The sequence below is a fragment of the Choloepus didactylus genome, chromosome 9 (genome assembly GCF_015220235.1).
Source record: "Choloepus didactylus isolate mChoDid1 chromosome 9, mChoDid1.pri, whole genome shotgun sequence".
In the NCBI taxonomy this organism is placed as follows: domain Eukaryota; kingdom Metazoa; phylum Chordata; class Mammalia; order Pilosa; family Megalonychidae; genus Choloepus; species Choloepus didactylus.
Genome location: NC_051315.1, coordinates 13,890,682 through 14,378,268, shown reverse-complemented (window position 1 = coordinate 14,378,268; position 487,587 = coordinate 13,890,682). Strand labels below are relative to the sequence as shown.

The window sequence follows — 487,587 nt, the reverse complement described above, 5'->3', positions numbered from 1 at the left end:
TTAAATTTTTGTACAGTATGCCATGAAGACATTTGACTTTTACTTGCCCAGAATGCTGTTATTTCCACAAGAAGTTTCCCACTCTTTCCCCATCAGCCCAAGACAAATAAAGTTATAGCTCTTGGTGCCAAATACAAAATCAAATAGCAGTTTTCACTTGTGTCATCAAAATGATTCAGAATAAGCATATATTAATTTTCAATAATTTAAAACATTATATATTTATATTTTAAAGAAATTTTATAATTTATAATTGAAATTTATAGATTATAATTTAAATGAAAGCAGAACATTTAAATATTTTTGTAGAGAATTTGCAAATATATTTTCCTTGACCCCAGTTTTTTGGAACACTAGTCTACAATACTTGCTAATCCAAGTATGGTCCAGGTTCCATGGAGCGTCTTAGAAATGTAGAGTCTCAGGCCCTACCCCAGACCTAATTTGATTAGAAGCTGGATGCTAACAAGATCCCCAGGATCTGTATGCACATTAAAGTGCGGAAGGCACTGATACATGGTTCATTTCCTAATTCAATCTTCAATGGGTCCATGGGGGGAGGGGGGTCAGGGTTTGGGCACAGTTTATAGTTCTTTCTTCTTAAGATAATTATTTATTCCTCTCTTTCCAGGGTTGCAGGTAAGTAGATTTAAGGTGGGCTTTAAGGTGAAAGTTTTCTCTAGGGATAATGGTGAGTATCGGTGATTTCAAAGGGGCAATCCTGGTGACTTCCACAAAAGGAGTTCCACCCAGGAAATTTTGTGTCTGGCTTCACATCAGACACAATAGACCCCATCTTGTATGATTTCGTTTACACAAAATGTCCAGAATAGGCAAATTCATGGACAGGAAGTAGATTAGTTGTTGTCAGGGTTTGGGGAGGAAGTTGGAAATGGGAAATGACTGCTATTAGGTATGGGATTTCTTTTCTGGGGTGATGAAATGTTCTGGAATTAGCTAATGATGATGGTCTCACAACTTTGTGAATATACTAAATGGTAATGGATTACACACTTTAAAAGGGTGAATTTTAGGGTAGGTGAATTATATCTCAATTTAAAAAAAACGTGGCCTCACAGTTTTCCTTAAGAATAGTAGATGGACATGAGGCTTACATTTGTGTATCGAAAGGGATGCCCCAAAACCAAAGGTGTCCACATCAGCCCTCCCCAATTTTGAGACTCCAGTTAAATTTATGTTACAGTCAGATTTACATTTTAAAGACGTCATTGTGGTTTTCGAATGGGAGTGAGAATGAGCTGGAAGGGGAGGATCTGGAGGTAGAAAGATTAGTTGGGGGACTAGTTACAAGACTCTACAAGGCATCAACAAGGAGGAATCCAGCCCAGACTTGTATCACCCAGAGATTGAGCAATGTACTGGAGTTGGAAGCTTAAGACAAAGCAGCTCTGTCTCAAGTACTTTCCTTCGCAGTGCCTGATATTCCACCAATTAGAGATTTAAGCATTTCATTCTTTCAACAAATGTTTTTGACACTTGGCAATGTCATCAGGCATTATAGATGCAAACATGAAGTAAGGAGAACCTTGCTCTCCAATAGCTTACCACTTAGTACTGTGAGAAGATCTACACTAGAATAAGTATCACATAATAAAAGCTACATTGTGACAAGAACTAAAGGGAAGTATACATCTAGAAGTATCATTGTCAAAGGAGGAACAAATGACTTCTGCTGAAGTCCCATCTGCTCTGCAGTTGGAGGACGACTGGGAGTTGATAAGTGGGGAAGAGGTGAAGGAATTTTAGCAGAGGGAAGAGCATGAACAAAGACGAGAAATGGGAGCTAGAGGTAAGGATGAATGAACACTGGCTGGAACGGGGCTCTGGGAAGGAAAGCAAGTAGAGGAGGTAAAGCAGAAAAGTATGGACTGACAATCTGTCCTTTTAAAATGGAAAAACTAGAAGGATGTGAGAGAGAAGAAAGTGAACAGAAATTGCTGTCTTTCAGAGTTTTGTACAAATTTGCAAGCTCTCGTCTCGCAAAAATCCACTCCTGATTAGTATGAAGGCCGGCTTTGGTGTGGTGCTGACGCGAAGAGCAAGAAGGTGTCAGCCAGAGGGAAAGGGCACGGAAAAAGAAAAATGAACGCAAGAAGGAAGTATGATGATCTCCCAACCACTCCTCTCCCCATTTCACCTGAGCTCTCCCAGCCTGTAGGCATCTGTCCCATCACCAATAAGTTTGTAATCATCAATAAAATATCAGAATGCACTCGGCTAAAATTCCTGGCATGATAACAAGTTCATATGCGTTATCAGAATTAATTAATTAAATTTTAAAAAGCGCACCGTTCCTGCTCACGGAAGGCACTCATGTTTGTATAATAATAAATAAACATTGTTTGTTTAGTCTTAGGACCTATATTTGGGAAAGGAAATGATTCCAAACTGCACCCTTAAACCTATATCCGCTATTAGCCTTGAGACTGGGATGACCTGGGGCTAACAGGTCTGGCTTTCCCTCTTCAAAATTTAGGTTTCTAGCCCCTCGGTCCTCGCGCTGTGTCAGAAGGTCCAGCAGGAGTCGCAGTCCAATTAACCAATCGCCGCGGGACCACGGGGCGGGGCCTGAGCGCTCCCCCGCCTCCTCCCTCGACCCACTCCCGCCCCTCCCCCCCCGACCTTTGCTAGCGCGCTTGCCTCGCACCTGCGTGTCCCTCCGCACTCCCGCTGGCGCGACCTTGTCTCCCGGCGCTGGAGGGGAAGGGGTTCGTCCTCGCCTCTCGCGAGACCGCTGTCCCGTGCTGCTGCCGCCGCTCCGGGTCGCTGACTGGCGGCGCAGGCGCAGCCGCCATGTTTCGTTGCTATGCTGCGGCCTAGGAGACGGGGTGTGCTTGAGGGGGGAGGAGGAGACAGAGGAGGAGGAAGAAGGGAAGGCGGAGAAGGAGGGGGGTGACGGAGCGCCTCTTGCACTCTCACACACTAAGGCTGCCCAGAATTGCCCGTTCGCTCTCGCTGCACTGTGCGCTTTTCCGCTCTTCGCGGCACCCTCTGCTCCCCACATTGTTCTCTCAGGACTCCTGGGCCCCCAGGAGCTGAATTTGGGGCTTGAGCCCGGGAGGTTGAGAGATTTGGCTTTGCACGAGGGGTCCGAGGTGTGGGGCCAGGACCCCCCGCTCTCGGCTCCCCTCCCCCCCCCGGCACTTTTGGGGGTGTGGATTATCTCATCCCCGCAGAGAGGTGGGGAGCGGCAGCCCGCCCGCCTCCCGCTTCCCCGGCAGCCCCGCAGGATGAGGTGGAGCTGGCGGCTCCCGGCCGTGGAGCGGCCGCTGTGGCGGCAGCTGCTGGCGGGGCGCTGAGGGAGCCCCCCGGAGCGGCACGGGCGGACGCGCTTGTCCCCGGCGCTCCCGGGCCTCGAGGCTTTTCTTCTCCAGCCGAGAGGACGCGGCTGTGATACGGAGGTAAGAAGCGCCGGGTGTCCGCCGGCCTCTCGGCCCTGCACGTTGTCCGCGAAGCTGTTACCTGGGGCGTGCCTGGCTCGTGGGGCGTGAGCCGGGTAGGACAAGCTGGAGCTACAAGGTTGGTGCAGAAGAAAGGGGAAAATGACACCCCCCCCTTTTTTTCCCGGGGCCTCTGTTCTCGGAGCTCCCGGGGCTTAGAATTGGGATCTCTTATGGACGAGAGAAGGGATGGAATAGAATAGGTCCGGAGATGGAATGTTCCACGATCCCTAAACTCCAGGTAAGGCTTTAGAATCTTCTGAATTTTCCGTTGCTGGCAGGATTCTTTCTCTTACTGGCTCATGCGAGCGATTCCTGCATGCTGCATAGGTAGACTGTTCCTACTGTTGAAGTTTCAAGCTTATGATTCTGCTGGTATTTACTTGTATTTAGGATTCTGTAGTTGTGCCGCCCCAAAAGTTGAGATGTGGCTAAATAAACGTGCCGATGCATTTCCTACGGTTTCCCTAAAGTGGAACGTTTTTGCAGTTGCACAGGTGTATGCTTGGATTGTGCTGAGAAATTTAGGATGGAAGACTTTGAAGTAGCATTATTTTAATGACATTATGAAAAGGACAGTTTGTAGGATTTTCAAAGCACTTGTTTTAGGAGAACCTGTCATATAACAGCAATATACCAGCTGCTTTTCGAATCAGATATTTAAGTAATATTATTTAATTTTATGTGACCGAATCTCGGGCCCCTTTGAAACAGTAGAGCTCATTGGCCACAGCTTAAAACATGCTCATGGAAAGATAATAAACCAATGTATCTGACTTGTGAAAGACGGGTTAAGTAGAAAAAAAGACTGTGGAATAGTAAAAGCCAGGGCATTTTGTTATCCTGGTTTTCTGAACCTTTAGGTGCTAGAGAAAAAAACCTTTTTTCCTTTATTTTTGTTTCAAAGAGTTGTGAGGATGGGAAGACCTTAAAATAAAGGCTTATTCACAGTCCAAAGTGTACTTCACAGGATAGAGCTAGGTATATCGGGGGAATCTTGAATTTGATATATATAAATTCAGTCTACACATTCAAAAAAAAAACTTTTTAGTGAACAGGAGTTTGTGTATTGTACAGAACCTCTTTACTAACTCATAATAAAAGAGTGCAATCATTTTGTAGACACCTTAATTTTTTTGGCAGAATAAATTTCTGCTCCAGTTACCACAAAAGCTATTTTTGTTTCTCTTCACAGTTTCTTTATGGCACACGTCTGTGTTACATTTTGCGTTGAAATGTGTGCATGGTCCCATAGCATCAAGGTGGTTCATAAGAAGAGAAACATGACCTTTTTGTGTCCTGGGAATATTTGTGATTTAGCTAATCTGTTTTAAACACTTGGCAAGAGATTTTTAAGACATAAGGAGACATCATGATTTTGTAATTTTTATTAAAATTACTTTGTAAAGTTTATTAAGTTAGAAAATCTAAACCTACACAGGTTCCTTAAAGGACATGACTTTCTTAACTGCCTGTTTTCTAACATGCTTAGCTTCTGGGCTGAGGGTATTGAATTGTGTCATACCTATGCTTTTTTCTTATGTTCTAATTGAATATCTTAAAATGTCTGTCCTAGTAACATTGTTACTTTAAATTTATGACACCCAATTTCTAATTTAGGCTAGGCATAAAACCGGCATTGATTGAATGCAATTGCTAAAAATACTTTCTGGGTCGGATGTATTTAGAATGCAGCCTCAGGAAAATTCATTTGAACTATTCTACTGTGACCAATGTACACTTCATTATTATTGAAGGAATTTAAAAAATTATAGAATCTCACAAAATAGGTTTGACCAATTCAGGTATAGAAGCCTGGCTTTTTTTTTTTCCCCTAATGTATGAAGTCGTCCTTTGTGTGGGATTGTGATAGAAACTTTTTTCATTTTTTATTTCACTTGTGTGACACCCCCATGGAATGTTATTAAACTGATTTGAATATTCAAGATATTTTAGTTTTATTTATTTTAAAAAATTGAGTTGTAAAGTGACATACAATGTGCAGTATTACCTATTTAGGATTTATTTGTGACTAAACTAAAAGAGGGATCAGTCGTCATGTTTTTGAGTAAATCACTTTAGGGAACAAGGTAAGAGATTGATGATGCCTTTACTACCAGATAATTTCAAGGAGTCCCTGTTATGGAGAGGACTTTTTCCCCTCAGAGTTAATATGGTCAGTTTTAAACAAGAAAGCTTTAAAAAATATGTAGGAATCTTGTTTGGTGGATGTCGTAAAGCAAATTTTTAAAAGTTCTGCCTAAATTCTTTACGCTAGTTATTAGGAATGTAGAATTGATGACTTCACTAGGAATGACAAGTCTGTGTGAGTTAATGTGACTAAATGTGCATTTTTGCTCAGGAGTAAATAAGTTGCCCAATGTCATGTATTAGCTAGTGGAAGATTCAAATTCAAGATTTTCTGGGCACCAGATCTAAAGCTGTGCTATAGCTCTTGTGGCTATTAAATTTAAATTAATTAAAATTAAATACAATTTTAAATTCAGGTCCTCCAACACACTAGTCATATTTCAAGTGTTTCATAGTCACACATGGTTGATGGCTACCATATATGACAGTCCAGAAAAAGAATATTTCTATCATTGCAGAAAAATTAATTGGACAGCTGATCTAAAGCATAAGCTTTACAGTCAGTCTGTTCTGGTTTGGATTCCACCTACTAGCAGTATGACCCAAAAAGCTATTTGATTTCTCTTAGCTCCTGCTTGGGGGGGGGGTTGGGGGGGGGTGGGAACAGGGGATTAATAATGCCTAACTTATAAAGTATACTTTTGATGCTTAAGAGGGATAAATGAAAAGCCCCTTTGATACTTTTGGCATGTAACAGACAATAAATACTCTTCCTTTCTTAATCGTTTTTTCTTCCTGCTACTCTATAGCAACCTCCTTATTTAAAGACACAAACACATTAACCCAAATTAATAGCTGACCCTCAAGATAGTCCATAGGACCTAATTTTCATTCTTCTTACTAATTTTTTCAAATATTTGCACCTCTCTTTGAGTGTTTTCTACTTAGGAATAATGACGAGTAGAATGGCTATGAAAGAAAATGCCTTTAACAAGAGAGCATGTAATAAATTTTCCCTCCTTTTTTTCCCATCCCATTTTAATTTGACTATACTAACTGATTATGCAAAGGAAATAATGCTGTTCCTAGATAATATTTTGCCACACCAGTATAGACTCTATAATACTTCTACATTATATTCCTTCTTACAATCCATACTACTAACTGAAAATTAAAGGAAGAAAAACAACCTCCTCTTACAGTACTTTCCATAAAAAGAATTTTCAGAATGCTAAACCAATTTTCGAGGCTTCATGACTTATTCTAGTAAGCTGGCAAATTTAACAAGCCTGTACTGTAGCCTATAAAAAACTTAATAACATGCAATAACCCAGAAAAACAACAAAATTCAACACAATTTGTAACCAGTTACTTTTTACCATTAACTAAATTTCATTTAGAAGCAAAAATTCACATTAAGTCACATAAACTTGCCATTCCTAGTTAAGTCACCAATTCTACATTCCTGATGACTAGCATAAAGAACTTAAGCAGAACTTTTAAAAATTTGCCTTTACGACATCCACCAAACAAGATTTCTACATATTTTTAAAACTTTCATGTTTAAAACTGACCATATTAATTCTGAGGGGAAAAAAGTCTTCTCAATAACAGTGACTTCTTTTTTTTTTTTTTTTTTTTTTTTTTTTTTTTTTTTTTTATTTTTATTTTTTTTTATTATTAAATTCAGTTTTATTGAAATACATTCACACACCATACAATCATCCATGATATACTATCCACTGTCCACAGTAAGATAACATAGTTATGCGTTCATCACAACAATCTATCTCTGAACATTTTCCTTACATCAGAAAGAACCAGAACAAGAATAAAAAATAAAAGTGAAAAAAGAACACCCAAATCATCCCCCTATCCCACCCCATTTGTCCTTTAGTTTTTATCCCCATTCCTCCACTCATCCATACACTAGATAAAGGGGGTGTGATCCACAAGGTCTTCACAATCACACTGTCACCCCTTGTAATCTACATTATTATATAGTCTTCAGGAGTCCAGACTGCTGGGTTGGAGTTTGGTAGTTTCAGGTATTTACTTCTAGCTATTCCAATACATTAAAGCCTAAGAGGTGTTATCTATATAGTGCATAAGAATGTCCACCAGAGTGACCTCTCGACTCCATTTGGAATCTCTCAGCCACTGAAACTATTTCGCAGTGACTTCTTGAAATTATCTGGTAGTAAAGGTATTATTGGTCTCTTACTTTGTTCCCTGAAGTGATTTACTCAAAAACATGGCCACTGATCCCTCTTTTGGTTTAGTCACAAATAAATCCTAAATAAGTAACACTGCATATTGTATTGTCACTTTACAACTGTGTTGTGGAATTGAATAGGTTGTCACTAAAAGATTATCTCCAAGGTCCTTTCTTGCTCTGAAGTTCTGTGACTCTTATTGAAGTGTACAGTGGCCTTAATGTTCACAAGCATTATATCTGAAAGAGGGTTTCTCCTTTCGCCTCCATCATACACCTCTTATATAAGGATCTTTGTTCAGTCAGCTTCTCATTTTGAGAAGAGTATATATAAAACATAAGAGATAATGGGAGTATTTTACCCCCACTTGTTTGGAAAAAAAACATTGTGTAACCCAAAGTACTCTGCTTGGGAACAAAGTTTGAATTTTTGAAGAGCATATTTCAGCATGCCATCCTCCCATTTGAGAATATATAGCAGTTCCCTGTTGCTTATCAAATCAATTCCAAACTTATCTGCTTGGCCTTGAAGGCTTTTCACCAATTTCATCTCACTAACCCTGTTTCTCATTCTTGCTTAAAAAGAAAACATTCTTGTTTTTTTCCCTGCCCTTGTTTTCTCAGCATAAATATGCTTAACTCTCTCTAATCCATGTCCCTCCTCCTTAACTTTCTTCAAAATTCACCTTTTTCTGGAAGAATGCTGCTTAATCCAGTCATAATGATCAGGCTTTCAATACTGGTAATAAGTACCTTGGGGTTAATGTATGCTTGTTTAGATATGGTTTAGTACATTCTTCTCAAGTTTTATATGTTGCCTACTCTATGTCCTTAATGAAAATGTAAAAAAAAAAAAATTAAAAATGGGAATGTTTCTTTTGTATTGCCTCATGAGGTTAGTCCATTGCTCAGCAATACTGCTTTAAAATTGCTAATTTAAAAAAAAGATAAATACTGTAAGAACATTTACCCTAATATCTTTGTTTCCTTCCTGTCAGTTGTCCATATTTTTTTATAAAGCTGTTATGATATAGGGTAATATATTGGAACATTATATCGTAGAAGCAGTGCAATGCAGGTTTTAAGGTCAGGCAGACCTGGTTTAGAATCTGGTCTCAAAAACCTTGGGTCAAGTTTTATAACCTCTGGGCCTATTTCCTTATCTTTGAAATTATGATAATAATTGTATCAGTCAAGGTTCTCCAAAGAAACAGAACCAATATGGTGTGTGTGTGAACGTATATGTGTGTATACACATATATGTATGTATAAAGAGACTAAAGGTATTGGCCCATGTGATTGTGGGGTTGGCAAGTCTGAAATTTGTAGGGCAGGCTGGCAGGCTAGAAACTTAGACAAGTGTTGATGTTGCAGTCTAGAGTCTGAAATTTGTAGGGCAGGTGGGCAGGGTGGAAAGTCAGAAAGAGTTGATGTGGTAGTCTTGAGGCAGAATTTCCTCTTTCCAGGGAAACCTTGGCTTTTCCTGAGGCCTTCAACTGATTGGATGAGGCCCACCCAAATTAGTGAGGGTAATCTCCTTAACTTAAAGTCAACTGATTGTAGATATTAACCAAATTTACAAGATATCTTCATAGCAATAACTGGATACTTTGGCCTATCCAAATTGATACATATCACAATAATATGTACCTCAACTTGTATGAGGAATAGAATAATATGTAACTATACTTTAAATAGAAGAGATGGTCAATAAATGGTAGCTGATATTATTTTTCCCATTTGCTATATTTTCATGCATGTAATTTGAACAACTGCTTGAACATTCAGATGATTTACTATAACTGATTTAGTCATTTACCTTCTGTTAAAACATTTTGGTTGTTCCTACATTTTCTCTATTTTAAACTGGAGTGAATATCTCTTGCTTAACAATTAAAAAAAATTATATCTTAGTCTGAAACCTTAGTACTGGGATGATGGTCTAGTGGTAGGAATGTTTCTATATACCAGATGTGTCTTAAAAAAATACCTGTAGTGGATGTCCTCTTGAGGGGGAGTTGCTAATTTGGTTGTAAAATTGTACCTTATTGTTTTAATTAATATATTTTTGAAAACTTTGGTTTATTAGGGAATGATGTGAACATTTATATGTTAATTTAACAAACATTTGAATGTCTTTTGCAGTAGGAACAATGGTATAAAAGTAAATACTATATTATTCTTATTCTTGAGGAGCTCTAGTTCTAGGGTGGTAGCACACATCAACAAAGAGTTATAATTCATAGTGACAAATGTAATAAGATCTGGGGGAAATGAGAGGTGGCGCCTGGGCAGTTCTTGAATTATGAGGTATAATTGATCTGGGTTGAGAGAACAGCATGTACAAAAAGTCAGAAGTATGAAATAGAAGTATGGAGCAATACAAGTTGTCTGGTTATATATCTCTGCATATGTGTGTCTGTGGATGGGTTTTGGTGTCTGTGTGTGAATCTGTGTGCATGTGTATGTGTTGACTGCCATGGGAAATGAAGAATTGTGAGGGTCCTTGTGTTGGGCAATGAGTGGGATCACATTAAGACTTTTAGAACAGAGACTCCCAGCTGGTGTGCCACCAAGAGTTTACCAGTTTACCAGAGAAAAGGATATCCTTCAGCCTGGGAGCCGGAACATATTGGAGCCCTTGGGATGGTTTCTTTGTGCCTTGAATAGCCTCCTTGGCTTATCTTGTTTGGTGCCATATTGGGGAAAGGTTTGGAAAACACTTGTTTTTTAAGATCTGAGTAGTGGAAAGTTTATGGTACCCACTCAACCCTGGCAGCCCCGCTGTGCAATTAAAAAGAAAACCAATACCAGATCCTAAAGTAAGCTTAAGGATAGTCAAGTCAAAGTCCTTCTTCCCCCCACAATAATATCTATTGCATGTGCTCAGTCTGCTTCTTAGGGAGTCAGCACTGACATTGGAGAACAATTACAGGTCTTTAAGAAATGATAAGATTACATGTAGGTTTTGAAAGGTAATTCCTGACTTCAAGATGATGGATTGGTGTGTGCAAAGATGAGTTTAGCACTGGTGCAGAGAGACCAGTTAAGATGCTGTTGCAGTGGTTAAGGTGAGATACAAGAAGAGCCTGAAATGGGAAAATAGGAATTAGGATGTGGTACTAGAACTGAAAGCTGATTAGGTAGTTTCATTAGAGCTGAGAGTCCAGTTGGATAATAGGGGAAAGAGGAAAAGAGTTGAAGATGATGCTAAGGATTGTTCTTTGGGCAACTGGTAAGGGAAAGCCAAATAATTTTTATTGAGCACCCAAAGTGAGTCAGGCATTGTGCTAGGCACCAAAGTTGTTATGAATTCACTTTTAATCTTTTTTAAAAATTTAACTTATTTTAAATAACTTAAAACTACAAAAAAATTCCAAGAACGTTACAAAGAACTCCCTAATCCCCTTCACATAATTTTTAATGTATTACTATGTATATCCTGTATGTACACAAGGTGAGCCTGGAACATCTTGTGTCTTGTGCACTGTAGTGGACTCAGGAAGGCCTTCTCTTGGAGGAATCACCTTGTATGCTTTTCTTCTTTCTGCTATATGTATGTAATTGGGTTCTCAAGTTTCAGTGAAACTACCTTATCATCTCTTAGTGCTGGTTCTTCATTTTCATCCCTATTTGCCTATTTCAGCATCTTATCACCTTTCACCTGGACCATTGCAACAGCTTCTTAACTGGTCTCCGTGCACTATTTCCAATCTCATTAGGCTTTTTCTGAACCATTTGAGAGCAAGTTGCAGACACAGTGCCCATTACCCCTAAATACTCTAGTGTGTATCTCCCCAAACATGGACAGTTTCCCGTATAACCACCAAATCAGGAAAGCATTGTTGATAAAATGTTACGTTCAAATCCCCAGGTGCCATTCAATTTTTGCTGTCTGTCCGCAAAATGTCTGTTTTCCTTTTTGGTCCAGGATCCATTTCACGGTCACGCCTTGCATTTAATTCTCGTGTCTCTGTAGTCTCCTTTAGTTTGGAACAGTTCCTTAATAGTTCCCTGTTTTTTATGACCTTGATAGTTTTAAAGAGTACAGGCCTTGTACTCTGTAAGATGTCTTTCAGCGTAGGTCCGTACAATGGTTGTGCGTGTTCAGACTGAATACATTGTTGGCAGGAATACCACAGAAATACTGTGCTGTTCTCAGTGCGTCACATAGGAGACAGGTGAAACTGTCCTGCCACTGATGATGTTTAACCTGGAACACCTGCTGGGTTTCTCCACCATAAAGTTACCGTTTTTTTCCTTTGTAATTGGACTAATGGATTTCTATTCCTATTCAGTGAGTTTTATCAGTTATTATCATTTTTTTTTAAATTTTGATGCTCAAATTGTCTCAAATTTGGCCAGTGGGAGCCCCTTCAAGAGACCTCCTTTGTCTTTTTGATATGTGCCCATCCTTTGAGATGTGCCCATTCCTTTCTTTCTGGCAAAACAGCTGTTGCAGACTCATCTGATACTTTTCCTGTCCCAGCCCTGTAACATCCATTTTTCCAGGGAGCCATGATTTCTTTTAGTGCAGGTGGTGTTTGGAAACCAAGATCTGATTGCTTAGTGTGCTCATTGTTACTAGGGTCTCATCACTTCTAGGTGAGACAGATCTAGGAAATGTATGTGTATACTTATCTGAATCTGTTTCTATGTATAACTATGTGTATATATTTAAAAAGTTCACATGGAGGCAATCAGTTCCAATCCAACACTTCACGGTTCTTTCTAACCGCCCCCCCCCACCCCCCGCATACCTGCTCTCCTTTTCTGTACTTGTCAATCCTTTCTACAACAGTGAGAAATCAGTTCCTCAGTATAATGTACTTATTTGCTGAATCTCCTTCTTTGTACTGATCTCCCAACCCCAGACTAGCTGCCTCCTTGTCTGTCATCTCTAACCAGGGCACAGAGTCCTCAGGGCATGCTGTCAAGTATATGCCAGAAAGGAAAGAGAACTTCTTGGTTAATTTTTTTTTCTTCATTTATCTGAACAAAATTCTGTTAGAAAGGTGTTACGTTCCCAGTTTTAAAAGAGATCAAAACTCAAGTTTGGAAGGTATGTGACTTTGAGCACATTACCATGTAAATAGCACAGCAAATATTTTTAATTCAGATTTGTCTGATGCTGAAGGATCTTCTTTTTTCTTCCAGATGGCATAGCCTCTGGTTAGCTATGTAAAAATAGTTTGTAATTCAAAGTGTCAGGATTTCGGGTTATATAGGTAGTTGAAGCAGTGAATGTGACTGTAACTGCTTTTGAAGTATGTGTGAAGTTAGGAAGAGGATCACTCTCAGAGCCCCAGTCACCATCATTTAAAAGTTAAGGACTCTCAGACATGAAAAATCCAGTGAAGAAGACTCAATCATGGTGAGAGAATAAAGAACATCTAGTTGTGTGGTAGAAGATGGAGGGAGGAACTTCAGGAATATATCAAATGCTGCTGAGAAAGAGATAAGACCAAAAGTACTTTTAGTTTGACTATTGGAAAGTTACTGATGACCTCAGCTAGTTGGTTTTCAGGTGTGTTCAGGCAGGCCACCTATATCAGAATTACCTGAGATAATGATTACAGAACCTAAATTCCTCAGGTCCCATCCCAGACTTTATTGCATCAGAATCTTAAAGTTTGGAAGAGCAGTGAGGTGGTAGCATAGGAAATCGGCTTAAATGCTGCAAAGGTTATTCTGATATATACTGAAGTTTGAAGTTCATTGCTTTGGCAGAAGAGTTGTAGTAGAGGGGTGTGATTAGAAACCAAATTGAGGAAATGAGACATGTAATGAATATAGACTATACAACTCTCTAAGAAATTTGGCCATAAAAGGAAGGAAGAAGGTCTATTGGTTCATGAAGGAATAGGGTACAGAGTCAAGAAAAAAAAATCTTTTTTTTTTTTTTTTAAGGTTACATACACTTTAACATTTTTGAGGGTTAAGGGAAAGAAACTATAGTGATTATTTGAAAGATGGTAGCTTCACTTATGACCAAAGAAATGCCCTGAATAAACTTTTCCCAGGTATCTGGATAGTTCCCCACCCCTATTTATTTCATTTTATTAGCTACATTTATAGCTTACCTTTTTGTTAAACAATTAATTATATTTATTAAGAGCTCCTCCCTCATTTTTATAAAAAAAAATGGCAGGCACTGTGCTTAGCAGTGAGGATACAGAGCTGAATAAGACATAATCCTTATCCTCAAGGAGATTATAGTACTTTCTTTGGAGGAACTTGCAATGTAGTATACAGTTAGAAATGCGTACAGATAAGCCATAGTTAACTGTAGTAGGTATATATGTTATCAGAACTCTCAGACTTATCAAGTTTGAATTCCTGAACCCCTCTCTTGTAGCTAGAGCTCTCAGTGATCTGTTATAAACCCTGCATCAAGAGCCACAAAATTGGACATTTTGCCTTCTGCCGTGTCTCCCTATTGTGTTTTCCCTGATTCCTGGGATACCACCCTATCTCCACTTAAGTCTCAGTTTGGCATAGAAGCTTGGACAAAACTTCTAGAATTATATTGGATGATTTAAAATTTTCTTGATGTTCATTGTTAAAAGTTCATCATATCTTTGGATGAATAGAAAAATGGGGATAAAAACTAAATGAAAAATAGGATGGGAAGGAGGGATGATTTGGGTGTTCTTTTTTACTTTTATTTTTTATTCTTATTTTTGCTTTTTCTGGTAGAAGGAAAATGTTCAAAAAATAGATTGGGGTGATCAATGCACAACTATATGATGGTACTGTGAACGGTTGATTGTACACCACGGATGATTGTATGATATGTGAATATAACTCAATAAAATTGAATTTTAAAAATAGTTCATCGTATTTTGCCAGACTTTTTCAATAGTCTTCTTAAAGTGTGTCCGCCATTGTTGTTGCCTTTTAAATTCTTCCTCTACATTGTAGCCAGAGTGATCTGGCATGCACATCTGACTACATTATACCCCTGCTCAGAAGTTCTCATTGCTTCTCCACCTGCTTGTAAAATAAAATCTAAACTCAAGATCAACCCCCATCTACCTCTCCAATCTTAACTCCTTATATTCCCTTTTTAATTACTGTTGTACCTTGCACTTACCTAATATGTATTAATGAGTATTGACTAAACTTTGAGTGAATGAAATGAATAAATTCCAAGGAGATTAAAATTATTGGAGAAGTATCAATTTTTAAAGTAATGATGTTCTTTTTTAGGTATTTCTTATTGTTGTAAGTAAAATATCATCATCACAAACTCCAAGGATTTCCAAATTGTTTTGGAATAAAAAATTAGAATTAAAAAATCTATACATGGTTCATTATATATTACCAACCTAACCTGCCTTTTTGAGTCGAATACATACTGCTGTCAGTTACAGTGGCTACAGACGCTGGTAAGGAAATGAGGACTGTTCATTGGGAAGGGTTTGTTTTTTTTTTTTTTTTACCCCCCACTTTTTTTTGTTTGTTTAATTGAGATTGTTCACATACCATACAATTATCCGAAGATCCAAAGTGTGCAGTCAGTTGCCCCTGGTACCATCATACAGCTGTGCATCCATCACCACAATCAATTTTTTTTTCAATTTTTAGAACATTTTCATTACTCCAGAAAAGAAATAAAGACAAAAAAAGGAAACACAAATCCTCCCATACCCCTAACCACCCCCCCTGCATTACTGATTCATAGTTTTGGTATACTACATTTATTATTGTTGATGAAAGAATGTTAAAACACTACTAACTGTATTATATAGTTTGCAAAAGGTATATATTTTTTCCTATATGCCCCTCTATTATTAGCTTCTAGTTATAGTGTCGTGTCGTACATTTGTTCTAGTTCATGAGAGAGATTTCTAATATTTGTACAGTTAATCATGGACATTGTCCACCGCAAGATTCACTGTTTTATACATTCCCATCTTTTAACCTCCAGCTTTCCTTCTGGTGACATACATGACTCTAAGCTTCCCCTTTCCACCACATTCACACACCACTCAGTACTGTTAGTTATTCTCACAATGTGCTACCATCACCTTTGTCCATTTCCAAATGTTTAAGTTCACCGTAGTTTAACATTTTGCTCATAATAAGCAAATGCTCCCCATTCTTTAGCCTCGTCGTATATCCTGGTAACTTACATTTCATGTCTGTGAGGTTACATATTATAATTAGTTGATACCCTGCAATATTTGTCCTTATGTGTCTCTCTTATTTCATTCAATATAGTGCCCTCAAGGTTTCTTCATCAACTCTTTATTTTTTTAAGACGGTTTTGTTCACACACCATACATTCCGTCCTAAGTAAATAATCGTTGGTTTCCTGTATAGTCGTGTATTTATGTATTCAGCACCATCACCACTATCTATATATAAGGACATCTCCATTTCTTCCACAAAGAAGGAGGAAGAGTCTAAGAAGGTAGAGGGACAAAAGAAAAAGAAAAAAGAGAGAGAAAAAAACATGACAGCTAGAAAGCAACAAAAGGAAAGATAGCATTAAACTAAAGTAGAATAAAGAGTCAGCATCACCGATGCCAGGAGTCCCATACCCTTCCCATATGCCCCCACCCCCCAATATGCATTTAGCTTTGGTATATTGCCTTTGTTACATTAAAGGAAGCATAATACAATGTTTCTGTTAATTATAATGTCTAGTTTGCATTGATTGTATTTTCCCCCCAATCCCATCCTATTTTTAACATCTTGCGATGTTGACATTCATTTGTTTTACCTCATGTAAAAACGTATTTGTACCTTTTATTACAGTCATTGAGCACCCTAGGTTTCACTGAGTTATACAGTCCCAGTCTTTATCTTTCGTCTTTCGTTCTGGTGTCCCACATGGTCCTAACCTTCTTCTTTCAACCATACTCACAGTCATCTTTGTTCAGTGTACTTACATTGCTGTGCTACTATCTTTCAAAATTATTTTCCAAACCTCTCACTCCTGTCTTTTCCTTTCTGTCTGCATTGCTTCCTTTAGTGTTTCCTATAGAGCAGGTATCTGGTTCACAAACTCTGTCATTGTCTGTTTGTCAGAGAGTATTTTAAGGTCCCCCTTATATTTGAAGGACAGTTTTGCCAGATATAGGATTCTTGGTTGGCGGTTTTTCTCCTTCAGTATCTTAAATATATCACCCCACTTCCTTTTTGCCTCCATGGTTTCTATTGAGAAATCCTCACATAGTCTTATCAAGCTTCCTTTGTATGTGATAGATCTCTTTTCTCTTGCTGCTTTCAGGATTCTCTCTTTGTCTTTGACATTTGATTATCTGATTAGTAAGTGTCTTGGAGTAGGTCTATTTGGATCTATTCTGTTTGGGGTACATTGCGCTTATTGGATCCATAATTTTATGTCTTTCATAAGAGATGGGAAATTTTCATTGATTGTTTCCTCTATTATTGCTTCTGCCCCTTTTCCCTTCTCTTCTCCTTCTGGGACATCAATGACATGTACATTTCTGAATTTCGTGTTGTCCTTCAATTCCCTAAGATATTGCTCATATTTTTCCATTCTTTATCTTTTTTTTTTGTGTGTGTAGGCTTCAGGTGTCTTGTTCTCCAGTTCCTGAGTGTTTTCTTCTGCCTCTTGAGATCTGCTGTTGTATGTTTCCATTGTATCTTTCATCTCTTGTGTTGTACCTTTCATTTCCATAGATTCTGCCAGTTTTGTTTTCAAACTTTCGATTTTTACCTTATGTACACCCAGTGTTTTCATTATACGCTTCATCTCTTGTCATATTTTCCCTAAACTTTTTGAATTGATTTAGTATTAGTTGCTTAAATTCCTGTATCTCAGTTGAAGTGTAAGTTTGTTCCTTTGACTGGGCCATAACTTTGTTTTTCTTAGTATAGGTTGTAGTTTTCTGTTGTCGAGGCATCTGGTTTCCTTGTTACCCCAATCAGGTTTTCCCAGACCAGAACAGGCTCAGGTCTTGGGAGGAGGCAATAGTATCCGGTTTCCCTGAGGGTGTCTTAGAAGAATGACACACCCTGTGAGGCCTCAAGTAACTGTGATTTTCTGCCCAGCAGGTGGCACTTGTCAGCCTGTAGCTCCTGACTGGTATAAGGAGGTGTGGCCTGTGGCTGTTTTACCCCAGGCTCTGGGGTCTGGCTCTGAATGGAAGGCAGGTAGTAGAGCTTGGCACCGCCGCCTTCTTCTTAGGGAAGATACCCCCCCTAGAGGTCATTTACATTTGAATAGTCTTTCTGCCTGTGCTATCTCCACCTTTGTCTGGGTCAGAGTGCTGGGAACTGAAAATGGCTGAGTCTTTCTCCACTGAGCCGAAAAAGGGACAGAAAGCCCCCTTCAGGGCCAGTCCATGGCCACTCTCTGGCTCTCCAAGGTCAATTTGTTGCCAAAAGCTTCTGTCTGCTTATTGGGGATTCGTAGCTTGTATTGAGCAGTCCATACTTGTTAGTTAATACCCCAGTTGGAGCTCAGCTGAGCTATATTTGCTTGCTTGGAGAGTGCTGCTCTCTAGCACAGCGAGGCTTTGCAGTTCGGGTCATGGGGGTAGGGAGCTCCTGGTTTGGATACCCAGTTTTTACTTACAGATTTTATGCTGCTATCTCAGGCATTCCTCCCAATTCAGGTTGGTGTATGATGCATGGGCAGTCACATTTGTCCCCCTGCAGTTATTCCAGATTATTTGCTAGTTGTTCCGGGGGACAAACTAGCTTTCACTCCTCTCTATGCCGCCATCTTCTTCCATCTCTGGAAGAGGTTTTGTGATTTAAAAAACTCTCCCAGGTGATTGTGATATTGTACTCACCTTTTATATGACTATTTTTTTGGTTTTGATATGTTTGCATATTGCTCCTAAAAGGAATTGTATAGGTCAACAGTTCCTTGTATACAGTTCTGAAATTCCCGTAGCCCTGAAAAACAAGTTTCTGTAACCAATTTGAAGTAAAACTTGATCTGTTATCAGGCCATTTTTAGTCTTCATTTATTCTATGTATAGTGAATGTTCTTAAAGTTCTCTAAAGAAACTTTAATTAGCGATATGGTTGACTACCAAGTTCTGTTCTACACCCAACCAAGAATATAAGGTATTTGTGCCATATTGCCTCTCTGTGGTCCAAATATTCTGAAATTTAAAACACTTCTGGCCCCAGTGGTTTAGATAAGGGATTGTAGACTTGAATCAATTTTCGATACTACGAATTGCCCTAGCAGTGGGTGAGAAGTGGTAATTTGTTTTTATTGCTTTTGAGTGATAATGATATTTTTCATGTTTATTTACTAATTTCATTTCTTTTTGTGTCCATTCTTCAAATTCTTTTTTTTTTTCATTTGTCTGTTAGTCTTAATGTTTTCTTCCCTTACCAATTTATAATATCTGTAGATATTAACTAATTTTCTGTTAGCATAAGTAGCATGCTTGGAACGTATTCTAAGCTTTTTGTGTGGAGCATATTAATATAAAATGCTTCAAGTTGAAAACTCAGACAGTTGTAATGTACAGGAGGTGGTGACCTCACTCCTTTGCTCAAAATCCTTTAATGCCTTCCTATCTTACTTAGAGTAAAAGCCAAAGTTTTTACCACAATCAACAAGGCCCTACATGATCTGTGTCCCTGCTCACTTGCTCTGTCGCTCTCTCTTTCTGTCTCTCTCTCTCTCTGACCTCATCTCTGATTCCTTGATGAGGACTTCTTGTGTATTATCTTAATGCTCATAAAAACTCATTTTCTAGATGAGGAAATTGAGGCACAGAGAGCCTTAGTAATTTATACAAGGTCATATACGTAGTAAGGATCTGAACCATAAGATAGTCTAACTTTCCACTTCATACCCATTAGAATGAATATTATTTAGAAACTAGAAAATAACAAATGTTGGCGAGAATGCAGAGAAATAGAAACCCGCATGCATTGTTGGTGGGAATGTAAAATGATGCAGCCGCTGTGGGAAACATTTTGGCAGTTCTTCAGAAGGTTAAGTATAGAATTGCCGTGTGATCTGGCAATCCTGCTTCTAGGTATATACCCCAAAGAATTGAAAGCAGGGATCATTCAGATATCTCTATACCAATGTTCGAAGAAGCATTATTCACAGTAGCCAAAAGATGGAAGGAACCTAGGTGTCCATCCATGGATGATGAATAAACAAAATGTGGTATATACATACAGTGGAATATTACTCAGCTGTAGAAACTAACGAAGTTTTGATACATGTGACAACATGGGTGAACCCTGAAGACGTCACGTTGGGTGAAATAAGCCAAGGGAAAAGGACAAATATTGTATGACCTCAAAATGAAGGAACTGGAGTATGCAGATTCATAGAGAAAAAACTAGATTACACATTACTAAGAGTTGGAAGTTGTTGCCTAATGGTTATAGGCTTTCTGTTTGGGGTGGTGGGAGAGTATTGATAATGAATGGTGGTGATGACAGCACAACCCTGTGAATGTTGCATAGCACAATGTTGTATACTTGGAAGAGATTAAGATGGAAATTTTTTTTGTATATATGTTACCACAATAAAAATTAAAAAACAAACCAAAATAAAGAAAAACAAAAAAGCCAGGTTGGTTTCTGAGCCCAGAATCTTAACAATATATTGAGCAGTATTGCTTCTCGTGTGTATTAATAGTTCGTATTTTTGTAGTTTTGGCATCTTTGTAGAACCCCTTCTCCTTTTATAATTTAAAATTTAACTTAATTTGTGAACGATTGGCAATTCTTTTGAACAGGCACAAGGACTCATGATGAAAACACATTACAAACAATAGTATTGGGTAGTGACATTGCAAGCAGATATATATATATATATAATATAAAAATATATATATGTAAATATATATTAAGTCAGTGACTTCCCACTGTTTGGACTTCATGGGGCAGTTATGCTCCTGATAGTTTCTATGTTATTATATTTTATTGTGTTAAAAAAAATGCTACAGCAACCCTGGTTTTGACCCAGTAAGTTGATTTCATAGCCATTGAATCTCAACCTGCAGCTTGTAACACTGCATTAAGCTTGTTGGTGCTATGAACTCTATATTGTTTGTGTTCAGTAGCAAAGAAAACTGCTTATATGAAACAGTTGCTTTCTAAAGGAAGGATAAGAGCTCTGGAGGCCAGCAATTTTTAATTTTTTAATTTTTTTTGTCTAAAAATGCTTAACCAAAAAATCCCTAACAAATAAGAAAATAATTGCTGCTGGGGAAGAAAAGAACACCAAAGCCCAAAAAATGGCACCGCACATACTGCAAAAGTGGCTCTTTTTAGACAAGAAAAAAAAAATTCTCATTTACTGGTGATGCTTATGAAAGTTTGACTTTATTGTTGGAATCTCATATGGAGGCTACTAAAGAACAGAAATTTGGAGAAGGGGGAGTGGGGGGAGAGAGAGAGAGGGAAAGATGTATCTAGCTACTGAAGTTTTTTCTAGTACGATAAGCTACAGATAGGAAAAAGAGACAGTAGTTCCATGACTCACTAAAATGATTTGTTTTTATCTTTTCTAGTATGACCTTTCACTGAATTATTGATAAATCTCTTTCCCCAACTAGACTGTGAGTTACTTGAGGGCAGAGATGTAGATGTACTCATGTTTATATCTCCAGCATCTAGTACGGTGTCTGGCAGCTCGGAGCTGTTTGTCTGTTCTCATGAATACACAGGTGCCTTGAAGGCACGGGTTTAGGGAACTCTTTGTGGGCCTCGGTGGGTCTGGGTCTACTCCGTTTCTCTCTCTCTCTGTGTCACACACACAAACTACACTTTAAATACTATACTATGTAAATAGGATATAATGAGTTATAAAAGATTGAAAAGGAAAAGCTTCAGATATATAAATTTGATGCAAGAAACAGTACAAATTAGAAAACAATGTTTACTGTACAGTTAACAGTGAATACAAAGTCTATTTTGACATTGTAATTCAGTATTTTTAGCAGGTCAGGAACAATTAATTAGAAGAAATCCAAAGGACATATGGAAAATGCTGCCTATATATCAAAGAATCATTGTGCAGGTCCAGTGCATTCGTGTCTCAAGTGATTGATTTTTCACAAGATATCTTGGGATACTTTTTTGTTGTAGCTTATCATTTCTTAAACAAGAAACTTCTTAAAGAAATTATTGTATAATAACTACCATATAAATGTGTTTGTTACATGAAAGTATAAAGAGATAAGTTTTAGAACAAAGTTATTGTCACATTTGATTTTTTTTTCCTTTCTACAGAGTATCGGATTTATGTCTCGTGGTTTCAGTAGCACTTTCCTAAGGGAATCCGGCCAGTTCTGTACTACATTGCCAAGTTCAGAAGGCTTGGAGAGTCTTCATTTTATATAGAATTATAGCAATAAGCTAAGTTACTCAGTCCAATATCTTATACTACCAGCATCTTCATTTATAGTTACATGCAAAGCATTGTATTGTAAATTAGGACTGTAGGAAAACAGATGGTTTATTTGAGAACATTCCATTAAAAAGGATAAGTGTTAAGGATTATGAAGTATCTAGAAAACATTTTGGGAATGGCTCATTGATGATTTTGGATAACCCTAGTTTTATTGTATCTGATTTTGTTAAGTAGAAAAACAGAAGTTGAAAGGAGTATTTTATTCTTTCCTTACATCTTTTTATTTTGAAGCATTTCAAACCTATGAAAAAGTTGCAAAAATAATATATTGGATACCCGTATGCGCTTCATGTACATTCATCAATTGCTAACATTTTCTCACTTTGCTTTGTCTCTCTCTCTGTATATACTTTTTTTTTTTTTATTTTTTTTTTATTGAGATTGTCACATACCATACAATTATCCAAAGATCCAAAGTGTGCAATCAGTTGCCCCTGGTACCATCATACAGCTGTACATCCATCAACACAGTTAATTTTTTTTTCAATTTTTAGAAAATTTCATTACTCCAGACAAGAAATAAAGTGAAAGATGAAAAAAGAAAAAAGAAAAGGAAACTCTAATCCTCCCCATCCCTAACCAACTCCCCTCAATTGTTGACTCATAGTATTGATAAGTACATTTGTTACTGTTTATGAAAAAATGTTGAAATACTACTAACTGTAGTATATAGTTTGTAATAGGTATATAGTTCTTCCCTATATGCCCCTCTATTATTAACTTCTAATTGTATTGTCATTTAACCTCCAACTCTCCTTTTGGTGACACCTGTGACTCCGAGCTTACCCTTTCCACCACCTTCACACACCATTCAGCACTGTTAGTTATTTTCACAGTGTGCTACCATCGCTTCCGTCCATTTCCAAATGTTTAAGTTCACCCTAGTTGAACATTCTGCTCATAATAAGCAACCATGCCCCATTCTTTAGTCTTGTTCTATATCCTGGTAACTTACATTTCATGTCTATGAGTTTACATATTATAGTTAGTTCATATCAGTGAGACCCTGCAATATTTGTTCTTATGTGTCTCTTATTTCACTCAATATAGTGCCCTCAAGGTTTCTTCATCCACCCATTTTTTTAAGACAGTTTTGTTCACACACCGTACATTCTGTCCTAAGTAAACAGTCTTTGGTTCCCTGTATGGTCATGACTTTATGTATTCAGCACCACCGCTACTATCTATATAAGGACATCTCCATTTCTTCCACAAAGGAGGAGGAAGAGGCAAGGAAGGTAGAGGGACAAACAAAAAAGAAAAAAGAAAGAGAGAGAGAGAGAGGAGAAAAAAAAAAAAACATGACAGCTAGAAAGCAACTAAAGGAAAGACAGCATTAAACTAAAGTAGAATAAAGAGTAAGACATCACCAATGCCAAGAGTCCTATACCTTTCCCCTATGCCCCCCACCCCCCATATGCATTTAGCTTTGGTATGTTGCCTTTGTTATATTAAAGGAAGCATAATACAATGTTTCTGTTAATTATAGTCTCTAGTTTGCATTGACTGCATTTTCCCCCCAATCCCACCCTATTTTTAACACCCTGCAATATTGACATTCATTTGTTCTACCTCATGTAAAAATATATTTGTACCTTTTATTACAATCGTTGGGCATCCTAGGTTTCACTGAGTTATACAGTTCCAGTCTTTATCTTCCCCAGTTTTTAAAATACATTTTTTCAAATTGTGAAATTTAACACATATACATAATAGCAATAACTTTAAAAATACAATTTAACAAGTAGTTAGAGAGCAAATTCAAAGAATGTCATGGGTTACAGTTCTACAATTTCACTTATTTCCTTATCGCAATATATAACATATATACAGAAATGTGGCAACTTTCAAAGTACAATTTAACAGATAGTTATATAAGTAATTTCAAAAATGTTATGGGTTACAGTTCAACAGTTTCAGTTATTTCCTTATTGTGATACATAAGATATATATAGAAAGGTGAAAACTTTCAAAGTACAATTTAATGAGTGGCTACAGAGCAAATTTCAAAGAATGGTACGTTCACTTTTACATCTATTTCCTTCTAGCTATTCTAATACACTAGCATCTCTGATCCCCCCCCCCTTTTTTTTTTCATTTTTATTGAGATTGTTCAGATACCATACAATTATCCAAAGATCCAAAGTGTACAATCACTTGCCCCTGGGTAGCCTCATACAGCTGTGCATCCATCACACTTAATTTTTGTTCAATTTTTAGAAACTTTTCATTACTCCAGACAAGAAATAAAGTGAAAGATGAAAAAAAAAAAAAAAGAAAAGGAAACTCTAATCCTCCCCTATCCCTAACCAACCCCCCTCAATTGTTGACTTGTAGTATTGATATAGTACATTTGCTACTGTTTATGAAAAAATGTTGAAATACTACTAACTGTAGTATATGGTTTATAATAGGTATATAGTTCTTCCCTATATGCCCCTCTATTATTAACTTCTAATTGTATTGTCATACATTTGTTCTGGTTCCTGGAAGTCATTTCTAGTATTTGTACAGTTGATCGTGGACATTGCCCACTACAGGATTCAGTTTTACACATTCCCATCTTCTGACCTCCAACTTTCCTTCTGGTAACATATATGACTCTGACCTTCCCCTTTCCACCTCATTCACACACCCATTTGGCACTGTTAGTTATTCTCACATCTTGCTACCAACACCCCTGTTCATTTCCAAACATTTAAGTTCATCCTAATTGAACATTCTGCTCATACTAAGCAACGACTCCCCATTCTTAAGCCTCGTCCTGTATCTTGGTACCTTATATTTCATGTCCATGAGTTTACATATTACAATTAGTTCCTATCAGTGAGACCCTGCAATAATTGTCCTTATGTGTCTGGCTTATTTCACTCAGTATATTGCCCTCCAGGTTTTGTCATCAACCCTTTTTTTTTTTTCATATGGTTTTGTTCACTCACCATACATTCCATCCCAGGTAAATAATCGATGGTTCTCTGCATGGTCATACATTTATGTGTTCACCACCTTCACCACTATCTATATAAGGGCATCTGCATTTCTTCCACAAGGCAGGAAGGAGAGTCAAAGAAGGTAGAGAGGCAAAAGAAAGAGGAAAAAAAAAATGACCGCTAGGAAGCAGCAAAAGGAAAAATAACCTTAAATCAAAGTAGAATAAAGAATCAGACAATACCACCAGTGTCAAGTGTCTAACATGCCTCCCCTATCCCCCCCTCTTATCTGCATTTACCTTGGTATATCACCTTTGTTACATTAAAGGAAGCATAATACAATGATTCTATTAGTTACAGTCTCTAGTTTATGCTGATTGCATCCCTCCCCCAATCCCTCCCCATTTTTAACACCTTGCAAGGTTGACATTTGCTTGTTCTCCCTCGTGAAAGAACATATTTGTACATTTTATCACAATTGTTGAATACTCTAGATTTCACGAAGTTACACAGTCCCAGTCTTTATCTTTCCTCCTTTCTTGTTTTATCTCACATGCTCCCCACCTTCCTCTCTCAACCATATTCATAGTTATCTTTGTTCAGTGTACTTACATTGTTGTGCTACCATCTCCCAAAATTGTGTTCCAAACCATGCACTCCTGTCTTCTATCACCCTGTAGTGCTCCCTTTAGTATTTCCTGTAGGGCAGGTGTCTTGTTCACAAAGTCTCTCATTGTCTGTCTGTCAGAAAATATTTTGAGTTCTCCCTCATATTCGAAGGACAGCTTTGCTGGATATAGGATTCTTGGTTGGCGGTTTTTCTCTTTCAGTATCTTAAATATATCACACCACTTCTTGCCTCCATGGTTTCTGCTGAGAGATCTGCACATAGTCTTACTAAGCTTCCTTTGTATGTAATGGATTGCTTTTCTCTTGCTGCTTTCAGGATTCTCTCTTTGTCTTTGACATTTGATAATCTGATTATTAAGTATCTTGGCATAGGCCTATTCATATCTCTTCTGTTTGAAGTACGCTGCGCTTCTTGAATCTGTAATTTTGTAAGAGATGGGAAATTTTCATTAATTATTTCCTCTATTACTGCTTCTGCCCCCTTTCCCTTCTCTTCTCCTTCTGGGACACCAATGATACGTACATTATTGTACTTTGTTTCATCCTTGAGTTCCCAGAGACGTTGCTCATATTTTTTCATTCTTTTCTCCTTCTGCTCCTTTGCGTGTAGGCTTTCAGGTGTTTTGTTCTCCAGTTCCTGAGTGTCTTCTTCTGCCTCTTGAGATCTGCTGTTGTATGTTTCCACTGTGTCTTTCATCTCCTGTGTTGGGCCCTTCATTTCCATAGATTCTACTTGTAGTTTTTTTGAACTTTTGATTTCTGCCGTATATATGCCCAGTGTTTCCTTTACAGCCTCTATCTCTTTTGCAATATCTTCTCTAAACTTTTTGATTTGATTTAGCATTAGTTGTTTAAATTCCTGTATCTCAGTTGAAGTGTACGTGTGTTCCTTTGACTGGGCCATAACTTTGTTTTTCTTAGTGTAGGTTATAATTTTCTGTTGTCTAGGCATGGTTTCCTTGGTTATCCAAATCAGGTTTTCCCAGACCAGAACAGGCTCAGGTCCCAGAGGGAAGAAATATTCAGTATCTGGTTTCCCTGCGGGTGTGTCTTAGAAAATTGCTCCACCCTTTGATGCCTCAGGTCACTGTGCTTTTCTGCCCAGCAGGTGATGCCTGTTAGCCTATAATTCTTGACTGGTGTGAGGAGGTCTATTTTATATTTTTTGATTGATTCTTAGAATATATTCTGCTGGGGTTATATAGTCGAGAGCAGGCATTGGCAAACTGTGGCCTGCCGGCCAAATCTGGCCTACCACATGCCTTTATATGGCCTGTGAACTAAAAATATTGAAAAAAAATCAAAATATTAACATTCCATGACATGAAAATTATATTAAATTGGAACTTCAGTGTCCATAAAGATTTATTGGGACACATCGCCACTCATTTGTTTACATATTATTTGTGACTGATTTCATGTTAACAACGGCAGAAATGAGTAGTTGCCACAGAGACTGTATGGCCCATAAAACGAAAAATATTTTCTGTTTGGCCTTTTACAGAAAAAGTTTGTCAACACTGGTCAAGAATATTGTGTTCCAAATTTAATTGGATCATTATTTTTCTGTGTGGTTGTATTATCTATTTGATATACAGTTAGGCTCATTTGTTTGTGTTGTATTCAGTTTTAGGGAAAAAGGAAATTTTTTAAAATGTTGGAAATTGAAATTGATTGAATTTTAGAACTAGAAGGAAACTTAGAGATCGTGTAGTCTTGCACTGTCCAATAGGATAACCATTAGTCACATGTGGCTGTTTTAAATTTAACTTAAGGTATTCATATGTACAAGCCAAATTTCAAGTGCTCAATAGTATAACATTTGCCATGGTTACTGTATAGGACAGTGTAAATTACAGATCACAGAAAGTTCTGTCATTTTACAGAAGAAGAAAGTGAGGCTTAGAAAGATGTGGCTTGCATTAAGTCATAGCTAAATATAGAACATTACTATTTATAATGAATCAATGGCTTACCAGGTATCACTTATAGAACAGCAGTTGTTGGTAGAAAAGAAGGAACTCTGCTTAATTAAGATTGTGAAAACTCATTTTTTTGCTAAATTCTATGCAGATGTAGCATAGTAACATAAATATTTGTAGTTTGAGAGCTTGATAATTGGTTCAATTGGGTGCCTTATTTTTGCCTCTTTGCCCATTCATTTGTACATTTTGCACTGAGTTCCATGTGGACATTGACTTGAAGCTACTGGAAGAATGCACAACTATATGATGAAACTGTGAGCCATTGATTGTACACTTTGGATGATTATCTGGTATGTGAATCTATCTCAGTAAAATTGCATTAAAAAAAAAGAAGCTACTGGAAGAGGTTAGAAAGAATAGATAGGATATACAAAACAAAATAAAACAACAACACTGGTATTGATTCTCAGTCCACCTGTAATTCTTCATTAATATCACGAAGGTATAGGAGCAATGAGTTAATTCTTTCTACCCTACTCTAAAACATCCCTCAGTGTATGTGATTGTGACTTCTTTTGCCTTCACATTTGCTGGTGGGGTTGTTGAGGTGTAGATTGAGGAAAGAATAAGGAGAATGCAATGGATCAGATTAAAGATTTGCAAACTTTTGTAAATAGAAGTGTCTTTTTCAGTGGTATCTTCAGTTAATTTAAAGGGTATTTTAGTGATTGACTTTGAAAAGAACAATCAATAAGAATACTTTCAGCATGAGAAAGTAGAAATAATTTCATTATGATGTAGTGGAAATACAGTATCATCTAAGATTAGACAGATCTGGATTCAAGTACTACTGTATCACTTTTGCCTCTGTAACCTTGGGCAAGACACTTAATCCTTCTGAGGGGATTAAAACTGCTGACTTTCATCATTTTAAGAATTAAATGACAGAATGTGAGATGTTCCGCATCTCATCTGTGAGACGACCTCAAAACCTAGTAGCATAAAACAACAACCATATGCTTTAGAGATTCTTTAAATACACAGGATTGATGGCGCTTTTCTGCTCTCTGGTTACTCAACTGGGGCTGAAGGATCCACTACCAAGATTGCTTCTTTGTATGTCTAATGGCCACAGGACTAGCTCAGGTGTGGTCTCTCCATCTGGCATGGACTTCTCGTGTTAGCTGGGTTCTGAGTATTCCAGGAGAGCCAGATGGAATGTGATGGCCTTTTCTGACCTAGTCCCAAAATTGATAGAGCATTACATCTACTGTGCTGTCAGTCAAAGCAGTTAACAAGTCTTGAGTCCTTCCAGATTAAGACCTCCTAATTCTTGATTGGTGGAGGGTCTGTCATTTAAAAAAAAAAAAGAAGAAAAAAGGTAACATAAGTCAAAGTTTCTGGTATTATCAATCTGGTTTATTCATCTTTTCTGTTTTCTTCTACTTGCTTTAAGGTATTGAGAAAAAAAAGATGCTTCTAAACTTCTTTTTACAGTTTGTTAAAGGACAGGTATATGTAGAGCAGGGTTTTTCAGCTTCACCAGTGGTTAATATATTGGGCCAGATAATTCTTTGTTGTGGGGAGCTGTCTGGTGCTTTGCAGGATGTTTAGCAGCATCCCTAGCCTTAACTCATTAGAAGCCAGTAGCACCTTCCCCTGTTGTGACAACCAAAAATGTCTCCAGACATTGTCAGATGTTCCCTGGAAGGCAATATCACCTCCAGTTGAGAACCATTGACCTACATTAGTGCTTCTCAAAGTGTGGAGCACACACATTTATATCACATGTAGGATTTAAAAGTATTATTTCCTAAGAATTTCTGGAGTTGGGGTCTGGATATCTACATGTGTTGAAAGCTCTCCAAGTGATTCTGATACATGCTTAAGTGTGAGAAACACTAATCTAGGCCATCCTTAAAAACTATGTGACTAATAGGCCTACAAGTAAAATTATTGCTTAAGTGTTTTGTTAATTGGTAGTATGCTAACTTCAGGTCAAATTAATGGCATAGTGAAGTTGTTAAATGTACAATTTATGTACTTGCTATTGTTCTGGGTTCCTATATAATTAACATAAATAGCACATCCTTGCCCATTTTATAAGAGCAGTATTTTTTAATAGTAATTATTTCTGTCAGCTTTTGTTTCGAAGTTTTTCAAACACAGAAAAATTAAAGGAATGATACAATGACTACTTGCTTACTTATCAGTTAAAATCAAGAGTTGTTAAAGTTTTGCCATACTTTGTGTGTGTGTGTGTGAGAGAGAGGGGGAGGGAGGGGGAGACAGAGAGAGAGAGAAAGAGAGGGAGGGAGGGAGGGAATAAGGAGGGAGGGAGAGGGAGAGAATCAGAAGTTTTCATGGTGAGTATGAAATCAGAGCACTGAATGTAAGATTCTGAAGTAAAATGGCTCCCATTTGGATAGACTGATCCATCCATCTTCATGGTGTTTAATCAGAACACCTTTATTCTTTTTTTTTTTTTAATTTTACAGTTTTCATTAGGTGTATTTTCCCCCATATACCACCCTATTAACAACTTGTATTAGTGTTGTACATTTGTTAAAATTCATGAAATAACACTCTTATGCTTGTACTATTAATGCCAGCCCATCATCCACAACATGGTTCACAGTGTTGAACAGTCCCATGTTTTATCTTCTAGCTTTAATTCTAGAAAATACACCATCCAAAACTTCCTCTGTCGCCTTCACATACATAATTCAGTGCTGTTAATTACACTCACAATAATGTGCTACCATCATGACCATCCATTTCCAAACCTTTACAAATTCTGTACAAGTTAAGCGTCAGCTTCCTCTTCCGTTTATTTATGCCCTTGTAACCTGTATTCTAGATTCTAACTCTGAGTTCGCTTATTTCAATTAGTTCATATCAGTGACAGTATATTATATTTGCCCTTTTGTGTCTGGTTTATTTCACTCAGCATAATGTCATCAAGGTGCATCATGTTGTCACTTGCATTAGAACTTCATTCCTTTTTTCAGCAGAATAATATTCCATTGTATGTATATGCCACATTTTATTTATCTGTTCATCAGTTGATGGACACCTGGGTTGCTTCCATTTTTTGGCAGTTGTGAATAATGCTGCATCAGTGTGTAAGTACCTCTTTGAGTTCTGCTTTTAGTTCTTTTGGATATTTACTTAGTAGGATTGCTGGGTCATAAGGTAATTCTGTACTTGGCTTCTTGAGAAACTGCCCAACTGTCTTCCACAGCAGCTGTACTATTTTACTTTCCCAGCAGCAGTGAATGAGTGTCCCTATTTCTCCACATCCTCTCCAACACTTGTAATTTTCTGTTATTTTAATAGTAGCCATTCTAGTGGGTGTGATGATATCTTATTGTGGTTTTTATTTGCATTTCCCTAATAGCTAATGATGTTGAACATCTTTTCATGTGCTTTTTAGCGATTTGTGTATCATCTTTGGAGAAATGTCTTTTCAAGTCTTTTGCCTATTTTTTAATTGGGTTGTTGGTCTTTTTATTGTTGAGTTGTAGGATGTCATTGTATATTCTGGATATTAAACCCTTATCAGATACGTGGTTTGCAATTATTTTCTCCCAATTGAGTAGGTTGTTTTTTCATTTTCACGATCAAGTCCTTTGATGCACAAAAGTTTTTAATTTTTATGAGGTCTCATTTAGCTATTTTTTCTTTTGTTGCTTGTGCTTTGGGTATAAAATATAAGAAACCATTGCCTGATACAAGATCCTGATATGCTTGCCTATGTTTTCTTCTAGGAGTTTTGTGTAGTTTTGTTTCTTATATTTAGGTCTTTGATCCATTTGGAGTTAATTTTTGTATATAAGTTTTGTATATGGATATCTTTTGCATATGGATATCCAATTCTCCCAGCACCGTTTGTTGAAGAGACTATTCTTTCCCCATTTAGTGGACTTGGCAGCCTTGTCAAAAATCAGTTAGCTGTGGATGTGAAGGACTGTTTCTGAACTCTCAATTTGAGTCCATTGTTTGATGTATCTATCTTTGTGCTAGTACCACGTTGTTTTACCACTGTAGCTTTATAATATGCTTTAAAGTCAGGAAGTATGAGTTTGTTTCTGTTTTTCAAGCTGTTCTTGGCTATTTGGGGCCCCTAAACATTACAAATAAATTTGATAATTGGCTTTTTCATTTCTGCAATGTAAGCTGTTGGAATTTCGATTGGAGTTGTGTTTAATCTGTAAATCATTTTGGGTAGAATTGACATGTTAACAATATTTAGTCTTCTAATCCATGAATATGGAACATCCTCCCATTTGTTTAGGTCTTCTTTGATTTCTTCTAGTAATGTTCTGTAGTTTTCTGTGTGTAAGTCTTTTATATCCAGTTTATTCCTGGATATTTGATTCTTTTAGTTGCTAGTGTAAGTGAAATTTTTTCTTGATTTCCTCCTCAGGTTGCTAATTAGTAGCTATAAAAACACTACTGATTTTTGCATGTTGATGTATACCCTGCCACTTTGCTGAATTCTTTTATCAGTTTCTAGTAGCTTTGTTGTAGATTTTTCCAGACTTTCTATATACAGGATCATGTCATCTGCAAATAGTGAAAGTTTTACTTATTTCTTTTCAATTTGGATGCCTTTTGTTTCTTTTTCTTGCCTAATTGCTCATGCTAGAACTTCGAATACAATATTGGAATAACAGTGGTGCCAGTGGGCATCTTGTCTTGTTCTAGAGTGAAAGTTTTCAGTCTTGCATCGTTGAGTATGATGTTAGCTTTGTGTTTTTCATATATGCCCTTTATCTTGTTGAGGAAAATTCCTTCTATTCCTGTTTTGTGAAGTGTTTTTCTCAAGAAAGGATGTTGAATTTTATCAAATGCCTTGTCAGTGTCAATTGAGATGATCATGGGGTTTTTGCCTTCGTTTTGTTAATGTGGTGTTTTACCATTAATTGATTTTCTTATGTTGAACCTGGGATGAAACTCACTTGATCATGGTGTGTAATTCTTTTGATGTTCTCTTGGATTGGATTTGCAAGTATTTTACTGAGGATTTTTGCATAGAGATACTGGTCTTTAATTTTCTTTTCTTGTAGTATCTTTATCTGGCTTTGGTATTAATGTGATGCTGGCCTCATAGAATGAGTTAGGTAATAATGTTCCCTCCTGTTCAGTTGCTTGGAGGAATTTAAGCAGGATTGGTATTAATTCTTCCTGGAATGTTTGATAGACTTCATCTGTGAAGCTATCTGGTCCTGGGTTTTTCTTTGTTGGGAAGTTTTTGATGACTGATTCCAACTTTTTACATGTAATTGGTCTATTGAGGTCTTCTGTTTTCTCTAGAGTCAGGGTGGGTTGTTCGTGTGTTTCTAGGAAATTATCCATTTCATCTAGGTTGTCTAATTTGTTGGCATAGAGTTGTTCATAATATTCTTTTCTGATCCTTTTTATTTCTATGGGGTCAGTGGTAATTCTCTCCTCTCATTTCTGATTTTATTTGTATTTTCTCTCTCATTTTCTTTGTTAGTCTAGCTAAAGGTTTGTCAATTTTATTAATATTTCCAAAGAACCAACTTTTGGTTCTGTTAATCCTTTCTCTCTTTTTTTTTAATTCTCAGTTTTGTTTACTACTTCTCTAATCTTTATTTCTTTCCTTCTGCTTGCTTTGAGATTAGTTTGCTGTGTTGTTTCTTCCCAGGTGTGCAGTTAGTCTTTGATTTTAGCTCGCTCTTCTTCTTTTTTTAATGGAAGTGTTTAGGGATATAAATTACCCCCTCAGCACTACCTTCTCTGTATCCCATAGGATTTGGTATGTTGTGTTCTCATTTTGATTTGTCTCAAGATATTTACTGATTTCCCTTCCAATTTTTTCTTTGATCCACTGATTGTTTAAGAGAATGTTATTTAACTTCCATCTCCTTGTGGGCTTTCCAATTCTCCGCCTGTTACTGATTTCTAGCTTCATTCTATTATGGTCAGAAAAGATGCTTTTTATAATTTCAATCTTTCCAAATGTATTGACACTTGTTTTGTGACTCAACATGTGGTCTATCCTGGAGAATGATCTGTGTGCACTTGAGAAGAATGTATATCCTGCTGTTTTGGGGTACAATGTTCTGTCTGTGTCTGATAAGGTCTGGTTCATTTATTATGTTCTTCAAGTTCTCTGTCTCTTTATTGATTTTCTGTCTAGATGTTTTATCTATTGATGAGAGTGGTGTATTGATGTCTCCAACTGTTATTGTACCAGTGTCTATTTCTCCCTTCAGTTTTGCTACTGTTTACCTCATATATTTTGGGGCACTGTGGTTAAGTACATACATATTTATGGCTGTTATTTCTTTTTGGTGTATTGACCCTTTTATTACTATATAGTATCCTTCTTTTTCTCTTATAACAGCTTTTGACTTAAAGTCTATTTTGTCTGGTATTTGTATAACTACCCCAGCTCTTTTTTGGTTACTATTCACATGGGATAACTTTTTCCATCCTTTTACTTTCAACCTATTTGTGTCTTTGGGTCTAAGGTGAGTTTCTTGTAAACAATATATCGTTGGATCATGCTTTTTTATCCATTCTGCCAACTGTATCTTTTGATCATGTAGTGTAATCCATTACAGTTTTATTACTGTAAAGGCAGTACTTCAGCCATTTTGTCCTTTGGTTTTTATATGTTGTTCCGGTTTGCTAATGCTGCCATTTTGCAAAATACCAGAAATGGATTGGCTTTTATAAAGGGGGTTTATTTGGTTACAAGTTTATAGTCTGAAGGCCATGAAAACACCCAAATTAAGACATCAACACAAGTATACCTTCACTGAAAGAAGGCCAATGGCATTGGGAAAACCTCTGTTAGCTGGGAAGGCACATGGCTGGCATCTGCTTGCTCCCATGTTGTGTTTCAAAATGGTGTTCTCCAAAATGTCAGTGTCAGCTTTCAACGGCCGTCTTCAAAATGCCTCTCTTGGCTGCCGCCAGTGTCAGGGGTCCACAACTCCAAGCATCTCTGAACTAAGCCAGCTAGTGTCTGGGTCTGTGCCAGCGGTTTTAAAGGACTTCTGTGATTAAATCAAGACTCATGCTGGATGGGTGAGGCACACCTCCATGGCAGTAATTCAATCAGAGTTATCACCTACAGTTGGGTTGGTCATATCTCCATGGAAACAACTTAATCCAAAGGTTCCAACCTAATCAACACTAATACTTCTTGCCACACAAGAATGCATCAAAGAACATGGCATCTTGGGGGACACAATACATCCAAACTAGTACATATGTCATATATTTTTATTTCTCTTTTCCTTTATTGGAACCTCCTTTTCTGTATTGTTGATCTTTTGTGATATATCTGACTTATCACTTTCTCCTTTTTGTTTCTGTATATTTTAAAAATACTTTCTTTGTGGTTAACCCTTGGGTTTATATTACACAACCTACGTCTATAACCTACTAATTTGAAAATATACCAGCTTAGCTTCAACAGCATACATGTTCTCTGTTCCCACATCCCTGTTTCCCCTCTTTATGTTGTTTTTGTCCTATTTTACCACTTTATGTTTTAAATGTACATTATCAGGAAGTTTGTCTTTTCCTTGTTCTATGGTATTCTGAGTCTTACAGGAATTAGAGTAGAGTTGGATATTGAGGATACAGTACTATTGGGTTTTTCATTTACCCTTTAAGTTACCTTTACTGATGATCTTCACTTCTTCACACTACTTCAGGCCACTCTTGTCTTTCCCTTTCAACCTGCAGAACTCCCTTTAGTAATTCTTGTAGCATAGGTCTTTTGTGGAGAACTCTCTCAGTTTCTCTTTGTGCATATTTTAAATTTTTCCTCATTTTTGAAGGAGTGTTTTGCTGTATAAAGAATTTTTGGCTGGCAGTTTTTCCTCTTTCATCACCTTACCTCTGTGCTACCATCACCTCTGTCCATTTCCAAACACTTAAGTTCAGCCTAGTTGAACATTCTGCTCATAATAATGTTGTACCACTGCCTTTTCACGTCCATGGTTTCTTATGAGAAATTGGTACTTGGTCTTATTGAGGATCCCTTGTATGTGACTAATAGCTTTTTTTCTTGTTGCTTTCAGAATTCTCTTCTTCTTTGTCATTTGACTTTCTGATTAGTGTGTCTCAGAGTAGGTCTATTAGGATTTATTCTCTTTGGAGTACATTGTGCTTCTTGGACATGTATATTTATGTGTTTCGTGAGAGTTGGGAAATTCTTGGCTATTATTTCCTCAGATATTCTTTCTGCCCCTTTCCTCTTCTAGTTTGTTTCTGGGACACCCAGGATGTGCATGTTTGTGTGCTTCATGCTGTCACTCAAATCCCTGAGACACTGCTCATTTTTTTCTATTTTTTCATGGTCTATTCTGGCTGTATGATTTTGATTGTCCTGTCTCATAGTTTATTGACTCTTTCTTCTGACTGTACAGATCTGCTGTTATATGCCTCTAGTGTATTTTTAATCTGTATTATTGTGCCTTTCATCCCCATAATTTCTGTTGTGTTTCTTTTGACACTTGCAAGCTCTTTATGCTCACCCGTTGTCTTTTTTTTCTTAAATTTAATCTCGTTGATATTGTTCACATATGATACAATTATCCAAAGATCCAAAGTGCACAATCAATTGCCCATGGTACCATCATACAGGTGTGCATTCATCACCAGAGTTAAATTTTTTTTTCAATTTTTAGAACATTTTCATTACTCTAGAAAAGAAATAAAGACAATAAAAGAAAACTCAAATCCTCCCCATACCCCTAACCACCCCCTCTCCATTATTGGTTCATAATATTGGTATAGTACATTTGTTACTGTTGGTGAAAGAATGTTAAAATACTACTAACTGTAGTACATAGTTTGCAATAGGTATATTTTTTCTCTATATACCCCTGTATTATTAACTTCTAGTTATAGTGGCATACATTTGTTCTAGTTCATGAGAGAGATTTCTAATATTTGTACAGTTAGTCTCGGACATTGCCTACCACAAGATTTACTGTTTTATACATTCCCATGTTTTAACCTCCAACTTCCCTTCTGGTGACATATGTGACTCTAAGTTTCCCTTCCACCACATTCACACACCATTCAACACTGTTAGTTATTCTCACAATAATATGCTACCGTCAACTCCGTCCATTTCCAAACACTTAAGTTCAACCTAGTTGAACATTCTGCTTATAATAAGCAACTGCTCCCCATTCTTTAGCCTCGTTCTATATCCTGTTAACTTATATTTCATGTCTATGAGTTTTCATGTTATAATTAGTTCATACCAGTGAGACCCTGCAGTATTTGTTCTTATGTGTCTTGACTTATTTCACTCAGTGTAGTGCCCTCAAGTTTTCTTCATCAATCTTTTTTTTTTTTAAAGATGGCTTTGTTCACTCACCATACTTTCTGTCCTAAGTAAACAATCGATGGTTCCCTGTATAGCCATATATTTATGTATTCACCACCATCACCAGTATCTATATGAGGACATCTCCATTTCTTCCACAAAGAAGGAGGAAGAGTCAGAGAAAGTAGAGAAACAAAAGAAAAAGAAAGAAGAAAACATGACAACTAAAAAGTAACAAAAGGAAAGAGTTAACCTCAAGTAGAATAAGAGTCAGACCACATCACCAATGCCAGGAGTCTCATACCCCTCCCGTATGTCCCCCTCTTGAAGACATTTAGCTTTGGTGTATTGCCTTTGCTACATTAAAGGAAGCATAATACAATGTTTCTGTTAACTAGTGTCTGTAGTTTGCGTTGATTGTATTTTTCCCCCATACCACCCTATTTTTAACACCTTGCTAGGTTGGCATTCATTTGTTCTGCCTCAAGTAAAAACATATTTGTACATTTTATCACAATTGTTGGGCACTCTAGGTTTCACTGATTTATTCAGTCCCAGTCTTTATCTGTCCTCTTTCCTTCTGGTGTCCCACATGCTCCTAACCTTCCTCTTTCAGCCATACTCACAGTCATCTTTGTTCAGTGTACTTACATTGCTGTGCTACCATCACCCAAAATTGTTTTCCAAACCTCTCACTCCTGTCTTTTCCTATCTGTAGTGCTCCCTTTAGTATTTCCTGTAGCGCAGGTAATGTTGTTCACAAACTCTCTCATTGTCTGTTTGTCAGAGAATATTTTAAACTCTCCCTCATATTTGAAGGACAGTTTTGCCAGATATGGGATTCTTGATTGGTGGTTTTTGTCTTTCAGTTTCTTGAATATATCACACCACTTCCTTCTTGCCTCCATAGTTTCTACTGAGAAATCTGCATATAGTCTTATCAAGCTTCCTTTGTATGTGATGGATCGCTTTTCTCTTGCGGCTTTCAAGATTCTCTCTTTGTCTTTGATGTTTGATAATCTGATTATTAAGTGTCTTGTGTAGGTCTGTTCATATCTGTTCTGTTTTTGGTATGTTGCACTTTTTGGATCTGTAATTTTATGTCTTTCATGAGAGATGGGAAGTTTTCATTGATTATTTCCTCTGTTATTGCGTCTGCCCCTTTTCCCTTCTCTTCTCCTTCTGGGACACTTCATGTTGTTATTCAGTTCCCTGAGACATTGTTCATATTTTTCCGTTCTTTTTCCTATCTGTTCTTATGTGTATAGGATTTCGGGTGTCTTGTTCTCCAGTTCCTGAGTGTTTTCTTCTGCCTCTTGAGATCTGCTGATGTCTGTCTGCATTGTTTTGTTTTTTTTTTTCCCCAATAGAATACATTTTAATTTGAAAGCAGTCACTGTTTATTAATTGATCAGATTATAAAAGTAATCATAGTAGACACCTTAGTTCATCCTTCTAATAACCCTATTGATCTGGTCTTCCCTTTTGCCAGCATCTCCCCCTTCTACAAAATGGGTGGTCTTTTTCTTCATCCCCCCTCTGGGAGAAGATAATTTGAAGAGCCACAGAAAGTAGTTTGCTTCTTTGAAGCATTTCCCAGTAGTATAGATTTCATGAATCAGATCCTCCATGCAGATGATGCCATATTTACCAAGAGATCGTGCAGAGAGTCATCTGTCAAGGCAATCCGCTTCTTATTGATTTTACCATAACCATGATTATAGATCATTTTATTCACTGACTTCAGGTTCAGGTACTCCTGTGCAATACATGGTTCCACAATTCTCAGCCTGTTAATCGAGGACTTGCTGAGCTTAACAAAGGTGCCATTGAAGATTTGGTGAAGGGAAAGAAGTTGCTACACTTTTCGGACCTTTGGGCTCACGCCATTGATACCTCTGATCCTGATGACAACTGCCAATTTGGATTCTGCAGGTACATAGAAGTTCCCTGCTTTCCTTGCCATTCTAGCCATTCAAATCTCAGGTCTGTACATTTGCCTATATTCCTTGTGATAGTGCTTGGCTTTTTCATAGATAAGCTTCCTCCTTGCCTTTGGAAGCATCTTTTGGGCAAACTTCTTTCTCAAGTGCTTGATCTTCAGTTCGGCAAAATTCCTTCGCTGTCTCTTAAGGGTTTCCGGCACAGCTGGAACCTTCTTCTCTGTGACACCCTACATGGTTCCAGCCGTGAAAGAGGAAGGTCCATTGGGTTTTTCATCTCTTGCGTTGTGCCTTTCTGCCAGTTGTTTTTTCAGACTTTCAATTTCTACCTTATGTTCATCCAGTGTTTTCCTTATAGTGTTCCTCTCTTTTGTCATATCTCCCCTGAACTCGCTGATTTGGTTTTTGATTTGATTTAGCATACTTCTTTGAAAATCTTTAATAGATGTTCCATTAAAGTGAAACAGTATCTCATTTTTATCTTGATTGAGGTGTAAGTTTGTTCCTTTGGGCCATATCTTCATTTTTCCTAGTGTAGCTTGTCGTTTTCTGTTGTCTAGACATCTGGTTTCCTTGGTTACCCCAGTCAGATTTTTCCAGACCAGAATGGCTTCAAATCTCTGAGTGGGGTTTATATTCAGTTTTAAGTCTCCCTGCGGGTGTGTCTTAGAGATTGACAAACTTTCCTGTGAGGTCTCTAGCCGCTTTGCATTTCCTAACCTGCCCAGCAGGTGGCACTGGTTAGCCTGTTGCTCCCAACTGGTGTAAGCAGGTGTGGCCCCTTTAGCTTCTGTTTTGGCTGTTTCCCCCCAGCCTCTGGGTCTGGCTCTGAAGGGGAAGACCAGTAGTAGAGCTGGGTTCCACCTCCTTCCTCTTAGGGAAGATGCACTCCCTAGGGAGTTATCATCTGCATTTGAATTGTTGTCTCTCAGACTCTATTATCTCTACCACTGTTTGGGTAGAGAGCTGCGAACTGAAAATGGCTGATGTTCTCGCCACTGAAAATGGTTGAGCTCTCCACTGAGCCTCTCAGGTTGAGAGAGAGAAAAAGGGACAGAAAGTCCCCTTTTATAGCCAGTGTAAACACACACACACACACACACACACACACACACACACACACCCCAGTTTCACTCGTCAGCCAGAGGTAACACCTGGTCTTCTGGGCTCCCCCTCCTGGGACAGATGAGTCTTCTGGTTCTTTAAGGTCAGTTGTCACTAAAAGCCTCTGTCTGCTTGTTGGGGGTTTGTAGCTTGTATTCAGCAGTCCACATTTGTTAATTAAAACCCCAGTTGGACATGGGCTGTGCTATATTCGCTTGCTTGGAGAGAGCTGCTTTCTAACAAAGCGAGGTTTTGCAGCTCAGTCTGCTGCAGGGGCAGGGGGCTCCTGGCGCAGTTCCACAGTTTTTACTTACAGATTTTATTCTGTGGTCTCAGACATTCTTCCCAATCCAGGTTGGGGTACAATGTGTGGACAGTCACAGTGGTCCCCCAGCAGTTATTTCAAATTATTTATTACTTGTTCCTGGTTGTTTATTAGTTGTTCCAGGGGACTAATTAAATTCCACTCCTCTCTATGCTGTCATCTTGCCCCTCCCAACCCATTGTCTTCTTAATATCCTTTGGCTGTTTATCTATATTTTCCTTCATCTCCTTGAAGTGATTTAGGTGATTTGTTTGAATATGTTTGATCAGTTGTTCCAACTTCTGAATCTACTCTGAAATTTTATTTGTTCCCTTGACTGAGCCGTATCTTCTTGTTTCCTAGTATGACTTGTAATGTTTTGCTGATGTCTAGACAGCTGATTCTCTTGTGTGTTAACGCTGATGGTCCATTTCTCCCTCTCCTCAAGGTTTTTATGTTGATTGGTTTTGTGTTAAGGCTCTTCCTTGATGCTTGGTCTAACTTATTCTAGACCTTTAGTAGCCTGTGTTAAGCTGTTCAGATTTTTTTAGCTCTTTTTCTTCTGATTCTGGTCCTGGATATGTGGTGCAGTTTTTAAGATTGCACTTTTTGTGCAGTTGTTTCACCCCCAGAAGAAAGCTTCCTATCCTCTGTTCCTTTTCTGGGAATCTTGATCTGTTCTGTTTGTTTTTGTCCAGAATTTTCTTCCCAGCTCCTGTGATTTGTTTAGATTTTCCCCCCACTCAGTGCCCTGTTTCCCTTACACTTTTCAGTTCTGGGACTGATCTTATCTTATACCAGTTAAGTTTAGCCCCACCCCACCCCCACTTTTTTTTTTTCCTGTGAATCTTTTCTGCCTCTGGTTCCTTCTTTGTTAGGGTATCCCACTTTGGGGAGCCAGATGGGATCCATCCAGAGGGTCACTTCAGAAAAGTTTATTATGCTATTAGTTGGTCCAGCTGATTGAAACTGTGTTGAATGAGGGCCTTGCCAGCAGTTCTTGCCAGCAGTTCTACCTCAGTCTCTCTCCTTCTCCCCTTCCTGGGGACCTTTTTGTATGTAGCACTCCTCAGAGACTTGTGTTCCAACCTGGGTTTCTGCGGACTTGTGTCCCTTTGCCTGGATATGTGTGGTGCCCAAAGTTGCTGCTGTGAGTGGCTCTAAACTCTCTGTCCGCAGTGGGAGGGACCTGGGCCGCTGTCTCAGAGCAATTCCTGAGCCGTGTGGGGCCAAGTGAGGGGGAGGGGAACAGACCAGCAGTCCTGGATGGAAATTTCCTGCCTGATACTTTTCTTTGTGTTCAATTCAGCATTTGTGGAGTTCTTCTCCAGTCTCGGCCATTCTCCAGAGTGCTAAATAAGTGTGATTTGTCCTTTTAGTTATTAAATCTCTGGGGAGCCTTTTTCAGGGGATGTCTTACGTTGCCATGTTGGTGATGTTGCTCAGCATGCCTCTACTCTTCAACAGAGTAGCTTACTTTAATGGACTATAGTGTTTTTATATACTTTATTACTTGAGTACTTTCTTTTCTTGCCATATTTTTTTTAGGTATTTTAATACTATTGCAATCAAATTATGCTTCTCCTCTCTTAGTTTCACCTGGAATAGTGTTACTCATAGGATTGTTCTGAGACTGGTACCATTCTGTGGCCTTTGAGGAGATAAATACAATAAGTAAGTGTTTAGGAGGCTATTTTTTTTTTTTTTTTTGCCATTAATAGAGAATTTAATGTCTGTTAAATGTAATAATAAAAAATTGGGGCTTGCGTCTTGTATATCTTTTTTAAAAAATAGTTTAATTCACAAACCATGCAATCCATCCAAAGTGTACAATCAGTGGCTCTCAGTATAATCAGAAGTTGTGTTTTCATCACCACAATCAATTTGAGAACATTCTTATTGTTCCCCACCAAAAAAAAATTCCATAACCCTAATACCCCCTTATGATTGAAACTTAGAATTAGTGTAGTACCTTTGTTACAGTTGATGCAGGGATATTACAGTGTTACTGTTAACTGTAATCCATAGTTGGCGTTAGTTGTATTTCCCCCCATATGCTACCCTATTAACACCTTGGACTAGTCACGTACATATTTTCTAGTTCATGTAAGAACTATTCTATATTTGTACAATTCACCACAGTACAGCTGGGTTCACTATGTTATTCAGTCCCATGTTTTATCCTGTAGCTTTCCTTCTAGTGTTGTATGTCTTTTAATATTTAATTTTCGTAGAAATCACTTATATTGTGATTACAAGAGCACTGTATTGGTCTGTATTCTAGTTACCTACTGTTGTGTAACAAACCACCTCAAAGCTTAGTGATTTAAAACAGACAGTCAGTTATTTTGCTCACAAATCTGTAATTTGGGCAAAGCTTGGCAGGGAAAACTTGTCTCTGCTCCATGCTGAGTCAGGTAAGTGGCTCAACTGAAGGCTGGAGGATCAGTTTCTCCGTTGGTTCACTCACATAGCTGGCAAATTGGTACTAGCTGTCACCTGGGAATTCTGCCAGGGCTGAGGGCTGGGGACCTCGTTTCCTTTCCACATGTGGCTTGGGTTTCCTCATAGCTAGGTGGCTGGGTTTCAAAGGTAAGTGTCCCCAGACTGGACCAGGTGAAAGCTGTTTCTCCTTTTGTGACAAAGCTTCAGAAGTTACTGTGTCATTTCAGTACTCTTACTCATTCAGGAAGCTACAAAGACCTATCTGAATTCAAGGGGAGGACACATAGGTTCCGCCTCCTGATGGAGTTGACAAGAATTTAGAAATACATTTTGCTGCCATTTCTGGTAAATACAACCTGTCACAGTCTGTGATGGATTGGAAATTGAAAAAACTTGCCCTTCATCACAGATAGCTTGAGAGATACTGCTGACTTAGTCCTAGATAACATTCTGTTGGGCATTTTAATCAACATACTAGTTTAACTCATATATTTGAGGACACCGGTTTGTGCCTTTACTTAGTAGACATAATTCGGTGAAATGGTGTGTAAGTGTGGGCCTTACCTGGGCTTTAACTTCCATCTTGGCCCCACTTTGTTTTGGGGTCAAATGATTTTAGCTTTTCTTTCCCCAAAGGTTAAATTGTCTTTGATTATCTTTTTATATTTAAGAGTGCAACATCAAAAGGCTGACTTCTTTCCCTTAGGATTATAAGTCTTTTCCTGGGCCTGGTGGTCAGTTTCCTTAAGGGGATTGCCATCTCTGCCTGGGTGATATGCTTGGCTGCTAGTGTTCTGGAAACCCAGTTGGGGGAGGAGACTGAGAAAGAGACCCTAGGAATGCTGGTTGTTTGGTATAATGAACACACACTTTTTGAATCATACTGACTACGAAGCTAAGTCCTAGGTGCTCAGAGAAATGCAATGTTAACATACTTCTGTCTTCAGGAGCTTATAATTTTATAGAAAAGAAATACATGATAGAATTTAATGCCTCAGTATTCTTGTTAATATTCAAGATCTGTACGTTATTACTACTGTTAGAAGTAGTATTGCCTAACATTTATGAAGCACTTTTAAAACTTCAAGTTGTTTTTCAAGGTCCCCTATGCTTAGCATAGTGCTGGGAATATAGTAGGCACTTAATAAGTATTTGACAAATTAATCTTGGGAGGTACAGTAGAGTGATTGCAGCCTTTGGTGTCTGGCACAGTAGGTCTTCTCTGGAAATCTGTTTCTTCATCTGTAGAAATAAAGTTAATATCTCTTTTCCCACAATATATAAAAATAGATCACATCAGGTATGAGCGCATTAGAAGGTGTGTATGTTTTCCACATCTAGTTTCATTTGTTTCCTTAATGCAATTTTATTGAGAATACTCACACACCATATGTTCTATCTAGTTTGCTAATGCTGCCGGAATGCAAAACACCAGAAATGGATTGGCTTTTATAAAAGGGGGTTTATTTGGTTACACAGTTACAGTCTTAAGGCCATAAAATGTCCAAGGTAACACATCAACAATCAGGTACCTTCACTGAAGGATGGCCAGTGGCGTCCAGAAAACCTCTGTTAGCTGGGAAGGCACGTGGCTGGCGTCTGCTCCGAGTTCTGGTTTCAAAATGGCTTTCTCCCAGGGCATTCCTCTCTAGGCTTCAGCTCCTCAAAAATGTCACTGTTAGTTGCTCTTGGGGCGTTTGTCATCTCTTAGCTTCTCTGGAACAAAAGTCTGCTTTCAAAGGCTGTTTCCAAAATGTCTCCATAAGCTGAAGCTCCTCTCTCAGTTCCAGTGCATTCTTCAAATGGCTGTAGCAAGCTTGCTCCTTCTGTCTGAGCTTATATAGTGCTCCAGTAATTTAATTCAGACCCACCCTGAATGGGTGGGGCATCACCTCCATGGAAATTATCCAACCAAAGTTCTTGTCCACAGTTGATTGAATCACATCTCCATGGAAATACCCAAAGGATTCCAAAATCTAATCAACACTAATATGTTTGCCCACACAAAATTGCATCAAAGATAATGGTGTTTTGGGGGACATAATACATCGAACTGGCACACCATGTAATCCATCCGAAGTATAGTCAGTGGCTCACAGTATCATTGTATAGTTGTGCATTCATCACCACAGTTTTCAAACATTTTCATTACTCCACAATAAAGAAAAGAAATATATATATAAAAAGGAAAAAGAACACCCAAACCATCTGATACCCCTTTTCCCCCTCTTTTATTTATATATTTTTTGTCATTATTTTACTACTCATCTGCCCATACTCTGGTTAAAGGGAGTGTCAGTCACCAGGTTTTCACTATCACATGGTCACACAAGAAAAGCTGTTGTTCATCAAGAAGCCAGTCTTCTACTGTTCAATAGATTCAGGTATTTCCTTCTAGCTATTCTAAGACACTAGAAGTAAAAAAGAATATCTGCATAATACATAAGAATAACTTCCAGAATGACCTCTCGACTCTATTTGAGATATCTCAGCCACTGACGTTTTACTTTGTTTCATTTCTTTTCTCCCTTTTGGTCAAGACGGCATTCTCAATCCCATGTTCCCAGGGCCAGGCTCATCCCTGTGTACCTCTAGTTTTACCTCTAGTTTTAAAGTCCAGTATATTATAAGTAGAAAAATTGCTGGTGTTAAAAACTAACATCAGACACTTTGAGTACTGAAGTTTTAAAAATAGCATGCTGCCCCCTAGGGGTGGTGCAGTAGTAGATTAACTTGAATTTTTATGCTTCTTCATTCAATGCAAAATTGTGTTTAGAATTAATCTGATATGTTAAGCAGGCTTTAAGTTTAGTTGGCTTATTTTGATGTACACCCTTTCATTAATGTTCTTTTATATTATGTGCTCATAAGAAAACTTAGAATTTCCTTTTTTCCCCCAAACTAACTTCTTGAGCCTTGTATTACTCTTCCCCTTCCTTCTCAAATTTTTACAGAGTCTTTGAAAGATGATGGGGGAAAGAACTCCAATTGGGCAGTGGAAATTTTCATCAGAACAGTCTCCAAAGAGGGATAGTTTTGTCATTTTATTTTATTTTTAATGCAATTTTTTTGAGATATACTCACATACCATACAATCATCCAAAGTCTATAATCAGTTGTTCATATTATCATCACATAGTTGTGCATTCATCACCACAATCAATTTTTTAAGCAGTTCCATTACTCCAAAAATATGAATAAAAATAAAAGTAAAAAGAACACCCAAACATCTCATATTCCTTTTCCCCTCCTATTACTCATTTACTTTTTGTCCCCCTTTTCTCTGCTCATTTGTCCATGCGCTGGATAAAGGGAATGTGAGCCCCAAGTTTTCACAATCACACAGTCACCCTGTATAAACTGTATAGTTACACGATTGTCTTGAAGAATCTATTATACATCAGAAGGTCATACCAACAGGCAAGGAAATTTGGGAATAAAGTGCCTGGTTCAGCATCTGTATCTTTTCAGAAATGATATTCCCTGGAAGGGAAAGCATGACTATGATGGACAATTGTCCATTTCTGTCAGACCAGTCAAACATATGCATTGAACACTGTGGTAGGTTGAATTGTGTACCCCAGGGGGGAAAAATGTTCTTAATCTCAATTCATCTCTGTGGGTATGAACCGATTGTAAATAAGACCTTTTGAAGATGTTATCTTTAGTTAACCTCTCCACTCTATTTGAGATCTCACAGCCACTGACTTTTTACTTTGTTTCATTTCTTTTCTCCCTTTTGGTCAAGACAGCATTCTCAACTTCCCCAGGTGCGGAAGTTGAATGTTTCCACATGTTTCCCCCGGCCTTCAAGGAGGCTTTGCAAATACCTTTTATTCTCTGCCCAAATTACTCTGGGATGTATCAGTGTTTTACGCTAACCTGTACAATCCAACCAGATCTCACCCCTTACTCAGGGTTTCATGTAATTATGGTGTTTGAATTGACCATCCAAGTTGAATTATACAACGTGCTACAGAAAGTATAGATTTTGCACCAAAGAAACATGTCTTCTTTTGGTCTCACACAGAATTTGAGGTTTTATAACACAATCAATATCATCCATTTCCCTTTAGTCTAGATTATTTTAGGTCTAATCAAGTTCATTTTGTTCATATCTCTAATTGAAATCTGATCTCTTTTTCAGCTTTTTAAACATTTGCTGTACATTCATAGCTGCCAAACTCTGCCTCTGAGTCTCAAGTGTCACACAGATACCTGAAGTTACAGGGACTGACCAGCTCAGCATTTCAGGATTTAGAGATAACCATTACAACTCATGAACAGATGTCACTGTTTGTAAGAGCTTACAATCTAGGAACCTTTACCGTAAGCCTTCCTCTGATAACCTATGCTCTCAGATTCAATTCTTAGAGTTTGAACATTATAGTTAGTCCATATTAGTGAGGCGTTATAAAGTTTGTCTTTTTGATTCTGGGTTATTTCATTCAACTGTCCTCAATGTCCATTCACTTTGGTGCATACCGCACAACTTCATTTCTTCTTGCCGCCACTTGGTATTCCATTTTATGTATACATCAGTTCTCCATTCTGTTTATCAGTCGATGTACCCTTAGGCCACCTCTATCCATTGTGAATCATGAGTATGGCTGCCATAAACACTAGTGTGCAATGTCCATTCATGTCCCTGCTCTCAGTTCTTCCAAGTAGTACCCAATAAAGGGGTTGCAGGACCATATGGCAACCCCATCGTTAGCTTCCTGTGGAACCACCACATTGCCCTCCAGATGGGCTGTGCCATTCTATATCCCTACCAACAGGGAATAAGTACATCCCTCTCTCCACATTTTCTCCAGCACTTGTATCCCTCTGTTTATTTTTTTAACAGTTTTATTCACACACCATACAATCTACCCTAAGTAAACAATCAATGATTCCCAGTTTAATCACATAATTATGCATTCTCCACCACATATAATGATGACATTTCCATCTCTTCCCCAAAGAAAGAGGAAAAGGAGAAAAAAAATGAAGAATAAAAATACAAAAGGCAGAAGGAAAATAAAATAAAATTCAATGAAGAGGTCAGACAGCATCATCACCACCATATCACTGCTTTATATCTCCCTCTTATAGACATTTAGCTTTGGTATATTGCCTTTGTGACAATTAGTGGAAGCATCTTACAATGTTACATTAACTATAGACTCTGGTTTGCATTGATTGTATTTTATCCCATATACCATCCAATTTTCAACACCTTGCAATGTTGACATTCATTTTCCCTCATTTAAAAACATTCTTTTATTTGTACATTTAATTACCATCATTGACCACTCTAAGTTTCACTTATTTATACACTCCCATCTTTATTTACTATCTTTCCTTCTGGTGTCATAGCTGCACTTAGGCTTCCTCTTTCAACCATACTCACTCTCATCTTTCTTCGGAGAACTTACAACATTGTGTTACCACCACACACAATTATGCTATTCATTCCATTTCTGGATCTATACAGTCAATCCTTTTGAACCTTCTGAATTCCTTCAGCATCAAATGCCCAATCTCTGAGACTCTTTCTATCTCCAATAACCTGTGTTCTCAACTCTTAAATTTCATTCATCAATGTTAGTCCATATTAAGTGAGACCATACAGTATCCATCCTTTTGTTTCTGGCTAATTTCAGTCAGCGTAATGTCTACTATCTACCATTTTGTCTTTTGGATTTTATATGTCATATCTTATTTTTATTTTTTCCCCTCTCTTTTTACCCTTTCTGATAGTCTTCATTTCTATACTCGTCAAACCTCTCTCCTATGTCTTTTCCTACCTGTCTGTAGTGTTCTCTTTTGTATTTCTTGTAGAGCAGTTACCTTGTTCACAAACTCTCAGTGTGTGTTTGAAAATATTTTAAACTCTCCCTTATTTTTTTAATTAAATTCAGTTTTATTGAGATATGTTCACATACCATACAATCATCCATGGTGTACAATCAACTGTTCACAGTACCATCATATAGTGCATTCATCACCTCAGTCTATTTTTGAACATTTTCCTTATACCAGAAAAAATCAGAATAAGAATAAAAAAATACAAATAAAAAACACACCCAAATCATTCCCCCTGTCCCACCCTATTTTTCATTTAGTTTTTGCCCCCATTTTTCTACTCATCCATCCATACACTGGATAAAGGGAGTGCGATCCACAAGGTTTTCACAATAACACTGTCACCCCTTCTAATCTACATTGTTATACAGTCATCTTCAAGAGTCAAAGATACTGAGTTGGAGTTTGGTAGTTTCAGGTATTTACTTCTAGCTATTCCAGTACATTAAAAACCTAAAAAGGGTTATCTGTATAATGCATAAGAATGTCCCCCAGAGTGACCTCTTGGCTCCATTTGAAATCTTTCAGCCACTGAAGCTTTATTTCATTTATTCTGCATCCCCCTTTTGGTCAAGAAGATGTTCTCAATCCGACAATGCTGGGTCCAGATTCATCCCTGGGAGTCATATCCTGCGTTGCCAGGGAGATTTACACCCCTGGGAGTCAGGTCCCACGTAGCAGGGAGGGCAGTGAGGTCACCTGCCAAGGTAGCTTAGTTAGAGAGAGAGGGCCACATCTGAGCCACAAAGAGGCCCTCAGGGGGAGGCTCTTAGGCACAATTATAAGCAGGTGTAGCCTTTCTTTTGCAGTAAGCAGCTTCATAGGGGCAAGCCCCAAGACAGAGGGCTCAGCATGTCAAGCCGTCAGCCCCCAGCGTTCGTGAGAACATCAGCAACAATCCAGGTGAGGAAGTCCAACACCTCCGCATCCTCCCCCAGCTCCTCAGGGGGGCCCTGGATATATATGTATATTCTCTGCCCAAAGTACTTTGGGATGTGTTGCTATTTCACTCTAACCTATACAGACCTACCGTATCTCACTTCCTATTCAAAGTTCCATGTAATTGTGGTGTTTGAACAAACTGACTGTAGAAGTTATATTGTTTAGAAAATATAGATCCTACACCAAATAAATATTTCTTCCCTTGGTCTCACGTGGAAGTTAAAGTTTTAACATGGTCAGTTTCAGCTTTTACCCTTTGGCCCAATTTGTCATAGTCTTAACCAGATCTCCTTCATTCATATCTCTAATTGAAGTATGGACTCTTTTTTAGCTTTTTTTTTTTTTTTTTTAATCAGTTCCTGTATGCGTTAATACTGACATTCATGTCTGCTGAGCTCTAGCTCTGAGTTTCAGGTGTCACACAGATACCCAATGTTCCAGAGACCAGTCAGGTTATACACCAAGGGATCAACATCTCAGAGTTTTCTCCCTTGTTTTTGATGGACAGTTTTGCCAGATATTGAATTCTTGGTTGGCAGTTTTTCTCTTTTTGTATCTTAAATATATCATACCACTGTCTTCTCTCTTCTCTGGTTTTTACTGAAAAACCCGCACATAGTCTTATCGAGCTTCCCTTGTATGTGATGGATCGCTTTTCTCTTTCTGCTTTCGGAATTCTCTCTTTGTCTTTGACTTTTGATGATCTGATTATTAAGTGTCTTGAGTTGGTCTACTTGGATCTTGAATCTGTAACTTTATGTCTTTCATAAGAGATGGGGAATTTTCAGTGATTATTTCCTCCATTATTCTTTCTGCCCCTTTTCCCTTCTCCTTCTGGGACACCCATGACACATAGGTTTGTGTGCTTCATGATGTCATTTAATTTCCTGATACCCTGCTTATATTTTTCCATTGTTTTCCCTATTTGCTCTTTTGTGTGTAGGATTTCAGTTGTCTTGTCCTCCAGTTCATGAATCCTTCCTTCTGCCTCTTCAAATCTCCTGTTGTGTCTCCATTGTTTTTCATCTCATCCATTTTGCTTTCATTCCCTTAAGTTCTGCCAATTGTTTTTTCAAACTTTCGAGTTCTTCCTTATGTTTGCCCAATGTCTTCTTTATATCCTTCATCTCTTTTGCCATATCTTCCATCACCTCATTGATTTGATTTTTTATTTGATTTAGGAGATTTGTTTGATTAATAATTCCTGTATCTCAGTTGAAGTGTAAGTTTGTTCCTTTGACTGGGACATATCTTCGTTTTTCCTAGTGTATTTTGTAATTTTTTGTTTTCTAGGCATCTGGTTTCCTTGATTACCCTGATCAGATTTTCCCAGACCAGAGGGGCCCAGGTCTTAGGAGGAGGCTATATTCAGTATCAGGTTTCCCCAAGGATGAGACCCAGCAGATTCTCATATTTTCCTGTGAGGTCTCTAGACTCAGTGCTTTTCCTGTCCTTCCTAGCAGGCAGCACTTATCAGCTCACACTTCCCCACTGGTGTAAAGAGCTGCAGGGTATTTACTTCTCAGTGGACCCTATCCTGGCCAGGACTAAGGGTATCAGTAGCCAAGCTTAGACTGTCCCCCTCCTCCACCCCCCCAGGCCTGGGGCCTGAATTCTCTGCAGGAGAACGGCCACTTGAGCTGCACCCCACCCCCTTTCTTAAGGAAGAGAAGCCCTTTAGGGAATTGTCTCTTACAATGGAATTTTTCCTTTGACTTTCTATCTTAATTCCACCTTTGCCTGATCAGTGCTTTCAATTGAAACTGCTTGAGGCTTTCTCTAATGAGCTACTTAGAAGGAAAGAAAAAAAGAGGAAAAAAAAGCAAGAAGTACCCTTTTCCAAGGAAATCTCCAGCCCTCCAGTTCACCAGGCAAGAAGTGGCATTGGTACCCGGTTCTGTGTGCCCCTTTTCTTGAGACTCAGCCCTTTTCCGGTATTCTGAGCTCAGCGGACTCCAAGAGCCTCTTTTTTAATTAATTTAATTTTTTTTTTTTTTCCCCTTCAGCCCTACCTCCTCTCTGCCAGGATGAATCTCCAGGTTCCTTTCCTGATTGCTCTGGGTTTATCTGTGCTCTTAGCATGTATTCCATAGTCTAGATTTGTTAATTAAAACTGCAGTTGGAGTTTGGATCCACTACATTCCCTTGCTTCTGGCAGGGACTGCTTCTTTTTCCCACAGCAGAGTTTTGTGACTCAGCTTGCCATACCAGTTGGGGAGGGGTGCCAGCTCCGCAGTTTGGGGAGCTTTACTTATAGTTATGTGCTGCAATTTCACCCATTCCACCGATTCCTGATTGATGTATGATTTTGTCCAGTCACGGATGTTCCCCCATCAGTTGTTCCAGACTATTTTCTAGTTGTTTCTGGCTATTTACTAGTTGCTCTAGGCTAATAACTAAATTCCACACCTTCCTACCCGCCCCTGCCATTTTATTTTGATTCTGAAAACACTTTCTGTTTTGCATGGAAAGCTTCGTTCTGTTGTTTTTTTGTTGTTTTGTTTTTTTTTAATGTTGTGACTTGCAGATTAATAAGATTCTTAGAAGTAAGGCATAAAATTCAGTAGAGGTAGTAAGTTGAGTTGTGATTTTTCTGCTAATAAATATTTCCTATGAGAACTGAAAATTTCATCCATAACTTGTAAATGAATAAAGAATAAGGCATTTTGGTTTTAAGCATGTAGCTTGTAGAAACTACTGATATGCTGGGGTTTAGAAATAGCCATTTTTGTTTCATACCAATTTACTATAAATTTACCTTCTAGTCTTCAGGTTCGAAGACTGCAGTTTGGTACAGAGACAGATAATTGGGCAAACAGAGCCTGTTACTAATGAAAGATAAGTTTTGAAAGAAATGGTAGAGGGTCACGTAATGATAAGCTTTTGGAATATTCTCAGTCTCACATATACACAGGCTATAATAAATAAGCCTTTATGCACTCATACATGTATTTATTAGCCTTTGTTAGATTGTTTGCTCTTATGAAATAATGATGGGACAGATGGAGTAGAGATACTTTTCCCTACTCTTCTCATTAAGTATGACTAAAAGTAGTGACAATAAACATAAGACTCTGAAAGGTGGAGAGAAGAGAGCAAATCTGGCTAAAGACCTTGGAACCCAAGGAATCACATGCTGGTCAGTTTCACGGGATTTCTTTTTACCTCAAAAATTCCAGACATGGTGTTTAAGAAGATGACAACCTGGAAATGCCAATCAGCACAGCAAAAAAAAAAAAATGCCCAAGAAAAGCATGCTATCTCTAGTAAAATGACCAAGAAAGGGGCAGCCTAGCAAGACAGAAACCTTTTAGATAATAACAGCTTTCCTTCACCTAAACACCACAGGAAAAACTGGCCTTATCCCTGCCTGTGCCAGTAAAAACTGAGTGGAAAGGAAGACATCCACACTTGCCATGCTGTAATGAGTTGCTACAAATTAATAGGGTACTTGGATGTTCATCCTGCCAAGCAGTAATGTGTCCCCCACCCTCCATGGTGTCCATGGAGACCACATGATAATTCTGGACTTCTACCCAGTGATGGTTAATTTCATGTGTCAACTTCGCTGAGTTATGGTATCTAGGTGTTTGGCCAAGTAAGCACTGGCCTGATTGTTACTGACCAGGTGTTTAGTGGATTTAAATCATTAGTCACCTGATTGCATCTGTGGCTGATTACATCTACAGTCAACAAAGAAGATAGCTTTCAGCAATGCCAGAAGTCTCATCCTATCAGTTGAAGGCTTTAAAGGGAGAACTGATGATTTCAACAGTCAGAATAAATTTTTGTCTCTTACTTCAGCCAACCTGCTTCTCCTGGGGAATTCATTCAAAGCTTCATTTGAGTTCCTAGCTTGAAGTCTGCTCTTCTGAATTTCGATTTGCTAATCCCCATGGTTGTATGAGCCAATTCTTATGATAAATCTCTTAATATTTATATGCTTGTCTATCCACCTATCTATAGAGTAACAAGATATATATATACTTATATGTTCATATATATATTTGTATGCTTATTATATATATTTATATGGGTCTGTTCTTTGGAGAACCCCAACTAATACAGATTACAGATTTTGGTACCAGGAGTGGATCTTGAGAAACAGAATCTTAAAGATGAGATTTCTGAGTTGGTCTTCAGTTTTGGGGATTGGTTCTCTAATCTGATTAGATTAAAATGCACTAATGACCATATTTCCTGTGATAAGATGCACTGATATTCCATGCTGGTAGCAAGGGAGGTTGTGTGTGGGCTCAACAACATGGACTTCCACTCACCAAGGCGACCTGGCTACACACACTTACCTAATTAGCAGCAGAGAGCATACCGAGTCTACAGTACACTACCGTTCTGTGAGGTCATCAACTTGCTACCTGGTGGCAGGTTGATTACATTGGATAATTTCCATCATGGTAGAGGCAGCATTTTTTTCTTACTGGAATAGACACATACTTTGGATGCAGATTTGCCTTCCCTGCACATAGTGCTTCTGTTAACACTGCCATCTGTAGACTTAACAGAATGCCTTATCCACCATCATGGTTTTCAACACAGAATCACTTTTGATCAAGCAACCCACTTCACAGCAAAATGGGCATATGTTCTTGGGATGCTTTCCAATTTCCCATCATCTTGAAGCAGCTGGATTGGTAGAATGGTGGAGTTCCCTTTTGGAAGATTCAAGGTACCAACTAGGTGGCAGTATCTTGTAGTGCTGGAGCAGTATTCTCAAGGAGGCTGTTTATGTTCTAAATCAGCATCCACTCTACAGTGCTGTTTCTCCTATAACCAGAATTCATGGGTCCAGGCATCAAGAGATGGAAGTGGTAGTGGTACCACTTACTATTATCTCTAGTGACCCACTAGAAAAGTTTTTGCTTCCTGTCCCCATGACCGTAAGCTCTGCTGGCCTGTGGGTCTTAGTTCCAAAAGGGCACTCGATGATTTCATTGAACTAGAAGTTAGCATTGCCATCCAGCCACTTTGGGCTCTTCATGCCTCTCAGTCAAGAGGCAAAGAAGGAAATGACTATATTGAGTGGGGTGATTCATCTTGTGGAAATAAGTGTCAAGGGGAAATAGGACTGCTACTACACAATGGAGGTAAAGATTTTGCCTGGGATTTAGGGTGTCTCTTAGTAGTACCATGTTCTATGGTTAAAGTAATTGGAAGACTGCAACAGCCCAATCCAGGCAGGACTTCTATGCCCCAGAACATTCAGGGATGAAGGTTTGGGTCCTCCCACCAGGCACAGAGCCACTACCAGTTAAGGTGCTTGCTGAGTGTAAAGGTAAAATGGAATGAGCAGTGACAGAAGGTAGTTATAAATACTAGCTACAACCACATGACCAGTTGCAGAAAGGAGGACTGTAGTGGTTATTAGTATTTCTTCCTTGTTTTGTTTTGAATATGTTTGTGTGTGTGTGTGTGTGTGTGTGTGTGTGTATATGGCATGTATCTTTGTTTTCTTCCCTATCTTATCTCCTTATCATATAACATAAGTTGTATTAACTTTATTTCATAGTATTTAAGTTACAGGATATCAAGTGTTAAGAGTAAATATTACCCAGGAACATGCATCCTCTTCTGGGGAAAAGATTAGTGTGTTTCTGGTTGTACACAGTACAGTTGAATTATATAAGCTAAAAGTATGAATGTTGTTTTTATTTAGAGATTAAATACAGTTTAAGGAGATCTGTATGGGTGACAAGTCAACAAGGGACGATTTGTGATGGTTAGTTTTGCTACTTGGCTAGGTTATGGTATCCAGTTGTTTGGTCAAGCAAATACTGGCCTGATTGTTACTGTGAGGGTATTCAGTGAATTTAAATCATCAGTCAGTTGATTACATCTATGGCTGATTACAACTACAGTCAACAAAGAAATAGCTTTCAGCAAAGATGCAAGTCTCATCCAATGCAGACAATGAAGGCCTTAAAGGAGAGCTGATGATTTGGGCAATCAGAAAGAAGAATTTTTACCTCTATGTCAACCAACCATCTTCTCCTGGGGAATTCATTGAAAACTTAGAGCCTGCCCTATGGAATTTGGACTTGCCAATCCCCACAGTCATGTGAGCAAATTCCTGTAATAAGTTTCTTAATATTTATACACACACACATATACACATGTGTGTGTGTATGTGTGTCTTATCTCCTTTCAGGTGTTTCTTTGGAGAACCCTGACTAATACACACTCCACCTCTCCCTGTCACCCATGACACTAATGAGGCACCCATCCCCTCTTTCCTGGGATGGTGTCAGACAAGGCTGATTAGAGAGCAAAGAGTTTTGGCACTGCTGGGCAGTAATGACACCTCTCCCTCCCACCATGGTGTCATTGAAGCTTAGTGGACAGCAGGAATTCCTACCCCGGCCTAGCAGTAACTAGGAGGCTTTTCCCACTCAGGGGTCACTAGAGGCCAAGTGGGGAACCTAGACCTCTACCTGCACCTGGCAGGAACAAAGTGGCTTCCTTCTTTCCCTGCCCAAGCGGTGTCAGAGAAAGCCAGCTAAGACAGAAGACTTAAATAAGATCCAATAAGTAATACCCACAATGTCCTAAGTTTCAGTAGAAGATCACTATTCATACCAAGAACCAGGAAGATCTCAAACTGAATAATAATAGCAATAACAATAAAAAGTGAATCAGTAGATGCCAATGCCAAGACGAAAGAGATGTTACAATTATTTAACAAAGATTTTAAAGTGTTCGTAAAACTTTTAAGTGCTCGTAAAAATTCATCAGTGAACAATTATGAACATTTGAAACAAATGAAAAAATAAGTCTCAGCGAATAATTGGAAAGTCTCAGGATGGGAATAGAAGTTATAATGAAACAGATTGAAATTTTAGAATTTAAACATAAATAACTGAAATTCAGAAAAAATAATGGAGGGTTCAGCATCAGAATGAATGGAACAAAGAAAAGACTCAGTGCACTGGAAAATAAAACAATAGAGATTACTCCATTGGAGCAGCAGAGAGAAACAGAATGGGCAGGTTGGGGGGGGGGGTGGAGAACAGCCTCAGGGGCCAGGGGGGATATACTAAAAGATCTAACATTTGTGTCATAAAAGACCTAGAAGGAAAGAAGAGAGAGAGCAGGGCTGAAAAAGTACTTGAAGAAATAATGATTGAAATTTCTCAAATTTGGCAGAAGCCTAGAAATTTAAGAAGATGAGTGAATTCTAAACAGGGCAAACTACAGAGAAAGCCTACACATAACTTAGGGGGGAAAAACAGGTAAAATGACAGTGATTTCCCGTCAGAAACCATGAAAACCAGAAGAAGGTGGCATACAGATTTCAGGCACCCAAAGAAAAGAACGGTCAACTTAGAATCCTATACCAGGATACAGGATATATGAAAATATCCTCCAAGAATGAAGGGGAAATCAAGACATTTTCAGATAAGGAAAACTAAGAGTCTTTGTCACCTACAGACCTACCCTAAAAGAATGGCTAAAGGAAGTTGTCTAAATAGAAAGAAAATGATAAAGGATGGAATCTTGGACCATCAGGAAGGAAGAAAGAATAGAGTAAGCAAAAATATCAGTAAATAAATGGGCTTTCCTCTCTTCAGGTTTATAACACTGTTTGATGTGGTTGTAAGTGTATGTAGAGGAAATATTTAAGACAATTGTATTATAAGCATACAATGGTAAAGGGATGTAAAGAGAGGTAAAATGTCTGTTCTTAACTTGAATTGGTAAATTACAACACTAGTAGACAGTGATAAATTATGTTTATATAATACCTAGAACAACCTTTTAAAAGGCTATACAAAGGCACACCCTCAAAAACACTATAGATACCACCTCAACCACTAAAATGGCTATTATTTAAAAAAAATAATAACAAAATAATAAGTGCTGGCAAGGATGCAGAAAAATAGGAACACATACATTGTTAGCAGCAATGTAAAATGGTGTAGTCACTGTGGAAAACAGTGTGGTGGTTCTTCAAAAACGTAAGCATGGAACTATCATATGACCCAGCTATCCCACTTCTAGGTGTATACCCCAAAGAAATGAATGCAGGGAATCAGTCAGACATTTGTACAATGATGTTCATAGCAGCATTATTCACCCTAGCCAAAAGATGGAAGCAACCCAAATGTCCATAAGTAGATGAATGGATAAACAAATGTGATACATATACATATAATGGAATGTTACTCAGTTTTAAAAAGGAATGAACTTCTGATACATGCAACTTATGGATGAGTAAAATAAGTTAGACACGATGGGACAGATATTGTGTATGATTCCACTTATATGAAATAGCTAGAATGTGCAGACTTAGAGAGTTTACCAGGGGCAGGCGGGAGGAAAAAGGGGGATTAATTTATAATGGGCATAGGGTTTCTTATTGGGGTGATGGGAAAGTTCTGGTGATGAATGATAGTGAAGGTAGTGCAACATCAGGAATGGGATTAATTCCACTGAATGATATGCTTGGGAGGGGTTGAGATAAGAAACTTTATGATGTATATATGTTTCCACAATTTAAAAAAAAGAGCAACTGAAGAGACAATGACATTTAAATGCAGTACATGGACCTGGACTAGACTGAAAAATGGGGGAGAAAAGACTCTAACGATGTTTTTAGGACACATGGTAAAACTGGAATATAGACTTAAGTTTTATATCAATACTAAATTTCTTGAACTTGTTAACTGCATAAGGTGGTTATATAAATGAATATCCTTGTTCTTAGGAAATATACCTGGCATTATCTTGTATTCAAGAAGCATGATGTATATAACCTACTTATTAACAATTTCTCCACATCCTCTCCAGTACAAGTTATTGTCTCTTTTTTATTTTAGTTGTTCTAGTAGGTGTGAAGTGATATCTCTGTGGTTTTGATTTGCATATCCTTATTGATTTATTGATGTTGAGCAAGTTTGGCAGTTTACAGCTCTGCGTTAAACTTTACCTTTACAGAGCCTCCAAATCAACCAGAGTTGAGAGATTAAGGTCTCTGAGCTGTTTCCTGGCCAGGAGCACAAATTTACATATGAGAGTGGCATTCTAGATTTCCTGGCTTATGCTGAAGCTTTTCAAATCCCTTTTTGGAGATTTAATTCTCCAGCTTTTCTTTCTTTCTTTTTTTTTCCCCTTGAAAAAACTTGGGGTTTATTGATTTTTTTGTAGTTTTTTTAAATGTAATTTTATTGAGATTGTTCACATACCATACAATTATCCAGAGATCCAAAGTGCACAATCAGTTGCCCACGGTACCATCATACAGCTGTGCATCTATCACCACAATTTTTTTTTCCATTTTTAGAACATTTTCATTACTCTAGAAAAGAAATAAAGACAAAAAAAAGAAAACTCAAATCCTCCCATACCCCTAACCATCCCCCCATTATCGATTCATAGTATTGGTATAGCACATTTGTTACTATTGATGAAAGAATGTTAAAATACTACTAACTGTAGTATAGTTTGCAATATATATATATATATATGTATTTTTCCGTATATACTTCTGTATTATTAACTTCTAGTTACAGTGTCTTACATTTGTTTTAGTTCATGAAAGAGATTTCTAATATTTGTACAGTTAATCATGGAGCTTGTCCACCACAAAATTCACTGCTTTATACATTCCCATCTTTTAACCTCCAACTTTGCTTATGGTGACATACGTGACTCTAAGCTTCCCTTTTCCACCACCTTCACACACCATTCAGCACTGTTAGTTATTCCCACAATAACATGCTACTGTCACCTCTGTCCACTTCCAAATACTTAAGCTCAACCTAGTTGAATATTCTGCTCATGATAAGCAATCACTCCCCATTCTTTAACCTCCTTCTATATCCTGGTAACTTATATTTCATGTCTATGAGTTTATATATTACAATTAGTTCATATCAGTGAGACCATGCAATATTTGTCTTATGTGTCTCACTTATTTCACTCAATGTAGTGCCCTCAAGGTTTCTTCATAAAACGTTTTTTTTTTTTTAAATGGTTTTATTCATCCACCATACTATCTGTCGTAAGTAAACAATCAGTGGTTCCCTGTATAGTCATATATTTATGTATTTACCACCATCACCAATATCTATATGAGGACATCTCCATTTCTTCCACAAAGAAAGAGGAAGAGTCAGAGAAAGTAGAGAGACAAAAGAAAAAAGAAAGAAAGAAAAAAAAAACATGACAGCTATAAAGCAACAAAAGGAAAGAGTTAACCGAAAGTAGAATAAGAGTCAGACAACATCGCAAATGCCAAGAGTCCCATACTTCTCCTTTATGTTCCCCTCTTAAAGGCATTTAGCTTTGGTATATTGCCTTTGTTACATGAAAGGAAGCATAATACAATGTTTCTGTTAACTATAGTCTGTAGTTTGCATTGATTTTATTTTTCCCCCTATACCACCCTGTTTTTAACACCTGGCTAGGTTGACATTCATTTGTTCTCCCTCAAGTAAAAACATATTTGTACATTTTATCACAATTGTTCGGCATTCTAGGTTTCATTGATTTATACAGTCCCAGTCTTTATCTTTCCTCTTTCCTTCTGGTGTCCCACATGCTCCTAACCTTCCTCTTTCAGCCATACTCACAGTCATCTTTGTTCAGTGTACTTACATTGCTGTGCTACCATCACCCAAAATTGTTTTCCAAACCTCTCACTCTTGTCTTTTCCTATCTGTCTGTAGTGCTCCCTTTAGTATTTCCTGTAGCGCAGGTATGTTGTTCCCAAACTCTCCCATTGTTTGTTTGTCAGAGAATATTTTAAATTCTCCCTCATATTTGAGGGACAGTTTTGCCAGATACAGGATTTTTGGTTGGCAGTTTTTCTCTTTCAGTGTCTTAAATATATCACACCGCTTCCTTCTTGCCTCCATGGTTTCTACTGAGAAATCCACATATAGTCTTATCAAGCTTTCTTTGTGTGTGATGGATTGCTTTTCTCTTGCTGCTTTCAGGATTCTCTCTTTGTCTTTGACATTTGGTGATCTGATTATTAAGTGTCTTGGTGTAGGTCTATTTGGATCTGTGGTATGCTGCGCTTCTTGGATCTGTAATTTTATGTCTTTCACGAGAGATGGGAAGTTTTCATTGATTATTTCCTCTGTTATTGCATCTGCCCCTTTTCCCTTCTCTTCTCCTTCTGGGACACCCATGACATGTAGATTCATGCATTTCATGTTGTCATTCAGTTCCCTGAGACATTGTTCATATTTTTCCATTTTTTTTCCTATCTGTTCTTATGTGTGTAGGATCTCAGGTGTCTTGTTCTCCAGTTCCTGAGTGTTTTCTTCTGCCTCTTGAGATCTGCTGTTGTATGTCTCCATTGTATTTTTCATCTGTTGTGTTGTGCCTTTCATTTCCATAGATTCTGCCAGGTTTTTCAAACTTTCAATTTCTACCTTATGTTCACCCAGTGTTTTCTTTATAGCCTTCATTTCTTTTGTTATATCTTCCCTGAACTCGTTGATTTGATTTAGCGTATTTCATTGAAAATCTGTAAATAGATTGTTTCATTAAAGTGAAACAGTATCTCAACTGTATCTTTATTGCGGTGTTAGTTTGTTCCTTTGACTGGGCCATATCTTTGTTTTTACTAGTATAGATTATAGTTTCTGTTTTCTAGGCGTCTGGTTTCCTTGGTTACCCGTCAGATTTTCCCAGACCAGAATGGTTTCAGGTCTCAGAATGGGGTTATATTCAGGGTGTATCTTAGAAGAATGACAGGATTTCCTGTGAGAGGGCTCCAGTTGCTGTGCTTTGCCCAGCAGGTGGCGTCTGTCAGCCTGTGACTCTCAACTGGTGTAAGGAGATATGGCTCTTTCAGTTTCTGTTTTGGCTGTTTTCCCCCAGGATCTGGGGTCTGGTTCTGAAGGGAAAGCTGGGCCCTACCTCCTTACTCTTAGGGAAGATACACCCCCTAGGGATTTATCATCTGCATTTGAATAGTCTCTCTGACTCTGTTATCTCCACCCCTGTCTAGATCAGAGGGCTGCAAAGTGAAGATGGCTGCGGCTCTCTCCTCTTAGCCCCTCAGGTTGAGGGAGAGAGAGAAAGGGACAGAAAACCCCCTTTTAGAGCCAGTACACAGCCCCCAGTTTCACTTGTCAGCCAGAGATAACACCTGGTCTTCTGGGCTCCCCCTGCTCGGACAGATGAGTCTTCTGGTTCTTTAAGGTCCGTCGTCACTAAAAGCCTTTGTCTGCTTGTTGGGGGTTTGTAGCTTATATTCAGCAGTCCATGTTTGTTAATTAAAACCTCAGTTGGAGCTCTGTTGAGCTATATTCACTTGCTGGGAGAGTGCCATACTGTGGGAGGCAGGTGCTACTAGCACAGTTCTGTAGTTTTTACTTACAGATTTTATGCTGTGATCTCGGGCATTCTCCAGTCCAGGTTGGTATACGATATGTGGACAGTCACTGTTGTCCCCCAGCAGTTTTTCCAGATTATTTACTAGTTGTTCCTGGTTGTTTGTTAGTTGTTCAGGGGGCCAACTAAATTCTACTCCTTTCTATGCCACCATCTTGCCCCCTCTCCAGTTTATTGATTTTTAAACTGCAGTCTTTACAAAAAGTTTTTCTTTTAAATAAATTCACACAAAGAAGATATGTAAAGCAACTGTAGTGAGCAGCAAGAGGAAAAATAATTTCATTCATCTTCATGTGTGTGTGTGCGCACCAGTTCTGTTTACTTTAATATTGGAAAACTCCAGACATGGAATCCAGAACCTCAAATCTGTGGGGATCGGAATGTTTTGAGATGGGCACATGGAAGTCAAAAGATTTCTCTCCCCCCCCCCCCCCACCCTTTAGAAACTGTGCATGAAAAGAAGTTGTTTTCCTTCTGTCCTGTCATAGAACTTTCAGATACATTCTCAGTCCAGGCTGTGAAGGGCCTAAAGTGAAAGAAACTCAATTTGCAGTCCAACACATAGGGGGGAATTTCTAAAATAAATAATACAACAGTTTTTTACAGTTAAAATTAATTTTTCATTTCTTTAAAAAATTGAAGGAGCAAAAGAGTGTAGTTACAAAAAATGCCATTGAAAAATAATATTTTAAAACTGGAAAAAAGGAAAAAGATAACATCAGAAAAATTTAAGATTAATATGAAGATCTTAATTTAACATAAAAGAATATATTCTATGGATTTGTCGTCCTGATAAATGTGAACAAAATTAACAAAAAAAATAACCCATAGTTTTGCAAGAAATACGTTTTGATGAATCAGCTCTTTATATTGATATGCAGTGGCAAGCAAAATTTTTGCTCTCCGGTTTCTGAAAGTTACATGAATTTTCATACCCAGGGAAAAAAGCATGGCGTGAGTGCTCTGAGGATAGACCTATGGTATTCTAGAGCAAAAACCATTCAAGTTACTTCTATGGGAAGTCGTTTTACACAGATACTGTATGTGGAATGAATTACGATTAATTGTTCACTGCTATGTTTTTTTTAGCTTTGCTCGCTCGCTCTCTGTCTTTTTTTTGTTGTTGTTATTTTTCTTTAAAGATTTCACACATTAGCTGGGGAACTTTAGCACCGAAATCAAATCTCTCATAGTCCATCTAGCATCCCCTTCCTCCCCACTTCAAAAAGAAAAAAATTAAATCACAAAGACCCACTTTTATCACAGTCTTCATCAGCTTTTTCAGCCTTCCTTTTTGCAGATCTATACGAAACCAGGCAAGATTAGTCAGTAGGGGATTTCATGTCAGGCAGGCAAAGGTTTTCTGAATGTCAAGACAGGTTTTCCCAAAATCCCAAGTCTGGAAAAAATTCTCCTGGGGGGTGGGGGTTGGGTGAACTCTGGAAAGAGAGGGGAGAAGTGTGCAGGAGAATGAAGTAAGGAAAGGTGCAGTTGTGTGGCCAGTGGAGGGAGCTGCTGGTTCTGGGTCTCTTCCCCTTCCTGCTCTCGCTTCCCCTGCAGAAGCTTGGGAGGCCCATGGGTGCCTTCTGGCACTGAAGAGGTAATATAGTCACAGTGACAAAGAGTTAGATTACAAGGCACTAAATTGCTTTTGTAAACTGTTACTGCTTTTTCTTTAATTTGGCACTTACACAGCTTAAGCCTGATGTATTAGTTAGGGTTCTCTAGGGAAACAGAATCAATGAGAGGTGTTGCTGACTATCAAATTGTAAAAGTGACTCATGCAACTGTGGGTTTGCAAGAGTCCAAATTCTGTAGAGCAGTCAGCAAACTGTCAACTCCAAGGAAGATGTCCGATGAACTCCTCAGGAAATGAACCAGCAACTTCGACAAACTCCTCAGGAAATGAACTGGGATCTTCAATGAATGTGTTCGATGAACTCCTCAGGAAACGAACCGGCAACTTTGACGAACTCCTTGGGAAGTGCTTCACTGGGCAGCCGAAGAAGTGAAGGTTCTCTATCTGTCTTGCTTATAAGTTTTCAACTGATTAATTGGATTAAATCCAGCCAATTGCATTCTCTGATTGTGGAAGGCACACCCTTTGGTGAGTCATCAGTCACAGCTGCAGTTAATTGACTGATGATGTAATAAACTAGCCTGTTGGTTTATTAACCAGCATCACATGTCCTCACAGCAATTGTTAGGCCAGTGTTTGCTTGACCAGACAGCTGGGTACTATCACCTGGCCAAGTTGACATATGAACCTAACCATCACACCCGAAAAGGCATCTGGTGACAAATATGGGACTTGTCTGTTAGGCATAGTACGTGGGCTATAAAAATTGAGAGGGGGTCCCAGCTTTTCTTTTTAAGTTTTTGGTCATCCTCTTGTTCTCCCCAAGAATTATTGGGTCCCTGATTAGCTAAAGCCATCTCAAAAAGTAGAATGAAGTTGGAGGACTCACACTTCCCAATCTTAAAACTTATTACAGAACCACAGTAGTCAAAACAGCGCAAGGACAGACATATGGACCAATGGAATTGAATTGAGAGCTCAAAAATCATCCTTCACATTTGTGGCCAACTGATTTTTGACAAAGGGGCAAAGACCATTCAACTGAGAAAGAATAGCCTCTTCAACAAATGGTGCTGGGAAAATTGGATCTCCATTTGCAAAAAGAGAGGAGGAGTACCCCCTACCTCACACCATATACAAAAATCAACTCAGTATGGATCAAAGACCTAAATATAAGAGGTAGAACTATCAAACTCCTAGAAGAAAACATAGGGAAGCATCTTTAGGACTTGTATTAGGCAGTGGTTTCTTAGACTTTACAACCAAAGCACAAGCAATGAAAGAAAAAATAGATAAACATCTAAAGTAAAAACTTTTGCATCTCAAAGGATTTTATCATGAAAGTAAAACCTATACAATGGTCTCCCAAATATCTGGAAACCACATATCTGATAAAGGTTTAATATCTGTAATGTATAAAGAAATCCTTCAACTTAACAAAAAGACAATCTGATTAAAAAATGGGCAAATTACTTAAAAGACATCTCTCCTAAGAAGATATGCAAATGGCCATAAAGCACAAAAAGACACTCAACATCGTTAGCTATCAGGGAAATGCAAATAAATGCCATAATGAAATCCATTTCACACCCATTAGAATGGCTGCTATTAAGAAAATGGAAAATAGCAAGTATTGGAGAGGATGTGGAGAAACAGGAACAATCATTTATTGCTGGTGAATGTAAAATGGTACAGCCACTGTGGAAGACAATTTGGTGGTTCCTCAGAAAGCTAAGTATAGAAATACCATATGACCTGGCAATCCCACTACTTGGTATATACCCAAAAGAACTGATAGCAGGGACTTAAACAGATGTTTGCACACTAGTGTTCATAGTGGCATTATTCACAATTTCCAAAAGATGGAAGGAACCTGGATGTGTCCATCAACAGATAAATAAAATACAGTGTATAAATACACACACAGGCACACACAGACACACACACACACACACAGTGGAATATTATTCAGTCTTAAAAAGGAATGAAGTCTTGATATGTGTGACAATATGGAAGAACCTTGAAGACATCATGTTGACTGAAATAAGCCAGATACAAAAGGGCAAATATTGTATGATCTCACTGATTTGAAACAATTGGAATAAACAAACTCATACAGCCAGAATCTAGAATATAGGTTACCCAGGATGGGTTGGGGATAGAGAATGGGAGTTAAGGCTTAAAATGTACAGGGTTCCAATTTGGAATGATGGAAATGTTTTGGTAATGGATGGTGGTGAGGTGATGGTAGCACAACATTCTGAATGCAGTTAACAGCACTGAAATATATATCTGAATGTGATTAAAAGGGGAAATGCTTAATTGTATATATGGTAACAGAACAAAAATTTAAAGTAGAATCCATGGAACTACATTACACAGTGACTTTAATTAATAGTACAACTTTAAACATGTGCTACCATCAGTTGTAACATGTTCCACAACAATGCATGGTGTTTATGTTGTATGGGAATCCTGTATTTTATGCATGATTGCTCTGTAAATCTATAACTTCTCATAAAAAAAAAGCTAGCAACAGCTTCTTTATTTTTACTAGACAGAAAGCATTATATCAATACTAATGGAATTCTAAAATAATTTTATCCCCAAATTTTAATTTACCAATCACTTTGTGCTTAGCCCAAGTTCTTGTTTTTTACTGTATTTGTGGATAATTTTTATAGTTTGAATATTAGTATTTATGTTCAGCCCTTTTCACTTAATCTAATATATATACATTTTTATGTCTGTAGATGTTACTGAATAGATTTACCATAATTTTAGAACTTTTTTAATAGTTAAAATTTTATTGCTGCCTTCAGCATGTTTGTGTATACATTACTTTTAGTCTTTTGGATTTTTTACTATATTTTCTGAAATTAGTATTAGTGATTTAAAAGGAATGAACATTTTTATGGATCATAATCCATATTCTTTTTAAAAACAGATGGGGTGCTTTCCACATCCATTAGCTATGTATGCATATATATCAATTTTATTACAAAACCTTTTAGATGAAAAAAGATGCGATAGAGAATTTTATTTGACTGTTCTCCTTCTGCAACATGAAAATTTAACATATTCTTTCATAATGTTAGAATTTTCAAGTAGTGAAATTCTCCAGAAAACAAGGAAAATTATTGCATTAGGAATTGAGAAGTAAAGGTGGCAAGATTGTGTAAATATATTTGATTTGTTGGTAACTAAAAATACTATGTTAGTTTATGGGGAAATCTCAAGAGCTGTTAAGACAATTGACTTCAGCTTTTTGGTCTGAAGTTTTTACAAGTTTTCCAATAAAGTAACTTGGTCATTATTAGAAAACTTGGAATAGTAGAAACAGTTCCAAGATTCTAACTTAAATATATAAGACCTATGATTCTAAAATATACAGGATCAGAAAAGTAGCTCAAAAATACTTAGTTTCTTAACAAGTATAAAAGTTGTTATACTTTTAATTTTGACATTTAAGGAATGCTTATTCAGTGCCCATCATCCTATTAAGTTTGAGAATTGAAGGTGGATAGAAATAAAATGGTAAGCATGTTAGAACAAATTTCTGCCTTGTTGGCACTAATGGCCTCTATCAGTAATCTGTGTGTTCTGAAGGACACTTGCAGCAAGGGCTATGGGAGCATAAAACATAAAATGTTTCATGCTTGAATGTAAGTTCCACAATGGTAAGGATCTCTTATTTTTTCCCTGGTGCATACTAAGGACCTTGACCAGTGCCTGGAACACTTAATAAGTTCATGTTGAATGAGTGTATGAATAAATGAATGAATTTATTGATAATTTATTTAGAAATCATTCCTAATGAAGGAATTGGCTTAAGAAAGACCTTTCAGATCTGTCAATTGAGTGCTACTGTTTTACTCTTTGGGAAGGTTTTCAGCAGAAAGGGTGTGTTAAGGGCTTAATTGTGTGTGTTATTATTATAGACTGTGGCAGCTTATATTTTTCAAAGATGGCCAAAACTGTTTCTCACATCCTACAGTCTGACCATGGCATTCCTCCTATTAGGAGTGTTATGTCTCTTCCCATGAAATTGGGTGGGCTTTTGACCTGTTTTGGATGATAGAGAATAGCAGAAGGTACCCTGTGTAGTTTCTAAGGCTAGATCATAAAAAGCAATACAACTTATTTGTCCATTAGAATATGTTTGCTAGACCCAAGCTTCTGTGTGAGCATTCTGACTCTCCCAAGGCCACCATGCTGCAAGGGAACCCGAACTAGCGGACATGGAGAGGCCTGGGGGGTGGGGAAGTAGAGATAATGCTTGGCCATTCCACTCCTCCCTCCCATGACAGTTCTAGCTACCATCTGACTGCAAGCACCTGAAGACCTGTACCAGAACCACCCAGTTGAGCCCTTACCAAATACTTGGTCCCCAGAAACTGTGAGGTAATAAAAGGATTATTGTTGTTCAAAGCCACTAAGTTTGGGGTGAAACTCAACAATAGATAACTGTAACAAGCAGTAACAGGGCCCTTTGTAGGATAACCATTTTCATCTTTGTGGTACTTGGGCAAACTATTCTTTTAGTCCTAATAGATATAATGTATGGAAAGTACCCAACAAAGTGCCTGTCCTAACAAGTAGTTTAATAACTTGAGCTTTGTAGTTTTAGAAATTACTGTAACTTATGTTACCTATGGAATTGCTCCATTTTCTTCCATATTCTTAGTAGGATGTGAAAAGAAGAATTTTTGTAAAACCCTTATCATTCTCACCTTTGGTAGTATGTCATGATTAAAGGATATTAAATAATATGCTACCTTATACCTAAAGTACAATGTTAGAATTATGTAAGAAATGCCTTGGATAAAAATATTACTAAAGATTTTCATGGTGCTTAACATTCAGAGATGGTCATGAATGAATGAAGTCTTCCTGATCTTTGTATTTAGAATTAGTTTTAAAGATTGTATTCCTATTTGTATCAGTTGGCTTTTGTGACATAACAAGCACAAAACTCAGTGCCTTCAAATAAAAATCATTAATCATCACACTTTTACAGATTGGTTGGGGTCTCTCTGCTTCACAGTGAGGTCACCTGGGCAGTTCTGCCCTACAAGTCTCTCATCTTCATGAGACCATTCGACTGGCCAGGGCAGGTTCTTACGGTGATGGCAGAGGTGCAAGAGTAGAAGTCCAATGGTACATTTCAAGTCTCTGCTTGAATCACACCTTCTAACATCTCACAGTCTAAATCAAGTCATATGATTGAGCTCAAGGGGTAGGGAAGGATGTTCTACCTTTAATGGGAGAGATTGCAAAGTTACACAGCAAAGGAGGTGATTACAGGGAAGAGTGAAGAATTGGGGTCAGTAATGCACTCTGCCTCTATGTTAACTTGATTTATCTGTAATTATTACTGTAATTATTTTGATAGCTTGATACCATATCCAGATAGGTTCTCAAAATACATTAATTTATTAGCAATTGGTTCCTCACTTGCAGCTTATTATATCAAATTAATTTATTCTTAGCCATTACTAGTGGAGTCCTGAGACAGAAGGAGGCTGGGAGGAATGCTGGTGGTAAACAAGAGAAGGATGGAAAAGATAATTTTGATAGTTACACATGCTTTATCGATGCAGTGGGGTGGGCACCTTCTGGGTTTCTCTCTGATCAAGTAATAAACCTTGTAAATCCCAGGAAAGAATTAAAATTTAGCTCCGTACTTTCTTCTTCCATAGTTGTTATGGCATGTAAGGTTTTTTAGGGGCATTTGAATATTCCTTTTCAGCTTCAGATAATTGGAAGATAGACCATGGTGAGTTTCTTTTGGTCTGTAGGGATTTTAGTAGCAGAACTCAATCTACTGATTCTGTTTTTTAATCCCTAAACTTTTTTTTTTTTTTAGTCTTCTTATGTGGGATACAGAAAAATAATAAAAAAAGCAAGAGGGATTTAAAAAAAAATCTGCTTCTTTGACATTTGTGAGTACTTTATTGAAAGATTACCAAATCCAAGTTTATCAAACAAATTAATTAATAGAAAAAGCACTATTTAAATTAATGATAAATCCAATTAAGAATCCTTAGAAATAGGAGGTACTTCCTGAATGCCTCTTTGTTGCTCAGATGTGGCCCTCTCTCTCTAGCTAAGCCAACTTGGCAGATGAAATCGCTGCCTTCCCCGCTATGTGGGACCTGACACCCAGGGGAGTAAATACCCCTGGCAATGTGGAATATGACTCCTTGGGAGGAATCTGGACCTGACATCATGGCATGGAGGACATCTTCTTGACCAAAAGAGGGATGTGAAATGAAATGAAATAAGTTTCAGTGGCTGAGAGATTCCAAAAGGTGCGTAAGAGTGGTGGGCACTCTTACGCACAATATAGACAACCCTTTTTAGGTTCTAATGAATTGGAATAGCTAGCAGTAAATACCTGAAACTATCAAACTACAACCCAGAACCCCTGAATCTTGAAGATGATTGTATAAAAATGTAGCTTATGAGGGGTAACAGTGTGATTGGGAAAGCTGTGTGGATCACACTCCCCTTTGTCCAATGTATGGATGGTTGAGTAGAAAAATGAGGGGGAGGGAAGCACCCAGTGTGTTCTTTTTTACTTTAATTGTTCTTTTTCACTTTAATTTTTATTCTTATTATTTTTGTGTGTGTGGTAATGAAAATGTTCAAAAATTAATTTTGGTGATGGATGCACAACTATATGGTGGTACTGTGAACAATTGATTCTATGCTTTTTATGACTGCATGGCATGTGAAGATATCTCAATAAAATTGGATTATTAAAAAAAGATCATTACATAAACTTTGGGAAAAAAAAGAAATAAGAGGTACTAGTAATGACAGAAATTTTAGTTTTATGTCAGCCTTTTAAAAGAGAATGTACTAAGCATGGTGATTTGGCAATTTTATTTGAGGCTGTGAGTGAAAAGAATTATGTTTGCATCTGACTCTTAGACTGCAGTCTCTCTTAGCAAATTTGAAATAATTGAATTATCAAATTCTCACCTTTCTAAACGATTTACTGCATCTAGAGACTTCTTCCGCCCCAGATTTTACTCTCCATTGGAGAAAAGGTATGGTGTGGTTTATAATCTTGAAGCATTGGCCCTAGAAAGTACAAGAAAAGAAGAGAAGGGAAAGAGGCTAGAGGTCACTAGATGGGTTAGTTCAAGTGCTGATTCTCTTTTTTTCTCCAATCATGAAATCCAGTCAGAAGCCAATCATGCCTTTAAAGTAAGGAAGGTCAAGGGAAATATCTAACAGAAATCTTTTTTTTGTTTTGAAAACTAGTGGTCTAGTTTTCAAAACAAAATGCTTTCTTAACCATTCTGAAAGTAATTTGATACAGTTTTCTTAAGATGTTTATAGAAGATAAAATCGAAAAAGAAGAAAAGTTTTATGAGTCAATATGATATTATCTTGAGAGAGAGGGAAATAATACCTTATTAAAAGGAAAGACAGAATTACTTCAGTTCTCTAGACTTTAGTATATTTATTTATATATTTAACTCCAGAAGGATGCAATCATTATTCTTAACATTTTCCCATTTTTATTAGAATATTTGAATTATGTATATTTGTTTTAGGATTTTATTATGGAATATCTTAATTTTTAAATTACAGAAGAAATGCATGAATAAATGTTTGTAAAAGCTTTTTCCCAACTACAGAAATATATTCAGTGAAAATCAGAGTTTCCCCCACCCCCATTGTCCTTCATCCTATTTCCCCTCACTATAGATAATCACCTTAGATAACCATAGTTCATGTTTTGTACCTTTCTTGATCCATCTGTATTTTTCATCTATATTCTTTTAGGTTTAGACATATATACTTTTTTTTTTAAAGCATAAATGCAATATATAATGCAAATTGTTCTCAACTTGTCTGTTTTCGTTTCTTTTATGTTTTGGAGATTTTTTTTCGTGTTAGTAAGCGATGCTCTATGTTTTTTTTATAACAACTTCAAAGTGGACCAGAGTGTGAATATAAAACTGTGTCCCTGGGTTTGGCCTGTAGGTTGTCTTTTTATTTTTGGTTAAAAAATTATACTATAACAAACATTATTGTGTTTGTAAGGGCACATTTATTTGTGGAATAGATTCCTGGAGGTACAACTGCTACTCATTCAAAAGATATGTCTAATTATGTTAGATAATGCCAGATAGCCCTCTGAAAGGCTACACCATTTTACATTCCTACTAACAGTGTATGAGATTATCATGTTTCTTAGCACTCTTACCAACACTGTACATTATTGATTTTTTTTTAATTCATTATGATTTATTAGCTGTACAGCAGTAAATCCTCCTCCCCAACTTCCAACCCCATTACATATTTTATTGCAGGTCTCATGTTGGCATCCTAAAATAATGAAAAATATCACACAGTACAGCTAAGTACAAAATGCATCAACCTAGAGTCTGATAGCTAACTGATGGCTCTCTTAAAAGCAATACACAGAAGAAAAAAGGGTTTGAAATCAGCAAGACTGAGGCTCTCTAAAAAACACATTTTAAACATGTGACAGTTCATGAGGACTTGTCTGGTATAGGAGCACTCTGGTAGATTTAAGTTTCTGAGAGAGAAAACTTAGTGAATCTTTTATAGAATCTCGGATAGGGACCTAGGTATTTCAGGACTACTGTTGTCTACTTAAGTTTTAATTGAAACATATGTAATAACTCTCCTTTTATTTAATGTCTTTTTATTTTTTTGTAACTTAGACCTCGTGTGGACAGTAATGTCCTCACGTTTCCGGTTGCCTGCTGGCAGAACCTACAATGTGCGAGCATCAGAGTTGGCCCGAGACAGACAGCATACAGAGGTGGTTTGCAATATCCTTCTTCTGGATAACACTGTACAAGCTTTCAAAGTTAATGTAAGTGTTTTACATCTTTTCTTTTTTTTAAGTAATACCTGGTTATAAATGTGAATTTAGATGTATTTTCAAACTGAAATGATTAAATTGTCAATCATTTGAAAGCCTTACTCAGTTGAAAGCCTTCTTAATTATCAAGTACATATTCTCATTCAAACTTGGTTTTTTAAAATGTATTGCCTAGTGGACACTATTGACAGACCAATAATGTATTATGATTAGTAGAATAGGTCACTAGGTGTGGATGGTTTTTATAAATGGACTTGGGGGTGCTTAAAAAGGAATTTATTCTCTTAAATATTTTATTCATTTCCATTGTAATCTTACTAATACTTTCTGAATAAAAATTTTGTTAAAACAAAGATAAATGCTTACTACATATAAGTTATGTTACTTTAGTATTTTCAGAGAAGTTGAGAAATAGCAGGCATGAATCCCGATCAATTCTGAATGGTGAGAGAATATAGTAAATATTCAAAAAAAACTTTGTCATGTGATGTTAAATGCTATAAACGTAAGTAAAACATGATAAGAGAGGATGTTATTTTGTATAGATATGTCAAGGAAGTTCTTTTCCATAAGGGAACACTTGAGCAGACATGAAGGAAACGAGATGAAATAGCAAATGCAAAAGCCATGTTTGGAGTGTTCAAGGAATGGCATAGAAGCCATTGTAGGTAAGGTAAAAGAAGGGAACAAGAGTGGTAGAAGGAGAGGAGATAGAAAGATAGGTGTCAGCTAAATTATATAAGACTTTATTGGCCATGATTAAGAGTTTGGATTTAATTCTGCAAATGAGAAGCTCACTGAGTGGGCTGGTGAGTAATATGATTTGGCTTAGTTGTTATTATTTTTATCAAATAAACTTTGTTGAATTATAACATGCATACATAAGAGCATAAAAATCATAAGTCTACAGCAGGATGAATTTTTAGAAAGAGAACCTCCCATTGAAATGGAATGTTATCCACACTCTGAAGCTTCTCTCATACCCCACTAGTCACTACCTACCCCTAGGGTTTAACCACCTCCACAGATTAGATTTGCCTGATTTTGATTTCAAGTAGATGGAATCCTATTTGTGTGTCAAGCTTCATTTGCTCAACATTATTTGTGAAATTTTCCCATATGCTCTGTTACAGTAGTTGGTTCGTTTTCATTGCTGTATAGTACTCCATCGCATGAGTCTGTCACAGTTTACTTATCCAGTTTACTTTGATGTAGTTTTGGATAGTTTACATTTTAGGATCTTATGAATAATACTGCTCTGAACATTCTGGTACGTGTCTTGTTAGACATGACTAGTGTAATGAATACCTGTCTACTCTTCACTTACATTGACCTATTAACATTTTGCACATCTGCTTTATCTTTCATCAGCATGTGTGTATTTTTTCTGAACCTTCTGAAATCAAGTGGCAGACTTCACCCCTAAATACTTCCAGATGTTTCTCCTAAGGATCTCCAAAATTACCATGGAACTGTTACTACACCCAAGTGTTTAACATTGTAAATAATATTATCTAATATATATATTCATAGTTATCTGAAATTCCTCATTTCTAAGTTTCAAGGATGTGTCACCTCATCTCATTTCTGCTATATTACTCTGAGATCTCTGTATTTTCAGATCTTTAAGTAATATAATAATTGTTATATACCCTGTTTTTCAAGCTTAAAATTTTCTCTAGGTATTGCCATATAGCAGGATCACTTATTTATCATTTTTACTGTGAATTCCAAGTCATTTCACTTTGGAAAAGGGGCTGCAGAGGAGTGAGAGTTGTATCAATAAAAATATCTTTGAGGATATTATCTAACATACCCAATGAATTCAATGTGCTTTTCCAAAAAGTAAAATTTAAGTTTTGTTTGTATTCTATCATCTGTTAATAGATGGTTGGAGTATAGATTGCCAAGCAGAGAGAATATGAAATTAAGGGAATTCTGTTTCATAAAAGTTTCTGATTAATAGAAACTCCCATTTATTAGAGAATTGATATATGAAAATAGGCCCTTTTTTCATATTTTTTGACTGATTAGAATCCTTTTTTTAAAAAACTTTTGTTGTTTTAACTTAATGTTAGTTAATACTTAGTAAATTTTTTAGTTTTATTTTTAACTTATAGTTCTGTATTTCTTGCAATTGTTGTAAAAGCGTTTGTTATATTTCCTATCTAGCATAATTTTTCTGTTGGGCACTTTGTTGATAATAGTATTTTGTATTTTTCAATGTAGTAATCTCTGTCTTATCCAGTTATTCTTTTAGAAAGACAGATGAACAAATTTATATATTTAAATGTCAGTTCCAGTAGAGCTGAGTATATTATTAGAATGATAAGTAGTATGGTGCTGGAAACTTTCTCTGTTATCTCAGATCATCAGTAAACTTGAGGAACAATAACGATGAAAAATGATTTGTTGGATATATAGTCTGTTTATTCTTCTGGGGGGTATTTGAACTCAAGTCACTCAAATTGACAAGAGTTGCTTGTGTAGATTGTGCATGTTTCAATCTGTGAATGACTCCTCGTTGGGTAATGCACTGCCTATATGGTGGTATGTGGCAACCTGTAAACTAGTGGAGATTTTAGAGCTCTGATATTCTCTTGTGTCCAGTACATACCATTAAATTTTAAGAATCCCCATTGTAGCAGCTGCTAGGTTCATAAAATAACCTTACCAGCATCCCTTTATAGCCTGCAAAGGAACACTCAGTTTTCTGTGATTTCCAAGCAGCAATTTGCAGTTAGCCATTGGAGTCATTGCTTTCCCTAAAAAGGTTTCTGCACCACAGGTGAAATAGTCATTGTCACGGAAGTCTGTTTTTTTTCCCCATCTGGTATTCATCCCATCAAATCGTTGATATTTTTCCTGAAGGAATTTATCTAATGAAGGAGTTGAAGTAACTTCACTAGATCTTTCTCTTTCTTAGCTTTGGACATTGGGTTGAGATAAGCCTATTAGTGTTGTTTCAGTTTCAAGTCTTATTTTCACTGTGGCTTTGGCACAGACATTTATTTTGCTGTAGCTAACCTATGGAGGGTGTTGTCCCTCTCATGCCTTGAATTCATCATCAATTTACCAAAAGCATGTTTCCATTAAATGTTTTTTCCTAAGTTTTTACTTTACTTAGACTTTGGTATAGCTGTTTAACAATAGTCTGCATGATAGAGAGGAATTGAGGAGAAGTAGCCTGTTCAAAATACTATGCCTGGCATAAGAAAATACCCCAAAACCTAGTGGCTTATTTATTATGCTCAGGGATTCTTTGAGTCAAGAGATTCAGAACGGGGGTGGCTTATTTCTGATCCATTATGTTTTGAGCCTCAGCTAGATGACTGAGATTAGGGATTAGAATCATTTTTTGTCTGAGTCTCTCATCTGGCTATTACCTGGGACCTTAGCTGGGGCTGTCAGCTGGAACAACTGTATGTGACCTCTGTGTGCCTTGCTCTTCCTCACGACATGGTGGCTGGATTCCAAGGTTGAGCATCCTTAGAGGGAGCCAGGCTGCAGTTATATTGCCTTTTCTGATCTGGACTTGAAACTCCCTTAAGGTCACTTCCATCGCATTCTGTATTTCAGCATTGTCAGAAAGTCTCACTCAGGGTCAAGGGAAGGCATACAGACTCAGTCTCTTGTTGGGAAGTGGCAAGGTTCTGGAAGATCATGTGGTATTGGAAATATTGTTATGGACTTTTTGGGAAAATACAGTTTGCCAAATATGGCCCCCTGGTGGAGGCATCTGTTTTGCCCAGACCCTTTTACATAACTGTACCTGTTTTCTACTTTCATGAATACTTAGGAATACCTTCCAGAGCTGACTCTCTTGCTACTCCAAGGGTAGCTGCCATATTAGAAGTCAGAGTTGAGAGGAAGGTTTAATTTTTACCATCTGTCCTTTGTATTGTTTGAATTGTTTATCTCATCGTGTGGTGTACTTTAAAAAATTTTGCCTGTACTAAATTTTCCCTCAGTTGACTTTTTTGGTATAAAATTATCTTAAAAGTGCTGAAGCTGTTCTTTAAAGAGTTTTCTTGTTACTTATCTTTATGAAATGAATAAGAATAACTGATTTTTTTTTTTTTTAATGATACCAGTACTGCGATTGTTTGTGAAAGATGTTGGTATCATGCAGATAATTGCAGTATTTTTTTTTTTTTTTTGGAAATAAAGTGAAATTCAATGAATACATATTCTAGTTAGGTGAGAACTTATGTTTGATGAATGCTTTGGTTGGATGAAGCTTTACTTTTTTTTCATCTTTTAAAATATTAGTCACCTATATTAGTAGTGCAAACAGAAATATAAAGGTGGGAGTGGCAGGTAGGTGGGGATTGAGATGAGAAGTATAAGGGTAATGAATTTAATTAACTGAAACTTTTCATTTACTGGGCATCATTCTGGAATCATTTTAAAGGATATAACTTTAGGGATTTTTTTTTTTTCAGTTACTGCTCCATCGACATTGTTTTACAATGAGAAAACAGGATTGGAGTCAATTAGGTGAATTGCTATGTCAGTGGCAGAGCAAGGACTGTGTGTGTGTGTTTGTGTGTGTGTGTGTAAGTAAACTAAGTACTAATTATGTACAATCCTAATCCTTAAAGAAGATCTGGCAGGACTTCTTCAACACTTAAAGGATTATTTTGTTACAATCCTACCTCAATTCGATATGTTAATTTTTATAAAATACTATGCTTCACATTACACTTGGATTCACTCAGGTTTTTTGTTTTTGTTTTTTTTTTTTTTTACATTTATTGGTTTATTCATATACATAATTTAGAAAACCAAATAACTCTACAAGCCTTACAACAAAAACCAGCAGTCCTCTGCTCATTATTAGTTCAAGGTAACCACTTTCCACATATTTAGTTTTTTCCTCTCATGGCATGGTTCTAAGAAACATGCTTTATGTTATTTCTGGGTTTGTGTGCTTTGTTTTTTGATATTATGTATTGACTTTGGAAGATTAGAATTTAGCTCTCTTATATTCCCTCCTCCACCCCCCAACACAAATACTTCTCTGTCATCTTCCCAATAAACAAAGTTATATAATAATATTTGGTTAGTTCCATATTTATTTTCCCTAGAGAGAAATCCTCCTCCAGTCATCTGTCTTGAGTCTGTGGAGCCAAATTGCTTGTCTTCTTTGGAGTCCAGTGTGAGAAAGGGACTGGAGAGGTTTCAGCTGTTCAGTGTGTAGTTCATTCATTATTGTAGCCCTTCCCTGTTTTCAGTATAATTAATATTAATCACCTGTACCTGATGTCCCTGAATCCGGAGTCTTTTTGGTTCCTTTTCTTCAGAGAGTAAATCTGGTTCTTGAATAGTGCTTGGCAATGGGAAGGTGAAGGTGAGGTGAGAGATGGTTAGGAATTGGAGTTGCTGGTTACACAGACTCTCAGCCAGTCTTTGTTTTTTCAGTCCCTCCTGGATCCTCCTTTAAAAAGGTGATTTGTGCCTCCATTTTCTAGAGTTCTGTGGGATAAATTAACTTAATCTTGGGCCTTTCTCACACTGCTAGCTTTGTTTTAGTTTTCTTCTGTGCCAGTTAAGTTGAATAACCACAGAGCTTTTCATTTTGCAAAATGTTACTGTGGCTGCCTCTTTGGTTAATAACCTTGCTGTTATTTTAGTGTGTTTTAAGCAACCATTTGTGCTTAGTTGGCCTCATTTAACCTTGACATCTCTCAGTTTGATTTTTAGCAACTTCTACACTGAAGGAGCACTTAATAATTACCAAGGTTTGTTGATAAAATCAGTTGCTGAAATGGTCATCTTTATTGCAAAAAGACATAATAATTTTGCCAATTTTAATTGTTTTAAAATTCAAGTACTGTGGTATGTGATAGATCTTTCAAGATTTTCTTTCTCTGTATTGTAATGTTTTTTCTAAGCTATAGTCATTTATTAAGCACTGATATAGAAGACTATCAGTCTGAATTATAGTTGTACATAATTAAGGAGACCACATTTCTTAGTTTATTCTTCAATCCTGTTGTGTTTTCATTAGGTGAAATTCTTGGGTCTTGTAACACATTCATCATTCTGAGAGATTCTCGAGGAAATTATTCAACAATGAATTTATAAGCATTTATTTTGAAGAATAACTAGCTCTGTGGTTATACAAAAGTTGTTCTACCTTTCTGTGTTTCAGATTCTATCTTGTTAAGAGAGAATAATACCTGCCTTGCACAGGATGTTTAGAATTGAAATGAGAATATTTATGTAGTGCCTGTCTGTGTGTTTGACTCATATAATATATTTAGAAAAGGTTGATTCAGTTGATCAATTGTGATCCAATTGATCTATTCTCTAGTCCCAGAAATGTAGTCTTGGAAGCCTATTATTTTTCAAATTCCACAAAATAGCAATCTGTTCATTGTTTTACATGAATATACAATATTTTCATCCATTTTCTGTTGTACATCTACTGTTTCCAAAACCCAGTTTGTTTCCTGGCAATATTGATTCAAAATACATATGCACAGAAATTGTAAATATGCCAGTTTGTTCTTATAAACTAAAGAGGAGACAATTGTCAATTATTACTTTTTTGAGAGTTAGGTGTTTTTTATCCTGACAGTAATACATTAAATAAAAGAAAATTGTAGTTGTTATTCTACTTCATTTAAGATTAGCAATTATTGAGTGAGTATACAATATGGAAACAATTCAGAAACTAGTTGTAAGCAGTTTCATCATGAGCGATATTTTAGTTTCTATTCAGAAAGATTCTTCAGCTTAGTGTCCCTGCCTTCAAAATTGTATATAGATTTGATTGTTTAATTATCACAATGTCTATAATACACATTGTTTCAATACAGTGTATGAAATTTCAGTATATAACTTTATATATGTGTACACCTGTGAAACCACAGATTAAGGTATAAAGTATTTTCTTCACTAAAGACAATTCCCTTTTGTCTCACTATGTATTTATTATTGCATTTTATCTCCTTATTACCTTTTCTGTTAAAAGTTTTAATATCATTCTTATAGTGGTTACCTTAGAAATTACAAAATGCATTCTCACCAAGTCTACCTTTAACACTTCTACCATCTCCCCAAAGTTGCAAAAACCATAAAACAATTTAACTCTTCTTGCCTCCTACTTTTTTGCTGTTATTAGGTATTTTATATCTATATGTTGTCAATCCTGTAAGACAATGTTGTTGCTAACAGTCAACAACAGTCTTTTGCATTTACCTATGTATCTACTCTTTTTGGAGCTGTTCATTTCTTCCATATCCTTAACTTCCCTCTAGTAGTTCCTAAGAACTTCCTTTAGTATTTCTTGAGGTAGAATCAGCTATTGATTACAGCTTTTTGTTTGAAGAAGTTTTTAGTTAGTTTCATTTTTTGGAGATTATTTTTGCTAGGTGTAGAATTCTATGTTGATAGTTTTTCTTTTTTTCTTTCAGTAGTTTAATAAGAATAAGAATAAAAACTAAAAGAGCCAATATTTATTGGCTCTTATAGTTTCTCTTGAAGTCAACTTTCATTATTGTTGTTCCCCTAAAGGCAGTGCATCCTTTCTTCCTCTGGCTGTTTTTAAGATTTTTCTCTTTATCTTTGACTTTGATTAGGTTTTCTTGTGATTATCAGTTGCTTTTTCCTGCTTCACATGTCTACTTAGTTTTTATTATGTGTTGGACATTGTAAATGAACTGTAGTGCAGCAGTCAGCAAACTATGGCCCAGTGGCCAAATCTACCCTGTACCCTGTTATTATATGGCCTGCAAGCTTAGAATGTTTTCTACATTTTTAAAGAAATCCCCCCCCCCTTTTTTTTAAAGAAAAAGTACAACAGAGTCTGTATGTGTACCTCAAAGCCTAAAAATATTTACTTTCTGGCTCTTTACAAAAAAGGTTTGCTGACCCCTATTGAAGAGGCCCTGGATTGATATCTTCCCCTGAATAGTGTTGAATTTTGAACTGACAGGAACTAAAATTGCCAGTGGATCACCTTGGTCCTATGGAGGCTGAGTTTAGATTTATTAGGATGGGTCTGTTTTAGTGTTCTTACTTACATACTGTGGTCTTTATTCCTAGGACATGGGTATTCTTGGGTCTCAATTAAATGCCTAGAGTGTTCAAGGTTTCTCTCCTCTGAAGTGCCATCTCTTAAGAAATGTGGAACCTGTGAGATCTCCGATTAGCTAGCAGCCTCCCAACAGCTATTCTTTCTTAGCCTCTGGGATTCTTTTTTTTTTTTTTTTTTTAAATTCAGTTTTATTGAGATATATTCACATATACAATCACCTGTGGTGTATACAATCAACTGTTCACAGTACCATCATATAGTTGTGCATTCATCACCCAATTTATTTTTTGAACATTTTCCTTATACCAGCCAAAGAAAGAATAAGAATAAAAAATAAAAATAAAAAAGAACACCCAAATCATCCCCTCTCCCACCCTATTTTTCACCCAATTTTTGTCCCTATTTTTCTACTCATCAATCCATGCAGTGATTAAAGGCAGTGTGATCCACAAGGCTTTCTCTGATAATCATACTGTCACCCCTTGTAAGCTACATTGTTACAAAATCGTCATCAAGAGTCAAGGCAACTGGGTTGCAGTTTGCTAGTTTCAGATATTTACTTCTAGGTATTCCAGTGCATTGAAATCTAATAAGGGTTATCTATATGGTGCTTAAGAATGTCCACCAGAGTGACCTCTTGACTCCATTTGGAATCTGTCAGCCACTGAAACTTTATTTCATTTCATTTCACATCCCCCTTTTGGTTAAGATGTTCTCAATCCCACAATGTTGGGTCCAGATTCATCCTTGGGACTCATATCTTGTGTTGCCAGGAGATTTACACCCCTGGGAGTCGGATCCCACATAGGGGGGTGGACAGTGAGTTCACCTGCCAAGTTGGCTTAGCGAGAGAGAGAGGGCCACATTTGAGCAACAAAGATAGCCTCTGGAATTCTTAACTTGTGTGTTCACAGCCTGGCAATTGAGGGCCAGAGGGAAGTTTTTATGTAGATTTTAGGAGCTTCTTTTCTTTGACTCTCTCCTTTCCGATAACCTGGCCCCTTCCCGCAACTCAACCGCCTACCAGCCCCAAATACTAATTTCAGTTTCTCATCATAGATGACTGCCACTCACTTCTTGGGCTCTGTATTTTTGCACTGTGGTTTGCAAAATGCCATCAAGGAGAAAGCCAATGTGAATATGGCACTTGACTTATCCAATTCTCTTCTCTCAAGAATCATAGCCCTGTGTTGATTGTTGCCTCATGCCTGCACAGTTTTTTATTTTTTTTTTTATTTTTTTTTTTCATTTTTTTTTTTTTTTTATTAAATCATCATTTTATTGAGATATATTCACATACCACGCAGTCATACAAAACAAATTGTACTTTCGATTGTTTACAGTACCATTACATAGTTGTACATTCATCACCTAAATCAATCCCTGACACCTTCATTAGCACACACACAAAAATAACAAGAATAATAATTAGAGTGAAAAAGAGCAATTGAAGTAAAAAAGAACACTGGGTACCTTTGTCTGTCTGTTTCCCTCCCCTACTTTTCTACACATCCATCCATAAACTAGACAAAGTGGTGTTTGGTCCTTATGGCTTTCCCAATCCCATTGTCACCCCTCATAAGCTACATTTTTATACAACTGTCTTCGAGATTCATGGGTTCTGGGTTGTAGTTTGATAGTTTCAGGTATCCACCACCAGCTACTCCAATTCTTTAGAACCTAAAAAGGGTTGTCTAAAGTGTGCATAAGAGTGCCCACCAGAGTGACCTCTCGGCTCCTTTTGGAATCTCTCTGCCACTGAAGCTTATTTCATTTCCTTTCACATCCCCCTTTTGGTCAAGAAGATGTTCTCCGTCCCACGGTGCCAGGTCTACATTCCTCCCTGGGAGTCATATTCCACGTTGCCAGGGAGATTCACTTCCCTGGGGCCTGCACAGTTTTTTAGAGTATTTCGTTCAGCTTTTATAGTTATTTGCGAAAGGAAGGCATCCTAATACCAGGTACTCCATAATGACCAGGACTGAAAATCATGATCATTTTAAAATGTGAAAATATATTGTATTATATAATACAGAATTGTGATTTGAAACAGTTAGCATATTACTTCTGTGTTGCCTGATCTATTGTTCAGTTGAGCCAAGTAGTGCTAAATAGTTGAGCTGAATAGAAGGACTCATTCCAGTTAATAATGGTAAATAGATGCAAACAGTAAAATCAAAATCATGTGATATAATTTGATTTGGTGAGGGGAATCAAATTGTATTTGTTTTCCAGAGATGGGACCCAAACAGCCAGTCCAGTGAATTTATCTTAGAAGATTTTATCTGAGAACTAATCTGCAGCATTTGAAATGCAACCTAACTCTGATTGAGCTGGGTTGAGTTGTTGTCAGAAGAACTTCTTTCTTGCCTGATTGATTCTCAATACTTAATTAACATTTTTGAGTTTATTGTGTATATATCTAGTATCTTAAAAACATTTCATAAGTAGTTTTGCCAACACTGTTTTAAATAATCTTTTAACTGACCATATTCATAGTGTGCATGGAATAGTTGGCTATTAAATGTACTACCAGAGCTCAAGATCCTTATGTTGGAAGACTGGTGAGCTGTATGTTTTAGTTACTCCTCCAGGAAAGTAGGTAGAAAGCCAGGAACTGCGTGGACTGGACACCACAGAGCAATCTGTCTTTGGGCATACTTCATACAACACTCATGAAAATGTCGAACTGCTGAGATCAGCGAAATCTGTAAGTTTTTGCGGCCAGGGGACCCGCGCCCCTCCCTGCCAGGCTCAGTCCCGTGGGAGGAGGGTCTATCAGCTCCGGGAAGGAGAAGGGAGAACTGCAGTGGCTGCTCTTATCGGAAACTCATTCTACTGATCCAGACTCCAACCATAGATAGACAGAGACCAGACACCAGAGAATCTGTGAGCAGCCAGCCCAGCAGAGAGGAGACAGGCGTAGAAAAAAAAAAACAACACGAAAAACTCCAAAATAAAAGGCAGAGGATTTTTAGAGTTCTGGTGAACACAGAAAGGGGAAGGGCGGAGCTCAGGCCCTAAGGCGCATATGCAAATCCCGAAGAAAAGCCGATCTCTCTGCCCTGTGGACCTTTCCTTAATGGCCCTGGTTGCTTTGTCTCTTAGCATTTCAATAACCCATTAGATCTCTGAGGAGGACCCTTTTTTTTTTTTTTTTTTTAATCCTTTTTTCTTTTTCTAAAACAATTACTCTAAGAAGCCCAATACAGAAAGCTTCAAAGACTTGCAATTTGGGCAGGTCAAGTCAAGAGCAGAACTAGGAGAGCTCTGAGACAAAACGCAATAATCCAGTGGCTGAGAAAATTCACTAAACACCACAACTTCCCAAGAAAAGGGAGGTGTCCGCTCACAGCCATCATCCTGGTGGACAGGAAACACTCCTGCCCATCGCCAGCCCCATAGCCCAGAGCTGCCCCAGACAACCCAGTGTGACGGAAGTGCTTCAAAGAACAGGCACACACCACAAAACTGGGCGTGGACATTAGCCTTCCCTGCAACCTCAGCTGATTGTCCCAGAGATGGGAAGGTAGAGCAGTGTGAATTAACAAAGCCCCATTCAGCCATCATTTCAGCAGACTGGGAGCCTCCCTACACAGCCCAGCAGCCCAGAACTGCCCTGGGGGGACGGCAATCACCTGTGACATAGCACAGTCATCCCTCAACAGAGGACCCGGGGTGCACGGCCTGGAAGAGGGGCCCACTTGCAAGTCTCAGGAGCCATACGCCAATACCAAGAACTTGTGGGTCAGTGGCAGAGACAAACTGTGGCAGGACTGAACTGAAGGATTAGACTATTGCAGCAGCTTTAAAACTCTAGGATCACCAGGGAGATTTGATTGTTAGGGGCCACCCCCCCCCCTCCCTGACTGCCCAGAAACACGCCCCATATACAGGGCAGGCAACACCAACTACACACGCAAGCTTGGTACACCAATTGGACCCAAGACTCACTCCCCCACTCACCAAAAAGGCTAAGCAGGGGAGAACTGGCTTGTGGAGAACAGGTGGCTCGTGGACGCCACCTGCTGGTTAGTTAGAGAAAGTGTACTCCACGAAGCTGTAGATCTGATAAATTAGAGACAAGGACTTCAATTGGTCTACAAATCCTAAAAGAACCCTATCAAGTTCAGCAAATGCCACGAGGCCAAAAACAACAGAAAATTATAAAGCATATGAAAAAACCAGGCGATATGGATAACCCAAGCCCAAGCACCCAAATCAAAAGACCAGAAGAGACACAACACCTAGAGCAGCTACTCAAAGAACTAAAGATGAACAATGAGACCATAGTACGGGATATGAAGGAAATCAAGAAGACTCTAGAAGAGCATAAAGAAGACATTGCAAGACTAAATAAAAAAAATGGATGATCTTATGGAAATTAAAGAAACTGTTGACCAAATTAAAAAGATTCTGGACACTCATAGTACAAGACTAGAGGAAGTTGAACAACGAATCAGTGACCTGGAAGATGACAGAATGGAAAATGAAAGCATAAAAGAAAGAATGGGGAAAAAAATTGAAAAAATCGAAATGGACCTCAGGGATATGATAGATAATATGAAACGTTCAAATATAAGACTCATTTGTGTCCCAGAAGGGGAATAAAAGGGTAAAGGTCTAGGAAGAGTATTCAAAGAAATTGTTGGGGAAAACTTCCCAAATCTTCTAAACAACATAAATACACAAATCATAAATGCTCAGTGAACTCCAAATAGAATAAATCCAAATAAACCCACTCCAAGACATATACTGATCACACTGTCAAACACAGAAGAGAAGGAGCAAGTTCTGAAAGCAGCAAGAGAAAAGCAATTCACCGCATACAAAGGAAACAGCATAAGACTAAGTAGTGACTACTCAGCAGCCACCATGGAGGCGAGAAGGCAGTGGCACGATATATTTAAAATTCTGAGTGAGAAAAATTTCCAGCCAAGAATACTTTATCCAGCAAAGCTCTCCTTCAAATTTGAGGGAGAGCTTAAATTTTTCACAGACAAACAAATGCTGAGAGAATTTGCTAACAAGAGACCTGCCCTACTGGAGATACTAAAGGGAGCCCTACAGACAGAGAAACAAAGACAGGACAGAGAGACTTGGAGAAAGGTTCAGTACTAAAGAGATTCGGTATGGGTACAATAAAGGATATTAATAGAGAGAGGGGAAAAATATGGCAAACATAAACCAAAGGATAAGATGGCTGATTCAAGAAATGCCTTCACGGTTATAACGTTGAATGTAAATGGATTAAACTCCCCAATTAAAAGATATAGATTCGCAGAATGGATCAAAAAAAATGAACCATCAATATGTTGCATAAAAGAGACTCATCTTAGACACAGGGACACAAAGAAACTGAAAGTGAAAGGATGGAAAAAAATATTTCATGCAAGCTACAGCCAAAAGAAAGCAGGTGTAGCAATATTAATCTCAGATAAAATAGACTTCAAATGCAGGGATGTTTTGAGAGACAAAGAAGGCCACTACATACTAATAAAAGGGGCAATTCAGCAAGAAGAAATAACAATCGTAAATGTCTATGCACCCAATCAAGGTGCCACAAAATACATGAGAGAAACACTGGCAAAACTAAAGGAAGCAATTGATGTTTCCACAATAATTGTGGGAGACTTCAACACATCACTCTCTCCTATAGATAGATCAACCAGACAGAAGACCAATAAGGAAATTGAAAACCTAAACAATCTGATAAATGAATTAGATTTAACAGACATATACAGGACATTACATCCCAAATCACCAGGATACACATACTTTTCTAGTGCTCATGGAACTTTCTCCAGAATAGATCATATGCTGGGACATAAAACAAGCCTCAATAAATTTAAAAAGATTGAAATTATTCAAAGCACATTCTCTGACCACAATGGAATACAATTAGAAGTCAATAACCATCAGAGACTTAGAAAATTCACAAATACCTGGAGGTTAAACAACACACTCCTAAACAATCAGTGGGTTAAAGAAGAAATAGCAAGAGAAATTGCTAAATATATAGAGACGAACGAAAATGAGAACACAACATACCAAAACCTATGGGATGCAGCAAAAGCAGTGCTAAGGGGGAAATTTATAGCACTAAACGCATATATTAAAAAGGAGGAAAGAGCCAAAATCAAAGAACTAATGGATCAAGTGAAGAAGCTAGAAACTGAACAGCAAACCAATCCTAAACCAAGTAGAAGAAAAGAAATAACAAGGATTAAAGCAGAAATAAATGACATAGAGAACAAAAAAACAATAGAGAGGTTAAATATCACCAAAAGTTGGTTCTTTGAGAAGATCAACAAGATTGACAAGCCCCTAGCTAGACTGACAAAATCAAAAAGAGAGAAGACCCATATAAACAAAATAATGAATGAAAAAGGTGACATAACTGCAGATCCTGAAGAAATTAAAAAAATTATAAGAGGATATTATGAACAACTGTATGGCAATAAACTGGACAATGTAGAAGAAATGGACAATTTCCTGGAAACATATGAACAACCTAGACTGACCAGAGAAGAAATAGAAGAACTCAACCAACCCATCACAAGCAAAGAGATCCAATCAGTCATCAAAAATCTTCCCACAAATAAATGCCCAGGGCCAGATGGCTTCACAGGGGAATTCTACCAAACGTTCCAGAAAGAACTGACACCAATCTTACTCAAACTCTTTCAAAACATGGAAGAAAATGGAACATTACCTAACTCATTTTATGAAGCTAACATCAATCTAATACCAAAACCAGGCAAAGATGCTACAAAAAAGGAAAACTACCGGCCAATCTCCCTAATGAATATAGATGCAAAAATCCTCAACAAAATACTTGCAATTCGAATCCAAAGACACATTAAAAAAATCATACACCATGACCAAGTGGGGTTCATTCCAGGCATGCAAGGATGGTTCAACATAAGGAAAACAATCAATGTATTACAACACATTAAAAACTCGAAAGGGAAAAATCAATTGATCATCTCAATAGATGCTGAAAAAGCATTTGACAAAATCCAACATCCCTTTTTGATAAAAACACTTCAAAAGGTAGGAATTGAAGGAAACTTCCTCAACATGATAAAGAGCATATATGAAAAACCCACAGCCAGCATAGTACTCAATGGTGAGAGACTGAAAGCCTTCCCTCTAAGATCAGGAACAAGACAAGGATGCCCTCTGTCACCACTGTTATTCAACATTGTGCTGGAAGTGCTAGCCAGGGCAATCCGGCAAGACAAAGAAATAAAAGGCATCCAAATTGGAAAAGAAGAAGTAAAACTGTCATTGTTTGCAGACGATATGATCTTATATCTAGAAAACCCTGAGAAATCGACGATACAGCTACTAGAGCTAATAAAAAAATTTAGCAAAGTAGCGGGATACAAGATTAATGCACATAAGTCAGTAATGTTTCTATATGCTAGAAATGAACAAACTGAAGAGACACTCAAGAAAAAGATACCATTTTCAATAGCAACTAAAAAAATCAAGTACCTAGGAATAAACTTAACCAAAGATGTAAAAGACCTATACAAAGAAAACTACATAACTCTACTAAAAGAAATAGAAGGGGACCTTAAAAGATGGAAAAATATTCCAGGTTCATGGATAGGAAGTCTAAATGTCATTAAGATGTCAATTCTACCCAAACTCATCTACAGATTCAATGCAATCCCAATCAAAATTCCAACAACCTACTTTGCAGACTTGGAAAAGCTAGTCGTCAAATTTATTTGGAAAGGGAAGATGCCTCGAATTGCTAAAGTCACTCTAAAAAAGAAAAACGAAGTGGGAGGACTTACACTCCCTGACTTTGAAGCTTATTATAAAGCCACAGTTGCCAAAACAGCATGGTACTGGCACAAAGATAGACATATAGATCAATGGAATTGAATTGAGAATTCAGAGATAGACCCTCAGATCTATGGCCAACTGATCTTTGATAAGGCCCCCAAAGTCACTGAACTGAGCCATAATGGTCTTTTCAACAAATGGGGCTGGGAGAGTTGGATATCCATATCCAAAAGAATGAAAGAGGACCCCTACCTCACCCCCTACACAAAAATTAACTCAAAATGGACCAAAGATCTCAATATAAAAGAAAGTACCATAAAACTCCTAGAAGATAATGTAGGAAAACATCTTCAAGACCTTGTATTAGGCGGCCACTTCCTAGACTTTACACCCAAAGCACAAGCAACAAAAGAGAAAATAGATAAATGGGAACTCCTCAAGCTTAGAAGTTTCTGCACCTCAAAGGAATTTCTCAAAAAGGTAAAGAGGCAGCCAACTCAATGGGAAAAAATTTTTGGAAACCATGTATCTGACAAACGACTGATGTCTTGCATATACAAAGAAATCCTACAACTCAATGACAATAGTACAGACAGCCCAATTATAAAATGGGCAAAAGATATGAAAAGACAGTTCTCTGAAGAGGAAATACAAATGGCCAAGAAACACATGAAAAGATGTTCAGCTTCACTAGCTATTAGAGAGATGCAAATTAAAACCACAATGAGATACCATCTAACACCGGTTAGAATGGCTGCCATTAAACAAACAGGAAACTACAAATGCTGGAGGGGATGTGGAGAAATTGGAACTCTTATTCACTGTTGGTGGGACTGTATAATGGTTCAGCCACTCTGGAAGTCAGTCTGGCAGTTCCTTAGAAAACTAGATATAGAGCTACCATTCGATCCGGCGATTGCACTTCTCGGTATATACCCGGAAGATCGGAAAGCAGTGACACGAACAGATATCTGCACGCCAATGTTCATAGCAGCATTATTCACAATTGCCAAGAGATGGAAACAACCCAAATGTCCTTCAACAGATGAGTGGATAAATAAAATGTGGTATATACACACGATGGAATACTACGCGTCAGTAAGAAGGAACGATCTCGTGAAACATATGACAACATGGATGAACCTTGAAGACATAATGCTGAGTGAAATAAGCCAGGCACAGAAAGAGAAATATTATATGCTACCACTAATGTGAACTTTCAAAAATGTAAAACAAATGGTTTATAATGTAGAATGTAGGGGAACTAGCAGTAGAGAGTAATTAAGGAAGGGGGAACAATAATCCAAGAACAACAGATATGCTTTTTAACGTTCTGGGGATGCCCAGAAATGACTATGGTCTGTTAATTTCTGATGGATATAGTAGGAACAAGTTCACAGAAAGGTTGCTATATTATGTAACTTTCTTGGGGTAAAGTAGGAACATGTTGGAAGTTAAGCAGTTATCTTAGGTTAGTTGTCTTTTTCTTACTCCCTTGTTATGGTCTCTTTGAAATGTTCTTTTATTGTATGTTTGTTTTCTTTTTAACTTTTTTTTTCATACAGTTGATTTAAAAAAGAAGGGAAAGTTAAAAAAAAAAAGAAAGAAAGAAAGAAAAACAAGGAAAAAAAAATGATGTAGTGCCCCCTTGAGGAGCCTGTGGAGAATTCAGGGGTATTCGCCTACCCCATCTCCATGGTTGCTAACATGACCACAGACATAGGGGACTGGTGGTTTGATGGGTTGAGCCCTCTACCATAAGTTTTACCCTTGGGAAGACGGTTGCTGCAAAGGAGAGGCTAGGCCTCCCTATATTTGTGCCTAAGAGTCTCCTCCTGAATGCCTCTTTGTTGCTCAGATGTGGCCCTCTCTCTGGCTAAGCCAACTTGAAAAGTGAAATCACTGCCCTCCCCCCTACGTGGGATCAGACACCCAGGGGAGTGAATCTCCCTGGCAACGTGGAATATGACTCCCGGGGAGGAATGTAGACCCGGCATAGTGGGATGGAGAACATCTTCTTGACCAAAAGGGGGATGTGAAAGGAAATGAAATAAGCTTCAGTAGCAGAGAGATTCCAAAAGGAGCCGAGAGGTCACTCTGGTGGGCACTCTTACGCACACTTTAGACAACCCTTTTTAGGTTCTAAAGAATTGGGGTAGCTGGTGGTGGATACCTGAAACTATCAAACTACAACCCAGAACCCATGAATCTCGAAGACAGTTGTATAAAAAATGTAGCTTATGAGGGGTGACAATGGGATTGGGAAAGCCATAAGGACCACACTCCACTTTGTCTAGTTTATGGATGGATGAGTAGAAAAATAGGGGAAGGAAACAAACAGACAAAGGTACCCAGTGTTCTTTTTTACTTCAATTGCTCTTTTTCACTCTAATTATTATTCTTGTTATTTTTGTGTGTGTGCTAATGAAGGTGTCAGGGATTGATTTAGGTGATGAATGTACAACTATGTAATGGTACTGTAAACAATCGAAAGTACGATTTGTTTTGTATGACTTCGTGGTATGTGAATATATCTCAATAAAATGATTAAAAAAAAAAAATAAATGCACTACCAGAACACACTGTGACTTATTTCATATTCTTTGAGGACTTAATGATTTAAATGCCCTCATTTTGCTTTCTTATATTGTGCTGAATGTAATGGTGGGCTTTCTAAGCCACTGATTGCCATTATTGAATTGATAAAACTAGCTCGAGGTTTATTTTCTCCCTCTTGCATTGTGTTGTCTCTCCCGAAGTTGAATAGCATGCCCTTCTCAGATAGAGGTGACCTGTTCTTTGGAAAGGGAAGTCTTCCTAATTCATTTTATGAGGCCTGCTCTACGCTCATACTAAAGCCTAGTAAAGACTTCACAAGAAAAGAAAATTACAGACCAGTTTCCCTTATGAATATAAATGTAAAAATCCATAAGAAAATACTAGCAAACCCAATCCAGCAGCATATTAAAAATGTTATACATCATGATTAAGTGGGATTTATCCCAGGAATGCAAGGATGGATCAACTTATGAGAATTAATCAATGCAATACAACACAGAAGTAGAATGGAAGGGGGAAATGATTATCTCGGTACACACAGAAAAGGCATTTGACAAAATCCAGCACCTTTTCTTGATAAAAACACTCAGAAAAGTAGGAATAGAAAGGAACCTTCTCAACATGATAAAGGCCATTTATGAAAAACCCACAACTAACATACTCAATGGTGAAAGACATAAAGTTTTCCTTCTAAGATCAGGAATAAGGCAAGGATGCCTGCTTTCACCACTGCTACTCACTATTGTACTAGAAGTTATTGCCAGAGCAATTAGGCATGGAAAAGAAGTAAAAGAATCCAATTTGGAAAAGAAGAAGTAAAACTGTATCTATTTGCAATTGATACCAGAAAATCCAAAGGAATCTATGTGAAAAATATTGGAGCTAATAAGTTCAGCAGAGTGGCAGAGTACAAGTTGAACATGCAAAAATCCATTGTGTTCTGTTCAATAACAATGAACTATCTGAAGAGGAAATTAAGAAAACAATTCCTTACCAATAATAGCTAAAAATATATATGTAGGAGGGAATTTAACTAAGGACATAAAATACTTTTACACTGAAAATTGCAAACCACAGGTGAAAGAAATTGAAGAAAATCTAAATAATGTCAATACATACCTTGTTTGTGAATTGAAAGAGTTAATACAATGTCACTATTACCGTCAGGGATCTATAGAATCAGTGCAATCCCTATCAAAATTCTAGCAAACTTTTCTGAACAAACAGAAAAATGATCTTCACACATGTGGAACTGCAGTCCAAAACAGTTTTGAAAAAGAACAGTGTTGGAGGACTCAAAATTCCTGATTTCAAATTGTGCTAAAAAGCTACAGTAATCAAAGCACTGTGGAACTGGCATAGAGATAGACAAATAGACCATTGGAACAGAATCAAAAGTCCAGAAATAGACCCTTACATCCCTGGCCCACTGATTTTTGACAAGTGTACATATCATGGTTCAACAAATGGTGCTGGAAAAACTGGATATATACATGCGAAAGAATGAAATTAGACTCTTACTTCACACCATATGCTAAAATCCACTCAAAATACATGAAAGACCTAAATTTAAAATCTGAAACTATAACAACTCTTAGAAGATGGCATGGGGCAAATCTTTATGACTTTGGATTCAGCAGTAGATTCTTATGTATGACACCAAGAACACAAGCAACAAAAGAAATAGTGGATAAACCTGACTTCATCAAAATTAAAAGTTTTTGTGCATTGAAGGAAATTATCTAAGCGAAATGATAACCTAAGGAATGAGAGAAAATAGTTGCCAACCATATATCAGATAAGGGCTTAATATACAGGTTATATGAAGAACTTTTACAATGCAACAACAAGAAGGCAAAAAACAGTTAAGAAATGAATAGACATTTTTCCGAAGAAGATATATGCTTATGAACAATAAACACATGAAAAGATATCAACATCATTAACCATTAGGTAAATGCAAATCAGAACCATAATGAGGTTACAGTTCATACTCACAAGGATAGCTGCTTTTTAAGAAATGGAAAATAATAGGTGTTGGAGAACTTGGAGAGAAATCGGAAGTCTAGTGCATTGTTGGTGGGAATGTAAAATGGTGCAGCCACTGGGGAAATTAATGTGATGGTTCCCCAAAAATTTAAATATAGAATTATTTTTTAATTGAAGCAATTCCGCTTCTGATTATATGGTCAAAAAAGTGAAGGCAGGGCCTCATATAGGTACTTGTGCACCAGTGTTTATTAAGGAACAATTCATGGTATCTAAAAGGTGGTAACAACTGAAGTGTCCATCAAAAAATGAATAAACAGAGACGGAAGAAGATGGTGGCATAGAGAGGAGTGGAAACTAGTTTGTCCCCCTGGAACAACTAATAAACAACCCGGAACAACTAGTAAATAATGTGGAATAACTGCCAGGGGGACAGACATGACTGTCCACTCATCATACACCAACCTGGATTGGGAGGAATGCCTGAGATCACAGCATAAAATCTATAAGTAAAAACTGCAGACCCGAGCCAAGAGCCCCCACCCCCCACGGCCCAAACTGCAAAGCCTCGCTGTGCTAGAGAGCAGCACTCTCTGGGCAAGCGAATATAGCTTGGCTGAGCTCGAACTGGGGTTTTAATTGGCAAAGGTGGACTGGTCAATGCAAGTTGCAAATCCCCAAAAGGCAGACAGAGGCTTTTGGTGACTGACCTTGGAGAGCCAGAGGACCTCTCTGGGAGGGGTGGGGAGCCCAGAGGACTGGGTGCTGTCTCTGGCCAACGGGTGAAACTGAGGGTGGCTGCGGACTGGCCCTGAAGTGGGCTTTCTGTCCCTATTTCAGCTCAGTGGAGAAAGCCTCAGCCATTTTCAGTTCCCAGCACTCTGATCAGACAAGGGTGGAGATAGCACAGGCAGAGAGTCTATTCAAATGTAAATGACTTTCCCATAGAGGGTATATTTTCCCTAAGAGGAAGAAGGTGGTGCCAAGCTCTACTATCCGCCTTCCATTCAGAACCAGACTCCAGAGCCTGGGGGAAAGCAGCCATGGGCCACACATCCTTACACCAGTCTGGAGCTACAGGCTGACAGGCACTACCTGCTGGACTTTAGGCCTCACAGGGTGTACAAATCTTCTAAGACAAACCCTCAGGGAGACGTGATACTATTGCCTCTTGCTGAGACCTGAGCCTGTTGTGGTCTGGGAAAACCTGATTGAGGTAACCAAGGAAAACTGATGCCTAGACAACAGAAAATTACAGCCTACACTAAGAAAAATGAAGTTATGGCCCAGTCAAAGGAACAAACTTACACTTCAAATGAGATACAGGAATTTAAGCAATTAATGCTAGATCAGTTCCAAAAGTTTAGGGAAGATATGGCAAAAGAGATGAAGCATATAATGAAAACACTGGGCGTACATAAGGAAGAAATCAAAAGTTTGAAAGAACAACTGGCAGAATCTATGGAAACAAAAGGCACAACACAAGAGATGAAAGACACAATGGAAATGTACAACAGCAGATCTCAAGAGGCAGAAGAAAACACTCAGGAGCTGGAGAACAAGACACCTGAAAGCCTACACACAAAAGAATAGATAGAGAAAAGAATGGAAAAACCTGAGCAATGTCTCCGGGAACTTAAGGGCAAAACGAAATACAGGGATGTACGTGTCATTGGTGTCCCAGAAGGAGAAGAGAAGGGAAAAGGGCAGAAGCAATAATACAGGAAATAATCAATGAAAATTTCCCATCTCTTAATAAAGACATAAAGTTACGGATCCAAGAAGCGTGGCGTACCCCAAACAGAGTAGATCTGAGTAGGCCTACGCCAAGACACTTGATGCTCAGATTATCAAACATCAAAGACAAAGAGAGAATCCTGAAGGCAGCAAGAGAAAAGCGATCCATCATATACCAAGGAAGCTTGACGAGACTGTGTGGATTTCTCAATAGAAACCATGGAGGCAAGAAGGAAGTGGGGTGATATATTTAAGATATTCAAAGAGAAAAACCACCAACCAAGAATCCTGTATCTGACAAAACTGTCCTTCAGATATGAGGGAGAGTTTAAAATATTCTCTGACAAACAGACAATGACTGAGTTTGTGAAGAAGATACGTGCTCTACAGGAAACACTAAAGGAGGCACTGCAGACAGAAAGGAAAAGACAGGAGTGAAAGATTTGGAAAACAGTTTTGGGAGATAGTAGCACAGCAATGTAAGGACGCTGAACAAAGATGACTGTGCGTATGGTTGAAAGAGGAAGGTTAGGAGCATGTGGGACACCAGATTGAAAGATGAAAGATAAAGACTGAGATGATATAACTTAGTGAAACCTAGGGTGCTCAACGATTGTAATAAAAGGTACTAATATGTTTTTACATGAGGTAAAAACAAATGAATGTCAACATTGCAAGGTGTTAAAAATAGGGTGGGATGGGGGGAATACAATCAATGCAAACTAGAGACTATAACTAACAGAAATATTGTATTATGCTTCCTTTAATGTAACAAAGGCAATATACCAAAGCTAAATGCATGGGGGGGAGGGGGGCATATGGGAAGGGTATAGGACTCCTGGCATTGGTGATGTTGTCTGACTACTCTGCTTTAGGTTAATGCTCTTTCCTTTTGTTGCTTTCTAGCTGTCATGTTTTTTTTCTCTCTCTCTTTCTTTTTTCTTTTTCTTTTGTCCCTCTATGTTCTTTGACTCTTCTTCCTCCTTTGTGGAAGAAATGTTGATGTCCTTATATAGATAGTGGTGATGGTGCTGAACACAGAACTATGTGCCTATACAGGGAACCAATGATTGTTTACTTAGGATGGAATGTATGGTGTGTGAACAAAACCGTCTTAAAAAAAATGGGTTGATGAAGAAACCTTGAGGGCACTGTATTGAGTGAAATAAAGCAGACACATAAGGAGAAATATTGCAGGGTCTCACTAATAGGAACTAATTATAATATGTAAATTCATAGACGTGAAATATAAGTTACCAGGATATAGAACGAGGCTAACGAATGGGGAGTGGTTGCTTTTTAGGAGCAGAGTGTTCAACTAGGGTGAACTTAAACATTTGGAAATGGACAGAGGTGATGGTGCATGTTGTGAGAATAGCTAACAGTGCTGAATGGTGTGTGAAGGTGGTGGAAGGGATAAGCTCAGAGTCACGTATGTCACCAGAAGGAAAGTTGGAGGTTTAAGTATGGGAATGTGAAACTGTGGTTGACAATGTCCATGATTAACTGTACAAATATTAGAAATCCCTCTCATGAACTAGAACAAATGTATGACACTATAACTGGAAGCTAATAATAGAGGGGCATATAGGAAAAAATATATATACCTGTTGCAAACTATATACTACAGTTAGTAGTATTGTAACATTCTTTCATCATTAGTAACAAATGTACTATACCAAGACTATGAATCAGTAATGGAGGGTAGGTGGTTAGGGGTATGGGAGGATTGGAGTTTCTTGTTTTTGTCTTTATTTCTTTTTTGGAGTAATGAAAATGTTCTAAAAGTTGAAAAAGTTAGTTGTGATGGATGCACAGCTGTATGATCATACTGTGGGCAATTGATTGTACACTTTGAAACTTGGATAGTTGTATGGTGTGTGAGCAATCTCAATAAAAACTAAATAAAAAATAAAGCCAATGGTTGTACACTTTGGATGGATAGTATTGTCTGTGAATATATCTCAATAAAACTAAAAAAAAAATGGATAAACAAAATGCAGTACATACACACAATGCAGTATTATTCAGCCATAAGAAAGAATGAGGTTTTGAGACATGCAGCATGGAACAACCTTGAAAACATTATGCTCAGTGAAATAAGCAAGGCACTTAAGGACAAATACTGTCTCTCTCATATCACTTATAAGAGATGACTAGAAATAGCAAATTTACAGAGGTAGAAAGTAGATTAGAGTCTACTAGAGGATGAAGGAGAGGAAGGGGGAATATTGGAGTGGTGATGGTGATGGTTCATTTTTCTCTCATGTAAACAATGTATAGAAGTTGGCAGTCCAGGGCTGCTGTCATGGCATTTTCATAGTTATCTAGCAACCAAGGTCCCTCTTTTGCCTTCGCCTTCCTTAGAGTGTAGCTATATATAAGATCATTTCCTGATCCAAGATAACTTGTAGCACTGTAGTGATCATGACAGTTTTTCAGACGGGTAGTGGAGAAGGATGAGGGTGCAAAAAGGGTGCATGCCAATTTTCTTTCCCTATCTTAAGGAGCCTTCCTAGAAGTTCCACCTTGTACTTCTAGTTAGATCTTATTGACCAGAATTTAGTCACATCCTCTCATTTGGGTTGCAAAGCTGGGAAATGTGAGTATTCTAAATGTTTTCGTTGTTACACCAATTAATATTTGGTTTTTGTTTTAAAGAAGTAAGGGAACATGGATATGCAGTAAGTAGTCAGCAGTTTCTGCCTTAATAAGGATTGTTGTTTATCATTTTATGATTACGTATTAGTCTTTGCTAAACTAAATAGTATACTATGATTATATTTTGCCATTCCTAGAATTATGTTTTGCCCCCTCTTTTTAAATATGCTTAATTTTCAGTAGTTTTTTTAGTGTCTATCTTTTCAGATCATGTACATGTTTAGAATCAGTTCTACCTGTGTTACAAAATAATAGCAGTCTTCTGCTCTTCCCCTTACTGTACTTCCCTAGAAGTCACTAGTGTAATTATTTTTAGTCAGTTATTTTGTTGTTTACCTATATGTCTCTAATTATGGTATTTGTATTGCTGTGAACTTCATTTTTAAATTTTGGACATTATCTATCAGTTTTCCACTAAGGAAGATGAAAATTCAGTTCTGTTTCACGCCCAACTCTCAGCTTCCATTCTGTCAGTATAATTGATATTTATATAATTTGGTTAAGACCATATTCAGTGTGTACATTATGTCTATGTAAACATTATTTACAGCTAAGCGGTGTAGCAAAGCATTATTATTTTTTTCTATGTGATACTTTTTGGTTTTTAAAGAGCTTATAATTCTCTCTCTCTGCTTTGCTTCTTTTATATATTATTAATTATCCCTAACTCTTTAATAATTGTCTAAATTTCCTCTTAATGCATTCTTCACATCATCTTCTTAGGAAAATTTAAGAACTTTCTGATGTGTTTCTTTCTGGACAGGATGCTCTGTACAGTAGGTGCATAGCTGGACTCACCTGTCACCCCCATCTTGGGGATTCCTTTTATTTCTTTCGTGTATTAGAATATTTGGTTTCCCTTCTGTTGCAGTTTGCTAATGCAAAATACCAGAAATGGATTGGCTTTTATAAAGGGGATTTATTAGGTTACAAATTTACAGTCCAAAGGCCATGAAAGTGTCCGCACTAAGGCATCAACAAGAGGATACCTTCACTGAGGAAAGGCTGATGGCATCCAGAACACCTCTGTCAGCTGGGATGGCACATGGCTGGTGTCTGCTGGTCCTTTGCTCCTGGGTTCTGGTTTCAAAATGGCTTTTTCCAAAATGTTTCTGGGTTTCTGCCTATCTTAGCTTCTCTCATCTCTCTGCTTGGTTCTCCTGGGGCATTTCTCTCTGAGTGTCCGGGGTCCTCTCTTAGCTTCTCTGGGGCAGACTCTGGGCTTTATGTCTTAGCTTAGCATCTCCAAATGTCTTTCTGCCTGCATCTCCAAGCATCTCCAAGATCTGGGTTTAGGTTGACTCTTAGCTTCTCTCGGGGGCAAACTCTGGATTACGTTTCTTAGCTTCTGTCCAAAATGCCTCTCTCAGCTTCTCTAAGCTCTCATAAGACCCACCCAGAATGGGCAGGGTCACCTCTCCATGGACATAATTTAATCAAAGGTCTCACCCACAGTTGGGTGAGTCACATCTCCATGGAAACACTCAATCAAAAGATTCCACCTTAATCAAAAGACTAGTAAGTCTGCCTCCAGAAGATTGCATTAAAGAACATGGCTTTTTTGGGGGACGTAATGGATCAAACCAGCACATCTTCTCTTCCTCTTTTTTAGTCTGTTCCCTTAATTTGGTGGAACATATTCTCCAAGAAGTTTCTGGATTCAAACCAGCACATCTTCTCTTCCTCTTTTTTAGTCTGTTCCCTTAATTTGGTGGAACATATTCTCCAAGAGATTTCTGAAGAAAAGCTTCATGGGAGATAAATTTTCTTTGTCTTTTACTTGTTGGAAAATTCTTGTATTTTACCCTTAGACTGTCATTTGGGTAGAGAATTTTAAATTGTAAATAATTTCTCAAAATTTTCAAATTATTGTATTCTACTTGTGCAACTGTTATTGAGAAATATGATTCCATTCCAATTACTGATCATTTGTACATGACCTGTTCTAGAGGTTTTCAGGATGTTTCTTTTTGTGGCTTTTTGAAAATTCATATTGATTTTTCCCAAAATACTCCAGTTTCCACATGATAGCCTTCTTCTTTCCTCCACTGTGCATAGTGTGTTTAGATTTGGAGCCTTCAGTTAATCTAGGAATACCTCAGGGAAGGTGTAGTCCCTGGCTCTAATGGACTGTAATGGATGGAATTGAGAATAAGGGATGCAACTGCTTCTTACATGGATTTCAACCACTTTCCCTCCAATTTTTTAACCTCATGCTTTGTTCTTGACTTTTCTGAGACTTATTATGCCTTCAGTTTGTTTGACTAACTTCTCATCAGTATCTCTTTTTGTAGGTATTTGGTATTTGGCTCTGATGTCTCTTCCATATGCTTCTTATTGATAAAATTACATAGAGAAAGCCTTGGGGACCTGTGCTGGTTTGTATATATTATGTCCCGCAGGAAAAGCCATGTTCTTTAATGCAGTCTTGTGGGGGCAGACATATTAGTGTTGATTAGTTGGAACCTTCTGATTGAGTGTTTCCATGGAGATATGACCTACCCAACTGCGAGTGACACATTTGATGAGGGTGTGACCTTTTGATTGAATGTTTCCATGGAAATGCGGCCCTGCCCATTCAGGATGGGGCTTTATTGGATCACTGGAGTACTTTAAAAAGAGCCACATAGGCCCAGACACAGAACAGCTGAGAGTTACCTTTTGAAGAAGGGCTGCAGCTAAGAGAGAACAAAACACCCCAAGAGCAACATTTTGGAGAACGCCATTTTGAAACACAACGTGGGAGCAAGTGGACACCAGCCACATGCCTTCCAAGCTAACAGAGGTTTTCCAGATGCCATTGGCCATCCTTCAGTGATGGTACCCTGTTGTTGAGGCCTTACCTTGGACACTTTATGGCCTTAGGACTGTAACTTTGTAACCGAATAAACTCCCTTGATAAAAGCCAATCCATTTCCTAGTATTGCAAATGGCAGCATTAACAAATCAGAACAGGACCCCTCAGGGTCACATTCACATACATATACACAGGCAATAACCGCCCCCCCAAAAATGCATGCCTCTTTGAACTCCCTCTTGAGTATCCTCTTGATATCTTTTGAGATTTAAAACCCCCAACAAGACAGCTGACCTGAATAGCCAATCAAGCCCCTAACATTATGTTTGACCCAATACAAAATAATGCCCATCTGTCCTAAACCTGCCCCTATAAGACGATCAAACACCTGTGCGATCAATAAGCATCAAACTAGCTTCCTTTTTTTGTGTGTATGTGGAAAATGAATAACTTTAATTAGCATTTAGTCTCTACTTGGAAAAGGTCCTCAAAAATCCAAAAGTGAGGATTTTGCCAAGCTAACAAACCTGCTCAGAATTCAGTATTTTTCTGGTTAACTGTTCTTCACAGGAAACAAAGCAGTCAGGTGAAAAGTGAACAGAGATATTCCAGGTCAGGTCCCCTATATAAAGAGAGCTTGGGAAATGATGCAATACCAGCCCCTCTGCTCCAAGTGACTTGAATGATGACAGTTGGAAGAAATAAAATTTACAAACAAGACAATAAAGCATTCATACCAATATTCGTTTTCTATGGGAGTTATTTTCAAGCCTCTATCACTTAAAATTAAAGATGCCCTGTTCATGATGTTCAGAAAGTTTCAGTGCAGTAACATATCTTCCTCCTTAGCTTTAAAAAAAAAATGTTTTTATTAGAGAAGTTGTGGGTTTACAGAACAGTTATGCATAAAATATAGGATTACCATACACCACCACACCACCAACCTTGCACTGATGTGGAACATTTGTTTCAATTTATGATAGCACTATTCTATAATTGTACTATATTTTTTTAACAGTAGTAGCCAGCATTTATTGAGAGATTCTATGTTCTAGGCCTCCTAATTTAGCGATTTACATGGATTACCTCACAATATACATGCCTGTGAAATATGTTCTATTATTATTTTTGATTAGAGAAGTTGTAGGTTTACAGAAAAATCATGGGAAAAATAGCATTCCCATATACCCCTCTATTGTTGACACTTCACATTAGTGTGGTACTTTTGTTAAAGTGATGAAAAAATATTAAAACAGTACTATTAACTATAGTCCATAGTTTACATAAGGTGTATTTTTCCCATATGCCACCCTATTATTAACACCTTGTATTAGTGTCGTGCATTTATTATAATTCATGAAAGAACATTCTAGTACTTTTATTATAAACTTATAAACCTCTGTCCAATATTCACAACAGGTTTCACTGTATGATACAGTCCCATGTTTTATCTTCTAACTTTCATTCTAGTAACATATATGAGCCCAGTCTTCCCCTGTCAACCACACTCACATATATAATTCAGCACTGTTATTACACTCACGATAATTTACTACCATCATGACCATACAGTCCCAATCCTTTACAGTAAACCTAATAGAAATTCTGTACAAATTAAGCATCACCTTCCCTTTTTCTACTGCCTATGTTCTAGACTCTAACTCTATGAGTTTGCTTGTTATAATTAGTTCATCTCAATGAAATCACAAAATATTTGTCCTTTTGTATCTGGCTTATTTCACTCAGCACAATATCCTCAAGTTCATCCATGTTGTCACATGCATCTGGACCTCATTCCCTTTTACAGATGAATAATATTCCATCGTATGTATATGCCACATTTTTTTATCCATTCATCAATTAATAGACACTTGGGTTGCTTCTGTCTTTTGGCAGTTCCAAGTGATGCAGCTATGATTATTGGTGTGCAAATATCTGTTTGAGTCCCTGCTTTCAATTTTTCTGAGTATATATCTAGTAGTGGGATTGCTTCTTGAGGAACTGCCAAACTGTCTTCCACACAGCTGTACCATTTTACCTTCCCAGCAGCAAAGAATGAATGTCCCTATTTCTCCATATCCCCTCCAAAACTTGTAATTTTTTGTTATTTTAATAGTAGCCATTCTAGTGGGTACAAAAGGATATCACATTGTGGTTTTAATTTGCATTTCCCTAATAGCTAATGATGTTGAGCATCTTTTCATGTGCTATTTAGCCAGTTGTGTATCCTCTCTGGAGAAATATCTATTCAAGTCTTTTGCCCTGGGGAACCAGATGGTATCAGTTCAGAAAGTGGGTCACTGTAGAAATGTCCATTTTGCTTGTAGGTAGTCCAGCCATTAGAAATTGGACTGAGTGAGTAAGGGCCCAGCAGTTCATTACAGGGCTGTGTGTTCCCCCCTCCGCCAGGGTTGGTTGCAGAGGCTTGTGTTCCAACCTGGGTCTCTACATAGCATTATGTCCCTGTGCCTGGGTATCCATAGGGTTCCAACTTGCTCCTCTGAGTTGTGCTGTGTATCTGTCCACAGTGGAAGGGACCCGGGCCACTACCTCTGAGTGAATCCCAAGCTGCACAGTTGACCAGTGGTCTCGGACAGAAATCTCCTACCTGATATGTTTCTTCTTTGAATCAGCATTTATGGAGTCCTTTTCCAGTCTCTTACATCCTCCAGAATTCTAAGCAAGTGAGATTTGTCCTTTTAGTCACCAAATCTCTAAGGAGGCTTTTTCAGGGAATATCTTATGTCACCATGTTGATGACGTCACTCCTAACTTCCTTTTTATGGCTTTAATAATTGTTTGCTATCCCTAGAAGCTCAAAGCTGCTTCTGTTTTTGCAAATGATACAGTTTCCTTGCTGGAACAAAATTTTGGTGTAATAAATAAAAGGCTGTAATTTACAAACTTAACTCTGATTTGTCTTTAGACTTCTCAGATGTGTTACTATCTCTTTGATTCCTTCTCTTCTTTTTTCTTGTTGGTTTAAATGTTTTTAATGCCTTATTTTTTTCTATTTAGTAGGCTTTCAGTAAAGAGCATAGGTCAACACATTTCCAGTCACAGTTAATAGTAAGGTTAAACGGTAGCTTGTCAATTCTTTTTTCTTAATGAAAATAAAAAAAATTGATGGTTATTTATATCAGTTTTCAAAGTCACATCATTGTATTTGCATTAAAAATCAGGTATTTATTTTTTAATTCATTTTTATTAAGATGTATTCACATACCATGCAGTCATACAAAACAAAGTGTACGTTCAGTTGTTTACAGTACCATTATATAGTTGTGAATTCATCACCAAAATTAATTTTTGAACATTTTCATTACCACACACACAAAAATAATAAGAATAAAAATTAAAGTGACAAAGAACAATTAAAGTAAAAAAGAATACTGAGTGTCCCCCCTCCCCCCATTTTTCTACTCATCCATCCATAAACTAGACAAAGGGGAGTGTGGTCCATATGGCTTTCCAAATCACATTGTCACCCCTCATACGCTACATTTTTATACAATCGTCTTCAAGATTCACGGGTTCTGGGTTGTAGTTTGATAGTTTCAGGTATTTACTGCTAGCTATTCTAATTCATCAGAACCTGAAAAGGGTTATCTATATTGTGCATAAGAGTGCCCACCACAGTGACCTCTCAGCTCCTTTTGGAATCTCTCTGCCACTGAAGCTTATTTCATTTCCTTTCACATCCCCCTTTTGGTCGAGAAGATGTTGTCCATCCCATGGTGCCAGGTCTAGATTCTTCCCTGGGAGTCATATTCCATGTTGCCAGGGAGATTCACTCCCCTGGGTGTCAGATCCCAGGTGAGAGGGAGGGCAATGATTTCACCTGCTAAGTTGGCTTAGCTAGAGAGAGAGGGCCACATCTGAGCAACAAAGAGGCATTCGGGAGGAGGCTCTTAGGCACAATTATAGGGAGGCCTAGCCTCTCTTTTGTAGCAGTAGTCTTCCCGAGGGCAAGTCTGTGGTAGAGGGCTCAGCGTATCAAACCACCAGTCCCCTATGTCTGTGAGCACATCAGCGACCATCGAGGTGTGGGGAAGCCCAACACCAGCTCCTGAAGGGGGCTCTCCATGCTTTTTTCATTTTTTTTTAAACTTTTTTTTTTAAATCAACGATATAAAAAAAAATTTAAAAAAATATACAATAAAAAAACATTTCAAACAAACTATAACAAGGGATTAAGAAAAAGACAACTAACCTAAGGTAACTACTTTACTTCCAACATGTTCCTACTCTACCCCAAGAAAATAACCTAAAATAGCAACATTTCTGTGAACTTGTTCCTGCCATACCCATCAGAAATTGACAGACCATAGTCATTCTTGGGCATTCCCAGAACGTTAAATTTACCCACAATGGCTTATCTGTTCTTATTGGGTTATCATTCCCTCTTCCTTAATAGCTCTCTATCGCTATTTCCCCTACATTCTACATTATAAACCATTTGTTTACATTTTTCAGTTTTCACATTAGTGGTAGCATATAATATTTCTCTTTTTGTGCCGGGCTTATTTCGCTCAGCATTATGTCTTCAAGGTTCATCCAAGTTGTCATATGTTTCACAACATCGTTCCTTCTTACAACTGTGTAGTATTCCATCGTGTGTATATACCATATTTTATTTATCCACTGATCTGTTGAAGGGCATTTGGGTTGTTTCCACCTCTTGGCAATTGTGAATAATGCTGCTATGAACATTGGCTTACAGGTATCTGTTAATGTCACTGCTTTCCGATCTTCCAGGTATATACCGAGAAGTGCAATCACTGGATTGAAGGGTAATTCTATATTTAGTTTTCTAAGGAACTGCCAGACTGAATTCCAGAGTGGCGGAACCATTAAACAGTGCCACCAACAATGAATGAGAGTTCCAGTTTCTCCATATCTTCCCCAGCATGTGTAGTTTCCTGTTTGTTTAATGACAGCCATTCTAATTGGTGTGAGATGATATCTCAGTGTGGTCTTAATTTGCATCTCTCTAATAGCTGGTAAAGCTGAACATTCTTTTCATGTGTTTCTTGGCCATTTGTATTTCCTCTTCAGAGAACTGTCTTTTCATATCTTTTGCCCATTTTATAATTGGGCTGTCTGTACTATTGTCATCGAGTTGTAGGATTTCTTTATATATGCAAGATATCAGTCTTTTGTCAGATACATAGTTTCCAAAAATTTTTTCCCATTGAGTTGGCTGCCTCTTCACCTTTTTGACAAATTCCTTTCACGTACAGAAACTTCTAAGCTTGAGGAGTCCCCATTTATCTGTTTTTTCTTTTGTAGCTTGTGCTTTGGGTGTAAAGTCTAGGAAGTGGCCGCCGAATACAAGGTCTTGAAGATATTTCCCTACATTATCTTCTAGGAGTTTTATGCTACTGTCTTTTTGAGATCTTTCATCCATTTTGAGTTAATTTTTGTGTAGGGTGTGAGATAGGGGTCCTCTTTCATTCTTTTGGATATGGATATTTAATTCTTGCAGCCTCATTTATTGAAAAGACTTGTTATGTTCCAGTTCACTGGCTGTAGAGGCCTTATCAAAGATCAATTGGCTGTAGATCTGGGGGTCTGTCTCTGAATTCTCAGTTCGATTTTACTGATCAATATGTCTATCTTTGTGCCAGTACCATGCTGTTTGGACAACTGTGGCTTTATAATAAGCTTTAAAGTCAGGGAGTGTAAGTCCTCCCACTTTGTTTTTCTTTTTTAGAGTGTCTTTAGCAATTCGAGGTATCTTGCCTTTCCAAATAAATTTGATTACTAGCTTTTCCAAGTCTGTAAAGTAGGCTGTTGGAATTTTGATTGGGATTGCATTGAATCTGTAGATGAGTTTGTGTAGAATTGACATCTTAATGACATTTAGCCTTCCTATCCATGAACATGGAATATTTTTCCATCTTTTAAGGTCCCCTTCTATTTGTTTTAGTAGTTATATAGTTTTCTTTGTATAGGTCTTTTATATCTTTGGTTAAATTTATTCCCTAGGTACTTGATTATTTTTAGTTGCTATTGAAAATGGTATCTTTTTCTTGAGTGTCTTTTCAGTTTGTTCATTTGTAGCATATAGAAACATTACTGACTTATGTGCATTAATCTTGTATCTTGCTACTTTGCTAAATTTGTTTATTAGCTCTAGTAGCTGTATCATCGATTTCTCAGGGTTTTCCAGATACAAGATCATACATCTGCAAACAATGACAGCTTTACTTCTTCCTTTGCAATTTGGATGCCTTTCATTTCTTTGTCCCACCGGATTGCCCTAGCTAGCACTTCCAGCACAATGTTGAATGACAGTGGTGATAGCGGGCATCCCTGTCTTGTTCCTGATCTTAGAGGGAAGGGTTTCAGTCCCTCACGATTGAGTACTATGCTGGCTGTGGGTTTTTCATACATGCTTTTTATCTTATTGAGGAAGTTTCCTTCAATTCCTACCTTTCGAAGTGTTTTTATCAAAAAGGGATGTTGGATTTTGTTGAATGCTTTTTCAGCATCTATTGAGATGATCATTTGATTTTTCTCTTTGGATTTGTTAATATGTTGTAATATATTGATCAATTTTCTTATGTTGAACCATCCTTGCATTCCTGGAATGAACCCCACTTGGTCATGGTGTATGATTTTTTTAATGTGTCTTTGGATTCAATTTGCAGGTATTTTGTTGAGAATTTTTGCATCTATATTCATTAGGGAGATAGGCCTGTAGTTTTCCTTTTTTGTAGTATCTTTGCCTGGTTTTGGTATTAGATTGATGTTCGCTTCATAAAATGAGTAGGTAGTAGTGCATTTTCTTCGATGTTCTGAAAGAGTTTAAGTAAGATTGGTGTCAGTTCTTTTTGGAAAGTTTGGTAGAATTCCCCTGTGAAGCCATCTGGCCCTGGGCATTTATTTGTGGGAAGCTTTTTGAAGACTGATTGGATCTCTTTGCTTGTGATTGATTTGTTGAGGTCTTCCATTTGTTCTCTGGTCAGTCTAGGTTGTTTATATGTTTCCAGGAAATTGTCCATTTCCTCTACGTTATCCAGTTTGTTGGCATACAGTTGTTCATAGTATCCTCTTATAAATTTTTAAATTTCTTCGGGATCTGCAATAATGTCACCCTTCTCATTCCTTATTTTGTTTATATGGGTCTTCTTTCTTTTTGTTTTTGTCAGTCTAGCTAGGGGCTTGTCAATCTTGTTGATCTTCTCAAAGAACCAACTTTTGGTGTTATTTATTCTTTCTAATGTTTTTTTGTTCTCTGTGTCATTTATTTCTACTTTAATCCTTGTTATTTATTTTCTTCTACTTGGTTTAGGATTGGTTTGCTGTTCATTTTCTAGCTTCTTCAGTTGATCCATTAGTACTTTCATTTTAGCTCGCTCTTTCTTTTTAATGTATGTGTTTAGTGCTACTTTAGTCAGTACCGCTTTTGCTGCATCCCGTAGGTTTTGGTATATTGTATTCTCATTTTCATTCATCTCTATATATTTAGCAATTTCTCTTGCTATTTCTTCTTTATCCCACTGTTTGTTTAGGAGCGCGTTGTTTAGCCTCCAGGTATTTGTGAATTTTCTAAGTCTCTGATGGTTATAGACTTCTAATTGTATTCCATTGTTGTCAGAGAATGCGCTTTGAATAATTTCAGTGTTTTTAAATTTATTGAGCCTTGTTTTATGTCTCGGCTTATGATCTATTCTGGAGAAAGTTCCATGAGCAGTAGAGAAGAATGTGTATCCTGGTGATTTGGGATGTAATGTTCTGTATATGTCTGTTAAATCCAATTCATTTATCAGATTGTTTAGGTTTTCAGTTTCCTTATTGGTCTTCTGTCTTGTTGATCTAGCTATAGGAGAGAGTGATATGTTGAAGTCTCCCACAATTATTGTGGAAACATCAGTTGCTTCCTTTAATTTTGCCAGTGTTTGTCTCATGTATTTTGTGGTCCCTTGTTTGGGTACATAAACATTTATGATTGTTATTTCTTCTTGTTGAATTGCCCCTTTTATTAGTATGTAGTGGCCTTCTTTGTCTCTCATAACATCCTTGCATTTGAAGTCTTTTTTATCTGAGATTAATATTGCTACTCCTGCTTTCTTTTGGCTGTAGCTGGCATGAAATATTTTTTTCCATCCTTTCACTTTCAGTTTCTTTGTGTCCCTGTGTCTAAGATGAGTCTCTTGTATGCAACACATTGATGGTTCTTTTTTTTTTTTATCTGTTCTGCCAGTCTATATCTTTTGATTGGGGAGTTTAATCTATTTACATTCAACATTATTAATGTGAAGGCATTTCTTGAATCAGCCATCTTATCCTTTGGTTTATGTTTGTCAGATATATTTTTCCCTTTCTCTTAATGTCTTTTAACGTACCCGTACTGAATCTCTTTAGTACTCAATCTTTCTCTGACTCTGTCTCTCTTTGTTTCTCTGTCGGTAGAGCTCCCTTTAGTATCTGAAGTAGGGCAGGACTTTTATTAGCAAATTCTCTGAGCATTTGTTTGTGAAAAATTTAAGCTCCCATTCAAATTAGGGGGAGAGCTTTGCTGGATAAAGAATTCTTGGTTGGCAATTTTTCTCTCTCAGAATTTTAAATATGTCATGCCACTGCCTTCTCGCCTCCATGGTGGTTGCTGAGTAGTCACTACCTAGTCTTATGCTGTTTCCTTTGTATGTGGTGAATTGCTTTTCTCTTGGTGCTTTCAGAACTTGCTCCTTCTCTTGTATTTGACAATCTGATCAGAATATGTTTCGGAGTGGGTTTATTTGGATTTATTCTATTTGGAGTTCACTGGGCATTTATGATGTGTGTATTTATGGTGTTTTGACGATTTGGGAAGTTTTCCCCAACAGTTTCTTTGAATACTTGTGCTGGTTTGAATGTATTATGTCCCCCAGAAAAAGCCATATTCTTTGATGCTATCTTGTGGGGCAGACATATTGGTAGGGATTAAGTTGGAACATTTGGATTAGGTTGTTTGCATGGAAGTGCGCCCCACCCAACTGTAGGTGATAACACTGATGAGATTATTTCCATGGAGGCGTGGCTCCACCCATTCAGGGTGGGCCTTGATCAGTGGAGCCATATAAATGAGCTGACAAACAGAAGGAACTCAGTGCAGCTGTGAGTGACATTTTGAAGAGGAGCTACAGCCAAGAGGGACATTTGAAGAAAGCACAGGAGCTGCAGATGAGAGACAGTTTGAAGACGGCCATTGAAAGCAGACTCTTGCTCCGGAGAAGCTAAGAGAGGACAAATATCCCAAGTGCAACTAAGAGTGACATTTTTGAGGAACTGCAGCCTAGAGAGGAACGTCCTGGGAGAAAGCCATTTTGAAACCCTAACTTTGGAGCAGATGCCAGCCACGTGCCTTCCCAGCTAACAGAGGCTTTCTGGACACCACTGGCCATCCTCCAGTGAAGGTACCCAATTGCTGATGTGTTACCTTGGACACTTTATGGCCTTAAGATTGTAACTGTGTAACCAAATAAACCCCGTTTTATACAAGCCAATCCATCTCTGGTGTTTTGCATTCAAGAAGCATTAGCAAACTAGAACAGTACTCTTCCTAGAGTTTTACCCTTCTCTTCCCCTTTTGGAACACAAATGAGTCTAATATTTGTATGTTTTATTTTATCTATCATATCCCTGAGGTCCATTTCAGTTTTTTCGATTTTTTCCCCATTCTTTCTTTTGTTCTCTCGTTTTCCATTCTCTTGTCGTCTAGGTCACTGATTCGCTGTTCAGCTTCCTCTGGTCTTGTACTATGAGTATCCAGAATCTTTTTAATTTGGTCAACAGTTTCTTTTATTTCCATAAGATCATCTGTTTTTTTATTTACTCTTGCAATTTCTTCTTTATGCTCTTTTAGGGTCTTCTTCATGTCCTTTATATCCTGTAACATGCTCTTCTTCATGTCCTTTATGTCCTGTGCCATGTTTTCGTTCGTCTTTAGTTCTTTGATTAATTGCTCCAAGTACTGTGTCTCCTCTGATCTTTTGATTTGGGTGTTTGGGCTTGGGTTATCCATATCATCTGGTTTTTTCATATGCTTTACAATTTTCTTGTTGTTTTTTGGCCTCTTGGCATTTCCTTTACTTGACAGGGTCCTCTTAGGATATGTAGACTGATTCAAACCCTTATCCCTAGTTTGTCAGATCTACAGCTTGTTGGCATACACTTTCTCTAACTAACCAGCAGGTGGCGTCCGCGAGCCACCTATTCCCCTCAAGCCAGTTCTCCCCCACTTTGTCTTTGTGGTGAGTGGGGGTGTGAGTCTTGTGGGGTCCAATTGTTGCACCAAGCTTGCATGTGTAGTTGGTGTTGCCCACTCTGCACACGGGGCATGTGTCTGAGCAGTTAGGGAGTGGTGGCGGCTTTAATAATCAGATCTCCCAGGTGTTCCTGTAGATTTAAAGCTGTTGCAATAGTCTAATCCTTCAGTTCAGTGTTGCCACAGTTTGTCTCTGCCGCTGACCCACAAGTCCTTGGTATTGACGTATGGTCCCTGGGACTTGCGAGTGGGTCCCTCTTCCAAGCTGTGGACTCCTAGGTCCTCTGCTGGGAGACAACTGTGCTACATCACAGGTGAGCGCCGTCCCTCAAGGGAGATTCTGGGCTGCAGGGCTGCAAAAGGGCATTTCCAGTCTGCTGAAAGCATGGCTGAATGGGATGTGTTAATTTCCCCCCTTTCACACAGCTCCTCCATCCCAGCTCCGGGACAATTAGCTGAGGGTGTGGAAAGACTGTTGTCCATGCCTGATATTGTGGTGTGTGCGTGTGTTGTTGGAAACACTTCCCATCACACTGGGTTGTTTGGGGCAGCTCTGGGCTGTGGCGCTGGCACCGGGCAGGAGTAGTCCCAGCCCACCGGGAAGATGGCTGTAAGGGGATGCCCCCCTTTTTCTTGGGAAGTTGTGGTGTTCAGTGAATTTTCTCAGCCACTGGGCTTACTGCTTTGTGTCTCAGAGGTCTCTTAGCTCTGCTGTTGTCTGGTACCAAATTGCAAGTCTTTGAGCCTTTCTATAATGGGCTTCTTAATTTTTTAGAAAAAGAGAAAAAGATTGAAAAAAAAAAAAAGGAAGGGCCCTCCTTGCAGCTCTAATGGGCTATTGAAATGCTAAGAGACAAGGAGATTAGGGCGATTAAGGAACAATCAGGAAAGCAGAGAAACCGGCTCTTCAGACAAGGAAACTTGCCCTCTGAATTTGCATATGAGCCAGACTCTGTTTGTGCCCTGCCCTTCTCCATTCTATGTTCCAGAACTCCAAAAAGTCTCTTTTTTTATTTTTGAGTTTTGTTTTGCTGTTTTTGCTGGCCCTGTTTCCTCTCCGCGGGGCTGACTGCTCCCGGATTCTTTGGTGTCTGGTCTCAGTCTGTCTGTCTGGAGTTTGGATCAGCTGTCTGAGCTTTCAATAAGAGCTGCAACTGCAGTTCTCACTCCTGGTTCCCAGCACCTATGGCCCCTCCTCCCACAGGACTGAGCTTGGCAGGGAGGGTCATGGTTCCCCTCGCCACGAGAACTTACAGATTTTGCTGTTCTCAGCTGTTCTACGCATTCATGAGTGTTGTATGAAGTATGCCCAAAGTCAGATTGCTCTCCAGTGTCCAATCCACGCAGTTCTGGCTTTGTACCGGTTGCCCTGGAGGAGTAACTAAAACGTACACCTCACCATTCCACCATCTTGCCCCGCCCTCCAAGTATTTATTTTTGATGTTTACCCACTCTCCTTCCTTTTGTTTGTAAAATGAAAAATGTTTTGTAGGTATATAACAAGAAAATTCAAGATTTATGTCTTCTTTGTAGTCAGTACTGCAGTCTTACCTCAACCTTCAGGTTACTGCTGAAACTGTTTCTTTAAAGATTATTATCTAGTTGAAAAATTCATTAGCTTATTTGGGCTATTTTGTTTGACCTTTAGCCCCTTCTTTCAAATAAAACTCCTGCAGTTTTGTACAGCTTATCTCTTATCTCTCTGATTATATTCTGAATCTAATTTGTCTGTTCCTTACCAATTAGTGTTACCAAGAATTTGTCATTGTTTTTGCGCCTCTCACAGATCTGTTATCTTCAGTGCTGATGTCTTTCCTTAATTCAATCTCTGTGTCTGCTGAAGATCTCAGAGGTACTTGTGGTTTTAAGACTTGTCCACAGAATCTTCTGACACTTCTCCCACCAAGAAGGGGAGTCTGTGTGCCCTCCTTTTGAGTGGGCCTTCGTGACCACTTCCACAGTGAAATCTTTTAGAAGAGGTTTTGTGTGACTTTCAGGCTAAGTAGATGAGATCATGCAGCTTCTTCTATTTAGTTTAGTTTCGTTAAGGTTAGGTTTTGGTATGTGTTTATGGCATACTGACTCTGGAAGAGCATTCATCTGCCATATGTAAGAAGTCTTGCTACCCTGAGGGTATTAGGTTGAGACCTTGTGGTGAGAACATACGGAGAGGGAGATGCCTGAGGAGTATCAACTGTTTGTCTTCCCAGCGAAGACACTAGATATGTGAGTGGAGAAACCTCTGATGTGACCCTACTCCAAACCACCATGTAACTGCAACTGCATGAGAATCACTGAATGAGAATTGAAACCCCAGAATTGTTAGTAAAATAAATGATTTTACCATTTTAAGCCACTGTTTTTATGTGGCTTGTTATACAGAAGTAGATAATCAGAATAGTACTTCATATTCAGTGTATCCTTCCCACACAAACCTTATTCTTTCTCTTTGACTAATGTCATCCTCACATACTTGTAATGTTAGTGGTCTTTTTAAACTTCAGTTAAAATCTTGTGTCCATTTTTTAATTAGGTTCTTATTTTCCTATTAGTATGTTTTTAGAATTCTTGCTTGGTATCTTGATAGAAATTTAGTCAGATACATTACCTTGTTTTTTCTGTTAATAATGCCTTTCACTGAGAAAATGTTCTTAATTTTCATGAAGTCCAACTTATCAAGGTTTCCTTTTATGGATTGTACTTTTGTGACATATGAAAACTCCCAAAACCGAGGTAAAAATGTTTTCCTAATGTTTTCTTCTGAAATTTCATATATTTTGGTATTACATTTAGGACTATCATCCATTTTGAGTTAAATTTTACATTTTTTTAGCAAATTATTTTTATAAAAGATAAGATAGTAAACATTTTAGATTTTGCGGCTACATGTAATCTATGTTGAATACTCTTAGCTGCTGTTGTTTTTTTAACAACCCTTTAAAAATATTAAAACCCAACTTAGTCGAGGGGTGTATTAAAAACAAGGGCTGTATTTGACCTGCAAGGCATAGTTGGGTGGCCCCTGGTATAAAGCCTGAGGTATAGATAGAGGTTCTTGTTTTTGCTTATGGAGGTCAAATTGTTCCACCACCATGTATTGAATAGGTTATGCTTTCTTCATTGAATTGTCTTTACCTTTGACAAAAATCAGTTGACTCTGGGTGTGGGGGGTGTTTCTGGATTTTCTGTTGTGTTTCATTGGTTTATGTATCTATGATTTCATAAAAATCACTGTCTTGGATACTGTAACTTTATGGTTTTTCTTGAATGAAATCAGGTAGTGTGAGTCCTCTGATTCTTTTTTTATTTTTATCTTTTCCAAAATTGTTTTGTCTCCTGTAGTACCTTTTCCTTTCTGTATATATATCTTGAGAATCAGCTTGTCATTATGTACAACAAATCCTGCTGGGAATTTAGTTTATATTGTGTTGAATCTACAGATCTATTTAGAGAGAATGGATAGCTTCACAATACTGAAATCTTCTAGTCTATATATTCATCGCATATCTCCAAATTTAATTTACTTTTTTTTTACATATTACAGATCTTGGGCAGATCTCATTAGGTTTGTACCTAAGTAATTAATTTCTTTCTCCCAGTGCTGCTAATGTTTTTCAGTGCTATTTTAAATTATAATCTTTTCTTAAATTTAGATTTCTAAGTGTTCATTGCTAGTATATGGCTGGTTTTTTAATATTGACCTTGTACACTGCAACTTATTAAACTCATTTATTAATCCTGGGAGCTTTTTTGTAGATTCCATGGGATTTTCTACAGGACAATTATGTTTGAAAATACAGATAATTTTTTTCTATCCTTTCTAATCAATATGCCTTTTATTTCTTTTTTCTTGCCTTACTACACTGACTGGAGTAGGAGATGAATAGGAGTGATGAGAGTAGAAATTCTTGCTATGTGTCCAGAGCTGAGCTGAGCTGCTTGAGTTGAGTTGCCAGGTGTCTGACTCGCCAATTGAGTCAACAAGCCAAAATAGAGGTAACAATCAAGTCTCTGATCACTGATACTTACGGGCAAGGGGCTAAACCGGAGGAAGTACCATCTCCCCGACTCTTCCATTTTTTCATATGGAATGCACGTGCCCCTGTTGCAGCAAGGTTCAGATGGATCAGTTTAGACATAGGAATCATCTCATTGCTGAAGGTGCCCCAAGAAAAGTCTGTCATTTCATGTAACTGGGTGCTTAGAGGAGGAAAAAGGAAGAAGGGATGGTAGTAGAAAACTAGTAAATACTGAGTCAGATTAGAGAAAAGTGTCTTCAAGTGGTCCCCCCACCTCTACCCTTTCCCACTGTAAGGAGATCTCAGCCAAAGGCACCTTGGGAAGGCTTCTGGCTAAACATAGGGATATGTGTAATAGCATGACCAGCCACGGGGCCCTGAGTCCTTGACTGTACCTCCTTTCATATAGTATAGTGCTGCCCTGGTTGTACAGCAAGCCTTGGGTGTGGGGAGCAACTTTCCACAGTGAGGCTACCGGGTAAAGACTTTGAAATTGTCTCTGGTTCGGCCTGAAAGATCACACATAGGTTTTTGACTGGTTGCTGGACTCTTCCTCATGTTCCCTATTTAGGGGGAAAACTTCATTCTTTTATCAAGGAATGTGTTTTTATTTGTAGATATTTTTTAGATGCTTTTCACTAGCTTAAAAAAGTTCTATTTCTATTTTGCCAAAAAATTTTATCGTCAACAGATGTTTAATTTTCTCATGTGGTTTTTCTTCTTTAATCTGTTAATACAGTGATTTATGGTGATTGATTTCTTTTAAATTCAGTTCAGTTTTGTTGAGATATATTCACATCCTACAGTCATCCATGATGTACAATCAACTGTTAATAGTACCATCATGTAGTTGTGCATTCATCATCCCAATCTATTTTTGAACATTTATAAGAATAAAAAATAAAAATAAATATAAGAATAAAAAATAAAAGTAAAAAAGAACATCCAAATCATCCCCTCCATTCCACCCTATTTTTCATTTAGTTTTGTCCCCATTTTGCTACTCATCCATCCATACACTGGATAAGGGGAGTGCGAACCACAAGGTTTTTACCCCTTGTAAGCTACATTGTTATACAATCATCTTCAAGAGTCAAGGCTACTGGGTTGGAGTTTGATAGTTTCAGGTATTTACTTCCTCAGTCGACACACCCTTAGGCCACCTCCACCTGTTGCAGATCATGAATACTGCTTCCATAAACACCAGTGTGCAAATGTCCATTCATGTGTCTGCTTTCAGATCTTCCAAGTATTTACCCCATAATGAGGTTGCAGGACCTTATTCTTAGCTTCTTACTTACTTAGCTTCTTACGAAACCACACTGACCTTCAGAAAAGCTACACCATTCTGCCTCCTCATCAGTAGTAAATAGGTATATCCCTCTCTCCATGTTTTCTCCAACACTTTTATCCCTATTTATATTTTTTCCTACAATTTTATAGAGATATATTCACATACCATACAATTATCCACAGTGTGCAATCACTTGTTCACGGTATCATCGTATAGTAGTGCACTTATCGTGTGGTGATTGATTTGTGATTTTTGATCCAGCTTTGATTCCTGGACTAGGTAATACCTGGTCATGATGTATTATCCTCTTATATATAGCTGGATTTGATTCACTAAAGTTTTGTTGAGGATATTTGTGTTGATATTTATGGAAGATACTGGTTTGTAGTTTTTGTGTATGTGTGATGTTTTGATCTGTTTTTATGTGGGGGGGTGTATTTTTGGCATCAGGATAATGCTGGTCTCATAAAATGAGTTGGGAAATGTTCCTTTTTCTATTTTTTTGGCAGAGATTATATCAAATTGGTGTTATTTTCTCTCTAAATATTTGATAGAATCATCAGTTCCTGGAGTGCTCGTTATTGGGAGGTCTATAACTACTAATTCAAATTACTTATTAGATATAGGATTATATAAGTTGTATATATTTTTCTTGTGAGTTTCAGTTATTTGCATCTTACAATAAGTTGGTCCATTTCATCCACGTGAACTTGATGGGTATAGAGTTGTTTGTAGTGTTCCTTTAATTATCCTTTTAATGTCCGAAGGGTCTGTGTTAGGATGCTCTAGGGAAACAGAACTGACAGGATTAAATATTATGAGATTTATTATAGGAATTGGCTCACATAACTGTGGGGATGGGCAAGTTCAAATTTCTTAGGGTGGCCGCAAGCTGAGGAATTGGATGAAGAGATGGAAATTGGAAGTAGAGATGGAAATTCTGTTGTCTGACTGCTGAAATCATCACTTCTCCTTTTAAGGACTTAAACTGATGGGATGAGATATCTCTCATTATTGAAGAACATTTCCTCAATTGATTTTAGATATAATCAGCCATAGATGCAATCAACTTACTGATGATTTAAATCCACGAAGTATCCTCACAGGAACACTCAGGCCAGTGCTTACTTGACTAGTCAACTGGACACCATGACCTGGCCATGTTGACACAGGAACTTAACCATTACAGGTCTGTATTGATCTCTGCTCTTTGATTTCTGATATTGGAAATTTGTGTTTTTTTCGCTTTGTTCTTTTTTACTCTGGCTACAAGTTTGTCAATTTTATCAGTTTTTTCAGATAATGAGATTTTGTTTTCATTGATGTTTTTTGTTTTTCTCTGTTCAGTTTCACTGATTTCTATTCCTATCTTCCTTCTCTTGCTTGGTTTTTTTTCTTCTTTTCAGTTTTATTGACATATATTCACACAACACACAAACCACCTGAAGTATACAGTAACTGATTAAGAGTATCATCACATAGTTGTGCATACATCCCCATTATCAATTTTAGAACACTTTCATTACTCCATATCAGAAATAAGAATAAAAAGTAAAACTCATATCCTCCCATACCTATTATTCCCCTGTATTGTTGACCCATAGTATTGTTGTAGTAAATTTTTACTATTGATGAAAGAATATTAAAACATTACTATTAACTACAATCTATAGTTTGCAATAGCTGTGTTTTTTCCCATATTCCCCTCTATTTCTATTATTTTTTTACATTTGTAGTAGTTCATGCAAGAACTTATTTACATACATGACTTTAAACAACCACATTCAATCAAATTTACAATACGTCACTATTACTTATAATCCCAATAATGAGCTATCATCACCTCTATCCATTCCCAAACATTTATTTCAACTTTGTTAACAATTCTGTACATATTAGGGAAATGTTCCCCCTTTCTAGCTTCTGTCTATCTCTGGATACCCTATATTCTACATTTTAAGACTCTGAGTTTACATGTTCAAGTTAGCACATATAGTGAAATCATACAAAATCAGTTCTTTTGTGTCTGGCTTATTTCACTCAGCATTATGTCATCAAGGTTCATTCATGTTGTCACATGCTTCATGACCTCATTCCTTCATACTGCTGCATAATATTCCATCATATATATATACCACATTTTGTTTATTCACTCATTTGTTGATGGACTCTCTTATTGTTTTCACCTTAGGGCAATTTTGAACAATGACACTTTTGAACATTGGGTACAGATGTCTGTTCATGTCCCTGCTTTCAGATCTTCTGGGTAAACATTGAGTAGCGGAATAGCTGGGTCATAGCGACTCAATATTTAGTTTTCTAAGGAACTGCCAAACTGTCTTCTACAGTGGCTGGACCATTTTGCATTCCCACCAGCAGTGAATAAGTTGTTCCTATTTCTCCGCAACCTTTCCAACATCTGTAGTTTCCTGTTTGTTTAAAAACGGCCATTCTTACAGGTGTGAGATGATATCTCATTGTGGTTTTGATTTGCATTTCCCTAAAAGTTAATGAAGATGAACATCTTTTCATGTGCTTTAGCCATTTATTATTTCTTTGGAAAAATATCTATTCATATCATTTGCCCATTTTATAATTGGATTTTTGTCCTTTAATTGTTGAGTTGTATATATACTGGATATCAAACACTTATCAGATACATGGTTACCAAATATTGTCTCCCATTGAGTTGGCTGCCTCTTCACCTTTTTGAAAAAGTCCTTTGAAGCACAGAATGTTCTGTCTTAAGGAGTTCCCATTTATCTATTTTTTCTTTTGTTGCTTACACTTTGGATATAAGGTCTAGGAAAGTTCCTCCTGTCACTAGGTATTGAATATGTTTCCCTGTATTCTCTTTTAGGAGTTTTGTAGTACTGGCCTCTTATATTTAGGTGTTTTATCCACTTTGAGTTTATTTTTTTACAGGATGTGAGGTAGGGGTCCTCTTTCATACCTTTGGATATGGATATCTTCTTTCTTTTTAATGGGCTTTATGATTTTCTGTTGGTTTCTTGGCATTTTATTATGTTGATAAGGTTATTTTGAAAGTTGATTTCCATCATTCGTCTATGATTTTGTAGTTGCTTGGGTTTGTGTTGAATGCCTCTTTTGGCATTTGGTTTGTCTTTTACTCCCAGAGAAATCAGGGCCTCATACAGGAGGTGCAGCCTTTTTCGGAATTCCTTAGGTGTTGGGCAGAAAAGCAGTTTGCCTGACTGCACTTTCCCTGTCTTACTAGCAGATGGCACCCTTGGGCCCCCTCTTCCCCATAACCCTGCCTCTCCCCAACTCTGGCAGCCCTCTGGGCCAGGACCCAGCCAGGCAACAATCCAGGCAAGGCCTCAGGTTTCTGTTTGCACTGAAAACTGCTGACTCCAGGGGTAGGGGTGGGCATTGTGCACCTTGGCTGAGACCCCACATTTGGGCACAATGTTTCTGGTGATTCCCAGGCTTCTGCATGGAAAGACCTCAGGCTGGGGAACAGAGAGGTTCAACTTCCCCAGCCAGCAGCTGGCCCATGAGTATTCTGCTTTTTGCTGGCCAGCAAGACCTGGGTTTGTTTTAGGGCATTGCTTTGACAGTTGGGTTGTCTGTATTTCTCAGCCAAAACAAGGACACGTTCTCATGCAGGGGGTGTAGAGCAGCAGCTCCAGTGGGCCTTGGATGGGGTGTGGAGAGGCTCTGGAAAGCCCTGCAATTCTCTTGCACTTTCCAGCCTGCCCAGCAGATGGCATTGTTTGATGACTTAATCATCCTCAGGAGTTGTTTTTCTTCTGGAGCCTACGCTGCTTTTGAGTGGGCAGGGCTGAAACTGCTGGGTTCCTGTGCACGCACTTTGTTGGCCAAAATCTGGCTCACTGTGGGGCTATCTCCCCTGCTTTACTTGTGATGAGGACTCCCCCAGCTGCCCCAGTCTGCAGCCGTCCTCTGAACAAGGATCATGCATCCTGCTGTTGTTTGCCTCAAGGGTGGGGCTGGGCACCAGGACCCAGGGCTGGAAACACAGTCTCTGTCCACGTTTTCTCAGTCGCTTCGTCCCTCACTGATCTGGGCCTTGAAATGTCCTCTCCTGTACCCCAGGTCCCCAGAGAGTTGATTTGGGTATTTTCTGCCTGGCTACTTGCTGCTTTCTGGGGAGATTTTGCAATTGCCTTACCTAATGCCTTCGTTTTGTATTCCACCTACTCCCATGGCTTAAGTCCTGTTATGGGACTCTATGAGCTTGGTTCTCTGTGTCTGGATATAGGCGGGGATCTATCTTACTGCTGTGAGAGATTTTGTAGTCTGTTTCCCCAGTAGGAGGTGGGAGGAATCCTAGCTGCTGCTTCTATGTACTTCCCACGCTGTGTGGGACTGAGTGAGGGGGAGGGGAGAGGACAGACTGACTTGGATGAAGTTTCCTGCCTGATATGTTTCTCTGTCTTCAATTCAACATTGTGAGATCCTTCTTCAGTCTATACCTTCCTCCAGAGTTCTGAACAAGTAAGAATTGTTCTTTTTTCTGCTGGATCTCTGGGGAGACGTTTTCAGTAGCTGTTTACATTGCCATGTTGATGATGTCACTTTCTTCCTTTGGTTTTGCTCTTTTTTTTTTTTTAACAGTATTAGCATAGAAAATTGATTTAAGGTCTTTTTTTTAAATTTTCTAATGTGTAAGCATTTAATGCTATAAATATCTCCTTAAGCACTGATTTATACATATCCTTCAAATTTTTGTTTTATTTAAGAAGTGTAGGTTCGTAGAAAAATTATGCATAAAATATAGAGTTCTTATATACTGCCCTAAAAATAACGCTTTCCATTAGTTTGGTACATTTGCTGCAATTGATTGAAGAACATTTTTATAATTGTACTATTTTCTATTGTCCATGACTTACTTACTCTATGTTACACTGTTTGTGTTCTGCAGTCCTATGGATGTATTTTTAAAATTTTTATTTTAGTAACATATATATAACCTAAAATTTCCCCTTTTAACTACATTCAAATATATACTTCAGTCCTGTTAATTACATTCACAATGTTGTGCTACCATCAACCATCCATTACCAAAACTTTCCCATCATCCCAAATAAAAACTGTACAATTTAAGCATTAACTCCATATTCCCTACCCCTCCCCCATCCTGGCCCCTGGTAACCTATTTTTGATTTTATGAGTTAGCTTGTTCTAATTATTTCATATCAGTGAGGTCATACAATATTTGTCCTTTTGTCTGCCTTATTTCATTCAGCATGATGTGTTCAAGGTTTCTCCATTTAGTCACGTATATCAGAACTTCATTCCTTTTTATAACTGAGTAATATTCCATTGTGTGTGTATATTACATTGTTTTTATCCACTCATCAGTTGATGGACACTTGGGTTGCTTCCATGTTTTGGCAATTGTGAATAATGCTGCTGTGAACATTGGTTTGCAAATATCTGTTCGAATCTCTGAGTTCATTTCTTTCGGGTACATACCTAGATGTGGGATTGCTGGGTCATATGGTAATTCTATACAGAACTTTCTGGGGAACTGCCAAGCTGTCTTCCACAGCGGCTGCACCATTTTTCATTGCCATCAACAATTAATGAGCATTTCTATTTCTCCACATACTCTCTGGTACTTATTTTTTTCCATTTTTAAAATAGTTGCCATTCTAGTGGGTATGAGATGATATCTCACTGTGGTGTTGATTTGGATTTCCTTGATGGCTAATGATTTTTAGCACTGTTTCATGTGCTTACAGGCCATCTTTATATCTTGTTAGGAGAAATACCTATTCAAGTCCTTTTCACATTTTTTCATTGTGTGTAGCTGTTTGAAGCTTTTATGTACCCTAGAAAAGGACAGATTCTTTTGATCCATTCCTATGGGTGTGGCCCTATTGTGGGTCTGACCTTTTGATTAGGTTGTTTCAATTGAGATGTGTCCCACCCAATTAAAGGTGGGCCTTAATCGTTAACTGGAGTTCTTTATGAGAGGATAAAGGGCAGAAAAATGCCTGAGAGCTAAGAGAGAGAAACACCCAGAGAAAGCTGAAGGAGAGAAAAGTCCTGGAGATGCTAAGAGAGGACCGACAGAATCTCAGAGAGAAGGCCACCGGAACCAGAAGCTGAAAGCAGTGAGTCCCAGGAGCAAAGAACCAATAGACACAAGCCATGTACCTTGCTATCTGACAGAGGAACCCCAGATGCCTGCAGCCTGTCTTTAGAGTCCAGGTATCATCCTATTGACGCCTTAATTGGTACATTTTCATGACCTTAGAACTGTACATTTTAAGTTAATAAATCCTCATTATAAGAGCCAATCCATTTCTGGTATATTGCATTTCAGCAGCTTTAGCAAATATTAATCTCAGATAAAATAGACTTTAAATGCAAGGATGTTATGAGAAACAAAGAAGACCACTATATACTAATAAAAGGCGCAATTCAACAAGAAGAAATAACAATCATAAATGTTTATGCACCCAATCAAGGTGCCACAAAATACGTGAGACAAACACTGGCAAAACTAAAGGAAGCAATTGATGTTTCCACAATAATTGTGGGAGACTTCTGTTCAATTGAACAGAAGATCAATAAGGAAATTGAAAACCTAAACAATCTGATAAATGAATTGGATTTAACAGACATATATAGAACATTACATCCCAAATCACCAGGATACACATTCTTCTCTACTGCTCACAGAACTTTCTCCAGTATAGATCATATGCTGGGACATAAAACAAGGCTCATTAAATTTAAAAAGTTTGAAATTATTCAAAGTGCATTCTCTGACCACAATGGAATACAATTAGAAGTCAATAACCATCAGAGACTTAGAAAATTCACAAATACCTGGAGGTTAAACAACACGCTCCTAAACAATCAGTCGGTTAAAGAAGAAATAGCAAGAGAAATTGCCAAATATAGAGAGACGAATGAAAATGAGAACACAACATACCAAAAAACCTATGGGATGCAGCAAAAGCGGTACTGAGGGGGAAATTTATAGCACTAAATGCATATATTAAAAAGGAATAAAGAGCCAAAATCAAAGAACTAGTGGATCAACTGAAGAAACTAGAAAATGAACAGCAAACCAATCCTAAACCAAGTACAAGAAAATAAATAACAAGGATTAAAGCAGAAATAAATGACATAGAGAACAAAAAAACAATAGAGAGGTTAAATATCACCAAAAGTTGGTTCTTTGAGAAGATCAACAAGATTGACAAGCCCCTAGCTAGACTGACAAAATCAAAAAGAGAGAAGACCCATATAAACAAAATAATGATTGAGAAAGGTGACATTACTGTGGATCTTGAAGAAATTAAAAAAATTGTAAGAGGATACTACGAACAACTGTATGGCAACAAACTGGATAATGTAGAGGAAATGGACAGTTTCCTGGAAACATATGAACAACCTAGACTGACCAGAGAAGAAATAGAAGACCTCGACCAACCAATCACAAGCAAGGAGATCCAATCAGTCACCAGAAATCTTCCCACAAATAAATGCCCAGGGCCAGGTGGCTTCACAGGGGAATTCTACCAAACTTTCCAAAAAGAACTGACACCAATCTTACTTAAACTCTTTCAGAACATTGAAGAAAATGGAACACTACCTAACTCATTTTATGAAGCTAACATCAATCTAATACCAAAGCCAGGCAGAGATGCTACAAAAAAGGAAAAATAATGGCCAATCTCCCTAATGAATATAGATGCAAAAATTCTCAACAAAATACTTGCAAATTGAATCCAGACACATTAAAAAAAATCATACACCATGACGAAGTGGGGTTCATTCCAGGCATGCAAGGATGGTTCAGCATAAGAAAATCAATCAATGTATTACAACACATTAGCAAAACCAAAGAGAAAAATCAAATGATCATCTCAATAGATGCTGAAAAGCCATTTGACAAAATCCAACATCCCTTTTTGATAAAAACACTTCGAAAGGTAGGAATTGAAGGAAACTTCCTCAATATTATAAAGAGCATATATGAATAAACGCACAGCCAGCATAGTACTCAATGTTGAGAGACTGAAAGCCTTCCCTCTAAGATCAGGAACAAGACAGGGATGCCCGCTATCACCACTGTTATTCAACATTGTGCTGGAAGTGCTAGCCAGGGCAGTCTGGCAAGACAAAGAAATGAAAGGCATCCAAACTTGAAAGGACGAAGGAAAACTGTCATTGTTTGCAGATGATATGATATTATATCCTGAAAACCCCGAGAAATTGATGATGCAGCTACTATAGAGCGAATAAACAAATTTAGCAAAGTAGCAGGATACAAGATTAATGCGTGTAAGTCAGTAATGTTTCTATATGCTAGAAATGAGCAAACTGAAGAGACACTCAAGAAAAAGATACCATTTTCAATAGCAACTAAAAAAATCATGTACCTGGGAATAAACTTAACCAAAGATGTAAAAGACCTATACAAAAAAACTACATAACTCTACTAAAAGAAATAGAAGAGGACCTGAAAAGATGGAAAAATATTCCATGTTCATGGATAGGAAGGCTAAATGTCATTAAGATGTCAATTTTACCCAAACTCAGCTACAAATTCAATGCAATCCCAATCAAAATTCCAACAGCCTACTTTGCAGACTAGGAAAAGCTAGTTATCAAATGTATTTGGAAAGGGAAGATGCCTCGAATTGCTAAAGACACTCTAAAAAAGAAAAAAAAAGTGGGAGGACTTACACTCCCTGACTTTGAAGCTTACTATAAAGCCACAGTTGTCAAAACAGCATGGTACTGGCGCTAAGATAGACGTATTGATCAATGGAATCGAATTGAGAATTTGGAGATAGAATCCCCAGATCTGTGGCCGACTGATCTTTGATAAAGCCCCCAAAGTCACTGAACTGGGTCATAATGGTCTTTTCAACAAATGGGGCTGGGAGAGTTGGATATCCATATCCAAAAGAATGAAAGAGGACCCCTACCTCACACCCTACACAAAATTAACTCAAAATGGATCAAAGATCTCGATATAAAAGAAAGTATCATAAAACTCCTTGAAGATAACGTAGAGAAACATCTTCAAGACCTTGTATTAGGCAGCCACTTCCTAGACTTTACACCCGAAGCACAAGCAACAAAAGAAAAAATAGATAAATGGGAACTCTTCAAGCTTAGCAGGTTCTGTATGTGAAAGGAATTTGTCAAAAAGGTGAAGAGGCAGCCAACTCAATGGGAAAAAATTTTTGGAAACCGGGTATCTGACAAAAAACTGATATCTTGCATATTTAAAGAAATCCTACAACTTAATGACGATAGTACTGACAGCCCAATTATAAAATGGGCAAAAGATAAGAAAAGACAGTTCTCTGAAGAGGAAATGCAAATGGCCAAGAAACACATGAAAAAATGTTCAGCTTCACTAGCTATTAGAGAGATGCAAATTAAGACCACAATGAGATACCATCTGTGCCAGTTTGAATGTATTATGTCCCCCAGAAAAAGCCATATTCTTTGATGTAGTCTTGTGGGGCAGATGTTTGGTGCTGATTAGATTTGCTTGGAATTTGCCCCACCCAGCTGTGGGTGATTACTCTGATGATATATTCCCATGGAGACATGGCCCCACCCATTCAGGGTGGGCCTTGATCAGTGGAGCCATATAAATGACCTGACTCAAAGAGAAGGAACTCAGTGCAGCTGTGAGTGACGTTTTTTTTTTTTTTTAATCTTCATTTTATTGAGATATATTCACATACCACGCAGTCATACAAAACAAATCGTACTTTCGATTTTTTACAAGTACCATTACATAGTGGTACATTCATCACCCAAATCAATCCCTGACACCTTCATTAGCACACACACAAAAATAACAAGAATAATAATTAGAGTGAAAAAGAGCAATTGAAGTAAAAAAAGAACACTGGGTACCTTTGTCTGTTTGTTTCCTTCCCCTATTTTTCTACTCATCCATCCATAAACTAGACAAAGTGGAGTGTGGTCCTTATGGCTTTCCCAATCCCATTGTCACCCCTCATAAGCTACATTTTTATACAATTGTCTTCGAGATTCATGGGTTCTGGGTTGGAGTTTGATAGTTTCAGGTATCCACCACCAGCTACCCCAATTCTTTAGAACCTAAAAAGGGTTGTCTAAAGTGTGCATAAGAGTGCCCACCAGAGTGACCTCTCGGCTCCTTTTGGAATCTCTCTGCCACTGAAGCTTATTTCATTTCCTTTCACATCCCCCTTTTGGTCAAGAAGATGTTCTCCGTCCCACGATGCCAGGTCTACATTCCTCCCTGGGAGTCATATTCCACGTTGCCAGGGAGATTCACTCCCCTGGGTGTCTGATCCCACGTAGCGGGGAGGGCAGTGATTTCACCTTTCAAGTTGGCTTAGCTGGAGAGACAGGGCCACATCTGAGCAACAAAGAGGCATTCGGGAGGAGGCTCTTAGGCACAACCATAGGGAGGCCTAGCCTCTCCTTTGCAGCAACCGTCTTCCCAAGGGTAAAACCTGTGGTAGAGGGCTCAACCCATCAAACCACCAGTCCCCTATGTCTGTGGTCATGTTAGCAACCATGGAGGTGGGGTAGGCGAATACCCCTGCATTCTCCACAGGCTCCTCAAGGGGGCACTACATCTTTTTTTGGCTTGTTTTTCTTTTTTTTTTTTTTTTTTAACTTTCCCTTCTTTTTTAAATCAACTGTATGAAAAAACAGTTAAAAAGAAAACAAACATACAATAAAAGAACATTTCAAAGAGACCATAACAAGGGAGTAAGAAAAAGACAACTAACCTAAGATAACTGCTTAATTTCCAACATGTTCCTACTTTACCCCAAGAAAGTTACCTAATATAGCAACATTTCTGTGAACTTGCTCCTACTATATCCATCAGAAATTAACAAACCATAGTCATTCCTAGGCATCCCCAGAACGTTAAATAGCTTATCTGTTCTTCTTGGATTATTGTTCCCCCTTCCTTAATTGCTCTCTATTGCTAGTTCCCCTACATTCTACATTATAAACCATTTGTTTTACATTTTTCAAAGTTCACATTAGTGGTAGCATATAATATTTCTCTTTTTGTGCCTGGCTTATTTTGCTCAGCATTATGTCTTCAAGGTTCATCCACGTTGTCATATGTTTCACGAGATCGTTCCTTCTTACTGCCGCGTAGTATTCCATCGTGTGTATATACCACATTTTATTTATCCACTCATCTGTTGAAGGACATTTGGGTTGTTTCCATCTCTTGGCAATTGTGAATAATGCTGCTATGAACATTGGCGTGCAGATATCTGTTCATGTCACTGCTTTCCGATCTTCCGGGTATATACCGAGAAGTGCAATCGCCGGATCGAATGGTAACTCTATATCTAGTTTTCTGAGGAACTGCCAGACTGACTTCCAGAGTGGCTGAACCATTATACAGTCCCACCAACAATGAATAAGATTTCCAATTTCTCCACATCCCCTCCAGCATTTGTAGTTTCCTGTTTGTTTAATGGCAGCCATTCTAACCGGTGTTAGATGGTATCTCATTGTGGTCTTAATTTGCATCTCTCTAATAGCTAGTGAAGCTGAACATCTTTTCATGTGTTTCTTGGCCATTTGTATTTCCTCTTCAGAGAACTGTCTTTTCATATCTTTTGCCCATTTTATAATTCGGCCGACTGTACTATTGTCATTGAGTTCTAGGATTTCTTTATATATGCAAGATATCAGTCTTTTGTCAGATACATGGTTTCCAAAAATTTTTTCCCATTGAGTTGGCTGCCTCTTTACCTTTTTGAGAAATTCCTTTGAGGTGCAGAAACTTCTAAGCTTGAGGAGTTCCCATTTATCTATTTTCTCTTTTGTTGCTTGTGCTTTGGGTGTAAAGTCTAGGAAGTGGCCGCCTAATACAAGGTCTTGAAGATGTTTTCCTACATTATCTTCTAGGAGTTTTATGGTACTTTCTTTTATATTGAGATCTTTGGTCCATTTTGAGTTAATTTTTGTGTAGGGGGTGAGGTAGGGATCCTCTTTCATTCTTTTGGATATGGATATCCAACTCTCCCAGCCCCATTTGTTGAAAAGACCATTATGACTCAGTTCAGTGACTTTGGGGGCCTTATCAAAGATCAGTTGGCCATAGATCTGAGGGTCTATCTCCGAATTCTCAATTTGATTCCATTGATCTATATGTCTATCTTTGTGCCAGTACCATGCTGTTTTGGCAACTGTGGCTTTATAATAAGCTTCAAAGTCAGGGAGTGTAAGTCCTCCCACTTCGTTTTTCTTTTTTAGAGTGTCTTTAGCAATTCGAGGCATCTTCCCTTTCCAAATAAATTTGATGACTAGCTTTTCCAAGTCTGCAAAGTAGGTTGTTGGAATTTTGATTGGGATTGCATTGAATCTGTAGATGAGTTTGGGTAGAATTGACATCTTAATGACATTTAGACTTCCTATCCATGAACATGGAATACTTTTCCATCTTTTAAGGTCCCCTTCTATTTCTTTTAGTAGAGTTATGTAGTTTTCTTTGTATACGTCTTTTACATCTTTGGTTAAATTTATTCCTAGGTACTTGATTTTTTTAGTTGCTATTGAAAATGGTATCTTTTTCTTGAGTGTCTCTTCAGTTTGTTCATTTCTAGCATATAGAAACATTACTGACTTATGTGCATTAACCTTGTATCCCGCTACTTTGCTAAATTTGTTTATTAGCTCTAGTAGCTGTATCGTCGATTTCTCAGGGTTTTCTAGATATAAGATCATATCATCTGCAAACAATGACAGTTTTACTTCTTCTTTTCCAATTTGGATGCCTTTTATTTCTTTGTCTTGCCGGATTGCCCTGGCTAGCACTTCAAGCACAATGTTGAATAACAGTGGTGACAGCGGGCATCCTTGTCTTGTTCCTGATCTTAGAGGGAAGGCTTTCAGTCTCTCACCATTGAGTACTATGCTGGCTGTGGGATTTTCATATATGCTCTTTATCATGTTGAGGAAGTTTCCTTCAATTCCTACCTTTTGAAGTGTTTTTAACAAAAAGGGATGTTGGATTTTGTCAAATGCTTTTTCAGCATCTATTGAGATGATCAATTGATTTTTCCCTTTTGACTTGTTAATGTGTTGTAATACATTGATTGATTTTCTTATGTTGAACCATCCTTGCATGCCTGGAATAAACCCCACTTGGTCATGGTGTATGATTTTTTTAATGTGTCTTTGGATTCGATTTGCAAGTATTTTGTTGAGGATTTTTGCATCTATATTCATTAGGGAGATTGGCCGGTAGTTTTCCTTTTTTGTAGCATCTTTGCCTGGTTTTGGTATTAGATTGATGTTAGCTTCATAAAATTAGTTAGGTAGTGTTCCATTTTCTTCAATGTTTTGAAAGAGTTTGAGTAAGATTGGTGTCAGTTCTTTCTGGAACGTTTGGTAGAATTCCCCTGTGAAGCCATCTGGCCCTGGGCATTTATTTGTGGGAAGATTTTTGATGACTGATTGGATCTCTTTGCTTGTGATGGGTTGGTTGAGGTCTTCTATTTCTTCTCTGGTCAGTCTAGGTTGTTCATATGTTTCCAGGAAATTGTCCATTTCCTCTACATTATCCAGTTTGTTGCCATACAGTTGTTCATAGTATCCTCTTATAATTTTTTTAATTTCTTCAGGATCTGCAGTTATGTCACCTTTTTCATTCATTATTTTGTTTATATGGGTCTTCTGTCTTTTTGATTTTGTCAGTCTAGCTAGGGGTTTGTCAATCTTGTTGATCTTCTCAAAGAACCAACTTTTCGTGTTATTTATCTTCTCTATTGTTTTTTTGTTCTCTATGTCATTTATTTCTGCTTTAATCCTTGTTATTTCTTTCCTTGTACTTGGTTTAGGATTGCTTTGCTGTTCATTTTCTAGCTTCTTCAGTTAATCCATTAGTTCTTTGATTTTGGCTCTTTCTTCCTTTTTAATATATGCGTTTAGTGCTATAAATTTCCCCCTTAGCACTGCTTTTGCTGCATCCCATAGGTTTTGGTATGTTGTGTTCTCATTTTCATTCATCTCTATATATTTAGCAATTTCTCTTGCTATTTCTTCTTTAACCCACTGATTGTTTAGGAGTGTGTTGTTTAACCTCCAGGTATTTGTGAATTTTCTAAGTCTCTGATGGTTATTGACTTCTAATTGTATTCCATTGTGGTCAGAGAATGTGCTTTGAATAATTTCAATCTTTTTAAATTTATTGAGGCTTGTTTTATGTCCCAGCATATGATCTATTCTGGAGAAAGTTCCATGAGCACTAGAAAAGTATGTGTATCCTGGTGATTTGGGATGTAATGTCCTGTGTATGTCTGTTAAATCTAATTCATTTATCAGATTGTTTAGGTTTTCAATTTCCTTATTGGTCTTCTGTCTGGTTGATCTGTCTATAGGAGAGAGTGATGTGTTGAAGTCTCCCACAATTATTGTGGAAACATTAATTGTTTCCTTTAGTTTTGCCAGTGTTTCTCTCATGTATTTTGTGGCACCTTGGTTGGGTGCATAGACATTTACGATTGTTATTTCTTCTTGCTGAATTGCCCCTTTTATTAGTATGTAGTGGCCTTCTTTGTCTCTCAAAACATCCCTGCATTTGAAGTCTATTTTATCTGAGATTAATGTTGCTACACCTGCTTTCTTTTGGCTGTGGCTTGCATGAAATATTTTTTTCCATCCTTTCACTTTCAGTTTCTTTGTGTCCCTGTGTCTAAGATGAGTCTCTTGTATGCAACATATTGATGGTTCATTTTTTTTTTGATCCATTCTGCAAATCTATATCTTTTAATTGGGGAGTTTAATCCATTTACATTCAACGTTATAACCGTGAAGGCATTTCTTGAATCAGCCATCTTATCCTTTGGTTTATGTTTGTCATATTTTTCCCCTCTGTCTATTAATATCCTTTATTGTACCCATACCGAATCTCTTTAGTACTGAACCTTTCTCCAAGTCTCTCTCTCCTTTCTTTCTTTCTCTGTCTGTAGGGCTCCCTTGAGTATCTCCAGTAGGGCAGGTTTCTTGTTAGCAAATTCTCTCAGCATTTGTTTGTCTGTGAAAAATTTAAGCTCTCCCTCAAATTTGAAGGAGAGCTTTGCTGGATAAAGTATTCTTGGCTGGAAGTTTTTCTCACTCAGAATTTTAAATATATCGTGCCACTGCCTTCTTGCCTCCATGGTGGCTGCTGAGTAGTCACTACTTAGTCTTATGTTGTTTCCTTTGTATGTGGTGAATTGCTTTTCTCTTGCTGCTTTCAGAACTTGCTCCTTCTCTTGTGTGTTTGATAGTGTGATCAGTATATGTCTCGGAGTGGGTTTATTTGGATTTATTCTATTTGGAGTTCGCTGAGCATTTATGATTTGTGTATTTATGTTGTTTAGAAGATTTGGGAAGTTTTCCCCAACAATTTCTTTGAATACTCTTCCTAGACCTTTACCCTTTTCTTCCCCTTCTTGGACACCAATGAGTCTTATATTTGGACGTTTCATATTATCTATCATATCCCTGAGGTCCATTTCGATTTTTTCAATTTTTTTCCCCATTCTTTCTTTTATGCTTTCATTTTCCATTCTGTCATCTTCCAGGTCACTGATTCGTTGTTCAACTTCCTCTAGTCTTGTACTATGAGTGTCCAGAATCTTTTTAATTTGGTCAACAGTTTCTTTAATTTCCATAAGATCATCCATTTTTTTATTTAGTCTTGCAATGTCTTCTTTATGCTCTTCTAGGGTCTTCTTGATTTCCTTTGTCTCCCGTACTATGGTCTCATTGTTCATCTTTAGTTCTTTGAGTAGCTGCTCTAGGTGCTGTGTCTCTTCTGGTCTTTTGATTTGGGTGCTTGGGCTTGGGTTATCCATATCGCCTGGTTTTTTCATATGCTTTATAATTTTCTGTTGTTTTTGGCCTCGTGGCATTTGCTGAACTTGATAGGGTTCTTTTAGGATTTGTAGACCAATTGAAGTCCTTATCTCTAATTTATCAGATCTACAGCTTCGTGGAGTACACTTTCTCTAACTAACCAGCAGGTGGCGTCCACGAGCCACCTGTTCTCCACAAGCCAGTTCTCCCCTGCTTAGCCTTTTTGGTGAGTGGGGGAGTGAGTCTTGGGTCCAATTGGTGTACCAAGCTTGCGTGTGTAGTTGGTGTTGCCTGCCCTGTATATGGGGCGTGTTTCTGGGCAGTCAGGGAGGGCGGGGGTGGCTCTAACAATCAAATCTCCTTGGTGATCCTAGAGTTTTAAAGCTGCTGCAATAGTCTAATCCTTCAGTTCAGTCTTGCCACTGTTTGTCTCTGCCACTGACCCACAAGTCCTTGGTATTGGCGTATGGCTCCTGAGACTTGCAAGTGGGCCCCTCTTCCAGGCCGTGCACCCCGGGTCCTCTGTTGAGGGATGACTGTGCTATGTCACAGGTGATTGCCGTCCCCCCAGGGCAGTTCTGGGCTGCTGGGCTGTGTAGGGAGGCTCCCAGTCTGCTGAAATGATGGCTGAATGGGGCTTTGTTAATTCACACTGCTCTACCTTCCCATCTCTGGGACAATCAGCTGAGGTTGCAGGGAAGGCTAATGTCCACGCCCAGTTTTGTGGTGTGTGCCTGTTCTTTGAAGCACTTCCGTCACACTGGGTTGTCTGGGGCAGTTCTGGGCTATGGGGCTGGCGATGGGCAGGAGTGTTTCCTGTCCACCAGGATGATGGCTGTGAGCGGACACCTCCCTTTTCTTGGGATGTTGTGGTGTTTAGTGAATTTTCTCAGCCACTGGATTATTGCGTTTTGTCTCAGAGCTCTCCTAGTTCTGCTCTTGACTTGACCTGCCCAAATTGCAAGTCTTTGAAGCTTTCTGTATTGGGCTTCTTAGGGTAATTGTTTTAGAAAAAGAAAAAAGGATTAAAAAAAAAACAAACAAAAAAAAAAACAGGCCCTCCTCAGAGATCTAATGGGTTATTGAAATGCTAAGAGACAAAGCAACCAGGGCCATTAAGGAAAGGTCCACAGGGCAGAGAGATCAGCTTTTCTTCGGGATTTGCATATGCGCCTCAGGGCCCTTCCCCTTTCTATGTTCACCAGAACTCCAAAATTCCTCCACTTTTATTTTGGAGTTTTTCGTGTTGTTTTTTTTTTTTCTATGCCTGTCTCCTCTCTGCTGGGCTGGCTGCTCTCAGATTCTCTGGTGTCTGTTCTCAGTCTATCTATGGTTGGAGTTTGGATCAGCTGAATGAGTTTCCGATAAGGGCTGCCACTGCAGTTCTCCCTTCTCCTTCCCGGAGCTGACAGCCCCTCCTCCCCCAGGACTGAGCCTGGCAGGGAGGGGCGCGGGTCCCCTGGCCGCAAAAACTTACAGATTTCTCTGATCTCAGCAGTTCCACGTTTTCATGAGTGTTGTATGAAGTATGCCCAAAGTCAGATTGCTCTGTGGTGTCCAGTCCACGCAGTTCCTGGCTTTCTACCTACTTTCCTGGAGGAGTAACTAAAACATACAGCTCATCAGTCTGCCATCTTGCCCCGCCTGGTCAACAGTTTCTTTTATTTCCATAAGATCATCCATTTTTTTATTTAGTCTTGCAATGTCTTCTTTATGCTCTTCTAGGGTCTTCTTGATTTCCTTTGTCTCCCATACTATGGTCTCATTGTTCATCTTTAGTTCTTTGAGTAGCTGCTCTAGGTGCTGTGTCTCTTCTGGTCTTTTGATTTGGGTGCTTGGGCTTGGGTTATCCATATCTCCTGGTTTTTTCATATGCTTTATAATTTTCTGTTGTTTTTGGCCTCGTGGCATTTGCTGAACTTGATAGGGTTCTTTTAGGATTTGTAGACCAATTGAAGTCCTTATCTCTAATTTATGAGATCTACAGCTTCGTGGAGTACACTTTCTCTAACTAACCAGCAGGTGGCGTCCACGAGCCACCTGTTCTCCACAAGCCAGTTCTCCCCTGCTTAGCCTTTTTGGTGAGTGGGGGAGTGAGTCTTGTGGGGCCCAATTGGTGTACCAAGCTTGCGTGTGTAGTTGGTGTTGCCTGCCCTGTATATGGGGCGTGTTTCTGGGCAGTCAGGGAGTGGGGGGTGGCTCTAACAATCAAATCTCCCTGGTGATCTTAGAGTTTTAAAGCTGCTGCAATAGTCTAATCCTTCAGTTCAGTCCTGCCACAGTTTGTCTCTGCCACTGACCCTCAAGTCCTTGGTATTGGCGTATGGCTCCTGAGACTTGCAAGTGGGCCCCTCTTCCAGGCCGTGCACCCCGGGTCCTCTGTTGAGGGATGACTGTGCTATGTCACAGGTGAGTGCCGTCCCCCCCAGGGCAGTTCTGGGCTGCTGGGCTGTGTAGGGAGGCTCCCAGTCTGCTGAAATGATGGCTGAATGGGGCTTTGTTAATTCACACTGCTCTACCTTTCCAACTCTGGGACAATCAGCTGAGGTTGCAGGGAAGGCTAATGTCCACGCCCAGTTTTGTGGTGTGTGCCTGTTCTTTGAAGCACTTCCGTCACACTGGGTTGTCTGGGGCAGTTCTGGGCTATGGGGCTGGCGATGGGCAGGAGTGTTTCCTGTCCACCAGGATGATGGCTGTGAGCAGACACCTCCCTTTTCTTGGGATGTTGTGGTGTTTAGTGAATTTTCTCAGCCACTGGATTATTGCGTTTTGTCTTAGAGCTCTCCTAGTTCTGCTCTTGACTTGACCTGCCCAAATTGCAAGTCTTTGAAGCTTTCTGTATTGGGCTTCTTAGAGTAATTGTTTTAGAAAAAGAAAAGAGGATTAAAAAAAAAGGGCCCTCCTCAGAGATCTAATGGGTTATTGAAATGCTAAGAGACAAAGCAACCAGGGCCATTAAGGAAAGGTCCACAGGGCAGAGAGATCAGCTTTTCTTCGGGATTTGCATATGCGCCTCGGGGCCTGAGCTCGGGCCTGAGCTCTGCCCTTCCCCTTTCTATGTTCACCAGAACTCCAAAAATCCTCCGCTTTTATTTTGGAGTTTTTCGTGTTGTTTTTTTTTCTATGCCTGTCTCCTCTCTGTTGGGCTGGCTGCTCTCGGATTCTCTGGTGTCTAGTCTCCGTCTGTCTATGGTTGGAGTTTGGATCAGCTGAATGAGTTTCCGATAAGGGCTGCCACTGCAGTTCTCCCTTCTCCTTCCCGGAGCTGACAGCCCCTCCTCCCCCGGGACTGAGCCTGGCAGGGAGTTGCGCGGGTCCCCTGGCCACAGAAACTTACAGATTTCTCTGATCTCAGCAGTTCCATGTTTTCATGAGTGTTGTATGAAGTATGCCCAAAGTCAGATTGCTCTGTGGTGTCCAGTCCACGCAGTTCCTGGCTTCTACCTAGTTTCCTGGAGGAGTAACTAAAACATACAGCTCACCAGTCTGCCATCTTGCCCCGCCTCGTGAGTGATGTTTTGAAGAGGCGCAAGCTTGCTAGGGAGGAACGTCCTAGGAGAAAGCCATTTTGAAACCAGAACTTTGGAGTAGCCGCCAGCCATGTGCCTTCCCAGCTAACAGAGGTTTTCCAGATGCTATTGGCCATCCTCCAGTGAAGCATTAGCAAACTAAAACACCATCTCACACCAATTAGAATGGCTGCCATTAAGCAAACAGGAAAGTATAAATGCTGGAGGGGATGTGGAGAAGTTGGAACTCTTATTCATTGTTGGTGGGACTGTATAATGGTTCTGCCACTCTGGAATTCAGTCTGGCAGTTCCTTAGAAAACAAGATATAGAGTTACCCTTCGATCCAACGATTGCACTTCTCGGTATATACCCGGAAGATCGGAAAGCAGTGACACGAACAGATATCTGCACGCCAATGTTCATAGCAGCATTATTCACAATTGCCAAGAGATGGAAACAACCCAAATGTCCTTCAGCAGATGAGTGGATAAATAAAATGTGGTATATACACACGATGGAATACTACGCGGCAGTAAGAAGGAACGATCTCGTGAAACATATGACAACATGGATGAACCTCGAGGACATAATGCTAAGCGAAATAAGCCAGGCACAGAAAGAGAAATGTTATATGCTACCACTAATGTGAACTTTGAAAAATGTAAAACAAATGCATTATAATGTAGAATGTAGGGGAACTAGCAATAGAGAGCAATTAAGGAAGGGGGAACAATAATCCAAGAAGAACAGATAAGCTATTTAACGTTCTGGGGATGCCCAGGAATGACTATGGTCTGTTAATTTCTGATGGATATAGTAGGAGCAAGTTCACAGAAATGTTGCTATATTAGGTAACTTTCTTGGGGTAAAGTAGGAACATGTTGGAAGTTAAGCAGTTATCTTAGGTTAGTTGTCTTTTTCTTACTCCCTTGTTATGGTCTCTTTGAAATGTTCTTTTATTGTATGTTTGTTTCTTTTTAACTGTTTTTTCATACATTTGATTTAAAAAAGAAGGGAAAGTTAAAAAAAAAAATAACAAGGAATAAAAAAAAGATGTAGTGCCCCCTTGAGGAGCCTGTGGAGAATACAGGGGTATTCGCCTACCCCACCTCCATGGTTGCTAACATGACCACAGACATAGGGGACTGGTGGTTTGATGGGTTGGGCCCTCTACCACAGGTTTTACCCTTGGGAAGACGGTTGCTGCAAAGGAGAGGCTAGGCCTCCCTATGGTTGTGCCTAAGAGCCTCCTCCCAAATGCCTCTTTGTTGCTCAGATGTGGCCCTGTCTCTCTAGCTAAGCCATCTTGAAAGGTGAAATCACTGCCCTCCCCCCTACGTGGGATCAGACACCCAGGGGAGTGAATCTCCCTGGCAACGTGGAATATGACTCCCGCGGAGGAATGTAGACCTGGCATCGTGGGACGGAGAACATCTTCTTGACCAAAAGGGGGATGTGAAAGGAAATGAAATAAGCTTCAGTGGCAGAGAGATTCCAAAAGGAGCCGAGAGGTCACTCTGGTGGGCACTCTTACGCACACTTTAGACAACCCTTTTTAGGTTCTAAAGAATTGGGGTAGCTGGTGGTGGATACCTGAAAGTATCAAACTACAACCCAGAACCCATGAATCTCGAAGACAGTTGTATAAAAATGTAGCTTATGAGGGGTGACAAGGGGATTGGGAAAGCCATAAAGACCACACTCCACTTCGTCTAGTTTATGGATGGATGAGTAGAAAAATAGGGGAAGGAAACAAACAGACAAAGGTACCCAGTGTTCTTTTTTACTTCAATTGCTCTTTTTCACTCTAATTATTATTCTTGTTATTCTTGTGTGTGTGCTAATGAAGGTGTCAGGGATTGATTTGGGTGATGAATGTACAACTATGTAATGGTACTGTGAACAATCAAAAGTACGATTTGTTTTGTATGACTGCGTGGTATATGAATATATCTCAATAAAATGAAGATTAAAAAAAAAAAAAAAAAAAGACATAATGCTGAGCAAAATAAGCCAGGCACAAAAAGAGAGATATTGTATTTTACCACTAATGTGAATTCTATGAAAAATGTACAATGTTTTATACTGTAGAATGTAGGGGACCTAGAGATACCAATTAGTGGAGGGGGAATGGTAATCTAATAAGAACAGATAAACTATGGAGGGTAATCTCAAGGTTATGGGAATGCTCAGGAATGATTATGGTTTGTAAACTTTCTTGGATATGGTAAGATCATGTTGGAAGCAATAGAGTTATTTTAGGTTTTTTTTTTTCTCTTATTCCATTGTTTTCTTAGGGGTTGTTAATTTTCTTGGGGTATGGTAGGAACATGTTGGAAGCAATGTAGTTATTTTAGATTATTTGTTTTTCTTACTCCTCTGTTTGGACATGGTTTATTAATTTTCTTGGGGTATGGTAGGAACATATTGGAAGCAAAGTAGTTATTTTAGGTTATTTGTTTTCCTTAATCCATTGCTTTGTTTGAAATGTTGTGGGGTTTTTTTGGTGGTTGTTTGCCTGTTTGTTTTTAATTTTTTGATAAACAAAGTTAAAAAATTGAAAAAAAATCAGTAGAAAAATGGGAGTAAAACTAAATGACAAATAGGGTGGGATGGGGGGATGGTTTGGGTATTCTCTTTTCACTTTTATTTTTTATTCTTATTCTGATTCTTTCTGATGTAAGGAAAATGTTCAGAAATAGATTGTGGTGATGAACGCATAACTATATGATCATACTGTGAACAGTTGATTGTATACAATGGATGACTGTATGGTTTATGAATATATTTCAGTAAAACTGAATTAAAAAAAATAAAAAAAAATAAAAAAATAAAAAAAATAAAAAAAGAGTACATTGACTGATGAACACAATGGTGAATTGTGGTGTATGCATATGCATACAGTAGAAAATTGAGTGGCTACAAGAAGAAATGAAGCTGTGAGACACGTAACTAGGTGAATGGATGGATCTTGGGTACAGCAGTTTGAATGAAGCATGCCAGAAATGTGAGGACAAACATTATAATGTCTCACTGATACAGACTAACTATAATGTGTAAACTCTGAGAATTGAATCTTAGAACACAGTTTATCAGGGAAATGCTTATTGTAATGGTCTCTAGATTGAAAGCTCTTACTGCAGTCACATCTGTTTCTGAGTTGTAATTGTTATCTCTAAATCCTGAGATGCTGAGCTCCTCATGTATAACCTGGAACTTTGGGTATCTGTGTGACACGTGAGACTTGTAGCTAGAACTTGGCAGCTATGAATGTCAGTATTATCCCGTACGGCAGCTGTTGAAAGAGCTGAAAAAAGAATTCAGACTTTTATTAGAGATGTGAACGAAGAGGATCTGGTTAGGACTAAGGCAAATCAGGCCCAAGGGTAAAAGACAACACTGACTGGGTTTTAAAACTACAGCTTATGTGCGAGACCAAGGGAGGAGATGTTTATCTGGTGCAGGATCTATATTTTCTGTAGCTCACTAGATAATCTAACTTGTATGATCAATTTGTTTGAACACCATAGATGCAGGGAGCAGTGAATGGGAAGTGGGATTTGGTGAGTTTGTACAGGCTGGGGTTAAATCCCGACACATCCCAGAGTGTATTTGCGGTCCCCCCCCAAGGAGCTGGAGAGAAATGCGGAAGTGTTAGACTTCCCCACCTGGGCTATTGCTGATTTTCCTGCCAACATTGAGGACTGCCAATTTAGTGGGCCAAGCTAAACTGTGTGAGACTATTGCTGCAAGGAAGAGGCAAAGCCCACTTATAATTGTGCCTAGGAGTCCCCCCCAGAGAGCCTCTTTGTTGCTTAGATGTGGCCCTCTCTTTCTCTAAGCCCACTAGGCAAGTCAACTCAGTACTCTCCACATTAAGTGGGACGTGACGCCCAGGGGTGTGAATCCCCCTGGCAACACAGGAAATGATTCCTGGAGATGAACGTGGACCCAGCACTGTGGGATTGAGAGGATCTTCTTGACCAAAAGGGGGAAGAGAGATGAAGCAACGTAGGGTTCCAGTGGCTGAGAGATTTCAAATGGAGTCGAGAGGTCACTACGTATATAGTGTGCTATATAGATATCACCTTTTAGTCTTTAGTGTGTTGGAATGGTTAGAGGGAAGTAACTGACGCTGTCAAACTGCAACCCAGTGACCTTGATTCTTGAATACAATTGTATAACTATATAGATTGCCTAGTGTGACTGTGTGACTGTGAAAACCTTGTGGCTTGCACTCCCTTTATCCAGTATATGGACAGATGAGTGGAAAAATGGGGACAAAAATTAAATGAAGAATAGGGTGGGATGGAGGGGATGGAAAGATTTGTGTGTTCTTTTTTGCTTTTATTTTTAATTTGGAGTAAAAAGGTTCAAAAGTTGATTCTGGTGATGAGTGTACAACTGTATGATGGTGCTGTGAATAATTGATTGTACACTGGATGACTGTAGGGTGTGTGAATATACCTCGGGGAGGAGGGCAATGGGATGTTTTGGATGTTCTTTTTTATTTTAATTTTCATTTTAATTTTAGGGGTAATGAAAATGTTCAAAGTTTGATTTTGGTGATACACGCACAACTATATGATGATACTGTGAACAACTGATTGTGCACATTGAATGATTATGTTATGTGATCATATCAATAAAATTGCATTAAAAAAATATAGTCTTTTATGGGGCACGTAACAGATTCAAACCAGCAGAGAATCTAACCATAATTGTTGTAATTATTACTTTAAATTATTTTGTGTCTATTAAAGAAGCTGAGAGAAAAACGGAGGGCAATTATATGAGAAAAATGGAGGGCAATTATATATTTATAGAATTTGATATATTATTCTTTTTTTAATTTTTATTAACTTCATCAAAAAATATATTTTAAAAAATTTCCAAACAAAACAAAGCAAAGGAGTAGGAAAAACAAATCCTGAAATATTATTCTTATTTACCATTTCTAGATCCTGTGCTTTGTTCCTGTGGAATTGAGGTACCATCTGGTATCCTTTCCTTAGCCCAGTATAGCTTTGGTCCCACCCCCCCTCCTTTATGCTGTTAATACCAAAGATATTACTTTTCTAAATGTTACAGACCCATTAATACAAATACATGTTGTTTTATATAATTGCTTTTTAAATCAGTCAAGAAAAGAAAGGAATAGAAATATGTATTTACACTCTCCTTTATAGTTACATATTTTCCTGTACTGATGCAGTTTCTCTTTTTCACATGGATTCTTATTACTATCTGAGTCCCTTGTTTTCAGCCTGAAACACTTCCCTTAGTAATTCTTGTAAGGTGGGTCTGTTCGCAGTGAATTTTCTTAATATTTGTTTAGCTAGAGATGTCTTTCATTTTTGAACTATAGTTTTTCTGGTGTAAGATTCTTGGTTAGATTTTTGTTTCTTTTAGTACTTCGAATATATCATCTCACTACCTTCTGGCTCCCACTGTTTCTTCTGAAAAGTAAGTTGATCTTATTGTGCTTTCCTTGTAAATAACATTGTTTTTCTCTTGCTGCTTTCAAGGTTTTTTTTTTGTCTTTATCTTTTAGCATTTATACTATGATATTTCTACATGTGGATGTCTTTGTAATTTTTTTTTTGTCTTTTATCTTTAGCATTTATACTATGATATTTCTACATGTGGATGTCTTTATATTTATCCTACTTAGGGTTCCTAGGGCCTTTTGCATTTGTAGATTTATGTTTCTCATCGTATTTGGAAGTTTTCTTTCATTCGTTCTTCAAATAGTTTTTCTTTGCTCTCTGTCTTCTTATGGTATTCCCATTGTGTGTATCTCTGTGCTTGAAGTTGCCCCACATTTTCTGAGGTGCTGTTCATTTTTCTTCATTCCTTTTCTTTTGTCCTTCAGCTTGCATAATCTCTAGTGATCGATCTTCCAGTTTGCCAATTCTTTCTTCTGTTCATTTCTACTGTCAACATTCTTCTAGTGATTTTCATTTCACCTAAATTAGGTTGTTTTTTATAATTTCTATCTCCTGATATTTCTCATTTGATGAGATACTGCCCCATACCGTCTTTTATCTCTTTAAGCCTGGTTTCCTTTAGTTCTTTGAGCATATTTGCTTAATTTCTTGAGTGCCTTAAAATGGCAGCTTTGAACACTTCATTAAATCTGACATCTGGGCCCTCTTACAGACAGTTTTTGTGGCTTGCTATTTTTCTTATGTATGGGTCACACTTTTCTATTTCTTTACATGTCTTGTAATTTCTTGTTGAAAACTGGACACTTTAGGTAATACATTGTAAGCAAATCCCCCCCCCCCCGCCGCCTACCCATGGTGTATCATTATTGTTGTTTGCTTATTTATTTGCTCAGTGACTTGACTATTTTGGTGGAATCTGTTTTCCCTGTAGTATGAAGCCTGAAATGTTCCTCTTAAGGGGGCATAGCCTTCGCTGTGTGCACTTTCATCCTGGAGTGACAGTGGTTTCTCAGGGCTTTCTTTATCTCTTTCCCTGATCTCTCTGATAGGTTAACTGCCTCTGTTGGTATCACACAGAGTTGTTTGACTTCAGTAATTGTCAATTGATTGCTCTGTTGTTATCAAAAAGGCCATGAAATTTAAATTGCCCAAGTCTTAGCTAGTTAAATCTTGACCCCTTTGTAAGGGGAGTTTTAGAAGTAAAACTTTGAAGTTTGTTCTGACTCTAGAAGGGCTCTTCTCTCTCTTTTTCTCTTGTTCTCCCTGTTAAACTTTGGTTTAGCTACCAGCCTCTTAATTGCTTCCCACCAAAATTTCCACTGTTTTTGAGAACACACTTAGGTTTGAACTTACCCATACTCTGTTATAATAAAGTAAGATCCTTTTGGGCGTGTTTTGGAGCCCTCTCTTCTTTTAGCCAGTCTCTTCATTTGGGCAAAGCTTCTGTGTCACTGCTCTGAAGCTGGTGGGATGGGGTTAGTAGCCTGCTCATTTCGGAGTGACACTGCTGTTTTATAATGGCAGGGGCAGCATCCTGTGGTCTTGTCACTGCTGGTGTGGAAATTCTGCCCTATGAGTGAGCTGAGAAGAGAGTGATCAGGGCTCCGCGTTTTCAATTTCCACATCTGCAGTAGTCTCCACCCTATGAAGGGGGCTGGTTGGGGAAAGGTTGCCTCTGACCTCTTGACCACACCACCTTGAAATTTAAACTGTGCAACACAGAGCTAGGTGGTATGAGAAATACCTCCCTCCTGGGGAGATACGGTATCCCTCGATTGTCTGGGGGTAGAGGAAGTACCATCTTTGCCACATTTGCCCAGAGTGGAGCTTCCATAGTTGTTCTTACCAAGACCATAGTAGAAGTTCTTGAATAAGTGCCATTTCATTTTTTGCATGCCCTCAGAAGAACTTGGTTGTGAAAACTCCATTTCACTGTTGTTTATAAACTTTTTGATATTGCTGTATCCTATTTGCTAATATTTTGTTGAGGATTTTCACATTTATGTTCTTGAGGTTTATTGATCTGTAATTTTCTTTTTTCTTTTCTGTATTGCCTTTGTCTGGTTTGGTATCAAGATAAAATTGGCTTCGTAAAATGATTTGTGAAGTGTTCTATCCTTTTCTATTTTTCTGAAAGAAGATTGACTAGAGCGATATATTGTTAATTCTTTTTAAAATGTTTCTTAGAATTTTCCAGTGAAACCATATCCTCCCGCATATTACATTTTGGGGAAGCATTTTTTTTTTAAACTGTGGTCTCATCTCTCCTCCACCAAAACTTCAGAACAATCCTTGTAGCAGGGTTTCAGTTTAAAAAAAAACCAACAGCACAGTGTGTTTGAGGACTATAATCCCAAGGCAAATTGTCAAATCAGAGAAAGTCTGTACTCCAGCCCTGTTATCTTTTCCAGGCCCCTGTCATCTCCAGGCTTTTTCCCAGCCAGCTGCCTGGCAGAATATTTGCTAGTGATTGCTTGGAATGGTTGGTTACTAATAGGATTCTTTTGAAGCCCAAAGCCTTTAGTCTAACAACAACAGCAACAACAACAAAGTCTCAACTGGTGGCACTTTAAGGACCTGTGATAGGCAATTTGCAAAATATTCTTAAGCCTTCCTAAGAGGTCACAAATCACAGAGTAGTAACAATAATATAAAATTTATATAAGACTTTCTATATGCCAAACGTTTTACATTTGTAATTCCATCTTATCTGTACAGCAATCCTATGATGTGCATGGCTTCATTTTCCCCGTTTTTAGCGAAGGTATTAACTGAAGCTAAGAAAGTTGAGCACCCTGGTCATATAGCTGGTAAGTAAGGAAGCCAGGACTAGATGCAGGGAGTCCAGCTCTGCAGCTTGAAGTCCTAACCATTACATTACACTGCTTATTCTGTTGGGTGTATGTGATTCCATGTGCCAGGGGATTCGGCAGGTCTGTGAGATTCCTGTAGTTTCTTACTAACTGCTGTTATTTGTGACATGGGGAGAGTAAGATGAAGTTATCAGAGGAGTCACACTATGACTACTTCAATGAAACCCACAGTCCATGCCATAATTTTTATCTTGGGCTTTATCTAAGACATCTCAACCCCTATATCTTTAGTCTTTCTTCCTGGGCTCACACAAAGTTGTAAAGGGTGTTTCAATAAAAATAATATGAAAATCTTACACCCATCTGCTGCCTAAAACAAATTCAGATGTCCCAGTAACATCTTATCTCCAACCTCCATTTCATTTCTTTCATTACTGTGTGTGTGTGTGTATGTATTTGTTACATTTCTTTTTTAGGGAATTATGTAGTCATGTCCTTTGTATTACGGTTTAGCAGCTGTAGAGGACCTTGGGGAAGTTACAGTTACTGATAATAAAACAGATGAATAATAAATAATGCTTGTTTGATAGAATTGGTGTGAGGTTAAAATGAGATATTTTCTAAAGTTTTCCAAGTACTTTTATAATCTACAAATAATTTTCATCATTTTATTTGTCTTCTTATGGCATTATTTTATGAACACAGTTTTAAATTGTATTTAATCAAAGGTGTTACTTTCAGTCATAATTTAAATATAAGAAAAGGGTAAGGCAAATGATATGGAGATATGCATGAGATAATGTAACAACAATATGCAGTAACAAAAAATACCATGAGAAATAGTTTGAAAGCAGAAGGCATTTTCAATTAGGTTTTTCCTTATATCTTAATATTTGTTAAGTACACTTTGAACCATTTTGCCTAAAGTCATATTTGTTTTTTAAGTTATATGTAACATGTGAAGTCTGTTATTCTCAAGTCATTGTTGTGGGAACAGTTGCCAATTTAATAAAAAGGGCAAATCTTGACTAAGGTAATAATTCTTAAGTCAAATCTATAAAATTTGATTTGATTTTATTTTTCTTCTAGAAGCACGAACAGGGGCAAGTTCTGTTGGATATAGTCTTCAAGCATCTTGACTTGACTGAGCAAGACTATTTTGGTTTACAGTTGGCTGATGATTCCACAGACAACCCTGTAAGTTTAAACTGTTGTTTTTCATTTTCCTTTTAGTTTTTCTCCCTGTTCATAATATAAACTCCTTTTCAGTCTAGAATGTTCACTGATTTGAAGAGTTTTTAAAAATTTGATTAGAACGATTAGAGGTAATTCAATTCTTTGTTCCCATTTTCTTGATGTTTTAATTTGTGAGGTTATTTCCTTTAAGGTTTTCATAATTAAAATGTCAGTCTGTAAATCTCTCTCATGCCAGTTCTTCATTTGTATGTCCCAGAGAACCAAAAAAGGAAATCTGATCCATTCCTCTTGATGTAAAGAGAGAAAAAAGGATATAAAAGTTAAAATATTAACTCTAATATTAATTGTCATTAAATTTTTTATTTAAAATGTTTTAAAATATTAAAATATCTGAGTTTTACATAAATTAGTCTGCACTAAGATGAAATTCATCTGGTGTTTTTTTTCTGTTTTGTTTTGGTTTTTGCATTAATGGAGAACTGTTTCTTACCACATAATTCTTACTTTGGAGTAAATTTTGCGGCTAGGAAGATTCAAAAGAGACCCTTCCACACGAGATGGAGATTAAACTTCAGAGTTGCACAATTCTTTGGAATTAATTAGGTTTCTTGGATTATTCCTTATCCTCAGTAATTACAATCATGATTCTTTCTACTGGGAAGACCACATCTTAGAAATAGAAGATAGCATGTGATGAATAAATGAATATCAATTACTTAAATATTTAGACATTATAAAATGCACTAGAAATATAACCTTTTATGAATCTAGATGAAAAGTGTACTAGCATGTTCTTCATAAATGTATATGGCTAGACAGTGAGGAACTTTTACAATAGAGTATAATACAGGATGGTATACCTGAAAATAATCCTTTAGCTCACTGCAAGAAAATGACCATTTTGAAAGAAATGTTTTGTGTCATTTAAAAAAAACTGGATTGCTGAAGAAATGGTTCTCTGAATCAGTGCTTTTTTGTCAGGCTGTATTAATAGAATGACTAAAAAATAGAACTACTCCTCTTGAGCAAAGTAGGAATTTTTTTCTCATGGTCAGAATCCTAGTTCTCTGAATAAATGGTTACTGGGAAGTAAATATGAAATGTTAAATACTGCTGCTTATTTTCTTGCCATGATTTACTGATAGCTGTGCTCAAAACAGCCATGAAGAAATATGATGTGTGGATAAAAACGAAGACCATCTAGTCTCAGTGAAAATGAATTCTTTTATACTGAACTGAAATTTAAAACAGAACTTTCCTCATTCTTTGATGTCTTTGCCAGGTGACTTGAGCTGCTCCAAGAACCTAGAAAAATACTGTTATTTCCTAATAAATAATTCAGTTGGGCTGATGCACCAAAACCCATGTAAGCATGGAATTGATTAGAAATGCCAGTAATGCACTAGTCTCTTTCATTCATCAAACACAGGGAAATGCATTTTATTCAGGGCTTTATTTCAGTATAAGATTTCCAGATCTGTTTTCCGCTGTGGGAGAAGCTAGAAGCACTAGACAAATTCTGGCATAGTTTCACATGTTCCTTTCTTTTTCTATCCTGTGCCTGTGACAAACCTCACTATTTGATCAAACTATTTATTTTCACTGGGCTTTGATGAAGCCCCAGAATCCCTAAGATAGTGTTTTAAGCAGCCACTTCCAAATATTCAGTGTTGGTTCTTGATATATTACAAGTGGAGAGTAGAAGATGGCGCTGATGATTTTTTAGGTTTCTCACTTGCCACAAGTTTTGATTTTATATACTTTTTAGTAACAAGGAACAGAAACCAACTTAGGATAATTTAAGCAAAGGCTAAGTACATGGACCAGGAGTGGAGTGAAATCAGACTGGTGCATTGTTGAAAACTCAGAGAATACTTGAATGCATTCTCTGCTTCTCTCTGTACATATCAGCTTCATTCTTCAATCTGCTGCTGTTTGACTTCTGTATTCCTCAGGTTATGTGGAATATGACCATCAATAGCTTCCTTATTTGCTTGTTTTCAAAGCTGCCTACCTAAAGAAAGAGTGCCACCTTTATCCTAGTGTCTAATCCAAAATTATGGGATAAGACTTTGTGCAAGCTTGGCGTACTTCAAGAATCCACTCCTGGCCACTATGGCCATGGTTTGGGGTTACCTTGAACTTTCAGAGAAGGGGGTTACAGTTTCTAGAAAAGAGGAGGAGGACATTTCTCAAAAGGGTAAATTGTGAGCCAGGGAAATAACTTCAGGGTCTGCTACATCTCATTGTGTGTTAGCTTTGAGAGGAAAGTAAATAGTTCTTCAGTTTTCTTGCTGACCCTTATAGGTCAAACCCTTTTGCCATTGGCCTAGCTTTAGGTAGATTGGAGAGGTGAAAAAATAACAACTGAGTTAGAGACCAGCTGCTCACCACAATAGTTACTGCTATAGGTGTAAAAAACCATAATTCCATTGAGGTCATATAAACTACAGGAGATAAAAATTCTAATACTTAAATTTGTATTCCAAGACATTCCTATTCCAGACCTAATTACATTATGAAAGTAGGGAAGCAGAGCTATTTTGAACTGGGTTGATCTTTTCACTAGTTTCTACTTATTCTTTGTCCTTTCTATCCTGAGCACTCCTTCTCAAGTGAGAAGGTCTAAGGGTCCTATTACTTATGATCCAAAATAGTATGATCCAAAATAGTATCCTCCAGAAAAGTTAGAATCATAGAATTTTTTAAAGCAGTTTTATTGAGATACAGTCACACACCGTACAGACCATCTGAAGTATACAATCACTGGCGCACAGTATCATCACATAGTTGTGGTTATAACCCCATGATCAATTTTAGAACATTTTCATGACTCTAGAAAAGAAATAAAAATGAAAAAGAAAACTCAAATCCTCCCATACCTCTTATCCCCCCATTATTGATCCATAGTATTGGTGTAGTACATTTGTTACTGCACCACAATTTCACTATTCAAATATACAGAAGAATCTTTGTGATATCAAAATATGTCAAGGAAGAACCTTTAAAGCACAGGTGATATAAGTAGTATCCAGTTTCTGGTTGTGAATGTGAAATAATTTCCAGGCTTTGAGGATAGTTAATGGACTGAGGGAAAGGGATACTATTCTTAAAAAGAGGTAAGAGTAAGGGGGTAATATTTATGAAGTACCAATCCGTGGGCCTGGTTCTAAACCAGATGATTTCTGTATAAAATTTATTTCTTACAGTAACTTTATGATAAGAAGATATGAAAATTCTTTTACAGAGGCAAAACTGAGTTTCACAACATCAACTAACTTGTTTAATGACACATAGATAGTTAAGTAGCATATGCTCTCTGTTCTACACAGTGCTGCTTCCTAAGAGATGATGAAATAAACACACAGCTTATAAAAATGGACTTATTGAGGAGAGGAGATAAACATGCAATAAAATTATCAGCAATGATCAAATATAATTTGGTTAAATTCGAAAACATCTTACCCTCATCTCTCCTTATTAGTTCAAAGTTTTTTTTAATCTTAAAGTTTCTCTATGTTAATATATATATTTATGTGTATATGTATATATATGCATACATATAAGTGTGTGTGTATATATATGTTTTAAAGGATTAAAATTAATATTGCCTTAGACACATAGACAATGAAATTAATTGGACTTAAAATTGATAAACTAAAAAAACCACTTAGCTTTTTATTGTGGCCTTATAAGTAACAAAAACAGAATTGTAATTGTCTATTCTTTTTTTTAGAATGTTGCTTGGTAATGGGTTGCAGTGCAACAAATTACTTAGAAGAGCTTTGTCTTTTCAAAATTTCTCATATTTCATTTAAAACCTATTTATCACTGCTTTAGCTCTTAGCACATCTTGTATAATAGAATCGAGTAAAGGTTGAATGTGTGAGCAAATAATGAATAAGGTGATTATAATTCATAATGCATAATTTCTTTAATTTTTAAGCAGTTAAATGTAATTATTCTTGAGTGGCCTTTATCAAAATGCTGTGTAACAGAGAATTGAGATCATATTATTCCTGTGCATTTACTTGTTTTTATATTTTTCCCAAATTGAATTACTGTGACTTTCATTAACATATTAACTATTTCTATTATTTCATTAGTAGGTTAACTTTTGATTACTATTGACATTTTTTCTAAAGGTTCATCTTTCTGATTTATTTCACTGGTTTGCTAGTTTCCATACCCCCTAACGTTGCTCTTCTCAAACTTGAGATTGTATCGGAACCACATGGAAGACTTGTTAAAATACAGACTTCTGGGTCCTATTTTGAACCACCTGTACATACCTAGGATGAGTTCCACTTGATCATGGTGTATAATTTTTTCAATATACTGTGGGATTCAGTTTGTTAGAATTTTGTTGAGGGTTTTTTCATCAAAATTTATGTAGGATATTGGTCTGTAATTTTCTTTTCTTCTGGTATCTTTATCTGACCTTGGTATTAGGATGATGTTGGTCTCATAGAATGAGCTAGCAATTGTTCCTTCTTCAATTTTTTGGAAGAGTTTGAGCAGGTTTGGTGGTAATTCTTCTTGGAATGTTTAGTAATATTCACCAGTAAAGGCTTCTGGTTCTGGGCATTTCTGTGTTGGGAGGTTTTGATTACTGATTCAATCTCTTTCCTGCTGTTGTTTCAGATCTTCTGTTTCTTACTGAGTCTGTGTAGGTGGTTTGTGTGTTTCTTAGAATTTGTCCATTTCTTCTAGGTTGTCTTAATTTGTTGATGTACAACTGTTCATAGTATCCTTCTATAATTCTATTTCTGTAGTAATGGCCCACCTTTCATTTCTGATTTTAGTTATATGATCCTCTCCTTTTTTTTCTTTATCAGTCTAGCTAATGTTTTATTGAACTTTTCAAAGACCCAACTTTTGGGTTCACTGACTTTTTTTTTTTTTTTTTTTAATTCTCTGTTTCATTAAACTTGAATCTTTACTCCTTTCTTCTCAGTTTGGGTTTAATTTTGCTCTTGTCTTTGTAGATCCTCCAGTTGTGAGGTTATGGCTCTCATTTTAGATCGTTCTTCCTTTTTAATGTAAGCATTTAGAGCTGTAAATTTCCCTTATAGCCCTGCGTTTTATGCATCAAGTAAGTTTTGGTATGTTGCATTTTCATTTTCATTTGCTTCAAGAGATTTCCCTTTTTCCCTTGCAATTTCTTTGAAAAATTGTTTGTTTGACTGCCTTGTTTTCTTTCCACCTATTTCTTATTGAGTTCTCCCTCTATTGTTGACTTTTAGCTTCATTCCATTATGTTTGGATAAGATTCATATTAAGATTTCAGTGTTTTTAAATTTATTGAGACTTGTTTCTGACATAACATGGTGTGTCCTAGAGAATGACCATGTGTACTAGAGAAGAATGTGTATTCTGCTTCTGTTGGGTGAAGTGTTCTGTATGTGTCTGTTAGGTCTAGCTAGTTTGTAGTATCGTCACATTTTCTGTTTCCTTATTGATCTGTCCAAAAATTTTATCCGTCATTGAAAGTAGTATATTGAAATTGCCTACTTTTAATGTAGGACCATCTATTTCTCCCTTCAAATCTGTCACTATTTTCTTCATATATTTTGGGGCTCTGCCACTAGATGGATATATATTTATAATTTATCCCTTTATCAATATATGACGATCTTTTCCCCTCATAACAGTGTTAACTTAAAGTCTAGTTTATCTAATGTTAATATAGCTACTTCAGCTCTCTTTTGTTTACTATGTGCATACTATAATTTTTTTCTATCCTTTCACTGTCAGCCTACTTGTGTCTCTGATTTTACATTGAATCTCTCGTACATAGCATATATTTGGGTCATGCTTTTTTGTCCATTCTGTCAATCTCTGTCTTTTGACTGGAGATGTAATCCATTTACATTTAATGTAACTACTGATAATACAGGACTTTCTTCTACCATTTTGCTATTTGGTCTTTGTAAGTCTTGTACTTTTTATGTCTCTTAATTCTTCCATTAATGTCTACTTTCATATTTATTTGATTTTTTATTTTACTATTTTGAGTTCCTTTTCATTTCTTATTTTATATATTTCTGTGGTTAACTGGGGCTTAAATTTAGCATCCTAAATCTGTAACTGTTATATTTGATTTGATACCAACTTGACTTCAATAGCATACACATACACTGTCCTCTCACATTTTTTTTTGCTTGTTATAAATGATATATATTGCATGTCCAAAACAATAGGCTTTCATTACGTTTTATGCTTTTGCATTTTAGAACATGGACAAAGTAAAAAGTGGAGTTTACATACCAAAAAATACAATACAGTATTACTGAAATTTAGTTACCCTGATGTGTAACTGTACTGGAGGTCTTTATTTCTTTATGCCACTTTGATCCATGGTCTAGTTTCTTTTTCTTTCAATCTGAAGAACTCTGTTTAGCCTTGCTTATGGGACATGTCTAGTGGTGATAACTCCCTCAGCTCTTGTTTATCTGGCAATGTCTTAATCTCTCCCTCATTGATGAAAGACAGCCTCACTGGATATAAATTTTGGGGGTTGCAGTTCTTTTTTTTTTTTTTCCCAGCACTTTAAAGATTTCACCCCACTGTCTTCTTGCCTCCATTGTTTCTGTTGAGAAATCAGCATTTAATCTTATTGGGACTCCCTTGTACATAAAGCTTAGAGCTTTCAGAACTCTCTTTGTCCTTGGCATGCAGCAATTTGTCCACTCTGTGTCTGGCTATGGTTCTTTTTGTGTTTATCCTGTTTTGGGTTCACTGAATTTTTGAATGTATATATTCATGTCTTTTTTAAATTGGGGGAGTTTTATGCCATTATTTCTTTGAATATTCCTTCAACCCCTTTTTGTGTTCTCCTTTGGGCCTCCCCTAATGTGTGTATTGGTATGCTTGATGGTGTCCCATGGATCTCTTAGGCTCTGTTTGTTTTTTCAAAATTCTTTTTTTCTTTCTACTCCTCAGCTTGAATCATTTCAATTGTCTTGCTTTGAATTCAGTGATTCTTTCTTCTGCCATCTCAATTTGCTGTTCATTTCACTTTTTGTGGTCTTCAACTCTAGTATATCTACTTGATTCCTTTTTTAAAATTTCTATTTCTTTATTGAGTCTCATATTCTTCCATCATTTTCCAGATATCCTTTAGCTCTTTCTCTGTGTTTTCCTTTATTGCCTTGAGCAAATTGAAGATCATTTTTTAAAGTCTTTGTCTCACATATCCAAACTCGGGTTGTCTTCTTTGTTGGCTTCTGGATTATTTTTATCTTGTTCCTTTGTATCAGCCATGATTTTCTTTTTTCTTTTTTTTTTTTTTTGTCTTGTGTCTTTTGTTGCACATAGTGCATTTTAGTATTTTAAAGTGTTAACTCGAGGATTTGATCCCTGAGCTGACTTTTTACTAAGTTTGTTTGTGTCCAGTTAGTGATTTGACAGATTTACTTGAGTGCTGGCGCTTACAAAAACAAGCAAACCAGTGCAAACAAAAAACAAAGACACCTTTCCCAGTCTTTGCTAATTGGTTGTCTGTTGTTCTTGAGAGTTTAGCCCTGCCACCCTATCAATGGTACTGACATCCATGCACCCCAGTATGCACATAGGGATTACTCTGCTCCCTCTGGAACAGGGCCAGGAAGCCACAGTGGGAGCACAGGCCGGCTCCACATTGCACCAATGAAGAGTATGAGATGGACCAACAAGGGTGCCACAATCTTCTCCTACCGTTTTTAAAGCTGCGTTTTCTTGATTTGGCACTCATCCAGTTGCTGTAACTATTTGACTGTTTTCCAGTGTTTTGAAGAAGATCACTCTGTCAGTTTCTGCCTGTCGTTCAAAGAGCACCCTGCAGTTCTTACACCACCATCTTGGTCAACTGGAAGTCTATATGTAAATATGTATTTACATATTTTTAATCCTTATCTGTTTGCCCGTATCTGTTTATATTATAGTATTTGGTGGCACACTTACTAATATGTAAAACCTGTTACCTCTGAGGTAGGGCAGGTAGGATTGGGAGAGCCATGATACAGGACTTTTACATTTTATACTGTGTATGTGTGTGTGTGCATTATTTGAATATTTTGAATTGATAATGTTTTAGATGTTTTCATTGTAATTTAATTATAAAAAGCAAAAACATATATGATCATTCATCCAGACTTGGCTATACTTTCAAACCCCTTAGGATGCTATTGAAAAAAAAAAAAAAGCTAAGTGCTGACAGACACCCCATGACTAGAGATTCTGTCAGTGATTCTATACAGTTGTAACTATTTTAGGAATAGTTCTCTGTTTGTGCCTGGTACTCATTGACCATCACATCACAACCACCCTTTTGGTAGTCACTTGATTTTACAAATGAGAAAAGAGACTGTTGAGAGTGGAAAGGGAAGTTATGTAGGAAAATGTTGGACCAGGATCCCCATCAGTCCCCACCAGTTCTCTGGCATTTTTTTAGATGTTTCAGTTTATCTGCCCAGGATAGAATAACCAGTAAGAAGCAAAGTTGGGATGAAAACTAAAATTTCCTCACCCTTTTTTTTCAGCGGTGCTGCCAAGCCTATCATTTGTTTACTTTTATGACTGGGTTTTCAGTAGGAATAAAGGCCAACCAGGAAAGTAAACTTGTTCATGGGAACTCTCTAGTATTCCTTTATGTGGGAGATGCTTTCATCACAGGGAATCAGAAGTGCTTAATGTTCCCATTTCTGACTTGATTTATAAGAAGAAATAGAAGTGATTATCAGATTAACAAATGTTTATTATCAAAATATGTAAAGCTACCAATTACATGAGTAATGGCAGGCATCACCACTAAAGTTTTCTGAAAATGGATAGAAAATGAAACATCTTACAGCTCGGATGTGCATCCATTTGATTTGTGCTGTTTGCATAAATGTTTCCTCTTCTTGGAATGTACTACCTCTACCCTTACTCACCTTCCTCTTTCTTCACCCTTTCCCTCTATCTTCACTCTTTTTAAAACTCAACCTAAAGGTCAAAACCTTTCTTGGGCATACCCCCACCCTACCCTCGTACAGTTGACCTCTTTCTGTTGCATTCTTCTAGCAGTTATAATACTTTGTTAAGCTGATATGTTTCATGACTTTACACATCTTTGAGTCTAAGAACTATGTCTATTTTTATATCAACTCAATACCTGGCATAGTGTGTCACATGCAATAGATTTCAAATTACAAATGGTTTAAGAAAGAAATATGAATATCAAAGTTGCCAGTTGTGGAAAAGGGTGTAAGTTAGCCAGTCTCCAAGGTGATATTGTGACAGGGGAAGGAGGGGGTAAGTATAATGCTATACATTTGTGCATCTAGATATTATTTTCTTAAAAAGTAAGTCTGTTTACATAAAAACCCTGAAGAGTCTGTACTTAATTACTTACTTCAAAAAAATTAAAAACTCATGTTGTTTGCACAATTTGCTCCTCATTTAGTGTTCCATTATCATTATTTGCTTTTTACTTTTGTGCATGTACATCTTATTAGGTATATTTGTTACTATTCCTTCCCCTCTCGTTTTAACAAATTAGCTAGGTAAAAATTGGCCTGATCTTTCTCAGGTAAAACATGATTAGATAAAGAGAAGGAAGATTATTTGATAATTTATTTTTCTATAGCATAGTGAATGAATTGGGAGCTTTGGTAAATTAAAAGACAAGCTTTTTACATCCTGCAAATTGAATTTTTTTATATTTGAGATTTATAGGATTGCCAAATATACTTTTTGCAAATTTATTGTCTTCCCAGTTTTTTACCTTCCAGAGACAGAAAAGAATTATTTTTTAGCATTGTTTACACTTGGAACAGTGATCTTGGGAAAAAAGTACTAATTGAGCATATGGTCAGTAAGCAGTCCCTTTAGTATTCTGTGTTTATTGGGTCACAGTATGTTCTTTACCTCAAGAAAGGTCTAGTTCTCTTGAGATTTTCCATAATAAAATCATAAAATAAGAGATGACTGTTTGCCTTGATTCGTCTTCTTTTATTTCATCAAACTTATTTTATCTGAGAAGCTGAAAGCACTCTCAATTGCTGCTTTTATGCTTTGGATGAATTTCAAGAAAGAACTATTTTTCTTATCTATGTTCTTTAAAGTTGTGGTTTATTAAGAAGCTGTATGCAGAGATTTTGAGGCTTTGAAATAGCGCTCATTTTTTAAAATGTCTCTTGCTTTCTTCCAAACAGAGATTGACTCAATATAATGACCCTCTTTATCATACAGTCCTTTTTATTTTCCTGTTTGCTTGATCATTCATTGTTTTCCTTTAACATGAAGTGTTCAAACAAGTACAGCACATTCTTTGTTGTTTATATTTTGACTGCCCGAAACTTTTTTTTTTATTAGAGAAGTTATAGGTTTACAGAAAAATCATGCATAAAATTTAGAGTTTCCCATATACCACCCTATTATTAACACCTTGCATTAGTGCAGTACATTTGTTACAATTCATGAAAGAACATTTTTATAGTTCTATTAACTGTAGCCCATTGTTTTACAGTAGGATTCACTGTTTGTGTTATACGGTCCTCAGTCCTCTGTTTTATTTTTAAATTTTTATTCTTGCAACATGTGGGGTTAGTATGAATGTCCTTCTTTTCATTTTTGATTTTAGTTATTTGTGTCCTCTCTCTCTCTGCCAGTCTATTTAAAAGCGTCGATTTTATTGATCTTTTCAGAGAACCAACTTTTAGTTTTGTTGATTTCTATTTTTTTCCTTTACATTTTTCTTTTTTTTTTTTTAAATGTAAACTTCTTATGCCAAGTGAGAAGGAAAAGATTTAGGGACAATATACTTTAAAAAAAAAAATTCAGTTTTATTGCGATATATTCACATACCATACACTCAGCCATGGTTTACAATCAGCTGTTCACAGTACCATCATATAGTTTGGCCTTCATCACCCCAATCCATTTTTTTTAATCAATTTTATTGAGATTATTTGCATACCGTACAGTCATCTAAAGTGTACAATCAGTTGTTCACGGTACCATTATATAGTTGTGCATTTATCACTGCAGTTAATTTTTTTTCAATTTTAGAATATTTTCATTACTCCAGAAAGAAATAAAAAGAAAAAAGAAAAATCCTCTCATACTCCTACGCCCCCTCCATTGTTGACTCATTGTATTGGTACTATGTTGTTACTGTTGATGAAAGAATGTTAAAATATTACTAACTGTAGTACATAGTTTGCAATAGTTACATTTTTTCCATAAATACCCTTCTATTATTAACTTCTAGTTATAGTTTCATACATTTGGTCTAGTTCATGAAAGAAATTTCTAATATTTGTATAGTTAATCATGGACATTGTCCACAAGAAGATTCATGATCTTACACATTCCCATGTTTTAACCTCCAGCTTTCCTTCTGCTGACATGTGTGATTCTAAACTTTCCCTTTCCACCACATTCACACACCATTCAGCACTATTAGTTATTCTCACAGTAATGTGCTACCATCACCTCTGTCCATTTCCAAACAATTAAGTCCAACTTAGTTAAACATTCTGCTCATAATAAACAACCACTCCTCATTCTTTAGCCTCGTTCTATATCCTGCTGACCTATATTTTATGTCTAAGAGTTTACATATTGTAATTAGTTCATATCAGTGAAATCATACAATATTTGTCTTTTTGTGTCTGACTTATTTCACTCAATACAATGTCCTCAAGTTTCATCCATCAAACCCATTTTTTTAAGACAGTTTTGTTCACGCACCGTACATTCCATCCTAAGTAAATAGTTGGTTCCCTGTATAATCACGTAGCTATGCATTCAGCACCACCATCATTATCTATATGAGAATATCTCCGTTTCTTCCACAAAGAAAGAGGAAGAGTCAAAAAAAAGTTAGACAAAAAGAAAGAAAAAAAATGACAGCTAAAAAGCAACAAAAGAAAAGATGAAGTACAATAAAAGAGTCAGACAGCATCACCAGTGCCAAGAATCCCATACCTCACCCTTATATCCCTCTCTATAGTCATTTAGTTTTGGTATATTGCCTTTGTTACATTAAAGGAAGCATAATACAATGTTTCTGTTAACTATAAACTCTAGTATGCATTGATTGTATTGTACTGATTGTATTTTTTCCCCAATACCACCCCATTTTTAACACCTTGCAAGGTTGACTTTCGTTTGTTCTATCTCATGTAAAAACATATTTGTGTATTTTATCACAATCATTGACCACTCTAAGTTATACAGTTCCAGTACTTATCTTTTGTCTTTCCTTCTGGTGTCCACATACCCCTAACCTTCATCTTTCAACCATACTCACAGCCATCTTTGTTAAATGTACTTACATTATTGTGCTACTGTCACCCAAAATTGTGCACCAAACCTCTCACTCCTGTCTTTTCCTATCTGTCTGTAGTGCTCTCTTTTGTACTTCCTGTAGAGCAGGTATCTTGTTCACAAACTCTTTCATTGTCTGTTAGAATATTTTAAACTCTTCCTCATATATGAAGGACAGTTTTGCCTGATATAAGATTCTTGGTTGGCAATGTTTCTCTTTCAGTATCTTAAATATATCACACCATTGCCTTCTTGCTTCCATGGTTTCTACTGAGAAATCAGCACATAGTCTTATCATGCTTCCCTTTTATGTGATGGATCACTTTTCTCTTGCTGCTTTCAGGATTCTCTCATTGTCTTTGACGTTTGATAATCTGATTATTAAGTGTCTTGGTGTAGGTCTATTCAGATCTCTTCTGTTCAGGGTATACTGCACTTCTTGGATCTATAATTTTATGTCTTTCATAAGAGATGGGAAATTTTCAGTGATTATTTCCTACATTATTGCTTCTGCCCCTTTTCCCTTGTCTTCTTCTGGGACACTCAGGACACATACATTCATGCACTTCATGTTGTTCAGTTCCCTGAGACATTGCTCATATTTTTCCATTCTTTTCCCTATCTGTTCTTTTGTATGTAAGATTTCAGGTGTCTTGTTCTCCATTTCCTGAGTGTTTTCTTCAGCTTCTTGAACTCTGCTGTTGAATGTCTCCATTGTGTTTTTCATCTGTGTTTTGCTTTTCATTTCCATAGATTCTGCCAGTAGTTTTTTCAAACTTTCTGTTTTCTACCTTATGTTCGCCCAGTGTTTTCTTTATATCCTTCATCTCTGTTGCCATATCTTCCTGAACTGATTGATTTGGTTTTTTATTTGATTTAGCATATTTCTTTGGAAATCTTTAATTGACTATTTCATTAAAGTGAAACAGTATCTCAGCTGTATCTTGATTGAGGTTTAAGTTTGTTCCTTGACTGGGCCATATCTCTGCCCTTCCCAGTGTAATTTGTAGTCCTCTGTTGTCTATGTATCTGGCTTCCCCAGTTACCCCAATCAGATTTTCCCAGACCAGAATGGGTTCAGGGCTCAGAATGGGGTTATATTCAGTTTCATGTCTCCCTGAGGGTGTTTCTTAGAAATTGACAGACTTTCCTGTGAGGTCTCTAGCTGCTGTGCTTTTCCTAACCTGTCCAGCAGGTGGCACTTGTCAGCCTGTTGCTCCTGACTGGTGTAAAGAGGTGTGGCCCCTTTGATTCTTAATTTAGGTTGTTTTCTGCTTGACTGTTTTCCCCTAGGCCCTGGGGTCTGAGTTCTGAGGGGAGGGCAGTGCTGGGCCCCACCTCCTTCCTCTTAGGGAAGATACACCCCCTGGGGAGCTATCTTCTGTGTTTCAATAGTTTCTTTGTCTCCCTGACTGTCAACTCCTCCCCTGTCTGGGTCAGAGCGGTGTGAACTGAAAATGGCTGAGGCCCCACTGAGCCATTCATGTTGAGAGAGAGAAAAAGGGATAGAAAACTCCCCTTCAGAGCCAGTCCATGGCCCCCTGTTTTGCCTGTCTGTCAGATAGAGCACCTGGTCTTCTGGGCTCCCCCTTCTGGGGCACAGGCGTTTTCTGGCTTTCTAAGGTCAGTCTTTAAAAGTCTGTATTTTTTCTTGTTTTAATTAATTTTTTTCCTCTCCATCAGCCCCACCTCCCTCCACTGGGAGTGACCTCAGGGTACTTTGCTGCTTGTCTACATTTGTAACTTGTATTCAGCAGTCCACATTTGTTAATTAAAACCCCAGTTGACGCTGGGCTGAGCTATAGTCACTCACTCCTGGAATGCTGCTTTCTACCACAGCAAGGTCCTGCAGCCCAGCCTGCTGTGGGGGAGGGACTCCCAGCACGGTTCCACGGTTTTTACTTACAGATTTTATGCTGCAGTCTCAGCCTTTCCACCCAATCCAGGTTAGTGTACAATGTGTGGACAGTCACGGTTGTCTTCCAGCAGTTGTTCCAGATTATTTACTAGTTGTTCTAGTTGTTTATTAGTTGTTCCAGGGAAGTAACTAAATTCCACATCTTTCTACACTGCCATCTTAGCTCCTCCTGTTACTGTATTCTTTATGTCATTTATCTCCACTCTAATCTTTTTTATGTCCTTCTTTCTGCTTGTTTCAGATTTAGTTTTCGCTTCTTTTTCTAAATCCTCTGGTTTTGAGATTAGGTTTCTGTATGGAGATGTTCCATCTTTTATAATGTAAGTATTTAGAGCTATAAAATTCCCTCTCAGCACTTCGTTGCTGCATCTGATAAGTTTTGGTATGTTGTGTTTTCATTTTCTTCAAGATACTTCCGGATTTTCCTTGTGATTTCTTCTTTGATCATAGGTTGTTAAGAGTACAGTGTTTAATTACCACATATTTGTGAATTTTCCATTTCTCCCTCTGTTATTGATTTCTAGCTTCATTCCATTGAGTTCAGAGAAGATGCATTGTATGATTTCAATATTTTTTAATTTATTGGAACTTGTGACCTACACCATATGGTCTACCCTGGAGAATGATCCATGTACATTAGAGAAGAATGTATTCTGCTGCTGTTGGGTGATGTGTACTATATATGTCTGTTAGCTTAGCTGGTTTAGAGTATCATTCCAGTCTTCTATTTCCTTAATGTTCTTCTGTCTATATGTCCTATCTATTATTGAAAGTGGTGTTGTTGTAAGCTCTTACTACTACTGTAGAACCGTCTGTTTCTCTCTTCAAATATGTCAATATTTGCTTCATATATTTTGAGGCTTTGCTGTTAGGGTGTCACAATTTGTAATTGTTATGTCTTCTTGTTGAGTTGATGCCTTATTCAGTAAATAATGACCCTCTTTGTCCCTTGTAACAGGTTTTGTCTTAAAGTCTGTTTCGTCTGATATTCGTATAGCTGCATCAACTGTCTTTTGGTTATTACCTGCATGGTATATATTTTTCCATTCTTTCATTTTTAACCTACTTATATCTTTGAATTTAGGTGAGTTTATTGTAAACAGCATATAGCTGGGTCTTGCTTTCTTTGGGGGGGGGGGGGTACTTAACATCAGGAGTTTATTTTATTTTATTTTATTGAGGATAGAAGAAGTCCAAAATCAATATATCAGCAAGGTTTGCTTTCTCCCCAAAATCTGTGGCATTCTGGTGCTGGCTGCCGACAATCCTTGGGATTGCTTGGCTTGTATTCTTGACTCCATCACCTGGTGATGGCCTCTGTTTTGCTGCTTTTGAGACTTGCAGGTCCTCTTTATAAGGCCTCTAGTGTTCTGGATTAAGACCCACCCCCATTCATTTGGGCCACACCTGAACTAAAAATAACATCTTCAAGCGATCCTATTTGTGGTGGGTCCACACCAACAGGAATGCAGAGTAACAGCTTGCTTTTTCTCTGGGATATATGTGCAATCCACCACAATAAGGAAGGGGTGTTCTTCACAGGTCCCTCTGTCCCTGACACCTGGCCTCACCACCAGCACCTGGGTGAGATAAAACTCTATGGGTCTTGCTTTTTAATCCATTCTGCCAATCTCTGCCTTTTGACTGGGGAGTTTAAAACATTTACGCTTAATTAACTACTGATAATGCAGTAAGTACTTCTTTGCCATTTTGCTATTTTGTGTTTGTAAGCCTTATACCTTTTTGACCCTCAATCCTTCCATTAATGCCTAGTTTCATATTTATTCAGCTTTTTGTATTACACTGTTTTGAGACCCTTCTCGTTTCTTTCTGAATGTATTTTTCATGTATTTTCCTTGTGGTTACAATGGGGTTAAAATTTAGCATCCTAAATCTATAATAGTCCTATTTGCTTTGATACCAACTCAACTTCCATGGTTAGATAAACTGATCCCAAATTTTAATTTTGGACATGCATTAAAGTGAACATATTTTATGAGTTTTCTTGGAAAAAGTGAAGGAAAAAAAAATCACTAGAGCACAGATAAATGGATGGGATGATGGATAAAAGACTGGGTAGATAGAAGAAATTTAAATAGGCTTGGAACACAACTGACTATTGGCAAGGAAACAGACCTCTTTTTTCCTGCAAACATTTGAGTCATTCAGCAGATTTAGTCAGTCTTTGAACAAATATTTTTAATGCTTATTATATGATAAATCCTATGCTAGCTAGATGCTGATTATCCATTGTTGAGTGAAACACTTTATCCTTGACCTCATGGAATTTATAATCTAAGGAAGGAGACAGGAAATATACATGTAAAACAAACCACATCGTTACCATTGAGTAAATGTTATGGAAGAATTTAATGTTCCTTGTCTGCTTGTAGAAAATAACTGGGCAAGTAGGGACTGCATGCCATACTTTTGGTAGAGTGGTTGATGAAGGGCTTCCTGAGGAGGTAGCATTTAAGCTTAGACTTACAGGATAATGAAAAAGAACTAACCGTGGGAAAACTGGAGGAGGACATTCTACACAGAGGTCACTTGGCATTGGAAACCCTAAGATGACATCTTTGCAAAACAGAAAGAGGCCATTATGGCCAGAACTTAAATGAATCTGGTTGGTAACAGAGACCTTGTTAGCCCTGGTAAGGACTTGAGACCTTGCATTGAGAAATTAACAAGCAGTGTGAAGCAAAGGAGTGACATAATCAGCTTTATGTTTTAAAAGGTCACTCTAGCTTCTGTATGGAAAGTGAAGAGGAAAATGGTAAGAAAAGAATTAGGGAGAGCAATTAAAAGGCTTGGATAGAACCTGGACCAGAGATGAATGTAGTGACAGAGTAGATGGAGAGTAATTGATAAATTCTACTGTAGTCTGAAGGTAATATCAAGTGGGTTTGGTATGTTGGATGTTATGGATAATGGAGAGGGAAGGATGGAGGGATTACTCCCAGCTATTTGTTATTAAAATCTATATGTGTTTTGGGTGGAAACAAGTATGGGTGGTAGAAGTTAGGATTTTTTTTTAATGATACATGACCTTAATTTGTATAGTGCTTTGAAAATACTGGCACATCTGTTACTTCATTTTGGGTTTTTTAATTTTTTTAACCGAAATTTGTTGCAATTGAAATATTTTCTGGATTAAGTAGTTTTCCTAAAATAGACCTTACTGTGCATTTAGAAGTATTGAGTTCACTTAAAATTCTCACACACAAAAAAGTGGTCCTTCCCAATACTAAACAATATCCCTTATGAAATGGGCTTTTTATTTTTTTTTTTGAGGTGTGATGTGCTTTATTTTTTTAAGAAATAGGAAAGACATTATAACATTTCTCTTAAGGGTAGATTTTCCAGTTCTGTAATAGATTTTATCTGGATGAGAGACTAAAGCCCACCATATTTTTATGAAAGGTAAAAAGAATTTTTTTAAATTGCCAGGCTGTTATAAAATAGAGTTAAATAACAGAAACCACTTCAGATTGCTGTGATTATTAAGTATCTCTATTTATGGAATAGAGGTTACTGTACATTATGCAATTTGATGGAAAATTCATATCAAAATCTTAAATCTACCACAAATATGTACAGTAATTTCTAGCATAATTTTTTTATATTTGGCATGAACAATTTCAACCATAACTTAATGAATTTTCCCTACCAAAGCCTTTTTATAAAATGCAGTTTTTAGTGTTAATCTTCAAATGGAACAAGTTTGTAAAAATTGATGTATTGGTTTCAAGGAAAAAAGAAATCATAATCTTATTTATTTTTCAGAGGTGGCTGGATCCAAACAAACCAATAAGGAAGCAGCTGAAGAGTGAGCATCCATATTTACTTGATATTTTACAAGTATACTTTATAAAGATAAAGGATTAATATAATCTGATTAATTAGAACTGCTTTTATTAATTTTAGGAGGATCTCCTTACAACTTGAACTTCAGAGTCAAATTTTTTGTAAGTGACCCCAATAAGTTACAAGAAGAATATACAAGGTGAGTTTATGGAGTATATTTTTCTTGAAAATTCTGTCAAAACTCTAGTCTAACATTTTGTTATCCATTAGACAAAAATAGAATGCCGTGCTGAAATTTTGAGCTCCCCAACCAGCACACAGAATAGGTTACGGGTGTTCCAAGATAATGATCTCTTTTCCCCTTGAGGGCTAAGGGGACTTTTGGAATTAGTACCCCAGGGCTGCCCCATGCAGCCACAAGCAGCCTCTTGAGCCATTCATATATTAAAATTTTTCTGCTAGTGGAAAATGGTTAAGAAGCACTGCTGTAACTAACAGATGATGCTGCAACTCTGTCAAAGGGATGGTCATAGTGAGAATTTTGCCTGGTATTTTTTTTTTCATCTACTGGCATATTCTATATATATTTTATCTTCATGGAGGAGAACATAGAATTTACATATATGAATATATGTATATATATTTGGGTGTATTTTATATATATGTGTGTATTTTGTATAAAATGTATATATATTCTCACATACACATACACAGAGTCTACATTTTGTGTAGAAGTAGTGGTCAGTTTATGTGTAGGAGTAATGGTCAATAGCTATCTTGTTTTTCCTGTGAGGTTTTAATCAATGATTCTAAACAAAATATAATGGAATTTATGAAGGAGGTTGAAAGAGAATCCACTAGCATATTCAGGCCTTTAACTGCCCGTTTTACCTTTTTATTCGTAAGTCTAAGCTGATATTAAAATCTAATTATGTTGTCACTTCTGCTTGACAACATATATACAGGAATGACCCAGATGTTGTATGAGTGTTGGGTGAAATATTTACTGTAAAAATAACCTGAATGAAAATCCTGTGCAGTGTTTAAAAAAAAGAATTAGCACTTAAGGTTTAGTCGAGCATATTATACCTTCTGTAAAAGTGTCAGATGTCACAATATAAGTCAATGATGATATTCAGAATTACTCTAAAAGATGAATGCTAAATTAAAGGTTTGTACCTAATGCTACCTGTGAATAGACTGTTAGATTTTAACGTATTAGTTATCATTTAGAATACTATGATGGAAGTGGATAAACAAAAGATAAATTAAAGATATTTATTCAGACAGCTGCCAGTCCTCAGCTGTTTGTAAAATAGGCTTTTCAATAGTAAAAAAAAATAGATTGACAGTCTTGAGACTTCATCTCTAGTGTTCGTTGGGAGGCATGATGTTACGTTTTTTTTTTTGATGTGAGAACTCAGGAATCTGAATCTTGGATTAGGCTGACCTAATGTTTGAAATAATAGTAGAAATCCCAACTTGTGAAACTAATAGTAGAATTCAAACTGATTTATCTTGAAAAGCAAACTTGTGATATATAAATACCATTTGCTTTAATACTGTAGCCCTTAACCCGTCAGGCGTTGTTGTTGTTGTTGTTGTTACAAGATCTTTTATCTTAATAAACAATTCACAATATTGTAAACCTTTGCCTAACTTCAGATGAACTCCAAGTGAAACTACCCTGAATTAATTGTGAATTATAAAGTATATTTCAATTCACAGTATATTTTATTATATCCTGGTACATACAATAGTTTGAAATCAAATAACAACATATTCCTTAGTATATGCTTCATGTAGTCAGATTTAAAAATATATAAGAAATATTATTAGATCAATAATTTAAAATTGGAATGCTAATGTGTTTAATATTTAGGAATAGCTTATTTATATAAGTAGTAAAATTATTGTCTATTATAGCTGTGTTCATACTTCACTCAAAAACCTGTCTTTGTGTTTCTGAATTGAGCTTGAATATGTTGATTCTTTTATAGCCTGTGTTGAAAACATAATCAAGGAATAAATTTGTCTCACTGATAATTAAGTCAAAATATCTTCCTGCCATAGAAGAATGTAAAATCAAGTTTGGTGGTAGTCAAGGAATTAACTTGTGCTCACATCATCAGTCTAGAAGATTATCTTTGTTTTCATTAGAAATAGTGTGTTTTGTCAAAAACCCTTTTTAATGGAATGTCATGGAATCTTGTAACTGGTGCTATTTGGTAAAATTGGGTAAGTGACTAGTTTTATTTCATTACCATGGTTTAATTCAGTGATTCTCTACCCTGATTATATATTAAAACATACTGATGCATTAGCCACATCCCTTGATATTTAATAAGTGTGAGATGGGGCCTGTGCATAGGTATGTCTCCAAGCTCCCCACATGATTCTAATATGCAGCCAGGGTTAAAAAATAGACCTTTAAAACTTTAGTACTCGGGTAGCGTTAATGTGATGGTCATAATTAATAAAAAGACAGCCATGGTTGCTGAATTTTAAGGACAAATTTTTAGACCCTATATAACAGAAGATCTGCTACATCTCCTGTCTTGAGATTCTATTTTGTATTAGTGGGAAAAAATAGCAGACACAGAATTTCTGTCAGGTTAAACGTCATTTAGTATTAACAGGGACTGGCATCATGATGATCACTTTTTTCAGGAGTGATAAGAATACAAAAATGATGTTTCTTTATATCTTTAAATGGTTACATAGGTGTACTCAGTACATAATAGGTGCTCAGTTCATGGTATTTGTTATTGTATGGATTTGCTTTCCATAATCAGCAGCTTTCTGCCACCTGAGGATAAAATGATCAACACATAGGCCAATGTTTGCAACTGGCTTCTTATCTCAGCAAGGATGATTTTTTTTCACTTGGCTATTCTGTGTCTCTGACTCTTCAAGTTTTCCATGCTTCCTAATTCTACTTTCTGCATACGCCAGTCCTCAGAGTATTTCTCTCTAATCTTCTTTGTCAGTAATATGACTCTTTAAGAATCGTGAGGAGTTTTCTATTGGAAACTAGTGGAAATAAGGTATTTGAGTTACATAATTTCATATCAAAGAATTCTAAAGATTTTGATTCATCCTTTTATGGAAGCTTACTTTAAAACGTGTGGTAGCATGTAGATTATTAAAGCAAACAGTTAAATATATAATTTTCATTTTTTTTAAGTATACAGTTACTAAAAACTGAAAATATTGTAATTCCAATAAATGTGAATTGTCTCTTTTTTTTTTTAAGGTACCAGTATTTTTTGCAAATTAAACAAGACATTCTTACTGGAAGGTGGGCTATTTTAAATTTTTAGTAATGGAATTTAAAAATACTTTTATTTCGTTATTATTTAAGTAATTCATGTTCATTGTAAACAAATTGTCTATCAAAAAATTGTTGCATGTAGCATGGATTCCTTTCATCAGAGAAGTTTTTTAACAATTAAAATGTAAGTCACATAGACACCTCAGGTGTTAATAATCTAATATAAAGTATAGTGCTTTTTAAATTATTGTGTTTAACTTTGGGTTACATATATTCTGTTTGATTTTATTAGATTGCCCTGTCCTTATAATACTGCTGCCCTTTTGGCTTCATTTGCTGTTCAGTGTAAGTATTAACCCTCTTTTAGGTCAGTTAACTATGATTGTATGCTCTGTGTTAATAGTATGTTACCTTTAACGGGTGAGCTCTTAAACCTGTTGCTGTTCAGAAAATAATGACTGTGGAGAAAGTGTATTGGAATGCCTAATTAAAATGCATTTACTTTTGATTCCTGAAAACAAAAAAAATTCTGAAATTGTTTGAGAGCTAGAGATGTATTATATGAATTGTTGTAATTTGCTTAAGTGGTAACATTAGAAAAAAATGTTTTACTTTCACAAATATGAAGTTGATAATATTGCTGATTTGACCATCATAATTTAAAGTTTTGTTTATTAAAGTGTGAATATTTTCTTTCCATTTATTAGCTGAACTTGGAGATTATAATCAGTCACTGAACCTGCCAGGCTACCTCTTAGATTATTCTTTCATTCCTAACCAGCCTCAAGATCTTGAAAAAGAAGTTACAAAATTACATCAGCAACATACGTAAGATTTTATTTATTCTTTTGCTTATTTGGTAAATTTAATGGCATTCTTTCCAGAGAAGTGTTTTAAGTTAGTTTTGTTTGTTGTATTTATTGAATATAGCACAGTTACACTTACATAAAATAGTATGGTTGATATGAGGAAATGTAGGTTATTTATACGTAAAAAATATCATCGCTTATTTCACAGAATACATGAGTCTTGTTTTCATGTATAGCTGTATGAAGTCTATAAAACTGTATGTAGGCAGAAATTCCTTTGCTCTTATATAAAGTTAATCAGTTTTTAAGGAGGAATTTTGGAATAGTAATAGTGTAGTCACAATATACAGATCAATTCTTTCTCAGTTTTCAGCTATATGAAAGGAGATTCTGTTTAGTAAAGTGCCATAAGGAGAAAGGAAATTTATATAATATTAAATTAGTAGAAAAATAGTCCTTAAGAATAGTAGCATTTTCTTCATTTGTGACTATATTCAACCTTCATTTTTTGTGAGTCTAACTTTGACATTTTTTTCAAGAAGGGATTTCTTGCTTTGAATAGAAGTAATATTGTTTATTGTTTTTCACTTTAACGCATAATTCAGAATACTCTTGGAGAAACTAAGGCAGTGTTGCATATTGGCAATGAGTCTGGACTTGAGAGCCAGACCACCTGGGTTGAAATCCTGGTGAGGTTACTTACTGTCTTTACAATCTTGGCCAAATTGTTCTGTGTCTCTGCTTTTCTGTTTCCTTCTCTATAAACTGGGAATAATAAGACTACTTAACTCTGGGGTTATTTAATGATTAAATGAGCTTATGTATATATATAAACAGAGTGCTCAGAACAATGCCTGGTGCATGGTATGCACTGATGAAATAATAGCTCTTATGAAGAAACCTTACTTTGATTTGGTAATGGCCCATGTTTCTAAAACAAGTTGGCAGACTATGGCCTGCTCCTTCTTTTTGTGGCCCTTGAGTTCAGAATGATTTGCACATTTTAAATGGTGGAGAAAAATCAAAAGAAGATTTCATGGCACATAAAATTTTATGAAATTCCCGTTTAAGTGTCCATAAATAAATGTGTATTGGAACACAGACACACTCATTTATTTACGTATTGTCTATGGCTGGTTTCACACTTAAGTGGCAGAGTTGAGTTGTTTGCGACAGAGACCATGTGGCCTGAAAGCCTAAAATATTTACTACTCAGCTTTTGCCCCTCTTATCTTACGATTAATAAGTAAGAATTTTAATAAATTGGCCTAATGGGAGGAAGGTACTATTGTCTAAAAATAAATCTCATTTATAATAAAAATTCTACCCATAGCATATTTGAAACAAGGGTTTGAAGATAAACCAGGTTTTTAAAATTTACCAATAGCAAGAAGTCTCTTCTATGTTTAAAAGTCTTAGATGTTTAATGAGATATTGATTATATTTTTTTGTTTGGTTTTAATCAAATCTCTGAACAAATCAAAAATAGAATCACCCAGCTTAACTGTGAGGAGGGAGTATTTGTTTAACTTAATTGATTTTTATAGAAAACTGAAGTATATTTCCTTTTGGTTAACGAATCATATGTATTGTTATCATGCATTGTCATGTCAAACTTTTAGCTTCCTATTCCAGTATCATTACTAAATCGAAGGATGCTATTTTTACTTTTATAATTTGCTGATTTTATTCTTGAGAAGTCTGATGGGATTAGATAATCAAGGTTGTTAGTATTGTATGTGAAACAGAAATAAATCTATTTTTAAAACCTTTCCTTTAGAGCAATGGCTCTCAAACTTGTGTTCATAAGAAGCACCTGGGTATGTGTTAAATATAAACAATTTGGACTCCATATCAAGCCTTCTATTTCAGACTCTATAGAACAATACTTTTCAAACTATCTGTGATAGTTTTCCCCCAATCTGTCATGGAATTATATTTATGAAAAACCCAATAAAAATGAACAATTAGAAAATTAAAATGGAGAAATAAACAAGCACAGGAAAAATTACAAGATCCTATATTTTTAGTGTTAGATTCAACAGAGGTAAAATTATCAGCCACATTTTCATAAAAGTCTCTGATACTCTAAATTTCTATACTTGTTATGAGCCAGCATCTGTTTGTATACCAAACTTTGGAAGGCTATGCTTTGGAGGCTGGCTCAGAATCTGTGTGTTTCAAAAGCACTCTACTTGATGTAAATGTAGATGGTATATGAAACAAACTTTGAAAAACACAACTTTTAAGAAATGTCCCAGGGTAAGTACATTTGTAACAGCCGTAAGAACAAGTAGGGTCTTTTAGCTTGTTATGTTCTTTTATTTCTGGATGACTTGGATTACTGAAAATGCGCCCTCCAACCAAGTTTCATGATACTGTGCAGAATTAAGAGGGGTAGTCAGGCATGGTCTTTTGTAAAAGACTTAATTAGAATGTGAAATTTTTTCCAGATAAATAGTCTTTTTCTAGTTTGGCTATATTTGTAATTGATCTAATTTTTAACCTAGTAATGTCTTTACAGAGGCTTATCTCCTGCAGAAGCAGAATTTAATTACCTGAACACAGCACGTACCTTAGAACTCTATGGAGTTGAATTCCACTATGCAAGGGTAAGTGAAGAACACTTAATTTAATATTGTTGAGTTAGGGTTCATTATTCAGTATTAAATTGTTTCAAAATGCCTTAGTAGGATTTTCAGCAAATGGAATAATTTGCGAGTGCTGATGACATAGTTGTACTGAAAAGTTCCCCTGAATATAAGCATTTTCATAAAAATTTCAGTTCCATACTTGATGAGAAAGTTGGTTGAAGTAGATTGTTCATGTTATTTTTCTTCATGGTGATGTTTTTATATTATAAAGATCATTTGTGCAGACCATAAGAGACAATACCTTGAGAATTTTGTTTTACATAATGAAGGTTAAGTTACAGGAAAACTACTTTTTGTATATTTAACTTTTATGATGATCATTACAGTAAAAGATGCTCTCACCTCACTGAGACTCATGTTAATGCACTTATTTTTATCAGTAATGGCATCATTATAAATTTTAATTTATAAAATGCAAATTGGAACATACTAACATTTTAACCAAACCCAGACCCTTATTCCTTTATTAAAATGGAATTTATAATCACTGTCTTTTCTTGTGAATACCATATAACTTCTTTTTCCTTATGTCAAATTGCTGCTTCCAAAAAACTTACCCTCCTGCCAGCAGCGTATTTATGAGTGGCCATCCTCCATTTGTTTACCTCTACACCTAGATTTCCTCTTGGGATTTCTTTATCAAGAGGTTATATTGCCTTGGAGAAGTGCATGGAGTACAGCTGTTCTCCACAGTGAAAAGTAGAATTATAGTTCTTAATCATTAGTTGAGTTTGCAGTAGGGTTTATATTTGTTTGACAGAAATTGCTGACCCTGAATACCAGTATACCAACCTGTACATGTGAATAGGGCCAGGTTTTTTCCTTAGATAATTATTTTTTAATTTATTCTAATACACAGATAGTTGTTTAAGTGCTCAAGTTTCTTCTCCATGGAATGCTTTATTCTTCAAGGTCTTTTCTGGTTCTAGAAGAGTCTTAGTTTTTGTATTTCACAAAGCTTGTATCAATTCCCCCTTACAAGAAGGCCAGTTGACTTCTTTTTCTTACGTGGTTATATGTGGTAATTCTGAATGTGACTTGAAATTTGGTTTGATTCAATTTAGAATTTGTAGGTAAGCCTCTTTTGAATTTTCTGTTTTCTTTAAAACATTCCCCATTCACCCTCTCTCCCGATCTGGAACAAGATCCTCCAAAATTTAACATAGTGGTCAGGGTTTTGTACAACTAGATTTGTTTGTTTCTTATTATGTAATGTGTAAAACTAATGGAACATAAAAAAAATTTCAAACTATGGTTAAAAATAATCAGTTATTGTAGCCCTTAGCAGTTTTCCTAATGTAGTTTAGTATTTGAGAGATGGATATCAGAGAAATCTATGGAGTGTTGGGCTTTGCTTTTTTATTTAAATGCCATGGCTGGATTTCATACATAATTAAACATGTTATTTATTGATTCCTTTAAGGTGGATTTTTTGCTTGTTTAAATTATTAGATTGTAAAACTATTCCTCAGGAAAACCTAATAGAGAGTGCCAGATTAAAGGAGTTTACATTTAAGTGGATAAAGTTATTTAGAAACATATTCTGTTTCACAAAATATTATGTAAATATATGTATATTATGAAATATAAGGAGGCAGGAAAATATGAAAAAAAAAAGTAGAAACAACAGATAATAAAATAGTTGCACAACTACCACAGATATTAGGAAAAATAGAATTCTTCTATTGCTGTTTTCTCTAAAATAACTGTGGAAAGTTTGACAGAATTTGAAATTATAAAAATGAGCCACTCAGAAATTTTAGAATGCAAAAATACAAAATCAATATTAGGATTAGATAGGTTTAAATATCAGTTGAACACGAGTGAAGAAAGAATCAGTGAACTGGAAAAATTATTTAGAAGAAAATAGTCAGAAAGAAGTACGTAGAGACAAAAGGATGGACGAGCAGGTAAGAGACTTAGAAATACAGTAAGTAATGAGAGATAACACTGGAGTCCCAGAAATAAAGGTTATAGTGAAGAAGCAGGAGTAATATTTGAAGAGAAATACCTGAAAACTTTCCATCCTGATGAAAGACATCAAGACACAGATTCAAGAAGCCCTGTGAATCCTAATCAAGATAAATAAAATGAAATCTATTTATAGGTGCATCAGCATACCAGTGCTGAAAACCTAAGTGGAAGAAAGAGAAGAAATTTTAAAGCAGCCAGAGAAGGGGTTGAAGGGGGCAAAAATTAAAATGATGCTAATTTCTCAATAGAAATATGAGAACCAAATTAAGAGTCAAATGATATGTTTGAAGTGCTGAAAGAAAATAACTGATAACCTGGAATTATGTAACTTAAGAATGAAAAGTGAATTAGGAAATTGACATCCAGCGTGAGAGCATGAGGAGTGCCAGTGACCTGATTGGGGGAAACTGGTGAAAATTATTTATAAAATAACCATTCAAAGCCTCTAGAAATGATCCTGAGGACAAATAGCAAATGAAAAAACGTCTATTCAAAATAATATATGAAAATATGGTTAGAAAGGGGAGAATCTGTGCTATTTAAACTAAGACCACTCCCCTGTACCCAACTCAGCAATGCAGAGACTTCACTAAAGACTGCTGCAGCCAATAATACAGGTCTTCCTCTACTCCCAGTTTCCAGCCAGAAGGCTTTTGTCCTGGGAGGAGTCAGTGCTAACGTGTTATCTCAGGTAAGTGTGGTGAGGCTCCCTTTTCCTGCCCAACCCCTACTTGTGGAATGGAGGCTCCATCTTGGACATGGTGCACTGGGAATATGGGAGCCATGATAGCCCTTGCCTCGGCTTGTTAGGCAATGGTTTCATGTCAGTAGAAGCAAGCCAAGAGGACCTCAGGCAGCTGACACCTCTTCCATGGAGAAAGGCACATCACTCAGAGAAGCTTGCCGTATTCCCATCCCCAGCTTTAGAGTCCTGGCTCAGAGATTTTGCCTGGGGAGAGAAACAGGCCATACAACAGATAGATCCTAATTTGTTCACGAATGAACTGAATTAATCTGCAATAAAATGTGGAGAACTTTAAACCTAAGGACACTCAACAACAGTGGGACTTGGGAAAAGTAATTGGGAGGAGATTTATGGATCTAATGAAGGTACAGCCTGGACTGTAGGCCCCGTTGTTTATAGGAGAGAACCAGGGAATAAAACAATGGGAAGGATCCCTCCTGGGGTCAGAAAAGTGAACACTGAAGGAATAGGAAACTATACCTTCAAAGGAGCCACAATTTTATTAGATGAGGATATAGAGAAATTTATACCCCAGAACAATGTTTTAAACATTAGAGCTATCAGCTAGCAGTTAGTGGAGTTTAACTGGGTGGTCTGTCAGGTAAAGAATAGAAGAGAGCCCTACCAATTCCACTGCCATCCCATAATGACTATGGGTATACTCAAAGATGCCTCCCTAAGAAGCAACAATTCTCATTTAAAATATTCTGTCTCCAACAAAAAAATGATGAGGCATGCAAAGAAACAAGAAACTGACATATATACTGGGGCAAGGGGTTGGGGAGCATGTAACAAAAATTGTCTGTTAAGAACAACCAAATGTTAGATTTAACATAACAAGATTTCAAAGTAGCTTTTATAAATATTTTCACAGCAGGAAAGGAAAGCTTGATTGATTAAAGAAGTGAAGGAAGGTATGATGACAATGTTGCTCCGACTAGAGAATATTAATAAGGAAATAATGAACACATGGAAACTCAGTTGGAAAGTGTGAGAACTGAAACAAAAAATTCACTAGAGGAGCTCAAAAAGATGTCAACTGACAGAAGAAACAATTAGAAGACTTGGAGCCAGGTTGATAGAAAGTATCAAATCAAAGAACAGAAGGAAAAAAGAGTGGATTAAAAATGAACAGTACCCTAGCAAAATGTGAGAAACCATTCATGCGCTAGCTTATGCATAATTAGAGTACCAGAAGGAAAGGAGAGGGAAGAAAATGTATTTGAAAAATAATGGCTGACCCTTGAGGAGCCTGTGGAGAATGCAGGGGTATTGGCCTAACCCACCTCCATGGTTGCTAACATGACCACAGACATAGGGGACTGGTGGTTTGATGGGTTGAGCCTTCTACCATAGATTTTACCCTTGGGAAGACGGTTGCTGCAAAGGAGAGGCTAGGCCTCCCTATAATTGTGCCTAAGAGCCTCCTCCTGAATGCCTCTTTGTTGCTCAGATGTGGCCCTCTCTCTCTAGCTAAGCCAACTTGAAAGGTGAAATCATTGCCCTCCCCCCTACGTGGGATCAGACACCCAGGGGAGTGAATCTTCCTGGCAACGTGGAATATGACTCCCGGGGAGGAATGTAGACCTGGCATCGTGGGATGGAGAACATCTTCTTGACCAAAAGGGGGATGTGAAAGGAAATGAAATAAGCTTCAGTGGCAGAGAGATTCCAAAAGGAGCCGAGAGGTCACTCTGTTGGGCACTCTTACGCACAATTTAGACAACCCTTTTTAGGTTCTAAAGAATTGGGGTAGCTGGTGGTGGATACCTGAAACTATCAAACTATAGCCCAGAACCCATGAATCTCAAAGACAGTTGTATAAAAATGTTGTTTATGAGGGGTGACAATGGGATTGGGAAAGCCATAAGGATCACACTCCCCTTTGTCTAGTTTATGGATGGATGAGTAGAAAAATAGGGGAAGGAAACAAACAAACAGACAAAGGTACCCAGTGTTCTTTTTTACTTCAATTGCTGTTTTTCACTTTAATTATTATTCTTGTTATTTTTGTGTGTGTGCTAATGAAGGTATCAGGGATTGATTTAGGTGATAAATGTACAACTATGTAATGGTACTGTGAACAATCGAATGTACGATTTGTTTTGGGAAAAAAAAAAAAAGAAAAGAAAGAAAAAGAATGGCTGAAAACTTCCCAAGTATATTAAACAACAGTAACCTACATATCCAGGAATATTGGGGAACTTCAAGTAGGATAAATGCAAAGAAACCTACAAACAGACACATCAGAGTAAAAATGCTTTAAATACAAAGAAAAGGTGAAAATTTTGAATGCAGCCAAAGAAAAATGACACAGAAACCACAGTAAGATTAACAGCTGTTTTCTCAGCAGAAACAATAGAGGCTATGAGGCAATGCCATATTCAAATTTCTTAAAGAAAAAAGCTGTCAACTGAGAATCCCATGCTAGCAAAGCTTTCATTCAGAAATAAAACACTTTCCCAGTTAAACAAAATTGGAGAGAATTCTTGATAGCAAATCAGCCATAGAAGAAATACAAATGAAATTCTTCAGGCTGAAAGAAAGTTACCCCAGACAGTGATTTAAATCCACACAAATAAAGAACGCTAGTAAGGGTGGTTACTTAATAGACAATGTCAGTGATAGAAATTATATTTTAAAAATAACAACTGGAAATTCTAGAGTTGAAAGCTACAATGACTGAAATAAAAATTTACTAACTAAGCTCAAGAGTGTATTTGAACTGGCAGAAGGTCATGTTTGTGAACTAGAATAGATGGGTAGTGGTTATGGAAGCCGAAAAACAGAGAGAAAATATTTCAGTATAATAGCCCAAAGGAGATGGTGGGAAGAAAGCTTTAATAGGCTAAGGAAATTACTACAAATGGTAAAGGAATAATTATAATAATGTATTGTTGGGTTTATAACATTAATAGATGTAATATATGTAACAGTAATAACCCAAAAAAAAAGGAAAGGGAAATAGAACTATATAGGTATAATGTTTCTGTAACATCACTGGAATTAATCTAGTATAAAACTGAAGCTGATTCTGATGATATAAACTCAAGAGCAACCACCAAGAAAAATAACAAAAAATATATAGTAAAAAAATCATTAAAGAAATTAAATTAAAATGTTACATTAAAAAATATTCATTGAAGAAGAAAGCAGTAAAGGAGGACTAGAACAAAAAAGACAAGAGACATAGAAAACTAAAAAGAAAATGCCATACTTATGGATTTATCATCTATATCAATAATAACACCAAATGTGAAAGGATTAAACAATCCATTCAAAAGGCAGAGATTGTCAAACTGGGTTTAAAAAATATCATCCAACTGTACGTTGTCTGCAGGAGGCGCACATTGAATCAAGGACACAAATACATTGAAAGTAAAAACATTAGAAAAAAAGATATGCAAACAACAACCACCACAGGAAAGTTAGAGTGAGTATACTAATACAGGCATACCTTGTTTTATTGCACTTCACAGATATTTTTTTTTTTTTTAAACAGGCAGGTCTATGCATGTCAATTTTCCCAACAATATGCTTCTTTCATGTTTCTGTGTCACTTTTTAATTAAGTTATGTATATTGTTTATTTTTTAAAGACATAATGCCATTGCACACTTAATAGACTACAGTGTAAACATAACTTTTATATGCACTGGGAGACCAAAAAAATTTGTGTGACTCTCTTTTTTGCAATATTTTCTTTATTCTGGTGGTCTGTAACTGAATGTGCAATATCTCTGAGATATACCTGCATCATAAAAACGTACTTTAAAAGAAGTATTATTAGAGATAACAAGGGGCATTTCATAATGATAAAGGAGTCAATACATCAGGAAGATACAGCAATTATAAGCATATATGCACCATATTACAGAGCACCCAAATACATGAAGCCAAAACTGATGGAAATGATGGGAGAAATAGACAGTTCAACAATAGTAGTTGCAGACTTCATTAAACCAATAACTACAATAATGGATAGGACAACAAGATAGAAAGCCAGCAAGAAAATAGACTTCTTGAAAGCATGCTAAACCAACTAGACCTTAATAGACATCTATAAAACTCTCCACCTAGCAACAGAGTATGTGTGCATTCTGCTCCATGCATATGGAACCTTCTGCAGCATAGACAATATGCTAGAGAATAAAATATATCACAGTAAATAGCAGTAATACAGATATGTTCTCTGATCAAAATGGAATGAAATTAGAAATCAATATTGGAAAAACTTGAGGAAATTCAAAAATATATATGCTCTTAAATAACCAATTGGGTCAGAGAAGAAATCTAAAGGGAAATGAGAAATTCATTCTGAGATGAATCAAAATGAAGACACAGTATAACAAAATTTTTAGTCCTTCACCATTTTTTTTCTTGGTATGTCATTTTCTAGCTTTGGTTTTGGTAATGCTGGCCTCATAGAATGAATTGGAAATGTTCCCTCTTCAGTTCTTTGAAACAGTTTGAGAAGGATTCATGCTAATTTTTTTTTAATGTTTTGTAGAATTTCAGCAGTGATGGCTTCCAGCCCTGGACTTTACTTTGTTGGGAGGTTTTTGATTATTGTTTCAGTCTCTACTTGTAGATCTGTTGACATTTTCTGTTTTTTCTTGTCATTTTAGGTGATTTGTGCATTTCTAACAATTTATGCATTTTATCTAGGCTCTCTAATTTGTTAGTGTATTTCTGTAAGGTCAGTGTTAATGCCCCCCCCCCCCTTGATTTTGGTTATTGCTGTCTTCTCTCTCTCTCTCTCTCTCTTTTTTTTTTTTTTTTTTTTTTTGTCTGTCAGATCTACAGGTTTGTTGCTGTTACTGACCTTTTTGAAAAAAAAAAAGTCAACTTTGTTTCATTGATTCCACTGCTTTTCTATTCTCTGTTTCATTTCTCTCCACTCCAGTGTTTGTTGTTTCTTTCTTTCTGTTAGTTTTAGGTTTAATTTGTTCTTCCTTTTCTGTTTCCTCAAGGCACAAACTTAGGTTGTTGATTGGAGATCTTCCTTTTTTAATATAAATGTTTACAGCTATAAATTTCTCTGTTTTCACTACATCCCAAATGTTTTGGTATGATATGTTTAGTTTCATTTATTTCTAACTGTTTTCTAATTTTCCTTCTGATTTCTTCTTTGACCCATTGGTTATTTAAGAATGTATTTAATTTCCACATATTTGGTTTTTTTTTCTCCAGTGTTCCTTCCATTAATGACTTATAGTATCATTTCATTTTGCTTGAAGGAGAGAATTGGCGTGATTTCAATATTTTTAAATTGAAATGTTGATTTAATTGTGGCCTTACATATAGTTTTTTTCTGCAGAATGATCCTTATGCACATTCTACTTCCTTACTGATCTTCTGTCTTGATGTTCTATCCTTTACTGATAGTAGATTATTTAAGTTTATGATTTTTATATTTGGGTTTGTGTTGTTAGATGCATGTATGTTTATAATTTGTGTTCTTGATGATTTAACCCTTTCATCAATGTATAATATCCTTCATCTCTCTCTCTCGCTTTTTTTTTTTCTTTGCTTTAAAGTCTTTTTTGTCTGACAAATAATACAACATCTGCTCTCTTATGGTTCCTCTTTACATGGAATACATCCTTTACTTCCATGCTCTATGTATCTAAAGTGAGTTTCTTGTAAACAGCATGTAGATTGCTCCTCTTTTTTCGATCCCTTCTGCCAGTGTCTACCTTTTTAATACAGGTTTTAGTCCACTTAAATTTAATGTGAGTACTTATAAAGAAGGAGTTATTTCTGTCATTTAGCTATTTTTCTGTATACCTTTCATGTTTTTTGGTCCTCAATTCTTCTGTTACTTCCTTTTTTGTATTTAGTTGATTTTTATATTGTACCATTTTGTTTCCCTTTCTTCTTTCCTTTTATTTATTGTTTTTGTTTTTGTTTTTACAAAGATTTTGTTTATTTTAGTGAAGCTGGTACAGACAATGTCCATTTAAAACCCATATCCCTGGCCAAAAAGTACAAATAAAATAAAAAAGAGCAGTGTTCTGTCATATACATTTCTGCATGAATAATTTTATTAACTGTTAATGAAAATTAGAACTTTTCTGGGATCTTCTGACAAGATTGTTTTTATTCTTAAAATGCTTTGTCTCTTCAGTGAAGCCATCTTTGGAGTTAGTCATTACGCACACCATATCTGTCATCTCAGTTCCAACCGGATATTCCTCTTCTTTTGGTCCAGATCCTCAGATTTTAAAAGTAGCTTCAAGTTAAGGAAAGGTCATTTTTCCATAGTTCAGTTCTCTGAAAAACTTCCATTTCCCACTGAAAGTCACAGTTCAGGAGTAAAGCAATCACATGCTAGAACCTCAGGGCCAACTGGAAAGTCATTATGAACATTCTCACATTGGTTGATCTTATTTATCACCACGAGCCTGAAAATGCACAGTCCTGGAAAAGGTGAGCTGTCTGTGCACACATGTAGTTTTTAAAAGGAGAGGACTGACTCTAGATCACCAGAATCAGCACAATGAAAACAAACAATAATGATAATTGAGCACTGCAATTCAAAATACCAGATGTTTTAAAGAGATAGGGTACCAGTTCTCAATTCCGTTTTGAATACCACATTACAAAAGAACTATTTTTGAAAATAAAAAAGGATTAAGGGAAAAGAAAAAAAATAAAGAATATCTAAACCATTGAATAACCCCATTTGTTTCTGATATGCTTCAATCACATCTTCTTCCTCTACCCAGTTCTTTTGGAGTGTGATTATCAGCAATTCTCTGACCTTCAAAGAGAAACCGGAGTGAATTCGTTGGAACTCCCTGTCTTTGACAGTATGATTGAGTTTCTTGAGATGTGTTGTCATTTTCACCTTGAAGTGAATCTCACTGCTATCCTGTCCAATGACTTTCAGTTTAATGTATTCGCCGCCTTTCTTAGTCGCCAAGTCCTCAGTTGAAGGTTTCACCCCCTCATGTTTCATGCTTTTGAGGCAATCTTCCAACTGTAGGGCCTAGAATGGTGTTATTTTGGTATTAAGCTTCTGGTTCTTTATCAGTGCTTTGCTTTGCTGCGAGGTGAGATTAGCGAACAGAATCACATTTGTCACTGGCTCTAAAGGATGGTCCTTAATCTTTTTGAAGGATCATGTTCTCCTGATGAATACTATGGACCCTTTCTTCCTGGTCAGACATGGTGACGGTGGCTTCACCTTGGGGTCTCCAGACACAGCAGTGACCTCGGGCAAGCAGAACCTTGCTCAGGGTTTACAAATCCGTCTCTCTTCCCCACAGCACAATACTGTGGCCCCTTTTCTCTATTTTTGAAAATCACTTTCTTAATGGTTACCTTGGGTATAGCAATTAGCATCTTACATTTTTAATAACCTTGTTTGAATAATACCAACTTAGTTTCAGTTGTATATAGGCCCCCTGCTCTTATATACCCCATCCCTCCCCCTTTATATAGTTATTGTCATAGATAATATCTTCATATATTTATGCTTATTGGCAGATTCATAATTATTATTAATTTCAAATCATATTGGGAAAAAAAAGAGAAATTATAAGCCAAAAGGAAAGTACAATACTGGCTTTTATGTTTGCTTACGAAGTACCTTTACTACATTCTCTATTTTCTTGTAGTTACTGGCTAGTGTCCTTTCATTTAGGCCTGAAGAACTCCCTTTAGCATTTCTTGCAGGGTACGTCTACTGGTAATGAACTCCGTCAGCTTTTGTTTATCTGGAAATGTCTTACTTTTCCTTCATTCTTGAAGGTTCATTTTGCCTTATATAGGATTCTTGGCTAACAGTTCTTTCTTTCAGCACTTTAAATAAGACATCGCATTACTTTCTGGCCCCCACCAAGTTCTGATAAGAAATCAGCTGTTAATTTTATTGAGAATCCCTGTATTTGGCAAGTCATTTCTTTCTTGCTTTCAAAATTCTTTGTCTTTGGGTTTTAGCAATTTGACTATGATGTGTCTTGTTCTGCATCCCCTTTAGTTTATCCTGCTTAGTTTATCCTCTTTGAGTATTTGGATTTTATAGTCATTTCTTTTATCAAATGAGAGAATTTTTTGACCTTGATTTTTTCAGATATTTTTTCCAGCCCTTTCTCCCTCTGTTGTCTTTCTGAGATGTCTGTGAAGTGCATGCTGGTAAGCATGATGCTGCCCCACAGGTTCTTCAGGGTCTGTTAATTTTTTTTCCTGCTCCTCAGAAGGATAATTTCATTTGTCTTATCCTCACCTTCATTAATCCTTTCTTATGCCTGCTCAATTCTGCTGTTGAAGTTTTCCCTTTCAGCTGTTGTACTTTTCAGTTCAAGAATTTGTTTGGTTCCTGTTTATAATTTCTATGTCTTTATTGATATTTTCATTTTGTTTAGATATCATTTTCCTAATTTCCTGTAGTTCTTTTTCCATGGTTTCCTTTAGCTCACTGAACATATTTACAACAGTTGATTTAATGTCTTTGACTAATAATTGCCATGTCTGAGCTTACCCAGGGATAGGTTCTGTCAGATACTTTTTTTTTTTTCCTGTGAATGGTGAATGGGCCATACTTTCCTGATACTTTGTATATTTTGTAGTTTATTTTTGGAAGTATACAAACTGAGTATTTTCTTGTGGAATCTTTGAAAATCTAATTCCCCACTCCTCAGGGATTGTTGATTGTTGCTTGATTTAGCTGTAGCCATCCTCTGATGGCTTTTCCAAACTATTTTTGCAGAGTGCATATTCCTTGTTTTATTTGATCACTGAAGTCTCTCTTCATTATCTCTGCAGTGAGACAGTGACTTGACAAAAATATCCTTAAATATCTGGCTCCCAAGGAGGAAATAAAAAGAGAGGGGGAGAGGGAGGTGCTTTTTCTTTTCTTTTTGGAATAGCCTGCCTTTGGTGATGGTGGAGGAGGGAAGGAATGTGTTGCCAGTTTGGATATGCCTATAGTTTGACCTTTTTGGTTTGGGGTTCTCCCTTTCTTCTGGGGATCACTAGTCAATGAGAGTAGTGCTCTAATTCTCTGTCCCCAGCATTTACAATTGCCATTTTAGATTAAGTATACACATTTCTACTTCCTATGGCTCAACTGGAACAGAGTGGGATCGTGAGGTGGGTAGGAACTAATTATTCAGCTGTTACCTGTCTGATCATCCTGACAGTGATTTGAAGGCCACCTTTATTTTTTTAATCCATTGTCTCTGAGCTTGACTTTGCTACTGTTTCTGCCTTCCCAGTCAAGTGGTTTCTTTTGTGCACAGTATGTGCTCTGTGTTTCTGGAATTTTTTTTTCTCTCTCTCCAGATCTGATCTTATTAGCTTTTTCTTTAAGGAAGGATTCCCACAATATCTGGTCCTTTGAATTGCATACCTTCAAGTGTTATGGATTGTTTTCAAATGTAACAGATTCTTTCTCTATTCATATGTCATCTCTGATTTAAGAGATTTAGGAGCAAACGGGGAGACAGCAGTGAACCTTTAGTCTTTTAGGCTCAGTCTGCAATCTTCATCCAAATTTCTGATTGATATCCTTAAAGCATATATAAGACGGCTAATAGTTAAAACAATGCTGGTTATTACTAAACATAAATGAGCAACTAGACAAATTAGTATATACTGTTGCATTTGATCACTTGTTTTATTATCCTACATGATAAATGATTATGATTATGATATATATAATGATTTTTGGATTGTATATTCCTAATAGTGCCAGTCATAAACTATGGGAAATCTTGAGGTAATTTTAGCTTTAAATTAATGAATTTTAGTTATACAACATTTAAGTTTGGTTTAAAGTTCATCCTTTATTTTTATGTGGTAACAATTACCATTAGGATTTGTAAGGATTATGTAATTATGTGCTGCCTCTTAAAATGCCACATTGTGTTCAAATACTAATCTGATCATTAAAATTTATCTTTAATGAGTAAAACCCTTTATTTTAGATTTATCTTTTTTTTTTTTAAAGGATCAAAGTAACAATGAAATTATGATTGGAGTGATGTCAGGAGGAATTCTGATTTATAAGAACAGGGTACGAATGAATACCTTTCCTTGGTAAGACTTCCATTAATACTTTTGCTTTTACCATTATATGTAATAATTTATATTTAAAAACTGCCTGATAAGCTGTTTTAATGTTGTCCAACTACTTGTCTGATGCAACTGATTCTTTACCACACTTACTTGGAACCAAGTAGATACCAATAAAATTGAATTATTTATTTAAAAAATGTATTTGAAAATATTACTTGTAAATTTTGCTTTTGCAGAATCTATAAATATATACTCTAATAATAGTTATAATAGCTAACATACATTGAGTGTGCTCTGTCTTGCTCTATCCTAAGTGATTTAAGAACAGTATTTCATGTAAATGCCTTGAACGGAATCCTGGTTTATTAGCTGGAACATAAGCTTGGCTGCTGCAATGAAGACTCAAGATTACACTGTTTTCAATTAATGTAAGAAAAGTATGATGGCTTCATGTGGCTTAGGATTCATGTTTCTTTTGTTTTATTGCTCTACTACCCCTAGCATGTTACCCTTAACTTCTATCCAGCATAGCTCTCCACCGTAACTACTGCCGTATTTCACAGTGGGAAGAAAAGGAGGGGAGCATGAAAAGGAAAAGGGAAGCCAATTTACAAACACTGTGAAAGGTGCTTTTTGTCTGGGTTTGTTTGTTTCTATTAGTTCCTGACACTCAAGGAAATCTCTGTCATACTTTAACTGGATATAAACGTAAAGAACATAGAGCTAAGGGACAAAATGCCACAGTTAAAACTTCAAAATATTAATATGTACATTATGCAACAAAAGATTACAAAGCAAACAAAAACAGGAAATGATGGAGCATCCAAACAAAGAGGATAAAAGCCCAGAAATCATCAATAAAGTATTACAAAGTTTTTACATACTGGACAAAGAATTTAAAAAAAAAACCTTCAGTATGCTTAAGGAGATAAAGGAAACACAGACAAACTAAAGTATATAAGAAAAACAATGAATGAACAACAGAAATCTCAGTAAACAGATAGAAATTTTAAAAAGTAACCAAACAAATATTGGAGTCAAAGAACACAATAACTGAAATGAAAAATTCCTTATAGAGTTTCAGTGGCAGATTGGAGCTGTCAGAGAAAGAAACAGTAAACTTGAACACAAGACAACTGAAATTATTCAGGTTGAGGAGCAAAAAGAAAAAATAATTAAAAAAAACTAAAAGAGCCTAAGAGACCTGTTGGATGCCATTAAGTTTACCAATTACGCATATTGGGAGAACCAGAAGGAGAAGTAGAGGAAAGGGCAGAAAGAATATTCAAAGAAACAATGACAGAAAATTTCCAGAATTTAACAAAAGATGTAAATATGCACTTTCAAGCTGCTCAACAAACCCCAAACAGGATAACTCAAAGAGAACTATGCCCAGACAGTAGTTAAACCATTGAATGCCAAGGACAAGAAAGTTTGTTCTAAAAGCTGCAGGCGAAAAGTGGCATATTATGCACAAGGGAATCTCAGTAAGATTATGTGCTCATTTCTCATCAGAAAACCATGAAGGCAAGAAAGCATTGGTACAGAATATTTAAAGTGCTGAATAGAAACAATTGGCAACCAAGAATTTTTCATTTGGCAAGATGCCTTTTAGAAATGAAGAAGATATTAAAGACATTCCCAGTTAAACAAAGCTGAAGGAGTTTGTCACCGCTAGATCTGCCCTATAAGCAATGCTAAATGGAATTCTTCATACTGAAAGGAAAGGACACTAGACAGTGAATCAAAGTGCATAAAAAACAAAATCCTTTGGTAAAGGTAACCATCTGGGTAATTATAAATGCCAGTAATATATTTTTCGGTATATAATGCCACTCTTTACTTCTTACAATTCTAAAATGGAAATACATAAAAAGTAATGATAAATCTATAATTTTGTTCATAAAAAGTATAAAGATATAATTTGTAATAAGTACAACAAAAAGGTGGGGAAACACGGGTAAAGGTACAGTATATGTATATGCTATTTTAAATTGGTATCAAATCAAACCTGTCTGTTACAGATCTATGATGTTAAATTTAAGCCCCATGGCAACCACAAAGAAATTATATGAAAAATGTATACAGAAAGAAGTGAGAAGTAACTGAAAGTGGTATAATAAAAAAATCAAATAAATATGAAAGTTGGCATTAATTGGATAATTGAGGGACATAAAAATATAAGACTTACAAAGACCAAATAGCAAAATGGCAGAAGAAAATCCTGCATTATCAGTAGTTACTTTAAATGTAAATGGATTAAATTCTCCATTCAAAAGGCTGAGATTTTCAGAATGGATAAAAAAGCATGACCCAACTATGTGCTGTCTCCAGGAGACTCACTTTACAATCAAAGACACAAGTAGGTGAAAGTGAAAGGATGACTAAAAATACACCATGCAAATAGCAACCAAAAGGGTTTGGGGTAGCTATATTAATATCAGATAAAATAGGCATTAAGTCAGAAACTATTATGAAGGGAGAAACAAGTCACTGTATACTGATAAAGGGGTCTATTCAACAATAAGACATAATTATATATGTACCTACTTGCAGGGCCCCAAGTAATATAAAGCAAATACAGATTTGAACGGGGAAATTGATTGGTCTATGTTAATAGTCTCCACGTTCAGTGATGGATAGAACATCTAGACAGAAGATCAATAAGGAAATAGAAGATTTGAACAATATTGTAAAATAACCAGACCTAACAGATATATATATATACACACACACGCACACAGACACGCATACGCACAGAATACTTCACCCAGCAGCCGCAGAACGTGCATTCTTCTGTAGTTCACATGGATTATATTCCAGGATAGAGCATTGTGAAGTCACAAAACAAGCCTCAATAAGTTCAGAAATGTTGAAATCATCCAGTGTATCTTTTGCAGCCACAATTGCATGAAGCTAGAAATCAGTAACAGAGGGAAAACTGGAAAATTCACAAATTTTTGGAAATTAAACAATGTACTCTTAAACAATCAGTGGGTCAAAGAAATCAAAAGGGGGATTTAGGAAATATCATGAGGGAAATGTTAATGAATATGCGACATAACAAAACTTATGGGATATAGCAAAGACAGTGCTAGGAGGGAAATTTATAGCTCTAACTGCTAACATTAAAAAGGAAGAAAGATCTAAAATGAGAGACTTAACCTCTCAACTGGAGGATCCAGAAAAACAATAGCAAAGTAAATCCAAAGCTGGTAAAGGAAAGAAATAGGAAAAATTAGAGAGTGGAAAATGACATAGAGAATTAAAAATACAATGGAAAGAATCAATAAAACCAACACACATTTTGCTAGACTGGGAAACAAAAAAAGAAAGAGGATGCAAATAAATAAGAAATGAAAGGGGGTCATTACTACAGACCCCACATTAATAAAAAGGCTTATATGAAGATTCTATGCAGAACTGTACATTGACAAATTATAGAACCTAGATAAAGTAGAAAAATTCTTAGAAACACACAAACTGCCTGCACTGACTCAAGAAGTAGAGTGTTCCAGTTTGCTAATGCTGCTGTTATGCAAAACACCAGAAATGGATTGGCTTTTATAAAGGGGGTTTGTTTGGTTACAAGTTTACAGTCCTAAGGCCATAAAAATGTCCAAAGTAAGGCATCAACAAGATGATACCGTCACTGCAGAATGGCCGATGGCGTCTGGAAAACCTGTTAGCTGGGAAGGCACATGGCTGCATTTGCTCCAGGGTTCTGGTTTCAAAGTGGCTTTCTCCCAGGATGTTTCTCTTTAAGCATCTGGGGGTGTTTCCTTAGTTTCTCCCAGGCAAACTCTGGGCTGGCAAAACTCTGCTTTGAACAGCTGTCTCCAAAATGTCTGTCTCAGCTGCAGCACAGAGCTCCTGTCTGAGCTCTTATAGGGCTCCAGTGATTTAATTAAGACCCACACTGAATGGAAATAGTCTAATCAAAGGAATTGCCCACAGTTGGGTGAGTCACATCACCATGGAAACAATCAAGAGGCCACACCCTAATCAGAAAGATTAATAAATCTGCCCCCACAAGATTATATTAAAGAATATGGCTTTTGGGGAAACATAATATATCCAAACCAGCAGAGCATCTCAGCAGACCTATTCCATAGCCATTAAAAATACCACCATAAAAGAAAATTAAAGACCAAAATCCCTTACAAATAGGATTCAGAAATCCTCAACAAAATACTAGCAAACCATATCCAACCACATATTAAAAGAATTATATACTATGATCAAGTGAGATTTGTCCCATTTATGCAAGGGTGGTTCAACATACCATTTAATGTAATATGCCTCTTTATTAGAATGAAGGAATAAATACATAAGATCATCTCATGTGATGCTAGAAAGGCATTTGATGAAATCTAGCACCTATTCTTGATAAAAACACTCAGAAAAGTAAACATAGATGGAGCTTTCCTCAACATTATAAAAGGAGTATATAAAAAACCCACAGATAACATCATGCTCAACAATGAAGGCCTGAACGCTTTCCCGCGAGATCAACACAATATGCCCACAGTCACCACTTTTATTCAACATTGTGCTGGAAGCTCTAACCAAAGCAGTAGGAAAGAAAAAGAAATAAAAATCAAGTAAATTGGAAAGGGAGAAATGGTAGTTTCTCTATTTGCAGATGATATGATTCTACATATAGAAAATACTGAAAAATCTACAACAAGGCTACTGGAGCTAGTAAGCAAATTCAGCAATGTGGTGGGTACAAGGTCAAAACACAGTAGTCAGTAGTGTTTCTGTAGACTTGTAACGAGCAATTGGAAGGGGAAATCAAGAGAAAATTCCATTTACAATAGAAACTAAAAGGAATATCTAGGAATCAATCTAACCAAGGATGTAAAGAACTTGTAGACGGAGAACTATAAAATATTACGAAAGTAATCAAGGAAGACCTAAATAAATGGAAGAACATTCTGTATTCATGGATTGGAAGACTAAATATTTTTAAGATGTCAGTTCTAGCCAAAGCAATTTACAGATTCAACACAATCCCAGTCAACATTCCAACAGCCTTCTTTGCACAAATGGAAAAGCCAATCATCAAATTTACATGGCAGGATTTCATTCCCAAAACCATGTTGAAAAAAAAAAATTTGTAGGACTCAACTCTACCCAATTTTCAAACTTATTACAAAGCTATAGTAATCAAAACAGCATGTTACTGACACAAGAACAGATACATAAACCAGTGGAATCAAATTGAGAATTCAGAAATAAAACCTCAGTCTGTGGCCAATTAATTTTTTGTTAGAATGCCAAGTCCACTCAATATGGAAAGAATAGTCTCTTCAACGGATGATGCTGGGAAAACTGGATATCCATTTGCCTGTGAATGAATCTGGACTCCTACCTCACAGTATTTACAAATCTTAACTCAAAATGGATCAGAGATAAAAGTATAAAAACAAGGATTATAAAGCTGCTAGAAGAAAATGTACATAAGCATCTTCAGAATCTTGTGCCGGGCAATGGTTTCTTAGACTTTACACTCAAAGCACAAGCAACAAAAGAATAAAATAGATAAATGGGACCTCATAAAAAAAATAACTTTGTCAAAGTGACTCAGAGACCTAAATATAGGAACCAACTCTATAAAACTCCTAGAAGAAAACACAGGGAAGCATATTTGAGACTTTGTGTTAGTCAATGGTTTCTCTGAGTTTACACCAAAAAAACGAGCAACAATCAAAATTAAATCTTTTGGGTCATGAAAAGCCTTCATCATGAAAGTAAAAATGTAGTCTACAGAATTGGAGAAAATATTGGCAATCACATATCTGAAGTGTTTAATATCCAGTATATATAAAGAAATGGGCCAAAGACTTGAGTGTTCATTTCTCCAAAGAAGATATAAAAATGGCCAATAAGTACATGAATTGAAGCTCAATATCATCACCTATTATGGAAATGCAAATCAGTACCACAACAAGATACTATTTCACCCCCTAGAATGGCTACTATTAAAAAATTGGAAAATAACAAGTGTTAAAGAATATGTAGACAAATAGAAACATTCATTATTGGTGGGGAATGTAAAATGGTGCAGCCACTTCAGGAAACAGCTCAGCAGTTTCTCAGCAAGTTAAGTATAAAATTACCATATGGCCCAGCAAACCCATTTTCATGTATATAAAAAATCAAAAGCAGGGACTCAAACAAATATTTGCACACCAATGTTCATAGTAGCATTATTCACAATTGCCAAAAGATAAAAGCAACCCAAGTGTCCATCAACAGTTGAATGGGTAAGCAAAATATGTTATATCCTTACAAGGGAATATCATTCAATCACAAGAAGGAGTTGAATCTCTGATACACGAGACAACATGAATGAAACTTGAAGACATCACGTGAATGAAATAAGCCAGATATAAAGAACAAATATATGATCTCACTGATATGAAATAATTAGGATAAACAGATTCATAGAGTCAAAGTACAACCCTGGTTACGAGGAGCCTGGTGGGTTAGCGAATTGGGAGTTAATGTTTAATTGGTAAAGGGTTTCTGTTTAGGGTGATGGAAAACTTTTGGTAAATTGGTGGTGGTGATGGTAGAGAAAATTTGAATGTCATTAATACCACTGAATTTTATATTTTTATGTGGTTAACAGAGGAAGTTTTAGATGGTACATATAAATTACTAGAATAAAAATTTTAAAAAAACCTATACAACAGTAACAGTGAAATCTAATGTAATATATAGGTGATAGTTAAAAGTATAATAATATTGTTTCATCATCTGTAACAAAGTTCCTGCACTAATGAAAAATTATAATAGGAAAAATATGTATGTATGGTGTGATATATAGGAACCCCGTATTTATTGCATGATTTTTCTGTAATCTCTAAATACAAAAAAAACAAGTTGCAACTTAACATCCCTTAGAATGGCTAAAATCAAAAAGACAACAAAACCAAGTGTTTATACAATAAAACAACTGAGTCTTTCATGTCATGGGTGAGAATACAAGGTAATACATCAACTTTGGGCAACTGCTTTTTCAATGTCTCAGAAAGTGAAGATTTATAAATGCCACAGAAACACTTTTTTTAAAACAGCACTCTATATTCTATGTGAAAAATTTGTATTAAGAATGTCTTTATTAAATAAAATAAAATAAAATAAAATAAAATAAAATAAAATAAATTTCCAAGAGAGGTCGCAAAAACATGAACCATAAAAGAAAAAATTGATAAGTTGGACTTAGTCAAAATTGAATAACTTTACACTTCTAAAGCCTTCCTTAAAAAAATGAAAACACAAGGAACAGTCTTTTGCAAAACTTATATTTGATAATGTACTTTTATTTGGATTGTATAAAGAGTTCTTACAGTTCACCAGTGAGAAGATAACTTGATTAAAAAGAAAAGCTAAATATTTGAATAGTTACTTCCACCAAAACAGATATACAAATGGCAGTTGAGTACATGAAAAAAATCAGAGGTCATCAACAAAATGCAAAGTAAAACTGTAGTGAGCTATTATTGATCAATACCCAAAAGAATGACTCAAATTAAAAAGACTGATAGTGCCAAGTGAATGTAAAGATGTGTAGCACACTTACTTTGGAAACGCTATGACAGTTTCTTTAAAGTTAAACGTAGTTTTACCACATGATCCAGAAATATTACTCCTAGATATTTAATCAAGATAAATGAAAATATAAGTTTGTATAAAGTTTGTACATGAAAATTCGGAGCTGTATTATTCGTAATAGCCCAAAATGGAAATTTAAATGTTCATCACTTGGTGAAAGGATAAACAAATTATCATATGTCCATACAATGGAGTATTGTTCAGCAATAAAAGGGATGAACAATTAATACACTAAGCAGTGTGGATAGTCATATCCTCAAGAGCATTATGCTAAGTATAAGAAACTGGACACAAAAGACCACATAGTTTTTCTTTCTGTTTCTGTGAAATTCTAGAAAACATGAATTAGAAAGACAAAGCAGATCAGTGGTTGCCAGGGGCTGAAAATAGGAGGCATTTGATTGCAAAGGGGCAGCAAAGGAACTTTTGGGAGCATGGAAATGTTGTATATGGATTGTGGTGGTGTTTACACCTAAATACATTTGTCAAAACTTACTGAATTGTTTACTTAAAATTGGTGAATTTTATTGTATGTAACTTATACCTCAATAAAACTGATAAAAGAAAACTAGAGATCATTTAATGTTTTATTTCATGTCTTTGAACTGCTTGATATAGAACTCAAATTTTGGTAGGTTCAGTGGAGAACATGAAACAATTCAGGACATGGTCCCGTTCTAAGTGCAGATGATAGAAACAAAAGTTTATTATAAGCGCAAAGAAAATTTGTAATTAGTGCTTCAGAGAAGATAGTTTTTATGGCTTGTCATTATGATGACTGTGCCTTTTTTTTTTAAGACATTTCTGCTTTTAATAAAGGTAATTTTAAAAATATTTTTATTTTTCTTTAATTTTTACATTTATATAATATCTAAATCTGACAGACTTTTTCATGTGTGGGTTATAACAATATAATAGTCTGAATTTTTTTTGTATTTTCAAAATTCTACTTTATACACATATTCCTTTTTTTATTATTATAAAATGAGATAAGGATTCTAGAAGAGTTATTGACAAATTGCCGTGGAAGCACAAAGGATGAACTCTCAGAAACATTTCACTGTCTCCGTTCTATTTGAGATGGTTTTTGAAGAATGAAAAGATGTTTCGTCCTCCTGCCTACTCTTCCTTTCACTCAGTTAAATAAGCCCATGAAAACATGCTCAATGTCATTTACTATTAGAGAAATGCAAATTATAACCAAATGAGATATTATTTCACAGCCACGAAAACGGTAGCACAAAGCCTGTGAACACCAAATGTATGAACATGTAGAACAACCGTAGTGTTATTTGCTGACTCAAGTGTAAAATAGCACAATGACTTTGGAAAACTGTTTAGCTGATTCTTATAAAGTTTAGCATAACCCTATCTTATGATTCAGATTTCTTAAAAATACAGAACTCTAGTAAGTAGACTTTCTTTTTGTAGAGATATGGTTTAACAGTACTGAATCTGTATTCTGTGTATTCCAGGTAAGAGCAGATAAGTTAATTGAGGATAAGGGGAGCCAGATTCCTCACATTTGATGAAATGAGTTACAGTTATGGAAATGGGAAAGACTGTAATTGTTGCTTTACTGTTAGGTTACAATTGGACGTATCCAAATATCTCATGTTTTTTCATAATTAGATACAAAAATGAGAAAGAGAGTGTGTGTAAAACTACGTAAATACCTATACATAAATTTTCTAGCTTTGTCTCCTGAGAGGCCCTACAAGCAATAATTTCCCTGTCACAGTGAGCATTCTGGGTGCCCAGATCTTTGTCCCTAAATACCACATTCTCCACTGAAAGGAACTGGGGCTTCTTAACAAAATGACTTGTTTTTCCAGAGGCAGAACAGGGAAAGTACTAGATGAGTCAGAAACATCTTATGCCAGAAAGTAAGTAATGAAGCACCCAAATGACAATAATTTTGCCAGTGTCCCACTGGAAAAAATCGAGGCCAATTTGAGAAACAAAATAATGAGATAAGAAAATTCTTTTTCTTAAGATAGGAAACCATGTATCACATCTAAATCCATCTATATATGAAAGAAAGGAACACTATTGCTTCTAATGGAATACCAACTATAATGAATATAGAAGCAGTGATGGCATTAGAAAATTATTGCTTGATTCTAAACTAGGGGGTGACAATTTGAGGAACAGGATAGTTACAGTATCAATGCATTTCTCCCACAAATTATTAATTACAGAGGGGAAAGTGCTGAATTTACTGTGGAGAAACCTAGTGGACACTACCTTACCAAATCAAGTTCCAGGGTAAAAAGAATATGCACATTATTTCATGCACAGAAAATAAATAATATACATGAAATGGTACCTATAGATGGAGAGTACATATGGACAAATGGAACAAAGTGTAAACTGTTGGTGAACCTGGGTAAAGGTATATGGGATTTTTGTACTGTTCTTATAAATATTATGCAAATTGGAATTACTTCTAAATTAAAATGTATATAAAACTCTGCCTACCTAAATATTTGCAACTTTGATCTACTACTCCCTGAGCAGCATTCTATTGTTGGAATATTGTACAGGATATTGTGTTGTTCTTCTCTAATGCCAAAAACGTGTTTTATAATGTAAAAAAACAAGTTTAATTATATGTTAAGCCTACATAACTAATATATATAACTCTTCACAAAATGATACAATCAGATAGCATCATTTTTTGAAAAACTGATTGGCTATAAACCGTTGTCTGAGTGAGGGGTGGTGAGAAAAAGGAAATAAAGCTGTAGTTACTTTTAAATGGTATGTTAAAGTTGAATTGAGTGAATTAAAGGGGTAGGTTCTTCCTTGTCATTTTTAAGAGGTTAGTCTTTTTTATTTTTTGTGCTTGATACTCCAGATGTAGATGTCCTTGAACCAATGTCCAAGTAATGGGACCAATAAAACCTAAGATAGATATCTGTTTGTGTTCCCTTTGCTAATGATTATAAGCTCTTTTTGAAATCAGAGACTGCTCTTGTTAGTGCATTTTTTATTGTGATGTTTCTGTCCATGTCAAAAAGTCTTTCTTGGCTGTAACAAAAATCATTTTGATTACATCATCTAAAAACATCTTTTAAAAGATTTTTTCTCAATTATTTGTGGCCTTGTTTTTCCTCTGAAAAGTAATAAGCATCAAAGTGAAAAAATTCTCCAATAAAAAGATCACTGTGTTCTTTTTTTTTTAGTAATTCCATTTTTATTCAGATATTCACATACCATGCAGTCATCACTGTGTTCTTAATATTAATTGTCCATTTCATTAAACCCTGCCTCCTTAGCAAGATCTGTCATTTCTTTCCCCTTGTTTCAGTTGCTTTCTCAAAACATTATATGTTAGTAACAGAATGAAAGACCAGTTTCACTTATATTCTGTCCATTTACATGAAATATTTTTCAAGCCATTCAGTGAATCAAAATGCCCCTTATTGTCGAAACTCTTCCTTGATATAGTCCTTTATGGTTATAGGGCTTCTATTTGTGAATTGGAACAATTTTAACTCTAAATGGATTGGGAAAAGGTAAGGATGTGTATTGTAATCCCTAGAGCAACCACTAAAATTAAATGCATAGAAGAATAGCTTAAAAGCACACAGTGCAAAGGAGAGGCTAGGCCTCCCTAAAATTGTGTCTAAGAGCCTCCTCCCGAATGCCTCTTTGTTACTCAGATGTGGCCCTCTCTCTCTACCTAAGCCAACTTGAAAGGTGAAATCACTGCCCTCCCCCCTACATGGGATGAGACACCCAAGGGAGTGAATCTCCCTGGCAACGTGGAATATGACTCCTGGGGAGGAATGTAGACCCGGCATCGTGGGATAGAAAGCATCTTCTTAACTAAAAGGGGGATGTGAAAGGAAATGAAATAAGCTTGAGTGGCAGAGAGATTCCAGAAGGAGCCAAGAGGTCACTCTGGTGGGCACACTTACGCACAATTTAGACAACCCTTTTTAGGTTCTAAAGAATTGGGGTAGCTGGTGGTAGATACCTGAAACTATCAAACTACAACCCAGAACCCATGAATCTCAAAGACAATTGTATAAAAATGTAGCTTATGAGGGGTGACAATGAGATTGGGAAAGCCATAAGGACCACACTCCCCTTTGTCTAGTTTGTGGATGGATGAGTAGAAAAGTAGGGGAAGGAAACAAACAAACAGACAAAGGTACCCAGTGTTCTTTTTACTTCAATTGCTGTTTTTCACTTTAATTATTATTCTTGTTATTTTTGTGTGTGGTAATGAAGGTGTCAGGGATTGATTTAGGTGATGAATGTACAACTATAATGGTACTATGAACAATCGAATGTACGATTTGTTTTATATGACTGTGTGGTATGTGAATATATCTCAATAAAATGAAGATTTAAAATATATATATATATATATATTGGAATTATGAGAAGGAAGGACATGTAAAGAAGCATGCTATTCAGATATTTGCTACATTATAAATAAATTTTTACTAATGTCATGAATATTGATTGTTCAGTATTGTGTAGCAGTCACGGGCATCAGATGTGCAAGACCTATATTTGTTTATTGACTGTCTTCACTATTAATTATCCATGTGATGGTAGAACCCAAGTGTGTGTTCTTATGTAAATTAGTAGAACAAAGCCACATAAAAATATCTTATGATTATTAAATTAAATGACATGAAAAAAAAAACACATAGAAAAATTAAAATGGAATGCCAAAAAGTATTCAAATCCAAGAAACAACAGAAATGGAGGAAAGGAGGAACACAAACAGAAGTGAGGAGACAAATAGCAAAGAAACAATAAAATGATAGACCCAAAATCCCTCCATATCAATAATTACATTAAACAGAAATAGACTAAGCACTTAAATTAAAATACAGTTTGTCAGAACAGATTTTTGTTTTTAAAGACGTCAGTATATATTGTCTGCAAGAGACACACTAAATATAAAAGCACAGATTGGGTAAAAGTAAAGAAATTAAAAAGTTAATATACAGAAGGAAACAGAAGAAGGTGGCAGCATAGAAAGGAGTGGAAGCTAGTTTGTCCCCCGGAACAACTAATAAACAGCCGAGAACACCTAGTAAAAAATAACTGCGGGGAGACAAACATGACTTTCCACTCATCATACATCAACCTGAATTGGGAGGAATGCCCAAGATCACAGCATAAAATCTGTAAGTAAAAACTATGGATCCAAGCTGGGATCCCCCTCCACCCACAACCCGAACTGCAAAGCCTTGCTGTGTTAGAGAGCAGTACTCTCCAAGCAAGCGAACATAGCTCAGCTAAGCTCCAACTGGGGTTTTAATTAACAAACATGGAGTGCTCAATACAAGCTACAAATCCCCAACAAGCAGAGGCTTTTGGTGACGACTGACTTTGGAGAGCTGGAGGGTGGCTGCGGACTGGCCCTGAAGGGGGCTTTCTGTCCCTTTTTCAGCTCAGTGGAGAAAGACTCAGCCATTTTCAGTTCCCAGCGCTCTGACCCAGACAAGGGTGGAGATAGCACAGGCAGAGAGACTATTCAAATGCTAATGACCTTTCCTAACGCGGGTATCTTCCCTAAGAGGAAGGAGGTGGGGCCCAGCTCTATTACCCACCTTCCATTCAGAGCCAGACCCCAGAGCCTGGGGGAAAACAGCCATGGGCCATACCTCCTTACACCAATCTGGAGCTGTCACCTGCTGGGCGGAAAAGCACAGTGACTTGAGGCTTCACAGGGTGTACCAATTTCTAAGACACCCTCAAGGAAACTGGATAGTAATCCCCTCCTTCCAAGACCTGAGCCCATTCTGGTCTGGGAAAGCCTGCTTGGGGTAACCAAGGAAACCAGATGCCTAGACAACAGAAAACTACAACTTACACTAAGAAAAACGAAGTTATGGCCCAGTCAAAGGAACAAACTTACACTTCAGCTGAGATACAGGAATTTAAGCGACCAATACTAAATCAATTCAAAAAGTTTAGAGAAGATATGGCAAAAGAAATGAAGCATATAATAAGAACACTGGACGTGCATCAGGTAGAAATTGAAAGCTCGTAAAAATAAATGGCATAATCTATGGAAATGAAAGGCACGACACAAGAGATGAAAGACACAATGGAAACATACAACAGCAGATCTCAAGAGGCAGAAGAAAGCACTCAGGAACTGGAGAACAAGACACCTGAAAGCCTACACACAACAGATAGAGAAAAGAATGGAAAAATATGAGCAATGTCTCTGGGAACTTAAGGACTAAACAAAATACAAAAATGTACGTATCATTGATGTCCCAGAAGGAGAAGAGAATGGAAAGGGGCAGAAGCAATAATAGAGGATGTGAAATAGACATAAAATTACAGATCCAAGAAGCGCAGCATACCCCAAACAGAATAGATCTGAATAGGCCTATGCCAATACACTTAGTAATTATATTATCAAACATCAAAGATAAAGAGAAAATCCTGAAAGCAGGAAGAGAAAAGCGATCCATCACATATAAAGGAAGCTTGATAAGACTATGTGCGGATTTCTCAATAGAAGCCATGGAGGCAAAAAGGAAGTGGGATGATAGATTTATAATACTGAAAGAGAAAAACCACCAAACAAGAATTCTATATCCAGCAAAACTGTCCTTCAAATATGAGGGAGAGCTTAAAATATTCTCTGACAAACAGACAATGACAGTTTGTGAAGAAGATACATGCTCTACAGGAAACACTAAAGGAGGCACTGCAGACAGAAAGGAAAAGACAGGAATGAAAGGTTTGGAACATAGTTTTGGGAGATAGTAGCACAGCAATGTAAGTACACTGAACAAAGATGACTGTGAGCATGGTTGAATGAGGAAGGTTGGGACCATGTGGGATACCAGAATGAAAGATGAAAGATAAAAACTGGGACTGTATAACTCAGTGAAACCTAGGGTGCTCAACAATTGTGATAAAAGGTACAAATATGTTTTTACATGAGGTAGAACAAATGAATGTCAACACTGCAAGTTGTTTAAAATTGTGTGGGATTAGGGGGAAAATACAGTCAATGCAAACTAGAGACTATAATTAACAAATACTGTATTATGCTCCCTTTAATATAACAAAGGCAATATACCAAAGCTAAATGCATATCTTTCCTCTTGTTGCTTTCTAGCTGTCATGTTTTGTTTTGTTTTTTTTCTTTCTTTTTTCTCTTTCTGTTGTCCCTCTGCCTTCTTTGACTCTTCCTCCTTTGTGGAAGAAATGGAGATGTCCTTATATAGGGAGTGTTGATGGTGCTGAATACATAAATACGTGACTATACAGGGAACCATCGATTGTTTACTTAAGATAGAATGTATAGTGTGTGAACAAAACCGTTTTTAAAAAAATGGGTTGATGAAGAAAACTTGGGGTACTATATTGAGTGAAATAAGATAGACACATAAAGACAAATATTGCAGGGTCTTACTGATATGAACTAATTATAATATGTAAACTTATAGACATGAAATATAAGTTACCAGGATATAGAACAAGTCTAGCGAATGGGGAACAGTTGCTTATTATGAGCAGAATGTTGAACTAGCATGAACTTAAATGGTTGGAAATGGACAGAGGTGATGGTAGCACATTGTGAGAATAACTAACAGTGCTGAATGGTGTGTGAAGATGGTGGAAAGGGTAAGCTCAGAGTCACATATGTCACCAGAAGGAAAGTTGGAGGTTAAAAGATGGGAATGTATAAAACGGTGACTCTTGTGGTGGACAATGTCCATGATTAACTGTATAAATATTAGAAAACTCTCTCATGAACTAGAACAAATGTATGACACTATAACTAGAAGTTAATAATAGAGGGGCACATAGAAAAAAATATATACCTATTGCAAACTATATATACTACAGTTAGTAGAATTTTAATATTCTATTATCAACAGTAACAAATGTACTGTACCAAAACTGTGAATCAATAATGGAGGGTGGATGGTTAGGGGTATGGGAGGATTTGAGTTTCCTTTTTTGGTCTTTATTTCTTTTCTGGAATAATGAAAATGTTCTAAAAATTGAAAAAAAAAATTGTGATGGATGCACAGCTGTATGATGGTACCGTGGGCAATTGATTGTACACTTTGGATCTTTGGATAGTTGTATGGTATGTGAACAATCTCAATAAAAAAAGTAAAAAAATAGTTAATATACAATTAGTAAGCAGATGGCTAGAGTGGCTACTAATATCAGTTTTCAGGCAAAAAGTGTTAACAGAGATAAAGAGGAACATTTCATAATGATAAAAGAATTAGTTCATCAGGTTTCATAGCAGTCACAAATGTGTAATACCTAAGAAAAGAGCTTCAGCTGGCACAGATCTGAACACTGTCAATTGTCTTGCGTTGTTTGATATTTATGGAATACTATACCCATTAACTGAATATACATTCTTTTCACGTGCACTTGGTTTGTTTATTAGGATATGCTTGGCCATAAAACACCCACAATAAATTTTGAGTTCAATCATACAGAGTGTATTTTCTGACACAATGAAATTAAATTAGAAATCAATAGTAAGATAATTAGGAAAATTCCAAATGCTTGTTAATTAAAGAACACTTGTAAAGAACCCCTGAGTCAAAGAAAAAAATCACAAGAGAGAAAAAAAAATGTGTTTTAGTAGAATTAAATGAAAGTTACAACATCAGAATTTAGGAGACACAGCTAAAGTAGTGTTTAGAGGGAAAGTTATAACTATAATTTTTTTAAAAAAAGGAAGAGCTAAAATCAATTATCTTTAATTCTTGTCTGTCCTACTTTGCCAGGATTGCTATGACAAACACAACACATTTTTTTGGCTTAACCAACAAATATTATAGGTACACAATTTTGGAAGCTGGATGCCTTGGTATTGGCAAGGCTGACTATGCCTTCTCCAAAATCTGTAGGGTTCTTTTGATGGCAGTCTTCCATCACATGGCAATCTCTCTCTGACTTCCTACTTCTGGCTTCTGTGTCAATGTCAAATTTCCTTTACTTTTGAGGACTTCAGCCATATTGGATTAACACCTTAACTAATCCATCTTCAAAGGTCCTGTTTACAAATGGGTTCACACCCATAGGATCAGAGGTTAGGGCTTCAACATGTCTTTTATGGAGGATATGATTCAATCTCCAACACCATCTTAAGAAATTAGAAAAATAAGATCAAAATGAACACTGAGTAATTAGAAGGAAGAAAATCAATAAAATATAAAATGAAACAAAATAGAGAAAAATTAATGAAAGTCTGTAGTTAAACTGGTCAAGAAAAAAAGAGAAGACATATTTCCAATATCAGGAATGAAATAGGGGGCATGAATATAGATCCTACATACACATAAAGCATAATAAAAGAACTTTATGACTCTTTTTGACTCTCAATAGTAAGTCTGACAACCTAGATAAAACAGGAACTTCCTTTAAAGAGAGAAATGACCAAAATGGACCCAAGAAGAAATAGAAGACTTGCATAGTCCTGTATCAATTAAAGAAATTGAATTCATAATTTAAACTCTTTGCCACCATTAAAGTTATAGGCCCAGATTGCTTACTGGTAAATTCTGTGAAACATTTGATGTAGCAATAATACCAACCCTACTATAATCTCTTAGAAAATAAAGGAGGAAGGAATGCTTTCCAGCTCATTATAACAATGATTCTGAAACCTCACCAGAGATAATAACTACAGACCAATGTCTTTCATGAACATAGATGGAAAAATCCTTAGCAAAATTTTAGCAAATTGAATTCAACAATATATATAAAGTGTAATTCATCATATGCAAATGGGGGGGGTTATTCCAGGAATGTAAGGTTGCTTTAATGTGATAACCTAGTGTAATTTACTGTATTGATATAATAATGAAGAAGAAATGTTTCAATATATGCAGAAAAAGCATTTGACAAAATCAGCATCCATTCATTACAATAAAAATATGCTTAGCAAGCTATAGATATAAGGGAACTTCCTCACACTGCTTTAACGGCATCTACAGAAAATCTGCTAATCACCCTAAATGCTGAAAATCTCAGTTTTATATGTAAGAGCAGGCATAAGTGTTCACACTTGGGGTACTGCTCTTTAGCCTTGTACCAAAGGTCCTAACCAGTGTATTCAGGCAAGTAAAAGAAATAAAAGGAAAACAGATTGGAAAGAAAGAAGTAAAACTACTTTAATTTGCATATATAGATTCACTGAAATTAGTGGGATGAAAAGATACGCCATGCAGATATATTCAAATAGTCAGATAATGCTAGAGGAGCAATATTAATACATACCGTGGTCCAACTAACTTGGAAAACTGTTCTAGAGTTTCTTAAAACATTAACTACATTATCCAGCCATTCCACACCTGTATATTTACCCAAGAGAAATTAAATGTTCATAAAGAGCCTTGTACACAACTGTCCATGAAGCAGCTTTTTATTGTCATAGCCAAAACTGAAAAGAATTCAAATGTCCATCAGGTGAGTTGATAAACAAATTGTGGTATATCTTCGCAATGGAATGCTCCTCAGCAAGAAAAAGGAAGAAATTCCTGAAAAACACAGCATGGATGAATCTCTAAATAATTAAGCTGAGGGAAAAAGCCAGATGAAGACGAGTACAAACCATATGATTCCATTTATATAAACTGTGGAAAAGCAAACTAATCTGTGGTGACAGAAAGCCAGATCAGTGGTTTTCTGGGTGGAGAGGAGTGAGCTAGGGGAAATTTAAACTGGTAGGAAGAATCTTTTGGTGATAATGTTTATTATCTTAATTGTAATGATGGTATGATAAGCATAGATTTGTGAAAACTTAAGATGTATCACTTTAAGTATATTCGGTTTATTGAATATCCATGATACACAAGGAAATGGTTAAAAATAAAGGGGAGGAGAACCTAAGATGGCAGCTAGGTGAGACAGGGCGAAAAAACACCTCCGTGAAAAATACTAGATAAAAACCAGAAAGTGACCCAGAACACCAGTTCCAGCTATGCGCCAGCCAGCCAAAGTCTGCTAAATCCACAGAGACCATGCATTTGGTGAAACCGGGAGTCTGTGTTCTGAAATGAATGAGTGAGCCGGCTGAAAGTTCGGTGACCGCGCTGCAGTGTGGGGAATCCTGGGCTGGCATTTGGAGATGCACTAGTTCTTTAAAAAAAAAACAAAAACAAAAAAGCCCAGGAGCGGCTGCGGATACAGCAGCAAGAACTGTGCAGTGAAGCGCGACGGGAGCGGGCCTTGTGAACACCTCAGTGTCTGGTGTGGAGGATAGGCCTTCTTGAACCTGCTGTTGATTGTCTCGGAGCTGGGGGCGGGCAGAGGGGAGCCAAAAGGAGAAAGAAATCACACCCCTTGCAGCCATCTTCCTGGCGGGCTGGGGATGCTCCTGCCCGGGGCCTGAGCCACAGCCCAGAGCCACGCCAAAGGTCCCAGTGTGATGGGGAGTGTCTCTGTAGCACATGCACACGCCACAATATCGGCCATGGATGGTGGCCTTTAGTGCACCCACAGCCGGTTTTCTGGAGCTGGGAAGACGGAGCTGTGCGAAGAGGGGGAAATTAATATGCCACATTCAGCCGTCTTTGGAACAGGCTGGGAATGCCCCTGCCTGGCCTGACAGCTCAGGGCTTCCCTAGAGGGCCGATGCACACTTGTGACGTGGCACAGCCTTCTCTCAGGAGAGGTCCTGGAAGAGCACGGCTGGAAAGGGGGACCTGCTCGGAAATCCCAGGGACCCTACTCCAGTTCCAGGGACTTGTGGGTCAGCAGCAGAGACAATGTGTGGCGAGACTGAAATGAAAGTTTAGACTCTTACAGCAGCCTTGGATCTCTGGGAACACCTGGCAGGTTTGATTATTAAAGCTGCCCTGCCTCCCTAACCACTCAGATGCACGCCCCACATTCAGGGTTGACAGCACCAACACACCCAAACTTGGTGCACCAGTTGAACCCCACAAGAATCCGATCCCCATGCACCACAAAGACAAAGTTAGGGAGAACTGACTTGAGGGGAATAGGTAACTTGCGGACGCCATCTGCTGGTTAGTTAGAGAAAGTGTACGCCACCAAGCTGTAGATCTGACAAATTAAAGATTGGAGTTTTGCATATCCTGAAAGAACCCTGTCAAGTAAAGCAAATGCCAAGAGGCCAAAAACAATAGAAAATCTTGAAGCATATGATAAAGCCAGACGATATGGAGAACTCAGACCCAAACACCCAAATCAGAAGTTCAGAGGAGACATTGTAGTTGGAGCCATTAATCAAAGAACTAGAGACAAACAACGAGAGCATGGCACAGGATATAAAGGACATGAAGAAGACCCTGGAAGAGCATAAAGAAGAAATTGCAAGAGTAAATAAAAAAATAGATGATCTTATGGAAATAAAAGAAACTGTTGACCAAATTAAAAATACTCTGGATACTCATAGTACAAGACTAGAGGAAGCTGAATAACGACTCAGCGTCCTCAAGACCACAGAACGGAAAATAAAAGAACAAAAGAAAGAATGGAGAAAAAATCAAAAAAATTGAAATGGATCTCAGGGATATGATAGATAAAATAAAATGTCCAAATTTAAGACTCATTGGTATCCCAGAAGGGGAAGAGAAGGGTAAAGGTCTAGAAAGAGTACTCAAAGAAATTGTTGGGGAAAGCTTCCCAAACCTTCTACACAATATAAATACACAAAGCATAAATGCTCAGCCAACTCCAAATAGAATAAATCCAAATAAACCCACTCCAAGACATGTTCTGATCAGACTGCCAATTACTGAAGAGAAGGAGCAAGTTCTGAAAGTAGCAAGAGAAAAGCTACTCACCACATACAAAGGAAGCAACATAAGACTAAGTAGTGACTACTCAGTGGCCACCATGGAGGCAAGAAGGCAGTGGCATGACATATTTAAAATTCTGAGAGAGAAAAATTTCCAACCAAGAATACTTTATCCAGCAAAACTCTCCTTCAAATTTGAGGGAGAGCTTAAATTTTTCACAGACAAACAAATGCTAAGAGATTTTGCTAATAAAAGACCTGCCCTACTTCAAATACTAAAGGGAGCCCTACTGACAGAGAAACAAAGAAAGGAGAGAGAGAGAGAGAGAGAGAGAAATTTAACAGACATATATAGAACATTACATCCCAAATCACCAGGACACACATTCTTCTCTAGTGATCACAGATCTTTCCCCAGAATAGACCATATGCTGGGACATAAAACAAGCCTCAATAAATTAAAAAAAAAAAACTGAATTTATTCAAAGCACATTCTCTGACCATAATGGAATACAAATAGCAGTCAATAACCACCAGAGACTTAGAAAATTCACAAACACATGGAGGTTAATAATGAGGGGGAGATGAAAACATTCCCGGATAATCAAAAGCTGAGGGACTTCATCACCAGTAGTTCAGTCCTATAAGAAATGTGAAAGGATGGGATTGGGAATGCCATAAGGACCAAACTCCACTTTGTCTAGTTTATGGATGGATGTGTAGAAAAGTAGGGGAAGGAAACAAACAGACAAAGGTACCCAGTGTTCTTTTTTACTTCAATTGCTCTTTTTCACTCTAATTATTATTCTTGTTATTTTTGTGTGTGTGCTAATGAAGGTGTGAGGGATTGATTTAGGTGATGAATGTACAACTATGTAATGGTACTGTAAACAATCGAAAGTACAATTTGTTTTGTATGACTGCGTGGTATGTGAATATATCTCAATAAAATGATGATTAAAAAAAAAAAAAAAAAGAAATGTGAAAGGGAATTGTGCAGGCTGAAAGGAAGGGACACTAAACAATTGACTGAAACCACATGAAGAAATAAGGATTTCCAGTAAAGATCACCTGGTAAATATAAATACCAATACTACTGTATTTTTGATCTGTAACTCCACTATTTACTTTCTACAGGATCTAAAATATACAAAAACTGTAATGATAAATCAGTGGTTTGGGACTCAGTGTAAAATATGTAATTTTTGACAAGAACTACATGAAGGTGGGGGAATGGAGGAGTATAGGAACATAGTTTAGGTGTCCTATTGAAGTTAAGTTGGTATCAAAGAACAAGATTGTTGTAGATTTAAGAGGTTAAATTGAAGCCCCACGGTAAACACAAAGAAAGTATCAGAGAATATGACCGTAGAGATAAAAAGTAGAGTATGGGTTACGAGAAGTGGGGGAAGAGGCAATGGGGAGTTAAGAAATGAGTGTAGGGTTTCTGTTGGGGGGGGAGGGAAATTTCTAGTAACGGATGGTGGGAAGGTGATGGCATTGCAACATTCTGAAGGTAATTAATCCCACTAATGGAATGCTAGGGAGAGGTTGGAATGGGAAGATTTAGACTGTATATATGTTTCCACAAGTGAAAAAAAAAAAAAAGACAGTCTAAATATATAATGACAATTAAATGCCAAGGATGATCCTGGATGGGATCTGAGGTTGGAGAAGAGGAGGCCCAAAGGGATACAGTTGGGACATAAGAAAAAAAAAGGAAATCTAAAAAATAAGCTTTGTATCAATGTTGAATTTCTTGAACTTGTTAGCTGCGCTTAATGGGATTGCATAAAAGAATGTTCTCATTCATGGGAAATGTATATGTGAATTATATTGTTTGCTCAAGGATGTGTGCAGCTTGCTCTCATATGTTCAGAAGACAGAGCAATAGATGATCGATGAAAGAAAGGGAGGGAAAGAAAGAAATTGTGGTGTGACAGGATGTTAAAGGTGGTGGATCTGGGATATCAGGGGAGGGGGATCAGGATATGCTGGAGTTCTGTGTATGGGGTTTGTATTCTTTTTGCAACTGTCCCTGTAAGTTTGAATTTATTTCAAAATAAATTTTTTTTAAAAAAAGGGGGGGAAATAAGTGTTCAAGAAAATGTCAGTGGTAACCACTAAATTAATAAAAACTGGTTATATAGTTGCCATTCCAGAAGACAGTAAAAGTAGAAAGAAAAAATAATTTTGGAGGAAAGCTGGAAAAGAGATTAAAAGAAACAGAAAATTTTGGGTAAATAGAAAGCAAAAAATTTTATGGTAGAAATGAATCCAAATATGTCTGTTATTACTAAAAGTATAAATGTATTGAACTCTCAAACCATTTCACCCCAAAAAGAAACCTTGTACCCATTAGCATTCAACCCCCATATCCTCCTACCCAACCCCAGTCCTAGGCAACCACTATTCTACTTTCCTTGACTATAAATTTGACTATTATGGGCATCTCGTGTAAATGAAATTATACACTTAAGTAGTGTTTTGTCATTGGTTTGTTTCACTTAACATTAATGTTCTTGAGGTTCATCCATGTTGTGGCATGCATTGGTACTTTATTCCTTTTTATTGTCAAATAGTATTCTGTTTTACATTTATACCACATTTTGTTTATTCATTAGTTCTTTCCACTCTTTGGGTATTATGCTATTAGGCTATAATGCTGTGATGGACATTCATGTACAGGTTTTTATGTAGACATATGTTTTCATTTCTCTTGGGTATATACCTAAAGGTGGAAAACTGGGGCATATTGTGACTCTTTTAGAGGAATTGGTAAACTATTTTGCAAAAATGGCTACACCATTTTACGTTCCCTTTTTCAGTGTATGTTGGTTCCAATTTCTCCACGTCCTCTCCAGCAATTGTTATATTCTTTCTTTTCGATTATAGGCATTCTGGAGGGTGTGAAGTGATATTTCATTGTGATTTTTATTTGCATTTCCCTGATAGCTAATGCATGTTTTCACGTGTTTATTGGCCATTCATATTTTGTCTTTTGGATGATTCAAGCTATATTTTAAAAAATGAATATATGCTTTGTATCAGCATAAAAGTAAAAGATTTGAAACAGACCTACCAGGTCTATAGAAACCAAAAGAAAACTATTATTGGATTCACAAAATAGACATTAAGTCAAAGGTTTTTATTAATTGTTTGATATTTTTCAGGGAAAATAATTTATTATAGCTGTACCTACAGAATATAAATATATAGAATACATTCATAAAAAAATGCAAGTCATACAAAATAGATTTTATGCCGAAGAGCATCCATTTTAGAGATTTTTACTCATTGTTCGATATTTTTCTGGTATTTATGAAATTAAGGTGATTTGAAATTGACATTTTTCTTTTCTTGATCATTTAGAAACAAGTGGGTTTTTTTGTTGTTAGTTTTGTTTTTTGCTAGTGTGAAAGCTTTTAATGTGAATTTGTTCATGACTTCTAATCTATATGTGGCTCTTGAGAGAATTTTCTGGATTGAGGTACTGGCTTTCTTTCTTACCATAAACATAGGCTATGTTTTACCAGATTTGTACTTTCTGGAAATAATCGCCCCTGTCAAATGACAGGAGTTTCCTTGGTTTCTGCATGTTCTTAAGTTTCGGTCTAATGAAGCTGTAGGATCCCAAATTAAAATCAAAATTTCCAAACAAGAAAACTAAGCATATCTCTTCTTCCCTACTCTAAACATGCATGCTTAAAGCTGGCCCATGTACTCATTTGCCTCTTCAAATAATTAAGCTTTGAGAAGTTTATTCTTTGGCAATGCTGAGATCTTCTTGAGTAGAAAGGGTTATCAATCATGAAGATCAAAATTTGGAATTGTCATAAAAATATTCACTTGGAAGATTGAGACAGAGTCCCAAAGCAAGTTTTGCTAAGTAAGATTGAATCTCTTTGGCCTCATGACCCTCAGGTCTTAGATAAGATCATTTTTGTAATTATTTTCCTAATTTGTTAATATTTTCATCTTTGTATAATATTTTAAATATTCCAATTTATTTTCTATTTTAACCAGGTTGAAGATTGTAAAAATATCTTTTAAGTGCAAACAGTTTTTTATTCAACTTAGAAAAGAATTGGTGAGTATTGCTCTAATAATAACCAATATAAATTAAATATTTTAAGAAATGACCATGATCATTCACAGAACTTTTTTTAGTATGAGTACCCAGTTAGCCAAACTGCAAAGTTTAGAACTAACTTTCAAGTTTAGAGAACAGTACAATACACAAAGTCAGCTGCCCTAATTTCTGACACCAGTTGAAAGTTTGAGGAGTTTCATGGAAACTTATTAAACTCACAGTTATGGAAAAAAAAAAAAACACTGACTAAAGCCAGCCAAGGGAAGAAACATAGGACAGAATCCAGGAGGGTTCCAAACGTGGAGCTTCCGGTCCTCCTTTTCCCGTGGAGTCACAGGTGGCATTACTCCTATCAGCCACAATATGTGATAGCACACGCAGTGTATTGCCAGCAAGGGAAGTTCACCCAAGGCTTTGGTGCCCAGAGTTTTTATTGGGACTCATTCACATTCTGTTCATCTGACTGACCTTTAGTCTCCAGCCCCTCTTGTAGATCAGGCTTTAGTCTCCATTTCCTCTAGAATTTGGAAGTAATACCACCTGGCCCAAAGCCCCATCTTAAATCATGTTGTCACTCTGTCCAGTGGCCACAGCCCCTAGGCAAAGAAAGGTAACTCCTATCAAGTCCCACATTCCAGGGACCTAGAGATTACCTCCTTGTAGCCAAGGGCAAAAGCCAGATCTCTTTTGGTAAGGTCAATTCTTGCTACACAACAACTGAAAGTACACTTAATACTGTTGATAAGTGCCTACTGAGATAGTTTGAACATTGTTAATATGAATGAATTTGAAAACAAGAACAAGGAACTGGACTTGCCCTTAAATTCATTGCATATATTAGTGTGTGTGTATACATACGTGTATGTTTGTATATACGTACACACAGACCACTAAAATCATGCAGTTGAATTTCTTGTTAATTCACATTGTGTGACAAGTTGTATTTGTTTCCCAAAAAGCTTTTGGTTTTGATTTAAAGGCCCTATAGATACTCCTTTTGCTATTTTTTTGAACTTTATTTCTTAAGTGTGATGCTCGTTTCAGTCTTCAGGGTCCATTCATGAGAACTGACAGTAACTGAGTATTTTATATGTACTTTTTCCCTTTGGTGCTAAATCTATAGCACTTCCCTTTCATATGTAAGTTCATTTCATTTTAGGGGAGCCTAAGCATTTACTTTGGTTCTAGTTCATAAACTTTTAGCACATTTCCTCCTTACGTTGGAGTGATAATCTCCTTATTTATTACTGAAAATACATCAAGTGTTCATGGGAAGTACAGTTGTTTGAAACAATTTCACCTTGTAAATGATTTTATCTATTTCATCAAATTAAAATTACTTTATTTCTTAGGAATCTGAGAAATCTTGATAAATTAATGCAAAGTGCAAGTTAGCTGTGTCTATAAATACTTTGGAACCTTTAAAAATGTATTTGAAGCAGTTATGTTTTCTCAGAAAACATTAAGTGACTTCAGTTTGTCATTTATTCTCAAAATACATAGGTTTTTTTCAACATAATTTTTAAAGAAATGAAACAATAAAGAAAAGTATACAGATCTTAAGTATACAATTTGATAAAGTGAACGAACCCATATTAACACCTCCCATATTAATATGTAGATCATTCTCAGCACCCCAATAGCCTCCCGATGCCATGCTCCCAATCAGTAACCCTCCCAGGAGATAGTCAGTGTTGTCATTTGTGTTACCTTGGATTACTTTGCTTATTTTAAAACTTTAAAGAATGGAATCATGCAATGTGTTTTCTTTTGCACACCTGCCTTCTTTCCTTTAACACTGTTTGTGAGATTTACCATGTCATTGCCCAGAGGCATGGTTGTTCTTTTCCATTGCTGTATGGTATTCCACTGAATCAATGTACCATGAATTAATTATTCATTCTGTTATTAGACAATTTTACTGTTTCCAGGTTGGAGGTATTATGACTAATGTTGTTAATGAACATTCTTGTAGGTGTTTCTAAACATGTTTAAAGGTATAACATATAGGAAATCTTGTTATCTGGAAATTAGGGAACAAACATTTTGCTTTAATTATGTTGGTAGAAGGCACTGTAAAAGTAACTTATCTATTTGCCACCCATTGTAATATTAGTACTATTAATGACAGTAGTGATAGTTACAATAACATTTATTGAACATGCTATGTGTCTGCTAATATACAGGCATACCTTAGAAATTTTGCAAGTTTGGTTTCAGACCACCATGATAAAGCTAATATTACAATAAAGTGAGTCGCACAAGTCTTTGTTTCCCAGAACTTATAAAAGTTGTATTTACACTACTTTTAGTCTACTAAAGTGTGCGGTAGCATTGTGTCTGAGAAAAAGTGTACACACCTTAATCAAAATTTGACGTAGAAACACGGAATGAGCGCATGCTGTTGGAAAAATGGCGCTGATAGGCTTGTTCAACAGAGGGTTGCCACACACCTTCAATTTGTAAAGCACACAATATCTGTGAAGTGCAGTAAAGCAAAGTGCAATAGAATGAGATATGCCTGTCCCAGGCACTTTTCATATCATTTAATCCTTACAACCATTCTTTGAGGTAGTATATCAGGAATTTGTTCAGTCACAAGTAACAACAGCAGCAAAAATCAAGTAACAATTGGCCTAAAAGACAGTATCCAGTTATACTCTGCAGAAGTTCACCCTTATTATTTTATTTCTAAAATAGCTTTTTGTTTTTAAATACCCAAATTACATTTCAATACAACCTTTTGGGGCCATTGTTTATATAGGAAAGTTGTATATTCATAGTCAAAAGCTCAGTAACACATTTAATATAAAATGGAGTGGGGGCGGATTAAGTTACATTCCAAATATAATGAGTAGAATGTCAAAATTGCATAGAGACTTTTGGAAAATTATGCCAAGCATCAAAAAGAGAAGGTATAATATGCATCTTGGATGTTGCTAGCAATGAGAAGCAATGCTGCATCATACTGAGTGAGCCATTCTGTGTCATTTTGTATGTGTGTTACAGTATATGGTACAGCATATAAGCTGTATATATTAGTACATACGAAGCAACTGTTAATCATAATTAAGGATTAATTTTCTGGTGATCAAGAAGGAATATTTTAAGGGTATTAAATTCCAACAAGATAGTTTATCACTTATACCTGGGCCTTTTACTATGTTTTTGTTATATGGAAAATATCTCCATGACCTTATGATAGGCAAAGATTTCTTAAACAGGACATATAAGGAAACCTTCCTAGCCTTAATAGAAAAGATTGATAATGTGGGACTGTGTTAAAATTAAGAACCCTATTCATTGAAAGATACCATTAAGAGAGTAAAATATCATAGATTATGTATATCACACACACACGCACGCACGCACACACAATGTCCTTGGTTATATATCTAATCCAATAGAAAAATAGGCTATCCACATGGCCAGTAAATATGAAAAGGTGTTGAACCTCATTAGTCATAAGGGAAGTACAGATTATAACCAAAATGTGATACCTCTGCACACTCACCAGAGCAGTAAAATGAAAAAGCCTGATAGGACTAAGTGTTGGTGAGAACATGGAGCATATGCTGCTGTGGGAGGCGGTGTATATTATCTAGTCATTTTGGGAAACTGTTGGCATTATCTGCTGATACTGAACAAACGTGTATCTTATGATCCAACAACAGAAATGCACACATATGTATACCAGGCAACATACAAGAATATACATAGCACCATTTTTCTTATAACCCCCAAACTGGAAGCATGAAATGCTTATCAACAGTGAAGAAGCTATGGTTTATTCATACAGTGGAATACCATGCAGAATGAAAAGGAGTGATTTACTGCTTCACAACTATATGGATGAGTATCAGAAACATAATGCTGAGCAAAAGAAGCCAGATCTAAAAAGCATATACTATGTGATTCTATTTATATAAAGTTCAAAAACAAGCATAATATTAATATATAGTGATAAAAGTCAGAAGAGTGGTTATCTTTGGGAAGGTAAAGAAGGACTGGGAAAAAAAGGAGATGAAATATTTCAGGGTTGCTAATAATGATCCATTTCTTAATCTTGGTGGAGATGTGTACACTGCCATAGGTACACATTTATGAGATGTGTACACTGCCATAGGTAGGTTACTTCAGTAAAATCATTTATTTAAAATATAATTTGTGTCAAATTTGTAGAAAAATTAAAGAAATGCTTTGATTGCTAATTATTATAAATTTTGAGTTTTATAATAGCATTGAGACTTGCTGAATTTACTTATGTAGTTATTTACAGTCAAGACAGATTTACAGAATTTGAAATGTTGTTAAAAGTTGTGATGATATATTCAAGTTTAATTTATAGCCCAGGATTGTATCTAATCCTGAATTATAGCTAATAACTTTTGAAACAAGTATATATCAACTTTTTAAACTTATTTCTAACTATAATGTAAAAGTTCCTAGTAGTTGTAATATTACTCAGTGAAGTCCATGTTTTGTAAACTGTTCAATATTTTACTGCCTTTTTATTGGATAAGTAAAAATTATGTTCGATTGGTGTTTGCAAGACTATAATAATTTCTCTATAAAAATAAATTAAATGGAGCATTAGATTCTGACCTTTTCCTGGTATTCTCTGCATTTTGTCTTATTTTACAGCATGAATCTAGAGAAACCTTGTTGGGATTTAATATGGTGAATTACAGAGCATGTAAAAATTTGTGGAAAACATGTGTAGAACATCACACATTCTTCCGTTTGGACAGACCACTTCCACCTCAAAAGAATTTTTTTGCACATTATTTTACATTAGGTTCAAAATTCCGGTACTGGTAAGTAGTCTGCATTAAAACTTTATTGTTGGATTTTTCCTTCCTTTAAAATAAAGGTCTTATTTATGAAGGCATAGAATCTTTGTTACTCATATGTACGTACTGTAGAAATGGGGCCACCATGTATATCAGTAAAAATTTCTGTAGATTCTTGTGATATACACCAGGGTTGAGAACCTGTTCCATTGACTGTATCCAGGTCTTTATTTTCTGAAGTAAATTAATCATATTTACTTATCGATGATCTAGATAGATGTTATAATTTCCGTTTTGTCTTTATTAAATATTTACAAGTAAATTTTTCTTTATTCTGAAACCTTTATTGTATTTGTAAAAACCATGATATGATAGCTTCTGCATGAGCATACAATTACTTTGGTTTATACCTAGAATTTAGTATATTTTGGAATTGTCATACTGTTTATTGTGAAGAATTCAAAACAGCTATTAGGCAAAATCAGATTCAGTCATTGAACAACATCCCAGATTCATTTTCCTAAAATTGTTTTGTTTATTTTTGATACCTTTTTTTTTTCCTTGAAGGCAACAGTCTTTGAGGATTCCTTTACTAAGTCTTCTTGGATTGTCTGCAGGTTGATTCTAACAGTTGAAAACCACTAAATAGAATGCACATTATCATCACTATTATTAATTGTAGACATTTAAAAAATAGACTGAGATTTGATTTTATAGAAGGAAATCTAATCTTACATCCTGAAGAGGAAGGGGATATTGTATAAAGTTAACAGAACAAGAAATCAAGATCTACATGTATTATCTCAAATTACTAAGGTAAAAAAAGAGGAAGAACTAAATATAACTGTCAGAAATAGAAAGAAGGGCAATAATATGAGTTAACAAAGGCATAGCAGATTCTTAAGTGGCTTGGTGTTGTTTTAACCCCTATCTCACCTTCCTGAAAGCAATATTGGGAAAAGTAAGGTCCAATTTAAAGGTAAAGAGTCTAAGAGAGGAAGTACCAGATCAAGGGTAAAAGTCAAGGAAACAGCAAGAACTCCTACCTACTGGTACTAAGTCTTTTCAGGAACAGAAGAAATCTCAGAGACTCCATGTGAAATGAGAACTGTACAAACCTAAGGATATTTCCCTCTAAGAACTTAATAGAAAATCCCTCACTGAGTGGCAAGCTGGGTTATATACAAGAACTACACTTAACGTCTACCGGGATTCTTTCTTAACTCCTCTTCTTGCAGTTGTGACACACATACACCATTTCATTTTAGGCTATAAGGAAATGACTAGAATGTAGTAATCAGTCTTCAACTATAATTCAAAAGGAAATTCAAACAGGTCTCAGATAAGATGAGGAAAAAAATCAAGGCAACTACCCAGACTATGCCAGAGCAAATAGAAAATCTGGATATGATGACTGAAATCAAAAAACAGTTTTAGAGAAAAATCATCAATGGAACCAAAGAAAATTTCTGCCATAGGTATCAATTAAAAAGCTGAAATAATAATAATAATAATATTTTTTAAATTAGATTGACAGAGAAGGGGTACAACACCTGCCGTTTAAGTTTTTATTGCCTGTACAGGAGTATGGACCTATATTAGCAGTTTATACTTTTTCAAAAAAGTGAGATTATGATCTATTAAATGCAGTCTCCATTTAAAAAGTTGAATGAAATATTTTAACAACTTCATTGAGGTATAATTGTCATACACTACTTAAATTTTAAATTTTGATAAATTTGGGTATATGTATACATCCATGAATCTATCACTGCAAACAAATAGGCACATATATCCAACACCTTCAGAACTTCCTTCATACCCCTTCATGATCCCTTTCTCCTACCCACTTCCCCAGGCAATCACTGGGCTACTTTTTGTGATTAAAGATTGGTTTGCATTTTCCAGAATTTTATGTATATGAGAACATATTGTGTATATTTTTATGACAACCTCTTCTACTCAGCATAATTATTTTGACTTTGATCCATGTTGTTGCCTTATTGATAGTATTCCATTGCTTGGCTATACCACAATTTGCTTTTACATTCACTTGATGGTGGACATTTGAGTTGTTTCTATCCTGAGGCTATTCTAAATAAAGCTGCTATGAACATTCATTTGAAAGTCTTTGTATGGATGTTTGCTTTAATTTCCTGTTCTAGTTTGCTAGAGCTGCCATTATACAAAAACCAGAAATGGATTAGCTTTTATAAAGGGGATTTATTGGTTTACAAATTTATAGCTTGAAGTGCATGAAAATGTCCAAACTGAGGCATCAACAAGAGGGCACCTTCACTGAAGAAAGGCTGATGACATCTGGAATACCTCTGTGAGCTGGGAAGGCGCATGGCTAGCATCTGCTGGTCCTTTGTTCCGGGGTTCTGGTTTCAAAATGGCTTTCTCCAGAACATCTCTGGGCTTCTGTCTCTCTTAGCTTCTCTCGCGCAGCTCTTGTGCATTCTTGCTTGTTCTCCCAGGGTGTTGCTGTCCAAGCATCTGGAGTCCTTTCTCAGCTTTTCCGGGACAAACTCTGGGCTTCGTCTCTTAGCTTAGCATCTCCAAACATCTTTCCGTCTGCATCTCAAGTGTCTGTGTCGGCTCTTGGCTTATCTCCAAAATGTCACTCTCCGCTTCTCCTCTCCGTGAGCTCTCTTAAAGTACTCCAGTGAACTAATCAAGACCCACCATGGGGTAACAGCTCCATGGAAATCATCTAAGCAAAAGGTCTTACTGTTGGATGGGTCACATCTCCATAGAAACAACTTAATCAAAAGGTTCCACTCTAATCAAAAGACTAATAAGTCTGCCCCCACAAGATTACATTAAAAGATCATGGCTCTTCTGGGGTCCATAACAGTTTCAAACCAGCACATTTCCCTTAGATAAATACCTAGTTGTAAAATGGCTAGATTATATTGTAGGTGTGTATTTAACTTTGTAGGAAACTGCCATGTGTTTTTCCAAAGTGATTGTACCATTTTATGTATTCATCAGCAGTTGTATGAGAGTTCTACTTCTACCACATACTTACCAGCACTAGCTATTTTCTAATTTTTTATTTTAGCCATTCTAATTGGCCCATGGTGGTAGCTCATTTTGTTTTTAATTTATATTTCTCTAATGACAAATGGTGTTGAACATCTTTTCCTGTGCTAAATGACCATCCTTTATATCTTTTTTGGTGGGGTATCTGTTCAAATCCTTTGACCAGTTTTTTTAATTAGGTTGTTTGGTTTTTTTATCATTGGGTTTTGAGAGTACATTATGGACATTAGTACTCTCTGTTGTACTCTCAAAACAGACATTTATCTGTCCTATACCAGATATATGTTTCCAAAGATTTTCTCCCAGTTAGTGGCTTGTCTTTTCATTATTTAACAGTATCTTATGGAGAACACAAGTTTTTACTTTTCATGTTCAGTTTACCTATTTGTTACATTGTTGATTGTTCTTTTGATGTCATATCTAAGAAGTGCCTAACCAAGCGTCACAAAGATTTACTCTTCTGTTTATGCCTCTGTTTTCTTCTTAGGGTTTTATAGTATTAGCTCTTATGTTTAGGTCTATACCCATTTGGAGATAATTTTTGTATGTGCTGTGAGGTATGGATTGAAGTTAATTTTTTTATACACATATATCCAGTTGTTCCAGCACCATTTGTTAAAGGCTAACCTTTCTCCACTGATTTGCTTTCGTGCCTTTTTTGAAAATCAGGCACCCATGTATGTGAAGCATATTTCTGGACTCTGTTCTCTTCCATTGATCCTACTTTCTATCTTGACAACAATACCAAACTGTCTTGGTTATTATATCTTTATAAGTCTTAAAATCTGACTCAGTTTAGTCCTCCAACTTTGTTCTTCTTCAGAGTTGTTTTGGATATGCTAGATCCTTTGCACACTCATCTGAATTTTAGAACTAACGTCAATTTCTACCAAAAAGCCTCTCAGATTTTAATTGGAATTTTGTGCTGTATCTGTACATTAATTTGCAGAGAATTGACATCATCGTAATAATATTGAGCCTTCTGACTCATGGAACTGATATATTTTTCTGTTTACTTACATCTTTTATATCTCTTATCAGAGTTTGTAGTTTTCAGTGTATAGGTCTTTCACTTCATTTGTCAGATTAATCTTTACATATTTCATATATTTTGATGCTATCATAAATGGTATTTTTGAATTTTAATTTCAGAGTGTTCATTGCTAGTAGAAATGCAGCTCATTTTTTATGTTAATTCTTTCTTGAAACTTTGCTAATTCATTTTCTTTTTTAGTTTTTTTAATTTGTTTGTGGGGTTTTGTTTGTTTTTTTATTTTCTAGCAGATTTTCTATTAGACAATAAAGACAATTGTAATTCTTCATTTTTTTTTTTAATAATCTGGATGCCTTTTATTTCTTTTTTCTTTCCTAATTGCCCCAGCTAGAATCTCCATTTTCATGTGGAATAGAAGTGGTAGACGCAGACATTATTGCCTTTTTCCTCATCTGAGGGGAAAACATTCTTAAATATGATGCTTATTGTAAGCTTCTCATAGATGTTTTATATGCCTCTATTTCTTCTTTGCTGGAAGTTTTTATTAGGATTGGATATTGTTTTTGTCAAATGCTTTTTCTTCAACTATTGAAATGATCATATGGATTGTTTGTTTTTTGTTTGTTAGTATGATTAATTACATTGATTGAGTTTCATGTGTTAAAGCAACCCTCCCTTCCTGGAGTAAACCCAATTTGGTCATGACATATTTTCCTTTTAATATATTTTTATTTAATTTGCTAAAATTTGGTTTAGAATTTTTGCATCTGTGTTCATGAAGGATATTCTGTAGGTTTTTTTTTTTTTTTCCCTCATATCATCAAATTTTGGTATCAGGGTAATTCTGGCATCATAAAAGGAACTGGGAAATAGTCTATTATTACCAGTTTTCTGAAAGTTTGCGTTATAATGGTATTGTTTCATTTTTTAAATATTTGGTAAACTTTACCAGTGAAGCCAGGAGTTTTGTTTGTAAGAAAGTTTTGAACTGTATATTTTATTTACTAGATATAAGGCAATTATGGTTAGCTCTGAAAGGTCACATCTTTCAGGGAGTTTATCCATTTCATCTAAGTTGTCAAATTTATTGGCATAAAATTCTTCATAATATTTCGCTGTTATCTATTAAATATCCCTAGAATCTGTAGTGTTGCTTCTCTCATTCTTGGTATTGGTAATTTCTCTCTGTTGTCTTTTTTTCCTGATTAGTCTTGCTAAAGATTTATCAGTTTAGATTAAATATTTTTAAACATCGTATAGGCCAAATAAAACTTTTGTTTAGGCTTATATAGCTTGGAACCACACAATGTCTACCAAGATCTAAGGAAAGAAAACGTGATCCAAGAATATTAAATTTAGGGGTGGTCGGGTTGTTGGGCACTGGGATGGTCGGTAGGTAGTTCGTTGGTGCGCTTGGCTTTGTCCATTCTATGTCTGGTCTCTCCCTGGAAGAGGAGGGAGCCTTCAACATTAAGTAGGATCCACCATTGTTGCAGTTCCAATCTTGAAGGTGCTAGGACTTCTCTCAGCTTGTGTGCTGAGGACACTCAGATGTTGGCCTCGTCTCCTGGGCTAAACTCAATAAGTTGACCATGAAAACGTCTGTATTCAGACAAAGGAAACAATCTATTACAAAGCAACATCTATTATCCTGGGCTTGGCAACAAAGAAGAGGATGGGTAGTGGAAATCCTGCAATCTGAAAGGTGACAAAGAATTTGAAAATGGATGGTAGAGAGAGGTAGAACATTCCAGTTCCCCAATCTAGAAATGTCAGTAAGAACCAACAAGAGCTTAATATACAAAAGACCAAGGACCAGAATTCCTGGAGGAAAATTTTCATAAGAAAAAAGAAAGAGGACATGTTTATAACTCATCCACAGCTGCATTGCAGGCCATGCAAAATGAGGGGAAGGAGAACCTAAGATGGCAGCTAGGTGAGACAGGGCAAAAAAACACCTCCGTGAAAAATACTACATAAAAACCAGAAAGTGACTCAGAATACTGGTTTCAGCGATGCGCCAGCTGGACGAGGTCTGCTAGTACCACAGGGGCCGTATTCTTGGTGAAACTGGGAGTCTGCATTCTGAAACAAGTGAGTAAGCTGGCTGGAAGACCTGCAGCCGTGCTGCAGTGTGGGGAAGCCAGGGGTTGGTATTTGGAGACCGACTGGTTCTTTTTAAAAAAATAAAAATAAAAGGGAAAAACCCAGGAGCAGCTGCACTTGTGACAGTGGGAACCATGCAGTAAAACACAGCAGGAGAGGGCTGAGCTGGCCTCTCGGTGTCTGGCCTGGAGGATAGCCCACTGCAGATACCCTCAGGGCCAGGGGAGCGGAGGGGAGACCTGGAAGCAGAAAGAAATCCCGCAGCTTGCAGCTGGCTCCCCGGAGGGCTGGATAAACTTCTGCCCGGGGCCATGCCCACATCCCAGAGCCCCACCAGTTGTCCCCGAGCTGGGAAGGAGGAACTGTGTGAGGAGGGGGGAGGTTGAGACACCCCATTCGGCCATCTTTGCATCAGCCTGAGAGCACCCCTGCACGGCCTGGCAGCCCGGGGCTTCCCTTGAGGGACAGTGCAAACTGATGACGTAGTCCCTCAGCAGAGGTCCTGGAAGATCACAGCTGAGAAAGGGGGCCCGCTTGAAAAACCCAGGGACGCTATGCCAAGTCCAGTGGTTTGTGGGTCAGCGAGAGAGAGGGTCTGGGGCTGAACTGAAATGAAGGCTTAGACTCTTGCGGCGGCCTTGAATCTCAGGGAAGCTGGGGGGTTTGAATATTAAAGCTGCCCTTCCTCCCTGGCCACCCAGACACACGCCCCACATTCAGGGTGGACGGCTCCAGCAGCACACCCAAACTGAGTTCACCAACTGAACCCCACAAGAATCATTTCCCCACACACTGCAGGGACAAGGTTGAGGAGAACTGACTTGAGGGGTATAGGTGACTCGCAGATGCCATCTGCTGGTTAGTTAGAGAAAGTGTATGCCACCAACTTGTGTTTCTGAAAAATTAGATTGGTATCTTTTTTTTTTTACAACTTGAAAGAACCCTATCAAGCAAAGCAAATGCCAAGAGGCCAGAAACAACAGAAAATCTTAACGCATATGATAAAACCAGGCGATACAGAGAACCCAATTCCAAACACCCAAATCAAAACATCAGAAGAGACACAGTACTTGGCACAATTAATCAAAGAACTACAATCGAGGAATGAAAACATGGTAAAGGATTTAAAGGACATCAAGAAGACCATGGCCCAGGATATAAGCTACATAAAGAAGACCCTAGAAGAGCATAAAGAAGACATTGCAAGAGTAAATAAAAAAATAGAAGATCTTATGGAAATAAAAGAAACTGTTGGCCAAATTAAAAAGACTCTGGATACTCACAATACAAGATTAGAGGAAGTTGAACAACATCTCAGTGTCCTAGAAGTCCACAGAACAGAAAATGAAAGAACAGAAGAAAAAATGGAGAAAAAAATCAAAAAAATCAAAATGGATCTCAGGGATACGATAGATAAAATAAAATGTCCAAACTTAAGACTCATTGGTGTCCCAGAAGGGGAAGAGAAGGGTAAAGGTCTAGAAAGAGTATTCAAAGAAATCGTTGGGGAAAACTTCCCAAACCTTATACACAATATAAATACACAAAGCATGAATGCCCAGCGAACTCCAAATAGAATAAATCCAAATAAACCCACTCCAAGACATATTCTAATCAGACTCTCAAATACTGAAGAAAAGGAGCAAGTTCTGAAAGCAGCAAGAGAAAAGCAATTCACCACATACAAAAGAAACAACATAAGACTAAGTTGTGACTACTCAGCGGCCACCATGGAGGCGAGAAGGCAGTGGCATGACATATTTAAAATTCTGAGTGAGAAAAATTGCCAACCAAGAATACTTTATCCAGCAAAGCTCTCCTTCAAATTTGAGGGAGAGCTTAAATTTTTCACAGACAAACAAATGCTGAGAGAGTTTGCCAATAAAAGACCTGCCCTACTTCAGATACTAAAGGGAGCCCTACCGACAGAGAAACAAAGAAAGGAGAGAGAGACATGGAGAAAGGTTCAGTACTAAAAGAGATTCAGTATGGGTACATTAAAGGATATTAATAGAGAGAGGGAAAAATATATACGAAAAACATAAACCAAAGGATAAGATGGCTGATTCAAGAAATGCCTTCACGGTTATAACGTTGAATGTAAATGGATTAAACTCACCAATTAAAAGGTATAGATTTGCAGAATGGATCAAAAAAAAAATGAACCATCAATATGCTGCATACAAGAGACTCATCTTAAACACAGGGACACAAAGAAATTGGAAGTGAAAGGATGGAAAAAAATATTTCATGCCAGCTACAGCCAGAAGAAAGCAGGTGTAGCAATATTAATCTCAGATAAAATAGACTTTAAATGCAGGGATCTTTTGAAAGACAGAGAAGGTCACTACATACTAATAAAAGGGGCAATTCAACAAGAAGAAATAACAATCATAAATGTTTATGCACCCAATCAAGGTGCCACAAAATACATGAGAGAAACACTGGCAAAGCTAAAGGAAGCAATTGATGTTTCCACAATAATTGTGGGAGACTTCAACACATCACTCTCTCCTACAGACAGATCAACCAGACAGAAGACCAATAAGGAAACTGAAAACCTGAACAATCTGATAAATGAATTGGATTTAACAGACATATATAGAACATTACATCCCACATCACCAGGATACACATACTTCTCTACTGCTCATGAGACTTTCTCCAGAATAGATCATATGCTGAGACATAAAACAAGGCTCAATAAATTTAAAAAGATTGAAATTATTCAAAGCACATTCTCTGACCACAATGGAATATAATTAGAAGTCAATAACCCTAAGAGACTTAGAAAATTCACAAATACCTGAAGGTTAAACAACACACTCCTAAACAATCAGTGGGTTAAAGAACATCTGGTTAGGACATAGAGGGATTGAGAACTAGTTGAATATTTGAAAGTTTAATCTCCTACAAACACCCAAACAGGGAATATGCCAGTGACCTGATGCACTGCCAAGAGAAAATGTGAATTTTCCTTAATAGTTAAGAATGTTTTAATAAGTTGTACAGTGGTTAATGTGGAAAGGGCACTAGGGGCTTATTAGAACGAGGTGCAGTACACTCGGATGGTCCTGTTCTTATATACAGTGGATAGGTGTCTGCCAACAAAGGCTCCAAAACCATTTTTTAATAGGAACAGTATTTAATAGGAACAGTATGTTTTCTGTATTCTTGCACTGCACAAGCTGTTGACAATTACCTGACCTCAAGTCATCCCTGTAGAGGTTGGCAATTCGTAGGGAACTGTATAATGTGAAAGTTTTATGTACCTCGGAAAGAAAGAGACATGTAAATACATGTAATAAACTTGTAGCATATGCAAAATTTGTTAGTCTTTATCCTTCAAAAAGAGTATTTTAGTATGAATTTGTTGAATGTAAGACCATAGACTCTTATACTATAGCCTGATTTTAAAGATTCATATTAATTTGTTTTTGAAGTTTGCGCTCATGATAAAGTGCCAGTGTATGTATGTTGTAATTGGTTTGGTTATAAAATATTTTTCAAAGCAAATCCTAGTGTAATCAGTTTTAATTGTAAAATACTTCTATTTTTAAGAGAGATGAACTGCAGTAGAGGCCTTTTTTTTTTTTTCCTTAAGCCCAAAGATGAGTATTAAAGGGTCCATGCAACCTTAAAGATCCGTTTTTTACTTCCACCAATTTTTGTAACCTACAATACTAGTATAGTTTATTGTATATGCCAGTGTATTTTCTTTTCAGTCCTACGTACAACCCAGGGGAGCCCTTATGCAAAATAGTAACATGTTTAACCTATCTTAAGGGTGAATGTTAAATAACAGTTAACCCAATAGTGAGTTTAAAAAGTTTGAGTGAGGTTTAGATAAAAAATTATTGTAAATTCCCTATTTTCTAACTTTGCAATATTTTCAATATTTGTAAGCAGAGTGGCTAAGTTACATTTCTCCAAATAAATTCAGATGACATAATTTTTTCCTAAGTTTAATATTGATCTCCTAAAGACAAGTTTATATAGTACTTAATATACATATAAGAATTTGAAGCATGAAATTAAAAATAATTTTTTCTCTCCGTTTCCCTCCAAAAAGAATATTAAACTTAGACAGTTGCCATTCAAGTCTAAAGTCAATAGGTAGACCTTCTCAAATAAGCAAAAACTCAGGGACTATAGCATCTGTAAGTCTATTGAAAAAAAAATCTATTTAACAGTAAAATTAAGCTAACCAAGAGATAAATCAAAATAAGAAGAACCCTGGTCAAAGAACTGAGAATGAAAAGTAAATATAAACCTAGGAGAAAGCACAAACACAGAATGTCAAAGTTGGATGTTTTACAAATAGTTTTCTCCACACAAAAAATGAAAGAACTGGGAAAAAGAGACTGGAGTTAACTAGGTGATAATCCTGGAGCCAGAATGGACATTTAGAACAATTACAGGAGTGCTAGGGGCAGGAGTAGCTGCAGTGAGTTGGGCACTTGTAGTGAAAGCAAGAACCAATGACCAGCCACCATTGCTTAGCCCCACCCACAGTGACTTCAAAAACGGCTGGCAGTTGCAACAATGTGTCCTGGATTCTGGAAGTTCCTGGCTGGTTGCAGAACTGGCAGAGGAAACTATCACCTCTAGAATTTGAGGTTGAGAGTTGAGGTCAGTATGGGGGAACCCTTCAGGACCATCGCAGAAGCATGCCTCAGTTTCAGCCCCTCTGGGCAGCAGTGCTCCAGCATCCGCCAGCAGCCACCTGAAGGTAAAGAGCTAGTGCACCTTCTGACATCTCAGTTAACATTAAATCAAATTAGTATATGTAAGTTAACCATATATATCTGTAGTTGTGAAAGTTAAGTTTTCTGTTTGTAGTCCTTAAGGACTTAAAAAAAAAAAAAAGTATACAAAACACTTTTATTTCCCTTTATTATATTTTCTTTCATATAACATATTTCCTTGGCTATTTATTTTCTGAACATGATTGCTCTTTCCAGCAAAGATTATATAGGATATTCTAGCTTATTCTCTTTGGAGAGTAATCTCAGTTTCAATCTTGACAGCATAAATAGACAGTTTTATGGCTGTACTGTGTCTACTGTGGACTGTTCCTCAAAGTGCACAATGTTTAAAGCCACATCTTGTTTTGATTAATTACTGTCTATTAAACAAAATGATTATTAATCTTATAAATGAGGTAGGAGTAGCAACATGGAAAATGTTTAGCTGAACATAGCCCTATCCTAAAAGGTATGCAGTAAATAAACAAGTTTTTTCCTCATAATAGGCAGTAATTGGATATACTAGAAATATTATCATGGTTAAAATGTTGAAATATTACTTATAGTGTGAGATGGAGTTGGGGATACCAGAGAGATTTATTACTTCCTCCACCAACCTCCCATGCACGCACTTACCTTGGTTCCAAGATATCCAGGGGACTAAAATCATTTTTCTCATGTGGGAATACAAAACAGTCGTGAAGCTTAGTTTATCTCATTCTCAACTACAAGCATAATTTATCCCTCTTAGAGGAACTATATTTTCTTAGTAAACTTTCAACTTATCAAAGTTTAAAAATCATGATAATGGTATAAGTTTTTCCATTATAATCTCACAAGCCTGCCATTCAGTTCACATTTATCTTTATCATGGAGAATAGTCTTAAAATTGCTTGCTTAGCTTGACAAACCTATATTTGGCTGCTTTTATATGGATTAGGTACCTACATTTGTATATGGTTATATTTGATATTCTAGAAATTTATGTTCATTCAGAACATGATGCCTCAAGTTAACAGATCTTCTGAGAACAAAGCTTCTGTTAACAGGGTGGGTGTGAACATATTGGTGTGCCACGGAGAAAGATCAGTACCCCTACCTAACTATGCTTGCTAGACAGATCAGCTTCAAGGCAAATCCCCTAGTGCTTAACCATATTTCTGTCCTCTGTTCCCTTCTGCCTACAAAAATCTGAAGCTGTCTGTGCCTGGGCATGGAGAGAGCTGAGGTTATAACCAACCTTCATATCTATCATCATTAGTAGTAAAGGAGGAAGATTTTGCCCAAAGAAAAAATAGTCTTTCAAGGTCCCCTATTAAGGAGCTTTGGAAACTGTAGTAAAAATCCCAGATTTACAGGGTTTAGAAGAGCTGGGGCACAGCAATCCATCTCTGAGCTGAAAGTCAGTACCTTTCCAGGCATGGCAGGAAGGAATTCCTCGTACCAAACTATTTCTCTCATTCTCCCTCTCAAATAAAGAAATAATTGAAAATGAAGTGCCTGTGGAACACATTTGTATTTATTAAGATTCATCCATCCAAGTAGAAGTGTTGTTTTATCTTGTAGTAGTTCTCTTTCACATTTCATTATTGTACATATTTATGTTTTACAGTGGGAGAACTGAAGTCCAGTCAGTTCAGTATGGCAAAGAAAAGGCAAATAAAGACAGGATATTTGCAAGGTAAGCCACTTCTGTTTTAGCTACTGAAGTTTTTTTTAAAGAAGTATTAAAATTATTAATACTCTTTTTCCAAATATGATTGCAGAATTAGCACATAATCCTTTCTTTAGTTAAGCAATGGATTATGTTGAGGAAATAATAAACTGGCTTATCTAGTTTATTCATTATATTTTTTAAAATGAGCATTAACTGTATATAAAGCATTGTAGCTCAGTCTAGGATGAATCAAGTATATTTATGAACAAAACACTTGGTTAGAAGGTTGATCTTCATTTTTTCGAGAAATATAACAACTCTTATTTCATATACTTTCCAGCCCATCGCCATACTTATTTAATTCATATTGTTGAGAAGAAGATGTTTTGTTTTGTTTTGGGGAGAGTGCCATATAGTTATCTTATTATTTAGCTTTTGTTACAGCCAATTTGCTTCGTAACAAGTGAAATGAAATGGTCAGATTTATGTTTTAGAAAATAATCTTATAAGCAAGGACAGGGAATGGATCAGCAAGTAAAGACTGATAACCCAGAGACCATTTAGAAGGTTATTACAATAATCCAAGTGAAAAATTATAAAGGACTGAACTAAAATGGTGAAACAAATTTGCGGACCATTTTGTAGATAAAACAAGAAGAAATAGATGACCAATTGGATAGAGTGTGTTAGAGACAGGAGTATCTGAAAAGACTATCTGATTTGGGTGACATAAGACATATAGGGAGTACAGGAGGAAGAAAAAATTTATAATGGAAAAAGGAGTTTAATTGGCACAGGTTTAGTTTGAGTTGCTAGAGCACCAGCCTCACAAAATTAAATATTCAGAGCTCTGCAGGAGGGTGAGTGACCAAGAGAGGTAGATAATCATTCATTCATTCATGTAACAAATATTGAGAAACTCTTCTATGCTGAGCATTGTTCCAGACCCTGGAAATACAGTGAAGAATAAGACAGACATCTTAGTCGCATGGAGTTTAAATAATGGTTGCCGAGACAGATGTCTAATATAATGGAAGGGTCTAGCCAAACATAAGGCCATGAGGCTGGAGCCTTCTTGGTGTGTTTCTAGAAGAATAAGTGGACCAGTAGTGGACAAGACTGAGCAAGGCAGAGAGTGGTAGGGGACCTAGTCACAGAGGCAGGTAGCAGCCAGGCCTTGCATAATCTTGTGTTAGAACATGGTGAGGACTTTGAATTTTATTAAAGTGAGTTGGGAAGCCAATAGAGGGCTGAGAGCAGGGAAGGCATATAATCTTGACTTGCATTTTGTATTTTATTTTCTTAATTTAGAGAGTTAAATTGAAGTATTTACAAATAGTGTGATTTCTGCAATTTGCTTCAAAATGATTGGGGGTGAGAGGAATGATAATTGTTGAACGTGGGTCCTGTGTACCTAGAGGTTTATTAAACTGTTCTCTCTACTTTTGTATATGTTTGAAGTGTTCCATAATGAAAATATGAAGACAAAAAAAGTATCACTCTGGCTGCTGTGTGGAGATCAGTCTGTGTGGAGATGTAATTGGAAAGAGGATGACCAATTAATCTAATAGTAGCTAACATTGAGCACTTACTGTATTCCAGGCAATTTTTGTATATTAGCTCACAGTCCTCATAATTCAATGAGGTAAAATCCATTAGAGGAAACTCACACAGCAAGTTGGAGTAACTTGCTTGAGATTGTATAGATAGTAAGGGATATAGCAAAGATTCTAACCCAAACATTCTGGGTGCTTACCCACACTTTTAACCTCTTTAGAATAGTTTTAGCTATGAGGTAACTGATTGCTTGACTCTTTCCTATCTCAGAGATGTAAGCAATTAACTGTCTTCTTTTGAAATTTATTGTGTTTCATCCCAACTAGACTGTAAGCTCTATGAGGACCGCGACTTTTGTCTCTTTTATAAACTTCCATAGCCCCAGCTTTTGTTGTCATGGGTGGGACATGGTAGGTACTTAGCAAATATTCATTTAGTGAATTAGTGTATAAGAAAGAGTAGCCTCTTTTTGGGTAGAACTGGGTTGATGTTATTTCCTATGGAAGAATCAGGTTTTTATTTTAGCAAGGTAGTAGAGGATACATTCTTTCATATGAAGCAGTTTGTTTTCAGTGAAAATGACCTAGAGAGGATAAGTCTTTGAACTGAACGGTCCATGTGCTTGGTGTCTAATGCCATTGAAGCCAGAGAGTTTTTTAAAAATTAGAGAATTTTGCTTTTGACTTTACTTTTGCCCTTAGTCTTTTATCCAAAAGAGTCTTCTGTTTCTGGAGTGAGAGGAATCTTTTTTCACCCTACAAAGGTAGAAGTTGCTTTATTGTTTTTTCTAATCATAAAGTTGCAGTTCATTATTTTTTAAAACTCTAACAGTGCCAAATAAGATAAAGAAAAATTGTCACTCCAACACAACGAATTAAAAATGTTTATTTATTGTTCTTGATTTTTCTAAGTATATACTCACAGAGATGTTTATGTGTATATTTTATTTATTTCAAAAATGTTTTCATACTTTTTGTTGCTTCTATCACTTAACCTATCATAGATACTTTTTAATGTTGAAAAATCTGCCATCATTTATAATGGCAGTAGATCTGTAAACAGTCAAATTCTTTTATCCTAAACTATAAATTTACAGTTTCATATTCCTCCTTTACCCTGCCACTTCCCTGCCTCTGGAGTAAACTCACTGCTAAGACTAAGACTGTCCCACTATGATGTACTGAAATGCTTATAAAAATAAATAATGAGAGAAGATATAAGATGGCAGCATAGAGAGGAGTGGAAGCTAATTAGTCCCCCTGGAGCAACTAATAAACAACCAGGAACAGCTAGTAAATAATCTGGAATAACTGCAGGGGGACAAACATGAAACCTCAATACAGTCACACAGTCAGTATTGTCCTTTACTCTTTGGCCCGATTTGCCCAAGTCCTAACCAGATCTGCTTCATTCATATCTCTAATTGAAGTCTGAGCGCTTTTCAGCTTTTTAAACAGTTGCTGTATGCGTTAATACTGACATTCATATCTCCTGAGCTCTAGCTCTGAGTTTCAGGGGTCACACAGATACCCAAAGTTCCAGAGACTGATCAGGTTATACAAAAAGGGATCAGAGGAGGGGCAAGATGGCGGCATAGAGAAGAGTGGAAGCTAAGTAGTCCCCCTGGAACAACTACAAAAAAACAGAAACAACTAGTAAATAATCCAGAATAACTGCAGGGGGACAAACGAGACCATCCACTCATTATACACCAACCTGAATTGGGAGGAATGCCCGAGAACACAGCATAAAATCTGTAAGTAAAACCTGCGGAACCAAGTCGTGGGACCCCCTCCCCCATAGCCCGAGCTGCAAAGCCTCGTGGTGCCAGAGAGAAGCTCTCTCCCAGCAAGCGATTATAGCTCAGCTGAGCTCCAACTGGGGTTTTAAGTAGCGAGTGTGAACTGCTCACTACAGGTACGCATCCCCAGAAAACAGACAGAGGCTTTAGGTGACGACTGACCTTGGAGAGCCGGAGGGTCTCCTTGGACTGGGTCTGAACGGGACTATCTGTTTCTTTTTCGGCTCAGTGGAGAAAGCCCCAGTCATTTTCAGTTTCCAGGGCTGTGACTCCGGGAAGGGTGGAGACAGCACAAGCAGAGAAAGAGAGACCATTGAAATGCTAATGACCTCCACCTAGGGGGTCTGTCTTCTCTAGGAGGAAAGTGGTGGGGCCCTTTCCATTCAGAACCAGACCCCAGAGCCTGGGGGAACACGGCCATACCTCCTCACACCAGTCAAGAATTATAGGCTAACAGGCGTCACCTGCTGGGCAGAAAAGCACAGTGACCCGAGGCATCAAAGGGTGGAGCAGTTTTCTAAGACACACCCTCAGGGAAACCAGATACTGAATATTTCTTCCCTCTGGGACCTGAGCCTGTTCTGGTCTGGGAAAACCTGATTTGGATAACCAAGGAAACCATGCCTAGACAACAGAAAATTACAAACTACACTAAGAAAAACAAAGTTATGGCCCAGTCAAAGGAACAAACATACCCTTCAACTGAGATACAGGAATTTAAACAACTAATGCTAAATCAAATCAAAAAGTTTAGAGAAGATATTGCAAAAGAGATACAGGCTGTAAAGGAAGCACTGGACATGTATACGGCAGAAATCAAAAGTTCAAAAAAACAACTAGTAGAATCTATGGAAATGAAAGGCACAACACAAGAGATGAAAGACACAATGGAAACATACAACAGCAGATCTCAAGAGGCAGAAGAAAACACCCAGGAACTGGAGAACAAAACACCTGAAAGCCTACACGCAAAGGAGCAGATGGAGAAAAGAATGAAAAAATATGAGCAACGTCTCCGGAAACTCAAGGATGAAACAAAGTACAGTAATGTACGGATCATTGGTGTCCCAGAAGGAGAAGAGAAGGGAAAGGGGGCAGAAGCAATAATAGAGGAAATAATTAATGAAAATCTCCCATCTCTTATGCAAGACATAAAATTACAGATCCAAGAAGCGCAGCGTACTCCAAACAGAAGAGATATGAATAGGCCTACACCAAGACACTTAATAATCAGATTATCAAATGTCAAAGACAAAGAGAGAATTCTGAAAGCAGCAAGAGAAAAGCGATCCATTACATACAAAGGAAGCTTAATAAGACTATGTGCGGATCTCTCAGCAGAAACCATGGAGGCAAGAAGGAAGTGGTGTGATATATTTAAGATACTGAAAGAGAAAAACCGCCAACCAAGAATCCTGTATCCAGCAAAGCTGTCCTTCAAATATGAGGGAGAGCTCAAAATATTTTCTGACAAACAGACAATGAGAGACTTTGTGAACAAGACACCTGTCCTATAGGAAATACTAAAGGGAGCACTACAGGGTGATAGAAGACAGGAGTGTGTGGTTTGGAACACAATTTTGGGAGATGGTAGCACAACAATGTAAGTACACTGAACAAAGGTAACTATGAATACGGTTGAGAGAGGAAGGTGGGGAGCATGTGAGACACCACAGGAAAGGAGGAAAGATAAAGACTGGGACTGTGTAACTTGGTGAAATCTAGAGTATTCAACAATTATGATAAAATGTACAAATATGTTCTTTTACGAGGGAGAACAAGCAAATGTCTACCTTGCAAGGTGTTAAAAATGGGGAGGCATTGGGGGAGGGATGCAATCAGCATAAACTAGAGACTGTAACTAATAGAATCATTGTATTATGCTTCCTTTAATGTGACAAAGGTGATATACCAAGGTGAATGCAGATAAGAGGGGGGGATAGGGGAGGCATGTTAGACACTTGACATTGGTGGTATTGTCTGATTCTTTATTCTACTTTGATTTAAGGTTATCTTTCCTTTTGCTGCTTCCTAGCTGTCTTTTTTTTTTCCTCTTTCTTTTGCCTCTCTACCTTCTTTGACTCTCCCTCCTGCCTTGTGGAAGAAATGTAGATGCTCTTATATAGATAATGGTGAAGGTCGTGAACACATAAATGTATGACCATGCAGAAAACCATCGATTATTTACTTGGGATGGAATGTATGGTGAGTGAACAAAACCATATTTTAAAAAAATGGGTTGATGACAAAACCTCGAGGGCAATATACTGAGTGAAATAAGCCAGACACATTAGGACAATTATTGCAGGGTCTCACTGATAGGAACTAATTATAATATGTAAACTCATAGACATGAAATATGAGGTACCAAGATACAGGACGAGGCTTAAGAATGGGGAGTGGTTGCTTAGTATGAGCAGAATGTTCAATTAGGATGAACTTAAATGTTTGGAAATGAACAGGGGTGTTGGTAGCAAGATGTGAGAATAACTAACAGCGCCGAATGGTGTGTGAATGAGGTGGAAAGGGGAAGCTCAGAGTCATATATGTTACCAGAAGGAAAGTTGGAGGTCAGAAGATGGGAATATATAAAACTGAATCCTATGGTGGGCAATGTCCATTATCAACTGTACAAATACTAGAAATCACTTCCATGAACCAGAACAAATATATGACAATACAATTAGAAGTTAATAATAGAGGGGCATATAGGGAAGAACTATATACCTATTACAAACTATATACTACAGTTAGTAGTATTTCAACATTTTTTCATAAACAGTAGCAAATGTACTATATCAATACTACAAGTCAACAATTGAGGGGGGTTGGTTAGGGATAGGGGAGGATTAGAGTTTCCTTTTCCTTTTTTTTTTTTTTTTCATCTTTCACTTTATTTCTTGTCTGGAGTAATGAAAAGTTTCTAAAAATTGAACAAAAATTAAGTGTGATGGATGCACAGCTGTATGAGGGTACCCAGGGGCAACTGATTGTACACTTTGGATCTTTGGATAATTGTATGGTATCTGAACAATCTCAATAAAAATGAAAAAAAAAAAGGGATCAGAGATGCTAGTGTATTAGAATAGCTAGAAGGAAATAACTGTAAAAGTGAACATACCATTCTTTGAAATTTGCTCTGTAGCCACTCATTAAATTGTACTTTGAAAGTTTTCACCTTTCCATATATATCTTATGTATCACAATAAGGAAATAACTGAAACTGTTAAACTGTAACCCATAACATTCTTTGAAATTACTTATATAACTATCTGTTAAATTGTGCTTTGAAAGTTGCCACGTTTCTGTATATATGTTATATATTACAATAAGGAAATAAGTGAAATTGTAGAACTGTAACCCATGACATTCTTTGAATTTGCTCTCTAACTACTTGTTAAATTGTATTTTTAAAGTTATTGCTATTATGTATATGTGTTAAATTTCACAATTTGAAAAAATGTATTTTAAAAACTGGGGAAGATAAAGACTGGAACTGTATAACTCAGTGAAACCTAGGATGCCCAACGATTGTAATAAAAGGTACAAATATATTTTTACATGAGGTAGAACAAATGAATGTCAATATTGCAGGGTGTTAAAAACAGGGTGGGATTGGGGGGAAAATGCAGTCAATGCAAACTAGAGACTATAATTAACAGAAACATTGTATTATGCTTCCTTTAATATAACAAAGGCAACATACCAAAGCTAAATGCATATGGGGGGTGGGGGGCATAGGGGAAAGGTATAGGACTCTTGGCATTGGTGATGTTGTCTTACTCTTTATTCTACTTTAGTTTAATGCTGTCTTTCCTTTAGTTGCTTTCTAGCTGTCATGTTTTTTTTTTCTCCTCTCTCTCTCTCTTTCTTTTTTCTTTTTTGTTTGTTCCTCTACCTTCCTTGTCTCTTCCTCCTCCTTTGTGGAAGAAATGGAGATGTCCTTATATAGATAGTAGCGATGGTGCTGAATACATAAAGTCGTGACCATACAGGGAACCAACGATTGTTTCCTTAGGACAGAATGTATGGTGTGTGAACAAAACTGTCTTAAAAAAATGGGTGGATGAAGAAACCTTGAGGGCACTATATTGAGTGAAATAAGAGACACATAAGAACAAATATTTCAGGGTCTCACTGATATGAACTAACTGTAATATGTAAACTCATAGACATGAAATGTAAGTTACCAGGATATAGAACAAGACTAAAGAATGGGGCATGGTTGCTTATTATGAGCAGAATGTTCAACTAGGGTGAACTTAAACATTTGGAAATGGACGGAAGCGATGGTAGCACACATTGTGAAAATAACTAACAGTGCTGAATGGTGTGTGAAGGTGGTGGAAAGGGTGAGCTCGGAGTCACAGGTGTCACCAGAAGGAGAGTTGGAGGTTAAAAGATGGGAATGTATAAAACGGTGAATCTTGTGGTGGACGATGTCTGTGATTAACTGTACAAATATTAGAAATCCCTCTCATGAACTAGAACAAATGTATGACACTATAACTAGAAGTTAATAATAGAGGGGCATATAGGAAAAAGATGTATGCCTATGCCAACTATACAGTTAGTAGTATTTTAACATTGTTTCATCAACAGTAACAGATGTACTATACCAAAACTATGAATCAGTAATTGAGGGGGGTGGTTAGGGGTATGGAAGGACTTGAGTTTCCTTTTTTATCTTTATTTCTTTTCTGGAGAAATGAAAATGTTCTGAAAATTGAAAAAAAAAATTAATTGTGATGGATGCACAGCTGTATGTACCATGGGCAATTGATTTTACACTTTGGATCTTTGGATAGCTGTATGGTATGTGAACAATCTCTCTCTCTCCCTCTCTTTCTCCATATCTATATCTATATCTATATCTATATAGATAGATAGTAAATAATGAATAAAACTATGAGCTCCTTGAAGTAAGGACGTTTGGAAAAAAAAATCAAGATATGTTTTTTGTGTGTTTGAATAATAAATTTTACTTGCTTTTTTTTTTCTTAATTCTGGAGTTTCCCGCATCCTGATTTGTGTGAAAAATCTACCCCACAGAAAAACAGTGAAAATCTGTAGTGTGGGAAAGATTCATTTGGCCAGAGCTGTAGCATTTTGCTGTGATAGGTTTACTTGAATTTGAATGATATAATTCATTTCAGCATTTGTTTAACAACTTTTCTAAGATGATTTGTTATATCTTGCTTTTAAATTCATAAAGGAAAAAATATCTATTTCTCTATTAGTTTAAATCTTAGGTGCCACTCTAGTGGCTTTGTTGCTTCAGTAGGGAAAAAGGAGAAAGTCATAACACAGAGATGCCTACCCTAATAGACGTAGCTACTGAAATTATTTAAAATCCTCCCTTTTACAGTCTTAGATACTCTTTATTTTTAGTTAGAAAGTATTAAAGACCTGTACACAGACAAAATGTACAATAAAATGTTAACCTGAAATTGTATTCCTTGTATCTTGAGAAAGAAATAATTTACTTCCTGTTAGCTTTGTTATTTTAATTTAGAATTTATTTGTTCTGGCTTTTAGTACTGTAACTTATTTGGAACACCCATCTCAGTGCTTGTTAAAAATCAAAATAAATATTTTACTTAAACCTTTTTTATTCTTTTCCTAATTAAAAGCTTAACTGTTTTGCTTGCATGATATATATAAAAACAGAATATGTGATTTGGTGACTCATTCTACTATAGTAGTATAATGGTGTATGATACCATAGGTATATGTATATGTTAAGGTTACTGTCATATGTAAATGACTGTCATTTTAAGTGTTAATGTTTTAATATTATCATACCTGATTTTGTAATGTATCAGTATTTATTGTGATGACCAAATGCATGTCTACTAAAATACTCTAATGGTTTAGCAATGATTAAATTATTTTGTTAAAGTATTAGAGTTCTTATTCACATCTTGGAATTTTAGTTGGCAACATAAATAGATAAGAAAAGATTTCTCTTTATACTTTTTGTATAAGGTAGTTTTCAACAATAATTGAATGTTATTTTATTTTTCTAATATATTGACTCTTTGAACTGCTGTAACATTTTTTCAATTGTCATATAATATTCTGAGAAGAGAGCAAAAGAATGTACCCATACAGCAGAAAAATAAGGTGCCATGGTCAGAAAATAAACTTACCACATTGCAAATACACTGATGCAGTGTGGTATTTTTTTCTCTGAAATTTCCGCACTCAACAGGAAACATAGACAGCAAGCTTGAGTGGGTGGGTCTCTGAGGTTAAAACTGTTAATAAAATAAAATCATGAAATTTAGTTTTAAATGCAAAGCATTTCCAGCTATGTTTAGTCTACTAACAGCATTAAAGTTTTCTGAAGCTTTATGTAAGGTATGTTGGATTTTTTTTCCTCCTTAGATGACTTGTTCCCCCCCTCTTAGAAAATGAAAGTAGTTGATCATATTTTACATTTAGTAGTCTAATATATGAGGAAAGTAGTTTTATTAACATTAAGAATTAGTATTAATAAAAGAGTCATAAATGTTAAAGTTTCTTTTGATAATCTTCACGACTTTTTAAAAATCCAAAGCATGACATATAGACTGTATTTTCATTTTTTGTAACTGATATGTTTATTTGCACTGTAGTATGAGGGAGTTGGATAGGTAGATTAGTCCTCTAATTTAAACTCATGGTAATGGGAAATGCCCATGCTTTAAATTACATTGAATTGACTAATGGAAAATGAAATATGAGTGTCTTTTTTTTTTAACCAATAACATTATATGTGTTTTGAAAATGCTCATTTATTGTTAAATTAAAATATGTCGTTAGGTCAAACTAAAATGTTTTTGGCTATGATGCCTGAAGTGATAGGGTACTTACATGGTTTGGATTCATAAGTAACTTAAATTTGGTTCAATAAAATTAATATAATAAACAAATCACAAAAATTTAGATACTTACCTGTCATAAAATTCAGGAGGTAGGCAGGAATCTAGGGATCATATTGTACTAGTAGAATTAAATATTTAGATGTAGAAACTTAAGTGATTTGTCCAATGGAGGGCCAGAACTTAAGATTCAGGGTCCCTGCTCTTCATTATTTTAAATGCTTCCTACTGTGTACGTAAGAACATTTAAATGAGTTATTTTGGGTCAGCTTAACCGGGCTTTTTAATATAGTCAATTTCTTTATCCATATTTAACATACTGGAAAGGAGCTATTAAGTTGACAGTGAAACTGCAAACATAATGACATTGGAATTGTTCTACCTAATGACCTCATTAATTAACTTTCAGTGTAATTGGCGGACTTAATATTAGTTTGCTTTGTGCCTTGGTATTTTGTGTCTCTTAGTAAAGTTTTTTATCCATACAAAAGTGCATACATGGTACATGAAGAGGGAAAAAAAAATTATTGCCAATATGAGGGAAAAAATCCTGAAAAGGTAAGAAATCAATACAATACTAAGTGCAGTTCTTTATTGTTATTGGAAAGTCTAAAAGTAAATCAAAATTCACATGATGAATACCTAAAAATCCTGTTGAACTACAACCCAAAATATTCTTGTTAAATGTTACACAATGAGATGCTTCTACCTAAATTTTTAAGATGTTTTTTAAATGCAATTTTATTGAGATATATTCACGCACCATATAATCCATCCAAAGTATACAATCAGTGGCTCACAGTATCATCATATTAGTTGTGCATTCATTGCCACAATTTTAGAACATTTTCATTACTCCAAAATGAAGGAAAAAACATAAAATTACACCCAAAACATCCCATACCCCTAAGATCTGGTTTTTATAGAATATTGGGATCTGAACTTTTTATTGGGATAATGGAAAATAAAATATGTGATTTTTTTGTGCTTCAGTGAATTTATCACTGAAATATAAAACTAGCAGTGTGTAAGATTTTTATTATATATTTTGATATAATTAGCTTAATTCATTATATTAGTCTCCATATTATAACTCTGCATGTCAAATTTTAAATAAATGCCTTATATTATCAATGGAATACTTAGGGCCAGTGTCTGAATTTGCATATAAAAAGACTTTAGTTCAGTATCTTTTCCTAGAGTCTCACTTAGTTCTCATCTTTATCACTAAAATAGCTTACAATATATAAAGATAAGTAATAAAACATCTTTCTACTCCCAACTATAAGACAGAATAGTCTTCCAAAATATGGGGGGAAAAAAAGTAAAGGGAATAGGGAAAAGGGAAGAAAAGAAAAAAGAAAAAATCCACTGGCCAACCTGAATAAAAAATTAAAAACATAAATAAAATGTAATATACATAATTTTATCATTTCTGTCCTGGCCTCTTTGAGGCAGAGGAGCAAGGTTTGGATTTAAAGACATTCAGGAGGAATGTGCTAAATTATTTTTAATACATCCCAAGGTAAGCTAGAGTTCCATATATTCCACAGTAGGAATAGGTATTATCTAAGATATTGATAACATCTGAGAAAACTGTTGGTAACAAATAACTGCCATGCTCCCTCCCAGTCTGCCTTCCTTTTCTTATTCTCTTTCCTACTTTCCCTAGTCTATCATTCCTTCCTTCCTTCATATAAAGGAAAGGAACTTTCTTAGGAGAATATTTGGTAAATAACTTCTGAATTTATTAAATTCTTTAAAGTCTATACATTGAGTCACCTAGAATATGATCTATTAAGACAAATTTAGGATTTCATTCACAGTTTTGGGTCTAAAATAAAACTTTTTACATATTATTTATTTCAACTATTTCTGCAGATCACCAAGTAAGCCCTTGGCACGGAAATTAATGGATTGGGAAGTAGTAAGCAGAAATTCACTATCTGATGACAGGTTAGAAACACAGAGCCTTCCTTCAAGGTCTCCACCTGGAACACCTAATCAGTAAGTACAGAACGGTTTCAGGTGTGCACTTTCCTAATTTCTAAATTATTTCCATTGCTTGAAGATCAGGATATATAAAATTTAACTCTTTGGCTCATATATGATTTTTGTTGCTCCAGAATATTCCTTTGTCTTACCCTGCAGCTCATTGCAGAGTGGCATGGGGGGAACAAGGGAGTAGGGCATTGATCAAGGACCCCACACTTTGACTTTCACACACGGGCCCTAGCCAGTAAATTAAGATCTCTTTGTAAACTTAAAATCTCAATTGATTGTTGTTGACATAATCCTTTTCCATGTGAAATTTCTAGGGGAGCATAGGCTGTTTGAAAATGCCTTCCAGTGATTTTGTTACTTAAGCCCCCAGCCAGTGCTCTATCTAGTACTTTCTATTTTCCATTGCCAGTCCCCTCCAGCATAGCTGTATCTGCCTAAGAAGCCTGCTGTGTGACGTAGGACTTAACTGTAAATGTACTTCAGTCTAGCATTTCTCACCAAATTTGTCTGCTTTGGTTTAGATAAGAAATTAATTAACTTGTACTAGCCAAAGATGTTGATTATCTTAATTTGATATTGTTACCAAATGTATTTTGCATAATATATGTATGTAATTAAGATAATGATAAACAAATGTTTATCAGCATATGGACAGACTCTGTTTACCCAAAAGCCTCATTTATCTAATTTTGAATTTTGGTATGGAATATAATATTTTAAGAAGTCTTTCTTTAGAAATATTTTATGCACATTAAAATTTAATAAATGCACTAAACTCTAAAAGCTATGACATTGATGGAATGTTTGTCAGCCCAAAAATAAACTTTACCACATCATAAATAAAGTATGTACATACACAATTTAGTCCACAGGAAGTTACCTAATACCTAGGTTTCTTCCTTGCTACTAGAAAAAATAGACTCAAAAGTTTCTGTCTTGCTATTTGCAGGTTGCTAAATCATCTTTTCTTATAAAACACTGCATATATTAATAGGGTAATCAGCTTTGTTTGAAGAAAATCCAGAACCTTTTTTTTTTCCTGTTCTCTTTTTGCAGCCAGCCACTTCTCTATTTGTTACCTGCATGACTAAACAATTATAACAAGTAATAGAAGACACAAGAAATTTTAAAACAAATGATTCAAGTAATTAATTAAGCATAGGTCTGATTCAGTTTTCTGATTAACGAAATAATTTTAGGTATGATCTGAAAAAATTTTTTTTAATTTTTTTTTAATTCTAAAGAAATAGTATCATCTGGTGATTAAGAGCCTAGGCTCTGGAGTCAGTGTGCATTTAAACCTTTGACAAGTTAATTAATTTCTTTGTCTCATTTTTCTCATCTACAAAATTATAATAATAGTGTCTTCCTCATAGTATTGTTATGAGGGTTAAGTGAGATGATGTATGTAAAATGTTTAGAATGGTGCCTGGCATAAGTGCTCAAATGTTAACTATTTTAATTAATAATAATAGTTATTATTATAATCCACATGACTTTGTCCTTTATGAGGAGAAAATATGGTATTCAGTACTGTATGTATTCTTAGGATTTAAAGAAAATTCCAAAAATAAAAACATTTATAGGAAAAAGACATTTAAAATAAATAATTTATTTTAATCCTTTTATTTTATGTGTTAAATAAGATGAAACTGTAGTGACTAAATCCTGGAAATATTAAGGTAGAGATAAAATTGAATAAATTCAAGGTGAAATTCTTGCAGCATATGGTTGATTACAGCTCAGGTATCTGACCTTCCAATCTGTGTTCTTTCTATTTAAATTACACATCTTTGTAAGAGACCCTGCTTTATCAATATGGTTAGTCTTAAAAACATACATCAACTTTCTGATGTAACCATATAGATAAGAAACTTTAAAATAATTGAATTAGATTATGTTTTTCTTCCATTTTTCTTCCTCTTCATCTAGTCGAAATTCTGCATTCACACAAGAGGGAACCCGATTACGACCATTGTCAGTTGGGCATTTGGTAGACCACATGGTTCCCACTTCACCAAGCGAAGTATCTGTGCATCACAGATCTCCATCATCAACACAGGCTAACAGCATCGTTCTGGAATCATCACCGTAAGACCTCTTCCCATTTAGTTTCCTTACTTGTATTTTCAAATGCCCCAAATTGATTCATTTAAAGTAATCAGGGAACTTAGAGTATTTGATACAAGATTTTATTTATGTGGTATTTAAATTTTAAAATTTGTGTATTTGTAAGTGTGCTTATTGTCCCTCAGAGTTTGTTGGCCACACACAAAAAAATTACTGTTATTTTGTTGACTCAGCTTTTCTTGAATTTTTATTGCATGCATTTAAATATTTCTGCTGATAATGTAGTAGTACTGTTGTTAGGCAGTAGGGTAGTGAAAAGTGGAGTTTTCTTAAGATTTTGAAAAGAATGGAACCATAAGGTTGAATGGTGTTGGGAAAATTAAGTAGCAAGAGAAAACTAAGTAAGATGACTCACCCTGAAAACCAGTCATAGAAAACATGCATGTATTATCTCTACCATTCATTCCTACCTCATACTACATGCTACGAATAGAAACATTCATCTTCACAATTTAGTATTTATTACTCTATCACCTTAGTGCACAATCTGCTTTCCCACACATTAATATGTAATATTTTGACTTATTGGTTCATATAATTCAGATGGCTCATATGCAGTTAAAAACACATACTTACACAGCCGGAGAAATGTTAAAAAAAAAATAAGTGCTTGCAAAGTTGCTAAGTAAAAAGATTAATTAATTTTGTTGAGCTAGAGAAAGGGGTATCAGATACAGTGAATGTGATGAGCTAAAAGCAAGGATGGGTCTGAATGGAAAAGTAGATGGAGTGGCCAGCAAAGCCACTGTTGTGGGTGTTCCAGAAAAATGTGACAAGAAATAAATAGCCATGGTTGTCTTAGCAAGGCAGACTAGTTAAGGTATCAAGATAGGTGGAACTTTACCTTGATAATTTATATCTTAGTAAAATATTTTAAATGTTTGAGACCACACCACCATTTCCTTCTTTTCTTTAATTGCTTCACAGAAAATTAGACTGGTTTAGCTTGTCATTTTCTGGATAAAAAACAGCCCTGAATTAATCTTTAAAATATATAGCAGACATTTGCTTTAATAAAGTCACACCACAAATATTAATATGCCCCTACTAGTAGATACTAGGGAAGCCCAGATATTTCTTCAAAATAATTGCAAAGCATGTGAGTGGATGGTTATGATTTTATATTTTATTATGATACAGATTGTCAAAGGTAGCAACAGAGAGCTGCTTTGACTGCAAAATAAGCTGCTTTCACTGCTGTTATTGAGGCATTCATGAAAAACTTAAAACTGACTGGACTGAAATAAATCAGGAAAGTTTTTGCTCATGTGTTGAATGACAGTTCTCACCAACTTTGTTATTTATTTGTTACAATATATTCTTCTGTTGCCAGTAAAATACATTTAAATATAACAGTTCATTCTTTTCTCTTAGCTCAACATTTTCCAAAATATGACAGTTTAAGATAAGCAAGTTTTCGATAGCAAAAACCCTAGTATGCAAGTCAAACAGTTGGAACTTCTAGAATTGTATCACCCTCTCTACTTTTTCTTTTCTTAACATTCAAAATGTAGCATAGGTAGTACTTCGTACTAAAATTTATTATGTAGCTAGATTGTGCATAGTATGTTTTTCAAGTGAGCTCTGTCCATCCCTACTCCACCCCCCACTTTGGAAAATTTTAGACTAATTAATTGTTTTTAAATATATTAAAACCATTATGTGTTAGAGATGGATGTTATTAAAGCCAAAATTTAGTGATCTTACATTCTGTTCACTAGAGTAAAAATAGTTTCTATTAGAGTTTCAAATATATCAGTATTACCATTTATAACCAGAGTGAAGTGATTTCAGCAGGTCATGTTCAGGATGTGCTCTGGTAAGCCTTAGGAGTTCTGTTGAGGCCTTAGATACTGGCAGAGAGGAGGCATGTTTAGCTTTTATCTATTTTATAAGTTGGTCTTCTGAGAAATATTTCATTTGGAGAAAAGATTCCACTGCTACCAAAAGTTTGGAAACCCTGATTTAACACAACTTTCCTCCTGCTTTTTGTGTTATTTTCTTTGAGGTGCAACTATAACCGAGTTAAGAGCACAAGCTCTGAATTCAGGCTGGATTTAAAACTTGGTTCCACTATTTCTAATTATGTGATGTTGGATGAGTTATCTCTGTAAGCCTCGATTTCCTCACCTGTAAAAACATGATGTTAATGATATTTACGTCATAGAGTTGCTGTGAGCATTTGAGATGCATAGTTTGGCACGCTACCTGACAGAGAAAAAGTGCTTAATAGATATTAACTATAATAATTACATGTCTTTTTCAGTTAATACTGACAACTTTTAAAAGTATATTATCATTATCCATTTATCCACATGTTTGGAGTACAAATGTCTAATTGAACACAGTGACTTCGAAGAATTCCCCAAATTCTGAACTTTAGCCATATGCGCCTAATCACGAGACTGTGCAGACTCATAATCCTCTAGTGTTAAATCCATTTCCATGAGCTGTTCTTTGCTGGATCATCCCACCCCGCTCTTATGTAATGGGTCCCCACAGCTTTGTCCATATCTCATCCATTCCTTTTGCTTAGTCTACAGGGCTTTGCCTTTCCTCTGCCCCTCACATCTGCTAGTACTGAGGACTTCTATCTGCAGACTCACACAGCTTTACTCAATACCCATGCCAAACTTGATCATCACTATCAATATACCAGGGACCCTAAAAAAATACATAGCTGCTCAAGAACAAGAAAATAAAAGAACCAAAGAAGGTGTGGATACAAGGAGATATCAAGCCATAGGGACCTAGAGGATGTACCATATTAGGTGCTGTATTTGTGACAGCAAGATTAATTGGAGGTCCCTGGGCTGCTATATATGCAGTGTACTTACCTGCCATCCATTTATGGCTAAAATCTCCATTACTTGTATTTGGAGTTTGGTTGAGACCAGGAATCTAGGGTATAGGAGCCTGGTTCTGGATGGATTCCTACTGACAAAATAATGTATACATTTTCAATTCTGATCTTATCATTTATTAATCATATCCCTGAGAGTTTATGTGCACTTTCTTAATTGCCTCAAGCATTAATTGATAATCAGTCTCAAGTGAGTTTACCTTTAAATACTCTTAATATCATTATGAATTAGTGAATGTCAACAAGCCTGAATTTTGAACCATATAGCTTGGAGAGTAAGAGCTTTCAAAGGAGCCGTCTCAGTTTCTCAAAAGGTTAAACACAGAATTACCTTGTGATCTGAGGCTAGGAAAAGTCTCAAATTGAGACATCAGCAAGGTGATGCTTTCTCCCCAAAGACTGTGGTGTTCTGGGGCTGGCTGCCAGCAATCCATGGAATTCCTTGGCTTTTCTATCACATAACAATGCCCTCTCCTTTCTCTTTTGGGTTCCATTGACTTCGGCTTCTACCTTTTCCCTGTGACTTTTTTTCTGTGTCCAGTTTCCTTTGCTTATAAAGACTTAAGGCCTTCATCTTAAGGCCCACTGCCATTTAGTTTGTGCACGCGTTAATGACTAGCAGGAATGGATTAAGATTAAGAACCTGTTTTTCTGGGGTCCATACCTCTAAGCTACCACACGTGGCAGTCACACCTTTAGGTGTATGCCCAAAAGAATTGAAGCAGGGACTCTAGCAGATATTTGTATACCAGTGTACGTAGCAGCATTATTTACAACATTATTCACCAACAGATGAATGGATAAACAAAATATGGTATATACATACAATGGAATATTATTCAGCCATAAAGAGGAATGAAGTTGATACGTGCTACAATATAGATGAACCTTCAAGACATCATGTTAAGTGAAATAAGCAAGACACAAAAGACAAATATTGTATGATTTTACTTATATGAAATAACTAGAATATGAAAATTCATAGAGAGAGAAAATAGATTAGAGGTTACCAGGGAGGTAGGGAGAGGGAATGAGAAATGATTGCTTAATGGGTATAGACTTCTCTGTTTTGGGGTGATGGAAAAATGTTCATCGTAGATGATGGTGATATTAGCACAACATTGTGAATATAAAATGCCATTGAATTCCATGCTTGAAAGTAGATGAAATGAGAAATTTTGCATTGTATATATGTTACCAAATTTTTTTTTAAAAGGAGCCATCATTTCTTGTATTAGAGTCTACCAAGAATATGGTTGGTTGGTTGTTTTCTAGTCTTAAAGTACAATAAAATTTATGCTTTCTGTGTATGTACAGTTGGGCCTTTAGCATTGATTTTTAAAATTCACAATTTTCAAATTTATCTTGCACATTTTCTTTTTTATAAGTAACTAAAATAATACCTTCAGGATTGTATTTCTTTCTATGTTTTCCTTATGATGGATCTTTCTCCACACCCATCTTTAAAGCCAAATGATTGCCTTCACTTATAGAACTCCAGCCACAGCCCTGATCCCTTTTTTGGTTCCTGTTTCCCTAGTCCTGTGTAAAGTACCAGTTAGTACGTGCTGACCTTCCCTTTAAATTAGATTCCTTCCTGCAGGGTGCCAGCTGTTTTCTCTAATAAAGCTATGTTACACTATGCTGCCTGATTATTCTTCGCAAATACATATGTCTCTTCATTCTATTTGGCAGATACTAGACATAGTATCTTTTTTTAAGAACTAGACTATTTCATGATATTATTTTAAATGTATTATAATTCCTAATTATAATTCATGATTTACCTATGAAAGTCATCTTCTTGAATAATTGCTTGAGTAATTGAACTGCATATACTAGCTCTACATTAGATAGGAAGAGGAAAGTTAACATTCTTTATCATAAATTGGGTTACTACTTTTAGAGTATGTCTTAAGAATATAATTTTAACCTTTCCCCAATATATGAATTTCATAAGTCTTTTGTTGGCATCCTCAATTACTTTTACAGATTTTACATATATACATACGCACTTTGATAGTTTGGTTATTGAAATTGGGAACATAGAAGTAGGAAGCAGTTACTGGGTTACCGGGATTACCAGAGAGCATGTTATGAAACTGTAAGAGCTCCCCAGGCCACCTAATCTGCAGCAGTCAGGATTCTAGAGAACCTGTCCACCACTCTCTGGGAAGTTACTTTTATAAGAAAGTTAAATAAAACAGTAAGAGAAGGCAGGTAGCCCCTGTTCTGAAATCCAAAGTTTTATTGTCCTTTTCTCTGCTGCGTCTTGGGCTATCCTCTCAATCTGGACTCCATTCTCCCCACTTTTTTTGTTAGAATTTGGACTCTTTTCCTGTTTGCATCTTCCTGCCTGGCTTGAATGTTTAAGGAAAAGATTACGCTCAAATATGCACTGGAGTCTAGAAAGTCAAATTGGGTAGAGATGTATTTGGACTAGAGTACCCATGCCTATCTAATGGCAGTGTCTAGGCTTGGCATTGACTAGTGATTATATCTGGTAATGCAGGCCCCATTGTTTCCAGAGCTTTCAGATTTTTCATTCTGGAAATGCATTCTTGTATGTAATTTTTTTGTGTATTGATTAACTCACATTTTATAAAAACAGTGAATCAGGCAAATAGAATGTATTTTTTGCCAGAATTGGCTCATAAGCCATGAATTTGCAACCACTGTTCTAGGACAGTGATTTCTAATCAGAAGCGCACAAAGAAAAATTAGCTTTTTTAATTCTACATGTCCAGGCCTCAAACAGACATGCAGAATCAACAATTTAAGAATAATGTCCCAGAAAGTCAGTGCTGCCCCTCTCTTGTGACTGAGCTGTTACACCTTTACCAACCAGGTTTGACACATATAGATACTCTACTGCAGATCAGGCTTGTGTTTGCTCTACTGTATTTGGCACTTTATTTAGACTGTTAGCAAGCCCAACAATAAGGGAAATGGCTCTGACTCCATGCCTTCTGATCTCAACTTTATAGCTTCCCCACAGGCCTTTAGTTTTGAGGCTAAGTGCTTCCTGATTATAAAGGTATGAAAAACCAGAAAGAAAATTCTCTTCACCTTGCTGTTATACTTAGCCCTAAGTAAAGGGTGAGACCTGTTGACAGATACATGTGTAGTACAGTGACTTTTAGTTTTGTAAAGTTCTGAAGGCTTTTGACCACCCAGTTTTTAGAAATGTCACATCTATGAGGCTCTGCCAAGAGGAGTCCATCTTTATCAGCCCTGATCCCATGCCATAAGCTGTGGTTGAGGTACAGGCCTCTAACTCATGGGACCATTTTTGTGGACCAGCAGCATTTGAATGTATTGAATCTTAGAGAAGTCTTGGGTTTTTGGCATTTAAAACTAGCTGGAAAAAACTTCTGTATTTGGAAACTGTAATCCCTGGCCATTAAGGAAGACCTCCCTACAGAAACGGAGAGACATGCTCTCTGATGGGGTACTTACAGATGTATCAGAATTCAGAGGATTTTTTGCCCTGAACTGCTTGAAGGCAAAATAGCTCCTTATTTAGTGGCCATATTTTATACCAGATTATTAAATTTCTTGTAGGAGAATCCTACCTGGAGGACCATAGAACTATGGCATTCATTATTAATCCTGGCTGAATTCCTTAGCACTAATTTTAGCTTTGTTCCCCAGATCTACTAGCTTTCTAGCAGGGAGCCTCTAAATAAGTTCACTTCTCCTCTACCAGGGAAGAACATACATATCCAAGGAAGAACATATGTATCCAAGGACCATTCTGGCAGTAATCTCTGTATCAGTTACCTTGGGTTAAGTTATGCAGTGGCAGCAAAATGACCTCCTATTACAGTGACTTACGACAAGAAAGGTTATTTCTTTCTTACATGTACATCATACGTCAGCTGTCGCTGTGTTCCATGTCATCTTCATTCCAGAACCCAGATTGACAGCAACCCCTTTTTGGGACATAACTAGTTTCATGGCCAAGGGTAAAGAGAAGCATAGTGAATCATGAGCTAATTCTTAAAGCTTCTTTTCAAAAGTGACACGTATCACTTCCATTCACATTTCATTGGACAAAACAAGTCACGTAGCCAAGCCTGATGTCAGTCAGTGAGGAGTGTAGAATATTTTGAACAATAATGTAATCTAGTTTAGTTCTGCTTCTTCAAAACCTTACAGCTTGGGTGTTAGGCATCTGCTGCCAGGCAACAAAAGAGTACATACTAGGTGAACCTTGTGCCTAGAGTCCCACAACAGTAGCCATGTGGTTTGCTGTAGCAGCTATAAAGTTCCTTAGCTGTCTCTAGACAATGGTACAGTAATTCTTTTCTTTCCCCAAAGGACCTTCTACTGTCTTTTAGATAAATAGTCCCATTGATGGTCAGTGCTCTTATCAAGAATGATTTTCTCCTTGCCTAATCATTACTTTCCTCCAAACTCCGCAACTTCCTTGGATACATGCTTCCTAAGACACAAGTTGAACCACTGGTTCCCCCTTCTGGCCTTTGTGGAAAATTCACAAGTAGTGTTATTACACATATCTTGTCTGTTCTTGAAAGCTAATTTCCCTTGAAGATTCCCATTTACCTAGCACGTGCGTACGTGCGCACACGCTCTCGCTTGCTCGCTCACTCTCTTTTTTAAATCAGTTCCTGCTGCCACAAATTGAGGCTTCTGCTTTTTAATGTTAATTGGAATTTTTGCTTCCTCAGCTTAAATCATAGGCTCTTGGTCTCTCATCTAGTTTTGTCTCTTCAATGATGATCTCAACACTCTTACCTCTTACTCAGATTCTAACCCTGGTCCCATCATTATCTCCTTTACTCTCATAAATTGTGTTTCATTTCTAAATAGATTTAAGCCAATCATTTAAGTTCTCTAGAATGTACCATGGGTTTTATCTGTAGAAGGGCTTAACTCCCAGTTCTGATTTTACTGTCTGCCTTATATCCTGCCTACCCATGACTACCACTGAAAACTTTTTGAAAAGCTTTTTAAGAAATGCATGCACATTGTTATAGTAGATTACTAAATATCTTCATAGGGATACCTTTAAAGTGTGCTTTTACATAGATAGAAATTATTTACAGATTTGATAAAGTGGGAAATTAAATTTACTACTTAAACTTTAAAGTTAAGAAAGTTTTCATTAAAAAGTGTCACTTGTAAGTATAATATTTTAAAGTCAATTTCCTATTATACATTGTAAATATCTTGGTTGCTTGACCCTAGCCTTAAAAATAATTCTGTACGACAACTTTCAAATAATCATTCTTTTCCTTTTTTCTTATCTAGATCACCAGAGACCCCAGGGGATGGCCAGCCTCCAGCTTTACCACCCAAACAATCTAAGAAAAACAGTTGGAACCAAATTCATTATTCACACTCTCAACAGGATCTGGAAAACCATATTAATGAAACTTTTGATGTTCCATCTTCCCCTGAAAAATCTACTGTAAGTAGCTTCTTCACATATTCTTGCATTGCTTTGAATTGTTTTTATCCTAAATGAAATTTCTTTTGTACATCTGGCATTTTTTAGCTGTATAGTATATTACAGGACTTTCTCTTTTTCATCATACTGTTTGGTCAGAAATTGTACCATTATGTAACCCAATTGTGGGATTTCCTTTTGTCATCATTTATAGAGTGCTTATTGCTCTAGAAGCTAAATTCTTGACAAATTTATGTTGATTTCAGTCTTGCAAAACACACCTACTTTTCCAGAACAGCTGTCGATAATGCATTAAATGCCATTATCTTTACTATGTAATTCACTTAGAGGAGAGATTTTATAATTTTCATCAACTTTGTGAAATTGAGTACAAGTTCTTGGAGTATATGATCATTCTGTTCTACAAAGTATATTATTAATTATCTTGATACTTGGATTTTAGAGAACATGATTTTATCACAACAAAAAGGTAAGTTGTTAGAATGCCCTCGTTAGGAATTTTCATTGTTTTCTCACGTAAATGTAAATAAAATGAAAGAGAGCTTATCAATAAAGTTTAAGAATACACTGTGTTCCCATGGAAGTTTAAGGACAGAGAAGTATGGATATTTTCAGGAGAGAAAGTTAAAGGGGCATCAGAGAATAAAATAAGATGCAGAGAGAGGAAAGTCTACAACGGGTATTAGCAACATGTAGTGCCAGAAGTTTTTGTTGAGCTCCTAGTCCCCTCACTTCTCACCCATAGTCTTCCTATGTTGTCTGAAGTTGGAACTTAAGAGGCAGCCACCCTGTTCTCCCACACTCATAGCTGTACTGTCACAGACACGTCCAAAAACATCAGAATCTTACCAAACGTGTTACTTGGGTGGTAATTGTGGATCATAGCTCATTTGTTTGTGCATTCATTCACTGATTCATGGTTATTGTACTCTTGCTGTATGCTAGGTACCTTGTTGGGGACTGGAAATATAAAGACAAATAAGACATAGTCCCTGCCAATAAATAATTTACTAGTTGGTGTGTTCATTCATTCAAAAATTGCTTACTGAACACCTACTATACGTCATGTGTTTTTATAGGCTTTAGGGATATAGCTGAATAAAATAGAAAACAAAATCCCTGCCTTTAAGGAATTTACATTCTGAGGGTAAGGGAAAAGCAAACAGTAAGCAAGGTAAATAATTTAAATATATAACAGCTAGTATAAAAGCTAAGGAGAAAAGTAAAGCAGGAAGTGGGCTAGGGAATGTCAGGAGTAGATTGTTGCTATTTTCGGTAGTGTGAGCTACGGATGAACTTAGTTATAAACCATGCAGTTATCTAGTGGAAGAGCAGATAAGCTGAGGGAATAGCAGATACAAAGACAAGAGTATGGGTGACATGGTCAAGGGAATCAGTGTGGCTAGGGCAGAATGAGCAAGGGGGGAATGAGAGGAGACAGGTGAAGGAGAGGAGCAGATCATAAGAGCCTTCTATTGTAAGGATTTTGTTTTCTAACCCTGAGTGAGATAGGAAGCAAATTGGCATATCTAAGGAGAGAAGAACATGGCGTCACTTAACGTTTAACAGTATTATTCTGGCTCCTATGTTGAAAATAAATTGAAAGCAAGGCAGAAACAGACACACTGATTATCATGGTGTTACAGTATTCCAAGCAAGCAGTAGTGATTTGGACCAGGGTGGTGTTAGAAAAAGAAATGTGAAAAGACTGTATTCTGGATATATTTTTAAATAGAGCTAACATATTATGCTTAGAGATTGCATAGAGAAAGAAAGTAATTAAGGATAACTCCACGGGTTTGGCCTGAACGTGAGGAAGGAAGAAGTTGCATTTACTGGGATGCAGATTAGGTGTGGGTGGAGTATCAGAAGCTCATTTGGGGCATGTTAAGCGTGAGGTGCCTATCAGGGATCTATTTGGAGAAGACGACAGTCAGATACATGGTTCTGGCATTGAGGGAGAGGTCTGAGTTAGAGTTAAACTATTGGGAGTTGATGGCATGTAAATGGCATTTGAAAGTCTGATGTGGGAAGAAATCAAGGAACTATGTGTAGATATCTAAATAAGAGGTTCTGGAACACAGGCTTTGGTCCTCCAAATTGTAAACATGAGGGAAATGAAAGAAACCAACAAAAGAGACAAAAAGTTTCAGGCAGAAAGGGAGAAGGAAAACTAAGCAATTGGCTGGTGTGAAAAAAGTCACAGAGAGTGATCAGCTTTGTCAAATGCTACGGTTAAGTCAAGGAAGATGAGGACTGAGAAATGAACACTGGTTTAGCAATATGGAAATCATTGGTACCCTTAGTTAGAACCTAATTAGTTTTGGTGGAGTGCTTAGGATAAAAACATGGCTAGTATAATTTCAAAAGAGAATGGGATTAGAGGAAATAGAAGCAGCAAATGTAGACAGTTTCTTCCAGGAGTTTAACAGCAGAAGGAAAGAGAGAAATGGGGCAGTAGCTGGGTGAGAATGGAATCTAGAGAGTTCTCTTTTTTTCCCTGATGAATGGGGAAAATTGATAGTGCAGGAGAGTAAAGAATTAATGTCCTTGAGCATGGAAGATGCACTGGGTTCTAGAGCAAGTAGGAAGACAATTTGGAAGCAATTTAAAATTCTATAATTAGAAGTAATTCTAGGACCTTCACAGAATATATAGGAGTAACTAATTCAGCTGTGGAGAACAAGGGAAGACTTTCCAGAAGATACCACCTCTGACCTGCATTCTTGAAGGATGAGTAAGAAGTAACCAGATACCTCCCCTCAAAGAGCAGGCATAAACCGTGCAAAGTGGAAGAATCCAGTCACAACAGACCATATGATTCCATTTACATAAATATCTGTAAATAGTCAAATCCAAAAAGGCAGAAAGTAGATTAGTGGTTGACTAGAACCAGGGGAATAGAGGGAAATGAGGAGTGACTGCTAATGGGTACGGGGTTTCTTTTTGGAGTGATGAAAATGTTCTAAAATTATGGTGGTACAACTCTGTGACTACAGTAAAAATTATTGAATTATACACTTTAACTGGGCGAATTAAATGTATGTGACTAATACCTCAAAAATTAAAAAAAAAAAAAAATACCAAACAGAAGGAAAAACATGAATTCATGTAACATTTATCAGCACTTGCTGTGTGCTAAGCTTTGAGCCAGGTTCACGGGGTGTATAAATTAATAACAACAGACATGGCCTCTGTTCTTCCTGGAATTTAAATTCTAACATGCAGTGGCAAGAAGGCATGAGAGAATATATCTAATTTGGGTAACTGCAAGTTGTTCTTCAAAGAAATTTACTTTACTGAGCTAATCTTTTGATTAGAATTATGATTCCTTACATATCATCAATAATGTCAGCATACAAAAAGCATCTTCATGCATATCTGAAGGAAAGATTAGAAATGAAAAAAGTCACAAGTGATTCCTTTTTGTCTTTTTAAGCCTAATGGTGGTATTCCACATGATAATCTTGTTCTAATCAGAATGAAACCTGATGAAAATGGAAGGTTTGGATTCAATGTAAAGGTAATCCGTAATTTATATTATACTCACTTTTTAAATTAAGACGTTTTTATTTGGTAATATTTGACTTAATACTCAACTAACTATTTTTAAGGGAGGATATGATCAGAAGATGCCTGTGATCGTGTCCCGAGTAGCACCAGGAACACCTGTGAGTTATCTAAATCTTGCAAGTAAATCCTATTTTCAAGAATATATACTTGGTTTTATCATTTGTATTTGTTTAAAATAAAGGAAGATATTTAATTATTTTTTTTAATTTATCAAGTAGTAAATATTGTTGGCAGAATCTCTTCAATTGCTGGGAAGTTAAAGTTTTTATTTTTTTCCTGACTATAAGAGATTTTAAAATCCATGTTTTTACAGAGAAGCTATTTATAACTTTCAGTGCTTCTAAAGTGTTACCAGATTCCATCAAAGTAACCCCCTTAAACAACAAAATATAAAAATATATATGTTTGAGTTTTTTTGTTTGCTTGTTTTTTCATTTATGATAGCTTTCCTACTTTGTTTTTGCCTTTTTGTTAAAAAAATTACTTTAAATGGCAATGATACCAGTGATTTTTTTCCCCTACAATAATGATTTTTAAACTTATTGTGAACATTTTGAACAAATGTAGAGAAAACATAATGAACCCCCATGTACCCATTATTCTGCTTTAACAGTTAAGAACTTTCAGCTCATCTTAAGGACAATTCTTCATTAAGTGTGGAGGCACTATCTTTATTCCTGTTTATATGTAGCAAATACTGCTTTCAAATTTCCATTTATATTGTTAACTACTCTGTTCAGTTTCATTTACCTACATGGTCTTCAAGACTTTTAAATCAGCACCCTTAATCACTTAAGTCTCTGTCTTAGGAAAGGTATGAACCAATAGAAAAGGAGGCCAGCTATGGTTTTTTGGTGCTTTGCAGCAGTTGAGATTGCTCAAGGCTCTCAGGATATGTGACTTTGGTTCTGGTTTTTAAGGACTTGGTTGGCTGCAAGTAACAGCATACTTACGAATACCTCTGGCTTAAGCATAAACAAATTTATTATATAGCTGTTGCCTTGTCTCATAAAACTCAAGGCAGCAATGCAGCCAGACTTCTAAGAGGAACTTTAAAAGTCATCAGGACTTTCTGTTTTTCATCTCTTTATGTGACTGTTGCATTGTTCTCTTTCAGTGCAAACCAATTTGTACACTGTATCTGCCTCATCTCTCAAGGCACTCCAAATAAACGGTCTAAGTAAAAGTATATTTAGAAGCAGCTTCAATCCAAGTCCTGTAACACCACCACAACCAGGACCACACACACACTCTATCTTCAAACCAGATTGTGACTCCTAAATCTCTACAAAATAGAAATTCTTTAGCTGCTGCTGCTCTGTTCCTCAGTCTGTGTTGTAGGATATGACTACTAAAAACTCCCAGATTTTCATCCAGCTCAGCCACCTAGAGTGACTCGGTCTCTCAGTCCAAATTACAAACTCCTGAGAAGGAAATCCTCAAATTTATATCATTTGATCTGATAATTCCACTTCTAGGAATTTCCCCTAATGAAATAATCGGACTAGGGAACAATGGATGCTTATCCATGGATGTCCACCATAGTGTTATTTATAAAATAAAAATTGAAAACAATCAAAATGTCCATCATAGAGTTGGTTAAATAAATTACACATTGCTTTGTAGCTATTGAAACGATGATATAGCTCTATATTAATATGGAAATATATGTGCATAATATAGTAAGGAAAAATGCAGTTTACAATTCCATATATTTGTTTGATCCAGTTTTTTTAAGCGTTAATAAGGTCCATCAAAAAGACTGGAAACATATGCTAACAGTGTACAGTATAGTGGAATTCCTGGTATTTATCACTTTATTCTATATTCCTTTTTTTAATTGTCTGAATCATGACAATGAGCATGCATTGCTGTTATAATTAGAAAAGATAGCCTTTCTCTATTTGTATGCCAGTTGTGATGGTCAGTTAATGACACAAAAGAAATATTGATTTTCTGAACAGTGAATGTGGGTGGTTTTCAGCTAAGTCAAGGAGATTCAGAGAACATTCTGTAGACAGGTTCATTTTCAAACAGAATTCTTTGATTGTAAATTTTCTTTTTAGGCTATACAAATTGTTGGTGATTTTTTTCATTTTTGCAAGGTAGAACTATGTTCCATAGCTATTGTCTCAATTTAGAACAAATTAAAACAATAGAAATTTGTCTTTTTGTATTATTTTATTTATTTAGAGGCCCACCACAGTCTTCAAATTGTAAACTACATTTTGAGTGATTAGAGGAAAATTAAAGAAGATAGGTTTTCAAATATTTTAATGCCATTTTTTAAAACATTGGATGCCTTCTGAAATGCATAAAGTAATTTTCAGTTGAAGTCATGTTTTCCTTCCTATCTTATAGCCATTGAGCCAATTGCTGTTTCTCCATCAAAATTTGTTTTAATCAACAGTTTACCTAGACTTTCCAGATCAGACTGAATGCAAATAAAATAGTTATAACATACCTGACAAAAGGCTGGTTAAGTGTGAGAGAGTTCCCACCAGTGATAATGGGTAAAAAAAAAAGAAATCTCCACATGTTATAGCACATTCATTAATATAATACCTTATTAGCCTAAATCTCCACTGGAAGTAAAAAGATTAGACTCACTTAATCTTAAGTAAAGACCTCAGGGGATTTATGCAAGGTACAGTAAGAGAGATTCGTAATTATCCTTTCCCTACACATAGATCTTCTCTTTTCTGCCAACTATGCTACCCACAAAGTGCAATGAGAGGATAGCTCTTCCCGCTACCGCCCCATTGTATTGCTCCCATTACCATTGATTACTCCCAGTTCTCCACTTATCAGGTATCTGAGAAGATGTTTACAAAACCTTGGGACCCAGCTGATGCACACAAGTGGTAGTGCACAGAGGGATTATATGAATGCCATCTGCCTCACTAAAGAAATAGAGAAAGAAGCAGCAACTGGGAAAAATGATTATAACATTAAATTTGAATTTTCCAGATTTTGAAGCTTTAAATTAGATTATCTGATTTCATCATTCCAAAAGCTTTATGAAATAATCAAAGCAATATCTGCTCCATTTTTGGAATTTTGCATGTCTAAGATCACGCAGTTTGTAAGCAGGAAAATTTTGGTTCATAGAACAGTGCTTTTTCCAGTAATGACAGTACCTTGTTGGCTTTTATTTGAATTTGTGTTTATAATTAATTTGAATAGTTGTGCTTTCATTGCTTCATACCTTTGCCACAGAAGTTTCCTTTTTTTGTAAGGTCCAACCGTGTCACTTCCTTCTCTTTCTGGCCTTCAGCTTGACTCCCATATATTCTCATTGCTATGTTCCCAGAACATATTGCTCATATTTCTATTATTTCTATTATTTTTCTTAGGCCTTTGTTTTTCTTTAAAATGTGCTGGTGGTCTTCACTTTGCACAGTAGTACAAGACTGTATAAATGACTGTGTAAGCTGAAACTGCAAAGTGACCTTGATAGTCAGTGAGAAAATTATGATTGTTACTGTTACTGTGGCCTTTACTTTTTTGTCAAAACATTAAAAACTCCCTTCCTGTCTGTTATAAATACATAGGGAAATTAAAAAGTTATAAAGTCATAAAGCATTGGGAAATAAAGTGTTTTATTTTCGTGTGAAAAACTTTTCAACAGCATTTGAACAGTGCCTGTCTCCTCATTACATAATATATAGTATAAAGAGAGCATCTTTTCTTGCCTTCACAAATTACTCCTTTCAAAGTTTGGATCAGCTTCTAACACTTTTATCCTTTGCACTTTAAATGTTGTGAAATATCTCCACAAGTTCCTTTAATGAGAAGTTTTTTACCAGTGTCACTTGTGCTCAGATATCTTTATCCTTTTGTCACATCTGCTTTCCTCATTTGTGTCAGTAAGTTCACCTTCACTGAATACTTCACTAACTTTCTTCTGTAACTCCATTTACATTCTATTTGAATTTCACTTCCAGCATTATCACTTTTCTTTGCTGCAATTTCATCTTTTTTGACCATTTCCCTTTTTAGATTAACCATTTTTGCATGGGTTTGTCACTGGGAGGCAAAGTGGCAGCACAACTACGTGCTTTGCTGTCTGTGAGTGAACTCAGTAACAGGTGTGCTGTGACAAATCACCAACAGACTTTGAAAGAAGTGATGTGATTGGTCACTGATCATTATGTGTATCTATTACTTATGTATTAATTTGTGGACTGAAGAGCTAACAGTGAAATTTGTACTTCAGGCAATTATTCACAGTTAATAATATATCATGGTAATGGAAATTTGAACCATGTTGTTGGGGGAGTGGTATTATTTAACTAAACAATAGTTACTGAAATTTGTACATATCTGGACATGGCAGAGTGAGGACTGCCTGTGTCTGTGCACCTTGACATCAGCCTTGTCTGTGTCCCTAATATCTAGTCATATAACAGGTCTTTGGGAAAGAAGGTGTTGAATGAAAACTAAAAAATTAATGTCCTCATTGGAGCAGTAGATTTCTACTTCTTTTTTTTTTTTCAATAGATAAATGACTGTATAGATGAATTTCTATATGTCATTTTAGTTCTATAGAGTCCATAAAAATAAATTCCTGTGCTTTACTTCAGGAAACCACATATTCAAAGTTGAAACCTTATTTGCACTACATTGCAGGCTGACCTCTGTGTCCCTCGATTGAATGAAGGGGACCAGGTTGTACTGATCAATGGTCGGGACATTGCAGAACATACCCATGATCAGGTTGTCATGTTTATTAAAGCGAGCTGTGAGAGACATTCTGGTGAACTTGTGCTCCTAGTTCGACCTAATGGTAAGTACTCTTAGGAAGCACTGGGTAGCTTTTGTAATTCATTAATATTCATTATGAGACTCAGCAACCAGAGTGGACTTTTTAAAGCATAGGTCGTTATCAAGTCAGTCTCCTGCTCAAAACACATTGGCTTCCATTCGCACTTGGAGTAAATCCAAATTCTTGACCTCCAGCTAAACCATTGTTTACTCTTCCCTAGCTACATTGCCCTTCTTGCTGTTTCTCAAATATTCCAAGCTCTTCTACTTTATAGACTTTGTACTGGCTGTTCCCTCTGCTTAGAATACTCTTCCTCTTGATTTTTATATGACATACGCCCTTACTTCATTCAGGTTTCTGCTCAAATATCATCCTCAGAAAGACCTTTCCTGGTTACTATAGCTAAATTAGCCTCCCTCTTCCCCCAGTTCTAGCCATGGTAGTGGACTCTCAATAAATGAGTACATTTTGAACTCTGTTCCATTTTTAGAAAACTCCATAACAAGCTGCAGTTAAAGCGTTTTTTAAAACTCCAGTCTGTGTTTTCAACAGCTAATGTTCACTTGCCTAATTGTGTCGTCTCCTGATCTGGACATCTGACTTGTTAATCCATAATCACAGAGTCCCAGGTTTGAAAGACTTCAAACACCACAAGGTTTAGCTCCTTTGCTGATGCTTGAGTCTTCTGTACAACAACCTCAAGAACCTCCTACCTGTCTGGGGTGCTCAGTGGCTCTTAAGCAGTTCATTCCACCTTTGGATAGCTTGAACTAAAACTCCATCTTCCTTCAGTCCCATTGTTCCTAATTCCATCACTTTGTGTTACGCAGAAAAAGTTTAATCCTCTTTCTTCAGTTTTTTGACAATAGCTACCTAAAATTACCAGAAAGCCTCCCCTTTCTCCAAATTAACAATCCCAGATCCTTCAGCCCATGTTCACGTGGCTTGGTTTCAGGTTCCTTCAATACTCTCACTCTTGTCTGAGAAAATTTCTTGTATCCCAGCAGTAGGCATATTCTAGTTTTGCTCTGACAACATTACTATTAATCATAGTTTTAGCCACAAGAGCAATTACTGGTTAGTGCCATGCAGAATATGTGCCATAGAGAAGTAAAAATGTAATCAGACTCTACCTATCTATCCCCCACAGATAGCCCTACAGAATTTTGCAACCTTTTTTTTTTAATCTTCATTTTATTGAGATATATTCACATACCACGCAGTCATACAAAACAAATCGTACATTCGATTGTTCACAGTACCATTACATAGTTGTACATTCATCACCTAAATCAATCCCTGACACCTTCATTACCACACACACAAAAATAACAAGAATAATAATTAAAGTGAAAAAGAGCAATTGAAGTAAAAAAGAACACTGGTTGCCTTTGTCTGTTTGTTTCCTTCCCCTATTTTTCTACTCATCCATCCATAAACTAGACAAAGTGGAGTGTGGTCCTTATGGCTTTCCCAATCCCATTGTCACCCCTCATAAGCTACATTTTTATACAATTGTCTTTGAGATTCATGGGTTCTGGGTTGTAGTTTGATAGTTTCAGGTATCTACCACCAGCTACCCCAATTCTTTAGAACCTAAAAAGGGTTGTCTAAATTGTGCGTAAGAGTGCCCACCAGAGTGACCTCTCGGCTCCTTTTTTGCCTCAGGGGTACAAACAGGGATTTTCTTTTTTTAATCTTCTCTACTTTGGATTTTCTCCATTCATAATCCAGAATTGACTTTCTAAGAAGATTAAAAAGACTTCAACAGTACATTCTATTTTGACTTTTCAAGGAACTTGATTTTAGACTTGGTACTTAGGTGATTCGTAAGCAGGCATTTTCTGTCACTTTAATAAAGCAATTTAAATGTTACACCAAGAATAATTTTTTCTTAATTTTGTTTGTTATGTGTTTTCTTGATAACAGGTCCTGAAGAATTTACAAATAATATTAGTTATAGTTACTAAATGTTTTCCATATGCCTAGACTCTTTTGTATATTCTTATGTAATCCTCACAACTATACAGTGAGATAAATGAATTATCCCCATTTTAGAGATAAAGAAACTTATGCACCAAGACATTCAGTTAGATGCCCAAAGATTCATGACCTCTACAGAGCCAGAACAAAGGTCCGGTGAATGGCAAATCATGACTTTTACTATTCCAAATTGTCTCGTTTATATTTTAAATTAGGAGAAGAACACACCTGGGGCCTTCTTAGAAAAGATCTTTCTAATATTTTATAGTAAAAATCCAGACAGGACCTGTATCCACGTTCATTGGGAGGGGAGGTGGGGGTGGGTGGTTTGTCATGTCCATTTTTATTTAAAAATACATAATCAAAATTTAAAATTATGATTGCCAAAAAGATCAGAAAACCAAAGAATTTTTTTCTACTCTTTTTTTCCTTTAATTCTTACCTCTTCTTAAGCAAAATATAGTCACCCTTTTGTCTATTCATTCTTCATTTTGAAAATTTATTTTTCTCAAAAGTACATACATTTTGGTAAGGGTAGCACAGCATTATAAATGTAATTAACACTCCTGAATTGTGTATTTGAAAGTAGTTAAGAGATATTTTAAGTTGTATATATGTTACCATATAAAAATGTTAAAAACCCATAGAACTATACAACACTAAAGATGAACACTAATATAATTTATGGACTATAATCAATAGTATAATTATAATAATATTGTTTCACCAGTTGTAACAAAGGTACTACATGGCTACAAAAATGTTAATAGAGAAAACTAGAGGGGGCTGGAATATAGGAACTCCATATTTTCTACATGATTTTTCTCTAAACCTACAACTGCTCTAATTAAAAAAAAAAAGGTTGGGCGGGGGGAGTGTGGAGCACATATGTATCCTGAGCAGGAACCAGAACCCTTAGACAAGAGCAAGGGGGGACTTAAACCTGTACTCCATAGTTCAGGGGGCCTTACTCAAGCTCTCTTCTAGCTGTGCCCATCCCCATGGAGTCAGGAGTTTATAGGACCAAGGCGGCATGCTAACCTATTACCTGTGAACCTGTGATGCCCCTCTCTTTCTAGGTCATTTCTTTCAACCTTCAGTAATCTCCCCAAATAATTCTGGACCTGCATGGGCTTTTTCCCCAGGTCCATTCTCCCAAGAATGAACCACATGGTATATGTACCCCTAGGCCCAAGGGGTATCTAAAGAAGCAGCAGTTTGCAGAGGGGTGTATTCAGACCTTACACATAGGCTGAGAGGTTCACATGTATACTTATAAGCCCCCATGTTAAAGAATGAAGTTGAAGTGGAAGGGCGGGGGGGGGGGGGCGGCTACAGGCCAGAGCCCAGAGTCTGACTCCTTGCACCATCATGGCCATAAATTCTGTCCTAGAATTCTTAATTAAAATCTGGCCTCCCAGGATGTTTTCAAGATATATTTGTCAAGAAAAGAGGATAGAACAAATTTTGTTTCGTTCTCTGTTCAGTTTATTTGTAACTTTTCGTATTTATACATGGTATATAGGCCTCTATTTGTACCCACGCCATAGGTCCCACAAATGTTAAGAGTGAGTCTGTTTAGCTTTCCAGAGTAGTTGTATTATTTGACATTCCCACCAGAAGTTTATGCGTGTTCCCATTGTTCTGTTCCTCACCAATACTTGGTATGGAAAGCCCTTTTAATTTTAGCCATTCTAATAGGTGTGTAGAGGTATATCAGTATGGATTTGTTTTGCATGCCCATAATGACAAATGATGTTAAGCATCTTTTCATATGCTCATTTGCCATGCATATATCTTCTTTGAAAAAGTGTCTATTCAAATATTTTGCCCTCTTTTTACTGGCTTGTTTTCTTATTATTAAGTTTTGAGAGTTCTTTATATATTCTAGATACAAGTACTTGAACAGATAAATGATTTGAACTAATTTTTTCAAGTCTGTGATTTGTCTAGTCTTTCTCTGAGCAGTATCTTTTGGGGAACAGCAATTTTTAATTACAGTAAAGTCCACATGATTTATTTATTTTGTTTGTTAAAAAGGGTGCGTCTGTTTAGAGTTACTTCTTAGCATCTCCCCATTTTTTTAATGTTTCTTCAAGTTATCAACGTTTCTAGCTGTTTGGCCAAGAATCCATCGTTTCCCCAGAGGTACAGTAAAGCCCTTGAACTCCACAACCACTCTGTTCCTATCCCTACACAATGGCACCAGACTCAGATCTGGTATTATTCTTCATAAATTAAGTATTTTTCCAGACACAAAACTGACGAACATCCCTGGTAAATGCACATCATCAATTCATTAAGATTTCCATGGGTGGTGTTTTGTTTTGTTTTGTTTTGTCTTTTGGTTTTTCAGCTGTATATGATGTAGTGGAAGAAAAGCTAGAAAATGAGCCAGATTTCCAGTACATTCCTGAGAAAGCCCCAGTAGATAATGTCCATCTGGATGACCATTCCCTGCGGGAGTCAATGATCCAGCTAGCTGAAGGGCTTGTCACTGGAACAGTCCTGACACAATTTGATGTAAGTAATATTGACTAGGAAAGGTGTTTGCCCATATTTTCTAATCAGTTTCATGGTTTTTTTAACTGACTAACCCTACCATCCATAGTAATAGATGGTGAGGAATAATAAAAAGGGAAGGAAATTCTGAGCAATACTATGTTTAACATAAAAGGAATTTAAATACAAAGTTTTTAAAATTGCTCCCAGAATTCTAGTTATGCTTACATACATATAAATGTCGTTTAAAAGACGGATAAGGATGTCATCAAATTAATTTTTTTTCTATAATTAAATAGCTGTTTTTATGAAAGATACCACATGAGCACAGGCTATAGCAGACTTAAAAATTTTAAAGGAAAATAACTTCTGTATTTGGAATTTATAACTTGTCGTATTTAACTCTTTTCTAATTTTTGTCAGTACAGTAGGCCATCATTAACATAATGTTGCACTAAAGTACGTTATGGATAAATTTTTGTAACTATACAAATATTTAAGGCACATCGGTTTTTCTTTTTAAAAAGTTCTTGATTCATATCTATTAAATGCCTCCAAATTAAATGAAAGTTAAATGTTTTCTGCAGATTTGCTATTCAAAACTTCAGGTACTTTTGCTATAAGCAAAAATTGATTTCATTTGTTTTACCATTTTTCAAAATGTGATGTATATATAATTCATGTCAGAAATTGTGTAGAATTCAGCTCTATAAAATTGATTCAGTACCCTACTAGCCTAATGTATATCATTGTGGGGATGAGGTGGTCAAAGAAAAAAACCTGTTTCCTGTTAGCATAGAAATAGGTCTGAAAAACAAAACAAAATTGTTGATGGCCTGCTGGAGTAGTCTTTCCCTTTTCTATTTTTTATTTTTAGCAACTCTATCGGAAAAAACCTGGAATGACAATGTCTTGCGCCAAATTACCTCAGAACATTTCCAAAAATAGATACAGAGATATTTCGCCTTGTAAGTACCTGTTATTTCAGTATGTTAAGTTTAATCTTTTTAACATAATTTTATTTATTAAACATCACTTTAAAATTTTTTTCAGATGATGCTACACGGGTCATTTTAAAGGGTAATGAAGACTACATAAATGCAAATTATATAAATGTAAGTATTTTTGTTATGCCTTTATTGTTGGAATGAGGGAAGCCACTATAAAGTTGTGGTTAATTCCTTTTAGTTAAAAGCCTAACCCTGAGAGATTATTCATACTTCCAGATATTGAGCTATATTATAAAAGTAATACTTTAAAAAGTTTTTAAAAAGTACTGGCATAAACTCGGCGGGTGAACTCACTGCCCTCCCCTCTACGTGAGATCTGACTCCCAGGGGTATAAATCTCCCTGGCAATGCGGGATGTGATTCCTGGGGATGAATCTGGACCAGACACCATGGGATTGAGAGCATCTTCTTGACCAAAAGGGGGACGCGAAATGAAACAAAATCAAGTTTGAGTGGCTGAGAGATTCCAAATGGCGTCAGGAGGTCACTCCGGTGGGCATTCTTATGCACTATATAGATAACCCTTTTTAGGTTTTAATGCATTGGAATACCTAGAAGTAAATACCTGAAATTATCAAATTGCAACCCAATAGCCTTGACTCTTGAAGACGATTGTATAGCAATGTAGCTTATAGGAGCTGACAGTGTGATTGTGAAAGCCGTATGGATCACACTCCCTTTATCCAGTGTATGGATGGATGAGTAGAAAAACGGGGACAAAAAACTAAATGAAAAATAGGGTGGAGGGGTGGTTTTGGGTGTTCTTCTTTACTTTTATTTTTTATTCTTATTTTCACTTTTTCTGGTACAAGGAAAATGTTAAAAAAATAGATTGGGGTATGAATGCACAATTATATGATGGTATGGTGAACAATTGATTGTACACTTTGGATGATTATATGGTATGTGAATATATCTCAATAAAATTGAATTTAAAAAAAAAAGTACTTGCATATTAATATATAGAGTAGTGAAATAGAATAGTCCAGAAATAAATTCGAATAAATGCTAGAATTTTTTTTATGATAAAAGTAGCCTTTTATTTCATTGGAGATAAAACAGATCATTGTATAAGGTTTTTTCCAATTTGGAAAAAAAAAGCATCACTACTTACTTTTCATTTACTTTTTTTAAACTCTGCTATATATACAAAATTTCAAACGTACAAAACTAGGGAAAAAGGTAAAATGGACCTTCATATACATGTCACCCAGCTTCAACAATTGCCAGCTCATAGCCAGTCTTGTTTCACCTATACCCATTCCTTCACACATCCAGGTTTTTGAAGCAGATCCCAGAGAGTTTGTCATTCATCTTATTCTTGATATCAGAATATATTTCAGATATATGAAAATATGAAGGTAAAAAGACAAAATCATGAAAGTATTTGAAGGAAATACATAAAAAAAATTTTTAAATCTCAGAAAGGGGAAGCTTTTTCTAAGTTTCAGCATGTTTCTAAGCCATAAAGAAAAGATTGATAAATTTGGCAATATAAAAATATTTAATTTTGATGTAATTAAAAAGTTCCAAGTTGAATTTAAAGAAACACTACAAAGGGCTTATTTCTTCAGTACACAAAGATTGATTACAGAGAGACAAATAAGAAAGATAAAGATAATGATGGGTAAAGGACATACAAAGACAATTCATAGAAAAGAAATGCATATGACATCGTACAAACTTTTTAATGGATATTTTCAAATCTATACAAAAGTAAAGAATAGTGTGAAGAACTCCCTGCTTTAACATATCAGTAAATGCCAATCTTGTTTCATCTAAACACAATCTCTCTGGATATATATATATATATATATATATATATATATATTTAATGGAAACTGATGTTTTTGTTTTCTGTTTAAGAGCCTTGAAGAAAAACAGATTAAAACCACTCAGTGGTCATTACTACCCAGTCAGTGGCCTGAACACACCAGTTATCAGTTGCAGGCTGAGCCCAAATACCGTATCATTTCATTTGTAAATATTTTAGTCTGTACCTTTGATAAGGATTCTAAAAAAAAAAAAAACCTACAATACCATTATAACATTACAAAAATAACAATAACAAATGCACTTAAATGAAAAATACACCTAACTTAACTCACAAAAAAGTACAGATCAAAACTATAAGGAATTACCATTTTTCACATATCAGATTGAAGGATCAAAAAGTCTCCAATCCTTTATCTTAAACCTTGGAATCAAATGTGCTTTGGAATTCAGAATTTTTTGAATTTAGAAACATTATTGCATGCATATATCATATGCTGTAAAAAGTAACATTCCCAGCAAGCTATGGGACAATACTTGGTAATCCTTATAGTCCACAGAAAACTATGATTATTCCTTCTAAGTGGGACAAATAAAGACTAAAAGTAGTGTTATGTCAGTTCAGGGCAGATTTTGCTGTCAAATAAGCCTGGTTCAGGTTAGGTTTACAAAAAAAGAAAAAGAAAAACTGAATTTCAGAGCATTGGGGGTTTCAGAAATGTGGAAGAGGAATTATAGGTGTATAATGAGAGTATGGGAAAACATGCATTCCTAGTACATTACTGGTAGAAATATAAATTGATAGATACAATTTAGCAGTATCTATCAAAATTTTAAATGTACGTATACTTTGACCCAGCATTCTCATTTTTTCCTATTGCCCATACAAATATATTTCTGTATCTGTACAAAGATATTACGTTTATAAAAGTATTCAATGCAGCCCTCTTTGTGGTAGCAAATAAGTTAGCCATAACTTAAATGTCTGTTAAATAAATTAGGATATGTTCCATATAATAAAATTGGTTAAGTAAAATACGGTATGGATTCATATAAACAAATAAGGTTTTACATACTAAACTGATATGATCTCAAAGATAAAGTAAAAAAAAAAAAAAAGATGCAAAACAGCATTGTAGTCTGCTATAACCATTTATGGCTTACAGAAAAACGAAAAGAAAGTATTGTGTGTATGTTTGTGTGTTATGTGTAGACTATTTCTGAAAGGGTATATAAGAAACTAGAAAAAATGATTGCCCTTCTGGGCATGAACTGGAGCTGGGATGGGAGGGAGACTTCTTCCTGTATTCACCCTTTGATGTTCTTTGAATTATCAAATATGTATATCACCTTTTTGTTGTTCTCTTAAAGTGTAGTTGGATGACAACTAATCATCCTCATACAATCATCTTATTACCTCTTTCTGAAAATGATGAATTTAAAATATTCTTCAAATATCCTTTACAGTTATTTCATATATAAAATCCAAACTAAAACAGACAGCAGAATTTTTGTTCCTCACAAATTTTGCCATAAAGCTGTGAACAGATAAATACTTCTTATTTCTGTACTAGGTCTCTGCCTATCTGAAACAGGGTAATGTTGCTAATCATAATAGATCATAGTTTGGACAATACTGAAATTCCTCTCCACTAATGTGAACGACGAATATGTTAAATGACTGGACCTTGCCAAGAATTTCCCTCTATAGATAAAATAAGATATTGTTGATAAAGATTTGTTTTACTGACTGCAATTTATTGAGACTACTTGTATTCAGTTACATTTAGTGCATGGTTTTCACATGCCTGATCATAGTAAACAGTGACAGTTCAAAATTTGTTATATTTACATCCTTTTCTTTGTAGATGGAAATCCCTTCTTCCAGCATTATAAATCAGTACATTGCTTGTCAAGGCCCATTACCACACACTTGTACAGATTTTTGGCAAATGACTTGGGAACAAGGTTCCTCCATGGTTGTAATGTTGACTACACAAGTTGAACGTGGAAGAGTAAGTTATACTTGAATCTTACATATTGCTTGGACTTTTTTCCAACTATGTTTCTTGTATAGTCCAAATAGTTAAGTTGATTTAGCCTCTTTTGTAACTTTCTGTCCTTTGGTATCATGATTGACATCATCGTGATTAAGTGCTTAAAACTATGACTAACACAATATAGATTTAATATTTTAGCCATTATTATTATCATTGTTATTATTAAAATGGGTAAACATATCTAATAAAAGGCTCGTATCTAGAATATATAAAGAACTCTTACAACTCAAAAATAAAATGACCAAAAACGCAATTTAAAAATGGGCAAGGATAGACATTTCTCCAAAGAAGATACACAGATGGCCAATAAGCACATGAAAAGATTCTCAACATCATTAGCCATTAGGGAAATGCAAATTGAAAACACAATGAAATATCACTTCACACCCAATAGGATTACTTAAAAAAAAAAAAAAAAATGTTGACAAGCATGGGGAAAAGTAGAACTCTTGTAAATGCTGCAGCCACTGTAGAAAATAGCTTGGCAGTCCCCAAGAAAATTAAACATAGGACTATCGTATTTCCAAATGATTCTACTCCTAGATATATACCCACAAAAAGTGAAAACAGAGACCTAAACAGATATTTGTACACTCAAGTTTATTGCAGCATTGCACAGTAACCAAAAGACAGAAACAACCCAAGTGTCCATCAATAGATGAAAGGATACACAAACTGCGATATATCCATACAGTGGAATATTATTCAGCCGTATAAAGGAATGACGTTCTGGTACATGCTACAACATGGATGAACCTCAAAGATATCGTGTTGAGTGAAATTAGTCAGTCACAGAAAGACAAAGTATGATTCCACTAACATGAAATACCTAGTTTATACAAATTCCATAAGACAAAAGTAGATTACAGGCTACCAGCAGCTGCAGGAACGGGGTGGGGACGTGACAAAGGGTAATGCAAAGTTATCGCTTAAAGGGTACAGTTTCTTTTTGGGGTGATGAAAAGGTTTTGGTAATGGATGGTAGTGATGGGTAGCACAATGTTGTGAATGTAATTAATACCACTGAATTGTACACATGAGGTGGTTAAAATGGGAAATTTGTGTTGTATATATGTTACCATGATAGTTTTTTTAAAATGGGCAAAGGTTTTGAATAAACAGTTTTATAAAGAAGATATACCAGTGGCCAGTAAGCACATTAAAGATGTTTAATGTCATTAGCCATCAGGGAACTGCTAATCAAAGCCACAATGAAATACCACTTTACACCCTGTAGGATGACTAAAATAAGAAAAACAGATAATAACAAGTGTGGTGATAATACGGAGGAAATGGAACCATCATATACTGCTGATGGGGTTGTAAAACTGGTAGTTCTTCAAAGGGTTAAACACAGAGTTACCGTATGACCCACCCTTTCTACTCCTAGGCATATATCTAAGAGAATTGAAAACATATGTCCACAGGAAAACTTGTACATGAATATTTATAGCGGCATTATTCACAATACCCCAAAAGTGGAAACAATCCTGATGTCCAGTTGTTGGTGAATGAATAGATAAAATATGGTTTATTATACAATTGAATATTATTTACAATAAAAAGGAATCAAGGACTGATACATGCAACAACACGAATGAACCTAGAAAACATGCTAAGTGAAAGAAGCCAGTCTCAAGACCACATACTGTATTATTCCAATTATATGAAATATCCAGAATAGGCAAATCTGTAGAGACAGAAACAAGATAAGTGCCTGCCCAGGACCAGGGTGTATATACTGAGATGAAAGGGATCCAGAGTGGCTACTAATGGGTGTGGGTTTTCTGTTTTGGGTTGTTGAAAATGTTCTACAAGTGATTGTGGTGATGATTGTACAAGTCTGTAAATTTGATGTAATCTATACTAAAAGAACTATTAAATTGTACATTTTAAATGAGTGAATTGTATGGTATGTGAATTATATCTCAGTAAAGCTGTTAAAAACCTTAATTATGAATATAAATGGATTAAGTTTGGCATTTTAGTTGAAGATTTACCTCATTGTTAATTTAAATCTGGGAAAGATCACAGTTAGTGCACATTTCTGCCACCCACATGGTGGTAATTGATTCAGACAAGAATTAATCATGAATGGTAAAATATTATGTGAAAGTTTGTTGTAAACAGTATATTTTCCCATTCTCAAAAAATACAAGATTTACTTATTACAAAGGTAAAAAAGTGACAAAGAAAAAAATTTTAATATTTGGCAAATCTGCAACTTTTTTACAAGTTTGAATGTACTTTAAAAAGTTAAACATTTAAAGAAAAAACTAGTGACTCTAAATTCATATATTTATATATAATTTTTTTTTTAATCTATTGATGTCAGGTTAAGTGTCACCAGTATTGGCCAGAACCCACAGGAAGTTCCTCCTACGGGTGCTACCAAGTCACCTGCCACTCAGAAGAAGGAAACACTGCTTGTATCTTCAGGAAGATGACACTGTTTAACCAAGAGGTAAGAAGACAAGGTATCCATTCATTACAACTGTTGTGTTCAAGATAAAGGCTTTGAAAGTTGAAAACTTTTTTAGTACTGATTACTAGGAAATGCAACAGAAAATTACTGAACTATTTCATTGGGATACTTTGGAATCTGATGAAGTGTATTTCTGATTTCTATAGTATATAAGTAGTCAGTGAAGAGGAATTTGGTAAATAATACTCCTATTACTTTACCTATCCACAACACTTTATTACACCTGGGATGTGTTTAATTATGAAGAATTCTTTCTTCAAGTAATATCAATAAGGTATTTGGGTATGTGTGTGAAAACAGAAAGGACAATTAAAAGCTGTCAGGTTACTTTCATTTTTTAAAAAGAGTAGAGGAGAGCAACTTCTCTAGATTGGTTTATTTCCTTTGGATGAAATTTGGGGCTTTAGTGAATTTATACATTACTTTTGGGGGGGGAAGGGGAAGGAATTGGTTTTGTTTTCCTTCTAAAGTTATAATGGCATGAATATTTCTTTATATTTTAAAAATAATTCCTAAATCTAGATACATTATTTTTCATTCACACTTAGAAAAATGAGAGTCGTCAGCTCACTCAGATCCAGTATATAGCCTGGCCTGACCATGGAGTCCCAGATGACTCAAGTGACTTTCTGGATTTTGTTTGTCATGTACGAAAGAAGAGGGCTGGCAAGGAAGAACCTATTGTTGTTCATTGCAGGTATTCTATTTTCTGTCTTTTATAAATGAATAACTCGATAGGTCATTTTCAAAAAGGACTCTGTATTTTATTTTGTTCTTAAGTATTTTTGTTGATTGTCAGCATGATAGCAAGAGAAATCAAAGCTGAAGGTAGAATGCAAAGGATATGATTGGCAAAAATTTCATCGTAAGAGGTAAAAATAAAACCTTATTGCGCTGATTCTTAGAACTCATTTTTCTCATATTTTAACATCTATGAAATTACAGTGTGTCTTACAATTGAAGTTGTCTTAGACTTGATTAAAAACAATATTATAGGCATTAGGTTGCAGTCTAACATTTAGATTCCCTCCTCCCCAGCAAGGTAGTCCTTCCTGACCTGTGGCACCTCTTAGGACATTCAGTCAGTATTCCCACCTTTCTTGGAATGGCCCTTTGCAGTGACATCACAGTTCCAAGAGCTTCTACCTTCAAAGGTCCAAACACAGTGGTCTGCAGCCTTCACTGCCACTGACCTAGTGTTTAGGAGGCAGATATTATTCCCAAATGCACCCTATCCTGGCCCCCCTTGTTATAAAGTGATTTATGCGGAGGATGCATTGTAGTATCACTCCATCCTTAAACTTTCCAGCACCTTTTTGAAGGAAACATTCAAATCATCAAACCACACTGTGGGCCAAATATTTGAGAGGCAAAATGGCAAGAATGGTGAAACACACTTGACCATTTCATATCCCAAGTCCCCCAGTAGCTATTCCGTCCATGCTCACCTAGAATACTTCAAAAACTTATTCTTGACTGACTCAGTGGTAAATGTATAATTACAATTAAACTTTGTTTAAAAAAGAAACTGATTTGAGAACATAAAGTGTTGTTGTCTTTGGTACATTTGTTAATGATTTGTTCTTTTACTTTTATAATTTTGTATTTTAAAGAGGTTGCTTCAATACATTTCTATACCTTGTTCAGATTTTTGAGACTGAGTAACTTTTAAAATTGTATTGTTAAAACTAACAATGAGGGTAAAATACAAACCATTTAATCACTATTAGGTGAGTCAAGAGTGAATTTATTTCATTATTTTTTCCTGTTTTTAAAATATTCTCTAGTTGAATTGGTACTTTCATAATATAAAACATTAAGTGAAATTCTTCTACGGTATTTTGATTTGATACTTTCATTTTCCACACAAAAACCACAAGAAGTTTAACAGAAAAGTATCAGTAAGACCTTGCCCAATGTTTTTCTTTTTTAGTGCTGGGATTGGGAGAACAGGTGTTCTTATTACTATGGAAACAGCAATGTGTCTCATTGAATGCAATCAGCCAGTTTATCCACTAGACATTGTAAGAACAATGAGAGATCAACGAGCCATGATGATCCAAACCCCTGTAAGTACTGTACTTTATATACAAGTTTGTATTCTCAATATATGATTTTATCAATATGTATTCTAAACCATATTTCTGTCTTTTTAATTCCCTGCCGGGAGCTAATGACCCCTAGCACAGAGTCAACAAACTCCTGCCCTCCAGCCGTATCTGACCTACTACCTGATTTTGTCTAAAGTTTTTCTCTTTTTTTGAGGGATATTATCTACGGCACTTTCATACTACAATAGCAGAGTTGAATAGTCGCAACAATCACCATATGGCCTGCAAAACTTAAAATATTTACTATCTGACCCTTTGCAGAAATTTTTCTGTAAAATTTTTGAATGCCAACAGCAGCCCTATGTGTTAATTTTTGAATGCCTAAACAGGCTTAGATGAATTTGTCCTGTGTTACTTAGATAAGTAGGATGCTAAGAATGATAGTATCACCAAACTGAAGAATCTCCATAGGGCTGCTGTCAGTGAAACAGTTGTGATGAAATTAATCTCTCTTTTTAAAAAAAGAACTTAAGTTACAACAACAACAAAATAATCATAGAAATTAAGCTACTGATTTATTATATTCTCCACTGACTGAATTTTGCTTCCTCAAAAGAGGAATCATGGAATTTTAATCTTAGATTGTTTTAAACTAATTAAGCCATTATGAAAAGTTAGCATTGTCAGTGATAATAGGGTTACTGTGGTATATTAACCTATGTGATTTTGGTCATTTTTTTTAAGTGCCTGTCATTTTTTTAACTTGTAGTTGTAGAAAACTTCAAACATTCACAAAAATACCCAATATAATATAATGAACACTATGTTGGGTAAACAGACACAACAACATTTGCCATCTTGTTTCAGCTATACTGTCAAGCACTTTTCCCATATTTGAAGCAAATCTAGACAGTATATCATTTTATCAATAAATATTTTTGTATGTTTCTGGATTGTTTTACTTGTGAAACAAAACCGCAATACAATTATCACACCTAAGTGTAACAAACAATAGTTCCTTAATAGTATCAAGTATCTGGTACTCAAATTTCCATTTGTCTCATGAAAGTTATAATTTTTAAAATTTTAGAACAGCTTTATCAAGATATAATTCACATACCATAAAATTCACTCTTTTGAAGTATACAATTTAGTGGTTTTTAGTATATTCATGGAATTTTGCAACTATCAGCAGTATCTGATTTTAGAACATTTTCATCACCACAAAAAGAAATCCCATACCCATTAGCAGTCACTCCTATTTCCTCCCAAACTCTCGCCACCATCCCCAATCAAGGAAACACTGATCTTTCCGCCTCTATAGATTTGCCTATTCTGTATATTTCATATAAGTGGAATCATACAATATGTGGTCTTTTGAGACTGGCTGTTTTCTAGGTCAACCATACTGTAGCATGTATCAATCCTTGATTCCTTTTTATTGCAAATAATAGTCAATTTTATGACTATATCACATTTTATCTATCCATTCCTCAATTGTTGGACATCAGGGTTGTTTCTGCTTTTTGGGAAATTGTGAGTAATGCTGCCGCAGATATTTATGTACAGGTTTTTCTATGGACAAATGTTTTCATTTCTCTTGAATATATATCTAGGAGTGGAAATGGTGGGTCATAAGCTCTATGTTTAACCTTTTGAGGAATTGCCAGACCATTTTTCAAAGTGGATGCACCATTTTACAACCCCACCAGCAGTGTATGAGGGTTCCATTTTCTCCACATCATCACTAACACTTGTTCGTATGTGTCTTATTTTAGTCATCCTCCTGGGTGTGAAGTAGTATTTCATTGTGGTTTTGATTTGTATTTCCTGATGACTAATGATGTTGAGCACCTATTCATGGGCTTATTGGCTATTTGTTTGTATATCTTCTTTACAGAGCTGTCTATTGAAATTCTTTGCCTGTTTTTTAATTGGATTATTTGTCATTTTATTGTTCAGTTGTGTTTTTTTTATTTTCTAGACACAAGTCCCTTATCAGATAAATGATTTGCAAATATTTTCTCCCATTCTTCACATTGTATTTTCAGCTCTTAATGGTGTCATTTGAAACACAAAAGTTTTTCATTTTGATGAAATCCAGCTTATCTGTTTTTTAATCGTTTATGTTTTTGGTGTCATATCTAAGAAACCATTGCCTAACCCAGTGTCACAAGGATTTATGCATGTTTTCTTCCAAGTGTTTTATAGTTTAATCTCCTACACATTTAGATCTGCGATCCATTTGGAATTAATTTTTATATATGGTGTCAAATAAAGGTCTAACTTCATTCTTTTGTATATAGATATCCAGTTGTCCAAGCATCAATTATTAAGACTATTGTTACCCCCTAGAGTGGAGTTGGCACTCTTATCTAAAATCAGTTGACCACAAATGTAAGGGTTTATTTGTGGACTCTCAGTTCTAGGGTAGACATTTATGTGTATGTCTACCCTAATGCAGTGCCACACTGTCCGGATTACTGTATCTTTGTAGTAAAATTTGAAATTGGGAAGTATGAGTGCTCCAACTTTGTTCTTCTTTTTCAAGGTTGTTTTGGATAGTCTTTGTCCCTTGGATTTCCATATGAATTTTAGAATCAGCTTGCCTGTTTCTACCTCAAAAGCAGCTGGATTTTTAATAGGGATTACATTGGATCTGTATATCAATTTGGGAAATACTGCCGTCTTCCCAGCCATGAACACAGGCTGTCTTTGAACTTATTGAGGTCTTTAATTTCTTTCAACAATGTTTTGTAGTTTTCAGTGTGCAAGTTTTGTACTTATTGGTTGGTTAAAATTATTCCTGAATGTTTTAGTCTTTTTGGTTCTATTGTAAATGAAATTGTTTTCTTAATTTCATTTTTTCATTGTTCATTGCTACTGTTCAGAAATACAGTTGATTTTTGTGTATTGTTCTTTTATCTTGCAGCCTTGCTGAAATCCTTTATTAGCTCTAATTGTTTTTGTGTGTGTATGGGTTTATTAGGATTTTCTACATACAAGATCATGTCATCTGAAAAGAGTTTTACTTCTTCCTTTCCAATGTGAATGCCTTTTTTATCTTTCTCTTTTTCCTTTTCTTTCTCTTTTTTTTTTTTTTTTTTTTTTCCTTTTTCTTTTCTTTTTCTTGCTGAAATGCCTTGGTTAAAAACTCCAACACAATGTTAAGTAGAAGTGGCAACAGCAGACATGCTTTTTTTGTTCCTCATTGGAAAGCTTTCAGACTTTCACCATTAAGAATCATGTTAGCTATGGGTTTTTCATAAATGCCCTTTATCAGTTTGAGGAAGTTCCCTTCATTACTGGTTTGTTAAGTGTTTTCATTATGAAAGGATGTGGGACTTTGTCAAATGCTTTTTCTGCATTTAAGATGGTAGTGTGTTCCAGTTTGCTAATGCTGCCCATTATGCAAAATACCAGGAATGGATTGGCTTTTATTAAGGGGGTTTATTTGGTTACAAAGTTACAGTCTTAAGGCCATAAAAGTGTCCAAGGTAAGCCATCTGTGATAGGGTACCTTCACTGAAGGATGGCCATTGGCGTCCAGAAAACTTCTGTTAGCTGGGAAGGCACATGGCTGACATCCACTTGCTCCCAGGTTGGGTTTTTTTTTTTTTTTTTTTTTTTTTATTAAATTCAGTTTTATTGAAATACATTCACACACCATACAATCATCCATGGTATACAATCCAGTGTCCACAATATGATAACATAGTTATGTGTTCATCACCACAATCCATCTCTGAACATTTTCCTTACATCAGAAAGAACCAGAACAAGAATAAAAAATAAAAGTGAAAAAAGAGCACCCAAATCATCCCCCCATCCCACCCCATTTGTCCTTTAGTTTTTATCCCCATTTTTCTACTCATCCATACATTAGATAAGGGGGTGTGATCCACAAGGTCTTCACACTGTCACCCCTTGTAATCTACATTATTATTATATAATTGTCTTCAGGAGTCCAGACTGCTGGGTTGGAGTTTGGTAGTTGCAGGTATTTACTTCTAGCTATTCCAATACATTAAAACCTAAGAGGTGTTATCTATATAATGCATAAGAATGTCCACCAGAGTGACCTCTCAACTCCATTTGAAATCTCTCAGCCACTGAAACTATTTCGTCTCATTTTGCATCCCCCTTTTGGTCAAGAAGATACTCTCAGTCCCACAATGCTGGGTCCACATTCATCCCTGGGAGTGATATTCTGCATTGCCAGGGAGATTTACACCCCTGGGAGTCGGGTCCCACATAGGGGGGACCAGGTTGGGTTTTAAAATGGCATTCTCCAAAATGTTGCTCTTGGGGCATTTTGTCCTCTCTTAGCTGCAGCTCCTCTTCGAAATGTCACTCTCAGTTTCTCTCCAAAATGTCACTCACAGCTGCTCTGTGTCTCTGGGCCTGTGTGGCTCTTTTTAAAGTACTCCAGTGATCCAATGAAGACCTACCCTGAATGGGTAGGGCAACATCTCCACAGAAATAATCCAATGAACGGTCTTGCCCACAGGTGATTGAGTCACATCTCCATGGAAACACTGAACCAATATGCTCCAACATAATCAACACTCATACATCTGCCCCCACAAGATTGCATAAGATAATGGCATTTGGGGGGACATAATTCATCAAACTGGCACCATGTGTTTTTTGTGTTTTATTCTATTAATGTGTTTTATTGCATTAGTTGATTTTGGGATGCTAAACTACTCTGGAGTTCCTGGAATAAATTTCACTTGGGCTTACTGAATATTCCTTTTTATATGTTACCGGATTTGGTTTGGTAGTATTTTCTTTAGGATTTTTACATCTGTAATCATATATAATGTTTTTTTATTTTTTGTTTTATGGGTTATGTAAAGTTGGGATTCAAATAAGGTCCCTTAAATCTCTTTTAATCTATAGTTTCCTCCTCCATCTCTTTTTTTTTTCTTGTGATTTATTTGATGAATAAACCAGGTATTTGTACCATATAATTTCCTGCAGTCTAGATTTTTCTGATTGTATCCCCAAGATGGTGTTCTCTGTATTTCCTAACAAAATGGTAATTGGTTCTGTAAACTGGATCCAACTTAGGTGGTCTTATATTCATCCTTTGAGAGGCACATAATGTCTAGTTGTCATTCCTGTTGTAAGGTTAACAACCGTGGGTGATCAATGCCTGCATCCATTAATTCACTGGGATTGCAAAATGATGCCATTATAATTCTATCATTCCATATCCATTTATTAACTAGAATAATTCTTTAAAGGGAAACTTCTCATCTGTTCTTTGGTTACAGTGGTATAGACAGTTTAGGAAAGGCAAGATAAACAATTGCTTCTTTCCCTTTATTTACCAGTATTCATTATAATGAGTTGGTTTACTAGCCTCCTCCATTGATGATCAGTTATTTTTGTTTTGACATTTTGAAATCATGTATATAAATAGATTTTATATCTTTCAATCCATTGTAGTTATTTTTATTATTTGCTTAAATGGTCCCATTTTTAGCCAGGGGGAGCCTATTTCAAATGGCTTCCGAGTCCTTTTGTCAAGACCCTAGTAATTTTTGATCGTTTCATTGCTGTCAAATAAAATGTTCTAGGTCCAACTTGTACATTTCCTGTCCCAGACTTGGAGCCGGTCTTTTTCCCAAAAAGTCTTGATTCTTTTTATTGGGAAGTGATTTTAGGGACCACAGTCTGAACACTAGGAGTTTTTTGTTGCCACTGGGTTAGTAATTGACTCTATCTAGAAGTCTTCAGATAGACTCAGTTGCCAGAGGTAGGAAAATAAATTTATCATAAGTTCATACTGTTGCTTCTGATTCAGGAATTTTAACTTAACCTTTTCTATCTTAACATCTTTATCTTCTTTCTTCTTTACCAAGAATACTGGTTCTCTGCAGTACCACCAATGAAAGACTTAGAATGTCACAAGTACTCATTTGTTTTATTCCATGTTATACAAGAGTCTCAAAATAGCACACCAGTACTGCCAACCAACAAAGTGGTTACCAAAAAGTGTTTACAATTTTTTTTCCTATTGTTCTTTTTGTCCTTAGATGTATCCTACAAGAGCTATATAGTCAAATTACTGTTTTAAAGTCACTTAAAGTAGCTCCTCAATGTGTAGTTATGCCATCAACTAGATGTACACTTAAGTTGATTTGTTTCATGTTATTTGCAATTTTTAGGAATTTTTAAAATTAGTTTTTATGTGCTATATTTACATGGCTCCAAAGTCAACTCTATAAAAGTAGGAAGATATATTCAAAGTCTCATCTCTAGCTGTTCCTGCGTCCAATTTCCTCCTTCCCTTTTCAGGAAGCCATTTTTTAATGGTTTATTTTTCCCTTTTTTTTTTTTTTTAAACATAGACAGAAATACATATATATTTGTATTTCCCTCCATTCTTATGTAAAGATAACATACTTTTCTCTACTGTGCTTTTTTTTACTTAACAAAATGTCCTGGAATCAGTTTATAGTGTAGCCTATAGACTCTTATGTTTTGTTTTGTTTTGTTTTGTTTTGTAGCCACTACATAGGATTCCATTGCAGGGGATATACCATAGATTAATTACTTAACCAGTCCCTTATGATGGTAATTTGGGTTGTTTCCAGGTTTTGTTATTACAAATAATCCTGCAGTGAATAACTGCATTCATGGAAACATCTGTCCAACTTTTTTTTCTAGTTTATCTTTTGGATAGATTCCTAGCAACAGGATGGCTGAGTTAAAGAGTAAAGTAATGTAACTTTATTAGCTGTTGCCGAATTCCCCTCTATAAGAGTCCTAGTAATTTACATCCCTATCAGCAGTGTCTGGGAGGATTTGCCAACAAAATATGTTGTCAGACTTGTAAATTTTGCCATCTCTTTGGTGAAAAATGCAATCACTCTGTGGTTTTAATTTGCATTTCTTTTATGAGCAAGCTGAATGCCATGTTTGACTTTTTGGTTTCCTGATCAATCCTGTTATCTCTGTTTTCATTTTCAGAGTCAATACAGATTTGTATGTGAAGCTATTTTGAAAGTTTATGAAGAAGGATTTGTTAAACCCCTAATGACATCAAATAAATAAGAAAACAAAAGGATGGGGATATGTGTTGGAAAGCCGCTTTCCATTATATTCACTGTGCCATAATACTTCTTGCAGGAAATGGCATCTCAAGAAAAAATGAAGAACTAACAAAAACTTTGACAACTTCAGCACTGTTGCACTTTATGTTTAAAAAAAAAAAAAGTCATCTCTCAAACTATTTAACTCATGTGTTTGAAGACTATTTCATGCTTTGCTGCGAACAAATAGTGAATAACTGAGTATGTTCAGGGTAATTTATGAAATTTTGTGGTGGTGCCATGCAGTCCCCTTCTGATAGAATTGCCACAAAGAAGGCTCAGAATTTTCATCATCTCTTGTATCTTGAAAGCAGAAAGAAGTGAAAATCAGGAGTCAGCCATGGTCTTTTCCAAGTTTCATGAACTTACATATACTGATTTCCAGCTTTTATTTTTAAAATTTTAGCAATACCATTCTCAATATTAGCCAATACACTGCCTATGGATGCAGCACATCTTTCCCTGTACTTCCCCCATAGAGACCTGCTATTCATAAGAAGAAAGGTGGAATTTGCTTTTCCCGGGAAATGCTGCACATTGTCCATTTACCAGCATCTTATAGAAAATATAACTATGAATCTACAAATTTTCTTGGATTTAATAATGTAACTTATATTTATCGTAAGGTTGGCTTATTCCAAATCATGTGATTTCACATACTTGATGTAAATGAATGCATGTATTATGTCTTAACCCCTTAAGTGCCTTGAGACATCCTTGTATGTCTAATGGAAAGGCACTCATTTGACCCCATTAAGAGGTATCTATGTAAATTGTACAGTCTTAAATTTTTATGCATTTTGAATAAGTTCGCATTTTAAAAAAAAACAGCTTCTTATATTGAGTTATGCAGTCAAGTGAGGGTAAGGAAAGTCTGTTCCTTTCTTATTCAATACTTGTATTTTGCCATAAGCAAAGATAATTTGCATTCTACTGAGTCATTACTCTGCTGCTATGAAAATGTTCAAAATCTGCACATTCCTTTACTAGGGGACAGGGATTACAATTTAGCAATTCAACATAAAAAAGATGGCTTATTCTTCAAATGTCATATTTAAATTATCCCTACTTTTAGGCATCTGATATGTACACAGAAGGCAAACATATTAAATACTCTAAGCTAACATTTTAGTAATTAATTATGATTTATTTTATCATTAAATTTTTGCTTTTCAGAGTTCGTTACAGTTCATATGAAGCTTTGTTCACACTGGTCTGTGGGTTGGGATATTTCAAATGAGGAAAAAAACATTATTGACTTATTTATAAATATCCTTCAATAACTGCGGCGAGGCTTTTCTTGTCATTTTTGTGTACAGTTAAATTGTTCTGGATTATATATACTTATGTAAGTTAAAAGCTTGCTAATAAGGAGAATTCTGATTGTCCATCCTGATAGAGGATTTGATTTCCCTGTAAGGATGTGTATATTTTCCTCTTCAAATCTTTTTGCTTTTAAATCTACGGAGAGAACTTTAAAATTGCACAGATTAATAGAAGTGGAAAGTTGCCCACCTATTCAAATGCTATTTTGCTGTGGTTAAAATAGAGTCATTTATCAGTGGTTTATGAATATTTCTCTATTCTAAATACTTGATAAAATATAGTCAAGTGGTAGGTATTTTGGAATGCCATTTACTATGAGGGAAAAAGGAGATTTTTTAAAGTTCAGTATACTCTAAATGATATTTTCAAATATTTGAAATCCATAATAAAATTTAGAAAGTTAAGGTTGTAAGCATTTAATAGCCAAGATATCAAGTAAATTAATCATGTTAAAATATTTTAGGATTTTTTTAAAGAAAGAAGTAAGCATACCCTTTATGTCAAAGAGAAATTCTCTTATCTGTTTCCGGGTTTCATAGTTAAGACAGTATATGAGATAGTAAATAACTATAATCTTATTTGAACATTCCATTCTCTACCAACAGATAAATGTAAATTAGACTGCTAAATGACATTATAAGTTCAACAGTGAAAAAGTAAAATCTCGTCGGGGGCCTACGCATTAAATGACTGTTTTGGCAGTTGTTTTTCACCTGAATTAAAGATTAAAATCTGACTGTTATAACTATGTGGACAGAAAATGGTAACCATAGATAAAGAGAGACTTTTATATAGATATAAACAGACAAGTGTCATGGTTAGTGTGTTCTTTAATTCATGGTTTTGTTTACACTGTTGAGGTTAACTCTAAACTTTGTTGGCAATGAACACCACTGCTTTTTTAATCATTAACTTAAATGACAATGTATTAGAAGTTTTAAATTACATTTAAATTTCTCACATATGAATTTTTCATCTGAGAACCATCCTCTATCAGTATTTTTATACACACAGAAGATCCTTCTTAAAGTAGATTTATTAGAATCTTATTTAAATTTAAGATAAATTATCCTTCAAAACTTCTTGAAATGAATATGCTAATTAGGCTTCCCTGTTCAGCCAACAGATAAGACTTTATCCATTATACCTGAAAATTTTTTACCCTGTTTATTAATCTAAATCAGCTTCTAGGAATAATCCTAGCGTTCAGATGAGTAGTTATAGGCCCCATCTCTATTAATGTAATATTGTGTGCTAAAATGCCAAATTTTTTATATCTAAGCTACTCACCCCCTCCACCAGCCACCACACATCATCCCCTAACATACACACACACACACACACACACGAAAGCATTAAGACTTTTATTCTGGCAAAGGGAAATAGATATTGATAAATCAAGGAACTTCTATAAATGCTAAGAAGTGTTGGTGAAAACCTTCCCCTCTCTGATTTAGGATAGTTTTTCCATGTTCATTTCAAGTGTTTTATTTAGCATCTGATTGATGTGAGCACCATGTATATAGGATGAAGAGTATTTTGGAATAGATTTTATATTCACAAGAAGAGAAATTACTATTTGTTAAACCAATGCATCCATTCAAAATGGAGGCAGGGTAAACAGCCTAAGAAATAATTTCCTTTGTGTGGCCTGCTAATGTAAGTAGAAAGGGAAAAAATTATTGTTTTGATGAAGAGTTAAGAGAAAATTTATTATGTGAAAACTGACTTCCAATGTATAAATATATATTAAACCATTAGGATAGTTGTTGAAGGTTTCAACTACTAAAATACACACAGAGAGATACTTTTGTGCTTTTATTTATATGGGTATTTCACAATGGGTACTGCTCACAAACAGGGAAAAGGTTATTTTAACTATACAGTTGTTTATAATCTGTTGACAGACGTTATCATGTCTAATCAGTTATTTGAGCAAAGGTCTCCTATCTCCACTAGAAGTAATACAACTTGAGAGCTAAAAGGACTTGAGAAATTGTATCCAAGCCTCCCCTCCTGCCGTTTTATAGGCAAGGAAACAGAGGTTCAACAAAGGCAAGTGGTTTAACAGTCTGGTCTCCTACCATCTGATTTTTCCAGTTCTCAATCTGGTATTCTCTATATTGTACTGGGGCTTCAATAAATTATAACCTTTGTGAATATCATAAATTCTTGTGAATTTTCCTCTGTTTCAGCTCAGAGACATACCCTCAGGCAGAGTTTTCACTTAATAAGTATGGTGATATTAGAAGATGTCACTGAAGTCAAAAAATAAGTAGTCTTCAAATCACTTTTGCTAGTCCTGCTTCCCTAATAGAACATGAGCTTTTATAAAGTATTTAGGCTAATATACATGCAGTATGAAAACATTCTGGACTGCAAATTATAGAACTAATTCTTAAAAGCACTTAAAACAGAACTAAGCTGTAGAATATATGTACACTTATCAAATAATTTATGTTCATAATGTGAACATGTAATATAATTAAAGCATTACTTGTTTTATAACCTTAGGGGAAGGAAGAAAGAAACAAGAATTTATAACTGTGCTATTTAATATCTGTATTTTGAATATTTAAATATTTGATGATAAGGTTGCCAAAGTAGTTTTGAATTCATAAGAATTATTTATACCACAGTAATGCGGGATATGTTTACAGGCTTTTATTGTAGTAGTAGTTGTTTTGTAGTTCAGGTGAATTTTCATTTAAGTCACTTAAAGTAAATTTATTATGGTAATTATTTGTTATAATGAACATCTCTTGGTAATACGGCAAGACATAGATAAATTATGCCACAGCATGCTTTTTATGTAAGCTGCCACATTAACAAAATACCAGACTTTATATTAATGTTACTTCCCACATTTGCTTTAGCTATGCAACCACAATTTCTGAAACCATTTTTTGTACTTTCCTCCAAGTAAAATAGCTATGGTATGAAAATCTACTAAATTAATTTAACAAATCCCAATTACTGATCTATTGGCAAAGAGTTTTTGGTGTCTCAGTGTGATCACAATACAAGTTGTAGCAACTATTTTATAAAATACTTAGATGATTATGTAGATAACAAAGGAATTTACGTAGTCCTAAAACATTTTAGAGACTAATTGCTAATAATTTCATCAATTTCATAAAGAGCCCATGAAATTAATCCCTATATTGTGTGTTTTGGGTTCTACTTATTTTACACTATCTGCAACGATTAACAGAATTTTGTATTCTATAGAATACAATATATAGAATACAATTAGTAGCAATTACTATATTAAGCCTTTCAGTGTTAAAACAGCTCATATTTCAGCCAGACATTTTATTAGCTACTTTAGTTTTATGATCTTGATAAAGCTGTTGTGGATAGACAGAAAATAGTTATTTCTACTTCCACATCTGAATTTGGTGTTTATTTTTGTTTTTCTACTGCAATATACTGTTGATTTCTAATGTTTTGCCATCACTGTTATTTTTATTTTAGTAACCAAGCTAAATGGACAACACTTCATTAGCATTGAACTACATCTAGTTCCAGGCGTAAATAAATAAAGCAGTTTTAAAAAAAGAAAGATAAAAAGTGACATGTATTAGCTGTATCCCAAGTTAAAGGCTACAAATTTAGGGGAAAGTTTAAAAGTTTAACTTCCTGAAAACTTTTTAAATTTCCAATACAAGAATGAAAATGCTTGAAAGCCTTGTCACCCTCATAAAAGTTTCAGTTAAACACTGTAGAATTTTCCTATCTATTGTGGTGTAAATGGTATAGAAAATATTTTTCCATGGACAAAAGGTAGAAACTTATCTTTTACTCCATTGTTTAAAAAGGAAATATTTGTATGTCTTTTATGCTGTAAAGAAAAAGAATGTATCTTTCAAATGTTACTAGAATTATGACTTAATTCTAAGGATACTCTTTGCTTAAAAAAAAAAAAGTCAGCAAGGGAGAGTAAAGGAAGAAGGGAAGAGTGTATTACACTCCATTACACAAAATGCAGTTTTAGAAGGAAAAAGAATGTACTTTTCAATGTAAGTAAGAGCAATCATTAGTGAAGCATATCTCAAAATATAATGTACATTCTTTCTTGTTTTGCTTTGTTTTAGCTCTAGGACAGAAAATTTCAAGAGAATTTGTGTATACTCTTTTTGAAGTGTAGAATAATTGAATTCTAGACTTCCCTGAAAGGTGGAAGGGTGTTTGTGTGTGAGGGTAAATGGGCTGCAGCATGTGTTTACCGTGGAGGAACGTTCCCAGGCTTCATCACTGTGACAGTGTGACTTCGGTGAAGCCAGAAAACTGTGCCGAAGATTCACCACAGGAAATATCTGCAGAAGCCCCTGGCCCAATAAATGATTTTGCCATTTTATTCTCAAATGTCCTGGACAGATAAGACCACTATGCCCAAGTCTTGTAGCAGCTGTTATATGCTTAAAAGTTTATTAAACTGACCAAAACAACAAAAATTCTACACTTTTTAAGCAACTTCTTTAGGCCTAATTCATGTGTTCAACAACTTCTTTAAAAGGTACTTATTATGTATCACTCATTAAACTTTATTTTGACTCCTGCTCCCAACCCTCTGACTTTAAAAAACACTAGTTTCCCTTTTCTGTAGACTCTTTGTGAAGTAAATACTCGGAACAACTGTAAAGTGATATCTTTATTTAATTTTGCTACGGCTGTTAAAAGATTAATATCAAGCTCCCTCAATCCTGCGGATTTCCAAAATTTAGCAAATATTATTTGTGTTAAACTTAAATAAAATGTCACATTGCTAAGTATAATTATTGCTAGGAAGCCATCAGAGAGGAGCTAGCCCTGTTGTAATTTCCCCAAATCCAGTGTTATCACAACTGAGTCCATTTCACATTTTATTAAAAGAAGCTTTTTAGTTCCTATTCCTTAATTGTAGTGTTCCAGTTACTTGCCTTCCTGGGCAAGAAATTTTTCAACCCAATTTTGGGATTCCCTGGCATCCGTCATTTCTCATTCTTCAGGGAGTTGACTAGAATATTCATTATTCCTTGTATCCTGTAGAGTAGATGGAACTTCAATGCTAAAATTGATTTCTTAAATGTCAAATAGTAGCACTTTATTTCATGCTTACTACTGACTTAATTTACATGTTAAAAACTGTCCTAGGAGTTTTGTAAATATGGGAAAATTATTAGTACATAGAGTTCATGGATTAGACCCAAGTTTAGGTACTTTGCAATGATCTCATGATAGCTTTTTTGATATTTAAGAGGTAATTTCTGTGATCTTAGTTTTGCCTCTTTTCTGTAATTTATTTAATGCAATAAAGTCTACCCAGTTGACTGTTTTGCTCGACTTGAGTTCTCAGTTAGTTTCAACCAAGCTTGATTTATTATAAATATTTCTACGTTTCTGGTCTGCCTTTTTTTTTAACATTACATGAATACTTGGAATTCCATGTGTTTTGTTTTGAGTTGTGGTACCTAAAGGTAAGTAGATACCACACCACAATTAAGTTTATGGGGGCAAATGTCGTGATACTATATACATGTCCAGGGGCAGGATTTAAGAGGCTAAAACAGTTTACATTAAGCTGTTTTCATTTTCTGCCATTATAGAATATATCTGCTTGAAAAAGCAAACTGTTCAATCCGGTATTATTAAAGTACCAGGACTCTGCCGTTAAAATCCATATTGTAATCTTTTCAAGAAAGAAAAGCTTGTCGTTATTTTATATAGTGTATGCTTCATTTTAGGGCAGATAGTATACTATATAATTATCAATGATATCTTTAAGTGGTGATTTTAAAAAATAATTATTTCTATGTAGAGGGTATTTTAATTTGGGATTTTTTTTTCCTGTAACAGGTGCTAAATGTAAATATGAAAGGGGAATTTAGTTAAAAGTCATTTAGTTAAATCTAGTTTATTTCCTAATTATAATATGGTTTTACATTTCTGTTGTCATTTCATGTTTGACTCCACTGAAACTAGTAGCAAAATGGAACTAGCCCCTTAATTTTTTAAGCTAACTTTCTCTCCCCATTTCACAAAAATGTCTCTTCCCATATGATTTGTTCTCATAATTAAGAGGCAAAGGATGCATTTAAAATGTGTAAGCTTGAATTTGGTCAACACTGGATAGTTTGAAATCATTACTCTGCGTTTGTAACTGCAGCTTACTGTTATGCTTAAAAGACCTTGTGTATTTGTCTTAATTTGATTGAAAAATAAGAATTCTTGCCGTTAATTCATGTAAAAAAATCTACAAATACTAACAGCAAAGAAGATAAAATGCTGATTTACCTTAACTGTCTTAATTTTAAAAGTAATTTATGTTTTGTGAAATGCTGTTACATATTTTATTGGTCATATTTTGTTTTGATTGAGATAGTTGTTCAGGTACAAACATGAATAAACTAGCTGTGACTATTGTTCAGTTGCAAAATAAACGTGCTTTAGTAATTTAAAGTGTAAGCGTTTTGAAGATTATTTTATGGGAGTTTATGTTGTTGGGCTGTTCTAACTGGTTAATGGGGGATCGGTAAGTAGGAATGGGAAATGTTAAGTGAAATGTGATTGTAGAGTTACTGGCTCACATGATGCCTGCGTTTGGGGAGAGTAGGACAGAAAAGGGGGGGAGGGATTTAGAAGATTAGGAAATGTCTGAGGAGAAGCTGCTTCACTGGCCACTGCTTGACCCCTGTCTTCTCCCAGCACCAGCCCCTCTTCTCGTTAACGGTATTGCTAATGGAGGACCTTGGCAATCGAAATAAAGTGCTTTCTTTCTAAGCCTGAAGTCATCCTGCCTTCTGTCTTCCCCAAGTGCAGTCAAGTATTCCATTTTTCATCTGAAAGAAAAGAATTAGAGAAAAGGTAACAAGCAAGAAGTCAAAAGTAATAAATGGGACTTCCGGGAGGGTAGTGGATTAGGAGAGGCAGAGCAAAATTCTCCTCCGTGAAAAAGTCTAGATAAAGGGCAGAAAGCGCTCCAGAACAGAAGTTTCAGGGCAGGGACTTCACACCACATTGTGATGACCTAGCTGGAGAGGCTGAGAGACTGCGTTTGTAAGAACCGCTGAGTGTGTTTGGCCGGGGCCGGGCAGCTGGAGCAGGCTGACAAGCGCAGGAGGGAGCAGATTTCCAGGCCCCATGCTCCCTTCCCAGCAGTGGGCTGGGGAGATGACCCTTCGCAGCTCTGCTGCTGACGGCTCCCGGACGGGGCTGGTGGATAGAGCTGGCCGCTGAGCACAGAGCGAGCAGTTTCCAAGCCGGTGCACCCTGGCAGCGAGGGCTTGAGAATGACTTTTTGACCAAAAGGGAATAAAGAAAGGCAACAAAATAAGGTTTTAGTGGCTAAGAGAATTCAAATAGAGTCAAGAGGCTGCCCTGGAGGTTACTCCACTGCACGCTTCACCTAGATATGACAAATGACCACAGTATGATAAGCCCAAGTCAACAGTAGTCCCAAAAACCCTAAAGAATACCCACATCCCTATCTGAAACTCTATACTGAAGTTTCACTCACTAAGTTTATTCCTCAGAATCTTAAATTCTTCAGAGAACTCCTATGCTAAGTCTGAAACCCACAGGCAATAGCCACTTCAAGAACATCAACCAGATGTGTCCCCTTTTCCCATAATGTCAACACCCCTTTTCAACATGAACAAGTTAGGGTGGTCACTGCCTAGACATCCCTGAAGATCGGGAAAATGATTAAACTAGGGGAAGGGGTAGCAACAGACAAGATGGAATTTAACAATGGATTATGAATACTGAATCTATATAATTTTCCTTTTCTTAGTTGCTAGGGTACTAAATAGCTAGAAGGAAGAATTGAAATGGTAGAACTGTAACCCATAATATCCTTTGAAATTTTTTCTATAGCCACTTGTTAAATTGTAATTTGAAAACTATCACCTTTTTGTATATATTTTGTATTTCACAATAAGGAAATAACTGAAACTATGTTGTAACTCATAACAACTTTGGAAATTTCCTATATAACTACTTGTTAAATTATACTTTGAAAGATATTACCTTTTTGTATATATGTTATATTTCACATTGGGTAAGTGACTGAAACTGTGGAACTCTGACCTTTGATATTCTTTGAAATTTGCTCTCTAACTGCTTGCTAAATTGCACTTGGAGAGTTACCACTTCTATGTATATATGTTGTATTCTACAATAAAAAAGTATGAAAAAGGCAATGTATAAAACAATATATATGTAATGTATTGATGGACCCACAACATACAGAAATGATGTATAATTGACAATAAAAGCACAAAGGACATGGATGGGAGAAAAGCTGTTTTGGAATAAGAAAATTATTCCAGACAGTAACCTGAAGCAACAAGAACAAATGAAGAAACCAGAATAAATAAGAAGGTTAATGTAAGAAAAGCTATAAGGTAAAAAAAAAAAAAAAGCAACAATCATGCAGCTCCCTTCCCCATAATGTTGACACCCCTTTTCCATATGAACAAGTTAGGGTGCTCACTGCTTAGACACCCCTGAAATTTGAGAAAGTGATTAAACAGAGGAAGGGGTAGCAAGAGAGAAGATAGGATTTAACAAAGGATTATGAATACTGAACCTTTATATGAATACTTTTTTTAGATGCTAGGGTATTTTTTTTTTAATAAATTCAGTTTTATTGACATATAGTCACATATGATACAATTATCCGTGGTGTATAATCAACTGTTCACAGTACCATCATATAGTTGTACATTCATCACCCTAATCTATTTTTTTTAAATAAATTCGAACTTACAGGAACAGTTGCAAAAACAATACAAACCCCATACACAGAACTCCAGCATACCCCAACCCCCCTCTACCAATACCCCAGATCCACCAACTTTAACATCCTGTCACACCGTTTCTTTCTTTCCCTCCCTCCCTCCCTATCATCCATCATCTATTGCTCTGTCTTCTGAACATATGAGAGCAAGCTGCACACATCCTTGAACAAACAATATAATTCACATATACATTTCCCATGAACAAAAACATTCTTTTATGCAATCCCATTAAGCGCAGCTAAGAAGTACAAGAGATTCAACAATGATACAAAGCTTACATTCTATATTTCCTTTTCCTTATGTCTCAACTGTGTCCCTTTGAGCCTCCTGTCCTCCATCCTCAGATCCCATCCAGGGTCATCCTTGGCATTCAATTGTCATCTATTTAGACTGTCTTTTTTTTTTTTCCTCCATTGTGGAAACATATATACAGCCTAAATCTTCCCATTTCACCCCCTCCCTAGCATTCCATTAGTGGGATTAATCACATTTAGAATGTTCTAATGCTATCGCCTTCCCACCATCCATTACTAGAAATTTCCCTTCACCTCAAACAGCAACCCTACACTCATTTCCTAACTCCCCATTGCCCCTTCCCCCATTTCTCTTAACCCAAACTCTACTTTTCATCTCTATGGTTATATTCTCTGATAATTTCTTTGTGTTTACTGTGGGGCTTAAAATTAACCTCTTAAATTCCTATCAATCTTGTTTTTCTTTGATCCTACCTTCACTTCAATAGGACACATAAACTATATTCCTATACTCCTTCATTCCCCCACCTTTATATAGTTGTCTAAAATTATATATTTTACATTGAGTTCAAAACCACTGATTTGTCATTAGAGTTTGTGTATTTTATATCACGTAGGAAGTAAATAGTGGAGTTACAGTTCAAAAATTAGTGACTTCTATTTGTATTCCATTGTGGTCAGAGATTGTGCTTTGAATATGGTCAATTGTTTGTTTGGTTGGTTGGTTTTTAATTCATTAAGGCTTGTTTTATGTCCCAGCATATGGTCCATTCTGGACAAAGATCCATAATCACTAGAGAAAAATGAGTGTCCTGGTGATTTGGGATGTAAGCTTCTATATATGTCTGTTAAAATTCTCTTTATCTCTTTCTCCTTTCTTTGTTTCTCTGTCGGTAGGGCTCCCTTTAGTATCTGAAGTAGGGCAGGTCTTTTATTGGCAAACTGTCTCAGCATTTGTTTGTCTGTGAAAAATTTAAGCTCTCCCTCAAATTTGAAGGAGAGTTTTGCTGGATAAAGTATTCTTGGTTGGAAATTTTTCTCTCTCAGAATTTTAAATATGTCATGCCACTGCCTTCTCGCCTCCATGGTGGCCGCTGAGTAGTCACAACTTAGTCTTATGTTGTTTCTTTTGTATGTGGTGAATTGCTTTTCTCTTGCTGCTTTCAGAACTTGCTCCTTCTCTTCAGTATTTGAGAGTCTGATCAGAATGTGTCTTGGAGTGGGTTTATTTGGATTTATTCTATTTGGAGTTCGCCAGGCATTTATGCTTTGTGTATTTATATTGTGTAGAAGGTTGGGGAAGTTTTCCCCAAAAATTTCTTTGAGTACTGTTTCTAGACCCTTACCCTTCTCTTCCCCTTCTGGGACACCAATGAGTCTTAAATTTGGACGTTTTATTTTATCTATTGTATCCCTGAGATCCATTTCAATTTTTTCGATTTTCTTCTCCATTCTTTCTTTTGTTCTTTCATTTTCCATTCTGTGGTCCTCAAGGACACTGAGTCATTTTCAACTTCCTCTAATCTTGTATTATGAGTATCCAGAGTCTTTTTAATTTGGCCAACAGTTTCTTTTATTTCCATATGATCTATTTTTTTATTTACTCTTGCAATTTCTTCTTTATGCTCTTCTAGGGTCTTCTTTATGTCCTTTATATCCTGTGCCACGCTCTCGTTGTTTGTCCTTAATACTTTGATTAACTGTGCCAAGTACGTGTCTCTTCTGATCTTTTGATTTGGGTGTTTGGGTTTGGGTTCTCCATATCGTCTGGTTTTATCGTATGCTTTAAGATTTTCTGTTGTTTTTGGCCTCTTGGCATTTGCTTTACTTGATGGGGTTCTTTATGGATATAAAAAATACTGTTCTCTAATTTTTCAGATTTACAGCTTGGTGGCGTACACTTTCTCTAACTAACCAGCAGATGGTGTCCATGAGTCACCTATTCCCCTCAAGTCAGTTCTCCGCAACTTTGTCTTTGTGGTGTGTGGGGATCTGATTCTTGTGGGGTTCAATTGGTGCACTAAGTTTCAGTGTGTTGTTGGTGCTGTCCGCCCTGAATGTGGGGTGTGTGTCTGGGTGGTTAGCGAGGCAGGGCAGCTTTAATAATCAAACCTCCCAGGTGTTCCCGGAGGTTTAGGGCTGTTGCAAGAGTCTAAGCCTTCATTTCAGTCTTGCCTCAGATTGTCTCTGCTGCTGACACACAAGTCCCCAGCATTTGCATAGGGTCCCTGGGATTTCTGAGTGGGTCCCCCCCTCAGCCATGCTCTTCCAGGACCTCTGCCAAGGGAAGATTGTGCCACGTGACAAGTGCACGCCAGCCCTCCAGGGAAGCCCTGAGCTGCCGGGCTGTGCAGGGGCGCTTCCAGCCCACTGCAAAGATGGCTGAATGGGGCGTGTTAATCTCCCCCTCCTCGCACAGCTCCTCCTTCCCAGCTCCAGGACAACCAGCTGCGGGTGCACCAAAGGCCACTGTCCACAACCGATATTGTGGCTTGTGTGTAGTGCGCAGGAAAAACTCCCCGTCACACTGGTTTTCTTGGCATGGCTCTGGGCTGTGGGTCGGGCCCGGGCAGGAGCATTCCCAGCCCGCCAGGGAGATGGCTGCAAGGGGCGTAGTTTCTTTCTCCTTTTGGCTCCCGTCTGCACCCCCAGCCCTGAGACAATAGCAGCGGGCTATCCTCCATACCAGACACCAAGACATTGGCACAGTCCGCTCCTGCTGTGCTTCACTGCGTGGTTCTCACCATCTTAACCGCAGCTGCTCCCGGGGTTTCTTTTTTTAACGGAACTAGTCTATCTCCAAACACCAACCCATGGATTCCCCACACTGCAGTGCGGCCGCCGACATTCAGCCGGCTCACTCACTCATGTCAGAACACAGATTCCCGGTTTCACCAAGTGCACAGTTCCTGTGGATTTAGCAGACCTTGTCCAGCTGGTGCATCACTGGAACTGGTGTTCTGGGTCACGTTCTGGCTTTTATCTGGTATTTTTCATGAAGGTGTTTCTTTGCCCTGTCTCACCTAACCACCATCTTAGGTTCTTCCACCCCAATCTATTTTTGAACATTTCCCTTTCACCAGAAAGAATAAAAATAGGAATAAAAAATAAAAGTAAAAAGAACATCCAAATCATCTCCCCCACCCCACCTTATTTTTCATTTAGTTTTTGTCCCCATTTTTCTACTCATCCATCCATACACCACCAAAGAGAGTGAGATCCACAAGGTTTTCACAATCACAATGTTGCCCCATGTAAACTACATAGTTATACAACAGCTGCAGTTTGAGATTTAGGTTTTTACTTCTAGTTATTCCAATACATTAAAACCTAAAAAGGGACTCGGGCAAGATGGCGGCATAGAGAGGAGTGGAAGCTAAGTAGTCCCCCTGGAACAACTACAAAAAACCAGAAACAACTAGTAAATAATCCAGAATAACTGCGGGGGGACAAACGAGACCATCCACTCATCATACACCAACCTGAATTGGGAGGAATGCCCGAGAACACAGCATAAAATCTGTAAGTAAAACCAGCGGAACCAGGTCGGGAGACCCCCTCCCCCATAGCCCGAGCTGCAAAGCCTCGTGGTGCCAGAGAGAAGCTCTCTCCCAGCAAGCGAATATAGCTCAGCTGAGCTCCAACTGGGGTTTTAAGTAGCGAGTGTGAACTGCTCACTACAGGTACGCATCCCCAAAAAACAGACAGAGGCTTTGGGTGACGACTGACCTGGGAGAGCCGGAGGGTCGCCTTGGACTGGGTCTGAAGGGGACTATCTGTTTCTTTTTCGGCTCAGTGGAGAAAGCCCCAGTCATTTTCAGTTTCCAGGGCTGTGACTCGGGGAAGGGTGGAAACACCACAAGCAGAGAGAGAAAGACCATTGAAATGCTAATGACCTCCACCTGAGGGGTCTGTCTTCTCTAGGAGGAAAGTGGTGGGGCCCTTTCCATTCAGAACCAGACCCCAGAGCCTGGAGGAACACGGCCATACCTCCTCACACCAGTCAAGAATTATAGGCTAACAGGCGTCACCTGCTGGGCAGAAAAGCACAGTGACCTGAGGCATCAAAGGGTGGAGCAATTTTCTAAGACACACCCTCAGGGAAACCAGATACTGAATATTTCTTCCCTCTGGGACCTGAGCCTGTTCTGGTCTGGGAAAACCTGATTTGGATAACCAAGGAAACCATTCCTGGACAACAGAAAATTACAACCTACACTAAGAACAACAAAGTTATGGCCCAGTCAAAGGAACAAACGTACACTTCAACTGAGATACAGGAATTTAAACAACTAATGCTAAATCAAATCAAAAAGTTTAGAGAAGATATTGCAAAAGAGATACAGGCTGTAAAGGAAGCACTGGACATGTATACGGCAGAAATCAAAAGTTCAAAAAACCTACTAGTACAATCTATGGAAATGAAAGGCACAACACAAGAGATGAAAGACACAATGGAAACATACAACAGCAGATCTCAAGAGGCAGAAGAAAACACTCAGGAACTGGAGAACAAAACACCTGAAAGCCTACACACAAAGGAGCAGATGGAGAAAAGAATGAAAAAATATGAGCAACGTCTCCGGGAACTCAAGGATGAAACAAAGTACAATAATGTACGTATCATTGGTACATTCCAGAAGGAGAAGAGAAGGGAAAGGGGGCAAAGCAATAATAGAGGAAATAATTAATGAAAATTTCCCATCTCTTATGCAAGACATAAAATTACAGATCCAAGAAGCGCAGCGTACTCCAAACAGAAGAGATATGAATAGGCCTATGCCAAGACACTTAATAATCAGATTATCAAATGTCAAAGACAAAGAGAGAATCCTGAAAGCAGCAAGAGAAAAGCGATCCATTACATACAAAGGAAGCTTAATAAGACTATGTGCGGATCTCTCAGCAGAAACCATGGAGGCAAGAAGGAAGTGGTGTGATATATTTAAGATACTGAAAGAGAAAAACCACCAACCAAGAATCCTGTATCCAGCAAAGCTGTCCTTCAAATATGAGGGAGAGCTCAAAATATTTTCTGACAAACAGACAATGAGAGACTTTGTGAACAAGACACCTGCCCTACAGGAAATACTAAAGGGAGCACTACAGGGTGATAGAAGACAGGAGTGTGTGGTTTGGAACACAATTTTGGGAGATGGTAGCACAACAATGTAAGTACACTGAACAAAGGTAACTATGAATATGGTTGAGAGAGGAAGGTGGGGAGCATGTGACACACCACAAGAAAGGAGGAAAGATAACGACTGGGACTGTGTAACTTGGTGAAATCTAGAGTATTCAACAATTGTGATAAGATGTACAAATATGTTCTTTTATGAGGGAGAACAAGCAAATGTCAACCTTGCAAGGTGTTAAAAATGGGGAGGGATTGGGGGAGGGATGCAATCAGCATAAACTAGAGACTGTAACTAATAGAATCATTGTATTATGCTTCCTTTAATGTAACAAAGGTGATATACCAAGGTGAATGCAGATAAGAGGGGGGATAGGGGAGGCATGTTAGACACTTGACATTGGTGGTATTGTCTGATTCTTTATTCTACTTAGATTTAAGGTTATTGTTCCTTTTGCTGCTTCCTAGCTGTCATTTTTTTTTTCCTCTTTCTTTTGCCTCTCTGCCTTCTTTGACTCTCCCTCCTGCCTTGTGGAAGAAATGTAGATGCTCTTGCTTAGTATGAGCAGAATGTTCAATTAGGATGAACTTAAATGTTTGGAAATGAACAGGGGTGTTGTAGCAAGATGTGAGAATAACTAACAGTGACGAATGGTGTGTGAATGAGGTGGAAAGGCGAAGCTCAGAGTCATGTATGTCACCAGAAGGAACGTTGGAGGTCAGAAGATGGGAATGTATAAAACTGAATCCTATGGTGGGCAATGTCCATGATCAACTGTACAAATACTAGAAATCACTTCATGAACCAGAACAAATGTATGACAATACAATTAGAAGTTAATAATAGAGGGGCATATAGGGAAGAACTATATACCTATTACAAACTATATACTACAGTTAGTAGTACTTCAACATTTTTTCATAAACAGTAACAAACGTACTATATCAATACTAGGAGTCAAAAATTGAGGGGGGTTGGTTAGGGATAGAGGAGGTTTAGAGTTTCCTTTTCTTTTTTTCTCTTTTCATCTTTCACTTTATTTCTTGTCTGGAGTAATGAAAAGTTTCTAAAAATTGAACAAAAATTAAGTGTGATGGATGCACAGCTGTATGAGGGTACCCAGGGGCAAGTGATTGTACACTTTGGATCTTTGGATAATTGTATGGTATCTGAACAATCTCAATAAAAATGAAAAAAAAAAAAAACCTAAAAAGGGTTATCTATATAGTGCATAAGAATGTCCACCAGAGTGACCGCTCGACTCCATTTGAAATCTCTCAGCCACTGAAGCTTTATTTTGCCTCATTCCTCCTCCCCATTTTGGTCAAGAAGATAGTCTCCATCCCACGATGTTGTGTCTAGATTCCTCCCCGGGAGTCATATTCCATGTTGCCAGGGAGATTTACACCCCTGGGAGTCGGGTCCCATGTAGGGGGGAGGGCAGTGATTTCACCTGCTGAGGTGGCTCAGTTAGAGGGAGAGAGGCCACATCTGAGCAACAAAGAGGCACTCAGGGGGAGACTCTTAGGCACAGTTATAAGTAGGTTTAGCCTCTCCTTTGCAGCAACAAGCTTCCTAAGGGCAAGTCCCAAGATGGAGGGCTCAGCATACCAAATTATCAGTTCTCAGTGTTTGTGAGAACATCAGCAACAGCCCAGGTGGGTAAGTCCAACATATCCACATTTTCCTTCAGTTCCCAGGGGGGCCCTGCATATATATTTTTATTCTCTGCCCAGATTACTCCAGGATGTATTGCTGTTTCACACTAACCTGTACAAATCTAGCAGATCTCACTTCCTAGTCAAAGTTCCATGTAATTATGGTGTTTGAATAAACTGAGCATACAATTTTGATTATTTAGTGTACTACAGAAAATACAGATCCTGCACCAAACAAACATCTCCTCCCTTGGTCTCACATGAAAGCCAAAGCCTCAATACACAGTCAGTATTGTCCTTTACGCTTTGGCCTGATTTGCCCAAGTCCTAACCAGATCTGCTTCATTCATATCTCGAACTGAAGTCTGGACTCTTTCTCAGCTTTTTAAACAGTTGCTGTATGCGTTAAAACTGACATTCATATCTCCCGAGCTCTGGCTCTGAGTTTCAGAGGTCACACAGATACCCAAAGTTCCAGAGACCAATCAGGTTATACACAAAGGGATCAGAGATGCTAGGGTATTAGAATAGCTAGAAGGAAATAGCTGAAAATGTGGAACATACCATTCTTTGAAATTTGCTCTATAGCTACTCATTAAATTGTACTTTGAAAGTTATCACCTTTCTGTATATAACTTATATATCACAATAAGGAAATAACTGAAACTGTTGAACTGTAACCCATAACATTCTTTGAAATTACCTATATAACTGCTTGTTAAATTGTACTTTGAAAGTTGTCACATTTCTGTATGTATGTTATATATTACTATAAGGAAATAAGTGAAATTGTGGAACTATAACCCATGGCATTCTTTGAATTTGCTCTCTAACCACTTGTTAAATTGTATTTTTAAAGTTATCACTTTTATATATGTATGTTAAATGTCACAATTTAAAAAATTTATTTTAAAAAATGAGGGGAGGGAGAGTATTCTCAATCTGCCATCACAAAGACAGGACCCAAGAAGTAATAAATCCCCGTACACTGGAGGCGGGGCAAGATGGCGGAGTGGTGAGGAGCAGAATTTCGTCTCTCCCCTAGAGCAGCTGGCAATTACCCAAGAACTATATGAAACAGTGTTTTTGGGGTCTCCAGTAACCAGTCACACATTGGACACAAGTTTGGAATTGGAGGAAAAGCTGAGATCGCAGCGAACATTGTAAGTTCCCTGGACCAGGGGTCTGGCGCCCCTCCCCACCCAGACCTCACAGACTGTCTTGCTGCTGGCTCCCTGAAAGGGGGGGGAAAAAAAACAAACAACAGCAATCTGCTGAGGGCAAGAAGGGAGGCTCAACCCAGCCTCAACTGCAGAATTAATCAACAAATTAATTAACTAACTTTGGGAGCTGGGGTGCTAAAGAAGGGCTGGACTCCGAGAAGTGGGGGCACGTAAAAGCGGGCACCCATTCCCAGACTCCAAAAAAGCCATTTTTTTCCCCTACATTTTGTCCCTTCTGGCTTCTCACTGATCCCTTATCTTTTTGCATTTCAATAGCCCCCGGCAGGGGTGGAACTGAAGCGGTTGGAGAGTAATTATCAGACAATAGCCCAAAGCATATCTTTAAATGCTCTATTCTGACACTGACAAAACTTCCAGGCTGGGGAAAGACTTTTAAAAGAGACTCTTTTTTTTTTTTTTTCCTTTTTTCTTTTTCTTGATTTCTTTTCTACTTTTTTTTTTTTTTTTTTAAATCTAAAAGTAATATATGTGGTTATTTTCTATCGGAAAGCCCAGGTTGGGGGACTGGGCTGGGCTTGGGGGAGACAGAGTACCCACAGTGTCTTTGAATTCCGTATTCACTACTGAAGGCCTCCACCCCCGTCTTTAATTGGCAACTCAGGCTGACCAAGGAATCTACCTGGAGAGGCCCCAAAGAGGAGAGGGGAGAAGGGAATAGTGCCCCGGAGAGACAACTGGAGTTCTGAGGATTGGGAGAGTGGAGGGAGGTCCAGCTCAACTGGCAGTCCTCCTTCTGGGAATTCAGACCCCAGGGACTGGAATTCAGATTCCGGCTTCAGTCAGCCACGTCCCTGACAGGATCAGAGTCACCAGGAGAACTAAAGGCTCCGTACCTCCTTACACTGGTGGGGGAGCTGCAGGCTGGCCAGCGCCACCTGCTGGACAGGAGAGGAAAAGCACCAACTCTAAAGGCCTCATAGGAGGGTCTCATTCTCAGGAAAACTCCATACCCTCCCAATGAGACCTGGGCCTCACTAGACTGGGAAAATCTGACTAGGGTCGATCATATCTGAGGAGACCCACTCACAAAAATGTTACATAGAGGCAGAGCAAGAAACAGAAAAAACAAGAGGGGAAAAATTCTGATCAACTAAATAGAACCTAAGTTAGAGGTCTAGAATAAGTTGAACTGAATAACAGAGGCCAGAGAACAAAGCCAACCAACAAGAAAACCACTAGGTAAAAGACAGAAAACAAGCTCCAAAATAAACTAATCAAGAGAATCAGATGCCTAGACAACTTAAGATAACAAGCCATACCAGGAAACACGAACACATGGACCAGCCAAAGGAACAAACTAATAGCTCAGCTGAGACACAGGAGTGGAGGCAACTAATGCTAAATAAATTTGATGAAATGAAGGAAGATATAGCAAAAGAGCTGAAGGATATAAAGAAGACACTGGCTGACCATAAAGAAGAATTCATAAACTTAAAAAAACAAATGGCAGAACTCATGGGAATGAAGGCCACAATGGAGGAGATGAAAAACATAATGGAGGGACACAACAGTAGATTTGAACAGGCAGAAGAAAGGATCAGTGAACTGGAAGACAGGTCATTCGAATTCATACACACAAAAGAACAGTTAGTGAAAAAAATGGAAAAATATGAGCAGGGTCTTAGGGAGCTGAGTGACAACATGAAACACACAAATACACGTGTTATGGGTATCCCAGAAGGAGAAGAGAGGGGAAAAGGGGCAGAAAGAGTAATAGAAGACATATTCACTGAAAATTTCCCAACTCTTATAAAAGACAGAAAATTAGAGATTCAAGAAGTACAACGTACCCCAAATAGAGTAGATCCCAATAGACCTACTCCAAGACACTTACTGGTCAGATTGTCCAATGTCAAAGACAAAGAGAGGATTCTGAAAGCAGCAAGAGAAAAGCAATCCATCACATACAAGGGAAGGTCAATAAGACTATGTACAGATTTCTCTGCAGAAACCATGGAGGCAAGAAGACAGTGGCATGATATATTTAAGATACTGAAAGAGAAAAACTGCCAACCAAGAATTCTATATCCAGCAAAACTTTCCTTCAAAAATGAGGGAGAGATTAAAACATTTTCAGACAAACAGACACTGAGAGAGTTTGTGAATAAGAGACCGGCACTACAAGAAATACTAAAGGGAGTGCTACAGGCTGATAGGAAAAGACAGGAGAGAGAGAGTTGGAGAAGAGTGCAGAAATGAAGATTATCAGGAAAGGTAAAAGGAGAGGAAAAAAATAAGATATGACATATAAATTCCAAAAAACAAAATGGTAGTAGAAAGTACTGCCCTTACAGTAATAACACTAAATGTAAATGGATTAAACTCCCCAATAAAAAGACACAGACTGGCAGAATGGATTAAAAAACAGGACCCATCTATATGCTGTCTACAAGAAACTCACTTTAGACACAAGGACAAACATAGACTGAAAGTGAAAGGTTGGAAAAAGATATTTCATGCAAACAACAACCAGAAAAAAGCGGGAGTAGCTATATTAATATCAGACAAGTTAGACTTTAAAAGCGAAACAATTAAAAGAGACAAAGAAGGACACTATATATTAGTAAAAGGGTCAATTCATCAAGAAAACATAAGTCATTAATATTTATGCACCAAACCAGAATGCCCCAAAATTCATGAGGCAAACACTGCGATCACTGAAAGGAGAAATAGATACCTCTACAATAATAGTTGGAGACTTCAATACACCACTCTCATCAATGGATAGAACATCTAGACAGAGGATCACTAAAGAAACAGAGATGTTGAATTGTATGATAAACGAACTAGACTTGACAGACATTTATAGAACACTATATCCAACAACAGCAGGATACACTTTTTTCTCAAGTGCTCATGGAACATTCTCTAGGATAGACCACATGTTGGGTCACAAAGCAAGTCTCAACAAATTTAAAAATGTTGATATTATACAAAACATTTTCTCAGACCATAATGGAATGAAGTTGGAAATAAATTCCCGTACACTTCTATTCCATATTATAAATACACATTATATACAAAATAATGTTACAAAATGTAGAAAGGTCAGTGCTTCTGATTCTTAAATGATTGAAATACTAGACACCAAAATAAACTACAAAAAACAAACAACAAATAAAAAAAGTTATAAATGATGATACCATGTCTCTGTTCTTATGTATTTGGTAATAAAAATTCAAATGTTGTAAGGAAGGTGCAAGATGAATTGTGAAATCCCCTTCCCCATGCCCCACCCCTAAAAAGTGGTCCCCTCAAACCAATGGCAACCACTTGTATATTCTTCTTGAGCGAGAAAAAAATGGGTGTGCATGCATGTGTGTGTATATATATACATTTTCTCACGGCCAATGGGATTGTGTTAATATTCTGCAGCTTGCTTTTTCTCAATATTATCTTTTTTTATTTATTAAATAAAAAAATAAAACATTTCCAAACAAAATGAAGCAAAGCAATGGGGAAAACAAATATCTGAAATAACTTCGTTCCTTCCAATATACTCGTACCATACCAAAGGAAAACTGATGAACCATAGTCAGTATCTTGGCAATAGTTCCATATTAGCATATTCATGTCTACCTCATTCTTTTAAATCATAGCCTAGTACTTCATCATATGGATAAACCATAATTTAATTCTTGGTGGACACTTAAATTGTTTCTAGTTTGTGCTGTTACGAACAATGGTCCAAAAAACTTCCTTATGCAAATAATTTTGTTAATCATAGCAAGTATATCCACAGGGTAAGTTTCTAGCAGTAAGATTGCTAGATCGTCGGGCACCTGCACGTTCCAATTTTAAAAAACACGGTTAAATTGTTCTTCAAGATTATACCAGTTTATGCTTCCACCAAAGCATATGAGAAAGTCTATTTTCCCCACATTCTTATTAGCACTGAAATCACACTTATTTATTTGCTCATCTCCTGGATGAAATATCTTGCTGTGATAAGCATTTCTTCTGTGAGTAAGGAAGCGAAGTAGATTTTCATGTCTGTCTTATCCCCTTATTTCTTTTTCTGTAAATTCTCTATTGATATACTTTGCTTGTTTTTCTATTGTGTTCAGCTTTTTATTCATATGAGATGTTGGAAATTAAAGAAATTAGTCTTTTGTCAATCATATATGTTGCACAAACTTTTTCCCCTGGGTGGTGTTTGTCTTTGACTTGCTTTCTTTGGGGGAGGCAGGGGAGGGAGTATGAGGACATTTTTAAAACTTTTACAAACAAATGTGTCAGTTTTCTCCTTAATGACTTCCAGGTTTGGGAAGTCTCTGAAAAGGCTTTTCTCACTCCTTGTAACATTCCATCTGTGACTGCAGCTTTCACAATCATCAAGCCTAGAAAGGAACATCCTGGGAGAAAGCCATTTTGAAACCAGAACTCTGGAGCAGGCACCAGCCACGTGCCTTCCCAGCTAACAGGTTTTCCAGATGCCACTGGCCATCCTCCAGTGAAGGTACCTGATTGTTGATACATTACCCTGGACACTTTATGGCCTTAAGACTGTAACTGTGTAACCAAATAAACCCCCTTTATAAAAGCCAGTCCATTTCTGGTGTTTCTTTTTCTTGCCTAACTGTTCTTGCTAGAACTTCCAGAACAATGTTGAATAACAGCGTGACAGTTGGGCATCGTTGTCTAGTTCCAGATCTTAAAGGTAAAGTTTTCAGTCTTTCACCATTGACTATGATGTTACCTCTGAATTTTTTCATATATGCCCTTTATCATGTTGAGGAAGTTCCATCTATTCCTATTTTTCTAAGTATTTTTATCACAAAGGTTGCTGGATTTTGTCAAATGTCTTTTCTGTGTCAATTGAGAAGATCATGTGGGTTTTTTCCCTTCATTTTGTTAATGTGGTGTTTTACATTCTTTGATTTTCTTATGTGGGGTCAGTAGTAATGTCCCCTCTTTCATTTCTGATTTTATTTATTTGCCTCTTCTCTGCTCTTTCTTTTTCTTTTTCTATTTTTCTTTTCTTTTCTTTTCTTTTCTTTTCTTTTTTTTTTTTTTGTCAGTCTAGCTAAGGGTTTGTCAATTTTATTGTTCTTTTCAAAGAACCAACTTTTGGTTTCATAATGCTCTATATTGTTTTTTTTAATTCTCAATCTCATTTATTTCTGCTCTATTCTTTGTTATTTCTTTCCTTATGCTTGCTTTGAGTATAGATTGCTATTCTTTTTCTAGTTCCTCTGGGTGTGCAATTAGGTCTTTGGCTTTAGCTCTTTCTTCTTTTTTAATGTAAGCATTTATGGCTATACATTCCTTCTCAACACTGTGTTCGCTGTTTTCCCATAAGTTTTGATATGTTGTGTTCTTGTTTTCATTCATCTCAACATATTTACTGATTTCCCTTGTAATTTCTTCTTTGACCCACTGATTGTTTAAGAAATAAGGAAATTCCATCTATTTGTGGATTTTCCAGCTCTCTGCCTGTCATTGATTTCCAGATTTAATCCATTATAATCAGAGAAAGTGCTTTGTATAATTTCAATATTTTTAAATTTATTGAGACTTATTTTGTGACCCAACATGTGGTCTATGCTGGATAATGATCCATGTGCACTTGAGAAGAATATATACCCTGTAATTTTGGGGTGCAATATTCTGTATATGTCTGCTACGTCTAGTTCATTTATCATACTAGTCAATTATTCAAGGTCTCTGTTTCCTTATTGATCTTCTGTCTCCATGTTCTAACTATTGATGGGGGTGGTGTATTGAAGTCTCCCACTATTATTGTAGAGGTGTGTGTTTCTCCCTTCAGTTCTGCAAGTGTTTGCCTCATGTATTTTGGGGCATGGTGGTTATGTACATAAATATTTATGATTATTATTTCTTCTTGGTGGGCTGACCCAGTTATTAATATATAGTGTTCTTCTATGTCTTTTTAAAGGCACCTAGCACATGTCAAAGGAGAGTTCCTATCACTCCTCTCCCCATCTTCCCTCATAAATGTTTAAAACACTGTTAAGAAGTAAGTATCTAACTATTTCATTCTGCAGACGGAGGTACCCATGCTCTGAGAAGCTGGGTAACTCTTCCAAGGTCTTATCCCAAAGGGGCTAGCACTAGATCAAAAGGCAGCCAGCCCACTGTGCTCTCCAGAGCAGAGTTTTTCAATCGGGAACTGTTCACGGATCATGAAACCCATCAATGAATGGGTCATGAAATCAATTTGGCTTCAGATCAGTATTTAAAAAAATTAAATACAATAGAATAGAAAATATTAGGTGTACTATACTGGGAAGGGTAAGATTTGCATCATAAAACTTCTATTTAATACAAACACACACAGATGTGTGCATTGGTTTGCAACGTAAAATTTTCACTGAGGCTCGTGGACAAAGAACTCAAAAGTTACTGCCAAGACCCCACCATAATATTCCCCTTTCTCTTAACTTCCTTCAAAGGCCAGCTCCCACCCCACCCATTCTTCTGTGCTCTCTCTTTCTCCTGCCCCTATCCTGAGATTCTTCTCATCTTCTGCAGATCTGAACCATTTGCCTCTGGGCTCTCTGCTGATGCAGAGCAGGGTGTGGGGAATTCCGTGAATGTGTTAGACTGTAAAGTTCTGGAGGGAAGGGGCCCTTCTAAGAAGGGGTTGGGGACTTGGGGAGGAGCGGAGGGCCATGGGAAACATGACTCACTTTGAATCTGTGCCTTCGGGCAAGTGGCAGGCCGTGCTGAGCCTCACCCACCTGCCTCCTCTGGAGTACTGTGTCCATTGTAACACGGACACAGTAAGAGTCCACAGCACATTTCAGGTCTCAAAAATATATCGCACGTCTAGGTGTACCAGAAGAAGTTGGCTGTGTTAAATGTCAGGGATGCAACTCTCAGAACAGTGGGGACCCGCAGGGTGATGATGCAAATAGGCCATTAAGGTAGCTTGTGGCGAGAGCTCTGGCAGAGGAATGGACAGGCGATACGGGGTCATAGCAGAGACCTCCCCTGGTCGGACTGGTTGGGTATCTGGAAAGACTTCCGTGAGGCCCTTTCCCCTTAGGCAAAGAAGTGGAAGACACGTCAGGCAGAAGGACAAAGGTACAGAGGTGTAAAATGGCATGCATGTGCCATGGGCGGAAGGCCTAGAGGCCCCTGTGGCTAGGGTTGTCCAGAAAGGAGGGTGAGGGTCCACACTGGGATCTGGAGACTGGCCTTCAACCTGCAGACTTCAGAGTGGACGGGGGCAGCCAATTGGCTAAATGTGCATTTCACCCAGACGACTCTGACTGCAGGCAGGAAGACAGTTTGGAGACAGGATTAATCAGAAAGTGATGACAAATGGAGGTCTATCTCCGGAGGCAGAGGCAAAGTTAAAATGAAAAACAGGACAAGTGCTTGTTGCTGCTTGAAGTAAAAAATTTCCAAAATGCAAGCTCAATAATAATCATTAAAATGTTTGCAGCATAAAAAAATTAAAAAACAAGACGGGACAAGTGAAGGAGTGAAAGGGGACCAGTTTGGAGGTCCCTGAATCCACTGCTGAGCTAAGAAATGACTGTTTCAAATTTGTGTCATGCGCTGATGGAGCAAAGAGCATGTTTTGCCCTTAAGGCCTAGATGGAGCGGTAGCCTCAGCCATTGCAATTGTTTGTGCAGCAGCCACATTTTCCTGGAACACTGAGGTGAGAGGTCCAACCCCTGAGAACGTGGGTGGCAGCACTCTTCTCAAAGGATGGGGGGAAGGCCCGCCCTCTCCAAGCTCCAGGGCAGATTCATCCTTTTCACGCTCATGGTTGGGCCCGGTCTCTTGACCTGACAAGATATCTTCGGTATAGACCTCAGCTTCCACAGTTATGACCTTGAAGTGATTTTTTTCCTTCAATCTGTCCCTTTTTTGTTCCTTTTGATCCAGGCTGACAGTGGTTCCATTCATACAGATCATGCAAATAACTTGTCGGTTTTGCATGTAGTACACAGGGGTCCAAACCATCAGACAAAAGGGCTTTCCACTGATCCTTCCTGGATAACTGCATTTCCAGTCCTGACTTCCATGGAAATTGCTGACTAGTTCCATGTTCAATTTAACCCTCACATGGAGCACTATTCTCTGGGGACTCATTTTCCAAACCATCAATTTCTGGTTTCTTTGTGCCCAGGAGTTCAGTTCTTAGCTTCTCCCTTTCCTCTCCCATTTTACTATAAACTGCAAGGAGAAACTAGGCTGACTTGCCACCTTTACCTTGGAAATCTCCTCAGCTAAATATCTAAGCTCATCACTTTCAAATTCTTCCATCCAACATCACTGCTCAATTTTGCCAAGTTCTCTGCCATTTTAAAACAAGGATCATCTTTTTTCCAGTTTCCAATAATACATCATTTTCTTCTTAGTCCTCATCAGAAGTACATTAACATCCATATTTCTACCAAAGTAGCAATTTAAGCCTCTTCTATCAAACAGCTCACAATTTTTCCAGCCTCTTCCCATTAACCAGTTCCAAAGCTATCACCACATTTTTGGTATCTGCAATAGCAGCACTCCACTATCCTGGTACCAAAATCTGTCTTATTTTCCTAGGCTGCTTAAAGCAAATACTGTGAAATGGTTTGGCTTGAATAATGAGAATTTATTAGCTTACAGTTTGAGGCCACAAAAATACCCAAATCAAGGCATCATCAAGGCTGTGCTTTCTTCCTGAAGACCAGGTGCCAGTGATCCTTTTTCTTCTGCCACATGGCAAGGCACATGGCATCTGCTGGTCTCTCTCTCCTCTTCAGGGTTTCCTTGCTTTCAGCTTCTTGGTTCAGAGGCCTCCTTTCTCAAGTCTGAATTCATTCCCTTTATAAAGGGCTCTAGTAATAGGATTAAGACCCATCCTGAATGAGGTGGGACACATCTTAACTGAAGTAGCCTTATCAAAATGTCCTACTTACAATGGGTTCACACCCACAGGAATGGATTAGATTTAACAACATGTTTTTCTGGGGTACATACAGCTCCAAACCACCACAAAGCTACATCATCTCTTCTCATCCCAGCCAGAGTGGTCTGCTTAACACCCCTAGTGGGCCACAGCTCTTACAGCCACAGCCCCTTTCCTCTCTGACTTGTCATCTCCCCCACACTCCCTCTTGCTCCCTCACCTCCAGCCACACTGGCCTCCTCCAACCAGCCAGCCGCATCCCCATCCCTCTCCCGGCCTTTGCCTGCTGCTCCCTCTGCCTGACTGCCCTTCCCCCAGAAGCCCACAGGCCCCTCATCCTCACTCACATGCTGCCTTCTTATTGAGCCCTTACTCCTTCCACAGCCCCGCTGGCTACAATGGCAGCCCCTCAGTCCCTATCTGCATTCCTGCTCATTTTCCTCTTCAGATTTACCAACATCTAACGTACTATGTATTTTACCAATTTATCCCATTGGCTTGCTGTTTTCTTCTGCTAGAATCTAAGCTCTGTAAGGGAGTTTTGTCAATCTTGTTTATTGGTTTTTCCAGCGTCTAGAACACGGCCTGGCCCAAGGAAGGCCCTTCTATAAATTATTTGTCGAATGAATGGACGAAATGCCAGTTTGTCCCAGAGGGCCTCTCTGACCACTCTATATTAAATAATAATCTTCTAATTGCTTTTTCTTGGTTTCATTTTTCTTCCTGACTCGTATCACCATTTGACATGTTTATTTACTGTTTCTCTCCCCACTAGAATGGGAGTTTCTGTAACAGCAGGGACCTAAGTCGCTTTTAATCTCTAACACTGGGGATACAGGCACATAATAGGCTCTCAATGAATATTTGGTGAATGAATTAATTTCTTGAACGAATGGATGAAAGTTTCCAGGCGCCAGGTTCCAAGCACCTGCGGCTGGGATAAAACAGCAGTACTAATTTGGGGTCGAGCTGGGGCCGCGCACCCACTCCGAGGGCGGGGCTCTGGGCGCCGGGGCTGGGTTCCGGCAGCGCCCCTTTAAACCAGCCGCCCACGCCGGCGAGCTAGCCCTCCTTCCAGCAGCGCCGAGCCGGGCATCGCCGCTTTAACCCGAGGCCCGCCCAGCCCGGCGACTTCCGGGGCGGTGCCATTGCCATTTTAAGAGCCGCACGGCCCACCCTCGGGGGGCGGGGCTTGAAGTGGGCTTTAAGGAGCGGGCGGGCGGACAGCCCTGCTTCCCGAGGGGATTAGCGCGGGGTGGGTGCGCACCTCTTGTCCGCCATTTCTTGGCGTCTCCCGAGGGGCTGCCCTTTCTTCAGCCCCGTTCGGGACCCCTCCCTGGGGTCGCCCGCGCCTCCTGCCCCCTTCGCCGCCGCACCGCGGACGCCAGCCCAGGTAAGCCGAGGCCCGGTGGCTCCGCCGGCTCCCCTCACGACCCCCGGGAGCTCCGCGCACCCGCACGGCTGGAGCTGCTGCCCGCGCTGCGGCCTCACCCCTGGGGACGCGGACCGGGGCCGCGCCGGGACCCTCCGGCCGCGCTGGCGGGCGAGCCTGACTTGCCGGCTCAAATATTAAACCCGCCGCGAGAGGAGGGGCGGTGGCGGCCAATGGGGCCGCGCCGCGGAGTTTCGGGCGATACTGCGCGTTGTGCTGGAGCCGGGAGCCCCGGGGCGAGTCCGGGGGCGGGGGCCCGATCCCGCGTCGGGGGGCGCTCGGCACCCTGCGGGGAGAGTCAGCGCGTTGCCGGTCCAGCTGGTGGACCTGAAGTTTATGTGACGTCCTTAGAAAAAAACCCGAAGGCGCTTTTCGGGCGGGTTTGCATTTGGGTAAAACTTCAGACACTTTGAAACTGGGAGAAGCAGATGTGTACCGCAGGAGTAACGAGGTCTGCAGGGACCCTCCACCCCCACCCGTGTCATTTGTTGCGTTAGTGATGGGTTCTTGGGCTTGTCAACATTAATTGTATGTGGCTATCTTTATGGTTTCTTAGTTCCAGGAATTCTACTTAAGAGGGTAAAGCCAGAAGGATCAACGCTGTGAAACCGATTGGAAATACGGTTTTGTTTTTGTTTTTGTTTTTGTTTTTCAAAAAATAAATTCAAGTTATTAAAGCCTTCACCTTTTTGTGTGCGTGTACAGTGTGCAGAACTGTTCTGAACGCGGAATATTTGTACACACGTCTGCAAAGAGTGCACGTTTAGGATATGGTAAATGATAGATAAGGAGAAAACAAGTAGCATTCAAAGGACTATCTGCCATGGCGGTACCTTTAAATCCTTCCTTCCTTTTAATCAAAGTATTTTGATGCCAGTCTACCTTCCACTGCCCTGAACATTAATGAGTTGAAATTAAGAAAGAGCTACTCCTACTGGAAAACAAGAGAACCTTCTATTACTTCATTGTCTCCCAAGATGAGAAACAGTAACTTGGGAATGGTTTGGCTGGAACCCCAGGCAGAGTTTGTGGCTGTGCAGCGTCATCCCTGGGGATCCGGAGCTTTCAGTAAGGAGAGTATCCCAGATGTCCAGCTTCTGCACTAGCTTGACTGGGTGTAATTCAGAAAAGGAATAGCTCATTGTTCCAGTCTTCTGGAGCCCTGGGTTATTCCACATGTTGTATTATGGTATTTTTTCTAGCGATTGATTGACAGTATTTTAAAATATCAAAAGTATTCTTTAAGAATTGGGGAAAAATTACCCATACACTCATTTCTCACTTAATTAACATATTGCTGAACCCTACCTAACATAGTGGACTGTTTGTACATATAAGGTGTCTTGCAGGCTTTTTAAAAACTGTCATAGATAAACTTCATTTGAAAATGGTATGTATTTCTTTACTTTTGTTGAATTACTCTCTTAAAAACATTTTCTGTATTGGAGTTACTGAGACAAAGATATTAAAATCTTTATGGCATATTGCTTTATCAAAAAAGCAATTGATTGGTCTTAACAAAAAGATTGTAGCCATCAGTCATGTGAGCATATGTACCTTTCATGAGAAATTTTCAGTTTTGGATATTTAGGTTTAAAAAAACACTTCAGTTAATATAGGTATTGAAATTGATTACTTCAATTTTCATTTCTAAGATTTTTTGTAAAGGAAAACATTGTTAGTTCATTGTTGAAAAATTAGAAAATATAGATTAAAAGCTAGTTTTGTTTTTAAGCCACATGATCCTACCATCCCAAAATTCCTCTTTATCATTTTAATGTAACTGGAGAGTTCTTTACTGAGCATTTGATGTGCAAGTTGCGGTGCTAACTGTTGGGTCCTGGTGGTGAAGAGCTCCACCTAGGCCTGTCCTTGTGTCTCTGTGAAGGAAGTGCCCAGTAAAAACAGTAATTAAACAGTTAGGTATTAAGTGTTCTAAAGAAAAGGCTAGGGATCAAAGGGACATGGGGCACCTAATTTAGACTCAGGAGTTGGGGAATGCTTTTCTGAGGAAAAGACATTTCAGGTATCAGTCTGAAGTTAGCTGTGTGAAGTGGGAGACCGTGGGGGGTGGTGAAGTAGAAAGAAGAGCATTCTAGAAAGCTGGAATAGCTAATACAAGGCCCCCCACATTAAAAAGGTGCCTGGCCTGAGCAGAAGGAGAACTGGAGCAGAGGAAGCAGCTGGGAGAAGGCTGCCAGAAGGGTCAGATGCACAGGAAGCACCATGGTGAGCAAACAGGGCCTGGGGTTTCAGGAGCCAGTGAAGATTTGTTAAGCAGGGATTGGAATTGTGCTTGCTAAAAATTCACTGGTTGTAGCATGAGGGATTCACGAGGATTCACTGGGGAACGGTGAATATTTAACAATGTAAGTTTTTAAAATTCACATGACACATTAATATAGAATATTTAAGGTATTATAGAATGTTTAGGTACTTCCCCCATGACCCTCTCCAGAGATCACCTCAATTAACAGCTTGCATGTCCTTCTAGTCCTTTTTCTTTGTGAGTGTGGATATATAAGTATGTTTACATATGTATGTGCTGTATCTCCTCTCCATTCCAGTTGGGATGCTATATTTATTTTTCTGTGATTTGATTTTTCACTTATAAATTTTTGATTGTCAGTATCCAAGTCATCTGTATTTTAAAAGCAGCTCTATTGGATGCTATAGTGTGTATCGTAATTTCTTTCAACACTCTCATGTGACGGTCATTTTAAAACTTTTAAATCAATTATGCTCTGAACATCCTTGTTCCCACAACTTGGAGCCATTGTATGATTATTTCTTTAGGATGTTCTTCCAGATACAGAATTGCTGAATGAAAAAGTACATGCATTAAACCTTTTGAGGGTGTGGTTAAATCCTCCTCCAAAGAGGACAGTGAATGAGGGTGATTGTTTTTCCCGCATTCTTTTCAAGACTGGCTATCTTAAGTTTTTAATATGATGAATGATATCTTATTGTTTTGGATTTCTATGGTTGCTGTTGAGGTTGAGCATCTTTTATGAATATTATATCATTTTGAGACTTGTTTCTTCATATCTTGCCCATTTTTTTTCTGTTTGGTTGTTTATCTTAGTGATTTGCAATAGTTCTTTACTAAACTGGATATTAATCCTTCAGAATTTTTTTTTTTGTAGAAAATTGTTTAAAAGCCTTTCACTGTAATACGGATGCTAATGGGATTTAAGTATGTTTCCTTCTAGTACCAGCTTTTTTTTTTTAGTCCCATCTGAAATTTATTTTCATGTAAGTTGTCTTCATATTTCTGTAAAAAGAACAACTTGTTATTCTTTACAGCACTGGGTTTTATAGTTCAAAATATATAGTTATTAAAGTTCTAAAACTGAAAGAAAGCTGATATTTTCCTTAACAACCTGACTACTTATGTACTGAGTTTTTTTCAAAGAGCTACAATAAGGTGAAAGTCAGAAAGTTTGCTTTATAATTTGTTTGCTTCCTCTGAGCCACACAAAATTAGCACACTTTGAATATATTTTACTTTTTTTTTTTTTTTTTGAAGTTTCTATATGGAAAAATTAACATACACAAAAGTAGTAAGTAGTAGTAGTGAACCCCCACAAACCCATGCCCCAGCTTCAACAGTTACTTGCCAGTCATCTGGCCCATCTTGTTTCATTTCTTTCCCTACTTAACTCTCTCCCTTGTATTATTTTGATGTAATACCAGACATCACATCATTTCTTCTATAAATATTTCAGTATGTACTTCTAAAGAATAAGGACTTTTTAAAAGAAACATAACTTCAATACCACTATTATATCTAAAAGAAAAATAACAATAATTCCTTGGTTATCATAAAAGATCTAGTCAGTGTTCAAATGTGTGTGTGTAAAATTTGTTTCCTTGGGGAATTTAAATGACAGGCATCATGGTTTTGCAAATTTACCTAATTATATAGGAGTATGCATACTTGTAAAATGAAGATGATATTCTTCAGTTAATAGCCACTGAGTTTTTTTTCATTTAAACATTTATTTTTTAAGTTGAGGAAGTGTTATTGTTCATTCATTTTTTTAGTATAACTATCCTAAGAATAGGATAACCAGTAAGTTGCAGAGGAACTGATATGATTCTCATAGAATCTACCTTCTTGGGCAAAAAGTCATAAAAATTCAAAGGGAACAGCCTTTCAGTAAGTTTTAGGAACCTACATCTGACTCTAGAATGGAGACTACTCCTAACTGAGCTCTACATTTATTGCACATTACTGTGAGTATGACAGTGTGCTGTGTATTGATGGTACAAAAATGGAAAACAGGTCCTCCCTCTTTTTAATTACCCTAGGATCTTTTAAGGGAGGTTAGTATATAATTTTAATATTAATATTTCCATTCTTACAGCCACCCCCAAGTCCAGCCACCATCATCTCTTACCTAAAGCAGCCCCCCCCCCCCAAAAAAAAAAAATCCTAAAGCTCTCCCCTTGCTTTACTCTGATCTTTCTCTAATCCTGTCTTCTCTAGTGGTCCCTTTTATTGCTCCCAGAATAAACCGTGGACTCCTTAGCTTGGTCTAGAAGGCCCTGAGGGCTCTGCCTTTGCTTCCTCTCCAGCCTCCTCTCTCACTTTTCCGACTGGTTGAATATGTTCCAGTTACACTGGCCTTCCTTCTCTCCTGTGAACACAAGCTTGTTCTGCCCTGCAACCTTTGGACTTGCTGTTTCTTCTGTCTGAAATGCTTTTGCCTGGCTTTTCAAATAGTTGGCTTAAGCTTTGAGATTTCAAATGTCACCTCCTTCCAGACGTGTTTCCTGACCATCCTGTCTCAAGAAGGACCTCACTTCCCACTTCATCACCTTCTAAAGATGACATCATTCTGTTTATTTCCCACATAGCTCTAGTCATGGTCTGAAATCATCTTATATTTTTACTTATATAATGTGTACCCCAGTGTGTAAAACCTAGTAGACACATCTTACAAATATTAAAATTAATTTAAAAAAACCCTGTCCTAAGGATTTTAAGCTAAGCCATTATTTAGATGAACTTTACACTGTAAAACTATGCACAGAAGGGCCATTGATCAAAAATATCTATCAATGTTGTGAAAAGAAATGGAACATGTGATATAGAAAAAAGTGCTATTTTCTAACATGGTGCTGTTTATTTTAATGTTTTACCTTTTATTTTTATCAAGTTTACAAATGCATCTAGTTTAAACAGATATTTATTTATTTAAAAAGTTGTACATTTACAGAAAAATCCTGCATAAAATACAGGGATCCTATATACCACCCTATTATTAAGACCTGTGTTAGTGTGGTACATTTGTTGCAATTCATGAACATTTTTATAATTGTACTATTAACTGTAGTCCACCACTTACAATAGGGTTCACTGTGTTGTACAGTCCTGTGTATTTTTTTTTAAATTTTTATTCTAATAACATATAAACAACTTAAAATTTGTCCATTTAACCATATTCACATATATAATTTATTGCTGTTAATTACATTCATTGTACTGTGGCACCATCACCACCATACGTTTCCAAAACTTTACAGTCAACCCAAATAGAAACTATACAATTTAAACATTCATACCCCATTCCTTACCCCCACTCTAGTCCCTGGTAACCTATATTCTAGATTTTGACTTTTTGAGTTTGCTTATTCTAATTTCTTATCAGTGAGATCATACAATATTTGTTCTTTTGTGTCTGGCTTATTTCATTTAACATGATGTCTTCAGGGTTCGTCCATGTTGTCACATGTATCAGAACTTCTTCATTCCTTTTAATGGCTGAATAAATTCCATTTTATGTATATACCACATTTTGTTTATCCATTCATCAGTTGATGGACAGTTGGGTTGCTTCCATCTTTTGGCATTGTGAATAATGCCACTATGAACATCAGTATGCAAATACCTGTTTGAGTCTCTGCTTTAAAATTTTTAGGTATACACTTAAAAGTGGGATTGCCTGGTCATACAGTAATTCCATGCCTAACTTTCCGAGGGTCTGCCAAACTATTTTACATTCCCACCAACAATGAATGAGTGTTCCTATTTCTCCACTTATTCTCTACCACTTGTAATTTTTTTTTTTTTTTAAGAAGCCATTCTTGTGGGTGTGAAATGCACATGTTGAGCATCTTTTCATGTGCTTTTTGGCCATTTGTCCTTAAAAGAGTCATTTTTAGCAGTTTGTTTGATTCCAAACATTGTGATTGGTTGATATGTTTTAGATGTCTCTAATCTGTAATTTCTGCCTCCATCTCCTTTTCCCCCTTGCAACTTGCAACTTGATAAACTAAATTAAGTTTTAAAAACAGGAATTCAACACATACATTTTCATCCAGGTTTTTTTTTTTTTTTTTCTTTTTAGCTGTGACCTTTCATAATTTCTTTCTCCATTCTAATGTGTGAGTTTTAAACGAATGGTCCTGTGATGTAGTGGAATGGGCTAATATTGGAGTCAGAAAATCAGAGTTTAAGCCGCTGTCTTCACCATTTACCAAATAATGGACTTGGCCAATGGCTTAATTTCTCTGACCTTTAGTTTCCTCATCAAAATAAAACAATGCCTTGGGGAGTTTTTCTGAAGACTAAATAAGATTATTTAGTAAATATATGTTGTATTTGATTGTAAAATGTACTGGGTGGCTGGTTATTCAAAGTAGGGAATGAACCCTCAGTGAGCTTAAAATAAAGGAGACAGACATGTAAATGAATAATTTTAATAGATATGATTAATGAGCAATATTTTCAAGGTTCATTGGAAGTTTTATGATGGGAGTGATTAACTCTTTGGATATCAGTGAAGGTTTCTTAGGGGAGATATTAATGAAGTTACATTAAAAAGAATGAATAGGAATTCTACATAAGGGCCTTAAAAGTCTGGGATGAAAAGTGTGATTTCACATAGGTAGTTGAAGTGAGATTACATAGTGAGGTTCAAAGAGAGTAATGGCCGAAAATGAACTGGAGAGAGAAACTGGGGCCAGGCATTGTGTATGAGCGCTTTGTAAACTGATAAGCTATCTAAAATTTCCTTGGGGTTTAAGCAGATGAACAGAAAAATAGCAAATATCTTGACTTTGCCAATTTACCTAATTACGTAGGAGTATCCATGCTTGTAAAATGTGTATAATCCTCAATTTATAGCCACTAACTTTTAAATATGGTGGTATTTATTTTTAAATTAGCTTTTATTTTTATCAAGTTTATATATTTATCTAGTTGAAAGAGTCATGTAATCTGAAGGTTTCTTTTGGAAAACAGCAACTACCTTCAACTTTAGCATGCTCTTATTGCTACTTGATTCTTAGTTCTAGGGATTATTAGATTCCTATTAGGTAAGATGAGGAATTAACTCTTTTTTCACACTCCCATTCCCTGCCCCTGTTATAGACATCCTCTTAGTTATAGTTACTTTCTATTTTTGTTTAGCTCAATATTCAGTGTTTATGTTATTGTGACTATTTAAACTATTAGTATACTTTCCATTTTCTGTACAACCTTTTGTTTTCTCTGGAGTTAATAATTGTCTTTTCTATTTGTTTGCTTAGTAGTTATATGTACTTATTCTCTAACTTCCTTAGTTGTGTCAATCAAATGCATTAGGTTAGCAAGGTAGCTCTGTTTTTATGGCATTTCCATTTTAATGTGCTTTACTTTTAAGATTATAATGCCTGTTTTAGCCATTTTGATTAACCTTAATGCTCTTAATAGAGATAAGGAAACAAGTAGCATCATAGTAATTTGCTGTTATAAAGAATTGTTTAAGTAGTCATTTAAAATCTGTATTAGAATATTTGATGAAACTTACAGTATTTGAGTTGTATTTATATTTTAGCTGAAGTAGGTGGTTTTTTTTTTCATATTTTTTATGACTTTAAAAGAAACGGCACTTCTCAGGCTTGTTTAGAACATCAAAGGATACCTTAGAGTTTGGCATTGTCTCCTAATGTTTGTGAAGCTATCTGAGCATTGTACATAAAATTTATTGATCTAAAAGACTTGAACTTCCATAAACATCTGCACTCTCTTGCCAGATCAACTCCATATAAAGGTAGTTCAGTACGTTTAGAATTGCTGCAAGCTATAGCTCTGCCTTACATATAAGTTTCTAGGAAGCCCTGAATTAAAGTAGCAGCTTTAATTTATTTTGTCCAAATTTACTTGACCAGGAGCCCTTATTAATAGCATGCCTACTAATATCCACAGGACTAGACAACACCATTTGTCTGACTGCAAGTTGTGTGGAGTCTTTTTTTCCCCTAATGTCATCTTTTCTCTCTTCTGTTGTAGTGACAAAAATGCTGAGCTTCTTCCGTAGAACACTTGGCCGTCGGTCCATGCGTAAGCATGCTGAGAAGGAACGACTCCGAGAAGCACAACGAGCTGCCACCCACATTCCTGCAGCTGGAGATTCCAAGTCCGTCATCACGTGCCGGGTGTCCCTTCTGGATGGTACTGATGTTAGTGTGGACTTGCCGGTATGTAGGTCTTGGTGAACTTGCCAGTTCTGTACAGGATGCCTGTCTTTCTTTATGTGCGCTTTTGACTGATAATTTCCTGGGAGATTGGGTTAGCATGGATCAGGCACTGTAACATAGAGGTATGTGGATCCGGTAATCTTAGACCCAGAGTACTTGGAATGATAGTATTCCTCTCTGGGATTAGTGGCAGTCACCTGAAACATTAAGTGATTGGACATTTATTGTCATGAACCATTTTTGGTGGGTGTGATTGTGTGTGTTCTATATGATGGCAGTGCTTAGTGTCTTCGAGAAGATTTCTTACATTCCTCTTTGATCAGCTCTTAAAGCAAATGAGAATCTTTAGGAATGATAATAATAGTGTACAGTATGCATTTTAGTTCTTTATACTTTTCCATGTTTTTCAAAACTCCCTTTACTTTCCACAGAACAAAACAAATGCTTCCTCCACAGTTTGGTATGCTTGCAGAAATTTTAATGAAGTCAAGAGAGAAAAAGGACTTTATACCTTTCAGCTCTGGCTGCTGTCTGTGCTTTCAAAGTAGTTTGCATTGTAGGTTTTTCATATATTGTAATCTTTATTTCAAGACAGGGTATTATAATTACATTTGAATTTTGGTACAGTTTTTTTGCAGCTACAAATGCATAATCAACTCACAGGGTGAAATATTCCAGTATGCTTGCAAGGAGTTTATTCCTTACAGGCTTCACCCCCCGCCTTTCTTTTGGTAGTAGCTATATGGTTTGGGGGAAGTTGAGTTCTTTCTGACCTATTTACTAATACCTAATCTCTTTCTCCTGTCTTTGTTCTGCATTCAAAGACTTAAATAACTATGCTGTAAATTATGTATGATTTGATGTAAACTTCATTGGATATTCTGTAATGTCTTTCCTCACTGCAAACTCTTTAATACACACTCATTTACCCAAAATTCAATAAAAAATGTCTCTTTGTGCAAGGTGATAGCCTAGATACTGCTACAGTGTATAGTTTAATAAGCCCTAGAAGGCCTTAAGCTTGCAAAGAGATTAAGGAATTGTGAATATTCTGAAGAATTTAATTATTTGGAATGTAATAGGTGGTATGTACCTTGTAAATTTTAAAAATATTGGAATATGATAAAATTAATCAAAGACTTAAGATTCCTTGAAGTGCTTTGAAGTTATTGTTATGAGTATTTATCATCTCTGTACATTAGACTGGAATTTTTTAGGATTTTTGGTTCTGGAAAACTTTAAGGCTTCTAAATTTTCCCCCTTCCTGGTGGTTGTGTCAGACATTCTATTATGTGACACTTTGTGAGGATAGTTTTCACATTCATTTCTTTTTTGTTAAGTGTCTTAAGAGTTTTGTGTACTATTCCTTTAAAATACCATTAGAACCTGTGGTGAAAAGTCTGAGATTGCTGTGTAAGAGACTGGAAGGAGGTTTCTTATTACCTAATGTTTGAACTATGAAGTTTCAGGGTTGTTGATGGGAGAGGCTGATAAGTAGACTTTGTAAAGAATCCTTTTAAAAAGGCAGGGTAGCGTGGAGGAGAAGCAACGCTAGTTTTGAAGGTGGGAACAAATGACTAGTGCCTCTCGAGAACAGTGTCCTGTGCTTGGTGTGCTCCGTAGGAAGTATGTGGTGCTTGATCAATTGCAGAGATACTAGCTGGCTTCTCAGAGGAACAAATGCAGTGGACCTATCTGAGTTTTAGATTGGACTCGGTGGAACTACAATAATCAGCTGTGCAGGTGACTGTGCAGGTGAAACCCTTTAGTTAATAACCTAACTCCAGATGCTTAGAGGGTTATAAAATGGGCTTTCGCCTACCAGCCAGACTACCTTAGCTCCCCAAAATAGGCAAGATAAATGCTAATATCTAAAAAGAAAAGCTTTTCCCTTTTTCTCATTTAACTTTTCAGTTACTCTAGTATGATTCTGGAAAAGACTTAGAATTGATTTTGGAATTTGAATGAAGCACATACTCATTTTCCATTAGAATTAGGGTCACTAGTGATGGCAACTGTCTAGCTAGCAGTAACTTAGTTGATTGCTTGGGCAATATGTAAGGGATTATCTGTGATTAAATGGAGTAATTTAAATCTGTGGATTTCAGTAGATAATATTATATTCCACTAGTAATGGTCATTTTCTTACTCCTCTTCTCCTTTCCTCTCAAAAGTAGGGGAGGGATTTAAAAACCTACTACTGTTTTTTTTTTCGGAACTAAATTGCCTTTCACTGAATGAAAAAGACATCAGGGAGAAATTTCTAAGTATCTAATTTTTTAATTTTCTTTTTGGAAATGCCACAATGAACTCTTTTTTTTTTTTTTTTACATTTTATTTTGAAATAAATTCAAAGTTATAGGAACAGTTGCAGAAACAATACAAACTCCATATGCAGAACTCCAGCATTCCCTGACCCCCCCCCCGCTACCCTGATCCACTAAATTTAACATGTTGTCACACCGCTATTTCTTTCCCTCCCTCCCTCCCTCCCTCTCTCTCCTTCCCTATCATCCATCATCTATTGCTGTGTCTTCTGAACATATGAGAGCTAGCTGCACAGATTCTTGAACAGACACTATAATTCACATATACAATTCCCATGAACAAGAACATTCTTTTATGCAATCCCATTAAGCGCAGCTAAGAAGTACAAGAGATTCAACAATGATACTTATGTCTCAACTGTGTCCCTTTGAGCCTCCTGTCTTCCATCCTCAGATCCCATCCACGGTCATCTTGGCATTCAATTGTCATCTATTTAGACTTTTTTTTTTTTTTCCTCAATTGTGGAAACATATATACAGCCTAAATGTTCCCATTCCACCCCCTCCCTAGCATTCCATTAGTGGGATCAATCACATCTAGAATGTTGTAATGCTATCACCTTCCCACCATCCATTACTAGAAATTTCCCTTCATTTCAGACAGCAACCCTACACTCATTTCTTAACTCCCTATTGCCCCTTCCTCCATTTCTCTTAACCCATACTCTACTTTTCATCTCTATGGTCATGTTCTCTGATAATTTCTTTGTGTTTACTGTGGGTCTTAAAATTAAACTCTTAAATCTGTAACAATCTTGTTTTTCTTTGATACCACCTCCACTTCAATAGGACACATAAACTATGTACCTATACTCCTCCATTCCCCCACCTTTATATAGTTCTTGTCAAAAATTACATATTTTACATTAAGTTCAAAACCACTGATTTGTCATTAGAGTTTGTGTATTTTATATCATGTAGGAAGTAAATAATGGAGTTACAATTCAAAAATTAGGCTTCTGGTGCTGCTTGTGTGCTCATTTGGTGTGGACCTGGTACCTCTTTTGTGAAGCGGCAGCTGAGGAGACCCCGGCTCTCGTCATGGCCGACGAAAAACCCAAGGAAGGAGTCAAGACTGAGAACAATGATAATATTAATTTGAAGGTGGCGGGGCAGGATGGTTCTGTGGTGCAGTTTAAGATTAAGAGGCATACACCACTTAGTAAACTAATGAAAGCCTATTGTGAACGACAGAGTTTGTCAGTGAGGCAGATCAGATTCCGATTTGATGGGCAGCCAGTCAATGAAACAGACACACCTGCACAGTTGGAAATGGAGGATGAAGATATAATTGATGTGTTCCAGCAGCAGACAGGAGGTGTCTATTAAAAAGGGAGCCTGCTACTTTACTCCAGAACTCTGTTTGTACAGACCAAGAATACATTCTCAATTAGAAAAACCGCAATTTGGTTCCACCACATCCTGACTACTACAGTATAGTTTTCTCTATTCTTTCATTTTACCCTTCCCCATTCCTTTATTGTACATAAAGTAACTGGTGTATGTGCACAAGCATATTGCTTTTTTTTTTTTTTTTTTTTTTTACTAAATCGCCAATGGTATGTTTTGATTGGCATCAAATGGAGATGGGATGGAGAAAAAAATACTGGTTCTGTGAAAATACCCCCTTTCTCCATTAGTGGCATGCTCATTCAACTCTTATCTTTATATTCCAGTAAGTTATTTTGCTCTCACTGTTAACAAAAACCAACAACATAAAAAATCCTTGCATACCTTGTTCGATTGGAGAATTTTAATGTTTTTCATTTATCATTGTAAAACCAAGGACAATTTTATAACTTTTTTGTACGTAGCTGTTACATGTAGGGCAATCTGTCTTTAAGTCGGGATAAATTACTCTAAAAGAAATGAATCCTAGATAGTTTTCCCTTCAAGTTGAGCGTCTTGTTGTTTAAATAAACTTCTTGTTTAAAAAAAAAAAAAGTTAGTGACTTCTATTTGTGTTCTGTGGTCAGAGATTGTGCTTTGAATATGTTCAATTGTTGTTGTTGTTGTTGTTGTTGTTTAATTTATTGAGGCTTGTTTTATGTCCCAGCATATGGTCCATTCTGGAGAAAGATCTGTGATCACTGGAGAAAAATGTGTGTCCTGATGATTTGGGATGTAAGGTTCTATATATGTCTGTTAAAATTCTCTACATCTCTTTCTCCTTTCTTTGTTTCTCTGTTAGTAGGGCTCTCTTTAGTATCTGAAGTAAGGCAGGTCTTTTATTGGCAAACTCTCTCAGCATTTGTTTGTGAAAAATTTAAGCTCTCCCTCAAATTTGAAGGAGAGTTTTGCTGGATAAAGTATTCTTGGTTGGAAATTTTTCTCTCTCAGAATTTTAAATATGTCATGCCACTGCCTTCTCGCCTCCATGGTGGCCACTGAGTAGTCGCAACTTAGTCTTACGTTGTTTCCTTTGTATGTGATGAATTGCTTTTCTCTTGCTGCTTTCAGAACTTGCTCCTTCTCTTCAGTATTTGAGCGTCTGATCAGAATATGTCTTGGAGTGGGTTTATTTAGATTTATTCTATTTGGAGTTCACTGGGCATTTATGCTTTGTGTATTTATATTGTGTAGAAGGTTGGGGAAGTTTTCCCCAGCAATTTCTTTGAATACTCTTTCTAGACCTTTACCCTTCTCTTCCCCTTCTGGGACACCAGTGAGTCTTAAATTTGGATGTTTTATTTTATCTATCATATCCCTGAGATCCTTTTAGATTTTTTTTATTTTTTTCTCCATTCTTTTGTTCTTTCATTTTCTGTTCTATGGACCTCTAGGACACTGAGTCGTTGTTCAACTTCCTCTCATCTTGTATTATGAGTATCCAGAGTCTTTTTAATTTGGCCAACAGTTTCTTTTATTTCCATAAGATCTTCTATTTTTTTATTTGATCTTGCAATTTCTTCTTTATGCTCTTCTAAGGTCTTCTTTATGCCCCTTTTATCCTGCTCCATGGTCTTCTTCCACAAAGAACTTGTTTGATTTATGGAAGACCTAAGTATTAGTCAGTAAATAGTCTCTACTGTAAAACTCAGCATTACCTAAGTTTTAAATTAGTGAGGAAGTACTTGAAACCAAGAAATATACATTTTTGCATACCTACTTTACTGTTAAAGATACTAAAGCCCTTGATTTATAGCCCCTGTGTAGTTATACCTTAATTTTTTTTATTATTATTTATTCATATACTCTTCTGTAATTTGTACTCCCCTATTAGGATTATTTGTATAATCTTGAAACCTTTTTTAATACTTATTTAATGACAGTTTTGAATTTATCTGAATCTGATACTGAGCTCCTGATTTTAGATTTCTACACATAAATTTATCGGTTTTGTGTGCAAATTACAGTTAAGATTTCAGTCACAATCTTTGAGTGAACAACTGCTTAATTCCCTTTATATGGTATACTGTTTTAATTACCTTTCCTGTATAGTTTTCTCCCTTAACTGTTTTTCTGTTTGCTTTTCATTTTCTTGATTGGCTCATACCTTTGTCTTTGGTTTTCACACAAAACAAAACAAACAAAAAACACCAAACAGAAGTTCTACCTATTGTTTCCCGTTGTTTTCCATTTCTCTCTTCTCTTCCCTCTTTGCTTTTGCATTTGTGTGTTCTAGTTTGATTTATTGATTAGAATTAAGTCATTTTCTGTTTGTTCAACAATTAAGAGAGGGCTTCAGTGAGAAGATGAAGTTGGAATAATTTGAATAAGTAAAAGGGAAGGGAGAAGGGCTTCTGGGTGAGGCAGCAGTATGAACAAAGGCGTGGAGGTGGAAGTTAAGGCAGAGTGGGAACTGGGAAGAGGCTTGTGTTACTAGAACGGAGCTTTCATGTTGAAAGGGCCATGAGAAGTAAGTATGTGTACACAGAGTGAGTACAGCTAATGGAAGCTATTGAAAATTTTATATAAATAGCCTCTGAGGGTTTTTTGTGAAAAATCATGTAAATTTAAAAATTCATTAGACAGTTATTGAACATCTATTATGTTTCCAACACTGTACTTTGAGGGGAACATGGAAGTAAATTATCATAGTCCCTACAGTCTAGGAACTTTGTCTTAGTCAGTTTGGTATCAATCTCTATATCATAGAAATTTTCAAACATATCTAAGAATGGAGAAAAGAGTGTAATCATGAACCCATTACCCATAATCAATGATTATTACTATTTTTCCAGTCTTGTTTTATTTCTCCCCTCCTTCCTTGCTAGATATTTTAAAGTAAATCCAAGGCATAATATAATTTTACCAGTAATTATCTCTAACAGAACAGACCTTAAACAAATTAAAAACTCTGTAGTACTGTCACCTAGTGAAAATCAGCAGTAATTCTTTACCATCACCTAATATCAGTTCATGTTCATATTTCTTTAATTGTTTCATAAATGGCTTTTTACAATTGATTGGTACCAAGCATTACACTTGGTTGCTGATATCCCTAAAATCTCTCTCTCTCTCTTTTTTAATTAATTAGTTTTCTCCTTTATTAGAAAAGTTGAACAATCATGCATAAAATACAAAATTCCCATATACACCCCACACCAACACCTAGCATTGGTGTGGAACATTTGTTACAATTGATGATAGCACGTTTTTATGATTGTACCATTAAGTCCATGGTTTAAATTTAAGACGCATTGTTTGTAAAGTGAGTTCCATGGATTCTTTTTTTAAATTTTTATTCTGCTACCATATATACAGTCTAGCATTTCCCCTTTTAATCACAATCCAATATATATTTCCATGCTGTTAATTGCATTCACAATGTTGTGCTACCATCACCCACCATTCATTACCAAAACATTTCCATCATTACAAATAGAAACCCTGTACATTTTAAGCCTTAATCCCATTCCCTATCCCCACGCCATCCCCGAGTAACCTATATTCTAGATTCTGACTCTTTGAGTTGGCTTATTCTAATTGTTTCAAATCAGTGAGATCATACAATGTTTGTTCTTTTGTGTCTGACTTCGCTCAGCATGATGTCTTCAAGGTTCATACATCTTGTCACGTATAAAATTCAGTGCTGTTAATTACACACACGTTGTGCTACCATCACCACTATCCATTTCCAAAACTTTGCAGTCAACCTAGATAGAAATTCTATACAAATTAAGCATTAACTCCCCTTTCCCTACCCCCAACCCAGCCCCTGGTAGCCTATATTCTAGATTCATGCCAGTGAGATCATATGATACTTGTCCTTTTGTATTTGACTTACTTCATTCTGCGATGTCCTCAGGGTTCGTCCATGTTGTCACATGTATCAGGACTTCATTCCTTTTTATAACTGAATAGTATTCCATTGTGTATATATACCACATTTTATTTATCCATTCATTGGTTGATAGACACTTGGGTTGCTTCTATTTTTGGCATTTGTGAATAATGCCGCTATGAACATTAATGTGCAAGTATCTGTCCGAGTCCCTGTGCTAAAGTTTATCTTAACCTATTATAACTTCCTTCTTTTTGGCCCCTGTCATTTCTTTTTGTTGAAGAAATTGGGGCCATTGTAGCATTTCTTACATTCTGGATTTGGCATACTGTATCTTCATGGTGTTTTTTAACCTGTGTTTTTTAGTTTCTTAGCTGCTAAAATGAGTACCACACAATGGGTTGACTTAAGAACAAGAATTTATTGGCTCAAGGTTTCAGACACTAGCGGGTTTGCTTTCTCCTGGGGTCGTTGTCTTCTGGCTGGTAGCAGTCTTTGGGGTTCCTTGGCTTTTCTATCATATGGCAATGTCTTCTCCTTTTTCCTCTGGGTTCCCACTGACTTCTGGCTTTTGGCTGCTTTCCATGGCTTCTCTCTTTGTCTGCTTTCACTCTGCTTATAAAGGATTCCAGTGATCTGGATTAAAGCCCAACTTTATTCAGTTGGGCCACACACCTTAACTGAAGTAACGTTTTAATGAGATCTTACCTATAATGGATCCACACTCACCAGAATGCGGACCAAGACCAAGAACATGTCCACACTGGGGGTACACAGTTCAAGCCACTTACAGCCATGGAGAGGTGGGAAAAAAGCACAGGAATGTGGTTCCCTCATAATTCTGTGAACTGGTAATTCAGTCTAAATTATGTAGCCAGTTTTATTGGCAAACAGCCATGCCTATTCATTTATTATCTATGGATGCTTTCCTCCTGCAGAGGCAGAGGCAGAGTTGAGTAGTTACACAGAGATCATATGGCTTGCAAAGCCTAAAATATTTACTCTTGGGCTCTTTATGGAAAAAGTTTGCCAACTCCTTACCTAGAATAAATTCAGGGTTTTTTTTTGTTTTTTGTTTTTTTAAATTTTAAATTTTTTTTGCAGAGGGAGTCGATAGTTGGTGATGCTTCTTACTTCCTGATGCACATCACGTCAGGAGGTACTTATTGTCTGCTCCACTTAGTGATGTTAAGATTGGCCAGATGTCAGCTTGACCCATCCATTGTAAAGTTTCTCATCAACCATTCACCCAGTAGTTTTCACAGTCATTGGTTGATTCTTGTCACCTACATTCTTGCTACTCAAATTATGATCCTAGGACCAGCATGCATCATTGTCATTTCTGGGGATTTTGAGAGAAATGCAGAATCTTACTCACCACCCCATACCTACTGACTTTGAATTTTAACAAGTACTGGCATGGATCCATGATTTCATCAGGGGTTGCAAAATGTTGAGATTCTTTTGCATGTATTAGCTCGAATTCTTGTATAGGGAGTAATTTTTCCCTAACTATTTGGTTACTTTGAAATATACTTTGTACAGGAAAGTCGGGATAAATATTTGATTCTTTTCATTTACTGATTTTTGGAATGTGAATCTGTGCCTTAACCTCCAAAGTGACCAATAATTTTTTTTTTTTTACTATCATTAAGAATGCATGGAAGAGAACTGACACCAATTTTACTTAAACTGTTTCAAAACATTGAGGAAAATGGAACACTACCTATACCAAAACCAGATAAAGATGCTACAAGAAAGGAAAACTACAGGCCTATCTCCGTAATGAATATAGATGCAAAAATTCTCAATAAAATACTTGCAAATCGAATCCAAAGACACATTAAAAAAATCATACACCATGACCAAGTGGGGTTCATTCCAGGCATGCAAGGATGGTTCAACATAAGAAAAACAATCAATGTATTACAACACATTAAAAACTCGAAAGGGAAAAATCAATTGATCATCTCAATAGATGCTGAAAAAGCATTTGACAAAATCCAACATCCGTTTTTGATAAAAACACTTCAAAAGGTAGGAATTGAAGGAAACTTCCTCAACATGATAAAGAGCATATATGAAAAACCCACAGCCAGCATAGTACTCAATGGTGAGAGACTGAAAGCCTTCCCTCTAAGATCAGGAACAAGACAAGGATGCCCGCTGTCACCACTGTTATTCAACATTGTGCTGGAAGTGCTAGCCAGGGCAATCCGGCAAGACAAAGAAATAAAAGGCATCCAAATTGGAAAAGAAGAAGTAAAACTGTCATTGTTTGCAGATGATATGATCTTATATCTAGAAAACCCTGAGAAATCAACGATACACCTACTAGAGCTAATAAACAAATTTAGCAAAGTAGCGGGATACAAGATTAATGCACATAAGTCAGCAATGTTTCTATATGCTAGAAATGAACAAACTGAAGAGACACTCAAGAAAAAGATACCATTTTCAATAGCAACTAAAAAAATCAAGTACCTAGGAATAAACTTAACCAAAGATGTAAAAGACCTATACAAAGAAAACTACATAACTCTACTAAAAGAAATAGAAGGGGACCTTAAAAGATGGAAAAATATTCCATGTTCATGGATAGGAAGGCTAAATGTCATTAAGATGTCAATTCTACCCAAACTCATCTACAGATTCAATGCAATCCCAATCAAAATTCCAACAACCTACTTTGCAGACTTGGAAAAGCTAGTTATCAAATTTATTTGGAAAGGGAAGATGCCTCGAATTGCTAAAGACACTTTAAAAAAGAAAAAACGAAGTGGGAGGACTTACACTCCCTGACTTTGAAGCTTATTATAAAGCCACAGTTGCCAAAACAGCATGGTACTGGCACAAAGATAGACATATAGATCAATGGAATCGAATTGAGAATTCAGAGATAGACCCTCAGATCTATGGCCGACTGATCTTTGATAAGGCCCCCAAAGTCACCGAACTGAGCCATAATGGTCTTTTCAACAAATGGGGCTGGGAGAGTTGGATATCCATATCCAAAAGAATGAAAGAGGACCCCTACCTCACCCCCTACACAAAAATTAACTCAAAATGGACCAAAGATCTCAATATAAAAGAAAGTACCATTAAACTCCTAGAAGATAATGTAGGAAAACATCTTCAAGACCTTGTATTAGGAGGCCACTTCCTAGACTTTACACCCAAAGCACAAGCAACAAAAGAGAAAATAGATAAATGGGAACTCCTCAAGCTTAGAAGTTTCTGCACCTCAAAGGAATTTCTCAAAAAGGTAAAGAGGCAGCCAACTCAATGGGAAAAAATTTTGGAAACCATGTATCTGACAAAAGACTGATATCTTGCATATACAAAGAAATCCTACAACTCAATGACAATAGTACAGACAGCCCAATTATAAAATGGGCAAAAGATATGAAAAGACAGTTCTCTGAAGAGGAAATACAAATGGCCAAGAAACACATGAAAAAATGTTCAGCTTCACTAGCTATTAGAGAGATGCAAATTAAGACCACAATGAGATACCATCTAACACCGGTTAGAATGGCTGCCATTAAACAAACAGGAAACTACAAATGCTGGAGGGGATGTGGAGAAATTGGAACTCTTATTCATTGTTGGTGGGACTGTATAATGGTTCAGCCACTCTGGAAGTCAGTCTGGCAGTTCCTTAGAAAACTAGAGATAGAGCTACCATTCGATCCAGCGATTGCACTTCTCGGGATATACCCGGAAGATCGGAAAGCAGTGACACGAACAGATATCTGCACGCCAATGTTCATAGCAGCATTATTCACAATTGCCAAGAGATGGAAACAACCCAAATGTCCATCAACAGATGAGTGGATAAATAAAATGTGGTATATACACACGATGGAATACTACGCGGCAGTAAAAAGGAACGATCTGGTGAAACATATGACAACATGGATGAACCTTGAAGACATAATGCTGAGCGAAATAAGCCAGGCACAAAAAGAGAAATATTATATGCTACCACTAATGTGAACTTTGAAAAATGTAAAACAAATGGTTTATAATGTAGAATGTAGGGGAACTAGCAGTAGAGAGCAATTAAGGAAGGGGGAACAATAATCCAAGAAGAACAGATAAGCTATTTAACGTTCTGGGGATGCCCAGAAATGACTATGGTCTGTTAATTTCTGATGGATGTAGTAGGAACAAGTTCACTGAAATGTTGCTATAGTATGTAACTTTCTTGGGGTAAAGTAGGAACATGTTGGAAGTTAAGCAGTTATCTTAGGTTAGTTGTCTTTTTCTTACTCCCTTGCTATGGTCTCTTTGAAATGTTCTTTTATTGTATGTTTGTTTTCTTTTTAACTTTTTTTTTTCATACAGTTGATTTGAAAAAAGAAGGGAAAGTTAAAAAAAAAAAAAGAAAAAAGACAAACAAGGAAAAAAAAAAACAAAAAAAAAAACCGATGTAGTGCCCCCTTGAGGAGCCTGTGGAGAATGCAGGGGTATTCGCCTACCCCACCTCCATGGTTGCTAACATGACCACAGACATAGGGGACTGGTGGTTTGATGGGTTGAGCCCTCTACCATAAGTTTCACCCTTGGGAAGACGGTTGCTGCAAAGGAGAGGCTAGGCCTCCCTGTATTTGTGCCTAAGAGTCTCCTCCTGAATGCCTCTTTGTTGCTCAGATGTGGCCCTCTCTCTCTGGCTAAGCCAACTTGAAAGGTGAAATCACTGCCCTCCCCCCTACGTGGGATCAGACACCCAGGGAAGTGAATCTCCCTGGCAACGTGGAATATGACTCCCGGGGAGGAATGTAGACCCGGCATCGTGGGATGGAGAACATCTTCTTGACCAAAAGGGGGATGTGAAAGGAAATGAAATAAGCTTCAGTGGCAGAGAGATTCCAAAACGAGCCGAGAGATCACTCTGGTGGGCACTCTTACGCACACTTTAGACAACCTTTTTTAGGTTCTAAAGAATTGGGGTAGCTGGTGGTGGATACCTGAAACTATTAAACTACAACCCAGAACCCATGAATCTCGAAGACAGTTGTATAAAAATGTAGCTTATGAGGGGTGACAGTGGGATTGGGAATGCCATAAGGACCAAACTCCACTTTGTCTAGTTTATGGATCGATGTGTAGAAAAGTAGGGGAAGCAAACAAACAGACAAAGGTACCTAGTGTTCTTTTTTACTTCAATTGCTCTTTTTCACTCTAATTATTATTCTTGTTATTTTTGTGTGTGTGCTAATGAAGGTGTCAGGGATTGATTTAGGTGATGAATGTACAACTATGTAATGGTACTGTAAACAATCGAAAGTACAATTTGTTTTGTATGACTGCGTGGTATGTGAATATATCTTAATAAAATGATGATTAAAAAAAAAAAAAAAAAAGAAAAGTAGGGGAAGCAAACAAACAGACAAAGGTACCTAGTGTTCTTTTTTACTTCAATTGCTCTTTTTCACTCTAATTATTATTCTTGTTATTTTTGTGTGTGTGCTAATGAAGGTGTCAGGGATTGATTTAGGTGATGAATGTACAACTATGTAATGGTACTGTAAACAATCGAAAGTACAATTTGTTTTGTATGACTGCGTGGTATGTGAATATATCTCAATAAAATGATGATTAAAAAAAAAAAAAAAAGAAAAGAAAAGTAGGGGAAGCAAACAAACAGACAAAGGTACCTAGTGTTCTTTTTTACTTCAATTGCTCTTTTTCACTCTAATTATTATTCTTGTTATTTTTGTGTGTGTGCTAATGAAGGTGTCAGGGATTGATTTAGGTGATGAATGTACAACTATGTAATGGTACTGTAAACAATCGAAAGTACAATTTGTTTTGTATGACTGCGTGGTATGTGAATATATCTCAATAAAATGATGATTAAAAAAAAAAAAAAAAAAGAATGCATGGAAGAGAACTGACACCAATTTTACTTAAACTGTTTCAAAACATTGAGGAAAATGGAACACTACCTATACCAAAACCAGATAAAGATGCTACAAGAAAGGAAAACTACAGGCCTATCTCCGTAATGAATATAGATGCAAAAATTCTCAATAAAATACTTGGAAATCGAATCCAAAGACACGTTAAAAAAATCATACACCATAACCAAGTGGGTTTCATCCCAGTCATGCAAGGATGGTTCAGCATAAACTGAATCAATGTATTACAACACATTAACAAATCAAAAGGGAAAAATCAAATGATCATCTCAATAGATGCTGAAAAAGCATTTGACAAAATCCAGCGTCCCTTCTTGATAAAAACACTTCAAAAGGTAGGAATTGAAAGAAACTTCCTCAATATGATAAATAGTGTATATGAGAAACCCACAGCCAGCATAGTACTCAATGGTGAGAAACTGAAAGCTTTGCTCCTAAGATCAGGAACGAGACAAGGATGCCTGCTGTCACCACTGTTACTCAACATTGTGCTGGAAGTGCTAGCCAGGGCAATCCGGCAAGACAAAGAAAAGGCATCTAAATTGGAAAGGAAGAAGTAAAACTGTCATTATTTGCAGATGATATGATCTTATATCTGGAACACCCTGAGAAATCGACAATACAGCTACTAGAACTAATAAACAAATTTAGCAAAGCAGCGGGATACAAGATTAATGCACGTAAGTCAGTAATGTTCCTATACACTAGAAATGACCAAACTGAAGAGACACTCAAGAAAAAGATACCATTTTCAATAGCAACTAAAAAAATCAAGTACCTGGGAATAAACTTAACCAAAGATGTAAAAGACCTATACAAAGAAAACTCTACTAAAAGAAATAGGGACCTAAAAGGATGGGAAAATATTCCATGTTCATGGATAGGAAGGCTAAATGTCATTAAGATGTCAATTCTACCCAAATTCATCTAGAGATTCAATGTAATCCCTATCAAAATTCCAACAACCTGCTTAACAGACTTGGAAAAGCTAGTTATCAAATTTATCTGAAGGGGGAAAGATGCCTTGAATTGCTAAAACTATACTAAAAGAAAAGTAAAATGGGACGACTTACACTCCCTGACTTTGAAGCTTATTATAAAGCCACAATAGTCAAAACATCATGGTACTGGCACAAAGATAGACATGTTGATCAATGGAATTGAATTGAGAATTCGGAGATAAACCCCCAAATCTACGGTCGATTGATCTTTCATAAGGCCCCCAAAACCACTGAATTGGGACGTAACAGTCTTTTCAACAAATGGTGCTTGGAGAGCTGGATATCCATATCCAAAAAAATGAAAGAGGATCCCTAGCTCACACCCTACACAAAAATTAACTCAAAATGGATTAAAGACCTCAGCATAAGAGACAGTACCATAAAACTCCTAGAAGATAATGTAGGGAAACATCTTCAGGACCTTGTACTAGGAGGTCACTTCCTAGTTTTACACCCAAAGTGCAAGCAACAAAAGAAAATAGATAAATGGAAACTCCTCAAACTTAAAATCTTCTGTCCCTCAAAGGAATTTGTCAAAAAGGTGAAGAGGCAGCCAACTCAATGGGAAAAAATATTTGGAAACCCTGTGTTCTCATTTGCTAATGCTGCCGGAATGCAGAATACCAGAAATGGATTGGCTTTTATAAAGGGGGTTTATTTGGTTACACAGTTACAGTCTTAAGGCCATAAAGTGTCCAAGGTAGCACATCAGCAATCGGGTACCTTCACTGAAGGATGGCCAATGGTGTCTGGAAAACCTCCGCTAGCTGGGAATGCATGTGGCTGGCATCTGCTCCGGAGTTCTGGTTTCAAAATGGCTTTCTCCCAGGACGTTCCTCCCTAGCCTTCAGCTCCTCAAAAATGTCACTCTTAGTTGCTCTTGGGGTGTTTGTCCTCTCTTAGCATCTCCGGGGCAAAAGTCTGCTTTCAAAGGCCATCTCCAAGATGTCTCTGTATGCCGAAACTCCTCTCTCAGCTCCTGTGCATTCTTCAGAGTGTCCCTCTTGACTGTAGCAAGTTCTCTCCTTCTGTCTTATCTTATAAACTCATCAAGGCCCATGCGGAATGGGTGGGGCCACACCTCCAGGGAAACTATCCAGTCAAGAGTTACCACCCACAGTTGGGTGGGGTGCATTTCCATGGAAACAACCTAACCCAAACATTCCAACTTAATCTCCGCTAATATGTCTGCCCCCACAAGACTGCATTGAAGAACAGGGCTTTTTCTGGGGGACATAATATATACAAACTGGTACACCATGAATGTGACAAAAGATGATATTTTGCATATATAAAGAAATCCTACAACTCAATGACAGTAGTACAGACAGCCCAATCATGAAATGGGCAAAAAATATGAAAAGAATGTTCTCTGAAGAGGACATACTAATGGCCAAAAAATACACGAAGAAATGTTCAGCTTCACTAGCTATTAGGGAGATGCAAATTAAGACCACAATGAGATATCATCTCACACCAATTAGAATGGCTGCCATTAAACAAACAGGAAACTACAAATGCTGGAGGGGATGTGGAGAAACTGGAACTCGTATTCATTGTTGGTGGGACTGTATAATGATACAGCCACTCTGGAAGACAGTCTGGCAGTTCCTTAGAAAACTACATGTAGAGTTACCTTTTGATCTAGCAATCGCATTTCTTGGTATATACCTGGAAGACCTAAAAGCAGTGACATGAACAGATATCTGCGCACCAGTGTTCATAGCAGCATTATTCACAATTGCCAAGACATGGAAACAACCCAAAAGTCCTTCAACAGATGAATGGATAAATAAAATGTGGTATATTCACATGATGAAATACTATGCGGCTATGAGAAGAAACAATGTCATCAAACAAATGACAACATGGATGAACCTTGAAGGCAGAATGCTGAGTGAAATAAGCCAGGCACAAAAAGAGAAATACTATATGTTACCACTAATGAGAACACTGAAAAATGTAGAATAAATGGTTTATAATGTAGAATATAGGGGACCTAGCGATAGATAGCAATTAGTGAAAGGGGAGTGATAATCTAATAAGAACAGATAAGTTATTGTGAGTATATTTAATGTTCTGGGAATGCTCAAGAATGACATGGTTTGTTGATTTCTGGTGGGTATGGTAGGAACAAGTTCACAGAAATGTAGTTATCTTAGGTTATCTGTTTTTCTTATTCCTTTTCTAGGTTATAGTCTGTATATTTTCTTGGGGTAGAATAGGAGCATGTTGGAAGTAATTCTAGGATATTTGTTATTCTAGGATATTTGTTTTTTCTTATTCCTTTGTTTTGGTTTTGTTTGAAATGGTTTTTTATTGTCTGTTTTTTAATTTTTTGAGAAAGTTAATTTAAAAAAAGAAATGATGAAAAAAAAATATGCAGAACCCCCCTGAGGAGCTGGGGTAAATGCAGAGGTGTCGGGCTTCCTCATCTGTATTGTTGCTGATAATCTCACAAACATTGAGGACTGACGGATTGATGTGCCAAACCCTCAATCACAGGACTTGCCTTTAAGAAGCCTGTTACTGCTAAGGAGAGGCTAGGCCTGCTTATAATTGTGCCTAAGAGACTCCCCCTGAATCCCTCTTTGTTGCTCAGAAGTGGCCCTCTCTCTCTAACTAAGCCACCTCAGCAGGTGATCTCATTGCCCCCCCTCCCAACGTGGGACCTAACTCCCAGGGGTGTAAATATCCCTGGCAGCGCAGGATGTGACTCCCAGGGATGAATCTGGACCCAGCACTGTGGGATTGAGAACATCTTCTTGACCAAAAGGGGGATGTGAAAATGAAATGAAATAAAGTTTCAGTGGCCGAGAGATTTCAAATGGAGTCGAGACATCACTCTGGTGGACATTCTTATGCACTATATAGATAACCCTTTTTGGGTTTTAATGTATTGGAATAGCTGTAAGTAAATACCTGAAACTTATCAAATCCCCAGTGGCCTTGATTCTTGAAGACAATCATATGACATTATAGCTTACAAGGGGTGACAGGGTGATTTGGAAAACCTTGTGGAGCGCACTCCTTTTATGGATGGATGAGTAGAAAAATGGGGGCAAAAACTGAAGGAAAAATAGGGCGGGAGGGAGGGGACAATTTGGTTGTTCTTTTTTCACTGTTTTTTTTAATCACTTTTTCAGGTACAAGGAAAATGTTAAAAAAAGTAGATCAGGGTGATCAGTGAACAACTATATGATGGTAATGTGATCAGTTGTATCATTTGGATGATTGTATGGATGTTCTTTTTTTATTTTATTTTTTTTTAATTTTAATTTGATTTTTATTTTATTCTTTGGAGTAATGAAAATGTTTAGTTTGTGGTGATGAAAGCACAGCTATATGACGATATTGTGAAAAACTGCACACTTTGAATGATTGTATGTTATATGATTTTATCTCATTCAAATTGCATAAAAAAAAGAATGCATAGAGTTTTATATACTTCTGTTTTATTTCACTGAAGGATTTTCAGTAGTTAAGATATAATGATATGACTGCCAGGGCTATAAATCTCTCTGGCAATGTGGGACATGACTCCTGGGGGTGAATCTGGACCCAGCATCATGGGATTGAGAAAATCTTCTTGACCAAAGGTGGAAGTGAAATGAAACAAAATAAAGTTTCAGTTGCTGAGAGATTTCAAATGGAGTCGAGAGGTCATTCTGGAAGGTATTCATATGCACTATATAGATAACCCTTTTTAGGTTTTAGTGTATTAGAATAGCTAGAAAGAAATACCTGAAACTGTCGAACTGCAACCCAGTAGCCTTGATTCTTGAAGACGATTTGCCAAACTATATAGTTTACATGGTGTGACTGTGTGATTGTGAAAACCTTGTGCTCAAACTCCCATTATCTAGTGTATGGACAGATAAGTAGAAAAATAGGGACAAAAACTAAATGAAAAATAAGGTAGGATAGGGGGTGTTGTTGGGATATTTTAGGTGTTCTTTTATACTTTTATTATTTTTGGAGTATAGAAGTGTTCAAAAATTGATTCTGGTGATGAATGCACAACTCTGATGGTATTGTGAATAATTGTGCACTGCAGATGATTGTAGGGTATGTGAATACATCTCAATAAAATGTTAAAAAGTGATAAAAGTAACATAGGTTTGATTTAGAGATGATATTCATGTTTCATTATAGAGGACAAAAAGAAAAGCTAGGAAACCACTACAGAAATGGAGGCACCAAATGATGGTGCTGCAGACAAACAGTGGCAGTGAGATTGCAGAGGAGGGAAGGCTTAGTATATGGAAATGGTTGGAAGAGGAAATGCAGATTGGAAATGAGCCAAATATTGTTCCTACTCTGGGGAGGAAGTAAAGGTTGATTGTGTGGAGGATCACAAGAGGGTAATCAGTGGTCATGGAGCAAAGGGGTAAAAGAATGAAGTGGAAAAAAAGAGCTTTAGGTGAATGATGTGTTTGGAAGCCAGACTGTAGAGGGATAAAGGAATTATCAGGGACAGTCTTAAATTTTTCTGGACATCTTATATTCCCTTGCAAATAGTAGGTGCTTAATAATAACTGATTAGTTGTTTGAAGAAGTGCATGAGTGGAAAAAGGGGATTGCCATGAAATTTGACAATAAAATGAAGGAAGTCAATTACACAGCAGCTAGAGGATAGGGGAGATCTAAGTTTGATTAAATAAGTAGAAACAAAGTTCCTTAGGAATTGGCTTTATATCCACAGGTAGAGATGGGAAAAGAAACTTTTTAGGCAGAATACCTTCTTTTGCCTAAAAGGACTAAAAGGAAGGCTGATGAAAAGCTGTCTTAATGGTCTTGAATCTTTGCAAAAGAAGATGTGAAGTGAGGGTTGGGACTAAAAGTGGTGATGGGGAAATAAAACACACAGCATGTGTTGGTCTCCATGCAGGTGGAAAATAAATTTGTAGTAGGCCAGAGCTTTGTCTTTCTATGTTATCACTTTTCCTTTAGTACTTAGGTCACTTCCAGTAGCTACAAGGCAAAGGAGTATACAAAAATAAATAAAGACATTGACCCTGGAGTTGAAGATCTCACATCCCTAGCCCACACATTCTGGCCATACTGGACCTTATTACTATTGCCCAAACATGATTGACCATTTTACAACTCTATGCCTTTATGTAGCTTTATGCTAACTAGAAGTAGGTACAAGGTAGTATAGAGGAAGGGAGGATTCATTCTTTCTGGGATGATTAGAAGGCAACTCAGACATATGGATTCTTCAGAATCCAGAGTCCTGAGAGTTCATTGGAGACATGAAGGGCATTCTGAGTAGAAAGAGCTGCATTTTGCTAAGTCTCAGATCGAAAGCATGGCTTGCTGGGGAAATTCTAAGTAGGTAAAAATACTACTTCTATGTAGGTAAAAATACTTTATACCCGGGAATTTGTACTTTAATCTGTAAATGATGAGGAATACTTAAAGGATTTTAAAGTGCAGAGTGACATTCTGTTTTCCAATTTTAGGAAAATCACAGTGGAGCTTCTACCCCTTTGTATTCTGGCTTCTACCTGTTTAATATGAGTTGAATTGAATTGAATAATATATTATGTCAAAAGTGTATTTTTCCTGTGAGCTAAGTACATAATGAAATTAAAAAATTGTAAGCGTAAATTGAATAGGACAGAGCCAGTTGATTTAGGACACCATTCTCATGATTGATACTAACAGATTGATAATTATTTTTTTTTAAATTACAATTGTCAAATGTTCAGTTACCATCTCGTCACTAATAATGCATTTTACTTCTGGATCAGAATCAGAAATCTTCCTGAAATTTAGATACTATTGTTAATACATTTTCTTCTTGTCTGTAGCTTATCTTCATGAAAGGCATAGTTCTTTCTCTTGCTTACTTGACTCCAGGTGAAGTTTTTAAATATTCTTGCTTTCCCCCAAAATCAGATAAAGATGTTTTGAGAAGTTCTCTTTTGGGATGTCAGAATTTTGTTAGATTGAGCATTGTTAACCTCATGAGCCTGTGAATAATTGGCCTGGAATTGGCCTCTATTAAGGGTCAGTACATAGCCTTGAAAAGCTTTTTGTTCTGAGAAGGCTGCTGTCCAGCTGGCAGAAGCCCATTCTTGCTTTTCTCAGAACACAGCTGTCATGTTTCAAGAGGCTGGCAAATGATGCTTTGGCAGAAAAAGGATGAAAATAATTTTTTAGACATGCTTCCCTTTGGTCTTTGAAGCAAATACAGGGTGATGATGGAATATGAAATTGATTCCAGAAAGGTGCAAAGAGGCAGCTTAGAACTAAGGTAAAGGAAGTATATAAGCTTGATAATAGATAAGTGAATGTAGCAGTAGACTTCCTGCTATACAAGGAGACATTTTGTGTTTCTTTATGAGTGATTGCCATTTGTAAATTTCAGCATGATTAACTATTTTCTTTGTAAGTTTGTTACATTTTGGAATTTAAATTGTTAAAAGTGTGATTTACAGTCAAATGATTTCCTTGTTGTTTCCATTAACAACTGTCCTCCCTTCTCTTGTCCACATTTCTCCTTTCCATCAGATTGATGGAATAAGTATGCTTCAGTATTTGATTTGTTTGTTTCATTTTTTACCTAGGTGGTTTAAGTTTTCATGGTCTTTTGCAAGTTTTATTACTTTATCGACAACTCTTTCTCTTGTTCACTCTGCTTTAGCTACATTGGGTTTGCTGTTCCTGAAGTAAGCCACACATGCTTATCTTAGGGTCTATGCATTTGCTGTTACCTCTGCCTGAGGTGCATTTTCTCTAGATAATCACATGGTTCATTCTCTTACTTCATTCTTTCTCTCTTTAGATATCACTCTACTAGAAAGTGAATGATTTAAATATCATTTCCCATCATTTATTCTCTCACCTTGTTCTTCATGACCTTTATCACTAACTAGTATAATATTATGTTTTCTCTCCTTGCTAGACTATAAGCTTCTTGTGGGCAGTGAGTTAAACTGTTTTGTTGCTTACTAGTGCTTGTCATATAGTAAGTGTTCTACTAATACTTGTTGAAGAAATCAAAGAAATTAACAGTAATTGAAATAGACCTTTAACTTTAATGTAGACCAGATTAGTTCTTTTTTAAAATGCAATTTTGAGATAATTTACTACCATACAGTCATCTCAGGTGTACAGTCAGTTGTTCACAGTATCGTCATATAGTTGTACATTCATCACCACAATTCTTGAACGTTCTCATTACTCCAAAAAAGAATAAAAATAAGAGTAAAAAGGAAAACCCCAAACATCCCTTCCTCTCCTATTACTCATTTTCCTTTTGTACCCATTTTTCTACTGATCTGTCCCTACACTGGATAAAGGGAGTGTGAGCCACAAGGTTTTCACAATCACATGGTCACACCATGTAGGCTATATAGTTACACAATCATCTTCAAGAATCAAGGCTACTGGATTGCAGTTCAACATTTTCAGGTATTTCCTTCTAGCTATTCCAATACTCTAGAAACCAAAAGGGGATATCTATATAATGTGTAAGAATGACCTCCAGAATGACCTCTCAGCTCTATCTGGGATCCCTCAGCCACTGAAACTTTGTTTCATTTGTCTTCACCCTTTTAATTCAAGAAGGCTTTCCCAATCCCCTGATGCCAGAGCCAAGTTCATCTGTGAGTCATGTCCCATGTTGCCAGGGAGATTTACACCCCTGGGAGTCATGTCCAACATGGCGGGGGGAGGGCAGTGAGTTCACCCACTGAGTTGGCTTAGAGAGAGAGGGCCACATCTGAGCAATGAAGAGGTTCTCTGGGGGAGACTCATAAGCACAATTATAAGTAGGCATAGGCTCTCCTTTGCAGCAAAAAGTTTCATAAGGGCAAGGCCCAAGATTGGGGGCTCGGCTTACTAAACTGGTAGCCCCCAATGCATGTGAAAATATAAGGAATTCTCCAGGTGGGGATATATACCCAAAAATGGGGTTGCAGTACCATATGGCATCCCTCCCTCATTTTTGAAACAAGGACTTGCTGGCTGTAAAATTTGGTAGACAAATTGTTTTCTCTGTACTTTTAAGTAGTCATCCCAGTGCCGCCTTGCCTCCATGGTTTCTGATAATAAATTGGCACTTGATCTAATTGATACTCCCTTGTTCATAACTGTTGCTTTTCCTTTGCAGTTCTCAGAACTCTCCTTATCTTTTGCATTCGACAGTTTGACTACTGTGTGTCTGGGTGTATTTCTTTCAGGGTTATCCTGTTTGGGGTTCATTGGGCTTCTTGGATATGCATATTCATGTCTTTGGCTAAGTGTGGGAAATTTGTCATTATTTTGAATATTCTCTCTGCCCCTTTTTCTCTCTCTTTTTTCTGGGACTCCCATAATGTGTATATTGGTGCACGTGCTTGGCGGTGTCCCACAGGTCTCTTAGGCTGTTTTTCCTTTTCCAAATTCTTTTTTTTTCCTTCTCCTCAGTCTGACTCATTTCAGTTGCCTTGTCTTCAAGTTCACTGGTCTTTCTTCTGCCAGCTTCAACCCTCCTGGGAATTTTTTATTTCTGTTATTGTGGTCTTCAACCCCAGTAGTTCTGTTTTTTGATTACTTTTTAAAATTTCTGTCTCTTTTTTGAGATTCTCATATTGTTCATTCATCATTTTCCTGATATCCTTTAGTTCTTTTTCTGTATTTTCCTTTGTCTCCTTGAGTACATTGAAGATCTTTTTTTTTTTTTATGTCTTTAGTCTACTGTGTCCGCAGTCTGGTTCTTGTTGGTGTTTTCTGGATTTTTATCCTTTTCCTTTGTATGAGCCATCATTTCCTGTTTCTTTGCTTGTCTTATATCTCTTCTTGTACATTATACATTTTAATATTTTAAAGTGTTAACTCTCAGATTTAGTTCCTGAGCTATCTGTTTCTTCAGTTTGTATCTAGCTGTTATGGCAGATTTCCTTTAGTGCCAGGAGCTAACAAAGCCAAACAGACCAATGCAGAAACACCTTTCACAGTCTTTGCAAATTAACTGGTGCTCTCCTATCACAAGGTCAGCCCAAAGCCAATACAAAGTGCAGAATCCTCCCTGTCTTTCCTAAGCCTATGTCTTGTTCTTGGCTTTGCTTGCTAGTGGCTTTAGGGGTTCCCTTATTTGCAAGAGTTTGGATCCCCCCTTTACTACATATGAAATAGACTTTCTCCCTCTCCTGGGTGCTCTATTGTAGGATTTAAAGCAGGTAAGCCTTTGCCCCAGGCTGTTTGACTGAATTGTTTCTTAGACTGATTTAGGTGTCCCAAGCTGTTTTTGCCTGGTGGGCAAATTCTGGGGCTGGGCTAGCCTGAGAGGAGTTTCCTAGGTTAGTCTTTCCCAGCTGGTACAAGGCCGCTCCCAGGCCCCCAGCAATCTGAAGTTGCTGGTCAAAAGCCATGATCAGTGCTTGAACTGTACACTCCCAGAACTTGGGGAACTGGGTCTTTATGTCCCAGCTTGGCACCAGCAAGGTGCACCATAAGCTGGGATTGAGAACCCTACTGCTGCCCGCTGTGGGGATGGGGGATGGTAGCTGCAGTTTACCTGTCTCTTCCTCCTGCTCTTCCCTGGATGCTTCACAGTGTTTTACCAGATGCTGGAGTTTCAAAATCATTGATTCAGACAATTTCTGCCCATTCAGTAGTTGTTCTGATGGAGGAACTAATTCCTGAAGCTTCCTACTCTGCCATCTTCTCACAGTCCCTACAAAGTATTATTTGTTGGCTGATAGAAAGTAACGCATAAATTCTCTTTTGGCCTTAGATGATTTTTAGCAAAACTACATCCTACCCATCACCCGCTACAACAGTAGTTTTGGATTGCAAATGATACTTTCTTCAAGAAAGATTTTGTATAACCAAAGCCATCTTCTTTTCAGCCTTGTTGATCTTGTAAGCCATTTACTAATTAATATTTTTTCTTACCATTTCAGAAAAAAGCCAAAGGACAAGAACTGTTTGATCAGATTATGTACCACCTGGACCTTATTGAAAGCGACTATTTTGGACTCAGATTCATGGATTCAGCACAAGTAGCGGTGAATAACTGTTTTTTGGAGGTTCTGATATGAGGAGTGGAAATGGAAAATTCCAGATGATATACAATGTGCTAAGTGATATAATGCTATATATTCTTAATGTTTCTTTTTTTCTGTGATTTTCATGGTATTATCTGAAGCTTTGAGCCCTTGAGCCCTTGCTTCAGAATCATCTGAAGTGCTGCTTGTTTAAAAATGTGAGTTCTTGGCCATAAGCCAGATTTACTGGAGCAGAATCTTTGGGGATGGAGCTTGGGAATCTGTGTTTTTAGGAACCACTGAGTTGGGTGTTGGGCACAGTAGAGTTTGAGAACTGGTATGTAGTGTAAAGAATAGAATGGGAGTTTTGTGGGCTCTGGGTTAAGCCACAGAAGTTTCTACTATGTTTCTGATTAAGGTGAGTAGGCTAGATGATCTTTAAGGTCCCTCGCAGGGACCTCTGGTTCTGTGTCTCTAAAAATTCTTTGGCACTGGGTGTGTGGTGCCTTTCAGATGAGAGGAGAGCATATGTTACAGGGTAAGATGTTGGAAGCTAGTCAAAAACGGAGTACTGTATGAAGATTTGACTGGTGGGTTTGAAAGAAAGTAGTAAACGATGAGATGGGGAGATGGGTTAGTGGCCTTTTTAAATTGGCAATAATTATTCTTAATAGGCATGAAGTTTTCAGGCAGGGAAGTTATAGTTTGCTTTAGGAAGTTATATCTAGAAATATTGTTTCTAGATTATTTGGAGTGGGCAGAGATTGAAGTTAGGAAGATTTATTCCAAAACTTTGGAATAAGGGTAATAACGAGGCCTGAATTACAGCATTCTCTGTAGCAGGGAGGCATTATGGATACATGGGGAGAAGGAAGCAGAGATGTTAGACTATCAAGATACTAAGTTTAGTTTTTTGGGAGTCTGTGATGATTGGTGTGTGTGTATATATATGTGTGTGTGTAGTGTCTAGGTCCATAGGAACAATATACATACTAACTCAAGTTCTTTCTTGGAGTTTTTTTTATTGTTGTAATTAATGAGTTAACTGGAACACCTCTATAAGATACTTCAGAAACTCTGTTTTAGAGGTTACTCCTTTAGCTGGCTGTTTAGAAGCATTTTGGCTAAGTTTACAACTGTTAATGTTAGCTATAAATTTTTTTTTCCTGGTTCTACCTCCATCTCAATTTAAAAATATTAGTTAAGCATTGGGCATTTAGCAATAGGGAATTGGTTAGATAAATTTTGATACATCCTATTATAAGGAATACCAGGCAGCTCATTAAAAATGGTTATTTTAAGTATATTTTTGGCGTGGAATGATGTAAACAGTGAGAAGGGGTTCAAAGTATGATAATTCAGATTTCCTATTCTTAAAAATTCTGGATATATGCACCCACATATACATTAAAAATTTGCGAAGATATTTTCCATTGTTCCAGTGTTCTGAGCTTTGGATGGTGTTAGTATAGGAGGCGCTTCTCTTTTAATTTTTCTTTTTTAATGTTCTTATTTCTCTCCTATTAGACTGAATCCCCTAAGAGCAGGGAATGAGTCTGACCTCTAATCTCTGTTGCCCAGCATGTCATAGGCACATAAAATGTTTTGCAATCAGGTGAGAAAAACAGATGATTTTAGGTATAGACAATTCATGGCTTCCTGTTTTTTGAGTGGTTTCTTCCCATTTCTTAAAATATTTCAATAATTGTCAAAAGAATTAGATATGCATTGATTACTAAGTTGCATTTTTAGCTCTTTGCTAGTATCAGCAATTACTGAGTTACTGGGTTTCGTAATAATATTTTCCCCCTCATTTGGTGCACTTACAGTACCTTTCTTCTGGTCATAACAAATTTTTGGTAAAGCCAAGATTAGAACTCTTAATCCCCCAATTTTTAGTTCTAGTTTATCCCTCCCAGACATTTAGAGATTACAATTAAACTTAAGTAGGCTTGATTTTACTTAGTTCTCATTTTTGCTTGTCACTAAAGAACAGTAATTGGTAGAAGAAAGATTAAAAGGAAACTGTAGATAACACTTGAAAAGTTTAGAGAGTGCTAACTCATTTGATTCTCACAACAGTCTTACAACATAAGCAAACATAGAGAAAACTTTCAGATATTTATTGTGTGACCAAATTTAATCTCAAAATGAAACAAAATTGATTTTAACAGTTCATTTTATTGGTGAAGACTGTGAACCTGATAGATCAAATGGATCGTTTGGTCAGGAACATCTGTGTAAAATAAATTAACCCAAATAATTTCTTTATCTCTGAGACAGTGTATCAGTAAATCTCATATTTACTGTGTTAACGTAACTATAAAAACCAAAAATGGTGGGTGGGGTGAAAAGCAACCAAGGAATTACATACTATGATTTAACCTTGCACATGTGCATGTCCAGATACGTGGAAAAGTTCAGTTTATTGGCCATTGTAGATAAGTCCAAAATATGTTGGGCCATAGAATTATGCATCCATCACTGAGATAACAAAATTAGTAAATCATTGAGGCCATAGTTTACTTTTCTTACTTTGTGTACATATAATCTGAGTTTGTTCTGCTTTTTAAATTATTCATTTTTGATTACAGTAAGTCCCTGTTTAAAGAACTAAGATTCATTTTTTGGTCACACACACACACACACACACACACACACACACACACACACACCCCTTTAATTTTAAGTTGAAATTCTCACTTTTACAGAGAAGTTGCAAGAATGATATAAGTAACTATTTTTCTGGAATGTTTGAGAGTAAGATAGGGACAAGATGCCCCTCATCCCTGAATTCTTTAGTGGGTATTTTGTTGTTATTGTTGTTGTTGTTGTGTTACAAATAAGCATGTTCTGCATAACCCAATACAGCCATCAAAATCAGGGAATTACCGTTTTGCCATTACTACCACCTAATCCTCAGTCTCCATTCAAGGTGTGGTAATTGTTCTTAGAGTGTTTTTATAGCAACAGTGCCTGGTTCAAAAACACACATTGTATTTATGCTGTATTCATGTTTCTTTGGTCACTGTCAGCCTGGAATACTGTTGGGGTTCTTCACTTTTTACTTGACTTTCTTGAAGATCACAGGCCAGTTATTTTGTAGACTGCCCCCTCAATTTTGGTTCAGCTGATGTCTCCTCACGAATTAGATTCATTTTAGGCATCTTTTGCATAAAAATCACAGAAGTGATACTGCATTCTTCTCATTCTATCCTATCAGAAGGCGTATAATTTCAATTCATCCCATTATTGGTGATATTAACTTTGATCCTTTGATTAAGATGATATCTGCTAAGCCTCTCCACTGTATAGCTATTCTTTTTCCCTTTGTAACTAATAAAGCTTTTGGGCAGTTAGTTTGAGCTTGTTCCTCATTGAACTTTCTATTTGTTTATAAACTAATAGATTCCTATTTTGTTTAGTGGGTTATAATCTGTTACTGTCATTCTTTATTTTGATCCTCAGTGGGGCCACTTAAGGATGGCTCTGTGTTCCTTAAACATGCCCCCATCATTCTTTGAGCACTTCCTTACTTTTCTGGCCCAACATGTTCCAGATACTCTTGTGCTTTCCCGGCTCCTGTCCTGGAGTTAGCCAGTGCTCCAGGGAAACCTTATGACTAGATTTAAGGAATATATGTTTTCATTTATTTACCTGTTTCTATGTATTGAACACCGTGACTTCATATCCTAACTCCAATTTCAGTCCAACACTACAGGATTTATTCTAGTTTTCTCCCTTTCTATATTTATACCTCCCATTTCCAACAAAAATTGGGCTCTGATTACCATCAATATGTGTACTTGATGATTAGTCATCCTGAATGGAACCAATCTTTAGCCTGTCTGTGCAGAAGCCAGTCTTGCTCAGCCCACCTATCACTGTCAGACTGAATTATTTGGAAAGAAGAAGAACTTCTGAAACTTCTGATAGTCAAGTTGTCCTACCAAGGCAGAAAGGTACGTAAAGCACTCCTTTGAAGATAGTGTTTACGAGTTATGTTATCTAGAGGTATGGTTTGGTGAAAGGATTAGACAGAAGCTAGAAGTCGTGCTTGAGGAAAAGAAGGAGTTGGTTTAAGTTAGGAAAACCATATAATTTTTTGCCTAAACTAGGCCACTTTAAAAATGAGATATTCTTAACCTGATAAAGGGCATTTTTGAAAAACTCACAGCAAATATCATATTCAGTGGTGAAAGGCTGAAAGCCTTCCTCTCTAAGATCAAGAACAAGATAGGGATGCTGCTGTCACCATTGATATTGAACATTGTCCTGGAATTTTTAACCAGAGCAATCAGACAAAAGAAAGAAATTAAAGGCATCCAAATTGGAAAGGAAGAAGTCATAGGATCTTTATTCATAATTGCTCCATCCTTGATTTTCAAATCTGAACTTAAACTTAGTATGATTTTATACAGTCTTGTGATCTTAAACCTTGCTTTATGAAGATGAAAGTTTTGGATTCTTTCCTTATAAAAATGCACATACACATAACATTTTGTCTGCATTTATAGGTAATTCATGTATCCCTGTTGTTGATATATGGATCCCAGTTTAGTAACCCTTTTTAAGCAAATAACCTGCAGCTTAAAGGAAAATTGATAATGTTATTAGCTTGTTTTTTTTTCTTCAAGCTTTTATGACAATAATTAGTGTCATTGAGCATTTGTAATCTGTTTTATTCTCTTGACGCAGTTTAGTTATTAAACCTCATTATATGACTCACCAGTACTGTGGCTTTATGGTCTTTTCTGGATGAAAGTGTTTAGGGAAATACTTTATTTGCTGTCGTAAAAATGGCAGGATGTGCAATAAAGTTGCCTTATTATGTCAGCACTGCCAGTGTCAGTGGTTTTAAAAAATGACAATTTTGGTATAATTTCCTTCTATCATTAGAACTTGCCAGTGTGAAAGTAATACATCTGTAGAGAAAGCACACCAAAAGCACGACCCATTTAAAATGGACATCACCAAAATTTAAAACTTTGCTCTGGCCAAGACCCTGTTCAGAGTATGAAAATACAGTCTATAGACGGGGAGAAAATATTTACAAATCATATATCTTTGGACAAAGAAGAGACATTTTACCAAAGAGGATATGTGGGTGACAAATAAGCACTAACGGACGTTCAACATCACTAGTCATCAGGTAAAAGCAAATTAAGGCCATGATGAGCTATCCCTATGACTGTTAGGACAGCTGAATAAAAAATAGTGAAATACCAAATGCTGGTGAGGATGCGGAGAAATTGGATGTCTCATATATTGTTGGTGGGAATGTAAAATGGTGCAGCCATTCTGGAAAATAGCCTGGCAATTCCTTAAAAAAAGAACAAACATACACTTACTATACATTACAGCAGCTGCACTCCTTGCCATTAATCCCAAAGCAATGAAGACGTGATAGTATTAAAACCTGTACTCAATTGCTCCTGTTAGCTTTATTCATTATAGCCCAAAACTGGAAACTGCCAAAATGTCCTACATTAGTTGAATGATTAAACAAACTGGCATAGCCACACCATGGAATACTATTCAGCAGTAGAAAAGAACGAACTATTGACACACACAGTAACTGGGATGGATCTCAAGGACATTTGAATGAAAAAAGCTGGTCTTGAAAAGGTCGCATACTGTATGATTCCGTTTATATAACATTCTTGAAATGATAAAATTACGGAGCTGGAGATCCAAATTAATGATTGCCAAGGGTTAGGGATATTAGAGGGTAGGGGTGGGTGGGGTGATTATAAAGGAGTAACATGAGGCACATCTTTGTGTCTATTCAGAATATTTTGATTGTAGTGGTGGTTGCAGGAATCTAAATGTGATAAAATGACATACAACAATACTCACCCTTTGTACCAATGTCAGTTTCCTTGTTTTGATACTGTACTGTAGTTATGTATGATGTATTCATTGGAGGAAGGTAGGTGAAGGGTACACAGGACGTCTTGCTAGTGTCTTTGCAGCTTCCTGTGAATCTCTAGTTGTTTCATAATAAAATGTTTAAAAGGAGCAAGAGGCGTTTATAGTGTAGGCCAAACAAAATATGTCTCTGGCCTAAAATCTAACCCCATGGCCTGTGCATGGTGAAGTTTGAAAAGGTCATACTTAGAGCTTAGAATTTCACCTGGTCCAGTGAAGTTTTTGAAGACGGAGGAGTTACCTAGAATTGTAGACACTTATATCATGCTTCAGAAAAGGAAAGCATAGGAAGCATTTCTCCTAATAAATGATTAGAAAAGAAGGAAAAAGAACTTTAAACCGTGAATAGTAATTATGATTTGCTTTTATCTTTGATTTGAGAGCTTATATTAGCTTTGTTTTAAGAGTTTCTGGTTCTTGATGTAAAAATATTAAAATATCTGCAAACTGTATTCAGCCTATTAAAGTATAAATAATGCATTATGATCAGGTAGAATATATTTTGAGTATGCAAAGAAGGCTCAATATCAGGTGCTATAGTTCATTATATGCCATATATCATGGTATTGTTTCCTGCTCTTGCTGTAGGAGAATTATTACTTGGCCATATGACTGACTTTGGGCAACAAAATGTGAGTTCATAGTGATTTGTGTCAATTCTGAGTAGGTTAACTAATCCGTTATTTGTGCCATTATTGCTTCATCATGTACTTAATGTGAAACTGCATTAAATAAAGATTTAAACTGAAATTTTCATTGCAAAAGAAAGTAAGATGAATAACTTGATTAGTTGATATTATGACATATTGTTTAAAGACAACGCACAGGAGATGGAGATGTCAGATCCAAAGCTGAGGGCTAGAAAACATTTAATTGTGTAGCAGATAATTGGGTAAATGTTTTACAAGGGCACTCCTGGAGGCTGTGACAGTGGATCCCTCCACAGCAAATCCAAGATCTGGGAACTGAAGGAGGAGGCAGTTCTTGTTAATCCGGTTTTAGAGGTTCCGTGTAAGAAGTGGGCGTGACATTTGGTGACATGATGCCCAGTACCTGAAGGCACTGTAGGTGTAATGTAGAGAGATGTCACTTTGGCTTTCTGACTCTCACTCATCTGAGTTTGGGCAGATTATTTCCAGAATTCTCATCGTACGGGTTTGTTTTTGTTTTTGTTTTGTTGATGGTCTGCAAGCCCTTTCTTCCTAGTCTTACAATACCATGGATAGACCTAAATGACTTCTTGTCTGTAAGGAATCAAAGTTCTTTTATCTGCTCAGGTCTGGCCAAGCCTTGGAAAATGTAGCCATCTAGCACTGCACAGACAGATGGCTCAGCAGGTGGCACCTGTTCAGAACAGACCTGTGGTTGCTCAGTGGCTCTGCCCTCTTTCAATACCCAACTTGATTATTAAAAATTTTTTTAAATGAAGCCCTTTATTAATGGAGAAACAATAGAACATTCCTACTAAAGAGAGGGGCATGCAAATATGCCCACTGTTAACAACTGCTATTTAATTTCATAATAGAGAAAGTTATAAAAGCTGGAAAAGAGGAGGTTAAATTATCACTGTTGGCAGTGGACTCTATACTAGGAGTCAACTGAGAATTTAACACAAACAATAGGAATCATTAAGGTAGTGAGGAATTGATAAATTTTTATTACAGAAATTGATGAATTTAACATATATTTAAAAGTATGTGTATTGTTTAGCATATATGCCAAACAAGATGAGGCTTTAAAAAGCTGAAGGAGTAAGTCTAGAGAAGATGATTTTGCTTGATTTTTCAGGAAAACTCCTGGTCATCTTGTTATCCAGTAATTTTTGTTTGTAACCATCATCAGTGTGTCAGAGTAACAGTAACTTTTCTTTTATCTAGATAATATTGTTTTGTTTCAACTAATATTTATTGCCATGTTATCAAATGCTGTATTCATTGTCTGTTGTTTAATAATTACAAGAGAGAAAGGCAGTATTTTCTAATCTGATATTCACAGGAACCTTCTGTGAAGAACCTAAGGTTTGTTTAGTGAGGTCTAGTGATTTGAATTTAGGTACTTTGAGCCTTAAGGACCGTGCTGTTTCCACTAGACATTGTGCTTTGTGGTGGTTTTGCAGGTAGTTGATTGTTGACTGACAGTAAAAACCAACAAGAACAAACCTCAAGAAAAATATTGCCTGAATGCCACAGAAGATTGTGTTCAATAAAAGAGATGAGCAGTCTGGGAGATAAATAAATCAGGGTCTTGTAAGGCTATGATGAACTTTTGCTTGGTTTTTAAAATGTGCTGATCTCTTCTGAGGTAAAGTTAGACTATATTGTAAGTAGGTTTGCAATGTTAATAAAAAGCAGATTATGTGTTAAAATGACCTTTACCACATCCCAGTGAGAGTCTACGTGGTTTTGATGGTGTGCTAGCTCGTTCTTAAAGTGTGTTTCCAAGTCAACTAAATGCTCTGTCTCCTGAGGGTGACTAGCCTACCGACCTCACCTGCATTCTCATTATGAGTTTGACTTTTACAAATCCTGAGAGAGCATCCTAACAGTACACAGACAGATGCAGTGGAAAGTATGCTTATATTTTAGTGGTTGATTTAAAGGTTCATTTGGAATATCTTAAAACACAGACAGTTAACTCCAAAAAAAGTAATCACCCAGTAAGAATTTATAGTAGAATCGAGTCCAAAATGAAGTGCCTTCAGTTAGATTACAGCAGTGTTATTTGTCCTCAGTTTTCTTAGCATAGAGTTTTTTGACCTTTTTTTTTTTATTGTGAACTTTAACATATATACATATCAGTGAAAATTTTCAAAGTACAATTTAAGAAGTAGTTAGCAAATTTCAAAGAATGTCCTGGGTCACAGTTCCAAACCGTCAGCCATTTCCTTTACTGTAAAATATAACACACATACAGAATACTGTCAGCTCTCAATGTACAACTCAACAAGCAGTTATATAGGTAATTTCAAAAATTGTTATGAGTTACAGTTGCATAGTCTCAGTCCCTTCCCTATTACGTAATACAAGGTTTATACAGAAAGGTAAAGACCTTCAAGGCACAATTCAACGAGCAGCTATAGAGCAAATCTCAAAGGATAGCACAGATTTTTAACAGTTGTTTTAAAATAAACCTTTAGTTCAGACCAATAGTCTACTCTCAGAAGAAATATTTTTCACAGCACAGAGGCAGTTATTTTGAATGATGGTTAACATTTCTCTGCTTTTTATTTAAGCTCTGTGCAAAAGTAGCAGTACAACGCTCTAGTAGAGCAGTGTAAGCTGTTTGAAGACAGGAATAATTCTAATTGTTGTGCTTATGATATGTATTATTTATATTTTGAGACTCACAATTAAATATTTGCTCTTTTATGCCCAGCTCATCAGGTTGTAAAGAAATGTGGCTTTCCACATCCTTTGATATCTAAGTTTATCAACTGAACTTTAAAAGGAGGAGATTGGAAGGGAGTTTGTTTCCTTTTAAAGGTACAATGAGGAGAAAAAACCATCATAGTTTCACATTAAGCATCCAAGAATCTATATCTGCATGCTCTCACTTTTATCTTCTGGTGTAATTTAAACTCAGCTCTTAAGGAAAATACTATCAGTGCCTGTCTCTGAGCTCTGAATTTTCCAGTCCCAGGGCTTGGAATGTGGAGGAGATGAAGGAAAACAGACTTGAGAATATGCAAACATGAACTCTACCTTCCTCCACAAGAACAGCACCCGGAACTCCCCCAGGTCCTCGATCTCACTTTAATGTGGACTTGATACTTTATCTGAGTTTTGAGTCATCTTATGGAAGCACAGCTACTAGAAGCTATTATATACAGGTAGAAAAGAGACTAAAATACATACTTGGAAGACCACTCTTGTCCTTTCTCTCACTGGGATGAGTTTATGTTTAATGTATAGGATAGCAGGGCACAAATTAGAGTAGAAGGGCATACTTATGATACTAGCCCTAAGCAGTTGTAAACAGGAGGAAATGTAAGTTATACCTGTCTAGGAAAGACTTTAAGATTGTTCTTGAAATAATATATTATTTCAAGATATTATATTAAATATCTTAATACTGTTTCCTTCTTTATATTCTTCACAGTTTAAATTTAGCCTATTTTCAGGTTAATGTCCTTCACTCTTTACCAGAACACATGTACACACAAAAATTCTTTTTTCTTTTTCCTGTTTAAAGAAACTCTGGAAGGAATTAGAAGAAACCAATAAAATCTTGGTGGGGGAGGGTGGGATGCATGTGGGGTAGTGGTGGTGATAGAAACTGGGTATATGGAGGATGGTCTTGTGGTAGTCGGGAGGTCCTGTTGAGAATACACCTTTTTTTTTTTTCATGATTGGGGAAGGGGGCACCACAAACTGCACCCACATAAGACCGCAAACTTAATCGATAAATGCTGTCTGTGTTCTGAATGCTCCACCAACTGTTTCCCCATATTTCTCCCACTCCTCAGTACTCCATATTCCCAAAGACAAACAATATTGAAATTAGGCCGGTTAATAACCCTAAAGTGACCTCTCAAATGTTCAAGTGGAAGCAAGATTTGCACATCTCTCACATTAAATCAAAAGCTAGCAAAGAGTAAGCTTAATGAGGAATGCCTGTCAAAAGCTGAGATCAGCCAAAATCTAGACCTCTTGCTCCAAACTGTTAACAAAGTTGTGAATCTAAAGGAAAAGTTCTTGAAGGAAATTGAAAGTGCTATTCAAGTGAATACACAAATGATAAAAAAGCAAAACTGCTTTAGACAATATACCTTTTAATATTACTAAAAAGCTAAGGTATTTGAATATATTACCTGTACAAAAGATTAAAATAAGGGTTTCATGATTATTGTTTTAAGTAATACATGTTGATTGTACAATGAGTGGAAAATACACAAAAGCACAAAGAAGAAAAAAGTTATCACCAGCAATCTTGACCACCTAGAGCTAACTCTGTTGCTATTTTGCCGTAGTTTTTCTCAGTCCAAAAGAAAATGCATGTTTATATATACATATTTGTACATTTTGACAAAACACAATTTGTAATATTTTGTAACCTACTTTTTAATATTTAATAATATATTGTAAATAATTTCCAGAGCCTTAAGTGGTTGCTCTCATTCTTTTAAATTGCTGCATGATGTTTTATCATATTGAAATACTTTCTTTTAACCAGTCCACTATTGTTGGGTATATAGGTTATCTTAAATTTATCTGATTTAATTCCTCATAGGTAAAGCTGCACACATCCATAATGCTTTCTAGATGAGCAGTTGCTGGGTCAAGGACAAGTTATTTTTAGGGCACCAGATACTGCCTAGTCAAATTGCCTCCTTGAAAGACTGTGCTGATTTAGGGTGTCTGAGAGTACCTGTTTTCCAAACCATGACTACATCAGACAGTACCCAGGTGACCAGCCATATACTTGGTTATTCATTGAAGTACAATAGATAAAACTTGAAGATAAGGCTAATCCCAGGTCACTGATTCTGGGGAGAAAATAACCTGGGGCATAAAAACTAGTTTTATTTGGTACCCTGTGTGATTTGCATTGATTGGCATTAGGTTGTAGTAGGTATTTAGGACAGTCACGCCTGGGATTTTTGGATATTACGTAGCTGGATGGACTGCTTGCTGTCCTTTTGGGTATTAGGTAGTGATGGATGGACTGTTTGCTGTCCTTTCTTCTTTTTTGAGTTGTAGTGTTTGAAGTGTTTTCTAATAGATAAGGCTGTGTTCTGCCTACTGGCTGGCCTATTAATGGAGGGATATATAAAACTGAACATAGGTTGACTTATGCTTATAAGTGGATGTTCATCAGAATTTATTAGAAGATATGAGATGGCTGACTAAGTAGCTTGCATATTTGCAATCAGAGAAAATTTTGGACACTAGTTAATTGTCTTTAAAAATGTTTACTGAGCATCTTAATTCAGTGGCACACTGGTAGTTTTGTGAATTTTTCTTTTGGATCTTGGGAGAAAATGGAAAAAGAGGCTAGGCAAATAATTGTCTAGAAAAACAAACAGTTGCAATTCTGTTAACAATGCAGTTTTGTTTACCCTTGCTTTACTTGTCTGAATTTCTGAAACTGGATTCCTTGGCTCTGTGAACTAGTTAGCACAAGAGCACTCCTTTCATTTAGGGTACTTGGAATTGTAAGCATGCTGGAGAGAGGACAGTCATGCACATTTAGTTGGATATAAAGGGATTATTAAAGAGAAGTGAGCTGGGAATGGATTATCAGTGAAGTATCTGAAATGAGTTCTTAGTTCTGTTTGTGTCGTGGGCATTTCACAGTGAAGAGGTTACATAAACCAAAAGGCTGTTCCTCTTGAAAACCAGAAGTCTTCTATCACGATGCTAACCTATTTAGTTTGTAAAGCAAAGGAGCAAAGACTGCTTCATTTAATAGATAGGACCTTGATTATGAGAAACATCTAATTTTACCCTGAAGTCCCTTTCAAAGAATACAACTTCTGAGCAGTGTCTATTTTGGAAAATTTAGGTGACGTCATTTCACCTAATTTTTGGTTATGCTTTACTAATAAATCTTATAGTTTTATTACAAGAGTGAGTCAGGCATTGGAATATGAGGATGCTTTCCTTCTGTCTAATTTTAACAGTTTAGAATAAGTCATTTATTTGGGAACAGTGAGGAAAACTAAGTGCTAAGTTTAGAGTTTCATTCTTGTTACTGAGGAAGCAGAGAAAATAGTTTAAGAAGCCATATATCTGGTTTTCGGTCTTTTTTGTTCTTGTTCACATGTGTCATAAACTTTCCTTGTCTTTATCAACAAAGGCATGATGAAGAATAACTTTTGTCATAATAAAATTTTAAAACTTGTGTTATCTGCTTAACTATTGCATTTTTGTTTTGCTTTCAGCATTGGTTGGATGGTACAAAGAGCATCAAGAAGCAAGTAAAAAGTAAGTGTTGAAAATCATTTATGAAAATATTTTAAATTGAATATTCTGAGAACTCTGATTGCTAGTAGTAAAGACATAAGAAATCATGTTTTAGATTAAGTTTTTAGCATCTCTCCTTTCTAAAAGTTATTTCATTTTAATATATTGACCCACCCTCCCAAGTTATTTATATTTGATGCTAATATAGATTCAAGTGCCTTTCGGTTTGAGGTTCTAGGGAAGAGGCTGACAGCTTACAGAGAGGGTTGACTTCCCATGAGTTGCTTAACTTTGATTTAGTAATTAGTCCTGTTGGAATTTTCCTGTTTGGCTTCTGCTTGCTATCTGCCCTGCTGTAGAAAATACCGTGAGACTTTAAGGCTGTAGTTTTGTTGTTGTTGTTGTTTTAAATAAGAAAATAAAATGAAAACAGTTCACATAAAATGTCAGTATTATTCTTAGAAGTAGTCAGGAGAAAATACCAGTATCCATTCATAGTCCAGCTAGTCCTCTGTAGTGTCAAAGATTGTGGGACAGGTTAACACTTGTCTCTAGAAACTAACGGGGTCACCGAGAATATAGAGGTTACTGAACAAGCAGAAGTGGATATGAAAGCGTGTGGGAGGATTTGCCACGAGCAGTTAATAAGGTAGGCGTTCCTTAGTGCTCTCAGGAAATACAGCTCCACATGTTTTCAGGGCTGTTAGATTGCACATTCAAGACTTTGTTTAATGCATTTAGCCTTGAACTGTTAGAATTAATCTAGAGCTATCTATTTTCGGGAGGACAGATGATTGTGATAGTATTATAAAATGGATGGTGCATTTTAAAATGTACTGATTGACTTTGTGTCATATTTCAGTCTACAAACGAACCTGAAATAATGCCACAATAACATGTTATCCTCAGTCCACACTTCTTCAGTAGATTTTCGATGAATTTACTGCAGTCTTACTATTTAATGAAAAATTAAAGGTTTGTTTGTTTGTTTGTTAATGGCAGTTGGTTCGCCCTATTGTCTGCATCTTCGAGTTAAGTTTTATTCCTCAGAACCAAATAATCTTCGCGAGGAGCTAACCCGGTAAGACCACTCTATATATTTGTGCGAGAGTGTTTTGTTAGTTTTAGTCAGGCAACTAAAGATGTTAGAAGATTGTCTTTAGAATTGTTCCCAGTTTATGGATAGCGGACAAAATGGATTCCTTACCCCTGAAAACAAGACATCTGACAATAGGATTTCTTTGTGGGGCAGTGTTTTTGAAGTGTATGTTTTTTTCCCTTGATTTATCAGTTATCAAATTAAAGAGTTCACTAGCATCTTCCAAAGGTGATAAGTGAGTTTTTTTTTTTTAAGTATCATTATTAGCTTATGGATTTTAAGCAGGATTGACATGTTTCAATCCATGGCAATCTTATATCGATGTTCAGAATGATCTGGTTTTGGCTTCTGGGAGTTCATTTACATTTACTCCTGACATTCTTTATCCTTTGAAATCCCACTGATTAATGAACAATGTTAAGTCCTGATTTGGTTGAATAGGTTTGAGTAAACTTCAAGTAGGTAATATATAACTGTTTTTTATTTTTTTCTGCCTCCTTGATATTTATTCGTTAGATCTATATTGCAAACCCATAACTCCATGCACACCAACTATAAGTGAAAAAGTTGTTGAATCTCTTGAGAACAGTTTACTCTTGAATACCCTGCCTTTGAGATTATAACTGATATCCACAGTTATGTTCTTGCTTGTATTCCTTCATGTGTGAGGTAGATACGTTGTCAGAGTAATTTAAATTAGATCACAGAGCCCATTCTCAGTAATTTGCTTTACAGTTTTTTTTTCTGAAGTTTGCTGTTCTGGACTCTGTCGTCTGATCCTTGCTGTTATCTTGTGGATGACTTGCTGTCCTTCTGATGTTTGTCCCTTTTTTTTTTTATGTTGTTTTTCCTTTACAGATTTTCTTTTGGGTAAAATTCTGTAATTCAGAATGTTTCTTCTCAAACTAGAAGGATAGGATTATTTTTCCAGAGTAGATTGTTCTGTTTAGTTATATTTGTGCCTTTTTTTTTCTTAGGTATTTATTTGTTCTTCAGTTAAAACAGGATATTCTCAGTGGAAAGTAAGTATTAGTTGAGGTAAACTGCATATTGTGTGGGTGATTGAAAAACGATTTTGAGAAATAAGTTCATAGTTAATTATGAAAAGAAATGGTCAACAAATAAAGTGTGCTGCTATTTCCATTTATATTAAAGTGAAAGCCATGAAGTTGACTTGTCTTACAAACTTGTGTTTTGTCATCAGATTAGAATGTCCTTTTGATACAGCAGTTCAGTTGGCAGCTTATAATCTGCAAGGTAAGCACTTCTTATGTTGACCATACTTCTTATGTTGACCATACTTCTTTTTCTGTGTTCATTCTAGTTAAGGTAATTTCAAAAGATTCAGTGATGTGTAAGAAAAGAAACACCAGCATTTTTGTCTAAATAACTTATATCAATATCCAACCCTGACTTTTACTTTTATTTGTTTACATTGCTTCCTTTCTCTTCCCTTTCATTTTTTCTTCTCCCTATATATGATTTTTTCTAAGAAAAATTGCAGTCTATTTGATACTTCAGTAAATGTTACGCTTGGGCTTTTAGCTAATGTTTTTTCCTTGAAAAGAATGCAGTAATAATAAAAGTAAATTGTTATAGCAAAATAATTTGCTTTATTTAGTCTTATTTTTGAAAATGAATCCAGGAAAGAAATACTTAGAGCATATTTAAGAGTTCCTGATGTTTATTTCAAGAATAAAAAAATATGTTTTCCAATAAATAAAATTAATGAACATGTACCTTGTTAAATTGGTCAAATACTGTTAAACCTAGGTATTCTTTAAAAAATTGACATTATAAAGGAAAACTATATAATTTCAGTTCTTTGCAAAATGAAAAATATTCTGACTGGAATACCCATATATATAGTAGAAAAAAAGTAATGTTTAATGATTACCTAGAAGTTAATATTTCAGAGTTTTTTGTGTGTGTGATTCCAAATTTACCCTTAAATTCTCTAAGATTAGTGGTATTGATTTGCCATTATATTGATAATAAAACTATCATTTTAGATTTTATGGTAGCCTAATATTTTTTGCTTATTTTGTGTTTCTACTATTTAAAAAAGCATGTTTTCCTGTTGATATAGTGCTTAGTGACTGGAGGAAATTTCTGTACTTCAAAAAATTTGCCACCAGTTAAATTGTTGTCTACTTGCCTCCATCTTCTATCCTACTATTTATCCAAATTAAACCTGTGTTTTCCTCTGCAGAATGTCAGATAGTAGCTTGGAAATGATATACCTGTAGCGTTATAATGATCAGAAGTATGTGATTGCACACATTTTCCGGAACATGCCCTTTTTTAAAATTAAATTCCGTTTTATTGAAATATATTTGCATACCATACAGTCATCCATGGTGTACAATCAACTTTTCATAGTACCATCATATAGTTGTGCATTCATCACCCCAATCTATTTTTGAACATTTTTCTTACACCAGGAAGAATCAGAATAAAAAATATAAGTAAAAAAGAACACCCAAATCATCCCCCCATCCCACCCTGTTTTTCGTTTCTTTTTTGTCTCCATTTTGCTACTCATCCATCCATCCACTGGCTAAGGGAGTGCGATCCACAAGGTTTTCACAATCACACGGTCACCCCTTGTAAGATACATTGTTATACAGTTGTCTTCAAGAGTCAAGGCTACTGGGTTAGAGTTTGATAGTTTCAGGTATTTCCTTCTAGCTATTCAACACATTAAAACCTAAAAAGGGTTGTCTATATAGTGTGTAACAGTGTCCACCAGAGTGACCTTTCGACCCCATTTGAAATCTCTCAGCCAGTGAAACTTTATTTCGTTTCATTTCACATCCCCTTTTTGGTCAAGAAGATGTTCTCAATCCTACGATGAACACGCACTTTTTACATTTCATTCTCTTACTGTATGAGGTTGTTAATTTTAAAAACTCTCAGTTCTACTGAAAAACTACCATTTTCAATATCTGTATTATGCTATTTATGGCTTTATATATTCTGTCTGTGCCTCATTGAGTAAGTTTCATACCATCCAAAGTATATGCTTCTTGAAAGCAGGGTATTTACATATTTTTATTTTAACCAAAACAGTTTAACACACAGTAGTGCTCAATAAATACTTACTGTTTGATTCATACATGTGACTCTTTTCTGTGCTCTCTTAACCCTTCTATCATGTTTCCTCCCAAGCACAAACTCTTTCTTACTTTTTCTTTCATCGGGGTACCACCATTTTTATGATTCCTCCAAACTTCATGTTATATTGTATGCATCTCTTTGACCTAAGTATAATAGTTACCAAATCCTGTGAATTTTTACGAATCAGTTAGGTAAAGTATTACTCCAGTCTTCATGAAATCTCCTTGTTTCTCATGTATGACTTATATTTTACCTAGATCAGAGTTATTTTTCTTATTAACATTTTCTCACACTTTCTAGTTCATGTTTTTCACAATCCTTAAAAAATAATTAACTGGCTGCTATATGAAGCATCTAACCAGTAGGCATAGAATATGACACCATATACCTTTGTCAGATATAGTCCCTGTTCTCCTGGAATTTAAAATTACTAATCCTAATGAAATATGCTTAAATTTGGGAAAATTCTTCATTTATTCGTTAGAAGATCCCAAGGTTCTTTTCTCCATGGAAGTCTACAGAGAACTTTTCAAATGCTAAGCACTATTTAAGGTTTTAACAAAGTAAGAAAAAGACATTTAATTAAAAATATACCACCAACAACAAATATGTGATTTGTGTGTACACTGATACCTAAGCTAGATTTATTTTTGGGAATGATCTGGGTGTTATTAATTCATGATAGTTTAAGAAGGATCTTTTAAATCTTTTTAGTTTTTAGTAATAATGTGTTTTGAAGAAGGATTTAGCATTAAACAAACCTGTCAGTACTAACAAAGTATAATGTGAAACTTCCGTTGTAGCTGAGCTTGGTGACTATGATCTTGCTGAGCATACTCCTGAACTTGTGTCTGAGTTCAGGTTCGTGCCCACTCAGACTGAAGAGATGGAGCTGGCTATTTTTGAGAAATGGAAGGAATACAGGTACTTAGCATTTGATCACACTTTCTTTAATATCACCATAGTAGTCACTTCATTTTTTTTTTCCCCCTCCAATCCTTGGTATAGAATTAATTTTATATCTATCATCATATTAAAAATTATTGTTGTTTTTAAATTTTAGAGGCCAGACACCAGCACAAGCTGAAACCAATTATCTGAATAAAGCCAAATGGCTAGAAATGTATGGGGTTGATATGCATGTGGTCAAGGTAGGCACTGTGTTGTGATGCTTTTGATTTATTTGTTCCTTCGAGACTCAAGTGCCTATGGAATTTTTCAGTGTGGAAGAGAGCATGCAGTTTACATAGGCTAGCAGTGGCTACTTTGGGTATGTGGTTGAAAAGGTTGGATTCTTTTGTAGAATACTGAATGACTAGAATCCCAAAGAAAGGTATTCCAGGGCTCTTAAACTGTGTTTTTTTCAGCTGTGAAAAACGTGTTTTGTTTTTAATCTTTCCACTTCATATTAATTACTTTTTATCACCTAAGATTAGAGTTGTCACTGTTAAAATAGCTTAGGAAGAAAAGTTGAAATTTATAGCTTGAGAGGGCTTTGTTAAGCTACAGAACAGCTTGCTATAGTGATTTAATTATTTCTAGTTTAATTAGCTACATTTTCCCAGAAAGGCAGTCTTTTCAAAATTTGTGATTTAAGTGGTAAATAGAATATAAGGATTTGAAAAGATCTTTCTTTGTAGTATAACTACCCACTCTCAGTGAAGGTGTACCTTAAAACTGTAGTATTTCAGTGACTAAAACTAAAAATGTATGCATGTATTTTCCTGAGAAAGTTATTTTGGGTGCTGTAATTCCTGAAAATATCTTGCATAATAATATTAGCCTGTTTATAATTAATATTATTCTGTGTGAAAATAAAATTAAACAGTTGTATAAAAATGTGAAGTCTGTTTTATGCAACTAAAGCTAACAAATTTTGCTCTCCCCAAATTAGGGTAGAGACGGAAATGACTATAGCTTGGGACTAACTCCAACGGGAGTCCTTGTTTTTGAAGGAGAGACCAAAATTGGCTTATTTTTTTGGTAAGCAAAGTTAATGCCAAATATGCTTACTGGGTTTCTTTTTTTTTTTTTTAATGAGTAAAAACATTTGTATCTGATAGTACATAAAATGGAGTTTAGAGATCAAATATTTCTGAAAAGCTTATAAACAAAAAGCAACTGTCTCCTTCCTATATACTCCTACCCATCTTTATTCCCATTCCTCACAGGCAGCTTTTAAAACTCTGCTACCTTTATCTTCTAATGGTTTCAAGGTATGCCCCAGTACATGTTCATACACACACACACACACACACACACACACACACACACACATTTGTATGTATAGTAAATGTTCTCCTGGCTCTCATTTTCTGTGTGTGGTTATGTCACTATTTTTAGTTTTTCTCCGGGATAGTTTTTACCTTTAGGAATGTACTTACACTTTGTTCCACAGACAATCTCTTTCTCCTTATTGTGTAAGAGGAAAATATTAGTGTCTTTCCTTTAAGCTGTTGCTCCTCTATGTCCTGACTTCTGTCATCCATATTTTTAAATTATATTTTCACTTTTTTTTTTTATCAAGGATAAATTTTACTTGCATTTTTTAACCATAATTAGGTCCTTCAGGTTTTGGTTGGTTCTAAAAGGTAAAAATCAGGAAATAGTGTTGTTATTATTATCTATGTCAGAATTGGTACAAAGATTGGGAGTGTGTTGGGATTACATTTCACTTCTTGTATAACTTTTTGTTTTCCCTAGAGTTCTTGGCTGCTTCCCATCCCACATACCCCACACATCCCTTTGAGAAAATTGCCTACCTTTGTCTTCTCCTTAAGGAGAAGGGTTGTATTAAATAGTTGTGTTCCAATTTGAACTGTGCCCTCCAGGCTGTGGTTCAGCTTTGAGCTTGGGATTTCCCTTTCTACCTTCTCAACTAGCATCTTGTGTCTTCTTCCCATGTTTTCGTCTTTCTTTGCTTTTGTGTTTCTGGTATGTGTCCTCAAGTAACTGCCTAAGAAAAGGGATTAGGTGGTAAATTGTTAGGATCTTTGGATACATTAAAATGGTGTTATTCTTCTCTTAAGCTTACTTGATAGTTGGACTGAGAATGGAATTTTAGGTTGAAAAATTATTGCCCTCAAAAATTTGAAGACAGTATTTAGTTTTAGTTTTGCATCCAGTGCCCCTAGAAGGCTTGAGTGGACACCTTTACAATTGTCCCTTGATGTGTGAGGAAGCTGGGCTATTTATCTCCCCACACTTGGAATATTAAGTCCCTGGCACTACCAGATTGCCCTGTGGGCAGATGGAACTTGCTTCACGGCTGAGAATGCCCTTAGGAAGAAAGCGACAAAGAAAAGCATCCTTTGTGCCACCTCGTAAGGGTGTTGTGAGGATTGAGTTGGTACATGTAAAGTGCTTTGAGGGGCACCTGGCACTCAGTAGGCATTATGTATTTGCTACACAAATACTAGCTCTTCCCCACCTCCTCCTTCTGTTAATATATTTGTTTGTTTATTTACTTATTTTAGTACAGCTCTTGTAAACAAGTTATATTTTGTAGTTATACTTTATATGTTGTATTTGAAAATTAGTGGGAGTGAGAGTCACATTGTTTTGACATGCACAGTTCACAGAAGTACAGAGTTCAAATGTGGTAGGTGGTTTAGGATTTCAGTAGAAGAAAATTAGACATAAAGTGAGTTTTGTTTTTTTTTTTAACTTTTAAAAATTGAAGATGTATTTCCTTGAACCAAAATTGCTGTAGAAAATAGACTTGTAGACCCTAATCAGTAACTGGTTTTCCCTTTATGCTTTTTTTAAAGCTCTGTGGTCTTTCCTGTATCTAGTCCCTATGTTGTTTCTTTAACACTGAAACAGTTTTACCTAGGCCTGGAGAATACTTTATACCATAGTTGGGGCCTCTGAAATATATATGGATTTCTTCATTTTTTCTTATCCCTTAACATTTTGAATATCTGACATATGTGTATCACCAATTTTGCCAGAGGTATTGCTTTTGAACTATGTATTTTTTTCTGTTATCCCAATTATTTTTTATATTGAAGCCTCTTTTAATAAGCAAAGCAGATTACTTTTACTCTCTTGTCAATTTTCAGTTCTGAAGTTAGATAATTAAATGTGCTTGAAGTAAAATCTAAAAAAAAAAAAAATGTTTTTCAATTTAGAGTACATTTATTTGTAATTTGGCTGTCATTCCCATATTATTATAGGCCCAAGATAACCAGATTGGATTTTAAGAAGAATAAATTAACCCTGGTGGTTGTAGAAGATGATGATCAGGTAGGAATTATATGACTTATTTAATAGTGACTATACTATATGATAACTTGCGTCTCTAAAAGAGGGAATGTACTTCACTGTTTCATAGAATCATAGAACAGAGACTTAGTACAATTTATAATTTAATTAAATAATTTCCTGCCTCAGATTACATTGTCCTAAAAATGCAGGTTTTTGCACTTAAGATTAAAAATAATATTACTTCTTGTTTCTTCATTGATAATATATCTGAGATATATATAAGTTTAAATGACTTCTAATTTATCCCTTGAACCTGATGAGGAAGATTGATCAAGAAATCTAATATTCCTTAAAGAAGCCTTCTAAACTTAAGAATTAACTTTTTTTCATTTCAAATTGAGTTCCTAATTGATACACACAACATTGATGCATCTCAAATGCATTATGCTAAGTGAAAGAAGCCAACATTACATACGATTTTCATTTATGACATTCAGGGAAAGACGGAATCACAGGAGAATAGATCAGTGATTGCTTGGGATTAGGGTAGGGAGGGGGCTTGACTATAGAGGGCCAGCATGAGGGAACTTTCTGGAGTGAAGGAACTGTTTTGTATCTTGTTTTTGGTGGTGGTTACATGACTCTGTGCATTTGTCGAAAGTCACAGAATTGTTCACCCAAAGTGAAATTTATTGTGAGGAAATTAATAAAAAAAAATAACATATACATACAGATAGATATAGATAAAGCACATTGGAAAATGTTAACAATTGCTGAATCTAGGTGGCATGTCAGTTTTTCTTTATGTTGAAATATTTTTATAATGAAATGTTAGACAAAAACTAGTTCCTCAATTTTCCTTTCCTAGACGTTTCACAGTTGTACCACTCCAATTTTTAAATGTTTCCTATGTTTCTCTCTTCCAGTTTTATCATATGCAAAGGTAAGTGAGTGTGAATGAAATTTTGCCAGTGTTGGATTTTATTATTTAAAACAATCAAACAAAAAAAAATTTTGCTCATAATGATGGAATCTGTTTTAAAATTTTATTGTGTTAGCATATACACAACACAAAATTTCCCATTTGTACTACTCTTTTGTGTACAATTCAGTGATAGCAGTCACATTCATAATATTGTGCTATCATCACTGCCACCACCAATTACCAAAACTTTTCATCACTCCAAGCAGAAACTTGCACCCAATAGGCATTAACTAATAACTCTGCCCATATTTCCTCATCCTTGGTAACCTGTGGTCTACTTTTGTAATTTGCATATTCTAGGTGTTTCTTATAAATGGAATCATACAGTATTTGCCCTTTTGTTTCTGGCTTATTTCACTTAACATGATGTCTTCAAGTTTCATCCATTTTGTAGCATTTATCAGAACTTCATTCATTTTAAAATATTCCATTGTATGAATATACCACATTTTGTTTATCTGTCCATCTGTTGATGGACACTTGGGTTGTTTCCAACATTTGGGTACTGTGAATAATGCTGATAGTTATACTGGTGTACAAATATCTCTTCAAATCCCTATTGTCACTTGTTATATGAGTATATACTTACGAGTGGAATTGCTGGGTTTTATGATAATTCTATGTTTACCTTTCTGAGGAACTGTTTTCCACGGCAGCTGCACCATTTTTTATTCCCATAACAATGTATAAGAGTTCCTATTTCTCAGCATCCTCACCAAGACTTATTTTCCATTTTTCTAGTAGTAGTTAAAGTATCTGTGAAGTAGTATGTCATTATAGTTTTGATTTGCCTTTCCATAATGTCTAATGATGTTGAACATCTTTTCATGTGCTTATTAGTATGATAATGGAATCTTACTGTTTTAAATTTTATTTTCTTTTATAGTAGTTATACTGTTCGGTCATGCTTGTTTATTCTTGAATTTCTTCTTGGTGGGCATTTTCTGTTCATGTTCTTTTCTGTTGGACCCAGAAAAGTACTGTAAGAAAGTGTCAGTGTAAATTCCAAGATAAATATTAATAAATAAAAAGCTGAGATCAGTTAACTTTTACCCTGGATCAGAATGTTAGCTCTCAGATGATTTGTTAGGGCTGTTTTTGTTGATTTATGTGGTCCTAATTAAGCATCATAATGATTAGGGAAAAGAATAAGACTGTAGAAATTTCTTTAAGTAAAAATTATATAGTATAATTTTTTTTCAAATTTTTGATTTTGGGTCGGTTTTCCCTGTTAAGTATATCTCTGTTGGTCTTTAATTTCATATATAACCTGTCTGAAAGTTCAGCAGCTTTTGGTTAATATTACTAAAATAAAAGAAATAATGGAATGTATCACAAGCTTTGTTTGTGTCAGATTGCTTCTTTTTAATACTTAGCAATGCTATAGAGTTTTCTTTGCAATCTGTGGCTCTTGGTATTCTGTTTTGACCCCAAGTTCATGGATTCAATAGAGATCCTGAGTCCTTATGTGTCTGGTACTGTGCTAAGCTTTTCCAATACTGGATGTAGAAATCTTCCGTATTATCAAAGAAATCTTAGTGTAGAGGAGAGTCCAAGAAGTCAGTAAGCCATATCAGTAATGTGGTCAGTGGCAGTAGACAGGGTTGGTAAGGTAGTTCACAGCAATATTTAGAGTACTGTGGCACAGTCATACCCTGAAGTCCTGTGCCGTGAAGAAAAATAGTTATATGGGAAGAACTTCATGATAGAGTTAGTGGATGTTTGGTATAGTAATGTTTTTTTGTTTGTTTTTATATGATAATGTTTAGATATTTGCATAGAGGAAAGTTTATAGATTTCAGTATCAGCTTTGAAGTTGATTTTTTTATTTTTCCTTGTTTTCTTAAACATATATTCCTTATAAAATAAAGGGCGGGAATGGGAGATAATAAATGTATTGATCTGGTAGGTGCCATTTATGATTTCTAATTTTCTTGTGTTTTAAGAATTTATGGAATTGTCTTTCTCTTTTGGTGAAAGTATGAATGGTTTTAGGCTTTTTCTTTCTTGTCACATTATCATGCATTGCTTTGCTCACTGCAGGTTAGAGGTGGAAAGATCATAAGCTCTATGATCGTTGCCCTCAAGGAGCTTATAAATGTATAGCACAAATCAAAGAGTGTTTTTGGTATTTTGAAATTTGACCTTTCTTCCTCAACTTAGACTGGAAAAAAGACCTACCGCAGTTTTAGTGTGTAAAAGTGTCTCCTGTGTGACACTTACACACTAAAAAAGATACTTTAAAAAAGAGCTTAAGCAAACTCTGCAAATAAACTTAACTTCTCATCTATGTGGGACATGATCCCCAGGGATGAGCCTCTCTGGCACCCAGCTAGTATTACCAAGAGTTAATTAGCAATGCATTTGGAGAAAGACCTGGATCAAAAGGAGGAAAAAGTAAATAAAATAGAGTGAAAAGATTTCAGATGGAGTCGGGAGGTCATTCTGGAGGTACTCTCAGGCAGGTCTCAGCCAGATTTTGCAGACTGCCCTGGCCTTGGACGACCAGATGGCATGGGCAAGTCCAATGGCTACATGAGGTCAGCACTCCCTTGGCAGGCTCTCTCTGGGAATGTATGAAAAGCTATTTCTCCAATATGACATGGTTATATTCCCTTATAGGTACCACGGTCCTGATTCTTCTGCTGCTTTTGCTTGAACCTGTAGTTTTCAATTTGCTCCATGGGTTTGTGTCTCTGAGACTTGAAGGCTCTAGGTTATGCCTACACCAGTTGGGCCCTGAGGCCCCATGGGTGAGTGGTCCACTCCCACTCTGGCCTGCCTTGGACAACTGACAGAAAGATGAGGATGGGTCAGCCCTATCCCGAGGGCAAGGAGTACCTTCACTGGGGGATATAGGGGAAGTGGGGAGAGGCGGGGCAGGATAATTTCATTCTTCTGCCCGATGATGGGGGCATCTGTCCTCAGCTTGGGGCAACCAGAGATGACCTCGTCCTTGTCCTGGATCCCTGGAGGTTGAGGAGTAAACAGAGATAAGGGGGGATTGTGGCCACTGACTACAGCAGATTTATGATTATTGTAGTTATCTTGTGTTAGCTAAGTAATTTGTAGCATGGCTATAAAAAAAGAAGAAAAAATGTTATGATCAATTGTAACAAATGTTCCACACCATGCAATTTGTAGTTGGTGGGTGATGTATGGGAATCCTGTATTTTATGTTTGATTGTTCTATAAACCCACAACTCCTGTAATAAAGAAAAAAAAAGCTTTAAGAATAACGCAATTGAATTAGCATTTTTGCATAAGTTTTAATAACCTAATATGTTTTATTTAAAACATTTAACAATTGAAAACATAAGAAAAGTTGTTTTTTCTAGCCCAGCCACCCAGTTTCCTTCTATACAAGTCACCAGTACTATGTATTTCAACAATTTTAAGACACATTTTTGCTTTTTGTCATCTCTGGAAAAATTGGGATACAGCTTACAATAGATGGTGTCTTAAAATTGTTGTTGACTTGTTGGTAGTTGTAATGTAGTGATTGCTTGCACATGTGTGAACTTGTCACGGCAACGTGGTTGAGTTACAGGTATTGTTAGCACTACATGTGTTAAGTTTGCTATTTACAGTGGCTTCAAAAAGATAGTACTGCGATTCAGCAGTGAAATGAAAGATTATTCAGAATGCAGGAAAGGTATTCAGATAGAGCTGTGTGATGTAAATTTGTCATTAGTAAAATAAATATACGATGTTAGAGGAATGACCTCAATTCCATAGTTTCTTGGAAAGCTGTACCTTCTTTGTTCCTCCAAGTACTTGGCATTGCCTACTCCTACCGCAGTCCACTGAATTGGAAAAGAGCCTTTCAAAAGTTCCCCAGGGTTTTATGTACAATTAAGTGAGAAGTACTCTTAGCAGAAACCAAGAAGGAAGATTCTCAAAAGTAGATTAAACAGTGATAAGTTTTTAAAATGTTAAGTTTCACTACTGAGATGTATGCAAACAATTGCTAATTCCACACCTTGCAAGAGAATTTTAGAGACAATAATGGAACAAACTTAAAAGAAATCTCTTGATGGAACCAGAAAACTTGCTTTTGAACTTGATCTTGAACTCTATATAAATGGAACTTGACAGCATGTAGTGTTTCATGTCTGGCTTCTTTAGTTCAACATAGTATTTGTGAACTTCACCCATGTTGTGGTGAGTAGTTGTAGTTGGCTCATTCTTACTGTTACATAGTTTCCCATTTTATGAGTAGATGAGAATTATTTATGCATTCCATTATTGATGGACTTTTGAGTTTTCAGTTTCTGGCTATTAAGAACAGTGCTGTTGTAACCAGTAGGTTCTGCAAAACTATTTTTCAGTGTCTGGGCAAGTTTACGCTGCCGCCAGCAGTGTACAAGAGTTCTGTTTGTTCTTTTTTGGCTAATGTTAGATGTTTTCTTTTTCATTTTAGCCATTGATAGATGAAATCATATTATAGTTTTACTTTGCATTCCCCTGATTACTACTCCAGTTTCACACCTATTTATGTTTTTATTGGCTGGATGAATATTCATTTTTAAGAAGTGTCTGTTCAGGTCTTTTGCTCATTTTTCAGTTAGGTAGTCTGCATTTTGTCATTGAAGAAGTTCTTTATATATTCTGGATATCAGTTGTTTGTCATATGTATTTGTTGTAATTATCTTCAGCTCCTTGACTTCCCTTTGATTCTTTTGAATTAAGATAAATTTTCAATTTTAATGTAGAACAGTTTATAATTTTGTTCTGTTGGATCTTTACATTTTGTGTCATATTTAAGCACCTTTGCTTATACCAAGGGCATGAAGAAACTACATAAAGAGGTAAAAATATTCTAATTACAAAATAATTTAAATTATAAAATATTTCAAACTTCTGAAAGTACAAAGTAATTGTAAGACAGACGTGTTTTACTCATGATCTAGATTTCACCTGTTTGGCATTGTTACTTGAGATGTCTTTTAGAAATACATAAATACATACATACATAAAATTATACGTATGTGGATGTATAACGCCAATCCCCCAACTACCCCATTTCTGCTCCATTTAGCTGGCCACCATTCTTGGAGATAACTTTTTCCAAATATAAACATTCATAACACATAATTGAGTTGTGTAACATTTTTATATAAATTGTATATATATATATACATATATTGTGTATTTTTTCTTTTTGCAGGTTGCTTGTTTTGCCTAAACACATGTAGCCATATAGATGTTGTTCACCCATTTTAACCTATGTATAGTTTCTTGTAATAGAAATAAACAATAGCTCATTCATTCATTCAACTCTTATTCACTTACCTTTGTATAGTTTTTAAATACACCATTATTTAAACTTCACCATTTCTCTTTTTTGGATATTCAGTGTTTTGTACCAGTTTATACTATTAAAAATAAAACTATGAAGAAAATCTTGGTGTATAAAGGTTGCTGTTTTGAATTATTTTCCCTAGAGAGATGGTATATCTTACTTGTTATAAGTATAGGCTCTAGAGCCAGACTGGCTGGGTTCAAATTCTGAGTTTTCTCCCCTTTTACTAGCTTTGTGACTTTGGGCAAATTGCTTAATCTCTTTGAGCCTTAGTCTCCTTATCTGTGAAACAAGGCTAGTGACAGCATCTACTCTTTGGAGTAATTCTTGTGAAATCCTTAAATAAGTGCCTAATAAACATGGTATCTGTTAAAAAAAATTAGGTTTCTGAGAGTGTGGTTACTCTGACAAAGAGTATTAACATTTTAAGATTGATGGTATATATGGCCAGATCTTATATGATCCTTTAAATTATAATTATGTAGTCATCCTGAAGAATGGCAGATGAAGCCTCATTTTATGTCTCTGAGAAATGAGAACACGTAAATAATAGAAAAACTCTTAGGAATAATTTTATATTGACTGAGAAAATGGACAGCTTGATTCCAAGTCTGCATTTTTATGGATGTACCTGTAAAAAGTGCCTGAATTTTAGAGAGCAAATTGAATGCTATATTATTTGATCTTGGTATTATTGTAGTTGTGTTTGTAGTTCATTAATAGGGTTTGGGACTATTTGACCTAATAATTATTCTCCTTACATGTTTTACTTTTTTAGGGCAAAGAGCAGGAGCATACATTTGTCTTTAGATTGGATCACCCAAAGGCATGCAAACACTTATGGAAATGTGCTGTGGAGCATCATGCTTTCTTCCGTCTCCGACGCCCCGTCCAAAAGAGTTCTCATCGATCAGGATTTATTCGACTAGGGTCACGATTTAGATACAGGTTAATTTTTAACAGCTGCTTGCTCTCTGTTTCATTCTTTCATAGAGGCCAAAAGTTTAACCAACCCTCTTATTTTGTAGATATGGAAACTAAGGCATGGAGAAATAAGGTGCTTTGCAAAGTCTTTCATTGGCCAAAATAGAAAAGTAAAAGTAGTTACTCTGTTATTGATTGTCATTTCCTGAATCTATAGGAGAACAAAATAATGATGAAAGGGATTTTATGTCTGTCTTGACATTTGTTTTTATATATTAATGAACCCTAAATTTAAGTCCATAGTTTTATGGATTTTCCATCCAACAACTGGACAGTTGGTTGGATAGCATTTGTGTGGACTTTCATAAACCGTAAGTTACGTTATTCTTACAGATTCCTACGTTACTCGTGATGGGTAGTAAACATTTTGGTTTACTGGAGAGTTCTCAGCATACTGTGGGCATTGTTAATAAGATTTACAGAAGGAATGGATAGTATCAATAATGTGGCAGGTCGATTGTGCGGAATGTATGCCAGAAAGCCTCTTTCTGTTCTACCTATATTAAAAACAGGGAGGTATTTCCTTTAAGAATTAAAATGGAAATGAGGGAGAGAGGGGCAATAGTTTTTAAAAATATTTCTTGAAAATTATACTAAAAGGTATGTCACAATTAGAAAACGTAAATGAAAATCTTGTTTTTATTACGTACATGAGGTGGGGAATGTGGATGGGTGGATGGGAGGGGAGGGGAGTTCCATAAAAGCATAAATATTCCAAAATCGTTTAGTATGTTGTTAGGTGATGTGCATGCTTAAGTAAAACAGTGTGCTCTGTGTGGCATATTTCACACAAGCCTAGAGAGGGAGTGAACGATATGGTACAGAAAGATAGCAATGCTGTTATTACTGGTTCCTTCAGGATGAAGTTTAGGCTGGTATTTTAAAGGAGAACTTGAACATAGACTTTCTTTTATTCATAAATTAAAGAAATGATTATTGTAAGCCTCACATCTTTTATCCCTCTCAAAACACCTCATTTATTTTAGTGGGAAAACCGAGTATCAGACCACAAAAACCAGTAAAGCAAGAAGATCAGCATCCTTTGAAAGAAGACCCAGCAAACGATATTCTCGAAGAATTCTACAAATGAAAGGTGAAGTGCAACCCTGTTTCACAGGACTGCTTCATAAGATGCAGGGGGGGATATTGTCTGTATTTTTAGCTGAGATTAGCTGTTATACTAGTGCCAATTCAGATACTATTGTGATACTGTGTTCAGCTTTTGTTTGTATTAACTATTTTAATTTTTTGATAAAGCAAATTTTCCCTTCTTTTTTGACTTACCGATCCCATTCTTAATAAAATATCTCTTAAACCCTCTTGGGTATTTTGAAAAACATTGGCATATGTTGAGTAGATTTTAAGTAAAAATTATTTCATATAATATTAAAAGGTTATTGAAATTTTATTTTAAATATAGGTTTTAATCTGATAGTCAACATACATTGTACATAGGCATCTCCCAGTTCATAAATGTTACTTATTCAGTTACTTTAGTTTTGTAAGAAAAAGCAATGTTTATTTTGAGAAATAAATTAAAACTTATGTTTGGTTTTGAATTTGAGTGTGTATTACAATTCAAATTGAATTTGAAGAATCCCCAATGTCAGGGTTATCCCCATTTGTCCAAAAACAATCACGATGTCCTGATGTTCGGCAGTCTTGATTTTTTAAAAAGAAAACTAATTTATATTCATAATTTTCATGCTTTGTTTATATCCCTGTGTTCCTTTTGCTTTCAATGTTTAGTACATAGTTCATTATGGTTATAAGTTAAATGATATGGAGCTATAAATAACCATTTCAGTTTATGGTGGTTTAAAATCTGAAATTGTCTCCTGTTTTCCACATCTCACTCATATCACTCTAGGCTTGCAGATGGTTCCTTTTAAAGGAAGAGATATACATTTACTATAATGCTGTGTTTTAAAAATGGCATTAATTACCATTATTGGCTGTAGTGGTGTGACACTTCCCTCTCCTTCCCCCCTAAATTTTTGTGGAATGAGGATTTTTGACTCTGTGATTGGGAAACATGGCTTGCTTTTCAAGGTTGTATTTTGGTGGATTGTGAAGCAGTTTACCATGTAAGATGAGATTAATGAGAAGTTATGTTTTTTTTTTCCTTCTGTCAGCAAATACAGCAAAACCTGAAGAACTCAGGTGAGTAATATCTTGCCACTTTGGAACTGATTTAGACTGATTTAGAATTCATGTTGTTGTTCTCATTAGTTAAACAAATATTCGTTGAAGACCTTTCAAGGTGTTAGGTTGTTCCTAAACATTGAAGATATAACAGGGAACAAATAAACACATAATGTGAGATAAAATTGACATAAAGAAAAATAAAGCAGTTTAAAGAAATATAGAGTGATTGGAGGTGGATGTACTAATCATAATGAGAATGACATATATTTCTTACTGGCAAATGACTGAGGATATAAAGGTGAATAAATTTGGTCTTTGCGTAAGAGGGAACTCAGAGAACAAAGGTTGATTTAAAATAATTCTAATTTTATTCCTCAGAAAAATACCTCTTGGTCATGGTGTATAATTCTTTTTTTTGAATGATATTTGGCCAGATTTGGTTTCCTGGTATTTTGTTTTGGATTGTTGTGTCTGCATTTGTAAAAGTTGCTGGTCTTTTGCCTAGTTTTACTGTGATAGCTTTGTTTGGTTTTGGTAACAGGGTTCATAGAATTAGTTGATAAGTGTTCCCTCCTTTTTTGGGGGGGAAGGAGGAATTTCTAAAGAATTGGTATTAATTCTTCTTTAATGGTGAATTCTGCTATACATACAAAGTCATATAAGCCTGGACTTTTATTTGTGAATTCCTAATTCAATTCCTCTACTTGTTGTAGGTCTATACAGATTGTCTGTTTCAACTTTTTTTTTTTAAATATTGATTTTATTGAGATATATTCACATACCACACAGTTGTACAAAACAAATCATACATTCGATTGTTCACAGTACCATTACATAGTTGTACATTCATCACCAAAATCAATCCCTGACACCTTCATTACCACACACACAAAAATAACAAGAATAATAATTCAATTGAAAAAGAGCAATTAAAATAAAAAAGAACACTAGGTGCCTTTGTCTGTCTGTTTGTTTGTTTCCTTCCCCCATTTTTCGACTCATCCATCCATAAACTAGACAAAGTGGAGTGTGGTCCTTCTGGCTTTCCCAATCCCATTGTCACCCCTCATAAGCTACATTTGTATACAATTGTCTTCAAGATTCATGGGTTCTGGATTGTAGTTTGACAGTTTCAGGTATCCACCACCAGCTACCCCAATTCATTAGAACTTGAAAAGGGTTGTCTATATTGTGTGTAAGAGTGCCCACCAGAGTGACCTCTCGGCTCCTTTTGGAATCTCTCTGCCACTGAAGTTTATTTCATTTCCTTTCATTTCCCCCTTTTGGTCAGGAAGATGTTCTCCATCCCAGGATGCCAAGTCTACATTCCTGCCGGGAGTCATATTCCATGTTGCCAGGGAGATTCACTCCCCTGGGTGTCTGATCCCACGTAGGGTGGAGGGCAGTGATTTCACCTTTAAGTTGGCTTAGCTAGAGAGAGAGGGCCACATCTGAACAACGAAGAGGCATTCGGGAGGAGGCTCTTAGGCACAATTATAGGGAGGCCTATCCTCTTCTTTGCAGCAAGTCTCCCCAAGGGCAAGTCCTGTGGTAGAGGGCTCAACCCATCCAACCACCAGTCCCCTATGTCTGTGAGCAAATTAGCAACCATTGAGGTGGGGCAGGCCAATACCCCTGCATTCTTCACCAGCTTCTCAATGTCTGTTTCATCTTGAGTCACTTCAGTTGTTTGTCTGTTTCTAGGAATTTGTCCATTTCATGTAAATTATGTAATTTGTTGGCATACAGTTGTTCATATAATTCACTTATAATCTTTCTTATTTCTTTAAGGTCTGTTGTAATGTCCACTCATTCCTGATGTTAGTAATTTGTATCTTCTCTCTTTTTTTCCCCCCTTGGTCAGTCCTTGTAGGATTGTCAATTTTGTTGATCTTTTCAAAAAAGAACAATTTTTTGGTTTTGTTGATTTCTTTTTATATTTCATTAATTTTCTCTTTAATTTGTACAATTCCCTTCCTGCTGCTTCCTTTAGGCTTAGTTTGCTCTTCTTTTTTCCAGTGTTTTAAAGTGGGAGATTGGGTTATTAATTTGAGATCGTTATACCTTTCCCTCTAAGCACTGCTTTAGTGGCATCCTGTAAGCTTTGGTGTGTTGTGTTTTCATATTTATTCATCCCAGACTATTTTCTAATTCCCCTCTTGATTTATTTTTTGATTTATTAGTTAATTAGGAGTGTGTTGCTTAATTTTCACATAGTTGTGAATATCTTAAAATTTCCTTGTGTTTTTTTTTTTTCTCCTAATTTTATTCCATTGTGGTTAGAGAACATACTTTGTATGATTTTTGTCCTTTTAATTTTATTGAGAGTTGCTTTATGATTTAGCATATGGTTTATCTTGGAAAATGTTTCTTTTGCATTTGAGAATCTCTGTATTCTGTTGTTGAGTGGAGTGTTCTACAGATGTCTCTAAGGTCTATGTTAGTTCAAGTCTTCTGTTTCCTTTTTAATTTTTTGCCTAGTTCTGTGTATTATTGAAAGTGGAATACTGAAGTCTCCCTTTAGTTCTATCAATTTTTGCTCCATTTATTTTGGAGCTTTGTTGTTAGGTGCATATATGTTTACAATTGTGGTATTTTCCTGATGGAGTGAGCCTTTTATTATAATCTACCTTTTTACCTCTAGTAACATTTTTTCATTTTAAAGTCTTATTTTGTCTGACATAAGTATGGCCAATATGGCTTGCATATGTTTGCTTTCCCTATGATATATGTCTTTTTCATCAAATTTTAGAATTTTCAAGTATTATTTCCTTAGATACTCTTTCTGCCCCTTTCTCTTTTCTCTTGGGATTCCCCCTCACTTATGCTTATGTTGGTATACTTGATACTGTTCCACAGGTCACTTGACTCTCTGTTCTTTTTACTTTCTGTTCTTCAGACTGAATAATCTTGAGCTGTCTTCAAGTTCTCTGACTCTCCTCTCTCTGCTTAAATCTGGTGTTGAGCCCCTCGAGTGAATTTTTTATTTCAGTTATTTTACTTTTCAATGCCAGAATTTTTATTTGGTGTTTTTAAAAATAATTTCTATCTCTTCATTGATATTCTCGATTTGGTGAGACATTTGTTCTCATACTTTCCTTTATTTCTTTACATATGGTTTTGTTAATTTTTAAACATATTTAAAATAGCTGATTTAAAGTCTTTGTATAGTAAGGGCAGTGACTGATCTTTCTCAGGGACATTTTCTATTGTCTTCTTTTTTACCCCTGTACCTTCTTGTTTCTTCTTATGTCTTACAGAGTTTTTGAAAACTGGACATTTAAAATTGTATATTTAAAATAGAAAATCTAGAAATCAGATTTTCATCTCTCCCCAGTTTTGTTGTTGCTGATTGTTTTTGCTGTTTATCTGTTTAGTGACTCTCCTGAACTAATTCTGTAAGGTCTGTATTCTTGGTCACGTGTGGCTACTGAAGTCACTTGGTTGCCCCAGCTGTTATTGCTGCCTTAGCAGCTGTGATGTTCAACAGTTACCACGGGATGCTTTTGGACTAATGTCCCTGGGGAAAAGTTTGTTCCCACCAGGCAAGCTCTGAGTCATGTCTGATAAAAACAAAGCCTTGAAAGTGATGTTTCCCACAGAAATTCCAGACAGGTCAAATAATGGCAGTTCTCTGAGAATTGGGCTTTGAAAGAGCTCCAGCTCCATTCTGACCCCTCTGGTGGTTGCTTCTAGACTGCTGGTTTTTACTGTGTTTGCTGTTGGCTTTCAAGGCTGCAGAGAGCTTTGGAAAGGGAGATGGGAATAAGGCATGCTAAAAGCACCACCAACACTACTGCCCTTATTAAGAGTTAACTGTTTTTTCTTGAATAAGTGCTCCTCAGATTGTTTCAAGCCTTTTGTTAGTTTCTAGTGTTCTGAAAAAATTGGTTTGATGACTTGCCAACATTCACATTGCTTTTATGGAGGAAAGGATTTTTGGAGTGCTTACTCTACCACTGAGGTCACCTTTCATGGTTTATCTTTTCCCATCCCTTTATTTCCGACATATTTGTATCTTTGAATCTAATGTGTCTCTTTTAGACAGCATAAATGGATCTTGGTGTTTTTTTCCAGCCTTTTGATTGGATTGTTTGTTTTATTCACATTTGATTTTATTCCTGATATGATTTGATTTATATCTCCCTTTTTAAAAAAATTTTATTGTGGTAATTTATACATAATACAGAATTCTCATTTTAACCCTTTTTAAGTGTACAATTCGGTGGTATTATTTATAGTTAATTTTGTGCTACCATTACCTCCATACTTTACAAAACTTTTCATAACCTCAGACAGAAACTCTGTACCCATTAAGTGAATTCTCCCTATTCCCTCCTCCCCATTGCCCCTGGTAACCTCTAATCTACTTTCTGTCTCTATTAGTTTACTTATTTTAGATATTTCTTACAAGTAGACTCATGCAGTATTTGTCCTTTTGTGTCTGGTTTATTTCATTTAACACAGTGTTTTCAAGATTCATCCATATTGCAGCATGTATCAGAACTTCATTGCTTTTTATGCTGTATTACATTCCATTGTATGTGTATACCACATTTTGATAATCCATTCATCTACTGGTGGATATTTGAATTGTTTCTACCTTTTGACTATTGTAAATAATGCTGCTCTGAACATTGGTATATCATTTTCTGAGTCCCTTTTCTTACTTTTGTGGGTATATACTAATAAGTGGTATTGTCGGTTCATATGGTAATTTTATGTTTATCTTTTTGAAGAATACCAAACTGTTTTCCATAGCAGCTGTACAATTTTATATTCTCACCAAAGTTTACAATAGTTTCAATTTCTCTACATCCTCACCAACACTTATTTTCAGATTTTTATTAAAAGCCATCGTAGTGAGTATGTTTCTCATTTTGCTTTTTGTTATCTGTACTTCTAATGTCTTTTTTGTTCCTATTTCGTTTACTGCCTTGTTTTGCATTAAGTGAATATTTCCTATTGTATTATTTTAATTAATGATTTTAAATTAGGTTCTTTCTCTTTTTATTATTAGGTTGTTGGTGTTCTTTATGTATTCTAGATACAATTCCCTTATGTGATACATGATTTCAAAAATTTTCTCCCATTTAGTTTTTTCTTTGAAGCACAAAAAATTTTAATTTTGATGATGTGCAGTTTGTCTAATTTTTCTTTAGTTGCTTGTGCTTTTAGTGTCATATTTAAGAAACCATTGCCTAGTTTAAGGCCATAAAGGTTTACTTCTGTGTTTTCTTCTAAGAGTTTTACAGTTTTAGCTCTTACATTTAGGTCTTTGGTCCATTTTGAGTTAATGTTTATTTATCATGTGAGGCAAGTGTCCATATTCTTTCTTTTGCATGTGGACATTCTGTTGTTCCAGCACCATCTGTTGAAAAGACTGTTCTTTCTCCATTGAATTGTCTTGGCATACTTGACCACAGATGGATGAGTTTACTTCTGGGCTCTCAATTTTGTTTCACTAATCTGTATGTGTGTCCTTATTCCAGTATCACAATATCTTTATTACTGTGGCTTTGTAGTAAGTTTTGAAATGGGAAGGGTGAGCCTTCCAACTCTGTTTTTCTTTTTTCAAGATTGTTTTGGCTATTTTGGTCTCCCGATTTCCATGTGTATTTTAGGATCACTTAGTTTCTGCAAAGAACATTAATGATTTTTTGGCGCTATTTTTTTTAAGTTATTTTCTGAGTGGTTGTTCTAGGATTACAGTGTTCATTTTAAGTTAACAGAATCAAGTTCAGATTTATATTAAATTACTTCAGGTGAGATAGAAATTTTATTACTATGTAGCTCTATTCCCTCGTCCTCCCATTTTTTTTTTCTGTATTGTAACAAATGTGTCTATATGTTAAAAACCCAATAATACATTGTTGTATTTATTACTTTATGTATTTTAAAGAAGATGAGGGAAGAAAGGAGAATAAGTATATATTATAGAGTTTGCTGTTTTAACCTTCTCATTTACCATTTCTTGATTTTTTCATTTTTTTTCCTATGGATTTATGTTACCAAACAGTGTCATTTCTTGACCCCAGTGCAGGTTTGTTCCCACCCACCTCCTTTGTGCTATTCTTTTTGATTATATTACATTGTATATATTATAGTTCAACACCACAATTATGTACATATAGTTTTATTTAATTGTTTTTTTTTTTTCTGTTAGTTCAGAGAAGAATGGGAAAAAAAGCAATTATTCTGTCATGATTATTTACATAATTATTTACATAATTTACATAATTACCTTTACTGACACACTTTATTTTTTTTAATGTGCATCTGAATTACTTTCTGGTGTGCAATCATTTCAGCCTGAAGTACTCACTTTAGTCATTCTTTCAGGGCAGCTCTGCTAGTGACAAATGCTCTCACTTTTTGTTTAATAGAGATTTTAATTCTTCATTTTTGAAGGAAAGTTTTTATGCATGTAGATTTCCTGGTTTACATTTTTTTCTCTTAGTTCTTTCATTTTGAATATGTCATCCCATTGCCTCTGGTCTCCATAGTTTCTGATGAGAAGTCAGCGGATCCCTTGTACTTGAGTTGCTTCTTTTCCTTCTGCTTTCAGGATTCTCTCTTTGTCTTTCTTTCAGTGTTTTTACTCTGATAGATCTGATTATACTTCTCTGCACTTATCTTACTTGGAATATGGTGAGATTCTAGATGATCTGTTGTTTCACTTGTTAGTACCATGCCCTCCCTTAATTGCCGATTACCAAATCTCTGGTGTCTCTGGTGTTTTCTACAACGCCCTTAAGCATGAACTTCCTTATTCTCTGTTTCAAATGAAGTTGGTCCTATTAGAGCTGCTGAGCTCTCTGATCTCACTGCTCTCTTTTTCCCTGGAATAGAAACTCTGAGCCACTACATTGGATCTGGGTTTGGGGACAGCAGCCTCCTTCTCGAGTAACACCCCTGTTCTGTGAGTGGGTGCTGGGTGGGGTTGGTAGCCCCAGGTCTTTTTGACTTGCCTCTCTCAGAATGGAATCTCCACCCTCTGAGTGAGCTGAGGCAGAGGAGATTGGATTCCCAGTATTTGGAGCCTGGTCTGTCCTTCAGTTGTGGGCTGGGTTACAGAAAATAGCCCCATTCCTTGTATCCATGCCTGTCAGGAATTTAGCTGTGCAACACAGTGCTAGAGAGAAAGCACTGCTGGTGGCCTGTCCTGTCTAAGGGGGAACCTCAACCCTAGACTGGTAGCTGGGATAGAGTTGCTTGTCTTCTTGGAGGCATCCATCTGTAGAAGAACTTCGAGCACACAGAGTGAGGAAAGAATGGTTGGAAGTAAATTGTGGGTCCAATGTCACTGACTCTCTGCTTTTACTGAGATTTAGTAGATTTCTGAATGAATGTTTCCCCTTTTGATTTATGCCTTTAGGACATTTTCTAGCAACCTTTAAGGATTATTTTTAATAGTTTTCACCATTTAAATGTTTGTTTCGCTGCTTACTGCCATTCTGAAAGTCCTGCCCCTCATGGCTCAGTTAATTTTGATAATTAATTTTGATAGTGTTTATTACAACGTTTCATAAAATGTTCCTCAGAAATGGGTATGTAACAGAATCTTTGGAATGTCTGTTAAAGAATCAGGATTCATGCCAAATCTAGTTTGTTTTGAGTTTGTCTACACTCCTGTTTGGCAGATGTATGACTAGAGCTTCTTCAAAATGGGAAGTGGTTTGTTTTAGGGATACTAAGTATGGTAATTTGATTATCCCACCATTGATTTTCATTGTAAAGGTGAGCTCCTCCCCATGATATCCTATTCAGTTTTCATCCCTTGGAAAGCCTTTAAAGCCAAGTTGTGATTAGTGATTCAGGATGAAAGTACTCTTGGCTTTTTGCAAAAGGCTTCACATCAAGTTTCTTTAGCACTTGGTAGACTGTTAAGAAGTAAATAAGTGAATAGGGTAGGGAGGAATTCTCTCCATTGTGAATTTTTAATTAGGTTAAAAAATGTTTTGTGCTTTTTTTGGGGGGGTGGGTTGTACACTGTATTTTTCCTGGAGTTATTTATAAAGTATGCTTTTAAGAAAAATGGTAGAGAAATGTTATAGAGAGTTTCTGTACTTTTAAAATTATTTTGCTTGCTTGCTTGCTTTTTTTAAATTAAATTCAGTTTTATTGAGATATATTCACATATCATATAATCATCCATGTTGTACAATAAACTATTCATAGTACCATCATATAGTTATGCATTCATCACTCCAATCTATTTTTGAACATTTACATCAGAAAGAATCAGAATAAGAATAAAAAATAAAAGTAAAAAAGAACACCCCAATCATCCCCCCATCCCACCCCATTTTTCATTTAGTTTTTGTCCCCATTCTTCTACTCATCCATCCATACACTTGATAAAGGGAGTATGATCCACAAGGTTTGCACAATCACGCTATCACCCCTTGTAAGCTTCATTGTTATACAGTCGTCTTCAGGAGTCCAGACTACTGGGTTGGAGTTTGATAGTTTCAGGTATTTACTTCTAGCTATTCCAATACATTAAAACCTAAGAGGTGTTGTCTATATAATGTGTAAGAATGTCCACCAGAGTGACTGCTTGCTTGTTTTTAAACGGATAATGCTTTCTTTGCCTGAAAGAAAGGGTGGGACAGAATATTAGAGCTCAAAGTAAGAAATTTTACCTGATTAAGCTAGCAGAAATGTTTAAACAGTGGTACACAGTTGGATAAATTAAGGCTTTTATTTTCAAAAGTTTGTCTTCCTTTAAATTTTTCTGAAATACATATCTCAGATCAAAAACTGAGTATGAATATTTATTCTATTTCTTTTTTTTTTTTTTTAATCATCATTTTATTGAGATTTATTCACATACCACGCAGTCATACAAAACAAATTGTACTTTCGATTGTTTACAGTACCATTACATAGTTGTACATTCATCACCTAAATCAATCCCTGACACCTTCATTAGCACACACACAAAAATAACAAGAATAATAATTAGACTGAAAAAGAGCAATTGAAGTAAAAAAGAACACTAGGTACCTTTGTCTGTTTGTTTGCTTCCCCTACTTTTCTACACATCCATCCATAAACTAGACAAAGTGGAGTTTGGTCCTTATGGCATTCCCAATCCCTCTGTCACCCCTCATAAGCTACATTTTTATACAACTGTCTTCGAGATTCATGGGTTCTGGGTTGTAGTTTAATAGTTTCAGGTATCCACCACCAGCTACCCCAATTCTTTAGAACCTAAAACGGGTTGTCTAAAGTGTGCGTAAGAGTGCCCACCAGAGTGATCTCTCGGCTCGTTTTGGAATCTCTCTGCCACTGAAGCTTATTTCATTTCCTTTCACATCCCCCTTTTGGTCAAGAAGATGTTCTCCATCCCACGATGCTGGGTCTACATTCCTCCCCGGGAGTCATATTCCACGTTGCCAGGGAGATTCACTTCCCTGGGTGTCTGATCCCACGTAGGGGGGAGGGCAGTGATTTCACCTTTCAAGTTGGCTTAGCCAGAGAGAGAGGGCCACATCTGAGCAACAAAGAGGCATTCAGGAGGAGACTCTTAGGCACAAATACAGGGAGGCCTAGCCTCTCCTTTGCAGCAACCGTCTTCCCAAGGGTAAAACTTATGGTAGAGGGCTCAACCCATCAAACCACCAGTCCCCTGTGTCTGTGGTCATGTTAGCAACCATGGAGGTGGGGTAGGCGAATACCCCTGCATTCTCCACAGGCTCCTCAAGGGGGCACTACATCTTTTTTTTTTTTTTTTCCTTGTTTGTCTTTTTTCTTTTTTTTAACTTTCCCTTCTTTTTTCAAATCAACTGTATGAAAAAAAAAGTTAAAAAGAAAACAAACATACAATAAAAGAACATTTCAAAGAGACCATAGCAAGGGAGTAAGAAAAAGACAACTAACCTAAGATAACTGCTTAACTTCCAACATGTTCCTACTTTACCCCAAGAAAGTTACATAATATAGCAACATTTCTGTGAACTTGTTCCTACTATATCCATCAGAAATTAACAGACCATAGTCATTTCTGGGCATCCCCAGAACGTTAAATAGATTATCTGTTCTTCTTGGATTATTGTTCCCCCTTCCTTAATTGCTCTCTACTGCTAGTTCCCCTACATTCTACATTATAAACCATTTGTTTTACATTTTTCAAAGTTCACATTAGTGGTAGCATATAATATTTCTCTTTTTGTGCCTGGCTTATTTCGCTCAGCATTATGTCTTCAAGGTTCATCCATGTTGTCATATGTTTCACCAGATCGTTCCTTCTTACTGCCGCGTAGTATTCCATCGTGTGTATATACCACATTTTATTTATCCACTCATCTGTTGAAGGACATTTGGGTTGTTTCCATCTCTTGGCAATTGTGAATAATGCTGCTATGAACATTGGCGTGCAGATATCTGTTCGTGTCACTGCTTTCCGATCTTCCGGGTATATACCGAGAAGTGCAATCGCTGGATCGAATGGTAGCTCTATATCTAGTTTTCTAAGGAACTGCCAGACTGACTTCCAGAGTGGCTGAACCATTATACAGTCCCACCAACAATGAATAAGAGTTCCAATTTCTCCACATCCCCTCCAGCATTTGTACTTTCCTGTTTGTTTAATGGCAGCCATTCTAACCGGTGTTAGATGGTATCTCATTGTGGTCTTAATTTGCATCTCTCTAATAGCTAGTGAAGCTGAACATTTTTTCATGTGTTTCTTGGCCATTTGTATTTCCTCTTCAGAGAACTGTCTTTTCATATCTTTTGCCCATTTTATAATTGGGCTGTCTGTACTATTGTCATTGAGTTGTAGGATTTCTTTGTATATGCAAGATATCAGTCTTTTGTCAGATACATGGTTTCCAAAAATTTTTTCCCATTGAGTTGGCTGCCTCTTTACCTTTTTGAGAAATTCCTTTGAGGTGCAGAAACTTCTAAGCTTGAGGAGTTCCCATTTATCTATTTTCTCTTTTGTTGCTTGTGCTTTGGGTGTAAAGTCTAGGAAGTGGCCTCCTAATACAAGGTCTTGAAGATGTTTTCCTACATTATCTTCTAGGAGTTTTATGGTACTTTCTTTTATATTGAGATCTTTGGTCCATTTTGAGTTAATTTTTGTGTAGGGGGTGAGGTAGGGGTCCTCTTTCATTCTTTTGGATATGGATATCCAACTCTCCCAGCCCCATTTGTTGAAAAGACCATTATGGCTCAGTTCGGTGACTTTGGGGGCCTTATCAAAGATCAGTCGGCCATAGATCTGAGGGTCTATCTCTGAATTCTCAATTCGATTCCATTGATCTATATGTCTATCTTTGTGCCAGTACCATGCTGTTTTGGCAACTGTGGCTTTATAATAAGCTTCAAAGTCAGGGAGTGTAAGTCCTCCCACTTCGTTTTTCTTTTTTAGAGTGTCTTTAGCAATTCGAGGCATCTTCCCTTTCCAAATAAATTTGATAACTAGCTTTTCCAAGTCTGCAAAGTAGGTTGTTGGAATTTTGATTGGGATTGCATTGAATCTGTAGATGAGTTTGGGTAGAATTGACATCTTAATGACATTTAGCCTTCCTATCCATGAACATGGAATATTTTTCCATCTTTTAAGGTCCCCTTCTATTTCTTTTAGTAGAGTTATGTAGTTTTCTTTGTATAGGTCTTTTACATCTTTGGTTAAGTTTATTCCTAGGTACTTGATTTTTTTAGTTGCTATTGAAAATGGTATCTTTTTCTTGAGTGTCTCTTCAGTTTGTTCATTTCTAGCATATAGAAACATTACTGACTTATGTGCATTAATCTTGTATCCCGCTACTTTGCTAAATTTGTTTATTAGCTCTAGTAGGTGTATCGTTGATTTCTCAGGGTTTTCTAGATATAAGATCATATCATCTGCAAACAATGACAGTTTTACTTCTTCTTTTCCAATTTGGATGCCTTTTATTTCTTTGTCTTGCCGGATTGCCCTGGCTAGCACTTCCAGCACAATGTTGAATAACAGTGATGACAGCGGGCATCCTTGTCTTGTTCCTGATCTTAGAGGGAAGGCTTTCAGTCTCTCACCATTGAGTACTATGCTGGCTGTGGGTTTTTCATATATGCTCTTTATCATGTTGAGGAAGTTTCCTTCAATTCCTACCTTTTGAAGTGTTTTTATCAAAAAGGGATGTTGGATTTTGTCAAATGCTTTTTCAGCATCTATTGAGATGATCAATTGATTTTTCCCTTTCGAGTTTTTAATGTGTTGTAATACATTGATTGTTTTTCTTATGTTGAACCATCCTTGCATGCCTGGAATGAACCCCACTTGGTCATGGTGTATGATTTTTTTAATGTGTCTTTGGATTCGATTTGCAAGTATTTTGTTGAGGATTTTTGCATCTATATTCATTAGGGAGATTGGCCGGTAGTTTTCCTTTTTTGTAGCATCTTTGCCTGGTTTTGGTATTAGATTGATGTTAGCTTCATAAAATGAGTTAGGTAGTGTTCCATTTTTTTCAATGTTTTGAAAGAGTTTGAGTAAGATTGGTGTCAGTTCTTTCTGGAAAGTTTGGTAGAATTCCCCTGTGAAGCCATCTGGCCCTGGGCATTTATTTGTGGGAAGATTTTTGATGACTGATTGAATCTCTTTGCTTGTGATGGGTTGGTTGAGGTCTTCTTTTTCTTCTCTGGTCAGTCTAGGTTGTTCATATGTTTCCAGGAAATTGTCCATTTCTTCTACATTATCCAGTTTGTTGCCATACAGTTGTTCATAATATCCTCTTATAATTTTTTTAATTTCTTCAGGATCTGCAGTTATGTCACCTTTTTCATTCATTATTTTGTTTATATGGGTCTTCTCTCTTTTTGATTTTGTCAGTCTAGCTAGGGGCTTGTCAATCTTGTTGATCTTCTCAAAGAACCAACTTTTGGTGATATTTATCCTTTCTATTGTTTTTTTGTTCTCTATGTCATTTATTTCTGCTTTAATCCTTGTTATTTCTTTTCTTGTACTTGGTTTAGGATTGGTTTGCTGTTCATTTTCTAGGTTCTTCAGTGGATCCATTAGTTCTTTGATTTTGGCTCTTTCTTCCTTTTTAATATATGCGTTTAGTGCTATAAATTTCCCCCTTAGTACTGCTTTTGCTGCATCCCATAGGTTTTGGTATGTTGTGTTCTCATTTTCATTCGTCTCTATATATTTAGCAATTTCTCTTGCTATTTCTTCTTTAACCCACTGATTGTTTAGGAGTGTGTTGTTTAACCTCCAGGTATTTGTGAATTTTCTAAGTCTCTGATGGTTATTGACTTCTAATTGTATTCCATTGTGGTCAGAGAATGTGCTTTGAATAATTTCAATCTTTTTAAATTTATTGAGGCTTGTTTTATGTCCCAGCATATGATCTATTCTGGAGAAAGTTCCGTGAGCACTAGAAAAGTATGTGTATCCTGGTGATTTGGGATGTAATGTCCTGTAGATGTCTGTTAAATCTAATTCATTTATCAGATTGTTTAGGTTTTCAATTTCCTTATTGGTCTTCTGTCTGGTTGATCTATCTATAGGAGAGAGTGATGTGTTGAAGTCTCCCACAATTATTGTGGAAACATCAATTGCTTCCTTTAGTTTTGCCAATGTTTCTCTCATGTATTTTGTGGCACCTTGATTGGGTGCATAGACATTTACGATTGTTATTTCTTCTTGCTGAATTGCCCCTTTTATTAGTATGTAGTGGCCTTCTTTGTCTCTCAAAACATCCCTGCATTTGAAGTCTATTTTATCTGAGATTAATATTGCTACACCTGCTTTCTTTTGGCTGTAGCTTGCATGAAATATTTTTTTCCATCCTTTCACTTTCAGTTTCTTTGTGTCCCTGTGTCTAAGATGAGTCTCTTGTATGCAACATATTGATGGTTCATTTTTTTTGATCCATTCTGCGAATCTATATCTTTTAATTGGGGAGTTTAATCCATTTACATTCAACGTTAAAACCGTGAAGGCATTTCTTGAATCGGCCATCTTATCCTTTGGATTATGTTTGCCATATTTTTCCCTCTCTCTATTAATATCCTTTATTGTACCCATACCGAATCTCTTTAGTACTGAACCTTTCTCCAAGTCTCTCTGTCCTGTCTTTGTTTCTCTGTCTGTAGGGCTCCCTTTAGTATCTCCAGTAGGGCAGGTCTCTTGTTAGCAAATTCTCTCAGCATTTCTTTGTCTGTGAAAAATTTAAGCTCTCCCTCGAATTTGAAGGAGAGCTTTGCTGGATAAAGTATTCTTGGCTGGAAATTCCTCTCACTCAGAATTTTAAATATATCGTGCCACTGCCTTCTCACCTCCATGGTGGCTGCTGAGTAGTCACTACTTAGTCTTATGCTGTTTCCTTTGTATGTGGTGAATTGCTTTTCTCTTGCTGCTTTCAGAACTTGCTCCTTCTCTTCTATGTTTGACAGTGTGATCAGTATATGTCTCGGAGTGGGTTTTTTTGGATTTATTCTATTTGGAGTTCGCTGAGCATTTATGATTTGTGTATTTATGTTGTTTAGAAGATTTGGGAAGTTTTCCCCAACAATTTCTTTGAATACTCTTCCTAGACCTTTACCCTTTTCTTCCCCTTCTGGGACACCAATGAGTCTTATATTCGGACGTTTCATATTATCTATCATATCCCTGAGGTCCATTTCGAGTTTTTCAATTTTTTTCCCCATTCTTTCTTTTATGCTTTCATTTTCCATTCTGTCATCTTCCAGGTCACTGATTCGTTGTTCAACTTCCTCTAGTCTTGTACTATGAGTGTCCAGAATATTTTTAATTTGGTGAACAGTTTCTTTAATTTCCATAAGATCATCCATTTTTTTATTTAGTCTTGCAATGTCTTCTTTATGCTCTTCTAGGGTCTTCTTGATTTCCTTCATATCCCGTACTATGGTCTCATTGTTCATCTTTAGTTCTTTGAGTAGCTGCTCTAGGTGTGTCTCTTCTGGTCTTTTGATTTGGGTGCTTGGGCTTGGGTTATCCATATCGTCTGTTTTTTTCATATGCTTTATAATTTTCTGTTGTTTTTGGCCTCGTGGCATTTGCTGAACTTGATAGGGTTCTTTTAGGGTTTGTAGACCAGTTGAAGTCCTTATCTCTAATTTATCAGATCTACAGCTTCGTGGAGTACACTTTCTCTAACTAACCAGCAGGTGGCGTCCACGAGCCACCTGTTCTCCACAAGCCAGATCTCCCCTGCTTAGCCTTTTTGGTGAGTGGGGGAGTGAGTCTTGTGGGGCCCAATTGGTGTACCAAGCTTGCGTGTGTAGTTGGTGTTGCCTGCCCTGTATGTGGGGCGTGTTTCTGGGCAGTCGGGGAGGTGGGGTGGCCCTAACAATCAAATCTCCCTGATGATCCTAGAGTTTTAAAGCTGCTGCAATAGTCTAATCCTTCAGTTCAGTCCTGCCACAGTTTGTCTCTGCCACTGACCCACAAGTCTTTGGTATTGGCGTATGGTTCCTGAGACTTGCAAGTGGGCCCCTCTTCCAGGCTGTGCACCCCGGGTCCTCTGTTGAGGGATGACTGTGCTATGTCACAGGTGAGTGCCGTCCCCCCAGGGCAGTTCTGGGCTGCTGCGCTGAGTTGGGAGGCTCCCAGTCTGCTCAAATGATGGCTGAATGGGGCTTTGTTAATTCACACTGCTCCCCCTTCCCAGCTCTGGGACATTCAGCTGAGGTTGCAGGGAAGGCTAATGTCCACGCCCAGTTTTGTGGTGTGTGCCTGTTATTTGAAGCACTTCCGTCACACTGGGTTGTCTGGGGCAGCTCTGGGCTATGGGGCTGGCGATGGGCAGGAGTGTTTCCTGTCCACCAGGATGGTGGCTGTGAGCGGACACCCCCCTTTTCTTGGGAAGTTGTGTTGTTTAGTGAATTTTCTCAGCCACTGGATTATTGCCTTTTGTCTCAGAGCTCTCTTAGTTCTGCTCTTGACTTGACGTGCCCAAATTTCAATTCTTTGAAGCTTTCTGTATTGAGCTTCTTAGAGTAATTGTTTTAGAAAAAGCAAAAAGGATTTAAAAAAAAAAAAAAAAAAACGGCCCTCCTCAGAGATCTAATGGGTTATTGAAATGCTAATAGACAAAGCAACCAGGGCCATTAAGGAAAGGTGCATAGGGCAGAGAGATCAGCCTTGCTTCGGGATTTGCATATGCGCCTCAAGGCCTGATCTCCGCCCCTCCCCTTTCTGTGTTCACCAGAACTCCAAAAATCCTCTGCTTTTATTTTGGAGTTTTTCGTGTTGTTTTTTTTCTATGCCTGTCTCCTCTCTGCTGGGCTGGCTGCTCTCAGAGTCTCTGGTGTCTGGTCTCAGTCTATCTATGGTTGGAGTTTGAATCAGTAGAATGAGTTTCTGATAAGAGCAGCCACTGCAATTCTCCCTTCTCCTTCCTGGAGCTGACAGCCCCTCCTCCCACGGGACTGAGCCTGGCAGGGAGGGGCGCGGGTCCCCTGGCCGCAAAAACTTACAGATTTCGCTGATCTCAGCAGTTCCACGTTTTCATGAGTGTTGTATGAAGTATACCCAAAGACAGATTGCTCTGTGGTGTCCAGTCCACGCAGTTCCTGGCTTTTTACCTACTTTCCTGGAGGAGTAACTAAAACATACAGCTCACCAGTCTGCCATCTTGCCCCGCCTCTCTATTTCTTAAAATTAAGATTAATTCAACTTTGATGATGCTTCTTGAGTGATGCTTTCACCTCTGGAAAACACTGCAGAAATGGGATACTTCATTCAGATACTTTTTATTTTTATTGGAGTATGCTTTTAGTATAGTCAGGGGATCCAGCTCTTCTGAAGATTATTAGCACCCTATAGTATAGCTGTGCTTAAGAGAATTGAGCTTTGGATTGGTATGTATTCTTTTTGACTCTTGCCCTTGGAGTTTTATGGTTGAATCAACAGTTTTGCTCCAGTGAACCATGGAAAACACTACTGTTTGAAAAGGAACAGCTGTTTGACCTAAAAAGCTGCTTGACCTTGTACTGTATAGTTTAATAAAATGTCTGTTTGAATAACAGGCTTTCAAATTGGCTAGTGTCAGTCATTTCCCTTGTACTATTTTGTCTCCTCCTTGCTACTGTCTTGTGAATCTTCACTAATATAAATTGTGTTAAGAAGAGGTAGCATTTTAAAGGATAGTTAACATTTTAAAGGATAGTTGACACTTCAGGTAATTTTTTTCCACGTTTGGAAGACACATATAGTCTTGAAGACCAGGAAAGAAAAGAAAAAAGAAATGGTAGATGAAATCAGATGATTAGAGATGGTATAAGAGCAGAAAAGGAGTCAGTTACTATAGGTAGTCCTTTTAAAAGGGGAAGCTTGGATTAGGTTGCTGTTTCTGTTTGCTAAAGCTAACAAAATGCAATATACCAGACATGGGTTGGCTTTTATAATGTGAATTTATTAACTTACAAGCTTATAGTTCTTAGGCCATGAAAAATGTCTAAATTAAGGCATCAATAGGATGATACCTTCTTCCTAAAGAAAGGCTGCTGGTGATCCAGAACATGGGAAGGCACATGGCTGACGTCTGCTGGTCCTTTCCTGGGTTTTGTTGCTTCCAGCTTCTGGCTTCAGTGGTTTTCTCTCTGTTTTCTGTGTGTTTCCTCTCTTTCCTCTCTGTTTTCCTCTCTTTTAGCTTCTGTCTCTCTTCGCTTCTCTGGGGACATTTTTCTGTGAGCTTCTCTTGCTCGTATCCTGTTACAAAGAACTCCATTAAGAGGATTAAGATCTGCCTTGAATGAGATGGGTCACATCTCAGTTGAAATGACCTAATTAAAAGGTCCCACCTACAATAAGTCTATGCCCATAGGAATGGATTAAATCTAAGGACATGATCTTTTCTGGGGTCCATAAAACCTCCAAACTACCACACTCGGTTATGAGAGGGTTCATTCGTTCTTTTGTATCAGTGGAAGTGAAGTAATACAATTATGAGAAAATAGTGCTTTCCACATGTTTTAGTTTTGCTAGGACTGCTATAACAAATACTATACAATGGGTTGGCTAAAATGACAGGAATTTATTGCTTTGTGCTTTTGTACGCTAGAAGTGAACATTAAGGTATTGTCAAGACTTGTTTTTTCCCACTGTTTCTAGTTTCTGCACTCCTCTGTCACGTGGCATTCTCTCTCCTTGTGTCCGTTCCTCCAATTTCTACAGACTTCCGGTTTCTTCTAACGTCTAGCTTCTACTGACTGACTCTGAATTTCCTTTGCTTATGACTCCAGTCCTATGGATTAAGGCCCACCAGAGATTCTATTGAAACTGGTGCACACCCACAAGACCTGGGGTTAGGACTTGAACATATCTTTTGTGGGGGACCAGTTCTATGTATCAAGTTGTTTGAAAACAGGCAGCCATGACCCAGTTAACATCACTCATTATAAGGACTTTTTTCCTCATGTTATTGTTATTTATCTTTTGTTCATCCATGTACTGAAGATATTCCTAAAGGAAAAACCGGGGAACCATTGACTAGTGAGGCTAACTTCTATACTAAGCAAGCTGAATGGGATTTCATTAGTATTTAGGACCACAGGTTACTTAAACCAGCATCATTTACTCTGTGAAGAGCAATATGGTTAGTAAAAACAAATCATGCCCAATGAGTATAATCTTTTTTCCAAATGCCTTGGTGATGGAGCTATAGTTTTTTTTTTGTTTTTTTTTTTTTTAAGTTTTTTGTGTTTCATTTATCGCTGTTCTTTGTGCTCTGCTAGTATTAATTCATTTAATCCACCTAACAAACTCATGTAAATGAGGAACATGAGGTGCAGAGAGATTGATTAACTTGGTTGTGGTGCAGCTTGGGTTTGAACTCAGGCAATGATGGTACAACTTCTGGTGACTTAGTTTGTAATAGATGGAGATAGAATCACCAGGCCTTTTGAAAATCGTCTTTATTCTTGAGTTCTTTCTTATTTGACTGACTTTCATCATTGGGTAGTTTTTGTTTTGTTCTCCTCACCCCCATTCTGCCGCCCACCCCTCCCCCCCCAAGAAAGGCTTGTGGAAACTGTATTTTTATAGAGTTTGTGTTTGAGAAGCTTTGCCTGTTTCCTTTCACTAGAAAGACATCTTGGTTGGGTATAATATTCTTGAATATTACTGTGGAGAAGTCTGCATCAAACTTTTACTGGCAGTAAAAGTTTGCTTTTTAAAACAGCTTGTGCCTGAAGTTTTCTTTCCTTATCCATGAATGTTAATAACTTAACAATAAGGGTTCGATGTATCTAATTCTATATTTCATTTTCCTGGAACACGGTGCTCTCATTAAATATGCAGATTTTTTCTCACCTGCAGGGAAATTTTTTTACATATAATATAAATATATATAACATATAACTGTAATATAGATATATATTATATATAATATATATATAACTATGAATACATTTTCTCTTACATTATTTGAATTCTTTGCTTCAGGGATCCCAGTTGTCCTTGTGGTAGAATGTTTTAGGTCAGCAAACACTTTTCTTTTTGTTTTGGTGGTATGTGATGTTATTTTATTGAATAATGGTTCATTTGTAGTAGCTGTGCATTTTGTTTCTATTTTGTGATATTTTCTTATAAGTTTAGATTTTTTTTTTTCCAAGTGCTTTTTTTGAGGGTGGGGTTGGTATGGATAAGTGTAGGCTAAACTAAACTTTTAAAAACATTTTTATAAATCATTTGTAGGGTGAAGTATATAGAGAAGTTTCTAACTTTTTAAGTTTATGCTAAGACCTTTTGAATTATAAAATGCTGAGCTATTACTGGCACCAGAAAATCTTGAGAGGGCAGGAATCAACAAAAGAAGTGTTAGATAATTTTATGGATATTTGTGCTTGATGCCTTGAATTAAAAGAATTGTTTATGCTGCTGTACATATTTTGCTATCTTTGACAGAAATTATCCAATGAATAAACCAGATTAGTAGTGAAGTATAAATCTAAAGAACAATTAAAATATAAGTTTATTGAAATATCAAATGAGCCGACTATAGTAAAACAAATGTTTGCCTAGAAAAGCAAATGTTTTCTAGGCATATTTCACTCCTCATTTTAAGTACCAACAATGTTATTTCTTTATTTGTAAGAGAACATTAATGTCTTTGAAATAAAGCTGCTTTCACTTGTGTGTGTATGATCTTACAAAGTGTGGCCCTAGAATTTTCATATATAGTTTTTTAATGGATTTTTTTTCCCGTTACAGGGTTCACAATAATGTTTCAGCCCAGAGTAATGGCTCCCAACAGGTAAGACAATATTAAGTTTCTAGAACATTGTAGTGAATTTTGCCAAGCAATGGTAGTATTGAGATTTTTCCATTCTAGATTAGTGGTATTATCTTTTGCAAGTTGTTTGCATTTTCTTTTCCTTACCTGTAGATTGTCTCAGTAATATCTAATACCCTGTTATTTAATTCTTTAAGGTATTGTAAATAAAACAGGTGTTCTAGAACATTTCTGTTCTTGTAGGTACTGGAAAATGAATAAAAGTATTAATACACAGTTAAATTATTAACTATCATATGATATGTAAAATTAAAGCTTTTGTTTACATTATCTTTGTTCATTATGTTGATAGTATTCCATTTTAGTATTTTCTTTGCTGGTGAAAGATCTTTTATCTGAGGAAAAATAGGTGAATTTTAAAAATTTGTGTTCAAAGGCTTGGGGTGTGAAGTCTACTCTGCCTGTGATCCCTTCCATTCCTTCTGGTCCCGTGCTAATGGAGATAGAGAATCTTCCAAGGAGCCCTGAAACAGACCAGCACGACAGGAAATGGTTTGTTAACCCCTGAAACCAGAATAAAATATTGCTTGCTTAATAGTATTCCAAATTCTTAGCCATGATCACAGTAATTTAAAAATGATTGAAAGCAAATTATTCATATTTGTGAACTGAAAAGAAACATATTATTAAGTGGTCCTATAGAAGTGGGAAAATGAGGGGTGTGGATAAAGAAGGGAGCTCAGTTGTCTAAATGAAGGACATCAGACAGCTGTCCTTAGTTTGTTTAGCATGATTTGGGGGTGATGGCTGGTTCTTTGTTGAGAAAGACATCCTTGCTAGTTAGTAGAACTTGTTCCCAGATCCGTAAGGGAAATACATGTTATTCTACTAACAAGATACCACTACTCTGGATGTGGTTTCTTCATCAAAGACTAAAGGTAAAACCAAAGGGAAACATGATCATATTCCAGTAAAGCAAAGCATGGAATACTCTATTTTTGGAGACTAAGAGATAATACTCTGATGACAGGGAAGATATTTCATTTATTTAGGTTTCCAGGATCTTTGTCTAGATTAATAGTAAGTACACAAATATGGATAGTTTGTGGCTTTTTGAAGTTAATCATTCCCACATAAATATATGTGCCTTGGGGTGTTCCTTGGGAATTATTTGATTGAGTATTCATGTTGGGTGCGTCATCTGTTTAAATTTTATTCCTGTTTATGAACAGAACCTTGATATTTCATAGGATTTTTCTCTTTTTCTCTTGCTCTTAATTTAGTCCCTGAAATCTAATGAGTTTCTGTGGTGATCTCAAGGTTGTGGTCTGCTTTCTGTGCAACCAGTGCTTCCTTCGTGGTGGTGGGTCAACAGTGGTTGGTGATTATTTTTGGTCTTTGCTATGTAATCTTCTTAACTGTTATTTTGGCTTAACTAACCCAAGGTGCTTCGGTCTTGATGGGTAACTCATTGACTGGCATATTTTGACTTCAGTTCCAAATAATTTAAGATTAGTCTCTAAGTAAGGGTTGGTCTACCCCACCCACCCCCATTCTCCCTTTTTTGCATTCTTTTGGGAGTGTGGCATTGTACTTGGTTTGTGAAAATTTGTAAATGCCAAATTGTAGCCTTTAGTTTTTTTTAAGCCATTGAAAAGATTTTCATCAATTTCTTACTGCAAACACAGCTTCAATAAGCAACTATGTTTTATCTCCTTTGTATTAACACAAAGTCCTTTTGGCAAGGAAAATAGTACTCAGACTTCAACTACAAAAGGAATACCTTAATATGTTTGCCTTTTATATTGATATGAAATTGACAGTCTGTTTAGTTTACATCTTGTTTTCTAACACTAAAATCTGTTTAATCTGCCAGGCATTACTCAGTTCTTTTCGTGCATCCTGTAGAAAGAGTATTTAGTCTGGTTGAATTTCAAGAAAACTGAAAAATTTGAAGCTGTGTGTCCTCTTTCCTTTATGTGGTTGTGCTGAGACTGAAGCGGTGGTCTTTAAAACATAATGAGCCTCAGTATAGATCACAGCGGCACGGAGCTCAATATAGAGCTGACATGTCTTGGAGCTATGGATTCCCCAGCTTTAATCTATTATGCATTCTGCATTTCATTCTTTGTTTCTGCATGCTTTGGTAATCATTAATGCTCTTAAAAGAATATTAAACAGTCCTCCTTTAGAAACTGTTAAGTTAATAAAATTTGGGCAGAATGATGGGCCACTGTATTTTAGCAGACGACTTTTTGCTAAATGATGAGTTTTAAGCAGTTTACTCTAAACTTGCACCCTCTTCAGTTCTTCAGCTTTTTCTGGCTGGTGTCTTTTAAATGACACCATTATTTGAGTGAATTGTTTCTTATGGAATTATCCAGTATTTAAAGTATCACCTGTTTAGAAACAGTGTATCATAAATCATTTATAAACAATATTAACAAAGCAAAACTGAATATTATTGGGAAAATTTTGCTTATATAAATATGAACCTAATTTAATTTTCTAAGTTTTTAGAGATCCTAAATTGAAGCTTGTAAATTTTATGCGCTAGGTCTGATAGTATTTTAGTTGAAGGGAGTAAAATGATTTTACAGTTAAAAAAAGGATCCCAAGTTTATTCTGAAAAGTATTTTTTAGTTACTGTCATTTCTGTTTCACTAAGGAAAAAAGGTATGAAGATTCACGTTTAGGTTCAGTTAGAAAGATAACACTGTTTTTAAAAATTTATCTTTTGATATCGTTTATATTTTGGGTGAGCTTTTTCTTTGTAGTTATTTTAAATACGTGCTGTGTTTTTTTGCCGTGTCACAGAACTTTGATTGGCTGAGCTTTTCCAAATATTTTCTTTCTACTGGAGGACTCTGATCACTTATAATCTGGAACCATGCATGTAAGCCTGTTGCAGTCTCATAGGCCTATTTTTTAGCACTGTATGATTAAAGGTACCTAATATGCTTATTAAACTATTTTTTGGAGTGAGTTCATAATCTCATCACAGCATCTGTATATGTTGAAATTCCTTTTGAGCTCCTGTAAAAAACACTTTGATTATAGAAGGAACAGTGATTCTCCGTTCTCAATTGGTAACATGAGTGTAAATCACATGGCCACTGAGGGCAGATTTCTTTAAATGTTCTTTCTGAATTTTGTTTCCTAGATTTCAGTTTTGAGAAATCACTTAATTTGGGGATAATTTTCACAATTGCTTTTTTCACAATTTGCCTTTTCCAGTATGTTCCCTTGTCCATGTATGTAATTCTCCATTCAGATACTTGAATTAAGTAGATTATGAATATTTTTTCTTCTCATTAGAACCCTAAACGCCATTTCTGCTTCTCATTTTAGTAGCAACATCAGAGACAGATACAGAGTGTCTTGTTCTCTGAGAAATTTCCTCTATAGTAAATTCACCTGAATCTGATTGCCTATGTGTATTTCCATATTGACATTAGCATTACATGTAACTTTGTGAATTTTCCGCTTTCATTTGTTCTTGAATGGTCTGATTGCATGGAGTAGATGTTAACTTCTTGTAGCAGTGGTGCATGCTGGTCACATTGCCATTCTCCTTTATTGCCTCTCTCACATCCACTTTCTCCTATTCCTGTTGACTAACTGTGCTCCCCTCCCACTCCCCAACCATCCAGGCTCTCTGCTGCCAGTGACTGCTGTCAACGTGGTGGAAACCAGTGGAGCAGAAGGGCCTTGTCCTCACCCCAGGCCGCTCATAGAAACTACACTGACTTTGTCCATGAGCACAGTGTGAAGAATGCAGGAGTCCATCATGGTGTTCAGTTTCCTGGCCATGCAGCCATGGCTGAGATATAAGTGTTAAGCCTGTTAGGCATTGGGACTCTATTTTGTCATGCAAGTTGATGGTATACATTTTCTAGAGTTTATAGGGAGTTGGTCACCTCAGGAGAATTGGGGAGAAGCTGTTTTATGCTGACTCACTGGTTGTGTAGTACAGTTTGAAATTGAATTCTTCTGTGAAAGGGAAAGGGGTCCAAAGAAGCTGTGTGCCCTCAGTGATCATGACAGATATTTTTGTCTGGAGAACAGTATGTATATCTTTGCAATTTTTGAAAGGTTTTTCATGATATCATCTGTTAACGTCACATTCAGAAATATCTCAGGAGAAGGTTTGAGTCTGTGAACAAGCTGCCCAGTATCACCCTACCTTCTGCCATTCCAGATAGATTGAACTTGAAAGAATCAGACACACTGAAAGCACACTCAGAAGGAAACACATCCAGGCATGATGCATTAGCCTTTTGTGCCATTTTTATAAAACTCATTTGTTATACCCCAGGACTTAAATTTCAGTTAAGTGCCTAAGATTTTATAATTTTAATCAGAGTAACTTTTTTAATTTAAAAGACTTTTGCTTTTTAATAAACAGAAGTATTGTAAATTAGTAAAAGGTCTAAAAAAATAATTCGTGTAGAGAGATAAACCTAATAACCACTGAATGGTTATTCAAAATGGAAAATATATTTACTTTCATCTTTTTACTTTTCTCTTTCATCTCTTAAAACTGACATATTTTCCAGATTTGCAAAAGCCTCATAAACTGGCTTTGTACAACCTTTCAGATACAATTCTGAAGTCAAAACCATATCATTTTCAAATGAACTGGATATCTACTTCTAGTTTTAGTCCTGTATGACCTTCAGAATGTAATTATTCAGGCTCTTTTGTTGAGTCATAGAGGCGTATTAGTTAGAAGAAGTACATTTCTGATGTAATGTGAAGAGATGTAAGGGAGGCATTTCTTTGTGTACTTTTTCAAATTGATAATTCTTAATCAAAATGTTAAACTATGTATGTATTAAAATTTGAGGATATTCTGAATTCTGAGAATTTATATTACTTCAAGATAATAATGCTACATTATAAACAACCTGACCCATTTAGCCCATCCTGCTCTTAGAGGTGGTTTTACCTCTCATATCCTATCTGATAGAGATAAAAGTTTCAGTCTCTATTATTGGACTGTTGTTTGCAAATATAATACAGCTTGTCAGTAGAAGATACAAGTTAAGCAAAACTAAATATTTAGAGATTGAAAGTTGTAGGCAGGGGAAGGACACTAAAAGTATTCTTTAGTTCATCCTCTGAATATGAACAAATTCATACCTTAAATAGTCTTGCTCCCTACTTCTAATCCATCATCGTTCAGGGTGCCTAAAAATTGTCACTGATATATGGCCCTGATAGTTGTTTTTGACTTTATGTGGCTCAGATGATAATTGTGAAGTATTATCAATGATGATTTCTTTATTGAAAGAAAGAAATTATTTGAATCAATTACATTTTAAGCACAATAGCTTTGGTTTGTGCCATTCAAGAAAAGATTTTGTATGAATATTATTGGAGAACCTACTGTTTCTACAATAGAAATCAAGAGAGCATAATGGATAACAAAGCTTTCCTTTTTGTTTTAGAAAGTCCCAAAATTTGATTTCTTTTACTATAAAATTAATCTTGAAATGTGAAGGACAGTTTACTGATGCAATGCCTCATATGTATTTTAGGATTAGAATCTTAATTTGGGGAAGTATGAAAGTGTATCAATTAAGAGAAAGCTTTTCGGTTATCTTTTATCGAAAGTGGTAATTTCCATACTTAGAATTTGAGTTCATCAAAGTTGTTAGATTTAAGTGGTGGAAGAATCACATCATGGTTTTTCTTTGTTTGAAAATCTTGTTATAAAATAGGTCATTTGTAAATCCCTGATGATAGAAGGGGTGGTAGGGAGAGAAGCCAGAAGAAGGTGGGGGAAAGTAAGGGGATAAGGCTGGATCGTAGTAGAATCAAGCTATTTAATAGAACTTCCCATGTGCTCTAGGATTTCATATCAAATATTGTGAACATGATTACTAATATTTTCATGATGGAGAGATAGGTTGTTTCCAAAGCTATCATGAATTTAAAGGTAGCTCAACCTAAAATAAATATCACCAACCTATTTACACTACATTTTATTATATTTAAAAGGTCTATGATCAGAAATTCTGGATTAGGGAATTTCTGATCATAATATCTTCCAGGATATTATATCTTCCAGGAGCCCCTTACTTGGTCACTATCCTTTTGATCAAAGGGAGCCATCAGTACAGAACTCCTTGATTTTGTGATTCAGCTCTCAGTGCTTGGGATGATAATATAAAAACATAAGTAATTTTAACATCTTAAATTTAGTTATGCCCATCTTTGTTTTTATAGACAGGGAAACATGCAGAAACACAGCAAAGCTAGTAACCTTCATACTTTCATATATGAAATGAAGCTAGTTATTAAGATAATTATTTCTTTCTATGGAAACAAGTATCTCAGAGGCATTTACCTGTCTCGGAATATAACTTAACCTTTCTTACTTTGAAAGGGTGATTACAGACTTTTAAATGAATATACAGAGAAAATCAGAAAGTTTATTTTATTTATCCTTCTGTTTATGTAATATGTATATATTTTGAAAAGGAGCTAGTACGCAAACATTTTATTGTGGTATATCATCACTGCTATTCACATAATCTATTTTTTCTATTTTCTTTAATGTGTTAACCAGACACGTGTTATTATTTATGATGACACTTGCATGGATCTTAATTGTTAAAATTGTCGAGAATATAAAAGGTGCCATATAAACACATCAAGATACAAAGCTGGAATGTTTCCTAAATGGAGGTTAAGAAGCATAAAACAATGAGCTGAGCCTTAATTATGCTTTTATGTACTAGATATTTTACGTATTATTTGGTTGATATATTGACAACTGTTTTGATTTCTTAACCTTGCTTTTCCTCTTTGATGTGTCCTGACATCATGCATTTCATTTTTCCTTCTTGCTAAAACAGGAAAATAGATGAAGGTGATAGAGAGTGGTAGAGCATGGTGTTCTTAGAGGTTCAGGAGGAAAAAGACTACTGTGGAGATGACTGGCTTCACAGGCATAAGAAAACTAATCCTTTTATTTCACTTCTGTGTTCATGGACTTAAACTGAAAAGATTGGGAGATGGTTGTCCCATATTGGTGCAGCATGCTCTAATAGTGGGAGCAGTAGTTGTTTGAACCCAGAGTTCTTAAACTGTTTTGATCAGGGCAACCTCTTCGTTTGTAAACCATAGTTCATTGCTTTGAGAAGCCATTATTTTATGTGTTATGCTTGGAATATTGGGATTGAAAATAATAATACTAAGTTGCATTACTTCAATATCCTCAATATATAGGACTTCTCATGTTGATTTACAGAAATAAAATCATCTTGTTCCTATAATACTAATCTCTTTCCCACTACATACTTCCTTCCTATATTTGAATATCCTGCATCATCAATTTACCTTATGCCTGGATTATTGTGAATGTTTGCATGTGAGATATTTTTACATATGGAGGCAGAATTTGAAGATACCTCTGGTGGGTAAACCTCTCTCTCTGCTCTGTCTCATGTACAAAATGGGATTTGTCAGACCCTTTCTAGATGTTATGAACTACATGAATTTAGGTATAGTATTGTTCCTCAGTCCCTTTTTTGCAGACCATAAAAATGTATCATCCTGTCTTCATGTAGATTAATTTTTGCTTTAGTTATGTGAGGTCATTGTGAGAACTGAATCTTCCTCAGTTGACCTTAACCTTGATGGTATAAATATTAGGACACTAAGCATGTCACTTTCAGTGTAAAATACATTAAGTAACTCTTAAATTTCTTTCCTCAATTCTTGGCCATTGCCAGTGTAGTAATACTGCCTTGAACTCTTTGGGTTGGTGGACAGGAACATGCATATTTACCTTCTTAGAGAATTAGTGACAAGAAGAGCAAGCAAAAAAATTTCTGTAGCTCTTTTAATGATGCATTTTAATGTTTATGTTGAAGTGGGAAAACAGAAGTGTTCCTGTTCTTCCAGAAGGAGTTGTTCTCACAAATTTTTATTATTAGAGAATCACCTAACTTTCCATGCTCTTAACAACAAGCTGTGGCCTCAATTTCAGGTGATAGTACTTGAGTGAACTTTTTACATTTTGTTCTTGACATTGGCCAACATTTTGTTTCTATTGGCATTGTGAAGAGATACTGACTTGGAGAACAACATTCTCTAAGGAATGTGACCAAAGACTCGCTCGATGCAATAAACCTATACTTCCTCCTCTTAAAAACAGGCTCACAGCTGTAGACCTTATTTCTGTTGAAGGAATTTTGTTAGAGTGTTTCCAACTAATTTTACAAAATAAGAAAAGAGATATACCAGTGTATGGTTGGAATTTGTAGGGATTTACAGATTCCTTAATAAAGCTCTGATCTACAGTTATGACTGATGATTGTTAATAGTAAATTAATTATATTTTAAATTATTAGGGATGAAGTAAAAGAAGAATAATGAAAGAAATGAGAAATTGTTGGCTTGATTTGTCTCATGGAACTCATTAGAGGAATATCCAGAGAGATTGTAGAAGACATCCCAGGGCGTGAAGTACCACTAGAATATATGTCATTACACAGAAGAGTTTCTTATAACAAAGCTTTGTTTATAGCCCAGTTGTTAGCGTCATGGATTATTTAAGTGTAAAACCTCTAGGAGTTTGGAGATAAGGCCTACTTTTAACAGGTTACTGTAATTCTTTTTGAAGACACCCTCAGCAAAACCCTTGAGTCTTTAGAAAGACCTGGGCAGATTGAGTGCCCTAGAATATCCAGGTTATAACTTTGACTGGAACTTCATGATTATATCAGTCTGGGGTGTTTAGATTTGGTTAGGAGGTCTGGGGCAATCATTGCAAGTTTTTAAGTGAAAAATTTTGGGAGTTTGTGTATTGATATGTCCTCATTTGATCAACCTCCTCAATTATTTGCTGCCTATGTACCTCATTGGTTCTCACTTCCTTACCCACAGTCACTTATAATTACTACTTTGCATACAGATTCAAATTTCTTCACCCTTCTCGTGGTGTACACATCTGGTTAAATCCTGAATTTAATCCTAGTTAAATCAGTTCTGTCTATTGTGCACCTGGATGGTTAACGTGGAGTACATGCAACATTGTTGATAATCTGACTTGACATTTTGACCACTAAGCTCACTTGGGTCTTCAGTGCTGCCTGAATCCTATCACATCCCTTCATCTATTCATTCTCCCACTTTGCTGCAGTGTTTTTCTCCTTTCAAACCTCCATCCCCTTCTCAGTCATCACTCTCAGCTGATGACCTTGCTTCCTATTTCAATAAGAAAATAAGCAAACAGAAGAGATTTTCTGTACACACCTACCATCTGATCAATTAACGTATCTGCATTTGGGCATGTACACTCTGCTTTCCCTGCTCTTGCTCTGATTGCACTATCTGTGCTCTTACTAAAGGCCCACTTCTTCACTTGGCCACTATATCCTGGCCTTGGCCTACAGAAGTAATTCTTCCTTCTTGTCTATGTCATCAGTTTCCCGTCTCTACTGGAATAGTCTCTTCAGCACAGAACATCCTATGATATCTCAGATCATAAAAAAGAAACCCTCCTTTGAATCCACCTCCCCTTTTGGCTGTTTCCCCGTTATCTTTGTTCCACTGATAGTAAAAACTTCTTTGCCTTGTGAGATTCTCTGTACTCACTGTCTCCTGTTTCTCTTCTCATCTCATGTGAGCCCATTCTAATCAGATTTTGTCCCTGCCGCTAAGGTGCAAGAGTGCAGGACAGTGTTCACATTGTGTTTGTGATGACAGTTTCCCAGCAGATGGCATTGAATTTCCTGTTCCAAAAAAAACAGTAAAGTGGTTAAAATGGGAAATGTTATGTTGTATACATGTTACTAAAATAAAAATATTTTTAAAAAATCAGTACATTACACGGCAATTTTGCAGCAGATAGAAGTGTCTTTACTTACTTTACAGTTTTTACAAGAGATTGAAGTGAAGTGTCTTCGGAAGGGGCATTGCTTAAATCCACACAAAGGCTCAGCTAATAGCGTTATGCTCTCACTCAACCAGACTAGCTTTTGTTAAGGTCACAGATGACCTCAACATTTTTAACCCCATGGTCAATCTTCATTCAAGTTATTAGCATTCAGAACAGTTGCTCACTTCTTTCTTCATGGACTACTTTGTTCACTTAGCTTAGGGACAGCACTCTCTTTTGTTGTTTTCTAACCTCAATAGCCATACATGTTCAGTCCCCTTTGCTTGATCTTTCCTATCCCCCCAACCTCTACACATTGTAATTGTCCCCAAGGCTCTATCTTAGAACCTTTTCTCTAGTAACTCAGTGCCCTGGTAATCTCCATCTAATATTAGTTTTAAGTACCATGGAAACACTGACAGTTTCCCAATTTATATCATCAGCCTGGACCTCTCTTATTTCCTGACTTACTTATCCAGCTGCATATATGACAGCTTCACTTAGGTATTTAATATAGTTATCCCAGTTTTTAAAAACGGTTTTGGAATAATTTTAGACTTACAAAACAGTTGCTAAGATGGTGCAGAGAACCTCCTGGAGCACCACTACCCAGTTTCTGCCGGTGTTAACATCCTACATAACCATGGCACAGTGGTATTATTACCAAAACTGATAAATTAACATCAATACAATACCACTAATAAGCTGTAGACCTTATTCAGAATTCACCGTCTTTCTAAAAATATTTCAGGATTTGATCCAAGGTTTCATATTGCATTTAGTTGTCATGTCTCCTTAGCACCCTACAATCTGTGACACTGAAGACTTTGCCTTTCATGGCTTTTTTTTTTTTTATATATAATTGTACTTAACATAGCCCATCGTTTACAATAGGGGTCACATTTGTCTTGTCCAGTCCTATGGTTTTTTTTTTTTCTTTTTAAAATTTTTATTCTAATAACATATATACAACCTTAAAATTTTGCCCTTTAACCACATTCAAATACATAATTCAGTGGTGTAAATTATTTTCACAATGTTGTGCTACCATCGCTGCCATCCATTACCAAAACTTTTCCATCAACCCAGATAGAAACTGTATAATTTAAGCATTAACTCCCCATTCTTACCTCCACCCTGGATCCTGGTAACCTGTATATATTCTAGTTTCTGACTCTATGAGTTTGCTCATTCTATTTATTTCATATCAGCAAGATCATAAAATACCCATCCTTTTGTGTCTTGGTTACTTCACTCAACATGACGTCTTCAAGATTCATCCATGTTATCTCATATATTAGAACTTCATTCCTTTTATGGCTGAATAATAATCCATTGTATGTATATATCAAATTTAGTTTGTTCATTCATTGGGTGATGGACACTTGGGTTGCTTCTATCTTTTGGCAATTGTGAATAATGCCCCTGTGAACATCTGTGTTTGAGTTCCTGTTTTCAGTTCTTTGGAGTATATACATAGAAGTGGGATTGCTATACTTAACTTTCTAAGGAACCACCAAACTGTCTTCCCCAGCAGCTTCACCATTTACATTCCCACCAACAATTAACAAGTGTTCCTGTTTCTCCACATCTTCTCCAACACTTGTAATTTTCCATTTTTAAAATAGTAGCCATTCTAGTGGGTGTAAATGGTATCTCATTGTGGTTTTGATTGGTGTTTCCCTAATAGCTAATGAATGTTGATCATCTTTTTATGTGCTTCTTGGCCATTTGTATATCTTCTATGGAGAAATAGCTGTTCAAGCCTTTTGCCCATTTTTAAATTGGGTTGTTTGTCTTTTTATTGTTGAGTTGTAGGATTTCTTTTATCTATTCTGGATGTTAAACCCTTATCATATATGTAGTTTCCAAATATTTTCTCCCTGAGTAGGTTGTCTTTTTACTTTCTTGACAAAGTCCTTTAATGCCCAAAAGTTTTAACTTTTGATGAAGTCCCATTTATTTATTTTTTATATTGTGTTTTGGGTATAATGTCTAAGAAACCATTCTCCAACAAAAAGTCCTGAAGATACTTCCCTACATTTTCTTGTAGGAATTTTATGGTTCTGGTTCTATATTTAGGTCTTTGATCCATGTTGAGTGGGTTTTTATCTGTGGTATGAGGTGGGTGTTCACCTTTATTCTTTTGCATGTGGACATCCAGTTTTCCCAGCACCATTTGTTAAAGAGACTCTTCTTTGCCAATTGAGTGGACTTGGCAACCTTGTCAAAAATTAGTTAACCACAGATGTGAGGACTTATTTCTGAACTCTCTGTTTGATTTCAATGGTCTATATGTCTGCCCTTATGCCAGTACAATGATGTTTTGATTACTGTACCTTTGTGATGTTTTGTTTCGTTTTTTAAATTCAGTTTTATTGAGATATATTCACGTACCATACAATTATTCATGGTGTGCAATCAATATACAACCATTAAAAATTATTAGAACGAAGACTAAACCATATGGGAAAATGCATGTCATTAAACTAAAAATTACCCTGCTACATTTACATAATCTCCAGGTCTATTTTAAAAAAAACTACACAGGAACATGACTTGCAATGCTGTCTCACTGTACTATGGGTATATTTTTTCCTTTATTGAAGAATAATAATAAAACAATAAAAACAATATGAAGTGTTTATTGTGGTTGTACATTAAAAAAAAAGAATAATTTTTGTTCCTGAGGGAGGCACACCAAGCTGACCTTGTTGTGAAATCAGTTTGCCTCTATTTGGGAAGGTAGTTCTCTGACCATAGCCCAGTTTCTCTTACTCATAAACAGCACCAAAAGAGGGGGGCAGGGGGACATGTGGCCACCCAGATGAGCTGTGGTTTAATCCCTGTCATTGATCTCATCAACTGGGCCCTAATTTGTCCATTTTGACACTTCTATGTGATACATACATCTTTTATGTTTGAAGACAAAATTTCATGGTAAATTTTTTGTATTTCTGCCTTCAAACAATTTCAAATAACTATCATAATAAAGTAGTTCTCAGTATCAAATTATGTTTTAAAAAATGACAAAATGGTATTGACCCTGTGAGACATGTCTCATTAGAGACCACTGGGTAATTAGAGACCACTGGGTAAGATCTCCAGAAATAATACTAAACAGAGGATTACTTAGCAAAAAAAGCAATTTTCAATTGAAAGTTAAAAATTTCCATTGCATTTTATAGTTAAACAACTGGGACAAAAGACTGGGCTCTCTATAACTGTAATAAAACAGAATTCTGAAGGCTTTCCTACAGTCTCCAAGAATATAGGGATGGAATATTTTTTATGGTTTTTACAATGGCAGTTCTAACCTCCTAGGCTATTTTAGCTCTCTAAAGAAAATGTTCATCAAAAGTCTAAATCACACAAAGTATTCAATATTTTCAAACCTTTGCCCAGTCAAACTTTTTAAATATGAAGTTATATCATTGCATTGTTTGTGAAATAGCTCAATAAAAAGTATTTAGAAATGCTACAATAAACGCGCTTACTAGTATACAGCAGACTCTACACTATTACAAAAACAGTGACAAAGAGCTTTAAGTACCCAGTGTAATGATTAATGTTTCATTTCTTGCAAATTATATCTTTCAGTTACATTCTCCCAGATGATTACATTCCAAGTAGCTTTTAGATTAATCAGCTCTGACATTTTTATACTAAAGGTAAAAAGCATGCTCCCATACATCAGTTCCCAGCCGTGGAATAAGACCTGTTGCTCCTTGTAATGGATCCTGATTAGAACAAGCAGCAATCTGTAAGCATCCCAGTTCCTTTTGAAGCCAAGCCAACCCCAACCTGAACGCTGAACACCAACAGATACAGCTGTCAGCTTTTCTTTAAATGTGTCATAGGAACCAAAGTCACATTTGATGGCTTCTACCAACTCTTCTTTGGGTTCTCTGCTACCATTAGGTCTCAAGTTTGTCCAGGATATGATTGATCTGACCTCCACCATTGAACTTCAGTGCAGGCTGAAGAGCTGTCTGAGTTGTAACATCTCCCTTTGCAAGTGTGTCTGTATGTTTCTCTTTGGTAGCATTCAAGTTATTCACATACGCTGTGTGAAGTTTTCCATGGTGCAGCAACACGATATGTGCTTTGATGTGGGGCTCCGGGGCACCGTTATCTTAAGGCACATCGGGGGAGGGGAGCTGTGCTTTTTCCTGGAACCCAGCATTCCCAAAACTGGTACCAGCTTCTTGCTCATGCTGCATGCTCCCTGGGACAGCAATGGTGTGGGCACCGAGGCCACCCTTGCAGCCCCCATGCAGCACAGGGGCTTGGGCCAAGTGGAAGCGAAGACCTTGTGTCCTGGGCCACACACTCTCATTTTTAAAACAAAGTCTTGTCTGATATAAAATTCTTGGTTGGCAGTTGTTTTCTTTCAGTGCTTTAAATATTTCATACCACTGCCTTCTTGCCTTTGTGGTTTCTGATGAGAAATCAGCACTTAATCTTATTGGGATTCCTTGTGCATAATTTGTTCTTTTTTTTTTGGACTCTTAGTTTTATTCCATTGGTGTATATATGCCAATACCACACTGTTTTGATTACTGTAGCTTTGTAGCAGGTTTTGAAATCAGGAAATGTGAGTCTTCTGACTTAGTTTTTCCTTTTTCAAGATTGCTTGGACTATTCTGGGTCCCTTGCATGTTCATATGAATTATAGAATCAGCTTGTCGATTTCTGCAAAAAAAGTTCTTGAAATTTTGTATCATTTGGGAGCATATTACTGTCTTTATATTAAGCCTTCTAATCCATGAACACAGGAGTGTTTTTCCATGTATGCATATCTTTAAATGCTTTCAACACTATTTTTTGTTCTTAATGTGCAAGTTTTGCACTTTTTTGGCTTAATTTATTCCTAAGCATATTTTTCTTGTTTTAAAATTTTCTTTTCAGATTGTTCATTGCTTGTGTTTAGGTTCATAACTGATTGCTGTACATTGATCTTGTACCCTGCAACTTTGCTGAATTTCTTTATTAGCTCTACTAGTTTTGTTGTTGTTGGTGGTGGTTCTTTGAGATTTTTTTTATGTAGAATCATGTCATCTACAAATAAAGACAGTTTTGCTTCTTCCTTTCCAATTTTGGATGCCTTCTTTTTCTTTTTCTTGCCTGTTTGCTCTGGCTAGGACTTCCATAACTATGTTGAATAATAGTGAGGAAAGCAGACATTCTTGTCTTGTTCCTCATCTTAGGGGGAAAGCTTTCAGCCTTTTTTACATTGAATATGATGTTAGCTGTAGAGCTGTAGTCACTGATTTTTTTTCAGTAGCTGAATGCTCTGCTTTATTTTTCTCTTAATTACTTTCTTCTTCTATACTAGGTGAACTCTTCTTTCCTCTCTTGTACTCCATTGCTTAAAGATACGAGAACTGTCTTATTTTTAGTAATTGAATCCTAGTTTAAGTTACAGAAAAGTCCAGTTCTAATCATGTGTCCAATTTAAAGCTTTACCCCTCTTCCATTCTCATGACCTGCAATGGAAGAATTGGGGAGGTGGTTGTTTATTTTATTCTTCACTTTCTTCTCCCTTATTCTTTTGGTGCTTACTTTTCAGGGTTGAGGCAAAATAAAGGAGTCATTAAAGGAAAGGGGACAAAATCTTTTTATTTAAATACTATGGTATATGATAGTGTAACAGTTTGTTTTGGCATTTGAGCAAATGTCCTTCACTTTAGTGAATTTTTTGGAAATCCTCATAGAAGTTATCACTTTCCCAGTGTATGCATTATACTTCATGTTTCACCTCTTGCAATACCGTTCCTCTCTCCCTTTGTTTCTTGGTCAGCTCCTCCCCTCACAAACACTTTTATTGCTGGGTTTTAACTTCTACATACCTCTCTTGGGTAGAGTCACATTGAGTGGACTGAAAGCTGGACTTAGACTTAGCCCAAAGAAAACACATGTATTCTTTTTTATCTTTTTTCTCCAAATTTTATTTTGGAGGACTTGAAAGCTTGAGAATAGTTGAAAGAATGGTACATGACTAGCCTTATGCCTTTCACACTGACTCATTATTTCACCTAGACTCACCTATTTGTTTTTAAAAAAACTGCCCTTTGATTGAAAAAAAATGTTTCCTAACATTTATTACTTGGCTGAACTAATTGAGAATCATAATGCAGAATTCTTATTATTTCTGCATGTATCTGCAAAAATCAAGGAATTCTCGTACATAATATAATGCATTTGTAACTCAGAAAATTTAACATTGATATAACTATCATCTAATATATAGCCCATATTCAAATTTTCCCAAGTATCTTAATAATGCCCTTTATAGGTGTTTTTTCTCCTGATTCAATATTCAGCTAATCATTGCAGTAAGTTTTTCATGTCTCTTTAATCATGAACAGTTTCCTTGCCTTTTTTGCCTTTTATGACCTTGACAGTTTTTGAGTCCTTGTAACTTTTTTGCAGAATGCCTCTCAACTTAAATTTGTATGATAGTTTCTCATGATTAGATTCTGGTTAAACATTTTTGCTAATGTTTTGGTTAAGGTGATGTCTTCCAGATTTTTCTGTAAAGGTATTGTCTTCTCTTTGTGCTCTAATCTTTGGGGTGTCATTTTGAGGCTGTATGGTTTTAGCATCCATTTATGATTTTTGCCTGAATCAATTATTATTAATTTGGAATTTTAATGTAGTGATTTTCTAATTCTGTCATTCCTTCTACAAATACGACTTGATATTCTTCTGTAAAGAAGAGTATGATGGTTAGTTTATGTGTCAACTTGGCTAGGCTGTAATACCCAGTTATTTTATTAAACACTAATCTAGGTGTTGCTGTGAAAGTATTTTATAGATGTGATTAGCATCTCTAATCAGTTGGCGTTAAATAAAGGAGGTCACCCGTGATAATGTGGGTGGCCTCATCCAATCAGTTCCAAGGCATGAATAGCAGCTAAGGCTTCCTGGAGAAGAAATTCTGCCTCAAGACATTAGCATCAACTCATGCCTGGGTTTCTAGTCTGCTGGCCTGCCCTACACATTTCAGACTTGCCAGCCCCCCAATCATAGGAGCTAATTCCTTGAAACTAATCTCTTTTATACACATACACGTGCACACACACATGCACTCACTATTGGTTATTTCTCTTGAGAACCCTGATTGATTCAGGTTTTGATGCTATGCGTGGTTGTAGAGGAGAAGTTTCCCCAATCAATTTCCTGACTTCAGCTGGTTTACAGTCCCAGAAACCTTCAATAAAGTGGAGGCCAGTCCCCTTGAGAATGGACTCCACTACCTTCCCAAAAATTGACACTGTTTATCTTTTCCCAGCCTACCCCAAAGAGACAGCCTTTTACCCAGGGTGAATGTGCACTGGGGAAAAGAATTAATCAGACTTTGGGGGTGGGGGGTGGACATACTGAAAAGTGGCTCTGAACTGATACTAGTTCCAGGAGACCCAAAATGTCACTGTGGTTTACCTCTCAGAGTAGGTGTTCTGGTTTGCCAATGCTGCCATTATGCAAAATACCAGAAATGGATTGGCTTTTATAAAGGGGGTTTATTTGGTTACACAGTTACAGTCTTAAGACCATAAAGTGTCCAAGGTAAGTCATCAACAATCAGGTACCTTCATTGGAGGATGGCCAATGGCGTCTGGAAAACCTCTGTTAGCTGGGAAGGCACGTGGCTGGCGTCTGCTCCAGAGTTGTGGTTTCAAAATGGCTTTCTCCCAGGATGTTCCTCTCTAGGCAGCAGCTTCTCTTCAAAATGTCACTCTCAGTTGCATTTGTCCTCTCTTAGCTTCTCAGGAACAAAAGACGGCTTTCAAAGGCTGTCTCCAAAATGTAAGCTGCAGCTCCTCTCTCAGCTCCTGGGCATTCTTCAAAGTGTCCCTCTTGGCTGTAGCAAGCTCGCTCCTTCTGTCTGACCTTATATAGAGCTCCAGTAAACTAATCAAGGCCCACACTGAATGGGTGGGGCCACACCTCCATGGAAATTATCCAGTCAGAGTTATCACCCACAGTTGGGTGGGGCACATCTCCATGGAAATACTCCATCAAAGAATTACAGTCTATTCAACACTAATATGTCTGCCTATACAAGATTGCATCAAAGATAATGGCCTTTTTGGGGTGCATAATACATTCAAACTGGCACAGTAGGAGTTTATGGACTTCAGATAATAATGGAGTTTTAGCTCAGATCCATTTTACAGTTAGTTCAGTGGGTCCCTGAACCCATCCTATGGTTATTCCCCTGCTTCTGGAATGTATAATTGAAATAGACAATTCTTAGCAACTGACAGAATCTCCACATTGGTTCCCTGACATGTGGATTGAGGTCTATTATGGCGGGAAAGACCAAGCCGAAGCTGCTAGGACTGCCTCTACCTAGGGACTTAGTAAACCAAAAGCAATACTACATTGCTGAAGAGATTACAGAGAACAGTGCCACCATCAAGAACCTGAGGCATGCAGGAGTGATGGTTCCTTATCCATCCCCATTCAACTCATCATATTTGGTTTGTGTAGAAAATAGATGAATCTTGGATTATGGCAATGGATTATCATCAGCTTAACCAGGTGGTGACTACAGTTGCTGTTACAGATGTAGTTTAATTACATGAACAAATTAACACATCTCCTGGCATCTGTCATGCATCTGTTGAGCTGGCAAATGCTTTTTTTTAATACCTGTTAGTAAAGACCACTAGAAGCAGTTTGAGTTAAGCTGTCAAGGCCAGTAATACCCCATCACTGTCCTACTTTAAAGGTAAATCACTCTATAGTCCTGTGTCATCATTTAATCTACAGGGAACTTGATTGCCTTTCCTTTCCACAAGACATCACACTGGCCTGTCATTTTGATGACATTATGCTCATGGACCTAGTGAGCAAGAAATAACAACTACTCTACACTTATTGGCAAGTCAATTGCATGTCAGAAAGTGGGAAATAAATCCGAGAAAAATTAAGGGGCTTTCCACCTAAGTGAAATTTCTAGGGGTCCAATGGTGTATGGGACATGTCTCAGTATCCCTTTGAAAGTGAAGGATAAGTTGTTGCATCTGGCCCCTCCTACAACCAGAAAAGAAGCATAATGCTTAGTGTATGAGTCTCTTTGGATTTTGGAAATAGAGTACTCCTTTTCTTTGGACTTCCTCTTGACCAAGATGGTGGTATTAGACACTCCAGGGTTTAATTACCACAAATACTCTTTGGAAAACTTGCAAAAACTGGCAGAACCATTTTCCTCAGAACTACAGAAAACAGTTAAAGGAGCACGATAACTGGGTGAGCACCGCATCAAGAAAATGCAACTTAGAAACAGTAAGAATAGCTCCTGGCATTCTTGCTGCCTCCTCCACCACCCCTTCCTGGCTGTGTTGAACCAGCCTGCATTCTCAGTGTGGGTCCCTGGTCCTCTTCTGGAGGGAGCATAGCAATCCCTGTGCACCTACTCCAGTACATATATGTCTGTGACTAGCTGCTGGCAACCTGAAGAACTGAACAAGGACATTCGTCTCTGGCTTGCTGACCCAAAATTTGCCCTGCCCTCAGAAGCCACTTGTGGACAACTAAATCAGTATAAGAAACAAATCTAAGTGGCCTGGGGCAAAGGATTACCAGCTTTAAGACATAGAATAGTGGGCCCAGGAGGAATGTAGATCCTATTTCATGGTGAGCTGAGGGGGATTTGGGTCCCTGTAAAAGGGGAATTCCTGAGAAAATAAGCTCATGCCCAAGACAAGATGCGTGCTCAGAAAATACTGAAGAGGACCCTGCTCTGTTGACTTGGACTGATCTTATAGGAAGGCTAAGCTGTGAAGGAGAGTAACAGCTAACATGCAGCCAATTTGCAAAGTCTTTGAAAGGTGTTCTTTGCATCAGTTTGTTTTCATTAGCTCTTGCCAATCAAGGAAGTCTGTGTCACATCACTAGCTGCAATCAAACTCAAGGAACAGGCAGGTCAGGGACTAAGTTCCAGAGTTAACACATTAAAATATTTAAATGTACAATGTGCAACTAAAGATTACAAGACAAAGAAACTAATGATGGTCCATCCCATGGAAGAAGTTAAAACATCAGAAATAGTCAACAAAGAATACCATACTTTGGACATACCAGATAAAGACTTTAAAATAATGATCTCCAGTATGCTCAGAGCTAAAGGTAAACATGGAGAATGCAAAAGAATATCTGGAAAAAGAAAGGTGAACAAAACGAGAATATCAGTAAAGAGAGAGAAATTCTAAAGATGAACCAAATGGAGCTGAAGACTACAACAAATAAAATTAAAAATTCCCTAGAGGGTTCAATAGCATATTGAAGCTAGCAGAAGAAAGAATCAGTGTACTTGCGGTTAAGGTGATTAAAATTATTCAGGATGAGGAGTAGAAAAAAAAGGTTCACTGCAAAAGATCAAATAAATATGTAAGAATTGAAGGATAAAAAGGTACAAGACTTACAAAAGTCAAATACCAAAATGGATGAAGGAAGTCTTGCATTACCAGTAGTTTCAATGTAAGTGGTTTAAACTCCCAGTCCAAAGGGAGAGTGGCAGAATACACTTTTTAAAAAAGCATGACCTAACTATGTGCTGTTTACAACAGACACAGTTTAAATTCATTGACACAAGTAGGCTGAAAGTGAAAAGATGGGGAAAAAAATATTGCATGCAAATAATAACCGAAAGAGAGCCGGGGTGATATCAGACAAAATAGACTTTAAGTAAAAAACTGTAACAAGGGATAAAGAAGGACATTATATGCTGATAAAGAGTTCAAGTCAATAAGAAATTGTAACTGTTACAAATATATATACACCTAATGCAGAGCCCTAAAATATATGAACCAAATGTTGTCAGATTTGACAGGAGAAATAGACAGGTCTACATTAATAGGAAGAGATTTCAATACACCACTTTCAATAACGGATGGAACATCTAAACGGAAGATCAGTGAGAAAATAGAAGACTTAAACAATACTGTAAAACAGCTAGACCTAACAAACACATGTGGAGTACTTCACCCAAAAGCAGCAGATACAAATTCTTCACTAGTGCACATGGATCATTCTCGAGGATTGGCTATATGTTAGGACACAAGAAGTTTCAGCAAATTTTAAAATATTGAAATTATATTTATCATCTCTGACCACAGCAGAATGAGGCTAGGAATCAATAACAGAGAGAGAACTGGAAAGCTCACAAATATATGGAAGTTAAACAGTGCACTCTTAAACAGGTAGTGGGTCAAAGAAGAAATCACAAGGGAAATTGGGAAATATCTTGATATACATGAGAATTAAAATGTAACATACCAAAACTTATAAGATGCAGCAAAGACAATGCTAAGAGGGACATTTATAGTTCTAAATGCTTACATTATAAAAGAAGGAAGATCTCAAATCAGGGACCTCTCTTCACACCTAGAGAACCAGAAAAAGAAATGCAAGCTAAACTCAAAGTGAGATTCAGAAGGAAAGAAATAACAAAGATAGAGCAAACGTAAATGAAATAGAACATTTAAAAAACAACAGAAAGGATCAATGAAATAAAAAATTGGTTCTTTGAAAAGATCAATAAAGTGAACAAACCTTTAAGAGTGACAAAGAAAAAAACAGAGGATGCAAAAACTTCCCAGCAAAGAAAAGTCCAGGACCTGATTATTTCACTCTTGAGTTTTACCAAACACTGAAAGAAAAACTAACACCAATCCTGATCAAACTCTTCCATAAAATTGAAGAGGAGGAAACATTTTCTAATTCATTTCTATGAAATGAAACATTTTCTAACTCATTCAGTGAAGCCAGCACCCTAATACCAAAGCCAGATGAAGATAACTCAAGGAAAAAAAAATTCAGATCAGTATCCCTTATGAATATAGATGCAAAAATCTTCAACAAAATACTCGCAAACCAAATCCAATAGCACATCAAAAGAATTATACATTTCAATCAAGTGGGATTTATTCCAGGAATTTAAGGGTAGTTCAACATAAGAAAATCCATTAATGTCACACCCTGTTAGTAGAATGCAGTGGGAAAAACTGCATGTCTTAGTTGATGTAGAAAAGGCATTTGACAAAATCTCGCACCCCTTCTTTTTAAAATCACTTAGAAAACTAGGAATAGAAGGAAACTTGCTCAACATAATAAACAACTTATATGAAAAACTCATAGCTAACATATTCAGTGGTGAAAGGGTGAAAGCCTTCCTGCTGAGGTCAGGAACAAGGCAAGGATGCCCACTTAGTTACTACTATTATTGAACATGTACTGGAAATTCTAACCAGAGCAATTAAGCAAAGAAAAGTAAAGGCATTCATTTCAGAAAGTGTAATTTTCCTGGCTGATTGTTTAGGAGTGACAAAGGTTAGGAACCATCACATGGCTGGTGTCCGCTTGCTCCTAGGTTGAGTTTCAAAATGCTTTTCTCCAAAATGTTGCTCTTGGGGCGTTTTGTCCTCTCTTAGCTGCAGCTCCTCTTTAAAATGTCACTCTCAGTTGCTCTGAGCTCCTTTTGTTTGTCAGCTCATTTATATGGCTCCAGTGATTTAATTCAGACCCACCCTGAATGGGTGGGGTAACAACTCCATGGAAATTATCCAATGGAAGGTCTTACCCACAGTTGATTGAATCACATCTCCATGGAAACACTCAAAGAATTCCAATCTAATCAACACCAATACATCTACCCACACAAGATTGCATCAAAGATAATGGTGTTTCGGGGGACATAGTACATTCAAACTGACGCAGATTTCAACAGCAGATTGGAGTTTGCAAAAAAAAAAAAGAATCAGTGAACCCAAAGACAAGATAATTGAAATGAGTCAGGCTGAGGAGCAGAAAGAAAAAAGAATTATAAAAAGCAAAAACAGCCTAAGAGATCTCAGGGACCATCAAGTATACCAATGTACACATTATGGGGGTCCCAGAAGGAAAAGAAAGGGAGAAGAGGGTAGAAGAAATATTCAAAGAAATAGTGATGAGAACTTCCCAAATTTAGCAAAAGATGTGAATATACACATCCATGGAGCCCAGAGGACATCAAACAGGATAAACATGAAGGAAAACACACCCTGTATATATTGGTCAAAATATCAAATTCATAGGACAAGAAGAGAGTCCTGAAAGCTCCAAGAGAAAAAACAATGTGTTGTGTGCAAGGGAGTCCCTATTAGATTGTGTGCCAATTTCTCATCAGAAATGGTGAAGACAGGAAGGCAAGTGGTTGAAATACTTAAGGTGAAAAAAAACAACTGCCAAGCAAGAATTTTATATCTGGTGAGACTTTCTTTCAAAACATAAGAAGTAGATTAAGACATTCCCAGATAAACAAAAGCTGAAGGAGTTCATTATCAGTAGACCTGCCCTATAAGCAATGCTAAAGGGAGCTCTTCAGGCTGAAAGGAAAGGACGCCAAACGTAAAGAAATAACGACTTCCTGTAAAGGTAACCATTTGGGTAATTAGAAATGCCAGTGCTATTGTATTGTATTTTGTATATAACTCCACTTCTTACTTCCTACAGGTGCTAAAATACAAATTCATTAAAAAAATGATAAATCCATGGTTTTTGAAACACAACATACAAACATAATTGTTAACAAATGCAAAAAAAGAAAAGGTGGGGGACAGATGGTTTAGTAAAAGTGTATGTGTATGCTATTGAAGTTAAGTTGGTGTAAAAATAAATTTGATTGATATGTATTTAAGATGTTAAATTTTAACCCCATGGTAACCACAAGGAAAATATATCCAGATAAAAATGAGAAGGTACTCAATATGGTACAACACAAAAATCAAACAGATATAAAAGTAAGCATTAAAGGAAGAATTGAGGGGTAAAAAAGGTGTAAGTCTTACAAAATGGCAAAAGAAGGTCCTGCATTATCAGTGATGACTTTGAAAGTAAATGGACATACACTCCCTGACTTTGCAGCTTATTATAAAGCTGTAGTAGTCAAAACAGCATGGTACTGGCACAAAGATTTATCGATCAATGGAATTGAATTGAGAATTCGGAGATAGACCCGCAGATCGACAGCCAACTGATCTTTGATAAGGCCCCCAAAGCCACTGAACTGGGACATAGTAGTCTTTTCAACAAATGGGGCTGGGAGAGTTGGATATCCATTTCAAAAAGAATGAAAGAGGACCCCTACCTCACACCCTACACAAAAATTAACTAAAAGTAGATCAAAGACCTCAATATAAAAGAAAGTACCATAAAACTCCTAGAAGATAGTGTAGGAGACATCTTCAAGACCTTGTATTAGGAGGTCACTTCCTAGATCTTACACCCAAAGCACAAACAGCACAGGAAAAAACAGATAAATGGGAACTCCTCAAGCTTAGAAGTTTCTGTATCTCAAAGGAATTTGTCAAAAAGGTGAAGAGGCAGCCAACTCAATGGGAAAAAATTTTTGGAAACTATGTATCTGATAAAAGACTGATATCTTGTGTATATAAAGAAATCCTACAACTCAGTGATGATAGTACAGACAGCCCAATTGTAAAATGGGCGAAAGATATGAAGAGACAGTCCTCTGAAGGGAAAATACAAATGGCCAAGAAACACATGAAGAAATGTTCGGTTTCACTAGCTATTAGAGAGATGCAAATTAAGACTACAACAAGATACCATCTTAGACCAATTAGAATGGCTGCCCTTAAACAAACAGGAAACTACAAATGCTGGAGAGGATGTGGAGAAATTGGAACTCTTATTCATTGTTGGTGGCACTGTATAATGGTTCAGCCACTCTGGGAGACAGTCTGGCAGTTCTTTAGAAAAGTAGATATAGAGTTACCCTCCGATCCAGCAATTGCACTTCTCAGTATATACCCGGAAGATCTGAAAGCAGTAATGCGAACAGATATCTGCACGCCCATGTTCATAACAGCATTATTCACAATTGCCAAAAGATGGAAGCAACCCAAATGTCCTTCAACAGATGAGTGGATAAATAAAATGTGGTATATACACACAATGGAATACTATGCAGTAGTAAGAAGGAACAATGTCATGAAACATATGACAACTTGGATGAACCTTGTTATTTTATATATAACTCCATTTCTTACTTCCATAATGCTGAGCGAAATAAGCCGGGTACAAAAAGAGAAATATTATATGCCACCACTAATGTGAACATTGCTGGGGGAGAATGCAAGGGTGTTCAACTTCCCCACCTCGATGGTTGCTGATGTGCTCACAGTCATTGAGGACTGGTGGTTTGATGGGCTGAACCCTCAATCACGGGACTTGCCCTTGGGAAGACTGTTACTGCAAAGGAGAGGCTAGGCCTGCTTATAATTGTGCCTAAGTGTCTCTTCCTGAATGCCGCTTTGTTGCTCAGATGTGGCCCTCTCTCTCTAGCTAAGCCAACTTGGCAGATGAAATCACTGCCCTCCCCCCTACGTGGGATCTGACACCAGGGGTGTAAATACCCCTGGCAATGTGGAATATGACTCCCAGGGAGGAATCTGGACCCAGCATAATGGAATGGAGAACATCTTCTTGACCAAAAGGGGGATGTGAAATAAAATGAAATAAATTTCAGTGGCTGAGAGATTCCAAAACGAGCCAAGAGGTCACTCTGGTGGGCACTCTTACACACAATGTAGATAACCCTTTTTAGGTTCTAATGAATTGGAATAGCTAGCAGTAAATACCTGAAACTATGAAACTACAACCCAGAACCCTTGAATCTTGAAAACGATTGTATAAAAATGTAGCTTATGAGGGCTGACAATGTGATTGGGAAAGCCATGTGGATCACACTCCCCTTTGTCCAGTGTATGGATGGATGAGTAGAAAAACAGGGGCAAAAAAAAAAACAAAAAACATCCAGTGTTCTTTTTTATTTTAATTGTTCTTTTTCACTTTAATTTGTATTCTTATTATTTTTGTGTGTGTGGTAATGAAAATGTTCAAAAATTAATTTTGGTGATGGACACACAACTATATGGTGGTACTGTGAACAATTGATTGTATACTTTGTATGACTGCATCGTATGTGAATATATCTCAATAAAATTGAATTGTTTAAAAAAAAGTAAATGGATCAAATTCTCCAGTTAGTAGGCAGAGATTGGCAGATTGGATAAACATCACTGCCCAACCATAAGCTGTCTGCACGAGACTCACCTTATACTCAAAGACGCAGTAGTTTGAAAGTGAAAGGATAGAAAAATATAACATGCAAGTAGGAATCAAAAGAGAGCTGGAATAGCTAGACTAATATCAGATAAAATGGACTTTAAGTCAAAAATAGTTACAAGGGACACAGGTGGTCATTATATACTGATAAAAGGGTCAATTGAACAAGAAGACACAACAGTTTTAAATATATGTGCACCTAATAGCAGAGCCCCAAAATATGTGAAGCCAATACTGACAGACTTGTAAATAGAAGACTTGAATGATGTTCTAATCCAGCTAGACCTTACATATGTATAGAGTACTTCATCCAACAGCAACAGAATACCTATTCTTCTCGAGTGCATATGGATCATTCTCCAGCATAGACCATAACCTAAGTCACAAAATAAGTCTCATTAAGTGCAAAAATATTGAAATCATACAATATGTCATCTTTGACCACAATGGATGAAGCTAGAAATCAATAACATAAGGAAGAGATGGAAATTTCACAAATGCGTAGAAATTAAACAATGTACTCTTAAACAACCAATGGGTTAAAGAGGAAATCACAAGGGAAATTAGGAAATATCTTGAGGCAAATGAAAATACAATATATCAAAACTTACAAGATGCAGCAAAGGCAGTGCTGAGAGGGAAATTTATAGCTCTAAATGCTACATTAAAAAGGAAGAAAGATCTCAAAACTGGAAGAACTAGAAAAAAGAAGAGCAAATTAAACCCAAAGCAAGCAGAAGGAACAAAATAACAAAGATTAGAGCAGACATAAATGAAATAGAGAACAAATAAAAGAGAGAATCAACAAAACCAAAAGTTGGTTCTTTGAAAAGATCAATAAAATTGACAAACTGTTAGCTAGACTGACAGAAAAAAGGAGCGGACATAAATAACTAAAATTACAACTGGAAAGGGGAACATTACTACCAACACCACTGAAATAAAAGGAAATTTAAGAGGATACTATAAACAACTGTACACCAACAAAGTAGGTAATGTAAATGAAATGGATAAATTCCTAGAAACACACAAACTACCTACGCTGACTCTAGAAGAAACAGAAGACTTCACCAGACCAATTTTAAATAAAGAGATTGAATCAGTCATCAAAAACATTCCAACAAAGAAAAGCCTACAAATGGGGGCTTCACAAGGGAATTTTACCGAACATTTCTAGAGGACTTAACAATATTCAATCAATTGTTCACAGTATCATCATGAGTTGTGCTTTCATCACCACAATTTTTGAACATTTTCATTACTCTGAAAAATAAGAATAAGAATAAAAAGTAAAAAAGAACACCTAAAACAGCCCATACCACCCCGCCATTATTCATTTACTTTTTTTCCCCATTTCTCTACTCATCTGTCCATACACTTTGTTAAGGGAGTGTAAGCCATAAGGTTTTCACAATCACGTGGTTACACCATATAAGCTTTATAATTATATAATTGTCTTCAGAAATCAGGGATACAGGATTGCAGTTCAACAGCTTCAGGTATTTCCTTCAAGCTATTCTAAAAAACTAAAAACTAAAAAGGGATGTCTATATAATGCATAAGAGTAACCTCCAGAATGACTTCTTGACTCCATTTGGAATCTCTCAGCCACTGAAACTTTAGTTTAATCTTCTTCCCCCTTTTGGTCCAGAAGGCTTTCTCAATGCCCTGATGCCAGATCCAGACTCATCCCTGAGAGTCATGTCCCAGATTGCCAGGGAGAGTTACACCTTTGGGAGTCATGTCCCACATAGGAGAGAAGGCAAAAAGTTCACCTGCTGAGTTGGTTTAGAGAAAGAGGCCACATCTGAGCAACAAAAGAGTTTCTCTGGGAGTGACTCTTAGACACAATTATAAGTAGGCTTAGCCCTCTCCTTTGCAGTTACAGGCTTCATAAGAGCAAGCCCCAAGATCGAGGGCTCAGCCTACTAAACTGATAGTCCCCAGTGCTTGCAAGAATATCAGGAATTCCCCAGGTGGGGAAGTTTAATATTTCCACATTTTTTCCCAGTCCCTCAAGGGGGCTTTGCAGATACTTTTTGTTCTCTGCCCAAATTTCTCTGGGATGTATTGGCACTTCATGCTAACCTGTGCAAACCAACCAGATCTCACTCCCCATTCAAGATTCCATGTAATTATGGTGTTTGAATAACTGACCACATACATTAAATTATATAATGTGCTACAGAAAATACAGATTTTGCACCAAATAAACATCTCTTCCTTTGTTCTTAAACATAAGTTGAAGTATTAAAATAGTCAATGTCATCCTTTACCCTTTACTCTGATTTACCTTAGTCCTAGCCAAGTCCATTTCATTCGTATCTGTAGTTGAAGTCTGATCTCCTTTTCAGCTTCAACAGTTGCTGGATGGGATAATGCTGACATTCATAGCTGCCAAACTGTGATTCTAAGTCTCGGGTCACACAGATACCCAAAGTTCCAGGGACCGACCAGGTTTACACAAAGAGCTCAGCATCTCTTTTAAAATAACCATTACAACTCATGAATTAGATGTGACTGCTTTAAGAGCTTACAATCTAGCAGTTTTTACCATAAGCCTTCCCAATAACCTGTGCTCTCATATTCACGTCTCAAGAGTTTGCACATTATAGTTAGTCCATATTGGTGAGGCGTTAAAAAGTTGTCTTTTTGTTTCTGGCTTATTTCACTCAACATACCGTCCTCAAGGTCCATTCATCTAGTTACATACCACACAACTTCATTCCTTCTTGCTGCCATTCAGTATTCCATTGTATGTATACAACACAGTACACCATTCCGTTTATCAGATAAAATACCCTTAGGGTACCTCCATACATTGAAAATTGTGAATACTGCCGCCTTAAAAACCAGCCTGCAAATGTCCATTCATGTCCCTGCTCTCAGTTCTTCCAAGTGTATACCCAGTAACAAGGTTGCATGACCATACGGCAACCCCATACTAAGCTTCCTGTGAAACTACCACGCTGCCCTCCAGATGGGCTGCACCATTCTACTTCCCCACCAACAGGGAATAGGTACATCCCTCTCTCCACACTTTCTTCAGCACTTTTATCCCTCTGTAAATATTTTAAACACAGTTTTATTCACACACCATTCAATCTATCCTAAGCAAATGATGATTCTCGGTATAATAACGTAGTTAGGCATCCACCCCAACAATCTATATGAGGACTTTCCATTTCTTATGCAAAGAAAGAAGAGGAGGGGGAAAAAGAATTAAAAAAAAGATAGAAGGAAAGTAAAATACTCTGAAAAGGTCAGACAACAACAACAAGAATCCCATACCACTCCCTTATATCTCCCTCTTATAGACATTTAGCTTTGGTATAGTCTCTGTTACAAGTAATGGCAGCACCTTACAATGTTACTGTTAACTATAGACTAGTTGCATTGATTGCATTTTTCCCCCTAAACCATCCAATTTTCAGCACCTTGCAGTGTTGACATTAATTTGTTCTCCCTCATGTAAAAACATTCTTAAATTTGTATATGTAATTACCATCATTGACCACTCTAGGTTTTGCTAAGTTATACAATCCCAATCTCACTGACCACTCTAGGTTTTGCTAAGTTATACAATCCCAGTCTTTATCTTCTGTCTTTCCTTCTGGTGTCATACATGCCTCTAGCCTTCCTCTTTCAACCATACTCACATCAGAGTACTTAAAATATTGTGCTACTGACACACAGTATTGTGCTGTCCGTTTCTGCCTGTATACAATCAATCATGCTGAACATTCTGTATTCCTTCATTAAATGCCCAATCTCTACCCTCTTTTTATCTCCTGATAACCTGTGTTCTCAGCTTTAATTCTCAAGGTCGCTCATTAATGTTAGTTCATATAAGTGAGACCATACTGTATTTCCTTTTGTTTCTGGCTAATTTCACTCAACCTAATGTCTACTCTCTACCAGTTTGTCTTTTGGATTTTATATGTCATATCTTATTTTATATTTAGTTATCTTTCTCTCTCTCTTTTTACCCTTACTGATAGTCTTCATTTCTGCACTCTTCTTCAAACCCCTCTCTCCTGTCTTTTCCTTTCTGCCTATAGTGCTCCCTACAAGTATTTCTTGTAGAGGAAGTGTCTTGTTCACAAACTTTCTTAGTGTCTGTTTGTCTGAATATATTTGAAACTCTGTCACTTTTGAAGGATAGTTTTGCCAGGTATAGAATTCTTGGTTGGCAGTTTTTCTCTTTCAGTATCTTAAATGTTTCATACCATTGCTTTCTCGCCTCCATGGTTTCTACTGAGAAATCTGCATAGTCTTATGGAGCTTCCCTTGTATGTAATGGATCACTTTTCTCTTTCTGCTTTCAGAATTTTGTCACTGTCTTTGGCGTTTGATAATCTGATTTTTAAGTGTCTTGGAGTAGGTTTATTCAGATCTATTCTGTTTGGGATAAGATAAGCCCTTTAGGGAATTATCTGCTTGACTTGACTTCTTCCTTTGTCTCTCTGATTGTCTTAATAACTCTACCCTTGCCTAGTTCAGTGTTGACAATTGAAAATGCCTGAGGGTTTCTCTGATAAGAGTTCTATGCTGTGATCTCAGCTGTTCCACCTATTCCTGACTGGTATACAATGTGTGTCTGGTCATGGATGTCCCCCAAACAGTTGTTCCAGACTGTTTACTAATTGTTCATAGCTATTTATTGGTTACTCTAGAGGAATGCCTAAATTCTATAGTTCCGTATGCTGCTATCTTGTCCTGCCTCCCAAAGCATATTCTTTTAATCCCGTCGTATGGGGGCAGACCTGTTGTTGGGTGGGACCTTTTGATTAGGTTGTTTCCATGAAGATGTGACTCTGCCCATTCAAGGTGGGTCTTAATTTTCTTCACTGGAGTCCTTTATGAGAGGATAAAAGACAGATTTTGGAGAGAGCTCAGAGAAGCTAAGATACGTAATCCAGAATTTGCCCTGGGAGAAGGTAAGAGAGAAACTAAGACAGAAGCCTAGAAACATTTTGGAGAAAGCTACTGAAACTAGACACTAAACCCAGGAGAGAAGGATCAGCAGAGCCAGCCATGTGCCTTCCCATGTGACAGAGGAACCCCGGATGCCATCAGCCTTTCCTCACAGAAGGTGTCTACCTCTTGATGCCTTAATTTGCACATTTTCATGGCCTTAGAACTGTAAAATTGTGAACTATTAAACCCCTATTGTAAAAGCCAATCCATTTCTGGTTTATTGCATTTTGGCAGCTTTTAGCAAACCAAAACAGATGTGAATTGCACCCAAAGCAATTTAGAGATTGAACACAATCCCAATTAAAATTCCAACAGCCTTATTCGCAGAAACAGAAAAAGCCAAACATCAAATTTAGGAAAGGTAAGGGGACTTGAATAACCAAATCCATTTTGAAAAAGAAAAGTGAAGTTGAAAGACTCAGACTTCCCGATTTTAAAACTTATTACAGAATATCGGTAATCAAAATAGCATGGTACTGGCACAAGGACAGATATATACAAGAATGGAACCAGTTTGAGAGCTCAGAAATTAACACTGACATTTATGGCCAAATGATTTTTGACAAGGGGTCAATGAGCACTCAATTTGGAAAAAAACAGTCTCTTTAACAAATAGTGCTGGGAAAACTGGATCTCCGTTTGCAAAAGAATGAAGGAGGGGAGGCGGGGCAAGATGGCGGCATAGAGAGGAGTGGAAGCTAAGTAGTCCCCCTGGAACAACTACAAAAAACCAGAAACAACTAGTAAATAATCCAGAATAACTGCGGGGGGACAAACGAGACCATCCACTCATCATACACCAACCTGAATTGGGAGGAATGCCCGACAACACAGCATAAAATCTAAGTAAAACCTGCTGATTCAAGTCGTAAGACGCCCTCCCCCATAGCCTGAGCTGCAAAGCCTCGTGGTGCCAGAGAGAAGCTCTCTCCCAGCAAGCAAATATAGCTCAGCTGAGCTCCAACTGGGGTTTTAAGTAGCAAGTGTGAACTGCTCACTACAGGTACGCATCCCCAAAAAACAGACAGAGGCTTTGGGTGACGACTGACCTTGGAGAGCCGGAGGGTCGCCTTGGACTGGGTTTGAAGGGGACTATCTGTTTCTTTTTCGGCTCAGTGGAGAAAGCCCCAGTCATTTTCAGTTTCCAGGGCAGTGACTCTGGGAAGGGTGGAGACAGCACAAGCAGAGAAAGAGAGACCATTGAAATGCTAATGACCTCCACCTGGGGGGTCTGTCTTCTCTGGGAGGAAAGTGGTGGGGCCCTTTCCATTCAGAACCAGACCCCAGAGCCTGGGGGAACACGGCCATACCTCCTCACACCAGTCAAGAATTATAGGCTAACAGGCATCACCTGCTGGGCAGAAAAGCACAGTGACCTGAGGCATCAAAGGGTGGAGCAATTTTCTAAGACACACCCTCAGGGAAACCAGATACTGAATATTTCTTCCCACTGAACTGAATTTCTGTTCTGGTCTGGGAAAACCTGATTTGGATAACCAAGGAAACCATGCCTAGACAACAGAAAATTACAACCTACACTAAGAAGAACAAACTTATGGCCCAGTCAGAGGAACAAATATACACGTCAACTGAGATACAGGAAGTTAAACAACTAATGCTAAATCAAATCAAAAAGTTTAGAGAAGATATTGCAAAAGAGATAGAGGCTGTAAAGGAAACACTGGGCATATATACGGCAGAAATCAAAAGTTCAAAAAAACAACTAGTAGAATCTATGGAAATGAAAGGCACAACACAAGAGATGAAAGACACAATGGAAACATACAACAGCAGATCCCAAGAGGCAGAAGAAAACACTCAGGAACTGGAGAACAAAACACCTGAAAGTCTACACGCAAAGGAGCAGATGGAGAAAAGAATGAAAAAATATGAGCAACGTCTCCGGGAACTCAAGGATGAAACACAGTACAATAATGTACGTATCATTGGTGTCCCAGAAGAAGAAGAGAAGGGAAAGGGGGCAGAAGCAATAATAGAGGAAATAATCAATGAAAATTTCCCATCTCTTATGAAAGACATAAAATTACAGATCCAAGAAGCACAGCGTACTCCAAACAGAAGAGATCTGAATAGGCCTACGCCAAGACACTTAATAATCAGATTATCAAATGTCAAAGACAAAGAGAGAATCCTGAAAGCAGCAAGAGAAAAGCGATCCATTACATACAAAGGAAGCTTAATAAGACTATGTGCGGATCTCTCAGCAGAAACCATGGAGGTAAGAAGGAAGAGGTGTGATATATTTAAGATACTGAAAGAGAAAAACCGCCAACCAAGAATCCTATATCCAGCAAAGCTGTCCTTCAAATATGAGGGAGAGCTCAAAATATTTTCTGACAAACAGACAATGAGAGACTTTGTGAACAAGACACCTGCCCTACAGGAAATACTAAAGGGAGCACTACAGGGTGATAGAAGACAGGAGTGTGTGGTTTGAAACACAATTTTGGGAGATGGTAGCACAACAATGTAAGTACACTGAACAAAGGTAACTATGAATACAGTTGAGAAAGGAAGGTGGGGAGCATGTGAGACACCAGAAGAAAGGAGGAAAGATAAAGACTGGGACTGTGTAACTTGGTGAAATCTAGAGTATTCAACAATTGTGATAAAATGTACAAATATGTTCTTTTACGAGGGAGAACAAGCAAATGTCAACCTTGCAAGGTGTTAAAAATAGGGAGGCATTGGGGGAGGGATGCAATCAGCATAAACTAGAGATGGTAACTAATAGAATCATTGTATTATGCTTCCTTTAATGTAACAAAGGTGATATACCAAGGTAAATGCAGATAAGAGGGGGGATAGGGGAGGCATGTTAGACACTTGACATTGGTGGTATTGTCTGATTCTTTATTCTACTTTGATTTAAGGTTATTTTTCCTTTTGCTGCTTCCTAGCTGTCATTTTTTTTTCCTCTTTCTTTTGCCTCTCTACCTTCTTTGACTCTCCCTCCTGCCTTGTGGAAGAAATGCAGATGCCCTTATATAGATAGTGGCGAAGGTGGTGAACACATAAATGTGTGACCATGCAGAGAACCATCGATTATTTACTTGGGATGGAATGTATGGTGAGTGAACAAAACCATATTAAAAAGAAAATGGGTTGATGACAAAACCTCGAGGGCAATATACTGAGTGAAATAAGCCAGACACTTAAGGGCAATTATTGCAGGGTCTCACTGATAGGAACTAATTATAATATGTAAACTCATAGACATGAAACATAAGGTACCAAGATACAGGACGAGGCTTAAGAATGGGGAGTGGTTGCTTAGTATGAGCAGAATGTTCAATTAGGACGAACTTAAATGTTTGGAAATGAACAGGGGTGTTGGTAGCAAGATGTGAGAATAACTAACAGTGCCAAATGGTGTGTGAATGAGGTGGAAAGAGGAAGCTCAGAGTCATATATGTCACCAGAAGGAAAGTTGGAGGTCAAAAGATGGGAATGTATAAAACTGAATCCTATGGTGGGCAATGTCCATGATCAACTGTACAAATACTAGAAATCACTTCATGAACCAGAACAAATGTATGACAATACAATTAGAAGTTAATAATAGAGGGGCATATAGGGAAGAACTATATACCTGTCATAAACTATATACTACAGTTAGTAGTATTTCAACATTTTTTCATAAACAGTAACAAATGTACTATATCAATACTACGAGTCAACAATTGAGGGGGGTTGGTTAGGGATAGGGGAGGATTAGAGTTTCCATTTCTTTTTTTCTTTTTTCATCTTTCACTTTATTTCTTGTCTGGAGTAATGAAATTTTCTAAAAATTGAACAAAAATTAAGTGTGATGGATGCACAGCTGTATGAGGGTACCCAGGGGCAAGTGATTGTACGCTTTGGATCTTTGGATAATTGTATGGTATCTGAACAATCTCAATAAAAATGAAAAAAAAAAAAAAGAATGAAGGAGGACCTTACCTCACACGTTGTACAAAAATCAACTGAAAATGAATCAAAGACCTAAATAGAGGAGCCAGAACTATCAAACTCCTAGAAGAAAACATAGGGAAGAATCTTCAGAACCTTGTGTTAGGCAATGGTTCTTAGACTTTACATCCAAAACACAAGCAAATGAAGGAAAAAAAACAGATATAGGACCTCATCAAAATGAAAAATGTTGTGCCTCAAAGGACTTTATCATGAAGATATAGTGACAGCCTACACATTGGGAGAAAATATTTGGAAAACACATATCCAATAAAGTTTTAATATCCAGAATATTTAAAGAAATCCTTTAACTTAACAAAAATAAGCAACCCAATTTTAATATGGGCAAAAGACTTTAGTAGACATCTCTCCAAAGAAGCACATGAAAAGTTGCTCAACATCATTAGCCGTCAGGGAAATGCATGTCAAAACCACACTGAGATAACATTTAATAGAATGGCTTCCATTAAAAAAAATAGAAAATTACGAGTGTTGGTGAGGATATGGAGAGAGAACACACATCCATTGTTGGTGGCAATGTAAAATTGTGTATCCTTGTGGAAGACAATTTGGTGGTTCCTCAGAAAGTTAAGTATAGAATTACCATATGATGTGACGAGCCCACTTCTAGGTGTATACCCAAAAAGATTGAAAGCAGGAACTCAAACAGATATTTGCACACCGATGTTCATAGCGACATTATTCACAGTTGCCAAAAGGTGAAAGCAACCCAACTGTCCATCAACCAATTGATGGGTTAAGAAAATGGGTTAACATACATACATGGTGGAATATTGTTCAGCTCTAAAAGGAAATGAAGTTTTATTACATGCAACAACACAGGGAACCTTGAAGACATCATGTTGAGTGAAATAAGCCAGACACAAAAGGACGAACAATGTATCATCTCACTGATATGAAATAAATAGAATAAGCAAATTCTTAGAGTCAGAATCTAGAATACATGTTATCCGGGGACAGAGTGGGGATAGGGAATAGGGAGTTAAGGCTTAAAATGTACACAGGTCCTGTTTGAAATGATGGAAATGTTTTGGTAATGAATTGTGGTGATGGGAGCACAGCATTGTAAACATAATTAACAGCACTGAAATATATTAATAACTGAATGTGGCTAACGGGAAATGTTGAGACGTATATATGGTAATAGTATAAATTTTTTTATGAAACTGCACTACACAAACAGTGACCCCTAGGTTAAACCAAGGACTATAGTTAATAGTACAATTATGGAGATTTGCTTTCGTCAATTGTAACAAATATATCACATCAATGCAAGATTTTAATAATAGGGTGGTACATGGGAATCCTGTATTTTATGCATGATTGTTCTGTAAAACCATGACTTTTCTAAAAATAAGTAAATTAATAAATAAATAAGAATTAAAAACAGAAAAAAAGTGTCCCTAATAGTGCTCATTGGCACAGTGTGGCTTGTTGTGGGTTTGGTGTCTGTGGCAAGCATGGTGAGATCAATTGGAACAGCAGCCAGGTTCCCAATACCTGGTCTCACAGGGTGCATCATTATCTCAGGTGACAAGTTATCTCTGTAATAGAAGACTAGCCCAGATCAGTAGCAACATAGGCAAAGGAAACAGCAACAGCAGCATGGACGAGTATGTTGGCTGTGCCCCAATATGTTAGTCTGCCCACGATAGTCTGTTATTGGAAACCAGCATTGGCAACAGCCAGATGGTGTTTCCAGGGCTGCTGGTGATGGGTGTGCTTTTGATGTGGGGTGTACCCAGTGAGGGTTCCCAAAGAACCCAGCACGGCAGCAGCATGGTGGACACAGTGTCTGGAGCTGGAATCAAATGCAGGGCAGACAGTAACATGTCCATCTCTGTAACATTAACTGGAGAGAGAAAGGTAAGAAGACCCTGAGGAGATGCTCATGTCTGAGGGAGCGGTTGATCTGAAGGTGTGGGGGTGCGTCCCTGAGAGAATAGGCAAGGGGAAAACATATGAGGCTGGGGGTGATGGCTATGGGAGCATTTAGGACCAGTTATCCCATGTCAAGGCTAGTAGATTGGTGTGAAGCTTTTCAGCAAAGAAGCTCAAATGGTGGTCCATGGTCAGGCCACAGAGGTGGGAAGTAATGAGCCCCAGAGAGTGGGCATTAATTTGGACCAACACCGTGGGCATATCCAGGTACTAAGAAGGAGTCCAGCAACCCACCTGCTCACTTCATTCTCTTGACTAGTCTGACTCCTATTGGCTGATAAGGGAGGTGGAAGGCCCGGGTGATACCATTCTTCTGTGCCTATTGTTGGTTTACCCTCAGTGTGAAATGGGTGCCCTGGTCAGACTGAATGTCATGGTAGGTGGGGTCCCAAAAGAAGCCAGGATGGAGATCATTAACCCTTTAATGACATTTTGGGCTGTTGGCCGTCAGCACGGAAAACCAAGGAGTAGTCCAGTTTAGATGTTGACAGTGGTGAGGGCATATTTGGTGAGCCCTGCTCCTTGTGGGAGTGGTCCAGTAAAATCAACCTGCCAGTGGGCAGGTGTCTGGTCGCCTCTCCAGATGTGACTGCGAGAGAAGGTGGTATAGTGTAGGTCCTGCCAGCAGAGTGGACAGTGCTGGATGGCCTGCAAAATGGAAATAGATGAGCAGGGAACCCCTTGCCCAAATCCAGGTTGACAGGCGGGTCTTGCTAAGATGTCCCAATGTAAGATATGCATAGGTGTAGAAAGCTGGACCAGGTGCTGTGGTCTCATGTTAAGAGCAGGAGTGTTGGTAAAGTCCTCTATCTTTTTATTGTATGGAGAGTTGTGTGTGTGCCAAGCAGTGGTGGATGAAGATGGACCAGATGGGGCAGATGTTGGCAGCCAAAGGGAGCATCCCATAATGACTGGCCATGAATAGTCCAGTTTGAGACCACCCACCAGCTGGTCCACATAGCTTTAGGCCATTGATGATGGCCCAAGTCTGAAAATGAAGGTTACTGTTTCCGGTGCTACGCATTCCTTTGTTTAGATCACATTTCCATGTGATATTTTCTTCTGCCTGAAGGTGATCCTTTAACAGTTTTTGTATTGTGGGTCTGTTGGTCATGAATTGTTTTGTATGTCTAATGTTGTCTTTATCTTGCCTTTTTTTCAAAACTACTTGATTAAGATAAAATTCACCTATCCTACCATTTCCCATTTAGAGTATACAATTCAGTATTTCTTGTCTATTCATAGAGTTGAGAAACCATCATCACAGTCTTATTTACGAGCAATTTTGTCTCCCCTAAGAGAAACCCCATACCCATTCCTCTCCAGCCCTTCCTTCATCACCTGGCAACCACTAATCTACTTTGTGTCTTTATGAATTTGCCTGTTCTGGACATCACATATAAGTGGAATCATACAATATGAAGTCTTTTGTGATTCACTTTTTCTCCATGCTGTTAGGTTAGCAAGGGTCATCCATATTGTAGTATGTATCAAAACTTCATTCCTTTTTATTGCTGAATAATATTCCACTGTATGGATCACCACATTTTATTTATCCATTCATCACTTGATGGGCATTTGGGTTGTTTCCATTTTCTGGCTGTTGTGAATAATGTTGCTGCAAGCATTTGTGTACGAGTTTTTGTGTTGATGTATGTTTTCATTCCTCTTTGGTGTATACCTAAGTCTCCTTTGATTTTGAAAGCTTTTTTGGCTGGATATAAAATTTAGGTTGATAGTTTTTTCTTTCAGTACTGTGAAGATGTTGTGTTACTGTTTTCTAGCTTGTTTGGAGTCTCATGAGGAATCTGCTGTCATCATTATCTTTTGTTCTTCTCTATGTATCATGTTACCTTTAAATTTTTTTTATCACCAATTTAAAGCAGTTTGATTATGATGTTCCTTCATGTAGTTTTCTTCGTGTTTTTTGTGCTTGGGAACGTTCATTAAGATTCTTTGATCTAGACACCCAGGGGAGTGAATCTCCCTGGCAACATGGAATATGACTCCCAGGGAGGAATGTAGATCCGGCATCGTGGGATGGAGAACATCTTGACCAAAAGGGGGAAATGAGAGGAAATGAAATAAGCTTCAGTGGCAGAGAGATTCCAAAAGGAGCCGAGAGGTCACTCTGGTGGGCACTCTTACACACAGTATAGACAACCCTTTTTAGGTTCTAATGAATTGGGGTAGCTGGCGGTAGATACCTGAAACTATCAAACTACAACCCAGAACCCATGAATCTTGAAAACGATTTTATAAAAATGTAGCTTATGAGGGGTGACAATGGAATTGGGAAAGCCATAAGGACCACACTCCCTTTTGTCTAGATTATGGATGGATGAGTAGAAAAATGGGGGAAGGAAACAAACAGACAGACAAAGGCACCCAGTGTTCTTTTTTACTTTAATTGCTCTTTTCACTGTAATTATTATTCTTGTTATTTTTGTGTGTGTGCTAATGAAGGTGTCAGGGATTGGTTTAGGTGATGAATGTACAACTATGTAATAGTACTTGTGAACAATCGAATGTATGATTTGTTTTGTATGACTGTGTGGTATGTGAATATATCTCAATAAAATGAATATAAAAAAGATTCTTTGATCTATGTGTTCATAGTTTTCATTAAATTTGGAAATTTTTCAACCATTATTTCTATAAATATTTGTTCTGTCCCATCCTCAGTCACCACTTTGGGGCTCCTGTTATCCTGACATTAGACTGCTTAAAATTGTCCCACAGCTCGCTGATATTTCATTTTCTTTTGAATTCTTTATTTTTTCTTTGTTTTATTTTGAATAGTTTCTGTTGCTCTGCCTTTGAATTCAGTATCTTTCCTTCTGCAATGTCTAATCTGCTTTAATCTTATCCAGTAGAGTTTTGATGTAGGATACTGTATTTTTTGTTCTAGAAGTTTAACTTGTCTTTTTTCTATCTTCTATGTCTCTGTTTAACTTTTTGAATGTATTAAATACAGTTATATTAACTTTTAATGTTCTTTCCTATCACTTCTAATATCTGTGTTTAGTTCTAAGTTGGTTCCAGTTGATTCATTATTCTCCTCATTATGGGTTGTGATTTTCTGCCTCCCAGCATTCCTGGCGGTCTTGGAGTGGACATTGTGAATTTTATCTTGTTTACTGGATATTTTTGTATTCTTGTAGACCTCTGTGAGCTTTGTTCTGGGCTGTAGGTACGTTACTTGGAAATTTCCGGGTCTTGCTTTTATGATATGCCAGGCGGGTCTGGCGCAATTCTGTCTTGGGTTAATTATCCCACACTACTGAGGCAAGACCTTCCTGAGTACCCTACCCAATGCCCCATGAATTAGGTTTTTCCAGTCTGAGTGTGGAAACAGGCACTGGTCTTGGCCCAGGGTGAGTGCCTCTGATTCCCTCTAATCCTTTCTGATAATTCTTTCCCCTGCCTCGCGGAGTTTCTTTATTCACATGCACTGCTCAGTACTCTGCTAAATACTCTTTTGTGTATTTTTTCCAATAAAGATTTTTGTGAGTATTTAAAATTCTTTCCATGATAACTTTTTGGTCCAAGTAAGTTTTCTATTAATTTTACAGCTTGCTTCTGAATATCGATTTGCTAGATAGCCCAGACCTAATGGAGACAACCATTGATGGTGTAACTGGGTCACCTGACACAATGGAAACATCTCCAGCACCAGATGAAATGAACATTGCTACCATGCAAACTGAATTAGCGGAACATGAAGTTGAATGTGGGAGTAAGTAAATATTCTGTATTAGATCAATGATACCTTTTTATTTATTTCCCTTTGGAATGAGATATTTAAATCAATTCCTCCAAGAATATTTTATGCAATAGTTGAATCTGTTAATTTAATTTGGAATAGTTATGCCCTTGCATCTCCTTGGTTTAAGGATCCACTGAAATATTTAAGATAACATAATTAGGTCATTAAATATTTGTGTGAGTTAGAAGTCATTAAGCAGTTAGGAGTTCTCAACCTATCTTTTTACTTTGTTTCATGAGTAAAAATTTAGAAAAAATGTTTCTTTGAAGATTTTCAAGGATACAGGGTTGAATGAATGTTTGGACATCGCATTACCTCCTAGAAAATACTTTGTTACTAATGAGGATAATTTTTGGCCAGACCTGCAAAAATAAATGATCCAGTAAAAATGCTGATTTCCTTAACCTTCTCAGTGGTTTAAAGGACAAAAAATGGCAAGTTGAAAATATCTATCTGTTTATGAATTTGGCTTGATCTTAAAATATGAATTATCTTTGAACAGGTGTTTCCTGTTGAATCTCAATGTAATGCAGGTGGTCATTTTAAAACAGTTGTATTCATATGGCTGTAGCCAATTTTGATTACTATAGCAGACTAAAATGGGACACCATTTCTAAACAACTCATAGGAAATTGCCAGTGACAATTGCTATGCTTTCTGAGAGTATAGAGTACAGCAGTAAGTATTCAGTGATTTAGAAATAAGAAATGTTAGTGAAAAGTTACACAGTGCTTTTTGTTAGTAGAATATGTTGAAGGAGTACTGGAAGTTGGTGTTAAAATTGTATCCTATACCAAACCAACAGTCCTTAATTTTGTGGGAATGTCAGGGACAATCCAGGTGAGACAGTTCAACACTTTTGCATTTTCCCCAAAATCCTCAGGGTGGCCCTGCATATATATTTTTATTCTCTGCCCAAATTACTTTGGGATGTGTCGCTATTTCACACTGATCTATTTCATGGTATTTCACACCCACTTCTCATTTAGGGTTCCAGGTAATTGTGGTGTTTGAGCGGACTGACTGTACAAGTTAAATTGTTTAGAGGGTAAAGATCTTGCACCAAATCCTGCACAGTCAATACTGTGCTTTAAAACTTCAGCTTCCATGTGAGACCAAGGGAAGAAATGTTTACTTGGTGCAGGATCTATATTTTCTGTAACACATTAAATAATTTGACTTGTGGGGTCAGTTTGTTCAGACCCCATGATTACATGGAACTTTGAATAGGAAATGTGATCTGGTAAGTTTGTACAGTTTAGTGTGATATCCCGATACATTCCAGGGTAATTTGGGCAGAGACTAAAAATGTATTTCTACATTTTTGCAATTTTTACAATTCCCTCATGAGAAGTTGGGGGAAAATATGGAAATGAGGGGCATCCCCACCTGGATTGTCACTGATACTCTCAAAAACATTGAGGACTACCAAATTGGTGGGCTGAGCCCTTGATCTTGGGGCTTGCACTTGTGGGGCTTGTTGCTGCAGGGGAGAGGCTGGGCCTGTCTGTGGTTGTGCCTAAGAGTCTCCCCCAGGGAACTGCTTTGTTGCTCAGATGTGGCACCCTCTCTCTCAAGGCCCACTCGGTGGGTGGACTCGCTGCCCTCCCCTCTGCGTGCGCCGTGGCTCCTGGAAGTGTGGATCTCCCTGGCAATGGGCAGTGCAGGACGTGACTCCCAGGGGTGGGCCTGGACCTGGCATCATGGGATTGAGAAAATCTTCTTGACCAAAAGGGGGAAGTGAAATGAAACAAAATAAAGTTTCGGTGACCGGGACGTTTCGACTGGAGTCGAGGGGTCACTCTTGAGGGCGTTCTTGCGCATTATATAGATGTCCCATTTTGGTTTTTGGTGTGTTGGAATGGATGGAAGGAAGTGCTTGGGATTGTCAAACTGCAACCCAGTAGCCTTGATTCTTGAAGACAATGGTATAACTATGCAGCTTACACAGTGTGACCCTGTGATTGTGAGAACCTTGTGACTCATACTCCCTTTATATGGTGTGTGGACAGATGAGTAAAAAACTGGGGACAAAAATTAAATAAAAAATAGGGTGGGATGGGGATAAGGAATGCTTTAGGTATTCTTTTTTACTTTTATTTTTATTCCTTTTTTTTTTGGAGTAAGGAAAATGTTCAAAAATTGATCGTGGTGATGAATGCAGAACCATATGATGGTACTGTGAACAGTTGATTGTACACTGTAAATGATTGTATGGTATGTGAATATATCTCAATAAAACTGAATTTAACACACACACACACACAAAAAAAAAATTGTATCCTGTTTGTTCCCTAAGTGACCACTACAAATTCATGGTTAGTTTCCAGTTTTGATGGCCCTGGCCTGCTGGAATTCACTCCTGTTGGAAATAGTCATTCTTTGTCACCTGAAGGATGTGAGACATACCAGCCAATGCCATCAGGATTTATATTCAGAAAGAAGCAGTACTAGGTTAACAGAAAGTATTTCCAGGGTTAAAATAAAAAGTCTTATGGAGATGGCAATTTTGGTTTCATTTACATTCCATTTTATGTCTTTTATATGAAGTCAAAAGTTTTTTGAATTCTTCCAGTGCTGCAAGAATATTGTATTATTAATAAACAACATTTATTGAATGCCAACTTGTTTAGAAGATTGTATGATGTTAGAGGGACATGGTAAAATGAACTGCAGATCCCTAGAAAAGATCAAATGAGATATTTGAAAGTCTGATTTATCAAAGAATTTATTTTACAGTGCTTTATTCTTGAATCTCAGATTAGCAATTTGAAAGTATAGGGAAGCAAATTTTGAATCAATGTAGGGAAGAAGTTTTTAACTGTTTCTTCCATGTATCAGAAATGGATACCTAATAAGATGGTGGGCTCCTCACTACAGAAGTTATTCAAGCAGAGCCTGAATGCTGTTGAGGTAGTAGCAGAAGAAATTCTTTCTTGGTATGCGGATTTTGTTAATATGACTTACACAGTTTAGATTGGTAACCTTACTTAACTCAGTCAATCAGTGAGAAAATTAGTGTTGTGATATATTAGCAATTAACATCTTACCAAATTTGGCATCCAGTTTATTCTGTCTTTGTAATAGCAAAATTCTGATTCACTTAAGTAAGTAGTTATAAATAATAACAGTCATTTTTTAACAGCTTATTCTATAATCTCAGAATATTCCTCAACCAAACAAAAGTGGCTAAAGAAGCTTTATTTCAACCCCGAAAATAATAATAACTTATCAGACCATTTGTGATCTCAACTTCATGTTAAAATTTAGTATCAAATAATTCAATGCATTATAAAATGAGTTGGCAATTAAGTAAATGGAGGGAGAGGAAAGATTTCGAGAAGATCATTTTTTAGTTAAGGATTCTTAGCTTTGGTTGCGTGTTAAAATTACCTGGAGAGTTTTAAAAAACTACCAGTGCCAGAGTCCTCCCTCCGGAAATTCTGATATATTTGGTCTGGGTGAGCCCCGGGAATCCACATTTCTTACAGGCACCCCGTCTAATTCTAATGTGCAGCCAGTGGTAAGAATCCAGTGGATTAATTAACGAAGAGGAAATGATTTCATGGTTTTCCCTCCCTTCTACTTGATTATATAGAAAGATGAACATTTATTAGGCATTTAGCAACATTTTTGTCAAGTGACAGTGTAAAAATTCCAACTCACACCTAATTAGTCCCTGCAAAATAAGATTATTGAAGGGTATAGTTAATTTAAGTAGAGATCATTTCAAGTTGAATTGTGTTTAGTGTATTAACTTTTTAGTAGTTAGAAGACTATTTGTAGTGTGTTTTGCAGATAGATGGGATATAATGATGACAAATACTTGTCCTTCATCACACATGATGGTACCAATATATAATATTTTGAATCAAGGAATGAATACATGTATGGCCTCAGTCAATTTAGTTTTAGGCAATGTATAATCAGGGCCAAGGTAAGAAAGCAGCTAAATATTGAGGTTAGGCAAGAGCTTGGGTCGTGGTTATGGAAGAAAAGGGCCATATCACAGGTGTTCTGTGCCCTTTCTTCAAGTCTCTTGGCTGGGTCAACCTTCACAACCACACATGCTATTTAAAGTCTATATCCAGTTGCTTTTTAGAAGGGTACATATATGGGGCACTGTTACTGCTTAGGATTAACTCTTAATAATCAAACTAATGGAGAATTTCTTAGACATGGAAAGAAAATAGATATATTCTATAGTAATCTGGATTATTTCCTTTAGTTAATGGTAACTGGTGTCGGAAAAAAAAACAACAACCTAAGCCTATACCCTCATACAGCCTGGCCAACCGAGGGATTGTTTTACTTCTTTTTTTTTTCCTCCCAGCATTGAAAGATGCCTCTGAGAAGCTCAGACAGCTTGAGATGGAGAACAGTCATTTGCCGTCCCCTCTTCCCAACGTCGATGTTAATGTCAACAACCAGGTATTCAGATTTCTCCTTCTTAAAACTATTAAGCATCACCAGTGCTCCCAGAAAGTCTTTATTTCCAGAGTCTTTTCTTTTGCTGGGAAATTTGTCTATGCTGAGCTCTTATAAACCTACTTTCATCTTTTGCACTATATTAACAAAGATGAAATTTTTAGATGTTCAGGAAGAAAAGAGGAAACCTGGGTGGCAACACAGAGAATTGTAAAGTCATCTCGTGATTTCTTTTTTAACATACAGTCAAAAGTGTTATGGTTGTTAAACCTTTTATTTGATTCAGCCCATCCTTTTTCTATTCTATTCAATAGGTCTTGATTTAGTTTAACAACCTGCTGAAAGCTTTTTGAAATTAAAGAAGGATTTGTTTGAAAGATTCCTGCTCTGGGTTGTGTTTTTTTTTGTTTTTGTTTTTGTTTTTTTTTTTCCAAAATGGTGGTATAGAGAACCCTGGGTTTCAGTTTGTCCTTCAGAGCAGCTAGTAAGTAGCCAGGTATTGTATGAAAGAACTGTTTGAGGGACTCTGGAGGCCAGCAGGGCACCGAACACCGTCCAGGGAAGAGCAGAACGAAGAGACTGATAAACTGTGGTGAAGAGCTGTGAGTAGATTTCCATGCTGCAAAGGCTGGTGCCCATCCCCCACTGGCATAGCAGGCTGCCTTGGGAGCCACTCCCTGGCTGGAAATAGACGTCTGTTCTCTTAGGAACAGGGGTAGGGAAGCAGCTGGGGTTTCAGCTCTAAGCACAGCTAAAGTCTCTCTACCTGCTGGGGACAGAAAGCAGCTGGCAGTTTCAACCCTGCTCCCAGCAGGGGTGGAAGTAGGGCTGTTTGAGAGACACAGTAACTTCTCAGAGCAGCTCTTCCTCAAGAAAAGAGGTGTGGACACAGCCCATCACAGTTTGCTGCTGTTCATTAAAGATTTCAGATCACAGGGTCTGGGATCTGAGCAACGGTTTCAACCTGCCCCCAGAGTGGCTGGCCACTCTGTCTCAACCATGCCCCCAGCAGGAGCAGAGTTGATTGAGAATTAAAGGCACAATTCCACCTTAGGACTGCAAGGAACAGTTGTCTGAAGAGCACCATCTGCTGGGCACGCCAGGAAAGAACAGTTTCAGGGAGGTGTCATGGAAAAGATGGGCATCCTTCCAGGTCTCCCCAGGGCACTTTTACACCTGCTTCATGGGTCCCTGGGCCTATTTTGACAGGCAAAAGCTGACTGAGGAAGGTCCCCTCCAGGGGGACCCTCCTCCCAGAGTTAGCCCTCCAGGTAAAAGCAGCTAGAGATAACTATAAAGGAGTGTTAAAAACATACAGAGGTAAATAAAAAACAAACAGAACAGACCAACATTCTCAGAGGAGGAACAGGAGAAAGGAAGCTTACTCCTGGGGATGAAACAGTTGCATAAATAGCACAATCTAAAAAAGTGTACCATATATCCAGGGCGTGAATCAGATGAATAAGAGCAGAAAATATTCTGATCAGTTAAACACAGGCTATTCTAAAGGTCTAGAATAAGTTGAACCAAGTGTCAAAGAAGAGCTTAACACAAAGCCAACCAACAAGAAAACCCTAGGCAAGATGTGTCGGTTTAATGTATTATGCCCCCCCAAATACCATTATCTTTGATGTAATCTTGTGTGAGCAGACTTATCAGTGTTAATTAGATTGTAATTCTTTGAGTGTTTCCCCAACTATGGGTGATGACTCTGATTGGATAATTTCCATGGAGGTGTTGGCCCGCCCATTCAGGGTGGGTTTGAATTAAATTACTGGAGCACTATATAAGATCAGACAGAAGGAGCAAGCTGCTACAGCCAAGAGGGACACTTTGAAGAATGCACAGGAGCTGCAGATGAGAGACAGTTTGAAGACAGCCGTTGAAAGCAGACTCTTGCTCCGGAGAAGCTAAGAGAGGACAAATACCCCAAGTGCAACTACGAGTGACATTTCTGAGGAACTGCAGCCTAGAGAGGAATGTCCTGGGAGAAAGCCATTTTGAAACTAGACCTTTGGAGCAGACACCAGCCACGTGCCTTCCCAGTTAACAGAGGTTTTCTGGACACCATTGGCCATCCTCCAGTGAAGGCACCCGGTTGTTGATGACTTACCTTGGACAGTTTATGGCCTTAAGACTGTAACTTTGTAACCAAATAAACCCCCTTTGTAAAAGCCGATCCATTTCTGGTGTTTTGCATTCTGGCAGCATTAGCAAGCTGGAACACAAGAGAAAAGCTGACCTCCAGAGTAAACCCACCAAGACAATTAGACACCAGCAAAAATTACAAGCCATACTAAGAATCAGGAAGATATGGCCCAAAAGAGTAAACTAAAACTTCAGAAGAGATACAATTAATTCAGTCTAATTAGTTGAAATAACTAATTAATGATGTTCAACAAATCTCCAAGGAGATGAAGGAAAATATGGTAAAAGAGATGAAGGTTAGTAAGAAGACAGAGTGAGCATAAAGAATTTGAAAGCATGCAAAAAAATAACATACAATAGAAGAGATAAAAAATACACTTCATTCTTGAGAATGAACATGAAGTTGGAAGACTCACTGTTCCTGACTTTAAAGCATATTACAAAGCTACAGTGGTCAAAAAAGCATGGTGTTCCTTGTGGCTCACACTCCATTTATCTAGTGTATGGATGGCTGAGTAGAAAAATAGGGACAAAAACTAAATGAAAAATATGCTGGATGAGGGGGATGATATGGGTGTCCTTTTTTGCTTTTATTTTTTATGCTTTTGTTCTTTCTGGTGTAAGGAAAATGTTCAAAAATTGATTGGGGTGATGAATACACAACCATATGATGGTACTGTGAACACCATTTGTACACCATGTGAACATCCATGTGTATACCGTGGATGATTGTATGGTATGTGAATATATCTCAATAAAACTGAATTTAATTTAAAAAAAAACAACATGGTGCTGGCATATAGATAGATATATTGAGCAATGGAATAGAATTGAGAGTTCAGTGATTGAATTCAGAATCGAATTGAGAGTTCAGAAATTGATCTGTGGGCAATTGATTTTTGACAGGGCTGCCAAATCCACCCAAGTGGGACAGAATAGTCTCTTCGTCAAATTGGTTTAGGAGAACTGGATATCCATATCAGAGAGAACAAAACAGGAACCCTATATCACTCTAATACAAAAATTAACTCAAAATGAATCAAAGGCTAGGACCATAAAACTTCTAGGAGAAAGCATCTTCAAGATCTTGTGGTAGGAAGTGGTTTCTTAAACTTTACACTCAGAGCACAAGCAACGAAAGTATAAATGGGACCACTTCAAAATTAAATACTTTGTGCTTCAAAGGACTTTGTCAAGAAAGTGAAAAGGCAGCCGATTCAATGGGAGAAAACATTTGGAAACCACATATCCAATATGGGTTTAATATCCAGGGTATATAAAGAAGATCTTACGACTCAACAATAAAAAGACAGTCAACCCAATTAAAAAATGGGCAAAAGACTTAAATAGACATTTTTCCACAGAGGATATACAAATGACTAAAAAGTACATGAAAAGATGTTCAACATCACTAGCTATTAGGGAAATGCAAAGGAAAACTTCAGTGAGATATCATTTCACACCTACTAGAATGGCCAATATTATTAAAACAAACAACAACAACAACAAAAAACAGAAAACTGCAAGTGTTGAAGAGGATGTGGAGAAATAAGAACACTTTTTCACTGTTGGTGGGAATGTAAAATGGTACAGCCACTGTGCAAGACAGTTTGGCAGTTCTTCAGGAAGCCAAATATAGAACTGCCATATGATCCAACAATCCCACTACTAGCTACATACTCAGAAGAACTGAAGGCAGGGGGACAAATAGACATTTGCACACCAGTGTTCACAGCAGCATTATTCACATTTGCCAAAAGATGAAAACAACCCAGGTGTCCATCAGCCAATGAATGGGTAACCAAAATGTGCTGTACACATATGATAGAATATTATTCAGCTGTAAGAAGAAATGAAGTCTTGATGCATGTGACAACATAGATGAACCTTGATGACATTATGATGAGTGAAATAAGTCAGTCACAAAAAGACAAAATATTGAATGACCTCCCTAATATGAACTAAATATAATGAGCAAATTCATAAAGTTAATATCTGGAATATAGGCCACCAGAAGATAGAATGAGGGCAGAAAATGTGGACCTGATACTTAGTTTGTGCAGAATTTGTAATAAGGTTGATTGTAAATGTTTGAAAAAGGATAGAGGTGACGGTAGCCCGTTATAGTAAGTGTCATTAACGGCAGTGATCTGTGTCTGTGATTGTAGTTGAAAGGGGAAGTTTAGGGTGGTATATGTCACTAGAAGGAAAGCTAGAAGATAAACATGAGACTGTATAACATAATGAACCCTATTGTGGATGATCACTGTGGTTAATTGTACAAATATAACAATATTCTTACATGAATTACAACAAATGTATGTCACTATTAAAAGGTGTTAATAATAAGGTGGTATATAGGGGGAAAGTACCTATTGCTAACTACAGACTATAGTTAACAGTAATATCTTAATATTCTTTCATCAACAGAAACAAATTACCACACCAATCCTAGGGATAAATAAAAGGGGGGTTTCTTTTTTTTTTAATGTCTATTTGTTATTTTTCTTTTTGGAATAATGAAAATGTTCTAAAATTCATTGTAATAACGATTGCACAACTTAGTGATGATACTGTGAGATATTGATTGTATATGTTGGGTGGATTATATGGTGTGTGAATATATCTCAATAAAATTTGCATTTAAAAAAAAAAAAGATACCACCAGTTCAACAGCTGTTTTTCCAGAAACAAAGAATGACTTAGAAAATTATTTTTGAAAAAGCCTACACCAGTGATATTAGTATAATATTAACAACTATTCTTCAAGCTAGAAAAGTCAAGGCAATTACTGCCAAATAGGAGATACTTACTTTTGTATTCTTAACAAGTACTGTGTTTATTTAGTAGTTAAGTGATACCCAACAGTTCACCCATACTTCAAGAAGTGTAGCTTTTGTCTGGCTGGTTTCTGAAGGTTGCCTCCATTGTCCCAAGGGAACTTAGAACTGTCATCAGATTTTCTGTGTCCAGATTAGGGTAGAGAGAAAGAAAGTAATTAATCAAAAGTGTAAAGATTACAAAGAAGATTCCAGATCAATATGTGGTGGCAACTTCCTGCTAAATTAAATTCCTCATATTCAAGAGCAGGGGTCAGCAAACTACAGCTGACAGGCCCCATCTGGCCCACCTTCTGTTTTGTAAATAAAGTCCATTGGAGAACACCCGTGCTCATTCATCTGCGGCTGCTTTTGTTCTACAAATGGCAGAGTTGAGTAGTTACGTCAGAGACTGAATGGTTGGCAAAGACCCAAAGTATTTACTATCTGGCCTTTTACTGAAAAAGTCTGCCAACCTCTCGTGAAGAGAATATAGTTGTTATGCCCTGCTTTTAATTTTCTAGCCTAAAAAGGCTAGTTGCTAAAGCCAGGCATGCCTTAATTGTGCCTACTGTCCTTACTAATAGAAAGTTTAGATTTTGTTTCTTTAAGCATTTTTTATTTGATTACTGCTCATCAAAGAACGAGGACAAAAGGATCCCTGAAATGAAATTTAAAGGTAAAGAAAATCCTGGAATTGTCTCAAGAATTTAAGGGAGGGAGATAGTTGAAGAATCTATAGTTCTGGGCATGGCACAATGCCTGCAGAAGTTCAGAGACATAGGTCAAGAGAAAGCACAGAAACCAAGGATGAGGCACACAAAGTAGGAGGCACCGAGAAGAACCCCAAAGACACAGAATCGTGGCTGCTCAAGAGGGGAAAGAACTGTCCATTCATCCAACCACCATAGTATTCCAAAAGGGGATTAATTCAGTATCAGCCTAAGGAGCACCCTGTGTTGGAGAACCTGCTGTTTCCCTTGGCAACCCATTCAATTTTTAGATAACTGTTCGAAAATGCTTTCTTACATCAGGGTGAAATCTGCATACCATGAACAGCCACAATTAACATAGGACACAAAGACATTTTTCAACTAATAGGAACCATTCTGAAGACCAGGAGGTCACAGGCATAATCTTAAGTAGAAATTAGTTAGACTTTCTTTTGTATCAGAAACATATAGGGAAGTTTTCAGATGTGGGGGCCCCACCCAGAGGCAGATGTGTGGCAACTACACTAAGAAACACCAGGTTAGAGTCAACACATTAATTACATCTTTTCAAACCTGAAAGGGTGGTACAGTATGTACCTGGTAGCTATCCTGTTTCGCAGTACAGAAGCCCAGAGTATTTAACACTAAGAAAATATTTGCAGCACACTTGTTATTTGGGCCAGTGTTAAAATAGCAGCAACATAATAAGAAGAATGATGCCTGTTATTATTACAAATGATCATTATTTGAGTAAAATACAGTAAGTTGTACAAATATTTGTGTTTCTTTTAAATTTATTTCTTAATTTCTTTCCTCCCGCTGATTTCCTTTCATAATAATTTGTTTATTTTGTTTTAATTAAGGTCTTCATTGATTGGATTTGTGCTTTACCCTATCTATCTTTTTGATGAGTCTAAACCTGAGGAAGATGTGTTTATGATTATATAACATGAAACTAGATGCACCATCTACCTGGAGACAGCTCCAAAATTACCAAGATTAGCCTCTGTGGGGCCTAATTTAAGTGTCATGCATTCTCCATGCATGTGGTTTAATTCAGACATTTGTCCCTGATTAGTTATTTGGTTGCTTAAAGACAGGAAATTGGGCTAGATGATGCCTCAAAGTCCCTATCAATTAATATTTCATGTTTGTGATTAATGGGCCTTAGTTTGAAACTGCAAGTAGGAGTTTACTTTACCTGGAACAGGATATGGGTGCTTAATACGTATGATTTCTTGGTTGTCTGTTCTAGTTTGCTAATGCTGCCAGAATGCAAAACACCAGAAATGGATTGGCTTTTATAAAGGGAGTTTATTTGTTTACACAGTTACAGTCTTAAGGCCATAAAGTGTCCAAGGTAACACATCAGCAATCAGGTACCTTCACTGGAGGATGGCCAATGGTGTCCGGAAAACCTCTGTTAGCTGGGAAGGCACGTGGCTGGCATCTGCTCCAAAGTTCTGATTTCAAAATGGCTTTCTCCCAGGATGTTCCTCTCTAGGCTGCAGTTCCTCAGAAATGTCACTCTTAGTTGCTCTTGGGGTATTTGTCCTCTCTCAGCTTCTCTGGAGCAAGAATCTGCTTCCAACGGCTGTCATCAAACTGCGGTTTCTCTCTCAGCTTCTGGGCGTTGTTCAGTGTCCTTCTTGGCTGTAGCTCCTCTTCAAAACATCACTCTCGGCTGCACTGAGTTCCCTCTGCCCGTCAGCTCATTTTTATGGCTCCACTGATCAAGGCCCACCCTGAATGGGTAGGGCCACGCCTCCATGGAAATATCCCATCAGTTATCACCTACACTTGGGTGGGGCGCATTTCCATGCAAATCTAATCAGCACCAAAACTTCTGCCCCACAAGACTGCATCAAAGAATATGGCTTTTTCTGGGGGACATAATACATTCAAACCAGCACAGTTGTCTGCATATGAACATTCATCAATCTGTTTCCTGTTTCTATATAACTATAACCTATAACCATAGAACTGAAACCTACAATTAGTTCGTTTTTAATTTCTAGGAAGAAGTGGTGAAGTTGACTGAGAAATGTCTTAATAATGCCATTGAGAGTCCAGGGTTGAATGCTGTGAGAGTTCCTCCTGAATTCAAGAGTAACATCCTGAAGGCTCAGGTGGAAGCAGCGCATAAGGTAAAATGAAGAGCGTGGGGCTTAGTGTCAGGAGAGTCTTAAGAACAAATAGAATACCTGAATGTTAAACAAGAGTGGCCTAGCCATTGATTAGAGGTAGCATCAAGAAACATGTTCATGGTGGTGAAATGCCTTTCCCAACTCTAAATTCTAATCAAACTAGATTAAGAGGGGGAAGTCTTGGGATAAAAAGAAAGAATAAAGAGGCTCTGGGACATAAGAAATTAAAAGAAAAACATCTTTGCCACTTTTAGATTTTTTAGGTTATTTCACTAAGTCTGTGATTCTAGATCTTTATTTATATATGCATTATTCCCCACCACCCATCTATCCCTAATCTGGCAAAATTTTGTTGTTATTAGCAACAAGATGGTAGTACTAGTGATTATAGCTGTGCCGTCATAAAAGATGCAGTGACTGGGGACCAGCCCCGTAAAGGTCATGGCATCCACACTCAGGATTGGTTTTCCCTTGGCTCTCCTTAACTGTCAGACTTTTCTTCCACACTAACATCAGAACAAAAGCCTGCCTTACCAAGGCAGGTTGTGAATTATGATTTCAGTAAATCCTGTTTTAGGGAAGATATGCTTTACCCATCCTGACCCCAGGCATAAGCCTTGGAGAGATCAGAGAGGACTTTAAGAATATTGTTCATGTTTCTTTCCAACACCCCTCCAAACTTCCCCCTAATGTAAACTTAAGGCATATAATATTTACATATAAAAATATAAAAATAACAATATAGGCTCTTGAGTCAGACAATTTGGGTTTGAATCCCATTTCTACTGCCTACTAGCTTTGTAACTTTGGGAAAATCAATTAATTTCTCTGAACCTCAGATTAAGCATGTTTAAAATAACGATAATGGTAGGACCTACCTTAATGGGAGCTTTAAGGGAGAAATAAGACAAGTGTAAAGGGGATGGAATAGCGCTAGCACAAAATGAGCATTTAATAAGTGTTGATCCCCCAATTGTATTAGCAGCAGGTGGTAATAGTTGTGACCACCTTGCATCTCAGTTGTACTTTGGATCGTTCTTGATTCAAGGAAGAGAGAACTCACTTGAATAACCCTAAAGTAAGAGATTGATTTCAGAGCTAAAAACCTTCCCATGAAGAAAAATTTAGGACCAGATGGCTTTATTTTCAAATTCTACTAAACATTTAAGGAAGGCATAATAGCAATTTTACACAAACTCTTTCAGAAAATAGCAGAGGAGGGAGTACATACCAACTCATTTTATGAGGTTGGTATATTACTCCAATACCAAAACCGGAAAAAGATATTACAAGAAAAGAAACTAAAGACCAGTACCCCCTTTTGAGCATAGACTCGAAAGTCCTTAACAATATAAGCAAATCCTACCTAACAGTTAATGGAAAGGAGGGTACATCATGACCACCTAGTGTCTGTCTCAGTATTGAAGGCTATTTATCATTCAAATACCACTATAATTAAAAATAAGAAAAAAATTCTCAATGTGAAAAAGGCATTTCACAAAATTCAACACTTGTCCATCCATGATTAAAAAAAAAAAAAATTCAGCAAACTAAGAATAGAAGGGAGCTTCTTCCCCCGATAAAGAACCTCTATAAAAGCTATCATTATACTTCATGATGAAAATGCATCTACCCAAATGGTTGAAATCAAAGACTGACAATCTCTGTGTTGGCAGTGATGGGGCTCCTCCAGTGCACACACATTGAGGATATAAAATGGTTACAAGCACTTAGGACAACAGTTTGTCAGTGTATTAAATGTATACCTGACCATCGAACCCTGCAATTCCATTCTTAGGTATCTACCCAAGGGAAATTAAAATTTATTTTCACATAGATATTAGTATATGAATGTACCTAGCAGCTTTATTCATAATCGCCAAAAACTATAAACAACCCAAATGTCCATTGATAGGTAAACAGATAAACAGATTTTGGTATATCTGTACAGTGGAATTCTACTCAACAAATAAAAAGGAATGAATTAGTGATACATGCAACATAATGGGTGAATCTCAAAAAGACATCATACTGATCTAAAGAGAGACACAAGAGATAAGTACTGTATGGTTCCGTTTATATGAAACTACAGAAAATACAGATGATTGTTCGCCTTGTGTTAAGGATTTTTTGATGAGATTACCTGGAAACAGCTCAAGGGAACATATGGGGGGAAGTAGTGGAAATGTTACCTACATAGATTTTAGTGTTGGTTGTATGAACCTGTATATATATATATTTTTTTCAAAATTCATCAAACGGTATAGTTTATTAAAAGGGGTATATTTTACTGAATGTAAATGATACCTCAGTAAAGTTGGGGGGAAAACTAACTGGCCTCTTGGGGAAATTTTTTAAAGTCCCTCCTAAAATATTCCTTGTATTTGGGGGAAAATAACAGGCCAAATATACACTTTAACATCTGTTGCTTCTTTTTATCACGTATTCAGAAAATTCTGGCAGTGAAACCTTTTGGTTTTGGTATAGCTAGCACAGTATTGCTGCTTAAATAATGTAGTGCTGTCTTCTAAGAAGGTATGAATTTGTATGCCAACATGTTGAAGTTGATTATGTGACAGGATTACACTAGGTGCAGAGCTGATATGTCTGTGGATAAGTTATGATTACCTCAGTTTTTAATTCAGTAAACTGATTCTTCTAATTTTACTGGGAAGAATGTAAACTTATTATTAGTTTAGTATCCTCAAAGATGTAGGATTTTTATGATGTCATTTTCTTAGGTCACAAGAGAAGACGACATATCAAGTCATAAAAGTGCTGACGTTCAGGATGCTGCTGCAAACAGGTGCAGTTCTGGAGATGAGGTTAAATTGATGTGCTTATTTTTCCCTGTTAACCTTTTTCTTCCTCCCCAGTCCATCACCACATGGTTTCAGGATGTCTATTTGAAAGATATCTTGAATTCACACTCTTCTTTCATTCCGCAGCTGCCTGGTGTGGAGTTGTAGATTATTTGAAGACACTCCTGATTGGTCTCTTTGCATCCCCATTCTGCTTCACCTAATTCAAACCGTAGAGCACAGGCAGCCTTTAAAGATCTTTTTAATCTCAGAAGTACCTGATGAGAAATGTATACTATTTTTCTTAGGTATTGTAATTAACTTTAGTATCATCTGTCATCAAAATGGCCTTCCTTTTATAAAATTATTTACCATGGACTCTCACATTCACCAAGGAGATTTCTTTGTGGCTCTTTCCAAGTTTGTTTCTTTCTGCCTTTCTTCTCTTTAATGAGTTTTATACCATTTATTTGTCCATTAGGCTTTCCTATTAGGTTTTTATCTCCTGCTGTATGTAAATTTGTTTTTGTTTTTAGGTTTCTATTTTAATTATAGCAAAATATACATAACATAAAAATCATTTCAACCATTTTTAAGTGTATAATTCTGTGACATGATGTATATTGACAGTGTTATGTAACTTTTACCACTATGTGTCTACAACACATTAACCCAATCAGAAACTCGTACCCGTTAGGCAATAATGCCCCATCCCTCTCCCTCCGGTCCCTTATAGCTACTCTTCTATTTTCTGTCTCTGAATTTGATTAGTCTACATATTACATTAGAGAGGTCATAGAATATTTGCACTACTGTATCTGGCTTATTTCAGAAGACCCGATGTCTTCAGGGTTTATCCATGTCATGGCATACATCAATGCTTCATTTCTTTTGATGGCTGAATAATATTCTGTTTGTTTATTCATTCAACTGTTGATGGAAACTTGGGTTGCTTCCACCTTTTGGCTACTGGGAATAATGTTACCATGAGCATTGGAATACAAACATCTTTTTGAGTCCCTGCTTTCAAATCTTTTGGATAAATAGCTGGAAGTGAAATTTCAGGGTCATATTGTAATTCTGTTTCACTTTCTGAGGAACTGTCAAGGTGTTTTCCACAGTGGCTGCACCATTTTACATTCCCACCAATGTACAAAGGTTCCTGTTTTTTCATATCCTTATCAACACGTTATTTTCTTTTTTTTTTTAAATAGTAACATTCTAGCGTGTGTGAAATTGTACTTTTCAGTTGCGTTGCTCTAATGCCTAATAATATTAAGCAGGTTTTCATGTATTTATTAACCAAAGTATATTTTCTCTGATGAAATGTCTATTCATGTCTTTTGCCCGTTTTTAAACTGGGTTATTTGTCTTTTTATTGAGTTGTAGCAGTCCTTTATAAATTCTGCATTTTAAATGCTTATTAAATACATGGCTTACAAATATTTTCTCCCATTGTATAGGTTGTCTTTGCACTTTCTTGATAATGTCTGTTTCAGTTTGCTAAAGCTGTCAGAATGCAATATACCAGTAATGGGTTGGCTTTTTCAATGGCTATTAGGTTGCAAATTTACCAGTTCTACGGCCATGAAAGTGTCCAAATTAAGGCATCGAGAGGTAGATACCTTCTATGAGGAAAGGCTGATGACATCCAGGGTTCCTTTGTGACATGAGATGATATAAGGCAACATCTGCTGGTCCTTCTCCTGGGTTCTGGTTTCAAAATGGCTTTCTCCAAAATGTTTCTCTTAGCTTCTGTGTTAGTTTGGATTCTCTAGAGAAACAAAAGCAACAAGAGATACCTAAATAAAAGATTTTATAAAAGTATTTCACGCAACTGTAGGGATACATGAGTCCAAATTCTGTAGGGCAGGCAGCAGACTGGCAGCTCCGATGAGGGTGTTCGATGAACTCCTCAGGAAATGAACTGGCATCTCCAATGAACTCCTCAGGAAAACGCTTTGCTGGTTAGCCGAAGAGGAAGTGAAGGTGCTCTTTCTGTCTTGCTTAAAAGTCTTCAACTGATTGGATTAAATCCAGCTGATTGAATTCTCTTGTTGTGGAAGACACGCCTTTCACTGAATGTAATCAGTCACAGCTGCAGCCAGTTGACTGATGATTTAATAAACCAGCCTTCTGTTTTATTAACCAGCCACAAATGTCCTTGCAGTAATGGTTAGGCCAGTGCTTGCTTGACCAGACACCTGGGCACCATCACATGAACCTCACCATCACAGTCCACCACTTATCAACTTGGCACTTATACACATCACCTTAAACCATACTTTATCTCTAAGTAGAGAACAGTAGTAGACCTATGTTTCACCTAACAATACTCCGCTGTCCTGTGTACAACCAGAAACACACTAAATCTCTCCAGGATAGGGTGCAAGTTCTTGGGTGACATTAACTCTTAAAATTGATTTCCTTTAACTTAAATACTGTGAAATGAATAATACAGCTTATGTCATATGATAAGGGGATAAGTTAGAAGAAACCAAAGATATTTCCTTTACAGACAAATACAAACATACTCATAACAAAACAAGGAGGGAATATTTGTGCCATCATAGTCCTCGTTTCTGTAACTGGTCACATGGTCATAGTTCATACTTATCACTACCTTCTTCCACTATCCATTCCATGTTTCCTTTACCCTCAGCAAGCACTTCAGCTGGCCGTGGTTCTTTGTCTGGTGGGGTGATCCAAACCTTCATTCCTGAAGTTTCTTGGCTATTGGTAGTCCTGCCTGGATTGGGTTGTTGCGGTTTTCCATTAACTTTTAATCACAGGGCATGGTAGTAGTAAGAGACGCCCTAGGGGATCTCCTGTGTTCCAGGAAAACTCTCCTTTTCCTCCATTTTGTAATTTTAGTGCTATTTCCCCTTGATAGGATCAATCACCCCAGCCAGTACAGTAATCCCCTTCCTTGCCTGCTGATTCAGAGGCATAAGAAGCCCAGAGTGGCCAGGTGGCAGTCTTAACTTCCAGTTCAGTGGAATTATGGTTGTGTTTCTTGGTGGAAGCAGTCTTCCTTTTGGAACTAAATCTTGTAGACCCAGAGCTTAAACTTGCAGGGAAAGGAAGCAAAAATTTTCCTAATGAATCACGCCCTTCGTTGAATGTAATTAGTCACAGCTGCAGCCAGTTGACTGATGATTTAATAAATCAGCCACAAATGTCCTTGCAGTAATGGTTAGGCCAGTGCTTGCTTGACCAGACATCTGGACACCATCACATGGCCAAGTCGACTCAGGAACCTAACCATCACAGCTTCTCCCTGCTTTCTGTCTCCGTGAACTCTCTTAAAGGACTCCAATAAAGGATTAAGACCCACCTTGAATTGGGTGGGTCACATCTCCATGGAAACAACCTAATCAGAAGGTCCTGCTCACAACAGGTTTGCCCCCACAAGATTGGATTAAAAGAACAGAGGCTTTTCTGAGATACATCATAGATTCAAACCAGCACAATGTCCTTTTCACAAAAGTTTTTAATTTTGATATGGTTCCATCTATCTATTTTTACTTTTGTTGCTTATGCTTTTGGTATAAAAATATAACAATTAATTGCCTAATACAAGGTCTTGAAGGTATTTCCTTATGTTTTCTTCTAAGATTTTTATAGTATTTCCTCTTACATTTGGGTCTTTGATCCATTTTTAATTATTTTTTACATATTGGGAAAAGTAAGAGTCCTGATTCATTCTTTGCATGTGCTGTCCCAGCACCATTTGTTGAGGAGACTTCTTTCCCCATTGAATGTACTTTGTACCCTTGATGAAAATCAACTGGCCATTGATGTGTGTTTACTTCCAGACCCCCAATTCTGTTCCATTGGTCCATTTGTGCTTATTCCACTGTTTTAGTTACTGTAGCTTTGTAGTAAGGTTTAAAATCAGGAAGTATGAGTCCTCCAACTTTGGTCTCTTTTTTCAAGATTACTTTGGCTATTTGGGGCCCCTTCCAATCCCATATGAATTTGAGGATCAGCTTTTTCATTTCTGCACAAAAGGTTACTAGAATTTTGATAGGGATTGCACTGAATTTTTAGATAACTTTAGGTTGTGTTAAAATTTTAACAATAGTAAGTCTTATCAATGAACACAGTATGTCTTTCCATTTATTGAGGTCTTTTTTAATTTCTTTTAGAGATGTTTCATATTTTTCAGTGCACAAGACTTTCATCTCCTTGGTTAAGTTTTTTCCTAGGTGTTTTATTCTTTTAGATGGTATATAAATTGAATTGTTTTCTTGAGTTCCTTTTCAGGTTGTTCATTACTGGTATATAGAAACAAGAAATTTTGCGTGTTGATCTTGTATCCTGCAGCTATGCTGAATTTGTTTAATTCCAGTAGTTTCTTGTGGATTCTTTGGGATTTTCTGTAAATGAGATCATATCTGTGAATAGAAATAGTTTTACTTCTTCCTTTGCAATTTGGGTGCTTTTCTTGCCTAATTGGTGTGGCAAGAACTTCCAGTATAATATTGAAAAACACTGTGACAGTGGGCTTCCTTGTCTTGTTCTTGATCTTAGGGGGAAAGCTTTCAGTCTTTCAACATTGAATATAATTGTTCTGGTTTGTTAGAGCTGCCATTATGCAAAATACCAGCAATGGATTGGCTTTTTTAAAGGGAATTTATTAGGTTAAAAATTTACAGTTCTAAGGCCATAAGGGTGTCCAAACTAAAGCATCAACAAGAGGATGCCTTCACTGATGAAAGGCTGATGGCATCTGGAACACCTCTGTTAGCTGGGAAGGCACATGGCTGGCATCTGCTGGTCCTTTGCTCCTGGGTTCTGGTTTCAAAATGGATTTCTCCAAAATGTCTCTGGGCTTCTGTCTCTCTTAGCTTCTCCCTCTCAGCTCCTGTGCATCGTTGCTTGTTCTCCCAGGGTGTTTCTCTCTAAGCATCCGGGGGTCCTCTCTTAGCTTCCCCAGGGCAAACTCGGGATTACGTATCTCAGCTTTTCTCCAAAATGTCTCTCTCAGCTTCTCTGAGCTCCTTCTCTCTGTGAGCTCTCTTAAAGGACTCCAGTGAGCTAATTACTGGATGGGCAGGGTCACATCTCCATGGAAATGATCTAATCAGGTCTGACCTACAGTTGGGTGGGTCATATTTCCATGGAAACAACCTAATCAAAAGGTCCCACCCTAATCAAAAGATTAATAAGTCTTCCTCCACAAGATTGCATTAAAGAACATGGCTTTTGTGGGGATGTAAAAGATTCAAACCAGCACAATAATGTTTGTTATGGATTTTTCATGTATGCCCTTATGTTCCTAGTTTTCTGACTGTTGTTATCATGAGAGGATTTTGGATATTATCAGACATCTTTTCTGCATCAATTGATATGATCCTGTGGGGTTTTTTCCTTCATTCTTTTAATGTAGTGTATTACACTGACTTTTTTATGCTGAACTTCCCTTGCATTCTTGGAAGAAACCCCATTTGGTCATGGTGTATGATCCTTTTAATAGGCTGTTGGATTCAGTTTGCCCATATTTTGTTGAAGATTTTCGCATCTATATTCTAAGGGATATTGGTCTATAATTTTCTTTTCTTCTGTTTTCTGGTTTTGGTATTAGGGTAATGCTGACCTCACTGCATGAGTTAGGGAGTGTTCCTTTTTCTATTTTGTGGAAGAGTTTGAGAAGGGTTGGTGTTAATTCTTCTTCAAATGTTTGGTAAAATTCACCGGTGAAGCCATTGGTCCTGGATTTTTCTTTGTTGGGAGATTTTTGATTACTGGTTCAGTCTCTTTACTTGTTATTGGTGTCCTGATATTTCCAATTTAGTCTTGACTCAGTTTAGGTAGTTTGTATGTTTCTATGAATTGGTTCATTTCATCTAGTTTATCTAATTTATGGGCCCACAATTATTCATAGTATTCTCTTATAATCTTTTTTATTTTGTAAGATCAGGAGTAATGCCTCCACTTTCATTCCTGATTTTGGTTATTCATGTTCTCTCCTTTTTTCTGTCTGGCTAAAGTCTTGTCAATTTTATTGATCTTTTTGAAGAACCAACTTTTGGTTTTATTGATTCTCTCTTTTGTTTTTCTGTTCTCTATGTCATTTATCTCTGCTCTATTCTTTACTTCTTTCTGCTAACTTTGGGTTTGTTTTGCTCTTCTTTTTCTGGCTCCTCAAGGTATGAATTTAGGTTATTAATTCTTAATCTTTCTTCTTTATTAATGTCAACATTAACTGCTGTAAGTTCCCTTCTGAGCACTACCTACACTGCATCCCACAAGTTTTAGTATGTTGTGTTTTGATTTCCATTAATCTCTAAGTTTTTTATAATTACCCTTTTGATTTCTTCTCTGACCCACTGGTTGTTTAAAAGTGTTTTGTTTAATTTCCATATACTGTAAATTTTCCAGTTTCCCTTCTGTTACTTATTTCTGGCATCATTCTGTTGTGGTCAGAGAAGATGCATCCTATGATTTCAGTCTTTTGAAATTTATTAAGATTTTTTTGTGGCCTAACGTATGATCTATCATGGAGATGATCCATGTGCACTTGAGAAGATTGTGTATTCTACTGTTATTGCATAAAGTGTTCTGTGTGTGTCCATTTAGGATTTACTTCTGCCTTTTAGCTATGTTTTCTGTGTATCTGAGTTTTTTTGTGTTACTCAGTTCCTGGGATAAATCCATTACTGCCTGTTTTTTGTATTTAGTTGATTTTTTTGTAGTGTACTGGTTTGAATCCCTTCTTTTTTCCTTTTCTCTACACTTTTTAGTGGTTACCTTTGTGGTTACTGTTAACATCTTAAACTAGTAAGAACCTAGTTCGATTAATACCAACTTGATTTCATTAGTGTACAGATGTCCTAATCCTATACATCTCTTTCCCTTCTGCTTTGTAATATTATTGTCTTAGGTTACATCTTTCTACATTGTATGCCCATTAACAAAGATTTTAATTATGTTTTTACATTTGCCTTTTAGGTCACGTAGAGAAAAAGCAGTTACAAACTAAAAGGACAACAATACTGCATTTCATATTTACCTGTATTTCTTTTACCTTTATTTTTTTTTATGGCTTCTATTTTCTGTCTGGTGTCCTTATATTTCAGCCTGAAGGACTCCCTGTAACATTTATGTAGGGCAGGTCTTTTGGTAGTGAACTCCTTCAGCTTTTGTTTGTCTGTAAATGTCTTAATTTCTCCTTCATTCTGGAAGGATTATTTGCAGGTGTTCCAGTTTGCTAGTGCTGCTGCTATTGGAAAATACCAGAAATGGATTGGATTTTATAAAGGGGGTTTGTTTGGCTACAAATTTACGGTTCTAAGGCCATAAAAGTGTCCAAACTAAGGTGTCAATAAGAGGAAACCTTCACTGAAGGATGGCCAGTGGTGTCTGGAACACCTCTGTCAGCTGGCTGGCATCTGCTGTTCCCTTGCTCCTCCCGGGTTGCATTTCAAAGTGGCTATTTCTCCAGAATGTCTCTGGGTTTCTCTTATCTTAGCCTCTCCAAATGTCCTTCTGTCTGCATCTCCAAGCTTCTCGAAGCATCAGCAAGCATCTCTGTTGGCTTCTAAGCATCTAATGTCTGTGTCCTGGCTTAGCACATCCTGGGGCATTTTTGTCCCTCTGCTCTCTGTGTGAGCACCCTTTAAAGGACTCCAGTAAACTTATCAAGATCTACCCTGAATGGTCAGGGTCAAATCTCCATGGAAACATTGAATCAAGAGGCCACACCCTGATTAAAAAGATTAATAACTCTGCCTCTACAAGGTTAGATTAAAACATGACTTGTAGGGGGACATAATATATCCAAACCAGCACAGCCAGCTATAGAATTCTTGGTTGACAATTCTTTTCTTTAAGGAATTTAAATATATCATCCCACTGTCTTTTGCCTCCATAGTTTCTGTTGAGAAATCTGCTGTTAATCTTACTGATGATCCCTTGTATGTGACAAGTTGCTTCTCTCTTACTGCTTTCAAAATTTTCTCTCTGTCTTTGGATTTTCACAATGTCTCTATTATGGGATAAATACACACTTGGTCTTGGTATTTAATTCTTTTAATATGCTACTGGAATCAGTTTGTTGGTATTTTGTTGAGAACGTTTTCATCTGTATTCATAAGGGATGTTGACTTGTAGTATTCTTTTCTTGTGATGTCTTTGTCTGGCTTTGGTATCAGGATAATCCTGGCCTCAAAGAAAAGTTAGTAAGTGTTCCCTCCTCTTCTGTTTTTTTGGATGGGTTTGAAAGGGACTGGTGTTCATTTTTAATATTTTTATTCTTTTTAGTATTCAAAAGTGTCTTTCAATTTGAAGTTCCATGTCTTTTCTCAGTTGTGGAAAACTACAAGCTGTTATCTTTTTTAATATCCGCTGTTCAATTGTTAAACATTAGTTGGAAAATCTTAATCACTTTTCTGTGTCTCCTGTTTTTTTGTTGTTGTTTTGTTTTGTTTTTATCTCTTGCTTCTGTGCAGTATTGTGGATGCCACAGTAGTAGCTTCCTTTTTACTAATTATGTCTGACTTTCCCAACCTGGGTTTATCCCTCTTTTTTTTCATAGTCTTCTTGTGGATATGTCAAGAACTGCTGTTGTTGCTTGCACACTTTTCATTGATATTGGGGACAACTGGGATTTCCTGTTGGATGTAACACCTTGGTGGATGGTCTTTGATTGTCAATTTTCCTCTTTCCTCCCTTGTTTTAAGAGTCATTTGTAGGACTGCTTCTGTCTTCATTATTCTTCTCTGGGCCAGACACTCTTTTCAGTGCTCCCATGCCTACAGGTGAGAGATGCTGGGTTGCTTCTACCTTCTGCAGCAGAATTCTGTATCCTGTCTCCTTGGACTGTGACTTCTCCCTGTTTCTGACTGTTCTCCAGTAAATCAGGTTTTCTGTATCATTTCTCATCCGCAGAGATTTCCCATTCTTGTATTTGATAACAGCTTTAAAAAAATCAATTTATCTATTTATTTTGTATTCTGTCTTTGCATGTTTTATATAATTTCTCTGGATTTTATGCTTTTGGGGGAGACTGAAACATCTAATCTGCCTATAATCTTGAAATCATTGTCTTCTTCTTTGTGTCTTTCAGGATTATGTCAAAGTTTCTGAACTATCACTGGCACCCTTTATTGGTTTTAAGTTTTGTATATTTATTCTTTTGTTAAAGTTAAGTCTTCTCTATCATTTTGTTGAGACTTTAGGAGGAAAGTCAGGTATTCCACCGTCTTGCTCCATCTGTGTATGAGTCTGACCTGGATATGGAAACTGTTATGTGATGGGTGGAGAAGGATTTCACTAATTGTAACTTCTTCCCCTACATGAACTTGTTATGCTTCTTTTACATTTCCTTCATAATATAATTTTTTCTTTTTCCACCCAGTACTGTATTAAATGAGAATAACGTGTTCCTTCCTGAAGATTCTCTTGCTCTGGTACATGCCGCACCTGCAGGAAATGGTTCTGTTCTAAAGGTAAGAATACTTTAACTTCTTAAGGTTTCTCCAAGAAGGTATTGAATTGTGATTTCTGATTGACACTTGGCCTTAAGCTGTGAGACAAGCATCGTGCTTCAACGATTTAGATAGAATCCTATTGCCACATCCCTCACAAGAGTACCACAGGGCTTCTCCAGTTTGTACATGTGTTAGTTTCTTAGAGCGACTTGGACTATGCTTCCACTCATTTTTACTTCTAAGAAAATCCAGTGTTTCATGCAGAATAGGTACTTTTGAAGTGCATATTTGATAAAGGAGTTAAGGATATATCTCTAACACATAGTTGATATTGTTGAAATCCAGAGTGTGATTTACCCTAGAATGTAGCTTTATGAGTAACTTGACCTGTTTCATTCATTGCTGTACCCCTAGTACATCAAACAGTATGTGGCATGTAAAAGACTCTTAAGTAAATATTTGGTGATTGAAATCATCCTTTTAAAATAACAGGAACCTGTAATTGATTGTGTTGCAACATAACCTAGCTCATTCCAACTTCTCTCTTTCATGTATCCACTTACCACACTTGTATCATTTCAGAAATCATAAACCCAGTTCATTTGCCAATAAATGTTTTAATTTTGTAAGTTAAATTAAAAATTATCCTTGTAAGTGAACATTTATCATTTTCCTCTTTTGTTGCATCATGTACACGTATCACAGAAATTTACCAGGAATTTCATAAAAAAAAAAAAACTGGATATCACCTGTTTCCCACCATCCAAAGATGTGTATAGTTAATATTTAGGTGTATAGTCTTTCAGGTTTTGGGACTGTTCCGGTTTGCTAAAGCTGACAGAATGCAAAATATCAGAAATGGATTGGCTTTTACAATGACGGTTTATTAGTCCACAAATTTACAGTTCTAAGACCATGAAAATGTCCCAGTTAAGGCATCAACAGGATGATACCTCCTGTGAGGAACAACCAGTGGCGTCTGGGGTTCCTCTGTCACATGAGAAGGCACATGGCCAGAGTCTGCTGGACCTCTCTCGTTTTAGTTCCTGGTTTCCATGGCTTTTTCCAAAATGTCTCTGGGCTTGTGTCTTAGCTTCTCCTGGGGGCAAACTCTGGATTACATAATGTCTCTGTCAGCTTTTCTGAGCTCTCTCTCTCCATGAGCTCTCTTAAAGGACTCCAATAAAGGATCAAGACCCACCTTGAATGGGCAGGGTCACATCTCCATGGAAACAATCTAATCAAAAGGTCCCACCCACAATAGGTCTGCCCCCACAAGAGTAGATTAAAAGAACATAGTCTTTTAAGGGGTACATAACAGATTCAAGCCCGCACAGAGACTTAAAAAAAAAAAAAAAAAAAAAAAACAAGGGAAAATACCTTTAATCAGCTCTCTTTCTGCCAATTAAAATTCTAAAACGATATATTGATGTCTTTGACTATTCATTGAAAATCATTAAGTATAACCTGAGATACTTTTAGAACAGAGAGGGACATTTAGTTCAAATAGTATCTATTGCATATGTGTAATATGTACCAGACAGCATGCTAGGCTTTGAAGATTCAGAAATGAATGAAACATGGCCTCTGCTTTCAAGCTTCTTATAGTCTAATGGGAGAGATAGTTTTAATACATTGTGATAAGTGCTGCAGTGTAGATACAGGATGGGAAGAGGTGGGGTGGGACGAGGGAGATAGAAGAGAAAGAACCATTTTTCCATGTGTCTGATTATAATTAAGTTGAATGTTGAAACTTGAATAGGGTATTCACCAAGGCATGAAGGCTGATAGAAATAGAAATTTATCAATAAAGGGCATTTTATATTACGTAGTACATTCTAGATTCCTGTTCCTCCAGTTTCCAGATTGAAATTTTATCTTTTGGTGTTTTTAAATTCTTCCTACCCCACAGTCTCTCTCTCCTCTCTCTCTCTCACTCTCTCACTCTCTCACTCTCTCTCTCTCTCTCTCTCTCTCTCTCTCTCACACACACACACACACACACACACACACACACACTGCAGTATAGCCTTATGTCTTCTATAAGATGCTTCAAATACTAATTAAGCCAAAAGTTTTAATTAATATTTATAGGGGAAAAGTTCATATTTTCCTTTTTGCAAACAATGCAGCATCCATGCATCTAGATAAAAAAGCATTTGGAATTCAGGTATCCCTCTTAATCAGTCTCCTGTGCTGATCTATTTACCTCTCTAGTCGAGTCTAGAAGCTAAGAGCTAGAATAGTCTTAATGCCCAAGTTTTGACTCATCAAAAGTAGAATAGCTATATGAAAATTCACAGTCCACTTAAGCTTTTTCAAGTTCAGTATGTGGTCTAGGTTCTCCTCCATGAAAAGTGGAATCATTAATAACCATGATTCCTGAATGTCCCTGTTTGTTTAAAGGGTTAACACCAACCAGGCCTGGGTCAGAATTATAAATTGAGGGGATATGAGATAAACTTAGTCTGATGTTTTAACAACTGTAGATACTCTGTATTCCATAGGATGCTACAGATGAATTGGATGCCTTGCTTTTATCTCTAACTGAGAATCTACTTGACCAAACAGTCACACCTCAGGTAAATATGCTTTAAAACAGCAAGATGGGAAGGGATTTCTGTTTTGAAAAATGTTCCTGATAGATACCAATTTTTGTCTTTTTAACAATTTAGGAAAACTTTTCATTCAAGAAAAATTTAGATTTCAATAACCATATAGCATTGCCTTTTTGTGTTAAAATTCTTCTGCTTTAAATTCGTGTGTTACTATATTACTGTAAATGTATTTGTAATTCAGTATTGTTTCAGTTTGCTAAAGCTGCCGAAATGCAATATACTAGAAATGGATTGGCTTTCACAGTTGGGATTTATTAAGTTACAATTTATGGTTCTTAGGCTGTGAAAATGTCCAAATTAAGGTGTCAACAGGAGGATGCCTTCTCTGAAGAAAGGCTGCTGGCATCTGGGGTTCCTCTGTCACATGGGAAGGCACATGGCAACATCTGCTAGTCCTTCTCTCCTGGGTTCTGGTTTCAGTGGCACACTGTCTTTCTCAGCTCCTGTGGGTCCTTCTTGCTTCTCTGTGTGTTTCCCTCTCTGTGCTCTTTCCAAATGTCTCTGCCTTTTATCCTCTCATAAAGGACTCCAGTAAAGGGTTAAGAACCACCTCAAATGGACTGGGTCATATCTCAATTGAAACAGCCTAATCAGAAGGTCCCACCCATGCAGGATCTCTGTTTTCTGTAGCACACTAAATAATTTAGCTTGTACAGACAGTTTGTTTTAACACCACAAGTACATGGAGCTTTGAATGAGAAGTGAGATCTGGTGGGTTTGTACAGATTGGGGTGAAATTCCAGTGCATCCCAAAGTGATATGGGCAGAGAATAAAAATGTATTTGTGGGGTCCCCTTGAGGAACTGGGGAAAAATGCACAAATGTTGGACTTCCCCTCCTGGGTTATTACTAATATTCTCACAGGCATTGGGGACTACCAATTTAGTGGGCTGAGCCCTCGATCTTGGGGCTTGACCTTATGAAGCTTATCACTGCAAAGGAGAGGCTAAGCCTCTTACAATTGCGCCTAAGAGTCCGACAGAGAACCTCTTTTGTTGCTCAGATGTGGCCTCTCTCAAAGCCCACTCAGCAGGTAAACTCGCTGCCCTCCCCCCTACACGGGACATGACTCCCAGGGGTATAAATCCCCCTGGCAATGTAGAACATGACTCCTGGGGATGAACCTGGACCCGGCATTGTGCGTTGAGAAAATCTTTTTGACCAAGAAAGAGAAGAGAGATGAAACAACATAATGTTTCAGTGCCTGAGAGATTTCAAATGGAGTCTAGAGGTCACTCTGGAGGGCATTCTTATGCGCTATATAGATATCCGTTTTTAGTTTTTAGTGTGTTGGAATGGCTAGAGGGAAATACATGAAGCTGTTAAACTGCAACCCAGTGGCTTTGATTCTTGAAGACAATTGTATGACTATGTCATTTATACGGTGTGACTGTGTGATTGTGAAAACCTTGTGGTTCCCTTTATCCAGTGTATGGACAGATGAGTAGAAAAATGAAAAATTGGGGGGGATGGAATGTTTTAGGTGTTGTTTTTTACTTTTATTTTTATTTTGGGGGGAGTAAGGAAAATGTTCAAAAATTGATTCTGGTGATGAATGCACAACTATGTGATGGCACTGTGGATAGTCGATTGTACACTGTGGATGATTGTAGGGTATATGAATCTATCTAAGTAAAACTGTATTTTAAAAAAAGGCCCCTCCCACAATAGGTCTGCACCCACAGGAATGGATTAAAATAACATGGTCTAAAAGGGGGATGTGAAAGGAAATGAAATAAGCTTCAGTGGCAGAGAGATTCCAAAAGGAGCCGAGAAGTCACTCTGGTGGACACTCTTATGCACAATTTAGACATCCCTTTTTAGGTTCTAAAGAATTGGGGTAGCTGGTGGTGAATACCTGAAACTATCAAACTCCAACCCAGAACCCATGAATCTCAAAGACAATTGTATAAAAATGTAGCTTATGAGGGGTGACAATGGGATTGGGAAAGCCATAAGGACCACACTCCACTTTGTCTAGTTTATGGATGGATGAGTAGAAAAATAGGGGAAGGAAACAAACAAACAAACAGACAAAGGTACCCAGTGTTCTTTTTTACTTCAATTGCTCTTTTTCACTTTAATTATTATTCTTGTTATTTTTGTGTGTGTGGTAATGAAGGTGTCAGGGATTGATTTAGGTGATGAATGTACAACTATGTAATGGTAGTGTGAACAATCGAATGTACGATTTGTTTTGTATGACTGTGTGGTATGTGAATGTATCTCAATAAAATGAAGATTAAAAAAAAAAGAAGAAGAACATGGTCTTTCCTGGGGTACGTGACAGCTCCAAACCAGCACAAATACCATATTATTAAATAGCACTAGAGGAAAACAGCTTCTAAAGAGTTAAGTCAGTAAGGACATACGGTTTTTAATTCTACAAAATTTTAGTTTTTTAATTTAAATTAAGTTTTAAATTAAAAAATTCTACAGAAAGCTGGAAGCATAAGAATCACTAGCATTGAACATATCGATCATTATTACAGTAAGGAAGATACTGTTTTAAGTACTGTGACCATAATACAAATAAACAATTCCTTTCCTCAAGGGACTTACAGTCTAGTTGGGATGAAAAGAATACAGATAACTAATTTAGTGCCTTATGAGTGATACAACAAGAATGGCTGTAGGAAGTAGATTCCATTCTCAAGGCTCAAAAGTACAGATTGTACTCTGTGTGGTGCTGGATGTTTGCTGAGATCATTAGTTCTCAAACTTGAGTGTGTTTCAAAATCACCTGGAAGGCATGTTAAAAATGCAGGTTGCTGGGCCCCACCCCCAGCGTTCCTGATTCCCTGTGGCTGTGGCAGGACCTGACAGATGGAATGTCTAACAGGTTCCCAGGTGATACAGATGTGGTTTGAGAAGCACCAGCTTAGATCAATAAACAGAGGTTTCACCAAAGGAAAAGAATTAATCGCTAATCTGGAAAAGTAAACAAGCAAAAATAAAAAGGATATTGGCCTGTAAAAGAGATGACAACAGAAATGAACCATAATCTTTGAGAAGACAAAAGAGGTACCATCTAAGAGCCTGGCCTGAAGCCCAGAAGAGGAGTCCTTGGGGACCTAATTCAGAACATCTCTTGCATATCACTCTTTGTCATGAGTGGGTGGGGAATACAGTGAAGAAAATCAAATGGATTAAATAAAATAAAATAAACAATTTATCACCAATATTTTTCCTTTCCCTACAAATTTAGAATTTTCTTTTTTTTTTTCCAAAATGCACATTATTATGCATTATAGATTCTGTAGATAGATGGGCTGAGCCCTCTACCATAGGTTTTACCCTTGGGAAGACGGTTGCTGCAAAGGAGAGGCTAGGCTTTATCTGACTTTCTATATTCCAACTTCATGAGTATGGCTCATTGTTTTAATTTGGCATTTCCTTGATTGCTCATGGGTTACATTTAGTATCTCCTCCAATATTTTTATGCTGATTTAAGTTTTCTCTTAGAGTGAGTTGCCTATTTATATTCTTTTCCCATTTTTTTTTATTGGGTTTCTTATCTTTTTATTACTGATTTTGGGATTTTCTTGTATAGTCTAGATATTAAGTCCATGTCAGTCTTAGATATTAAAAATATTTTCTCTTAATCTGTGTATTAACACATATGAGGAAATTTATCAAAGAATCATTTGTGGTAGGCATTTGCAGCAACCTATATCCATCTGATGTCTCACATCCTCCGTTTTTTTCTTTATGGTTTCTTTGTGGCTTAGGGTTTTAGAAAATCTTCCTCATCTACCACCCTAACCCCTGAAGTCACATAGATATTCTTTTTTTTTTTTTTTTTAACTTTTTATTTTGAAATACTTTCAAACTTACAGGATAGTTACAAAAATAATACAAACCTCATACAGAGAATTCCAAGACAACCAGATCTGTCAGTTTTAACATTTTGCCATGTTTGCCATATCACTCCATCTATCCTTCTTCTCTCTCTTAACTCTTTATCAACACATTTTCTGAAGATTTGAGTGTAAATGTTGTGGTATAGGTTGTACGCATCTTGTGTACTTGAACACTTAACACTGCCATGTACATTTCCTAAGAACAAGGATTTCACTTATGTATCCACCTTAAGTGCAGTTACCCAGTTCAAGAAATTTAACTTTTTTATAAAGCTTATAATCTGTTTTCCAGTTTTTTCATATGTCCCCATAATGTCACTTTGAACCTTTTCTCCACCTCTGTTAGATCCCATTCAAGATCATGTATTGCCTTTAATTGTTGTTGTCTCTTTAATTGCTCTTCCTTTAAAAAAAAACAAAACTGTAGGAACATATATACCACTTACACCATCTCAACCACTCCCAAGCATACCCTTCAATGGAATTAATCACATTTACAATATTGTGCTCTCCTCATTACATTCCATTACTAAAATGTTTCCATCTCCCCAAACAGAAACCCTACACCCATTATGCATTAACTCCCCATTCCCCGCTACTCTTGCCCCTGGCAACCTATATTCCAATTTCTGTCTTGAGGAGCTTTCATATTCTCCGATATTTTCTTTGTAGTTACCATAAAGCTTGAATTTAACATCCTAACACTATGACAATCTTGTTTGCTTTTGTACCGGCTAAACTTTAATAATATACACAAACTATGTTCTTAAACCCCTCCATCTCCTCAACTTTTTGTAGTTTTTGTCGCAAATTACTGTTTATGCATTCTGAGTCCAAAACCACTGATTTATGATTATATTTTATACATTTGTCTTTCAGCTACTGTAAGAAGTGGAAAATGGAGTTACAAACCAAAAATACAATAGTACTGGCATTTATATTTACCCACGTCATTATCTTTATCGGGGATCTTTATTTCTTCATGTGGCTTTGGTCTCTTGCCTATTGTCCTTTCCTTTCAACCTGCAGAACTCTCTGTAGCATCTCTTGTAGGACCAGTGTAGTGGTTATGAACTCCCTCAGCTTTTGTTTATCTGGGAATGTTTAATTTCTCTCTCATTCTTGAAAGACAGTTTTGCCAGATATATAATTCTTGGTAGGCAGTTTTTGACTTCCAGTGCTTTAAATTTGTCATCCTTGTGCCATCTTGCCTACATGGTTTCCAGTGAGAAATCAGCACTTAATATTATGAAGGCTCCCTCGTATGTGACACATTGTTTCTTTCTCTCTTATGTCTTTCAGAATTCTCTCTTTGTCTTTGGCATGTAACAGTTTGATTTTAATATGCTATGGAATGGGTCTATTTGTAGTTCATTGTGCATCTTGGATTGTGTATTCATTTCTTTTGTTAAATTCAGGAAGTTTTCAGCCATTATTTCTTTGAATATTCTCTCTCTCTTCTCCTTCTGAGACTCCCTCAGTGCATATATTGGGTGTGCTTGATGGTGTCCCACAGGTTCCTCAGGCTCTGCTCACTTCTCTTCATTTCTTCTTCCTTCTGTTCCTCAGACTGGATGATTTCAAATGTTTTATCTTGAAGTAAATTTGATTCTTTCTTCTACCAGCCCCAATCTACAGTTGAATCCCCCTAGGTAATTTTTATTTTTTGTTCCTGTGGTCTTCAGCTCTGTTTGGTTCTTTTTCATAATTTCCGTCTTTCTATTGATATTCTCTTTGTGTTCCTCTGTCATTTTCCTGGTTTCCTTTAGTTCTTTGTCCATGTTTTCATTTAGCTCTTTGAGCATATTTAGGACAATTTTTTTTAGTCTTTGTCTGGAATGTCCCAGATCTGGTCCTCCTCATTGACAGTTTCTAATGCTTTAATCTTCTCCTTTGCCTTGGCCATCACTTTCTGTTTCTTCATATGTTTTGTAATCTTTTGTTGAAACCTGGACATTTTTATATTTTAATGTGTAATCGTTGGAATTTAGATTCTGAGACATCTGTTCCTTAAGCTTGTATGCAGCTAATGTCCTGACAAAGTTTTCCTTGAATGCTGGGAGCTAAACAAAAAACCATAAAGAAACACATTTCCCAGACTTTGAGATTGACCTGAGCAAGTGCTCTCTCTCCTTCAGGGCTTAACCATACAATGTTTAGAGAATAAAGAATACAGGGTCTCCCTGATCTTTCTGCACATGTATCCTGTCTAGGGCAACTGCGTGTGGCCCTGGGAATTCCCCAATTTACACAGATACAAATCCCACCCCCCACCCCCATCAGGAAACGGTTTCCTCACCTTCCTGGGCACTGCACTCTTTGTCCTAGAGCAAGGAATCCCTTGCCCCAGGCAACATGATCTGACTGCTTTCCCATAGCCCTGTTCAGGAGAGCGTGATGAGCCACCTCTACAGACAGGGAAGATTCTGGGATGGCAGTTCCCTCAGGCCACCACGAGACAGATCGGGCCAGACTTGCATCTCCCGTAAGGGTTACTCTGCTCCCTGTGGAACTGGGACCAGGAGCCCCCGCTAGGAGTGCAGGCTGATGAGGGGGTGGGGGGTGCCCAGCCAGGCACCTTGAATCCTACTACTTTTAAGTAGCCTTTTTCTTGATTTGGCACATGCTTAGTTACGACAGTCCTGTAACTGTTTTCTGGAGCTTTGAGAAAGATGTTTCTGCCAGTTTGTGCTGTTAATCAAGGTTGTCGAAAATCAACTGGCCATATATGTGTGGATTTAACTCTGGATTCTCAGTTCTATTCCATTGTCTGTGTGTCTGTCTTTATGCCAAAACCACACAGTTTTGATGATTGTGGCTTTGTAGTAATTATTTAAAATCAGGAAGTAAGATTGCCAACTTTGTTCTTCCAGTTCAGGAGTGTTTGGGGTATTTGGGGCCATTTGCGATTCCATATGAATTTGAGAATCACCTTTTCCATTTCTGCAGAAAAGTCTGCTGGGATTTTGGTAGGGATTATGTTTAATCTGTAAATCCCTCTGGGGGTAGTATTGACAATATGGATGTTTTCATTTCCATTTTCCTCATACATGCTTGTTAATTAGAGAATGACCCTATATATAAACAGATTTGTTTTTCTGTGTGCTTTCCTTATGCTATTCATTTGGTTTAATCACAATCCAATATTCAGGATGCTACCAAAAAAGGTAATGATTAATTGTAATGAGGTGAAATTTCAGAAAATAAAATAACTGGATTTTAAGAGGGATCCTGTTAAATGAACTGAAAACATTAGTAGCATTCTTAGAATAATTTTTAGATTAAAGAGATTCTCAAAATTATGGGTTTCTTATGCAGGTGAGGTATAGTAACTATGTCAAAGAAAAGAATCTTGGATTCAGAAGTCCATGTCACATCAAGGGTATCCTTAAGAACTGCCTTCCCTTACAACGCATTTCATAATAATAGAAAATATTATGACTATAATTATGAAAATGTCAGTCTTCCCTAAAAGTATGTACATATATAAATTTATTTTTTTAGGTGTCTTCAACATCTATGATCACACCCAGATGGATTGTGCCAGTAAGTGCATATTTGTCATTTTTCTTTTGGTTACCCTTTCAGAGTAAGGTCTGAAAGATCACCAAGTTCCTGTTTTTCCTTTAAAAACCTGGGGGTCTTGAGGAGCCTGTGGAGAATGCAGGGGTATTGGCCTACCCCACCTCGATGGTTGCTAACATGACCACAGACATAGGGGACTGGTGGTTTGATGGGTTGAGCCCTCTACCATAGGTTTTACCCTTGGGAAGACGGTTGCTGCAAAGGAGAGGCTAGGCCTCCCTATGGTTGTGCCTAAGAGCCTCCTCCCGAATGCCTCTTTGTTGCTCAGATGTGGCCCTCTCTCTCTAGCTAAGCCAACTTGAAAGGTGAAATCACTGCCCTCCCCGCTACGTGGGATCAGACACCCAGGGGAGTGAATCTCCCTGGCAACGTGGAATATGACTCCCGGGGAGGAATGTAGACCTGGCATCGTGGGACGGAGAACATCTTCTTGACCAAAAGGGGGATGTGAAAGGAAATGAAATAAGCTTGAGTGGCAGAGAGATTCCAAAAGGAGCCGAGAGGTCACTCTGGTGGGCACTCTTACGCACAATTTAGACAACCCTTTTTAGGTTCTAAAGAATTGGGGTAGCTGGTGGTGGATACCTGAAACTATCAAACTCCAACCCAGAACCCATGAATCTCAAAGACAATTGTATAAAAGTGTAGCTTATGAGGGGTGACAATGGGATTGGGAAAGCCATAAGGACCACACTCCACTTTGTCTAGTTTATGGATGGATGAGTAGAAAAATAGGGGAAGGAAACAAACAAACAGACAAAGGTACCCAGTGTTCTTTTTTACTTTAATTGTTCTTTTTCATTTTAATTATTATTCTTGTTATTTTTGTGTGTGTGGTAATGAAGGTGTCAGGGATTGATTTAGGTGATGAATGTACAACTATGTAATGGTACTGTGAACAATCGAATGTACGATTTGTTTTGTATGACTGCGTGGTATGTGAATATATCTCAATAAAATGAAGATTAAAAAACAAACAAACAAACAAAAAAACCTGGGGGTCATTATTAGAGCTCTGGAACTAAACGTAATGGCTTTAAACTAGTGACTTAATCTTTCTGTCTGTAAACGCTCAAGGATGCTGACAAAAACAGAAATAACAATGGGAGGTGTGGGGTGGTGAAGAAAACACAAAACACGGTGATCATCAAAATCACCGTCCTCATTACCATAATCCTTGGTGAAGATGACGGCGCGGAGGTGCTGACCACTGGGTGGGTGGGGTTGCCTCTGTGCTCACACGTGGTTATGTCTCTCCCACAGCAGAGCAGTGTCATTTCTAATGGACTTGCAGGAAGTGGAGTGTCCTTGCCCGGGAAGGAGGGACATGGTAATGAAGAAGCAGCCTCGCTCATTTCTCCCCCAGCCCCATTCTTGGTGGATGCTGTGACCAGGTGAGGTTATTTCTCATTTGCAGTTATTGGGCACCTATTAGGAGGAAAAAACAATAAAATTAATTATAGTGAAAGCAACAGTGTCATTTCTTCTTTAATTGAACTTAATTGAGTCTGGCTAAATCTTTTTACAGATTATTATTTAGTACACTGTTTTCTCTTTTTTTCTTGTTATTAGTTTTCTACAAAATTATGACGGAGACCCATTCTGATTTCTTTTTGAAGACATCTTCACTAGATGAAGACTTAACAGTCTTATCTTTAAAAATGTGTAATTGTTTCTAATTTATATACCTGTTCCTTTCATGCTCAATTATTACTACTGTGCTTCCTATATGGGTAGTAGTCAGTGACAAATGGTGAGGCAGTTTAAGGGTGGGGTAGGAGATCCCCATGGTGAGGACACTGGGAGAGCTTTTACTGAATTAAACCTGTTGCCAGCTCATCTCAACAAACTGCTTGCCACAATCAGAAACTAGATTCAAAAGACCTTGCTTTATTCAGCATCTAGTTCTTCAGCTTTTGATTGCTAGGACCATAACTGCACATATTTTGCAAAAGACTTATAATTGCCTTCAACTCAGACCTAGTCTCTGATTATGCCTGCTTTAGATCCTCCTGGTGTTAAGAATGAGGGTCAATTGTAGTAGATACTTTCATAATTAGAAGAATAAATTAGAGGTGAATATCTTGAGAGAAATTGGCAGTTTCGTTTTTAAACTGCTCTTTGATCTCCATAGTCTTTAGAATAAAATCATTATTCATTCAGCAAACACTTATTGAATGTCTGTTATGTACCAGGAACTGGTACATTATATCTGGTACTGAACATAGCAGTGAACAAGACAGACATGGGATCTGTCTTTGGGGAGCTTGCATGTAGTAGTAAATTAAACCAAATATAATAGGTTATTTTTCTAAACATTTATATGCCTAGTAATTGCCACTGTAAGAACAGAGGTTGCATGCAGAGGACAAGGTTGTAGTGCTCTCTTTTCTTTAATTGTGGAAACATACATGCAGCACAAACTTTCCCATCTCAGCCACTCCCAAATATACCATTCAGTGGGATTGATCACTTTTACAATGTTGCACTGTCCTCACCACCATCCATTAACAGAACTTTCCCATCACCCCATACTGAAACACTACACCCATTATGCATTAACTCGCCATTTCCCTTGCCTTTCACCCCTCATAACCTGTTATTCTCCTTTCTGTCTCTATGAGTGCATATTCTAGCTATTTCAAATAAGTGGTATCATACAGTATCTGTGCCTTTGTGTCTTACTTATTTTACGTAACAGGATGTCTTCAAGTTTCAGCCTTGTTTTTGCATGTAAGAGTACTCATTCCTTTTTGTGGCTAAATAGAATTCTATTGTATGTATATACCACATTTTGTTTATCCATTAATTTGCTGATGGATATTTGAATTGTTTCCCCTTTTTTGCTATTTTGAATAATGCTATGAACAGTGGTGTACAAATACCTGTTCAAGTCCCTGCTTTCAGTTCTTTGGGATATATACCTAGAAGTGGGATTGCCAGGTAAAATATTAGTTTTATGTTTAACTTTTTGAGGATCTGCCACAGTTTTCCACAGCAGCTGTACCATTTTATATTCCCACCAACAATGTATAAGGGTTCCTATTTCTCCACCTCTTCTGTGACATTTGTTATTTCTCATATTTCAAATAGTCATTTTCGTAGGTGTGAAGTGATACTGCAGATTTGATTTGCTAATGATGTCGAGCAACTCAGTACTATTCTTGATAGTCATCATCATAACCCTGACTCATTAAGAAATGGTTCAGTGTATGTTTAGCATATTTTATTCAAGGAAGTAGGGAACTTGTGGTATCTTATTATCTAGAAAATTTCCTTCTGTGGAATACCTCATTGCTAGATTACGCATTACTACATGTTCATTTAGTGTTTACTGTGTTAATGTGTTGACATGCTTCACATGGCACCAGTGGGGAAAGTCATGCTGCTGTCACCCGGGATGGTTTCATTACTCAGTCCATTCTCCCTGCCTTTCAGCTCTGCTCCGACTTTGACCAAAGACGCCATCTTGAAGCAGAAGTGTTTACTGACAACCGAGCTCTAAGGGATTGCTCCTTCCCCACCTGTAACTGGAATGCCTGACACTCTTCAGCAGTCTGTTCTGGAATCAGTTTCAACTGGAAGATGTTAGATTCAGGAGCTTGTCCTTTACTTGTAGGTAAAAGGCTCTTCCTAGATTGGACTTCAGTTCTGTGAAAATACAGCTACACTTTCCGTCCAACCAGAAGGATTTAATCATGGTGCATTTCTGCCCAAGTGAGGGTGTCTGGTTTTTTATTTTCTATAGTGTTTTTAAAGTTGTAAGTTCCTGAAACTGGACAATTACTTTCCTTGCGATTTCTTTCAAACTCTTGGCTCCCTCTAGTGGCCGTAATTGGTCCTGATCACCCATAATAGTCCTTTTGAATGTTATGTCCCTCATTAGGATCCGGGTGAGTGTGCTTGATCTGAATGCCTATTAGAGAAATTGCACATTTCCAAGCATTACATGGAAATCAGGAATTTAGGAAATTGATGAGGACACTATGTAGGAGATTGTTCAGGACCAGCTCTTTTACAATTATCAATACACTAAAGAGAAACTTAGAATACAGAGGGTTTTAAATGCCTCCCATACTTTTCACCACAGAGATATCGTTGTCTACTATATTTTTTAGCTCCGCCTTCCCACAGGAATCTCTTGTATTCACTGCAGACATATTCTCTAACTTTTCAGCCTAGAAGTATAGGGGATGGGTTGGGTGGGGGTTACTGTTGAAGAGACCCTGGGCCAAGAGTCTGGAGGCCTTTACCTTCAGGCTCTCTCACTCCTTCCTGAGCCAGGTGGGAAAACGCAGACTTGGGGGCAAAGGGGCCAGCCCAGACCAGCAGTTTCTGGGGCTGTCACTTCTCCACATGGGTCCCTATTTGGAAGTAGGTCCATTTCCTTTCAATATAAGCTGAATAAATTTAGAGTTTTCAAACTCTGAAAAAAACAAAAACACCAGGACAAGAATGGGGGAATGGGGTGCAGTTTGTTTCTTAAACGTCTACCTTGTATGAAACTATACACAACCTACTGAAATAACTCACACTGGGAATTTTGTTAGTTTAAAAAAAAGTTTTCTAGAATTTACTCATCATTTTTTATCTGTTCAAAAATACTGTATAGTCTCAAATTTTGCCTGGCTAAAGAAAACTGCAGTTCTAAGTCAGCTTGCTGTAGTGGACTATGGGCTCTAATTTTTTTTTTCCAAAAAATATTTCAGAATGTGTAGGTAATATATGCTCATTACAGAAAACTACGGAAGAGTATAACAACTACAAGCTGTAATCCCAACACCCAGAAATAACATTTTTTATCTTTAAAACTTCAGAATGAATAGTGTAAACCTCATTGCTATGGGAATGGTCTAGGAACCATGTTGGCAAAGTCATCGTTAATCCCTTGTTATCAGGGACTGATGCGAAGCTGTACCTCCTGAAATTTGTTTCGGGGTTGTTTTCTGCCCTGTGATGTGTATATAATTGAGCATTAACTTATACTGCTTAGCTTAAAAGTACCTACTTTTATGACGTTTAAAACTCTGTGGTTTGGAGTACTCTGGGCTCCTTGTAGCATGTGTTGGACTGGAAAGCTCAGGAATTTTACTCTTGCTCTGTCTCCCAGGGAGCTGTAGGGATTGGAAACCACTTTTGCACAAAATGATTTTGTTGTTGGAGGAAAGAAAGTTGGCACTTCTTGCTGGCTGCCTCCCCTTAGCCATTATGCTAAGCTTGTGATTTCATTGTGGAGATCTTGCCAGTTCTTAATTGTAAAACAAAATTTCTCACAGCTGTAAGTGACCCCCGGACCCAGGGCCTGGACCCAGGGCCTTGACCCAGGACATGTTGGACTGGACGTCAATATGTTAATGTGATCCTGACAACCAACCCTACGTGTGCTGAAAGACTGAGGTTGTTTTCTAACCATGGAGCAGCTGAAGCCATTACTAGCTTGAAATGTCTGAATTTCCCACCCTGCTTAGGAAGTAGCATCATCCTTATTTTAAATTTTCTAAAATTTAGGAATTCGGTAGCAGAAAGTATCCTATAACCTTTGTATCTTCAGGTACCTGCATTCTTGCCAGTCAGAATATCGAGAGGGATTTTCTTAAAATTCATTTGAATCCCAAGCAAAGAGGAAATTTTATTTGCTTGTTCTGGCATGAAGTGGTAAACATGGAGATTTATACTTTAATGGTGTATTAGCCCTGACTAATTCAAGATTCGATACCAGGCAACTATAAGCTTCTTGTCATATCTGCTGCCCGTCCCACCCTCAGAGCTGCTGTAACACTTGTCCTCAAAAGGGGAAGGGAGCTGAAAGCTGCGAACGTGTCAGATGGGGAAGGGGAAAGGTCTGTCTTTGAGGGAAGAGAGAGGCAAGTGTGGATCAGTAAAGAATGTGCACAAAAAGAGAGCTTAGAGATGCTGTCCGGGACGAAGGCATTTGGGCTGAGGTGGCGCCACAGGCTGCTGACTGTCAGGGCAGGGTACTAGATTACAAAAGGTAAAAATCCACCTGCACATCTGAATTATCTGATAAACGAAGTAAAGCTCTGATCCTCAGATGAAGTAAATAACCAACTGGCCGTTCAAAATGAGTTCTAGGTGGAGAGGAAGCTTTTCAGTATCTAGACAAAGGTTCCCATACAATAGTATAATACAGCTAAAGAGAAATATTGGCAATGTTTAATTAACTGAAGTCTAGAGTAATGAGAACATGTTTGCAAAGAGAACAAGAACAATAGTCTCTTTGATCCACTCCAGCCTAGGAAGCAGTTAGCGTCCTTCCATCTGGTGGCAGCTTGGAGGTGATTTATAGCCTGTGCTATAGCCACAGGGCCCAACCACTCTGTGGTTTCTTTCCAGATTTTCTGGTACCAGATTTTACTGTGATAGTTCATTAGTAACAAATATGATCAAACTTGTGACTGTGAGCAGATTTTAGGAAGGCACTTAGAAAGTGGTGGGCTTCTTCTGTCCTCTTGCCACTGCCCAGGTGGTCTCTGAGGACTGCCACGACCCACCATTGCTGCCACTTCTGATGGTTTGCAGTGCACTGCTCTCAGACCGTGCAGAACCGTGCTGTGCTGCCTGCCTGCCAGCTGGGCCGCCAGAGGGAGCAGAAAGGAGATGAAGCTCAGAGCCGTCCCTTTCAGAGCCCTGGTGGCAAGAGTCGGCATGGGTATTTAAAATAAGATCTATAGGTTTCAGTTATCTTCCCTAGACTCTTCCTCAGAACTTGTAGGGTCATAAATGAGATGATCTATGGTGTTGACTGCGTGTCGCTGTGTTGCCTTGGTGCAGAAGGGAAGGGCTTGTTGGTGTTTCATTCCCTCCCTTCTGGAGACACAGCTGAAGGCAGAATGCTTAGGTGGCTCGGATGCTTCTGTCCTTTGCTCTTTATAAATTCAGACATTCTCTTAGCTGTTTTCCTACCATTCTTATGTTGGTTGACAGAAAAATCCTTTTTTAAAATATTTGTTGTAGTCTCACATTTTGTTTTTACCTTTATAAAGCTTTTGCACAATCACAGACATTCTGTGGACATTTAAGGATGAAAGCTCTGAGTTGTTCCTGGAACCTGTCCTGCTTATTCTCTTGTGCTCCTCAACTCTAAAACTTGTACCTCTGTCTTCTTTTAGATGAGCCCACAAATGAAAGCTCAGATGTCACTGCAGAAACCTTGTCAGGGCAGAATTATCTGGAATTCACTTACATGGAGAAAAATCTTTCCTATTTCTCTATAAGTAGGGGTTTTGAAAAGCAAAGTTCCTGTCTTCTCACTAAGAACAGGAGTCAGCACACTTTTTCTGTAGGGAACCAGAGATAGTAAATACTTCCCCACTTAACCCTGCCATTGCAGCGCAAATCAGCATGTCAGGAGCAAACAAATGGGCATGGCTGTGTTCCAGTAAAACTTTAGTTAAAGAAACAGGTGCTGGCCCATGGTTTCAGGCTTAGTAAAGTGGTGGAATGACTGCCTGGAGTCAGACAGGTATTCAGACAGGCTCTGCAGCCAGTTCTCTGTCGCGTGGAGGCGCCCGGCATTTCTAGTCCTGGACACCCTCCGTCTCACGGGTGGCACTGGCAGAGGCAGTCCCGCTCTCCCCGCTCTGAGAGCCTGCGGAGCACACTGGGTCTTGATACTTGTGCCCTCAGCCTTTCAGTTGCTTAGAAACCTGGACTCTTTCTGCAGACTGAAGAATGCACATTTCTATATTATTTGTCCTTTTTTTTTTTCCTCTTACAAATTTAAGCTCTCTGGTCCTTAAATGATTAGAAGAAAGTTGGAAACTTTTCCTACCTGTTAGCCCCCAGGTTGAGAAAATCCATGTGGATTTTAGAAATTGCTCTGAGCTGAACCCTGCATTTATTTACCAGTTCTAAAAGATGGGGTACATAAGTCCCTGTTTTGTTACATAAAGACAATAATGCAGTCCCTTCGCAGGATTTCTGTTTATTAGAGAGGCTTTTTATAGCACAGATCCCTAGTTCTTTTTATCTTCCTGTCTGGATAGCTTAGATGGTGATGAGGACCTCATTAACTGTTTTGTGTTTACTCTTTTTCTATGTGTAAAACTTTGCAATAGCTTTTAAAGTCTAATTTATTTTTATATCAAGGGCACTCTTCATGCAGTATGGCCCGCGGCTTTCTGTGACTTGTATTAGAAGCATGGCACTGAACTGTGAGTTGTTTGTACACTGGAATGAGAACTGTAGATGTGGCCCACTCAAATAAAGCTTGTTGGAAACATTTATGTTTTGATGTTGTGAAACATTTATATTTGGAAGTGTAATACCCACATGCTGGCCCTTTTCTCCCCTCAGCTTAACTGTGAGGCCGGAGTCCCTGTTACTAGAGCCAAGAGGAGGCCGGGGCTGCTCCACAGCGGCAGGACCCGGAGGCTGCCCCACAGCTTCCCGTGTCTGTTGCATTATGTACCATGGGAATTTGGCATAAAGCCAGGTCCAAAGTTTAAAACCTTATTTGTCGTATCCAGCCTATCCTGGAAGGCACAGTGGGCATTGTCAGGAGGCAGTGTGGTACAGAATAATTTGGTGGATTTAGGCTCTATTACTTAATACATGTGAGGCCTTGAATAAACTAACAAATCTGTGTCTTGGTTCCTTTGCCTGAAAGATGATTCAGTAAGTGTTCATTGCATTGCCTGCTAGAACATGGCACCTGTCAGCCATCTCCTTCCCTCCACGTCCGCCGTCCAGCCTTCTCTAGGTTCTCCTTGCAGCAGCTCAGAGAAGAGCAGAGCTACCTGAGGTTCTCACAGGACTTCTGCTGGGCAGGAGAGACAGCGCTGTGCCTTGGGAGCCAAGGAGCTTTCTGTTAGCTCTCAGGAAGAAGCAGGAGCCTGGTCTCAGTTGTCTGTGCTGAAAGCACACCTGCAAGGAAGTTTATGGCAATAAGCAATGAAAGCCACTTTTACTTAAGCAAATCAACTCACTGGAAAGACACAGAGAACTTTCTGGACCAACAGGAAAGCTGGACAATGGGCAGGAAGGAAGGGGAGGAAGTCTGGCCGCTGTCTCCTGGCTGGAGCAGCCTAGCCTCAGCCTGACTGCTCAAAGCTGAGGCCCGGAGCTCTGCAGGCTGCCTTGAGTCATGTGTCTGTCCCCATGGCCATAGAGGCAAGTGCCTGACAAAGACCATGGTCCCCTAAAAGGAAAGGGAAAGATATTGGGCTACCAAACAACCACAGGATAAAGAAACCCAACACTTCAGATCCAGAAAAGCCAGGAGGGGCAAAGGGGATGAGGCAGCAGAGTTCAGGGCAGGAAGTTTAAGGGCACTGCCGGGCCTGGAAGAGGAGCTCACCAGTGGTTTGGGGCAGTGTGGTGGCTCAAAGTGATCCAGCAAACATTCATCCTGATTGTGCCAGGATGCCAGAAGCCATCCCAGAGGAGAGACCTGGATGGGTGGCAGAGGCAGCCCTTTTCTTCTGCAGTAGGTGGCCCTGCCCTCTGTGTCCTTCTCACGTCCAGAAGGCAAAGTGCAAAGATAAGAGCTAGTGCTTGCTCTGAAACCAGAAAATGAGAATGTCATGGCAGAAATGGCTTTTAAAGATTACCTAGTCCCAGCCCCTCAGTGCCTGGATATGGAAACAGGTTCCGAGAGGGGAGAGAGGGACTTGCCCCAGGTCATACAATGAGGGACAGGGGTGCAGGTCTCTGGGCTTCCAGGCACCATCTCCCTGCCTGCCTTTTCCCTGCTTCCCTCAGCCCTGCTTTTACTGGCTCCCTAAGTCAGACTTGCAGCAAAGAGTAGTCTCAGTTTTTCTGTTGCACCCCTGATGCCCTTCCTTTTGGATCCAGAATTTCCACAGAAGACTCTTACGAGTTTCAAAACTCCCTGGCTCTAAGCAATGCCTTACTAAAATAAAACCACCACCACATGGCTCTGCAGGTCCCCTATCCTCTTGCCATCCTTCAGGATGTTCTGTAACAACCCTTTCCGTGTCACTGGGTTGCACCAGTATCTCCCACCTTGAAATTATCTCCCTATTTACCACATCCTCCCAAATCTCACTCATCCTATCCCGTCGGGAACTCTGTGTACCATCTAGCTGGCGAACCAATGGATGATCATGGGAAGGCCCACCCATCTCCCCCCAGGGCACACTTACAGCCACGCACTGCTTCACAATCCTGTTTTAAATTAGGGACTCTCCTGCCAGTCTGAACACATGGGCGGTTTTGCATACAATTTCATGTGCTTTCTTGATCCCCTAGGGATCCTGAGGTTGGGAACCCCTACCCAGCAGCTTGGTGATGGGAATATCAGGCCAGAGAAGGTATTGGGAGTGGAACAAGCAGAAAGAAGGATGCAGCTCCAAGTGGGCAACTATTGGTTCCACTCCCAGCTCTCTGCAGCCCTGGCAAGTGGTAGATGCTCCATAAATACGGGTTTAATGAAGACTGCAAAGCAAAAAAAGTTCTTAGCCTAGGATATTAAACACCCACACACACACTTGTAGCCATCTGTGTTCTAATTTAATGACCATAATATACAAATATATACTATTGGGACTCTGTCCATCAGCCCCTCAGCTTTGTCCTTGTGAAATGGGGGTTGTGCTGCTTTAGATGTATTATGTTCCCCCAAACACCGTGTTCTTTGATGCAGTCCTGTGGAAGCAGATGTATTAGTGTTGATTGGGTTGGAATCCTTTGAGTGTTTCTATGCAGATGTGACTCAATCAACTGTGGGTAGAATGTTTAATTGAATTATTTCCATGGAGATAAGGACCTCGCCCATTCAGGGTGGGTCTTGATTTAATCGCTGTAGTCCTATAAAAGAGCTCACAAACAGGAGGAGCTCAGGGCAGCTGAAGCTGAGAGACACATTTTGGAGATGGCCATTGAAAGCAGACTTTTGCTGATGCTTTGGAGAAGCTAAAAGAGGACAAAACACCCCAAGAGCAACGTTTTGAAGAACACACAAGAGCTGAGAGAGGAGCTGGAACACAACCCGGTATCAGCAGATGCCAGCCACGTGCCTTCCCAGCTAACAGGTTTTCTGGATGCTATTGGCCTTCCTTTGGTGAAGTATACTCGTGTTGGTGCCTTAAGTTGGGACATTTTCATGGCCTTCAGACTGTAAATTTGTAAGCAAATAAACCCCCTTTATAAAAGCCAATCCATTTCTGATATTTTGCATAATGGCAGCTTTAGCAAACCGGAACAGGGGTGATAGCAGTACTTGCCTCAAAGTAGTGGGGTGAGGATTAAACGAGTTAATGCTGCACAGTGCTTAAAAAGGGGCCATATGGTAAATGCTTAAAAAAGTGTTAGCCATTGTCGTTTACTGTTCACACTGTTACTGGTGGGGGTGAGAGGGCCCTCTCCTGGCTTCGTTTCTTTGTTTCCCTCACAATCTGGCTTTAATTCCATGGGATCCAAGCACCCATCTGGTGAGTCCCCAGCACTGGATGGCTTCAGCCACCCCTGTCTCAGGGCCTGGTCTGAGCTGGGGAAGAAAAGGCGCCTGCTGACGTGGATTCCTGGTGCAACTCCCTGGGTCCTCCTCACTCCCAGCACCAGTCACCCTGCTCTGTTTGCTCTTTGAGGCTCCACAGCAGCCGTATCCTACATTTTCCTGCTGTCCGTTTCTGACTCGCTCCCTCCTCGATGTCCAGTCACACTCTTAACCAAATGCTCTTGTCTCGACTTCACAGATAAATGTAGAAACCATCCGATGGGAACTTTCAAACTTCCTGCATCTGCACCCATCCTCTCTTCATCTCTTCCTGTTAAAATGGAAGCAAACAGTCATCCCACCATCTGGGCCAGGCCCCCTTGCCATCCTCCCTCCTCAGGCAATGTCCTCTGTTGAACTGTCTCCATCTCTCCTGTATCTTTAAAATATGCTTCTATAATGACTGCTTCACTGGAACCTTTCCAGATGCCTCCCATTTTAAAATAAATAGAAAGCTATCTCTCTATCTCAAATCCCCCTCTAGCTTCCTCATGTCCTCCTCTTCACAGCCAAACTTCTAAAATGAGTTGTCCTCCGAATCCTGAATCCAGTGGCCCTGCTTGGGTTTTCTTGGCCTGTCCTCAGGGCAGCACTTAATATTCTCTTCTCAACTTCCCTTCTTTTCTTGGTTTATCAGTTAGGATAGGATAGGTCATGCTGCAGTAACAAACCAAGAAATCCCACTGGCTTACAACTGGGACTGGTTCCATAATTTACAGGGCCTAGTGCAAAATGAAAACGTGGGACCCTATTCAAAAATTAAGAATTTCAAGACAGCAATAGCAGATCCTTAATCCAAGTGTGGATCCCTTATACATGTCTAGCCCTGTGCAACTGCTCAGGCTACATGTCTAGGAAGCCGGCTCTACTTACAACAAAATTTATTTCTCACTCATACTGCATTTCTGTTGCAAATGGCAAGAGGGCACCCCTCAGCAAAGTCACTCAGGGGCCCAGACTGTCCAAGCCAACACATGGTCTTACATTCTCAGGGGCAGGGACAAAGGTATGTCTCAAAACATGCTCAGTCTCTTCACATTTCATCTGGAAGTGACACCCATCAACGTAGCTGGCATTTCATTGGCCAGACCAAATTACAAGGGTGTGTCTGAGTTTTGAAAGGTGAGGCACAGAGGATGCAGTGAAGGCAGCATTTAGAAGGAAATTTATGCAGGGAGCACATATGTCTGGCCAGTCTGTCTGGTGGCTGCCTGAGGAACTCATTGTCCCAGAACTTGCCCTGTGGGTAGAAAATGGCTCCTATGGAACACTGTGGAGAGCAGGCAAGTTGTGCTGCCTGGGCCACGGGATTGCTGGTTATAGGACTGACAGTGCAGTCCCCAGAACTGTGAGGAAACTTTTATAGGGAAGAGGGGGCATTCAGAACCGTGTAAATGGAGGAATTCCCAGGGCCAAGACAAGGCTCATACACAGAAAGGAACAGGGAGGCCCCTGTGCTTTGGCCTGGAGCTATTCTCCAAATTCATTGTCTAGAAGCGCTAAAGGAGAGTACTGGCACAAGTCAATCTGCAAGGATTGGAAAAGGAGTTTTCTTTTGTTTAGCTCCTGGCATGCAAAGAAATCCGTGTCATAACACTAGCTGGATACAATCTTAAGGAACAGATACCTCAGAGTCTAAATTCCAGCGACAACATATAATATATCAAAATGTCCAGATTTCAACAAAATGTTACAAAACACACAAAGAAACAGGAACCTATGGCCCAGGCAAAGGAGAATATTAAAGCATTAGAAACTGTCAGTGAGGAGGGCCAACTCTGGGACATACAAAAGACTGCAAAAAAAAGTGGTCCTATTTATACTCAAAATGCTAAAGGAAAACATGGACAAAGAACTAAAGGAAATCAGGAAAATGACAGATGAAAACAGTATCAGTAGAGAGATGGAAATTATGAAAAGGAACCAAACAGAGCTGAAGACCACAGTAACAGAAATTAAAACTTCCTAGGGGGGTTCAACAGCAAATTGGAACTGGTAGAAGAAAGAATCAGTTTACTTCAAGATAAGACAATTGAAATGATTCAGTCTGAGGAGTAGAAGGAAGAAAAAATGAAGAAATGTGAGCAGAGCCTGAGAAACCTGTGGGACACCATCAAGCACACCAATATACTCATTGTGGGAGTCCCCGAAGGAGAAAGAAAGGGGCAGAAAAAAATATTCAAAGAAATAATGGCTGAAAACTTCCTGAATTCAATGAAAGATATAAATATACACATCCATCCAAAGAGGAAATTCTGGGAAGTATGTGCTTCAGCTAAGGGGGTCAACAGTGGAGTCTGGAGAAAATCACGTCAGTCCTACAGGTCCTGGCTCCCATGGCCCAGTCAGGGAAGGAGCAGGAGGGTCCATCACTTGGATATCGCCATTTCTGGAGACAACCTTAAGTGAACACCAAGATTTCCAACCGTAAGAACTCATGACAGATGCAGAAGAGACAAAGAATCCATGTTATTTGCTATTTCCTGACCACAGGAGAAGATCAAGGCCCAGGTTATTTGGGAATTGTTTACATTGGAAGATGTGGCTGTGGAGTTCACCCGTGAGGAGTGACAACTTCTGGTCCCTGCACAGAAGGACCTGTACTGGGATATGATGTTGGAGAACTGTTCTTACTGTACTGTTCTTGGTATCAATGGGGTATCAAGCTAGCAGACAAAATGCATTCTTCAAGTTGGAACGAGGAGAAGAACCATGGATAATAGAAGATAAAATCCACAGTAGAACCTGTCCAGAAATCAGAGCAGTTGACAGTCATCTACAAGAGTATTCTCAAAGCCAAAGATTTCTGAAAAGAATGAAACAATGGTGTGGACAGAATGCATTTGGAAATATAGTGCATCTGAGCAAAACGTATTTTCCTCTAAAGCAAAGTTCTGATATGTTTGACTTACATACAAAAACTTTGAAATAAAATTTAAGTTTAGTCAATCAGAACAGAAGATATGAAATAAAGAACTCTGCTGAGGTTAATGGAAATAGGGAAGCCTTTCAACATGGTAAGCATGAACAATTTCATACTGAAATTCGCTAAAGTGCAAAATGCATCAGCACTAAGTCCCAGGTCTTTAAACATCAGACAACTTACAAAATAGAGAGGCCTCACACATGTGTTGAATGTGGAAAAGACTTCATCAAGAACTCTTTGCTCATTTTCCATCAGAACATTCATACAGGAGGGAAACCCTTCGGATGTGGTCAAAGTGGGGAATCCTCTAGAAATTTCACCTTCGCTAAACAACAGAAGTCTTATATGGGAGAGAAACCCAGTGTTTCGAATCACTATAGAAAAGGCTCCACTGGGAAGAGCAGTCTCATTGCACAGCAGCAGACCCATGTGGAAGAGAAATCATATATATGCAGTGAATGTGGAAAAGACTTTACAATGAAGCCTGCCATGGGAAGATAGTCTTTATTATCAGTGATCATCACAGATCAACCCTGAGCTCATAGAAATAGAATGAATGTGGGAAAGGCTTTACCCAGAAATAAGATTTCAGTGAGTGTCAGAGAATTCACATTGGAGAAAAAACTGAGACAACAGTGAATATGGCAGAATTTCAGTGATACATTCTGCCTCATCATTTGTCAGCAAATCAAGAAAATAAACCTATCAACATCCTAAATATGGAATACCTTTAGCAAAATATCAGAAAATTAATGAAGGAATTAAGTCCTATGAAAATGATGAATGTTTGTGTGTTCTCTGTTACAAGTCTAACCTCATAGCTCATTATACATCGGAAAATACTCCTGATGTCATGTTTGGGCTGGGTACTTTGAATTTTATTCCTGGTTGCCTTGTCAATAGTTCTGTGATTTAAAAAAAAAAAAAAAAGTACACATCCAAGATGCTCAATGAACTCCAAACAGGATAAACGCAAATAGACCCTTGCCATGACATACTAAAATCAAACTGTCAAATGCCAGAGATAGAGAATTCTGACAGCCGCAAAGGAGAAAGAAACAATGTGTTATGTACAAGGGAGTCTCAATAAGATTATGTGCTGATTTCTCATTGGAAACCATGGAGGCAAGAAGGCACAGGGATGACACACTTAAAGTGCTTAAAGTAAAAAATTGCCTACCAAGAATTGTATATTCAGCAAAATTGTCTTTCAAGAATGAGGGAGAAATTAAGACATTGCCAGATAAACAACAGCTAAGGGAGTTCATCACCACTAGGCCAGCCCTACAGCAGATGCTACAGAGATTTCTGTAGGTTGAAAGGAAAGGACAATGGACAATAGACCAAAGATCTCCGATAAAGATAATGACGTGGGTAAATATAAATACCAGTACTATTGTATTTTTGGCTTGTAATTCCATTTTTTGCTTCTTACAGGATATAAAGATGAATGCATTAAAAGTAATGATAAATCAGTGATTTGGAATTCATAATGTATAAACGTAATTTGTGAAAAAAACTACATAAAGGATGGAGGGCTATAGAAACATAGTTTGTGTATACGATTGAAGGTCATAGAGACAGAAATTAGAAAACAGGTCACCAAGAGTGAGTGGCAGGGGGAGTGGGGAATTAGCGTATAATGGGTATAATGTTTCTGTTTGGGGAGAAGGGAAAATTTTAGTAATGGAAAGTGGCGAGGGTACCACAGTATTGTGAATGTGATTAATCCTATTGAATGGTATGCTTAGGAGTAGTTGAGATGGGAAAAGTTTATGTTGTATATAATTAAAAAGGAAAAAGAAGAACTAAAAGCAAGAGACAATAACAATTAAAGACAATACATGATCCTGGATGGGATCTAGCAAGGGAGGAGAAAAGTCTCAAAGGGACTTTACCGGGACATATGAAGAAATGGGGTATATACTTTATATCAATGTTAAATTTCTTGAAGTTGATAACTGCACTTCAGGTGGTTACATAAATAAATATCCTTGTTCTTAGGAAATGTACATGACCATATTAAGTGTTCAAGGAGCATGATATATACAACCTACACTCAAGTGTTCAGAAAATGGATTGATAGCTAGACAGGAGGATTGATGGATGGATAGATAGAATGGTATGGCAGATGTGGCAAAATATCAAAATTGCTGAATCTAGGTATCAGGGTAGGGGTATGTTAGTGTTCTCTGTATGGAATTTGTATTATTTTTGTAACTTGTTCTGTAAGTTTAAAAATATTTCAAAATAAAAAGTTTTTTTAAGAGTGTGGTATAGGTATAAAGATAGACTTTTGGATCAATGGGATGTAAATTAGAGTCCAGAAATAAGTCCATACATCTATGGCCATTTGATTTTTGACAAGGGTGCCAAGTCCATTCAATGAGGAAAGAATAGTCTTTTCAACAAATGGTGCTGGGACAACAGGAGATCCACATGCAAAAAAATGAATGTGGACCCCTACCTCACACCATACAAAAAAATACAAAATGCATCAATAACCTAAATATAAGAGCTAATACTATAAAACTCTTACAAGAAAACATAGGGAAATATTTTCAGGACCTTGTAGTAGTTGATGGACTTTTAGATTTTACACCAAAAACACAAGCGAAAAACAATAAAATGGACTTCATCAAAATTAAACAACAGGAATTTATTAGCTCACAGTTTTGAGGCTAGAAGTCCAAAATTTGAGGCAACAGCAAGGCATTGTTTTCTCCTAGAAGACTGGCTTTCTGAAGTTGGCTTCTGGCATGGCTTTCATGTCACATGGCAGTACACATGGCAGTGTCTTCTCCTTTCTCTTCTGGGTTCCGTATGAGTTCCAGCTTCCAGCTGCTTCCTATGGCTTCTCTCTGTTTGACTTTCACTCTGCCTGTAAAGGACTCCAGTAATATGGATTAAAACCCATTTCACTGGGACCACATTTTAACTGAAGTAACATCTTGAAGAGATCTTATTTTCAATGGATCCACGCCCACCGGAAGGCAGACCAAGACCAAGAACATGTCCACACTGGGGTACACGATTCAGTCCACACAGCATCTAATACCAATACCTCCCAAACCCATATCTCCAACCCAGATCTCTGCCTGGCTCCCCCTTCTAATTCCATTTGGTTTTTACATAAGCGCCACAGGCTCAGCATACCTTGAACCAAACTGAAAATGTTCAGCCAAAGCCCTCCACCCCAATATGCGCCACCATTGCCCCTCGTCAGGGGCCCCGGTCTTAGTAAAGTATTTTGTTGTCCTTGGTTTCTCCCCCCTCACCTCCCATTTCAGATCAGTCTTCAAGTCTTGCTGAACTTGTCTCTGAAATACCAACTCATTTCTTCAGCGACACCCATTGGCCAAGTCATTGTCTGACTTAAGTGCCTGCACCAACATTCATGTCGGCCTCCCCTGCATTCATTTGGCCGAATCCTTTCCCAATCTGTAGCCAGAAACAAAGCTGTGGTCCTCCTCTGCTCGGAAATCCCTCAGTGGCATCCCATGGCCCTTAGCACAGAGTCCAGACCCCTTCCCATGGCTTCTACGTCATGCTCCACAGCCAACCTGCTCCCAGTTCTTTAAGTGATGATGATTGGGCCTCCCCTTATTCTGCTGAAAATGGGTCCCCCAGTCCCATGGTCCTGAAGCCCCTTGTATAGGGTTCGCTTGAACTTTGTTTCCTCTGTGCACTCCAGTGTTATCCTGCCATGTCCCCTGTCACACCCTTTGTGACAGTGACTGGTTTAACTCTGATAAGCTTGTCCCTTGCCCCGTCCAGGTCTCCCAGCAAATGCCTGGCATGCAGTTGGCCTTCAAATGTTGGTTGAGTGAATGCTGGACTGACTAAGCTCCCACCAGGTTCCATGAACACTGCTGGGCCTTAGTTCAGGTTTGCCCATGTACTCCTCACCACCACTTCTGAGGTGCTTACAGAAGGCCAGGAGGTGTTGGATCAGGATTTGAACCAGATCTGACTCTTATCACCTGCATTTCCCAAACCTCAGGCATTCGCACACGGATGCCCAATAGTCCTAGTTTGCCCTGGACTACAGAGGTTCCCGGGATATGGGACTTTCAGTGCTAAAACTGGGAAAGTTCCGGACAAGCCCAGGCAACTTGGTTGCCCTCCTAACAGACCTCCATCACAATTTTTGCCCCATCTGCGTATTTGTTACTTAGTATTCAGCTTTATATTATCTTTTTATCCATTTGCTTTTACTTAGCCTCATCCTAAAATGTAACAGTTGTCCCGTCTGTGTGTCACATGAAGTCATCTCATCCCCAGGAGCCTGCTTGCCATGCTTTGGAAAACCCTGTCTGACCCATGAACTTCTTCCTTCCTGCTGCCAAGCGCCCCCAGAGACCACTGTGCCATCCCCCAGGTAACTTGGTTTTGGAGTCACGGCACTGGGCTTAGTTGGGTGGGTAGTTTTTCTCCTTAGTGGTCACAGCCACCCCCCTCAGGCTCCTATTTTGGGGCAGGGGGAGGGGTGAGGTGTGGGGCAGGAAGCACTTTTCTGGGGCCGCACAGCTGGTGCTTGTCACTGTTAGGACCTGATCCCAGCTCTGCCCAGGGTCTGTCTCAGCCAGAGCCAGAAGCACAATGAACAAGACATCCTGGCAATATCCGGCTCCCACTGCTATGGGCTAGTCTTGGAACTCTGCATCTGTCCCCTTCTTGAGCAGGGGTGACAACTCTTGTCCTGACCCCTTTGACCTCTGCCATGACACGTCCCATCATCCATCAGCTGCCTGCAGTGTAACCGGCCCTTCCCACCAGTTCCATTCCCGGGCCAGTGGAGAAAGCCCTCCCTCAACAACACCCATGTTCAGGATACCCTGCTTTGTGGCTCAGCTTAAGAGTGAAGCCACATTGTTTGCAGTGTTCTCTGACTTCTCCTGAGCAGGGTCGGGACTAGGGTGAGGCATCAAGGGCACAAAATTAAGACACTTATTCTCAGGGTCCTTTCTGTACTTGCACGACCCTGAGAGGCGTGCCTTCTTCAATCTTGCACCCTAAACACCTCACCTGTTTCACCCTAGTGCTGGCCCTGCTCCTGAGGGCTGGACACTGGGCCCCAGGATCTTAAAGGGGGACAACAACGCTCGGGTTGTGGTCTCCAAGGCAGCCCCTGTCAGCCCTGTCATGCCAACCCTGAATCTGACTGCAGAGCCTGGGAGGCTGTGGTGTTGAGAAGTGGGATGGGTAGGTTGTCCTGCAGGGAGCCCCCTCAGCGGCCCCAGAGAGCAGAGCAGCAGCCCAGAGCCAGGCTCTGCCAGGACCAGCAGGCACCTGTGGACAGGGTCCCCAGCCAGGGAGCTGCCCGGGCGTGATGCCCGTGGTGACCACAGGGGGGTGTTGCAGCACGGAGGGGATGCCTGAGGGGCCGTTTTCTAATCGGAGGGTCACTAACCGTGCTTGGAAGAAGAGTCCCCGTAGGGTGTGAGGCCCACTGAGAAAGAGAGAGGATATTATGGGACTGGTGTCAACCTCTGGGGAGCGGTAAGGTCAACTCCCAGGCTACCTCCTCACCAGGAAGGGAAACATCTCTCAGGGCAGGGGACTCTGAGTTGTCACTGGCCCACTCTCCAGGAAAGGGGCAGGGTCCTCAGCACAAGGAATGTGCACTTGTTTTACGCAGCAAAGCTTTAGAGCTTTCCTTTCCAGCCTCTGACTCTGCTCTCTGCCACCATGGAGCTGGCTCTGTGACTCCTTCCTCTACTCCAGTCCTCTTGCTCCTGGGCTTTCTTTCCCAGCATCTGCCAGGGGCTGCCCTGGTTCGGGGTTTGGGTTGGAGGGAGACATTGGGCCTCAGGGGCCCATCAGGTTCCTTCCCATGGGACTGGAAAGCCACCCCAGGCCTGCGGACGGCCCCATCACTCGGTCCCTGCCTGCCACCCTCTTTGGGGCAGATGGCAAGTGTGACTTCAGTCACAAGTCTGAAATTTTTTTAACAGAAAAGGATTTTTTAAAAGATCTTTGATTATGAAATCTGTCACATGCTCATGTAATCATAACCCAGGTCAAGAGAGCAGCCCCCAGATGCCCTCCCCCCCCACATCCCTTCCCAGCACTCCCATACCCCAAAGGTAACCTGGTTCGCTTTTATTGCTTGTTACTGCCTTGCTTTCCCTTATAGTTTTACTGCCTAAGGATGCAGCCCTAAATAACAGGGCTCAGTTATGGGGGGCAAAGTGGAACACTGAGGCTGACCCTCACCAACAGAGGGAAAGATGGCAAGTTCAAGAAACACAAGGCTACAGATTCAAAGGAAAATTTGTTCACAGGGTTCTCCCCCAGGAAGCTGGGGCTCTTCATACTTTATGCTGCACAGAGGAGGCCTGTGGGAAGTTTGGTCCAGGGAGGCCTGGGGCGCTAAGCAGGGGTTAGGGGTGGGGTGGATCTGAGAGTGCAGAGTTGGGGGCCGAGCAGGGCAGGGAGAGAGCCCCCCCTGGGCCCTGAATTGGTGACCGGCCTGGCATCGAGGCGGAGAGCAGCTGTGCCCAGGCCATCTTCCCAAGGGAAGCGCAGACCGGCTCCACCTCTGCCAAACCAGAGTGCATTTGTCCCTCACCTGCTTCTGGGGTCACCCAAGGCTATTCTGTGAAACCCCATCCACCCACCCACCCAAAGAGTGCTCTCTTGGATTGATTTATTTTAAGCCCTTTCCGCTAGGATAACACATTTCAGGAATGCATGCATTACAATCAGACACAGTCAGACTTGTCTGCCTTATAGTGAAATGCTTTTGCCACGAGATGACAGTCTTACAAGGAAAACCACGGCTGCGAGCAAAGCCCCTTCGCTTTCCAGAACCAAGAAACCCTCTTCATGCTGGAACGTCAGGCCCAATCCTCTGACAGTGCAGGTGAGGAAACTGAGGCCCAGTGGGTGGGAGATGGGTGCTGGAGCCAGTTGCTTAAGCCCGGACTGCAGGAGCGGAGGAGACATCCATGTCACAGGTCACATCCCAGGGTCAGTGGAAGGGTTGGGGGCCTCTGAAAGCTGGGGGATAGGTGGGATGGGAAAGAACCAGGAGTGATGTTTGTTTCTCTGATGGGGCTTTGGGGAACACCTGATTAGCATCACCAGCCGGGCCCCAGGCAACTCAGGCTCCAGGAGCTTGGAGACCCATGGGCGAGAGAGGAGAGGGCTCAGAAGCTCTGCTCCCGGCCATGCCTTGGAAGCACTTAGGGGATAGGGAAATACAAAATCTATTTTCCAAAGAAAATAAAATCATAGATCACTTCAGGACCATATTAAAATCTCTAAACTGAGCTAATAAATGAAATCAGCAAGTTGCAGGGTACAATTTAGACACACAAAAGCAGTTGTGTTTCTATACACCAGTAATGAACAATCCTACGAGGAAATCAAGAAAACAATTTCATTTACAATAGCATCCAAAATTTTTAAATAATGAAGCATAAATTTAATCAAGGAGGTAAAAACAGTGCAAACTATAAAACATTGCTGAAAGAAATTAAAGAAGACCTAAATAAGTGGAAAGACATCATTTTCATGGATTGGAAGTCTTCATATCGTTATGCCAAAGCAATCTACAGATTCAGTGCAATCCCTATCAAAATTCCAACCATCTTTTTTAAAGACATGGAAAAATTGATCCTCAAATTCAAATGGAATTGCAAGGAGTCCCTAATAGAACAAAGTTGGAGGGCTCACACTTCCTGATTTCAAAACTTGCTACAAAACTGATGTAAACCATGGACAATAATTAAGAGTAAACTTCTCAAAACTGACTCGGGCAAGCTGGCGGCATAGAGAGGAGTGGAAGCTAAGTAGTCCCCCTGGAACAACTACAAAAAACCAGAAACAACTAGTAAATAATCCAGAATAACTGCGGGGGGACAAACGAGACCATCCATTCATCATACACCAACCTGAATTGGGAGGAATGCCCAAGAACACAGCATAAAATCTGTAAGTAAAACCTGTGGAACCATGTCGGGAGACCCTCTCCCCCATAGCCCGAGCTGCGGAGCCTCGTGGTGCCACAGAGAAGCTCTCTCCCAGCAAGCGAATGCAGCTCAGCTGAGCTCCAACTGGGGTTTGAAGTAGCGAGTGTGAACTGCTCACTACAGGTACGCATCCCCAAAAAACAGACAGAGGCTTTGGGTGACGACTGACCTGGGAGAGCCAGAGGGTCGCCTTGGACTGGGTCTGAAGGGGACTATCTGTTTCTTTTTCGGCTCAGTGGAGAAAGCCCCAGTCATTTTAAGTTTCCAGGGCTGTGACTTGGGGAACGGTGGAGACAGCACAAGCAGAGAGCGAGACCACTGAAATGCTAATGACCTCCACCTGGGGGGTCTGTCTTCTCTAGGAGGAAAGGGGTGGGGCCCTTTCCATTCAGAACCAGACCCCAGAGCCTGGGGGAACACGGCCATACCTCCTCACACCAGTCAAGAATTATAGGCTAACAGGCATCACCTGCTGGGCAGAAAAGCACAGTGACCCAAGGCATCAAAGGGTGGAGCAATTTTCTAAGACACACCCTCAGGGAAACCAGATACTGAATATTTCTTCCCTCTGGGACCTGAGCCTGTTCTGGTCTGGGAAAACCTGATTTGGATAACCAAGGAAACCATGCCTAGACAACAGAAAATTACAACCTACACTAAGAAAAACAAAGTTATGGCCCAGTCAGAGGAACAAATGTACACTTCAACTGAGATACAGGAATTTAAACAACTAATGCTAAATCAATTCAAAAAGTTTAGAGAAGATATCGCAAAAGAGATAGAGGCTGTAAAGGAAGCACTGGACATGTATACGGCAGAAATCAAAAGTTCAAAAAACCTACTAGTAGAATCTATGGAAATGAAAGGCACAACACAAGAGATGAAAGACACAATGGAAACATACAACAGCAGATCTCAAGAGGCAGAAGAAAACACCCAGGAACTGGAGAACAAAACACCTGAACGCCTACACGCAAAGGAGCAGATGGAGAAAAGAATGAAAAAATATGAGCAACGTCTCCGGGAACTCAAGGATGAAACAAAGTACAATAATGTACGTATCATTGGTGTCCCAGAAGGAGAAGAGAAGGGAAAGGGGGCAGAAGCAATAATAGAGGAAATAATCAATGAAAATTTCCCATCTCTTATAAAAGATGTAAAATTACAGATCCAAGAAGCGCAGCGTACTCCAAACAGAAGAGATATGAATACGCCTACGCCAAGACACTTAGTAATCAGATTATCAAATGTCAAAGACAAAGAGAGAATCCTGAAAGCAGCAAGAGAAAAGCGATCCATTACATACAAAGGAAGCTTAATAGGACTATGTGCGGATCTCTCAGCAGAAACCATGGAGGCAAGAAGGAAGTGGTGTGATATATTTAAGATACTGAAAGAGAAAAACCACCAACCAAGAATCCTGTATCCAGCAAAGCTGTCCTTCAAATATGAGGGAGAGCTCAAAATATTTTCTGACAAACAGACAATGAGAGACTTTGTAAACAAGACACCTGCCCTACAGGAAATTCTAAAGGGAGCACTACAGGGTGATAGAAGACAGGAGTGTGTGGTTTGGAACACAATTTTGGGAGATGGTAGCACAACAATGTAAGTACACTGAACAAAGGTAACTATGAATATGGTTGAGAGAGGAAGGTGGGGAGCATGTGAGACACCACAAGAAAGGAGGAAAGATAACGACTGGGACTGTGTAACTTGGCGAAATCTAGAGTATTCAACAATTGTGATAAAATGTACAAATATGTTCTTTTACGAGGGAG

At 37.2% G+C, this 487,587-nt stretch overlaps 3 protein-coding genes and 1 pseudogene across 8 annotated transcripts; 3 read left to right on the top strand and 1 right to left on the bottom strand.

The window, feature by feature from the left end:
* Nucleotides 1-3,291: 3,291 nt before the first annotated feature.
* PTPN4 (protein tyrosine phosphatase non-receptor type 4) lies at nucleotides 3,292-280,958 on the top strand. Of its 4 annotated transcripts, none has more exons than XM_037848604.1 (27): nucleotides 3,292-3,422; nucleotides 72,208-72,362; nucleotides 144,239-144,346; nucleotides 162,348-162,390; nucleotides 162,489-162,567; nucleotides 165,625-165,669; nucleotides 165,935-165,987; nucleotides 166,350-166,470; nucleotides 168,976-169,063; nucleotides 181,782-181,870; nucleotides 206,241-206,304; nucleotides 210,952-211,124; nucleotides 223,609-223,677; nucleotides 235,759-235,884; nucleotides 237,814-237,972; nucleotides 246,152-246,311; nucleotides 249,751-249,834; nucleotides 249,926-249,982; nucleotides 254,517-254,673; nucleotides 258,992-259,158; nucleotides 260,015-260,105; nucleotides 260,191-260,252; nucleotides 263,789-263,935; nucleotides 266,316-266,444; nucleotides 267,014-267,162; nucleotides 268,399-268,534; nucleotides 275,501-280,958. In XM_037848604.1, the coding sequence occupies exons 2-27, from the start codon at nucleotides 72,225-72,227 to the stop codon at nucleotides 275,582-275,584; spliced, it is 2,778 nt and encodes a 925-aa protein (XP_037704532.1). In that variant the 5' UTR covers nucleotides 3,292-3,422; nucleotides 72,208-72,224; the 3' UTR covers nucleotides 275,585-280,958. The 4 variants fall into 4 exon arrangements, with proteins under 4 accessions (XP_037704532.1, XP_037704529.1, XP_037704530.1 ...); XM_037848601.1 differs by having other exon boundaries at nucleotides 162,468-162,567; XM_037848602.1 differs by having other exon boundaries at nucleotides 3,419-3,540; nucleotides 162,468-162,567.
* Nucleotides 280,959-304,091: 23,133 nt separating this feature from the next.
* Nucleotides 304,092-471,666, top strand: EPB41L5 (erythrocyte membrane protein band 4.1 like 5). Of its 3 annotated transcripts, none has more exons than XM_037848982.1 (25): nucleotides 304,092-304,288; nucleotides 312,609-312,796; nucleotides 337,178-337,282; nucleotides 350,076-350,118; nucleotides 351,100-351,178; nucleotides 352,174-352,218; nucleotides 352,401-352,453; nucleotides 355,120-355,240; nucleotides 355,380-355,467; nucleotides 356,211-356,299; nucleotides 358,495-358,564; nucleotides 365,594-365,763; nucleotides 366,786-366,892; nucleotides 367,935-367,962; nucleotides 388,127-388,169; nucleotides 388,585-388,700; nucleotides 428,670-428,833; nucleotides 433,197-433,294; nucleotides 440,990-441,118; nucleotides 443,860-443,924; nucleotides 453,284-453,374; nucleotides 455,864-455,938; nucleotides 463,342-463,383; nucleotides 464,689-464,816; nucleotides 466,861-471,666. In XM_037848982.1, exons 2-25 carry the CDS (start codon nucleotides 312,617-312,619, stop codon nucleotides 466,925-466,927), a joined length of 2,196 nt encoding a protein of 731 aa, XP_037704910.1. In that variant the 5' UTR covers nucleotides 304,092-304,288; nucleotides 312,609-312,616; the 3' UTR covers nucleotides 466,928-471,666. The 3 variants fall into 3 exon arrangements, with proteins under 3 accessions (XP_037704910.1, XP_037704909.1, XP_037704911.1); XM_037848981.1 differs by having other exon boundaries at nucleotides 464,686-464,816; XM_037848983.1 differs by lacking the exons at nucleotides 428,670-428,833; nucleotides 433,197-433,294; nucleotides 440,990-441,118; ... (4 more) ...; nucleotides 464,689-464,816; nucleotides 466,861-471,666 and adding an exon at nucleotides 391,802-393,008 and having other exon boundaries at nucleotides 304,095-304,288.
* Nucleotides 316,162-316,522, top strand: LOC119544007 (small ubiquitin-related modifier 2-like). Its single transcript, XM_037848984.1, has one exon. It carries the CDS (start codon nucleotides 316,165-316,167, stop codon nucleotides 316,450-316,452), a length of 288 nt encoding a protein of 95 aa, XP_037704912.1. The 5' UTR covers nucleotides 316,162-316,164; the 3' UTR covers nucleotides 316,453-316,522.
* LOC119544464 lies at nucleotides 401,609-402,319 on the bottom strand (annotated as a pseudogene).
* Nucleotides 471,667-487,587: the final 15,921 nt, after the last annotated feature.

Coding starts and splice junctions, on each gene's coding strand:
- PTPN4 (XM_037848601.1), top strand. CDS start 72,225: ATGTCCTCACGTTTCCGGTTGCCTGCTGGCAGAACCTACAATGTGCGA. Junction 165,670..165,934: donor CAAGACATTCTTACTGGAAG/GTGGGCTATTTT, acceptor TGATTTTATTAG/ATTGCCCTGTCCTTATAATA. Junction 266,445..267,013: donor TGACACTGTTTAACCAAGAG/GTAAGAAGACAA, acceptor ATTCACACTTAG/AAAAATGAGAGTCGTCAGCT.
- EPB41L5 (XM_037848981.1), top strand. CDS start 312,617: ATGCTGAGCTTCTTCCGTAGAACACTTGGCCGTCGGTCCATGCGTAAG. Junction 351,179..352,173: donor CTTCGCGAGGAGCTAACCCG/GTAAGACCACTC, acceptor TTTTTTTCTTAG/GTATTTATTTGTTCTTCAGT. Junction 366,893..367,934: donor AAGAATTCTACAAATGAAAG/GTGAAGTGCAAC, acceptor TCCTTCTGTCAG/CAAATACAGCAAAACCTGAA.
- LOC119544007 (XM_037848984.1), top strand. CDS start 316,165: ATGGCCGACGAAAAACCCAAGGAAGGAGTCAAGACTGAGAACAATGAT.